We start from the raw sequence: 563,098 nt of genomic DNA, 5'->3' as shown, positions 1-563,098 counted from the left end.
CTGACTACCCACTGTAAATGTCCGAACTAGCCACAGTGGTCAATGAGGGCCTGTAGGACCCCTTCTAGTTAATGTATTCAGCTGCCCAGTGGTTAGGGGCTGAATGGGGATATGGGAGCCAACACTAGCGCCCCCCCCCCCCCCTCCCCACACACACAGTTGGGGAAGCCCATGACAGCAAAGCTGGCGATTATGGTGTCCACATCACCCAGGTTGATGACCCTTCAAAGCAGGATGGTGTTGATGACCCTCACTACTTGCAGGAGACAGACAGAGAATCACAGAGTTGCAAGGGCCCTCAGGGGGCCCCAAGCCCAACCCCTCCCCTCCACCCCACCCCCACGCCCCCTCCCCCACACACACATACATACCAGGAGCAACCCAAATTTGCCCCATCCCTGTTAGGGCTTTCTGAAGATGGGACTGAAAAATCTCCCAGAGAGGGGGTTTCCACCACCCCCTTCCCTAGGGAACCCTTTTCCAGCAGTTCACTTCACCAGCCGCCTGGGACAATAGCACGAGAGCGCCATACCTGCATGACCATGGCCCTGTCTGTCTATCTTCCCACACTGAATTGGTTCCCCACGGAGCGGTAGCTTTCCAGCATGGCGACCTTCCAGATGGCTATGGTGACCCACTTCTGAAGGGGAGTGGCAGGTCTCCTCTGGGGCTGTGTCTAAACTACATGGCTCCATCGATGGAGCCATGTAGATGAGGGTTGTAGGCAAAGGGAAATGAAGCCGCGATTTAAATAATCGTGGCTTTGTTTAAATTTACATGGCTGCCGCTGTAAGTCAGCTGTTTGTCCGCTCAGCGCGCTAGTCTGGACGCTCCCGCGCCGACCTGAAAGCCCTTTATCGACCTCCCTGTTGTGTCTCGTAGGATGAGGGTTACTGGGGAGGTCGATAAAGGGCTTTCATGTCAGTAGGGGAGTGTCCAGACTAGCGCGGCAGCCATGTAAATTTAAATGAAGCCGGGATTATTTAAATCGTGGCTTCATTTCCCTTTGCCAAACAAACAAATCTACATGGCTCCGTCGACGGAGCCATGTAGTTTAGACATACCCTGGGTGTCCCATCACTGGAGGGCAGGAATGAGCCACTCACTCAGCTCCAGAAAGGTGTCCTTCCGCGTGTGGAAATTCTGGAGCCACTGCTGGTCGTCCCACCACTCCAGGACGATCTGGTCCCATCAGTCGGAGCTGGTGTCCAGTTGCCTGATGTGGCAGTGCCCAGTGTACAGGGAAGGGCAGGGAGGGTTGAGCTGCATGAGCAAGTCCCAGAGAGAGGTGAGGAATTGCCCCTCAATGATCTGGGGGTCCTGTTCCTGCAGGGCCTGGAAGGCAGCCCACAGAAACTGTAGCACCAACACATATAAGAGCCAACTTAAAAAAACAATGAACAGTCCTGCCGCACCTTAGAAATTAATACAAAATATAGATGGTATTGTGAGCTTTCGTGGGCACAACCCACTTCTTCACATGAAACATGTAAGAGCCATGGACTGCTGGGAGGCAGGTCTGGCTCCATGGCTAGAGAGATGAGGTGTCAGCAAGGGCAACCAGAGCACACAGAGAAAAGGCTTTGCTGTCCCTCAATGAAGTCAGCAAAGGAGAAGAGCCAGAGACACAGCTCTCCATAGGGGTCCCTTTAAGCTTGAGCCTCAGATAGCCTCAGGCAGCAGCTCCAGGATAAGAATGCTGTCCTGATGACCTGCCTGAAGAGTGGCCTGAAATACGATTGAGTGTCCAATGAGCGTGGACGCTCTACTTCGAAATTGCTCAGCACTATTTCAAAGGGCATTTGCTGTGAAGATGCTCTATTTCAAAATAAGTTATTTCTAAATATAAATTTCAAAATAGCTTATTCCGAAATAAGCATGCAGTGTAGATGTGCCCTTACAGTCCAATACACACAGTTCACATTTTCACTCTCTCTCCTTTTCCTCTAGGGTAGCTTTTTGGGCTTCCTTTTGGTCTTCCAATTCTTTGTCTTTTTCAAATAGTTTCAGTTCCAGGACTAACCTCTGGGCTTCCATGGCACTATCACGGGCAGCTTTTTCCCTGGCAGCTTGTGCTTTTATCTCCATCTGTCTCGGTTCCATCTGCCTTTTGTGTTCCTCCTCCCTCTCAGCAGCTTGGGCCCTGAAGAGTCCTAATTTGACTATTGTTTCACTATTTTCACATTTTGAGGATTTTCCTGTCCCTTATTTCCTTAACTGAAACAAAAAGTTAACCACTTTGTCTGCTTCCCAGCCATTACCCTTAGAACTCACTTAAAATCATCACCAGCATTCCAGGGCAACAAGCAATGCACATTGTCCTGATAACTATGCCACTGTGACAGGTTCAGTTACAGAGATCCCCTTGAGACTGTCACTTGATGTGCTGAAATACCACTGAACCTACCTACCTCCCTTCTGGGGCCATCCCCCTGTCCTGCTGAGCCTGACCCTCCAGTCTCCTCCAATGGTGGCACAGAGTTAGGGTCACAGCCCACAGCAGAGCAACACAGACACTGAGATCAGATCAGCTCTGCAAAGGCTTAGACACAGCTTCCAGGTGCACAGCCCAATGGGACCAGAACCCCAGATAAATCTGTCTTACTCTGCATAAAGTTTTATATAGAACAAGCTCAGAAATCATTCAACCTCTTTATCAATGAAAGAGAGATTTGCACAACTGTCTCCTCCCCAGGTAACAATTATTTACTGTGGGGTTATTAATAAACAAAAGTGATTTCATTAAGTATAAAAAGGAGTCAAGTCGGGGGTGGGCAATAATTTTCGATGGGGGTCACTCCAAGGATTTGGTAAGTGGTCAAGGGCTGCACTCTTCCTTTATATTAATGGAGGAGGTGTGGGGGTCTGGGATGGAGATTGGGTGCAGAAGGGAGCTTGGATAAGGGATTGGGGGGTGGAATCTGGGAGGGAGTTGTGACCTGAGGAAGAGTGTAGAAGGGGATGCAATGTCTGGGAAGGTGTATGGAGGCTGCAGCAGAAGTGCAGAAGGTTTGAGTTACATGGAGTAGAGGGGAAAAAGGGGGGCAGAGGGTAGAGAGAGGCTGGGGTGCCAGAGACAGGCTCTGGCTGGGAGACCTTACCTGGCTCCCAGCCAGCAGCCCAGCAGGTTCCTTAGTCTTCCAGCTCCTGTCCTGCTCAAGGCAGCTGCAGGGAACATGTTTTCTGCTCTGAATTGAATATTTTAAGCCAGGGGATGAGGAAGGAGGACCGCTTCACATGCTGCCTGTCCTGCAAATAGGCAGCTGCTATCGGCTGGAAACCACGTGTAGCCTACTAACTGTTATCTGCCTTATTTTGGCCTACTAAAATGATATTTGCTTTGGTTTAGTTAATTATTAGCTTTATTATTTCATTTTTGTTTTTTCTTTATATAGATTTAAATATGCTGGTAATGCAAGGGGCCTGCAGAATTCATTTTCTGTAAAATGGCTTAAAGCAGTAGATAATCAGTGAAATATTTGTTTGTGATTTTCCATAAAGGGGTGAAGCAAGAGTTTGTGGTTGGTGCAAGAGTTTATTTTTTGAATCTTGCCCGAAATTTAGTATATAAATCAGTTAACATAGCAGTAACGGTCATTTCGAATATCCTGCTCAATCACAACAGATGGAGGTCCTAGACCACAACCTCCCGCGCTTTCTCTGTGGTTCCAGGAAATTATCCAAGAAAACATCAGTCATTCGTAATAAATATTCCTAAGATAACCAAAGATTTCTTCCAATCAAATATGGTACTCTCAGAAATCTTAGGGTGCTAGGCCCAGTTATTGAAAAGGCATGGTATATCCGGAACATTTTGGCACCAAAAAGGATATTTAGGCCTAAGGATTTTGGGAGCTCAGTGCTGCTGGACTGCGTCGCTGAAAGCAGTCCACTCCAAAGTGTTATTGTGTCAGGTTAGAGAAACTGAATACTTATCTCTCTCTCTATATATATATATATAACTGTTTTCTTATTTTCCTTAAGTTTACTTTTAGGAATCCTACTAACACTTGCTCCCACGTCTTCCAGGGGAAGGGAAGCCAGCCTTCTACATCCAACCTTGGGGTCCTTGTGTGTGTAGGAGTTATTATTATTATTACTCTTTGTACAGTTAGATAAGTTTTAATTTGATTGTGTTAATGACATCTTGGGAAGGAATTCAAGTAATTTGTGTTCTTACTACTGTTTTTTTCATGGTAAGCATTATCGTTATTCCATTAGCAATAAAGCTATTTTCTATTTCACTCCCTGAGTTAAAGTGGGGTTGCTGTTGGTCACCTGCCGGTCCTCAAGAGAGGGAACCTTGTGGTTCCACTGAACTGTAACCTGGGATAGAGGACGAACCTAGATCTTTTCCTGATCAGATCGGTGAGCCTTACCCATCCAAATTTTACTAGACTCCTTCCAGGCTACAGATTTAGCGAGTCAGCCAGGAGGTAGAGACAGGTACAGACAGACAATCTTACCCATCCAAATTTGACTAAACTCCTTCCCAGGCTACGCTCTGTCCCCTCCCTCTGGGCACTCAGCATCCAGAAACAGACATGGCCCTGCAGCCAGCTTTACCAAGTGCTAAGCGGGGGTGGGGCAGGCAAGGAGCCAGCTGAGGCTCTTGCCGGCCAGATTCAGCCCGCAGATCATATTTTGCCCAGCCCTGAGTTAAGTGGTTGCAAGTAATAGCAGACAGATTAACATAAGCTACTAAGCAAAACATGCCAGCTAAGCCTAATACTTGAAGAAATTTGTTGCAAACAATTTCTTACCCTAACAGTAGTGCTAATCATCTTTTCTCATAAGCTGGGAGTCCTCCCATCTTGGGCATGATCCTTCTTAGTGTTCAGTTCCAGATGGTTGTAGCATATATCTTACATAGTAAACAGAGGTGTCCTGATGTCTGGCCATTGCCTCTAATACCTTTTCATCCCTGTTCCCAAAGGTGGGAATCCTTTCTGTTTAGTTTTACACTTTTCACACTTCCAGGGGAAAAATACAGCATCTAAAATGGGTTCCAGCATCAGGTGACAGACACATGTCTTGGCAGGACCAATCACAGTCCAGGCTTAGGAGAAAAGCAAGAGCATTCACAGATCCCAACTAATGGACCATTAAGTTTCTTGAGTAAACTTGGACCACACTTAGCATGTCTATGTAGCCCAAGGTCCAGTGTGTTTCAGCAGCAGCCCTGGGAACTACAAGTTGTGGACTACAAACTGCGGCATGTTGGGAGAACGTCCTGGTTCCTACCAGGATGTGCCCTCTGCCCCCAGCAGGGTCTCAGCAAGGACTGTGCTAGAAGCAGCACACAGGCTGCATGCTGAGAGAAGGGGCTGCTGAACTGTTTTCCTGTTCTATGTTTTTTACAGAATAAAGCCTGTTCCTGGTGATTGGTCAGAGTGGGTCTGGTCTGAGGTGCGCTCACACATACACAACGCAGAGCACACCAAGCAGCCTCAGGCCTAGCCCTCCCCCCACAGTGGTGTAAGAAGTCACAAGCTTCCCCTATGCTGAATAACCTCACACTGGGCTAGCCAACAGGAGGGGTTACATCTAGATTACTAAAGTCTCACAGATGTAGCCCTGTTAGTCTCAATCTGCAAAAACAACAAAGAGTCCAGTGGCACCTTAAAGACTAACAAATTTATTTGGACATAAGCTTTTGTGGGCAATGTGCAAAACTAACACCCATAATATGGAAGACCACTCTAGCCGTCCAGGGTTCCTGCAAAGTCTCCAAATGTTTTGGCTCCTGATGGCTTGCCTATGAGTTGTACCAGAACATGTGCATCTATCACAAGACAGCTTCTCCCAACAGGGGTAACTATTGGTGAGCAGTGAACGTTGGTCAGTATATCACCCAGTTCTGCTTTTGTGCTGTTCTTAAGCTACAATTAATTTATGCTAATGTCAAAAGGCTAGATATTAACTCCTGTTTCAAAATCTGTTCTACATACACAGTCCTGCTGGCTTTGTATTCCTCAGGAAGAGATTGTCCTTTGCATAGCAACTGGAGAAACATGGGCTATCTGAAATGCAAGCAGCTGCGCCATCGACACTGACATGGAAACTTTTGTAGCAAAGTATGTTCCTAAAATTTTAATACAATGTGGGCAAACACAAAACTATATCTTCTTGGAGCTGGCGACGTCCATCCCATTATCTTGGCAAAAATCCATCATTTCTGGGACAGATACATCTTTATACTGTCTGTAAATAACAATATGTGTCTCAGTAGAGGATTGATCAGGCAGTGAAATGAACTGAAATAAATCCCTAATATGAGCCTGGACATTTTCCTTGAATAATGAACTTTTTCAGAAGGCACTGGAATTCCAGTGCCAGTATGCAAGATTGCAGTAACAATGCCAAACTTCAGATAAGCTTCAAAACATGGCTTTGACTGGCTGCCTGCTGAAGCTCATTTTGAAGACAAAAGCATCATTTTGTCAGTAATTTTGGTGCCTTCACTGTTTTTCATCCTAGACCTCATAAATGGGATGTAACAAATCAGGTAGTACTTGCCTTTAGCAGCTATGAGGTCATTTACTCTCAGCTAAATGAATATTCATTTTGTGGTCAAATACAGCTGCCTTCATTATCTGTTCACTCATCTTGAATATACTTACAGTTATGAGACTGTACTTCTTGAGAAAACATGCATCATCTCCAGTTCATAAGTTCCACAGAACTGGTGTGTCTTGTATTATGGATTCTGGTGTCTTTTTTGGGATCCCTAGAAGCTTGCCACCCATGTTAGGCCAATTGCTGATATTCTTGTTTTCTGTAACCTTTGATTTTGTCTTTATCAGGTTATTGGGCATAGCAATAATATAAATGATTAACTCAATCCTGTCACCATCCTCTCTATATTTGACATCTTGCAATGTCTTTCTAATTGCCTTTGCCTTCCTTATCCCATTCAACACTTTTTCAAGCATCACCTTTACTGATTCTTGCCAAATGATGCAGGGCCTATAGGAAATTGGGTTGGCTCTCTCGAGATTTACTACAAGTTCCATAATTTACCTCCAACTGTAACCAATATGAATGTCATAAACCACCAATTTATCTAACCACTGTTCCTCTCTTTATTTGTAAAAAATATCATCACGTAAATTGTATAAGAATTGTCATATTAGGTCAGACCAGTAGTCCATCTAGCCCAACATCCCATCTGCAGTCAATGACCAGGGCCAGATGCTTCAGAGGGAGTAAACAGAACAGGACAATTATTGAGTTCTATATCCCCGCCATCCAGTCCCAGATTTAGAGGTTTAGAGACATTCATAGCATGTGGTTGTATCCCTGTCCCTCTTGGCTAATAGTTTTGTTGTTATTGTTTTTGTTCATTTTTGTTTTGTTGGTTTGGCTTGGGTTGGGTTTTTTTGCTTGTTAGGAGCCCAGTTTGTTGTTTTTTGCTTCTCACTTTTGCGTGGCTCCCAACTGATTTTTCTGTGGATCAGTGGTCCCAACCAAAAAAAGGTTCCCCGCTTCTGTATTATACAAACTGGTAGATAACACTTCCTTTTTCATTTTCTCCACATCAGTCATGGTTTTATAGACCTCTATCATATTCCCCCACGCCCCCATTTGTCTTTTTTTCAAGCTGACTTTTTAATCTCTCCTTATGTGGCAGCTGTTCCACACCCCTAATCACTTTTGTTACCCTTCTCTCTACCTTTTTCCAATTCTAATACATCTTTTTTGAGATAGGATGACCAGATCCACATACAGTATTCAATCTGTGGGCATGCCATCGATTTATAATATGGCATTATGCTATTTTGTTTTATTATCCATCCCTTACTTAATGGTTCCTGACATTGTTAGCTTTTTTGATTGCCGCTGCATGTTGAGATGTTTTCAGAGAGTTATCCAGATGACTCTAAGATTGCTTTGACAGATAACCTCTACCTTAGAATCCATCATTTTGTGTATAGCTGGAATACTGTATTCCAATGTGCATAACTTTGCACTTATCAATAGGGCCCTACTTAATGTATGGCCATGAAAAATACATTACAGACCCTGAAATCTGGACTTTTATATGCTTGTACTATTCACATTTCACAGGGGAGAACAGCATTTCTCAAATTAGGGATCCTGATCCAAAAGGAGTTGCACAGGGGTCGCAAGTTTATTTTAGGCGGGGGGTGGGCATTATTTCCATCCTTACTTTTGCACTGCATTCAGAGCTAGGCAGCCAGAGAGCAGTGGCTGTTGGCCAGGCGCCCAGTTCTGAATGCAGCACCCCACCAGCAACAATGCAGAAGTAAGGGATTGAGAACTAGCTGATTGAGAACTAGCTCTACAGACAGCAGTGCAAAGGTAAGGGTGGCAATGCCACACTATGCCATCCTTACTTCTGTGCTGCTGCTGGCAGCAGCTCTGCCTTCAGAGTTGGCTCTCTGTCAGCAGCTGCCTCTCTCCCTTTGCCCAGCTTTGAAAACCAGCAGCAGCACAGAAGTAAGGTAGGAGTACCACAACCCCCCCTACAATAACCTTGTGACATCTCTCCCTTCTCCTTCCCCGCCCCACATATCTCCTTTTTTCAGCCAAGACCCTTACAATTACCAGACAGACATTTCAGATTTAAATAGCTGAAATCATGAAATGTATTATTTTTAAAATCACCCAGTTTTGTGAGATGCCCTGGTACACTTGTGTACCATCTGCAAGCTTTGCCACCTCACTGTTTACCCCTTTCCAGATCAGCCTTGGTTTCCATGCAGATTCTTGTGGGACCTACTTCACTCCTGTGTGAAAACTGACTTTTTATTCCTATCCTCCCTTTTTTTTTGTCTTTTTACCCAGTTCCTGATCTATGAGAGGACTTTCACTGCTATCCCATTACTGCTTAGTTTGCTTAAGAACCTTTGATATGGGACCTTGTCACAAGATTTCTGAAAGTCCTTGTCAACATGCTCATTGACCCACTCAAAGAATTCTAATAGCATGAGTTCCTTTTACAAAGTCTATGTTAATCCTTGCTAACATAACATATTTATCTAGGTGTGTGATAATTCTGTTCTTCGCTATAGTTTTAACCAATTTGCTTATTGGCTTTAATTGCCACAATTGCCGTTGGTGCCTTTTTAAAAAAATAGAGTTATTTTAGCTATTCTTCAGTCATCTAGTACAGAGATTGATTTAAGTGATAGGTTACACACATCATGGTTAGTAGTGCTGCAATTTCATAGCCGAGTTCCTTGGGAACCCTTGGGTGAATTCCATCTGGTCCTGGTGACTTATTGCTGTTAATTTATCAATTTGTTCCAAAACCTCCTCTGTCAATGCCTCACTCTGGGACAATTTTTAAGGTCTAAAAAAATGGCTCAAATATGGGATTCTCCATCACATTCTCTGCAGAAAAGATCAATGCAGAGATTTAGTTTAGCTTCTCCACAACAGCCTAGTCTTCTTTGAGTGCTCCTTTATTGACTGATCACCCAAGTGGCTCCATTCATTGTCTGGCAGCTTACCCTTCTCATGTAGTTACAACTTTTTTGCTGTTAGTTTTTGAGTCTTTTTGTAGTTGCTCTTCAAATTCTTTTTTTGGCCTGCATAATTATACTCTTAAACTTGACTCGCCAGAGTTTGTTCTTTTCTATTTTCCTCAGTAGGATTTGACTTCCAATTTTTAGAGGATGCCTTTTTGCTTCTAACTGCCTGTTTTACTGTGCTGTGTAGCCAAGGTCACTTTTTTAGTTTTTTATTTGCTGGTCCTCTTACTATGGGGTTTGAGGGGTTTTTTTTTTTGTTTGTTTTTGAAGGTGGCTGGAAAGGTATACATTTAATTTGCGCATCTAGGCTATGTCCAGACTCAGGGGTTTTTTCGAAAAAAGTTGCCTTTTTTCAAAAAAACTTCCCCTGCGTCCAGACTCAAGCCGCGTCCTTTCGAAAGTAAATCGAAAGAATGCGGCTTTTCTTTCGACGGCGGTACACCTAATTCTACGAGGAAGAACGCCTTTTTCGAGGGAGATCTGTCGAAAGTAAGTGAGTGTGGACGGGGGGGAGCCCTTTTTTTCGAAAGTATTGGCCTCCAGGAAGAAGCCCTGGTGGACAATCTGGGCCATGGGTTGCTTGTCTGTGGTTCCTGGCTGCAGCCATTCCTTAAAGGGACAGGCACCCTCACAGCCACTTGTTGCAGAGAAGGAGCCAGAGCACACGGCTACTTTGCTGCAGCATGTCCCAGCCCCAAGACCGTCCTGGCCCTTCCACCGAGCCTTCTGGGGACCCAACCAGGGGCTCCAAACGCCGGGCACCGGCATGGTCTGGGCCAGAGCTCAAGACCCTTCTGGAGTTCTGGGGAGAGGAGGAGGCCTTACAAGCCCTCAAAAGCCGGCAGCGAAATGCCAATATTTATGGCCGCATGGCAGAAGCCCTGGCCCAGAAGGGCCACTACCCCCGCACCCAGGACCAGGTGCGGTCCAAAGTAAAAGAGCTGCGCCAGGGGTACGTCAAGGCCAGGGAGGAGAGCTCCCGTTCTGGGGCAGCCCCCTACTACTGCCCCTACTACCCCGAGCTGGACCAGATCCTGGGTGGCAGTGGCGAAGCACGCACACCACGGCGGTTCGTACAGTCTGGATTGGCAGACCCCGTGGTGGACGCTCCCGAGCAGGACCCAGAGCAGTCTGGAGATGGGGACATGGTGCCAGAGGAGGAGGACAGTGAGTAGACGGCGACCCTCACCCTGGAGCCAGTCACCCAGACCCCAGAGGCCTCCCAGGCGTCATCTGGCGCAGGAGAGGAAGAGCAGGTGAGTACAGTGAGGTTGTGTAACACCCGGGAGGGGGGGGAGGTAGGTGGGTGCACAGTGGGTGATGCACAAGGGAAACCTGTCATGCTCAGGCTGATGCCCAGGTCACACACACACAGTGTAACCTTCAGAATGTCTGATTCCCCAGTCTCAAGGGAGAGGGCATGCCCTTTTGGACAGCTGTTGCACACATGACTGATTGTGATAGAAATGTAGCCGTGTTACTCTGATCTGAGGAAGTGGGTCTGGCCCACGAAAGCTCATCCCCTAATAAACCATCCTGTTAGTATTTTAAGTGCTACAGAGTCCAGTTTTTAGGACTGATTGTGTCTTCTTCTTTTCCTCCACAGCCGGACCAGCCGTGGAAGAGGGCCGCAGCACCCCAGCCCCACCTCCATCTCCATCTCGGGGACATGGGAGCCGCAGACACAGGCATGTCTATGCGGACATCCTCAGGCAGCACGTGGAGGCCGTGCAGGACCTCAACTCCATCCTCAGAGAGAGGGCGGAGGCAGAGGATCGCTGGCGTGACCGGCTCATGGACGAGCTGGTCCTGCAGCGCACGTCCCTGTGCGCCCCTCTCAGGGAGGTCTGCGGCTTGCCTGCTCCTGTGCCTGGTCCTGCTCCTCCAGCACCCCATGACCCCACCCCACCAAACCCCCCTTCCACAACAGCATCCCTTTCCCCCCTTGGACCTCCCTCTCTCCCAGCCCCCACAATTCCCCAGCCCCTCTCTCCCCCTGGCCCTCCTCTCCCCCAGGCTTCCACGTCCCAAGAGGACCCCAGCCAGCCAACCGACAGGTGCACCACCCAATCCCGTAGCCGTGGAGTACCCCAAACACGAGGCCCAGGCAGGAGAGGGAAATCTGGCAAGCACCGTGCAACCTGATCCCCTTCCCCCCTCCAGGTTTCAAGCACCCCAGTTAAAGCACAAACAAAGGGTTCAACAAAATGTTTGTTTATTGTAAATAGTTTTTTCAACAACAAAAATGAAAAAAATGTTTGTTATGTTTGCTACATGTATACTATTGTTTGAGAATATGTACAAAAATTAAACAGAACATTTTATTTTGCAACACACCCTGGTGTTACTGATGTGTCCAAACAGGGTCAGGAGATGGGTTGTGGAGGGAAGCTTCTATTGGGCCAGGGCCCAGTCCCCAGGCAGAAGCCCTTCACTACAGTCAGTGGCCTCCACTGGAGAATTGCTCCCGGAGGGCCTCCCGTATGCCAACAGCAGACCGGTGAGCCTGGCGGATGGCAGCTGTCCGGGGCTGGGCAAAGTGCCTCTCCTGGCCATCAGCACCTCTACCCCACCCTGGTAGGAAGGCCTCCCCTTTCCTCTCCACTAGGTTATGGAGAACGCAACACGCGGCCACCACCTCAGGGATGTTGCTCTCCCCCATGTCTAGGCGTGTGAGCAAGCACCGGAATCTGCCTTTTAAACGTCCGAACGCACATTCCACCTGGTTGCGAGCCCAGTTAAGGTGAGCATTAAACCACTCCTTGCTCGCATCCAGGTGGCCGGTGTAGGGCTTCATCAGCCGCGGCATCAGGGGATAGGCGGCATCAGCCACTATGCACACCGGCATGTGCACATCCCCAACCGCAAACTCGCGATGCGGGAAAAATTTTCCTGCCTGAAGCCTCCAGTAGAGGTACGAGTTCCTGAAGTGTGCCCGCCCTGACCACCCAACACAAATGTCCGAAAACTGGCCACGATGGTCGACCAGGGCCTGGAGGACCATAGAAAAGTAGCCCTTTCTGTTTATGAATTGGGCTGCTCGATGGGGCGGTGCACGGATTGCAATGTGTGTCCCATCGAGCGCTCCTCCACAATTCGGGAAGCCGAGGGCAGCAAAGCCGGCCATGACGCTGTCCAGATCTGGTAGACAGATGAGCCTGTTGAGCAGCTCCGAATTGATGGCCCTCACCACCTGCAGAATGAGACAGACAACAAAATGTTAGAAGGGGTGCCTTATCTCTTAGGAGGAGAACCCACCGCCCACCTTCCCTCTCAAACACCCCGGGAATCCCCTCTTCAGAACCCCCCCCCCAACAATTCAGGGTGAGTGGAGGAGCTCCCTCCCACTCCCACTCCACTTGGCCCTTCCTGACAGTCTCCCTTCCCCCCACCCCAAACTGTGACTGTCCCCAGACAATGACTTACCTCCATCAGGATGGATCCAATGGTAGACCTGCCCACTCCAAATTGGTGTCCCACGGAGCGGTAGCTGTCGGGGGTTGCCAGCTTCCAGAGGGCAATGGCGACCCTCTTTTCCAGGGGGATGGCGGGCCACAGGTGGGTGTCTTGCCGTTGCAGAGCAGGGGCGAGCCAGGTACACAGCTCCTGGAAAGTGGTCTTTCGCATCCTGAAGTTGCGTAGCCAGTCTTGGTCATCCCAGATCTCCATCACGAGCCGGTCCCACCAGTCAGAGCTGGTGTCAAACCGCCAAACACGCCTGTCCACGAAAAAGTTTGGAGGCAAGGGCAGTGCGGCTGCTTGACGGAGGAGCCCCTCGTACCTCTGGTCTGGGTCCAGCTCGGGAAGTAGCCTCATGACTGTGTCATGCAGATGCAGCAACAGCTGCAGTATGGTGGTGTGGGGCCATCGCCTGCCCAGGGGCAGCTCTGGCTCCATGCCACAAAAATGGGTCTAAAGCAGAAAAACCTCCCGAGAAAAAAGCTGCTGGGGTGTCCCAGGAAGCTGAGCACTCCAAACCAGCACTGCAATGCCTTGCTTACTTCCTCGAGGGACAGCAAAGGCAGCTGCAGGAGCAGAGCAACGGGTGTTCAGGAGTGTCCCTTTCACCACACGTCTCTGCAAAGGGCAGGCAGGCAGCACCCGGAAGGAAATGCTGCCCCCATGCCCTGGCAGAAGCAGTTCTGGGTGGCTTTGAATTTCGAAAGAGCGTCCAGCAGTCAGGACGCTCTTTTTCGAAAAAGCGGATCGATTTTTCGATCTGCGTATTGTAGTCTAGACGCGCTCTTTCGAAAGAAGCCTGCAGTCTAGACATAGCCCTGTTGTGGTGATTTAGCCATTGCTCCTATGTTAATTCTAGTCCAGCTGCAAAGCATTATTTACTGTACAATTAAGCATACAGGAAAATGATTTTATATATGTAACCCCCTCTTTCCTCCCTGAGTTACTCAGGAGCAGGCAATACCCTCACCTGTATGCCTGGGTGCCTGATGTTTTTAATATTAAACGAGATCCCGAGTATCTCAGTGGTGATGTTGGATATTTGGGGATCCCTTATCCATCCCTTTGCTGCAGTCCCTTGCTTCTAAAGGAATATAAAATGGTGATGCCTCCATCTGGCTGGCCCTGTACACACTTATTGGTACGCCTTGGGAGCCTCCAGGAATAACTTATTCCAGTATAATATAACTCCAAAACAACAATTATAAATAACATACATGTAATTGATTAAATTAGAATTATCATACCTTTACTTAACAACTTAAGTAACAGGGTTTAACAGACTAAAATTGAATAAAGTCAGTTTACAAAGTACTGTACGCAGAAATAAATGAAACTTATCTCACTGGCATCTACACTGCCACCTTTTATCCCACCCCAGAGTGCACTCTCTTCTGAATCTCAGAGTCCCAGATGTTTGCGTGGGTACGCTTGAAGGTCTGCAACTGGAGAGGAGTCAGCACTGTGCAGATTCTGGGTGCATCAGTCCAAGCAGGCAACAAGCTGCAAAATCCCTCTGCCACTGGAGCTGACCCCACCAAATGCCAGAAGCTCTGGTTCCCTAGGCAGATCAGTCTGCCTCTCTTCACACTCAGAGTCAGCCTGTCTTCTGTGCGCCGTCCCAGGCAGCACTTTCCCAAACAGCCACAGTTCCTTACAGTTACTTCTATGCAGGCCCTTCTCAGTCACAGGTGCAACCAGAATCTCTCCCCTCCGGGGACAATCACACCAATAGCCCCTGAAGGAGCCTGCTAGATCAAAGCCCCTGAAGCAGCTCCTGGACTGGAAAGGCTCCACACCAGGAATCTGGCTCCTCTCTCAAAATTGGAGCCCACCAACTCTCTCACTGCGCAGCCTGGAAGAGCAAGTGTTCTTCCTTTTTTCCAAGGCATCATAGGAGTTGTAGTCTCTAGGGCTAGACTGCAGCTCAATGGATCCTCCCAGCATAAGTCAGAGGCTCCTATAGTAAAGGGAGCCTACATATATTATTATTTTAAAAAAGTGTGTTATGATTAACTTATGTATAATATTATGGTTTATGGATGATTAAATATTATAAATGTTGAATATTAGGGTGCAATAGTGGTTAAAACAATGATTCCGATTTCTGTTTCCGGTAGCTAGAATACTTACTGTGCCAAACCATGCACATTTGGCTGGTATATCAAACATTCACCATGTTCACAAACATTTAGAAATCCGGAGGCTAAAATTATGTTATGAAGGATTGTTACCAACTTTTAACAAAAATGGCTGTAGTCCTTGATTAAGCAGATTTGATTCCACCTAGTCCATAACTGATACTTAATCAAACCCCCTCTTCTCTTGAATGCCTCCATTTCATTTTAATGTCACTTGCTAATAGCTCTGGCAAGGAAAGTTCTGTTTACACACAGGGCAGTGACAGGGAAAACTTTCCCTTCATCATCCCACTAATATGCTTCAGCACTATTTGTGACAATATCTCATTTTAAAGCAACTCTCCATGTCCATTCAGCCTCAGTAATTTTCCTGGGACCATCAATTGTGAGAGTCCTGGGGGCTTCCTTTTAATTTTGAAAAAAAGGTATGTACAGGTTGCCTTTAAAACTTATCTTTCCTTCCCTGAAATGTTGAAACTATGCTTAATATTTTGTTTAATTTTAAACTTATTTTGTAAAACTGACACTTTTAAAGAACAACATTCTTCAGCATGCTAAATAATCTTGAAGTCTGGTAATGTCTATACTTTTTCTTCCAGCAAACAATTTCATATTATAACAAGGCCCCTTCAAGTCTTAAAATTCTGGAAGTTGAAATGAAACTTAAAGGCTGCCAGGAAGATAGGAGTACAGTTCCAGATTTTAGCAGTATATTACTTCACTATACAATTTAAGGGATAATTTAAAACAAATCAGTCCAGTAAGTGATATTGTGAAATGGAAAATGTAATCGCCCTTATCTGCAAAGTTTTGGCATAGCGAAGAGAAAAGAAAAAGCTAAAATTCAGTCTAACTTCAACTTTGCTTGGCCTGGATTTATTACATTTACCATTATGTTTAACTACGTTATCTTTGGTTACTGCTCATGCCAGCATATTTTGTCATTCCACAAAGGAGTAAATTGCAAAAATCATAAGCCAACGTTGCAATGTGCTAAAGAAATAAATATCTTTTCAGACAAATAGATAATTGTAACAAACTAAGACACAATAGAAATAAAACTATAGCATGCTGAAAATGCAACTATCTTTCAAAAGTCGTTCTAATAGTTCTGCATTCCATGATGATCTTTTACAATAGTTGAAATACCCTATCAAACCATGTGTTCTCGTCATTACTAAAAAAATACCTTATCAATTGGTTAATGGTTAAAATATAAAAGCACACAAACCAGAAATTCAAAATTAAAGCTTCTCAAACACTAAGACTCTCACATTTTATTTAAATATTTCATTATGGTGTATATTTTAGAATGATATGGGGTGGGATACCTGATCCAAAGAGCTTCCATTCTTATGTATCAGACCTTGCAGAAATTTACTACTGGAAACATTAGTAGTATTTACTTCTGTGAGTAAACCCAATTGGACTAACCACATCTTCAGTGTTTTCAGGATTGAGCTTTAAGGGCATTCTCCCCTTCCTAAAATATGTATTAAACATATCCATATATAGGCAGTATTTCAATATATAATATTTATACTTGATCATATGTAACTAACTCAGGCTGATGTTCAAAACCTTCAGGGTCTGTCTACACAGCAAAGTTATTTCGAAATAACAGCCGTTATTTCGAAATAACTTTACTAGCATCTACACAGCCAAACTATTTCGAAATTAATTCGAAATAGCAGAGTGCTTATTTCAAATTTGGCAAACCTCATTCCACGAGGAATAACGCCAAATTTGAAATAGTTATTTCAAAATAAGTGCTGTGTAGACACTTTTATTGAAATAGGGGCCCTCCAGCCTTCCCAGTGTGCCCTGGTGGCCACTCCAGCCTCAACCAAGAACACTCCCCTCCCTCCCCTCTCCCTTAAAGGGGTAGACTCTGGCCACAGTGCCTGTGCCAGCTCCAAGCCTGCCAGCGCAGAGACAGCAGTCACTGCCCCTGAACAGTGGCCCCAAAACATGAACCAGCAAGCCACTGGCAGCCAGCCCTCCACCGCTCCCCAGGAGCAGGCTGCCAACTCCCAGGAGCCTGCCAGGGCCCAGAGAAGGCAGGCTCCTTCCTGGTCCAGGGTGGAGATCATGTTCAGGTATGGGGGGGATGCCCCCAACATCCATGATCTCCACATTAGATGGAGGAACGCAGCCGTCTGTGGCTCGGATACCTGCCAGCCTGGCCACCAAAGGCCACATGCGAACCCAGGAGCAGGTTTGCATGAAAATGAAGTTGGTCCGGTGAGACCCCCCAACCCTGCGCCCTTAGCTTCCCCTCCCCCTTCTTCCCCTTGCTTCCCCCTTCCAGCTCCCTCCCCAGTCTCACCAGAGTTTAATTCCCTCCCTCCCCCCCCCCCCCCGGTTTTCTTAAAGAGAGTTTGTGTTCATGAAAATACATGTATTTTATTTGACATCAGGAAGAGGGGTTAGGGAAGGGTAAGTGGAAGGACAGGAGAGAGGAATGAGGCACAAGCCCCCAGTGGGGCAGACCAGGGAGGTTCTCAGTGCTCCTCAGGATGGAAGCTCTCCTGCAGGGCCTCCTGGATACTGACAGCCCTCCAATGGACCTCTCAGGTGGCAGCCTGCAGAAAGTGCAGCCAGGCTCACAGCAACACATCCATGAAAAGCACCAGAGTGCCCAGGGGCAGCTCTGGCTCCAGGTTGCAGAGTGCTGTAGTGTCCCAAGTGAGGGCAACCAGAGCATGAAGAGACAAAATGCTTTGTTGTCCCTCATTGAGGTAGGCAAGCAAGCAGGGAAAGCTGAGACCTGGCTGTCCGGGGGGGTCTCTTTAAGCACAGGCCTCAGATAGCCTCTGGCAGTAGCCACACAAAGTAACTCTTGACATGATGGACCTTCTAGACCTGGTTCTGGCCAGCCTTAAATGCAATTCAGCTTCCACTCAGTGTGGACATGCTATTTCAAAATAGCAAAACGCTATTTCGAAATGTATTTTGTGTGTAGATGCGTTATTTCGAAATAACTTATTTCAAATTAACTATTTTGAAATAACACTGTAGTGTAGAGATATCCTCAGAGGGGTAGCTGAGTTAGTCTGTAACAGGAAAAACTTAAAAACTTATGGTTTATTAATTTTTTTCATGCTGATGTGCCCTTTTAGTTATGTCTTTTCTGTGGTGAGGGACAGTGTCAGAATTAACATAGGTATGGAAATCTGGACTTTTGAAAATCCTGACACTTTGTGTATTTATATTTGCAACCTTAATATTACAGGCTGGAGATGTATTTTTGCACTAATTTCACTTTTCCTCTATAAAAGGGAAAAGAAAAATTTACGTTACAAACCAATGCACCAATGAAATATGTTTATTTAAACTGACAAGCCAAGATTTTAAAAAATGGGCACCTAAAGTTATACCTTTTAAGTCCTCCTTTAGGCACCTAAATACATGGTCAGATTTTTTTTTAATGCCAAAAAATGCCTGGCTATTTGTTTAAGTGTCTAAAATAAGGATTTTAAAAATCTTGCCACCAGTCCTGCCATCCTTCATGAAGTACAGAATCATGCCCATAGATCTCATGTTGTAAGCAACTTTTGGAATTTCTGCACTGTTCCAAGGCACCAACTGATGGATGCAAGGGAGCAATCAAGGAAGTGGAAAGTAAGGAGGTTTTTACTGAATGGATATTTCAAATTTTTGAAAACTGCTTCACTTACACAAATATATCATCTTGAACAGTAAGTTGTTCCTTAAACTTGCAGTCATAAATTATGTTTGGCTATCTGGTCTTCATTTAAAATGTATATTCATATGTAATATGCATAATTTTCCCTTCTAAAGTATTAGAAGGAACTAATGGAAGAACTGGTTGAGAATTTGAAAGTGGAAGGTAGCTTGGATGAAAGTTCATGAACTGATACACTTCATAATTCTAAGGAATCGTAAGAGGGAGATCAGCAAAATAAAGACAATGGATTTCCAGAACTCAGACTTTAGTAAACTCAGGGAGTTGGTGGGAAAAATAACATGGTAAGCAAGTCTAAGAGGAAAAACAATTGAAGACAGTTAGTAGGTTTTCAAAAAGACATTATTAAGGGAGCAAGAGCAAACTAATTTGCTGCATAGGAAAGATAGGAAGTATGGCAAGAGACCACCCTGACTTAACCAGGAAATCTTGAATAATCTAAAATTTTAAAAAAAGAGTCCTACAAAACTGGTACCTAGGTCAAATCACAAAGGATGGATACAAACAAGTACAACAAGCATTTAAGAACAAATTTTAAAAGGCTAAAGCACAAAACAAGCCTCATACTAGCTAGAGAGATAAAGGGTAGTAAGAAAACATTCTACAAATATATTAGAAGGAAGAGGAAGAGGAAGGACATGGGAGAAGTCCAGGTTGGATATTAGGAAAAACTATTTCACTAGGAGAGTGGTGAAACACTGGAATGGGTTACCTACGAAAGTAGTGGAGTCTCCATTTCTAGAGATTTTTAAGTCTCGGCTTGACAAAGCCCTGGCTAGGTTGATTTAGTTGGGATTGGTCTTGCCTAGGGCAGGGGGCTGGACTTGATGACCTTCTGAGGTCTCTTCCAGCTCTATGATTCTATGACACTGTAGGCTCATTACTCAATTAAAAGGGGAAAAAATACAGAAAATGCGAAAGTGACAGAGATGCTTTGTGAATTTTGTTTTGGTTTTCACAGAGATTGGTGGTGATTGGATGCCAAACCTAGTGAATGGCAATAAAAATGGGGTAGGTCCAGAAGCCAAAACAGGGAAAGAACAAGTTAAAATTTACTTAGACATATTAGGATCTTCAAGTCACCAGGGTCTGATGAAATGCATCATAGAATACTCAAAAGTTGATAGAGGAGATATCTGAGCCATTAGCAATTATCTTTAAAAACTCATAGAAAGGTCTAAAAAACATGACTTATGAGGGAAGATTAAAAGAATTTGGTTTGTTGAGTTTGGTTTAAGTTGGACATTAGGCAAAACTTCTTAACTGTCAGGGTTGTTAACCACTAGAAGCAATTTATTTCAGGGAGATTGTGGCATCTCCATCATTAAAGATTTTTAAAAGCAAGTTAAGAGCACCTGTCAGGGATGGTTATGCTTTGTCCTACTATGAGTTCAGGGCATGATTCCTTCCAGTCCTATGATTCTGTGATTAGGAAATAATATATTTCCACACAGTAAAACTTCTGTTTGTAAAAGCATATATAAGTCAAGAATAAGAGAATAAAAATTGGGAGTAAGAGATTTTCATTTTCCACTGTTATGGAAGATTAAATAATAGAGAAAACTCTGAAGTTGTTGTTTTTTATTATGGCTTAATTTCTGTTGCAATAAGCAGGGCTCGACAAATAATACTATCCAGAAGAGCCGAGTTCAGGTGATCTGCGCATGCACAGAACAATCTGTGAACAATCTGCTGAATATAGCCGATTCACATAATTTTTAATTGAATACAAATGAATCATTATTGTCTTTGGCTTTTAACCAGTTATGCGGAAAAAAAAGCATCAAACTGAGAAATATTGTAATTTTTAAGCAGGAATACATAGTTCACTGCAGACAGTAGCCATCAGATTCTCTGCCTACTACAGCACTTTTATGCAACAGTCGGATGTTTCATTATTTTGGTTAAAGGACAAGCCCTCTGTGTTGCCAACTGGGCTTTTTTTAAAATTTAGAAAAATAATACTTCTCACAAAGTGCCTGTCTTTAACACCACTTATGACCTCATGTATGTATATCTGGATACTACCTGAGAATAACTTTTTGTATTCTGCACATAAAAATTAGGGATATGTTGCCTTTATAGCACTCTGCAATCAATGTACTGTTTTACAAAGTTTTACTGATACATCAAACAGAAGGAATATTTGGTTTTGAATCCTTTGGCAGCATTTTTCATGCTTTTCAAGGCTGAGGCAAGACAAATGTATTGTTCAAGAACTTTGGAGAGGGGAATTCTCTCTAAGTTCATGCACCAAACAACATCCTTGTCTAAGTCTAGTATGTGTCTTTAATCAGTAAAACAATTAGCTGCCAAATCAAATTTGTAATATGCTGAAAATGCCACTGAAATAGCAGAAGAGAAACTATTAAATAAGAAATCCTCTTATTCAGCTGTCTAAAGTTCCCTATAACTTCAGTTTTATGAGGCAATATTCTCAGTCTCTCTGTAAAGTGTTGCATTAAACAACAAGAATGCTAGGGGCAGAGCTCACTTTGTTCTAAACTGAGTGTTGTATCATGTTCAGTAGAAATACACAATACGCCTTAAAATAATTAACACTTTATAGGACCTTAAATCAATAAAACCAAAGTAATTCTGAGTTAAGGCTCTCTGTCCTTAAGTCACCGCTTTAAGGCGGATTCCCCCTTTCTATGCCATTATACCACTGTACATCCACTGAAACCAAGTTATTTTGAATTTATAGTGCTATAACTGAGAAGAGGCTTTTAGAGATTGATCTGAATCCAACTGGAAATAGAAAGTCTGATGCAACTCCTGGAGCAGGGAAAAACCTCACCCCCTGAAATTCTCTAGGGGCTCGGTCAAGCCTCCCAGCTGCAGAGCTTTTTTGAGGGAAATTCCTAACTTTATTTCAAAATTTTAGAGAAACAATTTGGTTCAGTAATGTATCAGATTCCCAGCCATGTCCTATGACTATGTTTCTGGGGAAGATTGTCCCGTCAGCTTTGCCTTCCCCTGTGTGAATCACTGGTGTTGACTGGGGGATAATGTTCCATGTCAGGTACCCTGCTGATCCCCCACAAACTACAGCATGGCAGACCAGAAAAGTACAGGCTATAGACCTGTTACAATTCCTCTGAGCATGTCTAAATCCACCGCCACAAAATAAATTCTAATTCAAGCTTTCCAATGCAGAGTTAAAGATCAAATCAGTAAAATATGTACAAAACCACAGAAGCTAAACTTTCAGACAAGAGTATTGTGAAACTGTGGTTAGGATGTCTATAGCTACCCGAGACAACTATAGGTATCTATTATCATTAGAAGCAAGAGGAAGACGAAGGACAGGGTAGGTCCATTGCTCAATGAAGAGGGAGAAACAACATAAAATGTGGAAATGGCAGGTGCTTAATTTTTTTGTTTTAGTTTTCACCAAGAAGATTGGTGGTGACTGGATGACTAACATAGTAAATGCTAGTGGCAATGGCGTAGGCTCAGAAGATAAAATAGGAAAATAACAAGTTAAAAATTACTTAAAAATGTTAGATGTCTTCAAGGACCAGGGCCTGATGAAATGCATTCTAGAATACTCAAGGAGCTGATAGAAGAGGTATCTGAGTCACTATCATCCTTGAAAAGTCATGGAAGTTGGGAGAGACTCCAGAAAACTGGAAAGGGGGAAAATATAGTACCCATTTATAAAACAAAACAAAAAAAAAAAGAAGAAGAAGAAGAAGAAGAAAGAAATAAGAACAACCCAGGAAACTACAAAGCAGTCACCTTAACTTCTATGCCAGGAACTATAATGTAGTAAATAATCAAGGAGTTCGTCTGTAAACATCTGAAAAATAATATGGTGATAGGTAACAGCCAGCATGTAAATAGCAAACCCTGTCACACAAAATCTGCTGTCCAGATAGGATAACAACAAGCCTTGTGGATAAGGGAGAAGTGGTAGAGGTAGTATACCGAGGACTTTAGTAAAATATTTGATACAGATCTCACATACCAATAAACTAGGGAAATGCAACCTAGATCAGCAGTTCCCAACCTTTTCCAGGTGGAGACCCATTTTGACAATTGAGGAAGACTTGGTAATCCAAGGCAATTCAAAAACAGGGGGAGGACAGAGAGCAGAGCCACCTGGCAACCCTTTTGAAATGTAATGGCGACCCATATTTGGGTTGCAACCCATAGGTTGGGAAACCCTGACCTAGATGGAGCTACTATAAGATGGGTGTATAACTGGTTGAATAACCATTCTCAGAGAGTAGTTATTAACGGTTCACAGTCATGCTGGAAGGGCATAACAAGTGGGGTTCACACAGGTCAGTTTTGGAACCCATTCTGTTCAATATCAATGAATTAAATAATGGCATAGAGAGTACACTTATAAAGTTTGCAGATGATAACAAGCTAGGAGGGGTTGCAAGTGCTTTGGAGGATAGGGTCATCATTCGAAATCATCTGGACAAACTTGAAAAATGGTCTGAGGTAAATAGAATAAAGCTTAATAAGGAGAAATGCAAAATACTCCACTTGGGGAAGAATAATCAGTTTTACACATACAGGATGGGAAGTAACAGTCTAGGAAGGAGTACTGCAGAAAGGGATCTAGGGGGCATAGTGTCCACTAGCTAAATATGAGTCAACAGTGTGACACTGTTGGGAAAAAAAAAGCAAACATGATTATGGGACACATTAACAGGAGTGTTGTGAGAAAAACATGAGAACTAGCTCTTCCGCTCTACTCTGCACTGATTAGGTCTCAGTTGGAGTATCGTGTCCAGTTCAGGGCACCACATTTCAGGAAAGTTGTGGAGAAATTGGAGACAGTTCAGAGAAGAGCAACAAAAATGATTAAAGTTCTAGAAAACATGAGTTATGAGGGAAGAATGAAAGAATTGGGTTTGTTTAGTTTGGAAAAGAAAAGACTGAGAAAGGACATAATAGCAGTTTTCAAATATCTAAAAAGGTGTCACAAGGTAGAGGAAGAAAAATTATTCTCCTTAACCACTGCTGATAGGACAAGAAGTCATGGGCTTAAACTGCAGCAAGGGAGGTTTAGGTTGGACATTAGGAAAAGATTTCTAAGTATCAGGGTGGTTAACCATTGGAATAAATTGCCTTTGTATGTTGTGGAATATCCATCATTGGAGATACTTAAGCACAGGTTAGACAAACATCTACCAGAAATGATCTAGATGGTAGCTGGTCCTGCCCTCAAGGTTCCTTCGAATTCTAGTATTATAAGATTCTACGATTATTTCCAGCTCTCCTGTGGTTGCCAAGACCCTAATGTTTAAGTTATGTGTCTCAGCTTCTCTTGCAGGGGTCATGCCTAGCCTTCCAATTCCATCTTATCCCCATACAGATTCTATGATGTGTTGAAAGGGACAATCCAGATGTTGAAGAAGTGTTAGGTAATGAAGGTCCTCTTGGCCCCACCATTTAGCTCTTTGGCTTCATCTACACTGCTGGTTTTGCCAGCAGTGAGTAGGCAAATGAGGTGTGGATTAGCATATCACTGCACTTCATTTGCATAATGTATGCATGCCGTGTTTGCAGGAAAAGTAGTGTGGCCTTTTTTTTTTTTGCACAAAACCACCCATTTTCCGCAAGATCTTTATGCCTTTCTGGGAGAGGCATAAAGAACTTGCAGAAAACGGGTTTTGCGCAAAAAAAAAAGTCACTGCTACTTTTTTTCCTGCAAAAACTCATGCATAAATTATGCAAATGAGGCATGGTGATTTGCTAATCCACACCTCATTTGCATACTCACTGCCAGCAAAACCGGCAGTATAGATGTAGCCTTTGGGTACACCTACATAACAGGACTAAACTAAAAATAAGCTATGCAATTTGAAGTACGCTAATTGCATAGCTTGTCAAAACAGCTTATTTCAAATTTGGGCACATCCACACAACACTTATTTTGAAATAGAGCATTCTTCCTCTGACTTCCCTTACTCCTCATAAAATGAGGTTTACAGAAGTCTGAGTAAGAAGCCCATTGTTTTGAATTTATTTCAAAATAGACGTGTAATACATTATTTCAGAATATTGTCCATTATTCTGAAATTATGCTGCTGTGTAGACATACTGTTTCTATCCCATCTTCCATTTTAAGTCAAGAAGATTCCTTAGTGTGTACTTGTCAAAATTTAGCTAGGTCTCGCTAAAGATTAAAAAGAGGGATCTTCTTGACTCAGTACACTGCTTCTTCTCTGCATAACAAATATTTTGTGGCCACAAAAGTCAGTGTGTCTGATAGGGTTGCATAATAACTGGGAAGAACACAATGAGCTCTGCCCCTCAGAGCAGTGGAACAAGATTTCTTAAAGGGAAGATAAATACAAAAACTTACATGTCTGATCAGCAGAGTGGCTGCTGCAACCAGAAATTTCTAACACAGTGAGTTGAACTGGTGTTTGTCGTCTTTGCACTCAGGAACAATAAATAAAGTGTCCTGTAGCCTCAAGCTGTAGCGTTTGAGGTGGTGAATGACAGCTTGCAAAGCTGGGCAAAGTGCTACTTTTTCCACTGTTTTCCAGGACAATCCAGGAGTAAAAGAGCAATATTGATACTCTGTTTGCCTCTTTGGTTCTAGAGGCTATGGCTCTTACACTTCAAGAGACCTAGCATTGTCTCATCCAATTTTTTTTTATCACACAGAGGAGGTCTGCTATTGTAAGACCAATCACATTTGGGCCCAGTCAGGTTTTAAATTAATACTTGGACGATGTGATTATTGCTTTTATAGTACCCAAAACAGAATATAACAAATGAATGCACTTGTGCAAAATCCACGGTTTAACTACAAAACTACAAAAACTAAACATATCTTTAGTTCCTCTAGGAGTGTTTTATAGTGGTAATATAACTTCTCAAGCAAAATGATCAAATCTCTATAGTTGAAGAAATGAAAACTTTTTGTTCTTTTCCAAAATATTAAATATTTCTTTAGGGTATGAATCTTATTGTAAACCTGGAAAGTCACAGAACATGACTTTGGAATCTCATTCTGTCCTTAAAGCACTGTCTAGAGCAGACCTCTGCAGGAGACATTATACTTCCGATCCATTAGAGAAGGCTACTCTCTTTAATCAGATCAGGTTTTTAAATTTGAAATTGGATTTTTTTCTTTAAGGAGAAACTTTTAATTTGTACTATGTACTTTTAATTCAGACTGGTAGATCTCACAACAATTTCACTCTCTAAATCAAATTAATAACTATTCCTCCTTCAGTTAAGCAAAGTCCACTACTTAGAAGCACCGACAATTTCAAGTCAGAGAAGTTATCTTCCCTTTATTGGACCACCAAGTTCTGCATTTTGGTCATATACTTCATTCTGATGTCCACATTGAAGGGATGATCTTTCTTCCTATCTGGGAAGCAAACTGCATGGACCTTAGCATGCAGAATAGAAAAATATAGTCTCTCCCACCTGATATCAAGTGGAGTGAATCAAGTGAATCCTTTTATGAAGTAATAAGATTCACAGGTCCATCCCTGTCTGTAGACAAAAGGATAATCCAGAACAGAGATGGAAACTGACAGCCAAAGATTTGGGTTTCTGGTCAGTTGGTGGAATTTAGCTTGATTTGCAGAAGGAGAAATTGTTGGGCTTTTCTTCAACAAATATTTAACACAATCTTTAAATTAGGAAAGTAGATTCAATGATCCAGCTTTGAAAGTTCTCTTTTTGCTAGAGGACACTTCAGGAGGTGGAACATTTCTTCACTGCCTGGTCTCTGTTCTGCAAGCAGGCTTATAACAGATTTATATCATGTATAAGTTGCAGAAAGAAAATTTTCCTTTAGGCATGGCTACATCTTCCTATTAGAATTTATTTGCTTTGTTTTTAAGAGAATATGAAAATTAAAAAATAAATTAAACATTAAAGTTATTAAACATTCAATTTACTTTCTAATAACGGCATTGAAACCCTAGGAAGTTTGACTCTTAATTGGACATTTCTGATGTATGCAATCAAAGTGATAATATCACATTGGTGCAGGGAGGGAGATGAGACTAGGTACAAATGTAAATTTTTACAATAAAAAAAACTTTGAGCACTAATCTTTAAAGAGGCAGAAAAACTGTCAGCTGGAGCTAGCTAATATATGACAAATGGGGAGGTTTTCTGTTCTCTTATCAGTACTTTTGGTGAGTAGTGTACCTCTATTGTTTACATTCCATCTCACTGAAAGCTGGTCCAAAGACTTGCAACACAGCTTGCTAATTTGGTTAGCTACAAACAAGATGGATGAAGAAGGAAAGGAAGTTATCCATCAGAACTGCAGACTACAGTGTGAAAGTTGTCAATTTAGAACATGATTGCAACTGTTGAAACAAATGAGAGATTTGTTGAACCCAAACTGTTAAGAAAACAAATGCATGTTTTTGTAGAATCAACATTCTGGTCATCAAAGAAGAGATCAAGGAAGAAATGGGCAAAACAAATCTTCCTATAATAAACTGTTTAAATTTCTTGAAACCATATGAATGAAACCACATGACTTAGTAGAAGATAGCCTGGCACTGGAATTGAACATCAGACCCTAGTTAACTTGCTGGAATTAGCTAAAAGTAATGTGAATCTTTGATAAAATATTAACAAATCTGTTAAATCATCAAACCTGGTGTTTTTAAAGATGGAAAGTTAAAAATATGTAAGCTTTGAAAAACTCTGTGGGCACTGTAAAGAACATACACAAAGTTAAGATTATTAGTGGGAAGTTGAGTATCAACTTGACATTCTAAATCTCAGTGGAGAAATACTGCCATTGAACTTTCTTGATCGCATGAGTTACAAACACCCCTGCACTGAGCAGGTTACTTGGCTTAATCAAACAGTTGCTTTATGGAGGCATTGTTCATGAATAATTTCTTGCTAAATATATTGCATAACAATGTCCACTGCTTAATTCAAGTGGTTATTCACCAAGATATTAAATGTGTGTAAAATAATGAACATAATTCTTATGATACAGAGATTGTAAATGACAAAAAATAGCAAATAGATTAAATGCATGTAATATATTTCTTGCATTTTTATTCAGCACAGTTACATTCTTTCTTCACTTTTTTAAAATAATCTTCTCCCCATTTTATTGGAACACAGTTTAGTAGATGTCCCAAAGCAGAGGATTCTGTTATCTTTGGCTGGAGCAATTGTTATGCAGAGATCTATAATCTAAATTACTGAACGTAAGAAGTCCAACTCCACCTGTTAAATAAAATGACATAAAAATAAGGAAAAATTGGAGAAGGAAAACCTAGTGCAAAGTGGAATGCTGAAATTAAATAAAAGGTGATTAGGGATGTTCAAAGCTCCTAGAAAAGTCATACATTGATATTTGGAATGAGCTCAAAGATTCAAAAAATGAGATGAAATGTTTAAAGTTGAAATCACCTAAATGTGTTTTGATTGCCTAATTTTTGTATGAGGTTGCCACTTATTTTTGGACATGCATCACTGAAAGGGGCAGCAAGATTGGTGGATTGGAAAGAATCAGATGTACCATCCTAGCAGTTCTGGTTGCCCCTACTGTCTCCTGGGTCTTTGGGATTAGAAGTGGTCAGTGATTTTTGATTAATTGTATTTTTTATCAGAAAATGGCGATGTATTGAAACAAAACCTTGAAGCTGAGTCACACAGACTGCAGGGTATATCTAGACTGCATCCTTCTGTCAGCAGAGGGATGCAGATTAGGTAGGTTGACATTGCAAATGAGGCAGGGATTTAAATATCCTGCGCCTAATTTGCATAAAAATGGCCACCGTGGTTTGTCGACTCAGCACTTTGTCGGCAAAAAGTGGCAGTCTAGAGGGGGCTCTGGTTGAGAAAGAAAGCCTTTTTCAACCGATCCCTTATGCCTCCTGCATTTATTTAGAAATGCATTTATTTAGAAAATAGAAGCATTAACCCCAGTTCCCTGGCCAATTGCAACTCTCATAAATATATTCTGTTTCCCTAAATTGTCCTTGCAGTTTCATTTTAATAAGCTATTTTCAAGCGCTGAATATATATACTCCTTAAAGACTGATTCCTTCTATCCAGAGGGTGGAAGGATGGATCGAGTGATTATAAATTATATAGGTGAGCATTTGTTTGAATGCATTTTAATTTTTTATTTAGATTAAATTAAATATCAGTGATCCTCATTAGTGTGTAATATACTTAACTATGGCACTGTGTTAGAAATGAGCATGGTGAAGCTACATGTAAAAGCATATCCAGGAGGAAGAAGACAAGAAAAGAATCATAAAACTGGTCTGTAATAATTCCTACAAATCACAGCTGATGTTATAAATGCCATTTTCCCAGAGGCTGATAAAGCTGCTTTTTAATATCTGTTCCACACAAAAATGCTCTCAGACTATGGGTTATTTTTTCATATAAAATGCAGTTAAGACATGTGTGGGGTTGTGGTTCGGGTTAGGGTAAGGGTGGGAGGTTGGATATGAATGAAAAAAAAAATGTAAACGTGGGACCGGTCTTGGTCACTTATATTATAAGGAAAAAAGGGTTAACATAATATCCTATTTAGGCTGCATCTTTTCAGATAACTTAGAAATAAAAAAATACACTAATAGAATTAACATTTTAAACTTTTATTCCAGATGGATAAAATTTTGCCTTTTTAATATGGATTCCAAAACCTATTACATTTTCTGTCTACAAATATATACAAGTCCCTTTCAAAGATCTATTTATTGATATTCAGTCTTTGGCATGAATTTAATTTTAATATACTTTTCTTGCTCTGAGCCCTGACATATTTGTGTTAATTATTCATTAATACAAATACTTAATTAAGATTAATTATCATGAAATAGTATTACCTTTCAATTGTATTGTTTTATTAGTTTGTGAGACTTTTACTATAATATTGGGATTTGATAAATCTAAAAGTGATAGAAAAGTAGACACTTCCAGCTGGATACAAAAAAACATTTTCAAAAATGTCATTACTTTTGGGTGCCCATCTTTAGACACCTAACAGGGTGCACGGATTTTCAGAGATAGTAAGCAAATTACAAATCAGATTCACTCTGATACAGTTTAACATCAGAAAAAGTTGCCATTTCTAGTGAAGGAGGAAAAGAGGAACTTAAAAAGCCAAATCTCAAACAAATACCTATCTATAAAATGCTTCTCCAGGATAACTGTGATGAAAATAAGAATTCTAGCTAACTCAAAGAATGAGACAATACTTATGAAAGATCTATTTTGCCACCAATTTAATGCTTGGGTTTCAAACTAAATTTAAAGTTTAAAGACAGGACTATCAGAAGATATTATACCATACTGTGGCCTCCTGTGCTACAATTCTCCTTGATCTTGACACAATGTATTTGAGTCAGGTTATAACTATCTATTAATAGAACAGCAAAGCCATAGGCTTTTTTTTGGGGGGGGGAGGAGAGTCAAATTAGGGATCCAATTTGTCCATGACTAAGCATTTTCACATACTGACCATTTATTTCAACAGTCAATTTAAATGCTTCCCATAAATTTCAATTAATTTTCACAAGGTTCTTTACAGAACTGTCATACCAAACTGAGGTGAGGAACACAGTGAGCTTGTTATTTCAGCTGTTATTCAAAAGGTTGCCTCAATGCTTCCTGCATATCAGGCTATATTGAAACTTCCATTCCATTGCGTATGGCCCTTTTCAGAGAAACACATTATATCCAAAGAGCTTTTTAATTTAATTCTGAGCATTTTGTTATGAATTAGTGCATTACTGGCTATTTTCTTCTATTTCTTCTGTGACTTGAAAGATTTAAAATACGCACATCATCCCCCACAATGATTCAATAAAAATGTATTACAGACAAGAATTAGTCCACATCTATGAGCTTTGCCACAAGCGACACAAAGACGCTTGGAACATGCTGATCTAAAATCATTGAGAGAACACAATGATCTAAAGAATACTATAAATAAATATTAATAGTGGCACAATGTTCCTAATATTTTCACCCCAGCCAAAAGCTTACTTATGTTTTACTGATAATGACAACTGAAGCATTGTTGAGTATAATACATATATTGGATATTAAACATCACTTAATTTTCACTCTTATTGACATTTGAGTTAACCTTGCCCAGGCAATGTTTGCTGATAAAGGTTTGGAACAGCCATCATCTCAGTTGTATGCATTACTAGACTTTCCTTCAGCTGAAAAGCAGGTTTCTAAAAGTACAGGTCTAATGGACACTGAAGAGAAGAGGTTCTTACTGGGGAAAAAAGAAAGGAGAATAAAGATCAGTAGTAGTCTAAATTCAGCCACATAGTGCTACGTATGTGTCTCTCGGAGAAAGAATAAAGGAAAATATCCCTTCAAATTCCCTATAAGGCCACTTGGAAAAAAAGCACTTCTAAACCACAGGATGCAGTTTCTAATTAGATGTATTTTTTTCACATTTCTTAGTCTTGCACTACAAAGAGGGGAATATATTTGTATTGAATGATAGGAGAATGGAAGATAGAAAGTAGAATAAAGATAGACATCTGGTGGAAATATTTCTGTTGACCATTTGGTATTTCCTATTGTGTGGAAATTATAACAAAACAAGAGCTATTGATGAAGATACTTACAATGCTGGAACAGAGTTGACTTACATGTTACACTTAAAGAGGAGAAGTGCTGAAAGGGGTAAAAGGTGACATCTGAGCCCCAATATCCTTGGGAAAAGACTTCAGAGGCCCAGAATTTCTTCTACTTTGTATAAAACTAGCATGAAGATAATTTTAGACAGAAAGTTGGAGAGGACCTTGAGGGTTTTAGTTTGAATTGTATGAGTAATCGGCATAGGTTATTTCTGAGATACTGGTGATTCCTCACATCACGATAATATGGTGATGGGCAACTGGATTAAATAGAAATACTTTTGAAAGTTAGGCTCCTCTCATCTTGCACAAGGCTCTGCAAGCTGTCTCAGGCTGAAGGTAGGATAGGCCACACAACAGCCCAAACCTTGACTATAATTTCAGCTGAAAATTAGGTGTTAGATGTGGATAAAGGAAAGGCGTTGGAAAGATTTAGGGAAAAGGATTTTGGGTTTGGCATTTCTGTGATATGGTGAAAGATTTTAATGGAAGTGTCAATGACAGCAACACAGAAGTGAGTATTTTCTGTGGTGACTTCAATAGAGATTGAAAGCATGTTATTGGCATAAGCAATACTGTTATCCTGAACAGAGGGCAGGGAATTAGCCAAATGTAAGAAGAAATAATTAGATTTAAGAGATAGAGACTCTAAGAAGGGCATATGAAAGAAACTGGTTTGTGCCTACAAAAGCTCATGATACTGCATGTGCGTGTGTGTGTGTGTGTGTGTGTGTGTGTGTGTGTGTGTGTGTGTATTTGTTAGTCTCTAAGATGCTACAGGACCACTCATTTTTTTAAGTTACAGACTAACATGGCTATCCTGAGACTTTTGAAACAGAAAAGTAGAGAGAAATTCAGGAATGCCTATGATGAATATATAGTGGGAGGAAAAAGAAAGTGTGAAGGGAGATAGGACTTTGGAGACTGTATGGGAAATGAGATTGTTTTCAGAGAAATTTAGAGTGACATAAGAACAACAACACTGGGTCAGACCAAAGGTTCATCTAGCCTCATAAACTGTCTTCCAACAGTGGCCAATGCCTTCACAGCATCTTCTGGCAACAACATCCTCTGGCAAAAGGACATTTTAATGTCTGTGACCCAGACACCTATTGTCTTTGTTAGTAAATATGCCATTGAATTATAGGTGTGTATAACTGCAAAAAAAATTTGGTTCGTTATGAATGGGGAATGCTGGGAATGTGGGCATAGCCCAAATATTTTATTCAGCTCTTATACCAGGCCCAACACAATGGTCTCAAATGTCAACACCATTTTTCCTACTATGGCTACTGGGAATAAAAGAATATCAAAAAGTAGGTGTGTTAATGTGTCTTTTGGAATTTGTTTGTATGTATGCATGCAGGTTGAATGGAGGCTGAAAAAAATAAGGGTCTCTACTGTATTTAACAATATTTCTAAGAATCTCCTCACTTCAATGCTTTAAAATATCTGTCTTGAGTCAGCTCATATAACATGGAAGTCTAATATCAGAGGTCAAAACCCTGTCACTTAGAAGATGAAATTGAGTCTTTTCCCCCACTATCATACAGGTTGCCAGTTCAATTCACCAAGGTTTCCATTTAAATAAAAAGAGTTATTTTAATGGGACAAGGTTGGGTGAAGTAGTATCTTTTAAAGGATACAGTACAAATATTACCTCACCCACTTGGCCTTTAAAATATCCTAAGACTGTCACTGCTACAACATAGCACCGCATAAACTATTCTAACGAGTGAGCTTGTACTTTCATATTTTCTTTATGGAAGAATTTCTTGCTACATGAGAATCTTAAGATTTCAGAGAGTTCCATATCTCCAGGCAAGTATGTGATCACTGTGAGGAGTGTTGACTTTCTGTGGTTAGTTCTGTGGTGACTTGTTTACTGCTGCCAGTATTGCTGTTCTTGGAGTGCCAATGTCAGCAGCACTAGTAGAAAGTGCAACATGTTAATTCAGCAAACCTCAATGTTAGTCGTAAGACCGACCATAGGCCTAGTATGGTGGTTGAAGTGCTCAGCATGGTTTATTGTTGACAGACCATGGCACTAGTTCACCATAGGAGCTACAGAGACATTAAAGCATATATGTCCTGACCATGTTACCAGCTCAGTCGGCACACCAGAATGCTGTCTCCTCAGCAAGTACAAAGATGCTCTGCCTAGGACTTCTCCTTTTACACACTGATACAAACAAGTTATGTATTACAGTCCAGATGATGTTAGTTAACCCCTTAGCCTTGATCCTGCTCGTTCAAGCAAAACATCCTCATCCATTTTTCTGTCTCTCATCCTTATGAGGTTTCAACATGTTCCTGTACAATCTCTTGGGGCTATGTTTACATAGTTACTTGAAAACTCTGGTCACGAACATGTTTACTTGGTTAGCCAATACCTAGCATTCTGTTATTTTGCCAAGGCCAGGCCTCCTCTGGCTCACACCGGTAGATATGCCTAGGGCTCCAGCAAGGCCTATACTCTCATACTTTTACTTTTCTCTCCTATAGCCAGTGTTTTAACTGATGGATGTTTTGTATTCTACACTGCCTGCTTCTATCTCCTGTTATTCTACCAAATTTAATTCAATATAGGGCTGTTTCATGAAGTTGCTTGCTATTTGATTTTTAGCAGTGCAAACAGTACTTTTAAATATCTTCTCGGGGCCCCCCCCTTCATTTTTGGCAACTAATCTTCTATCTGTCAGTACTTTATAAATTGTTTTTACTTTTCCACATAACTTTGACATGATACAATCACTCTCCCTCAACTAGGTTCCTTCCCCTCAACCAATACAAGTTTTTACATTCCACCTCAGAAGGCTGGGGGGAGGGAGGGAGACTATGGGGACAGGGTCAGGGGCACAATGCCAGGTGAGGTCTGTGGGGATGCCTGGATCCCAGCCCATATTTGTTCATCCTCCTCCCTGCTCTATCTCTGCTACTTCATTTACTGGAGGCACTGACAAACTTTCTGAGTGTGAGTGGCAATGCAAGTTGTCTTAGGCCAGTTCCACATGTTGAGTTTTCAGTTTAGGGACTACTTTCTGGTCAGGGCTGGTGAGGAACTTGCAGGTGATCAAGAAGGGGAAATTTGGGGGATGAGGGGTGAGGAGCTGCATAGTATGGAGTCTATTGGGTGGGAGGGATTATTGGCCTATAATTATTTTATTTGACAAAACAAAAGTTAATATTCTTTGTAAGGTTAAAGCACATTCAAAACTAAAAATAGTTGTCTGAAAGTGTTTTAATGCTAATATTTGCACACACTATATATATATATATATATATATATATATATATAACATTTTAGCGCTGTACTTTCTTAACATCTCAGGTCTATTACATCTTTTGTGGAGATTATTTTTAGTTTATACAGTCATTTGGTTATTTTTCATTTAAGGCACTAAAGATATAAGCAATAGGTCCTGGCTATATTACATAGCACTGTCTGTGGTTGGTGAACAGGTTCACTAGCAGTGTCACCAGTGTTGTGCTGGTATATGGACCTTAACTATATCGAGACCAAGAAATTTGGACCTTGACAAAAAAATAATTGACTATGCCAATCTAGGGTTTGTATAAACTACAATAAGAGGTGTGGCTGCAGCACTTTAAGATATGGACTTGCTACCACAGGAGAACACTTCAAGAAGACTAAGGGATGACAGTACTCCTCTTAAGCTGTAAGGCAAAGACAGAGCAGCATAGCCAAGAGAGAATGGTTTAAAGGGTGGTGCCAACACCCAATTATCACAAACAAGACTCCAGCACACTAGAGACAAGGGGACACACCATTCAGGGTACTAGTCCTGAGACTTGTCACACTAAAGAAGTAGTAAATGAGCAATATTTAAGAAAGATGTATTGATGAAACATTAGGCTTAAATCAGTGGGGTAACATTAACGTTTTTATTTATTAGCCCTCACATGCATTTGATCCGAGTCGGAGATTGTGGAAAAAATAAAATAGCTAAAGAACAGGAGTAACAACGGTCTTATCACACAAACCCAAACTCCCTTGCCCTGGGCAAGATGGGGAGGTGGGGCACATGCTCTCAGAAAGGATGGAGCAAAAGGGATGGGACTGAGGGCAGCCAGCGCTCAGCAGTGCCAGGACCATGCCACACCATGGGCTTCAGGTGAAAGGCCAGCTGGGGAAGGCAAACGCCAGCCCCGCCCCTTCTGTCCAAGGCCCCGCCCCTTCCTCTGAGGCCATGTCCACTCCCAGCCCAATCCTTCTAGTCCTTGCGGAGAGCTGCGGCTGCCATGCTGAGGCCTCATCCCAGCTCTCCTTGGTGGCCGGGGAAAGTCGGGCTGCTAAGCTATAGTCCCATCCCTTCCCAGCAGCCCGATGACTCCCCAGCGGGTGGGGCAAGCTGGGTTACCATGCAGCAACAGGCAGGGCAAACAAGGCTGCCTTTCCAATTGGCCAGAGCTAGGCTGTTGCGCTGCAGCCCCAGGCTTAGGTGGTTAGTTGTGTAGGCAATTTTGGGAAGGTTCTGCCTTCCCTTGACCACCCATGTGCCACTCCCAGGCCCTTTGGAATCACCAGGTTCTGGGGCAGTTGTCCCCCCCCCCCCATTGGCATGCGTGTCCTTGCCCTAACCTCTACCCTGAGGCCATGTCCCTTCTTTGAAGCCCCATCCTCAATCACTTCATCTCCCCTCCTTCCTTTATTTGCTTTCTCCCACCCTCACTCACTTTCAGTGGGTTGGGGCAAGGGATTGGGGTGGGGGCTCTGTACTGGGGCTGTAAGGTTCAGAGTGTGGGAGAGGACTGTGGACTGAACCTAGGGCAGGGGATTGGGGTACAGAATGGATGCAGGTGCAGGCTGTAGAAGAGAATTTGGGTGAGGGAACAGGATTTAGGGTTGCAGTGTGGGTTTGGGCATGGGGTACATCTGGACTTGTTAGGAGACACTTACTAGAGGTGGTTGCAGTTGCAGCACAGCAGGCTCTTTGCCTGCCCTGGCCCAGCACCACTCCCAGAAGCAGCTGGCATGTCCCTGCAGCCCCTGGAGGGGGAAAAGAGGATCTGCATGCTGCCCATGTCCATATGCACCTCCCCTGCAACTCCCATTGGTCACAGTTCCTGTGCTTGGGGCAGAATCATTATGCTCTCTCTCACTCTCACTCACTCACACACACCCCTCTACCCCTCCCCATGCCCCAGTGCCAGCAAATTGTAGGAGCTATGATAGGCCAGGCCAGGCAGGGAACTTGTCCTAGCTCTGCTGTGCTGCTGGACCTTTAGCAGGTTAAAATCTCCCAGATTGGCTGTAGTAATCTCCAGGAGACTGAGCCCAATTCCAGAAGCCCCCCTGTGAAACTGAGGCAAAGAGGGTTGGCAACCCTATTAAAGAGCTTCAGCTTCACTTATTTAACAAATAATTTCCCCCTACTGCTTGTAGAAGCAGGACATGGGATCTAAAATCTCCTTTTATATAAACATATCAAGAGTCCCCCTAGGAAGTATAGGGAACTAATACTGTAGCCTTGAGACACTGCTTTTAATAGAAGGTCCTCCAACTGAGCACTGAGTGAATGTTCAACTCCAGGTATGGAATGGTCTATAGCCCTTCAGGGAATTTACTAAGAAGGCCCATGATGTTGCTATCCCTCCAAACATTTCAAGGTAAATCATAGATTCCAATTCATAGATTTTACAGTCAGTAAGGGCCATTGTGATCATTTAGTCTGACCTCCTCTATAACACAGGCCTTAGACCAGGGATGGGGAGCCTAGTAGATTTTGTGCGCTCCAGCCTCACGGTGAGACAGTGGGGAGGAGGAGGACACCAGTGCAGGCTCCCCAATGCTGGGGAGGGGACCTGACCTCAGGGGCCTCATCCAGGCAAGCCAAGGGTCGCATCCAGCCCCCGGGCCTGAGGTTCCTCACCCCTGCCTTAGACCATCCCTGGAAATAATTCCTAGATCAGCTCTTTCAGAAAAAAATCCAATTTTCATTTTAAACTGTCAGTGCTGGGGAATTCACCATAACCCTTGCTAAAGTTTTCCAGTGGTTAATTGCCCTAATTATTTTATATAGATACACTTTATTCCACATGAATCTGTCTTGCTTCAACTATCAATGAGTGCTTGTGTAAGAAATCATGGGGCTGGGAGGCCCCCAACCCTGAAGGCAGGTTGGGTCAAGGATGCAAGAAGTAGAATTAAGTGGGGGTAGAGTTGCCCCATGTTGGTGCTGGGGTTTGAATTTTTAACTCTGCTGCATGCTAGAGCAGGAGTTGAGAAACAGCATATCCATGTGCTGAATTCCAACACAAGCTATACCAAAATGACGGAAGGGCAGCATGTGTAGCAGGCCAAGCACTGGGGCAGCACGGTCCACTGGAGAGTCTCATAATGTAAATTGACACTTGCAAAAACTCTTATCTGAAGAGGACAAGTGCTTTGCCATTCACTGGCTGGCAGTGTGAAAAAGCAACTGCAACCCAGCCCACGCCTTTTTCTCCTTTCTCAAGAGGGTCTTACCTTCGCTGTCTGCCTCAGGGACTGATGCTGCCTAATCAAGGAGAAATGTATTTTTAAAATTATATATGCTGCTTTTATATTTAGCCACCTTCCTTTTCTTTCATTCTTTTCCTTCAGATTCCTTTTCACTTTCCAAGGCCTCTTCCCATTCTCTCTTTTTAGCTTCCCACATTGTACCTAATTCCTCCCTGGCCCCTTTGCTTTCTTTTTGTCCAACTACCCCTCCTGTCTCATCTTGACTCATGCACTCTTTGCCACTCTCTTGTCTAATGCCCACATTCAGATTTCAGGACTTGGTTTAGGTCCCCTGAGGTTCTAAATGACTCCACTGTGATAGTTTCGGTGTGTGGAATGGAGGTTATTTACACTACCCAACACAAGCATTATATACTTATGCTACATCAAGTCCTAGCCCGAGGTTAATATGTGCTTCCATGTCTCATTACTAGCAACAGTTCCTTCAAATTACTGCTTGAGGCAAATGCCTCCATTCCCAATTTAAAATCAGAAAAAAATACACCCGATCTCCAAAACAGATGAACCTATAAGAAAATGGCTAGTAAAAGTGTGGACAACAAACCTACCACTTACTTTCATCTTTTTTTTACTTCAGTCCTTCTCTAGAACCAACGTGCCACCGAGTTCCAGCTCAGTTAATGAAAATCTCTATCCCAAGCTACTGCTACTGAGGTTCATACTGGTTCCACGCTCTGCCATATCAACTGGAAATAATCCAAGAGGAGCTGATTAATAGAAGTCCAGCACCGAAAGGGTTACTGGAGAGGGGACGTGATGGGGAAGAAAGGGTTAGCGGAAAGAAAATAGCCCGACACTCTTCCCAGCTTGTTTGATGGAGATGCGACCTGGCAGCATTGAAAAGCTTCAAGATTAATGGAGAAAAGGCAGAATCTGACAGCTTTTCCGCTGGTTTCACTCCTCCTGGGTGGGCCGATTGGTCTTGAATGTCACTCGCTACTTAATCTTGTGTATCTGAAACAGACTGATGTGTTTGGGGAGCCCCGCTAGCTCTGTATAGACATCAATTGGAAAGGCAGATAAAAGGAAACTGCATTGAATTACTCTCTTATGCCTTTTATAGAGCACTTTCTGACAACAAAATAATTAGTAGTGCCATCCAACACAACTATCATACTTAGGATGCGCCTTAAATACCAAAAGTGGTGAGGCAACGAAGCATTCCATGTTTATTCCATTCCAGCAGCTTCCCCCAATTACCTCTAAGCCTCTGTGTATTTATGCCCAAATAGAAACTTTGCTGGATAATATCCACTTATTGACTTTCATCTCACTGCAGTCCCCTTAGATCTACTATTTTTTTGCACAACTCGATTGATTGATTGATGTATGTTTAAAGGACAAGATATGCTATGTTTAATTGTACTTAATATTATGTAGCTTTGCTGCACAGAACAAGAGAAGAGAGAAGTAGAAACAGCAACCCCTGCTCCTACTGAACAAGCTGCACTCTCCTGCGATAATGAGTCCATTAGAATGACACAGAAATCCACCATTTGTCAACCTGCTGAGAACTGATGACTGCAATGCTGCAAACAGACTTAACAAAAATAAATACAGTTCTGATTCCGACACCACCTATATTAGCTTAATTCCAGATACAGCTGCACAGAATAGGCATGAAAAACAAAACAAGCCCCTTGTGTCAGGTTCTGCTGTCACATACAGCAGAGGAAATGTGGCCACTCTCCTTTTGATTTCAGTGGAGATCAGCCAGATTTCCAGTTGGAAGGTGAAACAGTTCCATAGCACATAATCAATAGCTGCTGAGAGTAAGCTAATAAACATTTGATTTAGAGGTTGCCCCTCTAACTGCTTTATATTTAAAAGTTAGGAATGTTTTGTTGCTCCTGCATGCAATAGCTGTGTTTTCTGTAAAGAGACTATTGAAAGAATCTTTTAAACACTGGGCCAGTTTTTAAGAGGAATATATTTATTTGAGAGAGTGTCAAACCTTTCCCTTATATTTGAAAAAACCATAATGGATGCGCAATAAAGATTAAACTGTTGACCTGTGTCACATCAAACTCTTAGTGGAAACTAAAGTGCTGGCCTAAATCAGCAATTACACTTCCAATGCATTTAGACGAGCACCTGAAAAACAGAGAAACTAGATGGTAATTCAAATAGTTCCTTCAGCAATTGTGAGGACATATTCAAACTGTCCTTTCTTGGTACTGAACAAGCTTTTCATTAAAAAGAAGCATCATCTTTTAGGTCTCAGTGGCATTGTATAGGAAGAAAATGTGCTTTTATATAAAAATGGTAATAGAGGCATGTAACAAGCTATGGGGACACCTGCCACTTCAATGTTTACATTTCAACATGCTAATTCTCACGTCCTGCTGGAGGAGACAGTGGATATAAAGTGAATGATGAATCTGTATAGTGTAAATGTCACAGACCTTTGTTATTTATTTAGTTAGTTAGTTTAATAGAAGAATTCCCAGACATCATACTATTTTTAAAGACCAGCTGTTCTTTTCTGGCCAGTTAGGTCTGTTTAAACAAACCTGCAGGCAAACAATGAGGTTGTAATATTACCATTACATTGATTTTAAAAAAAATACTCTAAATTTTGATCATTGGTTTACCCAATAATTCATGCACAGGACAATTTGTAAACTCCAACATATTTATTTTATTTTGAGTGTTGTTTCAATGTTTGTGAGTATATATATATATATATGTATGAATAGTGCATTTGTGTTTATAAACAGTAACAAACTCTTACCCTAAGATACATTCTTCTTAGAGGTCAGATTATTATTTTCCTGTTTCTATATATTTCTCAGCAATAGCCCCTTAATGAATTATAGCAATTGGGCAAAGCTGAGGAGAGTAACCAAGTACAAATAAGATTTTGTGTAGTAAATGGATTCCTTTACCAAGTATGTGCTATGTATTGGGTTCAAATAAGGAATAAGGAAGACTAACGTGAAATAAGCCACTACCACTTTTTGAAACATCATGAGGTATCAAGAAAAAATCAAATACAACACTTATAATTACAGAGTTCTCAAATCCTTCCTTTTTCTAGAAGGATTACTTTAAACATTTGAAAACCCATGTGAAGTTTTAAAAACTATTTAGTAAAATGTGTCTAATCTCTTATAAATTGGGTTTTGCCTCCGTTTTCAAAGAGTGGCACTTAGGTGCTGATCACACAAATGCTTAATTTTACTCATGTAAGTAGTCCCATTGTAGTGAATGAGCTATTTACATGCATGAAATTAAGCATATGCATAATTGCTTACAGAATCAGGGGAACCCTAAAGCAGACCTGATATTTCCTATGATTTCTATACATGGATTATTCCCACTAGATAAATGCAAGTGATCATTTTGGGAAAAACAGACCATACTGTGTTTATAGCATATCGGTGCTTTGACACCTTGATGATATGTGCTATATATAAAATTTAGCCAGATAGATTAGATTAAATTTAAAAAAAATCTATGAATCACTACCACCATAGGCAATAATAGAGATCTTTTTATTTTGTGAAATATTAATGCATCAGTCTGCAGCATTTCTTTTGGGGCCTTTATACTCTTCATAGACTATTTCAGGGTATGTCTACACTACAAAGTTAGTTCGAACTAATTTTCATAGGCGCTACACTAGCGCTCCGTTAGTTTGAATTTAAATCGAACTAACAGAGCGCTTAGTTCGAACTAGGTAATCCTCATTCCATGAGGATTAAGCCTAGTTCGAACTTACTAGTTCGAATTAAGGGCTGTGTAGACCCTTAATTCGAACTAGTGGGAGGCTAGCCCTCCCCAAGTTTCCCTGGTGGCCACTCTGGCCAACACCAGGCAAACTCTACTGCCCCCCTCCCGGCCCTGGAGCCCTTAAAGGGCCACGGGCTGGCTACAGTTTGTGCCAGTTGCAAGGCTGCCAGCACCCGTGCCAGCACACCCAGCAGCTGACACCCATGAGCCAGCCACCCGATGACACCCAGCCCTCCCCCTCTTCCCGGGACCAGCCTGGTGGCTCCCAGGACCCTGCCCGGGGCCGCAAGAGGCGGGCGCCCGCGTGGTCTAGTGCGGAGATCGTGGACCTCATCGAGGTTTGGGGGGAAGCCTCCAATGTCCACGATCTCCGCACTAGCCACAGGAACGCGGCAGTCTACGGCCGCATGGCTGCCAGCCTGACCGCCAGGGGCCACCAGCGCAGCCGGGAGCAGGTGCACTGGAAAATAAAGGACCTGCGGCAGTCCTACTTCCGGGCCTGCCTGCCAGAGGATGACCTGGAGGCGTGCCCCCACTTCCAGGCTGTGGACCGCCACCTGGGGGCTCATGCCGTCCCTGCCCCTGGGACGTGATAGACCCCGGGGCAGAGGGACCGCTCCAGGAGACGGAGGAGGAGGAGGAGGGCTCCGAGAGCCAGGAGCCTGCCGGCAGCCTGCCCAGGACCCGGGACCCCCGAGGCACCCCACAGAGCCGCTCGCCTGTGTCGTCCGAGGCTGGGGAGGCATCCACCTGTGAGTACCATCATGCTCCCCTTATGTGTACGGGGGGCTGGGGCGAGAGGGAGCCCCGGGACCGTGCGCCTGGGCCTTGCCCACCACGGAGCAGCAGCTGGGGATCCTGCAAGGGCCCTGGCCTTGCAGAGGGGAGCTGGGTTTCACACACCTGGGCCCCTGGGGTAATTGACCGCTGTTCTTGTTTCACCACAGCCGCAGCACCTGGGCCTGCAGGGCGCACTACCCCGCCTGCAGCAGCTGCCCGTGCCCGGGCAAGCAGGAGAGCCAGGAACCAGGAGGAGTACCAGAGGCGGCACCTCCGGTTCCTGGAGCAATAGCTCCGTCTCCAGGACCACTGGGTCCAGGAGGACCTGAGGCTGCGCCGGAGGAGCTTGGAGGTACTGGAGGAGCAGGGCCATGCCCTGCGAGGCCACCTCCAGAGCCTGCTCGACCGCTTCCCAATTCCTCCTGCTCCCCCTGCTCCCCCTCTTGCTCCCCCTGCTCTCCCTGCTCCCCCTCCTGCTTCATCCACACCCCCCGTCCCTCCTGCCCCACCCTCCACAACCATTCCCCACCAACGCCTCCGGACCCGCAGTGATGCGAGACAGGAGAGGCAGCCGGACCCCCACCCCTGAGCTTTCCTTTCCCTTCCCTTCCTCCCTTGCAGCTCCCTTGCACCTCCCTTGCAGCATTGCAGTCATCAGTTCACAGACGGGCACAGAGACCAACGCTTTGCTGTCCGTCGGCGAGGTTGGAAAGCAAGAAGGAAAAGCTGAGAACCGGCTCTCCGGGGGGGGGGGGGTCCCTTTAAGCACAAGCCTCAGATAGCCTCAGACAGCAGCCACACAAAGCAACTACTGACCTGATGAACCGGTTTCAGCTGCCCTTAAATGCGCCCCTGCGTCCAATCAGTGTGGATGCGCTAGTTCGAATTAGCAAAACGCTAATTCGAACTAGTTTTTAGTTCTAGATGCGTTAATTCGAACTAAGCTAATTTGAACTAACTAATTCGAACTAAGTTCGAATTAGCGCTGTAGTGTAGACGTACCCTCAGGGACTTTAAATCCTCGATTATCACAAACTGCTGTCCCTTTTGAGTCATAGTAGCTACTCAGTCAATGGACATGCTGCTGCCAAGGCACAATACTTTTGTCTACCTACTGATCCCACTCTAATAAAATGTTTGACAAGAAACAGTTTTTGTAGATTAGATATGTTCTTACATGCAAACTCCAGAGAGTTTATTTTCCTCCCACACCCAGAACATGATGTTAGTTTAGATAGATAAAACTAATCATCATCCACCTTTTTTAAAAACAAACTTTTATAATATGGCAGAAAAATACAAACATAAAATGTTGGGCTCAAGTCTATACCCTTTGCATCCCCAAAAGAAGCATGATTAGCCCTCTGAATCACATTTATCAAATGGGAGAGGAGAGTGACCGGACACCCTCTATTATTAAAGCTTTGTAAATTTCAGCCCACAGTCCACATTTAAAGTTGAGTGAAGACACCCTGAAAATAAGAACCTGCTTATAGTGGAGAAAGCAGCAACATGGAACTCTTTCTGTGGTTAATGTTACTATGCTTATCAGAATTGTGGTTTTTAAAACCTACCTATAAAAAACTTCATACAGTTAGGTTAAAACTGCCCAAATTAGAAAACTCTAACATCTGCACTCTATCTACTAACCTCGTCCATCTTTCATGATATATGTGTGTAATGCCTACACTCTGGGGCCTTAACCTAAATTGGGGCCTGTCAGTACTAATAAAACACAAATACTTAGTGGTAATGTCTCTCATGGACCTATTGCTCTGCAAAATTCCACAAGAAAAATGTCAATGCCTTATGAGCAGGATCCCATGCACCGTATAGCACAATAGAACCAAATTCCACTGCAGCAACCTCTAAATGTATTCCAAGTCCATCTCAGGAATGAAGGGACTCTTGTCCTTGCCCTCGCATGAACATGTGGTTGAAGACACTAAGTCATGTAAAATGTCTTGTCAGTGTTACCAGTTCTTACAATTTCACATTTTTTTGATTCCTGCTGGACACAGTCTTGCAATGAAGAGATAACTTCCAGTCTTCTCCAGGAGAAATTTTTGGAACTGGCTACCTCCCTCCATCACCTGGAGGAGAGCAGCCAGTCAGGGAAGAGTGGATAGAGAATTCAGCAGTGGCCCCAAGGACAATGAAACAGTGCTGTATTCCTGAAGTGAATATACGAGATGTGCTCAGTTTGGATGGGATTATGATATCATCTGGTATATCTTCACTGTTGACGTTGTTGATTGGAACCAATGATTCAGCATCATGGAGAACTACACAGATTATGGAAGATTTACTGGATCTCGGAAGGGAGATGAAAAAGAGGAAAGTGCAAATGATATCCCAGGTGTGAACAAAGACAGACATATACCACAGGTTTCATAGAAAGCAGAAATACTGGTGGTGAACTGTTGGCTGCATGATTGTTTTTGGTTTGATGGAGCATTGGGCAACACTACAGTAGGAGAATGTCCTTCACTTCACAAGCAGGATGCTTCTCTTCTTGGTTGCAAATTAGCTGGGGCAGCCAAGACAACATTAGATTCTCAATGCAAAGGAAAGGTGCCAAGACAATAAACGCTATACAAACTCAAACTCAAGCAAGAGGAAGTGGAAATGGTGAGAGGTGACACTCTACATTCAAGACATCATTATCCGTTTTATACTTATTGAAAACTGAGAACCACTAGATCTTGATTGTGTGTGGATCAATGAGTTAACTAACCAAGCCCAGGAGGGAGTAAGGAGTAATGGTGCGTATGTATATGAGGGGAGCGGGGGGAGGATGTTATAGAGTATGCAATCAACTCAGAAAACAGGATGAGTCACTCCTCAGCACCTGTCTATAATGTGGGAGGAAAAAGGCACATTGTTATGGAGATTTCAGTTGGGTAGATACATGCTGACGGTCTTATGCAGCCAGTAGTAAAACATTAATAGCATTTGCAAAAACTCTGTATGATAATTATCTAACAAAATAGGTATTATGCCCAACATGAAATAATTCTATCTGGGACTTCATTCTGACAAATGAAGAGGAACGGCTCACTGGAAGTTGCTGGTTCCCTATGGGCCAACAATTGTTACCTGATTATGTTCAGTCTGGGCAAACAAAGCATAATTCCAGCCAATTATATATGTACTTGGTATGTCAAAGGATTAATTTCCCAAAGGCAAGGTAAATTATGAGTGAAAATAGGAGGGAAAATATAGACAAATGAGTTTATTAGCTGGCCAAAAAGCCACGAGCAAGAAAGAAGAAAACTTTGGTTAAAAGCTCTTCCTGATTCAGTGGTAAAATGAGGTCAGCAATATGAAATAAAAGAGCAAGATACATTATAAGGAGAAAAGGGGGAAATAGATAATTAATATTAATTATTATAAATTATGATATGTAGAAATTGTTAAGGGAAGCTAAAGACATCAGAAAAATTACATGTTTAGTAGGGCAATGAACAAAAAGCATTTTAAGTGTGTGTGTTTGGGCTCTTGCCTCATGGGGCTTTTTGGGGGGGATCATGATTTTTGAACTGTTGGGGTTGCAATACTGTGTGTTATATATGGAATATTGTGTCCATTTTGGGGCTCCCCAAAGAAAAGATGTGGACAGTTTGGAGACCATCCAGCAGAAAACAATGAAAATGAGTAGCAGGCAGGACTTATGACAAGAAGCTGAGGGAACTGGGCTTATTTCATCTGTAGAAGGAAAGAAAGGTGGGGAGGGATTTGATAGCAGCCTTCAGCTACTTGAAGGAAGTTTCTGGAGGATGAAGCCAGACTGTTCTCAGTAGTGGCAGATGACAGAAGCAGCAGCAGTGGTCTCACACTGCATTGAGGGAGGTCTAGATAGGATATTAGGAAAACACTGTTTCACTAGGAGGATGGTGAAGTACTGGAATGGTTTACCTAGGGAGGTGGTCGAATTTCCATCTTAGAGGCTTTTAAGACCAGCCAGGCTCTGGCTGGAATGATTTAGTAAGGGGTTGGACTAGATGAGCTTCTGAAGTCTCTGCCAACCCCAGTCTTCTATGATTCTATGTTTAACTAAGCTTAAATTCAGTACCTTGAATGATAATGGAGCAAATAATCAATTAATAATCACCTAAGGTGATAAAATGTTAATAAGATGATAAGTAACAATCAGCATGAATTAATCAAGACCAAATCGTGTCAAACCAACCTCATACCCTTCTTTGGTAGGATAACAAGCCTTATTGGTTGGTTGGGATGGGGGAGGGGGAGCAGTAAGGCTTTTAATGCTATCTTACATGACTTTCTCATATACAAACTAGAGAAATATAGCCTAGATAAACCTGTTATATAGTGGGTGCACACACAGGTGCTGGCTTCTAATTTTCTTTCCTCACTCCTGTTCAGCCTCAGGCTCTTCCCCAACTCCACCTAAAGGCTACACCCCATCCTAGCTGACCTCTTCCCTGCTTTGTTTTCCCCATCCCACCAAGCATTCTCCATTCCCACTCCTTTACCTCTCTTCCAGTGCTGCCTGCATGCTGTGAAGCAGCTGTTTCAAAGCATGCAGGAAGCACAGGGAGAGATGGGGAGGAGTTGAAAGACAGGGCCACCAGCAGGCAGGGGTGGGAAGGAGGAGGGAGGTGAGCCTAGTTGCCAGTGCGTTTTAAGCATCCACTATTTTTTTCTGTGGGTGCTCCACTCTTGGAGCACCCATGGAGTCAGTGCATATGGGTGCACAACTGATTGAAAACTACTCTTTGAGTATGATTTTCTAATCATTCACTGTCAAGTTTGAAGGACACATCTAGTGAGTTCCTGAAGGGATCTGTCCTGGGTCCAATTCTATTCGGGATCTTCATAAATTATTTTGGATAATGGCATACAGAGTACACTTTGAATGTCTGCAGATGATATCTAGCTGGACGGAGCTGTAAGCACTTTGGAAAATAAACTTAGAATGCAAAATGATTTTGATAAACTGGAAAAAATGATCTAAAATCAATAGGATGAAAATCAATAAGGATAAATGCAAAGAACTACACTTAGGAAGGAATAATCAACTGTATACATACAACATGGAAAATGGCTACTTAGGAAAGCAAACTGCAGAAAAGAATCTGGGGATTATTGTGGATCACAAACTATTGTCAAGGTAAGTAAGGTTACAAAACAAAAAACTCTGCCCATCAATTGAGTATATATTAACAGGAATATTGTAAACAAGACTCTAGAAGTTATTCTTCCACTACTCAGCACTAATATGGCCTCCATCGGAATACTATGAACAAATTGGAGACAGCCTAGAAGAGAGCAACCAAAATGATTAAAATATGACCTCTAAGAAAAGATTTAAAAGACTGGGTCTGTTTAGTTTGGAGAAGAGATGACTGTGGGGGGAACATAACAGTCTGTAAGTATGCAAAAGAGTAGGGTAATGCATTGTTTTCCTTAGCCCCTGAGGATTTGACAAGAAGTCATCAGCTCATATTGCAGTAGGGGAGATTCAGGAAAAATCTCCCAACGGTAAGAGTAGTTAATCCCTAGAACAGATTACCTAGGGAGATTGTGAAATCTTCCTCGTGGGAGGTTTTAAAGAACAGGTTAGACATTGGAGATGGTCTAAACAATATTTAGTCGTGCCTGAGTGAAGGAACTGACTACATGGCCTATCAAAGTCCCTTCCAATTCAACATTTCAATTATTATTTTCAACTATGGGGTTTTCATTTTGCACTCCAGATAGTCTCTATTCCTTGGGCCTCAGCTCCTGTGATATTGCCTTGGCTCCCTAACTCTAAACTTCCTTCCCCTCTCATGTGCCAGGGAAGCAGGGAGCTTGTAGCCAGATTCAGCAGCTCATTTCCCCAGTGTCCCCATTGCTGCATTGTTCCCCAGATGGCCTGGCTTATCATCCCACATTTCTGGCTCATCCTGCTTTCCCCTCTGGGATGGCAGCTGGGCTCCAGCTCTCCCTTTCCAATCCCTTGCTGCCTCCTTCCATGGAACAGTGCAGGGAGTGCATGCAGCAATCCAATTAACTCCCCACAGTGGGGAACGCAGAAGTGCAAGAGGCAGCAGGTCAGGCAACAGGAAACAAAAAGTTGAGTAACTCATAACAGCAAAACAGTGAATTCCATGAATTCGGTGGCATCTTGAGACTTACCAACTTGCACAGCCACTACATCATTGAGTCTCTGGGGCCCTGAGGGAGCTGAATGGGGTAATTCACACCCCATGGAGGTATTGTTTCAGGATCTCTTCACACTTTGGCAGATTAAACTACATCCATTTACATCACCATAAGGAATACATTGTCTTGCTAATAAGCTTTTTTTCCTCACATGGTATTGCCATTCTTTTAATGGATTATTGATAATACAGTATAATGCACTTAATTAGGGTGGCCACTTTATTGGGCCCATCTGCCAGAGACTCAATTTTTGGCTAATGGTAGTGCATGTTAATAACTTCCATTCAAAGTGCTGGCATTGTAAATACTACCATCCCCTAAAAATGCCACTAACTACAAAGTCTTAACTCATTTATCTCACTTTTTAAACAAATAGTCCAACGTATTGCTTTAATGGAACATGCCAGAAGACACCCTGCCCCCTGGCTCCGATGACTGCCAGTGTGTTCAACGGTAAGAATAATTAAACATTGGAACAATTTACCAAGGATTTTGGTGGCTTCTCCAGCACTGACAATTTTAAATCATGAGTGGATGGTTTGCCAAAAGAGATGCATCGTGGGACATATCTGCTGTCTGTGCTACACATCAGAGCAGACTAGATGATCACAATGGTCCCTACTGGCCTAATAATTTAAGAGACGATTCTCAGCTGCTATGCTGGAAGTCTTATCCCATCCAGCACCAGTCCTGCTGCTGACCACTAAGCCAGACAGAAATATGAGTATTACCTCTGCAATAGATGCTTCTCAACATGTGGATGCTGTTGGGGTGTCTGATTGTGCTTTAAAAACTCTGAATAAACTCTGAAACCTGAGAGAAGGCCCCTTTTCCTATGGTCCCTCGGTACTGTTTCCCTGATCTACTGTTTGCATCTCGCTTGACAGTCTTCGTGGTTTATTATCTAGGACTAGCAGCAATGCAGTTGTGGGATCTCCAGTTATGGGACTGGCATCCTGCTCTGGCAGCTTTCCAAAACCTAATGATTATCAGGCTGCAGGGCACAGTCTAAAGTTTATTTGTTTACATGGGCCTTTAATTAAATATTTTAGCAGCCCAAGAGTTAATTCATTTCAGCTGATTACCTTTCTTTGAGAGATACTCATCTCTATTTTTAATGTTGTTATGGTTTCTGAATACTGGTGTAATAGGGGCGGTATAAGAGGGCCTATATTCTCCCTTGGATAATATCTCCTGTATTCCACTATTGATGCCTCTTTTTAATTCCTCCTGGGTTTCATAGTTTCAGTAGACAGAAATTGCTATTTCATTTTATAAGTCAAGACAATGTGTTGCACCCAGGACAAACTATTTCAGTTGAGTGGCAAGTGCCTGAAATGGTGACCTACAATGCGTTTGGTGGCACAAATTTAATTTTAATTAGCGCTGACAAGAGATGATATCCCTAGTAAAATCCTGGCTATAATACACGGACCAGTCTCAGGGCTTGTTTGCATGTCATTTCTTTTCTTCCCAGCATTTCCATCACAATTTGGAGGACAATTCAGCCGATGGCTCTGCAACATTAATAGAGTCTAAAGGTGCCTACAATGATAAGCACCGTGGAATTGCCTTTAGATAAAATAAATAGGACTATCAGGGCTTTCTCTTAGATCTAAACGATATACTCGGTAAACAGAAGCTCTCTTTTCATCCATCCTTTCATCTTTTTCAGTCTCCTTCTGGTTATATCCTCCTGCCATTCTTCATGCTCTCTCCCCTCCTCCTTTTTGTGTTCCTTCCTCCTTTCTCCATTCCAACATGTTTTCCTTCTGTTCCACAGTCTGTTCCCCCTTTCCAAGCACGTCTCTCTCTTGCTCTTCTTCCTACTCCTAAGCTTGCCCCTTATTTTGTCTTCCCTATGTCCATAGGCTCCCAGGTGTGGAGAATGTTTGGATTTCACACAGAAAAACAAGCATTTGGTGATGTCATTGTCATCCTAGCCAGACTCTCAAAACAAAACTTGTATTAAAGGAAATGCCTGGTTCAAGAGTTTGGTCTGGCTGTGCAGCGTTGGTTCTAACACATTATATTGTGGTTTAAGAGATGCTTAACAAGTTTGTATATTCAATTTGCAAAGACACCTTTACTTTTCCAATTCACCACTTCTGCCCCTTTCACTGTGTAAGTAGTTTGCACCCTTCATTTGTTGCAATCAAGAGACAGAGATTGGTTATTGAGAACTCTACTTTCTATTTCCTTATAGTATTTTGATTTTTAAAAGTGTTGCTAAATAAACATTTTGCAAATTCTTTGTTGATTTTTGTTGTGATTTTCCCCTCCTACACAGCAACAGAGCTTGTCAGAAAATAGAAAATAATATCTTGATAAATTCTTCCGTCATTATTAAAACCACTGACATTTTTTTCCAGTGTCAGTTTATTATTAAACATAACATACAGACATTACACTCTCAATCCATCTGCTAGTCAGCACAGGTTTGTCCTGCTGGCATTATTTGGGGGGTTTTAGCTACACAAAACATTTCCCATAATTTCCTCTTAGAAAACTATGTTGCAGCTTAATCAGGAAGCTCTTCCTAATATTCAGCCTATTTTCCCTTAATTAACATGCTAGGCAGACAGACAAAGCCAAGGGGGACTGCAATTACACTGATTTAAAAAAAGAAAACCTATGAGGTCTGAACTTGTAATATCCTTAGTGCAGACTGTGTTTTTGCTAGGCTGAGTCCCTGTCAACATACAGATAAAAATAATTACATGAATAAAATACCTCCCTTGCTTTTTACTTCAACTAGTTACAGTTTCTTAATTATATATAGCCATGAATCATCCTCTTCCTCCTGTGATGGGGTGAGGCAACCCCGCACTAAAGGTGCCCCCCAGCGGGGCAGAAAGAAGCGCCGCGGCTTTTCCCGCCGCCGCTGAGGATGCGGTCGGCGGGGCAACCAGGACGTGCTGCTTGGCAGGCGGCTTCACAAATGCGGTCCCGAGCACCGCGAGGGAAGGACCCCCCACGCCGGGGTCGGCAGGGGCAACGGGGGAGGAACGCCACGCCACCAACCTCAGGGCGGGCGGCCCCGCAGACGCCCCCAGTCAGCCCTATTCCCCACTGCTGCCGGCGGCAAGGAGGACGCCGGGGGTGAGTAGAGACAGCTGGGGAGGAGAAGGTGGAGCCGCAGCTGAACGCAGGTGCAGGTGTTCTGGAGGGGCAGGGGCGGCACCCTCCCCAGGTATAAAACCAGCAGAGTCAGAAGAAGAAGGGGAGGCGAGGAGGAGGACGCCGGATGAAGGGACTGAGAGGCACGAGGAGGCAGCGGGACAAGCCGGCTGGTGAGCGGACGAGCGAGGGCGTGAGGAAGCAGCCCAGGGCGGGTGTACTGGAGCCTGCGGGCTGATGTGTTGAGGCTCCGTGCCCCATCAGCCAGGCTGGGGGAGAGAGGAGCGTCTCCCCCGCCTTAGGGCCCTGGGCTAGGGTCTGGAGAGAGGGAGGGCCCGGACCTCCCTCACCTCCTCGCTCGAGGGATCGTCTGGGCGACTGAAGGGAGGGTTGACCGGGCGCCGTTCTAGGAAGCCCGTGAGCGTCTGGGACGGCAACCGGGGCAGCGGGGCTGCCCGAGGCGGGGTGAGCCTGTGGACCCCGTAACACCTCCTCAATATTTACATCTATTATAAATTTGCAGATATCAACTCCTCTAATGATGTTTAAGTTAAGCTCTACATCATTAACACTCCTAATCTTTCCAAGTAGGGAGGAGCAGCAGAAATTGTGTTTGGTGTGCATTCATTGGTATTTAATTTGACATGTACATCTGATCCACATACAATATTGCAGTTGAATATCAGCTAGCTTTACTTGGCATTAACTTTTTCTGTTCTGAAATGCTGTAAAATGGTTTAAAAGGGAGGAAATTGAACCCAGATTTCAAAATTTACTGGACTGTACAGCCAAATTACTTGTGTTAGTGGGAAAGGCTTTTCATTTAGGTGTGTCTAGCTCCTATTTAGGTGTAGTCTGTACCTAAAAATTAGTTTGACTAAACTACATTTTTCAGGGGCTGTAAAAAATTTCTAGCCCTGTGTGATGTAACAAGGTCTGTACATGTAGATGCCATTAGCTCAGAAGAAGAATTCTAGCCAACTCTCAGAAAGATGGATTAACTGCATTGATGGAAAAAACCCTTCTATTAGGAAGCATCTAAGCATCTATTAGGAACCATATAGATAGGTAAACTGATATAGCCATTGGACATACCCTCAGTTTCTTCATTAAAACTATGAGGCCCAAATAGTAGAAATCTTCCAAACACTAAACATTTTTAAGATGACACTTTCTACGCATGCCAAAATTCTCTTACAGTATCTGTAGCTCTTTTTGGTTTGTTGTCCACAGATTCCACTTGTGGTGCATATGCAATCCATGAGCGCAAAATTGAATTATTTTAGCCAGCAGGGTATGGTGAGGGACATGGCACACAGGATTTCCTTGTCTCCCTCTAACTTGAGGGTTTAAAGAAGGAGAGGGCCCAACTCTCTCTCAATTCCTTTGCCAGTACAGATTCCCAGACAAGTGAGACACTGTAGTAGCAGAGGAAGAGTAGGAGGATGGCCTCATGTGGGGAACATCTCAGAGAACCTCAATTATAGTAAGAGAAATAACTATTCTTTCTTCAAATGGTTGTCCAGATGGAGTCTACTCTTGGTGATGAACAAGAGGTTGTCTGCTTGCTTGGAGAGAGGTTCTATGAGTCCTATTGAAATAATGACTGCTGGACAGTCCTATCAAAGGGGGCATGAATCCAGAAGCCTATTCCAAATTACCCAGATCCATGTAGCTGCCTTACAAATTTTAGAACTATGGGTATTCTTCAGACAGCAAAAATTTCCTGAGTACTGGTGGAATGAGATAGATCTAACATGGCTCTCTCAGCATCTTTTTATATCATTAGAGACCCACTTGGATAATCTCTGAGGTGATATTGCTTGACTTTCGACCATGGCGGCAGACAGTCCAGGTACATTTCTGAATTATTTTGTCCTTTGAAAGTATGACGCTGCCCATACTCCTTAAAGCATGATGCTTTCCCTATAGTAAGTGTGGAGAATATGGCAAATAGAAGGATCCGGTTATGTAAGAAAAATATGACAAGAGTCTATACTTGATCATTGTAAGCCAGATATAATTATTAGGATCACTAAAAATTGCAGACCAGCAATGATATAGCAGTGGAGGAGAATCAGGAAAATAGTTCTGTATTAATCATTGCTTCTCTAGTAACTTCCCGCCTTGAAACATAGAATGTATTTTCTTCTATCCTGGGCTGGGAATTGGGCTTTAGCCCTGTATGACAGGGCTCAGGGAGGGAATGGCACCTCTACTGCCTGACTCATCTCAATAGGCCATCCACCTTGTGTGAGTGCAATGAGTGGGCACAAACAAAAATCTCAGTATCACTGCAGAAGATAGCTCTCTCCGTGCCATCAGAAGGAGTTGCCTTACGGCCACTGATCCATGCAGCATCAGCCAGCCAACAACACACCACTGCTCTACCCTGCTACATCAGCACTTCAAAGAGCAAGGCCCAAGGAAGACAGAAATGGGGGGGGGGGGGGGGGGGGCTCATGACCCCTACCTCACCTTTGATTAAAGGTCTGCCTATTTAAGCTTAGGATTCCCTGAGTAAAAAAATAGTTTGGAGACCCACTGCCTTAGATAATACATTGTATTATTCTACAGTATCAGTCACATGTACTACAGTTTACAGTAGTGTCACTACACTATTGCAGGACCAACCCTAGGCATACACAAAATATGCTACTGCATAGGGCACCTGGAAATTTGTGTCACCAAATGTTCAGGTGCCCCTGCACTGCCACCTCTGCTGATTCCTCTCTGGCTCCTCCCCATGGCTGCTCTTTCCTGTCTGCTGCAGAGCTTCTCCCTGTCCTCTCCCTTTCCCCATGTGCTCATGTCGGCCAGCAACAGTCAGTTAATGAGAGCTCCCTGCTGCCTGACTGGGAGGCAGAGAGGAGCCTCCCAGCCTCTTCAGCTCTGCTTCTGTCCCAGGGAATCCCCGCGCTCATTAGAAGTTGTGTGTTTGGTGGGAGGGAACCCCGAGCCCCAGGCACTCAGCAGAAGCTGTCTGAGAGGGAAGGAAGTCCCAAGGCCCAGCAGAAACCATGCTGGGGGGAGAGGGGGGAGTAAGGCCCCAGGCAAAAGCCCTACTCTATTCCTGCCAGAGATTAGTTATTAAATAGGTAACTGCTCTATGCACATCTCTCCGCATTGATCAGTTACTTGTTCCTATGGAAAGAAGGTCATTTTCAGGCAGTTAATTGTGACAAGATGCTTTACACAATTAATAGCAGCAGCAGTGGGAGGATCTCAGGCCAAATTAGGGAAATAATAGGTTAAAGAATACTTAGGTAAACTGTATGTATTGAATCAGTCTGGCATAATGACATTTACCCTAAGGTACGTAAACTAGACAAAGCAAGATCTGAACCATAGTGATAATCAGAAAACTCATGGAGGATGGGCAAGATCCCATGGAATCAGAAAATGGCAAACACAGTACCTCTCTTCAAAAAGTAGAGCACCAGAGATTTTAGATCGGTCAGCCTAACTTCAATACCCAGAAATCTACTGGACCAAATTAGTAAACATTTTTATTTGTTCAAACCTAGAGGATAATAAGGTAATACTGCTAGCCCACATGTCAAGAACAAATAATGCCAAATCAACTTAATTTCCTTCCTTGACAGGTTAGCTAGTCTAGAAGATGCAGCAGGTAGCGGGATAGAGCAGTAAACATGATAAAAGCTTTTGACAGTCTCATATGTCATTCTCATAAACAAGTTAGGGAAATATGGTCCAGATGAAATTACTACAAGGAGAATGCATACACTGTTTCCAGAGAGTAGTTATCAATGGTTTGATATCAAACTGAAGTATAGCCCCCTGGATTCAGACTTATTCAATATTTTCTTTAACTACATGGCTAATATATTGCAGAAAATGCCTATAAAATGTACAGATGATACCAAGATGGCAGACTTTGCAAGCATGTTGGAGGGCAGGATTATCATTCAAAAGGATCTCAGTAAATTGGAGGATTGGCCTGAAATAAATAAAATGACATTCAATAAAAAGAGATGCAAAGTACTACTCCGAAGGAGGAAGAAAAATCAAACGCACGACTACAAAATGGGAAATGACTGAGGTAGCTGCACTGCTGAAAAGGATCTATGGTTACAGTGGATCATAGATATAATGAGTTGTTGCAAAAGCGACAAATATAATTCTAAGATGTATTAATTTTGGAATGCTTTGTTCCATTTGGCACGGATGAAGCCTCGGTTGGAGTACTGAGTCTGGTTCTGGGACCCAAACTTTATGAAAAATATTAATAAATCAGAGTGAGTTCAGATAAGAGCAACAAGAGTGATAAGAAAGGTTTAAGAAAACATGACTTGGGAGGAAAGGTTAAAATAATTGGGTATATAGAGTCTAGAGAAGGGAAGGCCATGGAGGGACATGCAACTGTCTTCAAATATGTAAAAGATTGTTATAAAGAGTATGGCGAGCAAGCATTTTCCTTGACCACTGAAAGTAGGACAAGAAGCAATTAATTTAGTTTGCAGCTAGGGAGATTTAGGTTGAATGTTAGGAAAAAGTTTCTAATAAAAATGATAGTTAAGTACTGGAACAAGTTATCTAGGATGCAATGGAATCTCATCATTAGGAGGTTTTTAAAAATACCTAGGCATACTTAATGCTGCCTTAGCACTCAAAGCTGCCTGAATGTGGTTGAGGGGAGAAGGATGGATCAGATGACTATTCAAAGTTATTCCAATCTTATATTTCTATAACCTTACAGTGTTGAGCTGCATAAGGTTCTTTTTTATTCACTAGCTGAGCATCGACACTGTTGGCACCATGGACTGAAATGACCTGGAGCAGAGTACTTACTGCTGCTCAGGCAAAGCATCACAGCAGCGTTGACAAGCTATGGGTGCCCAAGAGCCACTCAAAGAAGCATTGTTTTCATTACAGATTTCACAAGATGCAATGGAAGCTGGGGAACCCACTGATTTCCATTTGTTGTAGAAAGAACCTTTTCAGGATGAATATTTTCCTCTAACATGCACAAAGAGCCACCAGTATTTTGGCGGGGGATTGAGGAAGGGTAAAGGAGGGCAAAGTGAACATGAAACTGTTAACAGGAAGGAAAAAAAAATGTTGTGCCATACTTTCCCCCCCAGGCAGATGAAGGAAAAGGGGGGAGGGAACACATACACACACATGCGTGCAAATGCCAAGCAAAGAAATAAATGATTTTTCAAGAAGTCAGTAATTTTGTGCCTCAGACTCTATGAGAAAGAAAGAAAAAACGTCAATGTGTTCTGATGCCATGAAAGGGGTGACTGGCTGACTGAAGATGGAAGTACTTGCATTAGTCAGACTGGCTTCAAGGCCTGGCTGGGTGATAATATGTTAGGCAGTTAGATGACAGGCAGAAGAATGGATCGCTTGAGCCAAAAAAATAGTGAATTGGGCCATGTTGTTTTGTTTGCTTTATTTTAAAATTTAAAATATACTAATTTAGGTGCTGGATGTCTCACAACTACTGCAGGCCTGACTGGTACTTAACTTTTTGTTAAGACACTAGACATTCTTTCAGAAATTAGCAAGCGTATCTAAGTTCACAATGATACAAACACTCATATTACTGCAATAAATTTTCCCAACAGCCATTTAAGTGTAAAGTTAACAGAAATAACCTGTTTAAATAGGAAGTAGGGTAAAAATCTGGAACCACAGAGTGTTAAATAAAAGTGAACGGAGTTGGTTCTTATTCTACAAAGTTAATCACAGAAGGCATTTTTACCACCAATATTTAGTACCAGAGGCCCCTTTAGTTAATTTTTCCAGTTAAGTGCATTGAACTAGTCAAGACAGTGAAACATACTTAATCCATTTCAATACTGTAAACAGGCATTGCCTGTTGTGTTTGTTTCCTTTCCTTTTATCCTCAAGAACAAAAACTCCTTAATTTAAAAGATATCTTTTTCCATCATAAAACTTGCGTCATATGTTTAGAAAGTAGAGCAAACACACTTTCTTGGCAAGGTTCTTGAAGCTTCAACTGTTTGCCCTGGTGTCTATGTCCTCCAATAGAGAGATGATGGTTAGAAAATTTACAATAAACTACATTTAATCAGTCAAGCAGTTTATTTTTTATTTAAAATTGTGAAGGAAGACAAAGGTTTATAAAAAGTTTCAAAGACTGTGCTATGTAGACTGGGCTTCCTTGAGAAAGAGATACATTTCTGAGAGCTAACATTGCTTCCCTATACGGCTCCTCACTGCCTTACCACAAACACAGTCTGTGGCACTGATTTTAAAACCAAATGTAACACTCATCTCTCTGAGGCTCTGGCAATGGGAAATCCAGCCACTGAACAGTATGTTTTGGAAGGAATTCCATAACCTAATACCCCTTTCTCAGCTCTGTCTGTAGCATTTTGTTATAAGGTAGCCACATAGAACTGCATATCATGACTGACTTTAATTATTTCCCTTTGGATGTTGGTAACTTTTGACAACATAGTGAACATAAAACCCATGTATTCTAGAGTACATGAATCAGTCAGTACAGATTAACAACACTTTGATAGGGAAGGACAAGGGAACTTGCTATGGTTTCCCAAATCTGCTGCAAAGTTTTCAGTGCTTGAACTTGATGGACTGAGGGGTGGAGCTAGAGGGCATTATTCTCCTCTATGACCCAATATTCCCAAAGCCCAGCATGGGAATTCTGCAACTGTATCCATGTGATAGTTGCCTTATGATATTGCAATAGGGTGAGCAGGGTGGAAAGGAAATTACTGCTGATGGAAGCGCCTTTAGGAAAGTCATTTGGTGTGATCCAGCACGTCAGTACAAATCACTTATAGAAACCCTTTATTGTTGTGGCTACTCCCCTGCCATGTCTATTATTTCTTACACTGCGGGGACAGGTTCTCAGCCAATGAGATCACAAGAGTCCTATCACATTAATCCATGGAAAATGAGCCTGTAAGAATGTGAAGAGGTGTTGGTGATAAGCATGGTATACTATAGACCGAAGGGGGCAGGGAGTACTCAGGCTCCAGTTAACTCCAGTGGGAGTTCAGACTAAGGTGAAAAGATAGCTTTCCTTAAAAGGCTGAGGCTTTTACACACTATTTTTTATTCCACCTGGCAGTTCTTCCTCCTTAATTAGGATTTTAAACCCTAATGCTCCATTTCAGATAAAACCTAGGTAAAGGCTGCAGGATAGGAGACTAAGTCATCCTTATTTATATATGCAATCCCAAGCAGTACAGGAGACACACAGGATGAATAAGGATGTTGTTCATGTATTAGAGTTGCAGGAACTGGTTCCAAACTTCTGCCTGCCTTATGTGGATCACTGGTATTCATCCAAATTTAGAAACCCAACTCTGACTTTTGACATCTAAAAATGAACTTTCCCTGTCCAGTTTTGCACTCCCTGCCTTTCATCTCACTCTCACACAGAATAAATCCAAGTGCCTGTTTTTTCCATTTTGAGAGTTGCTCTTCTCACAGATTTTGCCCAACCCATTCAATGCAGTGCACCACAGAACAATAGACACTACAGTATTGAAGCAGTACCATAGAAGAGCAGCCTCCATGGGAGAACCAATAAGAGGCTAGATGTATTTTCCCATTTTTCTAACGCAGGCACCATTTGAGGAAATACATTTGTGCAGGCCTATCAGATCATTCATGTTAAGCAGGGTCAGACTGGGTCAGGATATAGATAGAGACCTATTGAAAACCAAGGAAGTTGCAAGAAGTGGTGCTAATGATTCCATATGTGGGGCTAGTCCTTTTTTTATTTCGATGAAACCAGAATAGAGGATATTGTGCAGCTGGATGCATCATTTTTCAAACAAAATGTAGAACTGTGTCCCTGTTGATTTGTTGTCATTATTGTATTATTCTGTCATTAAAAAAAACGCTTTCAATCTCAAAAACCCTCTTAAAGAATTTGAATCTCTTTTACTTAATTTCCACTGAATCTCTAAATAAATTGCACATTGTATTTTATACATGCGGTTGAAATAGCCACATGAACCCATTTGTTTTAAATTGAATTCATTTGAACTTTGAAACCCTTAATATGTAATGTGACAACCCAGTTTTGCATAAAAAAAGCACAGTCCACGTGGCATGAAAATTAGGAACTAATTGGTTTGAAAGATGCTCCAGACACGAACAATACTTTTTACACAACAATGTAAACTATACATAAATCTGAGATTACTTGATAGTACAATTTAATCCAGTAACAAGGGTGCAAAAAAACGTAAAAGGTTTATTTATAAATTGTAAGCAGATATCCTTTCTTTGGGGCTGATTGGGCTTGAGCCCACATTGTTCTTATGATAAATGTGCATGTTTTGCTACAAATTAAGAGAGATAAACTATGTCCAATGGAACCTTTGTTGTACATAATAAAAGAAACAGAAAATGCTGAGATCTATGGACAGCTCAAACAAAAGGCACTTCAGAATTAACATCTTTTACCAGAGCGGTTGTTAAATCACTTGTATGAGAACTGAGTCCCATGAACACAACATTTATACCAGGTAAAGCTACATTTTACATAGCATTGCATATAAATTATAGCACCTTTCTTCCCAAAGGAAGTTACAAACAAACTAAAATACAAGCTATCTCTAGGGATCACTTCATCCCGGAAGTGCAGCTAGAATCAGGTGCAGCAGCTCTGTAGCTGTGCATCACAACGGGAAATAAAAAATATGTGGTAACAAATTGCTTTTGGTTGGGACCCTACTTTTTACACCCTGACCCCACAGGGTTTTTATTGGAAGGGATGGGAACTCCAGATTTTTGAAGAGGGATAATCTCATAGTTAAGGCAATGGAAAGTGAGCCTGGGTTCTAATTCCAGCATTGCCAAAAGCTCCTAGTGTGATCTTCTGGTAATAATGAAGTAAAAATACCTCCTTACTTCACAGGGGCATCATGAGGCCTGATTCTTATCATCTGTGAAGTTTGAAATACTCAGAGGGAACGTGTTATAGCAATACTATCTACTGTATTATTGCTGTTATGCCCCTACTAGCAATGAGCATCTAAAACACCACACAAAAGGACTGCCTCTGTACTGACTCAGAGGAACAATGCTTTGTATAGATCAGCTACCACCATATCTGACTGCACCCACATTTTCCTTAGAGTTAGCAGACAGGTACTTCTCAGATACAGTCAGTGTTATTAGATGGTCGGGCTTTTAAAAATATTCTGGTAAGTGAATATTATTGAAAAGATTTTCTACAATCTGCATTGGTGAGTGGGCTACTGTTCATATAAGGACCACTGGGTTACGATTTTGCAGTCCAGGTCACCTCCCGAAGAAGGCCCTGGTGCCGGAGAAGAATCTAATTCACCAATTCAGCAATGGATTACACAAACTCCTTAAGGTCATCAACTGACTGGATTTATTCTTTGACTACCAATGCTCCAAATCTTCTACCTTCCAGTTCCATCTACTGTATGTCACCAGAGACTGTATCTTGGGTAGATGCTGTAGACGGACAAGTCACAGATTGTTGTGGAATACAGACACTGACAATGTTCTACTAGCCCATCATTCTTCTACTTTAACAGCTGAGAAAACTTTTACCTCAGATGGATCTGGAAACCTGCTAGACACATAAGCCCCTGAAAAAGGAGAAGCATAGTCAGTCTATTACCTTAGAAAGGAGTGCTGATTTTGACATTTTCAAGTTGCTTATAGTTGACTCAGAATAGGTCCTACACTCATGCTGAATATAAGGACCAGTCTGTTTCCCATCTAGGAGAAACCCTTCATTGTTATTATAATGATAGTTCCTAAGCCAGTTGGAAAAATCTGTACTGATACTATAGCTCTGGAAGAAAATGAATCTCATACACCAATACATATGTTAGTTGCAATTCTGCTAACGGAATTCACACATTAACTTCCTCCCAAGATTTAAAATTGTGATATTTTAATTATCATTTCCGTATATGACAAGAATTTCAGAAGTGCCTTTTTGAATTTGTGCATTGACATTACATTGTTACATTGCTGCTCCTTTGATGATTTTTTTTCCCTTTGGATTTCCTACACACATCAATTCTCAGTGACTAAAAAGGTTGGATGTAGTCGAACAACCAAAAAATCCTTAAATGAGGGAATATAAGTTAAGATTGAGTCTTTCAGCTAAGAGAATATGTAAACGTTATAATTTTCTAGATATTGAATTAATAATGTTCCAAAAAGAATTATACACAAAAAGCTACATTGTAAGTGAATATTATTGAAAATAATATTGAAATATTATCTTTTCTCTTTCTCTTCAATCTGTTGTAATACATTTGCATGGACTATGTTAGTATCAGTTTTTATTCACAAAACCGATCATAAGAGCTGATGTATCATAAGAGCTAGTACGCATTTAGAGAATGTGACATATTTAAAATATGGATGTGTGATTAAAAGCATACATAGCCTTTTCAGAAGAAACAATCCAAAAAGGAAAAAATTGTGCCACTCACCTTACCATATGGAGGCCTACATCTCATTACAGCTTAGTTATCTTCACTCCCACTTGACTCTACAGCTGTCTAGCCAGACAGCAGAATGATACATCTGGAAAAGTTGTGTGGGCTGAGGTAGTTTACATTCATTTTGCAATGTTCACAAGAAAACTAACTGTAGAAAGGTCAGCACATATTACTTCCATTTACTGCATTAAATAGAAGCATACTGTATGTTGTTTTAGCTTTCTGAAACTTGTTTCTCATTAGAAGGCATGAAGAACCCATGTCTTAGCATCTAGTGTTGCTCTGGCATACACCGTGTAATAGCAGAATGCTTCAGCAGACATTTAGGGGTAAGTATTAGGTAAGAAAGATAGAGCAAGCAACAAAGCAAGTTAGAGATGGAGGAACATTACAGCAAAGAATGTTTCCTGAACAAGTTTTTAAAGCTGAGATCTAAGAATTGGCTTCTCTGCTACTTATTAGGATGAACAAAATAAAATAAATAAATAAAATCAAACATAGCAGTTAAAAATCCATTATGTTAAAACATTGCGTAAAGACAAAAAGTAAAAATTGTGTTTGTGTTACCTTAGAAACAATTGCTGCAAGGCATAAATTCTTCTGCATCATTAAAATACATGTAAAGAAAGAACCTCTGTAATGTATTGAATAATTGCTATGATTCAGAAATGTGTAGATTTATCATCCCTGCCAGATTAATGCCACATGGAGACTTTTCTATTTTTTTAAACTGTAGAAATAAAATTGGATAGGGAAATCCGATAACTGATTGGAGTGGTGGTAGGCTCTAAATCTTAATACCTTAGATTTAATAACTGAGAACTGACTAGATTTGTGTACAGGATATTTTATCTGCTGGGTGGCTTTTGTTCATTGCTTGGAAGAGGAAAACTAGCTTCTCTGCCTCTTTACACCGCCAATTGTTTTCTCAAATTTGAATGAGCTAGCACAAATAAGGAATTATTTTCTCTACAGCTATGGAAGAAAATATTCCTTTCAAAAACTGGTTTACCACTTCAGCGAATCCTGCCTGTGAATGTCTGGCCAGTGACTTCTATTATTTCAGTGGTGTAGCTTTCTTTAAATTCCATACCACGTATCTATTTGTGAAATACATACCTCTGCTGCATAACGGACATGGAGAATGGTTGGCATAGATAAACAAACAATCACCTCCTTTTCAATAGTTAGGCATCAACCCAACTATTTTAGGTCCTTTGGATGAGATGTGAAATTGAAATGAACCAATTTGTGCTCATTAATGACCTTAAGAACATTTGAAAATAGTAGAGATGGTAATCTTGGCCATGCTCTAACTTGGGTAAGTCTTTTCTGCCTACCTATAATGACTTGTTACAATGAAAGTTATTCTTCCTTCCCCCCCTTCATTTGTGTTGGCACAGATTGGAAGCTGCTTCCCATTGCTTGTAATGGACTTTGGGAATTTCCTGCTGGGGTAAAAGTGCTGTACCAGGAAACATTTAGTTTCTCTGTTTTTAAAAACACATTAAAAATGTAAGGTAGCTTTATTTCAACTGATACAAAAAATTGTAAATAGGCAGAGTTTTGAGCAGCTTAGTTTATTTCAAAGAGTATACTTAATAGGTACATATTTGGTATTCCAGGATAAAGCTCAGTGAGAAAAAGTAGTCAGTCCCTTTCCCCCTTAAGGGCTGAATAAATGATTTTTTAAACCAACATACACCTTCTTGTTGATTGAATACGTAATTTCACTCATACAAACATGAACAATAATTTCTTATGAAAACAAAATCTTAAATTGATTTCAATTATTTTAAAAAGAGAATTAAATTCAGACCATTTTGGCATCAAATGGGGTTAGTTTTAATAGGGTACTGGATAACGTCCCAAGTTATTTAAAAGGCTTGGCCTTGGGATGTTCTGATGAGGAGTGCAGAACTGTTCAAAACATCAAAATGAAGTATGACATTTTTCCGAGCTTTGTTAATCTGAACCTTGCAAAGTACAGAGGCAACATAACTTATTTGTCATATTAACCCCAGGAGAATTGATTATTCCAGAACTGGCTGGTTAGCAACAATATATTTTGAGGAAGAGTTTTGTTAGGATACATAGTATCAGAAAGTTAATTTACACATATATTATTCAGATTCAGGTTTGGTTGGCTGAAAATTAGTACAAACGTAACAAAAAAATCAGTTTCCAACATTTAAAACAGTCTATGTTTCCCGAAACTTGATTAGTTGAAAGATGAGAATTCTAATTTCCATATTAGCTACTTTTTTTTTTGAGAGAGAGAGAGAGAGAGAGAGAGAGAGAGAGCTAGAGCTGATCGGTCACTAATAAAATGTGTCTGCCCAAGCGGTGGTGTCTGTATATGAACAAAATGACTAGTATATAAGGTTTTACATTACAGACTATTATCTAGGGATGGGAGCCTCCAAGCCCCTGGGTGGACAGGATCTGTCTGTCTGGTACATTTTAGCATTTATGAAGAACTTTACAAAGGTTAACAAATGAATTGCCATAAGAACCCTATAATCTATGTAAGCAGCAGTAAATCCATTTTCTACACAGAAAAGCTACAGCCATCTACGAAGTCAGGGTTAGTCCTGCACTGTGTCCATTAAACCATATTCTCTCTCACACTACTGGAAAAGACCCTTCTTTTGACCAGATGCCACATTGTCTGCTTAGTGCCAGGCAGTTAGTAAAGCATGAGTTTGTGGCAGTCTTAACCTTAGAGGAATGCCCATGAAAGCTTTAGATGTCTGCGGTTACACTGTATACAACCCACGACCTTTGGGAAACACCAGTGAGATGCTCTCATCCCTAGCACATCCAGTGACCTTTTCCAAGCTGTGCTACAGGCTCAAAGCGTATCTCCTCTTAATGAAAAAAGAGATTAACCCTAATATTTCCAGTTCCTCCCAAATTAGGTATTGTGAAGAGTGGGGTTGCCAGCATGATCTTCACATGCTCCAAAAGCAGTTTCTATTTACATTGAATATAGAATTGAAACATATCATCAACATCCCACTGCATTGCCAACCTTGAGACAATTTGAACCACTTGTATTTGGGATATTGCTGAGCATTTTGTATCACTCTTCCTACTACGCTCTCTAGTATTTCACATTATTACATGAATACCCATGGAGGACTACAATATAGACCCCAATCACCTGTCCCCTCCTCCCAAGTCTAGGAGACCATTTTAGGCAAGAGTGTCATGCTCTGTCCATGCCATGATAAGCAGTTATATTGGGCTTATTCCTAGGCCTCTCTCAGGCTACTTCTATACTGCAGGGTTTTTGCACAAGAAATCTTTTGCAGAAGAGTTCCTGCACAAAAACTTCTTGCACAGAATCACGTCCACACCTCAAAGCACATCACACTGCATGGAAGCTCTTGCACAATAAAACTGATTGCTATTTCCGAATGGCCATCAGACCACCTGTGCTTTTTTGGATAGGCTCTTTTTGTACAAGAAACGCCTGCAGAGCAACCACACATGCCTTTTTGCGCAAGAGCCATAGCTCAAAAAGGTGTTATGCCTCGTAGAAAAAGATATACCTATACCACAAAAGGTGTGTCTAGACCAGTGGTCTCCAACCTTTTTACAACCAAGATCACTTTTTAAATGACAGACCAAGCCAAGATCTACTGCCCCGCCCCTTCCTTGAAGCCCCGCCCTCTCTATTCTCCTCCTCTCCATCACTTGCTATCCCCAATCCTTATACTGCTGCTTATTTTATTTTTTTATTCTTCTGTAGGAAGAGGTTTTTCCAACATTTGGCCTGTCTACACTGGACCAAATGTCAGAAAAAAAACCCTTCTTTTGGAAGCCACCTTATTCCTTGTGGAAAGAGGAATATAGGGGTGACCAAAAGAGCCTGTTTGCTCTTCCACTAAAAAAGCGGAAGAACAAACGCAACCCTGGATGCAGAAGAATTTTTCTGGGATATCTCCCGAATCCTGAAAAACTCCTGCAGTCTAGCTGGACCCTTGCTGTGTTGAGACAGGATGTGCAGGCTCTGGAGTGGGAATGAGGGATTTGGGTGTGGGAAGGGGTGAGAGGTGCAAGCTCTGGGAGGAAATCTGGATGCAGGAGGAGGTGGAGAAGGGGAAACTGGCTCAGGGAGGGGGTTCCAGGCTGGGCAGTGTTGGGATACTAAGCAAGCCACAGGCTTGCGGATGTGAGGGTACAGGAATTTGGGTTGGGGTATGTGAGGGGCTGAGGGCATGAGGTTCCAGTGTTTGATAGGCTCAGATCTAGGGTCTGGGGAAGGGCGAGTGCAGGAGTGGTTGTGGCCAGATGGGGGTTTGGCCCCAATTGGGGGTTTGCTGGCCAGGCTTCATTTTTAAATAGAATACTATGTTAAACACAAAAAGTTTCTGCATTGTCTTTATGAGAATGGCAGGGAACCTGCCTTGAGTCAGGGGTCACTGACCCATAGAAAAGTCATTTGGGAGCAGGGGACACAGTACTGGGGAGGAGTGCTAGTGGGTTCTGGAGCAGGGAACAGGGTGCCAGTGGGGGCAGGGGAGAGGGGGCAGGGTGCCAGGACAGGTTTCTGCAGCAGGGGACAGGGTGCTGGGGAGGACAGGTTTCTGCACAGGGGAGCAGGGGGACAGATTTCTGTAGTAGGAGACAGGGTGCCAGAAGGAACTGGTTTCTGCAGGGGGTCAGAGTGCCAGGGGAAAAGTTTCTGCAGGGAGGGGGCAGGTTTCTGCAGCCGGGTTGGGGGGGCAAGGGAGAGGGAACAGGGGGCCAGGAAGGCGGGGGACAAGTTTGGGGCAGAGGAGAGGGAATAAGGTTGGGGGCAGGGAGTTCCCTACACCAACCACGGAGGGAAGACTCCGACCCGTGCTCCCTCCGGACTGACCGCAGGGCAGCCAGGCTGGAGCGAAGAAAAGCTGGCCGTGGTACTCAGCCAGGGTGCCACCAAGCTCCACGTGAGCAGGCGCAGAGGGGAAGCCGCACGATCAGCTGGAGCACGGTTCAGCCTCCTCTGGGCTGAACGCCACAGCCAGCAGGCCAGGCAGCTTCTCCTCTGCTCCAGCCCATGTGGAGCGTGGTGCACCCTGGCTGAGCGCCATGACCAGCTGGCCGGGCAGCTGCTTGTCTTCCCTCCAGCCCGGCTGCCCTGCACTCAGCCCAGGGAGGTTGCACCTAGCTCCAGCTGTGAAAGCCACAGTCAGCTGGCTGGGGTGTTTCAGCCCTCCCGACCTCCCAGCTCCCACCATTCCTCGCAGCTACTCACCTGTGTTGTTGCTCAGTGAGTAGCTGCTCCTCAAATGAGGAAATCTAATGTAAATGTACTGCACAGGCGCGCAGTTCAGAGAGGGCTCAAGAGCTACTCTTAGAGCCCCTGAGATCTACCGGTAGCTTACGATCTACTGGTTGGTGATCACGGGTCTAGACTACAGTTTTTTTCCAAAAAGAGGCTACTTTTTTCGAAAAAACTTCACCTGCATCTAGAGTGCAGCCGAGTTCTTTTGAAAGTAAATCGAAAGAACGCAGCAGTTTTTTTGATCTCAGTAAACCTCATTTTATGAGGAATAACACCTTTTTTTGAAAGTACTCTTTCGAAAAAAGGCACTATTGAATGCAAAAGCAGCTCGCTTTTTTGAAAAATCTGCTTGTAGTCCAGATGCTCTCTTTCAAAAGAGGCTTGTAGTCTAGACTGTCCCCAGTTAAGCAATCCTTTAGGAGAGGGTGTATGGTGTTAATTGCGGAAGAACTTTGTACATGAAAGCACAGGGGCGGTGAGGCACATATCCTTCCCCCTCCTACTATATCTGATGAGCCAGAAACAAGCCTTCAGGAACACATGTCATTTAAGATAGGCAGTGGTGCCACTGTAACAAAAACAAGTTATAGATAAGAGTAGTAGAAAGGACAGGAACATATAACAATCTTGCTTAACCAGGTGCATTAATCATGTAAACAAGGTCAAAGGACAAGCAGTACCACATCAATAGTCAATGGCCAAGCCATATTGTAACAAGTGATAAATAACCCCCAGAAAGTTCTAAACTGCAAAACTGGGTGAAAACCTGTATATAAGCTGCACAACAGTATGGCAATTTGGACCTCACTGATGGGCTCTGGTACTGGTGCCTTGGAAGCCTGGATGACCTCTCACTCATCTGCAGCTGAATGGGGTCCTCAGCTTGCAGAAGGGACGTAAGAGCTGCTTTTCCTATAGAATCATAGAATAATAGGACTGGAAGGGACCTTGAGAGGTCGAGTCCAGCCCCCCGCCCTCAAGGCAGGACCAAGCTCAGTCTACACCATCCCTGACAGATGTCTATCTAACCTGTTCTTAAATATCTCCAGAGACGGAGATTCCACCACCTCCCTTGGCAATTTATTCCAATATTTGACCACCCTGACAGTTAGGAATTTTTTCCTAATGTCCAATCTAAACCTCCCCTGCTGCACTTTAAGCCCATTACTCCTTGTCCTGTCCTCAGTAACCAAGAGGAACAAATTTTCTCCTTCCTCCTTGTGACACCCTTTTAGATATTTGAAAACCGCTGTCATGTCCCCCCTTAATCTTCTTTTTTCCAAACTAAACAAGCCCAGTTCATGAAGCCTGGCTTCATAGGTCATGTTCTCTAAACCTTTAATCATTCTTGTCGCTCTTCTTTGTACCCTTTCCAATTTCTCCACATCTTTCTTGAAATGTGGCGCCCAGAACTGGACACAGTACTCCAGCTGAGGCCTAACTAGTGCAGAGTAGAGCGGCAGAATGACTTTACGAGTTTTGCTTACAGCACACCTGTTGATACAACCTAGAATCATATTTGCTTTTTTTGCAACAGCATCACACTGTTGACTCATATTCAACTTGTGGTCCACTATGACCCCTAGATCCCTTTCCGCCATGCTCCTTCCTAGACAGTCGCTTCCCATCTTGTATGTATGGAACTGATTGTTCCTTCCTAAGTGGAGCACTTTGCATTTCTCTTTATTAAATCTCATCCTGTTTACCTCTGACCATTTCTCTAACTTGCTAAGGTCATTTTGAATTATGTCCCTATCCTCCAAAGAAGTTGCAACCCCACCCAGTTTGGTATCATCTGCAAACTTAATAAGCGTACTCTCTATCCCAATATCTACATCATTGATGAAGATATTGAACAGTACGGGTCCCAAAACAGATCCTTGCGGAACTCCACTTGTTATCCCTTTCCAGCAGGATTTAGCACCGTTAACAACAACTCTCTGACTACGGTTATCCAGCCAATTATGCACCCACCTTATCGTGGCCCTATCTAAGTTATATTTGCCTAGTTTATCAATAAGAATATCATGAGAGACCGTATCAAATGCCTTACTAAAGTCTAGGTATATGACATCCACTGCTTCTCCCTTATCCACAAGGCTTGTTATCCTATCAAAGAAAGCTATCAGATTAGTTTGGCATGACTTGTTCCTCACAAACCCATGCTGGCTATTCCCTATCACTTTATTACCTTCCAAGTGTTTGCATATGATTTCCTTAATTACCTGCTCCATTATCTTCCCCGGGACAGACGTTAAACCTACCGGTCTGTAGTTTCCTGGGTTGTTCTTATTCCCCTTTTTATAGATGGGCACAATATTTGCCCTTTTCCAGTCTTCTGGAATCTCCCCTGTCTGCCATGATTTTTCAAAAATCATAGCTAAAGGCTCAGATACCTCCTCTATCAGCTCCTTGAGTATCCTGGGATGCATTTCATCAGGACCTGGTGACTTGCTGACATCTAACTTTCCTAAGTGATTTTTAGCTTGTTCTTTGTGTATCCTATCTTCTAAACTTACCCTCTCTCTGCTTGTATTCACTACGTTAGACACACCTCCAGACTTCTCGGTAAAGACCGAAACAAAGAAGTCATTGAGCATCTCTGCCATTTCCAAGTTTCCTGTTACTGCTTCTCCCTCCTCACTAAGCAGTGGGCCTACCCTGTCCTTGGTTTTCCTCTTGCTTTTAATGTATTTATAAAAGGTCTTCTTGTTTCCCTTTATGCCTGTAGCTAGTTTGATCTCATTTTGTGCCTTTGCCTTTCTAATCTTGCCCCTGCATTCCCGTGTTGCTTGCCTATATTCATCCTTTGTTAGTTGTCCTAGTTTCCATTTTTTATATGACTCCTTTTTTATTTTGAGATCATGCAAGATCTCCTTGTTACGCCAAGCTGGTCTTTTGCCATATTTTCTATCTTTCCTACACAGCGGAATTGTTTGCTTTTGGGCCCTTTCAACTCTCCTCAGTTGTTTTTCCCTTCAGTCTTGCTTCCCATGGGACCTTACCTACAAGTTCTCTGAGCTTATCAAAATCTGCCTTCCTGAAATCCATTACCTCAATTGTGCTGGTCTCCCTTCTACCTTTCCTTAAGATCATGAACTCTATTATTTCATGATCACTGTCCCCCATACTGTCTTCCACTTTCAAGTTCTCAACTAGTTCCTCCCTATTTGTTAAAACCAAATCCAGAACAGCTTCTCCTCTGGTAGCTTTTTCAACCTTCTGAAACAGAAAGTTGTCTCCAATGCAGTCCAGAAACTTATTGGATAGCCTGTGCCCCGCTGTGTTAGTTTCCCAACATATGTCTGGATCATGTTGTTCTTTTAGTTAAGGGGTATTGCTGAAATCTGTCAGGAAATAAACTGCTTGTGTTTGACAGATACTGGTGTAGTGTGTTTTGTACTTAGAGAACCCAGTGTCAGACCTGAGAATTATTCTCGCTGGCAACAGAGGGACTGATTGATTCTACCATCTATGTTCCAAGCTTTAGTTTGCCATAATTTGAGTTTACTAATGCTATCAGTCCAACTGGTTTTCATAATGCTGTTTATAAAATGAACTTTGAATATGAGACAGGTAGCAATTAGTATAAAAACCCAAAGTATTAGCTGGATCCAAATATATTGCCAGTTGGGAAGATGCACTTGCTCTTCAGTAAGTGCTGAAAAAAACTGGAATGCCAACATGCTTTTAAATGTTGTGGTACCTTCTTACCAAGGAAGCATGTTGGACAATGAAGAGAAAACACCTATCATCATTTTTTAAAATGACACTGCCAGGAATGAGGAAGGAATCTGCTCATTCGTTAACAAGGACCTCAGGTCAGACATTAACAACCACAGGTCTAGGGTGAAGTCATGGAACCAATACTGAAATCAGAGACAATACTAACTTCATAAGGCTAGGATGTCAGCACTACTGTATTAAAGGCTAACTGAAAGGTCTACCTTTAGTCAGCCATTCCTCTTTTCTCATCACTGAATTATCATCCATTACATGGCTCAGAGCTGTCTCCTAGCAACATGGAGCTGGTGTGACTCCAAAGTGAAATATGTATTTAACTAAAACTCATCCCATCCAGGCATATTTAGACTTATCCAACGCTTTCTCCTTTAGGAACCACCCACAAACCACTAGATGGCTACTGAGAAAAAAGAAAATACTTTAAATAGCGGAAGGGCCATACTTCTGAACTTTCAAGTGGATGCAGGAATTGATGGTAAAGAACGTAACTGAAAATATCTAACATCAATGGACTTCATTGGTCAGGCAAAATATGAATTTGTTTCCCAAGAATTATCTGTTTGAACTTCCTTAGTGCCACCACCACCAGGATCTCAGAAGATAAAAAATTAATCTCAAATGATGCATCATTTCTTTTATATTCTGGTTGATATGATTGGCACAAAAAGGTGAAAGTAATACACACAAAATGACTGCTAAAACTCCCATGAACAACTAGCATTTGCTAGATTATTTCTTACTGCCTTTATCAGAGAAGTAACAAAAAAGATTATTCTCCTCCACTACAGCATGTGATTTCTTAAACAGTCTGGTCAATAATGTATGAACATACCAAAGAATCACAAGTCTCAATATTACAAATCTTTTGAGGTAAAGCAAAATTTAAAAGAATGTCAGAAGCTTATTTACAATCTGTTACATTAAGCTCTCATGCTGCCATCACATCTCAGTAAAGAAGTGTCTGAAGGAAAACCACAGCAGATCCATACATCCTGAACACTGGAAAAATTCTAATCTCATGATGCTGGGTTCTCATTAAGGAAGCCTCTACGTGCAGGAAGCTCAGAAATCCCATTTTTACAGTCCATGCAGAGCTGGAAGGGAAGGAAGATAATTTTGTCTCAGAGCTGGGGAACTTGGGACTATTTCTGGCCCTGCCACAGACGTCCACAGAGGAATATTAGGTACTCCGTTTTTATAGTGCCGATCATAGAAAAGGATATAAAACAATCAATAAAAAAACTTTCCACTAAAATAATTGTTTATTTTTACTCTGAAGAGTATTAAATGAGTTTCATTCCTTTATGAATCTAATTAATAAAATCCACAGTAATACTCCAGTATCTTTTGAGAAACATATATTTGTGTTATCATTTATAAGTATTATTGCCATTTCCAGGGTTGACAATTTCACCCCATTTATCACTGACAGCTTGAAATATTTTTTCAGCTGTGGATCATGTTAATTGTGGAAGCTAATAGATAGGAATGTGAGATAAACATGCCTAATACCTTTAATGTATGTGATGACTTTACCAGGCTTATGGTACTGTATTTATTGTAAACAAACAGTCATGCTCAGAAAGGTAATGGGGCAAAGTATGAACTATTCTGAATAGTTACATCTGGTCAGCTTTGTAAAAAAGGTATCATACAATCTTCCAAAGTATGATCAGTTATTTTAATTAGCACTGGTGTCACTGACCTTGGAGTGTGCATTCAACTTACATTGACAAGCAAGTGTAGGAAGGAGAAACAAATCTTTCTGGTTAGCATACACTGTATTTTAATAGTAATTGATTAAGAAAAAGATTGTTATTCTCTTGATTTGTCTTCTTAGCAGTCAATGACTCTCAAGCTTTTCCTTTTTGGAACACCAGGAAGGAAGGCAGGGACTGCCTGTATATTTAAACATTCTTAAAACTGAAAAGCAATTCCACAAAGAGTAGCTGCAGACAGTCTACAATACAAGCATCACAATAGGGTTGAAACCCTTCACATATTAAAATGCAGGTGAGTCTCCTAAAGAGGGGGACTTCATAAAATAGCACTGATGTAGTTCTCAATAAACATTTGTTCTTTCAAAGCATAAACTAGAAAACTACACCACAATTTTCTTAACTTGTGATCAAGAATTAATTTGGGGCCTGATCCTACCTGGATCCCTGGTGTAAATCACTTTTCATCTATGTAAAGCAGTCATCAGGTAGTGTGTGTGTGTATGTATGTATGTATGTGTGTACACACACACACACAGAACTTAGTTCTGAAAAATGTGCATTATGCAGTGGAGGGCAACGCGAAACCCATACGAAGGTAAGAGAGTTAGAATGCCACTGGTGAGAAATGGATTAATTTCTATACAAGCTCACAGCATGAACTGTTACTTTGATTACCATCACAAAGCTGACAGGCCCCAAATGCCATATGTAATAAAATTATAAAGAAATGCCTTTTAGATGCTTAAAAATCTATCAACTCTGCAAATTCAACACTGTCATCTTGTTAAAATATTAGCTATTCTGATGCCTGATTAGCCTTAAATCTGTGTTTATTTTTTATGGCTGTGTATGCAAGTCATACTTCTGCTCTACTCTGCCATTCTGCACTTTGTAATGAGACAAGGTACAGATACAATTTCTACTGTACAAGAATCCTTCTCTTGGGATTTCCATTACTCAGCAGTATTCTGCCCACAAACAACTGGTAACTAACCAAAAATTAGTCTTGTGTAGTATCTTAAGGTAAATACGAGTCTAAACTGAGTGAAACCGCTCATAAAAATTTACATATTTATGGTTTTTACATTATTTTGTTTAATAGATGTTTGTTCTTTCCATTGCCTGTTCAAATATTATGTATTGGATAAATGTGCCACAGTAAAAGAGATGGACTACTTTTTCTCCCAGTTTAAGTAGGCTGATATAAAAGGGTAAAGTTAATCCTTTGTCATTCATTTTATTTTTTTAACATGTAATACATTTTACTGTTGTAAGTGCTAGAATGAATTATACAATTGTTTTCTTTCACAAAATGTATACAAAGTCATCAGGATGCAGGTATCAGTGTTGTAGTAGGTGAGCAACTTTCAGGAAATTAGGAAAATAATCTTTTCTTCATGCAGCACTTATATTTTTGAATATATAATTTGTTAGGCCTACAATTACAAAGATCCTCCTTTTAAAAGAGGATATATTTGGATGATATTGACCTCTATTTCAATAGTAGCAACAAGTTAATGACATGACTGACCACCTCTTCTGCATCTCAAAATTCCTACTTAGTTTTCTCTAAATATTCCAGCCCTATAGTTGCTTTGCCAAATAGTATTTCTGAAGTGTTCATTATTTATACATTGATAAGCTTGCCAAGCAAATGATCAAAAACACTCCCATCCATTGCCATCCCCTTTATTTACTTGGAAAAGGATTTTGCGTTTTCATTTGATTTTGTCCCTTTCTGGACTATAAAAGCAATGGCATTTGTAAGGGATACAATAAGTGGAGGAAATCGGTGTTGTTCATTGCAAATTAGTATTTTACAAAGATGATGGGTCTTCCCGTGCATCGATATCGAGAAGCAAAATGTTACATTTTATATGAACTTCTATGAATCAATAAATGCACTCGAGACAATACTTTTTAATTAAAATCAGAGCAATAACTGTCTCATAACAGCTAAATCTAGCCTGATCTTCAGACCGAACCATACAATAGGTGGAAACTGTTCAATGGACACATGGGCTACGTCTACACTGGCAGCTTCTTGTGCAAAAACTCTTCCAGAAGAGAGCGGCTACACTCACATGTGCTTTTATGCAAGAGATGTGCTTTTGCGCAAGAGCATCCGTGCCAGTGTAGATGTTCTCCAGCACAAGAAAGCTCTGATGGCCATTTTAACCAGAGGGCTTTCTTGCGCAATAAATTCGTGTTTCCTGTCTACACTGGCCTCTTGCACAAGAACAGTTGTGCAAGAGGGCTTCTTCCTGAGTGGGAGCATCATAGTTCTTGTGCAAGAAGCCCTGATTTTATACAGTAGAACGTCAGTTTACTTGCACACGAACACACGGCCAGTGTAGACAGGCAGCAAGTTTTTGTGCAAGCGTGACCGCTTTGGCGCAAGATCGCGCCAGTGTAGACACAGCCATAGTGGTTTACGAGGATGGGAAGGGAAATGGTCTGTCTTATCACCACATGAAACAGTGTAGTGGCCATTTTTGCCTTTCAAGGTCCATTCCAGCTTCAGGTGGCAGCTGAGGGATAGAGACTCTATGTTTTTGCATGGGACAAAGCACTCTCTCCCTCCCCCCTTGTTAATCTAGTGACTTGACTGGCTAACCTCATACTCCAGACACACAGATGTTCTAATTTGTTTGTACTATCAGTTCAAGATGCTATTAAACTAATGAGACTTCTTTAAAGTTGTATTAAATGAAGCATGATAATTAGATTTCCATTCATTTATGAATATGAAAAACAACAAAAAAAGAAACTACTATTAATTTTCAAATAGTCTAATTCCATCCTAGTCTTACTATATTGTAACTGCGTACTTTGGAAACCAAACTAGGAACGTGCAGTGAGCCTGGCCAATGCTGTATCTCAGTTGTTTAACAGCTTTGCTGGCATCTTGTATACTCAAACCATTCAGGACAGGATAATGTTGCACTGGAGTCTGAAAATGTCTGGGGAGTTATTTTTCTTTCCCTGCACTCCTTTGAATGTGTTTGTTTATACTTTTTCAGGGGTTCCCCTCAGTATATGTCCCATATAGTAATGTCACAGTTTTATTTAAAATCTTTACTTAGTTACATAAGTTTATGTTTCTCAATCTGAAGTAATTGTATTACTAGGAATCATTTCTATTTGCCATCCAGCATTAATTCTACACTATATTTATGAAACATTTCTGAAACAGCAAAATAACTAAGAAAAATTAACCAACTAGAAATACCAATTTAATCATTATGTAATGCATACATGTGTCATATTATTCCAAATTAATGATCTGTTTTGAACCAAAAGTAAATGTGTTGGAAATCTGTATCAAAGTAGTGAAAAATGTACTTCTAAAAGTTAGTATTGAACAGATTCAAGCTTACCACTTCAATTCTATTCAGTGTTTATTTTCATTTTTTGATAGTGGAAATCATGTATAAATCAAACAGTACAAGTTCCTATTTTCTTGAAATTGCCTACATGAATGGGTCAACTGCTGAGTACAGATGATGTATTTTTAGTATAAAGTCAAGATAATATGGCATTTAGCTATCAACCAATACTCAACTACAGTAAAGATACAAACTTTAGTAATATAAATTAATTGCCATTACAAAAAGGCAACTATTAGTTAAGATACAAAAATCTGTAACATCTATAAATATAATGAAAGACAGAAACTAAATGAAATAATACATCACGGGTTTCTGTACAGCACATTTGAATATGCAAACATACAGACAGCATATTATACAGCAAGAAAATATCAAAAACACTAACAAGGATTTTCAAAATCACTGCAAATTCTGTAAGTACAGGACATAACATGGAAGCAACAAGATGACCAGCTTAGAACTGCTAGACAAAGGAGGACAGTTGTAAAACATTAGGCGTCAGACAGAAGCATGTCAAAAACAGCTGTTGTTGGATACTGATTGATAATGTTTTTATTCTGACTGCTGAAACACTGCAGACAGACACAGGTCTGAGAAGCCGTCCAGTGTGGGCACATCCACACACAAAAACACACACACAGAAAGTAATTTAACAGATGGCTAAAGAACATTAAACCACGACATCTTTTTTTTAAAAAAGACAATGTTCACTGTTTAATGAACTTGCATTGAAAGTAGTTAGTTCCTAGTGATTTAATTTATTTCATCTAAATGTTGAATGCACAGGAAGAGAAAACAGTAATTGAGAATGGTGATCTGAATAAAAATTATATGGTGTTCACAGATTCTGTATTAAGAGTATTCAAGAACACTTTAGACAAAAAGTGTAACATGAACTGCTATTAATTTTTTAATTCCTCCATAAAAAGGTGAAAGTGTTTAAACATTTAAAAATCTACAAATCCATTATAATCCACTCACAAACACAGAACAACAAAAGAACCACATTTAAAGTAATGTTAAACATCTTTCTTGAGTCCTTAGACAATTAGGATTGTTTCAACCTGCAGAATGGAATGATTACTAAGTTTAGACATATTGAAAATCATGACAAAAATTTTCTGCTCCTGGTGCAGTTGTATTTTCCTAAAGAAAAGAATTAAACATCAAAAGGCCCTATTATACTGTCTAGTATGGCTAAAACCACATTCTGATTGGCTAGTTGGGGCCTTTTGATGTCACTGCTGTGTAGCACTTTCCAACAGTGCATAGTTGAGATCTCATGACCAAATTAATATCAAAATCCCTAAGACTTTTGCACCAAATTCACAGCTAGTATAAGTGAGTAAGTAGTAAGTATAACTGGGCCCATTTATACTTGGTTCTGAATTTGATTAATTACATCTAATTTGGGGTAGAAAGCAGAAAATAGTAAAAAAAGATTGTTCTTCCCTCCCTCTAATTTTAAACTAAAAAGCAGCTACAGTCTAGAACGTCATCTTTTCTATTCCTATTGCCCCCAGCAAGGGTTTTCTTTGGGCATGTACCACAGTTCCCCTTCTTACCCTCCTCCATATAGTGTCTTTTGCAGACATCTGAGAACATTACATTATTTGTGTTACTTGAAAGAGCAAAACTGGAAGCCCTAACCTAAATCCCAATTCATATTTAGTTCAGGAAAAGGGAGCCCACTGAAGGCACATAGCAATATCTGAGAGTATCAGGGATTTTTCCAATTAATAGGATAGTTGGGAGCTGATTTTGAGCTCCTAATTCTGTCTTGCAAATAACATGAAGAGTTCAAGTTCCTGAGTATCTGCAGAAGAGGTGCCTTGGGGAAGCACATGCATGGGAAATACAATGATACCGAAAGAGAGGGAATGTGTCAGTGAGCCCAGATGTTCTCTAGGCAGCAAGTTCTAGCTCATTTTCATCTCTCAATTTCCATTACATAATTAATTTGGGAGCTACACTTCCTTGTTAATAGGAAGTGAGTTGAAGTAGCATCTATTAGGCCACAGACTTGGATTGAAATGGGCCTCTGGGAAGCAGTTTACAGATAAGGAGGAAAATTATCCAAATATTGTACTTCAAGGAAATTTAAAGGGTAAAAATTATAGAAACCAGTTCATTTAACAAAGAGCATATTAGAAATAACGAACCAGTTTCTATAGGATCTCCCTACTTTTTCTTATCCTCAAACTAGGTATAATCAACAATGAACTGAAAGAAATGAACTCTTAAATCAAAGGATATGTTGCAGAAAGCTCTGAAAATTTGTTTAAGAAGATTTTTCTAATCCTGAAACAGAATCAAGATGGATTTCTAAACTCTATGGCTACGTCTAGACTGGCATGATTTTCCACATATGCTTTTAACTGAAAAGTTTTTCCAATAAAAGCATTTGTGGAAAAGAGCATCTAGATTGGCACGGACGCTTTTGCGCTTTTTGCGGAAAAGCGTCCGTGCCAATTTAGACGTGGTTTTGCGCAAGAAAGCCCCGACTGCCATTTTAGCCATCAGGGCTTTTTTGCGCAAAACACTTTTTAGCTGTCTACAATGGCCCTCTTGCGCAAATACATTTGCGCAAGAGGGCTTTTTCCCCGAACGGGAGCAGCATAGTATTTGCGCAAGAACACTGACAATCTTACATTAGATCGTCAGTATTCTTGCACAAATTCAAGCGGCCAGTCTAGACGCAGCCTATATGTCTATACCCTGTCTGATATTTAGTTTTATTATGAACCAATGAACGCAGATGCTCATTTGAAAACAAAACTGATTTATATCATTTTAAAACTGCCAAAAGGCAGGCAAATATTGCAAACTTGGGGTGGGCGGGGATAAGGGTGGAATATATATTGCATTCCTAGAACTAAATGGAAATTTTTCAAAATTTGTTCAAAATTTTGGTTCTGATAAATGAACTTTTTATTAACATTCAGTCTTCAGCAGATTTCTAAAGGCATTTTTAACGGCCTGAAAATAGGGCTTTACAACAGACATATTGGCAGACTTTTAGTTATAATGGAGAGGCAGAAGCACAGTTGTGATAATACTATTTTGAATGAGAGTTACAGGAGATGCCTTATTTTAAATCTGTGGTCCTTCATGCTATTTATACAGCATCTGAGTTAAAATACATTTTCTCTTGCTGCTCTTTAATCATAGCTACTAAAAACCTAGTAAATTATTTTATCCAGCCTACTTAATTTATTAAGAAGTCTTGTCTACTTAGGCTGTAGCCACAGTTTTCCGCAAGATTTTTTTATATCCAAGATAATCCAAAGATGATGGCAAATACTGATATGTGCACACACTGGGTTTGTGCATTATTTCCCCTTACTCCCAACTATCTGGACTGCTTGTACCTTTGAAAGGGTTAAGAATTAGAACAGTAATCTATCAGCAAGGTATTTGTATTTTCATTCAGTGAGACTTCAGATTAGATTTTGCATCAGGACATTTCCCTGCTTGTAAGAAGATTTACTAGTGCTCTCAGTGGTCATCCTTTCTCGATAGTGCTAATGGTCAGCAAACAAGTCAACACACAAAAGTAATATCTGCGAATTATTACAACACTTACTTTTCAGAAAACATAGTTGGTGGCTTTTTTCCCATCCTTTACAGACTGTGATTTTGTGCACGCAGAATTGCATACCAAGGGATGTTTTATGATAATACAGGGAAAAAACCTGCAATGAGCACAATTAGTGGTAAACAAAGAGTAACTCCCTATACTTCAGTAGTGTAGATGACTTAACTGGAATAAGCATGTTCCCAGTTTACAACACATTTATTTCAACAAACAGATTTTCTGCACAAAATGAAAGTTTATATTTATTGTAAGCTGAAATGCAGTCTTAATACCAAACCATAATTAAGCGGTGAGCAGAATTAACTGGTACAATGATTGGCGAAGCAGTTCTCTTTCCTAGATTTTCACATTCTTGAAGGCTCGAGATCTCTCTCTTCTAGTAAATTTATCAGAAGGGTGAAGCTGTCTTTTACTGCTTCCATATCATCCAGAGAGCAGGGTTTAAGAATCCAGCGCTTTCCTCGTGCAAGTGGTTCAAGTTCAAAATACTTTTTGATCTATTTAAAAATAAAATAAAATAAAATAAAATAAAATAAAATAAAATAAGATACAATAAAATAAAAATAAAGGAGGAAAAATTAGTATTTCTTTCATGGTACACCTGGTCTCTTAGAAAATAAAATGTGAAAAAAACCCTGGGGAACACTCATTTTTAGATCACATCCACAGCTGTTTTTATACTACAGGTTCTATGTTGTGACTGGAAAGTGTCATCTTTAGGGGTGAGTGACCTGCTTAGCAAGCCACTATTCCACCTCTACATTTAACAGCATGGGAGGTCTGAGAAAGAATTATATGCACTTAAAGCACAGAGTAAAGTATATTAAACAACTGCTCAAAAAGTCAGAAAAAACAACAGCAAGCAACTTTATAAACAGCTGGACTTGTATGTAAAAATCAACCTCATGACATGCTGTACCATACTGTTACGCAACTACCTGATCAACCAAAATACATAACACACACAAATTTAACTGTCAACAAGTCCCCAAACTTATGTACTTGATTCAGTGATAAATTGCAACAGAGGTTTCCTGGGAACTTCAAGCAAAAGAATGCTAGCTGCAAATGTCTTATACAACTAGTGGATTCATTTGTGGTCATACAGAAAAGACTGGAATGTTCATGTGATCAAGGTAACAAATATTATAGCCACACAACAGTCGTTTTCAACCAGTGGTTCACAGAACTATGGGTATGATTTCTAAAGGGGTTGCACCCCTCCATTTGAAATATAAGGGGCTGCTAATGAAAAAAAGATCGAAAACCACTGATACAGTATAATGCCTAGTAAGATGTGATCCTCTATGACTAAATTAAATCTCAAAGTGGCATTTCTACTCCAGTCATCTATCAAGGGACATTAACAAATTGTAAATACAATGTTCAATGACAAATGTTAAGAGTATCAACATAATTGAAAAAAATATTTGTGATGATAAAGTGTGTAGTAAAGATTTCACTGACATTCATGACAGCAACCATAATGAAGAAGAAAAAAAAGGAAATCTAGGAATGATGGTTGTTCTTCTCAGACTCACTAAAAGACTTTTACTATTTTTAAACAACATAATCTCATTGTGTTTTAAATGGGGGATCAAGAAAAAAACTGGTTCAACAAATTGCTTGGCCTTTTTTTAAGTATTATAGGTGGCACTTTTCAGACTATAGCGATCAATGGATTTCATTAAGCTTTGTTTGTCAAGGAAAATTCCAACATACTTTTCCGTTAGTATTTGATCCAGAAAACAAACTAATGTTTGACATGTCAAACAGAAATAGACTTTTATCTTATATAACTGTAACTACATGCATCAATGTTTACTATCCAACAAACCAATAGAAATATTTTGTCCTTACAAAGTTTAAACTGAACATTCTTGTATTGAGGAATGTTTTGGCATGAAATATTAACTTTTTACTCTTGAAGTCCACAACAATACTAATTCATACAACACACCTCCATCATAATCATCCAGGAATCCCCCTCCCCCGCCCTCTGCAACCAGCCCAGGTGCCAACTCTGTCCACACATCTATACAAGCAATTTCGTCATTGGCCCAGCCATATCACTCACTACATCTGGGCTCATTTAACTGCACATCCACTAATGTGATCTATGCCATGAAATGCCAGCAATGCCCCATGGCCATGTATATTGGCCAAACTGGACAGTCTCTATGGGAAAGAATTAATGGACACAAATCAGATATCCAAAAAGGCAATACACAGAAACCTGTTGGAGAACATTTTAACCTGTCCAGGCACTCAATGATCTCAAAGTCACCGTGTTGTTTCAGGCCAATTACACAAGACAAATACACAGGGAATGGTTGGAACTTAACTTCATTTACAAGTTTGATTCCTATAAGAGAGGAATGAATAAAGGCATTGGCTGGCTCGCACACTACCTTCCACATCCTAATGACTTACCCAAACAATGGATACTTGTAGAGGTGCAAATTATTCTTATTAGTTTCTTGTAACTTGAACAATCTAATTCACTATTTTTCTCTCTTTTTTTCTTTTCCCACATCCTTCCTTCCCCCCCGCATCCCTTTCTTATTTATTCTTGGATCCGGACTATTAGTCTACTCCAGTCATCTGAGGAAGTAGTTTGTGCCCATGAAAGCTCATGATACCATCTACATGTTTTGTTAGTCTTTAAGGTGCTGCTAGACTAATAGTCTGTAACTGGAAAAACTTAAACAACGAACTCGGCTACCCCTCTGAAGCTTTTGAACAATAATAGTAATAATTTTTATTTGTATTGTGGTAGCAACCAGAGGTCCAAATCAGGGATCAGAAGAACTATAGCATTAGACTCTGTATTCATTAAGTACATATTCTAAAGACTAAACAAGTTGTGTATTCAAACAACCTGAACAAGCTCTTCAAAATGTTCCTACAACTGTTTTGTTTACCTAATTAATCGAATAAAATACTAGAAACCTATTGCAATTTTATTAACTGATATAAATCTGAATTTAATTACTGTTGTGACAATAGACTTAGATGAAGTATTAGAAATATTACAGCAAGGTAGAAGAGATTACTTATCTATAAAGGTAACTGCATTATAGGGATCTTGATCATAGTTATCAGAAATATTGATATTTCTATGTAAATAAAGAAGTAGGAAAACCTGCCACAGTTAGTTCAGAAATATTAAAACTTAGATTATTAAACATTGCAGTGCCAGGTTGGTAACAGCCTAGAAAGATTATATAAAATCAGGAGTAAATAAAGTGTAGGAATGCTTACCAACGAATAGCAGTTACCAATCCATCATTTCATGTGCTTACCTACGTTAATAAAATTATCACCAACAATAAAAAGTTTAAACTTAATATTGCAAAAAACAATTTAAAATTGCCTAAAATCTTGAGACAAGTATTTTAGAACAGACTTTAATATTATTATGATTCCCATTTCATAGTAATATTATTAATCTATAAGTCAGTGTGCTAAATCATTAAAATACACAGTAAACAGGTCAATATTTAAGCAAAGTACACTAACCAAAGGATTTCACTACAAGGGTATAAGAGTGCTGTAGTTTGTTTCTGTAATTGCACTCATTGAATGCTAAGTATGGAGAAGAACTGAAAGCTGTACAAAAACACAACAAATCAAGGTCTCACTATGGCCATTTGATAAAAGGACCCTGCTGGTGTTAAGCTGACAAATATGGCTGAGTAACTGGAGATTTTTAGACATCTATCCTGCAGAATACCTACTATACACCCCCAACTGGTAAGCCATTGCCATTGGTTCCACTCGTCACACACAAATCTTCCTTTGCAATCGTATTTATACTAGATGCTTGTAATAAGGCCAACCAAGGCTGAATATCAAAAGGTAATTGCATTTTAATGATGGAGTCATTGAGCTTAAACTTTAAAATTTACAATATTTGCAAATGAACATGGAAAGGAAATAACTGTACCAAGCACATTAACACTTCAGTCTTCATGCAAATTGAGCAAAAGTAACATTACTTACCAGGTCATACTGTTGTCTAGATGTTCAAAATGATTTTAGGCTACATTTCAGTGACAGGATGTTCCAAAACAAAGTCAATAATTGAATAATAAAACAGGACAAAATTATCTGTGGTAAATTGGGATAAGAAAAATTGTTTTGTAGAGAAAAATGTTAATTTTTTTTCTTGGTATATAAATAAAATAGTCATTAATTTAATAATCTGGCACAAATATTCTGTGTCTGTGATGCTGATCAATATTCCAGAGCCACAGAACTCAAATCTCGGTGGCTGCTGAAATAAGAGGAAGATGATCATTACACAGTGGCTTTTGGACTAGGAGCCTCTGGTGATGAAGCCACAGAACAGCTGTTTGGAACACCCAGGAGTGCAGCTATTCTGGAGATAGCCATAGAGGAAAAAGCTTGCTAGTGGACTTGTCTCTAACCCAGATATAGAAAGCAACTATAATTAGCTTGCCCCGTGTTAAATATTTAACAGTGGAACAGAAGTGATCTTCAGTGAACTACAGAACAATTCATTGTCTCTTACTGCATTCTCCAATTTAAACTTTATGCTACACTGGATGAACCTCAATAAGTCAGGAGCTTTGGGAACTATTTCCAATAGGGTGTGTCCCAAAAGCTGTCAGATTCATTTGTATTAGTTGTTCATAATTAATCTTACAGCTGTTTGAAGAGGTCTGCTTCAATACACAGTAGGTATAGTTGACTCAATTTCTGTCCAGCATTTGAGGGGAAAATGAAAGGTTTTGATGCACTGGAACAAACAAACAGAATATCACTTAATTTTGTTTCTCAATGACCAGTCAAAAAGGTTAAAACTATTTCAGAACTGATCAGAATGTACTTGATATATTGTATTTGACTGGACTCAAAACTACTGAAGAGCAATACTGATTATGAAAGAGTTGTGAAATTTGTGTTGGTAGATTACTTTGTATAATTATGAAGCATTTGAAGTTTTGCTTTTAGCAAAACTTGTAGATCCAAAAGCTTTCACACATGAGTTTCTGAAAGTTATTTCTAGTTCAAAATGTTTCATGTAAGTTTTACTGTGGTCAGGGCTGACAATTTTGTACTGTAAATTTTGTCTGTCCTAAAGAAACACACATGTACAGTACTTCACAATATATAAAATATCCAATTTATACAATGCTTTACAAAATAGATGTTCTCCTCCCTCCTTTTTATTATTAGTAACCTTCAGACTCTCCTCTACTAAACTTGACCTTCAGATCATAACTGATTCAGTCTTTTGCCTGCATTGTATAAAATAATCTGTTTTGAAGAGAGAGAGAGGATACTTGACAAAGGAGAATGGAGAGTGGTACTGGCAAGTGTGGGGAAACAAGAAAGGGAGAGTATCATAGAATAAATACTAGGACTGGAAGGGACCTCAAGAGGTCATCGAGTCCAGTCCCCTGCCCTCATGGCAGGATCAAGTACTATCAAGAACATGGGTTCCCAAACCGGGGGGCGTACCCCAGGAGGGGGGGAGTGAAGAAATTCCAGGGGGGGCATGAGGTGATCTTTCGGAAAATAAAGCCTTTTCCGAAAGGTCCCTTATTCCTGATTTTAAGAGGAATAAGGGACCTTTCGGAAAAGGCTTTATTTTCCGAAAGATCCCCGTCTAGACTGGCGCTTTTTTCCAGCAAAGCCCCGAGCCAGAAAAAAGCGGCAGCCATGTTTATACAAATGAAGCGGGGAAAATTTAAATCCCCACTTCATTTGCAATTCCGACTTGTCTCATCTGCATCCCTTTTCTGGAAAAGGGGTGCAGTGTAGACACAGCCTTACTGAACTAAGGAATATAATGTGTTTGTGCTATTCAGGTGAAAGTTGGACAGTACAGGACATACATTTCTGGGGGAAGAGCCATCTCTGTTGACAACTAAGAGATGTTTTCAGATCGCAGGCCCTGGTTCTCATGGGGGAATTTTAATCACCCTGACATCTGTTGGGAGACCAATACAGCAGTACAGACAATCCAAGATGCTTTTGGAGAATGTTGAGGATAACTTCTTGGTACAAGTGCAGAAGGAACTGAATAGGGGCCATGCGCAGCTTAACCTGCTGCTCAAAAACGGAGGAACTAGTGGGGGAAGTAGAGGTGGGTGATAACCTGGGAAGCAGTGATCATGAGATGATGGATTTCAAGATCCTGACGAAAGGAAGAAAGGAGAATAGCAAAATACACACCCTGGACTTCAGAAAAGCAGACTTTGATTCCCTCAGAGAACTGATAGGCAAGATTCTCTGGGATGTTTACATGAAGGAGAAAGGAGTCCAGGAGAGCTGGCAGTATTTTAAAGAAGCCTTTTATTAAAGGCACAGGATGAAATCATCCCGATTCGCAGCAAGAAAAGAAAGCATGGTAGGCTACCAGATTGGCTTACCAGGGACATCCTTGGTGAGCTTAAACACAAAAAGGAAGCTTGCAAGAAGTGGAAACTTGGACTGATGACTAGGGAGGAGTATAAATATATTGCTTGAGAATGCAGGGGACTTATTAGGGAGGTGAAAGGGCAATTGGAATTGCAGCAAATAAGGGATGTGAAGGATAGCAAAAAAGGTTTCTACAGGCATGTTAGCAATAAGAGGGTGATCAGAGAGGGTGTGGGGCCCTTATTGGATGAGGGAGGTAATCTAGTGACAGATGATGTGGGAAAAGCTGAAGTACTCAATGCTTTCTTTGCCTCTGTCTTCATGGACAAAGTCAGCTCCCAAACAAATGCACCTGGCAACGTAGTGGACAGCCCTTGGTGAGGAAAGAACAGGTTACGGAGTATTTAGAAAAGCTAGCCATATACAAATCCATGGGCCCAGATTTAATGCATCCGAGGGTACTGAGGGAGTTGCGGAGCCTTTGGCTATTATCTTTGACAACTCGTGTAGATTGAGAGATCCCGGATGACTGGGAAAAGGCAAATGTAGTGCCCATCTTTAAAAAAGGGAAGGACAATCCAGGGAACTACAGATCGATCAGCCTTACTTCAGTCCCCAGAAAAATCATGGAGGGTATCCTCAAGGAATCCATTTTGAAGAACTTGTAAGAGGGGAAAGTGATCAGGAATAGTCAACATGGATTCACAAAGGGCAAGTTGTGTCTGATCAATCTTATTAGCTTCAATGCTGAGGTAACTGGCTCTGTGGATATGGGAAAGTCAGTGGATGTGATATACCTTGATTTTAGCAAAGGTTTTGATACGGTCTCCCACAATATTCTTGCCAGCAAGATAAGGGAATATAGATTGGATTAATGGACTGTAAGATGGATAGAAAGCTGGCTAGACTGTCGGGCCCAATGGGTAGTTATCAACGGCTCAATGTCAGGTTGGCGGTTGGTTTCTAGCAGAGTGCCCCAAGGATCTGTTCTCAGACCGGTTTTGTTCAACATCTTTATTAATGACCCGGATGAGGAGATGGATTGCACCCTAAGCAAGTTAGCAGATGACAGTAAACTAGGGGAAGAGGTAGATATGCTGGAGGGCAGGGATAGGGTCCAGAGTGACCTGGACAGATTAGAGGATTGAGCCAAAAGAAATCTGATGAGGTTCAACAAGGACAAGTGCAGAGTCCTGCATTTGGGGTGGAAGAATCTCAAGCATTGCTGGAGATCGAATGGCTAAGTAGCAGTTCTGCAGAAAAGGACCTGGGGATTAAAGTGGATGAGAAGCTGGATATGAGTCAACAGTGTGCCCTTGTTACCAAGAAGGCTAATGGCATATTAGGGTGCTTTAGGAGGAGCATTGCCAGTAGATCCAGAGAAATGATTATTCCCTTTTATTCGGCTTTGGTGAGGCCACATCTGGAGTACTGTATCCAGTTCTGGGTTCCCCACTATAGAAAGGATGTGGACATATTGGAGAGGGATTTGGGTTTGTTTAGTCTGCAGAAGAGAAGAGTGAGGAGGGATTTGATAGCAGCCTTCAACTTCCTGAAGGGAGGTTCCAAAGAGGACGGAGAAAGGCTGTTCACAGTAGTGACGGATGGCAGAACAAGGAGCAATGGTCTCAAGTTACAGTGGGAGAGGTCAAGGAAAAACTATTAGGAGGATGGTGAGGCACTGGAATGGGTTACATAGGGAGGTGGTGGAATCTCCATCCCTAGAGATTTTTAAGTCTCAGCTTGACAAAGCCCTGGCTGGGTTGATTTAGTTGAGATTGGTCCTGCCTTGGGCAGGGGGCTGGACTGTATGACCTCCTGAGGTCTCTTCCAGCTCTATGATTCTATGTATTGGTATCACTCTTTAGCATAACCAAAGATTGTAAGAGCCAAAGTATGGCTGTCTGTCTGTAGTGTATACACAGACATAGCTATGAATGACTTACTGCTGAAGGGTGTTTGTGAATAGTTTAGGGTAGAGGATACAGCAGCAGGGCATTGTATGGGGTGCTCCAAATTACAAGGCAGGGGTGATATAGCTACTTGTTAGTCTGTACTGTACCCTGCTACTTATACAATCCCTATTAGATGTCCATGGCCAAAATGAAGATCTCACTTACCATCTTAGTTAAATGGTTTATAGTTGTATTTTCTAAATAGCTATAGATGCAGAAGAACTAACATATATGTATGCAGCGAAAAACCAATCTAGTGTCAGAATAAACAGCATTCATAAACAGAGTGCTCATGCTCAAAAGCATTGTATCTGAGCTAAGAATAGAGTAGATTCCCATTGTTATAATACCTAAACTTATATAAGCAATGACTTGATGTAAGCACAAGATAACATTTTACCACCTATCTGAATTATATTTGCGTCATAAGAGTGCCAGAAATAACCTTGGATTTTGTGCATTATTGTATAGTTATTGAAGTGAACAGTTATGTGCACTCATGCATATGTAATCAATGGACACTCAGTGTGGCTCTCTGTCCCCCTCAGGTGTCTGCACTGAAAAATGTTTGACTTTGCTACAGGTCTTTAAGCTAATAAAGCGCAGTATTTTAGTTTAGACAGGAGAGATTCATACTTCTGATCCCTGCAGTTAAACTACCCAGATATATTGTATGTTACAAAGAAAAAAAAACCACATTAATTTTCCAAAGAACAGAAAAAAGAAAATAAGTATTCAAATAAAACAGTTTGAATTCAGGAGGTGGGAAGTTAGTAGAAAAAAACATTTCAAAAGCACAGCATCAGGGTCTCTTAGGCTGACAGACAACAGCCTTTTTTTTCCTTCATTTGAAGCACAATTTTGTCAATGTTTTTCTTTTTCTGTCTTGGCACCTATAAGAGAACAATTTTGCTCAAAAAGAAATTAAAGGTACTGCAGACATCAATACCTAAAGCTAATGAATCAAGATTAACTCCAATGGACCAAGAACTTTACTCAGCCCACATGTTCTTTGCCTAGCAACTCCCTTCCTCTCCTCTCTTTCAACAAATAGCTGGGCTAGTTGCAACTATGAAGCATGATGAACATAAGAATGCCATATTGGGTCAGACCAAAGGTCCATCCCTCTGCCGACAGTGGGCAATGCCAGGTGCCCCAGAGGGATTGAATCGAATAGGTAATGATCAAGCAATCTCTCTCCTGCCATCCATCTCCACCCTCTGACAAACAGAGGCTAGGGACACCATTCCTTACCCATCCTGGCTAATAGCCATTAATGGACTTAACCTCCATGAATTTATCTAGTTCTTTTTAAAAGCCTATTATAGTCATAGCCTTCACAACCTCCTCAGGAGTTCCATAGGTTGACTATGCACTGTATGAAGAAAAACTTCCTTTTATTTGTGTAAAACCTGCTGCCCATTAATTTTATTTGGTGGCCCCTAGTTCTTATATTATGGGATCAAGTAAATAACTTTTCCTTATTCACTTCTTCCACACCACTCATGATTTTATATACCTCTAACATATCCCTCCTTAGTCTCCTCTGTTCCAAGCTGAAAAGTCCTAGTCTCTTTAATCTCTCCACATAGATGACCTGTTCCAAACCCCTAATCATTTTAGTTGCCCTTCTCTGAACCTTTTCTAATGCCAGTATATCTTTTTTGAGGTGAAGAGACCACATCTGTATTCCAGATGTGGGCGTACCATGGATTTATATTAGGGCAATAAGATATTCTCTGTCTTATTCTCCATCCCTTTTTTAATGATTCCTAACATCCTGTTTGCTTTTTTGACTGCTGCTGCATACTGCGTGGACGTCTTCAGAGAAGTATCCACAACGAATCCAAGATCTCTTTCCTAATTAGTTGTAGCTAAATTAGCCCCCATCATATTGTATGTATAGTTGTGGTTATTTTTCCAATGTGCATTATTTTTTCCACATTATGATGAAGCTACAATGTCTCTTCCACATTACCTTTTTTGTGTGCACACAATATAAATCCAAAATTCCAAACTCTACACACTTAAAAATTTTACTTGAATTTTTCCCTAAAACAGAAATTATCCTATAATTAGATCCTATAACTAGTGTTTATAAACAATACAATGTCAAAAGGGTTATACTACGAAATTAGCATAATTGAGACTATACTAAAAAGGTACTCCCCTCCCTTCTAATACTTCTTGATAATATAACTTTTAAAATATGACTATCTAAAAAAAAAATCTTACTTTGGTACAGAATAGCATTAGTTAAGAAATGTTCTGTACACTGAAGGAAGTTAATGAGTTTAAGTCCCAAACTCACATATTAGAGACAACCAATTATCGTGTCTGAAACACAGGCTTGTAAAACTATCAGTTACTTGTAAAATGGTCTGCTACACACGAGTAAGATGTTGTTTAAATGGCTTAATTGACTAGATGCATTCACCATGAAATTGATTCTTTGAAAGCATTATTTTTAAACTTGATACAAGTTAACTGCATCAACCGAAAATGGAAAAAAAAATCTGGCATTATAAAGTGTAGGTTTCAGGTATGAGTTCAGTATTTTATGAGGTCGAGGGTTATAAGAATGAGAAACTCATCAGGGACAGACAATTGTGTCTAGAGCAGTAAATGAAAAGGTCTAATACAATCAGACTATTCTGACATTTCTAAGCCAAGATGTATCAGTGCTATTCCACCACAGCCTGTGCAGCTGTAAAACAGCACAAAGGAGGTAAGCCACTGCATGGAACATCTTTTAGCTGAGAGAGAAAGATGAGGATAAACCTTTTACTACAACTTGTGAAGTAGCAGCTTATCAGTGATACTGTGCGTGACTCTTTGAATAAGATTAGTATTTTAAGTTTTTTAAAAAAAACTGAAATGTCCTTGGATAGGGTACTGTATAAGCATTCAGATTTATTGTCCTATAATGACTAAAACTAACATTCCCAGATTAACTTTGTATATTAAATTCAATGTGCGTGGTACTGAAAAACAGAACATAATTTAGAAGGGGTCTAAATACCACCCCCACATTGCTATTAATTCACTGATACATTGCTTGAACTACTGGAACTCCTTAAGCAAAAATAATTGACTTCATATTAGTTTAATTCACCATTTTAAATTGACTTATTCTTTGGAATTGTTTCAAGAAACATTTCTGATTGTCCTATAAAAAAAGGAAAGTACTTAAAGGATTGATAAAGCAGGGGCAATAATTTAAAAAAAGAATAAGTGGATACAATAATTGTCTGTTTTAGATATTGGCCTAGAGGAGTATATTATTCTCAATGAGGCTGACAGCCTCTCTGAGTCCTTGGTCAAGGTGGCGGTGGGGGGTGTCTCCATGTCCCCAGAAGATGCCGGATTAGGGATAGCTTCCCCCAGGCAGCCTCAGCAATTCCCGGAGCACACCATGCCTACCCAGGCAGCCCTCAGCATAGCCTACAGCATGCTATACAAAGCTCCGGTGGTGAATTAAAGAGTCCGGGGCTCTGGCTGCCACAGCAGCTGCCATCATGAGCCTCTGGGACCTTTTGAATCACCAGGCCCTGGGGCAGCTGTCCCTCCTCCCTCCCGTCAGTTGGCCTGACTGTACTATCGACTGCAACATTCTGATTTGAAAGCAAATTCAAATTCTCTGGTTCAAAATGGAAGGATTTGTATGTTGTGTACAGCCAAGAGCACCTGCCACACTGTTTTTATAAGATTAGCTGCGGACAGAGTCATAGAACTTACAATGTCATCATCCTGGCCTTCAGACTACAGGCAATGCACCACAGTGGAATGACACCGATTACTGACACTGACTACTTCTTTCAGAGCCAAGATTAAGGGCAGAAGGAACCACTAGACTAGATCATCCAGTCTGGTGACCAACACCACCCACTATTTGCGCACTAAAGCCAACAATCGAAAGGAGCCCAAAATATTACAGTGCTCAGGAGGGATGAGGTGAGTGAACCAGCATTCAAGGTGCCTGCAATACCAAGTGACTCACATGTGGCAGAGAATGACAATAATCCCTCATGGTCATTGCCAATTTGACCTAAGGGAATATTTCTGACATCACATATGGCCCCCAGTTAGACCCTGGGCATGAGGGTAAGAACCAGCCTCAAACACTTCAGAGCAAGATTGTTCAGCCTCAAACACTTGAGAGGAAGGCTGTTCAGTGCTATGTCAGAGCACTAGTCCTCCCTTTCCCAATGTCTTATCTCATTCAGGGCTCTCTCCTCTATTTCTTCCAACTGACGAATCCCTATTTAATTCTTCTCATAAGACCCTAAGGGTGTGTCTAGACTACATGCCTCCGTCGACGGAGGCATGTAGATTAGCCAGATCGGCAGAGGGAAATGAAGCCGCGATTAAAATAATCGCGGCTTCATTTAAATTTAAATGGTTGCCCCGCTCTGCCGATCAGCTGTTTGTCGGCAGATCGGGGCAGTCTGGACGCGACGCGCCGACAAAGAAGCCTTTCTTGATCGGCACAGGTAAACCTGGTTTCACGAGGCATACCTGTGCCGATCAAGAAAGGCTTATTTGTCGGCGCGTCGCGTCCAGACTGCCCTGATCAGCCGACAAACAGCTGATCGGCAGAGTGGGGCAGCCATTTAAATTTAAATGAAGCTGCGATTATTTTAATCACGGCTTCATTTCCCTCTGCCGATCTGGCTAATCTACATGCCTCCGTCGACGGAGGCATGTAGTTTAGACGTACCCTCAGTGTAGGATCTTACACTTTGTACTACTGAACTGCATCTCATTTCAAGCATTCTAATCTTCAAGGTCACCCAGATTTTCCTATATAATATTTTGATCCTCCTCTGTATTGGTGATGCCTTCTAACTTTGTATCATTAGTAAATGTGATTAGCACACTCCTGCTTTTTTGTGCCAAGGTTACTAATTTAAAATATTGTAAGGAGATAGGGTCGCCAGCTTTCTAATTACACAAAACTGAACATTCCCATCCCTTCCCGGAGCCCCACCCCCTCTTGTTTCATCTCCCCTCCCTCCAGCACTTGCTCTTCCTCATCCTCCCTCACTCTCACTGGGTTGGGCTGCAGAAGTGGGGTGAGGGCTTCCGCTACCATAGAGCGGTGCAGTTCAGATTTAAAGGGCCCAGAGTGTTGGCTGCCACTGGAACCCTGGGCCTCTTTGAATCACAGGGCCCTGGAGCAACTGCTCCCATTGCCTTCCCCTTTTGGCAATTTGGATGTGTACTTCCAAATGTGTATGCTAGGCTAAATACGAACTTCTTAACGTTTATATAAAACTTGTTAACTAACATACTAACTACATACACTAACCCCAAAGAAGCAATTGTATAGCTATCCAAAGAATGCATCTCAGTGAGGACAGACTGTGAGAAAGATCAGTTGCAAAATGGGAGAGTGAAGGACGATCCAGTACTTAGGGTGCTAGCTGAGGCCATCAGAGTGTTCAATTCTCCTCCCTGTCACAGATTCCCTGAGCAACACTGGGGAAAAAAATTCAATCACATAGTCTCTCAATGCCCCATCTGTAAAATGTGAGCAACAGCATTGCCCTACATCACAGAGATGTTGAGAGGATAATTTAATTAATGATGGGGAGGTGCCACGATAACATAATCTTGGGGGCTACTCAGTGGTAAAAGTAAATTTCTTCCAGTATGTGGGGACACACCAGCTAAGGAGAGGAGGCATGTGATCTCCTTATGTGATGCTACATTGCCCCCAGCTCAGGGCCCTCATATGCTTACCCTCCTTACTGCACATTATGTGAGGGGAGAGGGCATTGGGGGCGGTACAACAGCTAGAGGAGCTGCCAGGCATTCTGCTCTTCTCCCTGCTACCGCTCCTAGCACAGGAAGAAGGAGAAACCCCAGCTCTACTCCCTACGCTTCCACAGAGCAGCAGTTCTTCCATCTCAATAAAGTGGCAGTGCTGCCAAAGGACAGTGGGGTTGGGAGTTTGTTCCTTTTCCCATTGGGAGGGACAACAGTGATGGGAAAAGGAGTGAGACACTAGCAACTCCTCTGGCTGATGCACTGCTCCCAGTTGCCCCTCCTAAGAGGCAGCTCTGTGGAGTGACTGCAGGAAAGATACCGTGTTTTCCCACTGCGCTTTACCAGTACCATGTACTATACACCAACTTACTTGCACAGCTTTGGCCATCTTTCTTATTACCCATACACTGCACTAGCTTACTTTCACCTCAGGGTCTATCTAAAAACCTTACATAAAAGGAAATCAAATAAAATTTCTGTTCTGGATCCTGACCTCACCCTCAATCTGAGATACTCTGAGAGCAGTACATAGAAATTAATTGCATTAAAACATTCTGGGATCCTTCTGTAACTAGTTTTACCTGAATAAGAATCAGCATTTGATAAATCTAAGTAGGGAATAGTTGGAGGTTTTCAGATAATCATTCAGAGTGAAAGGAAAAGAATAAAGATTCTCTTTTCCTGATCTGGTCAGTTCCTCTAAAGCAGTGAGTCTCAACCTTTCCAGATCACTGTACCCTTTTCAGAGGCTGATTGGTCTCATATATACCAGATTTCACCACACTTAAAAACTATTTGCTTTTAATCAGACATAGAAAATACAAAATGTCTCAGCGCACTATTATTAAAAATAACTGCTTACTTTCTCATTTTTGCTGTACAATTATAAAGCACTGGAATATAAATACTGTACTTACATTTCAGTGTATGGTGTATAAAGCAGTATAAAACACGTCACTTGTCTCTATGAAAATGTAGTTTGCACTGACCTCACTAGTTCTTGTTATATAGCCTGTTGTAAAAGTAGGCAAATAGCTAGATGAGCTGATATAACCCCTTTGTATGTGCTCAGAGGTACACTTACCCCTGTTTGAGAACCACTATTCTAAGGACATTCACCACTCTCCCCACATTTAGCAGTTATCATGCTCTCTTTTGCGTGTGGAAGCTTTGGACAAAACAAAAAGGGAGAAGGACTATTGGTGAGTTACAAATGACGAATTAACTGTGGTAATGAATGACTCTCTAGCACAAAGGATAACCTTGTCCTTATGGAAGACATAGTAAGGTCCATATCCAAGAGCAGAGATTTGAGACTTTTTGCAGCTAAGATTGAAACCAGGAAGCACTTTTTTTTAAATAGAAAAGCAACACAGGAAATTGGATGGTATTTCTTCAAGAATGAATTGTGATAGTTTGCAGCACCGTGTCTTGAGACCTACATGGCTCTGCATTTATGATACCATTTGAAGTTAGCATGAGATATGGTGATGACAGCCACAACTGTGTTACCCTATAAAAAATTGAAGAGTCTGAGCACCTGGTTTTCTGGGGTTAGGAAAATGTTGTCCATATTCTTGAATAGGCTTAAAGAGTTGGAATGGCCCATATACAAACTCTACACTATTTTCAAAGTGTACTCCATCTTACTGAGGGTTTCTTTTCAACAGCTAAAATATTAGGGGTGCAGGTAGTTTCTATTAGGATGCAGGAATGGGTCCATGAGTAGAAGACTTGTCATCCATCTGCTGATAGTTATGCTCCTTTTATATGGCTCATCCTGATGGAGGCTAGGTGAACATCTGTCCAGGAGGAAACTGTATTACTTTGGCATTTAGACTAACTTTTTCTATCTCCCTGTCATCGCACGAAGGAATTTAGCATATATATTCAATCAAAACAAGCTGATGTTGGAAATGGATAAGGTAAGAGAGGTGAACTGAAGACAGACAATCCATTTAGAGGACAGATGGAACATGGACATGCCAGAATTGCTAGGAGAGAGGTACCACCACAAATGTCTTGGTATCTGTCTTGTTTCTGATGAAGATTATCAAAGAAATACTTGATTATCTAAAGCATTACTATATTTATTTCAAGTAAAATTTAAATATACCTATTCATTACTAAATGCTCACAAATAATTAACTTACACTTACTTTTTAGATCAATATCCACAATAAAGATTCCTTCATTCCACTCAAAGCAAGCCTATTTTCAAGAGAACAGTGGGAGGCTTGCTTTAGAGGGCTCACTTGAAGCTTTAGGTCTAAGTCATTCTTGGAAGTTCAGCTTCAATTATACTAATTCCAGAGATAAGCAAACAGAATTCTGACTCAACATATGCTCTCTCTGTCCCCAAGTACCTTTTACACAAACACAATATTTACAACACCATGAAAGCTGCATGAATCAATGAATTTCAACACGAATACTACACATTCTGGAAAAATGTTTTTCATTCTTTTTAAACTAGTCACAACAGCTTACTTAAAATTAAACCATTTGATTCTATTGCAGTTTTGCTGATGGTCTATGCTCATTTTCTTATTTGCAATGATCACAATGCCAGTATAATGCACTTACTGCCACCAAGAAAAATATTTAAGCACTTGCAAGGTAGTGAAGCAAAAAGTGTATAAGAACGAATTGTTCTTATTACCCTAACTTCTGAAACCAGTACTTTGCAATAGTTTGTTCATTCAGTGTAGTTTGAGCAGTGTTCTCAAGAGCTAATACAATTCTTTCAGTTGCTACACGGAAATGATTGTTCAAGCATTTCTTCAGCATATAAAGAAAGAAAATGGAAAAATATATGAATATTTTGAAGTTAACCAGTACCTAGAATTGTGCTTGCTAAACTGTCTTGTTGTTCTTTACAGTACACGTGCTTTCTATTGAGGCAAGGGAATTCAGGATCATTGCTCACTTATTTTTGTAGATTTAATCTTAAAAATAGTTTCAATAAGCAAACCATATTTTTCAATAATAATTTTAATATTAAAAATAATGTCAATTATTAATTTTTACACAATTCAGTAAATAAGTAAAACTAACTTACAACTGCTGAAAACAGCATATGGCCTACGAGAGACTTGAAGCTACAGAAGAATAGACTTTTGTTTTTCCATTCAAACTGCAGTAGTACAGCATGCTTATCAGAAGGCCATTCATTATATACCTCAAGTTAATGTTTAATTTTTCTTATTCTACTTTCATCTGTATACTGAAAGATGACTGGAATCAAAACTATTCTTCTAATTTTCATCAACCAATTAAAGGTTATTGGAAGGAGTACATTCAGCATGACAAGAAAACCATTACATTATCAAGCATGGTGTTTTGTTAGAAAAGGATAAATATTCTCCCCGCCCCCCCCCCCCCCCTTTAGAACTGTAGACAAGAAAAACTGTCCCTTTTGGAAAACTACTAAGAGGTTGTGATCTAGAATGGACTTGCAAATAAGCAGATGGGAATGTGTCTGCACAGCAATATTTTAACCAGGATACTTGCAAAGTTGCAATTTATCAAGGAAATCTATGATAACAATGCCACTGCTAAGAGTAGACCATGATCTGATAGGACAGAATAGAAAATTCTCTGTTGACTGTAATGTTCATTTGACTTCACATGCTCTCCTTATGTGGATCATATTTAGAATGAATAATATATGGGTAGATTTTCAAGGCACAAAAGGCAGTTGGCAGGCACTTATTTTCCATTGACTTGCAATGGGAGTTAGGCACCTTATGCCATTTGATACCTTTAAAAATCTCCCCCACAGTCACATAGTGGAGAAATGCTTCCGTTACAGAGTGGCTGCTCTTCTCTTCCTGTAGGAGTGCCCACAATGAAAGAGTTGTCTGTACATGCATTCAAGGAAATCAAAACCACTCCACATTCCCATTCTTCCACTCAAATCACTGCTAATTTATTTTCAAGATTTCTATTCTGGCGGCCAGGAAATCCATTCTTCAATCTTATACAAAATCCCCTAATTCGCAAAGAACTAAAGGATTGTTGCAGGAAAGAGAGATCTGGCTATCCTATAAAGAGAAATCCATGCAGTATAAGTAAGTAGCAATAAACAGCTATTTGGAAATTAGGGCTGTAAAGTGATTAAAAAATTTAATCGCAACTAATCACACAATTAAAAAATTGAATCGTGATTAATCACGCGATTAATCATGTGCGCTGCCCCCCTTTGAAATGCAGCGGCAGCATTTCAAAGGGGCAGCACCGCAGAAGACCGGGATCAGCTGGAGTTCGCAGTTGACCCTGGCTCCGTGCAGCGCTGCCCCTTGGAAAAGCCGCCCTGGCGTTTCCCAATGGGCAGCACCATGAGCCTGGGGTCAGCCGTGGCACCTCAAAGGGGCAGCGCATTAGGATCCCCAGCTCTGCATTGTGCTGCCCCTTTGAAGTCCGCTCCAGTGCTTCAAAGGGGCAGCGCTGCACGGAGCCCAGGGTCAACTAGGGACTCCAGCTGATCGCAGGCTTCTAATGCACTGCCCCTTTGAAGTGCTGGGGGCGGCACTTCAAAGGAGCAGCGCAGCATTAACCCCTGCGATTAACATGTTAAAAAATTAACATGTTAATCCTGCCCTGTGTTAATTGCAGGTATTAATGCACATCAATTGATAGCCCTATTGAAAATATGACCAGTGTTGGACTTTTTCAAATGAATACCTCACAGATTTATCTGGTATATAATTGGTTACACATTTCTTTTGACAGTTATGAATACAGTGCCCCTTTCTTATTTAGGCCCTTTATCATAGACAACACGGCAATGGGTGAGTATCTTTCCTTAGTCTGAGATATGTTTCAGCATAGAAACTCAATGATATGCATTTATGTAAAAAAAATACACGTCCTCCCAAAACATATATGCACATTGTTTAGAGAGAGGTGGTATTCTTTCAGATAAACTTGCACTTTATATATAGGGCTGCAATGTGATAGGCAAAATTACTCCACAATGACAGTAATATTAGAAATCACAGTAATTCATATTTGCAGCAATAAAAGATGTTTAAAATAGCTGAGGCTTCTCTTTGGTATCGATCCAAAATGACAGCATACTAAAACCTATTAAAATATCATAACTGCCAATTAAAGAATCACAAGGAACCATTAAACTCTAGGAAGAAAAAGAAAAAATAAAATTTGCTCAGAAAGATAATATATTTTATTAATACCTAACAGAATAGTAATAGACAATTATATGTGTACAGCAATATAATTTACTTCTGTCAGATGCATAATATTTATAGCAAAAGAAAAAATGAATCAGTCTTGATTTGGCATATAGATCTTCATGTCTCCTGACATTCACCTGAACTTGGAGATTCTGTGGACAAGCCAAAGACTGAAAATCCTTCACTTTCCCAGCAACAAATACCAAACAATTGGAGGTGTCTGGGAACAAAAAGTTACACTGTAACAAAGGGGACGCTTTTATAGTGTTTCTTGAACCTATAAGAACCTACCAAAAACTACTAGTAAAACATCAGTAACTTTTTTTTTAAATAAAAAGTATGTTGACAAAACAACATTCAAGCATGTGCTTATAAGGCAGACACCAATAGGTTTTTACCCTTTGTACTGACTACAAGTCCCTTTCAAAAGGGATGTAAGCAAGTTAGACCATTCTCACGCACACCAAGGCTGCGTCTAGACTGGCATGATTTTGCCAGTTAAAAAGTTTTTCCATTAAAAGTATTTCCGCAAAAGAGCGTCTAGATTGGCAAGTGCCTTTGAGCAAAAGATTTGCTTTTGCACAAAAGCATCTGTGCCCAGTATAGACGCGGTTTTGTGCAAGTAAGCTCCAGCGGCCATTTTCGCCATCGGGGCTTTCTTAGGCAAAATATTCCTGTCCTTGTCTACACTGGCCCTCTTGCACAAGAACACTTGCGCAAAAGAGCTTTTTCCTGAGCGGGAGCGTCAGAGTTCTTGCGCAAGAACACTGATAATCTTACATTAGATCGTCAGTGTTCTTGCCCAAATTCTCGCAGCCAGTTTAGACAGCTGGCAAGATTTTGCGCAAAAGCGGCCGCTTTTGCACTAAATCTTGCCAGTCTAGACACACCCCAAGATAATTTCTCCATGAGGTATTAGTGACAGATATTTTGCCTGCAACTAAGTTTCTGATCTTCTGACTAGACTTTATCAGTGTGAATACAGAGGGAACTATGATATCTCTGTTTAAGTCAATGTTAATTCTTTGGGGAGTTTAAATCAGCAGCATAACATGGTTAGCCAGCCACTGAGGCTGTGCTTCCAGCAACTGGTTAAGATATTATGGTTTTATTAGCTAACCAAGGATTACAATGGGCCTACAATCATGTAATGCATTCTTAATTCAAGTCCATAATGAGTTTTCCAAAGGCATGCAATTCACGTATTTTAAGAAAAGTTGAACAATTTTGTAGTAGATATGGATTTATTCCAGATATCCTATGCATTCAGTCTTGTTCTTAGATATGCATGTGAATATCAGCACCTATCAACAAAGCAGTTAACTTTAAAGGATGAATGGTAATGTTCATTTGAGGAAAGCACTGAGTCCACAGTATTAGCCATTTCTTAGATCAGAGACATTCAATGTCTGGATACAGAACATCAGGAATTTTAGTACAAAGGTTAAAATGGCCAACTTTATAAGCTAAAAGACACATTTACCATAGGGCATAGTACTACATAGTAAAATGCTTATGATTTTCAAGAACTACATGGCATAGGAAAATCTTGATACTACTACACTCCTCAGTTATAGGAAGTGATTTGAATTCCACAAAAGGACCTAAAAAGGAATGTCAGACTATCTACACATGTTCAAATAGCCGAACCTTTGGAAGACTATTTGTACAATCTGGAAGATGAATAGCATAATCAAAGACTATCTACCTTGATTAGTAGAGGTAAACAGTCTAAGAAAGAAACATTTCTTATACACATCTAGCAACCACCTGAAAATTCAGAGTAAAGAAAGGAATCCAGAACATTACAAGAATCTGAAACTAACAGGATTATTAATAATAGTAGTATTGTAAAGTTCAAACTATTTTGGGTTTTGCCTTCATAATGAATCAAAGAGTTAAATTTTTTAAGAATCAGGTTTTTATAAATGTAGAAAATATTTTAACTTTAACAAAGGGAATTGTTATATCATGTTGAGAATTAAAGACTGTTAAGTACAAATTCCTTCTTTTTCCCTTCAGTTCTTCCCCTGAAGTGTAGGAAAGTCACTTTGGCAAGTCTCTTAATCTTCTCCGTATCAGTTCCTCATCTGTAAAATGGAGTTAAAATTACCCATAATAAAGGTGTGTTGTAAAGCTAACACTGCAGTTAGATAACATAACATTGGTGAGGTACTTGAATAATGAAGTGAACACCCGAGGAAAGCCTATAAATGCATACACAAAGGGATGCCAGATAGGGCCTTACATGAGTAACAAAAGGGACCCTTTAAAAAATAAGGTCTTGCTGATCACTCTTCAAGGCCCGGGAATATTTATACAATATTTAAAGATGCAAAAGAGAAGGATCACAGAATAAGGCAAACCAAATACTGCCTTAGGGTATGTCTACAATACCCCCCTAGTTTGAACTAGGGGGGGGTAATGTAGTCATACAGAGTTGCAAATGAAGCCCGGGATTTGAATTTCCCGGGCTTCATCTGCATAAAGCCGGCCGGCGTCATTTTTAAATGCTGGCTAGGTCGGACCTTGTGCCGTGCGGCTACACGCGGCACGGACTAGCTAGTTCGGATTAGGCTTCCTATCTGAACTAGTGGAATGAGGTGTACACAGCTAGTTCGGATTAGGAAGCCTAATCCGAACTAGCTAGTCCGTGCCGCGTGTAGCCGCGCGGCACGGGATCCGACCTAGCCGGCATTTAAAAGTGGCGCCGGCCGGCTTTATGCAAATGAAGCCCGGGAAATTCAAATCCTGGGCTTCATTTGCAACTCTGTAGGACTACATTACCCCCCCCCCCATAGTTCGAACTAGGGGGGTAGTATAGACATACCCTTATATAACAAGCATGGTCTATTCCATGCTTACTGTCTTCTTGTCTTTCAGATACAACTACCTGGACAAGAGCCATCTGCTGAAGCATCACAGCCCACCAGGACAGGAATAAATTGGAGAACCATGGCATTACTTAGCCCACAGGCTGTTATCTCACGACTACTGAAAACTTGTCCATGAGCCAGGTCATATTGCCTTGGATCTCCCACAGAACAGATTGCAATGACTCAGGATTTTTCTGGGTCAAAGTCAGCCAGGCCGCAATGTGGTCCCTGTCATACACAGAACCAATTCTCCTGTATCCATTCTGGGTATTGTATTCCCATATTCTTATTTAAAACTGCTCTAAAAAAGTCATAACAAAGGGCTTTCTTTCAGCATTAATTTGAAATACAAAGTTTAAATTTTGGCAATGAGTGGCAGAAAATGAATGTCAGAGAAACCAATCTATAACCCCAGAGGAAAGTGAAACCATATTAATGGTGACGCTATTTTAGATCACTTTACAAGATAATCAAACCACACTGAATACATAAAATAATAAAGTTATGGTATCACACATGCATACTCCGACTGTGTATTCCTGAGACCTTTCTGAAATGAAATATATGACCATACCCTAGAGCCATAGTCACCAACCAGTAGATTGTGAGCTACTGGTAGATCTCAGGGGCTCTTGAGCCCTCTCTGAACTGCGCGCCTGCGCAGTACATTTACATTAGATTTCCTCATTTGAGGAGCAGCTACTCACTGAGCAACAACACAGGTTTTGAGTAGCTGCGAGGAATGGTGGGAGCTGGAAGGTCGGGAGGGCTGAAACACCACAGCCAGCTGACTGTGGCTTTCACAGCTGGCGCTAGGTGCAGCCTCCCTGGGCTGAGCGCAGGGCAGCCAGGCTGGAGGGAAGAGAAGCAGCTGCCTGGTCAGCTGGCCATGGCGCTCAGCCAGAGTGCACAACGCTCCACATGGGCTGGCGCAGAAGAGAAGCTGCCTGGCCTGCTGGCTGTGGCGTTCAGCCCAGAGGAGGCTGAACCGCACTCCAGCTGATCGTGCGGCTTCCCCTCTGCGCCTGCTCACATGGAGCTTGGTGGCACCCTGGCTGAGCACCACGGCCAGCTGGCCGGGCAGCCGCTTTTCTTCGCTCCAGCCTGGTTGCCCTGCGGTCAGTCCGGAGGGAGCGCGGGTCGGAGTCTTCCCTCCGTGGCTGGTGTAGGGAACTCCCTGCCCCCAACCTTGTTCCCTCTCCTCTGCCCCAAACTTGTCCCCCGCCCTCCTGGCCTCCTGTTCCCTCTCCCTTGCCCCCCCAACCCTGCTGCAGAAACCTGCCCCCCCCTGCAGAAACTTTTCCCCCGGCACCCTGCCCCCCCTGCAGAAACCAGTTCCTTCTGGCACCCTGTCTCCTACTACAGAAATCTGCCCCCCTGCTCCCCTGTGCAGAAACCTGTCTCCCCCCCCCCAGCACCCTGTCCCCTGCTGCAGAAACCTGTCCTGGCACCCTGCCCCCTCTCCCCTCCCCCCACTGGCACCCTGTTCCCTGCTCCAGAACCCACTAGCACTCATCCCCAGGACTGTGTCCCCTGCTCCCAAATGACTTTTCTATGGGTCAGTGACCCCTGACTCAAGGCAGGTTCCCTGCCATTCTCATAAATAAAGACAATGCAGAAACTTTTTGTGTTTAACATAGTATTCTATTTAAAAATGAAGCCTGGCCAACAAACCCCCAATTGGGGCCAAGCCCCCATCTGGCCACAACCACTCCTGCACTCCCCCTTCCCCAGACCCTAGATCTGAGCCTATCAAACACTGGAACCTTATGCCCTCAGCCCCTCACATACCCCAACCCTAATTCCTGCACCCTCACATCCGCAAGCCTGTGGCTTGCTTAGTATCCCAACACTGCCCAGCCTGGAGCCCCCTCCCCGAGCCAGTGTCCCCTTCTCCACCTCCTCCTGCATCCAGATTTCCTCCCAGAGCTTGCACCTCTCACCCCTTCCCACACCCAAATCCCTCATTCCCACTCCAGAGCCTACACATCCTGTCTCAACACAGCAAGGGTCCAGCTAGACTGCAGGAGTTTTTCAGGATTCGTGAGATATCCCAAAAAAATTCTTCTGCATCCAGGGTTGCGTTTGTTCTTCCGCTTTTTTAGTGGAAGAGCAAACAGGCTCTTTTGGTCACCCCTATATTCCTCTTTCCACAAGGAATAAGGTGGCTTCCAAAAGAAGGGTTTTTTTTCTGACATTTGGTCCAGTGTAGACAGGCCAAATGTTGGAAAAACCTCTTCCTACAGAAGAATAAAAAAATAAAATAAGCAGCAGTATAAGGATTGGGGATAGCAAGTGATGGAGAGGAGGAGAATAGAGAGGGCGGGGCTTCAAGGAAGGGGTGGGGCGGGGCGGTAGATCTTGGCTTGGTCTGTCATTTAAAAAGTGATCTTGGGTGTAAAAAGGTTGGAGACCACTGCCCTAGAGTGTTAGTTCTTATTTTACTTACAAAATGGTTACCATAGTGTTTTTACTAGTTAACAGTATTCTCAATTACATAATTCAGTCTTCATGAAGTAGCCAGCTACATTGGTCCCCAAGTCCATGACATTTTATAAGTGACTGCCAGAGAGCTATCATTCCACCACAAACGAATGACTGTCATATCTCCCTCTCAACAAAAAAGTAAAACAAAGTCAATGAAAATACAACACAACCCCCAACAATATTCCCCAATCAAAGGCGAACAAAGAGAACAGAATGCTTCACAAAGCATTGCTGATGTTGATTTTACATGAAAGGCATCCTGATAGAGTTTTATACTTCAGCTGATTACTATATTAACAGACAGCTGTAATAAATAAGTAAAATAATGATCTTTTGAAATGGGTAAATAATTACATGTTCTCTATGCACAATTTCATTACATTACATTGTGTAGAAAAAATAGAAAGTGTGGCAAAATCAAAAAGGAGTTGTATAAAAAGTGGAAATTAGGTTGACATACCAAGGATGGATATAAGCAAACAACACAGGTATGCAGGGGCAAGATTAGAAATGCAAAGGCACAAAACGAGCTAAATATAGATAGAGACATAAAGGGTGACAAGAAGACATTCTACAAATATATTAGAAGCAAGAGGAAGACTAAGGAAGACCATTGCTCAGTGAAGAGAGAGAAACAATAACAGGAAACATGGAAATGGTAGAGGTGCTGAATGACTTTTGTTTCGGTTGTCACCAGGAAGTTTGATGGTGAGGGAATGCCGAACATAGTGAATGCTAGTGGAAATTGGATAGATTTAGAAGTTAATATAAAATAAAAAAGTAATTGAAGACATCTAACTTTTCTAAGTAATTTTTAAGTCACCTGGGCCAGATGAAACACATCCTGGAATACTCAAGGAGCAGATAGAGGAGGTATCTCAGACTTAAGTAATCATCTTTGAAAAGTCTTGGAAGTCGGGAGAGATTCCAGAAGACTGGAAAAGGGCAAATACAGTGCCCATCTATAAAAACGGAAATAAGAACCCAGGAAAAGTAAGTTTAACTTCTGTGCCAGGAAAGATGATGGAGCAAGTAATTAAGGAATTCATCTGCAAACATCTGGAAGATAATAAGGTTATAGGTAATGGCCAATATGGATTTGTAAAGGATAAATCATGTCAAACTAATCTGATAGCTCTCTTTGATAGGATATCAAGCTTTATGGATAAGGGAGAAGCAGTGGCTGTGGTATGCCTAGACTTTAGAAAGGCATTTGACATGGTCTCACATGACCTTCTTATCAAGAAATAGAACTAGGGAAATAGAACCTAGTTGGGGCTACTATACTGTGGGTGCATGACTGGTTGGTAAACATCTTCTCAGAGAGTAGTTATTAATGGTTCACAATCCTGCTGGAAGTGGGATTCCACAGGGGTCTGTTTTGGGACTTGTTCAATATCTGCATAAATGATTTAGATGATGGCAAAGGAAGTACACTCATGGGCTGTGTCTAAACTGGGCCACTTATTCTGGAAAATCAGCCGCTTTTCCGGAATAAGCTGCGAGCTGTCTACACTGGCCCTTGAATTTCCGGAATAGCAACAATGCTCTACTGTACAAAATCAGCCGCTATTCTGGAAAAACTATTCTGCTCCTGCTTGGGCATAAGTCCTTATTCCGGAACACTGTTCCGGAAAAGGGCCAGTGTAGACAGCCCAGTAGTCTTTTCCGGAAAAAAGCCCCGATCGCGAAAATGGCGACCGGGGCTCTTTTCCGGAAAAGCGCGTCTACATTGGCCACAGACGCTTTTCTGGAAAAAGGGCTTTTCTGGAAAAGCAGCCTGCCAATGTAGATGCTCCTTTTCTGGAAAAACTGAAAATGGAATAGTATTCCGTTTTAAGCAGTTCCGGAAATTCATGCCAGTGTAGACACAGCCATTAAGTTTGCAGATGATACCAAGTTGAGAGGGGTTGCAAGTGCTTTGGAGAATAGGGTCAAAATTCAAAATCATCTGAACAAACTAGAGAAATGATCTGAGATAAATAGGATGAAGTTTAATAAGGACAAATTCAAAGTACTCCACTTGAAGGAACAATCAGTTTCACACATACAGAATGGGAAGTGATTGTCTAGGAAGGAGTACTATGGTCCTGGTGGACCACAAGTTGAACATGAGTCAACAACATGACACAGTTGCAAAAAAAGCAAACATGATTCTGGGATGCATTAACAGCAGTGTTTTGAGCAAGACATGAGAAGTCATTCTTCCGCTCTACTCTGCGCTGATTAGGCCTCAATTGGAGTACTATGCCTAGTTCTGGGCACTGCATTTCAAGAAAGATTTGGAGAAGGTGCAGAGAAGAGCAACAAAAAAGATTAAAGGTCTAGAAAGCATGACCTATGATGGAAGACTAAAAGAATTGGGCTTGTTTAGAAGATTAAGAGACGACATGATAGCAATTTTCAAGTATCTAAAAGGGTGTTAGAACGAGAAGGTAGAAAAATTGTTCTCAGCCTCTGATGATTGGAGAAGAAGCAATTGGCTTAAACTGCAGCAAGGGAGGTTTAAGTTGGACATTAGGAAAAACTTCCCAACTGTCAGGGTGGTTAAACACTGGAATAAATTGCATAGGGAGGTCGTGGAATCCTCATCACTGGAGATATTTAAGAGCAGGTTGGACAGACATCTATATCAGGGATTATCTAGATAGTGCTTGGTCCTGCCATGAGGACAGGGGATTGGACTTGATGACCTCTCAAGGTCTCTTCCAGTTCTAGTATTCTATGATTCTATTAATATCAAACATGCATCTAGAATATCAGATAAAGAAACATGAGAGGTAATGGCTAGAATTACAAATGCGATTTTAGTAATCTACACAAATATAGGAAAAAATAAATATTTTCTAGCACAGTTTTAGTATTACAGCTCAGATGTAAAGACACACAAACTGATGGACATGAACTGCAAAACATTTTATGTTATTTTACATTTTATGTTATTTTACATTTGGTGTTTTAACCTCCAAAGTGTAACTGACATTTTTAAACATCATAGCAAGCAACGTAAGTAAATACATGAGGACCTTGTCTGCAATTCAACTCCTCCCTGATGTTAACTTGAGAGTCTGAAAAAAGGAGACGCGGGAAAGTAACAGGAAAATTGTATTTGTCTGACCTTGTGACAGCCATATTATAGGCAACAAGCAATTTGAATGGTAGTATCTGGGTGCAACAGGCAATGGGAATTTGGAAAGTTGCCATGCCCTTAACTTCTCCTTTATAAAGCATTCTTCTGCAGTTGCCTATTTACTCTTAGCTAGCTAGAGTTCCAGAAGGTCCAATAACATAAGTATTTATGAAACACATTCACAATTTTATTGTTAGTAAGAGCTTTATGTGTAAACAGGTGTTACCTTCATAGCTACGAACACAAAATATTAATGTGGTTTAGTAGACCATAAAGATGAAGAATTGCTCAACAAATATTTTGCTATATAAGCATAAAAAAACATTGGAACGCTTGCTTTCAGGACTAGTGAAGATGGAACCATTGTACTGCTGTATACTCTTATTTGTAAAAGAAAGCAAACCTTGTTGTTCTTGTGCAAGCTGGTCTGCTTTGTAGTACCAGTATAGTCTTTGAATTGCACAGTATCTGACTGATTTAAAGAGCAATACTTCTGCAACATAGCTAGCAGATTGTATTCAGGCAGCTTCTATATTTGGCCACTGTTGGCAGACAGGATATTGGGCTAGATGAACCTTTGGTCTGACCCAGTATGGCTGTTCTTATGTACTACACAGGTGTATTACACTCTCTAATCTGACACTGTTGGAACCTGACTGGTGCTGAACCAGAGAATTTGTCAGACTACAGGAGTTCAATGTTGTCTAGCAGCATTACCAACAATTCCACTACTTACTGGGCCCTTAGAAGACATTTAGAGGTAAATTAGAGCTAAATAACAGCACAGAACACTGAGAGCCAGGCCTGGTGACTTAAAACAAACTTTATGGGACTGTGGGATATTTGGCCACACCCGTGATAAGTGGCCATTCAGTTAACTAAAATCACGCCAGACCATGGATGTTGCCAGCCCAGAGTGTGCCAGACAAGAGAGGTTCAGCCTGTACTACCAAAGTGATTATTTTCCAAGTAATGGCTTTTTGAATCGAGGGAGGTAGAACAAAAGTCAAGCTGTAAGCAATCATTTTAAGAATCCAAGAAACTCATTTCTGTTTTTGAAGGTTCTGATGTCTCCAAAACATAGGCCAAAATAGACTGGTTTATAAAGTTTCCTAATTGCTATGCCTATGAAAGGAGAATTGTTCAGAGAGACTCGGTATCTTTCTCTCTATGCTCACCGTGAAGGACAGAGTAACTACAAATGAGGACATGAATGGTAAAGCAACACCACCTTTTGGGCCAGATGAAAAAACATGCTTAGACACTATTCAAAATTTGGATCAAAAATAGATCCAGAAGGCACCTACTAGTGGGCAGTATGGAAAAACCACATGATACTATTAGTCAATAGCCTGACACAATTCAAGAGATTCAGAGTGAATCAGAGAACACAGAAACCTTTAATACAGCTCTCAATTAAGGACAATGCCCTCTTGCATAGGAAGCTAGAAGTGCTTCAGAATTCATCAAAGAACAGCAATTTAAATAGATTTGGACTTCCTGAGGGAGTTATTCCCATGGAAACTTTCCCAGCTCTTGTAGAATTTATATTAAATGAGGCACTTAATCCCTGTCCTCCCTGCCTCTCCCCTCCCCCCAAGTTTTACATCCTATTAAAGTTTTCTGTTAATTCTATCAGGGAAGGAACTCTTCATATCTCATATTGGTACTTTATATGAGACCTATCCTTTATGATAAAAACTGGTTAGGTTCATGTTATTTTTATATTATAAAGTGAGGGAAGAAATTGTATCTATAATTACTTATACAACAGTATGTTAAAAAGAACATGAAAGTAATAAAATCAAAGATTCAAGAAAGTTAGTATAAGTATTAAGTGCTTCACAATTGTTCGTGAATTTATCTTAATACCTCTCTGAGATATTATTCTCCCTTACAGATGACAAACTTAGATACAGAGAAATTAAGGCCAAAATTATTCACATATTTTGTATGTCCAAACTGAGACTCCTATGGCTTGATTTTTCAGAATACTTAGCATTTTCATAACATTTTGTGTGTTCAAGCATAGCTCCAACTAGCTCCAGTTGCAACTGGGAGTACATTGGGCATTGGAGATTGCAGAGAGCAGGTGCCTCAAGTTGCCAGAAAACGAAGAACTTGCAATTACTGATTTTAATTCTTGTCACTTCTGCCTCCTCTCTAGAATTTCCTAAGTTGGAAGTGTTTGACTTTGCAAGCTTATCATTCTTTTAACTGCTTTGTTCCTATATTGGCTTTTCTTCTGTTTATATAGTGTTGTACATAGATTTTAAAAAAACATTTAAATGTAAAAACTGAAATTTCATCAGATGAAACCATACTGGCCCCCACATGGCTCATCAGTAGAAATTGGGACCTTTACATTCATGCCACAGACTTTTGTCACTTGAACTGATGGAGTCACTGGCAGCAGAAGGTGGCTGTTATTGTCCTCCCTAGACTGACTAGTTACTAGAGGGGAATGAGGCACACATCCTGCCAGTGAGTCACAGCTATCTGCTGCACAACAAAGGAATGCTGAAACTCAGAACTCCTGGTTTCAATTCCTAGTTCTAGAGAAAAGAGTTCTATCCTTGTTCCCATCCTCAGACCTTTTCAAACTCCTATGGCATAGCCCTCCCCCCTAATTCAGCATGTTTCATCCCCTGAAGTTCCTGCTCATCCTCCCCACCCCTCCCATTCTGCTCTTATACCTACCGGCAGAGTTCCTGTGCAGGTACTTTGCTGAAATGAGATAGAATTACAACTGTGCCGAAATTAAGCAAGTGCTTTACCGAATCAAGGCTTAAGTGCTAAGTCATAGTAAGTGCTGCTGCTTGCAAAAGGAGCTTCATTACAATCTCTTTCTCCCTTAACTCAAACTGGAGGCTCTTGCTACACTTCAGCTTGTCAGTAAACACTTTGCCTCTCTCCCTCCCCTGCATAGTAAGTTCCCCAAACAGCTCCCTCCCTTCACAGAGAGAAACCACAAGGTATCTTCCTTCTCCAACTATAATGACCTTCAAGGTCCATAGAGTCCCACATGGCCAGCATCAACACTTTCATAAATTCCCCTAACACTTACTGGATTATTTTGGAAAAATGCCTTTTATCCATTCTCAGACTAGGACTAAATTTCTTTAGATAATGTAGAGAATGATTGAAAAGATTATTATTTAGGCCCAAGTTTTCAAATTGGATGCAGAAAGTTAATTTCTTAAAACCACATTCACATGCTTAATTAAGTATTTTCACAGCTGCTGAGCAATTCAGAAGATCAGCATGACAGAACATCAGGACACTTAAATAATGTATAATTAGGCATTTATTTAGCAGTTTAACTTCAGACTCCCAGATTGGAAATATTTTGCTTTAGTTTTTCATCATAGCAAAAGGAAAAAAGAATTTCCTTCCAATCAAATAACATGTAGCCTTTCAAAGCAATCTGGTCCATATTCATTACACAGCAGCATACAGTGACAATATGGTATCGTTTATTAAGCTGAATTTTTATAATAAATACAGGGATCTAACTAAAGAAGTGTTTCCTTAATCCTCAGGACAACAAACTTGCAACATAAACTGACATGGAGCAAAATACACTCCTTCTTTTTGAATTGACTCTCCATAACATCATATTAAAAACATTTCAATAAATATTCAGTTAAAGAAAAAAAATGTCCAGAGATAGAGCTCTCCCCCATAGCTGACTGTGCAGCCACTCAAACTAAAAATAAAGCAGGAATTATGAAGACAACTAACGTGTTATCTATTACAAAGGGCAAAAAGAATGCAGCTTGCAGTGAACACAAACTATTGCATACCTCAAAGGAAAAAAGCACCATCCTACATCCTACCACTGATAACAGCAGAGCCAACAATTACCCTTAACAAATATGACTATACAAAATCCCCTCAAACACAGATCCACACAAGAATTTTGGATAACTGGCCATTGTCATTTACCGTTAATACCAAAGATTAGTAAAGAAAACACAATACTATAGCTAGGATTTTGTCAAAAGCATAAAAGACATTTGCCTATCAAAGATTCTATCTACCACATACCACCAAGATTCTATCTACCACACTCCTGGAATCAAATCACAGTGGCATTATCTAAGTAAAATGCCAACAAACAAGCAGATTTCTTAAAAATATAGCACTAAAATGACCAAAATATCTCAAACAATATACATTTATTACATGGTTCTTTAACTGGTTACTGATGAAATATCTTTGTGGCTATGGATTAAATATTTTTAAGAAGTAAAATCACTATTAATGAAGAGTTGTGAGAAAATGCCTTATTACCCACAATCCCAACTCAAATATACATGGAGGAATGAAGGAATCCATAGAGCAGTTTTATCAAAAACCACCCTGAATATTTGTAATATTGCTAATGAATCTGCCAGTTTTAGGAAAGAATATTTGAATATTTGCTTCATTTTCATCTTCCAAAAATACAATAAAAAGGTATTTATTGCCTAGCATCACTTCTTGTTCCTTATTTATAACTGGAATTACTAAGCACTCAATTAGGACACAATACTCTTTTAAAATGACTTTTTGTAGACAAAACTCACTCAGTTTCCATTTCTTCTTCAGAACATCTGTTTCTCTTTAGACATGCAGTACACAACATATCATCCAAGGATATAACTGGATGGAGGAAAATGAACAAGAGTCTAAAAGCAAATACAACCTTTATTAGATTTATCTAGTTAAAACAGTCTGTGCATTTTATAAAAAATATTCTTCATTTTTGACTGCCACTTAATTTCAATGTCTATGGTACATCTCTCTCTCTCTCTCTCTCTCTCTCTCTGAAGTTAGCTATTTGTGTATTAAAAACCTGTAAACAGGTGTCCATACTAATACTCTACTTCCAAGTCAAAGCTGGGGTGTGAAATGTGACCTAGTTCAATAATTTTCACCCGAGCCTTTTTTTTAAGTATGAAGTATACATGAGTGGAGCATGGAACTATCCACGTGCTAGCACAAAAATTCATAGGATCCTTTTCTGCTTCTGCTCTCTTATCTATAATCTACAGTATACACATTAGGAACACAAAAGCTGGGAAAAGGCTAAAGAATTTGTAAAAGCAGTTTTGGAAAATTTCAGTAAGAACCGTTCTATATAATGCTTATCTGCTGAAATTTACAGATCTTTGTTACTTGAAGATTTTGCACTGATACTGTACTCTGATCAGGAAATGCTTACTCTGGAGCATAAAGGAAACATCATGCTGTCTAAAATGTGAATGTGGACACAACTGACAAAATAGGATAGTGAGCAGATTACTACTATTATTTTCAGTGATCTTTTCAAGTCACTCAACAGTCATATCGGCTGTCATTGATGAGGCAACTTTGAAAGAGTTCAAACCAAAAATCACAGTGATCTGGAACCAATGCAATATTCTTTTTTAATATAAGAGTTACACTTTAGCGGCAACAGTAACAGAAATTATGGGTTTTCTGAATTTAGAAACATTTAAAAATACTTAGGAAAGAGCATGCCCCACATTGCTTAACTGACACCTTAAGGAGAATACACTTAAACTAGATTCAGCTACCAATTACTGGACACAAATTCTCATAAATGAGAAAACACAAGATATCTTTTCCTCCATAATCTCCTAAAACATATCAATTAAAAGTGACCTGAGGAAACTATATACAAAAACCAAATGAGATTTCCTAACAAAAGTACATTGATATCGTAAAAGAATAATTTTACATGAACATTACACCTTAATCCTTAAAGAGCCACAAATATAAATCAAGCCATAAATCATTCCACGAGGAGTAACGGTAGTTCGAACTAGGAAGCCTAGTTCGAACTGCCTAGTTCGTGCCGCGTGTAGCCGCGCGGCACAGGGTTCGAACAAGCGGGGATTTAAAAATGGCGGAGCTCCGCTTATGCAAATGAAGCCCGGGAAATTCAAATCCCAGGCTTCATTTGCAAGTGCAGTATGCCTACATTACCCCGCTAGTTCGAACTAGCGGGGTAGTGTAGACATACCCTATACTACTGAAGCACAAAATAATGAAAGGCATCAGAAAAGCTTTTTTTTTTTTTTTTTAAAGACAATTCCATTAAATTAAAAGGTACTATTTAAAATGGTTAAATATAGTAATTGATGATGGAACTCTAGTGCAGGATGCAACTGAAGCAAATGCATTATAGAAACAACACACAATATCACTTTCAAGATCCATCAGTCATACAAACTGGGACACTCAAACAAGGAAGGCCATGAGACCATGATGCTATCATTTTAAAAAATGGAAGGGCTATGCTCTCCCACCTTTTACTGGTTGTACAGGAAAGCAATGGGGAATGGGCAGGAGAATAAGTGGGGCGGGGGAGGAGCAGCGCCTTAGAGGAGGTGCACTGCACAACAACAGGGGAAAAGGGGAAGCGGCAGCATGAGGGGTAGGCTAGAGGAAGGAGCAGCAAGCGGCGTAGGGCCACAGTTTGGGTGCAGGTGGCCCCTTCAGCTTTAGGGAGATTTTCTCACTCCTGCCTATCACAACAACATGTGGTATACCCCCATGGTTCCCAACCTTTTTTATGCCAGGGACTGGCAAACCCATTCACAAACTTTTGACAGACCAGTAACATTTTATTTGCATATTTGCTTATTTATTATGCAAATATACAAACACAATGTTATCTGACCGCCTAGCCCCAAACCAGCCCCTTGCTCCTCAGTGGCTAATATGCTTTGACCCCCAACCAATGCCCTTTAACCTCTGATCTCTATAGCCCATGTCAACACCCTTTTGCTCCATGATCCCACCACACCCTCACCCAACACCCCTTTTCTCACCCACCCCAATACTCCCCAGAGCGAGGCTGCCCCACTAGGGAGTGTGGCTATTACTGCCGTGCAGACAGGGGGAGAGGCCATTGGCAGCACACACAGTCCTTCCTCTGCGTTCCCTCCCTCCTAAGCGTCTTGCCCCCCATGGATGGGGGGGAGCGCAGCGCCCCAGCCGGGCCACCATTACTGAGGAGGGAAGAGAGGGAGGCGCCTCTTCTTGCCACCGTCTCAGTGCCGCTGCCGGCAAAATGGCAACGCGGGTAGAATGTGGAGCCCTGGCTGGCCGCCATTACTGAGGCGGGACGAAGGGAAGGAAGGAGGTGCTTCCTCCTCCGCTTCCTCCTGCTGACAGGTTAGCCCTAGTGTCGCTGCCGGCAAAAGTGGCCATGTGGGCAGGGGGAGTGGCCATTTGTGGTATACACACTCCCTCTTTCTTTGCACCCCCTCCCTCTCCAAGCATGGAGGTGGGAGGAAGGCGCTTCCTCCTCCGCAACCATAGCTGCCAGAGCTGAACCACCGTGAACAGCCAGTTTGAGCTCTGGCAGCCACCATGGCCTGGTAGCCTGTGAATCACAGACCAACAACGGTCCAAGGACCAGCGGCTGGGAACCACTGGTATACCTCAGCCAGTGCACTAAAAGCCCTAACAACTATGTGGGGGAAGCCAAACCATCACCATGCTTTTCAATGAACTCACCTAAAGGCAAACACTTTTCACAAAATTATCACTCTATATCAGACCTCTCTATCCTCAAAGGAAACCTGCACAACACTTTCAAAAGGTGAGCCTGGGTGCTTAAATTCACAACTTTGCGAGACACTAAAAGTCAGCGTTAATAAACACACTAGATTTATGCCTTATTAAAATAATCTGCCACCCATTAACCCATACTTTTTGTCCTGTACCAGCAAAGTATTAACAGATAATTTCACTTCAAATAGTGTTTTATAATGTGTGTTAACTACTTAGGCTAAACAATTTGTTCCACCACATGGAGCTGTGACACTAAGCTCCTTTCCCATGCCTAAAGATGGGCTCAAACGCTTGTCTTTCACCAACAGAAGTTGATCTAATAAAAGATATGATCTCACCTTTTCTCTCTTATTTTCTGGGACCAACACATCTACAACAGCACTGCAAATAAAAAGGATTGTATGGTAATAAGAAAATACCATCTGTAATTACACTGATAGACTAAAACAGCATGAGGTATAATATCCCTTGTTTCAGGAAATGATTACAAGGTTGTGCTAAAAAGAATTACACAATTGTATGATACAAGTAGGTGCATTATAGGTGTTTTACACTTCTCAATTATATGACAGCCAAGGGAACAAATATTAAAGTGTGACTAGGCCTATTTTTCTGAGCCCTGGTCTTATTTCAAAATAACAAGCACAGAATCCACACTACCAAGGCTATTATTTCGAATTAATGGGCTGATTATTTCAAAATCTGTACCTCTGCTTTCTTCTGGAAATAACACTTATTTTAAAATTGCCATTTTGAAATAGCTTAGTGTGGACGATCAGTGCTGCTAATTCAAAATAATTGCCCTCCAGAGGCCTCTCACAGTTGCACTTGTGTCTGCTCTGGCCACACCTGCCAACTCCACTTCTCCTGTGGAGCTTAAAACTCCAGGCTGCAGGAAAAGGGCTTTTGGCATGTGCAGACCTTTGTCAGTCCTGTGCTACACAGCACCAATCTGGAGCCATTGCAGACCCCAGCGCCTCTGAGAGGACTCCATGGCTGCCAGCACTCCCACAGTACCCTCGGCTGCCACTGGCCAAGCAAGCAGGAGAACAAGGGCCTGGACTGGTGTGGAGATCCTGGATCTCATTGAGGTCTGGGGAGAGGAGACCAACCTCTAAAATCTCCGCACTCGGAAGAGAAACGCCAATGTCCATGGCTGGACGATTGCCAGCCCGGATGAAAAAAGACAAACCCTTGACCAGGTCTGCATGAAAATCAAAGAGCTCCAACAAGCCTACCACAAAGTCACAGAGCAGAGTGGATGCTCTCGGGTGGCACCTCATATGCCCTTCTACTTCAACCAGCTCGATGCCATTCTGGGAGGGAGGCCAGTCACCTCCGCCACCATCATTGTAGTGTCTGGTCAGGACATGCCTGGCTTCAGCCTCCAAGAGAGTGGGATTGTGGAAGAGAAGGAAGATCAGGAGGCCAATCAGGCAACCATACCCACCAGCCAGGAGCTACTCCTCATCCTGGAGCTCGTCCCCCACTCCCGGCGAATGAATGAACTTGGGGAAGGCACTTCAGATGAGTTCTATAACTTTCCCTATACACACATATTTGGGCAGGTGATAAGTTGCATGGTCCTCGCTCGGCCTACTTGGGATGGAGGTTGCACAACAGCCTGTGCATGTGGCTGCACATGGACTGCCAGTCTGGACCACTCAGCCCCTTGAATCTCTCACACAGGAACCCCTTGGTCCTTTTCACAAGGTTTCTGCCTCACTCCAAGCTTTGTGGTGAGACACCTTCCCACCACAAGCCACCAATAAGGAGGCTGGGGTCTTGGAACCACACAGCACAGGGTCATGCGTGCACTCAGGCAGCATTTGCTTCCATCAAACATGACAATACAGAGGAGACTGATTCTGTGCATGGGAACCTGCCAGGGAGAGAAGGAGGAGAACCCAGTAGCACTGTCTCTGGCAAGCGACATTTGCCACTCACACATACTCTCCCAACACCTCCCTTCTCCTCCCCACTGTTCCCCCTCCCCTCCAGCAAGCAGGGATAGAAGTTCTCTCTCTGTGGGATGCTGCCAGTGCCAGACCTGGGGTGTGTGGGACACAGAAGGAAGACAAGCTGCCCCATCTTCCACTCCTGCTGGCTCCTGGCCTGCCCAACACCTACCTATTCCTGCTTGTCCCCAGGCCGTGGGGGTAGCGATGCTCCCCTGGGTCGTCTGTACCCTTACAAGAAAGTGCCCGCTTTGTAGGCAACAGACGGTCTTGCTTGAACATATTGCCATAGTCTGAACTGAAACCTTCGGTGTCGGCTCAGAGATTAGGTCTAGGCTTCATACACAGTGTCTCCTGAGAGGACTGTCCTTGTAACTTTTCTTCATAGCTGGGCCAGCTCTGAGTGTGGCATGTCCCCTACCTCCCATGCCATCTTCCCAACTCTGTGGGATCAGCCAAAGAAAGAGAACCTGGAATACCTGATGTGTGAGCAGATGGCCTGCCTCCAGTTCCTCATCTGGGAGCTTGATGATGAGCTCCAGGAAAGGGCTGCTGACCAGGAGGAGCACTGGGCTGACAAAGAGCAGTGGAAGCCTGCCTGGGACCATCTGGCATGCCATCATGAGGCCCTCTCCTATGTGATGGAGTGCATGGCCTCATGCATGGAGTGGGCCACCAGCCACCTCCCTGCCCCTTCTACTCATGGCTTCCTCTCCTAGACTCCCAGAGGCCACGGGGGCCCAAGAACACAGGGTGGTGGTACCTTGAGAGCAGCCAAAGCCTCACGAGTTGACAGAGGTAGATGCCACTCCCATCCCCATCCCTGAGCCCTCCTTTCCCCTTTCCCTCCACTGTTTTATACCCCCCAAATAAAACACACTTGTTTTTCCAAATAAAAACAGCTTTTTTATTTGTTCTGAATGGGATGGGGGAAAGGAAGGGGAAGGGAAGGGAAGGGAGGAAAGGAACACAGGGGAGGGGGGATGCAGGAGCCCCTTGTGAAGAGGCATAGGGGAGAGTCTCACAGCTGGCCTTGGCTGGAACTCTCCCTCAAGGCCTCCCAGATGAGTATAGCCCCTTGATGTGCTCATCGAATGACACTGGTTTCTGGCTGTATGTAAGCTCTGGCCAGCCATTCAACCTCTGCCACCCACCCTGGCAGGAAAGTCTCCCCCTTGCTCTCACAGAGACTGTGGAACGCACAGTAGGCCACGACAATGAAGAGGATGATGTGCTTGTGGCCCAGATGGGTGAGGTGACTCCCTGAAAGCACACTTCACCACGCGGCACCTGCACAGCCTGGTATTAAGTTCTCCTTGGAGAGGTCCAGGCTGCCTGCGTAGGGTTTCATCAGCCAGGGGAGCAAGGGGTAGGCTGCATCATGAGGATGTAGCTGGTCATATCAACATCCCTGATGGTACAGTAAGGGAAAAAAGTGCCGGCGTGCATCTTTTGGAACAGGCATGAGTTCCGGAAGATGTGGGCATTGTGTGCCTTCCACAACCATCCAACATTGACATTGGTGACGCATCCCTTGTGCTCCACCAGAGCCTGCAGCATCATTGAGAAATACCCCTTCCTGTTTATATAGTGTGAGGACCAGTGGTCGGGGGCCAGAATGGGGATGTGAACGCCACAGTTGGGGAAGTCCACGGTGGCAAAGCCATCCTTGATTGTGTTGACATGGCCCAGAGGGACTCCAGATCAGCTACTAGATGTGGACCTCATCCTCCCTGATTGGATCTACCTCGTCATCTCTAGCCTGATTCTGGCCTGAATATTTATACCTGCCTCTGGAAATTTCCACTACATGCATCTGACGAAGCGGGTCTTTGCCCACGAAAGCTTATCCTCCAACATTTCGGTTAGTATATAAGGTGCCACAGGACTCCTCGCTGCTTTTATATATTTGAGAGAGTGTATCTGTTTGTGTGACTGTCCTCCTCAATGGGGACAGATATCCGTCCCCCAGGCTGTGGCCACTGCAGCAGCCATGGACACGTACTTCTCATCTAGCCCCAAGTTGCTGCGGTGAAAGAGGGCTGTGGTAGTCCTCTCTCTCCCTGGGGAAGCCTTCATACTGAACCCCTCTTCCCCAACCCCACCCAGAACAATGTCTTAAATGAAGAAAAACAAAATGTATTTGAGCAACACTGGGTAAATCCTTTTGTTAATTAATAAATTAAGGGAAATATCAGCTTTGGAATAATAACTCTTGTGTACTCACATATTTACTTTTCACACACCAAACACAAATGCTATTATTGTACAGATTAAAAATGAGCAAGACGAGTTTTCTTTTGAGTCCAAAACAGTATCACAAGTTCCCTACTTTTTCCAATGTCTTTTGGCTTTTCACCATGATGTGTCTCAAACTTTTTTTTTTAAACCAAGGTGGCATATGTTAGAGCTTCTTACTTAATGTCTTTCATAGTTGCTTTTCCTAGTCACGCTATGGAGAAATATGGTAACTAGTTGCTTCTCTGACTATAAATATAATTTTGAAAGTCAGCATGGTTCCCTAGGAAAATAATTCCCTGATTTTTCAGGTGTGTTGATCATCTACAGCTCCATTCAAGTGATGCACTACTCAGCACTTTATGAGTCAGCCTATTGCTACAGAGATTAATTCTGGCTATCCCACTGACTGTGTCAGGATGTGGATGAGCCTTCATCTTCTTAGGTTAACCATTAAACTCAGGGTCTTGTGAAGCCAATGGGAGTTTCAGTTTATTTTATTTGTAAAACAGGGATAACATTTACTTTTACTTACCAGATCAGAGGGGAGGTGGAAAGCTGGGACAGAAAACTGTTCATAAAAACTGAAAAAAGAGAAAGTTCTGTAGAAATATTTAGCATCAGAACTTGTGGATAATATAAACTTTTTAATATATGGTGAAAGTGGTGTATACTGATAAAGACAGGGCATTTTGTAATCCTTAACTAAAAAGCGAAATTTTCATGTACTGAAAAGAGATAGGGGCATGTTGCAACACCATACTTTTTGAAACCTTTGAATCATCATAAAGCATGTGGCTAATAATCTTTGCATTGAGATTAGTATGAGGTTCCTTGAAAATGCAGTTACAAATGATCTCACTTAACTTTGTTTTGGGAATATGGGGTTGGGTAGTCTATGTTTTCATAGTGACATCTGGAAGCCAGGGCATTCCAAAATTCTGGCATAAACAGAAACACCTAAATTCCAGATCTAGTTCTTTATTCTTCAATGTGTATAAATTAGGGTGTATGGATGGAGTTCCTTAACTGAAGCCTCTAATATAAAACAGTTTTATTCAACAGAAATGGGTCCTTTTCTTCTCACCTGTAACTTAACTAAAACAGTGCTAGTCATGTTGATTTTATCCAGAGTTCATTTTTATATAGATGGACATTCTCCACAGTAGAAACTAAGAAGTGCAAGCAGATGAATATCAACTACAGTACGCTAGCTTCATAAGCCTAAGTGCTTCATAGCCAAAACTACACATTGGCAGAGAAAGGGAAGGATAGTTTTGACTAACTAGCAGAGTCTTAAGAAACACAGTATCTATGAAACTTTGCATGCTGAATACCTTTGTTTCTACTGTATAAATGCCTGCAAAATGTCCTTTAAGAATTCCTAGTTCTGATTAACTACAAAGAAATACTTTACTTATCCCCTCTTCATGAGAGGCTGAAAGAATGCATTCATATATAATTCCCAATGACTATTGTTCAATTTTATTCTTATTTTGGTGTATTTAAAATTATAATTAGGAAGAATAAAAGCCTGAGCTTGTACATTTATCAAGAAGTGAACTTTTCTACAGTATTTCAGGCACTCCAGGGAAATAAGAAACAGAATATTATTCCATCATAGTTCCCAGTAGAGTTACATATCAATATACCTTCCCCTTCCAGTTATACAAAGGCCAGATACAGAGGCAAATGCACAAAGTATGACATTACCCATACTGGATCTATTAATGGAATAAATGCAGCAGTCAAAGACCATCTGAAGATAAAAGCATCATTCTCTCTAAAGTTTCTGGAATTCTGCCCAAATCACAGTCATATTTTCATATTTGTCAGCTTTTTCCTATAATCAAAGGGTCTCTTTTATAATAGTAAATAAAAATTAAGTGTTCTTTCTGTGCTTCAAAGTAAAACTGTTTCAGTAACGATGCCCACAGCAGAGTGTACATCTGTCTAAAGGAAGATTTACCACCTAAATTTCAATTTAAAAATTTGTAATGCTTCAGGGGTAGAAACACTGGGACACAATTATATGGAAATGAATTTCTCACATGTGAATCCATTATCTCTTTCCATACAAAGCTTTATATTTGAGAAGGGCTATTTTTAATAAGTAATATAGAGAAACATATAAACATATAAACATGTAAATATATAACAAAGTTACATAAATCCTGTGTATTCTACAACACAACCAAGTTATGGCCAATTGCCCATTTACTGCATTAACTAGACTTGGCCTCAAAATCTGTTCTTGGGGGGGGGGGAGGGGGAGGGAATAGATTTAAGGCGAGACAGGATGATTACCATCTGACCTCCTGTTCAATACATGCCATGGAACTTCACCCAGAACTCTGGTATCAAGCTTAGTACCTTCCAGATGGTCTAGTTCTAGAACTTATCTTTTAAAAAGACATGCAATCTTGATTTAAAGACTTCAAGTGATGGAGAATCCACCATTTCCAAGGTAAATGAATTAAATGGCTATTCTAGTCACTCTCATTAACAGTTTGCTCCTTATTTCAAGTTTGAATTTACAGAACTCCAACTTCTAGCTCTTCGATCTCATTATACATTTGCCTGCTAGATTGGAGATTTCTCTTCTATTATAAATTCTCTCCCTGTGTTGTTACTTATAGACTGTGATTGAGTCACCTCTTCATATTCTCCTTGATAAGCTAATAGACTGAGCTTCTTAAAGCTTTCCAGAGCTGGAAACTTTAGGTTAATTAGCTACTCTAATACACACCCCTAAAAAAATGGCCCTGTGGTTAATATTTCATTGCTGCACAAGAGAACCAAATTCAATCCTTAGGCCCAGTTGTCTTGGAAGTGGAGACAGGAAACATTACAAAGGCAGTGTATTCAGCCCTAGGGAGAGAGCACTTTCCGGTAACACTTTCTTTGGCTAAGCTAGGAATGGTACTAATCATTTCTGGTCTCCAAAGTGAGTCTTAACCTGTTTTTTCCTTGGATGGATCTGATGTGTTGGGGAGATGGTATAGACTCAAAATTAAAACACTTCTTACTCTCTGAGGCAGGTTTCATCTACAATTATTTGAGGTAAGCATTCTTGATTTTTCTAACTAACTTCGCTGTTACTGAACAATAATAAAATTGTTGTTGGCATACATGAGAGCCTTAAATCTCTTTTGGATTCCTTTCTCCACATCCTGAAGAAATGAGCTATTTTCCATCCTCCCACTCACACCCAGAAGCAACGTCTGAGTATCACTTAGATACCTGCTCATGACGGATATAAGTAGTAACAAGTTGTTCATTTAAAGACTTATTTATTGCCAAGAATAAAAGTAATAAGCAAAGTTTTATTTGACTATCAGCAGCCAATGAATTAAATCTCATTATAAACAAGTCTATATCTCTTTATACTTAAACTTAACCACACCCTGTAGTTATTTTGCTTTATTGCCTCTAGCTTTTACATAACAAGTATAATTAATTTGTATTTCTGTATGGTGGCCTAAATATCCAAATCATTTGGTTGAATGTGGTTAAATTGCATCTTGTTTGCTAAATCTACAATTTTATCACCACTAGCAAATTGATAGTACATTTGGGGACAGATTGTGAAGTCAACTCAAGCCCTTAAGCTGCAAATCTACAGGGACTAGAAGTGATGCTGGATGCCGCTAGATGAGTGGAAACAGGACAAGAAAAACAAACTACCACCATTTCAAAGGTTGCAGCAATGATTATGTTCCCCCTGCAATCCCAGAGTTTCAATTTGTATCATAAGTTGAGAAGGTTTATAGCCACAACCACCACTCCTTTGATCATTTTGTTCAAAATTATCTATGGGCTACTTTTCATGCTAGCAAAAGTTTTACTTAATAAAAAAGCACTCTTACAGCAATTGCTGATTTTCACATGCTTTCTGTAAATTTATCCTTTCCAACTGAGATTTTCCATTTTTGCTCAGAGCCCAGAGGGCTTGAAAGAATGAGCCATTTTTTATTTAAGGAAAGTTTAAAAGATACATATTTGCTAATCAGAGTATATTTTAATTCTCCTTTGCATACACAACTCAAAACTAGCTGAACCTTGAAACGGGAAATGTTCTCATTATCTAGTACTCACTGGTAGACTAAGCGCTTTGATGCTTGCAAAACATTGGAAGTTAATTATATACATTTAAAAACACGTTATCACATCTGACAACTTTTGTTGATTGAGAACTAGGATTGAGAGCTAGTATTCTAGCATTATAGTTATGTGTATATATAGATATATGCTCACAAAGTGTTCAAAACAGAAACAGATTCTGTACTGAAATCTTCATGCTTTTATCAATTTAACAAAAACAAAAATTATGGTGCAGCCAAACGCTACTGCTTAAATTAGAGCAGCGGTGGATAATAATTTTTGGTGGGGGGGCCACTCCAAGATTTTGGAAAGTGGCCGAGGGCCATACTTTTTGGTGTAGGCGATGCGGGGTCTAGGATAGAGGTTGGGTGCAGAAGGGCACATGGGGTAAGGAGATTGGGGTGCAGGAGATGGTGTGATGTTTCAGAAAGAGTTTGGATCAAGGAGGGGGTTGTGACCTGGGTATCGGGATTGGAGTTTACGACAGGGCTACTCAACGCGTGGCCTGCGGGCTGCATGTGGCCCACGGGCCATTCGTTTGCAGCCTGCAGTTCGGTTTGGGTTTATATGAGGCTCAACATGCGGCCCACAGATGGAATACTTTGACATGGCCTCCACTGGGAACATGCAGGAGAGTTATAAGGAAGGCGAAAGTGCAATTGGAATTGCAGCTGGCAAGAGATGTGAAGGGTAACAAGAAAGGCTTCTACAGGCATGTTAGCAATAAGAGGGTGATCAGAGAGGGTGTGGGGCCCTTATTGGATGAGGGAGGTAACCTAGTGAAAGATGATGTGGGAAAAACTGAAGTACTCAGTGCTTTCTTTGCCTCTGTCTTCACGAACAAGGTCAGCTCCAAACAAGTGCACTAGGCAACGAAGCATGGGAAGGAGGTGGACAGCCCCTGATGGGGAAAGAATAAGTTAGGAACTATTTAGAAAAGCAAGCCATATACAAATCCATGGGCCCGGATTTAATGCATCCGAGGGTACTGAGGGAGTTGGCAAATGTCATTGCAGAGCCTTCAGCCATTATCTTTGACAACTCGTGGAGATCGGGAGAGATCCTGGATGATTGGAAAAAGGCAAACGTAGTGCCGATCTTTAAAAAAAAGGAAGAAGGACAATCCAGGGAACTACAGACCAGTCAGCCTTACCTCAGTCCCGGGAAAAATCATGGAGGGTATCCTCAAGGAATCCATTTTGAAGCACTTGTAAGAGGGGAAAGTGATCAGGAATAGTCAACATGGATTCAAAAAGGGCAAGTCGTACCTGATAAATCTGATTAGCTTCTATGATGAGGTAAGGGGCTCTGTGGATATGGGAAAGTCAGTGGATGTGATATACCTTGACTTTAGCAAAGCTTTTGATACGGTCTCCCATAATATTCTTTCCAGCAAGTTAAGGGAGTTTGGATTGGATAAATGGATAGAAAGCTGGCTAGACTGCCGGGCCCAACGGGTAGTGATCAACGGCTGGATGTCAGGTTGGTGGTCAGTTTCTAGCGGAGTGCCCCAAGGATGAGTTCTTGGACCGGTTTTGTTCAACATCTTTATTAATGACCTGGATGAAGAGATGGATTGCACCCTAAGCAAGTTTGCAGATGACACTAAGCTAGGGGGAGAGGTAGATATGCTGGAGGGCAGGGATAGGGTCCAGAGTAACCTGGACAGATTAGATGATTGGGCCAAAAGAAATCTGATGAGGTTCAACAAGGACAAGTGCAGAGTTCTGCACTTGGGGTGGAAGAATCCCAAGCATTGTTACAGGCTGGGGAATGAATGGCTAATTAGCAGTAGAGCGGAAAAGGACCTGGGGATTACAGTGGATGAGAAGCTGGATATGAATCAACAGTGTGCCCTTGTAGCCAAGAAGGCCAATGACATACTGGGGTGCATTAGGAGAAGCATTGCCAGCAGATCCAGAGAAGTGATTATTCCCCTTTATTCTGCTCTGGTGAGGCCACATCTGGAATACTGTGTCCAGTTCTGGGCCTCCCATTATAGAAAGGATCTGGATGCATTGGAGAGGGTCCAGTGGAGGGTGACCAAAATGATTAGGGGGCTGGAGCGCATGACCTATGAGGAGTGACTGAGGGATTTGGATTTATTTAGTTTGCAGAAGAGAATAGTGAGGGGAAAATTTGCTAGCAGCCTTCAACTTCCTGATGGGAGGTTCCAAAGAGGATGGAGAAAGGCTGTTCACAGTAGTGATGGATGGCAGAACAAGGAGCAATGATCTCAAGTTACAGTGGGGGAGGTCTAGTTTGGATATTAGGAAAAACTATTTCACTAGGAAGGTGGTGAAGCACTGGAATGGGTTACCTAGAGAATTGGTGGAATCTCCATCCCTAGAGGTGTTTAAGTCTCGGCTTGACAAAGCCCTGGCTGGGTTGATTTAGTTGGGATTGGTCCTGCCTTGGGCAGGGGGCTGGACTTGATGACCTTCTGAGGTCTCTTCCAGCTCTATGATTCTGTGCTCCACAACATGGCCTCCAGTGGGAACATGATCCCCAACAGAGGTGAGCACTGAAAGACGCAAGTGGAACAATCAGGAACAGGATGTTGGCATTTCTAGCTCTCAGGTAGGAGGTTCCAGGAGTGCCTGGGCATTGTGGGAAGTACTTTGTATTCATGCCCATTAGTGTGAAAGAAGCTATTTGCATATATTTGCATGTATGTACACCACACTTAAGTTGCAGCCCTCGGCATGTGCTGTGAGTATCATTGTGTCCCCCAGGGCTTCCAAAGTTGAGTAGCCCAGGTTTAGGGTAAAGAAGGGAGTATGGGTGTAGGAGAGGCTTCTGGCCTGGGGGAGGGACTCTAGGAGGGGCAAAGTCTGGGAAGGAATTATAACCTGGGAGAAGGGGAAAGAGGGGTACAGACTGTAGAGGGTTTGTGTGGTGACCTGGGGTAGGGGAATAGGGTGCAGGGTCTGGGAGGGTGTTTGGGTGCAGGAGAGGATTCTGGCTAGAGGGAGGGGTTTAAGAGGGGTTACAGGATCTGGGAGGGAGTTATGAACTGGGTTGGGGGAGTGCTGGAGGAGGAAGGAGGAGTGTAGGAGGGGTTGGGATGCCAGAGGCAGGCTGTGGCTGGGAGGCATTTAGCTAAGTAGCTCCCGGCCAGTAGCCCTGCAGCACCCCAAAGGCAGGCTAGGCTCCCTTTCTGCTGTAGTCCCAGATCACTTTAAACTGCAGACTATTCCCTCCATGTGGCTCTCAGCTCCAGGAGGGGGAAGAAGCTTGCGTTGCCCCCATCCTCCAGGCAAATGGTCTCAGCTCTTATTGGCTGGGGATAGGGCTAGAGGTGGGGAGATTACACAAAGTTTTCCCTCCCTACAGAGCTGAGAGCACAGACTGTGCTTTAAACCTTAGCGGTTGTGTGGTAGGGTGGTTCCACAGGTGGATCCAGTGGCTTAGTGGGCTGGATCCGGCTCCCGGGCCATATTTTGCCCAGACTGGAGTTAGAGGAACTTGAAAATCTCACAAAATGAAGTGGGGGTCATCAGAAGAGTAAAAGGCAAGAGAGAACAACTAGTCAGCAGCATCCACTTTTTAAAATTAAGACAGTTTTAGCTTGAGCTCCTCTGATAATAGCTTTAGTTGTACTGTGGGGCTAAGGAGGGAGAAGAAAAAAAAATCTCAAATAGGTAAGTAATTCCCAAACCTTCTAGCACTGAAATCAAAATCCTGGTGGTACATCTGATTTAAAAATCAGACTGCCACATTCTACAACAACCTCAATTTTTTAATACATTTCAATTGTAGGTCCATAGAGAGAACAATGCAATTATCTGACTAAGGTGGTAAAGGCATGAATCTTGGAAGCAAGGTTTACATTTGAAAACAGTGGCCACATTCCTCTTTGCAGAATAAACATTGCTTTGGCCACTGCTGCTTCTTTATCACCGAAGAGCAGCTGGGAGACTAACCAAACTTTTGGACTGTGAATTTTAATTGGTTGGCAAATCGAATCCAAAGGGAAAATCCTTCACCAAATATTCTAGCTATTTTCCCTAAAATGTATGGCTACTTTTGCCAATATCACAGTATTATTTTAATCTTATTTCAAGAAAGTGTTGGTCTGCTAGTCCTCACCCAGGTCTCAGTTTCAATCAGGATATGTCTACACTTGATTCCTCCTTCGAAGGAGGAATGCAAATGTAGATATCCAAAATTGCAAACGAAGCGGGGATTTAAATATTCTGTGCTTCATTTGCATAATTGCAGACTGCCGCTTTTCTGCCGCTTTTCCGCCCGGCTTTGCTCGGGTCTTCCTGGTCTGCTGGGTGGGGAGGGGCGCAGCTAGTGCGCCTCCCCCCCCCAGCAGACCAGGCTTTTGTTGCGGGACGCCTCGGGTAGAGCAGCTGGGGTGCTGCCGGGTTGGTCCTGTGGGAACATACCGGGCAGTGCCCCAGCTGTTCTGTCCCAGGCTCCAGATTCAACAGCTGTTGAAACTGATCAGGCTGATTCCAGGAAGCTGGGGGCAGAGCAACTCTGCCTCCGGCTTCCTGTAGTCAGCCCCTGGTCAGTTTCAGTGGCAGCAGCTGAATCTGGAGCCAGTTCCGACTTACATACAAATTCAACTTAAGAATAAACCTATAGTCCCTATCTTGTACGTAACCCGGGGACTACCTGTATGTTCAGTCTATATCATTGCATTAATAACTGTATATGAATTTTAGGCAACTGAACCCCTTTGGAAAAATATTTCTTTTAAAAACAATCGGTTTTCTCTTCCTTAGTAATAAAAAATGTTTTTAGAAAGTCTAAAAAACTAGCTGATTATTTGCTCATATTTTTGACAAAGAAGTTTAAGATAACCAATGTGTCTCTATGATGGTGTGCCTCTTTCAAGCAAACCTCAGACTATGGCAAAATAAGCATAATAAAACAAATGCTAAAAGAAGAATGAAGTAACTTAATGAAGTCAACTTAAGGCACAGTTCAAATATGCAGTTTGCCTGTGTTCACTACCAGGTTGTCAGGGAATCTGATGTAGAAAATCTGCCTGGGAGAGTATTGACCACACTTCATTGTCTGAGGATGCAACAACAAGAAGCCATCCGGTGAACTGGCCACAAAGAAGAAGTGAAATAAAAAATGGTTAGTAACGAATGGAGTGATTAAAGAGCAATTTCCTCTAGGGATGTGAAAGTGTCAACATGTACACCAGGGTCATCAGTTAACATTCACGGTTTCACGTAGGCTCCTGATAGGTGCAAGGATCTGGCTTAAAAGCCAGCTCCCCACGTGCACCGGCTCCTGGGGAGCTGCCCAACCACACTCTGATACAGAGACAGCAATATGGAGAGGGAGCAGACAGGAGCCATTATGGAACAGTGTAACCGCTGACATTTTCAGGGATTATACAGTTACTTAATTACAAGCATTTTACCACCCTTACTTTCCTCACCTTCCCCAGAACAATGATGGGCTAACGAGGGAACTGACCATAAGGAAAGGAGGTGGTAAGAAGCCACCAGGGGAATAAAAGCACATCTATTTTTCTATTCAGCTTTCAACTCACATTCGTAAAATTATTCGGCCAATGTCAAATATTACTATTTGAGCAGAATTTCAAACAAAGGCCAATGATTTGATTCTCATACTGTAATTGTTTCATTTCTAAACCAAAATTTATGATGTAAGCTATCAAATGTAATACATTTTTAAATGCAAGCAAATTAAAAGGATTTTTAACTAAAAAGACCAAAAAATAGCAACAAGTTCCTCACCCTTCTTTAATTCTCAGATTTGGGGGCGGAGGGAAGGGCTATATTGCAGTCAGAAGGAGAAAATATCCCCAAATGAAGTCAGATCTCCAGGCAAAGATTTACACACTGGTATGGCAAAAGGAGCTGAAAAAAGAAGCCATCCCAGAGCCCAGTATTCAAATAATCTGAACTGTAACAATACAAAGTAATGCAAGAATTATTTTAAAAAGAGAAGCCTTCCACAATGTATAAAACCCACATTACAGAAGGAAAAATAGAATGCCAAAAGGAGATTAATCTTTAAGAAAATCTCAACTGTGACAAAGTCAATAAATCAAAAGCAACATACACCACTTATATAGTGCTTTACACATATTCATTATTCTCTGTGTTATTAGAGGGAAAGGGAAACTATACTAGAGATTATGAGATTGGCCCAAGATGGCAGAAGTCAGCAGCAGAGACAGGATTAGCGTTTGTGAGTACAGGCAGTCCCCGGGTTACGTACAAAATAGGGACTATAGGTTTGTTTTTAAGTTGAATTTGTATGTAAGTCGGAACTAGCTCCAGATACAGCTGCTGCGCTGAAACTGACCAGGGGCTGACTACAGGAAGCTGGAGGCAGAATTGCTCTGCCCCCAGCTTCCTGGAATCAGCCACTGATCAGTTTCAACAGCGGATGAATCTCGAGCCTGGGACAGAACAGCTGGGCTGCCAGGTAGGTCCCTGCAGGACCAACCTGGCAGCACCCCAGCTGCTCTACCCCAGGGTCCACAACAAAAGCCTGGTTTGCTGGGGGGGGGAGGCGCACTATCTGGGCCCCCCTCCAGCAGACCAGGGACACGGCTTTGCTCCCCGCTGCGGCTTTGCTCCCCGTGTTCCTGGTCTGCTGGAGACGGTCCCCAGCAGACCTGGGACACCCGGAGCAAAGCCGGGGAGGCAGTGGGGTCCGCGCCTCTGACGCTTTGCTGTGGCAAAGCCTCAGAGGCGCGGGACCCCGCCGCCGCTGCGGCTTTGCTCCCGGTGCCTCTGGTCTGCTGGGGATCGTCTCCGATCGTGGAGAAAATGACAGCTATCTACTCTGTATTTAAGAGAGAGTTTGTCTCTGTCTGTTTTGTGTCACAGGTGGGGGGACATACACCCCTCACCCGGCTCTGCCTCCTGCAACAGTCATGGATAGGCTCTTCACATCTAGACCCAGCCTTCAGCAGAGAGGGGGGACTGGGGTTGTCCTCTGTCTGAGGCAGCTGACACACTGAACCCTTCATCCCCAACCGTACAAAATTATTTCAGTTAAGGACCTGAGCAATGCCAGATAAATCCTCTAATGTTACATATTTAGAAGGGTACAACCCTTGCCCAGTTTTGGGTTGAGACCAATATTGTCATCTCTTCTGAAAGTGGCATAGCACCACGTGTAAGACCTTAATTTTAATTCCTAAAAGACAGATGTTTACCACTGACCCCGATTGATACGAGAGGCGTTACAAAACACATCTTTCCCTGGTATAATTAAAAAATAGGGGAGAATTGTCGGGATGGTGAATTTGAGAAGAGAATAGTGTAATGAGTTTCTCCAACCATAGTAGCTGTGCATTAGGTTGATGGAGTTTCAAAGGGGAAAAGAAAATGAAATACAATGATGCTTTAAAGGGCAGGGTAGAAGCATGCTTAAAAGATTTTCTTCACGAGATACCTAGGACAGCAGCTCAGGAATGAAGCAGAATTATGTGTGTGGGAGGATGGGAATCTTTCACAGCTCCTGACTGTCTTACAAATATTGAGATGTAATCATTTGCTCTGCAATGTACAGAAAGGGTAATATGGTCTCTATTATAAAGAGCTTCCATTAGTAATAGTTTGGAAATAAAAATTTGTAATCATTCTCCAACAGAAGTAGTTTCCACTTATCTAAGACTGTGCTATAATCTAAGAAATGTGAGCATGTATTAGAATACACTGACAGAAAAAAAGAGAATGAAAAAGTAGATGGTTAAAAGGATGAAAAGTGGTTTTTTTGGGGGGGGAAGGAGTGGTGAGAGGTGAGCACGTAGATTCCCTTTAAGGCAGGCAGGCAGGCAGTTTCATCTGTCCCCAAATAACTTGAGATACTTTTCTACTGTCATTCATCTGTGTTTAAAGATTATTGCTCCACAAAACTGTCAGAACACACTGTGGAAACAAATATGAATATCCTGTTTTCTTGTAAGACATTTCCCATGAAATCTACTGATGTTTAAAATGTTAACTTTTGTTAAAATCTTGAATAGTGCTCAGTCAGCATTACTGTTGAATATATATGGTTCAAATAAGTAAATGCAAGGGAAAAATTATCAGCAGATTTTTAAAACCAAGTTGTTTGCATTAAGAGATACTTGGCTTACAACTGTATACCCAAGACAAAGGTTTTATAAAGGTCAAAGATTCAGTTAGTTAAATTATAGACTGTTGGCTTGAACATAAATTATGATACAGAGTACTGAAAATGACTTCAGTAATATTTCATGATAAAGTGAGTTCAATTTATAGATACTCTAGATTTATTAAATACTTACATATGTCCTGGTGTCTTTAGTAACTATATATTTACATAATAAGCATGGTTTGTCTACAATAGCATATTTAGAAAAGCACTATTAGTTATTCAAAGATTTGAATTCCCAAGGAAATCTTAACAGGCCAAATAGAATTGTATAGTTTCCCATAAGTACCTATGGCAGAACTTCAACTACTTTCCTGTTAATGAAGTGTTCTGAGCAGCTAGTTTTTCTTTCCATGTCTATTTTAGAAAGATAAATTAAAAAAAAAATAGAAATGTGAAAATGGCAGCTGCTAGGAATGAAATGAAGTCTTTAAAAAGAGAAACATTTATATTTATAAACCTATGACCAGGTAAATCCGTTATATTCACCATCTAAAAGTCTAGTTTTCATGATATGTAAACCTATTAGAGTTTGCAGTTCCAAATATAAGAGAGGCCAGCATAAGCCTACTATATAAAACATTTAGCATAGCAATTCTTTCCCGTTCAAATTTTGAGTAAATAAGTACTTGTCTTCTTCCAAGCAGATCACTATTGTGACCGTAAGCAAATATTTCCCTACACACCCACTGAAGGATTTTTAGCCTATAGACTTTTGCACTTCTTTCAAGGCAAAAATATGTTTAATGACTACTATAAACAGTAGTAAAATCTTAACCCTCACATGAATGCCACCAAATAAAAACTTCGTTACATTTTCTAAATTCACAGTAGTTTCACCGGCACAATTTAGGGTCTCCAGATCAGCAAGGAGGTCCAATGTTTTCAATGCATGAAAAACTCATTAGCTATTACATTTTAGAAACCAATATTCAATAATTTAAATATACTTAAATAGCAGGTGTTGGAATGTTTGCATATAGCTTCAAGAAAGAGAAAGAACAGATGCTGATTGAGCTTACCACTTTTTATTGTGTTAAGTTTTTACATCTTGGCGAACCAGACACAGCTGGTCTTATCTTTTCTTTGGGCCTCTGAAATTATTGCTTTGCACACCCACCTCCCATCCACTCACCACAAAAATATTCCAACATTCAACACCTGTCCAATGTGATCATATCACTAGGCCAGCTGTGAGCATAAGGATTTTAGGGGTTGTCAGCAAGCTGATTCTTCAGTGTACACCCAGATTTCACAGAAGTGTTTTATATAAAACAGGAATGGAAGGGAAAATCTGCAGGAAGGGAAAAGCTGCCTGTGGTAAAGTTAGCATATAGATGCCAACATTTAGAAGGTTCCTAAAAATAAACAAAGGACAGTAACCACTAGAAATCCAGCCAGTAAACACCAAAGTTATTGTACTTACACCACACTTCATGGTCCTTAGTTAACTTATTAGCTCAATACCTCTGAGAGATACTACAGAGATAGGATGATCCTTTTACAAATAGAGAAACTAAAGCCACATCCAGACTACAGAGAAGTTTGATGCTGCAGTGGTCGATCTTTTGGCATTCGATTTAGAGGATATAGTAAAGACCCACTAAATCAAATGCTGAGGGCATTCACGTTGATGCTTGAACTCCTACACCTCATGAGGAGTGAGGGAAGTCGATGGGAATATTTCTCCCATTGACTTCCTTCTGTGAGGACGGTGCCAAAGCTCAGCTTAAGACATATCAACTACAGCTACATTTTTTTACATAGAATTGCGTACCTTAAGTCAACATTCAGCTAAAGCTCTAAAATTTTGAAGGACATGGTAGCAAGCAACAATCAGTTCAATTCAGTTACTATAGATAATACTGTTTTTGTTTAGTAAATAGATTAGCTTTAAATTAAAAACATTTTTGGTATTTTTTTCCCCCTCAAGAATCCAGGACATTTTAGGTAGTTTTATTTAATGGATATTTTAAAAATGTTGATTTTGCATTTTATTTGCATGTGAATATCCATCCAAATGGCTTTGTACACACACACAAATATTAACTATTTAGTAAATAATGCATAGTTTACCATTTTCTAACATAATAAATGCATACAAATTAAGACTCTGAATGTGTAAGCTAAGCTATATCATTGCTTAAATAAATGTGTATTGATATTGTATATACTGACTAGCAAAAATAAATCACCAACATTTAGGGTAACATCTACATTTAGTGGTAAATCAACGTGTTTTAACATTACCAACCAATGAAAATAAACCTCTTGTTAGGAAAATAAAAAGTCAAAATAAAACAGCTTCAAATCAATGACTGAAATCAAGGTGTCCCGCTTGTTTATTTACATCATAATTAAAATTGGTGATGGTTAAAATCAATCCACTCCTCCACAGCTATGAACTGTTCTGTGGCTCTTCCAAAAACAGAGACCCGTAGTCACCATTTTCATTAATAATAAACGTCAACAATACAGAGGAAAGTGAACAACTTATAATCTTTAAGAAAACACCATGATAAGCTTTCTACACTGAGCATAAAAACATATAATTAACATCCCATTTGGGAGGCAAAGGATGGAATGGGGAATTAATAAAGTGAAAGGTTTTAATTAATATTATTATTTATATTATCATATTTAATGTACAACTTTTAAAATAAAGTATTGTGTAGCTTGGCACCTACAATGATTATAACCTCTTACACTATATTTCCTTACCCAATAAAACAAGACTGGTTTACGATAATTGTTCACGGCCACTATCTGATCCAATTCTGAATTTAGTTTTTGACATAATGAAAGTTTATTAAAGGTTATAAGAAAGTAAATAATTTTATGTAGCTAGGCTAGGGAATGAGTTTATTTTTTGCTAATTGAGATGGAAAACTTTAGAGGCCCAATTCCCACCTAAGGCTGCTTACTGGATAGTTTGCCAATCTTTAAAGCTGTTACAACTAGGTTTCTGTGTACATGCCAGATAAAATAGACAAGGAAGCATTTGGAATGATCACAAATACATTCTTTTTTCATGAATTATAACCTTGCTAGTTGCCAAAACTATATTGAAAATAGTTTATCAATATTCGTACGTGGCCCCTAGCACATAAGCAGACATTGGTTTCAGATAAGCATATCTGAGATTATAGCTGAGGAATGTTTTATTCCACAAATAGTATTTGAAACTCCCTGGAGATGACTTAAAAAGATTTTTGTTGACACTGGTACAAAATTTTGTGCTAGTGGAGAGAAATAGTTGAAAACAGTGTAATCTTTGGATAATAGATCATTCTATTGTCTGCAGTAAGAGTTAAGTATCGCAAAGAAAACCAAAGAGATTCAGACTATTGGCTCGGTTTACAAATTGTAACATTGAACAAACCAAAGTATAAAAGCCCAAAACAATACTGGGAGATGAGAACTCTGTTCAGGTTTTAGACAGACTATCCAAACAGCTGGAAAAGATGTTGATATTCCTAGGGAAATTTGTAATGTATTAGACTCATGTTTTTGTGGAGCTGTGAATTATCCTGGGGGGTTTGAAACAACGAACACTTGCCAAGAAGTTAAAAACATTATCTGGAAAATGATAGTATTTAACCAGTTTTCCAATACAGTCAACAATAGATCCTAAAGTTCTAACCATGGAAATTATCTACATAGGTTTTTTGTTTTTAAATAACTGTCCAAATGCTTTCAGAAATTAATTTTAAAAAATAGGGATAAGCTTTCTAGTATTAAGAATATGATCCTTTCCTTCACACTGTTCATACAAATCCCAATTTCAATTCTTTATGACAAAATAGAAATAAATTTCAACATATAGTATAGTGCTTATTGGTTAACAATTTTACCAAGTCACTTGCAATCAGATAAGAGGAATGCCTCATATACTATATATTGGAAGTGGCACTATTTCATAAAAGAGAATCAGCCTTTGGAATCAATGGATATCCAAAGTCAGTACCAAATAGTTGTATGCTATCTCTCTAGGTATAGACAGACAGACAGACAGACAGACAGACAGACAGACACATACACTCAATCTCCATAATTTTAAAGTATTTTACAAACATGGAAATTGTGGAGTTACCGGGTTTGTTCATGAAAGTATAAAATGAGATTATGTTGGCTGGCATGCTAGGGTAATTGTTATATACCCAGACAAAGATCTGGATTATGTACACTAATATTTGTGATATGACAAACAATACCGAGCACTGAGTACATACGACAAGTTTCCTTGGTTTACTAGCCCAAGTTGAATTTTAAGGTTAGTTCTAGTTACTGTCCTGTTTTTAAAAAAATTACTTCTCCCTCCTTTGTTTTAAGTAATACAGAATTACTGCTTTAGGAGAAAAACATTCTAAGTGTTACTGAAAAATAACTTTAATATGTGCAAGTAGCATAATCTACATGTAATAATTTAAGTTGTGTATAAATAATAACTATTCAAATCACCAGGGATCCCCAGCAGGGCTGTGGCGGCTAGAGAGCCCTGGCCCTGGAGAGTCCCAGCCGCACCAGCTGCAGGGTGCCAGGAATCCCTAATGGAACCAGCAGTGGGACCAACTCAGTAGAGATGAGTAGCCGGCTCAGAGCCCGGCAGCAGGGGACCTTCCCTGGTCCGGCAAAATCCCTCAACCCAAGGTTGCTGGACCAGGCAGGTCCAGCCTGTAGTAAGTTTATTAAGGTTTACCATGACACAGCATTCCAGACAAGCATTCCTTTAATAGTCCAAAGGCCACTTGGCATTGGTTACATTCTATATACAAATATAAAAAACATATGTCTATATTCCATACCCTATTAACAAATACAGTTCTAAGTATTAGCTGAATACTCAGAACTAGACTTTCCCATCATGGCAAGACTCCAAAGAAATAAGGAAAAGCTCTGACAAAGAAGCCCTGAAAAAACATTACTTTTTTTTATAAACAAACAAAGTGATGTCATCACTGTAAACAGTTTAGGGCTGCACTCCGCTCCCCTCAATGTTTTATCATCTTAATTTGCCTCATTTCTTACTAATTTCTGGAGTAAACATTTCTAGCCAATTTATGGCACCTGATGCCCAATTAATCATGCTTTATTTCCATTGCACAGCTCAAACCTTAAATAAGATAAATCTGGTATTTCCATGATAATTACAATTTTAACACAAGTGGCTCTTTTTAGTGATCTCATTTTTCTGGCCATATGCTTTAGGCCTATCACTCATGTTAAGATGCAAACTCAGTTTAAAACCATAGTTTATTGGGTCGAATGTGGGCCTATATTCCAACAGTTATGGTATGGAGAAACTCCTAGCAATGGCTACGGTTTAGCTACTATGATGGCTAACCCTGCTTAGAGGATGTCTATGCAGTGTTGTAGTCATTTTTGTTCTAAGATATTTGAGAAAGAATGGGGGTGAAGCAATATTTTTTATGAACAAACTTATTTTGCTTCAAGGGGTAGCCAAGTTTGTCTGTACAGGATAAACTTAAAAAACAACAAATAGTCTGGTAGCACTTTATAGACTAACAAAACAAGCAGATGGTATCATGAGCTTTCGTGGGCACAGCCCACTTCTTCAGATGACTGGAGTTTTGGTGAGAGAAATAAGCTTCTAAGGTACAGAGAGCTCTTCCAGTCCTGAGGAAGAGCTCTGTATTTTAAAGGCTTGCCTCTCTCACCAACAGAAGTTTGTCCAATAAAAGATATTACTTTACCATCCTTCTCTAGACATTTGCTACTCAGAATTTCATACTATTTTTAGTGCCAGTGGAGACACACTAGTGGTACCAATGAAAAAGAAGTGATGCATAGGAAAGTCTTAAAGAGCCTCATTCTGCTCCCACAGAAACTAAAAAGAATTTTTGCACTGACTTCACTGTAAGCATGATAGACCCTATAACATAGTAATTGTTTGAACTGTTTGCAAACGTAACAACTTTAAGGTTAAACAATGAACACATCTAAATGTTCAGGGAATAATTCTGTTTGAATTTTTAGTCCAAAGATGACAGCCATCATAGTTTAAGCGGCACAACTGAGCTGAGCCAAAACACCAGTTTAGACCCCAATCGGGAAGCCAAAATGCAGCAGAGACGTGTCCAGGAACATCCAGATCAGTCCAAAGAATTTATAAGAAAACAAAACATTTACTTAATCATAAAAACTTACCAAGTCAAGTTACGATAAAGGCCAACGTATTCGTTATATTTATTGAGCTATGACACTGCATTCTGAAACCGATCAGTTTAAGTTCTAAGTTTGATCACACCAGCAAAAATTTTAATCACATCAGGAAAAAAAAAAATTTACTAATCAAATAGATAAAACAGAATTGAATTCTAAAGGAAAACCCTGTACCAAGTACATAATCAGAATGCTTGAAGACATATCCAAAGATCTAAACCTATTTAAAAATCACTTCATTATCAATAAAGGAACATGTATTTGGATACAACCATTAAAGTACACCTATTTTGTATATATCCTTTAGCTATTCACATCTCAAAATTACAGAAGCAGATGCTGACCTTTTAAGATGAAGAGTTTAAATCCTTATGATCAAATATGTCTGCTTTCTAGTAATATGAATAAAAATAATAAGATATGACAGGTAGCAAATTTGTGGGAGCTCAGAAAATCCTTTAGCTGCTATGAAAATGAAAATCCAAAGGCACGCTCACATCAACCAGTTGAGAAATGCAGTAATCCCTAGGAATAAACTGTCAAGTGTTAATGCCATTATGAAATGAAAATTGTAAACAAGGATGAGAGATCATAATTATTAATTTATGGGTGTTTGTTAATGAATTTCTCAGTTTTAATCCGAGAGCTGCTTTTACATTTTTCTTGAGAATTTCTATGCTGCTGTTTAAAAATGGTCCTTCAGATCAGATTTTTTTAAAATGCACTAGCTTATATGAAAATACAGATTAATGTATTAGAGCAAGCTACAGTCATAGACATTGAATTTTTAGGAACCTTGTTTTCCATGGTCTGAGACATCAGATCTAGCTATGGGCCACAAGACATAACATAAGAGGAAAAGAGAATTACAATTCACCAATGGACTCTTCAAAAGGACAAGATTTAATATATTTCCTCTCTGTCTGTCTGTCTCTGTGGCTGTATTTAGAGTGCAGAGTTTTTTCGAAAAAAGTAGGCTTTTTTCGAAAAAACGTCATCTGCGTCTAGACCACAGCCACGTTCTTTCAAAATTAAATCGAAAGAACATGACTTTTCTTTCAACAGCGGTACTCCTCATTTCATGAAGAATAACGCCTTTTTTCGAAAGTGCTCTTTTGAAAAAAGGCACTATGTCATGCAAACTGTGCTTTTTCGGAAGAGAACATCCAGACTGCCTGGGTGCTCTCTTTGAAAAAGCGGCTTGCTTTTTCAAACATACTGGTTGCAGTCTAGACGCTCTTTTTCGAAAGAGGCTTTTTCGAAAGTACCTTCGAAAAAGCCTCTTTCAAAAGAGGCTTGCAGTCTAGACGTAGCCTGTGTGTGTTTGTCTCTCACTCACTCTCTCTCTCACACACACACACACACACACACACACACACACCCTTCGCTCCAGTCACCCAAGAAAATGATAATGGTAAAATGATACAATTTAAATGCAGATCACTAGGAGACCTCTCTTGATCATCTGCTAAGTCTAAACAAATAGTTCCTACAACAATTTCCTTAACTCAACTAACCTCAAATTCAGCATTAATCACTTTGATGAAGTGAAATCGAACACCAAAACTAACAAACCAAAAATTTCCATTTTTAAAAATCAAAGATTTAAAAGTATAATTAAAAATAAATTAAAATAAATAAAACAGGCTGATATCTATTTCTGAATACAGGCATGAGATAGAGAGAGAAAGAGAGGATGAACAGTTAAGAAATATCCTGAGCACTCTGATGGACATTGTATGATAGTGTGATATGCATGTTTGGGTACACTTTCCGCCCTTTTTAGATCCAGTCCAGAATTGTCTCATGAGTGGTATTTAATATCATTCAGGAACTAATTCAGTCATAGTTGGAGTTTTGTCCACATTAGAACATGTTCTCCAAAACTAAAAAAATCTTAACTAAAGAAGTCTTCATCCATCCAGTTTTTTTTAATTTTTATTTGCATCCTATTTCTGAAAAAAAAATCACAGTAAGAATTGCAGTGCCCATTTTAACACACTGAAGTTTGACTCAGTTAAACTGCAGTTATGTTGCTTTGTGTAAGTATAGGGAAAATATGACTAACCACCAAATATATTTAGCCTCTTTGCAGTCACAGACTAAGATGTGCACGGTGTAAGTCTCATAACAATTTTTAGAGTACCGTACCATTGGGGATGTACTTGGGCTTGAGTCACTTTGATCTTATGCCATAAGAGGCCCTCATTCTTCTCTGCCTGCACAGAATTATACTCCAAAGAATTGTTAAGATGGAGGGGGAGTGTAGACTTACAGCTGCAATATATTGTAGTTACTAGTAGATAATCTTTTCTTCTTTATAAATAGATCTCTGCGGACCCTCACCCTGAGAGACCGACTAGCAATACTAATGGACCTGGTATTTAAATGGAGTTACTGGAGGACTGCACTCTTGGAATGAGTGAGCTAGGACAGTGGAAGAATAATGTGAGCGAAGAGCGAGTGCCACATAGCTCCTTTACATAGCTCAGCTATTACATAGCAATGCAAGTCACTAAAGCTGCCATAGCTCTCGTTAAATGTGCTGTGCTACAATAATTTTTTACCTATATAAGAAGCCTAAATACACCCAGGTTATCCACTTGGGTATAATTTATATCCAGACTGATTCCCTCTTGAATTTCTCCACAAATCCTACAAGCAGTTGGAAAGATTTATGGGAAGGCTTAGCCCTGTCCAAGTAATAACTCAATGCCTATTTCACACCCAGTTTATTTAATCTATAGGACCAATAAGAATCATCAGCACTACAAAAAAGATTAGAAGAGAAATAGTCTGATGAAGATGGAAATCTGACACTATCTTTGGGAAAAATTTGAATGAGGGCATAAAGACAAGTTGCCTTATTAAAGATCGTATAGAGGACAGGCTGAATGGGCTCAGTTCTCCCTTAACTGTCTAGTCTAATGGTTTAAAATGCTATTTAAAAATACTAAGTAAATAGTATTTGCTCAAACACACTGATAGCTATTCTAAAGGGGGAAAGGGAGGGAGATTACATAAATTTACTTAATAGGTTCAGAAAAGGGCAACAAAAATGATTAGGGGATTTGGAACTGGTCCCATATGAAGAGAGATTAAAAAGACCTGGACTTTTCATCTTAGAAAAGAGGAGACTAAGGGGGAATATGATAGAGGTCTTTAAAATCATGACTGGTATGGAAAAAGTTAATAAGGAAAAGTTATTTACTTATTCCCACAATAAAAGAACTAGTGCTCACCAAATGAAATTAATAGGCAGCAGGTTTAAAACAAACAAAAGGAAGCTTTTCTTCACTCAGCGCACAGTCAACTTGTGGAACTCCTTGCCAGAGGATGCAGGGAAGGCTAGAACTTTAACAGGGTTCAAAAAAGAGCTAGATAGATTCATGGAGGTTAGGTCCATTGATGGCTATTAGCCAGGAAGGGTAAGAATGGTGTCCCTAGCCCCTGTTTCTCTGGAAGTGGGTGAAGGGGAGGGATCACATGAGGATTACCTGTTGTGATCCCTCCCTCTAGGGCATCTGTATTTGCCACTGTCAGCAGACAGGATATTGGGCTAGATGGACCTTTGGTCTGACCCAGTATGGCCATTCTTATATATTTATAACCAAACAGCAATATACAATGCACAGAACTTATATATTTAGTTATATATTAACAGATTAGTATCCCAAATGCAGGAATTCTTAGAGTAACATGAATAAGAGTGTCAAGATTTTTCAGACACACCAGGAAATTTAGCTCCAGAATACACTATTAACAGTAATGTTTTTTTAAAAGTGGTGATAAAAAGTTTGATGAAATAATTTGGTCTGAATGTAACTCTTCCTTGCAATATCTCCCAACACTGAAGCACTGATTATACTAATGCAGATTAACCAGAAGGTGAAACTGACAGATCTATTTTGAAGTCCAGTTTTACTGAAATGCAGTTATGTAAACAAATTAGATAGATAGATAGATAGATAGATAGATAGATAGATAGATAGATAGATAGATAGATAGATAGATAGAAAAGAAAACTAAATTTATATTTCAAATTTAATAATCAGAGGGAGTGTAATAGGGCAGGACTTACCGCCATTGTGCCTCCTGCTGGTCACTCTGGGAATTAGCTCTTCAGCTCTGGAGTACCCCCTTCTGGCTGATGTTACCTTTTCCCCTCGTCCTCTCTGTGGACCTAGGTCCCTCCTAGACTGTGGTGTCTTTCCTTCTGGGTACTGCCCTGCCACAGGGCCCCCATATCTGGAGTTCTTCCCCTTAGGGAGCCCCCACTCCTTATGTCCACCTTGCCTCAGTGACCCTACCGCCAGTCTTCATCTAGCACAGGGGTGGGCAAATTCTAGCCTGTGGCCCAGATCTAGTCTGTGGACCAGATCCGGTCCACAAGGTAAGTCCCTGGCAGGCCCCAACCACCATGTTTACCTGTGCCTCCACAGGTATTGGAAGATCTCAGCTCTTGTTGGCCACAAATTGCCATTTATGGGCCAATGTGAGTGGCGGGAAGCAGCACCCCGGTCCGCGATACTTCCTGCCACTCACATTGGCCACAAATGGCAATTAGTGGCCAACCAGAGATCTGGTCCTCTGATACCAGTGGAGGCGCAGATAAACATAGCAGTGGTGGCCTGCCAGGGATTAACCCAGTGGGCTCCTGATCTTTTTATTGCCCACCTCCAATCTAGCCCCTGCTTCTGGGACAATGTGCAACCTGAAATGACCGCTCATGATTGGCAAGGAGATGCAGGGTTGCCAGGTGTCTGGTTTTGAACCAGATAGTCCAGTATTTGAGCTTTCTGTTTGGGAAACAAATAGAGAAAATAGAAATGAGAAAATAGAAATGTCCAGTATTTTTAAAATAAGATGTAATGTAGATTGTGATGTAATGTCAAGTGTGTCCGGTATTTTTGTTGAAACCATCTGGCAACCCTAAGGAGGCGTGGACTTCCTGCCTTCTGCCTTCATGCAGCCCTGGTACCCTAAACCTTGCTTCAGGGCCTGCAGCCTGGGAGCTTGCCTGGCCAGAGCTTTCCCAGCTTTGCTTGCCTTTCCCCAGCCCTGCTCTAAGTCAGGAAGACTCTAGCTTCTCTGGCAGCCAGGGCCCTCCTGTTTCACAGCTGGAGCAAGAGTAAGTCTCAGTCTCCACCCCTCCAGGAGCCCTTATTTATTTATACAGCCCCAGCTGGGCTCTAATTGGCTAATATTTGCCACAGCTGCTGACTCCAAGCCTCTAGCCCTCTCCTAGGGCTGCGTTTTAACTCTTAAAGGACCAGTAAAGGGCAAATGCCCCATCACGGAGTCACTGAAAGCCTTGTGAAAGTATTCTGAAAAGTATCTATCATTTTAATATTGATAATGTTCCTTTAAGAAAAGGTTTTTAATCAGAGGATGATCCCAATAATGATCAGAAATCTTGTATTTATATAGGTGTCTGATTCCTTACACCATTTTAGCGAATTTATTCTATGTATCCATATTCACACATCTAACAATGTCTTACCTCACGGAGCAGCAGGAGAGCAGCAGTACTCAACCAGGGGTCCACAGGCCCCGTTAAAGAGGCCATGGGGGCTCTGCATCTGAAACCCTGCCCTTGATTCCCGACACTCTTCTGTACCGCATGGGGCTGAAGCTGGCAGGTGCAAGCCCTAGTGCTTCCTGTGGGGCACAAGCCATAATCCCATTGGAAAAGTTGGGGATATGGAGAGCATTCGCCCTCCCTCAAACTGCAGAACAAGAGCACGGCAACAACTCCACACTTCTCCTTCCCCATCTTCTCTCCCCACTCCCGGGCAGGTGAAAAGCCAGGGCTGGGAAGTAAGGAGCAGCTGCTGCTCTGGTTGGTGCCACAAGAGGCGGTAAGAGCAGTGTTCCTTCCTTTTCTACTGAGGCCCCAGGATGAAGCTGCTCCTCAGCTGCTACCCCCCTTTGCTTCCACAGAGGCAACCAATAAGAGCCACCCGGGTGGGGAGACTGGGCTCTGTGACTGGCAGCTCGCTCTGGGAACAGGGTAGTATTCTCGGCATACAGCCCCTAATACCTCTGTCCAACACCTGAGCTATGCCCTACCTGCATACTTTGCCTACCTACTCCATTCCGTGCACATAGCCCCTAGCTATCTCCTGCCTGCACACTGAGATACTCCTCTGACTACACATAGGCCCTAGCCACCCTGTCTGCACATAGTCCCACTTACCCCCTCCCTGCTCACATCTCCTAGTTAACCCCTCCCTGTACCCTAAGCAGTCTTCAGACTTTTTGTGTTAAGTCTCTCCTTGCCCCCAAGTTATAATTTTCGGTTGTGCCCCCCCTCAACCCAGATAGGGTTGGTGGCCTGCTGAGGTGAGTCGGCGGTAGACATGGTGCTCTCTCCCTGGACTCCACCAAGCTGCAGTTGCTCGAGCCCTGCTGGCCCATGACACCTATATCTGAAGGCCCTATCCCTGAGGCTCCACTGGGCCCTGGAATTGTTATAAACATATCGAGGGGGACTCGGAGAGAAGAAAGGTTGAAAGCAACTGACAAAGGTATGTTCAATCAGCCACAAAAGGATTAATGCACATGCAAGATGCCTTCATACTCAGAATCACAGATAAAAATGGGTTGATTTTGATATCTATTCTCATTGCTGACTACAGGTGAGGAAAACAGTCTAATATTTATTTTTGCAGCTATAATATTTTTTGCTTTGTACAAGCAAACACTACAAAGTTATGAAGGCTTAACTACGTTAAGATCAGACAAAAAGGCTCCTTAAAAGGGGATTAAAAAGAACAGTTAGTCTGTGCAGTAACTATAACTCTTCAACATGTGTCTCTGTATAGGTGCTCCACTTCAGGTGCTTATGGTCTATTGAGCCCATGATCAGAGATTTCTAGCTAGCAGTGTCCCTTCGGCACATGCATGTGCCCTTTGCCTCCCCATGACAAATAGTGAGGCTAATCAGGGATGCATGAGTAAACTGCCCTCAGCTCCTTCTCTACCATCTTGCTCACTCCTAACCTATACTCAAGGCACATATAACATTATGGGGTAAATGCAACCTCAATCATGCAACTCCAGCTATGTGAATAACTAGTCAATTTATTAAGGTATCTACACTGCACTGAGTCAATGGAAGAAATTCTCCCACTGATTTATCTTAAGCTTCTCAGTCTGGTGGAGTATCAAAATCGATGGGAGTGCATTTGGCTGTCAAGTTAGTAGGTCTACCGGTCAATTCACTGGTAGCAGAGACCTACTCTTAAGCAGTGTACTCAGTCTAAAAAATCACTGTGGTTCATTGCAGCAAGTAAGTTCATAGGTCTCCGTGGTGCCCAGTGGGACTGCAGGAAGTCCTCATTTGAACAAATGACAATGATACAAAAGGGTCACTACCTTTACACAAACATTGCAGCTGAAGTCGTTTTAAACTTTCTATGTTTTGTTAGGTTTTCAAAATAAAAATAAAATGGGATTCACCTTAGGTTTTTTACAATACCAATCTGGTCTTTATAGTATCTGTTTTCATTTATAGCAAACAATTACATAAATTACGCACGTTTTTGTTGATATAATGAATAAAAATGGGAACTCCTCAACAATGCCAAACATCAGTAGTTTAGAAAGTTTAACTGGTGACTAATGCACTGATGCAATACCACAATGCAGAATTCTTTCAAAATATTTAGGAGTTAGAGATTACTTGTGGAAACCGTAATGTTTCTTAACAAATCAAGTGTTTCAAGGACAGACCACCCAAATATATTATTATAAAAAGATGTTAGTTACGTAATTACATGATAGAACAACACATCTCTACCCTTTGTTTTTTAACAAAATTTATCCACTCTGGAGGATACAAGGTTTACAGCAAAAGAGTGGTTGAATTAATTTTGCTAGCAGTGAACTTCCTTGTGTTCCGATTATTTTGGAAGCATTTTAACTTGAATCATGATAATGTACATATAACACAAGGGAACGGAAACACTACCCCTTTTCTGCATTTGAAATGGCTTTAACTGAGACCACCTACTGTGACAAACTGTATCTAACTCCAGATAAATTTACAAGTAGCATGTTTCTTCAGTCATCTTATACCACTTCATCTTTTTCAAAAGGATGCACATACTGTAGAATTTCACTAATTTGCACACAAATCAGCAACTTCTCCCTCCCTTCCCAGCGAACAATAGAGTGTTGAAACAAGACATACTTACGAAGAACTTTATTTTTTACAAAATATTGGAAAACATTTACTAGTACACTGTGAACGATAATAGATCACATTACCCAATATACACTATGACTTTTTTTATTTATATTTATTTGCTAATTCACAATGGGTCTCCTAGTCATTGTCACAAATGAGTGCTGTACTAGTCTAAAGCTTTTAAATGGTTTCTCTGCTTATATTTAAAGTGTCATTATTAAACCAGAGTGCTATTTTCTTAAAACATAAAGCGTGTAAGTGAGTTATATTATGGTCATGTTTACAGTTCTCTGGTCCCAAAGTTGTACACGTAGATATGATACATATCTCACAGGAAAATATTTAATTGTCTCACTAAAATTATATTCACTATGAAAGAGCAAAATATTGAAAGTAACGACTTTGTACTTCATTAACCATCTTGGTGTTGTGTGTCCACCATCATTTATATAATACAGCTAAGGCTAGTAAGGGTATCCTCTAAATCTGATGAGAAAACATTCCTTGACAACCCACGGGACAAAGACAACACACTAAAAGACACATGAATTTCAAGTTACATAATCCTAATAGTGGATCTGAAATATCTTATCTAATGACTGAAGAGGACGACAGAAAAAAACGAGGCAATGGCACTATCAGAGAAAGCAGAACATGAGTTTAAGAGAAATTCACTTCATTCTATCTTCATTTTGGGGTGAGTTTTTTATTTATATTTTCTTCTGGAGTTGTTACATATGGTTGTTTTGCTTTGGTCTGACAATCTTCAGTGAATGATTTCTGCGCTTTGTCAGTAGCAGCTCCACTGGTGTACTTTTACATGAACCTGATTTTGAAGATAGAAGCTTTATCTGAAAGTCATCTACTGTATACAGAAACTTCCTTTTAGCTCCTACCCACACTATACCTGTTTAAATCAGATGTCTCAAACTTAGTCTCCAAAAAAGGATCTACTTTCACTTTCAATTGTGCCCCACAGAATATCAATGACAAACTGTTCCTGATTCCTGTTAAAGATGGAAATTGCTTTGGCCCAATCACTAAGGTACATATAGACTGGTGGGTATTTCCAGGATACCAGAGGTATCCTGGAAAAATTCTACCACATCCAGGGAACGCGTTTGCTCTTCCGCTTTTTTTGCGGAAGAGCAAACACGTTCTTTCAGGGAGCCCTGTATATCTCGTTCTATGAGGAATAAGGGCTCCCCTGAAAGAGGAGGCTTTTCTGCCATTTGGTCCCATCTAGACAGGGCCAAATGGCAGAAAAGCCTCTTCCAGAAAAGCAATCAGAAAAATCTATGCAAATTATGGAGCTCAATTTGTGTAGCATTTTCCAATAAAAGAGACCTAGCCTAAGTGAACAAAACAAAAGATTTACATAGAGAACCAGTATTTTAGTCTTGACTTGTAAATGGAGGGGGGAATTGTTAGTAGAGGATAAGTAATTATTTATTAGAGTGCAGGAAGATGGGCAGATGCTGGATATTAGAGCTTGATGTGAAAATACTAATGCTGTGCAGACAGTTAACTTTCCTAGAACAACTCATTTTTAGGTCATTAGCTGCATCGCAGAAAAATAAACTTTTTTGTGTGTTTTTTTTTTACTGAACATGAGTGTGCCTATTGTACATACTGCAGGTCCTCTGGAACATGTAAAAAAAAACCTGCTAATGAAGTCAAGTGGTTACTCCAATTTCATTAGAAGAGGAAGCCATGAGCCATGAATGCAGTTAGAGAAATTTTATAAAGTTAAAGGTAAGGCAAAAATAAAGTTTGGTGATACAAGTGCTTAAAGTCTGACACTTCTGATTGCTAACGTCATATGCAATATGATGTTAGCAGACAATGACTTCATATTATTGTAATGTGAAATTATGTTATACAGGCCGTCCTCACTATAAATCCAAGGTACATTCCAAAAAACTTCGGACTTGTAGCCAAACAACTTAAAGTGGGAATTTTTTCCCCACAGCTGACTTCCATTTGCACATATTGGAGGTTTTTTTGCACGACTTCAGAGTGGGGAATAGGAGGACTTATGATGCATCAGTTCCTACAAGCATCAACGACTTTAGTATGGAATGGATATATACCGGCGGTGATTTATAGCATGGATGCCCCGAACAGAAGAGTGAAAGCAAGGATTCCTAGTTACTTTCAAAAGGCATTTAGAATAAATTCTACTGTCAATTCTTGAGATGATGCTCTCAAATCAGGTGAGAATTTAATGGGGGCATGGGGCAGGAGGTGCAAGAAAAAGAAGGAAGGTGGTTATCAAAATGTAATCCCAGCACTGGTGAGTTGCAAAACTTCAGGATTTACAGTGAGGTCTAGTACTTGGACAAGTGTATTTGTAATAATCGATATTGTAATTTTCAATGCTGCATGAAATGTTTCATATAGAGTTTTTTAAAGGTACAGACCAGAAGTCTTAAAAGCTGTCTTCCTAAATCATATTTAGTTCCCTAAAAATCAAAGTAGTCTGATTTACAGAGATGTTAAGCACTCTGCTCCCAATGATGTCCTTCCACTGCACTTTGTCAGGTCAGTTTCATTGTTTTATTGATAAAGTCCTCCTTAGGATCTTTTACAGTAATAACAAAAGCCAGATTTAAATTGTATGTTCAGAGAATTAGAAACACAGCGGTTGGAGGTGGACGTCAGAATGGGGATGGCACAGAAGGCAAGTTACCATGCCAGAGAAGAGAGGATACAATAAACCTTAGGAGCAGTAGACAGGAAGGATCCATAGAGTAACACACAACAGATAGTATCAGAGGGGTAGCTGTGTTAGTCTGGATCTGCAAAAGCGACAAGGAGTCCTGTAGCACATTATAGACAAACAGATGTATTGGTGCATAAGCTTTTATGGGCAAAGACCCACTTCATCAGATGCATGTAGTAGAAATATCCAGAGGCAGGTATAAATATGCAGGCCAGAAACAGGCTAGAGATAATGAGGTTAATTCAATCAGAGAGGAGGAGGACCACTTCTAGCAGCTGATCTGGAGGTGTGAATACCAAGAGAGGAGAAGCTGCTTTTGTAGTTAGCTAGCCATTCACAGTCTTTGTTTAATCCTGAGCTGATGGTGTCAAACTTGCCAATGAACTATAGCTCAGCAGTTTTCTCTATTCTATGGAATCTGGTCTTGAAGTTTTTTTGCTGCAGGATGGCTACCTTGAGATCTACTATTGTGTATGTCCAGGGAGATTGAAGTGTTCCTCTACAGGTTTTTGAATATTGCCATTCCTAATATCTGATTTGTGTCCATTTATTCTTTTACGTAGTGACTGTCCAGTTTGGCCGATGTATATAACAGAGGGGCATTGTTGGCGCATGATGGTATATATTACATTGGTAGATGTGCAGGTGAATGAACCAGTGATGGTGTGGCTGATCTGGTTAGGTCCTGTGATAGTGTTGCTGGTGTAAATTCTTTTATTCATAAAAGAATAGATGGACACAAATCATAACTGGTACATCCTGGCCTAAAGGCTAAAGCTAAAATAAGGATTTATCGCAGGCTGGTAACCCTCTCACTTTGGATTGAGGACCCAGGCCAAGCTACTTGAGATGTGATTGTCCTTTAATGCCTTTCCATAATTCCCCATATGCTCAGAAAGACCAACAATTTCTCCCAGAATTCACTGGGAAAGAACAGGAGTGGCACAACGAGCAATTCCATATGTCAAGAAGTCCTAGTGAGACATAAAGCTAATATAGGATGAGTGAGGATACATTAATTTCAAGTGTGGTTTGGTAGTGGCTTGGCAGTATAGCTTAAACACCCAGATTAAGCTAACCAGGTGCTCAATTCTGGATTCTAATCAGAACTATCTTTGCAATGAAAATATATTCCCAGAGAGTAATCTGGGCAGTCATGGCTAGGACTGAAATATGAGTTCAGTTGGTACAATAAATGATATTTTTAGATATTCCACTAGTGTGTCCAAGAGAAGCTATTGAAACAAATTAACATTGCTTAAAAAAAAAGGGATTACAAGAAAACTGATGCACCCTAACTCCATAGAGGTTATTTGGGCAGTTGAAGCAAGAGCTGGAAAGCACACTTTAACTCGTATAAGGACTGAAGTAAGAGTACTGCCAGAGAATGTGATTTGGAACAATGCTTGGAATATAAAATATTCATCTGTTTTGCAAAAGAAAGAATCAGAAGCACATCAACATACTCAGTGATTTTAATCTTGCCTATTAAGCAAAGACACTGATAGTTAACAGATGCCTTTATTTGCAAAAGATTTCAGCGTTTACCAGTCTACATTACAAATCTTCCTTATCTGGATTGCAACCTGTGTCGTAATAGGAAAGAATAGTAAAATAAAAACTATATCGAAAATATGGCATTTGTCCCAGCAATTCAAGGTTACTTATTGCCAAAATATATTTAATTAGTGTTTTGATAACACCATCCTCCAATTTCCAAGAAAAGTCAGAACAAAAAATCATTTGTATCTAGACTATGGGCTGTAACCTCAACAATTAAAACCACTCATTTAAATGTCTAGTTGTCATTTTTAGACCAAAGCTATTTTTTAAATAGTTGCTTTAAAGTATACCATAGTATATTGAAGAAAAATCTAGTCTTTTATAAATTGTGTATAAACAGAATAGATCTGACTCATTGATGCTTTGCTCCCCTTCCAGTTGGCACTGTATAAACACAGTAAGACAGCACAAATATAAAAGAAAACATATTAGGAGGAAACATAGGAGGAAAAGAGATGCAGTGACCAGCAACCAGCTACTTGAATGACTACTTTAAATCTCTAAGTCCATACCTCTGCCAAATTTAAAGTGAATCAATGATCAGAAACAGTGAACTTTTCCAAAGAATGAGTGATCCTTATCTATGGAGTTTCAGCAGCAATATGGTCATTGCAAAGAAAAGTGCTTGTAAATTTAAAAAAACAAACCAAACTTATTTTCATTCTTGAGCACAAATCAGGTTGAAAGAGAGCCCAGATTTCTATGCTGGAGCAAGATGTATTAACTTTTATGTAAATAAAAACATTGTGAAAGGATAGCTATTCCACACAGGACAAGAGGAGGTTAAGGTAGCCAGGTAGGCCTATTAATTCCCCAGGCTGCACCTGGAGGGAAAGCCAGAGAACAGATTAAAAGCAGCCTATACTGCCAGAAAAGTGGACTGCCACTGGGAAAGGGCAGTCACTCACTGGGGAAGAAGAGTTTGGAGCTGGTACACTTAGAGCAAGGAGGAACCATCAGGAATTGTAAGTAGTCCAGGGAAAGAACAGTGAGGATTAGGAGAACTGCTGGGTGTAGGGTTCCTGGACTGGAACCTGGAGTACCGGGCAGGCCTGAGTTCCCCTACCTGCCACTGAGGGTGTGGCATATAACAGATGCAGCTCAGCAAATATAAAGACTGCTTGGGTCACTGCAGTGGTGACAGAGAATTGAAGGACTGTACCCCAGAAGGAGGAACTCTGAGTGACTTAGTGGGAGGGCTGTGTCACAAGCTGTTGCTGCAGTTCCTGGGCCAGAGAAAGAGGAGGTGTAACAGTGTGCAAACTGCAGAAGAGGGCATCAATCTTGAGATCTAATCCCCACAGTGAACAGGAGGAGATGCCAAACAAGCAGTTCACTCGTCACAGGCATAGCTAAATATTTATAATATAAAAACATTTTAACATCAAGTGCCTTATATATTTAGCAGCACCATTATGGCACAGGAGGAAATGGAGATACAACGGGGGAAGGCTGGTGAAGAAGTAGAGAGAATACATTGACATTTTAGGAACTGCTCAAAACTAATCATGGAAATACTGAAGGCTGGTTTTGTTACAAAAATATATATTTGGATGGTGGAAAAAGGTTTGATGATGTGATAGGGAATCTCTACATCCTGGTATACAGCAGTGGTAGCCAGGATGGTGACAATGACAGTGCGTTAATTTTCCTGACTCACAAAATGCTTGAGCAAATTGACTGAGACATGCAGATGAATGAATGGCACACATGGAATGGTGCCAATCTGCAAGCTACAGCTTTATTAAATATATACTGGGGAAAATATAAAAAGGACCATATTGAGAAAGACCAATGGTCCCTCTAGCCCAGTGTCCAGTCTTCCAACAGTGCCAGATAATTCAAAGGTGAATGAATAAATCAGGGCAATTATAGAATGATCCATCCTGTCATTCAGTCCCATTTTCTGCAGCCAGAGGCTTAGGAACATACAGAACATGTCAGTTGTGTTCCTAGCCATCTTGCTAATAATCACTGATGGACTTATCTTCCATGAAGATAGCTATTTTTTTTCTTTGGAGGCCAGCTAAACGTTTGGCCTTCATTTTGGCAATGAGTTGCACAGGTTGACTATGTGTTGCATGATGAAATACTTTCTCATGCTCATTTAAAACCCAGTACCTATTAATTTTCATTGTATGATTCCTGGAGCTTGGCAATTGAAGGGGTAAATATTGATATCATTTATAATATAATACTTCCTTATTACTTTCCCCAAACCAATCATGATTTTATAGCCTTCTGTCATATTTCTGCATCATATCTCCCCACTTACTCAACATTCTTCTAAACTGAACACTACTAGTCTTTTAAGTTTTTCCTTGCACCCTGTTCCATACACCCAATCATTTCTATTGTCCTTCTATGCCAATTTTCCAATTCTCATATATCTTTTTTTGAGCAACATGCATATTGGAGGTGTGGGCGTACTTTGGATTTATGTAGTGATATTATGATATTTTCCTAAAAGTTTCCTAATATTCTGTTACCTTCTTTGACTGCTACAGCATATTAAGCAGATTATTTAGAAAACTATCCAGGACGACTCCAAAATCTTTTTTTGAATGGTAACAGCTAGTTTAGTCCCTGTAATTTTTATAGTTGGAATTATGTTGTCTAATATGCATTATTTTGCACTTATCAACACTGACCTTCATCTGCCATTTTGTTGTCTCAGTCACCTAGTGTAGTGTGATTCCTCTGTAAATCTTTGCAGTCTGTTTTGGATTTAACTATCTTGATGAGCTATATGTAGTTCTAAAGATTGTTTCAACAACAGAAGTCCTATAAAAGATATAACCTTCCCCTTGTCTCTCAATGATCTTGAGTAACTTTGTATTGTTTGCATATTTTGCATTCCCTCTTCCATATCTTTTATAAATATATTCAATGACACAAATCCCAATATAGATCCTTGGGAGACCCAAGTATTTACCTCTCTCTGTGCTGGAAACTGACAACTACCTTTTGTTTCCTATCTTTTGCCCAGTTATTGGTCCATGAGAAGACCTATTCTCTTACTCCATGACTGCTTACTTTGCTTAAGGGCCTTTGCTCTGTGATTTTGTCAAAGGCTGAAAGCCTAAGTACACTATGTTCAATGGATCACACTCTTGTCCACTTATTTATTGACAGCCTCAAAGAATTCTAATAGATTGGTGAGGCATGATTTTCCTTTACAGAAGTCATGTTGACTCTTCTCCAACACACTGTGGTCATCTAGATGTCTGATAATTCTGTTCTTTACTAAGGATGCTACAAAGCAAACCCTCCTAGGCCAGGTATTCAATTGGTTCCAGGGTGTACCAACACAAACAGAATAACAACTTGGGATAAACTTTAGGTCCCTTATCTCTTAAGATGAAGATCCAACAGTGAAATTGAGAGTCTTATTTACCTCAGGGAGTTGCTCATTTTACCTTTTTTCTTTACTGGCCACATGGGAATGAGTCAATAGTCTTAACCTCATACGAACTTTCAAATTTCATTGCTTTCAACCCAAGTGTGCCTCCAGGAGTCCATGAGAGGCAAAAAAAACCCCCAAACAAAAACAACAACAAAACAAACAAAAAACCCCAATGGATTTCATAGCACTTTGGCCCTAAGAAAAATAAATCCTTTCTGATCCCTAAAAACAAGTGACCAGTCACCTCTGTAGCATTGTAAGAGGTTTCTTACAGATCAAACTACAACCAGGGGAAGAAAGAGTGGAGCAGCTGATTGGAAAGTAAGATGTTTTTGAAAAGCCCAAGCTAGCTTAAATGGTGGGGGACAGATATTTGGCCGTCAACTGACCCCATCACCTTCTTTGCCCAGTCAATAGGTAAGCAGAGGTTCAAACGACTTCTCTCTTCCCTGCTATCTGGTCAAAGTGCTTCCCTGATGAAGGTCTTGGTGAGAGAGCTTTGCCAAATGTCTCTCAAAGAATAAATGTCCAAAAGTGGTAGCAGCTTGTCCATTACAATTACTCATTAACAAAAAATATGAGAGTTTATATATGGACTCTAAATAAGATTGTGGGTTGTTTTAACAAATGTCTACCAGTATCTTGTAAACTCCTTATTTACTGGTTAAACAAAATGTTCACATTACTATTTTCTTCATCTTGTACTTTTTTTAAATGAATAATTTTACACATGTTTATAGTTCCTGCTACCCACGGGGCAATTTAGGATGTTAACCATGATGGTGTTTAGCATTAAATACAGCTTATTCTCCATTTCCATAATCCTGTGGAAACTCCTCCGCTTCACATCTGCAGGACTGGAGGACAGCCAGTGTCACGGCTATTCTTCGCAGAATCATTCCTCTATGTAAATAGAGACTGCAATGTAGAAGAAAATTCTGACCGTATCTTACTGGAATGGAAGTTGATGGAATTTGATGCTAGTCCAATAGCCCATCTGAAATGCACTAGAAACCTCATTCCATTTCTTAAAGATCTCAATCAATAATATCAGAACTAGCAACCTCACTTGTAGACTCATTTCACCTACAGAAATTGTCCTTCAAGATCAGGGTTGACACGCATGGCTCAGTCAACATGGATGTCTACAAAACATCTACATGCTGTACTGCTGTGTGCAGAGGACTTCAACTAGGACCGATTATCACACTTTTCCAGAGCCCTAAATACAGATTAAAACAATGTATTCTTGTATAAAGAGATGGATCCCAGGCCCAATGACCTTAGGGTCAGAAAAGTCTACTTTACACAGATAACATTTTACAATAGACTTAACTCAGGGGAGGGGAGGAAGGACTAGAACCTCATTTTTTTTAGCAAAGCTATAATCCACTGCTGTTATTGCACTCAGATTTTATAGTTATAGGGTCCAAAAAAGTAATGAGATAAAAATTGATGGGTTTGCTATCAAAATGGTGTCTTTAAGAGACATTGAGCCAAATTGTCAACTTAATGGCAGCCCCCATCACTACATCTAAACACAGGCAGTTCCAGATTTATGTAGACTCCCACTCTTCCCAACTGTTACATCTTAAATGTTTCCCCAGACTATTGACTTATTTTGCTTTCTGACAGCACAATACAAAAAAGCTTGTTTAGAGAGCCTACGTTTTTTCAATCTAGATTAATTTTCATACTGTTTGTGTTTATTACTTTCTTCTCCAAGACTATCATATTGCAGGCTGTATCTGCTGCTCCATTCTACCAGATGCTACAAATCACAGGGGTATATTTTGACTATTTTTTTTGTCATGTGAATAAGAGAAACAAACATTTTACCAGGCCCCTTGCTTCATCTTTGTTTTTCACACTTTTATTTTAACATCTTCAAATTGTATTCAGAGTACTCTGTATTTGAATAATTCTCTTACTTCATTTTAGAATAAGAATTCTATTTTAAATGTATTAAACCAATTTTGGACAAATAATAATTATCCTTTTTTGCCTTTATGCATAAAAAAGCATGCACCCTGAGGCCCTTTATTCAGTGTTTACTTTATGGTAAAGATTAGAGGCCCCATTTGAGATGGGATCCCAAAATGTAAGGTGGTATAGATACCTATTAAGAAGAGTTCCTACCCCCAAAGAGTTTATAAATCTAGAACTTCACTCTGATCGACTTGGAGGATGATGCAATGCTTGTCCTGAGGGAATTCTGCAATTCTTGCATGTGGAGCCATAATGAAAGTGCAGAATTCCCCCAGGATTGAAATTCGACCTTTGCTATTTAACCCTTTTATAAGTAGTGAACATATCCATTTGAAAATATAGCACCAGGAATAATCCTCCTTTACTCAAGTTCAAATGGATATAGGGTATAATTTTGAAAAGCATTTAAATATTTTAAGACACTCTAGAGTTCCAGAAAAAGAATCTGAAACTTATATTCTTAATTACATGTAAATCATTTTTGAAAAGGGAATGGTGGTGTTTTGCACTCTTTTCCCTCTAATGCCTGCTCTATGTCTAATTTCTATGACTATGTAAATATAGCCCTTGGAATCATAGAATCATAAAATACTAGGACTGGAAGGGACCTCGAGAAGTCATCGAGTCCAGTCCCCTCCCCTCATGGAAGTGAAGTTCAAACAGGGGTTTTATATAAACAGTAAAATGAGCTGTTTGTAAGAAGATACTTTTCCTTCAGCATGTAGGCATTACCAATATTCTACTGATTCCACCCACAATATTACGCAAGAGTTCCAGGTCACATCAAAGAACAAAATATGTTAAAATAAATTAAAAATTGCATTTTGTTGCCAATGCTACTAAAGCTCTAACATGGAGTAATGATGGAAAAGTTTCTAGAATTAATGTCTACGTACTGTAGTAGTTTTATCACTGACATTGTGTAGTTCTATTTTTTAAACTTTCAAAATACAACCAATTATAATATTTTTAGGTCTTTGTATCCTCTTTTTGTAATGATTCGCTTGAGTTACTTTCCATTCATTAACCATGATACTTTAATGTATTCAGTGTAGGTAGGGCTATTCAAATATCAGTGTTTCAAGATGCTTAAAAATGCAATTAGAAACAGACAATATTATTTAGATAAATGTCTAATAGTTGGAAGCAATGAAGAAGCATTATTCAAAGTAATCTTGATTTTCAGTCTCAGAGGGGTAGCCGTGTTAGTCTGTAACTTTAAAAACAGAGTAGTCCTGTGGCACCCTAGAGACTAACAAAAATAAATAATATGACCTTTTGTGTGCAAAACACACTTCATCAGATGAGTTGAAGTGGAAATAACAGAATCCAAGATATATATATATATATATATATATATATATATATATATATATATATATATAAACAGCAAAAGAACTATCTGTCAATTGTAGGACCAGTGTTAATGAAGCCAGTTAACTGAGTTGAATGTGTCCCAGTTGATCTAAAAATGCAGATATTAAAGGCATCTAAAAATGCAGATATTAAAGGCAGGGGAAATTGGCTTTGTAGTGCATTAACCAGTTAATGTCATTATTCAAGCCCAGGGTAATAATGTCAAATTTGTAGATTAATTCCAGTTGTGATTAATCTGAATGGTGAGAGAAAAATTTGGTGCATGAGGAGATGAAGTGAGATCCCAGAATATAAAACAAAATACTACTTTTGTTTAATAAATTAGAAAATATGCTCTTAATTATTTCACGTACAGTATGCCATTAACATGACAATTTTATATCCTTTTTCCAAACAAGGTAATCTTAGCTTGTTTATTAATGTATGAACAACCTAGTTATGTATTAAAATTAAAAAAAGAGTTTTATTGGTAGTTCCAGTTAACTATGATATTTCTGGGATTTAACTGCCCGGTAAGTTGCATTTGTATACATTACTGCATAGTCACAAATACCAAATATATAGTTCAACTTTTTTTTCTCTCCATGGAGCTGTAAGATTGTTTAATAAGCTACACTTGCTTGGGTCTGCATCATATCAACTATACCATAGACACATTTTTTTCCTTAAAATGAAAGTAGTTCTTTCAAATGTAGTAGTTGGAGTTATTCAAATCACATCTCTGAGACTGTCAAGAAGGATGCCAATACCATTTAGTTTTTTAAAAATTCACCTGAGCAGTGATCGGGCATTGACCAGGCAATGGCAGCTGTAGGAAAGATGTGAGCTCTTTAAATTGAAAGGGCTGGTGTGTTCCTGGCTCTCAGGCAATGTTTTACCAATGGGGGCCAGGAGCTGTGAGCCCTTTCAGTTGTTTCTATTGAAAGGGCTCCCGCAAGCCCTTTTAATAGAAGCAGCTGAAAGGGCTCGCAGGTCCTGTGACTCTAGAATGTTGCCTGGGAGCCGGCAGGCAACTGTTTCTATTTAAAAGGCTCGTGCCTTCCCCACAGCTGTCAGGCAACCACCACAGGGAAGGCACAAAAAGAGCTCTCACATCCCGGCTCCCAGGCAAAGTGCTAGCAGCAAGGCTGGAGCAGCGAGCTCTTTAAACTGCAGCAGTTGAATGGTCCCACAGCTCCAACCCCTCACTAACACGATGCCTGGGAGCCGTAGGAGAGACACAAGCCCTTTCAACTCCTGCTATTTAAAGGCCCCACCCCTTCTGTCCAAGGCCCAAGACCACTTCAAAATGTTTTGCCCGCCCCTGCTGTACCATCTGTAAGTCCTCGCAATTGACCAGGACCCAAGTGTTAGGTTCCGTATAAACTGAACAAAAACAACTTGCATCAAAGAATTTATAATCTACTATATATTTGAGAGAGTTTGTTTGTTCAAGAACTACTTCTAAACGGTAAGAGCTAGGACCACCAAATTTGGTAAACAGCTTCCTCTTGTAACTTAATGAAAGGTAAGGGTTTGGAAGTGCCAGGAAAATGGGAATGTGTCTCATAAAACCATATAAAAAAAGAGACTGGCTGGCTGGGGGCATCTCCTTCCTCTGTCTGTGACCAGCCCAGCCTTGATCCTTCCCTCTCCTCCCCCCCCCCCCCCCCAGGTATCCTTTAGGGAGGCTGGAGGGGGCGGGGAAGGTGGCTGAAGCTTCCTTCTCCTCTCTCTCTCTTCCCACAATTCATACAGGAACGTTGCTGGCTGTTCCCCTTCATCAGAGAGCAAGGGAAAAGTTCAGGTTGCTAAGTTCCTCACACTGGCTGGGGAGCGCAGAGTGCAGATGAACCTGGACCAGCCTCAGCTGGGGGACATGCACCTCACTCCCGGCTGAGCCTCATGGAGATGCAGCATCCATGGATAGGCTCTTCCCACGTGGCACTAAGCTGCTGCAGTGAGAGGTCTAAGATATTCCTCTTCCCGGGGCAGCCTGCATATTGAGCCTCTCATCCCTAGTCCCAACCCAGAGTAATGATTTAAATGAAGAAAAACAAAACCCAAGATTTACCCAAGCAATGCCAGGTAAATCTTCTAGTCTATCTATAAAATGTAGATAAATTGGAGAGTACAAGGAAACAATGAGACAGTAATAGCAAGAAAAGCAGTCTCAGCACACTAGCCCCCTAACAGTTAAGTTCTTTCTAAGCCTCATGAAAAAGGAGTTTATAGGAGAAATCTGAAGGAGGCTAATGAGGTAGCTTTGCAGACACCGGGATTTCAACCAAAGTCTGAAGAACAATATGGGCAAAAGCTAAAACATGTTTGTTTGAAAAACAAGCGGACGATGGAGGTTGACATCATGGACTACACTGAGACAACACATTTCACACAAGCCGTGTAGTGCTAATTATTTAGATAAATAAATACATCCTGCTACCATCAACTGAATCTTGATTTCAAAAAAAGTCAGGTCAAGCCTCTACATTCCAATTCCATGTTTTGTTAGTCTTTGAAGTGCTACCAGACTATTTGTTGTTTTTAAAGTTCATCTTAAACTAGTCACTTCCCTTGTCTATGCAAGGACAAAAGATTGTTCCATCTGTGGGCCAACATGGTGAAGATTGCTTACAGGGTGTAATACCAATCTATGCTGATGGGCAAAATAGAAAGATACATAAACAATTTTGAGAGTTTATAGTGGTAAACAATGTCTCCAGAGTATTTTTATTTGACTCAAGTGTGGTGAAGTTAAATTAGTTGAATGGGAGGCTGTTTCATCTCAGCTGTGTGAGCATTACTTTACAGTCAGAGACTCTCAGTTCTGACTTAGGAATTAGTTGCCGCACTGAGCCACAAAACTCTTAATGTAACTTGGGAGCAGAGTTGAATGTAAATGCAATTCTACGATCCCTAGATTACCAGCTGTATCATTGTTTTGACTATTACCAAATGTTTACTCTGCTTGGCTTTTCCAAACCAGAAGTAGTATATCCTGTTAGTCTAAGAGAGGGGGAAAAAGGGTTCACTACATCAGGAATCCCCAATTAGAAAACCACTGGGAAACAAAGATGTTCTTCACCTTTCATTTCCATTTATATAGTTTTCAGTCTCTCCTCTCTCTCCTTCTCCTCACCCATGTTGTCCCTCTACTGCATCAATCTCCCCAGAACTCAATCAAGACACGAGTAGATATCCAACTTGATTTACAAAGGAATAGGGAGGGTTGGAAAGGCAAAGTGTATAACTGAGAACTATCAGGAGAAAGAACCCAATAAAAATATAATTGCATTAGTGCAGACTAATAATTTGTAAAGGCTTCAAGTCATACACAAACAACGTTCTATTTGTGTAAAATCGGTGCATGTTCTTCACAGCCATAACATTCCCTTTAACTTAGAGAACATTGTAGCATTAACATACACAAAAGTTTTTTATTCAAAAGAGTAAAAAAAACTCAGTTACCATAGCTATTTTAACAGTAGTTTTATAAAAAATAATTCATAAAATGCTATTAAAATGCTTAGCTTTCATTTCTGTGTTCAATGTAGTTCATTTTGATTATGCTATTAATTTTATCTGCTTTGAGTGAACAAATTCTTCATATTTTTAAAGACTACTGAAATGTTAATTTTTTCCCCAGAGTTTTCTTTAAAAATTTAGCTGGCTGCTGTTTTATAATTTGTCACCTTTTGTCTTCTTTCAGCGGTATGCCATTAAGTCTTTAATTTGGTGTTTCCTGTTGTCTGCAGTAGGATATATGCCGTTTAAAATCCAAAGGATTGCAGACATAGATGGTGGGTAAAAACCTGTGAACCATAAGTAAATTCTTATAAGGAACATACAAAAAAAAAAGATTGTTCTTCAGTCAGACTTAAGCCATTACTTTCTTCAAAAGAAGAAAAGACACAAGTTAAGAAAAAGCACCGCCAAAGACCTTCTGCCCAAACGTGCATCTCCATGAAGTTTCCTGCTGAGTGCATATGAATGCACTGCGATCTGGGAAAAGGATCCAAATAGGATTTCAAACATCCAAAAATTTTAACTCAAACATTTAGGTATTTCACCATGCTGCTATTCATTCATTCACTGATTTTTTTTGTCTTAGTTTAAAGAGATGCTAAACAAAAGGAGACGAGCTCTACATGTATTTACATTCCAAAACTAAGCTCCCCTCACCACCCCCTAGTCTGTCATCCCTTCATAGCTAAACAAACCGTAAAGTCTACGTTTCAAAGAACACTAACAAACATGGTAAGTGAAAAGTTTCTCTTAAAGAAATTTTAAGCCATTATAACTCCTTATGTTGTTTTGACTATGAACAGCACACATTCAGATAATACACGCAGACTAAACTAGCCGAGGCATGGGATAAGTTTCTTTACAATTTTGGCTCTAGTAAGCCAGTGTTTTACTATTTTGGCTTTGTTCTTTGATAACACTTAGTCTTTTGTATCTCATCACCAAGATATATTGGTATATACATTATACACTTCAGAATAATTTGGCACATATTAAAATGCATAATACATATTCAAAAGTGTAAAGCAGTGAAAACAATTATAGCAACTATAGCAGAGAAGCTCTCAGCTGAAATCCTAAAGAATCACTGCAGTTCTGTTGCATGGGGGAGGGGAGCAGACCATGTAGAGACTACAGAAGGGGGCCTCTACAATGCCTTGCATACCACACAGTACTACAGTGGTCTTTTCTGAATGTGGGTGGTGGGGCCAAGGCATGGCAACCAGGTCAACAAATTGCAAACCTACAAGGTGTAAGTTCCACACATGGGGCACAGCAGGCTGTTGGGGCTGCAACAGCTAACTAATATACTCTAGTTGAATGTGTCTTTGGCTATATTACTAAATTGGACATGAGTCCTTTCCCATCAGCTATGCTGAAGTCTTCCTGTACAAAGTTTATTCATTCAGGCTTTGCAAGTTTCACTCCTATTAAATATGTCAAACACAGACTTTATAAGACTTTTCTTATTCTTATATATTAAGCACCATCACATTCAACTCACTAAAAGACACAAGTAAGAAAACACAAAAATCCTATCCTATGAGGCTTAGCATCTAAAGAGGCTGGCAAGGCAGAGTCACACAGAGAGCCAGATGACTGTTTGTGGTGACTACATTTTACTGACATGGTGTCACAGTGCTAGTCAAGCTCCTCCTGCTGAACACTTACCAGGTGCTTTATTCATCTGAAGTTTGAACTGAATCCATGCACTGCCCTGGTTGGGATATGTAGGTTTACTCAGAGTGTAGATTCTCTTTCTAGTATCCCCCTCCAAAGAGCTCAGATCTTGTGGCCGAACTGCACAGCACAATGGTGATTCCTCAGAATCCCTAATAGTTTGAACAGACTCTGCTAAAACTCCAGACACAATTTGAATTTATAGTTACTTCTTCAGAGGCATGAGACAGGAATTGTATTATTCCCAGATTTTGTATGCGATTATAAAACATCTCTGCTCTGAGTAGCTTGAGGAATACACGTATCTACTAAAAATATCATCTACCACTTGCATTCCCCGCCTCAATTTCCTGATCACTCAGAAAAATTCTTTAGGCTGGGGTCAGTGTCCTCACTAGCTCATGGCTTGACTTCTGAATCATGTTAGCTTGCTCTCCATGACTTTTGGTGGGCCCCACAACTAAAGAACCACTCACACTCATCCTCTACTACAAAAGTATGCCTAACTTCTGTTCCCCTGCCCAAACTTCCTTTCTTTCTCAAAAGTCTTCCCCTCTATGGGTCCTTCGTAAACCTGTAGTTTATTACCTCGGTCTTTGTCTTGCTTGAGAATTTTCCACATTCTAAATGTCAGCCCCTTGTCCAGCTACTGGATAAAAATGGGTCTAATAGCTTCAGCCAGCATCCATAACATACCCACTGCATTGTCCCTTGACTAGTGAATCTATGGTACAGCCACATTAGCTCATGGTGGATTCTACATTTACATACAGGCCTTCAATAATAAGGTAATTTTCAAAGTAGCAATTTTAAACAACTTCATACCATCTAAAATCCATGGCTGTGTCCAGACTGGCAAGTTTTTTCACAAAATCATCTGCTTTTGCGGAAAAAACTTACCAGCTGTCTACACTGGATACTTGAATTTCCGCAAAAGCACTGACGAGCTCATGTAAGATTGTCAGTGCTTTTGCGGAAATACTATGCTGCTCCCATTCGGGCAAAAGTGTTTTTCCGAAAAACTTTTGCACAAAAGGGCCAGTGTAGACAGCAGAGATTTGTTTTCTGCAAAAAAGCCCCGATCGCAAAAATGCCGATCGGGGCTTTTTTGCGGAAAAGCGCGTCTAGATTGGCCATGGACGCTTTTCCGCAAAAAGTGCTTTTGCGGAAAAACGTCCTACCAATCTAGACGCGCTTTTCCGAAAATGTTTTTAACGGAAAACTTTTCCGTTAAAAGCATTTCTGGAAAATCATGCCAGTGTAGACTTAGCCCATAAAGTTGTACAGATTCCACAAATAGTTACCTATGGGTTCTATTTTCCTGGCCCTGCAGAAACAGTGAACTTAAAAATTGATGTGAACGAGGTCAGCTTGGGCTTCTGAAACACTACAATAGGGATTGGGTGGGAAATAATTTTCACAGTGGGGCCACTTCATGAATTTTGGTCCACGGTCACAGACCAGCTCCAGCGTCCTGGAAGGAGTGGAGCCTTTGGGGAAAGGGGAGGAGCTGGGGGCCACAGAGTGAGAACATGAGTGTGTGAGTGTGAAAGGCTCACTGTGTGTAAAAGACTGGCTTTGTGACACAGATTCAGTGTGTGGGGCACAGAGATTGGGAGTGTGTATGGCAATGTGGGTATGACAGTGAGTGTGTGCGTGTGTGTCACAGACTGGGTGTCTGCAACAGTGACAAAGAGTGTGTGTGCTGTCTGCAGCTCAGTAAGTTTCTGAGAGAAGCCACCCACTGTCTCTAAGACAGGAAAAGCCGTCCTGCTCTCGTCTCCCTTCTCCCCGCTCTGTAGTGACCGGGTATGGGGAGAGAGAGAGAGAGAGAACTGAAATCCTAGAAACAGTGCACTGCCTTTTAAGACAGGCACTCCACTGAGTCACTTACCATCCATGCTTCAGACTGGAGCAGTTCCACTTGTCTCCACCTCTCCCCAATTCTGCTCTACAGAGATGGGGTACAGTGGCAGGAGGACACCCTGACTTCAGCACTCCCCTCTGCCCTCCAATGCCCCCTTACACTCTTCACAGATAGCAGGAGAATCCTGGGAGCAATTCGGCTGCAGGATGAAGCAAAGTGGGAGAGGGCAGCTGAACACACTCTGCTCATCAGCTGGGCAGGCTAGAGAGAAGTGCTTGGTGGGCCACTTCCTGATTTTGCTCACCCCTAGTATAGGAGGAAGTTGAAGGCAAAAGAAATAGTGCTAATAAGAGAAGACATCCATTTGGCTGTTAACCATTATGGACTGAACATAGATCACAGGTTTATTTGCACCTAGGTAACTTATGTATGTGCTTGGTTATATTTTATGAGTTTTAATAATAGAACATTAATTAAAAACTCTTCAATAGAACTCAAAAATGGTTAAAAGGTTTATATACTTAACACAAATACACTTCCTTAAAAGCTCTCTTGATTAGGAACAGCTTAATATCATTAGCTTCAGGTTTGAAACATACAGACTATATTATTACAAAGCAATTTCAAAAATCAGCTGGAGAGAGAAGCTGCAGAACTTGGTTTCATTTACAAGTTTGACACCTTGAATAGCGGTTTAAACAAAGACCTTAACTGGCTGGGCCGCTACATTCCACACTCTAAAGCAGTGGTCACCAACCAGTAGATCGGGATCTACTGGTAGATCTTGGAGCCTCTGACAGGTGATCATAACTGGTCAAGTGTCAGCACTTCAGCTGTTACTCCTCCCAATGCTTGGCATATCTGGCCCTTTGCCTTGGACCTGTTCCCCCAGGGCAGGGCAGGGAAGGGAGAGAACAGTGCTGATTGTCAAGGTGCCCCCTTCTCCCACCCTGTATCTTATCTCCACAGAGCAGGGAGGGGGCACAACAGGAATAGGAATACAGCAAGTTTGTTAGCTGCTTTTGAGAGTAGTGCAGGGCTAGGGCAGAGGTGAACCTGCATTAGCCCCACCGCACCATCATCCAGAAGCCACCTGAGGTAAACAGTGCCCAACTAGAGTCCACATCCTGAACCCCTACCCAAATCATGAACCGCCTCCTATACCTCAAGCCTCTGCCCTAACCCTGAGCCCCATGCATCTGAACACCCTCCCAGAGCCTGCACCTAGAAGCCCCTCCCACAACCCAACTGCCTGCCCCACGCTCAGCTCAGAGCTCCTTACACTCTAAATTCTTTAACCCCAACCCTCTGCTCTAGCTTGGTGAAAGTGAGTGAGGATGGGGGAGGAGGAAAAATGAAATGAGCAGGGGTAGGGCCTCAGGGAGAGGTGGGGAAAGGAGCACAAAGGAGACAGGGGAAGGGTATTTGGGTTTGAGGTAGATCTCAGATTGCGCTTATATTCAAAAAGTGATCTCATGCCACTACCCTAATGACATAAAAAGCTAAGCACCGGGTACTTAGATTACTTATAGCCCACTCTATTAGCCTCATTTAGCATGGACACACTCATTGGAAATATTTTTCCCAATTTTTTTCCTTCTCTATCTCTCCCCATCCTCTCTCTTTCTCTGCTATTTATTGTACCCTGGATCCTTAAACTCCATTCATCCCAAGAAGTGGGCTGTGAACATGAAAGTTCATGATTCCATCTACATTTTTTGTTAGTTGCTAAGGTGCTGCAGAACCATTCACTGTTTTTTTAAAAAAAAAAATTCCACATATAGAGTAGTTAGAATTACATGTCTGAATCCCAACATCAGCCATGACCATAATTTGGAAACAGAAAAAACAGAGTTCTATGCAGTTTAATATGAATAGGTGTAGGGACAGCTAGGAGAGATTAAGCCTCCTCATGTCTCTGGGAAGGGGGAAGCTGCAGATTTGGAGCCCCTAGAAAAATCTCCCCTGCCCCATGGGCCCAGGGCTGAGGAACTCTCACTCCTGGAGGAAGCACAGCACTTTTACTGTGTTAGGGCTGCAGGAACAAGTAGTGGCAGGACGTTGAGAAGAAGCAGAAGGACAGAGTTGGGGTGATAAGGTTTGGAGCAGAACAGGACTCGCCATGGGGAAGGGGTAGAATGGAATAGGGAACAGGTGAGGCCATGGGTAGAATAGGCTCAGTGGAGGAGGGGTTCCAGGCTTGGAGCTTACGCCGTGGCAGAGCTCTCAGCTCCCACTCCCTCCCTCAAGCCAGATCCATGGGGATGTTGAGAGTAGAAAGTGGATTCAGGCCTCATTTAGAAGAGGCAAGGTCTTCCCAAGAGGAAGCTTCACCTCCTTCCAGGGATGTTAAAATGGTTAACCGATGAAAGGATAGTACTTAGCTAATTAATGGTTTTAACGTAGGTCCCGCCGCCTGGCACTGCTGGAGCTGCAGGATTCCTCCACTGGTCCTGCAGCAGCTGGGGTCGCCGTCCCCTGGCCCACCAGCCTCATCCCACCCTGTTCTGATGGAAATGCGTTGGGCTGCCGCTGGAGTTAACTGGCAAGGGCTGGTTAACTGGTTAAACCTCATACTTCAGGTGTCATTAGAAGAGGTTTTGGAACAAATTCATAAATTTAACAGTAACAAGTCACTGGGACCAGATGGCATTCACCCAAGAGTTTTGAAAGAACTCAAATGGGAAACTGCAGAACTATTAACTATGGTTTGTAATCTATCCTTTAAATCAGCTTCTGTACCTAATGATTGAAAGATAGCTAACATGACACCAATATTTTGAAAGGGCTCTGGAGGTGATTCTAGCAATTACAGACTGGTAAGTCTAACATTGCACCGGGAAAATTAGTTGAAACTATAGTAAAGAATAAAATTGTCAGACACATGGATGAATATAATTTGTTGGGGAAAGTCAACATGGTTTCTGTAAAGGGAAATCATGCCTTACTAATTTGCCTGTTCTTTGAGGGGGTCGTCAAACATGTGGACAAGGGGGGATACAGTGAATGTAGTATACTTACATTTCCAGAAAGTCTTTAACAAGGTCCCTCACCAAAGGCTCTTAAGTAAAGTAAGTTGTCATGGGATAAGAGGGAAGGTCCTTTTGTGGACTGATAACTGGTTAAAAGACAGGAAATAAATAGTAGGAATAAATGGTAAGTTTTCCGAGTAGAGAGAGGTAACTAGTGGGGTCCCCTAAGAGTCAGTTCCCCAAGAGTCTGTCCATCATATTCAATTTATTTATAAATGATCTATTAAAATGGGTGAAAAGTGAGATGGCAAAATTTGCAGATGATACCAAAGTGCTCAAGATAGTTAAGACCAAAGCAGACTGAAGAGTTTCAAAAAGATCTCACCAAACTAAGTGATTAGACAACAAAATGGCAAATGAAATGTAATGTTGATAAATATAAATTAATGCACATTGGATAACATCCCAACTATATACACAATATGCTGGGGACTAATTTGGCTACAACTACTCAAAAGAGAGATCTTGGTGTCATTGTGGATAGTTCTCTGAAAACATCCACTCTGTGCAGCGGCATGAAAAAAAGAAATAGAATGTTAGGAGTCATTAAAAAAGGGACAGAAAATAAGACAGAAAATATCTTATTACTTCTATATAAAACCATGGTATATCCACATCTTGAATACTGTGTACAGATGTGGTCGTCTCATCTCGGAATGGGTCCCATATGAAGAGAGATAAAAAGACTTGGACTTTTCAGCTTAGAAAAGCAAGCTATTCCAATGTGCCGGAAAGATAGAAAATATGGCAAAAGACCGCCTTGGCTTAACCACGAGATCTTGCATGATCTAAAAATAAAAAAAGGAGTCACATAAAAAATGGAAAGTAGGACAAATTACAAAGGATGAATATAGGCAAACAGCACAGGAATGCAGGGGCAAGATTAGAAAAGCAAAGGCACATAATGAGCTCAAACTAGCTACCGGAATAAAGGGAAACAAGAAGACTTTTTATAAATACATGAGAAGCAAGAAGAAGACCAAAGAGAGGGTAGGCCCACTGGTCAGTGAGGGTATGTCTACACTACCACCCTAGTTCGAACTAGGGTGGTAATGTAGGCAACCGGAGTTGCAAATGAAGCCCGGGATTTGAATTTCCTGGGCTTCATTTGCATATTGCCGGGCGCCGCCATTTTTAAATGTCAGCTAGTGCGGACTCCGTGCTGCGCGGCTACATGCAGCACGGACTAGGTACTTCGGATTAGGCTTCCTATTCCGAACTACCGTTACTCCTCGTGCACTAGCGGGACATTTAAAAATGGCGGTGCCCGGCAATATGCAAATGAAGCCCGGGAAATTCAAATCCCGGGCTTCATTTGCAACTCCGGTTGCCTACATTACCATCCTAGTTCAAACTAGGGTGGTAGTGTAGACATACCCTGAGGCGCGAGAAACAAACTTGGAAATGGCAGAGATGCTCAATGACTTCTTTGATTCAGTCTTCACCGACAAGTCCGAAGGAACACCTAACATGGTGAATGCTAGTGGGAAGGGGGTAGTTTCAGAAGGTAATTAAAAAAAGAACAAGTTAAAAATCACCTAGAAAAGTTAGATGCCTGCAAGTCACCAGGGCCTGATGAAATGCATCCTAGAATACCCAAGGAGCTGATAGAGGAGGTATCTGAGACTCTAGCTATCATCTTTGGAAAACCATGGGAGACAGGAGAGATTCCAGAGGACTGGAAAAGGGCAAATATAGTGCCCATTTATAAAAAGGGAAATAAGAACAACCCAGGAAACTACAGGCCAGTTAGTTTAACTTGTGCCAGGGAAGATAATGGAGTAAGTAATTAAGGAAATCGTCTGTAAACACTTGCAAAGTGGCAAGGTGATAGGGAACAGCCAGCATAGATTTGTAAAGAACAAATCATGTCAAACCAATCTGACAGCTTTCTTTAATAGGATAACGAGTCTTGTGGATAAGGGAGAAGCGGTGGATGTGGTATACCTAGACTTTGGTAAGGCGTTTGATACGGTCTTGCATGATATTCTTATCAATAAACTAGATAAATACAACTTAGATGGGGCTACTATAAGGTGGGTGCATAACTGGCTGGATAACCGTACTCAGAGAGTAGTTATTAATGGTTCACAATCCTGCTGGAAAGGCATAGCAAGTGGGATTCCACAGAGGTCTGTTTTGGGACCAGCTCTGTTCAATATCTTCATCAACGATTTAAATATTGGTATAGAAAGTACACTTATTAAGTTTGCAGATGATACCAAGCTGGGAGGGGTTGCGACTAATCTGCAGGATAGGGTCATAATTCAAAATGACCTGGATAAATTGGAGAAATGGTCTGAGGTAAACAGGATTAAGTTTAATAAAGACAAATGCAAAGTGCTCCACTTAGGAAGGAACAATCAGTTTCATACATACAGAATGGGAAGCGACTGTCTGGGAAGGAGTACAGCAGAAATGGATTTAGGGGTTATAGTGGACCACAAGTTGAATATGAGTCAGCAGTGTGATGCCATTGCAAAGAAAGCAAACATGATTCTGGGATGCATTAACAGGTGTATTGTGAGCAAGACACAAGAAGTCATTCTTTCACTCTAGTCTGCGCTGGTTAGGCCTCAATTGGAGTATTGTGTTCAGTTCTGGGCACTGCATTTCAAGAAAGATGTGGAGAAATTGGAGAGGATCCAGAGAAGAGCAATGAGAATGATTAAAGGTCTAGAGAACATAGACTCATAGACTTTAGGTCAGAAGGGACCATTATGATCATCTAGTCTGACCCCCTGCACAATGCAGGCCACAGAATCTCACCCACCTCCTCCTAGAATAATCCTTTCACCTATATCTCAGATATTGAAGCCTTCAAGTAGTTTGAAGACCCCAAGATGCAGAGAATCCTCCAGCTGTGACCTGTACCCCATGATACAGAGGAAGGCGAAAAACCTCCAGGGCCTCTGCCAATCTACCCTGGAGGAAAATTCCTTCCCAACCCCATATATGGCAATCAGCTAAACCCTGAGCATGTGGGCAAGACTCACCAGCCTGACACCCAGAAAGTTCTCTATAGTAACTCCTATCATCCCTCCATTGACCTATTTACCACTGATAATTAATGGTCAATTAGTTACCAAGATCATGTTATCTCATCGAACCATCCCCTTCATAAACCCATCTAGTTTAATCTTGAAGCCAGCTAGATCTTTTGCCCCCACTACTTCCCTTGGAAGGCCATTCCAGAACCTCACTCTAATGACCTATGAGGGAAGGCTGAAGGAATTAGGTTTGTTTAGTTTAGAAAAGAGAAGATTGAGGGGGGACATGATAGCAGTTTTCAGATATCTAAAAGGGTGTCATAAAGAGGAGGGAGAAAACTTGTTCACCTTGGCATCTAGGGATAGAACAAGAAGCAATGGGCTTAAACTGCAGCAAGGGAGGTTTAGGTTGGACATTAGGAAAAAGTTCCTAACTGTCAGGGTAGTCAAACACTGGAATAAATTGCCCAGGGAGGTTGTAGAATCTCCATCTCTGGAGATATTTAAGAGTAGGTTAGATAAATGTCTATCAGGGATGGTCTAGACAGTATTTGGTCTTGCCATGAGGGCAGGGGACTGGACGCTATGACCTCTCGAGAATCCTTTCAGTCCTAGTAGTCTATGATTCTATGAAAAGAGGAGACAAAGGGGAGATATGATAATGGTCTATAAAATCATGACTGGTGTGGAAAAAGTAAATAAGGAAAAGTTATTTATTTATTCCCACAGTAGGGCTCACCAAATTAAATTAATAGGTAGCAGGTTTAAAACAAACGGAAGATTCTCTTCACTCAAAGCACAGTCAACCTGTGGAACTCCTTAACAGGATTCAAAAAAGAGCTAGATAGATTCATGGAGGTTAAGTCCATCAATGGCTATTAGCCAGAAAGGGTAAAAATGGTGTCCCTAGCCTCTGTTTCTCTGCATTGGGTGACAGGGGAGGGATCACATGAGGATTGCCTGTTGTGAACCCTCCCTCTGGGGCATCTGATATTGGCCACTGATAATGGGCTAGATGGACCTTTGATCTGACAGTGTATGGCCATTCTTATATCTGTGCATGATATTTACAATATCATAATATGCTATATTATCTACAAAAGCTAGAGATAGACTTTGCCAACAGAAATAGTACATAATAAAATGACGGGGAGAGAGTTTAAGGAGAAAGGGTTTAGACAGCTCATTCTAACAAGCTTGGATAAAACGTATGCAGTTTTGGACATCTATCCAGGCTCTCATAACTGGTTTTTATGCCTGCAATGTTCACCTCTTTTTTATTCACTTAAATCTGACTTATATTGACAGGAATGATTATGAAATATATTGTACCTTGAAAATACTAGCATAAGAGAATAGTCTTCACTTCCTCTTGCAGTATTTACACACAGTATCTTATTGACAGTAAGTGCAACTAAATATCTTACAAAACAGCCAACAATAAAACTGTGGTAAGAGAGCAAAGCTACATCTCATCTTGTCATAACCAGTTTGAAGCAATTCTGAATGGTAGATTCCTCTGGGTATTACTTAAACTTTCTTAATGAAATTCAGGTGTAATCCCTGAGGCTCTATAGCAAAGAGTACATTTAGATCAACTACACAATATGGTATTTGCCAAAGGGGGATTAATTATGTTTAGATGTGTCTGCTATGAATACCAGCAAGTCTACATTCACTATTTACTGCACATTTCAAGAATATGTGCTAACCAAATAATTAAATATAGAATGCTAAAAGTTTGATATGACTCCTTTCATCTACGAAAACCATTTCCTAGTATATCTTTAAGGACCTGATCTTCTTTGGTTTTACTTCTATTCAGATTAATATCTCCATTCCCTTCCTCTGCCCGCAACATTCCTCTGCATTCCCAAACTCTTCCGACATGTGTGCGTGAATCCCAAGGTTTCTAAGATGACATATAACAAATGAAAAGCAAAACTTGCATGACTAACTCCCTGAAATTAAAATAGAGGGTACTTTTGTCATTATATGCTACTGGATCTAAAATAATCCAGGCCACATAGAGGAAACATACCACAATTTCAGCATTATCATGTTGCAAAATGTGATTTTGCAATGTCTGACTTTCAACTCATCAAGTTAGTTTGCCATTGTATGCAAATATACGCAACTGAAAAAACAATGTTTTCACAACAGTAAGCTTTAAGTGCCCTATTCAGCCCAAAAGTCATTAAACAACACCTGTGTACTGCTAATTTTGCTTCAAATGTTTGCTCCCCATAGCTGCAACTAGATATGTCAAACAACTTCAGGGAAATAACACCAGAAGATACAATACATAATAATGTTATTAATACTTACAAGGCTTGGATTTCCTTGACGTCCCAGGGTTTCTTCCTGAGTGATATTAGGTCAACCAAGCCTGAAGAAATTTTCAACTAATCACGATACAACTCTAGCATCTCCCAGAATTTAGTTGAAGAGAAAATAATGAACAATCCATCTAGAGACTCCCTCCATTCCTGCCATTTACTTATTAACATTTTTACTTTTCCCTATCTTGCATGGGTGATACTAACGCGCAAATATTTAGTGACTTTAACCAGTCTATGTAGCCCAAGAGATTGAGACAAGGATTCAGTTCTATTCTCTCTCGGTTCCTATACTGGCCTTATCACGTTACTATCTGAGTGATTTCAAGTAGCACATTAAATGACATAACTAACTTCTCTCATGCTTGTGTTGTTTTCTCTTGCCTCTGTTGTACACACAACTCTCCCTGAGACAGAGAGAGAGAGAGACACACACAGACAAAGAGAGAGAGAATTGTGTTCATAGTGATATGTTTTCTTTGGGTAGGGTTTTGATTTTATTTTTAGTATATGTAAACAGTTTATGTACAGTTAGATGTACATTTTAGGTCCAGCACACGTTGTAGCAATGTTGCTTTTCAAGAAGAAAAGCAACACATATCCCAGCAACTTAGGTTCCCAGTTAGAGGGTACATCTAGACCACATGCCTCTGTCGCCAGAGGTATGTAGATTAGGCTATCAGACATAGTAAAATGAAGCGGCAATTTAAATAATTGCCGCTTCATTTAAATTTACATGGCTACCGCGCTGAGCCGACAAACAGCTGATCAGCTGTTTGTCGGCTCAGCGCAATAGCCTGGACGCGCGGGGGTCAACATCAAAGGTATTTGTCGACCATCCAGGTAAACCTCATTCCAGGAGGGTGGTCGACAAATACCTTTGATGTTGACACCCGCGCGTCCAGACTATCGCGCTGAGCTGACAAACAGCTGATCAGCTGTTTGTCGGCTCAGCGCGGTAGCCATGTAAACTTAAATGAAGCGGCAATTATTTAAATTGCCGCTTCATTTTACTATGTCTGATAGCCTAATCTACATACCTCTGGCGACAGAGGCATGTAGTCTAGACGTACCCTCTAACTGGGAACCTAAGCTGCTGGGATATGTGTTGCTTTTCTTCTTGAAAAGCAACATTGCTACAACGTGTGCTCAGCGCGGCAGCCATGTAAATTTAAATGAAGCGGCGATTATTTAAATTGCCGCTTCATTTTACTATGTCTGGTAGCCTAATCTACATGCCTCTGGCGACAGAGGCATGTAGTCTAGATGTACCCTTAGTTTCCGCCGCACGACCCATCTCCACAAAAGGCAAAACCTGGTGCAGCCAATCTCCAGAGCTTTCAATAGTTTATGGGGCTCTGAAGGTTGTCCATATTTTCTGTAGGAAAGAGAGCCTGTGTGATCAAGAAAAACTACAAGATTTACATCAGGCATGCTGGGGAAATAACTATATATTTAAAATTCTGTTTACCTATTGACTTTAGCAACATCAAAATGAAATTTACATTGTTGTTTCACTACTATTTCTTTGTTATATGTCTTAGAGAAAACACCCTCACAAACAGCTGATAATGAACTTTAGGATATCTGAAATCTTAAAATATTTGAGATTACAATTTGAGTGTAAAATATACTTGTTCTCTAAAGAGAACATTGTTAAGGGGCTGATAAAATACACATATAACATCTAGAAGAATCTGTTCATGCATGTTTTTGTATTGAAGCTCTGGCTAGAAAACAGATCTTCAATCACATGCTTAACAGCAATCTCTAGTTTTTTGGAGTTTTAAAATCAAACTATTGTTTTGCTAAACTGGATGTATAAAGGCACAATAATGAGCATTTAAACCTAAGTAGACTGTATTCTACATACTGAAAGCCAAAGAAAGACTAAATACTATAATCAATAATGCAGTATGTTGACAATTCTTAACTGTCTCGGCATGGATTACACTAGATTTACTTATGCAGTGACAGAATTAATCTGTGTGCCTAGATATAATTCGAGAGACAAGGTGTATGAACTAATAATACCTTTTATTGGGCCAACTTCTATTGGTGAGAGAGAGAAAAGCTTTTGAAAGCTAGTCTCTCACCAACAGAAGTTGATCCAATAAAAGATAATGCCATGTCCCTCATTGTTCTGGAACCAACACAAGTACAATGACAGTACATAGATATTCATGTACATAAAATGCTTAAGTACAATAAGACATCAAGATTTTAATTCACTGAAGTTCCTGGTCTGATTGCAAATTTAGCCATATGTGAAGAGTCATTCTCCTAAAACCAAGAGGATAGGTAAGAATAAACATTTCAAGATGCTTTTTCTAGGTAGAGAAGCACCTTATGTATGACATTAACATGCAAATTTGAAAAAATTAAGCCAAAAAAACAAGTGGAAGAAACAATGTATTTCCCAACATTTTACCATGGTACAAAAGTTCAAATCTGAACACGTCTTATTACAAAGACAAGAATGTTGTTCATGTAGAAGAAAGCTGATGAATGGGACAATCCTGAGGTGTCAACCCTTGGAAGTTAATTGTGCTAACAATGGCTTTTACACAGAATATGTTCGGAATAGATTAATACTTTGGAAAAGAAGCCTCACAGAACAATTCTGATTCTTGTTCGTAACTACAGTCAGGTACAATACTTCTCTCCCCCTCACAGTACAGACAGGCCAGGGACAACAGAAAGGAGACTACCACACAGTAGCATCCTACCACATATACATCTTCCTCTCATCATACAGATGAGCAAACAAACTGCATTTTGTAAGCAGCTGTATTTTTTCAGCTCCTGTATTAATTCTAAAGCCAAACTGATAGATACTAGAAGTAGAGACTTATACAGATCAAACACAAAGTCCTGTTCAATGTTTACCCAGACTGGAACAGGAACTGCAAGGGTGAGCGAAAGGGCAACATTCTGTTCTGCTTCAACAGCATAACTGTAGGAAAAAGCATTGGTTAATGATAATTTAAGATTAATTAGGTAGTCAGGTGAAAAAAAAGGGATGATATCTATAGTCTCTTCAAATGGAAGCCAGAACTAATTTGGTTAATTTCTGAACATTTTTTGTCAAATTGTCCAAATTATTTGTTTTAAATGGATATGTCCCTCCAGAAGTTACAACTAAGTACTAAATCAAATTGTCACATGGATGTTGAAATACTATTGCTTTGCATTTTAAAGTATGTACAAAAGGAACTTCCTGTATTCCAGTTACTGTAACTAATGTGTCCTAATTTTTCAGTTACTGTCTCTTACAACTACAGCATGTCCCAACTTCTTTACAAAAAATGGATGAACATATTTCAAAACTGAAGGGACAAGGGGAATATTCCACACTATCTAAATAGCACAGCCAATAAAAGTGATTATACAACAACATAAACTGTTGGATCCCAAACCAGCCAATTTTCATTTTATGACCTTCACACTGCTAAAAGTGACTAGCAAAGAAAGAAAAATTCTTTACTCTTATTATTTATACAGCAGGCCCAGACAGTTTTAGAGAAATTTTGACATTTCTTTTTATTTTCGCCTACTTGATTAACTTAGAAGTACTGGGAATATTAAAGCTTGTCTTTTCTCTTCTCTGGAGGACTAAAGCGTTAGAGTAGGAACTTCCACACACATGATGAGACAGACTTTGTATTTTTAAAAGGAGCTTTTTCTGTTCAGTATATAAAGAGTCAGCGTTAAATATGTGTATAAGAACAATGAAAAAGAAAACAGTTCTACAGGCAATCTTTTAAATTAAGTTTCAAAGGAACTTGTTTCCCTGCAATGTCAATCCAACTAGTTCTCTAGGCTTCCAGACATACTTTTGCTTAAACCAAAGATACAGAGAAGAAAAATAGGCTTTTGGAAAAAAACCAAAACCCTCTTTCATCCCATCTATAAACATAATAAAGCAGCAAAAGAGAGACACTTTCTCTGCAGGGACACCTTTAAAGACAAGTATCCTACGGAGTCTATCAGTCTAAAAATAATATATAGCATGTATATATCATACTGCTTTTCCACAATTTCTTATCCTCATTCTTAAAAACAGGCTGTATCTAAATCTTGACACTTTTCCCATAACATTTCCTATATTTGAATTCTCTTCTGGGCCCGGAGAGTCACATGTCCATGCCAATTTTTCCACATTTGGACAATTGTTCTCAGATCATCCCAAAACTCCTCCTATCCCAGATCAGACCCATTCAAAACTGCAGCTAAAATCATATTCCCAACCCATTCTGATCATGTTAACCCTGTGAGTTCATCTGCTAACTCACACATACGCACGTCTGGGAGTTCTTAACTTTCCCTCTAAGGCTTTATACAACCCTAGCATCTTCCTACTCACTGTTCTCATTGTGTCCTCTACCATCTCCTTTGCCCCAAAGATGCTAGCTTTCAACTTACATTATAAAGCTGTCAAGTAATTAAAAAAATTAATCATGATTAATTATGTGCACTGCCCCCTTTGAATCGCTGCGATGGCGTATCAAAGGGGCAGCACTACGGAAGCCTGGGATCAGCTGGAGTCCTCAGCTGACCCCAGGCTCAATGCAGCTGCCCCTTGAAAATGTCGCCCCTGTATTTCAAAGGAGAAGTGCCGTGGGAGCCCAGGATCAGCTGCAGTCCCCAGCTTGAAAGGGGCAGTGCCATACAGCTGACCCCAGGCGCTGCCTCTTTGAAACACAGTGGCAGGCGTTTCAAAGGGGCAGCACAGAGGAAACGCCTGCAATTAACACATTAAAAAAATTAACACATTAATTGTGCTCTGTGTTAACTCAGGCATTAATGCGTGTTAATTGATAGCCCTAGCTAAAAGCTATTTATTTTTCTGAAAAATAAAGCTTATTTCTCAAAAATTGATAGTCTCTCTCAAAGTAGTGCTGGTATGTCATACTAAAAAATATTCTTATTATCTATCAAGCACTATTCATGTGCCTGAGGATTAAAAAAAGACATACAGGCTCTAACTGGTCCTGAATTAAGGAGTTTGCCAGACCAGGGGAGGTCAGTTACATCGCTCTGCTGATGGGACTCCCAGCTCTCCCAGGGTCCATCAGCAGACCTAGCAGAGCTTGCCTGTCCCCAGGCCACCTCCTCCCAGCTCTGTCAGCCAATCTCCACCACTGCAGCTCAGTTGTCGTGCTCCGCTTCCAATGGTGCTGGGGCTGCCGTGATTCCAATGCCCCAAGACCACCGGAAATCCACTGTCCCGAGGCCACTATGGCTCCACAGCCCCAGAGCTACATAGTTCTCAGGCACTGGGATTGTCACAGCTCCGAGGTGCTGGAACTGCTGTAGCTCTGGGGCCACCGAAGCTCCACTCCCCAGGACTGCTGGGCTCTCTTGTCCCGGGGACACTGCAGCTTCTCAGAGGCAGGGCCCAACAGGGTTGTGGTTCATTTGAAGACAGAGTCGATTACGGATAGATAGTTGCTTTTATTAATCTTACTACATCACTACTATTACAGGCTTAATACTGCCAGATGGTTACACAGCTACTGCAAAGTAAGGGTACGTCTAGACTACATGTCTCTGACGACAGAGGCATGTAGATTAGGCTACTGGACATAGTAAAATGAAGCGGCGATTTAAATAATCGCCGCTTCATTTAAATTTACATGGCTGCCGCGCCTGGAATGAGGCATACCTGGGTGGTCGACAAATACCTTTGATGTCGGCAGGGGAGCGTCCAGACTATGGCGCTGAGCCGACAAACAGCTGATCAGCTGTTTGTCGGCTCAGCGCGGCAGCCATGTAAATTTAAATGAAGCGGCGATTATTTAAATCGCCGCTTCATTTTACTATGTCCGGTAGCCTAATCTACATGCCTCTGTCGCCAGAGGCATGTAGTCTAGACGTACCCTAAGACGCCAATAAGCATAGGCAGTGCAATGCCTAAAAGAGTAACAGGCACTTGGAAATGCTTTCGTCCCTTTAGGTCTGCGAGGAGTCCCATTCCGGTCACTTCACACCAGACCGTACTGGACCTGGCTCCAGCTGGGGACCCAGGGCACCATTCAAGGTCTGGGTCCCTGGTAAGACTCACAGAGTGGCAGGATTCCCAGTGATCTTATACTACAGTTGTTTACGAGGTGTGCATGTACCTGGCTCAATGCCATTTTTAATCACTTTCATGGGCTGAGACCGAGGTAAAACTTGCTTACTGCTCAGTAGTTTTCCAGCTCAAGGCACGGCTTAAAGCTGATAAAAGCCCAGCTGCTGTTTGGGCTTGCAGAGTCCCAGGCTCTTCTAAGCTGGGTACAGCAGGAATGGAAATTTCCATCTCAGGCCTACTAAACTGCAGGACCCACATATGACTTTCATGTGACAAGGGTGCCACAGCAGCTGTGGCTCCACTCCACAGGGCCACTGGGGCTGCCGTGGTTTTGCTGCCCTGGAGCTGCCAGGACTCCACTACCCCGGGCTGCCACGGCTCCACTGCCCCACGTTACCAGTGCTCTGTTATCCTGAGCGCACCTGGGCTGCTGTGACTATGGTTGTCCCAGAGCTTCTGCAACCAACCCCTCTCCGGTCCAGCACTCAGCTCTCCAGTCCAGCAAAATCCATGGCCCTGCAGGACCACAGAGGTTCAACCTGTATTACCTTCTCTGGCGATCTTTCAAACTATGATTTTATCCTACATATGAGTTTATTTGCTCATAGTCCTAAAGCTTGTCTGACTACTCGCATACAAAAAAAAGGTCTGGTAGCACTTTATAGACTAACAAAACATTTAGTCTATAAAGTGCTACCAGACCATTTGTTGTTTTTAAGTTTATCCTGTACAGACTAACTCAGTTACCCCCGAAGCTTCCGATACAAAAAAAAAAAGTTACTCAGATGTTTAAATATTTACAGGATCTGACACCTGGATTAAGTTCTAGCTCAATATAAACCATGTTTTTTAAATTGACACTTTTCCCCCTTTCATTCCTTAATTTTCAGTTGCCAGCTTTCTTGAAATGTGCAATATTTTACATTTCGTATTCATAAAGATCAGAAAAATTACACTAACATTTTTCTGTAACATATACACGAATATTTGCATTTTGCACCCTAAATATCTCTGAAAAACCACAATGGAGATTTCTGCAGCAATGCAGGCATTAGCTTAATATTAAGAAAATAATTTTACTCTGATATTAAATCAAAGAAGCTGTTCTTTTTGCTTAATGAAATACACTTATTGCTAAATTCCCAAAGCAACAGCTGAATACATTCAGCATGATTTTAAAGGACTCCACCTTAATAATCACGCCAATTGAAAAACAGTTTTAAATTATCCATAAAAATGGGAAAACACACTTCTGCATAAGTTGAGATATTTCCACAATCACGTTTCATAGTATTTGAAGGATATTATTAATGACATCTTTCTAGTTTTATAACATATATTCAAAATTGTTTTCCACTCACAATTAAATGATAGCCTTATTGCAGTAGGCTGATAATAGTAATTGAGATGGTATCTTAGAACATCAACAGAATTGCTAAATTGGCATCTCAAACTAAAATAGGACAGCTAGCAGAAAAAGTTAATATATATTTATACAATGACATAAAAAATGTGTGTCAAAACATATTCTTTTTTGAATCCCACTAACAATTTAAGATGAGTTTTAGATCTAGGTCTGTTCAAAGGAGTGGGCACCAGGCTATCCAACAGCTTCACCATAGTATAATACCAAGCATCTATTTATTTACCAGATACAAAGCCTGCCTACCATCTCTTGCTTTCTTTTTTTAGAAGAATTAAAAGTGACTCTGACATTTTGATAGCTTCAAATAAGAGATATATAATAATTCTTCTGAATCAAATTAATCTTTGCTGGTCATTAGTATTGGAAGTCAGAATTTTTGACCAGTTACGTGTAAAATGATGTGTTTTTCAAATTCTTAGCATCTGATAGTGAAAGTACTTCTCTGAAAAAAGAGAAGCGACTGGTATACACTATTTCATGCTATCTAAGGGGATACTATCTGAGCAAATATAAGTATAATACCATAACTTAGCCAGTATAATTGGTTTTACTGATCTGCCTCTCAACAGTTTTAGAAATCTGGTAAAAAGTTAATCTGAGTCAAAAGAGTCCATGGATATCTTGGCACAGTAAAATAAATTCACATTCCATGAGTATAAACAATTGCTCTGGGCTTTGCTAGAATAATAATAAAAAAAAGACATTTTTAATCATTTACAAAACCCTTGAAAGTATTTTTAACTACAGTGGTATTCTCAGACTTCATGAAGAATCTACCTTTAATGTCCAACAAGTATGACATTCACATCTTTATTCATTTTCATACAGTCCACAACGAGTAGCCATCGTTCAGTTGACTGGACACTCAGAAGTGAAGAGCTGAAGCAAGAGAGCCCTAAACCTGAAGGAACAAGAAAGGCAACCCTGGCAAAATCCCAGGATCTTTCACTTGCCATAAACTTAGAGTGAGCAAGTTTACGCTCTGAAAAGAAAGCTACTGTGAAGTCTATTTGGCAAGCAAAAAACAATAAAATTGCTAAAAATATTTGCTGATCTAATCTGACCTGACCTTTCTAGCTATGTTCCCTCTATTTTTTCCATCTATGTGCAGAATAATTTTTGTATGTGCACTGAGACACGTGCAGATGTGCACCACAAGTAGAAACACATGTTGCCGGCTGTGGGCACTGTGCGTGTTCTGCTAATCAGCTGGGTGGCATTTTGATCTCTCCTGGGAGGCCACCCAAGCATTCAGTTTACATTCAGGGAATACTACTTTCTAGTATACACATTTCAATTTAGATTCATCAGAAGATATATGCATTTTACAAACAAATGACTGTATCTTTACTATTTCTTGCTGGTGGCTTACAGCCTACCTTGATGATATAACATGCAGGATTAACTGAATAGAATATTAACCCAAATTACAGGCAGATAAGTATTTATGTTGAAGCTATGAGTACCGTACATCAAACTAGTTAGTTAAATAGCACTCTGTATATATATTAATCATTGCTTATTTCTTCTAGTCTTTACAACAAAAGGAAAACAAATATTACTTTTAAGCCAGGCTTACTTAAGGGAGAAAGCATGACCAATGGTTATAGACATCACACTTGGAAACCCAAATTCAATTCCCTGCTCTGCCACATACTTCCACTGAGACCTTCGACAAACCTCTAAGGGTATGTCTACACTACCACCCTAGTTCGAACTAGGGTGGTTAATGTAGGCATTTGAAGTTGCAAATGAAGCCTGGGATTTAAATATCCCGGGCTTCATTTGCATCTTGCCGGGCGCCGCCATTTTTAAATCCCCGTTAGTGCGTACTCCATGCCCACGGCTACACGCGGCACGGAGTAGGTAGTTCGAATTAGGCTTTCTAATTTGAACTACCGGTACACCTCGTTCCACGAGGATCCCAGCAAAATGCAAATGAAGCCCGGGATATTTAAATCCCGGGCTTCATTTGCAACTTCGAATGCCTACATTAACCACCCTAGTTCGAACTAGGGTGGTAGTGTAGACATACCCTAAGGGTGTGTCTAGACTACATCCCTCTTTCGACACAGGGATATAAATTAGACACTTTGAAATTGCAAATGAAGCTGGGGTTTGACTTTCCCGCACTTCATTTGCATAATCGCATCATGCTACTCTTATGAAAAAGCACTATTTTGAAAGTGAAACCGCAGTCTAGACACGGTTCTTTCGAAAATAGAAGCCAAGCTTCATAGGATCTTTTGAAAAAGGCTTCTATTTTTGAAAGAACAGCGTCTAGACTGCAGTTTCACTTTTGAAATAGTGCTTTTTCGAAAGAGCGCCATGAAGTGATTATGCAAATGAAGAGTTTTGTCCAGAGACCTACAAGTTGGATACTTGGTCCTACTAATTGACATAATTGAGCATGTTAATGTCTCCCTAAAACATTCCAGACCCTTGTTTAAAAGCGACTTCATCTTCTTCTTTTGGGAGAAGGCTGTGGCAATGATGATAGTTCCATTTGGAGCTCTGTCACTGGATGACTGGCCCCTTTAACACTGAGCAGGGTGCACTGAATATGTGACTGAACAGCTGCTGCAGCTGAAAAGGCATAGGAAGGATACAACTACTAGGGAACCTGCTGGAGGAACGGCATGAGAGTCTAGCAAACAAAGGCCCAAAGAGACTGGTACAATTCCCTGACCTCAAGAGGAGAGATTATCAGCAGGGTCTGGGTGATAACGATCAGCAGAGAGGCTTGGAGCCAGACAGATCTTAGGGAGGAAGGGTTCTGCGCAGTGGAAGATTGGGCCATACTTTGTGCTGATTTTACTTTGGGTTGATTTTATGTAATAATCCAGTCTCCAATAAGATTTTGTTATTGGGCATTGGTCTTTATGGATTATTCCAAGTCACCTGGAAAAGGAAATTGAGGTAGGGTGTTACAGTCATGCTGGACCAACAGGTGGCATTGAGGAAAAGCACACCCTTCGACAAGCCCATAGACTTTCTATAATCTGTGTTTAGTTTGAATAGGATAATGAGACTGCAGGAGTGCTGTTTCCCTCACACGGATGGTACTGGTTTATTCTTGTCTATTTTAAAATCATATGTTGTATTACATTAATTGTGTGTATCCTGCACATTTTGTAAGAGTGCAGTTAACTAAACAGGTAGTCAAAGACAACAGTATATTTTGCCCTTCATCTTGAACCTCTGTTACTTGAGACTACCTCGTACTTTGACAGAGCAAATACTGTACTGAAGCAGTATAATATTTAATTTTTTTTTATAAGTGGAGACTAATTCAAAAAAGAGCACATGGCAGAGTTTGTACTATAGTTGACGGGATATATTTTTCAAAAAAAGAGAATTTTATTCCTCCTGTCATAATTCAATTTAACTACACACCTGTTGCAACAAAGGAAAGATGTCTAAACAGCATTATGACAACAAGGGAGAAGTGAAAGGTTTTAGTTTTTACAGTTGTTCCCACTGGAGTGGGTTTCTTCACTGGATTCTGGACTTTATTTAGCTCCTGTTATTACAACACTTGCCAGTTAGTGCAGAGAACACTCAATCAACTTTTGATTTCCTATAAGTCAGCCAACAAAATATTCTGGTCAAATAACATATACCTTGAAGAACCTAATGCTAAAGGATGGGAAAAAAATAAACAAGTGAGACAGCGTATAAGTCAGTTAACCTTGTGTCTTAGGAAAACTGTCCTCATTATCAGCAATGAGGATATTATCTGGCAATATAAATGTCAGAAAAACATTTACAGATGATAATATTTACAGATTAGTTAGTTTAAATTCTGCTTTGTTAAATAGACACTTACAACCTTTCATGGCCTTTAGCCAATGAGCTAGGTAAACTAACTCACTATCACTTCATTTTACTTTTTAGTAGGCCAATGAAATAAAATATATTAAGCACCACACATAATTTTAATGCCATTTCTAACTTCACTCAATACAGCAGCCCTAACCTTCTCCCACTATTGATTAGGCATAGGGAAATTTTGGCTTTTTTTAAAAAAAAAAACCCAGATACTAAAAACACTCATTTGTTCAATATGCTCAAAAATAAAGCAGCTACATCCAGCTGATCATTGACATAAGCTTCACATTGACTAACAATAGCTTAGTCCAGGGGTAGGGAACCTTTTTTGGGTCAGGAGCTGCTGACCTACAGAAAAATCAGTCAGGCCCAGGCTAGATGATTTTGCATGCCCTATCCTCACGGGAGAGGGCTGGGGCACCAGCACAGGCTCCCCAGTGATGAGGGTGAGCCCTGAGCCTCAGGGGCCGCATCCAGGCAAGCTTTGGTTCTCCAACCCGGTTTAGTCTATCATAGTGTCACACAGAGTATGGAGATAACTTTCAGCTATGAAGAATGACTCAAGAGCAAAGAAAGCAGCTCACCTGATGAGCAAAGACCAGCAATAGCAAGGTGACACCAATTTATCCAGGAACAAGGGAAACCAGAGATGCCAGTCCAAATGAGAAAAGTTAGATACATAAGAATGTCATATGTGATCATCTTCATCTTGCTGTTGTGGGATTACTCCCTATAGTATTTTTATTTTAGTGATTTGCCTCGCTAGTTTTAAAGGTCTTAAGTTTTGAGGCTTCCATTATTTCCCTTGGGAGCCTCCCACAGTTAAAGAGCCGTCCTTCACCTCTGCACCCTCCATGTGCAGGTAATTTTCTTCCCATGTTAGTTTACACTCCCCTCCTTGTCTGGATGGATTTCAACTATGTGACAACAAAGAAATCAAACACCAAAATAGCAGCAGCTACATATCCTCTGCATGACTGTAATTTCTTCTGCCTTAAGGCAATGTCTAGCACTGAAATCATAGCATGTTTACGTCTATCTGGTGCTACATTACACTAAAGACTTAACTCTTGCTTATATTAATCTACACAAAGACCAGACTATTTGAATGGTTTTGTTTAGAGCTCAGATTCAAATACTGTCATTGTCTTTTGCAGCTTTAAAGATAGTTTATGTCATTTATAATCTACAGCCAAGTCTCATTAAAATATCCCCTTTCTGTATGCTAATTAGAAAGGATAAACTCAAGTATCTTTGAAATTAGAATGCATATTCTGAAATATCTGAATTAGGACCTTTGTTTGGATAAACACAGAATCAATAGGATGAAAATCTAAATTTCAAGGAGCATAGAAAGAAGGGAAAAATCAGAATTCTAAGTACAAGCAGAGAAAATAGTAGGATGAACATTTTAAATGTGTTTAGGTTTGATGTTTGTTGCCTTCACAAAATATTAGCAGATAGAGGGCTAATGAGGTGAAGGAAACAGCACTGCACCCATAGACTACGTCTACACTGCAATGCTATTTTGGGATATAGTAGAGTCCCTAGCATGTGACCTAAACGGGACTGACACATGGTCAGATTACCAAATGTGTCGGATGATACAGACTCTACTGTAGAGAGCAACAGAACAGCTGATGCCGCTCTTGTCGGGGACGAAGTCCCCACAGAGCAGCATCAGCTGTTCAGTTGCTCTCTAGGAGAAGCTGCTGCTGCTGCTGCTGCCACTGCTGCCAGAACGCTTCCAGGCAGGAGAGACAGCAGCAGCAGCTTCTCCTAGTGAGCAAGAGAACAACTGATGCCGCTCCTGCAGGGGATGTCCCCCCCAGGAGCGGCATCAGTTGTTCCCTTGCTCTCTAGGAGAAGCTGCTGCTGCTGCTGCTGCTGCTGCTGCCGCCGCCGCCTGGAATCGTCCCGGCAGCAGCGGCTTCTCCTAGAGAAGTCCCCGGGAGCTGCAGGGTCGGATAAAGCGGAGTGTCGGATTACCAGGTGTTGGTTAATCTGGACTCCATTGTACTGGAGTATCCTGAAACGGATATCCCATGTCTTCACAGCAAGCTAGTATAATCCCCTTACTAAAGGAGCCTCTGACTTTTATTGGAAGGATCCCTTGTGCTCCAATCTAGCCCTAGAAACTACAACTCCCATAAACCTTGGGAAAAAGGACGGAACGGTGGCTCTTCCAGGCTATGCAGGCAGAGAGTTGGTGAGCTCCATTTTTGGATCTAGAATCCAGATTGGTAATGTGGAGCCTTTTTCCAGTTCAGGAGCTGCTGCTGGACCAAGAGCCTGCTGTTGAGAGCCTGCTGGGGTTTGGATCCAGCAGGTTGCTTCAGAGGCTGCTGGTGATTGTCCCTGGAGGGGAGAGACTCTGGCTGTGCCTGTGGCTGAGAAGGGCCTGCTTCAATAGCAGAAGGATTTTTCAGCTGGCTGCTCAGCTTAGACTAACACACACAGAATCTGTATAGTGGTGTCTCCACTCTAACTGCAGACCTTCAAGCACGCCCACGAAAGCAAGTGAATCCAGAGGAGTGCACATTCTGGAGTGGGATAAAAGGTGGCAGTGTAAATGCTAGTTAGATAAGTTTCCTTTATTTCTGTGCAGTTTGTTAATTGATTGTATTCACTTTAAATCTGTTAAACCCTACGTCTTTAAGTTGTTAAATAAAGGTGTGTTACTTCTAATTTCATCAGTTAGATGTATATTAGTTATTGTTGTTTTTGGCATTAGATCCAGATTATTACCGGAATAAGGTTATTCCTGGAGGCTCCCAACGCACACCATTAAGTGTGTGTACAGGGCCAGCCAGGTGGAGGCACTGCCATTGAATATTCCTTTAGGAGCAAGGGACTGCAGCAGGGGGTGGATAGGGAATCCCCAACTAAACAACATCACCACTGAGGTACTCAGAATCTCCTTTTATGTTAAAAACATTGGGCGCCCAGGCACACATGTGAGTGTGACCTGCTCCCAAGTAACCCAGGGAGGAAAAGGGGGTTACACCCATTATTTTGAAATATAACAGGCTCACTATTCTGATGTCCCTGTAAACCTCATTCCACAAGTAGCAAGGGATGTTTTGGAATAGTGGGTTATTTCGAAATAAAATACGCAATTTGAGTAGATCAAATTTGAATAGTGAGCATTAAACCTACAGGTTTTGGTAAGAAGATTAACAGAATTTGCAGCCATGCATAGTTCAGCACATATAAAGTGGTGTACTTACTCTGACGCTGGCTTTGCTCTCTCTATAGTAGCAGTAGAACAAGTTCACTTGCCTGGGCTCTCTCCAACAAAGCCCTGCACAGCACCTGATTCTTTATCATTGCTTTCTGCTACTACGGGTGTGAAGTATTTTCAATTATTGTTGGAACAAAAAGTGGATCTCTTACAAACCAATCCTCTTGATCTGAGGAGCTGGAATTTTTTTAAAAAAAAATAAACCAGCAATATGGAGCTGAACTAGCGATAGAGCTAAAAAGGAGTAGTCAATAACCTCTACCACATTAACTGTCTGTGGGACTGAGTGTTGCAATAAACGCCCACCCCCCCAGAAAAAGCCTACTTTAGATAGCCATAACATTATAAGGTGCACATCCCTGAGCAACAAAAGTTTTAAACAAAAATGCCAGTATAGAAAAAGCCTTAATCAAAGCCAGCTAGAGCAGGAACAAACTTCTTCCACTCTCAGACAGTGCCCAGTACAGAGAAAGCAAGAAAGAGATCCAAAATAGGTAGATCACAAAGCATCCTTTTGCATATCAAAACATTACTAAAGGCATATTTTTCTTTCCTCCACCTTTTTTTTAAAAAAAAAAAAAACCTGCATCGCACTATATATTCCCTTCCTTGCTTATGCTTCTACTTTATCCAGATTAATTTGCATATTGCCTCCCATTATTATTGAAATCATAACCACCAAAATTATTTTTAAAATGCTCTGGTAAGATTTATTTTGAATGTGCCAGATGGTCAGTTTTGAGGATAAAACTATCTTCTATAAATATAAAAAAAAAATGATTGATTTGTGCCCATTAAGATCATTTTTCATTAAATACATGCTTGGCTTTTAAAGCTTATCTTCTCCAATTCTTGACCAAATAAACAAAATGTCTTTAATTATTCAGAAAGATCAAGAATTTTAACCCAACTTTCCTCAGTCGTTTTTTATTTACAGAATTCTTCTGCTGTTATAAGGTGTAATGATTTACTTTTGCTTCTCCCTTCTGAAACTGAGACCATTGTGCTTGTAGAACAGCTGAATTTGTAGGCAAGAGTTTAGTGGCCAATGGTAATACAACTCTTTATATTACCTGACAGCTGTATAAAAATACCTTTAAACCATCCAGAATCTGTAACTATTTAATTCAGAAATAAAAATTAATAAAAACTTTTTACAGCACACTAAAAACCTTTGAAATGTTTTCAAAAATAGGAAATCCTTAAATCTTTGACAAAACTGCAGCTACATCAATCTAAAATACCAGATATGTACAGCTGTAATCTAACGAAGTCAGTCCCTTTTAGCAAAAGCTTGAGTCTGAACAGAATGCCACTGTCAATATTTTTCACTTCAGAACCACAGGGTTAATCTTTTGCAGTCTGGTGCGCACCAATTAAACCCTGATAAATAAGGCACTAGAGAAAGAAAAGAAATTTCCGTTTCAAATCACTAGGTCAAGGGCAGCACACAATATGTATCAGGTATTTCCAGAGTGTAGTTGACCTACCATCTTTTCAGTTCATATTCTAAAACCCAGGATGTATCCCCCCAGACTTGTTACATTTCTGGAAAATCTCACTCATCAAATTCTTCTGAATTTACCTCAGGTAAGTTTGACATATAATTTTCTACATAATAGATATTAAAAATAGAGGTTTTAAAATGTCAAATTCTCAATGGTTACTGATTTTTAGTTATTGTACCATATTAAGGAAACCTTGATGTTCACATGGTAGTTGACATTTATAAAACTTGGAACAAGCAGTTTAGAGACTTAAACAGTAACAAATAATACAGGAAAAGGAAGGAACAACGGTTGATTGAGACCTCAATTTGCAAATAATTTTGACTCATTCCATATTTTTTTTAATTTTTAATATTAGAGATGGACTTCACTCAAAATCTAAGATACTAATGCCTATGAATTTTGTGGCACAGGTAAATCTCTAATTTTCAGTGGCAGAAGATCAAGTGACACACCTTTACTTATTCATTGTATTAATCGAAAATTCCAGGGAACTAATCTGAAAATCTGAGTTGCATTAGAAAAATGGGATTATTTTCTTAAAACTGAGTCTAAAGGACAGCATAGCATCACTTGCATCTTTCCAGTTTTTGTTCTGTTAATTTTTATATTACCTATATATGTTGAAATGTATCAATAGCATAAAGAAGATAGGTGATATGATTCACAAAGTGCAAAAATACCATTTAGTCAAATTTCCTAGTACAGAACCTCTTTATCGGTGAGCCTTCTTCTCTTGGGTCATAGGACTCAATAATTAACATCAAGACCCTGACACTGAGTAAAGCCTCAGCTTTTATCTATTTCAGGTGCTCTCTTCAAAGCTTCATTATAAGATTTACTTGCACTAATTAACCAAGATCAGAGTCCATTAGCTTTTCGCAGGCTGCCCATCACATCACATGACACCTGTATTTGCAATGATGCTGGATGACAGCAAACTAGATTAGTTTAACACTAATAATGCCTCTCCCCCCGCTCTCCCAATGATTGCCCTTACAGACTTTGGCCACCTTATGTTATTATATACCAAGATTTGCAAACACAACATAGGCTTATTGTGGCTACAAAATTAGGACTGTTGAGCTCATCTTATCCACCAAAAAATTGTTTTTAAAAAGTACTAATGATGATGGTTTTCCACCTTCAATTGTCCTCCCAGAGGCTGCCAAGAAAAATTAGAACTCCAATCAGTGCATTTTCCTGACTCTAGCAGTAATCATAGAGAGCTTTCCGAGAAGTAATTTCACTAACTCCATTTCAGAGAATATCCACAGAAATCTAAGGCAGCTCTCCACATTTCATCATTTTTATATCTTCTGCATCTAAGAAAAAAACACAATGTAGGGTGAGACATTCAAATACAACTGGAATACCAATATTTAGGTTATTTTGACCCTATTATGACCTTCCAGAACTCTTTTCCTCTTGGAAGCTAGACTGCTTTGCTGGACTAAGTATCGGGGTAGGTTACTGCTGTGCTAATGCTTTACCAAATCCTGCACTCAGACAACAGAAGTATTTTACTTTTCAAATGACAGCACGAAGAAATAACAATGTCATGAACCTATTATATCAACACTTTGGAAACAGCATGCCTTTTTTCTGAATACAAATATAATCATCAGTCCCTGATGAGCCAAGAAGAAAATATCCATTTAGCATGAATACAAAAAAACCCCCAAAACCAAGAATCAACAGTTAAGTACACAGAAGTCAAGAATTGCCAATATTAAACTTGAATGTGCAACTGCAACTCTGTCCTGTGTGAATATGAATGGCAATACGATCTTGAATTATTTGTTAATTATTAAATTATTTAGTAGTGGCCTGGGAAAGGATGAGCAGTGAGTTGGCAAATTTTGCATTAGAGATAAAAAAAAAATGATTTAGGCTATTCAGACGGACTGGGTGAAATGGCAATATGATGTCAGTTTAATTCAGCACGTAGTAAAATCAAATTTCTGTATGATGGCAATAATTGTAATTATTCGTATACATGACTTGCTTCTAAATTTACTATCAACTCACAAAAAAAGACCCAAGCAGCAATGTGGACAGCTCAATGAAGACCTCTGTTCCAAGGTTTAGCAAAAATGAAAGCAGCAAACTAACATTAAAGGTGCATATGGAATGGGTCAGAGAAAAAAATATTATAGTGCTAAAGTTCTTGACATATGCAATCTTTCCCCACTTACATCTATTCATGTTGTTGCTGCAAAGATCATTTTCTTAGTGTCTTGTGTCACCCTTCTCTTCATATCCTTCCATTGGCTCCACCCCTATTAGCTCAAACAAACTTTTTTAAATTCACCTTCAAGTGAATTTTAGAGGGAGGAATAGCTCAGTGGTTTGAGCATTGGCCTGCTAAACCTAGGGTTGTGAGTTCAATCCTTGCAGAGGCCATTTAGGGATTTAGGGTAAAATTTTGTCAGCGATGGGACTTGGTCCTCCTGTGAAGACAGGGGACTGGACTCAATGACCTTTCAAGGTCCCTTCTAGTTCTAGGAGATAGGCAATCTCCATTATTATTAAAAAGTTCCTGATGTCTCCACCCCGCCCATCTTCTCATTCAGTATCAAGAGATCAGATCCTACTTCCATGGTTGCATGATGCCAGCCTCCATTGTGTACTTGTTAATTTTTACCTTCATGCTTTCACCTGTGCTGCCTCTCACACATGGGAAGAACTCCCTGTAAACATGAGCAAAGCTAATTATTTAAAAATTGCCTTTGCTATTAATGTTAATGACAAAACCTAACAGTTAGGATTCTATTGTGCTGAGACCACTGCAGACATAACTGTCCAATATTGTTTCATTTTTTTCTTGCACTTCCCTCTCTATATCTAGCTATTGTCTCTTGTCTTAAATTGTAAACTCTTTGGAGGTCCATGACTAGAGCTTCTTGATTCTGTTGTATCATATATAGATTGAAAAAAAAAGGCTTTTTTGATCCCTCAATAACTCACTGAGATGAATCTGAAGGTGTGTCTTTAATTCCATCTCCCTAGGAGAAATTCAGTCTTGAAATCACCACCACTTAAGAGGTTCTGTAGGCAGGGTGTGTTCTGCTTCAAATGGGTATGGACTGTTTGATATTGTAGCATTTGGTAGAAAAGGGTTACCTGACTGATCTATTCTCCAGGCTTTTGTTGAGTCCACAGAGGAACTAGGGTTTTGAGAAACTGCCTCTAGGGAAATTTAGTGCAGACCTTCTATGATAAGTGACTAAAGGATGCCAGAATTTGTTAGGGGGGGCCTGAACTTCTATTGTCCAGAGAAAAGAATAAATAGAAGGGGAAAATAGAAGATACTGTACTACAGTTTCTAGGTCTTTGAAACTCTGCTGGATTGCAAACAGTTGCACTTCTGTGTCTTTCACTTTTTATTTTAAAAAAGCTAAACTGGGAGGTGTTTAAAACCTTTTTATTATTAATTTAAAGCACAAAAGGTGGTATCTGTGATGCCATCCATTTAGTTATAAAACTGGAATATTTCTCTTTAATGGGGTTATCAAGGAGGTTTTACTAGACTTCGGTAGCACTTTGCCCCTCCTACTCCTTTTCTAATTAATAATAATACAAAATAATAAATCTAAATAAGAACAAACAAGTTATTAGCTATTCTTAACAGGTAAGATGTATCTTTCACAATGGCTATGATAAAGCTTTAAGTTTATAAACCACTTTTGTAAAACTGAATAATTGGATAGTTTTCCCCCTAAAACATTTGTTAAGAGTCTGAGGAGCTTTTAGCTATACCTCATAACACTGCCCAGCCCCAGAAAGGGCATCTGAAAATCACTCTCAGCAGCACACTAGCAGAAAAAAAGAGGGTAATCACATTGTGCAATAACTGGTGTTCAAGATGGGTGTCCCTGTGGGCACTCCACGGTAGGTGTCCCAGCACCCCAGTGCTTATAATTAGAGCTTTTTAGCAGCAGTACCCTGGGTGTCTGTGAGTTTGTGCGGTGTCGCTCGTGCTGTAGCAAGTGTGCCAACCCACGAATGCCATCAACCACAGTCCCTCAGTTCCTTCTCTACCACAAAGAGATGTTAAAACTCTGAAGCAGAGGGGAGGAGGGAGGACTGTGGAGCACTCACAGGGACACCCATCTCGAAGAACAGTTACTGCCTAAGGTGAGTAACCTCTTTTTTCTTCTTCCAGGAGAGTTCCTGTGGGCATGTGACTAAGTGACTACGGAGCAGTGCCATGAGTATTTGGAAGGAGTGGCTTTGGATCTGTATTGTGAGAGGCAGAGAGAAATGCCACACCAAATGCTGTGTACTGATACCTTTCTATAGCGTAATGTTTTGTGAAGGTATGTGTTGAGGACCATGTTGCAGCCCTACAAATGTTAGTAACAGGGACACTGAAGACAAGCTGTAGAGGCAGCTACTGTTCTAGTAGAGTGAGCTCCTACTTGATCTGGGGGTGGTACTTTGTTGATTGAGTAACACATTCTGATGCAATTTATTATCCACCTAAAGAGTCTTTGTTTGGAAATGGCCTGACCTTTGAAATGATCTGCTATGGAAAGAGCGAGCCTGGGAGAATGTCTACATTGTTTTGTACTTTCAAGGTAAAAGGCAATGGTATGACAGATGTCTAAGGAATCGACATGAGCATCATTGGCGTCTGGGTGAGGCTGCGGGTAGAAGACAGGCAAGTACAAAGGCTTGTTAATGTGGAACTGAAAAACCACTTTGGGAAGGAATTTCAGGCAAGGTCTGAAGCACCGCTTTGTCCTTATAAAATTCTGTAAAAAGAGGGTCAGCCATGAGCATGGCGAGCTCGCCAAGAGAACTTTGACTGATGAGTTTGATAGGCTCTACTTCTTCAAGGAAAGGAGGTAATCTAGCATTCTTGGCCACAGTGCAGTGTGAGTGGCCCAAATAACGAAATGATGCCATTTTTGAGCATATGTTTTCCTGGTGCTTGTTATGTAACTATTCATAATTAAGTGATGGACCTCTTCTAAATAGGTGAGGTTGGATGTCGTCAGCCTTGAAGAAGCCAGGCTTTAAAGTGTAATCTTTGAACGTCTGGGTGAAGAATCCATCCCTCGACCTGTGACAGGATATTCAGGAGCTGTGGAAGATGAAGCGGGGGAGCAATCGACATCTGGTCTGCCTGGTGCTATCAATATGACTTGGACATGCTGGTGCTATCTATATGACTTGGGCCCTGTCCTGTTTTGTTTTCTGGATGACCTTGTTGAGTAGTGATGGGGCAGAATAGCATAGGCTAGTTTGCCCAGTTGAACAACAGAGCATTGCCCAGACTGTTCTCACCCAGACCTGCTCTGGAACAGTACTTGGGGCATTTCACACAAGTCTATGTCTGGAAAACCCCACTTTTGAAACACAGAATGTGGGACTTCAGGGTGGATCTCCACTCTCATTTCTATGAAAATTTTGGCTCGGATGGTCTGCCATCATATTTTGCTATCCTCCAGATAGACAGCCAAAATGCTCACATGATGCTGGATGCACCAGTGCCACAATACATTTCTTTGCAAAGGTGGTAAGACCTGGATCCCCTTGAATGATTTATACAAAACATGCATGTCATGTCTGCGAGCATTTGCACTGATTCTTTGAGAATCAGGGGGAGAAAATATTCACAGGCTTCTCTGACCACTTGGAGCTGTAAAATATTAATGTCAAGTGCTGACTCTGATGAAGACCACCTTCCCTGAATGTTGTGTTGGTTCAGGTATGCATCCCACCTTTCCAGAGAAGCATCTGTGGTTATTGTGATGGAGTGAAGATGATGTTGGAATGGTTCTCCCTTGCAGAGGTGGTTAGGCTGCAACCAGCACTGAAGAGATTCCTTTACCCTTTTTGGAGGGCTCAGGATTTTGTGCAGATGTGCTTGCATGGCCGAAAACAGCTATGGAGCCATGCTTGAAAGCAATGAATGTGTAATCAGGTATCCGGGATCATATATATTGTAGCTGACTAGTGGCCGAGATTGTGGGGCTGTTGACGACTGTTTGGACCAATAGGGCTAAGACTTGGAAAAGTTGCAATGGAAGTCTGGCTTGTGCTTAGTCGCAATCCAGCACTGCGCCTATGCATTCCAACTCCTGGGTAGGAGTCAGGTGGGATTTCTGTGCAGGTTGAGGGATGACATAGTGAAGCATTACCAAGATGAAGTGGGTTTTTTTTTTTTAAGGTATCTCCAATCTCCTGGGGTTTTTTTTGTTTTTTGTTTTGGTTTTTTTTTTTTGTTTGTTTTGTTTTTTTGAGTCAAGAAGTTTTGGGAATAAAAGCTCTTTTCCCTTTGTGGTGGTGGCCCTGGTTCTGTTGCCCCCATTGTGAGAAGCTTGTCTATCTCCTGTTTAAGGAGAGTCTCATGAGAGGAGTACCTGAAGAGGGACAGGGAAGGAGATTGAGTTGGAGGGAAGGAGAGAAAAGGGATAGTATAACCCTTGGAGATTATCTCCAAAGCCCATCTATCTGAAGGGGTGCAAACTGTAGTGGTGCTGGCTACCGTTAGGAGCTAATGTTGAACCCCCAACCAACCTCAAAATGCCTGTCTGGAGTTTTCAGGCTGGGACATGGTAGATTGGTCCTGAGGCTGTCTCCAATGTCACCTTAGGTCACAGCCTCTCTGTTGTGAGGTGTATGAGGATGATCTATCACAGGGAGTTTAGAGGCAGTTTAGAGGGACATACATGCCTAAAGTCTTAAGTGTAGTCCTGGAATCTTTCAGTGTGTGCAGAGATGCATCTATGGTTGTAGAAATCGATTTTTGACCTTCAAAGTTAACTGTATTTTGCACTTCTCTAAGAAAATCTGAGAGGGGCAACCAAGAGCTCCTGTGTATGTCAACTGACGTCGCCAAGGAACATGATGCAATGTCCACTGAATCCAGAGAGGCCTGCAATGCCATCTTGGCTATGAACGACCTTTCTTCCAGATGGGAATGAGGCTTATATTCCTCTAGGAGATGTTCAATAACATTTTTCATTTTGTCAAAGAGGTTGTAAATGTACTTCGATGGTAGGGCCAAATAATTCACAATTCTAATTACAGAAATGCAGATGAATTGGCCTTGTGGCCCAAAATATAAAGCCTCTTCCAGTCCTTGTCATATGACATGGATTTGAAGTAGGTCTTTTTGCCCCTGGTGTAAGTCACTTCAACCACAAAGGAGTTGGGAGCTGGGTGGATGAACAGGAACTCTACGCCTTTGGCTGGCACATAGTATTTTCTGTCAGCCCTCTGGGATGTTGGAGAAATAGAGACTAGAGACTGCCAAATGATTTTTGCTGGATCCAGAATGGCCTCATTTATTGGGAGGGCTATTTTAGATTAAGTGGAGGCCTGCAGAACGTTGGTAAATTTATGCTGGATTTCAGGGACTTCCACTAGAGAGATGTCCAGCAAATCTGCCACCCTTTTGTATAATTCCCAGAAGGACCTGAAGTCATCCCCAGCTGTTGGCAGTGGGGACATTATAGACTTGTTGGGCTAGGAGGAAGAGAGGTGAGAAGGAGGGAGAGTCTTCTCCTCTTGCGCCTCCTTCAGGTCTTCCACATCCACCTGGGTGGTGTCAGATCTTGTGGATACTGCAGGCTTTGGGGCCACTGACTATGGTTTGCTCTGTGAAGTAGTCTGGTAGTCTGTCATCTGGGCTCTAAAAGGGCTCTAAGGATCCCCTCCTTGTCACGACCGAGGAAAAGGTATGGGCAGGAACCAGAGGAAAGGCTGCCACATCTGGGCTTAGCTCTGGTGCTACTGCTGTTGTAACTGTGAGACAGGTTTAGGTGAAGAATGGTGAGAAGAGAAAGATCTCCTTGTCATGCTCGTCCTCACTCAAAGGGTGGAGTTTATCTAGAGGGGGTGGAAAGCCTGTATAGTCCCTCAAGAGTAGGAGTGGCGTCAGTCCCAAATAACGGAGTCCCCAGCACTGACGTGACTGCCAGTTCCTGTTGTGTGGTCAATGGGCACAATGGCAGAAACACCATTACCAACAATGTGGTTGCCTGGGTAAGCTGTGGCAATATGGAGTTGTCATGCTGGCAAGTCTTGGTTGCCATCAGTACCTGAGAGGTCTCGGTATGCATCCCCAGTACCATCTTAGACAGGGTCTGTGCCAATGGAGCTAAGCAGACCTTACCTCCCGTGCGGTGTGCTCGTTTAGGTGCCACTTGTTCTAGTGCTGATGTGGTCGGTACCAGTGGTGCAGATGTTGTCTTTTTTGGTTTCGGTGCTGAGTCCGCAGGGTGTGCTTCCTTGATCATCACTGCCCCTCAGGACTTGTCCACGCCAGATGTGCCTGGAACCTGTGCATCCCCTGAAGCTTGTGCCATCGGTGCCTTGAAAGGGTTCTGTTGAGCAGATATCTTTTTGCAAGTCTTTCAGTGGTAGGAGTGCTTCCTCTTCAAGGTCTACTTAGCATAAGGCTCCTGTGGTACTGATGCCCCCTGAACCGAAGCTGTTGTGGGAGATGTTTGGGGTGTAGAGGCTTGTGATACTGATTCTGATGCTGGTCTCAGTGTCTTCTCCATCATTAGGAGCTTAAGTTGCAGATCCCTGGATTTTAGGGACCTGGAGGAAAGCTTTTTGAAATGTGGCATTTTTGTGGGGAATGACCTTGCCTCAGACACTGGATACATTGGGCAAGTCCATCTGATATTGGAATGGACATCCTGCAAGGAAGGCATCTCTTGAACCCAGGAGAGCCTAGCATTACTAACTGGGAAAGGAATAAGGAAAGAAAGGGGAACTCCCTCCCCGCCCCCTCTTTTTTTTAAGAAACAGGAAAAGGGAAGGAAGGAAAGGCATCTGAGTTAACTAGGGGAAAAACCTCTAACTCTTATATGGTAAGAAGAATAGACCACTGCTGAGTTCCAACCAAGCCTGAGGCTGTTAGGAAGGAACTGAGGAACAGTTGACAGCATGTGCACATGAATGGACACACACCCAAGATACTGCTGCTAAAAAGTTCTGATTATAAGTGCAGGGGTGCCAAGGTACAGTGTAGCCCCCTCAGGGACACTCCTTAAAGAATAGCACTTTACACCCAAGTGAGAACTAACAAGGGTGCTACGTAAGTTTCTCTCTGGATCTGTCCTTGACAAATTGGTACTGCATGGGTGCTTATTCCAATTCTAAATTTCTGCAACAAAAAAAATGAAAAATCAAATAAGGAAAGACAGAAAAGACAGGAAAAAAGGGGAGAGAAATGGTAAAAGGTAGAAATGAGGAAGAATGGGACACCAATTAACTAGGGGAGCATGGGGTTTAAAAAAAAGGCAGAAAAGTCAGGAATATTACTAGTGGTCCTAATATTTGTGCTCTGTATCATTCTCCAACCATGCATGCAAATTTATGTGGAGATCCAAAGGTTAGAGAAATGGTATCTAAACATGAATTTGTTTGGTCCAAGAAAGTATTACACAGGGGAAAAATATAACGGTGTACTGAAAATATTCTAATTAGAGACTCCTACAAAATTTATTTTGTAGACTTTCTAGCTACAGAACTTTCTGATCCTGAAATTAACTAACCCGAAGTAACTGCCTGTGTCTACACGCGGCAGGGAAACGGGATTCCGATTTAAAGCCCTAACTTGAATTAGCTGGTATTCCTCCTGCAATGAGGTTTACCAGCTAATTTGATCTAGGGAGCTAGTATAGACGTACCCTGATTCTCCATACTTCCTGAATATGCAATTTACTTCAGTGCTTCAATGGACTTGAAAACTTCAGGACTGCATTCATTCTGGAAATGGTCAAACAACCATTTTGTGTATATCTGTAATTTCATTTTAGGGACAAATATTGTTCATCTGCACAAAAAAAAGTCAGCAAGACTACTCATTTGACTAAAGAGAGCGCGCGTGTGTGTGTGTGTTTTGTTGTTGCTGCTGCTGTTGTTTTTGGTGGTGGTGATAGGGAGGTAAGAAATGACTATTTAATGCATATTTTGCTCTTCCTAAAATAAATTCCGGTACATGTGCTATGTGCAATAGATGTCTCCAAGTTCTAAGTGAAAAAGATGTCTGCATCATTAAAGAAACAAATATAATAGTTGGGAATCTCTGAAGAAAGGCCAGGACTCGAGTGGACTTTTCTGTTCTAAAGGTGGCTGTCAGAGTACAGCAGCCATTTTCTCCAAGAAATGTTTTCCTTATGAGCATGCTGATAGAAGATTTCAGTCTCAAGAGCTCTACTGTCTTATTTCACAGGTACTAAATTTGCACAATACTTTGCTTGAAGTGCCAGTTTCTGAATATCTGTGCAAGTCATCACTGCACTATAACCAGAGAATTCTTCTACTACAAGAGCACAAATCATTCCATCGCCCCATAAATTAATACCAACAGGACATCTATTTAGACCCAGAGATAAACTTAAAGACCCTTTTCTCAATATACAGTATGCATAAGAAAGGAGCATCTTATCAAATATCAGTTTTGCAAACAATTTACAAATCAACTTACAATTTACTAGAATTACATGTTATTTATGTACCTTTCATTCCTCTTGCCATTTTTCTATTTCTTTGTGGGATATAATTTTCCAAACCTCTGGATCTGTTCTTTCCTCCATAATCTAGTGAGCAATATTTAATGGACTGTGTATCACATAGAAATACTGTATATTACTTAAGTGGAACTAGTCACACACTTAATAGGGAAGGGAAAGTGGATACAAGAATGGACATTTTTTATAGTTTTCTTTTCAGTTATCTTTCTCATGATAAAAGCAGATCCAGCAAAATCTACACATGTTGTATAATCTGATTAAAAACTGCTTACCTCATGATCTAAACTTCTCTCACTAACATATCTGATTAAAGACTACACTACTGTAAGTATATAAACGTATCTTGCCTATAGGCATGAACGAGAGTGTAGCTGCAAAGTTACAATAATGTCTATATATTGTATCCTTCACAGTACAATAATCTATACCAAAGAAGATTTTTTAATAAATTCATCTGCCTTCTGTAATTTGAAAGGGGAAAATCCCTAGATAGTGCCAGTTTCTCACATAAACCAACATTTTAAAAGGGGTCTATTACAGAAAATTTGGCTCCTGACAGAAGTATTCTTGAGAACCTGTCATATGGTTCACCATGTTCTTTTAAACTTACTGAACAAGGTTTATTAGTGCTATTCTATAGTGTTTGCAACAAGTCTTGGCAAACCTACCATTCCACACTAGCCCAGACATTTAGAATCCTAAAGATTAAAGTTTCAGAAGTAGTTGTTTTCAATTTTCAAATCACATTTAACATTTTATACCATTAGACCTTTCAATCTGTTGTATATTAAAGTCTTGCCTATTTTAACAAAGTGTACAAAAAAGATTTTTTTTTTTAAAAGGGGACTATTTTGTTGACCGAGACAATTTCATTCTGGGCAATTGGACTCAGTTCTAGTTTATTAAATAATCATTTACTGACAGTAATAAGAGACATAAGAGCCATTACAAAAGAATACATAATTTCTACTGCTCAACTTTGAGTACTCATGTATAGCTGAAAAAAAATCTGATTTGCTAACAAATATAATCTACATAGTAATCCCTGTGTTATATACAGTAATTAGTAGTAAATTCACTATTTCAGCCTTTCCTATATTCTACATATGCTTATAATGACAGACTAACTGCATTAGAAGCGATCAAGAGAATAACATGACATGTTTCTGCTAAGTGACAGGCAGTGAAACAGTTAACATTGACATCTGTATTGATATCCTAAAGTTTTAGTGTTAATCATTCATTGAAATGAATGGGCAGTTCACATCTTTCAGAGCTATTTTAAGATCTGTGCAAATGTGGGACGGAATCTCTGCACTGATTATATTCTAGATACATTTCTAAGGGTGTCCTCAGTTCTGGAGCATCAGTACTAGGAACTAATTTTAAAAAACAAAAACTTGGATTCTAGAGCATAATTCTATTGTAAGGGTAGGAAATACAGCCCATACAAGGAATAAGTAACCACAGAGAACAAAGAGCTTTTAGAACCTGATACTTACTATTGTTAGGACTCTAGAAAAAGAAAGCTTACTGCGAATTTGTAAAGCTACCCAAAGAAACTTTTTAGGGTAAATATGATTAACTATATATTTCTGGTTTTTTTGGGAGATATGAACACACTTATTCTGGAATAAGAGTAATTTATTCCCAAAGTATGGAATTAAACTGAATTTTTCGTATTCCAGAGCATCCACCATGGAGTTAATCTAATTTAAATTCACACACTCCATCATTTTGGATTAATTTTCTTATACAGACAAGCTATTAGGAACACAAACTAAAATATCCCCAGGATTTGTGGAAAGCAAAGAAAATATAATTGCAATTCTACTTCTACTTTTTAAAAAGCTGTCTTTTCAAGCACAAATAACTATTTGTTCAATCAGACTTTTCCGCCCTTCTTCTGTGGTGAACGGAAAGAACCCCAGATCCGCACACCTTCAAACTCTCTGCTGTAATTCAGATACAAACTTTTTTTATACTTAGACCCATTTTAATTTTTTTTCATCGGCATACAATGTTAAGTTTTATGACGACGTTGGCTCTGATAAAAAGGAAAGCTAGATTTTTCCAGGGCTTCTGTAAAAGTGCCCTTGTAACAAATTTCATAGCAAGACCAAGAATCACTGTTATTTTGTGAAGTGAAAACACCATTGACTATTTCCCATTTCATATCTTCAACTTAGTAGTGAGAACTGGTCTCATATTTAATTTGTACCATAAACTCACTTACCGTCCTGTATGCTTTGGGTGACTGTGAATGGGCACCAGATATACTTGTTTCATCTCATGAAAAACACTTCGGGAATTTGCAGAAGGGTAGACAATGATCAGAGCTAAGAGGGACCTGGGGAAGATATTGTGTGCTGTGATATGCTGCAATACAGGGCATGACAGGGAGCTGCAAGCCCACCGTGGATTGACAAGGTTAGGAAGTACATGAATGGGGAATTGAACAAATTCCTGGGGGCCATAGTGTGTTGGTAATTTTGCATCCAGAGATAGCATATGGGGCACCAAAATTATTCAGGCAGGATGAGGTCTTTCTGTCAAGACTTGGGAGCTAATGTTTTTGGCTGTTATTAAAGGAACATTAGATGTCTGGGAATCCAGCTGGGAGAAGGAAGTCAAATTAATTGCTGGCACTTTCTTCTGGCAAATATCCAGTATAGGTACTCCATAGGGAAGTGATACGGTCATCAGATTAAATCCTTTCCCAATCCATTTTAAGGTGAGGAAATGGAGGGGGGCTCCAATGCACAGTATAAGAGGGAAGAAGCCAAATGTCCCCTCCTCTATAGTCCCTTGATAATCCTCATGCAAAGCAGGAGGGATGGTAAGTCCCAGTAGTGGGTTGGGGGAGGGCTCACAGAAGCCCTGCCACAGATGTACATGTTAAAATGATTTTAAAATTATTTGTACAGTACATTTCTATTTGCCTAGTACTCCCAGACATTTAAGAATAAAATTGTGGTCTAATTAAATCACATCCAGTGACTCCTGTCTCTTGTCTCGTCATGCCAAAGGAAGGGCATTGCACAAGTAAGACTGCTGGTATGCTGAAATCAGTATTAACTCATTGTTTCCATGTACTTGCCTGTATGTCAGTTATCTTTTCTTATATTCTTAAATTACAAACTGGTGGGGGACAAGGACAGTCTTTTTTCTGTGTGTACACTGCACCTAGCACAATGGTAGCACAAATAATAAAAGTAACTAACACAGTCAGGGCTTCCAATAGAGTGGAGAGTGACCAATGGGACAAACACATTCCTATCTTTAAGTCATACAAAATATCGGCCATTAGTACAGGTCATGACTCCTCCCAGGATGTTAAATAAAGAAGTGCTGCTGACCATACTTCAGGTTAAACAACAGCTGGGGAGAGTGCACCAACTTATGCATACTACTACAACAGAGGACCTGAGTACCGCAGGATATGTATTTATAATGGTAGGCATAATGTGCAGCAGGGAGCCCACTAAAGTCAGACAATCTTTTCTCAGAGAGGAAACTTAGAATCCAGATACTGTTAGTCAATTTCAGTCCACAATATCACCAGCACATTCTTCTAGTCTAGATCATGGTGAGAAACTATCCGATGTGGCTCAATGTGATCATTGAATGACAGAGCAACATTACAGCAGCACTAGTAGTACAACAGGAAATACGTAGGTGGGTTTTTTAAATATGTTATTTAGAAAAACAACTTCTGAAGTTGTAAATGCCATGCTTGCTTGGGAAGCTTCAGCTCAGTTCATGCAGCCAAAAATATATCAAATCAAATCAATGATTTGTAAAGACTGCTGCATAGCAAGCAAAACAAGCAGTAAACTAATAGTAAAAACTTAAACAACGAAAAGTCTAGTAGCACCTTACAGACTAATAAAACATGTAGATGGTATCATGTGCTTTCATGGGCACAACCCACTTCTGCAGATGAGGAGTATTAGAAGTCCAAATCCAAGAATAAATAAGGGAAAAGTGGGTGGAAGGGGGGGGGGGAGGAGAGATAGTGAGTAGACTGTTCAAGTAGTTACAAGAGGCTGATAAGAACAATTGGCACCTCCATTGTTTGTTCTTATCAGCCTCTTGTAACGACTTAATCTAATTGCTGTTTCTTTTCCCCATCTTTTCCCTTATTTATTCTTGGATCTGGACTTCTAATATGCCAGTCATCTGAAGAAGCTCATGATACCATCTACATGTTTTGGTAGTCTTTAAGGTGCTATTAGACATTTCGTTGTTTTTTAAGTTTTTCCTGTTATAGACTAACTGGGCTACTCCCCTTTGAAACTTTTAAACTAATAGTGTAATTCTTTCCACTAATATTTTTTATAGATTTAAATGACAAGTGTCCTTTAACAGCTCTTTCCATACTTCTGCCAAGACATGTTTGGTTATCAAATTAAACTAATTTTCTATTATCAAAAATCAATTTGTCCAATAAATTCAATATTAACCTCTTAGCAATTTCCTTTATGCTGTTATGATACAGGTCTGTATTCCATCATAATGAGATTATGTAAAACATGTATTCTGTTTATCTGAATAACAAAACTTAAATGGTTTAGAAGTTGTACTGCTGTTTGTCAGTGATTTTTCTAAACATTCATTAGTCTTGGTCACCACTCAATCTGAAGATAGTTTCTTCAGTTAAACTTTAACTATTTTAAGTAACTTATAGAATTAGTACAATTCAGAAAGTTTGTTGATAAAGAACATTTAACTGTTTAACAATACTGAACAGTTGATTACAGAAAGACATGTCAGTGCACATACGGCAGCCAGATAAATTATGCACATCTGGATTACTTCTAGCAAAAAACACAGCTCGGTGTCTAAAACCAAGATTAGCAATTTGTCATTAACGAGATGTACATTTATTTAAAAAATGTCAAAGACTCAGTCATATTTTCTATTTCTCCATAAACTTTTCAGCTCTGCAGAAGGCACACAGGTGATAAAATGCATTGCTCAAACAACCAAAGGCTGCATAAATCCAAAGAACTGTGACCTCACCACGCATATTAAAATATTCATAATTTGAAGTCAACTTTACAGTTCATAGTATAGTACATTAAAATCTAGCAAGTCTAGCATAAAAATATGTGCTCAACATTTTAATAGACAACCTCAAAATTTAGCTGAAAATTGTTATCGGAATCAAAAGAATTTATTATTAGAGAAAAGTTGACACCCTACTTTAACTCGCAGTAGTAAATATTTACATTTATATATAATTTGACACAGGAAATAGGTCATCCCATGTCTAATAATCATGGGCAAAACCAAAGTACCTCATAGTAGTAGTAGATGAAACCTATGGCATCAGAGCTTGAAGGCAGTTAACCCAGGATGGTTGTTTCCTTAAACAAATTGGTGAATTTAGTCCAAGCCCTAACACAGCTGCTCATCTTAATTGCAGTCTGAGCACATCGAACAAAGGCTGGCATAGACAATGAAGTCCCCTTCCAGCCCCATCCACAGAGGTAGTTCAACCAGATTTACAATGTGTCAACAGTGTAGAATGGAGAAGTCTGCAATACTGCTATCTAGTTTGTGACTGTTCTATGGATAAAGCATAGTTTCAGTCTCCTGAATTCCTATTCTGGCACTTTCATAAACACTATATTCACTAATATTTTAAGATGTTGAAGATAAGACTTTGCTGTCTGTCCCTCTACTGCAGTTTCTACAAGATTGGCAATGAAGTCCTTGGAAGAACCACCTTTGAATGTCTCCTTAGACAAAACCTGCACAACTGAATTTGAAAACTACTGTAATATTTTAACTTCTTACATCAAAATTTTCTTCTCCAGCCAAATGTTTAATAACCCTTTCCTTTGTCTAGTTTCACATCACTGCTCTCTAACTGTTTACCAGAACAATTCTTCCAGTTCTCTGCCTAACTTTTATATAAGGAAAAACATTGTATTAATTACTCTATTCATACTCAAGCTAAACCTATTTATGCGTGTCACTTCTCTGTTGTAAATTCTTCAAAGTCTTTTATTGAAAATTAAGGCGAGCGCCTATAAGCAAATAAAGAGTTTATCGCTACCTTACTTTTTCTGTCAAAAAACAGTAATCCTTTAAACTCAAAATCATACCATTTTTAAAAAGAAAATATTCATAAGTTACCATAATATATCTTTAAACTGCTCAGTAAGTCTACAGTATGTAATTTATCGTGAAATTTAGGCACAACCCTGAATATTAATGCTATATCATCATTTAAACCCAAAAGAGACAATGTAAGAGAAAGTCTTCATAAATGAAAGTGATATGAGTTAAAACTTCCTTTAGTGACCAATAGTTATATTTAGAAAGTCAGAGCTCTCTCTCACATAGTGGCAATGAGTAATAGCCAAAAATCCCTCCAGAAAAATTTATATAAACTAACATTTAGAAGACAATGTGCTGAAATATCTTTATGGTTAAAAGCCTTTACACTTTTTTAAACAAACTAGCCCCGTAGAAGCAACTAATTCCATGCAAACATATAGCAACCCCTATACTGATGTTGCCCAACATTTCCTTTAGTGTAAACTTTTTTTGCAGGATGAGGGGGAGAAGCTCACTGCCATTGTTGAGACAGATAAATGCTAGGGTTATTAAAGTGCCTTTTCTTTATCCTATTAAATTTCAAATTGACATAGACCTGTTTGGACTTTCAAAATATCAAAATAATAGCAGAAAATGATCATTCTGAAGAGCAAGACAAATGTCCAGGCTAAATCAGTGTCAGCAGCGTAATCCTATGCTGGGAATGTTGGGAGCTGATGGAGCACCTGTCATGACAAGAGCAGGTAGACAGCCAAACAAGGTTGGGCTGATCAAAAATACCGCTTCAGTATCTCATATTTCTGCTCAGGGCCTTCAGATGGAGCCCACAATTTCCCAAGGTGAGGACAACAGAACAAACACCAGAAGCCCATCCCTTCTCTGAGCTAAAAGCTCATGCACTCTGGCCGTAGATGCACAGCACTGAAGGCTCCAAATACAATACAGGTACTGATTTGGAGACTGCTTTTCTTCCACAACAGAATTTATTTTTACCTTTAAAAAAAAACACTTAGAAAATTGCACACACAAAATTAACTATTTTTTGTTTAAAAAAAAAAAGTTGCAAAAGCCAGTGTCTCTCCCCAAGTGTAAACATGTAACCACTGAAACTTATAGCAGTTACATTTTAATCTGAAAATACATATTTTAACATCCCTACTCAAGACCTGACCAGTAGCAAACCAGAGAATTTGCCAGGGGAAACTTGTCCAGCCAGGGGAAGTCAATATGGTCTAGCAGCATTACCAAGACTTCCGCTGCTTGCTGGGCTCTTAGAAGACATTTAGGGGTAAATTAGAGCTAAATAAAGCACAGAACACTGAGAGCCAGGACTGGTGGCCATAAACAAACTTTATGGGACCATGGGAAACTCTGCCACACCCCTGATAAGTGGACATTCAACTAGCTAAAATCATGCCAGACCATGGATGTTATTGGACTAGATAGGTTCAACCTGTACCACCAAAATCCTTGGCATGTGATCTATAGAGAACAGTCAGAATTGATAACGGTGAGGCACTTTTTTTCCCCTCTCTCCTCTTCATAAAACACAATAAAATAGCTTTGGATATTAGGCTAAAGTTATTTGGGACAGATCACCTACTAGTGTAAATGGACATGGCTCCATTAGCCACAATGATTTACATAAGGAAAGACTTCGTACATTTATTTTTGTCCATCAATAACTACATCTCATTCTTTACTACAGTTGTCAAAAGAATTTTCTTCTTAACATAAAGAAAGTCTAGGATTCAATGTTTATCCATAGCATTTAATGCCCAGTGCAAAATCAATATAAGTAAGAGAGTTCAAATTGAACTTCAGCTATTGGTATGAGTAAGTCATTACGCGATTTGCAGTACTAAGTTATGCAAAGCTAACTGTCATTTCACTAAAAATGAAGTCCGAAAAAAAAGCAATGCTTTCTAATCACTGACACTCATTATCAGATGAAAATGTGTACATTTTTTCCATTCATAAAATATCACTTACTTGAAAGGAAAAGAATCAGACAAAAACAGAGGTCTTCCAACATTAATTAACATGTGTTCACAGTATCATTTCAAGTCTTCTTTTTAATTTTGTCATTGATTATTCATTCAAAGACAGAGAGAAAGAGGGACCAAAAGCAGAACAATTTGGGTTCAAAAAATAAATAGGAACCCCAAACAGAACATACCAAAATAAAAAAAAATTAAAAAATCAGAAAAAAATATGAGAGGAGAATAGAAAACAAAAGACAGCATGAGGAGTCCCTATCAGGCAAAAGCAGAATGTGTATCAAAAAAGCAATCACATTTCCGGGAAATGTGAATGCAGTATACTGTGGCTGTCAAAGGAAGAGAATTTACCACACTGTCATGACAGATGCACACATGCTGAAGGACTTCATGTGGGAGTTCTCAACATTTACTTACACAACAAAGCTTTCTTCCCCCAGCTTACCTTAGAACTCACTCTTTTCTACTACTTTTCCAATTTCTGAAAACGAACAGTTTACTTACAATCTTCCAAAAAGCCCTCTCCTTCATATCTTACTCTCAGTGTCAGTGCCCAAAGTAGCTGTACAGAGAGAGATACAGGCTTTTCAATAGCAAACGGCCAGTGCTTCTCATTGACGCCTAACTGAAGTGATCCCAGAAAAATCAAGCCAGTCTACTAAAAGCAGTGTGCTCTAGCTGCTAATCTTTTAGCCAAATCTATGAAATGCTGATGGCTTATTACATTTTTTTCTTCGAGACTTTATGACTATCCCATGATATTGCTATTTGAATTTTTTAGAGAAGCTACTAATATGGATATGACATGATAGCAGAATGCTACTCAAACTACCAAATATTATGCTTTTAAAAAAAAAATCACATCCTAAGTGAAAAGTCCAAAAGAAATAAACTACTATCTTGTAAAATAACACTAACTAATCAATGCAGTAAAGTCAGTCTACTGTAAAACTCAACTCCCACACCTTAAACCAGTCCTGCTAATTTACTTGCATTCATTTATTCAAACTTCTCTTCATTTCATACCCTTTGTATTATTTTGCAGGACTGTCTAGTAATGTTTTGAGTTTTATTTTAATAACTGTTTCTTTAAGTAAGCCCACATCTTGTCCAGCTCCACTAAACAAGATTATTTTTTTCGGGAAGAAAAAGGCACATGCAGAAAATCATACGATGTAGTGCAGAGCTGTAAGGAAACATTTGAGAATGTTTCTTGCCAGACACATGTGCAAACATATCCTACTAGATTGTTAAATTCTTCTGAGGTCAGTCATTGAAAAGAATGAAGCACTAATGGTTGCCTACCAACACAAAATCCCCAAACAGAAATGAAATGAGTAAAATAAAATTGCATAGTAGTATTTTAGGTCAGGTATGATTATGTCACAACTTGGAAAAATGATTACTTTTCCAGGTAAAATGTTATGTACCCGCTTTAAATGTTTTACTGGGTGTTTAACAGGAATTATTAAATTTTCAGGTTTAGAATGTGTAGATAAGGAACCTGACTCTAGAAATTAAGGTTATTTCACTTAAAACTGATCTACAGTACATTTCTAATATTTAATATAATGCATCATTAGCTTGTTTTATTGTATAAGTATGATCTGACTCAACCCACTTTAGATTAATATCCAGGTATGTTATAATCACTTGAACATTAAACTCTCTACCAGCAGAGGGGGACCTCTATTGTTCTTTCTTTCTTTGAAAACAATCAAAAGGAAGTCTTCTAAATGTATTAGTGAATCTCTTGTTTTTTTTCTTGTCAATTAATTATTCTTAAAAGACACATATATGGGCCTAAACAAATACTCTTTATTACCACAAATGCCCAAAGAAATATATTTACTAAACATGAAGCAATACTGCTTCTTTGGTCTATGTTGATTTGATCATGCTATGCATTGAAATTTCTAAAGCTATTAGTATAGCATTACTCCTGTTTAGGAGAAAAATATTTAAGTTTCATAAAGTTTTTCAGCCATTATTTATAATACCCTGTTAGAGGTTTATAAAATTTCATTTCTCTAGTGGAATCTCTAAAGATTTTTTTGGCACAAAAACTAACATCTCTCTTCTTGGCTTACTTGGTCTAAGTTTTTACAAGATTAAAGTCTCAATGGTACAGTGAACTATTATCACTGTTTTAGAGATGGTTACACTGAAGCGCTGGTATCAAGTGATTCTCCAAGGTTGAAAAGGAAGTCTATAACAAATGCAAGGAAAGGACCCAGTTGCCCTAACAGATGTCCTAGATAGGCACTTGGGCCAGGAAGCTGCCAGGAAGCTGCCAATAGCGCTATTGCAACCAAGAATGTGACCTTACGGGAAAGGGGAAGAGGAGAGCAGGAAGCCAGAGGATCAAAGAACAGCAATAGCACAAGATTCAGGACCCACTTGGGTTGAATGCCTTTATCTGAAGTGAGACAAGTGAACTGCTTCTATTTGGCCCACGTAGGCTGCTCTAGTGGAGGGCTTTCTACTGCCCAACCTGTTAGGCACTGGCAGAGTGCTCTTGTTCCTCTGCATTTAAGCATGAGGCAGCCAAGCTGTCAGGTGCAACACCTCGGCTATGTCTAGACTGGCCACAAATTCCGGAAAAGGGCTGCAAATCAGGTAAATCAGCACAGGGAAATCCGCGGGGGATTTAAATATCCCCTGCGGATTTAAATAAACATGTCCGCCGCTTTTTTTCCGGCTTGGGGAAAAGCCGGAAAAAAAGCGTCTAGACTGGCGCAATCCTCTGGAATAAAGCCCTTTTCCGGAGGATCTCTTTCAAGTAGGAATAAGAGATCCTCCGGAAAAGGGCTTTATTCCGGAGGATCGCGCCAGTCTAGACGCTTTTTTTCCAACTTTTCCCCAAGCCGGAAAAAAAGCGGCGGACATGTTTATTTAAATCCGCAGGGGATATTTAAATCCTCCGCGGATTTCCCTATCCTGACTTACCTGATTTGCATCCCTTTTCCGGAATTTGTGGCCAGTCTAGACGTAGCCCTCCAGGTTCAGACAGAGAATACTGTCATGGTTTTGGGACAGCAGGTACAGCCTCAGCCACAGCAATAACAAAGCAGCCAGGAAGAGGTCCAGAAGTATGCCAAACCAGCGCTTGTGAAGCCAAGCAAGTACTATGAGGGTACCTTTGCCCTATCCTGTTTGATCTTCAGCACCCTTTGAATTAACGGCAGTGAGGGGAAAGGCGTACAAGCTCCCAACTATGGAAGCAGAGAAGCTTCCAAGAGGGAGCCTCTGTCGATCCATGGACTCAATCAGAAAAATTTGGCATTTCCTATTCTGCCTGGATGCAAATAGTTCCACCTGGGGAGTCCCTCCCCTCTGAAAGATGATGCCAATCATGTACAGATGGAGGGCCCACTCCTGGTGAGAGGAGACGGTTCTGCTAAGGCAATCTGCCAAAGTATTTTTGGCTCTGGGAAGATGTGTAGCCATGAGATGGATGTTATATTGAACACAGAAGTCCCAGAGCCTCAGTGCTTCTTGGCAAAGGGCAGACAATCTGGCTCTGCCTTGCTTGTTGTCATAGTTGCTGTGTTGTCCCTCAGGACCGGAACTGCCCTGCTTTCTATGTGAAGTAGGAAGGCTTGGCAGGCCAGGTGAATTGCTCTGAGAGTCCTTGTATTGATGTACAGAGCTTAGGGAACAATCAAGTTACAATCAATGACTGTGTACTGAGATCGCCCAGGGGCTCCCTACCCCAGGTCCAAGGCATTAGAGACAAGGATCACTGATAGGGACAGAGCTGTGAAGGGAATTCCCTTTAATACCAGTCAGATTTCTGTCACAATGTGAATGACAACAGTATGTGTTCCAGGGCCCTAGCCACATGGTCCGTGTTGTGTCTTTTGGGGATGTGGACTGAAACGAGCCATGCCTGAATGGGCCTAAGGCGGAATCAGGCATGCCACACCACATAAGTGCAGGCAGCCGTGAGGCCCAACAAGAACATGTGGAAGAAGGTGGGCTTGCATGCCCGAGATGAGGTCTGCTACGACTTAGAACTGAGACACAGGGAGGAAGACTGGCTTGAATAGAGGTGAGAACTGCTTCAATTAACTGTATGCGTTGCACTGGAATTAGTGTTGACTTGTTCTCATATATGAATAGCTCCAGGTCACAACAGACTGAGTAAACCAGATCGAGATGCCACTGCAAATCAGACCCAGGACTGGCAGTTTATTAGCTAGTTACTGAAGAACTGGTAAACTGATACCCCTGTCACTATGCACCTTATGAATTCTCTTGGGACTGATAAGAGACCAAATGGCTATGAATTGGCAATGGCACTGACCTAGCACAAAATAGAGGATAAGGCTGTACCAGTCTCTCTGATCCAGGGAGAAGATTACAGGGGTCAAGGAGACCATGCAAAATTAACTTCTTGAGAGATTTGTTTAGACCCCCTTTTGTTTTGGGGGATTAGGAAGCACTGGGAGTAGAACCTTTTTCATTTCGCCTCCACCACTTACAGGTACAGGAGATTCTTAACCTCTTGGACAAGAAAGAACCCTGAAGAGGGACCAGGAAATGAGATGGGAGGGTGGGTTGACCACAAACTGCAAAGTGTAGCCAGAAGATAGTTGGGTGCTCGAAGTAATGAGGTCTGCCAAAACCAAACCCACTGCTTTCAGTGGGCTGGCAGTTGAGAAAAGAGTGGGATGCTGTACTTGAGTGCATACTCAAAATGTCTGCTTCTGACCTCCTTGATTCCTGGAAAGAAGGGCCAGGGCACAATTTTGATGTTGTTTCATGATTAACATAGAATATTATATTTAAGGTAATACCAAAAGTTTAAATGTTACTATATGAACCTCTAAAACTTAAGGTTTCCCACAACTACTTCTGTCATTTGTACCACTTTTCTTTTGCAAAGGGTGGGTGACCCCACCAAGTGGCCTGCAAGAGGTTACAGTTTCCTAGGACCCATATTAAAATCAGAGAAAGATGCTCATCAGCAGCTCAAAGACTACCAGATCTGCCTCTCAGAAAGGCATTTTCAGCAGAAAGTTGTTAAGTGGGAACTATAGCTCCCTTTTCCACCAGAAATTAGGTTGTCAGAACAGCAATCATGGCTGTAGTGACGAGACATATCTTCATATCAGTCCCACCAACCAGAACCACAAAGGAGAAAACATTTTTCAATATCTTTGAAAACTACAGAGTAGTCATCTAACTGAACTCACAATAATCGTGATTGACACTGCAACAGTGATTGACGCTGCAAGCTGACTGCCCCACTCTTGTCCATCTCTATTGAAGGGACAAGCAGATAAGTTGTCCAGATTGCTATGAGCTGAAAAGTGTTGAATTTGTGGAAGCCTGTCATGCTTGGCAGGAGTTCTGGCAGGAGTTTTCCTGGATTTCTATAGGGCTACACAGGCTTCTTGCTGAGCACTTTGTGGAGCTCATCTGCAAATTCCTTTAATATGTGCCATACTTTTAGCAACAGTACTTTATACCAATTATAACAAATCTTATTTAAACTTAACTCCTAAAGATGCACACTGTTCTGTACTGAGAGCAGAACAAGCGATGGAACAAACAATTAAGATCTTCTCTGTAGGGCACTGGAAGTTTCTGATTCATGTTTAAAGCTTTCCTTTTGAGTCCACTAAAAACACAGTACTTAACACACTAGACAGTACATTTTCTCCATTAAAAGAACCAAAACAGTGACATTCCCCATTCTGCAGCAACACCAATATGCAAGCAATGTCATTATGCAGACTAGCATAAATGTACTAGGAAAATCTTAAACACTGTAAGTCAGTCAGTACTAGATAAATGCTAATAGATCAATGTCCAAACAAGAAGTACACTGTATATTTTTACATGTACAAGTCCAATTTGGAAAATTAATATAATTTATATCAAGACTATAAAGACCAATGTAACAAGTAATATTTCTATAACAGATGCTTCATATTAAAATAATGTAGAGAATTATGTATCATGTAAACTCAATGAGGCAGGAGGGGAACAATATTTAAGTTTGTACATTTAACAGTTATGTATTGACATTTCAGATGCTCAAAATCCATTGAATGGGAATATTACACCTGCATATAATTAATACTGTGTAATCAACAAGTTCATGAATTAAATGGACTTTCAGCCTAAACTCTAGCAAATAAAAATAAACAAGATAAAAACAGAGTCACATTCTATATCTTCCCTGAAATCCCCATGCCACTTTTTGTGGATTTAAAACAAAATTTCTCTCTATCCACTTCAATATGAAAGAGCCACACAAACTGAGGAAATTAAATCCATACCTTAGCCAAAGCCCATTAAAATCTATTGAAAACTGCCACTGCCTTCTACAGACTTTGGATCATGCCCTTTAAGGGGAAAAAATGAAAGTGACCATACTTAAAATGTCATCAGAGCACAAAATGAATAGGATAATTATATTTATTTGTATTAAAGTGGAAAAAAGATGTGCTGTGTGCCATTGTGCAGAAAACATTTTGAATGTATTTCCCGATTTGTGTTATCTGCATGCTTATAACTGAGGCATTACACTTCAATATGAGACATCATGACTGATGGATTTATTTCAAAATGATACAGAAAAGAACAAAAACCCACTGAACAATCCAAACTAATATCAGACTAGTCAGCAAGTCTTTCCTAAATGCTAAAAGTTGCTAAAGTCTAGGAATTAAAGAAGCATCATTCACACTGCTATAGTTAAATTTACATTACTATTATACATTACCAAACAGATAATAACTTTGCAGTAAAAACTGCACCAATTTCGAGATTGACGTACAAATGCAAAATCTAAGTCTAGAACCACAGTTTAAAAGCTAATTTACAGAAAGCTATTTAAATCATGATGTATTTTCAGTACAATCAGTAGAAAATACTGAATAAATACTGTGATTCACTTGATAATTTCTGCAGAATTTGACCAGTTCTACAGGTGGCAGAATATTACATATTGAATTATCTCATTAATATTTTCTTTGAATAATGTATTTCCCTCCCAAATGCTGGGTGGTCACCTAGCTTTAATTTTCAATTAGGCTAAATAGAAACATACCTCCAAATATAACCATTTTTACTCACTGACTAAAATAAATTCATTTAAAAACTGAATTTTCCCAACATAAAAAAAGAATATTGACAGTATTTCAATGCAGTGATGTGTTTACAAGTGCTTCCATGATCCATTCCACAGTCCTTTGAAGATCACTTGTCAAGATCCAGGCAATTCAAAAGCACAGAGATGTTGAATGAGTTGTGGAGAGTAAATATATTAAGATTTGACTCAGACATTATGCCTAAAGGGACCATCATGGTCTTTTAGTCTGACCTCCAGCACACTGTAGGCCACAGAACCTCACCTATCCAACTCCTGTGATAGACCCAAAACATCTGTCTGAATTACTGAAGTTCTGGAATGAATCCACCTCATACAGAATCCACCATTACAGCAGTTTACAAGTGACCCATGTCTCATGTTCCAAAAGAAGGCAAACTTGCAGGATCTCTGCCAGTCTGACTCAGGGGAAATTTTTCTTCCCAAGCCAAAATATGGCAAATCACTTAGACCCTGAGCCAGATACCCACCTAGAAAAGAATTCTTTTTGGTAATTCAAAGCTCTCCTTATCTAATGTCCTAGGGCTATAGCAAAAGTTTACTGCTAGCAGTTGCAAATCAGCTACATGTCAGTAGGGTAGTCTCATCACACCATACCTTCCATAACTCTACCAAGTTCAGTCTTGAAGCCAGTTAGGTTTTTTTGACTCCAGTTTACACTTGGAACACTGTTTCAGAAAGTCACTCCTCTGATGATTAGAAAATATGATACACGCAAATACAACGAGACTACATCTAGACTGGCATGATTTTCCGGAAATGCTTTTAACGGAAAAGTTTTCCATTAAAAGTATTTGCGGAAAAGAGCGTCCAGATGGGCACGGATGCTTTCCCGCAAAAGCACTTTTTCCGGAAAAGCATCCGTGCCAATCTAGACGCGCTTTTCCGCAAAAAATCCCTGATCCCCATTTTCGCGATTGGGGCTTTTTTGAGGAAAACAAATCTCTGCTGTCTACACTGGCAAAGACTTTTGCCTGAATGGAAGCAGCATAGTATTTCTGCAAAAACACTGACAATCTTACATGAGATCGTCAGTGCTTTTGCGGAAATTCAAGCGGCCAGTGTAGACAGCTGGCAAGTTTTTCTGGAAAAGCATTTGCTTTTCCGGAAAAAGTGGCCAGTCTAGACACAGCCCTAGAATAGAGGCCAGAAAGCACCTAAGATATACAGATGATGCAACAGTGAAACAGCTGGATCTTCCAGTGCCCTTATTTGGAATTTACAACCCACTCCCCCAAGTAATTCTCTCCCAACATGAAATTAGGTTCTACTTACACAGAACATATCAAAATAAAAATGTCAATACAACCACACAAAAAAGATACTGAGAAATATACTTAGTGCATCTTCAGTACGGCAGAGGACCCAAGAAAAATCTCAACTGGAACATGTGCAAAATTGCTTCAACACAACAAAGCAAGCAAAAGACAAAGGCTGCATTTGAAATTGCCTTGCTTTTTGCCTTAGTTACAACTTGTTTGTTAATTTTATGCAGCATTTGATAATAAAAGTGTACTCTTATGAACATTGAGGGAAGGAAATCTGACTAGAGGGGAGCAGAATAATAAAAACAATGATGAATCTTGCACTTTTCCAAAAAAGTACATAACTATCCTCAGATACTATTCTGAGACACCTTCTCTAGTCTCAGTTCTGCTATTGCTCTGCTGCATGACCATAGGCAAGCCACAGCACCGCACCTTGTCTATGTTTCCATTTAGAGAGTGAAGTACATAGTCTTAGGGACTGAGGGCTGCCAGGGCCTGGTGTGGTGCATTCTCCATGGTACTCAGGGCTGACTGCCACAGCCATACCCCTTCCACCTGAGGATCCACCCCTGCCAGGAACAGAAGCTCCCCCTTCCCCACCTTATTCGGGGCCCCTGGAGGCTGTTGGCACAACTGGTCACACATTTCGTCATCAACTATTCTACAAACTATTTTTCGGCAGTGTTCTTCTGGATGTGCTGGTTTCAGAATACAAATGAGACAAGGAGGGTGAAGCAATATCTTTCACTGGACCAACTTTTCTGCTACAAGAATTATTGTGGCCTTGTCTGACTCAATCTTCAGGTTAACCCTGGGTATGGAGTAGGACTGGGGGGAAATGCGTAGTATAGTCAAGCCTTCCATGTGATGAGGAAGGCATCATCCAGTGAGTACTATTGGGGGCAGCTGGTGTTCTGATGTGCCGCAAACAAATCCACTGTCGGAACCGCCCTCCCGCCCCAGCATTGAAATAGGCCCAGTAGAAAGTGATGACTGAGAGCATCTGCAGTTGTACTGCTGATTCCCAGAAGATACGATATGACCAGGTTGATGTTCTGGATGCACCAGTTCCATAACAAACAGCCTCTGCACAGAGGAATGGAGAACGGGTGCCCTCTTGTCAATTGATATAAAACATGGTGGTGACATTGTCGGTGAGCATGCATAAAAACAGGGCCCCGAATCTGCAAGCGTTGCTCACAGCACGGAGTTCTAGAAGATTGATATACAGGTGAGATTCATGAGCTGACCATCTGTCCTGGGGAAGTGGTGCTCCATATGTGTGCCCAACCCCAGGAGAGAGGCAACCATGGTAATTTGCATGGAAGGCTGGTTCTGGTGGAATGGAACATCAGCAGGAAGGTTCTTTGGATCAGTCCACCTTCATAAAGAGAGGAGAACTTTTGGAGGAACAGGCACCTTTTGGATGGGGCATAAACTAATGCCAGCCAATTCTGAAGGCAGCAAAAGTGCAAGTGTGCATATCTGACGACATATGTGGTAGCAGCCATATGGCCTATGAGGCAGAGGCAGGTTAGTATTGTGACTGTGAGACTGACCCTCATAATCAAAGCCAGGCTTTTTATGGCTTTGAAATGCTGGATAAAGAGATATGCTCGTGCCCTGGTGGAATCCAGAAGAGCACCTATGAACTCTAGCGATTGTGTGGGATGCATGTGGACTTTTACTCGCTTATGATGCAGCTAAGAGATTCGAAAAGGCTCTTGGAAAAAAGGAGCAGGTCTTATGTTGCTTGTGGAGAGGGGCCTCTTACGTGGTGGCAATCTAGGTAAGGAAAAATCATAATTCCATTGTGATGTAGATGTGTCGCCAGAACCTTTGAAAAGACTCTGGGGGCAGAGGAAAGACCAAAAGGCAGGACATAGTATTGAAAGTGTTCTGAAGCGACCATAAAACAGAGGAAGCATCTGTGAGCTGGATGTCTGGTTATGTGGAAGTAAGTCTTGCAGGACGAGGGCTGCAAACCAGTATCCTTTGTCCAGTGCCAGAATGATGGACGCGAGTGTAATCATCTCAAACCACTGCTTACAGAGGTATTTGTTTAAGTGACGGAGATCAAGTATGGGTCTCTAACCACCTGTTATTTTCTGTGTGAGGAAATAATTTGAGTAAAAACCCCTGCCATGGTGTCACTCTAGTACCCACAAAGCAGCTCCTATATGTAGATGTCCCACTTCCTGCCATAACAATGCTTTGTGAGGAGTCCCTGAGGAGGGATGAGGTGAATGGGGAAGTTGGTGGAACCAATGTAAGGGAAATGGAATATCCACGTTTTATGATTTCTAAAACTCAACAGTCTATACTAATTGCTACCCATTGGTTGTAGAAAGGATACAAACAGTGATGAAAAATCGTGATGTTGAGAGGCACTGGCGGAATGGAGAAGTCATGCAGGCCCCAATCAAAGCCTCAAACCTGCTGCCTGGGGGTCTATTTAATGGATGAGCGAGTGTTAGGGGCTCATAGACGTTGGTTTCTATCTCTGGAACAATTCTGGTCAAAGGGTCTTTGCTGCTGTCTAGCATATGAGAAATCTTTCTGCCTGTTGTAGCATGTTCTGCAGTAAGGGGGTATATACATCCTGCAGTGTGGTGTGAGAATCCTTACTCAAGTGAAGAACCTCATCGGTTCTTGCCACAAAATGTTTGTCCTTATCAGATGGTAGACCCTCAACTTTGAATTGCAGCTCTTTTGGGACCTGTCGCCCATAGCCAGGAAGTTCATCTATTACTACTGATGTAGTTGGTGCTCTTGCCACCGTATCAGCAGTATCCAAGGCCATATGTAGTGCCATGCAAGAAATGGTGTACCCTTCCTGGACCACAAACTTTAGGATGGGCGCTTGTCATCAGGAAGATGTTGCAACTTGGGATAGCTTATCAAAGTCATGATTAGCAAGTAGCACGTAATTCACTATGCAAAGTTGCAAGATAGAGGACAAGTACATCTTCCTACCATACAAGTAGAGACATTTAAGCTCTTTCTCATGGCTAGGGGGCTTGTACTGTGGGTTCTTAGATCTTTGGTTTGTTTATAGGCAGGGCTAAGGCTGGAGTTTGCCACATGTCATCAGATGCTTCCATGATAGCTTCATCAATCTTAAGTGCAATATTTGCTTTTGTGGAAGGTTTCAAGTTCTTTAAAAGCCTATATTGCTTCTCTGGAAGCTCCGATAGAGTGACCTCTTAACTGGTGGCAATTCTCTCGAAAAGGTCCTGAAATTTTTTCAGGTCATCAGTTGAAGGTGTATCATATGGGATAATGGCCCCATCGGGTGAAGACGATGATTTATCAGTTGGGGAAGGGCCTCACTGGTTAGGGTTGACGGTATCAATAATATGCCATTGCTCTGTCTCCAAATCCTCTGATGGATAAGGGAAACTATGAGGGAGTAGATGTTGGAACTGATCTATGGTCAGAAGTTGTTGGTGCTGCTGAGCGGTGTCTTGGTGTCCACTGGTGGCAAGGGGACCAGCATATAGGGCAGCCAGGGTGATATGGCCAGTCTAGATACCACGGAGGATGGTGCGAAGGTCATGATCGATGTCTGTCATGAGCAGTGTTCGGACTTGTCAGGAGGAGTGTTAAGAAAAAACACTCCTGTGGTCATCTTTGTAATCGCTGTAGTGCAACAGTGTAAGTGAACGAGAAGAACATGGGGCCAATAATGGAGAGCAAGAGTTTTGTCTCTGGGAATCATCACATGGTCTTGAGGTCGGTACCAGCACTTTGTAATCATGTTTACGTGCAGGGCAGTGCTATCTCAGTGAGGATTCCTGCAGTGCCAATGAACGCAGAGGTATCGGTGCTGATAGTGAGGGCACCTGTTCTGGGCTCGGTGAGCAAGGCAGGGACCTAGCTGATTTTGCCTTGGCCTTTTTATGTGATGATTAATAATATGCACCCTTTAAGATACACACAGTGTACAGGGCTTGGGAATATCAGTATATTCACTTATCGAGCGATTCAATGATTTGGGCTTTAAGCCAATTTTGAAATATCACTCCACGTACATAGTTCTTAACTCACCCCAAAAAATTAGTGTGATGAGATTTCATAATTCTCTTCTGATTGACCAAATGCCCAGTAGCACAAAGCATGGAGCAGAATACTTAATTCAGAATGAATAATTAAAATCAACCAAATAGAACACTTAATGAGCAGAATGCAAGTATACTGCACAGAGTTCTTTAGGAGGTTGGGAGAGCTAATTAAGTGTGTTTTGTTTCAGTATTGCAATTTTTAAAAACATTTTGCCATCATTGTAGACCCTTATAAGTTTCCATCGATTACTATGACCTACAGCTACATAGAAAGACAGTCAAATTACAAAGCTATTTCAACTATTCAGTACAGTATTGGATTAATTTTACATAAATATTCAAACTACAACCAAATTCAGAAAAAATGATATAAATGAGAACCATAATACCTTCAAAAATACACATAGATTTGTATTTTGGCTTTTAATGCTAAAAGGACTCTCCTATTAATTCATAAACAAATCACTGATGAGCTGTATACCTTCAAAACGCTAGGAAAAATCAGTGAAGATAATTAAAAAGTGTCCATGGCAAGCAAAGTACAGTGGAACTGTGAGGTGCAACTGTAATTTAAGTTAGTCAAGGCTAGGATCATAACTCTAAAGTATACTGCAAACTGATGGCATTACAAACAAAAATAAAGATAAAAGTGAAAATACTCCGGCATTATATATTTCACTACGTTTAATAACTGACTACCAAGTGTAACTGAAAGCAAATTTTCAGTAATTAGCCTGGCAAACTCCACTGTTCAACATTCATTTTCTGCTTCTCTTACTCAAGTGAATAGTCTAATTAAATATCAATGGAACCATTTGACTGAATAAAAAGAGCAGGTAGAGCTCCTAAAATCTAGCATCACCTATCCCAAGAATTTCATATTGTATATTTACTAAAAACTTAACAAAAAGAGAACAATGGAAACAGCAAGCCATGGTATCTTGTTCCTTACAGTAAAGTCTAGAAGTTAATGAAATTGTATGCCAATTGTGTAAAACTGTTTTTGAAAGCAAGCAGGAGTAAGAATCAATTAGCGAAACTTCTAGTAGCAGACACACAAAAGTACCTTACTGCTAAGACCACCCATTTGTTTTATTACCTAATGCTTCAATGCACAACAATAATATAGCTAAAAGGCTGCACTGCAATTTTTACTAACGCCAGCTGGGTCAGAAATAGCAATGACAGGACTTTCCTATGAGTTGAAGGCTATCAATGCAATGATTAAAAGGATATTCCACATGATAATTCTACTTCTCAAACCAAAGCAGTTCAGACCATCACCAATTAACTTCAAATGAAATTTATATATATATATATACATACATAAAAGGGATAAGCAAGACAAATTAGCTCCAACTTTCCTTTTTACTTTTAAGTAGTAGTCAGCAAAAGCAGTTATGAGTACTAATTAAAAATACGATGGACTTTTTTAGCCTGTCTTATAGAAAGCTTAGTAAGAGTTCACTGTCCAGTAAATTGAAGTGGTATGATGGAACATTCACTTTTCAGGAGCAATGACACTTCTTCAATAAAATATTCCAATTATATCTCTTCTGTTAATCTTTATAATTTGTTAGTATTTATTTAGAAACCAAATAGCATTGATACTGGTATTTAATGTTTTCTCAAGGGCTGTTATAAAAAAGTAGATTTAAGAAATCACTATGTACTGCAGTCTAAATCTACAGGTTTGCTTGTCCTAGAAGTTTTTATATATTATTTATATATTATACACACGCATGCACTCCCCCACGCACACACCCTAAAGATCACAAAATAAGAAGCACGGGCACATAATTAAGGGGTCCACAGAGCTCATAAAGAAAGTGCAACGACCTTGTTAGTGTTTGGCCTTTCTATCGCACCCAGGCTCATTGTAAAACAGTCAACCATGAAAGTACTTTAAAAAGCTGTTTTTCTTTTTATATTTATAGCATGATTTTATAATATACCTTTCAAGTTTTAAAGAAGCTGGTACTGCAGTATATCTTCTCAGCAAATTCAGCATGAATCACACAAACTTTCTAATTTACAACTTTCAGAAATCTGAATACTTTTCAATACTGCGGTTTTCAACTTTGCAATTTAATGACAATCCTGCCTTTGGCCTTTCCTGACCTGTTGTGAAGTAAATCAGGCACACTAATGTGGGCTAACAAGTCTTTTTCACACTGTTCGATCACCCTGCATCACTTTTCTCCACAGACACCGCCTCTCTCCCACTCTCTGTCTAGCCATCCTCCCTCAAAGCAAACAAAATGGTCACTGTAACCCCACATTACTGCTCATTAGATCACAGGTTAGTCAAGTGGAACTGCCTGAGGTTCCCAAAGGAGAGCTATACTTCAAAAATCTGTCCATGTCAAATGAAGAAAAAAACCCTGAGCATGGGGTCACCCAGATCAATGATCAAAAGAGACTGAGAATGGTGAAGGAAGGGGGGGGGGGCTTTTTTGTTAAAAAACAGCCTTCTGTATAATACATCAGAATCCAAAGATACTACACGTTTCTTCCCCTTGACAACAACATGCTACTTTCATTTTAACATGAAACAACTGTTTTTAAAGTGTTAAGACTGAGAATTCAGCAAACCCAAGACTACTCCCTTCACAAAACAAACATAGCCAAGACAGATAACTTCAGAAAATATTTTTGGATATCTCTACCACCACAGAGGGACTGCCTCTGACAAATATTTCACATATTAGGTAATTAAACAAAAAACAATACATGAATTTTATGATGCTTTAAATTATTGGTAGTATAGGGAGGAATCTCAATGGGGGAAAAAAATCATACAAAGTCATGTGAACTCTGCTTACACATGAAACATAGAAATAGCATGGGAAGAAATATGCAACTATTCTAGTAATCAGTTTTTATTTTTAAATATGCCAATTCAATGACAAGGAATTGGGAAAAATAAAGTCCTTTTGTAAAGGAAAAAATATCCAAATCATAAGGCTGATCTAAGAGACTAAAACTGACATAAGAGATTAATTGTGTCCAGTCACTCCGATTTTTGAACAGTGGCACAGACAAAACAAAATGAAGTCTGGGCACAAATCTCTACATGCTAAATAGTCAGAAATCTCCTTTGAATTATTTAAGAGTGTCTCGCTCAATATCTTAGCTCGCTCAATATCTTAGCTAAATTTTGTTTCCTACATATTTGGCACAGCAACTGAAGACATAACAATTCATGTTTTATCAATTAAAACAAAGGTATCAGTTGGCAAAATTACGTACTCTCCAAAAGGGGGAGTGCAGGAAGCCTACTCCCGCCCTGTGAGGCACACGTGGCACTCTGAAGTGCCATGGACTCCTCGCAGGGCCGAGTCAGGGTAAAGGAAGCCTCACACAGCACCCCTGCCCCTAGGCCCTGATTGGCCTGGGGGTGGAGGAAGCACATGAAGCCTCCTCCACTCTCCCCCCCGCCCTTCGAGCAGCACACAGCGCTTCAAAGCGCCACACGCTCCTGACAGGGTGGGAGAAGGCTTCGGGCACTCCCCCATCCCCAGGCCCTAATTGGCCTGTGGGTGAGGAAGCAGCAGGGCCTCTGCAGGCCAGATCCACCTGCTTGGTGAGCCAGATCTGGCCCGCGGAGGCCCTTTTGCCCTGATCTAGAATAACAGTTTTTCCCATATCTATGATTCTATAATTTGAGACCCCTCCCAACTGAGTAGTAATGTTTTATGATCCCTATTATCCTACTCCATGTGAATGGATGGGAAGGCCATTAGAAAGAAAAGGAGAAATTTTACTAACACATTTAGGGCCTGCTTCATAACTGCAGTTCTACACCAATGTATCAGAGCCTCAGTTTTTAATACCTCCACTTCTAATTAATTTATATTAAATTTACAAGGGCTTTAACTTATATATACTACAGTTACATAAGTCATTTATATCTGGATATGATATATGTTCCCAAATGTTAATGACATGTTTTCTGTGTCATGCAACTTCACTTTAGGACACATTCATAACTTCAGTAACTAAGGAAAACAAGGAATGTTTGCAAAACAGATGTTGACAGACAAGTGTACAAATTACTTCAACCAAAGCACTTCTAAATTATGTTGTTGTGCTTAGCATGTCAAAAGCATTTTGAAGATTGTCTTAGGTAAAGCTAACCTGAAATAATGCAGATTTAGTTAACTATTTTTCTAAAAATACTGGTTAGAAAAATATTTTATAGGCTTGTAAGTAACAGTTTTAGACAACCCAAACAAAATTGGTAGTACTGTATTTAAAATCAGTCATTTGAGGACTGATAGCCACTTTTCAGCCCATAATCAATATATTTAATATTACAGGCTACATCTCGTATTGTCTGAAAACTGATCAAATACTAAAAAGCCTCATGTATTTTACCTGTTTTCAAGTTTATTCAGAAGATCCAACACTCATCATTCTTTCCTATCTTAAATGTAAGCTATATTTCAAATTTCATTAGCCCATTGAAGTGTACTGTTTCATGTCACACAGTAGTAACAGCCTCTCTAAACATTTATCTGGAGGATATTTTTATGCTTATACAGATTGCAGCATGAATAACGATATGCTACAGTATTAGCAAATCATCATTAACATAATTTAATTATATTCATAACTCTGCTTCTGGTCTTATAAAGAAGACTGTTCCCAGATGCTAGACAGTTGATAAGTCACGTTTCTTTCAGGGTGTATGTCTGTGTCTGATGCTGAATCACTGTTTATTGTAGGAATAAGATGGGAGAATGATTTCCTATTTCTGTATCACATTGCCATTAATACACTAGATATATTAAGTTTCAGGAGAAATAATGGACAAACACTGCCCTCAATCTCACGTTCAGTACAATTCAGTCCAATCTAGTTGTTGCTCAAAAAATGAAGAACTAATTGGAACAGAACTACAAAATCTTTGAACAGTCACAAAAAAAACCATATAACTGTGCAGCAGAACACTCTTCCTATTAATATTCATAAAGTTGCCAGACTAATACTTTTAGTTACTCAAGTATTTTATTTAGCTACAGCCAAAGTAGTCAATAAAGGTTCTACATACAACTGCATGAATATAACTCAAATCTACCTTGAAGCACCAATATTACATATGAAAGGACAATTTAGCCTTCACGGACAATTCTTGCTTGGGCTCTCTGGGTATGTCTAGACTACATGGCTCTATTGCCAGAGCCATGTAGATTAGTTTAACAGATATACCCACATGAAGCGGCGATTTAAATAATTGCCGCTTCATTTAAATTAAAATGGCTGCCGCGCTGAGCCGATCAGCTGTTTGTCGGCTCAGCGCACTAGTCTAGACGCTCTGCGGTCAACATCAAAGGCATTTGTCGACCGGCCCGGTAAACCTCATCTGCATAACGGGGCGGTCGACAAATGCCTTTGATGTGAACCGCGGAGCGTCCAGACTAGTGCACTGAGCCGACAAACAGCTGATCGACTCAGAGTGGCAGCCATTTTAATTTAAATGAAGCGGCGATTATTTTAATCGCCACTTCATTTGGGTATGTCTAGTAAACTAATCTACATGGCTCTGGCGACAGAGCCATGTAGTCTAGACATGCCCTCTTTGTAGGCTACCAATTAGGATGTTGCTTTTAATGTTTTTGTGTGAGGGTATCTGAATACCAGGAACTGAATTGACAGTACAAATTTATTTCACATGTGAAATTGAATGCCATTAAGTAGTGGTGACTTGGTCACCACAAATCTCAGTGGATTCTGACAAATGAGTAGTCAGTCAACATTAAATGTTTAGCTTCACAAATTGAGCATTTAACTGATGGGTCAAAAAATGAAAGTTTTCCACTATTTCTCTTTTTTTTAAATCAATAATCCTGTGAATTTTTTTTTTAAATTGCCATCTTCAGCTATTAGAATTAGAAGATAGCTAGGTATTAAGTACTGTTTTTTATGAAGCTATACAACTGATGTTTACAGTCTTGCATACAGAGTTGGGGTTTTTTGTTTGTTTTTTATTTGTTTTTTTAGTAGAAAGAAGAGAAAACTTCTGAAAGTAGACATTCCTACAGATTTTTTTGCTCATGCAATATTAGAGTCAAAATAATTATGAGGCAATTTCAAACAAAGAAAAAAATAATCGCCCAACAGAGAAGTCACATTAGGCAATACCAAAAATGAATGGAAACTGATAGAGATAATTACATATTCTAATACTAGAAGACTTGCTCAGTATTGTTTGGGTCCTTCAGGGCAGGACCTTGGGGGTAGTGGGGAGGGGGCAGTGCAGGAGGCTGGGGCAGAGAGGGTGAGAGTGAGGGTTGGGGGGGGGTGGGGAAGGGGCTCAGGGCAGAGGTTACCATTTGGCATGGGCTTCTTCTCTCCCCACAACTTCCGCGGCTGCCAGGGTCTTTTTCTCTCCGCCATCTGGCGCTGCAGCCAAGGGCTGGGGTTGGGGGGGAGGAGAGAGATATTTGGGGCAGCGGGCTTCTTACCTGAGTGATATCTACACAGCAGTATTATTTTGGAATAACTCAGTCAGCGTCTACACAGAAATAGTTCTCTAAACATAATATCGAAATAATGTTGAGCTGGAGGACTTCTTACTCCGACTCCTGTAACCCTCATTTCACAAGGAGTAAGTGAAGTCAAAGGAAGAGCGCTCTAAGTTGGACTTCCTGCTGTCTAGACAGCGGCAAAAGCTGAAATAAGCTATTTTGACTTAAGCCATGCAATTGATGTAGCTCAAGTTGCGTAGCTTATTTTGGCTTTAGGCCTGCAGTATAGACGTGCCCCCTGCTATGCTAGCAGGCAAGATGGCAGAGTTTTAGCCCTGCTGGCCGCTCCACTGGTGCTGCAGCTGTCCCCAGCGGACACCCTGCAGGATCTCTCTCCCTTGTTGGCTCGTTGCCCTCAGTGGCCGCTCTCAGTATTGCATCCCTCCGAACAGCTCAGCCCCTGCCTTTCCGTGGTATGGAAAACAGGTCCCCTTCCTGGCACTTTCAGTTGCCCTGGCACAACCAAACCCTGGCTTTGCTTTAAGTTAGGAGAAGAGCAAGCTCCATACCAAGCTTGGTGGCCCTAGCTCTTACAGTTTAGAAAGTGTGTTTCCCCTCCCCCCATATCTATACACACACACACACGGTGTGAAGACAGATTTAATATTGTTTATCTGCTTCTATAGGATAGAGGTGCTCTCATACTTCTCATAACTAGAGATAAAACCTCATTTACTATTGTGAATGTTTCCAATTTTACCAAGAGACTTGTTTTAAATTGCTGTACAATTCTTTAGAAGGCAATTGTGTAGCCACTACTATGTTCAACTTTACATTAAAATATTTACTTAGTTTAGAATAAGCATGTAATCTCCTATACAAGTTGGTTGTCTCAATTTTTGAGCACTCAGATTCTCCTCAGGTTTGTAGATTCACAAGTTTTAAAGGCAGATGGATCCATTGTGATCATCTAATATGATTTTCATAAAACAAGCCAGTAATTTTAATCCTATAATTCCTCCATCAAATCCCATTACTTGTGGTTGAACCCAGAACATCTTTTAGACAGACACTAAATTATGGATTTAAAAATTTCAATATTTCTCTGTTCTGCTTGTGTCTTCGTGCTGTGATGACTTTTGAAGCTAAAACACAAATGTTAAACAGGAATATTTAATGGAAGATCCATTTACAGAATATCTTAATCTTCAAATAGATTCAAAGATTTTTTTAAATAATCTCTGAAACCATTCTAAATGTTCACTAGCCAGATTCAAATTTTTTATGTTTATTCTTCATATTCTTGTCTTTGTATTCACTATCACCTATAGTCACCACTCCTACCTTTCAAATGATATATTTCTTTTGCTTGCAAAGCAAGACAGGAGATATAAATGTATAGATATATGGATTATCTTTTCATCACTAATTCTTTTAGCATATTTTCTAAAGTTTCCATATTTAAAGAATTAGGGACACCGTCTTCCATAATTCTGTTGATTTAATCTTTTTCCTTTGATATTTATCCAAGTTTAATTTCTATAAACTCTGCTTCCATAAATTAAGTGTACAGGAGCATGTGTATCATACTGTGATTTGCATACAGAAGAAAAAAATTCTTAGCTGGGCTACTGCCCCCCCCCCCCCCCCCCCACACACACACACACACACACACAGAGAGAGAGAGAGAGAGAGAGAGAAGATGCATTTGCAAACAACATGCCATGTTTTTATAGTCACAATAAGTAACTTTAGAAGACAGTATGTATCAGTGATCTTCAGGATTTCCCCCAAAGCACACGTGTTTTAATGTGATGTTTCATTCTGAAAGTTGTTTCCTTGGCTAGTCATAGTTCATCTGTGCTGTAAGCACAAGTCCGAATCTTATTTTATTTAACTGTTCAATGTTGCATAGTAGATTTAATAGGCCATTCTAAAATGTCTATATCTAAGATATTGTAGTTTTTCTGCTCTCCAGTTCTGTCTATTACATATTACAAACACCTTTTAGAAGCATTCTACAAACTATAGATTTTTTCCATCTATATTTAGGAAGGCCAGTGAAATTTGTTGTAAACTTTCCTTCAATTCAGACTCTTGAAAACCTTTATTTCTTCATCTATAGCAGCAGCAGAAATTTATTCTTCAGAAGTTTGACAAGATTGTACAGAAGTACTGACCAATTATTAGCAAACTGCACTACTTATCTAATTAGTGTCAGCAATTCTGATGTTATCTTTTGATTTAATGAAACCACATCTCCTGGAAATAAAATCCTAGCTTTGTTTCGTCCTAAAAACTTAACAGAATGGAAATAAATCTGAAGTTGCTTCATGTTAACTGCCTGGATTTCTTACATCACTTTATTATAAAGAGGTTTTGCACAGCTCAGTGTCAAATCTTACATCAGCTTTCTAGTTAATTTCATTTATTTATCCTTCATTAGCAACATTCTGATTTCTTCTAACATCATATTAGTCTTTTCTTTTCTATCACAGCTTCCTTCAATATGCTCTTGATGGAGATACGGGTTGACTAAACTATCTAAATTAGTCACATTAATGTAAAGGTTGAAAAAAGTTTTTTTCCCAAGATCTGAAATTTTGCAGTTTGAGATCTTCAAAGAGTTATAGGTATGTTCTATAGCATTAAGCTAAGTCTTTCCTTCACACTTAATCTTAGCTCCCATCTGGATATTAGCCTTAGCTCTCTCCTATCATTCACATTTTCCGAACTCAGTTTTCCGAACTCAGGTGCTTTCAAGTTCAGACTTATGTGGCTGGAGAGGAGAGTGAGAATTGGACTCCTCTTTAACTTGAGCTGAAACCTGCCTGCTTTGCACTGAGACTCACTCATTAATTGCTCTTTTAACAACTGCAGACAAGTTCTCCTGCAAATAACAGGGACAAATCCAAGAGTACTGCTTCACAAAGTATCATGAGATATACTACAGACATGTTGCAAACAAGAGCACAGAAACAGAGAGGTCACAGTAACTTGAGTGGGGTTTTCCACTAGAGATGCTGGCACCTGAGCCAGGCTAATCAGGGTGTACAGACCCAGGTGTCAAATCACTTGGCTTACTGGGCAATTAAAACAGCCTAAATTAAATGTTCTTCTCTATACCGCTTCCTATTTATTCTTCTGCTAACTATGCAAGGATTGTGCTCATATCCATCACTGAGAAGACTGTTTCTTCCTCTGCGTGGAGCTACAAGTTTATCTGATGGATGAAGCTGCAAGATACCGTACCCTGTTTCATTAAGCATTTGTATAAGAGCTATACATGTACATGATTCTTTAAGTAGGATTGCTGTCCAAAGACCTGAAAATCCCAACATATCCAGAACAAATAAAAACCATTGAACCCTTAACTTCTATATAAGCTTCTTGCACTATTCTGAAATCTCAAAAAATAACAGTTTGTGTGTGTCTTTAAAACAAGTGTAATTGGATAAATGGCTTTATTAACTCATGCCAGAAACCCACAGCATCAATACTTAGGCTATGTCTAGGCTGCAAAGAAAAGTCGGAAAAAGATATGCAAATTGCAAACCGCAATTTGCATATCTTTTTCTGCTTTTTTTTTTTTGGAAGAGGCTTTTCCAAAATTTGGCTCATCTACATGGGGCCAAATTTAGGAAAAATCTCCTCTTTCAGAACATCTCTTCTTCCTCATACAGTGAGGAATACAGGGATGCCAAAAGAACACGTCCGCTTTTTCAGAAACTGTTCCGAAAAAAGCAGAAGCATTCCTAGGAGGAGGCAGAGCTTTTCCAAAGTACCTCCAGTATCCTGGAAAAGCTCTGCAGCATAGACATAGCCTTAGGGATTTGAATTGCACAACAATATTTAACTCCGTTGATATACAAGGGTTGCTTTTAACCTATTAAGACCTACATGGACCGTCTTTTTGTGTTATGTTGCCACAGGTGTGTGGAGCTCATTCACTGAAAGTGGGAAGGAGCTGCATACAGAAGATTCTCTGTAAAAAATGTTCCATTTTGGAATTTGCTTTCCCTACATCTGTCCAATGCTGTACATCAACTTTCTAGATGCCTTCTAAGGCCCAATTTTTGACCAGTAATTTAGGGACCTGGTGGGTTGATGAGGTTTTGTTTGCTTTGGGGATTATATCTGCTAGTACAGTATTTGCTTATTGAATCAAATGAGCTTCTTATACCTTTGCCAGCCAGGTTCTTATACTTATGCCCATCGCTTCAGTATTTGGTCCCTTTATACATATTTGAAATGATGTAAAACCTCCTTCTTTCTAACTGCTACAAGTAAGTGCTTCATCTGAATTAAGGGAAGAAGGGAGACAAAAGTGAGTGCCTCCAACAGAATAGGTGTTCAGTATTCCAGTCATCTGCTGTATCTATTTGGGCATAGCAGTGAGTAGTCCCTGGGCATCTGATGTGGTAAACTAACTCCACCTCCAAGTGGATATCTTTCCCACACCAAGAAAAACTTTAGAGAGAACCAAGTTCCATAAAGTGCTTTCCTCTCCCACCAGCATCACCTCAGTCTTGCCTGAACTCAATTTTAGGATCTTGGATAGGCAAACTGACTATGCAGCCCTGCCCAGTGTAAAACCACTTCATCTTCTGCAGTGAAGACTTCAGTTTTCATCCTGCTTTGTTTTTTATGTCAGCTATTGCTGGAAGATCATTTGCTCAATTACAGTTTAACCCACCATTAGTTTACAATGTTCTAGCACAGCAGAATAGCGGTCACATCTGCATGCGGCTAATGGTGCATGTTTTCTCTGGAGTTTAATTTCCTTAGGTCAAGCTGTTATTCAAAGCAGCTCACCACCCTTTCATACTGGTGTTTATGGTAAATTTCAATTGATGATCAGTTGGTAGGACTTCAACTAAAAAACTGATTTTCTTCACAATATTAGAGAGAGGCACACCTCTACAGAAAGATGGACTGGTAGTGAAAAACTGAAGCCACTGCTCTGCACTGCATAACAAACAAGTCATCGAGTCCCATGTGACTAGCTCCAACAGTAAAATCACTAGGCAAAGTGCCAACTTCTAGGTATTAACTTTCTTGTGACACAAAGATCTTCCAAAGATGTTGAGTGTAACCAGCACACAATGGGGACAGAGAGTTTTCTTGAAGAAAAGACACCAAAGATATCCAGATGGCATTACTTACAGGGAAATTATTTGTGGGTATAGCCCAAGGGAGTAATTAGCAGCCTAATGGCCAGTTCTTACCTTAGTGGAGTGTCTTTTCACAGAATGAGAGCCAACTTCTGCTTCTCTGCCAGCAGAAAGTTGAATGTAATACTACCCACTGAACAGTCTAAAAATATTTTCTCATTTAAGGTAATAGGTCAGTCCTTTATATAAACATGGAAGCGGGTTTTTTCATACATGCTCCCAAAAGCGTTATTTGTAACTCAGACATTTCTAATCATGCTATCATAATTCCTCAAGTATTAGTTAAAAATAAAATCTTTCTTCTGAGTTTCCAATAGCTACAGGCGATGTACATACAAAATAAAAAATTAAAACATTAAAATTAAACATTATCAGCTCACTGCCGTCTCATAATTTTTCATGCACCCCTGCAACTGATATTTAAAAAAAGGTTAATAACTTGTTCTTTGAGATGTTTTGCTTGTGTCTATTCCAATGTAGGTGTGCACATGCGTGTACAAGCACCAGATTTTCCCTCAGTGACACCCTCATAGCACAGTATATAGGAACCTTCTGATCTAACTCCTTCTTTCAGGAATTCCAACAGAGGGGTAGTAGTGTGGGTTTTGAAATGAACATGAGCAACACATCTCAAAAGCAGCAGTTAAAGGTTAGTAGTAGTTTTTTTCATGAGTGCTTGCTGATGTCCCTTCCAATATAGATTATTTCATGGGAGGGGGATTGGAGTTCATTTGAATGCCAAAGCACTGCTTTACCAAAGCCTGCATCATCTTTGGCTTGTTGGGTGACAGCAGGAGAAAAAAATGTACTGATTACCACAGATTGAGAGACCACTTTCTGGAGAACAAAAGGGTGGGTTCATAGCTGCACCTTGTCCTTGAAGACGGTCTGGTGGCTCACAGACAAGAGCCTGTATCTTGGAGACCTTTCTAGCAGAGGTGAGAGCCACTAGGAAAAACATCTTCTAGAACAGACACAGCAATGAGCAGTTACCAGTGGTTCAAATGGAGGTCCAATCTTTTTGTACCAGGTTAAGGTCCCAACGAGACAGAGGCTTGTGGCTATAACTGCTCCAACACTTATAGGAATCATTTACAGATATGATCTGGGAATACTGACTGACCACTTACAGAGTGGGTAAAACAGAGCTAGTGGCCAGATGGACTATTAGAGAGTGAATTAGGCAATCCAAGATAAAGAGCAGAGAGGATTCATCAGGTTAGACATCCCACCCCCTTCTAAAGCCACCAGATATAACATCTCTTCCATTTTACCAGACACATGGCTTTAGTTGATGGTTTCCTACTCCCCTCACATTGGTCTGAGGTCGCAGTAGGTTTTTTTTTTTTTAAATCAATAAGTAGCAAGAGTAGAAACCTCTGCTCCTTAGCTCTAGACAAGTACCTCCTCCACTGCTCCTTCCTATTGAACTGACCAGAAGTCTTAGGCCAGAAGTCTCTTGTGAGAAGGAGAAATCTGAAGAGGGATGGGAAGGTAGGGTGGGAAGGAGGGGAACCAGTGAATTGCAGAATCTAGTCCACTTCTACCGTTTGTAATATCCAACAGTCCATGCCCAATAAAAGTTGGGCAACCAGTCCATGAATGAAGAGGAGACAGGCTCCAAACACCATTTTGGTATATTGTCCTCATGTGTACCCTCAAAATCTGACATGTCTTGAGGGCACAGTCACCTGAGCTGATGCAGTGTGGGGTGAAGGGCATCTCACGTAGCCCCTATTCTACTTCCTGTTGAAGTCCCATCTTTTTTGCTGTTGTGGAGGATAGAACTGGACCAAAGGTTGTGATTTATAATGCTTCTTTGTGGGGCACATGTAGGCCTAAGGACTTCAAAGTAACACTTTAATCTTTTCAAATGTGAAGCTTTTAGTCAGTTTCCTCCATGAAAAGAAAGCCCTACTCAAATCTTACATCTTCAATGGTCTGTTCAGCCTCATACTGGAGTCCCAATTCCTGTAGCCAGGAACATCATCTCAATGACTATTGAGGCCATGGACTCTGTGTCCAGAACCACTTGGGAGTGACACCTTGATTGCGGACTTCCCCTCCTCAACTAAGGCTGTGAACTCTCTCCTGGATTCCAGAGATAATAGCTCCTTGAATTTCTGCATGGATGACAGAGCTGAACCTGTATTGTATTAAAAGAACCTGACAGTTAGCTATTCTCACTTAGATGCCTCCCATCAAATATACTTTTTTTGTCAAACCCAATTTGTTGGTATTTTTAGCATTCATTGATAGGTCACATTTTTCTTCTCTCCCTCTCATTTGCTGCTGAGATGACCAATGAGGTAACTGGTGGATAAGAATATAGGAACTCAGTCCTTGGAGGGGAAATGAAATATTTTCACTCCATCACTTGTTAGCTGGAGAGATGCAAGAGTTTGCCAGAGAGCCTTTAATTGCTGTATAATAGCCTCATTTAGCATCAAAGTTACCTGTGATAGTCCTGAGGGTGCCAATAGGTCTACCAGGTAGTGAGAGGAGTCAGCAATCTCTTCTGCTTTTATGCCCAAATTTTGGGCCACTCTGTGCAGAAGATCCTAACGTGTCCTGCAGTTGTCCATAGTGCGCACCACGGTTGTTCCCATCAACACCTCATCCAGAGGGTGGAAGATGACAAGGCTTGTATCATCAGAGGCTCCTGCACCACTTCTTCCTCTGGTGAATCTTATAAAGGGATATCCCATCCCATCCATTAGGACGAATCTTGGCACCAGGCATTGACACCCATTCTGAGGTGGGTGACCGGGAAGGTCATCCTTCTGAAGGCACTGAATATACAACATCTCAACTGGGGTCTCAGAAACTGATGGAGCATCTAAGAGTTCCATATTGGACAATCATTGGCACCTGCCATTGAGATGGCGGCCATGGTTTTGTTGCCACCAATGTCCAGTGCTTTGTACCTGCAGCTGGATCAGAGCTCTCCTTGGTGAATTATAAGATTCAGCCGCTATGTCTCATTCAGGAGAATCACTGCTGGTCATTCATGGTGGCATAATGCTGTTCAGCGCCAACAAGTGGTGATCTGATGAAGGAAGAGTGCTACCACCACATCATTGCTGGTTTGTCTTTCATAGACTAGAGTAGCCCATATATTACCAGTGCTTCTGACAATTCACACCATGCTGGAGTTAGTGGCATTAGAAGGAAGAGTTACTCACCTTGTGCAGTAACAAGGGTTCTTAGAGTGGGTGCTCCACTCGAGGTCCTGGCATGTCCCCATGTTGACAAGGATGAATGTGACTCCCAGGGAAGACATCTGTGTGTTGGTGAGGACTGTTGGGACAAGAATCTGATTTGTTCACTTTTGTACAGTGTTGCTTTAGTAGGTGCTGCTGGTGGTACCAGAGGCTGCATCAGCGTCAGTGCCCTCAGAGGCAGCGTGTTGGCATGGGTAGGCTTTGGCGCAGTCTTTAGTACCAGTATTGTCATGGTCCTCGGTGCCATGTCCAGCAACAGTGCTATTGGTGCCAATGTCAGTACTGAGGATTTGTGCCTCCATTCAGAACGTGCACATGTGTCTGGTGCACTATGTTTTGCCGGCACAGTGCTGGTCTTATCAGCAGTGCTGGCTCTGGAAAAGTTTGGTATCGGGAACAGAGATCTGGCTGGGGATGTCCTGGCCTTTGTCCCATCAGGGACAAGGGGGTCACGTCTTTTCTGAAGTTGAAGTTTTCTCTCTCTCTCTTGGGTTTTCGCTGAAGAGAGAGAGTCCTCAAGTTCATTGAAGCGTTTTCTCATACAGAAAGATCTTTAGCTTATTTGCTTATTCACATCTTGCCCATTCTGTAAGATTGGAACAGTGCAGGCACTTCTGGAATAAATTGACTTCTCCCAGGCATTTTATACAGGAGGAGTGATTGTCAGAGGTGGGCATGGAGCCTCTGCATGAACCACACCCTCTGAATCCTGATGAACCAGTCATATCGAACTGGGGAGAAAACACAGGAAAACAAACTTTTTTTTAAAAGGGAATTCTTTTTTTGTTTGTTTTTGGGGGTTTTTTTCTTTGACAAAAAAACAGGGAAGAAGGGACTGAAAGCATGGAAAAGGGTGAAAACTGAGGAACTTTTCAAACTGTTTTGTCATTTTACGCCAGTGTTTCCCAATTTTTTTTGACCACGGAACCCTTTCAAACTCAGAAAAATTTCAAGGAACCCCCTAACCAGGGATTAAGTTTATCGAGTTAAAAAAAAAAAAAATCACACCCAAACACACACAGACTGCCAGTACACCACAATTGGTAGTAATAAGATGCTTTTTCCGGTGGTAAAAGCAGAGCGGCAGCGGGGGACGTGGGAGAGGGATCTTGGGTTGATCGGGCAGAAGTGGGACAAGCAACTGTTGCTGCTGCTAGGTCCGGTGGTAAAAGCAGAGCGGCAGCGGGGGACACGGGAGATGTCTGAAGGGGAAGCGGGGAAGGAGCCAGCGTCTTTGCGCACTGGGCTCCTCTGTCTCTTTATGGGCGGGGGGAGGGGAGCGTTCGGGTTCTCGCGGAACCCTTACGTTCGCTTCGCAGAACCCCAGGGTTCCGCGGAGCACCATTTGGGAAACACTGTTTTAGGCCAAGAAGCTCTATCTGCTGCCAAAGACAGTAGAGAAGGAACTAAAGCACTGCATCATGTGCACAATCAACAGACACTAACAGTGCAAGGGGACATTACTGCACATGAGTGTCATGGCATGAAATTGCTAGAAAAGATCTCTGATCACCAGCATAGATATGCACCAACAGCTAGAGTGGAGCACCCACAGGGACATCACTCAAATCAGAACAGCATGTCCTTCACCATCTGGAATGCCTCTGGCACAGATAGTAAAGCCAAGGCTAAATTTCCACAATGGCGCTTTCTCTCCCTGGGGTGAATACTAGCACTGGACTACACAGTGCCCTTCCCAGACCCAGTCAATGATGTTCTGCACTATGTAGGTATTTCATAGCCTTGCATTGTTTCTTCTTTAGCATCAGCAATGGTGAGTGGTGCTGAGGAGTCTGTGCCAAGGCTGTTTTCTTGTGCATCAGGGAAGAATGGTGCAACTAGGAATCTTTTGCATTTTCTGTGTGCCAGCGAGATGAAACACACCTGCGCCTCTGCCAGCAACACTGAACATTCCTGACTGACATTGTAGCTCTAATGGGGAATGAAGTGCCACCTCCATCAGGAGGAACGTTAGCCTATTGTCCCTCTCCTTCTTGGTCCTAGATCTAAGGTTCCTACAGACACAACACTGCTCCCACACACGCATCTCTTCAAGGCAACTATCATGTGGGCCACTTACCAGCATTGGTTTGTGTCATGCCACATGTTTGAAGCCCTGGAATCAAGGCATGCCCTGAGAGTATGGGGTCAGCTAGAGCAGAGCAGAAAACCTATTTCTGTACTATTTAACTGTGGCCCTATGATTTAATGTAATAACTATATACAATTTGATTTACAGAAGTCCACTGAGCGGAACACTTGCAAGCACAAGAGACCATCAATGTTTCAGTGACCATCATGGGCAGTAAGTAGGAACTAAGGGGACAGTGGGTCAGAATGTTCCTATATACTGCACTATGAGGGCTCCACTCCAAGCAGTACACCTGATGGGTAACAGAGGGGGGAAAACTTTCAGAGATGGTAACTACATTGCAATGGACATAAGCAAGCACTCAAAAGAATAAAATCCAATTTGTGCATTATTTGAAAATTTACTCAGACTTTCAGACTGTTCATATAATACAATTACCATTATGTAAATATATCAAATCAAATGTTTTACTATTCTGCACAAAGAGAATTTAAACTGCTTGAAACCTTCAGTGATTTACATTAGCAATTTGCAATTGACATTATTAGTCAACTGTTTATCTAAATGCATAGGACATCAGCATTCAGATAACTAAAGAACTGGCCTAAATTCTTATATGCTTCATTACTTCATATTTTCTACCATAGTACAGCTTTCGTTTTGGTAACTGGCACAGGGTTACTTTACAGAAAGAGTGAACCAACCTACCGGTATCATAATTCTTAGCTGCTTCCTAGTTTAAGGGGGGGGGATGGGATTAAGGAGAGCGGGGTGATAGCTTAATGGATTTCCAGACTTTTTACAAAGATATATAGGTCTAGGAATGGAAATACACAGACCAGGCAAGCTCCTGTGGTAGGACCTGAGCCAAGGTCCATAGGAAGCTGGGAACTCTATGGGAACTATCCTGGAAGATAGATGGAAACAATTAAGAGAGCCCAAAAGGAGCTAAGAACTGTACTCAAAGGACTCTATCCTGGAGCCAAAGAAGACTTTCACAGTGAGCCCCTAAGAAAGGGGCTGGGAAACAGCACTCAGAAGGTAGGCTGAAGAGAAGGACATTTTTGTTGGTTGGGACTTTTTTGGTTCCACTTTTGCTAGTCCAGAAAGAGTGATGTTCTGTTTGTCACTCAGCCAGAGGGCTGAGCCACATTTCCTGCACATAAAGGTGTGGGAAGGAGTTGGAGAGACCCTCCTTGAGGGAGGGGGGGGGAAGATAGGGTATTCCTGTAGAGCCACCCTCATCCCGTAGGTGGTGCAAAAGGGCACACATTTCCCATGACAGAAACGGCTTCTCCACAAAACTCTGGTGGGCAAAACTGAAGCAACAGCAACTGCACAATTTCACCAACAACTTCGATGTCACAGAAGTTCAGAAAGAGGATAAGAGCATGACAAATACTAAACACAGCATCCTATTACTTCTGAGCTGAATTACAAAAATCTGAAAAGCGAACAATCAAGAACATTTGTATATAATCAAAAATAATAAACACTATAAACATCTTCCCTCACCAATAAGGCTTATACGGGGGGAGGAGGAGAGTATGTTAACTAAGCAAACTGCTCTGGAAATATATAGGCTATTAATTTATTTAAATTAAATTTTAAATTTATTTAACAATATTTTTAATATCTATGTTACTGAACTACCCTTCCACTTACTGTGTTAGGTAAGTATCTTCCATTATTTTAAACTGTAAATGTTAACATTTCCTAATTAAGGCATATTCTCAATGCAGTTTGTTAAAAATTAGTAAAAGCTGATCCCTATGCAACTAATTATTTATAACGTTAATGCTTGAGATCTTAATTTAAGAGATGGGTTATCCTGTGATGTGTACAATATAATCTTAATGAAACTTATTTGATGGTTCAGGAAGCACTATATACTCTGTCTTTATTCCCACATTGTTCAGTTTCAATTAATTTTTAAAACCAATCAGTAGCTATCTGAAAAACACTGAGATGTCTGTTCCTATCTTTGATATTGCAAAAGGGCATAAATAGCATACAAGCAGACAGCTGAAAATCCAAAAAGAGAGGAATTGTTTTTAAAATGTCAACTTAATTTATTGTTTATATGATGAAATGTCCAATTTTTCATGAAAATTTTGATTTGTACAAGCCAGAAAGTGAAACAGCTACAATTAGCAACTGAATAAGGGAAAAACAGGACTACTTTTATTGGCTACTATCTCATAAAATTTCCCCAGATCTCTTAGATAACTTCAGAACTTAAGTATGTTCTCCTATGGGGGATGTAAGACAAATTAGGAACAATTACATTTCAATATAAGAGACCTACTGTACAAGTCTACAGATTCTCATAGCTTTGCTTTTTAACACTATGGACATTCACTTTGTGCAAGGTTGCTTTTGTCTGGAGTGTGAGGAGAAAAATGTTTAATAAAAGGAAACTTAACATGTTGGAAGTCTCTAGCAACTTCATCTCCCCAAAGTGAATAAAACAAACATCTGTTGCTGAAATTGCTTGGCTCTTGTACAGTTTTTTAAAGATTTTTTGCTGAAGATAAATATTTGTTCAGAATTTCCACTGTACATCATTCAATTCTTAAACATTTTGTTTAATTACACTGCAAGTAGTACTTTTAGGTATATTACAGAAAGGGAAACTATGCAGTCTACAAGACTCCACTTGTCCTTAGAAACCTCAATTTACTGCCTTTGCTCCATGACTTATACTTAAGATTAGTGTATAACTGCATTAAGAGCAAGATAAGAGTTTAAATAAACATTCATATTATTGGATACTTACATTTCCTTTATTTTTAAATATGAATTTAAAATGTACTTTAAAATTATCCTTTTGAAATGATCTAATGATAATTCAGCATCCCATCTCCTTTAGTTTAGATTTTTCCAAAATCACTAATAAAAGTAACACAAATTTCATAAGGAAGGAGTAAATCCCTCTGTTTCAACAGCTACGTAATTCATTGTGTGATGTCTGCATTTTAGATTCACTAAGCAGATAAAGTGTCTCGGGAACAAGCGACTGATAAGCCTATAAGCCTTTATGTCTTATTGTCACCTTAAATTAACCAATATACTCATTCAATTAGTGTTCCATTATTCTTCTGTAAAGTCAACTATTCAGCAGAAAATTAATTGAAATTGCAGGCATGCCCACAAATATCCAACTGTAGGAGGGGATCTGCTTCTGAAACTCACTGTAAAGCTAAATAAGCTTTATTACAGAATACAGAAACAGCATAAAGACTCATTTTTTGCAAAAATGTCATCTATAAGCATTTTCAAGTAGCAGCATTTATTAAAAGCATCGATAGAAGGTGCAGTATGGATGTGTACCTAAGAAAAAGATGCACTCCACATTGTATTAAAATGATATATTTGAAGCATTAAAGTGATTATAAGAAAACGTGGGGGGGGACGGGGACTTTTAACAAAGTTAATTCAACTTCCTTCTTTATGTAAAAACTAAAGTATAGTATCTTAATATCTTGTTTAAATGACTGAACATATTTTACTACACTATTGAAACAATGTTGATAAAAAATCCTATACACAAAATCTGTATTATAAACTGTTAAAGATCAATACTTTTTCCTGGTTTTTCTTCCATTGTAGAAATACGAAAATCTTCCACACGAAACATGTGCAGTAACTGGATGTCCTTCGAGATGGTTGTTCCTCTGGGTGCTCGACTGTAGGTGTTTCAGTGCCCTGCACATATAATCAGAAATTTACGGCAGCAGAACCCTGAGTGGTGGCGCACACACGCAACGCAGCAAGCACTGAACCTTTGTGCGCTGTCAACCGCCCCTCTGTTCCTTATCTACACAGAGTGCAACTCTGAAGCACCTTTAAGAAGACACATGGCTAGGCTGAAGGATAGTACACAGTACTGGTCATAGTGGCCATGGAGGATAAAGCATAGGAATCCCCTGTATCATGGATCGATTATAATATGAAAGTATGCATCCCATAGATTGAGGGACAACATCCAGTCTCCTTTCTGTAGAGCTGGACTATGTCTACCAACACAGCCATTTTGAAGTGTTGTCGCTTTATGGATGTTTAATTGACATAGATCCAAAATGGGCCACCATCCATTGCTCTTTTTGGAGCAGGAATAAAATCCCATCTCTTTCTGCTGTGCTGAAACTTCTTCTGTTGTTCCTAATACAAGAAGGTGCTCTCTCTCGATGTAAAAGAATCTCTTGGGAAGGGTCAATGAAAAGTGCTGGGGAAGGTGACTGGATAGATGGACTAGACAGAAAAGGGATAAAATAGCTTTGTAGAATTATTGCTAGCACCCACTTGTCTGTTGTGATGTGTCTCCAGACATGGTAATAGGGAAGGAGCCAATCCATAAAAGTGCTGTGGTATTGTTGGTTGTCCTGTTGGAAAAGAAGTGTGGAATTCTTGAACAGTATTTCAGAAATGACTGGCAGGAAGTGAGGGTTGGAATAATGTTGACTGCTTGTGAGTTTGGTGTCTGCATGGCTACTTTGTCTGCAGTGCAGGTTGCATGCCCATTGTTTCTGGGAACAGGCAGCTGGGCAGAAATGGTAGATGTAATATCAGCCTTGTTTCTCTCTTGCTTGGAGAACATACATGCCTAATGTTTTGAAGATTGCCAATGAGTCCTTACGGGTAAAGATTTGAGGCCTTTGTCCTTCAAATGGAAGATCAACTGTTTTTTGTATTTCCTTTGAGAAACTGGAGAGGTGAAGCCACAGTGTCCTGTGCATTGCTGTTCCCAAGGATCTGGCTGCAGCGTCTGCAGAATCAAGTGATGTCTGTAAGGCTGTTTTTGCAATGAGGTATCCCTCTGTTATTCTGGCTTCATATTGTTCTTTTGTATCGTCTGGTAAATGACAAATTAAGTTTTCATCTTTTCAAAAGGTTATTGGTGTTTTTAGACAACAAACCTAAATATTTGGAGATACAGAATTGTAATGAGGCTGAGTGATTTTCTACTGAATATATCAAGCCTCTTCCAATCTTTGTCATAAAGTGTTGTCTTATATTGTATGTATCTGCCATGCTGATGTACAGCATCAACTACTATGGAGTTTGGGTCTGGATGAGAGAATTAGAAATCCACTCCCTTTGCTGAGACTTATTTGCAATCCACCCTTCAAATGTGTGAAATAGTTGCTAGAGTTTGCCAAATTATCCTGGCAGGATCCATAATGCCTCATTGATAGGTGAAGCAACTTTGGCAGATGGAGATGCTTGGAGAACGTGTTAAATTTGTGCTGGGTTTCTGGCAAGTCAGCCAGTGAAATATCCAGAAAGCCTGCCACCCTCTTGAATAGGTCTTGAAAAGATTTAAAAACATCCCAGGCAGCTGAGGGTGGGGCATGACTGTCTCATCTGCAGAGGATGATGACAAGTGTGTAGGGGGCATGGTATCTGACTCAGGGGCATCATCTATGTTATCTCAGGGCACTTCACATGGAGGCTGGATGGCTGGTGAAGGTGGCTGAGAGTCTGTTGCTTAGGGCATGGAAGGAGCAGACTGTTGGGCTCTATACATGGACCATGGGTCCCATTCCAGCCAAGCAGACAGAAGAGGAATGGGTGGAAGCCATGGGAATGGCTGGCATACTTGTACTGGTAACTGCAGTGGTTGTGGTTCCTGCTTTGGAGAGTAGATGAAAAACTGATCACTACTTTGTCATCTTCAGCATCGCTGGAAAGGGAGGGAACAGAGCTGGACGAAGTCAATATTCTGCTGGGTCCCCAGTGGATAGAGGTACCATTGGTACTGAAGAGCAGAGTTCTCAGAACCAAGGTGATAGCTAAATCCGCATGGGAAGTAAATTGCTGGCACCAATCTTTATGGTGCTACAGCCTCAGTATGGAGGCAGTCACCAGCAGTGTTAAGAGTGCTGGTGGCTGCTTCTATGACAGTGGTGGTAGCGCTGTTATAGTCTGTTGCATGGCAGTTGGTACCAGTGATGCCAAGGAGGGCAACTGGCCTGGGGATATGGTGCCATTTTAAAGCTAACAGGGTTTAGGAAACAAACATTTTACTGTTGAACCCAGTGTTCTTGGCACTTCTGAATAATCAGGTACACCGAAATAAGTTGCTTAACATTAGGCAGTCATTAAAAATATTGCCCCACAATCATATAAATGCTCATTCAGTTGTCACCTAAATTCTATACCTGAATCAGCCATTATCTCACTACATCTTCCAGAGCTTGTAAGATTGTCTGGCTCGGTTTATCTTTCTATAGATATCCATTAATATATAAAATACTAATACCAATTTCAGAGAGTACCTTAAAGCTTGATTTTTGGATAAATTTCAAGTGTTTTTACAGTGCAACTTCAATTACCTAAGGCTTATTTATTCTCAACACTTCATCTTAAAAGTGGCATTACATCCCCAGACATTGTTTACATTTAAAACTATACCATTTGCCTGACACTCAAACAACATTCATATTCTCCATTCCACTTGGCTAACTGAGAAGACATGTTACATAAGTGTTGGAGCAGTACAGAATGAACATACATACTATGATGCACAAATAGTAGCTGGAGTGGTATGGATGAAGGGCTTTTGCATTCTCCTGCAACAATATTCTTGAAGCTTATATTATTTTTGAAAAAATAATATGTAAAAAGTAAGATTTTTTTTAATATGACAGCAAAATAACCCAAACATAATGCTAAAGCAGATTTGACTTCATTGTAATAAAAACCATCATTCATAAGACAAACAGTTCTTGTCACAAACCTTTTACCATGCAGAATGCCTTAACTCTCTCTTACACAAAGAAGATGATTGCACGGCTGGTTGCATTTCAGTATAACTATAAACTCACTCTTAAAAATTTAGTTTGGGAATAAAAACCATTACTCGACACTGTTGCTGTAAGACAGTACACAAGATAACTAAAATATAAACATTTTTTCAACAACTGCTAATATTACTGAGTGCTGAATTTGACTGGAACAATTATAGGATTTGCTGCGTGATCACTGCAAATTAGGCAAGGATATCACATCTTAGATTAGGCAATACAAAACAGATTTAATGAGTTCAGAATAAGAATTACAACTTTACTCCCATATCAGTGGGTAGCAGATAAAAAAGCTTTTACATAAAAGCTACACATGGTTGCAGGCATTATATATTGCTTTAAGCAATGGCAAAGTCTAAGATAATGGGGATAGTGCTAAGGAGGTTAAAAACAAAAATCAAGAGAAAAATAATAGCTAACAAACAACAAGCAAAACAAAAAACACTCTCCCATAGCTTTTGGTAAAAGCAGTCTGAAACATCTTTTCTCCCTTAAGCAAAAGAAGGTGAAAGCAGGAGAATTCATATCCAGTTCTTACAGGTTCTGCTCTCCAAGAAGACTAAAAATATAGTGTGATCAGCATAAAATGCACTTGAATAATGATGTGTTTTCTATTGCAGTGTGCAGACCGACAAAATGCTGCCATATTAACATACCTCTTGTACTGAGCGAGCTGCTGGCTTGTCTTGATGATTGGCCAGTATTAGAAATGGCAGAATACATAACTGTGGGTGCTGAAGAGCAGAATGCAGTTCATTCCTCGCCGTTTCTAGATCATCTTCTGAGGAGGCACTGTCTAATACAAATATTACCCCTTGGGATCCTTGGTAGTAACGACTCCAGTACTTCCTAATAGTGTCAGCCCCTTTCAAAACAATAATGAAAACTAATTAATAAACAGGGAAAGTTAAATATATCAAATTTTCCGACCAGATAACACTATCATTTAGAATGGATTAAAGCAATAGGACAATTTTTGTGTCTACTATACATTCTGGGTAAACCTCTGAAATCAAGAATAGTATTTTTAAATCAGGGCAGAATTGGGTTGCCCTTTTGCTGTTTCCTCTTAATTAGCTAACCATCAATCTCTAAGCCTGTTTCAGTGCCACCGATTCCCACAGCTTTCCACTTACAAATAATGCTCCCTTTTCTTCTTTTTCCACTTGATCCTCTTACCGCAGCTCGAGAGTCTCATCCTGTGACTGTGTCTACTGATCCCTTTGAGTCCCCCTGCTGGAGGCCTTATGGGCCTACCACACCGTGACCCAGAAAAGGGGCAATGATGGTATGTCCTTCAGGACTGCCTAGAAAGGCTTCAGGGAAGCAGCCACAGTGCAGCAAGCTAAGTTAAAAGGAGTTTTAGGGCCTGAGTAGGTCAGATCCTGTCTGGGAACAGAAGGATGAGGAAGTCCTGGAAGGCGGACAAACTCTTCAGTCAAGGAGACGTGGGAAAGTTGATGCTTGATAGGACAGAACACTCCCAGCAAGGAGGGCTGGGAGAGTTCCTGCTCAAGCAGGGAACACAGAGAACCCAAGAAGGTGATGGCACTGAGTGACTAAACAGCCCAGGGAACAGCAGCAGCAACCAAGTAAAGGAACATTATGTGCCTGCTGTCTACAAGGTCCCTGGGTTGGGATCCTGAGTAGTGGGCAGGCATGGGTCCCCCGACCCTCCTCCCATCACAGGCAAAATCCTAAGCCCCAAGAAGGGAATAAGACACTTCATTAAAAGGTCAAGCTCTGGGAGGTTAAACAGGCCCAAGGCTGGGGTTGAAGACCCTGCAGAGGGCCAAGCCTTTGTTGAACTTTGTTACCTCAGAGAGGGACTGAACTTGGAGTGGCCTGGCCAGACAGATGCGGCAATAAGAACAATGAAGACAAAGTCTCCAAGGAGAAAGCAGAAGGAACATTGTTCTGTAATAGGTCAGGCATAGACTTACAGCTATCGCAGAAGTAACTGAGAGCTAGCCCAGAGATAGGGCTATAGACATTATCAAGGGAACGGGGGGGGGGGGGGGGGGGAGGGGAGCCCTGCTGGACCTTTTTCCCCAAAAAGCATCCATCCATTAAATGAGTGACATAGCTGGAGGGCTAAGCCACTGAAGACCCATCTAACAAGGGCAACAGCCAACAAGAGGCATCATGAGCAACGTGTGTGCTATGCAGTTTCGCACCTAGCCGACAGAAAGCACTCACAAGAGGTGAGTGCACCCATCATTCCAGGATAATTCTGATGTTATGAGCACCAATCTATAAATGACCAGGTTTAAGAACAATTCTTCCCAAGGGAGAAGAAAATACACACATGAGAGTGATGTTGATGAAGAACAAATCAATCTCTTTTCATTCCAATGCACTGGAAGTCACTTTTCAGTGGGTAGTTTAAAGAACAAGAATAAAGTGATGCAGAGTACCATACTGTAACTTAGGCACCATATATACTGTCAATTGTATGAACTTTTCAACAGCAATTAGTTTGTAAACAGTAATAGAGATGTAGCCGTGTTAGTCTAGTCCTGTTTTTTGTTTCAGTTTGTAAACAGGCATTCTGTTGTACTAACGTGTTCTGTTTCATTCATTTGTACACTTTCTGTGGAAGGGATCTGATTTTAAGTGAAGTGCCATGCAACTGTCCGATGCTACCCTGAAAAAAATTGATTATTTAAAAATAAAAAACAAAGACTAGGATTTATTTTGTAATTGTATATTTAATTAGTGGAATGGTTCCATGAAAACAATTGACACAGAAATGTCTGACACAGTCTGCGCTGTCAACATGGAATGCCCCCCAAGAGCTCCACCCCCTTCAGCAGAACACTATATGATTGGACCTCCAGCAACAAAATCTCAGTCCTGTTACCAGTCTGAGTACAAGTTCTTAGAGGCATGTACTAATCCTTCTCATCAGTCTGGGACAATCATTAAAAGAGAACAACAGTACGAGTACAAGATGCTCTACAGGCCTCAGGGGGAGGGGGAAGTAGCTCGGGGTAGGGATGTTAGTGGCTAGTTGGATAAGCAATTTGTTTATCAGTTAAACCATTATTGGTTAATGATCCTAGTTAACCATGACACCTTCCTCCACGTACTCTGCATTTAAAACTCATACTAGCAGCCTGGCTCAGTTCCAGCTTGCTTTTAAATCAAAAGCACGCAGGGGAGCCACCTGCCACCCAGCACTGCTGCCTCTGATAGAAGAAGCAGAATCAATACACTGGATACCGATACAGAGGCAGCAACACAGGATGGTAGGTGGGTGCCAGTCTATGCGGGGAGCCAGTTTAAAAATCTCTCGCCTGCCACTCTGCACTGTTGCCTCTATGATTTTCCCATATTTTAGGAAGAATATAGGTTGCACAGCATGTTGATGGAAAGTGTGGTTATATTGAAAAACTATTACTGTTCCATATCAACATCTCATAAATCATTTTGCTCTGCTTGCAAAGGGATTCAGTGTTGCAAAGCACTGCAACTTTTCCACATGCCCTTCAGTGTCATTTCCAGGTATACTGAGTTGCCACAGAAAAATCAGTGCAATCTTTCTGAGCTAATATGTGTGTGACCAGGAGCAGAGAGGACACAGAACGGGAACCTGAGACATGAGTTTTACATTACATGCTGGCCTATACTATGCACTTGCCTACCTCCACCACTCTTCAGCCTTTCCTTTCTTGAGTTTATTTCTGGATAAAGATTCCCAAGACTTCTGCTTCGTGGCTTCTTCATACTAACAGATTGATGTTGCCTTCTCCTAGCATTGCAATTTAGGTGGCACCACCGCAGCTGTGTACTAGATGTCACGGGGATAAATCAGACTTTTCCCCAGAAGGAAACATTCAGAAGGCATATCTACAGGTATATTTACACTTACACCCTTTTTTGAGAGAGGGATGCAAATGAAGACATTTGAAATTGCAAAGGAAGCCGGGATTTAAATATCTCACGCTTTATTTGCATATTCGCTTTATGGCGCTATTTCAAAATAACAGACGCTGTTAAGATGCGGTTATTTTGATAGAAAACCCTTCTCTCGAAATAACTGGTAAACCTCATTATGAGAGGAATAAGGGTTATTTCAAGAGAAGGGTTTTCTCTCAAAATAACCCTGTCTTAACAGCGTCTGTTATTTCGAAATAGCGCTATTTCGAAATAGTGCCATAATGTGAATATGCAAATGAAGCATGGGATATTTAAATCCCGGCTTCCTTTGCAATTTCAAATGTCTTCATTTGCATGTCTCTCTCGAAAGAGTGTGCAAGTGTAGACATACCCTACAATAAAGACAGTTAAGTCAACATCTAGCTGCTGCAGTAGTAAGCTGTTGCCACATAGCCATATCACATTCCTTGTGTCAGTGGAGAACTTCCTCACTGGCAGCACTTGCATCAATGCCTCATGAGACCAAAACGTTCTCACAGAGGGGACTGGGACTATGGCTTCAATGTCCCATGATGAAATGTTTTCCCTCTCTCCCCCGATTTCAAATGGAACCCATAACATTTTCTACCTTTTTTTTCCAAAAGAGTGGTACAGCCACACGTCAAATCCCAGTAAGCATAGACTCCACTCAGCTGTTCACTACTGTTGTGAACATTACAAAACACTGCTTCTGCCTCACCCTGCAGCACAGGTTGAACCTCTCTAGTCCGGCACACGCACGTCTGGCAACATCCAGGGTCTAGCCTGATTTTAGTACCAAGACATTTCCTATGGTCCAATAAAGTTTGTTTACAGCCTGTCCTGGCTCTCAGTGTTCAGTGCTTAAAGGTCTCAGAGGGGTAGCCATGTTAGTCTATAACTTTAAAAACAATGAGTAGTCCTGTGGCAACTTAGAGACTAACAAAAATATATACAGTTTGAGCTTTCATGGGCAAAACCTACTTCTTCAGATGAGCTTAAGTAGTGGGTTATACCCATGAAAGCTCTGTTCACCCTCCACCCTCCTTGAACAAAACATAGATATTTCTCATTCTGATCTATAGTGGACAGACCCATAGTTGGTTATTTCCACTTATGGAAGAGGGCAGAGCCCTTAACAACCTATCTGTGGTTGTCTAAGAATTTCCTATCTATGTTCTGCAAGCCAGGTAGATGTAGAACCACTGATGAGATTTGGTGACAGACACCACCTCCCATGATGAGCAGCTAGTTTGCAGAGGTCGGAATGTTGTGAAAACTAGGCAAATTGCTAAGTTCTAGGACATTTATGTGGAAGCAAGTCTCTTTGAGAGTCCATAAACCTTGAGTCTCTTTTCCCAAAGTAAGCGCACGCACGCACATGCACATGCACACGCACGCATACTTCCTTCATCCTTCCTTGCCTTTGATTATCTCTCTCACTTGCCTTTGGATCCTTTCCCATGTCTCTACACACTCTCTATACATTGGTAACCAAAGATTGGACACAGTACTCCAGCTGAAGCCTAACCAGTACTTAGTAGAGTTATACTATCACTTTTCCTGGCTTGCATACTATACCTTTGTTAATGCAACCAAAAATTACATTTGCCTTTTTTCCCCACAAGAGCATTGCTTTGCGGACTTATGTTAGGTTGTGATTCATCACAACTCCCATATCCTTGTCCACAGTGTTGCTACCACCAACCAGTTATCCCCCATTCTGTATTTGTTTTTTCCCTCCCTAAGCATAGCACCTCATTTTTGTCTTTGTGGAATTACATTTAGTTGATGTTTCCTGTATAAATACAAAGATTTGCATGGCGTGCAGGTGAAATCTGGCACACTGAGGGAATATTTAGTCTTGGGAGAAAAAGACTAGAAGACATCAAATTTGGTAAGGGCTATTATAAATAGGACAGTGATCAAGTGTTCCACTAAAGGTAGTACATAAAATAATCAGCTTAAGCTGCAGCAAGGGAGATTTAGGTTCGGTATTAGAAAAAACTTTCCAACTATAAGGATATGTAATATGCTATCACTGGAGGTTGTGGAGTCCTGTCAGAGGTTTTTAAGAACAAGGCACTCTGAGTCCAGAAGATGGGGCCCACCAGAGACCTTAAATACCTTGCCTCTATAGAGTCTGCTTACAAAAACTCCCCCAGAGTCAGATTCACTGACTTTTTTGGGGGTAGCTGCCACCACCAAGTGAAATAAAAGAAAAACCCCTTTCTTCTTGAGCCCAGGAAGAAAGCACTTAGACTTCCTCTAGAGGGAGAAGCTCCTTTACCACAAGAGCACTTGAAAACAAAGAGAAAACAACTGCAGTCTCTGATAGCTGACCTCTTAGAAGCATGCATACACACACACAGACCTCATGATTCTTTCCAGGACACAAGACTCAAATCAACATCTTAAAAAGGGTGATTTTATTAGCAAAATAAAAAGATATACTTGATAAAGCATACGTAGTTGCTCTGTAACACTTAGCAAGTAAGTGAAACAAATTAAAACAGCGAGATAATGCTAGATAGTGAATAGCGGAGAGAAGACATAGGTTCACACAAAGAAGTTTAACCAAATAACCAAAAAGAAAAATACCCTGATCATGACTAAATATACTTGTTCCCCTCTCCTCATGATCCATGCTGATCCATACTTCAAGACCCAGTTCACTCCCATGTCCAATGTTTCTTATAGGCATGGTAATTCTGATTACTGAATCTCTCCCTCCAGCCCTTAACTTAGAATCCAACAAAGGAAGAGCAGACCAGATATCTGTATCCAATTCAAATTTCAGCGCTGTATCCCATTGGCTCGTCTGGCCCCCTGCCAACACTCTTGCTAGCTACCGGAGTTTAACCCTTTAGTCACCGAGTGTCGGCCAGCACTCCTCTTATCCGTCATATATGTTAAGGATGATCTCGATATACTTTGTCCTGCCTCTGCACAGGGAGATGCACTGCGTGATCTATCAAGGTCTCCTCCAGCCTTGCACATGCAGGAAGTCATATGATTAGATCTCAGTTGGAGTACTATGTCCAGTTCTGGGAACCACATTTCAAGAAAGATGTGGAGAAATTGGAGAAAGTCCAGAGAAAAGCAACAGGAATGCTTAAAGGTCTAGACAACATGAGCTATGAGGGAAGACTGAAAGAACTGGGCTTTAGTTTGGAAAGGAGAAGACTGAGAGGGGACATGATACCAGTTTTTAAGTATCTAAAAGAGTGTCACAAATAGGGGGGAGAAACATTGTTTTCCTTGGCCTCTGAGAATAGGACAAAAAGCAATGAGCTTAAACTTCAGCAAGTGAAATTTAGGTTGGACATTAGGAAAAACTTTCTAACTGTCAGGGTGTTTAAACGCTGGAATAAATTGCCTAGGAAGGTTGTGGAATCTCCATCTCTGGAGATATTCAAGAGCAGGGATGGTCTAGATGATTCTGAGACCTGCCATGAGGGCAGGGACTCGACTCGATGAACTCTCGAGGTCCCTTCCAGTTCTATGAGCCTATGACACAAAAGCAAGACGCATACTGTTTCAGATGTTTTTAGTTGAGCTTGCAGCTGCTTGATATGGTCTAACATGGTCTTAAATCTCCCCTATGTTAAGCAAGCTCTTGATGGTGAAGAAACTTACATAGCTCCTATAAAATCCATTCTTATGGTTGCCAACAGTATCATTTCCCTTGCCCCTCATCTTTGAGTTCCAAGACTAGCAAAGTTTCACAGTTTTCAGAGAAGTGGACAGTTGCAAGGATTCTGTCTCACTGCTGCAGGAAGTCAGAAGAAACAGAGATTATTAGGTTAGGCCTGCTCTGGCCATTATAGCCAAGATGAAGAGGATGTAAGAACATCCCGGGCATAGAAAAAGCTCCACAATATGTTGTAGGACAAAATACCATCAGAAGTGGAAGCCTTTCAAAGAAGGATCAGGGTTTGCCAAACAACAGTAAATAGTCTTTAACACTTAACCTTCAATGCTGCCAAACACCACTTGTGATACAGGACCACCCAGCCTGGTAATGTAATGGGTGGCTTGAGTACTTTTTAGGAACTTTAAGTACATGTATTTTGTGATTTAGGAACAAGTTCCTAGAAATTGACCAGGAAACCATTATAGACCATTAAAGTTGATATAATCTCCTCCTAGTGTACACTGATAAGGATGCAATGTTAAAGAATTTGGGATTTTCAAGCAATGAGCATCCTAGCAGACTTGATCATTCAACAGTTAAGAAATTCTTGTACTTTCTTAAAAAAGCATAACTCCATCCTCAATGTTTCAATCTATTCTTATAGTAGTACTCATCTCCTATATCCTCTGATGATGTTCGCTTTGATTGATCCACATCTTCTATAGCAATTACTTTTTCTAAACTGCTTCCTACACATGGAATAGCCTCTTAATTATAATTCAACAAGCTACTCATTCTTTACTGTTCCTCAAACCTCTCCTTCATACTCCTTCATTGTCAATAAGGAGTAAACAACAAATGAACTTCCAAAATTAAATCAGCCATGTAATCTTATTGTAAAAACTCTTGCCGGTCCTCTATCTAAAATTTGTTACTACATCTCAACTTCACTTCTTGAATGGCCACAATATTTCAAAGCTCTATGATTTCACTGAGATATTTCCTGAAAAACACACAGATGAAGCAAGGAGCAGAACTCCAGAAATGTGGTGCAAGACTTGCGTTGAACCATTGCTGGAAGAGGTTTAGAATTTGCCAATAGTGAAAACCGTCTTCAGCCACAATTTGACAATCAAGAGGAATTGAAAAAGGCCTAGAACTTTCCACCTCTAATTAATCCTTCAAATCCATCCCAGTCCAGAAATTATAAATATTTGACCACAGTTTTCAACCCTCACTTTACAGTATGGTGAATTAAAAGAGGATATTTGCTTCTTCTGGTCTCCAAACTTACATGACTACATGATATAAACCTTAATTAGATGTGATTATTCTGAAATGGGTTTATAATCCTGATTTAATTCCCTGTAAGTATTGATGTCTCAGAGGCCAGCAATAACTAGCACTAATTTTGGTAATATCATGAAGCCAATAACCAAAGGATCACACTGACTAAATTACTATCACTCTAAACATGGTGTCTTCAAATTCTGAATAAAGCTTCTTGGTCAGACAATAAAAAGGAGCTTGGCATTGGTGTTCCCCTGTAGTAACTGTACTTCGGATAAACCCAGGAACTCAGTTTAATCCATCACCAAATTCATTTTTTAAAAATTTTAAGCAGCCAAACTCAGCTTCTGCCTTGACATTTTTCCAGTCTCTTCACACATCTTCATTCTCCCATCTCCCACATTTCAAATTCAATCAGGTGCAGTTCCTGCTTATAATACCATGCTAGGGGTATGTTGGACCTCCAACTCCTCTACTTCATGGTGTGCCTAAGTTAAGTGAGAAAAGACTATTTATATTTGCACAGTAAAAATACCTTAACCCAGAGACTCAAGAAGGGTATGTAAAAATTTATTGAGTAGATAGAATCTGTTTCTTTGATTAGATATTTACTCAAATTCAAAACTTATTTCCTTGAAATTTAACTAAAAGAATTACACATTTGCCGTGTCAAAAGGGAAACTTAACTCTGGACACTGAACTTGGCAGGCAAATGAAGGAAGAATGGCTTTTCAAGTATTTGTGATTTTATAGTCTCCACTGATTTTCTTACTGATTCAGAATCTTATTTTTAAAACAAAAAACTGAGAAATTAGATTTTAAAAAAAATCAGATTCAATGCAAAAATACAAAACTATTCTGTTCATTTACATGATGCAAGAAGTCAGGATACACCAGGAGTCAAATAATCAGAAAATTTAACATGTTAATTCACTTTTTTATTGTTTTTAAGAATCTAAAAAGGAGTGTTTGATAAATGGAAAATGTCTGCAACAGAGTACTGCAAGCTTTGCGCAATCCCAAGTAAATACTAGAGAATGATGAAGAATTAACGAGACCAAGAACCGACAATATGCAAGTGGCTGTGTTTTCTATATGATGTAAATAAAATTTTATTTGTATAATTCTACAGAAACAGAGAAACACAAACCTGGCTGTATAAGCAGCTCCAGGAGGTAACTAGCATAGTACAAACATGCCCCACCTTCCACTACAAGGAGGAGTATTCCTTCAGCTAAACAAAAGGAATAGTACACAATCAGCATCTGTTTCACATAACTGCTTGGCTGCTGAAAGAAGAAACCTAAAAAGAGTATGAGTTTTAACAGTCAGTCCTTAAAGTATTTAAAAAAAACTCCACTATGCTCAGGCAAGTGGACAAGGTTTTCAATGTTCTAAAGGCTAAATTTGCAAAGCTATTTTTAAATTAATTGAGTACATCACAAATTAAAATCTAAACGGAACTTTTTCCCTTTTGATTGACATGCAGCAATGAATAATGAACCTTTGAAGACAGATTCCTTTCAGCCTCTCCAGATTCTCAACATCAGCTGCCCAGACAAGACTGCTATAGTACAGAAAACAAAACTCAGCCACAACATATTAATGCTGGAGGGGGGGGGGGGGGGGGGGGAGGAAACGGATATAACAAAACTAACCTAATACAGGCCCCTCTCCCTCAACACCAACAGCAGAAATTCCAGAACAAAGTTTAGCAGAGAAAAAGAAGTTACAAAAACTAAACTGATAAGATTTATTTCTGTACATTGTTTATACCAATACAGAAACGGTGTAGTCTACTGCATATAGCAATTCTCCTCCTATACACAAACATAGGAAAGAGAAAAATATCAGCGGCCAACATTGCCTGACAGGATCAACACACTGACGCACTACAATGAAGTCAAAGGTGTTCCAGTCTTCATGTTACTTCTTCAGAAAATATAAACATATTTAACAGCTGCCATACATCTCTTTCCAAGTGAGGCCTTAACTTGTAGCCCTCCAAAAACCCCTCCTTCCCCTTAGAAGAATCTTAACCACAGTCCAACAGAGAACATCCCTCCCACTTTGAAAAGTATTAAAAATACTTAAATTAAAAATCAGGCTGGGTACTGGAGGCCTCTAGTTTTAATCAGTAACTAGTTACCTGACATCTAGCTTTAACAGACTACATTTAGACTCTAAAATTTGGCCCCAAGTGATTTTTCACAACATCACAAAGTAAAGAATTGCTCAGCCGAATAGTCGCTGGCACCCCCAAACGAGGGGATATGCCAAACTGGGGAGGTCCCTCTTCTCCTTACCCAGGCTGCCACCAGGTTAGGGCACCAGCTTAACCCCACTGCTGCCTCAGTCCCCCAGGGCTCTCTCAATGCCACCAGTCCTGCTGCTGCCAAGACTGGAGTGCCACAGCTGGAGCTCCACAGCCAGAGCAGAGCTCCATAGCCGTCTTGCTCTGCGGCTAGGGCCAGAGCTCTGTAGCCGGTGCAGAACTCTGCAGCCACCTGGCTCTGGGGCTGGGGCTCCAGAGCTGTCTGGCTCCGTGGCTGAGGCTGGAGCTCTGCAGCTGGGGCCAGAACTCCCCGGCCACAGCTAGGGCTGGGGCTCCACGGCTGCTGCTGAGGCCAGAGCTCCACGCTGTGCTGCCCATTCCTCCCTACCACCCACCCACACACACACGCTTCCGGCTGAGTCGTTGGTGCCCCCTATAGCACTTGTGACCCAGTGCCAGACCTCCCTGTTTCTGGACTCTGTAGTCCAGGAGAGGACTATTTCTAGAGTGAAGACTCAAATGTAGATTCTGCTGTGAATGCTTCCTCTTATACATTATCATCTGTGATGCAAGTAGCAAGTAAGGAGGATAAGAAAATACCTTCCTGTGTTGCTATTCTAGCAAGGCTACAAGTTGGCCCAAAATGTATTACATTTATACAATGTGCACTCATTTTTAGGGTTCAAGAGATTAAACGACATAACATGCAGTATAATCCAATTTATTTTATGAAAATCTGTTGCATATTCTTCAAGTTACGATGCTTTGACATTAATTTATAAATTAACATCAGTCACACTTTCCCATTATTCTGACATTTAAAATAATTATGACAAAACAAGCAGAAATCTTAAATATTCCAGGGCTCCTATCTTTTACCAACTCCCTATTTAAGGTGCCCATAGTGAAGTTATCAAGTAGAGGTGTTCTAATCTGAGACTACGATACTGTACCTTTACACACTGAAATGCAAGTAAAATACCTATCAGATATGCAAGTGATTAAAATTGTTATACCTCCAAGTTCTTTTACATTCAAGATGGCATTCTGGAATGGCACTGCTTTTATGCTAAAACCTAAAATTAGAAACAGAGTGTTAGTAACTTATTTGAAAGGACATTTTGAAATAGATTGTATCCATTAAAATGATTATGTTCAGTGATTTTAGATAGGCTACTCAATCACATTAAATATAGATTGGACAGAAGACTATGAATACAAGTAGGCCTATATATAGGACCCTACCAAATTCACGGTACATTTTGGCTAATTTCACAGTCATATGAAATTTAATGATTTCAGATATTTAAATGTGAAATTTCAGTGTTATAACCATAGAGACCCAAAACCAAAAAGGTAGGGGTGTGTGTGTGTGTGTTTTAGAATTCCCACTCTTACTTCTGCACTGCTGCCTTCACAGCGCAACAGCCAAAGTGCAGCTATTGCCTGAGTCCCCATCTCTGAAGGCAGTGCCACCAACAGCAGCAGCACAAAAGTAAGATGGCAATGCCACCCTCACTTCTGTTAGCACCCAGTACTACCTTCAGAGCGGAGCTTCCAGGTAGCAGATGCAAAGCTTTCTGCAGCTAGGGAGGTTCCCAGCGGTGGATCTAATCAGGCCCTTCCCACCATTCACATCCCTACCCCATACCATGCTATCTGCACTTCTTTGCTACTGCTGGTGATGCTACCCTCAAAGCTGGGTTCCTAGTCAGCAGATGCCTCTCTCGAGCTGCTCAGCTTTATGAAATCTGGTTTCCCCTACAACAGCCAGATTTCACTGGGGAGATCAGATTTCATAGTCTGACACATTTTTCACAGCCGTGAATTTGGTAAGGCTCTACCTATAAGGTTGTCAGCATAAATTTCCTTTAATTAGAGATTTATTAACAGCCACAGAAATTCCTTTCTGCTAATAATTTGTGTGATGAAGCATTACCCCATCTTCCACATTCTTCCTTAACCATGGTTTGTGGATGCAAATCGAAAAAACAGAAATTGATAGAATTTGCATATTTTTGGCAACCCCTGTAAAATTTTTCACTGACAGTGAAGCTTTGCATCATCATCAATAATATGAGGTAAGCATCCTAAGATTTTTAACATACATGTAGACTCAAGGAAAATAAGTTAAACTGCATACCTTGTTTTACTTAAAGCAAGATTTTCTTGTTCACTATTAATATTAAGGTTAATAAATGATGTAGCATAAATTATAACCCTGTCAGAGACATGAGCAGTATGTATTCTAGATGGCTGCAATATGGACGTAAGCGACTAGTTGACAATCCAACTAACCAGGCATCAGGATCATCATCACTGACTCAGGTTTGGCCTGGCCAAGTATAAATGAGTAGCACTGCAACCCATCACAATGGGCCCCAATGCTTGCCCTATTAGGCCCAGTTGCCTCCTACCATCTAGGGAGAATCTGCCACCATAGGCAGCTGCCCATGAAAAAGCAGAAGCATAGCATCTGGGACCAGGTGCAAGCCGGAAATCAGCTTATTCCTGGCTCATGCCTGGTCCCCCACTACGCCTCTGCCTCTCCTGCCCCCCTTGGAGAAAATGATAGGAGGAACCAGTTTTAAGCTGGCTTCTCCCAGCACTAGCTCCTGCTCCCCCACCTTTCTGCCTCTGATAGGTAGAGGCAGCAGGAGGGGGGGGGGCGAAGGGGGAGAAGCAACTAGTTGAGTCACTACTCGGCTATCCGATAAGCTTATGCTTATCAAGTAGTTGACTAGTTGCTTACATACTGCCCCATACCACAACAAAATGTGAATAGTCCAGTTGAAACTGGGAACAACATTTGGAAAAAATGAGGCACAATTCAGAGCATGTCTGCAGCCAAGATTCCAGCATAAACTGGGGACCAACACTAGGAAAAAAGACAGGGTTGCTATGACCAAGCTCCCAGCAGATATTGAGAACCAAATCTGGGGAACTGAGGCATGGCCCAGGGTGGCCAATATTCCAATGGAAATTGGGTCACAACCCAATGTTGCTGCAGCTAAATCCCTGCAAAAATTGAAGAAATTGGGGCAAAGTATCCAAGATACATATACACAGCATCTGGGCAGCGGTGAGATAAAACAGGACTCTTACAGAGGGTGGCCCTGGATATTGGGAGACACCTCAGTTGTTGACATGCAACACACACTGAGGCTGGGCAAACATCTACCATCCCCATCCATGAAATAGAGCTACCGTAGGTATTATGTTAGTTTCTCTTTTTCCTTAGGGGTTGAGGAGAAATTTTTCCTTTGTTACCAGACGAGAGAATTGCTTCTCCCACAGTAGGTGAGGGTCATTAGATTAATATGGCAAATATCCAGTTCAGGTACTTGTTATGAGAGGGACTAAGTGATCGGATAAAATGGATTGGAAGGGGAAAGCAGCCCATCATGAAGCTGAGGAAGAGAAGTTTGAGGATCTTAACTTCTAGCACAGCACAAACAGTATCTCTGAAATGGTTTGGTCAGGTACAATTCTAAGGTACAATTCAGGTACAATTCTAAGGGCTGCTTTGTCAGTCCAGTTCTGTATTGGTTACTGAACAGAACAGAGGAACTGACATACTATGACAGACCGCAATCACTTCTGGAACTCAGGTTCTGACAGTGGCCAATTACAGATGCTTCAGAGGAGGATGTACGAAACCTTACAGGAAGCAATTATGACATTACAGCAAGTTTGTTCCTAACCGCGTGACCTGAATGTTGGTTTATGCCCTGAACCAGGACAATTTTGTCCTTTTAAAATTCTATATGATACAAATGTAATGGCAAGTAATTCCATGGGTTAAGTACACATTGTGTAAGAAATCGTATTACCTTGAGTCAGTTTTAAATTTAAATACAGTTGAAAAGCAAGCAAATATGAGGATATTGAACATACCATGAAAACCAGCTAAGGCCACTGAAGGACAAGAATGCAAAACTCAAAACCACATGTATGGAATATAGTGTAAACTTATTTACGCGAACCTCTTATACAAACCCTGTCATCACGCACACATTCCCTATTATGCTAACAAATCAACTTTACTCAATCATTAGGCTCACAAAAAAAAAAATTACAAGATTACTCTCTCTCTCCTCTATGATTTAATTTCTCCTCTTTAATTTTATACCTTGGTATGTACTTTTGTCATTTCAACATTTTTCGTTAATACCTAGTGACTCTCAATCATTTCTCATTGCCAGTCATTCTGGTTCTCCTATCTTTGTGTTTAAGCTTCTTGCACTTGTATAGGTACATTTATAAGTTTTAGTTCTGTGTCTTCGTATTTAACTCCTTTTTCATCCTGGCTATGTCTCCGCCACAGAGCTTTTCCAGGATACTGATTCTTGGAAAAACTCTTCCATGTCCAGGGAATGTGTCCACTTTTTCACAACAGTTTCTGAAAAAGCGGACACATTCTTTCAGCATCCCTGTATTCCTCATTGTATGAGGAAGAAGGGATGTTCCAAAAGAGGAGGTTTTTCCAAAATTTCCCCCCGTGTAGATGGGCCAAATTTTGGAAAAGCCTCTTCTGGAAAAAAAGCAGAAAAAGATACGTAAATTGCAGTTTGCAGAATTTCTCTCTGATCTAAACTTGTCTCTGCTCCATTTCTTTCCTCTACTGACCAAAGAGAGAGAGAGAGAGAGAGAGAGAGAGAGAGAGAGCTGTACCCAGAAATAAATATTGACCATTGATTATGGGTAGAGCTACACTAGCCCCCAGTTCAAACTAGGGAGGCTAAAGAGGGAGACCAAAATTGCTAATGCAGTGCGGGATTTAAATATCCCCACTTGATTAGCATATTCCCAGCCGGTCGACATTTTGGAAGCAGACTAGCCTGAAGTAACTGCCCGCGTCTACACACGGCAGAGAAGCGGGATTCCAAGATAAACCCCTTAGTTCGAATTAACTGTTACTCCTCATGGAATGAGGTTTAACAGTTAATTTGAACTAAGGGGTTTATCTCGGAATCCCGCTTCTCTGCCGTGTGTAGACACGGGCAGTTACTTCGGGTTAGGCAGTTTCCAAAATGGCGACCGGCCGGGAACATGCTAATCAAGCGTGGGATATTTAAATCCTGTGCTTCATTAGCAATTTCAGTCAACCTCATAAGTCTCCCTAGTTCGAACTAGGGGGCTAGTGTAGACATACCCTAAGTTCTTTCTTATTTACACATTCCATGGTGCTGCTGTGATGAACTTTGGAAGGACCTGTGTCTTAATGTGTGTCCTCTAGTTTCTTCATCTCACCCCATTTACTATCACCTTTTCCCCCTCACTTTTTGCCTATGTAGCAAAGCCCCTTCAGGAATAAAACTTCAAAAGGTTTGTTTCTTCCATTTTGGTGACTACGGAAAAAATCCACAGGAGGCAGGACCTTTAGAAATTAACAATTTAGATATACCACCAATGTTACAGAAGAGCACTCCTCTGACTTAAAATGCACCCGATTGTTTCCTGGGAAATTTTCATAAAAGCATACAATCTCACTAAGTTTTCCAAGAGCAACCCACCTTTGAACTGATTACTCAGTTCAAAACACTGTTAAAAAGATTTTTAAAATGAGTTGCTATGTAGAAAATCTACAGAGCCTTCAGCAGATACTTTAAACCTAACCTAGTTAGTGTAGCCATTCATCTTTAAACAAAAACATGACAAGACACACACTTTTCAAACAAAATGTACAAAGTAGTACAATGAACATGTAACTAACCAAGAAGTGGCCAAGGAAATATGTATGTTCCGCTTGGATAACTGCTTCCTGATATATTTTTATCAAACTTTATAAAATTTTGTAAAATCTAAATTTCTGAGCTACAAAAATCAAGAATTAGCTTTATTCTTCATATTATAGTTTAGTTCTTGTATTCCTTTTCCAGTGCGTGCACTTGAATTAATAGGAAACATATTTAAAACCTGATCATTTTATTTTTATTTTGATTATTTTAAGGAATAAACCTAATGCATTATTTAACTGAAAATTAGAAACATTACTTTTGCTTGAAAAAAAAAAAAAAAAACTTCCTGACAGCAGCACATACCTGTTGTAGGCACTATATTTTCTGGGCTTTCACTGCAAAGCTGTGACAGTAGACTTGTCTTGCCAGAACCAGTGAGACCTATGCAAACCAAGTCATATTCAGGTCGTGGAGGTGGTGGTCCCTTGCAGCAAAGTGCTCTAAAACACTGCCAAAAAAAAAAAAAAGAAAAAGAAAGAAAAAGACTTCACATATTCTATAACAAAATAAAAGAATTCCAAATCACAAAATTAAAGGCAATGAAGACAGGCAAAATATTTCCCCCAAATGTGACGGCACAATCAGCAATAACTAAACTGCGATTAGCCCAAATGAGATCTAAATCCCAGGTTTTTTAAGAAAGTGTTTACAGGCCGCCCTCACTATAAGTCCAAGATAAATTAAAAACAAAAACTTAGAATTACAGCAAAATAACTTAAACGCAGGGAATTTATTCCCCCACAATTGATTTCCATTTGGGTTTTTTTTGGGGGGGGGAAGGGGTTCTTGACTTAAGAATGGGGAATGGAAGTACTTATAATGCAACAGTTCCTACAAGCACCAATGACTTTAGTGCAGAATGGAGGTATACCAAGGCGACTTATAGCAGGGATGCCCTGCATATTAATTTTTCATCTAGATCTGATGTGCACCGGATAGACAAAATTATCTGATTTCCCAATTAGCATAAAAATGTACATTTAATGAGACAATCATGAATGTTATTCAAATATTTGTCCAACCATGTTTTCTGCCATTAATAGAATCAGCAGGAAATACAACCGCCAAACCCATTTGTAGCTAATGTCATACCTGACCCAACCAGCAAGCAGTTTCCGAGCTACTACTACGCACACTGCACATTGTTGCAGCTCTCAGCAAGGGTAGAAATGCTTTGGTTCCATTGACTTCATCCCCTCCCCAATGTTCCCCTACTTTCAAGAGGATGTCCATTTTACAGTCAAGTAACATACTTCACACTACGTAGGTTTATTAATGGACAACTTAGGAGCAAATTACATTTTGTTCACTACACTAAACAGGTATAATTAATTATTGCATCACCACATGAACTTCACTGCTTAATCTCTGTCTCTCTTATAGCACTATGCATGACTCATAAGAGCCAGTGAAACAATGTAATGGGTCAACCACATTCAGTACATCAGTACTTTAGACTTTTATTTATGTATTATAGGTAAAAAAAATTTGCAAACAATTTAAAAGATCACCATTCTGACAAAGTCAGTGATAAAGGTTTCTACATAATATTTATATCCAAGTATGAACGATCATCACATTTTAAGCCTCTAAAATGCACTGCCCAAAACAAAGTTTCCTCTAAGCAAACATTCATAAGTATCAACTACTTGATATAAGGACACAAAGTAGCTGTACCAAGTGATATGAATTAGGGATGCAAAAGTGTAACCATTTGCTCAGTTAACCAATAAGCCTGGGAACCAGTACATGCACGGAGCTATCTTAAGCTAGTGTACTGTTGCCTCTGATACAGAGGCAACAATTGCATGCACTTCCCCTCCCCCCCCCCCCCATCCCCACATATAATTGCTGATATTTTCAGCAGTTACATGATTACATAAATGCATTTTAATTTCCCTAACATGAATTGTGTATGGAATCACATTTCCTAACTGGCTGCATATCAGACACGTACATAACTACAACAAGATCCATCACTAGGTATCAAACCCAGCAGCTTCAGCTCCAGAAATGTGAGTCTACCACCTATGCTACAGTAGTAGTAGTAGCACATGAGTACACTACAAGCCAGTCAGAGGGAGACATAATCACATATCCAGTTTGCTATGATGCTAAATTTAAAATGGGATTATTTTGTATTAAATGTTATATTATTGATAATCACTTTAAATTGGGCAAGTATTAAAATGTTTATGGTTCTTTAACCATTGGTCCCACTCAACCTCCAGTTATTTTAAACACATTACGGATTGAATTCAAATATGCATGTGCACCTGTTTATTTGAGTGGGAGATAAGAGGTTTGTCTGAGGGCAGGAATTGGCAGTGTCAATCTCATTATATATTTTTGTTTATGTCTGCTTAAAGATTGATATACTGAAAACATACACAATTCCAATGCAAAATATTTCATTCTGCAGTCTTATTGCTTTGTTTCCTTACACCAGCCACCCCAAAGAATAATCTTCATAAAATAACAATGGCACATTTAGGAGTAAATTAGAGCTAAATAACAGCACAGAACACTGAGAGCCAGGACTATGACTAAACAAACCTTATGGGATCATGGATAACTTGGCCACACCCATGATGTGTGGACTAAAATCATGCAAACCCACGCATGTTGCTGGATCAGAGAGTGTGCCAGACTAAAGAAGTTCAACCTGTATTCACTTTCAATTAATGAAGTGAAATACAAAAAATATTCATTTTTGTATATGGAAAGAATATATGCTCTACTGCAATGTATTTGTTATTTTCTTATGAATAGTGAATACTGAACAACATTTATTTTGCTGAAATGAAAGGAATAAGTGCTTAAAATCATTTAATGTGTTGCCTGAAAATATTTCCATAAGTTAAAAGGCCATATATATACTTTTTATCATTGGCCAAGTTGAAAAAAAATCAGTTGATTTCCACAACTCTGTACTACTGATAAAGTATTTCAGATGCTATCATTAGTAACATGTTTAAAGATTTTATACAACAGTTTTAAGACTAAATTGACCAGTAATTTATACTTACCAATCCCACTGTCCAATAGTTAATAAGCAAGACACATTTTAAACCTAACTATAGCTTTTCACATTAAGAGAGTTATTCTTTGACAATGCTGGGCAACCACCAGTGACTTCTCATTCTTTAGGGATAGAAAACTTTTTGGCTACGAATAAAAATGAGTCACACTATTTGAAAATTCATTACAGAGATGAGACCTCTCCGCTCTAGAATCTATATTTATTATTTTTATTATCAGAACACTTATGAGCACCCCAACATGGACTAAACCACATTACAGCAGGCACAGTCTCCTATCCTAATGAGCTTACAGCCCAAATAGTTAAGACAGACATTGGGTAAAACCGTATTACATATTCAGATATCTGAGTACAACTGCCTTTAAAACTTTGATTGGCTAAATTATCCAGCTACTGAAATGAACAAAAAAAATTCCATTACTCAACTGAAATTTTACTATATACTTGATATTGTTCTTTCCGGGATATTGGAATATGCGATGTTTAACATCCTGTAAGAGCATAACAGTCATACTGGGTCAGATCAAAGATCCATTTAGCCCAGTATGTGGCCAATGCAAGATGCTCCAGAGGGAATTAACAGAACAAGCAAGCATCAAGTTATCCATCCCCTGTCACTTGGCAAACAGAGGCCAGGCACACCATCCCTGCTAATTGCTATTAATGGACCTAGCCTCCATGAATGTATCTAGTTCTTTTTTTTTAACCCTTTTATAGTCTTGGCCTTCACAAGATCCCGTGGCAGAGAATTCCACACATTGATTGTGGGTTGTGTGAAGAAATACTTCCTTTTGTTTGAATAGGCAGCATGTTTAAAATATTTGGTGAGTCCTAGTTCTTGTGTTATGAGGAGTAAATAAAAGCTCCTTATTTACCTTCTCCAAAATGAGCCATGATTTTATTGACCTCTGTCACATCCCACCTTAATCGTCTCTTTTTCTAAGCAGGAAAGGCCTAAAAGAAAGGTCGTACACCTAAACATTTGTGTTGCTTTTTCCTGAACATTTCCAAAGAAAAACAGGGAAGACACTAAGAGTACGTCTACACTGTGTGGCTATTTCGGGATACCAGAGGTAACCCAAAATAGCTGCCCTGCATCTTAACATCTTACCCTGCCTGTTATTTTGAAATATTTTTTTAAATAACGGGCGCGCTATTTCGGCATTGGTTCCAAGGTTGTCATAGCCAGGGGTGGTAGTGGGGATAAGCTCCCACTGTCTATAAAGTACCCCTATACGGCGTGCGTCTCCAATAGCCTCTGACAACCAAGTCCAGCTCCTGGCCTTCACGTGCGGTTTAGCTTGTAAACCCGGCGAAACTGTGTTAACTGACAGGAGAAGGGGTGCAGGCGGGTCACTGGCTCCTTATAACCAGTTGCTTCAGGGAGATGATACTCGTCAGCCTAGGAAGGCAGTTCATCTAGGGGAAGGAAAACCCTGATTTTAAACCTCCGCTGCCTTGCGGCTATATTCTTCCATGGAAAAGGCTTCAGGAGTAAACCTCGAGGAAAAATCCGGAGTCGGAGTCCCTAAGGCAGTTCGACGCTGCTTGCAGCCTCGCTCTGGCAACTCCTGCGACGGCGCCGATGCCAAACTGTAGCAGCCCTGCTGTTCCTTTGGATCCATCGACGACGTGGAGAGGGGGGACCCGCTACGTGGGCAATAGCCTATTCCTGCATATTACATCGCCCTGGCTAGTATCCGACTACCAACATATCTCGCAACCCTGGAGAGGACACTCCAGCCTCGCTAGCACTACTAGCGCGGAAACAACACGGGGAGCAACAGTTTACCGGTTATAAGCCACAGCTCAATTGGCGTAGAGCATGGCGCCAGGGGTTGTTCCCGACGGTGAGAGGGATCTTCGGGTCTCACTGGGCAGTTACCGCCCGCCTCAAGCTGGGCAGCCCCCAGACAGTCAGGTACTGCCCCCGCCACAGTCTGCTTTCCTCAACGAACCAAGACGAGAACTAGGATACGTCATCCATGGTCAACTGACCGACGGAGGCCAAAAAAAAATAAATAAATAAATAAATTCGGCATTCCTATAACCCCCATTCCATAAGGATTATGGGATGTCCTGAAATAACTTGTTATTTCAGAATATGTAGATGCCCCAAATTTTAAAATAAGCTATTTCAAAACAGAATTGAAATCAGAAACACAATTTGCATAGCACAAATTGCATCTCGTATTTCGAGTTTAGGGTGCTGTATAGATGCACACTAACAGAGCAACAATCTCTGAGCAAATAGTGAGTTCCATTATCAACCTCACACTTGGTACTCCTCCCTTTATAATATTAAAATTCAACATTCTGGGCAAGTGTGCCAACATTCACAAGGACACTGTACAAGCCTGACTTTATGGGACCATTTTTAGACTTTAGCCTATTAACAGTAAAAAAAAAAACTAACAATACACAGTGACAAATGGACACTGGCAAGATCAACAGTCCAGAATTTAGTGAGCATGAGAAATACACATAATTAAACATTGCATTAAATGTGTGTTTTGTTTTAAACAGTGGTCTTTAGCTCTACTTCTCATAAGCAATTAAGAAAGTGAAATTTCATTTTCTAGTTTGTTTACTAAAAGCAAGACTACAGAGAGATTAGGAAGTAGGTATGTGTGTGAGCACACAAACACACAGCTGGTAGGAGCTAACTTTAGGGGGATTCCAGCCTTCATAGCTTTCCTGAAAAGCTAAAAAGGTACAATAATTATGAGAAATGGCTAAACTGTCATCATATATCCTAGTTTTCCTAGGTGTTGTAGCACAGGTGTTACCCATTGTTTCAAAAGAGTACTGCATTTGCGAGTGTTGCAGTATATGGCTGTCTTTTGCACTTGCTGTGGTGAAGAGAGAGTATTCTCCACAACTTCAATTTAAAAGCTGTAAAATTTACGGTTTTTAATAATCCTTTTTTATAAATATCAAATGCCTACTTAAGCAGGGAAATTGAGGCAGCACATGCATCAGTCCAATACTAAATAACTCCTACTCCATGCAATTATGATGAATAGTGTAACATTCATATCTCTGAACAGTTGAACATCCTTGAATAACTAGCAAGTGAAAGAGTAAATTGCTTACTTTGAAAGAAGCAGGATTACAGGTATCACATAGTATTTCCATCGGCCCACCCACCACCTCAGAGTTTTGCCATTTCTTCTTTTTAGTGCACAGATTATTGCCATCTCCCAGGGTGCCAGTTATGTAAAGAATTTCTGAAAGATTCACATTTAAATCCTTGTGAACAATTGACACAGAAAGCAGTTCCTTCCTGCCCATACAGGGACTGGCTGAGGTAACTGAGGCAGCAACAGTTGGAATGGAAGAAGGGGGAGGAAACCCCTGCTTCCATCCCAACTGCTGGAATTCCTAGGATCTCAATCTCTCTGTCTTTGGAGAGTTCTGGCCCATCTCATGTTAGAGAGAAGAATCCTGTGTACATGAGATATTTAAAGGAAATGTACAGATTTACTGTAAGGCTACATCTACACTGGCAGCTTCTTGCACAAGAACTGTTTTGCGGAAGAGTTCTCGCGCAAAAAGTTTTCCACAAGAGCACATCTACACTGGCACGTGCTTTTGCACAAGAGCATCCATGGCAGTGTAGACGCTCTCTTGCGGAAGAAAGCTCTGATGTCCGTTTTAACCATAGGGGCTTCTTGCGCAAGAAATTCGTGTTGCCTTTCTACACTGTCCTCTTGTGGAAGAGCTCTTACGCAAGAGGGCTTATGCCTCATGGGGAGAGGAATAACTCTTCCGGAAGAAGCCCTGTTTTACAATGCTATACTGTAAATTTACTTGCACAAGAACGCGTGTGCAGTGTTGACAGCCAGCAAGGTTTTGCACAAGAATGGCTGTTCTTGTGCAAGAAGCTGCCAGTGTAGACACATTTGTAATGTTCGGACTTTTTGAGAGTATATCACATTCAAAAGGTCTGTGTATTCATGTCCGGTGAGGGGAGGGGGAAGGAAGAGAAAGAAAATTTTAAGTACTAGAAAAAAATATAAATGAATCATACAGGTTGAAATTAAAGTAAACGGTTATCTGGAAGAAATGTGCATATTTACCCAATAAACTGGGGGAAATTAACTGCTGTTGCACAGACAACAAATATGTACAAAATTAAGCATCACTAATTTAATTATTGTTTTTGGTGGTTATGTGCAAGGAATTATAGGAAAATAATAACCAATAAGACTCATACCTAGGAATTTCCACCCAACCAGATTATTGTAATTTTAGGTGGATAAGTATTTGAACTAAAAATCTTCTACAGCAGCCCATTGAGGTTTTTTCTGGGAAAAGCATTAAATATTGGCTCTGTAGCAGGAGTGGCGAAACATTTTTTACATGTGGGCTGCTAAGAGATCACAGCTCCGGGCAGCAGACACCCCTGAACTACTACTTTCATGCCAACACACTGCACTGCCTCAGGACATGGAGTCTTCCTTCACCTACTCTTACTTCTCATCTCTCCCCCCTTTTGGGGATACTCCATTATTTCTGCATTGTTCTGGACTCGTCTCCTGTCTGTTTCTTTTGTTGCACTAACTGAGGCAAGAAATTTCATGCTTCATACACACACAAACAGAGTTAAGGCAGAAAGCGCATCCTTAATTCTGCCCCCTTGTGCTTGTGCTTAATTCTGCCCCCTTGTATGTTAAAATATGATTTCCCTTTATATTTCATTTGCCACTTAAGGCAACATGATACAAATGGTTTTCTTATACCAAACTTGAAGACACAGCACAGTGCAGTAATCTGGCTTAATTGATTAAATCTCAGTGAGATCTTCAAAACAAGCCAAGCCTACAGAAAATAAATCCAGGATATAGGATAACCGTACATAAGATTATAGAAGCAGAAAGGGATCTTATTGAAAGAAAAATTACAAAGAGAAAATATGAAAGCGGCAGAAAATGCAATACAAGAAAAGGAAGAAGACACGACCGAGGGAACATAAGGAAAGGAAAGAGAACAAACAAACAGTGGTGGGAAAAGTACCCAAAAAGTTACTTGAGTAAAAGTACTGCTACTTTGAAAAAAATATAATTAAGTAAAAGTATCCTTCTGGAAAACTACTTGAGTAAAAGTACAAAAGTATCATCTTAATTGTACTCAAGTATCCAGAAGTAAAAAGTAGCTGCCCTAAGGAAATCTATGGTTAACAACCCAAGTTATCAGAGGGCACCATTATTTGGGATGGGAGCCACTGATCTACAGGAAAAAAAATCGGGGGACACACAAGTGAGAGGCAGCTCCCCCCCCCCCAAAAAAAATCCTCACAACCCCCCCCCCCGATACTCATTAATGTGGCCCACAACTGAGGTACCTTACTCCCCTGGTTCTCCAGCCCCATGGCAGGGGAGGGAGGGGAAAGGAGGCAGGGAGGACCAAGCTTCAGGGCTTCCCACAGGCCTGATTAACTCTTTTGGGGTCCCAGGTTTCGTAGATTTTGAGGGCCACCCGAGGCTCTGAGGTGAGGCAAAGTCTGTGTGAGGGAGCTGCCAGGGAGTGGGATAGGAATGGGGGCGAGGGTCAGGGTGGGAGGTAGGGTGCTGGAGCAGGCTAGGAGTGGAGGTCTGACTGGGAGGGAGGTGCAGGAGAGGGCTGAGGATGCGATGTTTGGAAGACTGGGAGGGTGCAGGAGCAGACCAGGGTTGGGAAAGCTGGGCAGGACAGAGAGTGTGGGAGAGGGATGGGAGTATGGGGGCTGGCCATGAGTGGAGTGAGGGGCCTGCTAACCTAGCTCTGCACTCCCCACTAGCTAATGGGAGCTCTGAGGAAACTCTTCCATGAGTGGTTTTCAGCACCACATTCCCCCAGCTAGGGAGGGGATGGTGAGAGGCAGCTTGCAGAGCCATGCTGCTTCTCTCCCACACGCCTGATCCAGCCCTCAAGGCTCGGGACTCCCCACCCCTGCATAGATACTGTTTTTGAATAAAAAGGTGTTAATGTGGCTATTCAAAGGCTTCTTCATTGGCAGAGTCACTGTGCTTATTCATTGTTGTTTTTGTTTTTTAAATGGTCACTGCATAACGAATGGATGCTTTGTGCATGTGGCTGTGCTTTAGCAAATCAGAATGCCGGCTTGTGCAACTGTCAGTGGGGCGATGTAAGTAGTGAGTAACTAAGCGCTCTGGAAATGGCAGTGGAATAAAAAGTACAATATTTTCTAAAAAACGACTTGAGTAAAAGTCAAAGTATCATAAAAATAAATTACTTGAGTAAAGTACAAATACCAAAAAAATGTACTTGAGTTGTGTAACAAAGTATTTCTTCTTTGTTTTTATATCTTGTTTGCAGAGATGGAAAGTAACTAAGTGAGGTTAAGGAAGAAGAGAACAAAACGAAGGAAGATGCAGTAAACTAATCTATTTAGCATAATAAAATGCATGCAATGTTTGATTGTAAAATGTATATGGAACAACAATTATGTTGCAGTAAAAAAGGTATTATGTACTGTGCCAAACAAAAACAAAAAACCAAAACAAAACAGCTCTGCCAGAAAATCTTACAAATCTGAAATCACAAGCAAGATTTAATTTCTCTATGGTCAAGTGTTCAATTCAAAGTGAAGATAGAAAGAGACGTCTCCTGGCTTCTGGAGAAATGTATCCCCCTCTCTCTGTACACTGCTAAACCAGCTCTGGTAAGTTATTAAGATCCTAATTCAGCAAAGCATTTAAGCACATGCATATGTGCTTTCTTTAATACAGATGAACTTAAGCATGTTCTTTAATGTTTTGATGAATTGAAACCTCAGTGTCTTATGAAAACCCCAGACTCCACTAAATTACGTATATCCTCTCTGTCCAAAAAATATATCACTGGGGAGAAAAAATTGGCAGACCACACTTGAAAAGTATTAATTACTCTTCCCTCTCTTCCAATATACTTACTATTCTTTTTCTTAGTGCACAGAAGATTTTAACTGGTCTTAGTGCATAGATTTTAATGGTGGACAGTCCATCTCTGTACCAGACCGACTATACTTAAGACTTATATTTCAAAAAGATAACTGAAAGCCTCAAAGTACACAATTTAGTTGCATTCAAGAAAAAAAAAATCAAACATTTATAATTATATTGAAAGAAAAACTAAGAGCTGATGGAGAAATGCCACAGATAAAACCTCAGAAGCACCATTTAGGACTACAAATGTGCAAAAAATTAAGAGACGTGGCACCACTTGTCATTTCTAGTTATCATGAAAGATGTATACAAATTTTTTTAGCAATAGCCTACAGCTTACAGGCTAGCTAAAAGCCATCATTTTGCAGGTTCAGAACTTAGCCAAATAAGCTTCTCCATCATGATTCATGTGTGTTAGAAGGTGGGCTAGAGAACACTATGTTTTCTTTAATTCAGCACAGCAGGAATATTACTCATGTTCTGCAACAGTAATTATTAAAGCTCACATATACTGACAGAAGCCAGAAGGAGCCATATAGACGACTTAGTGCCCTTCGATTTTTCTAGTAAGTGTTGAGTATATGCATTCCAAATACAATCGTGTACTTTGTTCTCTCCTTCCCCAGCAAACTTGTGTAAGAAAGCCCTCACTAGCTGCATTTGTTGTGTATAATATGAAATATGTAAGTGTAGTAGGAAGACAGCAGGGTCATATGCCCTTGTATGAAAGGCCTGGTACAAGGCCTTCTAATAAAATCTTGCAAGAACAGGGCCAATATTGCAGAAACACACATTCTTAAGAAGTCTCTGCTCATCTGAGGAAGTATATATCTCTTAACCTCTAAGGTGCCACAGGATTACTCGTTATTCTTAAGAAGTGTTAAGCATAGAGCACTCATGCAAACACATCCCGATATCAAGGCCAGTACAAAAACATTGCCCATGGATAACAGGAACATACTGGCCTCTCCTAAAAGATACAGTCAGGATAATAGTATGCAATAAAGATGTTCTGATCAAACCAACATGTACAAAGAAATGGGTAATAACTAGCCACATTGGGGGCAGTTACTTATGTCAAACTTATTTATATCAGGGTATAAATATGTATCTTAAAGGGAAGCATTTTTGACCCACTCAAGGGGGGTAGAAAGTCCTTCCATTCACTGAGCTGCATCCATTGTCATGGGTGTACGGATCTTAGACTTTATCTACACTGGCAATTGGGCAACAAATTCACTGGCAATTGGGCAACAAATCGTTGTTCATAGGTACTTTAAAAAATACCCATCCCCAGAATGACCAAAGTTTTGATGCAGCAAGTGCGAGCATAACTCTGCTTACAAAGCAAAAGGGAGTGGATGGAAGATAACCTAAAATATGGCCTGACAAAAGGAAAAATGGTTGATACAAGAAATCCTTTAAATGATCGACCTTAATAATGACCACCCCGCCCTCCGAATGGTATTACTAAAGTGACATGCATGTTAAAGCAAGGGCACGTGAAGTGAGATGCATGCTGACTGCACACAACATTGACTGTGAGAACCATGTACGCCCTCTGCATCCAATGCAAATGCTGCTATGGTTCAAATGGCACATCCTGCAAATTCTATGTATGCAAGCACAGCTGGCAAAACCACCCTATCCTGGGAAACAATGTGTTCCACTGAGATGGAGGGCTACTCATGTGGCTCACTAACTAGCCTAGATTGCCCATCGCTGTTCTAGAGAGTTTTATCATTCCACACTACCAGGTATCACAAAACAGAACTAAATGCAGAACAGGTCCCTGAGTCTATGAAAAAGAAACCCTCTGACTGTATGGTGAGGGGAAAAGAGGAAAAATAGAATGTTTAATTTAGGAAAGTTTCCCTTTGAGATTAAGCGACAGGATATATCTTGTACTATCTTAAGCAGGATTTCATTTGAATAAGGGACGAGACAACTCTAAGGCTACGTCTACACTGGCCCCTTTTCCGGAAGGGGCATGTAAATTTCACTAGTCGTCGTAGGGAAATCCGCGGGGGATTTAAATATCCCCCGCGGCATTTAAATAAAAATGTCCGCCGCTTTTTTCCGGCTTTTAAAAAAGCCGGGAAAGAGCGTCTAGACTGGCCCCGATCCTCCGGAAAAAGCGCCCTTTTCCGGAGGCTCTTATTCTTACTTTGAAGTAAGAATAAGAGCCTCCGGAAAAGGGCGCTTTTTCCGGAGGATCGGGGCCAGTCTAGACGCTCTTTCCCGGCTTTTTTAAAAGCCGGAAAAAAGCGGCGGACATTTTTATTTAAATGCCGCGGGGGATATTTAAATCCCCCGCGGATTTCCCTACGACGACTAGTGAAATTTACATGCCCCTTCCGGAAAAGGGGCCAGTGTAGACGTAGCCTAACAGACTGCAGCAGGGATTGCTACTAAATCAGATCTAATTAAATATCTCCATCAATCTAGCTGCAATAAGATACCAAATTGGGAAGAACTGTGGACACTAATCAGAATAGGAAAATTGCACAAAAGGGACCTACTATGATTAGAAATAGAATCAGAAAAGGAAATGTGGGGCACAGAGAATAATCTAAAAACAGACCCCACAATGTGAGGGAGAAACCCAGAAAGAAGTAATACAAAAAGAACTGTAGTAGAGATTAAGTTATACTTGGGTATTGAAATGGAATAGGGCAGCAAAAAAAATAAACAGTACAAATAAATGTGCAAAGATAGAAGACCAAAAATCAGTAGAAAATATAGTATCTTCCTGACAGCTCCAGTGCAACTCTTCACCATTACTGATTCTAGGTATTGTGTTACCAGAAACTATAACAAAATTAGTGGAAAATCAAGTATGATTACCAAAAACTATTGGTGAGCAAGGTGGCCTGTGAGGGCCAATTCAGGAGGAGATCAGTAAAGGCAGTCCCCGGGTTACGTACAAGATAGGGACTGTAGGTTTGTTCTTAAGTTGAATTTGTATGTAAGTCGGAACTGGTACATATTGTAGGGGAAACTCTAGCCAAACATTTCTCCAGAGCTCAGTTTTATTCTCCCACACCTCACTTTCCTCAGTCCTTTATTCTCAAGCTGAGGTGTCTGCTGAAAAAAGCCGCTCCACGTCTCCCTGGTCTGCTGGGGGAGGGGGCGCTAGCTTCGCGTCTCCTTGGTCTGCTGGGGGGAAGCAGCTAGTGCGGGGTTGCCTCACCCCGTTTGTAAGTAGGGATCCAATGTAAGTCGGATCCATGTTACCCAGGGACTGCCTGTATCTCATCTATTCTGTTTTTCCATAAATAGAATGGGTTGAAATGGGATAATGTTTGTGACAATCAGGGAAATTAGCATTTTATAAACATCATATATCCTCAAATTATCTATGATATCAATCTACTTGAATTCTAGGAGTGGAGTTAAATAAAATAAATAAAATAAAAAAAAACAAAAAACAAAACAAGTCCCTTGAGGAGACAACAGCTGGGCATCAATAATCAAAAACTCCATCCAGATGAGAACAACATACCCTTCTCACAGCAAAATTCCTAGGATCAAAAAGGCTCTAAAGCTCAAATACCTTAAGAAAAGGAGGAGGAGGATATTGGATGAGCTAGGACTAGCTGACAGACATACAGACAGTTGGTGTGAATAGGAAGGGTTACTTCCACTTGTCAAAAACAGAGTTTGGTGGTCTGAAAGAAACTTACAATGGTGTATGTAACATGCTTCAGCCCTTTATTATTATTATTATTATGTTTTACTTTGCACCCTGAAGGAATGAACACATGATACAAAAACAATTTCTTCAAAACAAAGTACCAGACATGTCACAGGCGCCTGGAGAAAAAGAGCTTGCAAAAGTACCACTTACTGCTGGTAAATTTATTACTTGTATTACCGTAGTGCTTAGCCAGGACTGACAGACCAGGAGACTATACCCCACACCCTGGACTAAGAGTGAGTGAACAGCAGAACTGACAGAAGGGGGAAGACCAAGAGGGACGGAATCTCCAAAATTGCCTTGTTCTGTCCACTCCCTTTGAGGCTCTGGTACTGGCCATTGTTGGATACAGGTACTAGATGGACCACTGGTTTGGCCCAATATGGCAGATTTGTTCTTACTGAATTCTATCCCAGGAAGAGGAGGAGGAGGAAAGTCCTGACCCCTATGGGGGTACACTCAGTGAGACCCCAAGATGGGACAATGGGGCAGGTAGTCGAGTAATTGAGAATATTTTAAACAGGAAAGTGAAATCTAGTGGGCTCCAAAAGGCTCTTCACAGACAAAAGCTTCAGTGCTTGGGACTTTCAACTAGAATGGGGGTGGTAGGGAAGTATCCTGCAGGACATTTGCAGGGAGTTTAACTAAAAGACCTAACAGAAATTTTCCATGTGCAACTTCCATGACTTTATAAATCTTCAGATTTGGATCTCCTTGCAAACCGTCCCTTGGTTCTCTAAGTTTATCACATTATTTCTGTCCTTTTCACCTTATTTATTTATTTATATTAAAATCCCCAACAAATACAATACATACTTTGACCAAAAGATTTAAGGAACAGAAAATATGTGATAACATACTGAATGATGTACAAGAATTTCTCTTCCCATATAAGAATTTTACTAGTACCACCCACTAACTTTACAGGAGGAAACAGAGCCTCACAAGAGTAGAGGAAGGTTCTAAGTTTCTCTAACTTGCTTATATTTTTTAAACTTTTAAATGTCAAACCTAACCCCTCCAATTGCAGTTTCCCAATTTTCTCTAAATTCACCAGTCAGGTCCCCCACAATGGCTACTTTAGTTCTCCATGAAGTATCCACCAGTACCTCTAGACTGTTTCCACACACATTGGTGTTCTGATTTCAGGATCTATAGAATCTGGGGAGGCATGGTTTTCAAGAGCGCTGATTTTTGAAGGTGTTGAGCAAAATCTGTTTGAAGTGGGCAATTATTTCAATTTTAAAATATTTCTAGACTTTATAGCGAATTGCCATTAAAGGCAGGCATAGATGGATTTTAAAGTTTGAGAAAGAAATGGTCACCAGTGAGTATTGCATTTACTAGCTTGAAAAAATGTTTGACTTAGGTTAAGTAAAATTTGTATTGTGTGCGCTCAGGCACAGTTTTTCAGCATCTATATAACTGTCTGAAAGTATACAGCTCAAGTACATTTACTAACAGCAAGTGCACACATTTGTAGCTTCTCGGCCTGAAACCTTTCTGTCCCATTAGTCCTCCAATCTTATTGCTCACCTTGAAAGACTTCATTGGGTACGCGTTCATGAGATTATATTTCATTTAACTTTTATGAGGCATTAGGTTTTATGACCTAAAAGACAGAGCCTTATAGTGTCTAGGAAATTTGAGTGGATAAAAGCGTACCTAGAGTCTGCTGAATTAACAGAGGTAATGTTACTGGTATCATACTTTTTTTTTTTTTTAAACTTAGGATATTGCCACAATCAAGAATCAGGGCTCTACTGTGGTTTACAACCATACAGCTGAAGTGTATAGCCCTGGCCCGAAAGAATTCTCAATCTAAACTAGTGATACTCAGATTGAGGCTTCGGAGACTAAAGGAGCTCTTTAAAATGTGTCATATGGATTTTTGCTGCAAATGCTATTAAACTCTGTGTAGTTTAACGATTAACCAATCTATGTTACTAACAAATCATGATTTTTACTATGTTATTAACCAACTGTAGTTGATAAAAATAGTAATACTTGCTCAATCATTTTGTTGGGGTATAATACACAAAAGACACACACAGAGAGAGTGTAAATGAAACAATGAATTCACACCACTGTGGAACTTTTGGTTCACGCTGATCATCAATTGGCTCCTCAACCACTCTTCAGAGTAATTGATTAGATAACTTCCATAAATACACTTTGCTGCTTTTCCCCTGATCTTTTCTTTCCTAATCTTACTCATTTATAAAAACTGAAATGAGAAATATACAATGATATGCCATAGAAAAAAACCTGTAGACTCACAACCCATAATCTTGAAGATTCCTACAGGAATATTAAAGCTGACTACATTCTTTTTTGTCTTTTCTATTTGTTTTATTTATAAAACATGAATAAAGTAGAGCTTACAAAAAAAGCTCTTTTGGAAAAAAAAGAGTAGGATCACTACTTAGAGGAAAAGGAGACCTAATAACAAATACCAAAAAGGCTGAGATATTAAATGTCTGCTTTGCTCAAGTCTTCACTCACAAAAGGTTAATTGTGACCAGCTGCTTAACACGATTAATATTACCGGAATACAGCTCAGAATACTGAAAGAACAGATTAAACTATGTTTAGATAAATTAGATGTATTCAAGGCAGTAGGGCCTGAAAAAAAATCATCCTAGGATACTTAAGGAACTAACTGAAGGTCTCTCATAACCATTAGTGATTATCTTTCGAACTTATGAAGGATGAGTGAGGTCTCCGAGGATTACAGAAAGCCAAAGCATAGTATCTATATGATGAATGGGAGAGACTACCCTTTTTTGGACATCCCAGAAATTCAGTTAACTCTTAATGGGAAATTTAGTTATCCCGTTAAGAGTTAATCCCAAAGACTGTGGGTCCTAGAAAGTCTCCAAGAAGTGTTTGCAGTGAACCAGAAGAGCCAATGAAAATGTGGTGTGTGTGTGTGTGTGTGTGTGTGTGTATATATATATATATATATATAACTGAAAAGCAGTACCTCCTTGCTGCAGCCTTTGTGCAATCAGAGCTGAGATGGGAGAGAGAGGAGTTAAGCCAGGAAAACAAAGCATGGAATTTCCAGCGATATCCGTGCTTAGGGGAGAACAAAACCTTGGAAAAACAGATATGTGAGTAGAACAAGGAATATTTAGTCAGACATGATCTGGTATCATCTGGTTTGTTGAACTCCTCTGTGCTGAGCCTGTGTATTACCCTCCCACAGCCCCATTCACTGTAATTTTGTAACTGAATACCAGGGAAACAACTCTAGGTTTTTAATCTTGCCTTTTTCAGTTGCTCTGTAACACTTAGCAACAAAGAAATGCTTTACTAAGTATGTGTTCCTCGTTCTGTTAATAAAAATCACATTTCAAGACTAAGATCTGATTCCTGTGTTCTAGAAGGCAGGAGGATCTGTGCGCATATGCCTAAAACTGCTAGTTTAGCTTTTAGATATTACAGTAAACTTCCGATAATCCGGCACCTTTAGGACCCAGGGGGTGCCGGATTATCAGATATGCCGGACTATCAGAAGAGGGGGCTATGAGGGGTCTGGAGTGGGTTGGGAGGGGATGCCACTCCAGACCCCTCATAGCCCCCCCTTACGATAGTCCGGCTCTGCCCCAGGCGTCCCTGATTCAGCTGCTGCTGGTCAGTTTCAGCAGCAGCTGAATCGGGGATGCCTGCAATAGAGCAGCTGGGGTGCTGCCGGGTTGGTCTCGCAGCGCCGAGGAGCGGCGCTACGGCACCAACCCGGCAGGACCCCACCTGCTCTGCTCCAGGCGTCCGGATTCAGCCTGCTGGTGAAACTGACGCTGCTGGTCAGTTTCAGCAGCGGCTGAATCTGGACGCCTGGGGCAAAGCAGGTGGGGTGCTGCCAGGTTGGTCCCGTAGCGCCGCCCCTCGGCACTGCGGGACCTACCCAGCAGCACCCCAGCTGCTCTGCCCCAGGGGTCCCCAAGTCAGCCGCTGCTGAAACAGATTAATGGCTGATTCCAGGAAGCCCGGGGCAGAGCTGCTCTGCCCCGGCTTCCTAGAATCAGCCGCTGATCTGTTTCAGCAGCGGCTGAATCGGGGACCCCTGGGGCAGAGCAGATGGGGTCCTGCCGGGTTGGTCCCGCAGCACCGTCCTTTGGCGCTGCGGGACCAACCCGGCAGCACTCCAGCTGCTCTGCCCCAGGCGTCCCCAAGAGCAGCTGGGGTGTTGCCGGGTTGGTCCCGCAGCCCCGAGGGGCAGCGCTATGAGACCAACCAGGCAGCACCTCAGCTGCTCTGCTCCCGGCTTCCCCGATTCAGCTGCTGGTCAGTTTCAGCAGCAGCTGAATGGGGGAAGCCTGTCCGGCTGCCCCAGCACTTCCGGGTTCCCGATGGTGCCGGAACATCAGGAGTCCCGGAGCATTGGATGCCGGACTAATGGAGTTTTACTGTATATAGTTCAGTGGTTCTTAAACTTACTGCAGCCTGCACCCTTTTGGTTCTCAAAATATGTTCTCGCACCCCTTATTAAAAATCATTGAAGTAGGTCAGTTTTAAACCTAAGATATATCATACAAATCTGGCATGTCTCGCACCCCAGAAAGGGCATCTCACACCCCCAGGGATGCATGCACCCCAGGTTAAGAATCACTGTTATAGTTTTTTTTTCAAGCTGTCTCTTGAGGGAAAGTGAAAGAGCTTGAGGATACCCCACAAGAAGAAATTGTCAAGTGCATCTTCCTGGGTTCTCAAAGGGAGTTTTTGCATTTGAGTGGTGGCAACATAACATTCAAGGTCAGGGAATCTGTGATGCTGAGGAGGCCTTTTTAAACAGAGGCCTTTAGTGGCAGGGTTATTGGCCTTGTGGGTAGGGGGGAAGTAGAGGTTATATCTTGATTTAGGGACTTCCAGAGGGTCCTTTGCTCTTCAACATTTTCTTTAACAACTTGGATAATGAAGTGCTTTATAAAGTTTGTGAATGACACCAAGATGAAAGGGTTTGCAGGCACATTGGAGGACTGATTAAAATGGATTTGATAAATTGGAGAATTACTCTGAATTCAACAAGATGAAATTCAGTAAAGACAAGTGCAAGGTATTTTGCTTACAAAGGAAAATATTAAATGTATAAATATAAAAATGGGAAAGGCTATGCAGTATTTATTCAGAAAAAAATCTGAGGGACATATAGGATCAAAAACTGAATATAAAGTAACAATATAGTGCTATTGTGAAAAGGCTAGTATTTTTGGAACATATTAACAGGTGTGTCATAACTAAGAAGTTGGAGATAACTGTTCCACTCTATATGGCACTAGTTAAATCTCACAGGGTATGTCTACACAGCAAAGTTATTTTGAAATAACAGCCCTTATTTCAAAATAACTTTCCTAGCATCTACACAGCCAAACCGCTATTTCGAAATACATTCGAAATAGCGGAGCGCTTATTTCAAATTTGTTAAACCTCATTCTATGAGGAATAACGCCAAATTCAAAATAGCTATTTCGAGGCAACAGCAAGGCGGGGGATAGAGGGATGCTGCTATGGCAGCAGCCCCTGTTCAAAGTGGCCAGGGCAGGCTGCCAAAAACAAGGGCTGCTGGACCCAGTGCAAGTTGGGACAGAGCAGTCACAGCTCAAGTCGGTCTGGGACTGCTGTGGTTCTGCCTTTTAAATGTAGTAAGAGCTGCCCAGCGCTTACTACCTTTAAAAAGGCCAAACTGTAGAGTTCCCAGAGCCAGTGCAAGCTCATGCCAGCTCCAGAAGCCACCCACACTGCGGCTCTGCAGAGTGCCTCCCCTTATCAACTAATCGTGTAGTCGGTACAAGTTGTATCGACTACATGATTAGCCAAACACCCACTCCTTACTTTACACTTATCCATATTAAATTTCATTTGCCATTTTGTTGCCCAATCACTCAGTTTGGTGAGATCTTTTTGAAGTTCTTCACAGTCTGCTTCTGTCTCAACTATCTTAAACAGTTTAGTATCATCTGCAAACTTTACCACCTCACTGCTTACCCCTTTCTCCAGATCATTTATGAATAAGTTGAACAGGACTGGTCCCAGGACTGACCCGTGGGGGACACCACTAGTTATCCCTCTCCATTCTGAAAATTTACCATTTATTTCTACCCTTTGTTTCCTGTCTTTTAACCAGTTCTCAATCCATGAAAGGACCTTTCCTCTTATCCCACGGCAATGTAATTTCCACAAGAGCCTTTGGTGAGGGACCTTGTCAAAGGCTCTCTGGAAATCTAAGTATACTATATCTACTGGATCCCCCTTGTCCACATGTTTGTAAAGGATGCAATATACACACATTGACTGTGTATTGTGTGTAACTTCTTGCCAGCGGATGCTAGAGAGACCAGGACTTTAACAGGGTTCAAAATAGAACTAGATAAATTTATGGAGGTTGGGTCCCTCAATAGCTATTAGCCAGGATGGGTAGGAATTGTGCCTTTAATGAGAGGAAACGGGAAGAATGGTAAATCTAGCCTCAAATTATCTACCAATTCCATATATTGGTTTGATGTGACTGTGCAAGCTTCTATTTAAAACAAAAATAAGTAATCTATGCAACTTCTGCAAAGTCCCATGATGTTCTTTCAGTTGAAGAACACTTGTTGGTAACATAGCACAACCAAATGATAAATGAATAGGTAATATACGTAAATGCATCCACAAAAACTAAATAAAAACAAAATGGGTAATTTTCTTGTTTGATTTTGAACTTTCATCAACAATTGCACATGCCATTAAATGTGTATACCAAAATATATTGATCCTGAGTCCTGTATAAGTTTTAAATTAATTAATACACTAACTCACAAATATTTGAATGTAATAATATACTGCCTACATTTTCAGGAATTAGGACTTTAAGCTTTTCCCCTTTCAATACATGTTCAAAGAATTTAGCATTATTAGACTGTCATAAATGAGTTAAGATTTTTGGCAGACAGTTTTCTTTAATAGCTTTGAGTTTCCCTTAAGTGCATACTGTAGAGGGATTATTTTAACAAGAACTTATCACTATCCTGTGGCTCAGACAAAATCTCAACTCTTACTTCCTTTGTATCACCAACATGACAAGTATAGGGCAATTTATCTTGTATGTTATATTTACTTAATTTTACCTTAAGATATTCTGAGAAATATGTATTGACCATGTTTCTGATCTTCACTTTTAATTAATAATCTCCTCTAACGTAGTGTAAGACTTTCTCGCTGGCTACGTCTACACTGGCCCCTTTTCTGAAAGGGGCATGCTAATTTTCAACTTCAGAATAGGGAAATCCGCGGGGGATATTTAAATAAAGATGTCCCCCGCTTTTTTCCGGCTTGGGGAAAAGCTGGAAAAAAGCGTCTAGACTGGCCCGATCCTCCGGAATAAAGTCCTATTCCGGAGGATCTCTTATTCCTACTTTGAAGTACTTTGAAGTAGGAATAAGAGATCCTCCGGAATAGGGCTTTATTCTGGAGGATCGGGCCAGTCTAGACGCTTTTTTCCGGCTTTTCCCCAAGCCGGAAAAAAGCGGCGGACATCTTTATTTAAATCCCGCGGGGGATATTTAAATCCCCCGCGGATTTCCCTATTCTGAAGTTGAAAATTAGCATGCCCCTTTCGGAAAAGGGGCCAGTGTAGACGTAGCCATGCATGTGTTTCACCCACACACTGAGTATCTGACAAAAATAAAACCAGCTACAGTAGTGTATTTTCATTTTTTATTAAACTATTTTGTTTTTGACTACAGGAAAAGGAAGTCTTTTGTCGGCTCTTTCCCACAGATAATTCCAATTTCTCATGACAGAAAACTTAACTGTATTTTAAAAATTATTCCAGTTCCATACTGCACTCAGGATGGTCAACGTATTTCTGTAATAGTCATAAGATTTACTGTAGAAAATGCCAGGAGCAGGAGAAGATATTTTCTTGTAATATTTTCTGCACTGCTTGTACTGTGAATCTACTTTCTGATACTTTGATTCAATTCAGCTCTATACTAATCTTCCAAAAGAATTTGAGTGATTAGAGTCATTTCAAATTGCTTATCAAAAAAGGAGTGTTCATTACTGATTGCTCGAGGCAATGAATGCACTAAAACAGGATTACACAGATTTAAACTGAGGATTTGATATCAGAATAATAATATCTTGCCATGACAAACTGATCAATGAAGATAGGTAACGTCTAAGGCTGGCATATTTCCTATACTTACTTTGCCACTATAGTCTGTGTAAAAGTGCACAGGAAGAGCATAGCTGTGCAAGGAGAAAATAAGTGTTGCTGCATCTCTCATTACACCAGTGCTGAAGAGAGAGGAGGAAGAGGACCTCAAATGAGAGGTAGAGATCCAGGTATTTCTAAGGACCAAACCTCACAGATCCCCTCCAATCACATGGATGGTTCTCAATTGATTTTCAGACCGGTTCTCCACCTGAAAGAACATGGCCAACTGCTTTTGTTGTGCCACATCTGGCTCCACTTTTACAACTGTGCTTCGATATGCTTAGTGATAGAGATGGAGAACTTGAAAGTTGAATTAATTTTTCAAATGACAAATTAACGCTTTTAAGTATATAATGTTAAACATTTTAGGGTTGGTCAATATAGCCAGGATGGCAAGACACCACACTGGCTTAATTTGCACTAGAAAGAGTTTTTCAGTGTAGCTATACCATCAAACTTTCCTAGTGGAGGTAGCCAGGGTATGAATGTTCAGCATGACATGCACTGCTTGGCTGTGTGGACCTTACAACCGTACATAGTGGAGTAGTCACAAGGTGCACAAGGCCAGGCAATGCACCTGTGACTAATGTATTGCATAAACGTAGCCCAGCTTGCTAAGCACTGAAGAGTAGTGCAGACAAGCTCATGTATTATCCTGATATAGCTTATACCAGTTCCCAAATGCTATATAGTAATTTAACACAGTAGATAAATTTCAGAAAATAATCGTGCTAAGTGAAAACGTGTTATGCGGCATCAATTTTCCCATTGAAAATAATGGAAAAGGTGGGGGTTGCGTTTCAAGCGCAAGTGCGCTTGCAGCTCCAGCCTTCACTTGTTAGCAGCTGGGACCGGGACATAAGGTTGGGGGGGGGGGGGGGGGAACTGGGTTATAGCAGAGAGGGGAGGTGTTTGGCTCTGGAGAAGGGAAGGAAAGGACAGGGGAGGGGGCTTGCAGCCGGTGGCTGGGTTTCCCCAGATGGCTGGTCACCGGAAGCTGCGCGGGGCTTCCTCTGCCTCTGATATTTAACATCCCTAAAAGAGGCAGCAGTGCAGGGTGGCAGCAGCCTCTGTCTGGGGCGTGGGGCGGGTCTGAGCTCCCAGACCCGGTGCAAATCGGAACTGAGCTAGGCTGCCTGCCTGCATTGCTCCTAATGCACTTTAAATGTAGAGCCACAGCAGGGGTAGGTCTAATGTATAGTCTTAAAATACTCCATATAATTTAATATTGCTTCTGAAATGAACTATTTGTTGTTAATAGCAAAGAGATTGACAAGAACACATTATGCATTTTCCATCGCCCAACTAGCCTTAATTCTCTATTTTAAGGTCTCTACCACAATTGAGGGATATACCAATATAGGAGCCAGTTATTTAATTCAGGATTTCTCTCTCTCTCATGTGGTTGTGAAGAGAAGAAAAGAGCATAAAATCAATATAATGTTCATCTTCCTGAGTCTGTATGCAGTTGAAGAACCATGTGAGAGAGAAGTTTCAGTGAGGTAGCCATGATAGTTCGTGTCAGAAAAAGCAAGGCGTTCTGTTGCAGCTTAAAGGCTAACAAATGTATTAGGGCACAAATATACATCACCAACTACACACCACACAACAGAAACACTAACCCAGGGCCAATCCCTGGTGCCAACTCTGTCCACATATCTACTTAGTGTACACTAGCGACACTATCATCGGACCTAACCACATCAACCATATCAAAGGCTTGTTGAACTGCACATCTACTAATGTAATATATATACCCACAAGTACGACTAATACCCCTCTGCCAAGCACATTAGACAAACTAAACAGTATCTATGCAAAAGAATAAGTGGACATCAATCTGACATCAAAAACAGTAACAAACAAAAAACTTGTAGAAGAGCACTTTAGTCTATATGGGTATGTCTACACTACAACGCTAATTCAAACTAACTTAGTTCGAATTAGTTAATTCGAACTAAGCTAATTCGAACTAACGCATCTAGAACTAAAAACTAGTTCGAATTAGCGTTTTGCTAATTAAAACTAGCATGTCCACATTGAGTGGACCCTGAAGCGGGGTTAAGGATGGCCGGAAGCAGTGCCGGCAGGGCATCAGAGGAGGACTTAGAGCGTGGAGATGCTGTCTCAGGCTAGCCGAGGGCTGTGCTTAAAGGGTCCCGACTCCCACCCCGGACAGACAGTTCTCAGGGGTGCCCCGCTTGCAAAGCAGTCCTGGCTTGGAGTGCCCTGAGTGCCCACACTGGGCACACCACAGCACTCGGCCATCAGCCCGGCTGCACTTGCCGCAGGCTGCCATCTGGGGAGAGGGGGCAATTGGGGGGCTGCAGGAGAGGTTCCACCCCCAGAAGCCCGCAGAGCCAGCCCAGACCTCCCCATTGGGGGCTCGTGCCCCATTCCTCCCTCACCTCCTTCCACTTACCCTTCCTTAGCCCCTCTTCTTGATGTACAAAATAAAGATAATGTGTCTTCCAAAATGGAATCTGTCTTTATTGAACAAAACTGGGGGAGACTGGGAAAAGGAGGTGGGAGAGGGGAAGAGAGAGGCTGGGAGAGGGGAGGCCAACTAAAATGATCAGGGGTTGGGAACAGGTCCCATATGAAGAGAGGCTAAAGAGACTGGGACTTTTCAGCTTAGAAAAGAGGAGACAGAGGGGGGACAGGATAGAGGTCTGTAAAAGCAGAGGTTGGGTGGAGACGGTGCATACAGAAAAGTTCTTCATTAGTTCCCATAAAGAAGGACTAGAGGACACCAAAGGAAAGGAATGGGTAGCAGGCTTCAAACTAGTAACAGAAAGTTCTTCTTCACAAAGCAAAGAGTCAACCTGTGGAACTCCTTGCTGCAGGAGGCTGTGAAGGCTACAACTAGAAGAGAGTTTAAAGGGAAGTGAGATCAAGTCATGGAGGTTGGGTCCATGGAGTGGTATTAGCCAGGGGGTAGGAGTGGTGTCCCTGCCCAAGGTTTGTGGAAGGCTGGAGAGGGATGGCACGAGACAAATGGCTTGGTCACTGTCTTCGGTCCATCCCCTCCAGAGTCCCTAGGGTTGGCCGCTGTCGGCAGACAGGTTACTGGGCTAGATGGACCTTTGGTCTGACCCAGGACGGCCATTGTAAGCTCAGGGCTCAGGGTCGGGGGTCTCAATGGACCCCCTTGATTCTCTTGCACACCTGCTCCTGGGTGGCCAGGCTGGCAGCTCTCCTGCCCAAGCCGGCCACTTTCCTGTGCCTAGTGCGGAGATCGTGGACAAGGTCCACGATGTCCGCACTAGCCCAGGCGGGTGCCCGCCTCTTGCAGTCCTGGGCAAGCTCCCGGGAGCTGCCAGCCTGGTCCCGTGAAGAGGGGGAGGGCTGGGGGGCATCGGGTGGGTGGCTCGATCCGTGCCAGGTGCAGGGTCTGCTGGCTGGGTGTTGGCAGGCTTGCACCTGGCATGGGCACTGTAGCCAGCCCGTGCCCCTTTAAGGGGTCTGGGGCTGGGAGGGGGGCAGACGAGTTTCCCTGGTGTTGGCCAGAGCGGCCACCAGGGAAACCTGGGGAGGGCTAGCCTCCCACTAGTTCGAATTAAGGGGCTACACACCCCTTAATTCGAACTAGCTAGTTCGAACTAGGCTTAATCCTCGTGGAATGAGGATTACCTAGTTCGAACTAAGCGCTCCGTTAGTTCGAATTAAATTCGAACTAACGGAGCGCTAGTGTAGCGCCTATGAAAGTTAGTTCGAACTAACATCCGTTAGTTCGAACTAACTTTGTAGTGTAGACATACCCTAACTGTGTGTCCAGGGAAGTTAAAGTTACTATACTTGAACAAAAAAAACTTCAATGTAAAAGATACATACCACCCAATTTGTGTCTCAGTTGTCACATCTGACAGTTTGCATGTCAATTATTTTTAATTGTTTTACTCCTGATTATGTTAGACTTACACTTAAAATTAGGGATGCTAGCATATAGTCATTTAAACGATTAACCAATAAACCTGGGCTTATCATTAAATCCAAACAACTACATGCACAAACACATGCCTTGCTGCAAGAGGGGGGCAGGCAGGATGGTGGAGTAGCCTCTGTCTGCTGGGAGCTCGGGCCCCCCTGCAGACAGGGGCAGCTGTCCTTGCCCTCTGTATTAGAGGCAGAAGTGAAAGGTGGCAGGCAGGAGCCTATTTTTGAACTGGCTCCCCCTGTGGACCAGTTCTGCCTGTCACCCCACACCACTAGATTCTCTTTGATACAGAGGCAGCAGCACAGGTGGCAGGGGGCTCCCTGGGAGTAGGGCCAGGAATGCACTGGCTTCTGGCCCCACCCCTGGGGGGGAGCATTTTAGTAACCATGTAACCACTAAAAATAGTTGCAGACACACAACTACTAAAGTAAACAATATCTAACATCCCCACATACTATGCTTATCCCACAATTGTAAGCCGCCTTCTACCTCCACTCAGCCTAGCCTGGACCTACACCATCTAGCAGACAGGTGCCCCTCCCCCAGCTATGCCCATTGGAACTGCTATATCTGTGAAGCACCTTTCATCTGGCCCTGAGCTGCTGTGGTGAGAGGGCTGGGGCAGGAAGTTCTCTCCCTCCAAGGCAGCCTGCACCCTAGACTTCATCCTCCTTAGCCACACCCCAGAGCCTGCATCCCCAGGCAAAGCCACACGCCAACTCTCTTCCCCAGCCCTGATCCCCTCTTGTATCACAAACCCTTCATCCCCAGCCACACACCAGAGCCCTCACTCTCCTGCACCCCAATCCCTCAGTCCCACCCCTGCCACATACTGCCCATTTGTGGAATGACTTTTGTTATGTGATACATCACCTTCATATCACATAAGTCATTCCACACAGGGACATAAAAATTAGAGAGAACACTGATAGTGATCCAAGTATTCCTCACTCCTAGGCAGAAATCTTGTAGGAATGAGAAACTTTCAACTGATGTAATATGCATCAATGCATGAAGAGGGCTCACCAGAAGCCAGGGCAGTGTAGACAAATAGAATTGGTCCACTACCACATTAAATCTGAGACCTGGAACTTGATTTTCATGCTGTTCAAGTGGAGTAGTGTGTGTCTCTGTGACCTGACATCCACAGTCATTATCAGGATACTAAGAGTGGGTAGGGCTAGGGCAAGATTCACTTTTGCAGCATTGGCCAAAGTGTGATGTATTCTGCAGACTGGCCACTCATCACATTAAGAGTGGTCTGAAATGCAAGTTTCATTTCTTTGCAACAGCTTCCTGTCACATAACACAGATGTGAAAGAATGGCCTTGCTTTACCTTCCTTAAGATGGTAATTAGTACAAGTGTTTGAAGTCTATGTATATTGTCACATGAGGAACGAATGTAGAATTCATTCTCACATTGATAAATATATGTTACACACATACATATTCACACACACACATATGCACAACATAAGCACAGAGAGATGAACAATGATAAACGTAAAAAGGGGAGGCAACACTTCCCACATATTATTTCCTTAAACAGAGGAGGACTTATGAGAAGGAAGTTGTCAGCTCTACACTTACAATGGAGAAACAAAATATTAAAATAGGGAAAAGAGAAGAAGGAACACAACATTCCATACCTCAAGTTTCACATCTCTTCCCTGTTCCAGTTGGTCCTGGTTTTCTGCTCTATTAGAACTATCCACTTCAGTGAATAGCACATTCTGTTGGCCAAACCTCTTATAAAGCACAATATTTTTTCAGCCTTGATGCTTGATTTTTAATATTTTCCTATTCATTCGCAGCACATTAAGAATGCTATTAACAATGTACCACTGCAGAAAAACAATTACCTAAAGGCATAAGCTTTAGAAAGCAATCACTGTCGGCCCTCTGCAACACAACAAGAGCACCAGTGCATCTGGAATAGGGAAAGGAAGAGAACATGACATTGATTTAAAACAATAAAAACGTCCTTTTGAAAAAGAAAGACATTTAATGTGCCTTACACACAGCAACAGAAGGCTCAAAAGTCTACACTGTTCAAGTTGAAAATGTAAAATCACACAGAAAATAATGCTTAAACCAATCCACAAACATAAAACGGAATAAAACAGTAAAATGGAATAAAATACCCAGAATCTTATCATCCTTTACACTATGGATATTTATATAAACTGATGCATTGATTTACCTAATTTATTTACAGTATTAACCAATTTTAATTAAAACCTTACACAGCATGAGTGTAGACCAGATTTAAGATCATGTACACTTGTACTATCAAAAGAGAAAAGAAATGATGACTAGAGTTTTTAAAAAGTTCACTCATTTGTTTTACAGAGATGAGTAGGAAAACTTAAATGGTGTATGGAGGAAGTGAAACTACTTTTTTCTGCAAAAATGAATATTTAACAGATTTTCCAGCATGTATGACTGGAAAGACAACCTTCTGGAACTATACTATCTTTCTGAATGCAGAGAGTTGTTCTAGTGCCTTTGTTGCTGCTCAGAGCTTCCCAAACAGCAGTGTGAAGCTAGATTGCCATAATTCAGGACAGCGGTGAAATTAAGAACTGTCAGTTTATTTTTTTTCGTGTTTTGGAAAACAATGGCATTGGATTAAAGAATACACATTTGTTCAAAATTTATTTAAAAAAATTAAAAATAGTAGACATGTTTTTTAGCTTTCCCTACTTCCCAAACGTGACAACCTCTGAATATTAGTAGGAGAGACGAGAAAAAAAAATGTTCCCCTGTTTTAACATCCACTGAGCTCTACCCCAAGAACAGGGTCCTGGGACAGCACTTTGGTTAGGAAGCTCAGCAACATCTCCCAGAAGCTCAGCCCTTTAACCTCAGATGCCACTCCATCCAAATAAACATCTTTCTATTGTACTAAACCCAGCCAGGGCTGCTACTGCCCCCTATTCCTAAGGATACAAGATAGCAGGTAACAGATTAGTCAAGTAACTGCATGACTTCTTATCAGTTACTCAACTATTCTATAGTTCCTGGAGGCGGGGCCAGCAGCCAGTGTGCTCCAGCCCGCTCCCGGGGACCCCCCGACACTCTACACTGCTGCCTCTGCATCAGAGGCAGCAGTGCAGGATACCAAGCAGTAGTCAGTCTGCGAGGGGAGCTAGTTTAAAAACCAGCTCCCTGCACAGACAGGATGCCTGCTGCCCTGCACTGCTGCCTCTGTATCAGAGGCAGCAGCCCCTGTCCATGGGGGGTCCAAGTTCCCCATAGACTAAGGCTGCTGCACGGGGTGGGGAGGAGACTCTCACAGCAGCGGCTCCTGTCCGGGGGGAGAAGGGGGTTCCAAGCTCCCTGTCCCGTGGACAAAGGCTGCTCCACCTCCCACAGAGCAGCATCTGTCCACATCAAGCCTGATAGGAGCTCTGATAGGAGGCAGCAGCGGGGGCACCAGCTCCTGCTCGTCCCTTCCTCCTCTCCCCTCCCCCACTTGCTGCCTCTAATACAAAGGCAGCGGTGGGTAGGGGGAATTGCAAGTAGTCGAGAAGATTAACCAATAAGCCTAGGCTTATTGGTTAATCATATGCTCAACTACTCCTTACATCCCTAATTCCTACCCTCCAGTGCAACTGAACTAGTCAAGGTTGATGCACACTAGGCTGTGTCCCAGTCATGTAAACTTGGGAAAGAAAAACTCCTGTGTGAATCCAGGCTGGGAACTAAGAATATGTCTATTCTGCAGAATCAATGTGGGTGATCCACGCTCAAGTCTGAGCACCCATCTTGGCCTTGCACAATTGTTAGCAATTACACAGCAAAGCCACATCTGAGTTATTCTGTCCTCACTGGTTCTGTGCTCATCCTTGTATATTGCAAGGACTTTGGGGTACATCTCTCATTGTTTTCCGGGCTGCAGTAAGATGAGCTGCTTCATGTTTCTTTCACATTGAACTGCAGAGCTTAACCTGTCCTCCTAGGCACACTGGCGGGGGGGGGGGGGGGGGGGGGAGGGGGTTGTGGAAAAACACCAGAGGCCTATCCGTGCCTGTTATCCCAGATTTAAAAGTACAACTAAAAGCTGGTGAGAGGGTTTCCTATGTGAACAGGCATGGGGTTAAAGACAACACCCAAGTTAATTGCAGTGAAGACATGTAGAGACAACTGGAAGGGGCAGACAAAAAGCAGTTGCAGCAGGGATCTCTGCACACTGACAATATCAGATTGCTACCCGCTACTTTCCTGTAATGAGGTTGCACACAACTCTCATGAGCAGCGAAGAGTTTATGACCGCACTCTCTCTCTTCTATGGCGTGTCTTTGATGGCTTAGTTCACTAGCCAAGTCAAGCACAGTCTATCTGTGAGTTGAAAGAAAAGCAAAATATCTGTCAGGTACAAGTCCAACAGGCATCACTCTCGGTGCTCCAATAATGTCTCCAACAAGTTGTCCCTGCTCTGAAATAGAGCAGTGCTCCAGGTTTTCCTCCCTAGTGATAAAGTCTTTGCCAAGTTCAGCCCTTTCATGCCACAAATACACACTTCGGCTGCTGCAGTTCAGTTCCCTTATGGGGGTGCCTCAATGTCCAGGCCACTTTCCCCAGTGACTAATGGAGGGTTGAAAGATACCCAAGTCCACTCGCTACTGTGGGCCCAGGAACTATATCACATGACTTCTCTCATTCCCTAGGCCACTTCCTGGCATGGCCCTGTTGCATAAAAAAGTCTCCGCCTGAGTTTACTTGATTTATACACATGGGCTGTGTCTAGACTGCATCCCTTTTCCGTAAAAAGGATGCAAATTAGACACATCGCAATTGCAAATGAAGCGGGGATTTAAATACCCCCTGTTTCATTTGCATAAACATGGCTGCCGCTTTTTTCCGGCTCGGAGCTTTGCCGGAAAAAAGCATCAGTCTAAACACGGATCTTTCGGAAAATAAAGCCTTTTCCGAAAGATCCCTTATTCCTTATTTTAAGAGGAATAAGGGATCTTTTGGAAAAGGCTTTATTTTCTGAAAGATCCGCATCTAGACTAGTGCTTTTTTCCGGCTAAGCGCCATGCCGGAAAAAAGCGGCAGCCATGTTTATGCAAATGAAGCGGGGGGGGGATTTAAATCCCCACTTCATTTGCAATTGCAATGTGTCTAATTTGCATCCCTTTTACGGAAAAGGGATGCAGTCTAGACACAGCCATGGATTTTCTGAAACACTCAACTGTAAATTCTAAGGTTTTAAACTGCAACTCGTTGTGACCTTTGTCAAACTTTGTAATCTTTGTAACTCTCAAAATTATTGTAAACTGCAACTTTGTAATCTTTGTAATTCTTAGCCACCTTGCTTGTAACTTTCTCTAAACTGCACTGTCCCCTGAGTGTGAGTGTGTTTGTGTTTGAAGAAGATTGGGAACAATGGAGCACATTATGGAGCACACACTGCTACTTTTGCTGGATAAAGGGAAATCTGGGCATGCTCCCTGATGACAAGGTGAGTGAGTCACAGGAGCCATTCTGACACTATGAGACTCTTTCCCTGGCTTCTAAGAAATTCCTCTCCAGTGTCTCTCCTCCTGACCAACTTCCCCAGTCATGATGAGCAGACAGACCCTCCAGGATCTACATGCCTTGGCTCCTTCTACAACCCATATGCCTGTGTAAGTGTGTGAGTGCCTGAGGGCAGAAATGAGACAGACAGTGAGTGTGAGATAGCTCTGTATCTTCTTTAGTTTAAACCTTTGGTGGCTGCGCTCTCCTCTTTAGTTTTACCTAGTGGAAATAAACCCATGATACCAGTAACTCTGGGTGGTCTCCAGTGAGACTGTTTTTGGGGTAACAGGCCCTATGCTATCTTCAGCATTACCTCAGGACCTTGTTCTAGTGGCATTCCACCAGCCAGCCCAGAGCACCATCTACTCTCCTCCAGTTCTAGCAAGGAACTGCTCTCAGGCTGGCCCTACACCTTTCCTTATAATAGCCTGCTGGGCCCCGAATGGCTGTGAGGTAAGCAACCTTTCTAGGTTGGAGAACTTCTCTACTGCCCATCTGGAGTCAGGTGTGGTAGAGCCACAAGACCTCCAGCAGGGACCTCAGGGCCTATTCCACATATCACACTTGCATACTTTTTCCTTCCCTCCCTCCCTCTCCCCACTCACTTCACCTTCTCTCGCCCTACTTCAATATCATTTGTCTCTCATTAATCAAAATTTGCTAAAAGAAATTAGAATACAATACAAAAAAATAATATGCCACACGTTAAATACATTAAAATCTGGCTGCTGCTTTCAAAATGTAATAGTAATTGGAAAATCATCATTGAACAGATTAGTTTCTTGTAAGGGCTCACTGGGATCAGTTCTTGATCCCATACTATTTAACACTTTCCAAAGACCTATTTAACACTTTCCAAAGCAGAAAACATTACTGTTGAAGCTTACAAATGACACAAAGATCAGAAGAGAAGAAGAAATATGATGCAGAGGACACATCACTAATACGGAGTGATCTGGATGCAGAGAAACAATGTGTGTTTTAAATATAGCAAGTGTTGGGAATAAAGTATGTAGTCCATACATACAGGACAAGGAACTTCATCCTGTGAAACAGTAACTCTAAGAAACACTTGGGGTTCTTGGTGGATAATCAGCTGAACATTAGCTCCTACTGGTCAAAATGGCTAACATGATTCTTGGATGTATAAAATAGGAAATATAAAGTAGGAAGCATTAAAACTGTTTGTTTTCTTTGTGGGCTGTACACTTTTTGGGTCAGAGTCTTCTTTTTATTATCACAATGCAAACTTCAGTCGCAGATGTGTCTCTAGATGCTAGTATGTAGCTACTTAGCCCCATCTAAAATTTAAAATAACTCAAACATGGCAACACAACAAACCATAATTTCATAGATCTGTCCAACATTTTGTTAATAATCCTTCCTTGTTCTCTTTTATTGACTTAGGCTGCCCCAAAAAGGAAATTATAAATTCATATACCTATATTCTCCCTTCTATAGTAAATCCACTACCAATAATCAACAGTGAAATGTTCAGTGCAATAAACTATATTCACTGAAGAGGAAAACCATATATTTTATATTCAGCAGGACAACAGATATATAATGGTCTGCAAAAATTCAAACTTGCTATAAGTTTTTTTAATTCGACCAGAACAACTCAGTACACTTTCATTCCAAGCTCTTGCCAAACAAAATTGAACGAAAGCACACTTATAGCAAGACTGTATCCTTGAAACATCAGGAAAGAAATCAGTACCAATACTTTCAGGAACAAGAAGGGGGTTCCTCCTTTTACTCAAGAAATAGTAAAAGAAAAATAACTATATTTTGGAAAATATTGCCCAAAAGTTTCCTGCACATGTCACCAAATCGACAGGAACAGAAAAAACCTACTCTAAGATTTAAATAGTTTAATCAAGTTTTAAGAAGCTATTCAAAAATGTGCAAAAATATGTAGTGAATGGATAACTAAAGTTAAGTATATTTAAAAGGGGGGGTATTTTATAAAAGTTATATGCAGTGTGTAACATCCAGTTGCAATGGCATAAAATATTAAAATAAAATCAAACCCAGAAATTCATTATGCTCGAATCAAAAATAATAAGAGGAAAAGGCTGTATTCCCCACTTAGACAATATAATATGGATGTTTGACAAAGCTAAAAACAATGTTCCTACAAATGAGACAATATCTATGAGAACTAAGTATCCACAGTCAAGGAGAGAGCTCATTTGTAATCTGCTGTTAAAGATGTGTTTCTCTAACAACATAACTATTTCATTGAGACACTTGCACCAAAGAGAGTTGTGTAACTGTCAGCGAAGATGATAAAACAGAAAAAAAAAAATCACTGAAATCCACTCAATAGCATAAGTGTATATTATCTGTATATTATCAGGATCATGGATTTTACAGAGGAATGTGTGCTGCTATCAGTCAGAGCAGAAGTGAGCCCTAAAAACACAAATGCATAAGACGGGAGGGGGACCAGTTTTAATGTTCTGATGGTGAATCTTTTGCCTATTTTACATATAAAGGTATGTCTGGTTTATGTCTTTATGCTATTGCAATCAAAAGGAATAAAAACCACAAGGCATAAGGCTTCCATTGGGAATGCTCATATTTGAGGAACAATAAGAAATTACTGTCATTTATGCCAAACATGAGAGAGACCTTCTAAAAACATGTCACCCCAAAAACTGACATCCAGTAATTTGCTTTGTTAATTATTTATATTCATTATGCATCATCTTCTAAACACATTTTTGTGTTTATTTATTTATTTGCCCAGTAAGGTCTGAATATGTTAATCACCCCACTACTCTCATCACCATTTGTCAATTACCCTTAACAAATACAAAAACATTTGCAAAACATGTCCTAGCACGTTCAACTGCAACGCTAACAATCTAAGACGAACACTAGAATTCTGCCATTTGAAATATATATAACCTCCTGCTTCCATCAGCCAAATAATGTGCATTCACAATAATTTTAAAGTTTTTAAATGCATCAGATCAGCACTCATTAGCTTTGCCACACAAAATACTGATAATCACAAAAAGTGTTTAGATTGTATTTAAATATTCGCTCACACTCCACAAATCATCTTTCTGTGGTCAACAGCCATAGTACATAGCATAGTAGCTATGACCCCTACATTTGAGGTGGCGTGATCAAAGGAGGTCTGGCCAGACTTGGGAAAACATTTCCACTGAGAATGGACATACTGCCTGTCAAAAGGTTATTCCCACTGCGTACAGGGAACAGCTCATATTACTCCAGTGTAACATGAAAGTGCAAAATCTAGCTGTAGTAATCCACATACATGTTTTTCTTTCCAAAAAGGGCATATGGGAGACACTGACTAGAACAGAACATCCGCATTATCATTTGAAGGGGGAGAAAAAAGATTTCCCTAATCAATCCAGCTGTGAGAATCAGACACTACTTTAAAAAAAAAATCACTTAATATGTTGCTTTTTAAATTTGGAAATTATTCTTTTTTCTTTTTCTTCCCCCACTTACTTTTTAAAAGATCTGACTTTACATTCTGCAGAAGACAAAACTTTGGAGGCGTAAATCTTAATGTCACTGACAGGAAGGCTTTGGTGAACCATTACCATAAATCTGACAAACGCTAATTTGATGGGTGGCTGTATCTGTCTGCTGCAAGACCAGTCTAGACAGTCTATTGAGAAATCCTAAAACACAACTGTTTGTTCCCTGTAACACCATCTGGATATGGCAATAAGAGCCGACCCAGTGCCATTCACACATGGATCAAAGCACATGCTAATGCCATCATGAAGTCATACACATAAAAAATTCAATCTGAGAACTCTAAGCAATTTTCCTAAGTCCTCAGTGAAGAAACCTCAGACTTAGCTCGACTCAAGCTAAGGGGGAGAGGGTGGAAAAAAAGAACAGAATATTTAATGAGCTTGGCCTTCCAGAGGAATGTTAGGCCACCCATTGTATTGGAAAAGGCTCATGTCACACTTCAGTCATGGCACCCATCAGGGAGCCGCTTTACAAAAATTGATCTGAGGGCTTTTGTAATTACCTGTTTCAGACAGAAAGAATGCCCAGAAATATGAGAGGGTTCCAAGGTGTAAATCTTACATTTTACTATATCAGACTGAGCTGGCAGAATTTTCAATATTGCAGACAATATTGAAAAACTCTCTCTCATTAAACTACACTGTGGAATTAGATCAAAGCATCAAGGGCCCCCTATTGAACTTCTCTAAATATTACAAACATAAGAGCAAGCCTAGCTGTGCAGAAACTACAAACAAAGCCAAATTTCTCTCTGCCCCCAAAAAACAAAATGCAACTTTCTACCATCTAGCCTAAAATTGTGTTTAAAAATCAAAGTTAAATATTCATGTTGCAAAACCTCAGTTCACAAAATGTGATCTCCATAAACACTTAACGCATACTTTTTCTTTGCATGTTTCACTTCAGCAACACATTTCTAGAATGTTATTTTGAAAATCTGCCTGCCTTTCATCAGAGTTCTAGTCCAGATTTTTTATATGCATAATGTTTTCCAACAATTCTAACAACTTGTAGAAAAATTATGTTAGGCTTAGTAAAGAATTAGATATCAGATACTTCATAGGAAAAATATGGCATATCTGTGGATACTAAAACAAGCTTCTAAAAATAATACATTCTGATCACTATGAAGACTTGGTGTGCAGTGTTTTATTTAACTTTGCCTGTCTGATACACTCTACAGCAAACGGTTTTATTTCTGAAAAAGTTACACTATGAATCTAGCATGCTGTTAAGATATATTGTCATGTGGGATGAGGAGCAACATTTTTAAACCATTCTGATGTAGTCAACGTTAATGTGGCTTCCACTGAAGAACGGGATATATAGAAGAAAGGTAATTAATAAATTATATAGTTGATTTGTGCAAGAATCAAGCATCCTATATCCTATATTCAACTAGATATTGACATGACAATATATCATAGTCAAATTTAAGTTGTAACTTCACCATAAATGTGGGGGTGAGCAAAACTAATTTCTACAACCACTAATAGTTATTAATTTCTTACACATACTTAGCTATCGTATGGTGAATATTCCCAAATGCAGCATTTTAAGTTTGACAGTTATATTTTTATGTGTTCAGAAATAAATAATAAATTAAGTCCTAATTGGACCAAAATACTTAATTCAATGCTTCACTGCAAAATTGCTGCAACAATACAGACTTCATAAGCAATTCTTTCAGTATCTACTAAGTCCTATAGGGTTTTCCTTACGTAAATCATTATTCCTCTCTTCCCCTTTGCAAATAAGATAAAGCAAAATACTCAGCAGAAACATGTTTTGTGAAGTATCTAAAGTACAATAAAAAAAATAAACTGGTCAAAGGACAACTTTACCACATTTTAATATCCACCAAACAAATGTAACTGTGTAGAAAAAAATTGTACATTCTGTGTTATGTTACATTTGGAAGACCACGAAAGAGTGTAAAGTTATTTTAATTTAGTAAAATCTTTAAGAAAAACCTTGAAAAACAAAAATAAATCAGTAGATAAGGGTATTCCTCTAGAAGTATTATAGAAACTTTCAGCTAACAATGTGTGAATCACAAGGACCTGTTTTACTATTTTTAAAAGTGACTATTCAATAAAATGAGATTTGCCAACAGACTGCAGCACAGAGCTCAAAAGAAGTGATCAACTGGATCTATCATAGGTTTGCTTGGGAACACACACACAAAGAAGCTCATCTATAAAGATTTTCTGATCTTGAAGAAAGAGCCAATATATTCCAAGTACTGAGTTGTGATTCTAAAAACTAGTACATTGTGAATCAAATTTTCATAGCAAAAAAATGTTTCAGTGGGGAGTGGGGAGGATAGGACAGTTTCAGGAAAGTCTTATGCATCAGTACCAATGGAAGTTGCAGTACAAACTAGTAAGAAGTGACCTTTACAGGGGAAAAACAAAACAAGAAAAGATGAGGAAAGTACTACACCCCCAATGCTTCCTGCCATTTAACATGAAGCCTTATTTACAACTAATTATATAAAATTAAACTAGTTCTGCATTTTTGGCACAGTTAAAATCACGCTACAGCTGAGACATCTATACATACTCCAATCTATTTTATACAGCAACACCTGCACTTAATCCTTCAATACTAATAATTGTTGTGTGACTACGCTAATTCTACTCAAAACAATACTTAATATCATTATAATCAAGAGTTCCAGAAACAAAACAGTGCTAAAGGACATGGTAAACAGAGTTCAAAACTAAAAGACTGACATTTGAGCTGTTACAAGACTGCAGTAGAACAGCATTGCCATCTACTGACCAGTTTAATCGCAAAAGTCTTCCATAGTTGAGGCTAGAATGCTTAAAATCTACATAAAGTCCTTTAATTATCACTCAAGGAAAAACTGAGTCAAAACAAACAAAAATTAAAAATGTGAATTAATAAATTCTATACAATATATTTGTGTTAATAAAATACACTATTAGCTTCTTAGCTACACACAACAACAAAAAAGTATAGGAAAGTTTAATTATGTAGTGTGTGCGCACGTGCACATGCACGCAGCTTCCTGAATATTAAATATTTTTTATTCTTTTTTAGTTTGTAGATGTTAATAGTATATTTTAGTGACATGTCTCCTGGGGATATATTAACTTATCTCTCTCACACACACACACACACACACACACACACACACACAATTATCCAGATTATTTTTCCAATTCCATAAGCCAGGAAAACAAACACTATACATTTAAATTAATAACATTACATCTATTTTTTTTAAATAAGGCATTCCATTTCTACTTTTTGGTCGACACACAGACAACACCTCTCTCTTAGGAAACAAACCAAAAAAAACCATTACAGAAACAAACACAAAGATACTTTAAAGGAATTTAAAATTTAAAAAAGACCTTTTTTCCTTGTCTATTTTTATTCATAGTTTTGATAAACATGCTATCGAATTTTAAAAAAAACAAGTAGTGTTGCAAAACATTTATCCATAAAGAAGCATTTACAGGACAAAAGAACTGTGCCTAGTTGGTCAGTTTTCTAGGACATCATCTGAAAAGGCTACCCCCCAAGTATGCTATACCCTATTACATCACAAACAAACCCTATTTAAAACAAATGGCAATGCAATGGTTTGCTTTAATAAAAAAAAACAAAAAAAACTTTCTTTTCTATAATAATTTTACTGTAAGTACTGAAAACCTATTAAATGCATAGATAAAGTATGTGTTCTATCATTATGAAAAAATTAATTTCACAGGACAAACTATCGCCTAACTACTTTCAGCTATGTGGCAATTGCCATGTAATTACAATACGTAATTATTTATGTCTCTCAGATTACATGGCAATAAAGCCAGGTTACCTATTACCATATGTAGTAATTTGTGGTTGGCAGATGCTGGAGGTAATTTAGTATAATGGTCAAATGTATCAGTGTGTTAAATCTATAATTACAATTATAAAATTATAGATGTAGTTTTTCCATTTACAACAAAACATATAAATGAATTCCCACCAAGATCCCAGTATGAGAAGATCTGCAGATGTGTTTCTTTGATAGGATGGTGGCCTTATTCCAAGTAGAACTATTCAGTATGAATATAGGATACTTCATTTTGTTTCACACAATGTTTTATTTTTTAAATGTCATCATAAAAGTTTTGATCTTATATTTTACTCTTCTTTTACTGTGTTCAAAGTAGGTTTGAAAATGAATCACGGTTAAACTTAAAAAATTAATTATGATCAATTTTTAAATCACACTATTAAACAACAACAACATATCAATTTACATTATAAATTTTGATTTTTCCTACAGTTTAAAATATATTTCAGTTACAACACATTACAAAATATACAGTGATCATTTATTTTTATTACAAATATTTGCACTTAAAAATACTATTTTTAGTTCACCTCATACAAGTACTGTAGTGTAATCTCGATCATGAAATACAACTTACAAATGTAGGTTTTTTTGGTTGCATAACTACACTCTAAAACACAACAATGTAAAACTTAGACTCTACAAGTCCACTCAGTCCTCTTTGTTCAGCCAACCATTAAAATAAACAAGTTTGTTTACATTTAATGGGAGTTAATGCTGCCTGCTTCTTGTTGATAGTCCCTAAAAATGAAAACAAGTGTTATCATGGCACTTTTGAAGTGGTTATTGCAAGGTATTTATGTGTCTTAAATGGTAAGCATTCATACACCCCTTCTTGCTTTAGAGGACAGGCTTCAATGCTGATAATGTTGTTGTTGTTGTTTTTTAAAAAAGTGTCAATTAAAGTGGTGGTTGAACTCCTGGGAGGAGAATCCAGGTCTCCTGCTCTGTGGTTTCACCTGCATTCTGCCATATATTTCTTGTTATGCTAATCTCAGCTCAATTTAAGAACACTTGCATTGCATATTTGACAAAACACAAAGAAGGTAACAACGTGAGTTTGCCAAAAGATAACTACAAAACTCGAGCCAAGGTTTAAAGATCTGAAATCCCTTCCAAAAATCTGGAGAGGGACAAGGTTTGGAACATTTTGGAAGTCTTAAAAGAGAAACACTCCGGTGCCCAGACTACAGAACCCCAACCACTAAGAGAAAATCAGTTGTCTTCTGGTAGCATCTAAGATGATGAAAATGAACATGTCTAAGTTCACACTGCTTTGGATTGTTATCGAGCAGAACCCCATCAAAGCATGGAAGTATATCCTTTGGAATGGTGGCAGAAGCATCAAGAGGTATACAAATGTTTAGTGTATCTGGCACAAATACCTTGCAACACAAGCTGCAACAGTGCTGTGCAAACCCTCTTCTCACTTTAACCACCCACCCACCCTCCTGGATTACTTGGAAGCAGGCAACACTCACCTGTGTGTCTGGGCACCTGATGTTCTTGATACTGAAGGAGAACCTGAGCAGTGTTCCTTGTAAGCTCAGTGCTTGGGCAACCACCAAAGAGAGATTCGTGTACTGTCCAGCTAATTAGCATAGCACCCACAGCTGTGTTTCTATAGGTAGTGCACATGCCTCGGTGCCCGCAACAAAAAATTTTCTGCCCATGGATGAAAAAAATTAAAGAGAAAGAACATTGATCCTGAGTATCCCAGTGGTGATGTTGGATAGATAGGTGGGGATTCTCTATCCAACCTCTGCTGCAGGCTCTTACTTTTAAAGGAATTCAAAATAGGCAGTGCCTCCACCTGGCTGCCTCCGGAACACCCTCAGTGGCATGCCTTGGGAGCCTCCAGGAATAAACCCATTCCAATAATAATCTATGGCCTGAATCTAACTCCAAAACAACAATTATAAATAGTATACATCTAACGTACTTAAACTAGACTTGGGACACCTTCACTTGGATTTCAGACTCCCTGACACTTGTGTGAGCATGCTTGAAGATCTGCAGCTGAAGTAGAGATAGCATTGTGCAGTTCTGTTTCTCAGTCCAGCCAAGGCAACAATCTCCACAAACCTCCTGAAAACTGGAGTTTGTGCTACCAAAACTCCAGCAGCTCTGGGTCCTGGTTCACTGGGCAGATCCCTCTGCCTCTCTTCAAACTCTAATTCAGTCTCTCTTCTGTGCTCTTTCCCATGCAGCACATACCCAAACAACAGTCCCAGTTAGTCCGACTTGCTGTACCTGGAATGGAGTTGGACATGCAGGTAAGTAAGAGTCTCTCTCCTTCAGGGACAACCACCAACAGCTTCTGAAGCTCCCTGCCTGATCAAAGCCCCAGTAGGCTCTCAGCAGCAGTCTCTAGCTTCCAGCAGCAATCTGGCTTCTCTTTCCCACCGCCTGCTATCCCTGCACCCAATACTCCTGAAAGAGAGCCGTTCTCCCCTTTTCCCAAGGCATCACGGGAGTTGTAGTCTAGATTGCTACACAGTAGATCTTCCCAGTAAAGGGCAGAGGCTCTTATAGTAAAAGGGGCAAATATCACTTTCAAATAACATTGTAAATAAGAAGCAGGAAGCATTATCTTCGATAAACATAAACAAATGTGTATGTCTTAGCAATTTGCTGAACAAGAAGTAGGACTGAGTGGACTTGTAGATTCTAAAGACACACAGATTTGTTTTTGGGTGCAGTTACGTAAAAAACAATTCTACATTTGTAAACTGCACATTTCACAAGAAAGATTTCTCTACTGATATGAGATTAATTGAAAAATACTATTTCTTTGGTTTATCTTTTTACAGTGTAAATATTTATAGTGAAAAATATAAAAGTGAGCAATGTACAATGTATATTCTATGTTGTAACAGACAACAATGTATTTGAAATGTATAACATATCCAAAAACCTTTAAATAATGTTATTTTATTACTAACAGTACAATTGAAGCTGCATTTAATCATGATTAGTTTAATAATTTAACAGCCCTAGTTCAGATTTTACAGGTTTTCATTACATATTTTTTTCTATCAAGAAGAGGAATATTTCCAAAATTACCCACTTCAACCTTGCCCTATAACTGATCAAAAATTAAGTCATGCATGTATGCAAGCGCACATATGTACAGCTTTATATAAGCAACAGAAGAAAATTCCAGCTTTCGTCATATAGTTTCTCCTGAACTGAAAAATCGGATTGAGAGGGGAAATAGAAAAATCTGGAAAGTTATGCAAAAACAAGTTTTGAAACAGTGATGGTCAGAATGAATGCTCATATTAAACCATGGAATTCTTGCCCAACAGATCTGAGAAAAGACTGATCTGCTAACCTAAGCAGTTGATTGGACTTGGTCTGCAGAACCTACTGTTGATTATGTGCAAATCAGGAAAGCACCCACCTTAAAGTTCCAGACTTCAAATCAGAAGTTAGACAAGCTTTTCTATTTGTAAATCACTATTCTAAAGTGTCTTTCAATGATACTTCAAATTATTCAAAGTTTTTTGGTGCTACTGTGCCAGCACTGCTTCTGTCTCCTCCACCTGCACCTGTAGCCAGACAGAACGCCTGAGCATGGATGCATCTACCCAGATTCTGGTGTGGTTTGAAATTCCCACTTACTGATATCCAGGCTGGGGAGATCATCCAATGTGAAAGGTGCCTGCTGGTGGAATCTCTCAGGTAGCAGAGCTACAGGAGGAGGTGGCTAGGTTGAGGAGCACCCGAATCCACAAGCAATTCCTGGACCGTGTTCACGAGGAAACAGTTGAGGGAGCTGTCCCAGTAAACAGGACTGCGGACACACCACTGGTGGAGGAGGAGACAGCTCAGGGTGGACACTGGCAGCTGGTTACTTCTGGCAGCAGTCACTGCTCCACCCCTTCTCTGAACCCTCCCGCCGCAGTACTAGGAAACCGTTATGCTCTTCTTTATACAGGAGATAGGGAATCACCCCCTACAACAAAGGAGGAGAAGACTCCTACCCTCAAGGCTCGGAGGTCTGCTTCCATCACTGCAAATAGGAAACATAGGGTAGTGGGGGTCTGAGACTCTCTTCTGAAGGGGACGGAGGCACCCATCTGTCGCCCTGACATTTCATCTCAGGAGCTATGCTGTCTGCCGGGGGCCTGTATCCAATATGTTACGGAGGCATTGTCGAGGATTATCTGGCTCTCTGACTACTACCCCATACTACTCATCCATGTGGGCATAAATGATACTGCGAGGTTTGACACTGAGCGTATCAAGAGTGACTACAGGGCTCTGGGAATATGGGTGAAGGAATTTGGAGTGCAGGTGGTATTCTCTTCAATCCTTCCTGTCAAAGGTAGGGGCCCAGGCAGAGACAGGTGCATCCTGGAGGTGAACACCTGGCTGCGAAGATGGTGTTGCAAGGAGGGCTTTGGCTTCCTTGACCACGGGATGCTATTCCAGGAAGGACTGCTAGGCAGAGATGGTGTTCGCCTTTCGAGGAGGGGGAAGACCCTATTTGGGCATAGACTGGCTAACCTAGTGAGGAGGGCTTTAAACTAGGTTTGACGGGGACAGGTGAGCAAACCCCATGGGAGATGGGTCGGAAATGGGAGGGAGCATGGGTTATAATGGAAGAAAGAAAGGAGAGTCAGGGCAAAACTGGGAGGCAAGGTCAAATCAGTACCTTAGATGCCTATATACAAATGCGAGAAGTATGGGTAATAAGCAGAAAGAACTGGAAGTGCTAATAAATAAGTACAATTATGACATTGCTGGCATCACAGAAACTTGGTGGGATAATATACGTGATTGGAATGTTTGTATGGAAGGGTACAGCTTGCTCAGGAAGGATATACAGGGAAAAAAGGGAAGAGGTGTTGCCTTCTATATTAAAAATGAGCACACTTGGATTGAGGTGGAGATGGACATAGGAGACGGAAGTGTTGAGAGTCCCTGGGTTAGGCTAAAAGGGGTTAAAAACAAGGGTGGTCTGAGGTAAACAGGATGCAGTTTAATAAAGACAAATGTAAAGTGCTCCACTTAGGAAGGAACAATCCGTTTCACACATACAGAATGGGAAGCGACTGTCTAGGAAGGAGTATGGCAGAAAGGGATCTAGGAGTTATAGTGGACCAAAAGCTGAATGAGTCAGTAGTGTGATGCTGTTGCAAAAAAAGCAAACATGATTCTGGGATGCATTAACAGGTGTGTTGTGAGCAAGACACGAGAAGTCATTCTTCCGCTCTACGCTGAGGTGGTTAGGCCTCAGTTGGAGTATTGTGTCCAGTTCTAGGCACTGCATTTCAAGAAAGATGTGGAAAAATTGGAAAGGGTCCAGAGAACAGTAACAAGAATGATTAAAAGTCTAGAGAACATGACCTATGAAGGAAGGCTGAAAAAATTGGGTTTGTTTAGTTTAGAAAAAGAGAAGATTGAGGGGGGACACGATAGCCGTTTTCAGTTATCTAAAAGGGTGTCATAAGGAGGAAGGAGAAAACTTATTCATCTTGGCCTCTGGAGATAGAACAAGAAGCAATGGGCTTAAACTGCAGCAAGGGAGATTTATGTTGGACATTAGGAAAAAGTTCCTAACTATTCCAGTGTTTGACTACCTGGACAAATTGCCCAGGGAGGTTGTGGAATCTCCATCTCTGGAGATATTTAAGAGTAGGTTAGATAAATGTCTATCAGAGATGGTCTAGACAGTATCTGGTCCTGCCATGAGGGCAGGGGACTGAACTCGATGATCTCTCGATCTATGAAAAAGAATTAAAGGCAAATAGTACAAATTCATTCAAACCTACATGTGCTTATGGAAAAACAGATCCAATTAAATAACTTGGTTTTAATTACAAGTTTAGATGATAAAAGGCACAGTGTTGATATAAAAGACTTGTGTGACATTTGACTTGATACACACCATTTTGATTAAGAAACTAGAGAGATGCAAAATTGCTATTGCACACACTAAATGGATCAAAAACTGAATATCTTATAGGCCTCAAAATAGAATTGCAAATGGGGAATCATCATCATCATACAGTTCTCTTTAGTGGGAACTTCAATAATTGGTTTATTGACCTACACTATTTAATAATTTGACCAATGACCAAGATAAAATTTGCAGACGACACCAAGATTGGGAGAGTAATAAACAACAAAGAGGACACATTACTGAAGCAAAGTAATCTGGATAATTTATTAAGATAAGCAAAAATAACGTGTGTTTCACTATAGTCAAATGTAAACGTATTTATCTAGGAACAGACAGAGAAGACCAAATGAATAGGATGAAGAAAGCAATAAATGAGAAAGACTTGTTTAGATAATTATTTATCATGAAGAGTGAGGTGCCCATGTGACACTGATGCCAAAAGGCCTAATAAAATCCTTGGATGCATAAACAGGTTAATCTTGCATAGGAGAGGTTATTCTACCTTCTAAGTTCAGGTGCTAGTATTCCATTAGTAGTCACACTATGTCCAATTATGGTAACCACAATGCATGAATGATATTGATAAACTGTAAACTGTCCAGAGAAGAATCATGACCTTTTTGTTAAACTAAATAGATATTCTCAAAATGAAAGTTAATAGATAAATACATCACCACCTACAAGTGCCCACATATGGAACAGCAACATGAAAACAGAGAGCTCTTCAATTTAGTAAACAAAGATGTAACAAGATCCCATGCCTAAAAGCTGAAGCTAGACAAATGCCACTCACCCACATCAACAAGTGGATGAACTGATGAGGCTGGTAATGAAAGAGGGACAGTCCAAGTGGTGAGTCAGGGAGACATTTGTCAGGAAAAAAAATAAGTAAGTAACTCCTCCCCTGATAAGCCTCTGGCACCTACAGACGAACTGGAAGAGATGGGTGATACTTTGTCAGTATTCCCCAGTTCCCAGGATTTAGCCCATGTGGAAACTCTTCTGGCTCCATTCCAGAAGGCAAAGAGTTACTCACCAGTTTCCAAAAGCAGTGGCAGTTGTCAGTGTCCTCCTCCTCAGGATGCAGAGTGCAATGAATAAAGATTCTGAGGTCCTGGGAGTAGAAAGTTGAGTCATCAGTGCTACAAGATGACAAAGTCAGAGAACTTGGCCCACTGGCCACCAAGAACCTCTAGGCAATGCCCCCAACATCATCAGACTCTTCCTCAAGAAAAAGAGGGAATGAGTAGAAGATTCAGTTGCTCCATAAACTTTGAAAAAAATGGCCGTATAAGCCATCAGAGTCCATGGGATTTAGGGCACAAGCACGCTTCACAATGGGCAGCCTGTACTGATTCACCACATGGTGAGATATATGATGTCTTTAACCAACCAGGGAGTTTGGACCCCTCCACTATCTCTGGCCGGGTAGTAGGCCTGCCTAGCGAAGCAGATTGTTGGATTTCCCAAGCCAATGCTGGCATTTCAATACTGCAGAAACTGTTAGAAGGGCAGTGCAAGAGGCATGGACGCAAGAGGGACGACAAAGTTACGAATAATACTAGAAACCCTGACAAGATAAACAGAGGCTCTGCAATTGTGGCAGGGAGGCCATTTCATATAAGGCAGCATTTGTCATTGCTTTCTCTGGCATTTTTAAAATGAATGAGCTGGTGCATTACAGCAGCTGCAGATAGGTCCCAGCACACATTAAATGTAACAGATGTTTAACTATCTGAAGGACCAGTTTCCCAACACTAAATGCACCCAGAAGAGAACACTTAAGCGGTGTTTAAATAATAGTCAGATGGGTGCTTGTGCCCAGTAAAGGCAATAAATAGTCTTGCTACAAACCTGGGGCCTGCATCCACAATTGCTGTTCATTCATATTATTGAAGAAAAGTCCTTGTGATACTGCAGTCTTGGACTCCTCTCCCCGCACTCCCAAAAAATATATAAATGGTACCCATTCTTTCAGGATCAGGACAGCAACGTCAGCTGCTGTAGGGTCCCATACCAGGTATAGGCAATACGCTGGCAGCAATGAAGATATTACAGGACTCACATTTGTACCAAGGAAAAGATGACAGCAAAAATGTAACTAATCCAATGTTCTTGTTTGTTCCAGAAGCTACACAGAGCACATGCAATATCTGGATTTGTGGGCACTCTAAGGCACTAGACCCACAAGTGGACAGCAGCTTGATCTCAGGCGGTTTACAATAAGAGAAGCACTAGTAGGATCTGATCATGCCACTTCTGCATTCATTAACCGACAGGTTATGTGTAGATTACATGCCTCTGCCAACAAAGTCTGCCAGGATTTAAAAATCCCCGGCTTCATTAAAATAAAAATGTCCGCTGCACTGTGCCAGCTCAGCTGATCGTCGGCACAGCGTGAGAGTCAAGACGCGGATCGGTCGACAAGGGAAGCCTTTGTCGACCGCTCCTGTAAACCTCATTCCATGAGGCGTAAGGGAGTGGTCAACAAAGGCTTCCCTTATTGACCAATCCACGTCTTCACTCGCTCACTGTGCCGACGATCAGCTGAGCCGGCACAGCGAGGCGGCCATTCTTATTTTAATGAAGCCGGGGATATTTAAATCCCGGCTTCATTGACCATGTCGGGTAGCCTATTTTACATGCTTCTGTCGGCAGAGGCATTTAATCTAGACGTACCCACAGGCTGTGTCTACACTGGCATGAATTTCCGGAACTGCTTAAAATGGAATACTATTCCGTTTTCAGTTTTTCCGGAAAAGGAGCGTCTACATTGGCAGGCTGCTTTTCCAGAAAAGCCCTTTTTCCGGAAAAGCGTCTGTGGCCAATGTAGACGCGCTTTTCCGGAAAAGAGCCCCGATCGCCATTATCAGCTCTCAGTGAATCTCTCAGTACCAGTGTAGTGGTCATGTCTCTCACTAATAGAGACTGCTTCTCAACGAAAGTGACACCTTTTAAAGCCCAGGCTGCCTGGCAACCCTGACAGAAAACAAAGGTAATTCAAACCCTCCAGCAGGAGAAGGGGGGAAATTAAGAAAAGAAAAAAAAAGGAAACAAATATTCCAACTCAACCATGAAGATACTAAATTTACTCTAACTATACAGCTAAATACGGATAGAAAAGGCAAACCAGGCATACATAAATTGGGCTGAAAGCCTCAGGAAGGAGCACAAGTGTGTCAAGGTAGCAGGCATGGGCTAAAGTGGCACTGCTTCCAGAGATCTCTGAGCAAAGGTACAATGGTGGATGAGCACCCACTGGAACACTACTCAAGAAAAATAAGTTAGCTATGGGTTGGATCAAATTCATCCTTGCTGAAACCTTCTCTGACAAGTAGCTGATGAAAAGCAGTTTGAGCATATAAAGTTCAATAAAAAAGGCACAAAGAATAATGCTTAAGCCTCTCCTTAGTGTGACTTGCTATGAAACATGTCATTTTCAGGTCTGCTGCATGTCAAAGGATTACAAATATAAGAGTCCACATATAAATGTCCAACTCCCAAGTAAAAGAACAGTTTTGTTACCAGTCAATGCTGTGGACAACTTCAGATCCAAAAGCAGGGTATAGTACTTTCCTTCTCCCAGCAGATTCCTCAGGGTAGATTATATCCTAAATCATATTTGTGTGACCCTGTGACGGGGTGAGGCAACCCCGCACTAGAAGGGCCCCCCCCCCAGCGAGGCAGGGGAAAGCGGCGCGGCTTGTCTCGCCGCCGCCGAGGACGCGCCCGGTGGGGTAACCGGGACGCGCCGCTCGGCAGGCGGGCGAGCGGGCGGGACCCCGAGCAACACGGGGGAGGGCGGTGACGGGGTGAGGCAACCCCGCACCGAGGAGGGCCCCCCCAGCGGGGCAGAAAGAGACGCCACGGCTGGACCTGCTGCCGCCGGGGACGCAGGCAGCAGGGCAGCCGGGACATGCCGCCAGGCTGGCGGCTCCAGGGACGCAGCCCGGGACAGCGCGGGGGAAGAACCCCCCCTCCGGCAAGGTTAGTGGGGACAACCGGGCAGGAACGGCACCCCACCAGCCTCGGGGCGGGCAGCCCCGCGGGTGCCCCAGCCGGCCCTATGCCCCACAGCTGCAGGAGAGGGAGAGAACGCTGGGGGTGAGGGGAAACAGCTGGGGAGGAGAAGCTGGAGCCGTGGATGAGCACAGGTGTGGGTGCTCTGGAGGGGCGGGGCGGCACCTTCCCCAGGTATAAAGTCAGGAGAGGCAGAAGCAGGGGGGAGGAGGAGAAGGAGGATGCTGGAGGCAGAGACTGAGAGACACCGAGGAGGCGGCGAGACCAGCCAGCTGGTGAGCGGACGAGCGAGGGCGTGAGGAAGCAGCCCAGGGCGGGTGTACTGGAGCCCGAGGGTTGATGCGTTGCGGCTCTGTGCCCCATCAGCCAGGTCGGGGGAGAGAAGAGCATCTCCCCCGCCTTAGGGCCCTGGGCTGGGGTCTGGAGAGAGGGAGGGCCCGGACCCCCCTCACCTCCTCGCTCGTGGGATCCTCTGGGCAACCACCGGGAGGGCCGACCCGGCGCCGCGGCACAGAGACTGGGACCTTCCGGGGCGGCAACCGTGGGAGTGTGACTGCCCCGGACGGGGGGGACTCACGGACCCCGTAACAGACCCCATTGCAAATCAGTGGATGGTAGAGATCTAATGTGAGTTTAGTAAACAATTCTGTTAAGGATGTCTAAGAGGACTAGAACTTTCACTTTTCATTGCATTAGAGAACCACTCTAACTGAAAGAAACAGTAAATATTTACTTTGGACACTGAAGCAAGGAGATGCATGGTTCCAGATACACATAGGGAACGGGTCTTTGAGTTAGAAGTGGCCATTTTCACCTGGTCAGGTTTCAGAAAAGCAGCAGCACACTATAAATTCTCCGGTTTAGGTCCAAAGTGCTCAACTTGCATTTTAACAGATGTAATTAATTTACATGAACTTAAGTTCTATAACTTAAATTTTAATACAGCCTCTGCACTGGTGATTGTACAGATGGGTTTTATTAGGTTACAATCCAAACCCATTTTGTTCAAGACAAGACACTAGGGAAAATTCACCTTCAAGGTAACATGTTTGAAAGGGAGGATTATCACTGAGTTGTCATTTAAAATGAGATAAGACCAGTTCCTGCCTAGCATATACTTGTAGTACTTGTTAAAGAGAAAACTCAGAACTGAGAAAATATTTCCAAGAGTGCTTGCCTATGCCCACATTAGAAGAGATTAACAGATGTCTGGCTAGTGCAAGCTTTTTGACTTGCTATGTAGTTTGTACCATGCATAGTGGAGCAGAAAGATATAAGCTCAAAAAAGCAATTTATCGTGCTATCCAGTACAAATGCCAACAGCTTAGTTTGCAAAGTCTCAACTGATTCTGAACTATCAGAGGTCTTCAAGGGACTTGGAAACATTCTCGTAAGCCAAACAGCCATAAAAACAAAATAAATTCAACAAACCAAATCTTAAATATGGCAGTAACCATAGTTGCAGTGAGCCAAAGCAAACTTTAAAAAAAAAAAAACGCAACCTCTGTCTAACACAGAGCATGCTAAAATTATAGTACAAAATGTCAGACATTTCCATTAATACAGACTGGGACAGAGTTAAAAAAAAAAGTGATCTTCTTTAAGGGTAGGTCTACACTTGCACCCTAGTTCGAACTAGGGATGCAAATGTAGGCATTCAAAATACAGGCAGTCCCCGGGTTACGTACAAGATAGGGACTGTAGGTTTGTTCTTAAGTTGAATCTGTATGTAAGTCAGAACTGGCGTCCAGATTCAGCCGCTGCTGAAACGGACCGCCAGTTCTGACTTACATACAGATTCAACTTAAGAACCCCAAGCGTCCCCAAGTCAGCTGCTGCTGAAACTGATCAGCCGCTGATTCCAGGAAGCCTGGGGCAGAGCAACTCTGCCTCGGGCTTCCTGTAGTCAGCGCTGGTCAGTTTCAGCAGCGGCTGACTTGGGGACGCCTGGGGAAGAGCAGCTGGGGTGCTGCTGGGTTGCTCCAGTAGCACCGCTCCTCTGCACTACTGGACCAACCCAGCAGCACCCCAGCTGCTCTGCCCCAGGCGTCCTGATTCAGCCACTGCTGAAACTGACCAGCAGCGGCTGAATCAGGACCTGGGGCAGAGCAGCTGGGGTGCTGCCGGGTTGGTCCAGTAGTGCCCAGAGCGGCGCTGCAGGACCAATCGGCAGCGCCCCAGCAGCTCTGCCCCAGGGTCCACAACAAAAGCCTGGTCTGCTGGGGGGGGGGGGCACACTAGCTGCGCCCTCCCCCCCCCACCCCCCACCAGCAAACCAGGGACACGGGGATCAGAGCGGCAGCGGGGTGTCGTGCCTCTGAGGCTTTGCTCTGGCAAAGTCTCAGAGGCGCGGGACCCCGCCGCGGCTGCGGCTTCGCTCCCGGTGCCTGTGGTCTGCTGGGGACCGTCTCCAGCAGACCAGGGGCACCGGGACTGAAGCTGCAGCAGCGGCGGGTTCCCGCGCTTCTGAGGCTTTGCAATCCACCACCTCGACCTCCGGGGCGAGAAAGCCCCATTTGTAAGTGCAGATCGGATCCGTGTAAGTCGGGGACTGCCTGTAGTCAATGAAGTGGGGATTTAAATATCCCGCGCTTCATTAGCATGATCTCGCTGGCGCATTACTCCGATCAACAGCTGTTTTGAAAGTGAAAGTGCGCACTGGGACCCATTAGTCTGAACCAAACCCCTTGGTTTGAACTAACGTTACTCCTCATTTTTTGAATTCCCAGCGCGCACTTTCACTTTCGAAACAGCTGTTGATTGGAGTAACGTGACAGCGAGATCATGCTAATGAAGCGAGGGATATTTAAATCCCCGCTTCATTGACTATTTTGAATGCCTATATTTGCATCCCCAGTTCGAACTAGGGTGCAAGTGTAGACACCCTAAGGAATTTAATTTAGACTCCAAAATCTGACTGTGAACAGAAGCATTTATGTATGCTACACAATTTTAGGATTTAATTTAGATTATATGTATTAATCAATGGGCTCTTAATATTTTATCTACATTTACTGAAGTTAATTATAAATGACATTTTCTATATTTGACACTAAAGTTGCTATTGTGTGCATAAACTTTTTTGCTAGGTCCCAGGGTTGCCAACTTTCTAATCATACAAAACCAAACACCCTTCTCCCTCCCTTCTCTAAGGTCTCATCCCCCACTCACTCCATCACTTGCTTCTCCCCCCCCCCATCCTCACTCACTTTCAGAAATGAAGGGTTTGAGGGGGGGTGGAATCTGGGCTGGGGCAAGAACTCTAACTAGTGGTGCAAGAAACAGGAGGGTGTTCAGGGCAGGGGCAGGAGAGGTGCAGATTTCAGCTTCGGTGGAGCCTCTGAAGGGGGGCCAGGCTTGGAGTATAGAAGGGAGTGCAGGCTCTGAAAGGTACTTGGGTTGTGGGAGAATTTTTCCACCTGGGTCAGGGGATTGGGATACAGGAGATGGGTTTGGGGTATAGAGTAGGGATGTAATAGTGTCATTGATTAACCGATTAATTGATAAGCAAAAGTTTATAGGTTAATGCTCTAGACTACGCACATTTCCCTCCCCCTGCCCTTGCCAGTAAATTTTTTAGCAGGCTGGCCAGCAGCCCGGCTCAGTTCTGGCTCGTGCTGGATCTAGAACCTATCCCTGCTGCGGCCCTGCATTTAAAGTATGTTAGAAGCTTGATCCACCTTCAAACAGCAAGAGCAATGCAGCACAAAAGCAGCTATTACACATGGGTCTTCAGAAAATCCTGTGAATGATTTGGGCTACAGCCATTTCAAGTGCTCTAGAGCAATACAGTTTACAGATCCAGATGTAGCCTATAGAGCTAATCTGCTTGCTTGCCTATAGATATATACATTTATTATTTCCATATGCTTTTGATTATATGATTTATTATAATAACTGTCATTAGATTTATATTAGTAGTTTGCTGTATTAAAGGGACTTACAGGCCACAACCTGTATGTTGAGCTTTCAAGGCAAAGCTAGCATGCACGTGCCTGGGACCTTTCATCCAGATCGCAAAGTCAATGTGCATAAATTCAGGACCTTTCACCTAGATAAAGCAAACTTCCACAGCATAGGAGGCTTTCAGGAATACTCTGAAACTTAGCAGGTACATCATTACTTAGAAAAACCCAAATAACTGGGTAGGACAGAAATAACAAATGTGACAAACAACCACAAGAGGGCACAGTAACGAATTAACGTACATGACAAGTTGAAATCAGTGATATACTGGCATATAGGGAAAAGACACTTCACCATGAGTAAGGTGAGAGAATGCAAGTAAGGAGAAAAGGAAACGTCCCCTACTGAACATACATTAAACATAACGTCAGCATAACGTATTATAAAAGTGGCATCCCAGCCACCTAGTGGTAGGAGAAGGAGATGTAGTCCTTAGGAGAAGCCAGAATGATGGCCACTGATGATGATGGGGAAGGTGGAAGTCATGAGGAAGATGATGGTTAGCACCTCAGGTTGTTCCAGAAGGAAATGGTGTGAGTATATGGTATGGAAATATAGATGTACATTCCCCATCTTATGAAATTGGGGTATTTGTGACTGTGCCAAATGTATAAATAAAATATACAAGAGTTCCTATAGTGAGTGTTGCAACTGTGCACATCAGGGTTCCCAACTATAGAATAATTAAATACTGGGCCTGATCCTGGGACAAAGAACCTGTCAACCCCAAGGATGGTAACTGGAAATTCATAAGCAATCTTAGATCATGCAACACAGTAAATACAAATTTCTGAGAAGGGAACTGGCTTGCTGAGTGCACACTTTTCACACTGCCTGGAGGAAACTCCTCTGATTGGCTGCTTTCCCCCACCTGCTTGGATATTCTTCCCCAAGAAGCCATCAGGCTGTAGCAGGAAGCAGGGCAGAGCTCACCCCTCTCTCCAATAACCCAACACCATTTTCATAGGAAGAGACTGGGAAAGAGGAGGTGGAGGAGGAAGAGCTGAGCCATGCAACGCAAGTCTGCTCTTTCCTGCCTCCTACTGTGAGAAGCAGAACATTCCTCTACTCCTCCCCAGCCCACTCTCCAACACTCAAGAGCAGGAAGTAGGGGACCCGTTTGCAACCCTCCCCCAGATCTGGGAGAGAGCTGAAGAACCTCAGGAGTTGCAGAGGTAAGGCTGGAATGGACACAACTGATTGGGGGTTGGAACACAGAATTATTTGTGGGGCAGAGGGACTGGCAAATTTAAGTGTGATATCCCCCTCTCCCACCATTTTTCAGATCACTCTGATCACTGGTCACATACTAGCTATTGCACAGTTGTGCACAGTTGCAACACTTTGATACTAGCTCTATTCTCACTAACTCCCAACCCCAGTACCATTATACCCAATGAGTAACTTCACTTGCAAGAGATGATAAATGTGGATTGATCCACAGCAATCAGGTGAGATCAACATTACCACCTTATCCTCCATAAAATGAAAACAAAGAACCCTTTTTGCCCAGTTTATTAAAATCTGCCTTATTTCATTGTCTGGATCGAAAATATATTTAAATTAAACCAAAGGATTTTTTTGCTTTGCTCTCAATGTTTCTTGGATATTTTCCTCCCAATTATATTTTTACATTGTAAATTCAGTTCTTGTATGCGTTATAAAACTATGATAAATAGAGAACATGATATGCCACACATGATACCCCAAAACCGGAGAAACTGAGCTGAGACAAGACATGTCAAATTGTTTAAATTTGGGAGGATAGAGGGGGAAATTTTATTAACTCCTATTTAACCTCAGAAAGCTATTTGGCTAAGGAAAATTTGTATTAAGAGTTGATGTCCTCGTCCCCAATCTCCTTTAATTATAGCTTGTGCTCTTAAACATCAAGGCTTTCTAGACACCCCCTCAAAATCAGGAGACTGAATTTAGCATTCATAATCTTTCAAAATGAGAAATCACACATTAACTCTCTCTTACCTTCTTTATATCATTAAATAAGAAAGCAAAAAACAGAAGTAGGCCAGTTTTTAAAAGCTTATTTGCAAGCGATTTTTAAGAAATTGTAACCAAGGCTCTCATTAACTGCTATTCCACATTGATAGCTGGCTGGCCCAGGAGTGGACATTGGGACCACTGATTCCTCTAAATTTCATACAAGTTTATAAAGTTTTCATATTAAACTAAATTTAGTTGAAACTGCAAGTATTGTCATGTACATGATATATTTCAAGGCACTGGCAGCACAATGGCAAATTAAATTAATTTCTGATACATACGGAATAATAAATATGGATAGCTTGAAAAGTCAGATACAGGAAGTCCTCATGGCTATTGAAGATCAGAAGATCATCAGTCAAATTATGAAGGTATTTGTAAGATCATCATCATAGTATTCATAACTAATTTGAAATTTTGAATATCAGCGCTTCCTCTCCTTTTGTGCTCAAATTTTGAGTTAAGAATCTTGTTTCCCCTTGTATATTTTTAAAATCAAAGTAATTCTTGTTTGTTTGCAACCACAGCTGGATTTCTATGAAGATCTAATTTGTTTGCTCATATCCTGATAGATCAGAAAAAGTAGTGAACTCCATTGATTCACCATTGTGCCCTTTTAAGAACAGAAAGGGAACAGAACTTCCCTTGAGCCTCTGTCTCCCCACACCTAGGGATGTGAAAGTGTAACTGTTAACCATGTGCGCAGATGAGCCTGGGCTCATCAGTTAACCTTAAAGGTAATACGTAGGCTCCTGATATGTGCGGGGTGCCACTTCCCAATCACACTGCTGCCTCTGTCTTAAAAGTCCGTGTCCCATGTGCATCAGCTCCCAGGGAGCTTACTGCCACTCTGCATGTAACTGCTAAAATTTTCAGTGATTACACATTACTTAGACATACTAACATCCTACTCACAACTCAACTGGCTCCCATATTTTCATTCTGAAGGAATCAAAGGGCTGGGGAGGATAAGGAAAGACAAACTCCCTTATCTTTCTCCATCTCCCAGTCTGTCAGCTTCCAACTCCTTCCTTGTACACTCCCCTGACTTGCACCCAAACTTTCCCTGCTGCCACACACCAGCATGGCAGACTTCTTTCCTGCCATCCCCTCACAATGGCACATATTCTGACTTTTAGTTCTGAAAATCTGGTTCCCTCCACAGCTCCCCACCCCAGTCAGGATCAGATAAAGTGCTGCAGTAATGGCATTTCACTGCTGCTTAAATGGTTACTCTGAAATTGGGATGCAGATGTTTCTAATATCATGACAATTAGAGCTCCACATTCAAAACTTCCCAGCCAAAGGAGGCACGTATTTTGCCCTCTATACATTTGTGGTTAGTATATTTTTAGCAAATTATGCAATGTGAACTGTGTACTTAATCACTGATAGTGATTTAAAATAAAAGTATCTAGGAGCTTAATTTACAAAGTATCACTTGCTTTACAAAGCATTCATCCTTTTAAATTCTCCTCATTACTAAGGGAGATTAAAATGCACCCTCTAGTGGCCCACCATACCACTGCATAATTTTTCAATTTTAAGTACACTTTTGGGTAGTGTTTTAAACAGTATCAAATGCATATTTTAGGGTGTATTACAGAAAATCATTTCAGGGAAAACTTCAAGAAAATATATATGCCACAGATTGTGTATTATATTGTTTCCACCAAGCCCAACAAATTGAAATCTAACTTGCTGCCAGAGCACTCAGTCAAAACATTTTTAAAAGAATTTAAAAATGTTAAACAGGACATTCTGCTCCAGTTGAATGCCCATTATTTGGTGGTTGCCCTCACGCCAGCTTAAAGATGTTCAGATCCTCCCTTCCACTTTATGCCCACTCCAGCTTGCCACCTCTCAGTTCTAGTCTACTTTCAGTTTCATATCTGCAATAGGTTGACACTCCTCTGCAGAGAGGATGCAGAACCCAAGTCACAAAAACAGACTACCCATTCCACAAAGCAAGTTAAATGCACAGTGTAATGAACAAGAAAAAGAGAAGTAAACTTTTCTTTAAACCTCTGAAAGATGTATGGTATTTGGAACCTTAGTAGGGATGAAATTTTCAGATTAATATCCTCAAATAGTTAACATGTAATCAAAGACATTTAAAAATACCTGAAAATATCAACCAGTTCCCTCAAACCACTGGCCTGTTACTGGTCTACAAAGGGCTTATCAAAAAGCAAGATAGAGAGGCTGACTTCCACAGAAAGCTTGTATAGTAATATTCTCTAGTTAATTAAAAAAATTGGCATGAAGACTGTGTTCAAGCAGAGTCTTTTGTTGTTGTTGTATTTTGTTGAGTTGTTTTTTACCCTAAAAGTTCTCAAGCTGTTTTCTTTGACTGTTAATTTTTAAGTCTTCCTAATGGGGCAACACTCATGATAAAAAAGTATGACTCATTTCTGAGTAAAGTTACAGGAATTCGGTTTATTTAGCCTAGCAAGATGCTTAGCAAGTAGTTTTTAGACAGAAGCATGTTTTTTAAGGAGACATCCTTTTAATACTGCTTTCAGGAAATTAAAACTTGGTCCTTTGGACCAACAATTCTGCAATCATTCTAAACTTTTATGAAGAAGTGGTCTTTAAAGTAACACTGCACTAAACTATTAAATGTTCAATAACCCTTATGAAAAAAAAAAATCAGATGAATCTTCAAAACTACTACATATTTCAGAGAATGTTTGTCTGATCAAGAACTCCTCCTAAATGGTAAGAACTAGGACCACCACATTCAGTATACTGCTTCTTCTTATCATAATGTACAGACAGGTAAGTGTTTGCTTGTGCCAGGACAATTGGATGTGTGTGGAATTCGATTGATGCTCATAAAATGGAAAGGGAGAGGTCTGGCAAGAGGGACAGTTATATTGCAGAATGACCACAGAGGGGCAGCAAGGGGCCAGAGATGGGGACTGGGACAGCTATAACCCCATTGGGCCAGCATGGGGCAGGAGTGACTAAAGGGACAATTAGGTGTGTTGGTCTGTCTCCCAGCCATAGGACGTGCTCCCCCTTTTTTCCCCCAGCTGTGCCCACTGCAGCAGCCATGGACAGGTGCATCTCATCTGGCCCCATGCTGCTGCAGTGAGTGAGGGTTGGGTTGGTTCTTTCTCCCCAAGGCAGCCCACATATCTGAACTACCCAGCCCCAACCCCACCTTAGAGCAATGATTTAAATGAAAAACAAAAACTGAGTTAAGGTCCCAAGCAACCCCAGGTAAATCCTCTAATAAAATAAACAATCATAAAAAGCATCAGCAGGTCAACAGTCACAAGATAGCTAAGCCTACGTTTTCTTTATATATAAAAAAAAACCACACAATGGTGAATCAAAAATATGACCCTGAAGGTCATGGAATTCTTACCTCATATGGAGAATAAATTGAAAAAAAGTACACATCTACATCAGAGAAAACAGGAAACAGATAAGTTGTAGCATGTAGCATGATAATAGGACCATTCTGTTAGCATACAAGATTTACAAAATAGACAATAAAATGTATGTATCATTTTAAATACTGAGCAGACACTGCAAAACAAAGGTGAGATTTCCTCAAGACATCTTACAGTTTACCAGAGATATTTACTAAAAAGTATGTGCTGTGTAAAGAGATTACTGCATTTCAGCAAAGGAAAACTTGATTTTTACATGTCAATTGATTTTTAAAAACCTACAGTAATGTATACAAAGTACTTGAGATTAAAGGGTGCTATATTAAAGTCATTCATGTAACAATTTCTTTAGGAGTTAGTATTTCAGAGAGTACAGTCAACTAGTAGTTCTGTTGGAATTTAGGACAAGTTTACAGGATTCTGAAATGTCTATAAAAGACACCTATGTGATATTATGTACAAATTTGCTGGGTTCCTTGAATTTAACATTGAAAAATTGAACCCAGATTTTCAATTTGAGGAGAGCTGGCAAACAAGAAATTGAATTAGTTACACAAATTGAATTAGTCATAGCTGAAAGGAGGTGAGCTAACTCTGCCAGTTATTAAACTTTATTTTTGCTCACCCCACGCGAGACATTGTAGTAGAATTTCCAAATGGTAGGAACAATTACTATCAGCTGGTTATTAATTGTAAGAATCCATTGCTCCATGTTGCAACTTCTCGAATATCCTTTTTCTAAACTGTGCGCTCCACTTAAGAAAAAAAAAATCTAATTTTAACTCCTTATAGGCCACCCTCAAAAGAGTACATTCAGTAATAAAATTCTCCATCAGCTAATCACTGAACTGCCTATTTGGGAATAGTCTTCTAAATCTAACCAGCCAACCTATGATACTCATAGCTCAGACAGGCTTACATAAAATCAACTGAGCTTCTCTCTCCCAAGTTGAGATGAAATCTAGTCATCTATTTTTCATCTGGATTGTCATGATTATGAGGGTTAGCCAGCAGCCTGGAGTTTAAGGGGTTAACTACACCTAGCCAGGTGGAGTGACCAGTAGGAATGTAGGTGGGACTTTCAAACTGGGACAAAGAAATTTGGGTTTTTTTTTGTCCTTTCTCCTTTTGTCTCTCTGGGTGTGTGTTCTTTGCAGCTACAGAGAGGGACAAGCATGTCTCTCTCTCTCTCCAAGACACCTTTCTTCATTTTCTGTAAGTAGGGTAAAGTTTAGGTAGTTTCGTTAGGTTTTATTGTTTTAAGGGTTGGGTATGGGATCTGAGATCTGGCACTGTTTAAAAGATGTTTTGGCTTTTCTTTGTAACTAAGTTCTAGGCCCATGGAGTTTCTCCATGACTATATTTTGTTACCTTCCCATCTAGTCATTATGCTTGCAACAGGAATATTGTTGTAATAATAAGTCTTCTCTTTTCTTTTTATTAACCTAGTATTGGTTACTTGTGTGTCCTGATTTTTATAATAGGGGTGAGATTTTCCAAATGATCTTTTCCCCTGATTTCTTTATCAATATTTGGGTGGTGGCTGCAGAAGTTTATTCCCAAGATCTAGGTTTTTAAGATTTTGGGGGAAGTTTTATACCAAAGCCTGGTAGATAAGGCTTTGGAGTATACTTGCTGGCCCCCACTTCTGCATTTATCATGCTAGAGTGGGGAAGGAGCCATTACATGGATAAATAGTGATTTTACTGAGCCAATGGTAACCTTACCACCTAATTGTGGTTTGGCTCTCAAGTTGACAATCAAGGTCTTTAAAGGTTTCCATTTTTGAAAGAGAACAAGTTCTATTGTTATGATTGAAATTTGGCATAATGACAGATATATTCTGAATATAAATATGGAATGGAAATTGGTTAGGACATGCCAAGAGGTCAAATTAATACCTCTAATGCCCGCTGAGACAAAACGGTTGCTAGATATTTCTGGACTTCAAGCTCTGCTCAATAATAGACCCTAAAAACTAACTAATGGAAATGTCAACACTCTGGTCCTACAACAAAATATTTCACTCTCCCTATAAGCAATTGGAAACAGGACATCTACATAAATTCTAAAATCACCTCAAACAAAATCACATTCTCTCTCATAAGTTTCTACAAGATTTATATCGACTATGATATATCAATATAAATACCACCTCTATTTCTCTACTTAACCACTTTCCTCTTTTCACAACCATGGAAAAGCACAGCTGGAAGAAACCTCATGAAGTCATTCATGCACTGAGGCAGGCCCAAGGAAATCTACACCATTCATAATAGGTTTTTCGCCAACCTGTTTTTTAACTTAAACTCATAGGAGGTATTTAAAATATTCTTATATCTAACAAAAAATCTTTCTTGATGCATTACTTCTTGTTCTGCCTTCTGTGGACATGGAGAACTACTGAGAAAAGTCCTCTTTATTAAAACATTTACTATATGAAGTCAAACAGGTTCTCCCTCAGTCATCTTTTCTCAAGACTAAACATGCCCAATTTTTCACTTTTCCCAATAGGTCACATTTTCAAAAACTAATTTTTTTGCTCGTGCCCTTTAGATACTCTCCAAATTGTCCACAATTTTCTCAAAGTGGCCTCACCAGTGTCGAATAATGGGACAACTGCATTCTGCATTTTACATACTACTCTCATGTTAATATCTGCCAGAATTATGTTATCCTTTTGTCATCAACCCAATCACACCTCTTGCTCTTTCTCTACCACTATAACTTCCAGTTCCTTTTCAATACTACCACCATCTTGTCAGTTCTTCCCTATTTTGTACTTGTGCATATGATTTTTCTTTCTAAGCAAAGTATTTTACACTTACGTTTACTGTATTTCATCTATTGGATTTCAGAGCAATTCTCTAGTTTATCAATATCCTCTTGAATTCTAATCCTATCCACCACAGTGCTTGCAAGCCCTCCCAGCTTGATGTCATTCACAAATTTTATAAGCACATTTTCCACTCAAAGTCATTAATAAGAACACTGTCTAGTTTCAGAGCCAGGACTGATCTCTTGAGGACCCATTAGATTTACCCTCCCGGTTTGCTAGTGAACCATTGATAACTCAGCTCTATACAGTCTTCCAATCATTTGTACACTCACAGTAATTTCATATACAACACATTAGCATATAAGAATCTCATGTGTCTGTCAAAACCACTACTAAACCAAGATATGTCTACTGCTTTCCCCACTCCATTAGACCAGTAACCCAAGAAGAAAATCATGTTAGATTGGCATAATTTGTTCTTGACACATCCATACTTGCTATTTCTTAGAGCTGTATTTTCCTCTAAGGGCTTACAAACTACGGCTACGTCTACACTGGCCCCTTTTCCGGAAGGGGCATGTAAATTTCAGCAGTCGTCGTAGGGAAATCCGCGGGGGATTTAAATATCCCCCGCGGCATTTAAATAAAAATGTCCGCCGCTTTTTTCCGGCTTTTAAAAAAGCCGGAAAAGAGCGTCTAGACTGGCCCCGATCCTCCGGAAAAAGTGCCCTTTTCCGGAGGCTCTTATTCTTACTTCAAAGTAAGAATAAGAGCCTCCGGAAAAGGGCACTTTTTCCGGAGGATCGGGGCCAGTCTAGACGCTCTTTTCCGGCTTTTTTAAAAGCCGGAAAAAAGCGGCGGACATTTTTATTTAAATGCCGCGGGGGATATTTAAATCCCCCGCGGATTTCCCTACGACGACTGCTGAAATTTACATGCCCCTTCCGGAAAAGGGGCCAGTGTAGACGTAGCCTAATTGTTTAATAATTTGTTCCTTATATATGTTTCAGCACTAGATTTGCCCTTCTGACCCTTCCTCCCAAAGTTCTCAAAAATAATCTCTAATGATTACAAGATAGTTTCCGCTCATCCCTTCTGTGTCCAAGGATGAATTTCCACAGACCTTGCCAACTTGAATACATCTATTTCAACTTGCTGTTTAATATTAATCATGCTATGCATTTGGTCGCAATTAACCATTTGAGCAAAGTCTGAAGCAAAGCTGGTATTAAGTATTCTTTAATCTGTTCCCTCCCCCACCCCCATCTGCCACTCTCCTCTTTTTCAATAGTTTTTTTATAGCTATTTTCCAGGATCCAACCAAATAGACAAAGAACAATCACTACAGTACATAACTATCTTGTATACTGTGTCACTGTTTCTTTTTGCTTATGTACGAGGGATATCAAAATGTGTTTATTTTGGTAAACGTTCAACTGCTGAAATTTTCAGTGGTTACACGTTTACATGTGGGGGGGTGGCTCTGCAGGAACTGGTGCGCATGGGGAGTCGGCTTACAAGCCAGCTCCTCATGAGCACCAGCTACCACCTGACCCTGCCGGTACCCCACGCAAACAATGTTGCCTCTGATACAGAGGCAGCAGCATGGGAGAAGAAGAGGCTGCACATAACCATGAATTAATCGATGAGCCTCATTGGTTAACCATTAACATGTTTACACTATCACATCCCTATTATATGCATAAGCTATTTATTTTTAATCTACTTATAAATTACTCAAAGACATGCTTTGTAAAAGATTGGAATTTTCCCTGAAAATTGGTCCCACTTTTAAACTTTAAGTCCTGACTTTGTTTAATTTTCATCCTTTTTTTAAAAGCTTTGGATTTGAATGTACTTCCATATTTCACTGTGTTTAAAAAAAAGCAGCTATAGATCATCAAAACAGTCTTTAGGCAACAATATATTTTCTCTAAATGTTTTTTTAAGCCTAAAAATCTGTTTAGAAACCACAGGGGAGAAACCAGTATGAACAAAAGCATAAGGCACTGCTACTGGTCTAAGGAAGCGTACGTTTCCCTTCTTCCTTCCTCTTGCCCACTCCCTCATTCCTCCCCAATTCAGCACAAAGCCAATAGAGCAGACAATTGAAATACTATATGTTCAGTCTTAATTTATCACCCTCCTGCAGCTGCAGGATTTCATCAAGCCTTTTGATTAGCCAAGTTGCCATTGGCTTTTATGTGTACCATGTCACATGTTGACTATTAATGAATGCTGAGGGACCACAAAAACTCATTTCAGGATGCCAGAACACTGATCAAACTCAGTTACACTGAGAATATGCAGAAAAGTCCACATGCATCCCCAGCCCCTAAAATAGGCCCCATTCTAAGTCCAGCATTTCAGCTACTCTAAATAGGAAAGATTAGGATTTTCCATGCTACTTCCTGTATGTTTGTGTTCTCTTTTCTGCCCTGGAATGAATGTATGCTTTAAACCACTGCTCTAGGCTACTTTTCAAACTTTTTTTCTCATGACACAGCTAAGGAAAACTGTGAATACTCACGACCCAACATAATTATATCTGACTAGAGTGTGGGCTTGGGGATGGGAGCAAGAATGAGTAGTCTGGGGCATAGTTCCTTCTAGGGTGCACACTTGTGCAGGTGCGGAGAAAGAATTTTAGTCCCTCCCACCACCTTAGCTGAGTCATGCAGCGGCTTACCTGCAGCCCTGAATCCACTGTGGAAGGTTAGCTGGTGGTGTTGGTGGGCTTAGTGGGAGATTGGGGGCTGAGCCAGGTAGCTCTGTCGTGCCCAAGTCTGCAGTGGGGACCAGGGTTGTGTGGCGGCTGCCTGGCTGCTCCTGGGGTGGGACCGCGTGACAGGTGGCTGCCCCATATGGACAATGAGGACAGTTGCATGGTAGCCCCAACCCCATGAGCAGCCACACCACAGCTCCAGCAGTAGCCATGCGGCCTGCTCTGGGAGCAGTCTAAACAAATTTACATTCTTTACTTGGGTTCTTTTAGACCTGTCTGTTGGAAAAATGCTGCTTTTTCTTTTTCTATCAGGATTTTATCTTGATTAAGAGGTCTTTCTGCAAACACATTTCATATGCATTTTGTTTGTACAACAGCCTATGCCACTGAAAAATTATCAAACTAACAGAATCTCTTCATCTTAATAAGGCAAAAATAGGCTGTATGTTTTCACCCTTATATTCTTCATATTATCAATATGAAAGGCTTGATTGACACAGCACAGTGGAAAGGGGTTCCAGATCTTATCTGACAGTTTATTTCAGGCTTTTACAAGGAGGAAAGGTTATCTGTCTAGAGTAGCACATACTGGAATATTTCTGTGTATTATTTATGTAAAGTACTGGATCTCCATTTCCATCAATCTTAACTGCAGTGTGTGTAGCCTTAAAATGCATCCTGTGCTTCAGTATCCTAAGGATGTAAAGGACTAGTCGATTCCCCCCTCCTCCCTTGCTGCCTCTATCAGATAGAGGCAGCAAAGGGGTGGGAAAGAGAGGGTAATTCAAAGCAGCAGCACTGCACGGAGCCCATACCCCGGGCTCCAATGGCGCTGCCCCTTTGAAACACCACTGCGGTGTTTCAAAGGGGCAGCACCACACAGAACCCAGGATCAGCTATGTGGCACTGCCCCTTTGAAACACCACCAGCACTGCGTGGAACCTGGGGTCAGCTAGGGACTTCCTAGCTGACCCCAGGCTCCCTGCAGCATTTCTGCAGAACCCAGAGTCAGCTGAGAATTCTCCAGCTGACCCGGCTCCACATGGCCTGTGAGCTCTTGTGCATTTCAAAGTGGAAGCACCTGCGTGAAGCCCAGAGTCAGCAGGACTTCCCGCTCACCCCGGGCTGCACACAGAGTTCCAATTTTGAACACAATTAATTTACTTGACTAGTAAATTAATCGTTATTTGACATCCTTAATCCTTTCTTCCATAACACTTTAAATGTATGTATCTATATAAAATTTGTCAATAACTTGGGTGGCAAACATCTGAACAAGCGTACATGACCTCAACACAAGATAAGCACACACGATAAGTCACTTAGCTCATGGATGGAAAACTCGTAGAGGAAAAACTGGTCTGGGGTGCAGGGGCGGGCCCTCAGGGCTGGGGCAAAGGGTTTATACTCATGGTTGAGCCCTGGCTTACCTCCAACTGCTCCTGGTCAACAATGCAGTGGGGGTTAAAGGCAGGCGTCCTACCTCTCCTAGCACTATGGGCCATGCTGTGTCCCAGAAGCAGCATGGTCTGGCTCCTAGGGGGAGGCACACAAGCATCTCTGCACGTTGCCCTTGCCCACAGGCACAGACCCCTCCCCTGCTCCCACAGGCTGGAAATGGGCTAAATAAGTGTGAGAAGCCAATACTCTGGGTAAGGTCCCCATAATCCCCACCTAGGAGCCAGACTTGTTCCTGGCTGCCTGGTGGTCCACAGTGCCCGACTGGCAAGAAACCTACTTTAGCACTCTCCACTAGTCGCCAGGTCACCCTTCAGCAAGGCAACCCAGTTCCTGATATTGTGCAACTCAGTACAGGGTCATGACCCATAGCTTGAAAGCCACTTGCTTAGAGGATGGGCATGTAGCTCAAAATGCTAGGGGACAAGTCACCTAACACATGGTGCTGTGGAGTGTCAAGTTTTGCACACAGACTCTGATTATTATTGTTAAGCTCCTAAAGTCCTGAGCAGAGAAAGAACACTGGATGCAGCCAATTCAATTACATACACAACACATTAGTTTTCTAACTTCATTAGCTGAACTTTTTATAGAATGCAATATGCTGGCTTGTGCCAGCTGAGCTAGATTCTATCATAAATATTTACTCTAGTTTGTAGTGCTGAAGAGGGACCATTTCCATGATAAATCTAGGAGAGGCAAGGGCCTAAGATATCACTTTCCAAAGAATAAGCTTTTGTTGGTTTTAAAAGTTAGTTTGGGATACCACCAAGATCCCACAGCTGATGTTAGCTAAGGGTTGCAGTGAACTGCGGACAGCTGTGAAAGAAAGTTGGCGATGGTGGGTGCTGGGTGAAGCTGACTAGGCAGGTTGAAAGTTTCTTGTGACAGGTGAGAATGTGCCTCTCCCCTCGAAAACCCATAAAACTAATTACCAAGGGAACGAACCCTAGAAGTGATGGAGCAGCCAGTGAAGCAGCAAAGCATAGTGCAGACAGTGAGGTAGATGGAAGAGAAAAGAGCAGTGTTGCCAACTCTCAATTTTATCACAGTCACCACAACAGTTAGTGGAGGGGGGTTAAATCCCCAGGTCCGGGAGTCGCAATCATACGAGAGGCTCAGCTTATATTTATTTTAAATCATGTTTCTAGCCCTCACAGTTGCAAAAAAAATCCTGAAAATCAGGACCAATGCACCCTAAAGTCTATAAAGAAGGGGGTGTCTTTTTTCTAATACTCCAAGTAGTTATAAGGAGTCCTGTCCACGTATCTGACGAAGTGGGACTTTGCCCACGAAAGCTTATGCTCCAATACATCTGTTAGTCTATAAGGTGCCAGAGGACTCCTTGTCGCTTTTGCAGATCGAGGCTAGCATGGACATCCCTTTGATACAAGTAGTTATAGTTGCCTTAGACCAAGGTTATACGAAGTAGGGCTCTAGAGCCAAATATGGCTCAGTACGGAACCAAATATGTTGCTTTTGTCATTCCCAAAATACACACAACTTTTTAAATCAAATGAAAAATTAATTCAAGAATTTTAAGAGGTATAATTACTCATATCAAGATTTTTATTTTATTTTATTTGTTTGCTTTCACACCTTTAACTGTTCATTTTAACAACCATCCATCCTCTCCACTCATTGGGGGTCCTGCATATTCTCTTTATTTGATTGGTCAAGATATTTTTCCATCATCATGCATGGTGGCCAACTCTGTAACCCCCTAACAGTTTAAAAAAAAAGAGAGAGAGAGAGAGAGAGAGAGAGAAAGAAAAATGACAAGTACTAAAATTTCCAAAACAGTAGATAGACTATTATGCATTTGTGGACAGATCTGGACCTCCACACGAGCTCATTTGTAGCAAGACACTGTTCTCAAACACCACCAATTGCATGATAAAACATGCAGCATTTGCTACAAGATACTCTCAGAGTGATGCACAAAAAGAAGCCTGTGAGGAGCTGCAGTGAAATATGAACATTAGACAAAATAGCCTGCTGGCATGGTCAAAAAAAAAAAGTGGGAACTTAAACGCTACAAGTTTTGTGAGCTCATACAGCATTATTTGAAAGGGGAAGCCTTTCACTGATGAAGATTACTTGAAGAGATGCATGCTAAAAATCAGTCATGAACTATTTGACGAGTTTCACAAGGACAAAGTCTTACAGAAAATTCAATACATGCCATTAATTGGCAAAAACAGTTCGTGACAGAGCTATGAAAATGGCCCATCAAATCAACAAGAAACAAATACAAAATTTGAGTACAGCTACTATCATTTCATTCTTTTTCAAAGACAAGACAACTGATGTGACATTAAACAGTTGTATATTCTGGAACAATATATTTGTGGAAATGCTGTGCACAAATAAATGACTGAGAAATTACCAATGAAAAATCAAACAAGGGATTTAGACATCTTGATGAACTTCGTAAAAGAGAAGGGTAAAAGAGAAGGAAGTACAGCTGGATAATCTTGTGTCTGTGGCTACGGACTCTGCACCTCACATGGTCAGCAAATTATTCGTCAGAACAGCTAAACCAGCCACTTTTGAACTTTCACTGCATTGTGCATCAGGAGACACTTTGTGCACAATCTTGTGAAACCGAACTCGGAAATGTAATGGGATGGGCCGTTCGTGTTGTTAATTGGATTCTTGCCTGAGCTCATAATCACTGTGGCTATGGTCTACACTCGCGGCTTCTTGCGCGAGTAATATGCAAATGAGGCTAAGCGTGGAATATCGCCAAGCCTCATTTGCATACCTAATGAGCCAACAGTTTTTTCAGAAGAGGCTCTTGCACAAGGAGCGTCTACACTGCCCCTTCTTGTGCAAGAAAAATCCTCTTGCACAATGCTATTCCTGAAAAATAATAGGTGTAACAGCATTGTGCAAGAGGATTTTTCTTGCACGAGAAGGGGCAGTGTAGATGCTCCTTCTTGTGCAAGAGCCTCTTCTGAAAAAACTGGTGGTTCATTAGGTATGCAAATGAGGCTCAGCAATATTCCACGCTTAACCTCATTTGCATATTACTCAAGCAAGAAGCCATGAATGTAGACATAGCCTGGCAGTTTCAGTCACTGTTTGAGGAAGAAGACGATTCTGAATATCCCAATCTACTAATGCACAATGTTCGCTGGTTATATCGTGGTAAAGTTTTGTCTCATGTTGCCGCCTGCATTAATGAGATTAAGTCATTTTTGGATATGAAGGGTGTCAAACATACCGAACTTTCAGACTAACTGGTTGCTCAAGTTTTATTATCTTGTCGACATTACCAGTCATTTGAATGATTTGAACCTTACGCTACAAGGATAAGGAAATACAGCTCTGACTCAGCAGCAGGCAGTGTTTGGATTTGAGTCAAAATTGACTGACTTCAAAGATATCAAGACTGGCACATTTTGAAAGATTATGAATGTGTCGTGATTCATTTCAAAGAGATCATCCAAATAACAGCCTTGATTTACAGCAGCTTGCTGGGCTTGTTTCTGAGCTCCTGATGGCATTCAAGTCTCATTTCATTGACTTTTGCAAACACAGTGCTCTGCTTAAGTTTATGATTCGTCCACATAAAACAACCTTTGAAGAACTGGATTTGACAGTCATTCCAGGTATCTCAGTCAGCGATTTGGAAATGGAAATAGCATATTTCAAGGAGTCAGATATCTGGGTAGAAAAATTTGTCAAGCTGTATTCTGCTTTAGAATGCCTTGCTCAACAACTTGCAGAATTGGCAACACTGCACAAAAGTGGCTGACATGAAGAAATTGGAGCACGATGATAGTCTGATTCTGCAAAGTTGGAAAGAACTTCCTGTCACATAAAACACCTTCTAGAATGTCAGCTTAGCCTTACTTTCAATATTTGGCTCCGCCTTTATGTGTGAGTAGTCTCTCTCTCTCATTTGAATTACATCAAAGGTAATTTGCACTCAAGATTAACAGAAGACAGCCTTAATGCAGGCATGAAGCTGAATTTGACCAGTTATGATGTAAACTTCAAAGAAATGTGCAAAAAGATGCAGCAGCAGAAGTCCCATTAAATCAAGTCCTCGAGTACAAGGTTTCATTTATGCTATTATTAATCATCATGTCAATTATTAGTAATATTAAGCTGTATATTTTCAGTCAGGCAAATGGGCATTATTATTCTGGCTCTTTGACAACCATGTGTTCTGAATTTTGATGCAGTTTGGCTCTTATTTGAAAAGGTTGCCGACCCCTGCTGTAGATCATGCATCTAAGAAGTTTGGCATTATTCCTTCTAAGTGTACTTGGAAGGCACCCTTGGGAACTAACTGATCCCAGATGAGGGATTTGGTCAGACCCCGGGAAGTCATTTTTGGCTCCCTGCAACTGGCCCCACCCCCTGTCCCCCCCCCCCCCCCCCACCTCCCCGGCTTCCTGGCTCCCCGCAGCCCAGCTGAGCTGCGCACTAGCGCCCGGACTCCATCACCACTCTCAGCATGCTAGGACTCTCTGATCCTAGAACATCCATGGTTCCAGTTTAGAGGTGCAACCTGTAGCTTGAATTTTTTTTTTTTTTATTTTTTATTTATTTATTAATAAAAGGAAGAATTCAGGCCTGTATTTACTACTCAACCCCACTCTGCATGAATTAATTATGTCCACAAGCATACAGACCAGAAAAAAGGCTCCCTAACATACCACAGAGTTTTAATTTCTGTGCAAGATTGATATCTACTTTTGAACCCACTGAATCTGCAGATTCTTTCCAACTACCCAACCAATTTCAGGCTTCCTTTAGTTTTCTAAATTCAATTGCTATTAGACAATCTTTTAGAATGCAAAAGCTTCAGGCGGTAGCAGAGTTAGTCTGTAAAGAAAAAAAAAAAACCAATAAATGGTCTGGTAGTAGTTTATAGACTAACAAAACATCAGGGCCGGATGGAGGCATGGGCGAGCTGGGCAGCTGGCCAGGGCGCCAACCCATGGGCGGCACCTGAAGGCAGCTGTAAGGGGCGCGCGGCAGACAGCAGCACCCTTGCCCCCATGGCTGCGGGGTTCTGCACGGCCTGGCACGTGTGCCAGCAGCGCTGGCCGGGCCAGGCTGGGCAGCACATGCACTATGCGCCCTGGAGGCGGGCTGCGCGCCAGCAGCCGTGACTGTCCCACGCATGTGCCGAGCGTCCCAGGGTGGGCCCGCGCCCCACGGGCGGGCCTGCACATGCTCCCTGCGCCCAGGGGCGGCGCCACATGCTCGGGCCCAGAGTACCAGAAGGGCTCGGGCCGGCCCTGCAAAATATGTAGATGGTATCATGAGCTTCCATGGGCACAGCCCACTTTTTCAGATGACCGGAGTTTTACAGTTATGCGCAACTAATTTCATTTACCCATACCCAGAGCAAACCAGACTGTTTTTAAAAGACTGAGGTCATCAGTGAATGCCTAACCTTTTACTGAACTGGATTATAGTTTACAAATATTTTAGCACATACATTTTAAAAAAAAATGTAACTGAAGTTCTAAAATGACTGTGCCTCACTTTCCTTATATAGTATCAGAGGGGTAGCCATGTTAGTCTGGATCTGCAAAAGCAACAAGGAGTCCTGAGATACCTTATAGACTAACAGATGTATTGGAGCATAAGCTTTCATGGGCAAAGACCCACTTCGTCAGAAGCATGTAGTGGAGAAGAGGATAAAGTCACAGAGCTCAGCCACCAGTTATGCTGTGGCATCATCAGGGATACTGTTCCTTATAGCTTGTATTCCATCTATGTGTGGGATGTAGTTGTAGAGAGCCTCTACATCCATGGTGGCTAGGATGGTGTTTTCTGGAAGATCACCAATGCATTGTAGTTCTCAGGAAATCAGTGGTGTCACGGAGATAGCTGGGAGTGCTGGTGGCATAGGGTCTGAGTAGAGAGTCTACATATCCAGACAGTCCTTCAGTGAGAGTGCCAATGCCCAAGATGATGGGGCATCCAGGATTTTCAGGTTTGTGGATCTTGGGTAGTAGATAGAATAACCCTGGTCAGGGTGAGTTGATTTGTTCCTGTGCTTGTGTAGGGAGTGTCCTGAGCAGATGGTGCAGTTTCTTAGTGTACTCCTCAGTGGGATCTGAGAAAAGTGGCCTGCTGAATTTGGTATTGGAGAGTTCAACCTCCTTTTGGTAGTCAGACCTGTTCATGATGACAACAGCACCTCCTTTATCAGCCTCTTTGATTATAATGTCAGAGCTGTTTCTGAGGCTGTGGATGGCATTGCATTCTGCACAACTGAGGTTATGAGGCAAGCGATGCTGTTTTTCCACAATTTCTGCCTGTGCACGTTGGCGGAAGCATTCTATGTATAGGTCCAGACGGTCATTTCAACCCTCAGAAAGAGTCCATGTGGAGTTCTTCCTCTTGGTGGGAGGGTAAATGTGTGTCAGTGCGCTGTTCAGTGTTGTGTTGAAAGTATTCTTTGAGTCGGAGACGGCGAAAGTAGGCGTCCAGAAACCGCAGAACTATATCATGTTTGTGGGGGTGGAGGGGCAAAAAGAAAGTCCCCGAGATAGGACAGACTCTTCTGCCGCGCTGAGTGTGTAGTTGGATAGATTGACGATATTGCTGGATGAGTTAAGGGTACTACTGTTGTGGCTCCATGTGGAAGGTAGGATTTTAGACAGCTTACAGTCCTTTTTCCTCTGTAGAGAAGTGAATGTAGATCTCCTGTCTTATTTTAGTAAACTCCAGCTGTGTGGAAGGTTGTTTTTTTTAATGAAAGTCTCCAGATTGGAGAGCTCTTTTTTGATGTTTTCCTGTTTGCTGTACAGGATGCTGATCAGGTGGTTCCTCGGTTTCTTTGATAGCATATGGCAAAATCTCCCACCATAGTCTGTGCAGTATGTTGATTGCACCTTCAGTCCATTTGGTATGATGTCCATCCATTTGCATTTGGAGAGAAAGATGATATCTGTCTGTACTTGTGCAAGTTTCTTCATGAGGTTGATAGATTTCCACTCCATATGGCTACATGCAGTGCCTGGCACGGTGTCAAGTATCAGAGGGGTAGCCGTGTTAGTCTGAATCTACAAAAGCGAATCTGCAAAAGTGACAAGGAGTCCTGTGGCACCTTGTAGACTAACAGATGTATTGGAGCATGAGCTTTCATGGGCAAAGACCCACTTCATCAGATGGCCACTACATGCATCTGGCAAAGGGGGTCTTTGCCCACGAAAGCTCATGCTCCAATACATCTGTTAGTCTATAAGGTGCCACAGGACTCCTTGTCACTGTATAAGGAAAGACACCAGCATTATTTTCATGTTTAATTTTGACAGACTCGCTCTCTCAACAGAACTGTAAATATTACATTTGATTACACAGACACACATGCACTACATTCACCTTAGGATCACTTAAAAATCTCTGGAAAAGGCTCAAAAGGATAAACTAAAATCGACTAGCCAAACGCAGGTAATGTTGCTAAATGATATTGACTTCCCCTGGTTGGCAAATTCTCTAGTTTGGCACTGGTCAGGTCCTAAGGGTGGCTCAACCTGTACCATTTTGGGGTGGTAGGTAAGAAAAGAAGTAAAACAAACCTTTAAGAGAAGGATCTTAACAGAGAACAAACTTGAAATTAAAAGAACCATGCAAAAAAAAAAAAAAAAAAAAAAAAAAAAAAAAACCCTGATGGGATAGTCAGAGGTGGCCCCAGATCTTGCTCCTCTTGGAGCCTAATATGGAAAAAGAAATTCTTAAATAAAAAGGTGGCATGACAAATATACCCAAATACATAAGTTAATTATCTCAGAAGTGTGCTGCCAATGAGTGCAAATTATACAGTAATGGATATTTATTATGTTCATTCCTTGCTCTTCCATCTGTAACTGTCTACTATCTTATCTTGTATAGGGGAAGGGGCCTGCAACTGTGGGGTGTATTTCCGTTGCTGTATCCGCTCACGTATCCGGGCAAAGTTCCAATGGGCAGCGTCCGCTGGCTCTCTCGAGACCTTCGGGAGGCAGTGGGCGCTGTCCAGGGTTCTCTGCTCAGTATCCCCATCTGGTTCCCTCGTTTTAACCCTTTGACCCTCACACCCGTACCTGTTTTTTCATTATTTGTCCCCAGGAATTAGGAAAAAAAAAATCTTATCTTGTATATCGAGATTGTACGTTCTGAAGTGCAGGGACCATCTTTTTGTTTTGGTTGTACATAGCCCTTAGAGGAGTAATAGGAAACTTTTTGGGGGTTGGGGGCCACTGACCCAAAGAAAAATGAGTCGGGCCATATACAAAAACCCTTCACTGATGTAGTCCCTGTCCCCCAACTGAGAAGGAGAAAGACATTCTCCACATTCCCCTCCCATACTAGAGCCTAGAGGGGCCAAAACTAGTAGTTTTTGTGTACTGTAGCCTCATGGTAGAGTGGGAGGAGTGGGGGGCTGGAGTGCCACCACAAGTTCCCCAATGCAGGAGAGGCCCTAAGCCTCAGGAGCCAGATCCAGACAAGCCAAGGTCCACATCTGGCCCCCCAGCCTTAGATTCCCCTCCCCTAGAGCAACAATATATTATAATATATGCATTGTGGTCCTTTTGTACCTTTTTTAGAAATTCATTTTCAGAGTTAGCAACATGTGAAAAAGACTAACACACAAGGGATAAACATTTCAAATATGACTTGGCAATATCCAAAAATGACAGTAAAATGAATGCACAAAAATACTGATTCCACAGTGATCAAAAGTATTTTCAAGTGGAAATGTTTTAAATATCATTAAGTAAAATAATGTTGCAATATTTGGTCCATAGAACATGAAACAGTCTTTCAGAAATACATGAGTTCCCAAGTACTGTCCGGAAATTAATGAATGAAACAGTTTCTAAGAGGAAACAACTTCTCAACATACCAAAAGATCTGTGTGAGAAAGCACCTCCAAACTGAGTGTGTATTGAAATATTATTTATATCTACATCCTGTTTTGCCTTGGGGAGAGGAGGGGTCCAGTTCCATGACTTGTAATCCCCTTTGTGTAAGATTTACACCAGTTACTGCTGAAGAAGGGAGGGCCCCAGTATTTAACATCCTGCAATTCACACTGTATGGCTACTTAGTGCTTTCAACCCAATTTCTAAGAAAAAGGGAAAAAATGCGCCTTTCCATTTCCTCATTAAATGCCTGGTGTAAAAACTGTGGGTCTCTAAAGAATATTTTAAAAAACAGTTTAAGCCATACCACTTAATACCTTAGACACTGTTTTGCCTCAATCAAAATATTCTGATTTGAATAATTTAATTGGTGAAAATGGGGAAATATTTTTCTGCTATCACAGTTTTGAACATTGAACTGTGATCACAGAAGAATATTCCATCCATTTTTCCACAGTTTAATGTTAATAATTATTTACATTAAAAATATTTTGATTAGGAGCCAAAAGTGGATGGCGAAAGATGATCAACTGCATCAAGACTGACTGGCACAGTGCATATGTGGAAAATTTCAAGTTTCAGAGACCCACAACTTTGAAGTAGTAAGAAAGGGAAGAAAGGCACAAAAAGAACTAAGTTCTGCACACCTCTTTGGGCTCGTTTCCACAAAAGCACTGAGGTATAATTTGAATGTTATAACCAGACTTGCATTCATCCACAAAAGTCTCTTACTTAAGTGACACTTCTACTCAAGCTATTGACTGATGTGGCTGGGGATACAGATTGAAGCTCAAATGCTGCTGATCTTGAGCTAGTAAAGCAGGGGTGGATGCAGTTACTCTATACCACAGATACAATCATTTTCTGCAGCTTGAACATTGTTTCACAGAGTGATTGTTCCCACCTGAGCTATGGCAACTCCAAAAGGAGCTTACCAGAGCATAGATAGCTTAAGTTAATTCTGCAGTGAATACCTATTGAATTCAAAAGGGGTTATAAAGGCTTGCATTTTCCAGCATCAACAGTGATACAAAGAGGCCTGGGTTTGTTTTCAACAGACATCACAATGTACTCAATTAACTGGTAAACGCCCATAAGGATTTATTTTTAAAAAATTTACAAATGTACTGATCAAACATATGAAACAAGAAAAAAACATGGAATGAAAACAAGTATTTATACTGAAACTGAAACAAAAATAATCAAACCCATTAAAGTCTCTCTCCTTTTGAAGGCATATTAGTCTGTTAGTTGCATAGCAACTTGTCTTTGATTAAAAGAGTTAGTTTTACTTTCTGTCCTAATCAGAGAAGGAAGTTAGCCGGTGTGTTAGTCAGCAAGAGCTGGCTGAGCTGTGGCAAGCACCAGCAGGGAGCGATTTAAAGAACTGAAAGGGACCCGGGTGGCAATAGGATAGTACATGTAAGAAATTTTAAGTTACTTTCACCACTGGTCCTAATTGTAAAAATTATGAATGTCTCCTGTTCCTGACAGACACACACAAGGGAAGGAGAGAAGCCAGAACAAACAGAGGGGGTGGAGAAGAATGTGTTTTTTATTAGTCTCTCTGGAACACAGGATGGCTGGTCAGTCACCAAGGGATGCTTTAGCTGGCAGGTCAACTATGACACCTGTTGCTTGGTCCCTGGTTCACTTTTTGGTCTTGTTGTATCTTTTCTTCTTAGGGCAGGATTGTGGTCATCTAAACTTACAGTGCTGATGCAACGCAGTGAATTTCTGGCTTTTCACCAAACCGTAAGGGACAGGAGGAAAGAAACAGTAGGCCAGAAAGTAACAAGGAAGGGAGGCACAACAGGATCTTACCTGACTCTGCAGTGCTGGAAATTAACAATCCCCGCTTGTCCTGAAGACTCAGACTACATTTTATTTTCGAAAGAGGATATGCAGATTCTGCAGGAATTTGCTTATCTTCTTCTGATTGCTTTTTTGAAAGAGGGTATTTCAAAAGTGAAAGTAGTCTGGATGCGGGGGGGTTTTTTGGAAAAAAAACACCTTTCGAAAAACCACTCTTCCTTTAAAAAGGAGGTTTACGCAGTTTTTCGAAAAAGGGTTTTTCCCCCCAAAAATCCCACATCCAGACTACTTTTGCTTTCAAAAGACCCGCTTTCGAAAAAGCGATCGGAAACATATATGCAAATTCCTGCTGAATTTGCATATTCTCTTTCAAAAATAAAATGTAGTCTAGACGTGCCCTCGGTGTCAGGAGGATGATGATTTTCAGAACAAATGCAAAAAAAGTTATTTAAACAAGAGTGAGATCTGCCAAGTCTTCCTCTAGGAAGAAAGTCTTTCACCCTGGTTGCTTCTTCTATCTTGGGATCAGAAAAGATGAGATGGCAATCATCATCTAAAATAGAAAGTGGCTTTAGTAACACAGAGCCACACTCAGAGTGGAAAATGGGCCTTCTCATTTACATAAAATGGATAAAGGAGGAAACCTTAGTAGAAACGTAGGAAAATAAATCCTCAGCACTGGGTGGTCTTGCTCATGCTTGCTGAAAGATAAAAGGTGAAACCTTTGAAAGTTAAAACCTTATAGTCCAGAAAGGAGTAGGATGGCTATAAAGGGTCTAATTTTCTCAGCAACAAGGCAGCTTTCTGGCCTATTATGTAATGAAATCCGAAATAATTACATCTGTTATTTGCTGATCAAATGTGAAGTACTAGAATTGGAGTAATTTCATATTTTGCGAATAGAGATAAATATATTCAAGGAGCAGTGTAAAAAAGGTTCCCTGAGAAACTGACAGTAAAAAAAAAAAAAAAACTCTGAAAAGCCCTTATCTTTCTAATCCTAAAATATACAATACAGCATCAATATACAGATAAATTTAGCTTTCCTATTGGCTGAATATAACAGATTAAATCAGTTAGAGACTCTTCCTAATTGCCAAGATTACTAAATCGATGTCTAATTGAGAACAAGACTTACATAGCAGTGCAATTATGAAACAAGCATATCAGATGAATCACAACAAAAAACAAACAAAACCACTACCACCACCAACAAAAAATGTTTTTTCTACATTGGCTTAGTGTTATGATCACTGTGAATCTTGTTTACCCTACACTAGGACAAAATTGTAGAATGAAAATTCTCTTTTCTGCTCTTTAGAGAACTTGTAAGACTAACGCATTTCAATGCTCAGAGATGTGCAGCTACATAACAAATATAACTATACATTACATTACACAAAAGACTCTCAGCTGATTTGTTTTAAACTAATGCCACCACACTTAGTTCTGAGTACTCAGATTTGCATGGTAGCGCATACAGTTTCAAGTTCACAATACAGGCAGTCCCCGAGTTACGCGGATCTGACTTAAGTCGGATCCGTACTTACGAACGGGGCTTTTCTCGCCCCGGAGGATGCAGGCGGCGGGACCACCCAGACAAAAGCCACGGAGGACCCGGGCAAAGCCGCGGAGGACCCGGGCGGCGGAACCGCGGCGCGTCTGGGCGGTCCCGCCGCCCGCGTCCTCCGCGGCTTTGCTCCGTGTCTAACTGGTCTGCTGGAGGGCCCCCCACAGCAGACCAAGGAGATGCGGAGCAAAGCCTCGGAGGACCCGGGCGGTGGCACGTCTCGGTCCTGCCGCCCGCGTCTCCATGGTCTGCTGGGCGGAGGGGGGGGGCGCAGCTAGTGTTGTGTCCGTCCTCCTCCCCCCCCCCCCCCCCCCAGCAGACCAGGCTTTTCTCGCGGATGCCTGTGGTCGAGCAGCTGGGGCGCTGCCGGTTGGTCCCGCAGCGCCGCTCCTCGGCGCTACTGGACCAACCCGGCAGCACCCCAGCTGCTCTGCCCCAGGCGTCCCCAAGTCAGCCGCTGTTGAAACTGACCAGCAGCTGACTACAGGAAGCCCAAGGCAGAGTTGCTCTGCCCTGGGCTTCCTGCAATCAGCCGCTGATCAGTTTCAGTAGCAGCTGACTTGGGGACACCTGGGGTAGAGCACCTGGGGTGCTGCTGGGTTGGTCCCCGCAGCGCTAAGGTGCAGGGCTGCGGAGACCTACCCGGCAGCGCCTCAGCTGCTCTGTCCCAGGTGTCCAGATTCAGCTGCTGTTGAAACTGATCAGCGGCTGATTCCAGGAAGCCCACGGCAGAGAAACTCTGCCTCGGGCTTCCTGTAGTCAGCCGCTAGTCAGTTTCAGCAGCGGCTGAATCTGGACGCCAGTTCCGACTTAAGTACAAATGCGACTTAAGTACAAACCTACAGTCCCTATCTTGTACATAACCTGGGGACTGCCTGTATTGTGAACATGATTTCACCACTCTGAAAGATGGTGTTTTCTTACACCCTGAAGATCTTAGTCCTTTCTCTTAAATTTCACTGCATTTCAATTTGATTAAATTTAATTTTTAAAAAGACAAATTAAATTTAAATTGCTTTCTTTAAATGCCAGACATTAAATCCACAGTAGGGATGTCAATGTGTAATGGAGTACATGATAAGTCTGGGCTTATTAATAATCTTGCTGACCAGACACACGCACACCCTGTATCAGAAGCAGCAAGAAGGTAGGGGGAGTGGGAGCTGGGGTCATGGACAGCCAGCTTTTAGACAGCTCCCCAGGAGCACCGTATCCCATCAGAGGCAGCAGCATAGAGAGTCGGCTTTTAAGCCAACTCTCCGTGCATGCCAGCTCTGAGAAGCTGCCTGCTCCCCGCAGCTGCTGCCTCTATCAGAGCTTGGACCCCCCACGGACAGGGTCTGGTGCTGCCCCACACTGCTGCCTCTGTATTGGAGGCAGCAGAATGGGGCTGCAGACAGTACTTTTTAAACCAGCATCAGAGGCAGCAGTGCAAGGTGGCAGGGGACTCCCCGGGAGTGGGGCCTAATGCGCACTGATTGCCAGCCCTACCCCTGGGGACAATCAAATAATCGTGTAACCAATCATTATTTTGTGCGGTTATACAACAATTCAATCAAACATTATCTAACACCCCTAATCCAGAGCATAAGCTAGCTGGAGCTTCTGCTCAGAGACTGCAAATGAATGTTACACACACTGAAGGCACAACTTCACTCTGGGGAAAATCACCGCTGCCATGTTCAATCTTCTAGGTAAGACTCACTTCCTCAAATTCAGCAAGCATCCCCCTCAGCATCCAGAACTCCTGCTGTTGCCAGGAGCACGGGAAAGCCTGGCAATGGGAGTATTTGCTTCCATTGGACTCCTGCTGTGGGGATGCTACCAATCTCAGCTTAAGGTAAGCCAGCTCCAGCTAAGGATTCTACATGGCTGGAGCTGCGTACCTTAAGCCAAGCAGCCGGAGCTACTGAAGACTTGCCCTGAGTCAGGGTATTCTAAATCCAATTGTATGTTTTGTGAACTGCACAATTATTAATTTTGTCACTGGCACACTGGACCACCAGGATTTGGAAAGAAAGATTTAACCTTGTAAGCAGTGAAGATAATTTTCCTTGAAGGGGACCAGTGTCAGAGGGTCCGTCTACATTATACAGCTTTTAGCTGCAAAGTTGTGTCAACACAGCCCTGTCACAAAGTTAGCTTGCATCAGCACTTCTGCAAACAAAATACTTCTAGCCCCAAAAGCAGCTTTTGTTTTGGCAGCAGGAGAGCATTCACACTTGTCGCAACAAAACTGTTGTAGTTCAGAGGGTGGAGGGTTAAGCACCCATGAATGACAAAAAATGTTGTCAGTTAGGGATGTAAAATCCTGGTTAACTGGTTAAACCTAACGTTTAACTGGTTAACTGAGTAAGCAGGATATTGGCAGGGGACTACTCTAGGCCAGTGTTTCTCAACCAGTGGTACGAGTACCCTTAGGGGTACTTGAAGTCTGGAAGGTACATAACACAACTGAAATTGGAGAAAGCTGAATCTGTTGTAAGTTTTACAGCACTTTATTTTTGTACTTTTTACACCCAAAAATTTCATCACCAACCCCGCTACAATTAAGTTGTTTAAACAAATGTGTTGCAATGGTAGAAAAAAATTGTGTGTGTCTGAAAACTGTGACTGAGTGTGAGTGTGAGTAAGTACTTTATTTTAAAAAAGGTTGAGAAACACTGCTCTAGGCTCTTTAGAACAGACCCCAACCCACGAGGCTGCTAACTCCACCACTCGAGGTTGTTTCTGGGCAAAAGTACATGTAGCTGGACCCTCTGACACAAGGAAAGACCCTAAGGGCAATGGGGAACTCCCACAGAAAGGAATGTTTTAATGTTTAAACGCTTTCTAAAGCTACAGATTCAAATTCTAACAAGCTTTAGGGCCAGTCAGCCATAACACAAGCAAAAATTCCACTGAATTGCCAAAACTAATTTACAGCAATCAGTTTAAGTATCATTACGCTAAATTTTAATGAGAAAGGAAGTTACTGAAGTCAGCGTGAGCTGTCTGAAACAGGAGTAATTATGGGAATTTGGTGCTTAAAAAAAGGCAATGCACAATATTTGGAGAATGCTTCCACAACATTCAATACTCCTGGCTATTTAAGGTGAAATTCTCCACCAAGTCATGTAAACAGACCCCCTTCTCATACCATTGAATACATAGCAGTGCTTTATATTTTCACTCAAGAAGAGTTAAGCAGGTTTTTTATTTATAAGTACCCATGAGTTATCTATTTGCAACACCAATTTCTAGTTGACTTGTATAAAATAATACAAAAAACAAAAGTCAGAAGGACTCTGGAGGGGAAAAAGAATTCCAGCAACACAAAGCTCACGCTTTAAAGAGATCCTGATTCTGGTTTCAAGGGATCAAGTCCCTACAATTTCAGGTTCATAAACCTTCTTCATGATTGCTGCTCCTCAGTGATATTAAGGAGTAATACAACTCTGCTGTGCCCTGCAGCTAAGTACAGTTCACCAATGTGTTTAATACAAGTGATCACCAACTTGTACAACCAGCACATCTTTTTTCCCCATCCCATCAATGAAACCTTGACATGCAGCCTATGAAGCCTCTATGTATTTTCTTTCATTTTAAAGCTAAAACACAATTCAATATAAAAACTGTATGAGCAAAGAGGATTAAGAAACCAGTGAACTGAGAATGTGTGTTGTAGTTGTTAGAGCATGAGACACTAGGATTCAGAATTTTAATTCCAGCTCAGCCTAGGATTTATTGTGGGATCTTGGACAAATGGCTCCGAATTCTGCACCTCGGGCTCCTCATCTGCAAAAGTATAAGATACTTCCCCACCTCACAGGGAGCTTTGAGAATTAAGCCTGATCAAAAGAAGTAAATGAAAAGACCTACTCAAGTAAATGCACTTTGGATCAGGTCCTTAGCACATTACTGATCCAAATATTAATAAGAGATCATTAATGAAAATCTGTATTCAAATTCGAAGCATTTTGAAAATTTCAGTAGCCGTTTTGGCTCAATGTGTGTCCACACATTCCCACCAGTATTTTTGTCTTCTAAGAAACAGAACACAATTTTCCAGGGAAGCTTCATACATAATCTACTTGCACTTTCGGGGAAAAAGGACACATATGACTAAACCAAGAATAGCAGGATGATTCAGAAGTTCCATCACCCATCTAATGATAAACGCGATAGCTTAAATCTTAAAACAAAACACTGAAAGACCATTTTGGTAATAAACCTTAACCTTTATCTGCATCTGACAAAATGGACTATTGAAGTCTTAAGTATTGCCTGGATAGAGGGAAGCAGTTTATAATTTAGTCACGCTTTCCTATACATGTATGCACTTTTAGAGCCTAAAAAGGAACACATTTAAAATTTCAAGTTGTTTTATTGTAGCTCTCCTGGTCAGAGTCCTGGAGTACCCCAGCCCTGATTCCACTGGCCCTGCAGAGAGAATTTCATCCGTCAGTTAAACCAGGGGTGGGGAACCTCAGGCCCAGGGGCTAGATGCAGCCCTGGCTTGCCTAGATCTGGCCCCCGAGACTCATGGCTCCCCCTCCTCAGCATTGGGGAGCCCACATCTACTGCAAGATTGGAGCACATAAAGTCTACTAGCCTGGGCCCCACTAGGTTCTGGTGTGCAAGGGCAACATGGGGAGCGTCTCTCCTTCTCTGTCAGGAGCCATGTCAGTGAGGTTTTGTTTGTTTGTTTTGCATGGCTTCTCACTTGTGTGTGGCCCCTGACTGATTTTTCTGTGGGTCAGCAGCCCCCAAATAAGGTTCCCCCCATCATTCCCTAAAGGCACATGAATTTAAAGCTCCCTTCTGCGACATAACATTATTCTGAACTGCAAAGTAGCAGCTGGCCTTTTTCCCACCACAATACAGCTTTTATCTACATCATCTTAGTTGGTCTGCACCAAAGTGTAACTTTTCTTCTTTTTATAAATTGTTTATCCCTCCCAGGCAGTATCAGAAAAGGTACTACAGTCAAATGCATTTTGGAATCAACAGACCCAAGATCCAGTCCTCTGCCACACCTCTAGCATCCAAGGACCCAAAACTGTTCAAGGGAACTGCTGTTCCATTGGCATCACCAATGCCCTCTTCTGCCTAGGCATGCAAGACTGGGATAAGAGAAAACACTGGGGATGGAGGGAGTAGCCAGAATTTCAGCTGGCAGCAGCAGAGATAAGCAACTAAAGCAGAGGGTTGCCAGGTGTCTGATTTTCACCTAGACAGTTCAGTATTTTGGCCTTCCATCCGGTTTAAAAAAAAAAAAGATACATGTCCAGTATTTTCTGTTTTCCTTGGATGGAAGGCCCACGGTATCTGCAGGGGGAAGTGAGGCAATTTAAAGGCACAACAGCCTCCCCCCCCCCCCCCCCAACCAATTTTTCCCTGCCTGCTTGGGATTTTTTGTGAAGGTATCTGGCAACCCTACTAAAGCAGGAATCTGCTGATTCTGACAAAGATGCCAGGACCTATTTACTTTTTACAGTAGTCCCCCAGACCACATTGCTCAGGAACAGGATCGAGGGGAGAGAGGTTAGGGAGAGAAGAGGCAGGATGGAGACAGAGAAAAGGCATTGTCCCCACCCTCCCCCAGGTTAGGGGTCGAGTGGGGAAAAGTCAGGTTAGAGTTCAGGGTGGCATGTGGCCCGTGCCCTCTGGTGTCCTTCCTTACCAGTCACCAAGACACAATAACTAGCTCAACAGCATTCTGTAAACTGCGATACCCACATGAGGAAGTGAGGAGACAGACTGACAGAGCCAGACGTGTACCCAGAAGCCTCCTGCTACGGGACAAGCCCAAGAAAGAAACCAACAGAACACCACTGGCCATCACCTACAGTCCCCAGCTAAAACCTCTCCAACGCATCATTAGTGATCTACAACCCATCCTGGACAATGATCCCTCACTTTCACAGGCCTTGGAAGGTAGGCCGGTCCTTGCCCACAGACAACCCGCCAACCTGAAGCATATTCTCACCAGCAACTACACACTGCACCATAATAACTCAAACTCAGGAACCAATCCTTGCAACAAACCTCGGTGCCAACTCTGCCCACATATATACACCAGCAACACCATCACAGGACCTAACCAGATCAGCCATACTGTCACTGGTACGTTCTCCTGCACATCTACAATGTAATATATGCCATCATGTGCCAACAATGCCCCACTGCTATATACATCAGCCAAACTGCACAGTCCCTACGTAAAAGAATCAATGGACACAAATCAGATATTAGGAATGGCAACATACAAAAACCTGTAGGGGAACACTTCAATCTTCCTGGACACACAATTGCAGATCTAAAGGTAGCCATCCAGCAGCAAAAAAAACTTCAGGACCAGACTTCAAAGAGAAACTGCTGAGCTACAGTTCATCTTCAAGTTTGACACAATCAACTCTGGATTAAACAAAGACTGTGAATGGCTTGCTAACTACAAAAGCAGCTTCTGCTCTCTTGGAATTCACACCTCCAGATCAGCTGCTAGAAGTGGGCCTCATCCTCCTTCATTGGATCCACCTCGTCATCTCCAGCCTGATCCTGACCTGCATATTTATACCTGCCTCTGGAAATTTCCACTACATGCATCTGACGAAGTGGGTCTTTGCCCACGAAAGCTTATGCTCCTACACTTCAGTTAGTCTATAAGGTGCCACAGGACTCCTCGCCGCTTTTGCAGATTCAGACTAACACGGCTACCCCTCTGATAGCTCAACAGAAGAATTCTTCCATCAAACAGCCCTGAGAAATACAGGTAAGTTGACCTACGAAACATAGACCAGATACACAAAGACAGGTAAAGACAAGCTGTGAGAAAGTCAGGCTGCTTCTCCCTGCCAGAGATAGAGTGAGCTGGGCTGAGAGCTGGGCTGAGAGGAACTTACACAGATATACAAAATATCCATGTACATGGGCCTTTTACTGGTTTTCCCACTTTGCTCTATATGTTTTGTACCTTTGAAGGATGAATAAATACTTTACTTTGAGCAAGCTGTTCCAGTCACTTTAATCTGCTACTGTTACAGGCTCCAAAAGGGAAACACCTGTTGGGTGTGGGGACCGTACACCATATCCTAGTGGTGTACACCTTGGTCCACACAAACAGAGGCTGCTCCAGACAAGAGCCACTGCGGGGCTAGAGTAGCCCCCTGCCCACAGCAGGCAGAAAGCTGCACCAGTCCCTCTGTCACTGGTTAACCAGAACCAGTAAGCTTTATTTAGGGTGATGTTTACCAGTTAACCAGGTAGCTGCTTAACTTTTCACATCCCTAATTATTACCCTTACTTTTGTAAGACACCAAGCCTCAGTTTTCATTCATTAGCCACATTCAGCTTAGAATCTTCTGCAGTATGGCATTTACTATATAAATTCCTGGTTAACAGCCTTTGAATATATAAATAAGTATGCCTTTTTCCTACATGTCTAAATATACTGTAGAGTATCTCCACACATGACAGTAGTCTCAAGCATACAGTTGATGTTGTCAAAGAGTAAACATTACAACTACGAAGATAAAGCCATTAAAAAAACTGTTAAAGTGAGATTTTGTATACAAGTTCTTACTGGTAAAATAAAAATGTGTCAATTTCGAGAGGTCTTCTGAACACTACTGAATACAAACAGGATTAAGACTTGTGTGAAATATAACCATATTTAAAGTACTGCAATAGAAATGAATATCAAAGGATTATTAATTTGAAAGGGTAACTGAACTGCCATTCCAAAAATAGCTTCAGCATAGCCTCATAGTAAAGAGCATGCACAGTTTCTTTAGAAGGGAATAACCCAGCACATTGTAAATGATCACTCCTGAAACCTAGAGTTAAGAAATCACTCACAGCAGTGAATTCCTCAAATACAGAGTTTTAAAAACTAACATCTAACAAATGTTTAGATGTTAGAATGATTGGAATGCTAACCATACCAAGATTATACATACATGTATAATGTCCATTCTGTTTTCCTCGGATGGAAGGCAATACCAAGATTATGAACTAATATATATATTTCCCTAAAAATATAAAGGACCCAAACCACGTTTCCCAATTCTGCTTTACTTTGATTTTCTTCAAAGTCCCATCTTTGTTGACATTTTTAACTGCCATTAAAATACTCAAAATGGATGGCATCTTTGCATTTTAATTAGTTTGCTCCAGGGATTTCTCTGCACCCCCTGAATTTCCCAAATACCCGCTCAGTTTTGTGAACTATGGTGCCATACACCCACCTTCACCCTCACGGTCTCACCCCTCATCAGCCCTGACACCCCCTCTGTAAATTCAAACACCCCACCTAATTTAAATTCTTGGGGAGACTACTGGTTTGTTCTACTACTCATATTTGTGACCATACACAAATAAGGCAAACATCTATTGTTGAACTAACACAGAAAGTCTTTTGACAGTGGTTGAGTTGGACTGTTCCCAAAATTAACTGCACTCTAATGATATTGCAGAAAAAGAATATACTGACCATCATGATGTTATTTGGTCTCTGATCAACCCAAACACACACCAAGAAAAAATAAGAGTATAGCATTATGATCATGATTTTGCAAAAGTAAATAATGCAATTGAGTTTACAACAACTCAGATACAGCTGTAATTAACTGTCGATGCAATTGTGTGCACAGACCTAGAATTTACATGTGCAAATTCCCATTTTGTGCAATATTGTAAATGTGCACACAAACCAATTGCATGTGTACTTTCTTGAGCTGAAAGAGTAACTTATCCTCTCTGTGGACTAGCCCGTAGGGAGGGAACATGATATCCTGTATAATCTTGGATTCTGGGAAGAAAGTGGAGTCTGGGGTATTTTTGACAAGGATAATCAAGCATACTGTTACCTACCAGCTCTTGTGTTCTTGAGGAACCAATATTAGTATCCAGCCTGTCTGACCCATGAAAGATCCTCCTCCCCAGTCTCTGCTTGAAACAAAGCCCACCAGAAGGAAGATTTACAGAAAAGCCCACCAGAAGGAAGATTTACAGAAAAGACAGGGGAAGCCACACCTAAACCCCTCAGACAAAGGTGATAGGATTAAGGAAAAACCCCTAGCCTCATTTGCATTGAAGATCGAACAGAGAGGCATCTGTATTTCAACAGAATGCAGAAGAAAGATTCCTAGGCTAGAACCACACTGAACTCTGGGACAGAGAAAGCAAGAACGCATTGCCTGATGGGAAATATCTGCTCCAGACACTAATGAACCCATGTCTGCACACACCCGATCAGTAATTATCAGACCAGTTTTAGTAATATGCAGGATTCTTAGTCACCAACATTCTTCTGCTTTCTAGCAAAACTTGTCTGTTTTACTGGCAAAATGTCCATAATACTTAAGCTGCCTAATTGCCTAAAAGCTCCCTCAAAGGAACTTTGCCCGTAGCCAGGAATGATCAGTTCGTAGGATACGTCTAGACTGCAAGCAGTTATTTCGAAAAAGCAAGATGCTTTTTCGAAAAAAAGCACCCAGGCAGTCTGGATGCTCTCTTTCGAAAAAGCCCTGTTTGCATTCAAGAACGCCTTTTTTCAAAAAAGCACTTTCAAAAAAAGGCGTTCTTCCTCACGAAATGAGGTTTTCCGCCGTCGAAAGAAAAGACACGTTCTTTTGATTTAATTTCGAAAGAACGCAGCTGTAGTCTAGACGCAGGTGAAGTTTTTTCGAAAAAAGGCTACTTTTTTCGAAAAAACCCTTGAGTCTGGACACAGCCCTATTGTCTAGCCTAAACACCAGAACTATGGAAAACTCCCTTGAAACATCAGTTTACCATACATAAATCCAGTGTTTTCCCCCTGAACAATTATTTTCCTACAAGAATCCCTATCTGTGCTCAAATAAAGTGTTCTGATGCATAGATCAAATTCTGCATCAGTTCCATTGGGACTTCATCTTCTCCTGTCAAGTTTCATTGGAAGCTCTGCTCTGCCTGTCCCCAATCTAACATTACCATGTGGGAATCCCGGTCGATTCACGCTTCATGGAGTGGTAAGATTTCTCTCCCTCTAAGTATAGCCTCCTGACCCTGCCTCATGAGATCAGTTATAGTTTGCTTGTCCTATCTACTGGGATCAGATTTAAGTTATATTAGATATCATAACTGTAGTTTGTTTGGCTCCCATGGTATGGTAACTACCTGGAAATGAATAACTTCCACAGTTAAGGTGGTGGCTTCTCTCTCACCCTCCAACCCCCTTTTCAGAGGTGGTTTTTGGCTTCCCCGTTCACTTTGCAACAACACTTCTTGTCTATAAGCCACTGGTTCTCAAACTGGGGTCCATGGGTGCCTTGCACATGGTCAGTGGCTCGAACCCCTCATGCGCGTGCGTACACACACACACACACACACACACACACACACACCCCTAAGACCCCTCACCCCCAGCCTGCTCTTGCACCCTCCCTCCTGGCCAATACCTTACTTGGAGCCTGATTCTGCACCTCACCTCTCACTCAGGTCTCACACACCTACATCCCACCTTCCACCCAGATCTTGCATCCCCATCTCTATCCCACTCACTAGCAGCCCTGCCCTGCACATTGAACCACTCATTTTTGACTCCACTCCAGAGTCTGGGGAGGAAGGGTACACAAAATTCACTAACCCCAGAAGAATTAATCTGGTTTATGGGAAGCCCTGAACCTCAGTCCCCCCTATACCTCCCCCACCTTGGGGCTGGAGCACCATAGGAATAAGATGTCTCAGTTGGGGGCCACAATGAGGGTTGGGGGTTCTGGAGGACTTTTTGCTTTTCACTTGTGTGGCCCCCAACTGATTTTTCTGTGGATCTGTGGCTCCTGACCCAAGAAAGGTTCTTCACCCCTGTCATAAATAAAGACTATGTTGAAAGCTTGTGTTGCAATAAACTTATTTTACTTTACTTAAAATGAGAAAGTTAAAGCACTTAATCTGTTAATTTAAATTATTAAATATTTTCTTTTTTTACTGGTTAAATTAAACCATTCTCCCTAACTGCAACAACAGCAAAATGGCTTGGGTGTAATTATGTAATTAACGGCAAGTTTCCATTAGCAGCTGGTGGTCTGCGGAAAGATTTGCATTGAGCCCAGCGGGCCATGGGTTAGGGTTTGAGAACCATAGGTCAAAAAGTTTAAGAACCAGTGCCCCAAGCTAAAGATCTTAGTGCTCAAAAACACTGTAGGGTTTTGTTGTACCATGCAAGCAAGGTACTAACAAACTTCAACAGGCCTTTATTTACCAAAGGTGAAACCTCTTTACAAAGCTGTTGCTGCTCCTCCCCTCTGTAGCTCTCACTCAGGCCTGGCCCATCTACTCCTTCCTTTTTCCTGTGCTTCCAGATTCCCAACAGCCAGTGCTCCCAGTTCTAATAATTAGAAGCAGCATCTGAAACACCACATTCCCTCCTCTCTTAAGAAACTCCCCCAATTATAAAATAAACATTGTTGTTCTAACCACAGCAACAAATATGGAACAAGACACTATACTGTTGGCAGAAATATTACACTGAAAACACTGTAAATACTACATAACATAGTCTCTAGTCCAGACAGGTGGTCGTCTAGGTCTGACAGACCATCTCTCAAACCCCACTTCCAGTGCAATGTTTTGTTGTGTTGGTGCTATGGTGAAGTCATACAACACGGGCTGGGTGTTGGCATCATCTCCTCATCTGATTCTAGGATGGGAAGTACCCAGCCCTGGTGAACCTAGATTCTGCAGGGTAGCTCCACTGGGAGGGAGCTGACTGAAGTAAAGCTCCATAGCAGAACACAGGTAATACAAGCAGCACATTGATAGAATTATCATCTCCCTCCTTCAGATGAGTAACCGTAATAAGTGAGCACATACCAGATTTGCCCATTACTTTGGTAACAATACAGGTTTAATACATACATTACAAAAGGCAGTTTGACTGGATCAGATTTGAGGCTTTTGTATTCAAGACTTGAGTTCTATTCCCTGCTGTGTCTGGAGCAAAATGTGAGGAATTATACTGGATGCCTTTGGGGGTGGGGACATGAGACATTGCTAAATTAGTGTCTTGACATATGAACAGTTATCATCAGAGGTGAAATCTGAACTTATTTCCTGGCTCATTTTAGTGAGCTTTCCCCTACCCTACAAGCTACTAGGCTGGGGACACTACGCTACCAAGAGAGTCAAATAAGTGGCCTCATTTGGCCAAACCATGGAATTCCCACAAAATTCAGTGCACTTCAGAGCTCTTGGTTACAGGTTCTTTGTTCAGTTTAACCAACAAAACAGGTAATCAGCTCATGGCTATGGGAAGCAATACTAAACAGACCAAAGCTGATGTCACATGTTGCTGCCTACCCTGTGAATGAGGTTTTAGGAGCAGCTAGCCTTGAGTGCATCAGAGGCAGCGTGGTATAATAAATGAGGCACTTACAGTGTGTCTACACTGCAATCACAAGGTTGGATTGTAACCTGTGTAGATGTAACCTGAGCTCAGTACCAAAGCAATGATGCTGTGGCCATAAGCCCCATACAAGCCCAACAAAACCTTAGGCAATGACGGGTGCTGACGCCTGTGCTGCAACAGATTCACCTCCAGTACCTAAGTTAGCTAAATTAAAACTAGCTTAGCTCATGTAGACACAGCTGGTGTCACACCCCGGAATTCTCCACGGCTACATCTACATTGTGCATTCTTGTGCAATATATGCAAATGAGGCATGGCTATGAATATTGCCACACCTCATTTGCATACCTAATGTGCCACCATTTTGCACAAGAAGGAGCAGTCTACAATGCTCCTTCTTGAGCAAAAGCCCCTTAATGAGATGCCATTTTTTGTGTAAGGGGCTTTTGCTCAAGAAGGAGCATTGTAGACTGCTCCTTCTTGTGCAAAATGGCGGCACATTAGGTATGCAAATGAGGTGTGGCAATATTCATAGCCATGCCTCATTTGCATATCTTCTTGCACAAGAATGCACACTATAGACATAGCCCATATGTATATCTAGAAGCAGAAATCCCTCTTTGCAGTGAAATGTTGATTAATGCTCTTCCTAGCGTTGTTCATAACCTCTAACCTTTCTGCTTTCGTTTTCTCTACCTAAGAAAAAATAATAATTCTCTCCCACCTGAGGAAGCAAGAAGGAAGGCTGGTAATTGCTTAATTAACATTAGTCAGTGTTCCTATTCACCAGAATGCACACAAAATCCTCCAGTATCTGAGAGCCTCAAGTCCCCAATTCCCAGTTCATTTCAACAGCTCTCCCCCAACTGCTGCAGGAGACAGTGAGTTTGGGGGAGCAGGGGGGGGCATGCAAAATATCCTACATGGATGGCTGAATCCATTTAGTTAGGAGGGTGCCTTAGAGAACCATGCAGACATTTTTGCCCAAACTTGCAGGCCAGTCCCATAGACTGTGACGTGAGCATGGTAAATAGGAATGGGTGGCACTGGAAGTTGGAGACAGGAAAGGGAAGGTGGAGTTGTTTTTACAATCAGCCTACCCCAACAGTGGGGAAGCCAATTGTAAATGGAAAATTTCTAAAGGGCAACAAAAAACATTTTCTCTCCTGCTGCTTTTTTTGTGTGCCTTTGTTGTTTTGCTGCTTGGGTCAAGGACATGACAAAGGAAAGGGAGGAGTACACAGGATATAGTACAGAGCTTTGTTATATTGTAACTTTATTTTCCTCACTGGAAAATACAAATTCTCAGAGGAGCCCTTCCATATTTATGTTGCAGTGTGGCTCCTGAACCATTCCAAGAGCAGATATTGCTGATCACTGTTACACCCTCCATTTGTTTCACATGAGGGCTGCAGGCTTTCTTCAATTTGCATGGGTAAATGTCACTTTCCATTTAATCCAAATATTAGACAAATGCCTTCGCATATGTGCTATGAATGACATTAAATCCCCAAACATACCAGTTTAAAAAATTATCACTAAAGGATTATAAACAAAGACAGGTAAAACTGTTAATTTTGAAGTACACAAAAAGAGTTCAAAGCACCAAGTTTGCATTAGTCACCACATACCAAAAATACATAAATTATAAGCAGCAGCCAGGTTTAAAAAAAAATACAATAGATTAGTAGTCACCTATTACTCAACATATTAATTCAGGTTCAGTGGATAATTCTACAGAAATAACTAGAGCTTTTAACTTTCACAGTTTAGAAAACCATGTACTAATAGTAATAGTTTCACATCAATTTCTCTATTCCCAATGTGTAAGAAACAAACATTGCTACAGGAACAGATAAAAGGGATCAATATAATTAAATTCTAGGATGCATTGTTAATGGTTAAAGAGAAAGAAAATCAATCAGTTTCTAAATGTTCTTGAGAAGGAAGATTCAGTCATACCTGTGAATTTGCTTTACCAGTTAAGATTCACATTTTCCTTTACCCTTATTCTCAACACAGATCCCACCTGTGTATAGGCCACTGGGAGCTTACCTAGCAGAAGGATGAACAATGAGGATATTTCTTGCTCTCCATTTACCATCTTTTTTTTTTTTAAAGCAGAAATGCAAAGGACTATCATTAAGGTCCTTCCATTCTTAGTTTCTAAATTTTTACACATTCTTTGGGTGGAAAAATAAGGTAAGTGTTTATTATTAGAACAAAGATGAAAAATCGGTGGGAAAAAAACCTTAAATTCCCTGGGTAAATACTTGGTTTTATTATAGTGAATGGAAAAAGAAGGGGTATTTCTTTCATTCTTTGAATTCTGCCATCTACATGATTTGCTGTAATACTGAAACAGAATTCAAAACACAACGCCACCTCTGAATTTCAGAATATCTTTCTAACCCCCCAAATAAAACTTCTCTTTTGAAAACTAGTTTATTATTGTAGATTTAAAACTGTTTTCCTATAAATATTTATATTTAATAATTGGGCCACACCATTTGCGGCTCGCACACTCAACTTCATCCTTCTTTCTTGTTTTTCCACTTTTAAAACTTTTGAATACCTCCTTGTGTTCTGAAAGGAATTTTGACACAGATTTTCATTTTCTTCCCATTTTAGGAGTCAAATCTTTAAACCGTTATCTGCTAACAGACTGAAACAAGTATATGGTGGTGAGAGGGATAAGAGGAGTGCTGGCCTTTTTTTGAACATCCTAGCATTCAGTAATCACAGGGTTAAACTCAGGTAGCTAGAAGGTGTTGTCAGGGAGCCAGTAGAGCCAATGGGGGGAGGTGTTAAGATCTGAAATGAAAGAAACCCTGCTGCTTTTTTCTGCTTTGTGTCAGTTTAACCAGGGGGCTGAAGGAACAAGATGAATTGAACTAGGCAGAACTACCATGCCTACAAAGAATACTAGGCATGGAAATGGACTGGACCTCAAAGCACAGATCTGTGAGTAGACAGGGAAATGTTCATTTAGACATGATCAGATTATTTTCTTTGTTTTGTAGTTTGGTTAGACTTCTCTATGTTAAGCCCATGTGCCACCTACCCCAATATACTGTACTTTAAGATGTATCCCAGGAATAGAATTTCTGTTTTTAAATTGTTCTTTTCTCATTTGCTTTAAATACTTAGCAACCAAGTATGGTTTATCTTTCTGTTTTGTTACTAAAAATCACCTTTTCTTAGGTGATTGTGATTCATGGGTCCTGGAAAGTAATAGGAGATCTGTGTATGGATGCCTAACACAGAAAGGTCAGCTATCAGAAATTGCAGTGTTTTCTTCTTATTTCCCCCCAAGCTTTCTTGTGGTAAAAAAGCTTGGGGTATCCTTCTGGAAAAAGTCTTCTTGAATCCAGGAAAAAGCACGTGGAAAGGGTTTTTTTAATTGGTGGTGACAGCCTATCTCCCCAGGCCAGGGAATCTGTGACCTTGGGGAGCTTTCAAACAGAAGCTGATAGAGGCAAGATAATTTTAAGGTCTCTTGCAGGCCCCCACCTTCTGCTCTTGGAGTGCCAGACTGGGGAACATCATTGACAGGTGGGCATGAGATTTATCAATATGTTCAGATGTGCACTCTCCTCAGAATTCGTATACAGGCCTGTTTATTGCGTACACCTTCTAAATTAAATACACACACACACACACACACACACACACACAATTTTCCCAACAAAACAAGGCTTTTAAAGATATATGCACCCACACTTGAATGATACAAATGAAGGGTGAAAAAAAATCTGAAAAAACCTGATAATACTTCTTGAAAAACCCAGGAATATTTTGGTTGAAAAAAATCAGTTTAAACTGAAAACAAAAAAGGGGATCATGTATCATGGAGGGCATAGTAAATATCAGATTATTTTTCCTTCGTCAGACACAGATCATGTCCCTAGATGTGGGGGGTTTTAAAAACTAGTTTGTTATTAGACATTAAACATGGAGTGTGAAAGCTTGGACCCTCTTAGGATGTGACCTGATGTGTTGATACATCACTGAGTCAGCCTATTCTGCCAATCAGGTTTTACTGGTTCAAGCTCACAAGCAGAGCCACACCCAACTGCAGAATGATAGAGACACCAAGATCATCCCTGGGAAGGCTCATTTTAAGGGACTTGACACAGGTATCCAGGTGCCCACTTCCCTTGGCGTGCAAACCCGAAGTTACATAAAATTTGTTTCCTCCCTCAATGTGGAGGAAGGTATGCACAACACCCCTCCCTCCACTTAGAAATTATGTACCCAGTTAATGAAAAGAAATAAGTTTAACTACAAAAGGTGTATTTCAAGTGATTAAAAAGGTAGCAGAGTACTAAGAAAATGAACAAAGCATGCAAACCAAGCTTGATTCACTAAAGAAATTTGTTACAAATAATAATTATTCACCATATATATTGTTTTAGGTAGACTCCTTCACAGGTCAAGTATCTTGCTAGCCTGAGTCCAGCAGTTCTTTCCCCAGCCTCTCAGTTACTGTCCTCATTTCAGGTGTTTTCAAGCATCTCTTCGGGTGGGGAGGTGGAGTAGAAGCAAACTGAAGATCTTGATCATTTTCCTGCGCCCTTGTCCCCAACCTAATATAGGATTTCCATAAGGTGGAAATCCTCCGTTTGATTCTCCCACCTCCCAGTGGAAAAGATCAGCAGTCCAAACATGGTGGTTAGTATGTCACCTGACTGTAGCATCATAGCGTCCATAAAGCAGTGGCAATTTGGAGCATAGGTAGGCCAAGCCTTGTAATAGTCATCTGTCCTTGCTGATGCACCATCAGTCCTCTCTGGCTTTTCCATTTTTGTACCTAAAGCATTAGCTGTGGGTATCACCCAATACAGCATAATCAAAATACAGGTACATAGTCAATATTCCTAACTTCAGATTTAAAAAATGACATACAAATAAGATAGATAATCGTTCAATGAATCATAACCTTTCCAATGATACCTTACATGAGTTATCTTGCCTAAAGTACATTCATTATGTCATTTATATCACAACTCTATTTTAATATAGAATATAGAGTGCAACGTCACAGGGAGCAGGAGAAATTCTATGATGGTGTAAGCACTCCCGCCAGATGCTACAGAACTTGGGAGATGTCCATAGCAACATAAATTAAAGCCTTCCAGAAAGTAAGGGGAAAACACAGTTCAAGTCACACCTAAAGCAGAAAGCTGGCTTGAGAGGGTTTGTCTTGATTTGTTGGGGTGCTGGTAGAAAAATAATTTGAGTATTCCCAACACCATAATGCAGATAAACAATGACCTCTTGCAGAAATGTCTATTGCAATGGGATGCATAGATCCCTGGGTGTCCCAGCAACCCAGGAGTTAATGCAGCAACTACCAGCCAGCATGACTGGCAAACTTGCTGACACTACAAGTATAAAAAGTGGTGAAAAGCAGAGGGGCAGCTGGCAAAGGAGCATGCAGGCTGGAGAAGGAAATTCCTGACAACAAGCTGGTGAGAAGCTACCCAGAGACAACAATCAAGTGAAAGTGATTGAAATACAGGCTGAAGCCACCCATGGTATCAAGGGAGGGAAGGACCCCAAGGCATAGCAGTAGGAATTGTTGAGGATCGAGTCTTCCTGTCTGGATTAAGGGCCCTGAGCTGGAACACAATAGAGTGGGTAGGCCTGGGCTCCCCTACCTACTTCTTATCAGAAATTATGAGCCAAGGGGTTTCCAGATCCCTTGAGATCAAGAACCACCCTACTCCTACAAGTATAGAAGAGGGACTGGAACAAACACTCCTCATTGCCCAAATTAGGACTACCATAGAGTAAAGCAAGAAAGGGCTGACCGACCACTTCTAATGCTGCACCAAAGGGGACACTATTGCATTAGTACATCAGCTCCCAGTTGTGTAGAACAGGCTCCAGGTATGGAGTTTTGTTTAACAAATCTTCAAAGAAATCATAAAGATATATACAGGCAGTCCCCGGGTTACGTACAAGATAGGGACTGTAGGTTTGTTCTTAAGTTGAATTTGTATGTAAGTTGGAACTGGTACATATTGTAGGGGAAACTCTAGCCAAACATTTCTCCAGAGGTCAGTTTTATTCTCCCACGCCTCACTTCCCTCAGTCCTTTATTCTCAAGCTGAGGTGTCTGCTGAGAAAAGCCGCTCTGCATCTCCCTGGTCTGCTGGGGAGGGGCGCTAGCTTCGCGTCTCCCTGGTCTGCTGGGGGGAAGCAGCTAGTGCAGGGTTGCCTCACCCCGTTTGTAAGTAGGGATCCGATCTAAGTCGGATCCATGTAACCCGGGGACTGCCTGTATTGTTCTGTTCTAAACAAAAACAAAAAAAAGGTGTTCATACACACACACACAACCACATTTATATTAGACCTAAACCTATATCCTTCTCCCCATGCTTATCCACTGACATGCTTCACCTACAACCGGTATAAAAATCTCTCCCCGTTCACTACAAGACTTGCATATTCCCAGCTCAAGGCACTACAGTTTAATAAGAACAAACAAATGGCCATACTGGGTCCATGTAGCCCAGTATTCTGTCATCCAACAGTGGCCAATGACAGATACCGGAGGGAGTGAACAGAACAGGTAATCATCAAGTGATCCTTCTCCTGTCATCCCTTTCCAGCCCCTGAAACAGAGGCTAGGGACACCATTCCTACCTAATCTGGCTAATAAGCAGGGCTCGACAAATAATACAATCTACTCGCCAGTGGCAAGTAGATTGCAACCCGGAAGAGCTGGGTTCGGGCGATCTGTGCATGAGCAGAATGATCCGCGCATGCGCAGATCGCCGGACAGTGTGGCTGGCGAGCGGGACTCGCCGCGGTTCGGGGAGCCCTGCTAATAAGTATTGATGGACCTAACTTCCATGAATGTATCTAGTTCGTTTTTGAATCCTATTATAGTCTTGGACTTCACAACATCCTCTAGCAAGGACTTCCACAGGTTGACTGTGTAAAGAAAAGCTTCCTTTTGTTTGTTTTAAACGTGCTCCCTGTTAATTTCACTTGGTGACCCCTCAGTCTTTTGTTATGGGAACAAATTAACTTTTCCTTTTTCTCCATACCTGTTGTGATTTTATAGACCTCCATCATATCCCCCTTAGTTTCCTCTTTTCCAAGCTGAAAAGTTCCAGTCCTTTTAATCTCTCTTCATATGGCACCCATTCCAACCCCCTAATCATTTGTGTTGCTCTTTTCTTACATTTAAGGGAGTAGCTCCTGAAGAGGGGTACCTGAGTAGAGAATTCCAGAGTATAGAATCATATTATACTAGGACTGGAAGGGACCTCGAGAGGTCATTGAGTCCAGTTCCCTGCCCTCATGGCAGGACCAAATAGGGTATCAGAGTACATTGTAAAAGCCAGCAAGGATTCCTACATAAACCCTTCTATCACCTCATTATTCCCGAGTGAGCCTCCCTCAGTTGATACCTTCTCAAATCTTAACAAGCCTGCACCCCATCAAACGATTCCCCATCCACGATGATTCCAACATCCCATGACACTCACCCTCTATAGGCATGGGAGACTTATGTACCTAAGTCTTCTTGCCATTCAAAGTAACCCTCCCTCCCTCTAACAGTCCATTACAGGATCAAAAATCTACATTCCTTGCTCCTTTCTTTCTATATAAAGGGTCAACAAAATCTAAAACATCACTCCACAAATGAAAAGTATCTTTTTTACTGTCCCTCCTTTTCTCTGCTCTAAACAAAAACAACTCATAGTACAGGCCCTGATTAAACTGCTCATACATAGATATGGAGGATGTATGATCTGACCATTCTAACTGCAGGCATTTTGAAGGGAACAGGAAGTATTGTAAAGGATTCATGTAAAAATGCATTCATCAATTTTGTATGTTGGCTTGCAATATCATACTGTATGCAATTGTAGGGCCAAGTGGTCCCAAAAATTCTACTATGGTTTTCTATGGACTTCTGCAAAATGCTTCTGTCATGTTACAAGCTTTCAAAGTGACAATTCTCCCTCCCCCAACAAAGTAATGTCTGAAAGACTTTAGGTCTATGGAATCATACATAATGTCACATCATTTAAAAAAAAAATGTACTTCTGCTGTATCCTTTGGATGCTTATTCTATTACGGTAGGTCTACACTTGCCCCCTAGTTCGGACTAGGGAGGCAAATCAAGCATACCGAAGCTGCTAATGAAGCACGGGATTTAAATATCCCATGCTTGATTAGCATATTTGCAGCCAGTCGCCATTTTAAAATACCGGTAGCCCGAATTAACTCGCCACATGTAGACGCGGTAGTCCGATCCAAAGTCCTTCCCTCGAATTAACTGTTACTCCTCATGCAATACATATTACAGCACATTTTTCCCTAAAGAGCATAAGGATATTCCAGATGTGTTCTTAGTTTAAAAAACAAAGATTCAATGATTAGTGACACAAATTGACTTTCATCAGACAGCCTCAGCAACTCCATTTCACCATCTGTAGAACAGAAATACTGATTACTCACTGCTGAAATTCACTGATGAGAAGTAGGGATGTAAGCAACTAATCAAGTAGTAGACTACTCAAACCCTCTATCAGAAGCAGCAAGGAGGGAGAGGGGAGAGCAGGCACTGGTGCAGGAGGGAGCCAACTTAAAAGCCAGTTGCCCACCCCCATGGAGATGGTGCTGGAGAGGGCGGGGGGAGAGGGAGGCGCGAGGCAAGGGCGCAGCAGGGGACCGGGCATGAGCCGGGAATCAGCTGATTCCCAGCTCACTCACGCCCAGACCCCTGCTGCGACTCTGCCTTTTAAATGCAGTTAGAGCCTGGCAGCTCTTACTATATTTTAGAAAGGCAGAGCCACATTGGGATTAGCTCCCAGGGCATCACAAGCAGGGATTGTTTTGCTAACCCTGCTATGACTGCAGTTTAAAGGTAGCTCCTACTACATTTAAACCGCAGAGCCACAGTGAGGGCTTTATCAACTAATGGAATTTCCATCAACTACTCTGTCATAATCAGGAGTGCTGACCAACACCTGGTGACTAAGGAGCCTATGTTCTTAGCTAAGGTGTCAGACGTGCAATTGCGTGTAGGAATTTCCAACTGGAAGAAAGGGGCTTTTCTCTCTCTTCTTTGAGATCAGAGCAGTTTCTCCCAGGTATTGAGAGAGATGGGAGATGCTTCTCTCTCCAGGAACAGACTTCTTAAAATGTGTAAGTAGGGAAAAGTTGAGATACTCCATCAGGGTTTATTGTTTTCCTTGTTTTGGGGGGTTGGAAATAATGTCTGAGCTTGCTAACAGGTTTTTTTTTTTTTCAATCTTTTGTAACTAAGCCTTACAGCCAAGGGTTCTCCCTGAGTATCTATATCAAATGGTGGTTCTTTCCATCTAGCCTTACAGCCAAGGGTTCTCCCTGAGTATCTATATCAAATGGTGGTTCTTTCCATCTAGCCAGTCTACTATGCTTGCAGCTACAGTTTTGTTTTGGTAATAAAAGATTGGTATTTTCCAATTAACTGGTATTGATATTAGGATTTTGTGGGGGAAAGTTTTTGTATCAGAGACTGTAGAGGCAAGGTTTTGGAGTGCTCTTACAGGTCTCCAACTTCTGCATTCATCATGCCAGAGTGGGGAACAGCCTTGACATACTCAATTAGCTGAGTATCCACATTAGGGATGCAATAGTATAGTCAATTAACTGATAAGCAAAAGCTAATAAGGTTATATGCTTAATACTACAGACTACACACATTTCCCCCCCCCCCCCCCCAGTAAACTGTTTAGTGGTCTGGCCAGGAGTCCAGCTCAGCTCCAGCTTGTGCCATATCCGGGACCTACCCCTGCTGTCGCCCTGCATTTAAAGTGTATTAGGAAGCAGGTGAGCTGGCAGCCCGGCTCATGCTGGATCCTGGAGCTCAGATCCCCTACAGTGGACAGGGGCTGCTGACACCCTGTGCTGCTGCTTCTGAATCTAAGGCCACAGCGCAGGGCAACAGGCAACTGGTCAGTGAGGGCAGCTAGTTTTAAAACTGGCTCCCTTCACAGACGAGCTCCCGCCTGGCACCCCACGCTGCTGCCTCTGACACAGAAGCAGCAGCGTAGTGCGAAAGGGGGCTCCTCGGCAATGAGGCCAGAGTACACTAGCTGCTTGCCCTGCCCCTGGGCACTATAGAGTATTCGAGTAACCTATAAGAATGTATGAGGTTAAATGATTATTCAATTAATCACTATTTAACCTCCCTAATCTGCATTTTAGCATCCTTAAATGAGAAATACTATATACCAAGAGTTCCCAGTATGGGCCAACCTGACACACAGTTCCCTAAAGCTCTTTTCCACTGTGAGACTACTTAACATAAGTGTCCTTTTCCTCTCCTGAAATCTCCCCTTTACTACTCTGGACCTTTTTGAAGCCTGTCCTATCATATTCTTCCCTATGTTCCTCCCTCGTGGCCTCCATTTAATTTTGTACTTCCATAAATTTTGAGGTAGCTCTGATGCTGGCAGACCAGGTGCCCACTTACGCCAAGCCCCTAACCCTCAATGAGACACTAACAAATGCATGAGCAGCCAGTAATGTAGGCAGGAGAAGGCATAGCCCTCCCAGAACTTCCCACACACCCAACTGCGGAGAGCCGGGGCTGCTGCCTGGGAGGGAAGGGGCCACAGCCCAGCAGCCCGGCTTCCCCTGGCCGCCAGGAAGGGATGGGGCTGGGATTCAGCACGGCAGCCCCAGTGGCTTTCCACCTGGCCAGGAAAGATCAGGCTGGGGGTGGGCGGGCTATACTCCAGGGGCAGGGCTTTGGGCAGGGCAGAGCTGGTGCTCACCTTCCCCAGCTCGGCTTTCACCAGCCGCCCATGAAAAAAATGCATAGCTGGAAACCACTCAGGCTCACCTGTGGGTTAGCATGGTTAAAGCTGATAAGCTGAGAATATGTTTAGCACTCAGCCTTAATGGAATGCTTTTAGGATGCAGCACTGCATTTAACCTCACTTGTAACAGCCGGAGCCCATGGTATAAAGTTATATTGAGTGCAAACCTCTGTAATTGTGCAACTCAAAAAGGAAAGAAGCATTAATTAGCGTAGAGTACTGGTCATGCTTCCCCAAAGTACCACTGAAAACAAATGAAGCAGTGTGAAACAAAGGACAAAGTCTATGTTGATTGCTCCCCCCACACCCAAAAGAGGGGACTTGCCTGTGAACTCATCTCAGTCTGAACTCTGGGGGAAGGGAATAAAAATGCAGGACAAGTAGTAACTACGCTGCTTGGATTCAGAAGGCACTATTTTTAAGCATCAACAAGCTGTTTAGTTTGGGTTAACTCTAAAGGATATATAGTACTTCATCTAGCAGCTACATTGCCTTATGGAACCTAAGACTGTATCTCATTGTGAATGTATGTTCAAATGCTCTAACCTGGTAAGTAACTTTTTTTTTTTTTTAAAGAGGACTGGCTACATACATTGTCTTTAGGCAAAGATCTAAGGTAGAACTGACCAGGGGCGAGTAACCTGAATATTATTCTAATTTTTGTGTAAGACAAAAAGACAGATTTTTCATGGGGACTGTGTGACTCAATGTTTAGACTATTGCAGTGACTGAAGCATTGATACTTAATATATGCTTGGTGAACTGTAAACAGAGAGGAAATAACAAGTTGGGCGTTTGTGCCCTGGTTTATAACAGTCTGCCCAAAGGTTGGCACTCATGGTTAGGAGCCACTTTAGACAGCCTAGAACTCCCATGATCATGGTAGGATTCATGTGCCATATCTCAGCTGGATTTATAGCTCATAAATCAGTGCTGTTAGTCATGGTTGATACAAGAGACCTTGAACAATTATGCAAGGAGAAGTGAATAACCTTTAAAAGGAAGCCCCCATATCAGGAATTAAGAGTTTTGCTCATAAGTTAACCAGGCATCCCAAGCACCTTTCTGCCATGGGTACCACTGCAATGGAATTGATATGACTGCAACACCTGCAAGCCTGAGAAGAACAAGGGACTGACGGCAGAACTGTGTTCCAAGGAGATCATAGAAACAAGGGAGGCAGGTGAGAGCTCACCAAAAGAGCACAGCTAGCAAAAAGTTTGAGGGGAAAAAAATACACCAAAGATACATGGAGTTAAAAGCTGAGTCAAGGGCATGCCAGAAAAGAGATGGAAGCTCAGGCACTGAAGCTCAAAAGGACTGGAACAGCAAAAGGAGTATCCCTACCTGGTCCATGCTCTGACCCCACAAATAAAGGGGAGTGGGAGAAGTCTGCCTAATTTATAAAGAAACTGAACTACTCGTTAGCTCCAATTGAAGCAGGAAAACAGTGAACATTGATTCCTTATCATGGCATTAGACCTTTACTATCTGCACTTTCCAGAAGAGGGCAGATCAACACAGAATACACATTTGGAGAGAACTAGGGACTGGAATGTTAGAATCATCCTGCAAGTAGTAACCAAGGCAGAATGTGACTGATATCTTGCAGACATACTTCTGGGCCAGGCCGGAGCTGCATCCAGACACTCAGAGTATGCTAGGCCATTTGTGAGCAGCCCAGATTGGGAGCTACAACTGCAAAGCATCATGGAGGCACCAGATTGCGAGGCAAGCAGACACAACTTTTCTAGCCTGGACTAAACACAGAATGTGACAGTAGCTTTTACGGGGGTGGGGTTCTTAAAAAAAAAGCCACACACACACACACACACACACACACACACACACACACACACAAAATAAAGTTAAAAGCTATGGTATCCGATAGAGCACTTGGGATGTGCAACACCTTTACTGAAAAGGCAGCTTATTCTACCTAGTGGTGCACTGACTTATCTATAGCCATTTAACTGATAGTTTGCATTTGCACTAAATCAAGAAGCTGCATCTGCATATATCCATCCATACATCATGTGGATGTTTGTTCAAATTATTTTAATTTGGACATGTAGCCAGACTCAGCCTTCCTCCCCCATTTGCTCTGTCAGCTGTAGTTTGAACAAGTTTCCCCATTATGCTTAGTAGCTGTGGAAGTCTCCATAATGTTAGATGCTTGTTAAAATCACATTGCCTGAATAAAACCAATTGTATTCATGCTTATGAATACGTAACCTGTCAATGTATAAAGTGCATGAGGAAGTGTGACGAAGTTTCCTTTTATGGCCATAAGGAAAGATCCTGCAAAGTGCATAAGTTGATGTGACAGGCAGCAGATGGGACTTCTTCTCGGAAAAGATGTAACAGCATGCCAATCTCAGAACCAAAAGCAGCATAGCCCTCCTGTGGGTCTGAAGGGACTCCAGTTACCTCCTGGCCAATCTCCGGGAAGCTGTCGCCTGGCCTGCTTCAGCCACCTGTGAAATCAAAACTAACTCCCGCCATGCTTGCAGCCCGCCACTAAACTGCCAGCATGAATGTGATGTTTATGTGAGTATTGCTATACCATTAAGAATCTGTACAGCTAGCTAAGATTAAACAAGCCTCAGTGCTGCTTCAGTTCACCCTTTGCCTGGGCTTATGCCTTGGCTGATTCTAAGGCAACAGGACAGATAAGTATAATCTTTCTAAAGAGGTGATGGGTGGCTTGCTATACTTTACAACCATTACAAATTGTGTCCTGTAATCCTGTCCGATCTCATAAGCTAAGCAGGATCAAGCCAGATCAGTATGTGCAGAGAAGCATTCCACAGATCACAGGCTCAGCCAATGATGCTAATGATTCAGTAGGTAATGCTTTCCATTCCAAGGATTTGTCTGTGCTATAGTCTTCTGTTACATCAAACTTATGCCCAAGTTAACAGACACAATACTGGACACAAGCAATGGGTCAGTGCAGTATTCAGTACCAGGTCAGCTAGTTATGTGTAAACCCTGAATAGCTAACAATGCTAAATAACTCTGTGAAGTAAAACAAGCCCTGATGATCTTACAGTTGGGGTCCCAGTAAGATTGTAATTCAAGCAATAATTTTACCTACCTAAATTACTATTTGAGACACAGTGGTCTTCACTTTTTGTCAGAGATCGTGGCCAAACATTCCTGTGAACTATTTAATAGTTGCTACTTTCCATCCCATTAGGCTGCACACACACTAAGCTTCTTTCCAAAAAGAAAGACCAGAGGCAGTAATACAGAACCCTAACACAGATGAGGTCCAAGGAACTACAATGTATTTGTCTGTAACAAACCAGTTCAAAACCAATGGTTAAAATACCAGTGGTACCTCATCAATATTCCACGCACCATTGCTACCAGTTGTGCTATACTGGGATAACAATGGTGAGGAAAAAATCGTTTAGCACTGATAAGGCTAATGTGCATCTCTCATATCTTCACTGGGAAGTTAGGAGGTTTAATTCATTTCATGTTTTAAAAGTATTGGGTACTGTGGACTAAGGTACATATTTGTATATAAAAATATACAGAAGTACACATTTCCATTATTTTTCACAAATGATTGTGCAGATGAAAAGTCAATTTATACAAACTTTAGTTAACTATGGTTTACCAGGAATCTCAGCAACTGTTGTAGATGAAAAAAAAATCATGATTTAAATAATCTCTTCTATATAAGTTCCTCTGCATTATTGTTTAAAAGAATCAAAAAAACTCAGAATGGAAAGCACTTTATTATTCTCTTGAACATTTAATAATGCTTTGACTGTATAGCCAGTGGTGGGGAACCTTGTTTTTGGGTCAGAGGCCACTAACCCACAGAAAAATTAGTCAGGGGCCACATACAAGTGGCAAGCAACAACAACAACAAAAAACCTCATTGATGTGGCCTCTGACTGAGAAGGAGAAAGACACTCCTCACATTCTCCTCCCACACCAGAGTCTAGGGAAGCCCAGCCTAGTAGATTTTGGGTGTTCCATTCCCGCAGTGAGGCATTAGAGGAGCTGGAGCACCAACATGGGCTCCTCAATACTGGGGAGGCCCTGAGCCTCAGGAGCTGGATCCAAGCAAGCCAGAGACCGGATGCAGTCCTCGGGCCTGAGGTTCCCTACCCCCAATATAAGCAATGCTGTTGCCTGTTTAGACAAACAAGGTCCTTTTGTGAATCCTGCTTTGAAATGCCTTAATGTTTTATTTTATCTAATGGACAAACATTAACAGAAGCTATTTATTTAGTTTTAATGTTTGCTTACCATGTAAATGCCAATTCTACAAACAGCAAATGAGATCTATCACCAAGAACTTTACTTAGTGGGAAACCAAATGTTTAAATTTGAGAAACAAGAAAATCTGCCCTTTTTAAAAATAAATTAGGTTGATGTAGTCTGCAAGAGAGATTTTTAATCACAGAATGTCTAAGCCCTTTTTGACTTTATGATATGCGAAGGAGGCATAAGAAGGTTTTTACCTGGGTACTGGGGCCCTTCCTCCTCCCAATTTTTTTTAATAGTTCTTACATTTCTATTCTTATCTTTTCTGAATTTCAGTTTCAAACTCTGTAATACATTAAAGGATTAGTATTATGAATTTGTAAAAAGGAAGCTCTTTCTTCACTACTATTTCATGGGCATTTGTGCAAAAGTTGATCTTAAAGCCCTTCAAAGAGCTCTGTTTCCAATCTATTGCAATGCCATACCTCTGTTAGGTCTATGGTCATTTATAGTAGACTGGACATACACAGCCTAAATATAAACTAATAATAAACCACACAAAAAATGCCTGTTCAAGCCACCTTTATACATCACATAAAGAAGTCCAAAAAATAACAACCTATGTCTCCTCTTTAAGACCCCTGCCCTTCAAATTTGATCATTTGTATATGTAATTAAATATACTGACCCACGCATCAATGCATTTGAAATTCATCTCACACACACACCCCTTTTAAATGAATTTTTCAAAGAGATCTTTTTCATACTCTGGGAAACAATAGTTACAAGCTACCAGTTTTACACTTTGGGTGATTCCAATGCACAGGAGTTCACAGTGTTAGTTCATATGCTAAAAATATTGCAGTTTAAACAAGTGAACAAAATGGCTCCCATTACATTAATGTGGCTGACATTGTGATTTGGGACTTGTAATGAATGAACATTTCTCTGAGAATGTCTGGAAGCCACAGACCTCAAAACATCATCAATGGAGCAATTATGGTTCCATCTGCTTTGCCAATGATGGCATTATGGAATCCCCATATAGGATTTGCAGAAGCAGCCAGTAAATTATGTAGTGCCATCAACTCTCTGTCATCCCTAATTTTTTCAAGGCAATAGGGAAAATGAACAGCAGGAGCACAGGGAAAAAGAATCACAATGGTTACATACCACAACACAATCAGAATTTAGTATAGGTTGAACCTCTCTAATCTGGCATTCTCTGGTCCAGTAATATCTGTAGACCGGCCTGAGTTTAGTTAGCCAGATATCCACTTCTCCTGGGTGTGGTCAAGTTTCCCACAGTCCCATGAAGTTTGTTTACAGGCACCAGCCCTGGCTCTCAGTGTTATGTACTGTTATTTAGGAGTAAATTAGAGGTAATTGTCTCCTAAGTACCCAGTAAGCAGTGGGAATGTTGGTAATGCTGATAGACAATACTGACCTCCCATGGTCTGGCAAATTCTCTGGTTCAGCACCACTCAGGTTCCAAGGGGGCCAGACTAGAAACGTTCAACCTGTACTTCCTGCTTTCCAAATACTTTTAGAGTTAGGAGCAAATTATACACACACAATTTACAATTCAATGGGCAAATGATTTAAGGGCATCAACTTAATTTTTCACAAAAATTAAAATCTTGGGACAGCAACTCTTAAAAAAATGTAGTAACTTCTTTATTGAAATAGGTTTAACAACATTTCCCTCATAAAATCCAAGTCAAATTGAGCAGGTCAGAGAATCTGAAAGTGAAAGCTAAACTATTTGCCCAACCTGAAATAGAGAGATAACTAGTGAAAAGTAAACTTGATATTTTTTAAACCTCTCTCACTTCTGGTAACCTAAGATGTTATTAGTAATAGGAAAATGTTGTTACTTACAACTTATGATTTAAGTTGACAGGCTCTCTATGTTTTTGTATAATTGTTTACAATTTAGAGAGTATAGCTAACCTTGGATGTCTGTTCATATTAAAAATGATCTTTTTTAATCTGATTTCACCATACTAAGTTTAAATTTTTGTAATGAGAAATTTTCCTCTTCACTACTCAGACTCAATACTGATGGTGGATATACTGTGATACAAAAACAGAAGAAAGCATTTTGTTACAAACTGAATTGACATTGGAGGGGCAGTTTAAACATTTCAATATAAACATTAACCAAGATTATATTTTTATTCTAATATGCCATGTTACTGTAAAATTTTAGTCTGTGTACATAGCATTAATGAATGTGAAGCATGTGCTTAAATTGTTCTCAAATTGTTCTGTAACAGGGTGGATAGTTTCAGAATGCAACTGCAACAGGACAAGTAAGAGCATGAATGTGGCTTGTGTAAACTAGCTTACACATGCCCACTGAAGGGGAAAGAAATACAAAACTATGTTGCCATTGCTGGAATTTTGAAACTGACAAGGTATTACTGGCCCAGTGATACGATAAGCTAATGCTCCCATTATCAAGTCTAACAGGCAGACTTTTTCCCATGTCACAGTGAAAGATTAAGTTAGCATCCTCTTGAAGGATGGGGGTGAATGATGTAAACTAACAAATTGCCATCTGCAGTACAGAAGACTCTAAAAGTCACAAAACACCAGAGTTATGAAACTACTGGTCAGACACCCTTTGAACCTGGGTTCAATCAGGCAGTAGTAGAGACAAAGAAGAAAGAACAGCAGCAAATACTGTACAGCCTGGGGCTTTAGCACCGGGGTTCATGATTTCAACAAGGCCCTGATTCTGGACTGAAACTGGGAGCAGAGCTGTGGAGCTAAAGCCCAGAGCTTCAGTGCCTACCACAAGGCCGAAGCCCTAAATGCAGAATTCCCCTCAGTCTAAAGCCCCAATCCCTACCTGAAAGTGGGAGTAGAGTTTCCCCCTCCGCTCCCCCCGAACTTCCTGCCAGAAGTCTTGATACCCATACCCAGAGATCTGACACACAAACACACCCTCTGTAGCTGTAGCCCCACCGCCCCGATGGTTGAAATCCATAGTTTGGTCAGAATTACAGAAAACCTCCACTGCCTGTTTTTAAATGTAAAATGTTGTTAGCATGCGCATCAAATTTGAGGTTACAGTTCCAAGAAGATTTTTCTTTCCATGCAAGGACATACATAAGCATATTCCACTAATATTTCCCATTTAATGCCTACAGTTCTGTGTGTAGTTCTCCTTTAATGAGAAATAAAGTACTAGGGTCATGTTTTCCTTTGCTGGTAGTGCACTCACATCTTCATAGGGCTTTTTAAATCCATTTAGAGATGCTCCTCTACTGAAATACAATAGTTAAAAAAAACTAAAATTTTGAAATATGGCAAAATGGGATTAATGGAACACCAACAATATCCAGACAGGAACTAGGGAAGTTCTTTGAACTATAATCATTATAAAAGAGTACTGAGTAGATGAATCAGAGAACAACAATATTCTTCTAGCTGTTTTTCCTCACTAAAAAACATTTTGCATGAGATTTTTAGCTGGTTCAACCACAAGACAACTTAACACTAAATTTAAGTTGCAGGACTACCACAAAAAGTTGGAGACACATCACCAGTCATTCTGCAGAATACACAGGCCGTCAGTTCAATTATGCCAAGGATAACTTGGCAGGCCAAAAAGGAATTTGAAGAGCAACTAGCAAGAGACACAAACTATAGGTTGGACTTCCCTGGTCCAGCAAGCACCCTCGGGACCTGACTGGTCTTACATGAGGGATTTTGCCAGACAAGGGGAGGTTATTTCTGCCTCCATCCCATCCCAGCACTGGTCCTGCCAGGCAGCCTTGCTGCCACCCCATGGGCTCCTGAGCCCTTCCAGGCAGCCCCACAGGGATCCCAAGCATCAGCCCTCCACCAGGACTCTCTAGTCTTGCAACGTCCATGGTTCTAGCAGACCACTGTTGACAAGCTACGGAATCCTGATTTAGAAAGGTTCAACTGTAATAGAAAAGTTTAACTCTGTCAGAAAAGGAAGCCTGCCAAACAACCAACAGGCCACTGAATGATCAAGGTGATAAAAGGAACACTCAAAGACGGCAAGGCTGTTGGAGAAACTAAATTAATTCTCCACATCGGTCTTCACTGTGGAGAGAATCTTCCTCAATCCAGACCTCAGCTATTCTTTTTAGATGACAAGTCTGAGGAACGGTCTCAGACTGAGGTGTCAATTGAAGAGGTTTTGGAATAAATTAAATGGTTAAGTCACCAAGATCAATGTATTAGACAGTAATCATCCAAGAGTTGTGAACTTGAATATGAAATAGGTGACTTACTAGCTCTGCTATCACTTAAACGTGCTTACATACCAGATGACTAGAGAGTAACTAATGTGATGCCAATTTTTCCCCCCCCAGAGTCTAAGGGCAGCCCTGACGGTTACAGAGCAATCAGCCTAACTTCCTAGGCAAATTGATTGAAATTATAGTGAAGAACAGAATACAGCCACATTTGTTGGGGGACAAATTTACACAGCTTTTGTAAAAGGAAGTCATTTCTCATTGATCTATGAGAATTATTGGAGAGGGTAAACAAACCCATGGACAAGAATGATCTAATGGATATAGTGTACTTGGACTTCAGAAAACCTCTACCCAGGTCCCTCCCAGAAGGCTCTTATCCCATGATTGCATAGTTTGCTTAAGAGGGATTGTTCTCTACTGGCTTAGTAGCTATTTAAAACCAGACTCTCAAACAGTAGGCAATAGCCCAAAGATGCCTCCCCACACCCCACTTTCCAAGGTGGTCTGCTGGCAGGGGCAGAGATTGAGGCTGCATGTAGGAGTATCCTCCCTCCCCTACAAACTACATCTTTCCACTCCCTTCCCAAACCTGGCCCTTCAGCTCAGCTCCAGGGCACAAAACCTATCTACTGCTTTGCCTGACAGATCAGCAAGGATAGCATGTATAGAGGAGAATGTGGGGGGGGCCCACTGGGACTGAGGTTCAGTAGATGTGCTTTGGGAAGGTTTTCCTCTTCCCTTCCTCAGAATCAGGATTGCAAGGAGTAGTAGGGAGAGGGCTGTGTACTTATCCGTAGTGGGGATTATTGAGGGCATCCTCCCCTTCATCTCATCTGACAGCAGTGGAGTTTGGGTGTTTTGCAGTGAAGGGTTGGAAGACTACCCTAGGACACTGACCTGTCCGCTCCTGTCTCAGCTATCCATGCTAGGAGCAGCAAAACTGTTAACAGTGAAGTAAATATGTTTAATATGGCAAAGATGTTATGCCACTAAGACAAATTTAATAAAAATACTTTAGCCCTTGATGCTACAAACACTTGCACGCAAACTTAAAGTCAATGGGACTATCCATATGATCAAGATGATGTGATCTATTTTTGTTTTTTTAACACACACACACACACACACACACACCCTCCCACCCCCAGGGACTCTGGAGGAAGAGGCGGGGAGAATAACAGTTTTACAAAACCCAAATAAGGTTCACTAACAGCATTTGAATTTATTTTATTATAAATTTTAATCAATGATTATAATAGGACAGTTTCCAAATTAGTGTCACATACTGATTTAAATCTGAATGAAGGTAAACTTTTAAATCTGATCAAGAGAAGTTTGAGGGGGAAACATAACAGTCTGCAATTACACAAAAGGCTGTTACACAAAAGGTTGTTATTATAAAGAGGAGAGTGCTAAATTGTTTCCACTGCCATTGATACAAATAATAGTCTTAAATTGCAGCAAGGGAGATTTAGGTTAGACATTAGGGAAAACTTCCTATCAGAGTAACTTAGGGAGATTGTCTAACCTGTTCTTAAAAATGGAGATTCCACAAACACCTACCAGAGATGGTCAAGATAATACTTAGTTCTGCCATAATGCAGAGGACTGAAATAGATTACATACTGTGCTCCCTTCCAATCTACATTTGTATAATTTCCCTGAAAAATCATGTGTTAAATCACTTTGATGAAGTTGCTCCACTTGACAAAGTAGCTTTCACCATATGTGAATGCAGTAAAAGCATCAGACAGGTGTTTTTTGTTAAAAGGAAACCATTAAGTATGCAGTATAAGTCATGCATGTCATTAAGGAAGTTTCAATGAAAGGCTCCTTAGCAGTCTAAGCATTGCACTGTAAGCTATGAATGTGAGAGTCAAAGTGGTGCAGTTTTATGCTACAAGCTTTCCAGAACAGCTTAAAACTAAATGAGAAGTCTGGTCTGAATCCACACTTTTCACAAGGTGTGGCTTGTGCATAATTTCCTGCTTGAACCATAGAGCACTGAACATACAACAAACACCACAAACCTAAATTTGCATTAGACTTCTTTACTTACACCAGTGAAAGCTCCAGATGCAAGACAACAAGAAAGTATAGTAAGATCCACCAAAGGACTACCCACATACAGAAGTTTTACTGATGTAACAACCAATATAAAGCAGCATAACATAGGGTCTTACAGTAGTTTATTCCGAGATGGGAAGGGAAATAGCAATAAATAGCTCCACATTAGGAAATGTACAGGTGTAACTTGCTTAAAAATATGATGCTCCCAGCAAAAAAAACCAGACCAGTTTGTTTGCTTAAAGGGGGGGGGGAGCACGAAGGGGAGTGTGTAGATCAAGCCCAAAGATGTTAAATTAAACACCAGGCTCCCACCTTCTTAAGGAATGAAACAAACCTGAACTGGGAACAAAGTACAGGATACCTAATTCCTGAAAGGAAACTGTAGTAAGGAATCAATTAGTAACAGTGTTTGGTGCCATGGAGCAAGATCAGGTTCTAAGCCAGTAGTAGAACAGAAGTGCAGAAAGAGAAACTCAGGCCAGGGGTCAAAGCTAATTTCAAGTCTAATCCTAAGAAATGCTTGAGTATCCACAATTCCCTGCTGAAGTTGAAGGGTGTTGCAAACACTTAGACTTCTTGGGATCAGGCCATTTGAAGCCAAACTTGAGAGGCTCCAATCAAAAGTAGGGTCTATAATGTGTATGGCCTCCATTATAAGATCTTGGGTACAGCAACATTGTAGTTCAGTGGTTTGAGCATTGGCCTGCTAAACCCAGGGTTGTGAGCTCAATCCTTGAGAAGGCCATTTAAGGATCTTGGGCAAATGTCAGGGATGGAACTTGGTCCTGCCTGACTGCAGAGGACTGGACTTGATGACCTCTGAAGGTCCCTTCCAGCTCTATGAGATAGGTATATCTCCATATATTAAAATAACCAGCATTACCTTGAAATAACTTAGTATTTCAAAATAGCTGCCTGCTGTGTAGATGAAGACTCCAGCTGGAAGACTTCTTAACTCCTACAACCCTCACTGTATGAGGAGTAAGGGAAGTCAGAGCAAGAGTGCTCTATTTTGAAGTAAGCCCTGTGTAGACACTCCCAATTTTGAAATAAACTACTGAATTAACATAACTCAAAATAAACTCTGCAAATTGAGCTAAGCCCTGCTGTGTAGATGCACCCATGGGAAGAAAGCCTTCAAGAAGGCTGTTGATGGGTAAGAGGGAGCCTGCAGTAGCTTCCCCTATCTTATCCAATACTCCTTGCCTCCATCCAGTATGCTTTCCCATTTTGCTGTCACCATTTCAGCCACTTACCTCTTCCTTTTCTCTGGCCACTCTATGAAAGTCACGCTGTGGTTAGCATCTAAAGTTGGATACAATATAAGCAACGAATGCCATTCCTGCATACCAAATAGCAATAGTCTCTATTCTTACACAGTGCAATGAGCCTCTGTCCTCCAGGCTGATGAAGTGAGATATGAAAATTCTCACCTAACTGATCACCCATGTGTTTTATTGGAGCAGATTGTGAATGTTTCCTGAACCATTGTTCCTTACCAAAGGCCATGCCTATGAACTACCATTCATAGGCTATTTCACAGAAAAGAAGCAGAACAGATAAAGCTAAGAAATAAGTTGTCAGTAAAACTATCTCAATGCTCAAGTTTTTTGGGAGGAAGAAAATGAACACCCAGTTTAAAAGGATACAGTGTATGCACCCAAAAGCAATATACTGTAACTGCCAGAGATAATTTTTTCTTATTTGAGTTTCATACAGATATGGGCACAAATTCAACATTTTTATTGCTTTTTTTTTTTTTTTGTATAACTATTTGTTTGAAACTGTGAATACTGAATAGTACAACTATTCTCAATTGAAGAAAAGGGGGGTGGCTTTTTTCCTTGCTGTGAAAATTTATGGTCACATCAGTTGTCCTCTGGTCCTAAAGAAAGGCAGCTTAGACGCTGGCCCATGTCAACACTGGATCAGCCTTTAGATTTGAGCTATGAACTAAGCTCTCCACACCTACAATAAACCCAACCTGATTGAAGTTGGGATGTGTAGTCCAAACCCTCACGTTTCATATAGTGTAGCAAATATACAAGGCACTGTACATCAGATGAATTGAGATGAAGTTGTATCTTGAAAAGGCTACATTCCAAAAAAATACTTGCTGTAACAGCGCCAAATGCCCTATACGGATACCAAATTAGTATCTGCATCCATATGCACAAAAATAAGCTGCAGATACCCAAATCCACAAATACAAAGTGGATTTCCAGGGCTGTACAAACGGAACAAAAACCTAAGGGAACACTTCACATAATAGGCATACAAAAGACTTTTCTTAAAGAGAGAAAGCAAAGAAGTTTGTCATATAATAAGTGAAACATCATTCCAAACTAAATATCGTTCCAAGCATGCTGGGCGATTTGAAAGAAGGAATGAAGTCACAAACGGACAAAGGGAACAGCTAGGCCAGTGATCCTCAACAAGGAGTACGTGTATCAGTGGGGTTATGCAGAGCTCTTCTACTGGGTACATAAACTCATCCAGATATTTACCTAGTTTTAAAAGAGATTACATAACAATCACTAGTGAAGGCAGTACTAACTAAAATTTCATATAAACAATGACTTGTTTATATGGATTTATATACTAAACAATGAAATGTAAGTACAATATTTTATTCCAATTGATTTATTTTATAATTGTGTAGTAAAAATGAGAAGGACAGCATTTTTTCAGTATTCTGTGACTTTGTATTTTTCTGTTTAATTTTCTAAGTAAGCCATTTTTAATTGAGGTGAAATTTGGAAGTACACAAGGCATCTCATTCTTGAAAGGGGTACAGTAGTCTGGAAAGACTGAGTACCACTGAGATCAGGCTTGTTGCCTAACGATTAGAAAAAAGGCATAAGAGTGCATTTATATTTCATTTCTTTAAAAGCATCTCCCCTCACAACTCTACCAGTTTGATAAATTTAATGAATGTTGAAATCTCACAATGATGCATGTTCCCCAGAATTTCCATCGCAGTCATGCAGGTTAACTTTCGCTGTGAACAGTACATGAGATATGTTCAGTTCTGAAACTAGCTAACTTGATAGAAGAAAACAAACTGCTCCAGGATCTTGAGAAGCCACAGTAAGGCTGCATTTGAGACACTGCAAGTTCACTGCCAGTATTCCATTAACTATTTTCTTAAAGAAAAAACTACCATTTCATTTATACAAAGGTCTCCCTCCCTGACTCAAGCCTAACATACAAGTTACAGGCATGACATTTTCAAATAAAGCATTTCTACTCCAAAAATAAATCCAAGATGCCTGTATTCAAACCCAACATTCAGGTAAGTGTTGAAAATATTGTGTCTCTTTCCCCATCTGCGGGAAGGGGGGGGAAGGAGGGAGGGGGAATCAGGTCAGCTGTTACAACTGCTTTCATTTCAATGGTAAAATCTTGCAACACAAAGAAGAGAGGTATCTTGCCCACTATCTAATAAGACAATCTCGTAGGTCATGTTTATTAAAAGGAGGATCCATGCTGAAGAGCAGGGATGCGATAGTGTAGTCAATTAACCAATAAGCACAAATTGTAATAGGTTAATGCTATAGATGACACACATTCCTCCCACCCCAGTACATTTTTAGCAAGCTAGCCAGTAGCCTGTCTCAGTCCTGGCTTGTGACAGGTCCCAGACCTACCCCCACTGCAGCTCTGCATTTGTTGCATTAGCCGGGCTGCCTGCCTACCTCCTCAGTTTCAGCCTCATGCCCAGTCCAGGAGCTCAGACACACCACGGACAGAGCCACCCTTGTATCAGAGGCAACAGCACGGAGTGATAGGCAGCCAGGCCACAAGGGAAGCTGATTTTTAAACTGGCTCCCCTCATGGACCAGCTTCTGCCTGGAGCTTCTGATAAAGACACAGCAGCATGGAGTGGCAGGGGACTCCTCGGGAGTGGGGTGGATTAGGGATGTTTAAAAACCAGCTCCCCTCACGGACTGGCTGCCTGTCACCCCGCACTGCTGCCTCCGATACAACAGCCCCTTTCTGGGGAGGGGTCTGAGCTTCTGGACCCAGTGCTGCCTGCCTGGCTCCTAATACACTTTAAATACAGAGCCACAGCAAGGATAGGTCCCAGACCTGGTGCAAGCCGGAACTAGCCTGTTAATAAGTTTACTGTCGGTGCAGGGATGGGAGGAGGACAGGGGGGAAAAGAGGGAGAGGGGAGAGAAATGCATGTAATCTATAGAACTAACCTATAAGCTTTTTCTTATCGGTTAATGGATTACACTATTACAACCCTAGGCTGGATTGCACTGGCTGCCAACCCCACCCAATAAAAATTCATGAGGTTACTCGACTATTCAATTAACCAATATTTAACATCCCTACTGCAGAGGTCAATCATTCAGCATTCGATTTAGCGAGTCTAATAAGAACTCGCTAAGCTGACTGCTGAAGGTGCCCCAATCAACCATGGAACTTCTCACTACTGGAGTAAGGGAAGTCGATGGGAGAGTTTCTCCTGTCAAGCTTCCACCGTGGGGATGCTGGAGAAATTCAGCATAGGTAAGTCAACTCCAGCCATGTTATTTACGTAGCTGCAGTTTATCTTAAGCCGACCTTCTGGGTTAGCATAGACCTGCCCTAAAAATCACAATGGTCCATGTAAGAAAGAATGACATAAAAGATTAGAGCTTCAAATTCCAAGGGGGGAAAAAAAAACCTACTTCATCACACAGGATACGAACAACCCTTTACTAGATGGGGATGGCAAGAAGGGATTTGCCTTTTATTTTAAGTGTTTACTACTGAACAAGAAGAAAAAACATAACACTTTGAGCTTAACTGGAAGTTTTCATTAGTCTCTCATTTTAAACGCAAAGAACTCAGGTAAAATGGAATCACGTTAAAATATTCAGTTCACTACATAGCATAGCCATTCAGTGTATTTGGTAGTGGCCCACACATTGGAGTATGAAAACTTTTAACTACCACCCTGGCCTGAAGTACACACCTGTGATAAAATCTCTGCAGACAAATAAGGGCAACGTTCATTAAGAAACATTAAAGTTACTGGTGAATACTAAACTACTCAGATGCAGTACTGGTCATGCCCAAGGTTACAATTTAGCTCATTCAAGCATATCCTATGCTAATGAATTTAGGGGGGGGGAAAAAACAGTGACCTAGGTCAAAACTTTAGAGTTCTAATAACAACCAAATGAGTGGGGCTACAGAGCACTTTAGCAAAATCGTTCTGGTTTATTGGCTTTTAATAGTTCTATAAGACTGATCAAGATAGAACAAGACAAATACTCCCACTTCACAATCAGGAACTCATTCAAGGACTTAATGGAAAAGTTCTCAGGGCACACACAAGCACACACACCTAGGCATGAATGCACCCTCAGAGCTATTTTACAACATTGGAGAAAGAGCATACTTTATCTGGTGTAGAATTATCCCCTTCCCCAGCCTTCTATTCTAAGCCTGATAAAGTGTGATCTTTCTCCAGTGTTGTAATACTGCTCTGAGAACTGTTTTCAATTACTTTTTTACTTATTTGCTGTAGGGTTCCACCAGCCTCCAACCCAATAGCCTTTAAAACATTTTGTAGTCAGAAAGACGATATTAATACAGTGGAGTATTCTATAACCAGTTTAGTAGGAAGGTTCAAGATAGGAAAGAAAAGAGTGATGGGGGGCGTGCTCCCAATTTACACCCACTACATACCAGATAATCCATGTACTGGTGAATAGAGATGGTCTGCTCTTGCTAGGCAGTCTCAAGGAGCTCTCTGCTCCTCTCGGATGATTTTAGGGGAGGTCTGCTGCTATTCAGGAAGAGTCTTGGTTGGAAGGCTGCTGCTACTAACGAGTCTCTGACGTTCTCTGCAGGCAAGTCTTTGGGGTACGGAAGGGAGGGAACAAGCCTCTACGACGCGTATAAGGAAGGTCTCAGATATTCCTGCTAGGAAGACCCCAGAAGAGCGGCTGGAAGGTGCAGGGGCGTGGTGCAGTGATCGCTGATACTGCTGCTGAGCAGACAGTCCCCAGGATGCAGGGTGAGGTGAGGTCTCTGAGGCTGGCAGGAAAGTCCCGGCGAGAGGGAAAGGGGGACGGCGGGGGAGGGGGGGGACTCTGCTACTGCCGCGGAGGGGCTCCGTTCCCGGCAGGATGATCCCAATAGGGTGGGGTAGGGTCTCAGGCAGGAAGGTTCCCCCAGCACCGCCTCCCTGGGCAGGGGGCGGGAATCTGGGGCTGTCACTGCGGCTGCCCCGCCCCTGCCGCTCGGACTAGCCCTGCAGCGTCTCCCCGCAGCCGCCAGCACTGGGCTGGCGAGGCTCACGGGATAGCCCAGCCCAGCCCCCGTGGAGCCCGCAGCGCCCGATGTTTCAGGAACAGGGGAGCGCTCTCCCCGCAACGTCACCGTCAGCTGATCACACACGTGGGACGACGAGCGGAGACTCTTAAAGGCGCACACGCGCACGCTTCTGGCGCGGGGGCGTGGTCCCGGGTGCGGGGCATGCACCGCGGGGCACTCGCCGCCAGCCCGGCGCACTCTGCTTGGGACTCAGGCCGGGCGGGATGCGGACTCCTCCCGGGGGAGGTGGCCCAGCGAGTATTCGCTGCTGCCAGGGAGTGAAGCCCGCCCCGACGGGGCTGCCCCCTGGGGCTGCAGCATTTCCCGCAGCTGGGCGCACGTGCGCAGGTCCCAGCCTCCCCTACCGCTGCCTGTCCCAGGCTGCCGGGCGTTCTGGTCCCGTTGCCAGCAGCACCCTCAGAGTGCAGGGAGTCCGGCCAGCAAGAGGTTGGCTCACACCTTCCTGCCCCCACCCCCACCCCAAGGGCTCCAGCATGTTTTTTCGGAACATGCTGCTATTGTGGTCTTTCAAAAGAAAATCGAAAGAACAGAGGGGTTTTTCTGCCAGGCTATGTCTAGACTGCAAGCCTCTTTCGAAAGAGAGCGTCTAGACTGCATGCGGAATTTCGAAAAAGCAAGCCGCTTTTTTGAAAGAAAGCACCCAGTGAGTCTGGATGCTCTCTTTCTAAAAAGCCTGTTTGCTTTCAAGAACGCCTTCTTTCAAAAGAGCACTTTCGAAAGAAGGCGTTCTTCCTCGTGGAATTAGGTTTACCACCGTCGAAAGAAAAGCCGCGTTCTTTCGATTTAATTTCGAAAGAACGCGGCTGCAGTCTAGACGCAGGTGAAGTTTTTTCGAAAAAAGGCTACTTTTTCAAAAAAAACCTTGAGTCTGGACACAGCCCCATTGTTACACCTCATCCTATGAGGAAGAAGCCTTTTCTGAAAGTGCTTTTTTCAGAAAAAGGACTGTGTGGACACCAAGGCTGTGTCCAGACTCAGGGTTTTTTCGAAAAAAAACTTCACCTGTGTCTAGATTGCAGCCGCGTTTTCGAAATTAAATCGAAAGAATGTGGCTTTTCTTTCAACGGCGGTAAACCTAATTCCATGAGGAAGAACACCTTTTTTCGAAAACGCTCTTTCAAAAAAAGCATTCTTGAAAGTAAACAGGGCTTTTTAGAAAGAGAGCATCCAGACTCACTCGCTGCTTTTCCAAAAAAGCGACTTGCTTTTTTGAAAGTTCTGTGTGCAGTCTAGATGCTCTTTTGAAAGAGGCTTTTTCGAAAGTATCTTTCGAAAAAGCCTCTTTCAAAAGAGGCTTGCAGTCTAGACATAGCCCAAAGAAGGAGTTTTTTTCAAAAGAGGAAAAAGCATAGATGCCCTGGTGGCCATTCCGTCCATAGTAATCACAGCTTAAATGTGATATAGCAGTGGTCCCCAACCTTTCCAGGTTGTCGGGTGCCAGGGGGCGTGGCTGTTCGCCCGCCGGGAGCCAGGGGGCGGGGACACTTGCGCCCCGGGGGCTGCCCCCCCCATAGCTGCATGCCCGGGGCCGGCGATCCCACTGCCATGCGCTGCGTGCCCGGTGTACCCCGCCAGCGCCGCGCACCCGGGGCCGGCGCTCCCCCCGCCCAGCGCCCGGGGCCAGGCCAGCCCCAAGCACCTGGCAGGCGCATGGAAATGCCCCCGCGGGCGCCGTGTTGGGGACCACGGTGATATAGCATTCACACAGAATGGACGCTATCTTTCAGAGAAGCAGATTGCTTTTTTGTTGAGCTTTGGCAGTGTGGATGCTCTCTTTTGGAAGAAGTTTTTTTTAGAAGATCTCTTCCAAAAAAGCTTCTTTGGAAAGAAGCTTGCAGTCTGAAGTTAGACTGATCTTCCACAAAACTCTTCTCCTCACACCATTTATCTAGGCAGTGGTTCAGTTCCAAACTAGTCTGTCTGTCTTTTACTTCCTTTCTTCCACCAGTTCTGGGGACACCCACACTTCAGCCCTCAAGAAGTATGCTCAAGTGACCACAGCCATCTTCTCCATGTAGTGGCCAGGCCCCTTTTTAATCCCTGACCAAGAGGTACAGTGTCTATTGTGTCTTGGTGATCACCAACCCCCACACTGTAATTTATATGCTGGTGTTAATGTGAGTAGTGGTGCCCTTGGCCAGAGTGGTAGCTTACACAATGTAGGGGGAAATTATTTTCATCCTCCTGCTCAGAAGATGATGGTGAAGAATGGCTCAATGGGGGGCTCTCTTTGTCCCCCTTGAGCCTATAGGTGATTCTTGTCTCCAATCAGCCCTTCCTCCCTAACGTTGCTTCATACTTCCTCTGTTCAATCCTATGAAACTGGTCTCTCCACTCTACTTTTTTCTCCACTCTGCTGGAAGAGCCTCACCTCTCCACCATTTGCTTTTATTCCACTGGCTATCAGCATACTGGAGGGAAGCTGAAGGACTTATGACATTCCAGAGTTATCCAGACCAGTGAGAGACTGTGTTACCACTTACCTTACTATGCTTTGCCATTGTAGTTCACAAAGAGCATGCAGGTCCCAGGTTGAGTATCTGCATATTGACACAGCACTGGTCCAGCAGCTCTGACCGCAACAACTGACAGCTAACTCCAGCCACCTCCAGGCTTCCAGCAGCCTTAATTAGCATTTGCACAGTAACCCCAACACAAAAATGCAGAACAAAAATGAAGGTTTGTTCCTGTGATTTTCTAAGAGTCTTAAAGATAGGCACCATGATGCTCAGTGTTGTGGATTCACCCTTTCTAGTTAATGTTTTCCAAGATAAATTGCTCACAAAAACATTTAATCTTTTTTAACAAGTCTAATAGTAAATACATTTATTTAGGGGAACCTCAACTAACATGTGGCAGCATTGAAAAAAGTAGTCTTTTTAGGAATTATTCAGGAATTTGTTAGACTATTGTCTAACCATGGAATATCTACTCATGGAAGAAATTCTCAATGGTGCTAACAGCTGAAATCTATTAGCTAGAAGCTGTGACTAAAAACACACACACACACACTTTCTACTACACTGGAACTACAAGAGGAACAGAGCCTCTGGGGTTCTCAAACTTATTTGATCAAGACCCCCTTCTTTGTGTTTGTAGTGGGGAGGGGCATAATCCACAAGAACATATACTTTCACCCAGTTTTGAAGTAGAGTAGAAAGCAGCAGCTGCTGGCTGGGTGCCCAGCTCTGAAGACAGCACCATACCAGCAGCAGCACAAAAGTAAGGGTGGCAATGTGAATATAGTGATATTTGTCAATATGCTTCTCCCAAACATATTTATCACCCATCCAAATCCCATTCTTATCTTTCCTTTTCTTTCTTTTTTCTCATTTCAAACTGTGGTATAAAGTGAATTTCCATGCTTTAAATGTAATGTTTGTATTGCTTTTTTTAGAGGAATGCAATATACATTTACAGAAGATCTGTTGAAGAACAGCTCACCAGTTCAACCAACACAAACCACAAACAAAACAGGCACCAATGTGTCTGACCATATTCATGAAATCATGAGATTTTCAGAAGGTTGTTGTCCTTTGTCTGCTTTTCCTTGTCCTTTTTAAAAATTCTTGATGTAGACTCACCAGGATGTAGAAAAAGGGATTTTTATAAAAGTTTTGGTAAGTTTTAAGGTAACTGTGAAATATTCTGTCAATAAGGCTTTAGTTGATTGGAATTTAGATTGTTTATTGAGGCCTTGTCTATAATACAGAGAAGATTGACCTCCAGAGGTTGATCTACTAGCATTTGATTTAGCAGATCTAGTGTAGACTCCCAAATGGAATGCTGAGGGCAGCCCCTGCTGGACTTGTGTTCCTCATTCTATGAGGAGTAAGGGAAGCCAATGGGCATGTGTGCTCCTATCAGCCTCCCACAGTATAGAGGCCGTGATGGCTAATCTTAAAATAAGATGAATGGTGTACCTTAAGCCCACCTGCCTGATGTAGTGTAGACCAGACCTGAGTGCCTTCATTATCTGCTGAAACCTGTCAGATGAAAAATCCATCATAACAGAACATATGCTATAGAAGTCCGTGTCTTAAAACGGAGTTTTGAGGTGTTGTTATTATTATATTATATAATCTCTTAACCGGGCACTATTCTTATCTATCATGGGATATTCAACTTTCACATACCGTATTTTCCGGCGTATAGGGCGACTGGGCGTATAAGACGACCCCCTATCTTTTTAATTAAAAGATAGGGTTTCATCTTATACCCCAGCGCCCTTCCGCCTCCTTTGCTCCCGGTGTCCCTGGTCTGCTGGAGATGGTCCCCAGCAGACCAGAGGCACCGGGAGCAAAACCGCCAGGAGCGCCTGGGCTCCCCTCCCCCCCCCGCCGGAGCCCCTCCGCGGCTTTGAAAGCCTCGGGGGAAGCCGGCGGGGGGCATCCCAGGCGCGCATGGGCTGCCCGCCCGCCGGAGCCCCTCCGCGGCTTTGAATGCCTCGGGGGAAGCCGGCGGCGGGGCATCCCAGGCGCGCATGGGCTCCCCCCCACGCCGGAGCCCCTCCGCGGCTTTGAAAGCCTCGGGGGAAGCCGGCGGGGGGGCATCCCAGGCGCGCATGGGCTGCCCGCCCGCCGGAGCCCCTCCGCGGCTTTGAAAGCCTCGGGGGAAGCCGGCGGCGGGGCATCCCAGGCGCCGGCTTCCCCCGAGGCTTTCAAAGCCGCGGAGGGGCTCCGGCGGGGGGGGGAGCCCATGCGCGCCTGGGATGCCCCCCCGCCGGCTTCCCCCGAGGCTTTCAAAGCCGCGGAGGGGCTCCGGCGGGGGGGGAGCCCATGCGCGCCTGGATGCCCCGCCGCCGGCTTCCCCCGAGGCTTTCAAAGCCGCGGAGGGGCTCCGGCGGCGGGGCATCCGGCGTACAAGACGACCCCCGATTTTTGGGGGATGTTTTTTAACTTCAGAGGTCGTCTTGTACGCCGGAATATACGGTACATATATGTATACAAACATATGGGTGTGCATTGTATTTGTATTTCAAGGGCTTCTAAAAAGTTCTGGAGTGGCTTAGGGATTGGGTATGTACCTGGGGGGGAGTTCAAGTCCAGCCACCTTGGGAGCACCTGGAGGCTTGCTCTTTGGTGATCTCCTTCAACTTCAACCAGTATCAGGCAGTCCCATTTATAAGCAACCTGTTTCAATGAGACCTACTGTGCATCTTGGGTGCCTCTAACTTTTGTGGATTGACTGAAAACATACGACAGCGAGGGGATACAATATTTATAGAAATTTTAAATAATCTTTGAGGGGAAAAACTCACATGGGAACAACTAAATATTTTACTTCATAAATGTGAAGAAAGCCAACAACAGGGGGACTTTTCACCCAGGAAAACTGAGAATCATGCCAACTTGTAAAATGGTAGTTGACCACAATAATCAAGTTTTGTCCAATTTAGACAATGCGAACCTCCAAATGTTCACTATCACAGCACAAGATAGCCTCACTGACCAGAGAAGATGAGTGCCTAACCTTTATCAAGCTATCCCAACAAAGATCAATGAAACAGCAGGCATTCCAAAGAGAATTGGAATATATCTGGGCGCTGAAGTTATGCTTCGGTACAATGTGGTCAATAGCAAAATTGGCACCATCATTAATATAAGATGACTCTACTTCCACTGAAACCACATTCATGAAACTGCAAAAGCGACGAGGAGTCCTGTGGCACCTTATAGACTAACTGAAGTGTAGGAGCATAAGCTTTCGTGGGCAAAGACCCACTTCGTCAGATGCATGTAGTGGAAATTTCCAGAGGCAGGAATAAATATGCAGGCCAGGATCAGGCTGGAGATGACCAGGTGGATCCAATCAAGGAGGATGAGGCCCACTTCTAGCAGCTGATCTGGAGGTGTGAATTCCAAGAGAGCAGAAGCTGCTTTTGTAGTTAGCAAGCCATTCACAGTCTTTGTTTAATCCAGAGTTGATTGTGTAAAACTTAAAGATGAACTGTAGCTCAGCAGTTTCTCTTTGAAGTCTGGTCCTGAAGTTTTTTTGCTGCCGGATGGCTACTTTTAGATCTGCAATTGTGTGTCCAGGAAGATTGAAATGTTCCCCTACAGGTTTTTGTATGTTGCCATTCCTAATATCAGATTTGTGTCCATTGATTCTTTTACGTAGGGACTGTCCTGTTTGGCCGATGTATATACACTGCTATATACACTGCTATATACATCGGCCAAACAGGACAGTCCCTACGTAAAAGAATCAATGGACACAAATCTGATATTAGGAATGGCAACATACAAAAACCTGTAGGGGAACATTTCAATCTTCCTGGACACACAATTGCAGATCTAAAAGTAGCCATCCGGCAGCAAAAAAACTTCAGGACCAGACTTCAAAGAGAAACTGCTGAGCTACAGTTCATCTTTAAGTTTTACACAATCAACTCTGGATTAAACAAAGACTGTGAATGGCTTGCTAACTACAAAAGCAGCTTCTGCTCTCTTGGAATTCACACCTCCAGATCAGCTGCTAGAAGTGGGCCTCATCCTCCTTGATTGGATCCACCTGGTCATCTCCAGCCTGATCCTGGCCTGCATATTTATTCCTGCCTCTGGAAATTTCCACTACATGCATCTGACGAAGTGGGTCTTTGCCCACGAAAGCTTATGCTCTTACACTTCAGTTAGTCTATAAGGTGCCACAGGACTCCTCGTCGCTTTTGCAGATTCAGACTAACACGGCTACCCCTCTGATTCATGAAACTGATACAGTATCCCTAAAGTTGAAACTGAATTCAAAGACAATGTCAGAAAGCACATTTTCAAGCCAATCACATGTCAATTTCAAACAAATTTTGGATATAGCTTGGTGGAACAGTGAATGCTTCCAATCATCCACGCTTATGCTGTCACCATCCACAAACTACAAGGGACCACAGTGGATAGGGCAGTTGTGGCACTCAATAGAGTATGTTCTCTAGAAAGCATAGAGATCGACCCAAACAAATTAATGGGTGACAATGTTTGTCATAAAGATGCCTTATCAGAATTACAGCATCTTTGAAGCCTTCCTCCTTTTCACCAACAAAACAATTGATTGGTCACCTCAATTACTTTATCCTTGCCTTACACACAACTGTTTTTCATTACAATTGTAAATTCCTAGTGCAAAAAAAATTGTAAAAAAGTCTAGCTCAAAATATATAAGCATATCAAGATGAACCTTGGAGTTTTTGTCAGTTGACACACTAGATTTAATACCAAGAAAGCAAAAATAAAAATACAAATATACAAATTTTTTTTAAAAAAAGACAATCTTTCTAAAAGCACACCAAAGGACTAAAATAAAAAAGTGCACCAAAAAGTCAAAAAAAGTTTTAAGCTAGCAATTTAGGAGAAAGATTGGACGGCTAACTCCAATTCAAGCTAGTTGCTAACAGATAGCCATCCAATCTTTCTCCTAAATTGCTAGCTTAAAACTTTTTTTGACTTTTTGGTGCACTTTTTTCATTATTTTTTAATCTTTTGGTGCACTTTTACAAAGATTGTCTTTTTTAAAAGTTTATATATATATTTTGTATGAAGAGACTGTCAGACCATTTCAAACCATGAGTCTATTTTAGGGGGACAGTGCCACATTGAGACATACATTTTATGTCTCATGTTTTTATGGTTCTACAACCTACTCTTACAACTTCTGTACAGTATCAGTTTTTAAATTATGAATAATCACTCCATGAAGGAGTTACCATAGCACCATCTACATAACGGACATCTTTCATAAATTAGCGACGAGGAGACCTGTGGTACCTTATAAACTAACAGATTTATTGGAGCATAAGCTTTCGTGGGCAAAGACCCACTTCGTCAGATGTATGTGATGAAGTGGGTCTTTGCCCACAAAAGTTTATGCTCAAATAAATGTGTTAGTCTATAAGGTGCCACAGGACTCCTCATCGCTTTTGCAGATTCAGACTAACATGGCTACCCTCTGATACTTTACTTTCATAAATTAGAATACCTCGTTCCAAAATTTTGAATCAATAGACATTTCATTAAGTCTGGTTTAGGATTCTTCCTCTTAAGACTTATTGTTTGTATTGCACTAGTACAAAGGATGCAATCAGGATTAGGACTCCTTTGTTCTAGACACTGTACCAAAACAGACTGATGCAGTTTTAAACAGACTAATGACCTATTAACACTAACATTAGAAAAGGTCTGCTGCTCTTTGGTACACAGGCTATGCTATGTTCCATATGTCTGGCAAGCTGCAAGTCACAGTGCAAAGTATTTATATAATTTGGTTTGGGGATCAAAGTGTTTAGAAAATGTTTCTATGTTTTTCCATAAACACTTCTGATTTATTGTCAAAAACCGAAAAGCTAACACAAAAATCAGCCAAAATTAGAAGTTTTACAATAAAAGTTTTCACCAAAACCTAAAAATTTTCCATGAAAAATGGGCAGGTTTTTTTTAAACCAGCTATATTCTTGGATGATCTAAATAGGTAATCTAATGTTTTATTATGAAGTAGCATTTATTCCATTCTCTTAATTAATAATTTTACTGATTGATGTACAGTGTCCAGATGGCTATGATTAAGTCTTAAATACTTGGAGTCCATCATGGTCATATTTCTAAAGAAATTTGTTTTTAATAGACCTGTCGCAGGGCACCTGCTCCTTCCCCACTCCTGGGTCTTCAGCCTGCCCCACATGCTCCCTCTAGGCTGTAGCCAAACCTCTACCTCAGAGGTTAAACAGCCACTCAATCAGAGCTAGTATTACAGAATTGGTGGCTGGCCCTTTAAACCCAGGTCTGGTGGCCCACAAGCTCGAGTGCCTATACCCAGTAAATAGCTGGCCCTTTAAGGCAAGGCACACAGGCCAAAGTCACTTAACAGAGTCAATAGCTGGCCCTTTGAGGCAGGGTCCACTGGCCTGTGACAACAAGTCATGAGTAGAGGCTGCACCCCTGGTAGGGGGACCCAGGCCCAACCTACTCCACCAGGTCCCAGCCCAGGGCCCTGAGAGTAGCAGGAGGACTCACCTCCCTTCAGCAGGGAATCCATCAAAAATGCATCGAGGATCCCGGGGCGGGAGAGGCAGGTCCTGCCCCCTTCTTGGGCCACTTCCTACCTGATCCAGCAGGATAGCATCCCATGTGCTTGCCGGGTCCACTACTTCCCTGGGGGCCACTTCTCCCTCGCAGACTGCAGGGGAGATGTCCCAACTGGCTCAGGTCTCTGCTGTCTTCCCTCAGATCGGCTGGCTGGTGCTGGTCAGGAGCTTTCTCTGAGGTCCTTCTTCTCCAGCAGTCAGCCCAGACTGAGCCTCCCTCCAGGCTTTTATACCTGGGCTACAGTCTGAGCATGCCCAACAGAGTCGTGGGGGGCAGGGCTTCTTCAGCCAGGTGGGCCTGATTAGGCTCAGCCTTCACAATGTGGGGCTGAAGCATCCTGTCACAAGACCTTGTCTCAGTTCAAGGCAACTGAACTTCTCAATGCTCCAGGACTGGCCTGGAGTTTCCCAAAATTGGCATAAATCTCTAGATGACTACAGAAAGCAATCCAAAACATTTTAATGGAATATTTTTTTTAAATGACATTGTTATGTTGGAAAAAAGATCTACTGGAATGACTTTAGTCAGATTTGGCAACCCTAGCTGCACCTCTCCCTTCCTAAAAAAAGGGTTCCTCTGGGCTGCATAGTTACTTTCCTGCTCCGTGAGCTACTCAGAAGGTCAGACTGTCCAAGCAGCCTGCTTTGCTTTTCTCCTCAAAGGCTATAAATAGTGTAATTGCCCACAATCATAAGGCACCACACAGTTTTACCTAAGTATGTACTTTTATTCCTAAGGCATTACAGAGAAAACATTAAACAATAAAAGAAACTACAGCAAGGCTACTTAACTTTGGAAGCCTTGGGGGCCACAAATATACCTCACACCACATGCCGAGGGCCGCGACTTAAGTGTGGTAATATTTGCAAATATATGAATATATATATATATTTGCAAATATATGCAAATAGCTTATTTCACACTGACAGGAATGAATACAAAGATTAAGGCAAGACTACACAACCCACAGGCCCCATTTAAGTCAGTTCTGCGGATATTAATAAAATGTTATATTTATACCTGATTTCCACCCATATGACATCACTTTTAATGAGCAATGACAGTCCAGGAATTTAATTACTAAAACGCACATCAACAGAAGACCATTATATTGACTATTTTTTTGTTTTTGCTCCCACCTACAGGCCATGTGTTGAGTCCCCGCATAAACCCAAACCACCCCGCGGGCCTCAAACAAATGGGCCGTGGGCCGCATGTGGCCCATGGGTCATGTGTTGAGTAGCCCTGACCTACAGTATACTAATAAGCTTATCAGAAATTACTCCAACTCCATAAAGGGCTCTAGTAGAGGTCAATCCTTCAAATGGTCAGGGTTTATAATATCTTTTTCTCTGAAAAGGATCCACTCCCCACAAATCTAAAAGCCATTTCTTTATGCTCGTTGGACCTCTGAGCTTGTCTTCATAGAAAAGGTAATCAGCAGACAAAGGTTCCCTCCTCAGGCAAAGCTTCAAAAAGCTGAGTTCTTGTCAACACAAGAATGGATACATTTGCTTAGTCTTCCCCTTAGAGATTTCCTGAGAACCCCACTAAACTTTAAAAGTGCATTCTTGTCTGGCACATTGTTTCAAATAGTCTTTGAAGCTCATAACACCTCTCTGGGTTTACATTTCATGTCTCCCTGCTAGAGGCATTGCATACAATACACCAATAATACATAAACATTTGAATTTTTAATACAATGAACTCCTAGCATACTTAAAACTTAATTCAATCAGATATAATTTAATTCAATGAGTTTTGTCCAAGAGACATGTGTAAGTATAACCACTACTGGGCAGATCTGAGATCTCTGGAACTGAATATAAGGGCCTCTACCCTTTGAGCTAAAAGCCAGCTGGCTCCTAGTCCATGCTGTAGAAATCACTTGATCTTAGCTGTTTCTGTGATTTAGGTGCCACTGCATTGGTCAGTGAACCACACTAGGACTATGTCTACACTCATGGCTTCTTGCTCCAGAAATATGCAAATGAGGCTAAGCTTGGAATATTGCCGAGCCTCATTTGCATACCTAATGAACCGCCATTTTTGTGGAAGATGCTCTTGTGCCAGAAGGAGCTGTCTACACTGCCCCTTCTTGTGCAAGAAAACCCCTCTTGTGCAATGCCATTATGCCAATTATTTTCAAGAATAACGACATTGCACAAGAGGGGTTCAAAATCAACAAATGATCTGGTAGCACTTTATAGACTAACAAAACATGTAAATGGTATCATGAGCTTTCGTGGGCACAGCACACTACTTCAGATGACCAGAGTTTTGAGTTTAGGATGTGCAGACACAAAATATATAGGGGAGAAGGGAGAGGAGGGAAGGGGGAAAAATGAAAGGGGGGCGGGAAATAAGAAGCAGAAGGTAAGAAAATATCAAAGGGAAAATCAAATAGTCAGAACTGGTAATCAGTAAGCATCTAAAGATTAGATAGTTAAAAAAAGCAGATAAGAATCAAAGGATAGCAATTAGATCAGAAGGGTACTAGTACAAGAATCTACACAAAGAGCTGTTGACACCTTCTTTGAATGTTAGGTTGATAATGTCCCAGCCATCCATTATCACGATTGAGTAGGCTATAAGAGTGAGAACTGAATTTGTAAATGAATTGTAATTCCAAGGCCTCTCTGTGTATTTGGCTAGTAGAATTGGTTTGTGACAAGACAGCCACTTGAAGATCTTTTAAAAAGTGATTAGGTAGATTTAAGTGTTCCCCAACAGATCTCTGTATGTTCCCTTTATGTATATCTGATTTGTGTCCATTGATTCTTTCCCATAGGGACTGTCCAGTTTGTCCAATATATATAGCAGGGGGGCATTGCTGGCATTTGATGGCATAGATCAAATTACTGGATGTGCAGTTAAATGACCTTTTGATTTGGTAGCTTATGTTGTTGGCTCCAGTGATGAATTCACTTGTATAGATATGTGGGCAGATTTGGCACCATAGCTGATTGCAGAGTTGGGTTCCTGGATGCTTATGATATGGTTGTGTAGCATGGTGACTGGAAAGAATTTGTTTCAAGTTGGGAGTGTCTGTAAGTGAGAATAGACTTTTCTCCCAAGGCCTCTGAGAGTAAGGGATCATTTTCCAAGATGGGTTGTAGATTGTGTATAATGCGTTGGAGGAGTTTGAGTTGTGGACTAGGTAATAATAAGTGGAATTCTGTTATTTTCTCTTTTGGGTCTGTCTTGAAGTAGTTCATGTCTGGGTACTTTTTTGGCTCTTTCAATCTGTTTTTTCACTTCTCCGGGTGGGTATTCAGTTTTAGGAAATTATTAGGCCAAACAAAAGTATTATTCAGTGTAACAACTACCCCTATCATTGACATAAAAGATCTGCAGCCGAAGAGGATTTGACAGGCCTGTAGGCCTGTTTTGATATGAATAACTGGACATGATTGAGGCCTTATTTCTTGGGAGACAGGATTAGGGAGGGAAATGGATGAAGAGGATGGAAACAAATGCCTGTGTTAGCTAAAATAACTGGAAAATGGAGGCAGCCAATTACAATGGACAAGATAACAATGGATAAAATAAAATCTGGAACATACGATGAGGTAAAGAGTAGCAATGATTCCTACAAAGTGACCAAACAAATCCTTTAACATGTAGTGCAATGTACAATAAATGTAATGTAATATATAAATGTATACAAAGGAAGAGATTAGCTGTGTAACTTTGAATGTTTTGAATATTCTATACTGATCAACTCAGTGCAGCTGAATGCCAGATGGAGGAACCTAAGTGAGAGACTGGAAATGAAATGAGTTCTTGGAGAACCAAGTGGATGTCTCAGGGAACGCCCCCCTAACACATTCTAAAAGTACATTCTGATAACTTCAGAAAGCCAGCAATAAATTTGTTGCTGGAATCATATACTGGAGAGATCCAGAAAGTCATGGAATGGAAAAGAACTGATGAAAAATAGAAAGCTAAGAATACTTTGTGGTAAGAAGAGCTTGGGAAAATATTAAATAGAGTTCAACAGGCCCTCTACTATATTTAATTTATATAAGTGACTTAGAGTAGAGGGGCCAGCTGTAAAGAGTTACATTTATTAATGACACTTGGGGGAGTGATGAAACTGCTTGGAGCAACTAAAACACAAAAGATTTTCACATCTGGTTTGTAAATGAACTGACATACTGACAACTGTAAAAAAACACACATACAATTGGCAAAATATCACCATGGGACACTCATAAGACTGTGGACAAACATCAAGGGGAAGCAAGACTTCTTGATCAAAAACCTAACATATTTTAAATCCATCTTCATACAAAACTTCTATCCCACCTATATATAAATAATTTGCTACCCTCCTACAGTATTGTACTGACTGTACTGCAATCAGGGCTTGTCTCTACTTCAGTGGATCCACTAGTGGTCAATTTATTGTGTCCAGTTAGATGCAATAAATTGACATCCAAACACTCACAGATCAACTCCATCTATTCTTATAGGGTATGTCTACACTACAGCGTTATTTCAAAATATCTAATTTCCAAATAATAATACCTTATTTCGAAATAACACACCTACACACAAAATGCATTTTGAAATAGTATTTTGCTATTTTGAAATAGCATGTCCACACTGATTGGATGCTGAATTGCATTTAAGGCCAGCTGGAACTGATTCCAGCAGGGCATCAGGTCAGGAGTTACCTTGTGTGTCTGTTGCCTGAGGCTATCTAAAACTTGTGCTTAAAGGGACCCTTCTGGACAGCAGGTTCTCAGATTTCCCTGCTTGCTTGCCTACCTCGCTGAGGGACAGCAAAGCATTTTTTTCTCTACTTGCTCTGATTGCCCTCACTCGGAACACCACAGCGCTCTGCAGCATTGAGCCGGAGCTGCCACTGGACACTCTCGTGCTTCTCGTGGACGTGTTGCTGCAAGCCTGGCTGCACTTTCTGCAGCCCAACCCCCAGGCTGTCATCTGGACCGTCCTGGGGTATGTGGAGGAGCAGCTACAGCTCCTGGATGCCAGCATGCCCCGCAGCATCTGGCGTCTGGACACCAGCAATTACTGGTGGGACCACAACATCCTGGAGTGCTGGGGAGACCAACTGTGGACCCAGAACTTCAGGATGAAGAGGACACCTTCCTGGAGCTCTGCGAGTGGCTTACCCCTGCTGTGCAGTGACGGACATGCACATGAGGCCCGCCGTTCCCCTCTAGAAGCGTGTGGCCATTGACTTATGGAAGCTCTCCACGCCAGATAGCTACCGATCCGTTGGCAACCAGTTCGTCATGGAGAGATCCACTGTCGGAACAGTGCTCATGCAGGTATGGCAATCTCCGGCCACTGTGCCAGGAGGGGGGTGTTCAAGGAGGGAATGGGCTGCCCTAGGGAAAAGTGGAGGAGGGGGTGAAAGTCCCCTCCCCAGGGGGATTTGTTCTGTCCCACCCACACTACGGACTGCCCACGGTGGCCAGGATTGCAGGGTGGGGAGGTTACTCCTGGGGAGTAGGGCAGTGGCAGGGAGGGAGCACTCTCGGCCACCCTGGCACCCCAGTGACTCTCACTTTTGTGTGTCCCTGTGCAGGTGGTCAAGGCCATCAACAGAGTGCTGCTCCGCAGTCTCATCTCCCTTGCTGATGTGAATGCGGTCATCAAGGGGTTTGGTGTCCTGGGCTTCCCCAACTGTGAGGGGGCAATTGATGGGTCATACATCCTTATCCATGTCCCGGAACACCAGGTCTCCCTCTACATCAACCGGAAGGGATACTTCTCGGCCATCCTTCAGGCTGTGTCTGACCACTGGGGCCACTTCGTGGACATCAGTGTGGGCTGGTCCGGCAGAGCACACGACACGCTGTTGTACCACAATTCCTCCGTGTGCCAGAGGCTGCACACCAGGACTTTCTTCTCCAACTGCCACATCAGGGTCGGGAAATGTGGACATGCCTTTGTACCTGGTGGGGGATGCGGCCTATTCCCTACAATCCTGTCTCATGAAGCCATACATGGGACAATTCAACCCTTCCCGACAGGCATTTAATGCCAGGCTCAGCATGGCCCACATTGTGGTTGAGGGTGCCTTTGGCTGGCTGAAGGTCCATTTTAGATGCCTCATCACCCACCTGGACCTCTCTGAATGGAATATTCCGCACGTGTTGGCAGCATGCTGTTTGCTGCACAATTTGTGTGAACGGAAGGGGGAGGCTTTCCTGTCAGGCTCGATGGCAGAGGCCGACCACTTGGCCAGCCTATACACACAGCCCCACACGGTTGCCAGCTGGGAGGCCTATGATGGGACTGTCCATATCTGGGAGGCCCTGCGGGAAACCTTCCACCCAGAGGACTAACAGTCTGCCTGGTGTGCCCCACTGGGGGCTTTTGCCTCATTCTACCTTCACGTGCTTCCACTTACCCCTCTCTACCCCCCTTCCTGATGTACAATAAAGACACACGTTCAAGAAAACAAACTCTCTTTATTGAACAAAACTGGGGTGGGGGGAAGAATGAAACTCAGGTGAGACTGAGGAAAGAAGGTGGGAGAAAGGAGGCAAGAGGGTGGGAGAGGGGAGGGGAAAACCTTGGAGGAGGGAGCTGGAAGCAGGAGGTAAGGGGAGGAAGGGGGAGGAGAAGCTCAGGGTCTTGCCAGCCCATCTGTCTCCCAGCACTGTGGGTGCGGGGACCTCTGCATCCTTGGGAGGGGAGAATATGGAGGGTGGGGAGGAAGAAGCAGAAGGAGGAGTAGTAGCTGGGGAGGCAGCAGGGGCTGGAGTGGCAGGAGGCAGCATGCTCTGCATCAGGGTCTGCAGGTGGTCGCAAATGGCACAGCCCAGGGCAACCAGCTCCCGCCAGCTCTCCAGCCACAGCTGCAGGTCTTCATGCACCCAGTGGTCGAGGGTGCAGTGCAGGCCTTGCAGTATCCCCAGGTGCTGCCGCTGGTAGTCCTCTTGGGCACGGGTCAGCCTGCAGAGTGCCTGGGTGCGGAAGGATGTCCTGGGCGGGGTGGTACGCCCTGCACTCGCAGCTGGTACAAGGCGAGGAAGACAGGTCTCCACACCATCAGAGCTGATGTGCTAGCACAGCGGCCATGTTTGGGATGTCCTGCTATCCCTGGGAGCGGGAGCTGGCCCAGGAGTGCACCCATGCCATGTGTTGTATGTGGTGTGGGTCTGTGTGTGTGGGGGAAGATGTCCCCTGCCTCTGTGTAGAGGGAGCTTGTGGAGGGGGGGCGTCCTGCTGTGTCCAACTCTGGGGTCGGGAACACGTCATGTGCTTTCATACATACACGCATATGAGTAACAGGCCAAGACCCCTGTGTGGCAGCCAGCAGGGGCCATGTGCCCAGGGGTGGCATGGCGCATGCACAGGTTGCTGCATGATCCGTGGTCAGCAAGGCTCACGCGTTCAGTCCCTGGTCTCCCTCCCCTTCCACCCCCGCATAGGGTGACAGTGATGGCACTCACATGTTGTCTCCCTGGCCTCGGACAACACCAGCGACAGGCTCACTGGGATGGCTCAGAGGTCCTGGATGCATGGCATGCTCCCTCCAGATGCCTGTGGCTTCTGGTCCTCCTCCTCCTCCGTGCCCTGATCAGGGCCCTTTGCCTCAGGGTCAATGACCACTTGGGGGGCACAGACTATCCCACTCCCCAGGATGCGGTCCAGGGCATCAAAACGGGGGCAGGTGTCTGGGTCTGCCCCTGTTTGGGAGCTGCCCCCTGTGGCCCTGGCATATGTCTGCTGCAGCTCCTTAATTTTCATCTGAACTTGCTCCTGGGTTCGGATGTGGCCTTTGGTGGCCAGGCTGGCAGCCATCCAGCTGTAGACGGCCACATTCCTCTGTCTAGTGCAGAGATCATGGACTTTGGAGGCATCCCCCCAAACCTCAATGAGGTCCGTGATCTCCACACTGGACCAGAAAGGCGCCCACCTTTTCTGGCCCATGGCAGGCTCCTGGGAGCTGGCAGATTGGTCCTGGGGAGTGGTGGAGGGCTGGCTGGCAGTGGCTTGCTGGCTCATGTTGGGGCCACTGGCTCAGGGGCAGCGAGTACTGGCTCTGGACTGGCAGGCCTGGAGCTGGCACAGGCACTGTGGCCAGACTCTACCCCTTTAAGGGCTCCGGGGAGGGAGGGAGGAGAGGAGTTTTCCTGGTTGGGGCCAGAGTGTCTAGCAGGGCACCCTGGGAAGGGCTGGAGGCCCCCCTATTTCGAAATAGCCCCTATTCCCTGTCTACACAGCACTTATTTTGAAATAGCAATTTCGAAATAGATGCTATTCCTCATGGAATGAAGTTTACCAAGTTCGAAACAAGCCCTCCGTTACTTCAATTTAATTTCGAAATAGCGGTTGGCTTGTGTAGACGCTAGTAAAGTTATTTCTAAATAACTTCTGTTATTTCAAAATAACTTTGCTGTGTAGACATACCCATATTCCACCAAGACAAGAAGAATAGGCGGAGTTGACGGGAGAACAGCCCCCACTGACCTTACTGCATGGAAAACACTGTCGTGCTTACATTGTCTTAACTATGTTATTCACACAGCTGAAGTTGCATATCTTAGGTCAATGGGTGGAGGGAGGAGGCATAGTGCCGACTAGACCTTAGAAATATGTAAGACTTACTGCAGTGGACCAGGGTACATGAAAAAGGAAGGAAAGTAGAAGGAGAGAAGGATTGTACATTTTATCAATTCTCCTCCCTCCATTTTCCAAAATGATCATTTGGCTTTTAGATGGTCCTGCTACCAGAATAATAACAGGAAACCTAAAAACAGGAGTTATTGGGCCAGATGAGAAGAAGCCAAAATAATTAGGAGATAAATTCTCACACAGACATACCAATGCTAACACCAGTGAATAAAGAGGAAGTTCTACGTAAGTCCATAATTAAGAACAAACAGAATTCCAAAACATAATAAATTTGCCTTTGATTGTGTGTGTGTATTTCATCTTGATAGCTTGATGTTTTCTTCTGCTTTATTACACCACCACTCCCCTTCTTCATTATCAATAATATCCTCCAAAAAGGGAAATAGGTTGATATATGAATGTGAATCTTGATGGTGAATTTTTCGTGATTGAAAGTTCAATATATCTTGGGCACATACCTAGTAAGAAATGACAATAATCTAGTCTGGAAATAATGAAGGCCAACAATAAAACATGAGCGGCTGAAACCTCCAATTTAGATTTATCTGTTTCCTAAACGAAAAATGAAAACTTTTGCAACAGAATGAATGTTATCCTTAAATGAGACTCTTGTAGCCAAAAGATTTTTAAAAACTGATGGCATGGAGGACTATTAGGGGCCTGGAATCACTTAAAGCACATGCTCAACTTTAAGCATGTGCTTAAGTTCATCCTAATTCAACAAAGCACATAATGACATACTTAAGTACCATTAACTTAGTGTGATTAGATGTGCTTCAATGCTTTGTTTATATGGTTGAATTCATGAATATGTTTATTAGTAAAACACATATTTAATGTCATTTTTGTACCATGGTTAAGTGATAGTGTCAAAAGAACATAAGAATGGTCCTACTGCAGTGGTGGGTAATAACCGGCCCATGGGCCTGACATGATTCACCACAGTTAGCCCCTGGCAGGCCACCAACACTTAACTGCCCTGTGCCTCCACAGGTACAGCCACTTGAAGTTCCCATTAGCTGTAGATCGCTGTTCCTGACTATTGGGAGCTGCTGGACGCAGTGTCCCGGTTCACACCACTTCCTATAGCTCCCATTAGCCAGGAATGGTGATTCACAACCAATGGGAGCTTCAAGGGGCTAAACCTGGTGAACTGGCTCTAGCTTATTGCCCACCCCAGCCTTCACAGCGCCAAATTTTGAAATAAAGTGCTTTCCAAAATGTCCCTTAACCCTCATGGAACAAGGGTTACAAGGACACCAGAATAGTGCTCCCATTTTTTATAAATCTATTTTGAAATAACGGGCTGCTTTAAAAGACACGTAATAGCTATTTCAGGATACTTCTGATACCCTGAAATAGCTCCACAGTGTAGATCTAGCCGGAATAAATAATATTTCCTTACTTGCTTTTTCCTGGCCATTCCCATGAGCCTCTTGGTTTGTTGATTGTGCCACATGCTGAAGAATCACTTTCCTCCAAGGCACTGATAGCCCCAGGCATCTCCAGAACTCTCTCTTATCCTTCTTTTCTCATCTCTTTTCCAAGTTTAACAGTCCCAGTCTTGTTAATCTCTCCTCATATAGAAGCTGATCCTTACCCTGCTCATTTTTGTTACCCTTCCTTGTATCTACTCCAATTTTTGCATACCTTTTTTGAGATGAGGTGACCAGTATTCAAGATGTGGGCATACCATGAAAAAGCAAATAAGGAAGTGTTATTTTGCCTTCACATAACTTCTAGCCCTTCATCATTTTGGATTTAATACATGTCAGAACATAAATTCTGAAAGAACTACGAATGTGGATATGGAAAATTACATTATGCTTATGCTCAGGGCTCGCCAAGCGGCGGCAAGCCTCGTTGGCCAGCTGTGCGCTACCGCATGCTGCGCATGTGCAAACCACGCTGCATGGCCGCGCCAGGCTAAAATCTACTTGCTACAGGCAAGTAAATTACATTAATTGTCGAGCCCTGCTTATGCTATAGGGCTCCCATAGAATTATAAGAACTCTAGTAATAATATTGGTCTAAGAACAGAATTTTAGGGATAACAATTACACTGAGGATTAGCAACTTTGCTGAAAGAAATGGGCAGAGCTCGACAATTAGGGCAATCTACTCACCCGTGGCAAGGCATGGCGCCGCAGCGTATGCGCAGCGTGGTCTGTGCATGCGCAGCGTGCCAAACCGCGCTGCTGGCGAGCAGAGCTCGCCGCCACTTGTCAAGCTCTGGAAATGGGAATATGAAAAAAAGCTATTATCAATTGCAGGTGATAACTTCCAAATATCACTTTTTAATTTAAAAAGCAGGAAATAATGGTAGAGATATAGAACTTTGCGGAAAAAGTAGACAAAATATTAGCGGAAGTAGTCAAGATAGATTGTCTTTATTGACTGGAACAAGCAAGATCATTAAACAAGCTTACAAAGAAATCTCTGAAGGATTTTCATGTTTCAATTGTAACTGGCCATGAAGCATTTTGAGATACTTTTGTAGAAAAGATATGATACACATTTGCAAGATGTGGTACTCCAAAGAGAGAAAGACTGAATCACTAATATTACAAAAGAATCCTGGTCATGACCAAGCAAATCAATTACTTTAGTCTCAGCTGGAACATTTAGTACATTTGTGAACTGCTAAGAAAGTGAACCTCAGAAGAAAGTGCAGTAGTACAAAATAACCATGGAAACAGGAGGAAGGAAGCCTACCTTACAGCAAGTATTTCTCCCCTTCCAACTGTACTTATTTAGCACACACAGCATGTTTCCAGGTCAGTACCAGGGTCATTATTAAATAGTTTCTCAGCGCCATCCATCTGCCTCTCTGACTCCCCTGACACAGCTCACAAATAAATTCAGACATTTTAGTGGCCGATATACTTTAAAATATGTCTCTAAATTATAGGAATAGTATAAACTGAGTTAAAAAAGAAATATTTTCCAATGGTCATGCCCCCTAGACTCACTAGGAGGTCCTCACTCAACCAAGTCTAAATCCATCTCTTTCTACCATTCCATGAAATACTCAACCTGCTTAACAAAATTGGAGATCATTTCTGTACTCTCGGTTCTGGGCACATCGATTACTAGCTAAAATTGTCTCTCTGGTTTTAATAAGGCTATTCAATGTAGTAACCATTATATTTTGTAATAAATATTTGCAGCACTGGGCCCCTAAAGTGTACCCATTTCTCTTTTACTCAGATGCTGAAGGATAAATTAAATTAAATTGCAGCAAGGGAGATTTAGGTTAAACATTATGGAAAATTTCCTTACTGCAAGCCCTGAAACAAATTGCCTTCTGAGGGATGGTCTCGGTAATACTTAGTCCTGCTCAGTGCAGGGAATTGGACTAGGTGACCAACTGAGGTCTCTTCCAGACCAATATGTCTATGATTCTATATGGCAGTCTCCCTCTCTAGAAAATAAATATACACGATTTTTTTTCTCCAAGATAGAGCTATAGTAACTAATAACTGCCTTCTTTTAGGAACTGATTCACCTTGTGCTTAAATCCTATTAAAGTCAATGGGACCTAAGTGCTCTGCTGAATCTAGGGTTACCAGATGATTTCAAAAAAAATACTGGACACACTTGATCTCAGATGGGGGTGAGGACTGGCCAGGAGGGGAGCGGGGCTGGCCGGCAGGAAGCAGGGCTGGCCGGGAGAGTATTAGGGGGAGCAGGGCTGGCTGGGAGGGGGTCGGGAGAAGCGGGGCTCACCAGGGGAGATCGGGGGAAGAAACTGGCTGGCAGGGAGCGGGGCTGGCCTGGGCGCAGGCAGATCCTGGGGGGCTGCCCGTGCCGTTCACAGTCCCAGAGGGGCACATGGGCAAGTACGGCCCCAAGGATTCTATCCTGCTCCATCCCTGCCCCCCCCCCTCCGCTGTACTGCGTAGTTGCATACTGAGAGCGGGAGTGTATCTGATACTCATGATAATAATAAGATTTACTTAATTAGAAAATACCGGACATTTATATGTCCAGTATTTTCTCAATTTGTTTCCCGCACAGAAAGCTCAAATACCGGACTGTCCGGTTCAAAACCGGACACCTGGCAACCCTAGCTGAATCAGAATCTTAGTTTGTTTGTTTTTAAATGTTGCATTTATTGATTTTTTTTTGTATGTCACTCTATAACAAAATACAACAAGACAAATTCTATTCTAACTTTCCACTGGTTTTAATCCAGAGTCATTTTAAATTCAGTGCAGTTACTTCAGTTATCCTGATATAAATGAGAGCAGAATCTGCTGACCCTATATTTAAAATTACATTCCAAAAATAACATTAAAGGAATGTCATTTGCAAAGTCAAGCACTTAAATGTTAAGAAGTACCAGAAATCAGGTTGCCTATGCCATGCACTAGGCCCTGTGCACACATAAAAAACCTCCATTGCCCCCAAAAATCTGTGGTTCTCACTTCCTTTATTTATTTAAGGAATACACTTATATGATCCTGATAATAGTAGCATGCATGATTTACCAATAAGAGGACTATCTTTCTATTTATCCTTCTATTTGATTTAGGTACAATATTGGAGGTCAGCCCATGAGTTGCAACACTTGCCTAAGATGCAGCCCTCAAAAAGGGTAGTGTCCCAAGTGCCCAGTTAGGGTATTTTTGGGAGGGGTTGGTTTGGGGGTTTTTCTGGGAGGAGGGGATGTAGATGCAACCTTATACATACAGTAACTCTCATCTCAACGTTAATACTCTTATTTCCTTCTGTTGTGTTTTTTCAAAACATACAATGCATCTTAACATCTTGCCTGAAATATTCACAACATTCCTCACTAATTTTGTGTCATTTAGAAGAGAAAAAGCTTATGTGTAGCTGCAGTAATTGCTCATGCTAATATCCAAACTCAATTTAAAAAGAAAATAGTTCAGTCAGGTCTAATGTGGGCCTATATTTCAGTATTGTTTCTCCTTTCCACGGAACAGCTACGTTTCATTCAGCTGTGTTGCTCTGAAGAGAAATTTTATTTTCTTCTCTTCTGCTCATATTTATAATCTCCGTGTTATTTCTATTTATTGCTTTATTTCATCTGCAGTGCATCTCCTGATAAGAGACAGCATGGCAGTTAATGTACTACCATATAATCTTGTGAACTGAGGTGAAAGGCTACACTTCTATCTGTAACTGCCTCCTTGAAGTAAACTGGCCTGAGCGTTATGCCTTGTAGGATGAGGTTTATCGGGGAGGTCGATAAAGGGCTTTCATGTCGACAGGGGAACGTCCAGACTACCCCGATCTGCCAACAAACAGCTGATTGGCAGAGCAGGGCAGCCATTTAAATTTAAATGAGGCCGCGATTATTTAAGTCGCGGCTTCATTTCCCTTTGCCGAACAAACAAATCTACATGGCTCCGTCGACGGAGCCATATAATCTAGACGTACCCTGGGAGAGAGCATCCAGGGTATGTCTACACTACAAAGTTAGTTCGAACCAACGGACGTTAGTTCGAACTAACTTTCATAGGCGCTACACTAGCGCTCCATTAGTTCGAACTTAATTCGAACTAACGGAGCGCTTAGTTCGAACTAGGTAATCCTCATTCCACGAGGATTAAGCCGAGTTCGAACTTACTAGTTCGAATTAAGGGCTGTGTAGACCCTTAATTCGAACTAGTGGGAGGCTAGCCCTCCCCAGGTTTCCCTGGTGGCCACTCTGGCCAACACCAGGGAAACTCGTATGCCCCCCTCCCGGCCCCGGCCCCCTTAAAGGGGCACGGGCTGGCTACGGTGCCCGTGCCAGGTGCAAGCCTGCCAGCACCCAGCCAGCAGACCCTGCACCTGGCACGGCTCGAGCCACCCACCCGATGCCCCCCAGCCCTCCCCCTCTTCCCGGGACCAGGCTGGCGGCTCCCGGGAGCTTGCCCAGGACCGCAAGAGGCGGGCACCCGCCTGGGCTAGTGCAGACATCGTGGACCTCGTCCACGATCTCCGCACTAGGCACAGGAAAGTGGCCAGGTAGGGCAGGAGAGATGCCAGCCTGGCCACCCAGGAGCAGGTGTGCATGAAAATAAAGGGGGTCCACTGAGACCCCCGACCCTGAGCCCTGAGCTTACAATGGCCGTCCTGGGTCAGACCAAAGGTCCATCTAGCCCAGTAGCCTGTCTGCCGACAGTGGCCAATCCTAGGGACCCTGGAGGGGATGGACCGAAGATAGTGACCAAGCCATTTGTCTCATGCCATCCCTCTCCAGCCTTCCACAAACCTTGGGCAGGGACACTACTCCTACCCCCTGGCTAATAGCACTCCATGGACCTAACCTCCATGACTTGATCTCAATTCCCTTTAAACTCTGTTATAGTTCTAGGCTTCACAGCCTCCTGCAGCAAGTAGTTCCACAGGTTGACTCTTTGCTTTGTGAAGAACAACTTTCTGTTACTAGTTTGAAGCCTGATACCCATTCCTTTCCTTTGGTGTCCTCTAGTCCTTCTTTATGGGAACTAATGAAGAACTTTTCTGTATGCACCCTTTCCACCCAACTCCTGCTTTTAGAGACCTCTATCCTGTCCCCCCTCCATCTCCTCTTTTCTAAGCTGAAAAGTCCCAGTTTCTTTAGCCTCTCTTCATATGGGACCTGTTCCCAACCCCTGAGCATTTTAGTTGCCCTCCCCTCTCCCAGCCTCTCTCTTCCGCTCTCCCACCTCCTTTTCCCAGTCTCCCCCCAGCTTTGTTCAATAAAGACAGATTCCATTTTTGAACACAATTGTCCTTTATTTTGTACATCAAGAAAAGGGGCTAGGGAAGGGTAAGTGGAATGAGGTGAGGGAGCCTGTACTCCTGTTTTTCAAAGCCCCACTCTACATGCTCCAAAAGGAGGTCCATACAGATGAAAAGCTCTATAAAAAGTTAACTCTTGTTATTACATCTGTCCAACCATATACAACAAGTTCCTTTAGGCTAACCGAAGTGTTGGAGCATAAGCTTTCGTGGGCAAAGACCCACTTCGTCAGACGCATGTGGCTTTGCGTGACATGCATCTGACGAAGTGGGTCTTTGCCCACGAAAGCTTATACTCTAACACTTCGGTTAGTCTATAAGGTGCCACAGGACTCCTCGCCGCTTTTTCAGATTCAGACTAACACGGCTACCCCTCTGATACTTAACAGGTTCCTTTGTGTCTCAGGTGTGCCCCCAGGATCCTATACTCCAGCTGACAATATTCTGTCTTTTGAAACATCAGTGCAGCTAAATAGGGCACATTTTGGCAACTGATGGCATCTGCCTCTTGTGGCTGAGCAGACATGCGGACTCCTGGAGCAGGACATTATAATGCTTAACAGTTTTTTGGGTGGAATACAGTAAAAAAACAGACAGCATAGAAATAATATCCACTATTGTTCCTACTAAGGCAGAATTAGAATACAGGTTCTCACCATCCCTAGCTGGTTTAGATCAATGTAATGTTTGTATCTCTGACCTGTAATGCAGGAAAAATGCATACACATTGCCAGGGAGAAAGCTAACATTGTGTTGATGGAAAATATGGTGTATGCTGTAAAATATGGATGTGTGACTTAATAGTTTCTCATTGTTCTCAGTCCTGTGATTGTTTTCCTTGCTATTTATGTTTCCGAGGCAAAATTCCAATGGGCTATGGAAAGCGAATGGTAGAGTGAGATTGTGAAGTACTTTCGAACCACTGTGGTGATTTTCCAATTACAAGTTTGTTATTCCTATAGGACCCAATTTGGCAACCTTCACTTATATAATAGCCCCATCAACTTCCATAAAAATATTCAGGTGTGCAAGGACTAGAAGCATGAGTAGGGTCGCATCACCCAGCCAACTTCTAGAGGCTCCTGTTACTTCTCATATTTTGCTGACTGATGCTCTTTCCAGTAAAAATCAAACTTCCTCCGCTTTCAGACCTTATTCTCCCTGCCCATCATGCTCACCCTCAAATCAACTTTTTCTTTCTCCCCACAGTTCACCATTCGTTCTGTCTCCCTGTCCTTTCCCTCCATCCTTCTCCCTATTCCTTCGCACTCTCAAACACCACAGAGGCATTATGACACTACTATAGTATAAATAGCAATGAACCTCTAGTCCAGTGGTCACTAACCAGTAGATCAGGATCTACTGGTAGATCTTGGAGCCTCTGAGAGGTGTTCCTGACTGGTTTGGCCAAGAGGCTGTGAAGTGCAGGTACTTCAGCTGCCTTTCCCCGCACTGCTGCACAGCTCCTGCCCTCTGCCTTGGAGCTGTCCCCTCAGAAGCCTCCTGCTTTCTGGGCAGGGGAGGGAGAGAAGGGAGCTGATGTCAAGGTGCCCCCTCTTCCACTCTGTATCCCATCTCCATAGAGAAGAGAGAGGACACAACAGGGCTTGAAACAGAGGGAGTTTGCTGGCTGCTTTTGAGTGTGGTGCAGGGCCAAGGCAGGGGTGATCCTGCCTTAGCCCCCCTGCGCCATCACCCAGGAGCCACCTGAGGTCAGCAGGGCCCAGCTGGAGCCCAATCCCAAAACCCTGCCCCAGTCATGAATCCCCTCCTCCCTCTCACCGAGGCCCCTGCCCTAGCTCTGAGCATCCCAACACCCCTTCATCCCAACACCCTGCTAGAGCTTGCATCTAGAATTCCTCCTGCACCCCAACTGCCTGCCCCAAGCTCAGCTCAGAGCCTCTCATACTCCAGATCCCTTAATCCAAGACCAGAGTCTACATCCCAACCCTCAGCCCCAGCCTGGTGAAAGTGAGGGAGGATAGAAGAGGGAGGGAGGATGGAGTGAGCAGGGACAGGGCCCCAAAGAAGGAGCACAAAGGAGGCGGGGCAAGGGTATTTGGGTGTGAGATAGATCTTCGATTGCACCTAAATTCAAAAAGTGATCTCGTGCTTAAAAAGGTTGAAGACCACTGCTCTAGTCCCTATCAATCTGTAAGTAGTCTTGATCTGTTCCAAAGGACCCTACAATAGTCTACAGATACGAAAATGTAAACACTAGTAAGAACTGTGATATATTTGCTAACTTCTTTCCTGACCTGAGTCATTAAGTCCATTATTAGAAATATGGCACCTGCACACTAATATTAGCTTGCATATATAATTACTTTTTCAATATTTATTGCTGTAACTACAGTTGCTCATGAGTTGATATGGAAACATTCCAAGACAAATTGGCAACATTGAGTCTTGACTGACCACAAAGTAGTGGCTATTTCAGCTCACTAGAAGGAGGGCAGGAACTTGTTGACCTTGCTCAGTAGCTCTTTTGAAGCTGGTGTGGATGGCCTCATTAACAGATGATATTTCTACAATGTAGCAAATGCTGTCAGGGGTGTAGACGTGATCAGTAGTGTGGATGCTGTAACAGTTGGTCATGCTGCACAACTAAATGTTTTATTTCACTGTTTATATAAAATGCATTGTGAACTTACATGAACACAGATCTCCAATCATTAGAAGTCCCAATCTCTGTAGTTAACTTGTAAGATATTATAAATATACATGCAAAGTACATTACTTAGGAAGGACACTCAATTATGCACATATAAAATGGTAAATTACTGCCTAAAAAGGGACACTGCAAAAAGGGCTCTGGCAGTTATAGAAGATCACAAGCTAAATATGAGTCCTCAGTGTGATACTGTTGCAAAGAAAAGAAAAAGTAATATCATTCTGGGCTGTATTAGCAGAAATGTTGTAAGTACATAAAAAAGTTGTTACAAGGAGGAGGGTGAAAAATTGTTCCACTTAACCCCTGAGACTAAGATAAGCAATGAGCATAAATTGTAGCAAGGATGGTTTAAGTTGAACATTAGGACAAACTTACTAAATGTCAGGGTAGTTAAGCACTAGGAACAAATTGCCTAGGGAGTTCGTAGAATCTCTGTCATTGTGGATTTTTAATAACAGGTTAGACCAGTGTTTCCCAAATGGTGTTCCGCAGAACCCCGGGGTGCCGTGAAGTGAAAATAGGGGTTCTGCGAGAAAATTCCATTATAGCTTGAATTATTGTAATGGAATGGAATTTTCATTCATTTATGAATTTTATTGAAAACAATTTTCATTTGTGTTTGCCACGATAAGTGTCGCTGTGTAATGCCATTTTAGCCAGAGAGTGGGGATGATGATGTTACTACTCAGCGCAGTCAGTCAGGGTACGTCTACACTAGCTCGTTAGTTCAAGCTAGGTAGGGTAATGAGGGCAAGCGGAGTTGCAAATGAAGCCCGGGATTTAAATATCCCGGGCTTCATTTGCATGTTCATGGGTGCCACCATTTTAAAATCCCCCTTAGTCTGAGCTCCGTGCTCGCGGCATCACGTGGTATGGAGTAGGTAGTTCGATTGAAAGATCCTAATTCAAACTACCATTATTCCTCGTACAATCCCAGAACAGCTCAAGTCATGCTCCCCACAGCAACCTTTCCCCTTCTACAAAGTAGCAGTCCCTCCTGAAACTCCCAGCTGTTTCTCTCTCCTTTCTCTTCCCTCTGCCTCTCTTTACCCAGTGAAGTTCACTGGCTCAGCTGCTTTGCAAGGAAGGTGCCTGGCCACATCATGTAACAATCTGAGAGGAGCAACTGACGCCCCATGCCCTCCATGCATCATCTCTGTGGGAGTGTTATTCATAAAAAGGGATTTGAAATTATTAGTACTGGATTCCTAAGAAGAGAAAGAAAGTGAATCCTATTATCAACCCTGGCCTATCTGGGAGTTAACCTGCAAGTTATCGGTTGGACAAACTGTGCTCCTCATTGTAGAAACTAATTCCCAGATTAGGTTTGTATCCAACTGTGTATTTATCTCATTTCTGAAAAGTAATTGTTAGCTAGCCATAGTAAGCATTTATTGGAAGTAAATGTTTAACATATCGTGGCAATTGCCCCCTTTCTTTAGGCACTTACTAGGTGAGCCATTATTATTACTGATTCAGTAGTTGGATTCCTTCCAGACTGACATGCCAGCTGCCAGGCTGAAAGATTTGTGGTCTGAGGATTCATGATCCATTACGTTAGCTCTACACATTCTGGAGATGCTGGGAGCAGAAGAATGTTTGATAAAAGTTAAAAGGAACTGTCATGATTTTTTGTTGCTAAAGAAAAAAAAAGATGTCATGCAGAACTGGTTCTGGTTTCAATAGCAAAACTAGATTACAGGGGGTACAATACTACTTCGTATTGCAGGATTCATTGAACTTGTGGCTTTGGTTAACCTGGCAAAAGTGTGCAATGGTTACAGTTGCAAACATTTTGTTAGTGTAACTAATCTTTCTTACACTTAAGGTCAATTGAGCAGTCCTATTGATTCAGCACCAGCACCATACCTAGTAACTACCATCATAATATTGCTCTCAAAACTTCCCAATAAGAAGATAAATAGGGAAAATGGCTACCCAGTTATGATTGCAGTGTTGGTATCAGTGTTATAAAAGAAAACTCCACCAGAGATGAACAGATGTACTTCAACTAGGCCCCTCTGACACATCAGTGTGTGCTACAGTGAAAAATGTATTTTAGATCTAGAAATTCAATGTGTGAATAGAGCTTATTTTCTGCAAATAAATATTTTGACAAACTCGTCCTTTTATTTAATATCTACTGCTTCAGTATACTTCCAGAGAGCTATTTAAGCCTATGCCTCTTTAACTTTATCTACAAACAGAACTTTACACAAGAGAGAGAACAGCTTTTGTTTATTATAATTGCATTTTGGTATGTACTTTGTGTGCTTTAGCTACTAGATTTTCCAGCTGTTAATCTCTAGAGATTTTAGATAGTGCCTAATTTGCAAGCAGCAGAAAGATATTTCCTTCCTAATCACCAAATGCCAAAGCAGAAGAATTTCAATACTTCACTTTAACAAAGCATTCATACCCAACATACACATATTCAAATTGCTGTTCCAGTGTAAAATGTTCTTAGTCTAGTGCTCCTATTAAAGCAATAGCAAAATACCCATTTGGTTTTCACATGAGAAGAATCAGGCCCCAAATAACTAAACCCAATGTTATTGAACCTAACTGCCTGAAGTTATGATTGTCAGATATCAAGACAAACCTTCAGTGAAGGAACAGACTCTGAAACATAGCATTATTCTTAGTGCATTCTGGTTAATTTTTAACTGCAGAAGAAAAGAGTTTGTGTAGTGAGAGCAGAGCCATTCTGTCCATATGAGGATGGGAGCTTCGGGGAAAGGGTGCAATTGGGACAGCTGCCTTGAGCCCTGCACTTTGAGGGGCCTCACGGTGGCTGGGACTATCCCCCATATTGATCTTAGCTGTGGGGTGCAGGGCAGCCTGGGTGATTACCTGAGGAGCCTGGTGCAAGGCAGCAGCAGTGGTTGGGCTCCCCCACAGTCATCACAGTGGCAGTTGCTGTGGGAAGCGGAACAACACAGCAGCCTGCACCACTCCGCCACCATCTCCTAGCCGGGTGGCTCCTCTTCACCAGGGTGGAAAAAATCAGAGTGATCCAGCTGGGAGCTGGTGGGGTGGAGCAAGGTGCTGGGTCATTTCACTTCCCACGGCTCTCACCATTGCTGTGAGTGTTGCCAGGCTCCCTGCTAATCCACCAGGTTGCATTGCTCAGGGGCATGAGGGCCAGGGCTTCAGAGAAAGGGTACAATGGGGACAGAAGGGGGCAGGGAGAGGTGGAGTAGGAGTGAGGCATGGGGGAAGGGATGGAGTGGGGCCAGAGCAGAGCAGGGTTAGGAAGAGGCATGGCAGGGGGTGGAGTGGGCTGGGAGGCAGTTGCCTCAGGCCCTGCACTCACCTAGGGATGACCCCGAGAAAGAGTATTAGATTCTCTCTTTCAGTAGTAGAACAAAGCTTTCAAACCCTCTGGCACAGTATTATCTTTTAATTGCTCGTGTCCGCTCCTCTTCATGTTGGAGATGACTAGATTACCATTAATGTCTTAATAAAATAGCAAAGCAAGTTCAAAAAGCACCTCTCCAAGTGAGGCACAAATGCAATAGAATTATAGAGGATCAGAAAAGAAATCTTATCAAATCAAATACTGTTAAAAAGACCTATAATATAGTGCCATTTCTAAAAGACTATTCTCTGACCATTTTTGGCAGCCATATTGGCTGCACAGTGGAGGAACTGGCTAGGATCTAGTCCAGTATCCTGTCTTCTGACCAACCAATGCCAGATGGCCCAGAGGAAATGAACAGAAGGGGTAATCATCAAGGGATCCATTCCTTATTGCCTGACAAACAGAAGCTAGAGATATCATCCCTGCTCATCCTGGCTAATAGCCTTGATGGACCTCTCCTTCATTAATTTATGTTGTTCTTTTTTAGTCCCTTTTATAGTCTTGGCCTTTATACAACTTCCTTTGGTAAGTTGTTCCATAGGCTAACTGTGTGTTGTGGAAAGAAATACTTCCTTTGGTTGGTTTGTTTGTTCGTTTTAACCTTTGATATTTGGGGAGGGGAGGATCTATGATCCCTTTATATTTTCTTAGCAGTCTTCACACTGAAATGGGATGGAAACATGCATTCTAAACATGAAAACTGAAATGAATGTTCATATTATTTATAGATCCCCAAACTCAGGAGCCCAAGGGGCAGCTTTGCCAAGAGGTCATGCAGACACAACCCCTTCTGGGAATGCATAAATAAAGCCCACAAATTGAATTAAGAGTGCGTCTACACAGCACCCTAAACTCAAAATAAGATATGCAATTTGCGCTACATGTGAAATCAGATACGCAAATTGCGTAGCACAAATTGCGTATCTTATTTTGATTGAATTTCAAAATAGACTGTTTTGAAATCTGGCATGTCTACACAGTGCCAGATTTTGAAATAACATGCTATTTTGAGACAATGGGGGACCTCCTCACCCAAGCCTGAGGTCTCCTCATACACCACATTCCTTCTTTCCATCCTCTGCACACCATGCACCACCGCTCTGGCACCAGGGCTGTGTCCAGACTCCATGCCTCCGTCGACGGAGGCATGTAGATTAGCCAGATCGGAAGAGGGAAATGAAGCCGCGATTAAAATAATCGCGGCTTCATTTAAATTTAAATGGCTGCCCCGATCTGCCGATCAGCTGTTTGTCGGCAGATCGGGAGAGTCTGGACGCGATGCCCCGACAAAGAAGCCTTTCTTCATCGACACAGGTAAGCCTGGTTCCGAGGCTTACCTGTGTCGATGAAGAAAGGCTTCTTTGTCGGGGCATCGCGTCCAGACTCTCCCGATCTGCCGACAAACAGCTGATCGGCAGATCGGGGCAGCCATTTAAATTTAAATGAAGCCACGATTATTTTAATCGCGGCTTCATTTCCCTCTTCCGATCTGGCTAATCTACATGCCTCCGTCGACGGAGGCATGGAGTCTGGACACAGCCTAGGAGACCAGTACTAACTGGTGGGACCACATTGTCATGGAGTGGTGGGATGACCAGCAGGGCTCCAGAACTTTTGCATGCCGAACACATTCCTGGATCTCGGCAAGTGGCTCAATCCTGCTCTGCAGTGATGGGACACCTGCATGCGACCTACCATCCCCCTCCAGAAATGTGTTGCCATTGCAATTTGGAAGCTCACCAAGCTGGACAGCTACCGCCCTGTTGGGAACCAGTTCAGCATGGGGAGATCGACCGTCAGGGCCGTGCTCATGCAGGTTTGACTCTCTTGCTATTGTCCCAGGCGGGTGATGAACTAGTGGGGGTTCCCTAGAGAAGAGGGGAGGGTGGAGTCTCCCTCCCTGGTGGTTTTTCATTCCCAGCTTCACAAAGCCCTGCCGGGGTTGCTCCTGGTTTGGGAAGGGACTTGAGCTCATGGAACTCCCAAGGGCTCTGGCAACCCTGTGATTCTAGGTTTCTATCATTTTACAGGTTGTGAGGGCCATCAACTTCATCCTGCTGTGCAGGGTTGTCACCCTGGGTGACATGGACATCATCATCACTAACTTTGCCGCCATGGGGTTCCCCAACTGTGGGTCTATTTCAAAATAGAAATTATTCCTTTAGGAATGAGGGTTTATTATTTCAGAATAAGAAGCCCGTTATTTAGAAATAATTTCAAAATAACACATTTGCTATGTGGACCCTCGCCTTGTTGTTTTGAAATAACATGAGTTATTTTGAAATAACTCTGTAGTGTAGACATGTCCTAGCAGATTTTTTGGGGCATAAGCTTTCATGGGTAAAAGCACTTATCAGTATATATAGAGCTGTGCTAAACTGATCATCTTTGTTTCATGGAATTTTAAAGCAAAATGTTTGCTTTTTCCCCTTGATTATCCTTCTGATTTTGCTTTAGTCCCAGTTTCATCCAGGTTGCTGTTGTGATATAAAAACACATTTCTCCATAATTTCAGTACAAAATACATCTGTATTTTAGAAACACATCTTTGTTTGGAAAGAAATCTGGTTATGCTTGAACAATGACGCATTTTCAAGTTGAAACTTTGGCATTTTGCCTAGTTTTCCTCTTTCTAACAAATATTTCACGTAACTCTAATTTCCTGTAATTTCAATACAAAACAGAGTTTGCTCTAGAAACTCAGTTTTTTCTTGGAAAGAAGCCTAGGTTTGGTTGAAAAAATGGTCCATTTTCAAACTGAAGTCTTGAAATTTTGCCTAGTTTTGCTTCTCCTTATACATATTCTACTTAATTCTAATATTACCTATTTTGGTACATGTTTAATCCACAACAGAAATGTTTTGTGAATAATCTTTATTTGCTGCTGTTTTTTTCTCAGACACTAGATGTCATCATAGCACTCCTAGCAATAACTGTTGGCTAGCAATTGTAATTCAATCCAAATGCTGTCATCTGTTTTTTTTAAAAAAAGCCAGCCTAGAATGAAATTATTTAAGACTTATAAAAATGTGTGATCAAAGAGGCAGTGATGGGAGGAATGAGGAACTCTCGAATTCTAATCCCAGTTTTGCACAGAGTAGCTGTGTGGTCTTCCCCAAGTCACTTGGCATCTGTGTGTCAGCTTTCCTCTCTGTCAGTTGGGTGTAACATTACTTCATCAGCAATCACACCGGGATGTAATAGTGAATAATCAATTAGGACTCAATTGGGAGCTGAGGGAAACACTTATGAAGGCTTTGGAAAGGGAACCAGAAAGCCTGAGTTCTGTTGCTGGCTTGGCTACTGACCTGTTGTGTGAACATGAGCAAGTCACTTTACTCCTCTGTGCTTCAATTTTCTCTCTCACTCTTTGTCTTTTCTATTAGACTGTAACTCTTTGGGGAAGGTAGGGACTGTTGTTTATTATGTATACAGTGCCACGCCTAGCAAAGTGGTGAGACAATCTCATATGTGGCCATTAGGTGCTACAATAATACAAATAACAATAGTAAAAGCTGCAGAGGGGTAGCTGTGTTAGTCTGTAACTTAAAAAAACTGAGTAGTCCTATAGCACCTTAAAGGCTGACATATATATATATATATATATATATATATATATATATATATATATATACACACACACAGGGCTCAACAAATCACTGAATCTATTCACCCATGGCATGGCGAGTAGATTTCAGCCGGTTGCCCCATTTATCAGCGGCGCGCGCATGCGCAATGCGGGTCTTGAACATGCACAGTGCGGGGCTGGCGAGTAGGTTTTGCCACCGTTTATCAAGCCCTGTATATATATATGCTTATGCTAATGAGGCTGAGTGGCCCATATTTAGAAGTGTCCCATATTTAGCTTTTGATGTCATTTGGGTTTTGAATATAATGGCCTATCCAGTTCACGTCTTTGTTCAGACTATAATGTCAAATTTAATACGAGGGCTAGTTCCGCAGTTTCTCTCTGTAGCTGGTTTCTGAAATTACTTTGTAGAAGAATGGCTACTTTTAAATCCATTAATGAGTGCCCAGGCAGGTTAAAATGTGCACCTCCAGGCTTTTGGGTATTACCATTTCTTATATCTGACTTATGTCCATTTAAACTTTGTCGTAGAGACTGTCCAGTTTGGCCAATAAACACGGCAGAGGGGCATTGCTGGCACTTGATGGCATATATCACATTAGAGGATGAGCAGTTGCATAAGCCTCTGATGTTCTGACTTATATGGTTAGATCCTGTGATAGTGTCGCTTATGTAGATGTGTGGACAGAGTTGGCAACAGGGTTTATTGCAGGGGTAGATTCCTGGGTAAGTATATTTGAGATGTGATGTGTGGTTGCTGAAAAGAATTTACTTCAGGTTAAGGAGTTGTCTGTAGGTGGGGATTGGCCTGTCTCCCAAGGCCTGTGAGAGTGAGGGATCATTTTCCAGGATAGGTTGTAGATTGTTAATGATGCGCTGGAGGGGTTTAAGTTGAGGGCTGTAGGTAATGTCTAGTGGTGTTCCATTATTTTCCTTGTTGGACCTGTCTTGAAGAAGCTGATGCCTGGATCCTTGCCTGGCTCTGTCAATCTGTTTTTTTCACTTCCCCAGGTGGGTATTTTAGTTTTAAGAATGCCTGATAGAGATCCTATAGGTGTTTGCCTCTGTCTGTGAGCATGCAGCAAATGGAGTTGTATTTTCATAGACTCATATAATATTAGGACAGGAAGGGACCTTGAGAGGTCATCGAGTCCAGTCCCCTACCCTCATGGCAGAACCAAATACTGTCTGGACCATCTCTGATAGACATTTATCTAACCTCCTCTCAAATATCTCCAGAGATGGGGATTCCACAACCTCCCTGGGCAATTTATTCTAGTGTTTGACTACCCTGATAGTTAGGAACTTTTTCCTAATGTTCAACCTAAACCTCCCTTGCTGCAGTTTAAGCCCATTGCTTCTTGTTCTATCCCCAGAGGCCAAGATGAACAAGTTTTCTCCCTCCTCCTTATGACACCCTTTTAGATAACCTGAAAACAGCTATCGTGTCCCCCCTCAGTCTTCTCTTTCTAAACTAAACAAACCCAATTCTTTCAGCCTTCCTTCATAGGTCATGTTCTCTAGACCTTTAATCATTCTTGTTGCTCTTCTCTGGACCCTTTCCAATTTCTCCACAACTTTCTTGAAATGCGGTGCCCAAAACTGGACACAATACTCCAAATGAGGCCTAACCAGCTCAGAGTAGAGTGGAAGAATGACTTCTCGTGTCTTGCTCACAACACACCTGTTAATGCATCCAAGAATCATGTTTGCTTTTTTTGCAACAGTATCACACTGTTGACTCAGATTCAGCTTGTGGTCCACTATGATCCCTAGATCCTTTTCTGCTGTATTCCTTCCTAGACAGTTGCTTCTCATTCTGCATGTGTGAAACTGATTGTTCCTTCCTAAGTGGAGCACTTTACATTTGTCTTTATTAAACTGCATCCTATTTACCTCAGACCATTTCTCCAATTTGTCCAGATCATTTTGAATTATGACCCTATCCTCCAGAGCAGTCGCAACCCCTCCCAGCTTAGTATCATCTGCAAATGTAATAAGTGTACTTTCTATGCCAATATCTAAATCGTTGATGAAGATATTGAACAGAGCCGGTCCCAAAACAGACTCCTGCTGAACACCACTAGTTATATCTTTCCAGCAGGATTGTGAACCATTAATAACTACTCTCTGAGGGTATGTCTACACTACCCCCCTAGTTCAAACTAGGGGGGGTAATGTAGTCATACGGAGTTGCAAATGAAGCCCGGGATTTGAATTTCCCGGGCTTCATTTGCATAAAGCCGTCCAGCGCCATTTTTAAATGCCGGCTAGGTCGGACCCCGTGCCACGCGGCTACACGCGGCACAGACTAGCTAGTTCGGATTAGGCTTCCTAATCCGAACTAGCTGTACACCTCGTTCCACTATATTTGCCCTTTTCTAGTCTTCAGGAATCTCTCCTGTCTTCCATGATTTTCCAAAGATAATAGCTAAAGGCTCAGATACCTCCTCTATCAGCTCCTTGAGTATTCTAGGATGCATTTCATCAGGCCCTGGTGACTTGCAGGCATCTAACTTTTCTAAGTGATTTTTAACCTGTTATTTTTTATATTTTATTTTCTAAACCTACCCCCTTCCTACTAGCATTCACTATGTTAGGCATTCCTTCATCAGACTTCTCAGTGAAGACTGAAACAAAGAAGTTATTAAGCATCTCTGCCATTTCCAAGTTTCCTGTTACTGTTTCTCCCACCTCACTGAGCAATGGGACTACCCTGTCCTTGGTCTTCCTCTTACTTCTAATATATTTATAGAATGTCTTCTTCTTTTCCTTTATGCCTGTAGCTAGTCTGAGCTCATTTTGTGCCTCTGCCTTTCTAATCTTGCCCCTGAATTCCTGTACTGTTTGCCTAGATTCATCCTTTGTAATTTGTCTAGTTTCCATTTTTATATGACTCCTTTTGTATTTTTAGATCATGCAAGATCTTCTGGTTATGCCAAGGTGGTCTTTTGCCATATTTTCTAACTTTCCTACGCAGCAGTATAGCTTGCTTTAGGGCATGGCTGTAAACAATTGATCATGTTATGTGTCCTGGATGGAAGCTAGAGACATGTAAGTAAGAATAATGGTTGGTAGGTTTCTGGTATAAGGTGGTAGCGACGTGGTCATCATTTAATTGTACTGTAGTGTCAAGGAAATGAATCTCTTGTGTGGACTGGTCCAGGCTAAGTTTGATGGGGGGGAGAGGTGGAAGCTTTTGAAATCCCTGTGGAATTATTAGCTGTCAGGAACACTATCCTCGATGATGTCACTGCAGAGCCCTTTGGCCCTCTCTCTAAGAACTCTCCCTCTCCCATAGGAGGGACATGCCAATTGCTTCCAGGAGCTGCCTGAGGTGAGCACCGCATACACCCTCAACCCCCTCCTTTAGCCCAACCCCTGCCCAGGTTAGAACCCCTCTTGCACCCTAACTTGCTCACAAAGCCCACGACCTTCACCTCCTACAGTACCCTTCCTGCCCTGTCCCAGCTCTGAGCTCCAGATATCAATGTCCCAGAGTTCAATTTAGCAGGGCTAGTACGGACTCACTAAATCAATCTCTGATGGCACTCCTGTCGACCCTAATACTCCACCAAATAGTGAGGAGTAAGGGAAGTCAATGGAGATTTCCTCCTGTCGACCTCCTGCAGGGAGGGTCAGAAATTCTACTTAAGGTACATCGACACCAGCCATGCTATTCTCATAGCTACAGTGGCATATCTTAAATCAACTTTCTTCAGTAGCATAGACCTGACCTCAGATGTGGGAGAGACCAAGATGAGAAGTAGAGAAGAAAGATGTTAGAGGTAGACGATAAGAGGCTGTCAGACTCCTATTATGGAGAATGATGGTGTAGTAACACCTATATAGCCTTGCCTAATTTGTATATTTAAGGGGAATTCAAGCCATTATTCACTAATTAGATCATACCTATTGCTCTCAATATGTCTGATAGGAGATATTTAAAGGACTAGGAACTAAACAGCTTTATGTAGTTAAAAACAAGCATAATTATGTCTTACAGGGTATGTACTAATATTTTTCATTAAAACTTCAGCAGTCTACCAAGTTGCCTCAAAGAAAGGCTCTACTGAGAGACAGCCCACTCTCACCAGAAAAAGTTAACAGCTTTTTCTTTTTTTAAAGGTTTCAGTGTCAATATGGAGAAGGTTAATGGACAGAGCACAAAACTGAAGTGAGCTAAACCAGAGTATCAGAGAACAGAACCCAGTAGGAATAATAAGACTTGCAAACAATAAATTTAAATGATTTAACGATTTTTAAAGACATAACATCTGTCCTGTCTGGCTAAAGACAACCAACAGAGTATATTACCTCACACAAGGGATACAATTCGTCCATTGGTTGAGTCACTCAGGTTTATAAAATAGAAAACAGCTGTTTAACGGATAATGGGCGAGGTTTCATTACTCTGCTAATACTTTCATAAACTGTACAATTAGAATCCCATCCTAAAAACACAGCATTATTTGCTGGACACTGCCAAAAGAATACCCAGGCTTTTAATAAAGAAGCATGCTCATTCCCTTCTTGCAGTAGGCATAAGCCTTCAATGAACTAAGTTAATATTGTTCAAAGTCAGTCTGAGTCATTAATGACCAGCCTTTAAATAATGTTCTCAATTAGCATATCGGGCTTTACATTTTCTGAAAATAAAATAGCAACTCTAACATGCATAATGACTAAGAAAATATCTCAAGTCTGTTCATTTATATGTGTAATCTGGCAAGTGTGTTTTGTGTGTGTGTATATATACATATATATATATAAATAAAGGGGAGAGAGACTCTTTTGAGATAGGCTATTACAGTGTTTCCCAATTTTATTTGGCCATGGAACCCTTTATAAAAAAACGTCAGGGAAAACTGGTCGACCAAAAAAAAAAAAAAAAAAGCTGGGGGGGGGGGGGGGGGAAGGAAATGTCAAGCAAAAAAAAAAAAACCTAGCCTGCCCCTAAGACCAGTTCCGGCGCGGGGGTGGGGGAGAGTGATTGGGATCTTGCGGAACCCTTACTTTCACTTTGTGGAACCCTGGGGTTTTGCAGAGCACTATTTGGGAAACAGTGGGCTATTAAAACTTGATGTTTCTTGATGTTTCCATAGTCCATTAACTTTCAGAGTTCATATGCAGGCTTGCTTACTGTTTTCGCTATCAGGAAAGAGGAAGAGACAAGAGTATTCCACAGAACAAAAGCCAAAAAAAAAAAAAAAAAAAAAGAGAGAAAGAGAGAGAGAGAGAGAGAGAGAGAGAATACAACTATAATTTAGTTTGTAATCCTCAGCATTACTGCTATTTGAGGAAACAAACACTTTAGTCTTTAGTTTCCACAGTCTATACTGCTTTCTCTTACTGAACTCCATGAAAGAGACTTTCCTGAGCAGATAGCAAAAACAGATATGGACACTTTTCTTAAGAACTTAAAAAGATTTGGAGTATTTGTCTTTCACATCAGCTGTATTCCCCTTGGGATCATTAAGAAAACTACTAATAGTTTCCAGGGCTTATCCTCTCTTGGGCCACTGAGCAGCAGGGAGATTGGAGAGGTTTTCAGCTTGAATCCACATCCAGATTCACTTGTGATCTAGGCCTTGGACCTAAGCCAGTGAGCCCCAGAAGAGAAAGGATGCTGGTACCCAGTGGAATAGTTATAAAGATGCAAACGATGCTGTTGCCCCAAGGCTCACAACATTATAGGGGCCCATCCAGAGTGAAGATCACTCAGATCTAGCTGCATATGCATCATGTGACCACTAGTCCATCAGAAGCTGGGCCCTGTCATCACACCACACTGAAGAGGGGCACCAGGGCCCTCAAGGTAATAAGGGCACCCCAGGTGTGAGCAGCCAGGAAGGATGTATACAGAAGATGTGGAGGAAATTGCAGAACATGCATACAAGGGGGATCGGACATGGGAAACATGTCCCCACCAAGGGTATGTCTACACTACCACCCTAGTTCAAACTAGGGTGGTTAATGTAGTCAATCGAAGTTGCAAATGAAGCCCGGGATTTAAATATCCCGGGCTTCATTTGCATCTTGCCGGGAGCCGCCATTTTTAAAGCCCTGGTAGTTCGGACTCCGTGCCCGTGGCTACACGCGGCATGGAGTAGGTAGTTCGGATTAGGCTCTCTAATCCGAACTACCGGTACACCTCGTTCCACGAGGAGTAACGGTAGTTCAGATTAGAGAGCCTAATCTGAAGTACCTACTCCGTGCCACGTGTAGCCGCAGGCATGGAGTCCGAACTACCGGGGCTTTAAAAATGGCGGCGCCCGGCAAGATGCAAATGAAGCCCGGGATATTTAAATCCCGGGCTTCATTTGCAACTTCGGTTGCCTACATTAACCACCCTAGTTCGAACTAGGGTGGTAGTGTAGACATACCCCAAGAGACAGAGCACAAGATAAAATCATCAGCCCTTTTGCATAGTGTGGAGAAGCATGCAGGAACTGGGGAGTGCTGTGATGGAAGAATGGGGGGGGGCTATATAGCTGAGCTGAGGAAGGGGGCAGGGGTTAAAGCAGCTGTTGGGGATTGGTGGGGAGGAGGGATCAGGAAAGTGTTGGGCAGGAGGGAAGTTAAAAGGGCTTGTGTGGGGTGATTGGGTCAGAACTGGGGGAGCTGAGGGCTGAACTGAAGAAGGCTGGTGAGAGAATAAAGGAGTGCTGGGAGGAGCTTGGATCAGAACTAGAGGGTGGAGACACAGAAAGAGCTGAGGGTCTGTAAGAGGACCATGAAGGAGGGGAAGGGAAGCTAGGAAGGAGCTGGGACAGGCTATGTCTAGACTGCAGGCTTCTTTTGGAAGATCCTTTTTTCAGAAGAGATCTTCTGAAAAAACTTCTTCTGAAAGACAGCGTCCACACACAACAGTGCATAGAAAAAGCAATCTGCTTTTTCAGAAGATAGTGTCCACATTGAATGGATGCTATCTTGCATGTAAGCTGGGATTACTATGGATGGAGTGGCTACCTGGGCACCTGTGCTTTTTCCTCTTCCCTCTTCTTTCAAAAGAATTCTCTCTTCCCCATCGTCACACGCCTTTTTCCAAAAGAGCTCTTTCGGAAAAAGGCTTCTTCCTTGTAGAAAGAGGATTGCCAATGCCAGGAAAACCCTTCTGTTCTTTCAATTTACTTTTGGAAGAATGCGATTGCAGCGTGAACGTAACTAGGGTTTTGCTGGAAAAATAGCTGTTTTTCTGACAAAACTCTGCAGTGTAAACATACCCACCCTCAGTGGGGCTGATCTGGAGCTATGAGGAACTGGAGAGAAACAAGCTTTGAATCTAGAATGAGGCCCCAAACTTTTCTTGCATCTGGGCCTTCTGGAGCATTGCTATGCTGCAATTTGGACCAACGGGCTAACACTAATCCTGACAGTTGATGGTCTCTTTAACTGTTAACACATCTAAAGTGTTGAACTCTGCCAAGAACCTACCTCTTGGAGGTCAAAAAGGATAGGGAAAAAGTGAGAACTGAAAAAAGCCAAGCAGAGTTGAACCTTGCAAAAGAAGTTAAAACCAATACTAAAAGGTTCTATTGCCATATAAATAAAAAGAAAACAGCAAAAGAAGTGGGACTACTAAACACTGATGGTGAGGTGAAGATTAAAGCTAATCTAAGCCTGGCCCAATATCTCCACAAATACTCTGCCTTTGTTTTTAATAAGAGTAATGAAGACTTTAGGGATAGTGTCATTGGGCTAATGGAAATGAGGATATGGAGGTAGAAATTACCACATCCGAGGTGAAAGTAAAACTCAAATAGCATAATGATACAAATCAGAGAGGCTGGATAATCCCTGTCCAAGAATAATACTGGAACATGGAATTGCAAGCACACTAGCAAGGATTTTTAATGATCCTGTAAACTCAGTTTTACCCTGTGACTGGAGAACTGCTAATATCACATCTATTTTTTAAGAAAGCAAAAAACTACAAGCCTGTTAGTTTGACCTCAGTTTTATGCAAGATGTTGGAACAAATGTTGAAAGAGAAAGTCATTAAACCCACAAGGGTAAATGGTAAATGAGATTAAAATACAACATGGTTTCACAAAAGGGAGATTGTGCCAGACCGTGTTTCTTAAACTTTTTAAGACCAAGGAACACCAAATAATATTTTTTATGAGGAATACCAAGGACTTTTTGTTTAGGAAAAAAAAAAGGTCAGAGGGGAAAAAGGGTCGGGGGGAAAGTTATTGGGCCAAAAAAAAAGGTCGCCTGCCCCTTTAAGAGTGGCCATTTTGAACTCTGTTGTTCTCCGCGGTACACCAGTGTGCCGCAAAACACAGTTTAAGAAACACTGTGCCAGACCTACCGGATCTTCTTTGAGAAGATAACTGATTTTTTAGACAAAGGAAAAGCAGTAGATCTGATCCACCTGGATTTCAGTAAGGAATGTGATACAGTTCCAGATAGGAAACTATTAGTTAAATTGGAGATGATGGGTATTAATATGAGAACTAAAAGTTGATAAGGAACTGGTTAACAGGCATAGTACCTGAAAGGTGAACTGTCAGGCTGGAGGGAGGTTACTAGTGGAGTTCGTCAGGGATCAGTCTTGGAACAATCTTATTTAGCATTTTTATTAATGATATTGGCACAAAAACTGGGATTGTGCTAATAAAATGTACAGATGATGCAAAGTTAGGAGGTATTGCCAATATGGAGGAGAACTCTATATCATACAAGAAGGTCTGAATAACCCTGAAACCTGGAATAATAGAAATGGAATGACATTTAATAGTGCAAAGTGCAAGGTCATGCATATAGGAGCAACAAGATTTTTTGCTATGAACTGGGGATTTATCAGTTGGAAGCAACAGAGGAGGAGAAAGACCAGAATGTAATAGTTGATCATAGGATGACTATGAGTTACCAAAGGGATGCAGCCATGAAAAAAATCGAATGCAGTCTAAGATGGCTCTGGTGAGATAGTGCCAATAGAGACAGGGATGTGTCAGTATCATAATACGAGGCATAGGTGAGACCTCATCTGGAATACTGTGTGCAGAAAACCATATGCGAACAGGGCTGCCAAAGGGGAAGGGGAGAGGGAAGCAAACGGGGCAGTTGCCCCAGGGCCCAGCAATTAAAAAGGGCCAGCAGCTCTGGGCCCTTTAAATCACCATCAGAGCCATGCATGGAACAATTCAGGCAGCACTAAGGGCTGGCTGCTCCTAACCCTAACCCCTTTTGGGGGCTGGAGCCAACCCCCTGTCACATTGCCAGGGCTCCTCAAAGTCTGTCACCAACCTGTGTGCACATACACAATTCATATCCGCAGATGTGGATATACACGGAATGCAGGGTACTAGAGACAATGAATGACCAGCAGGGCCATGTCCAGTGACTGAGCCAGGAACTGCAGCAGTGACAGTGCAGGCATGCCAGGCCACTGCTTGAGGAGCCAAGGCCCCATGAAGACAGCTCTTCTGGCATGGTTATGCTGCCCCATCCCTTCCCACTGGAGCAGGCGCCAGACTCAACAGCAGCTGTCCCTGCTCATGCTGCTGTGCACAATCAGTTCTCACACTCCCAGACAGGAGTCACAGACTGCTGCATGGAAAATGCTCCTGTTAAGAGAGTGTGTGAGCCACCTGCACAAACTAGCATGACCAGGGACAGCTGCTAGTGAGTCTGGTGTTTGCCTGACATGCTGCTGCTTTTGCTGCTGTGGTTTCTGGCCCAGCCAGGCTACGTCTAGACTGCAGGCTTCTTGCACAAGAAGCTTTTATCGAAAGAGAACTTCTGCAAAAACTTCTTGCGCAAGAGCGCATCCACTCTGCAAAAGTGCATTAAAAAAAGTGATGTGCTTTTGCGAAAGAGAGAGTCCAGACTGCATGGATGCTCTCTTGAAAGTAACCTCTGATTGCTATGCACAGAACGGGCACCTGTACTTTTTCCTCTTTCTGTGCAAAAAACCCATCTTCCCTGTCCACACACCCCTTTTAACAAAAGAGCTCTTTCGCGAAAAAACGTTCTTCCTCATAGAAGGAGTAATACCTATGCTGAAAAAACCCCTCTATTCTTTTGATTTTTTTGCACAAAAACGCACTTGGGCAGTGGATGCTCTGTGAGTTTTTTTAGAAAAACAGTCGTTTTTCCAAAAAAAATCCGTAGTGCAAACAAAGCCTCACTGGCCATGGCCATGCTAGTCTTGCTCATTGTTACTGAAGCCCTGCAGTTCCATGAATATCCACTTTATACCTACATCTGTGGACATGAGTTGTGTATCCATGCAGGACACTACATATTTACAAAAGATCAATTCAAACTGGAACAGGTGCAGAGAAAGGCTACCAGGATGATCAGAGGAGTGGAAAACCTACTTTATGCGAGGAGACTAAAAGAGCTTGACAGGTTTAGTCTAACCAAACAAAAGCTGAGGGGAGATATGACTGCTTTCTATAAATACATCAGAGGGATAGATACCAGGGAGGAAAAGAAGTTATTTAAGTTAAGCGCCAGTGTGGATACAGGAATGTGGATATAAACAGGCCATCAATAACTTTAGGCTTGAAATTAGGCCAAGATTTCTAACCATCAGAGGAGTGATGTTCTGGAACAGTCTTCCAAGAGACACAGTGAGGGCAAAAAAAAAAGTTAACTGGTTTAAAGACTGTGCCTGATAAATTTATGCAGGGGATAGTGTGATGAGACTGCCCACAACAGTCTCAGCTAGTAGCAAATATCCACAACAGCTGATGATGGAACACTAGGTGAAGAGAACTCTGAGTTACTACAAAGAATTCTTTCCCAAATGTCTGGCTGGTGGGTCTCCCCCACAAGCTCAGGTCTAAATGATCACCATAGCTGGGGTAAGGAAAGAATTTTTCCCTAGATCAGATTGGCTGCCATATAGGACACAGGTCACTTGCCTGTTTAAATTGTAGATTCTCTGTAGTTTGATGATCCTTAAATCATGATTTGAGGACTTCAGTAATTCAGCCAGAGATTATGGGTGTATTACAGAAGTGGATGGGTGAGGTTCGGTAGCTGGCAATTGCAGGAGGTCAGACTAGATGACCATGCTAATCCTTTCTGGCCTTAAAGTCTATGAGTCTATCAGAAAAAAGTTAGCCATTTTCACAATTTCACCAAAACTCAGGACATCCAGTTATTTCAACTGTCATTTTTACTATGAGATTTCAGGGCTCATTGAGAGCTTGTTTCCACAGTACTGGGGATTGATACTGCAGAGATCAATCAACCAGCCATTGATTTATCACGTCTGTTTAGAAGAGTAGCTGGTGTTGATGGGAGAGCAGCCCGTTGACCGTCCTGCATGCAAGACACTCTGATAAGTACATCTACTTCAGCTACACTGAAGTCATGAAGATTAGATCAATGGTGGGGTTAGTATAGACTAGGCCTCAGTCTTTTGAGTCTGAGCTATAGTCTGGAATTGCAGACTCATATTTCATCACACTGTCAGACTCAAATCACAGGTCTCTCCCACTGTACCACCAAGATCCTTAACTGCATCTCAGTTACCTTTCAGTTGTTCCTACAGACCACAAATAACTTTCTCAGGAGCACCCATGGTTTGGTTCCTGCAAAACCTCTGCCACAACTTTAGAGGCACCTGATAACTTTCTAGTGAAACCACACCCTACTTCGTTTTTCTCACACTCTCAAACAGCTCATGTCCTCCTGCCCCAAATAATTTCCTTATTTCAATGAGAAGAAATATAACTTTTACAGCTTCTGTGGTAGTTTCCCTTGAGAAACAGAACACTAAACTCCTTTTTAGGCAATTAAAAGAACCTTTAAAATACCTTATTTAGTCATAACAACAAACAGGCTAATGTGAAAAGAACAAAATGTACAATAAAATTTCATTTATACTGCTTAGTGTATGCATAAAAATGGTCAAAGCCACTGAAGACACATGTCCTATAAATAGTACTGTATTGTCAATGTATAAAAATGAACATGAATCGCGTCCAATTAAGTGTTAAGCTCTGCCAGTGCTAAAAATGAAAGGCTACATCAACTGATAAATTAGTCTGGGAGTAGGCATGCAACTGGAAGGAGCTCACTACGCCAATCTGACTCTATTGCTTTCTCTGGCTATCAGAAAGCAGTAACTCATATTTCTCTCTCAGCAATGGAAGGAGTAATTACAAGACACTGGGTGGAAACTCCTGTACGTTATCAAGAGCAGTTTGCTGTCCAAGATCTGGAAGCATGCAAGTTGGATCACTTTTTATATGCATTGCCAGGCTCATCCACAGCTGAGGTGAAAAACAGACGTGCAACAACAATTACAGCTGCAGCAGAGAATAGCACAGAAGAAGGCAAATCCAGTTTTCAAGTCTTATTGGATGTTGTGCAGTTCCGTCCTGAAGATATCATCATTCAGACTTTTGAAGGCTGGCTCCTGATCAAAGCTCAGCATGGACCTAGGATGGATGAACATGGTTTCATATCCAGAAGCTTTATAAGACAATACAAATTACCTAATGGAGTCAAGAAAAAAGATTTGTCTGCACTCTTTTGCCATGATGGCATTTTGGTTGTTGAAATGAAAAGCTCAGAGGGAATGGATTAAAGTCTTGTTAATTGTTATTGGTGAGATGACATTAGTCCTAATGTAATTCAAACAATGCTTTGCAATGCAGCCATGCATGTGGAGTTGTTCGTTTGCATTTACAACGGAGATAAGAACAAAACTTTGCATGTATTTCTGGCATGTTGAGTTTTATTGTTTGATGTGAAATGTAAAACCACCTTCCTCCAGCTGCGTGTGTGTTGGAGACCTCTGCTTTTTAAACAAAACAAAGTTTATGGCAATCATAACAAATGAAAAGTATTTTATATATTGCTCTCTGATAAGATACCAAGTATAAAGCATGTATAAAATACCAATAAATGGGATTTACTTTTGTAATATGTATACATGAGATGAATAATGAAAGGAGCCACTGACATTAGTCCATCAGTTTTAAGGAATTTTAATTTACATAACAGAAAAATGCCATATTTTTATTAGTTACATCATCATATAATATTAACTTCAGCTTTCTTAGATGATGTCCAAGTATGAATGAGCAGCATGCATTTGGTCTGCAATATAATTTTTGGCAAAACATTTTGAATTCATATTCATTTCTAAAATTGCTTTCAAATGTTCCATTAAAATGTATTTAAGGGACTACTGAACAACAGAATAAACATTAAATAGTGTTTTGAAAATGCAATGTTTCAAAATATGCCATCTTTCTACTAACACTGAGTCAACTTATTTTGATAGAAATTTTTTAACACTTTGTTTTTTAATCTCAGTTCATTTATTTAAATATCCTGGCTTTCTCCCAACAATAGAAGCAAAATGATGTTCAGTAATAAAAGTTCAAAGGAATCAAAGTCATTCTTATGTAGCTGCCCTTGATTTAAAGGCATTAATGTGCTAGAGGTAAATTCAATCTAATAAATATACACAATCAATTTGATAACAATCATGTAAATGTTTTGTTCTATGACTTTCTTTAGTACTTAAAAGTCCTGATCATACAATTAGCTCTATGGGAGCAGATGCTCAGTCCTTCAGAGCCCAGCTAGCTCTGCACCAGCAGAGGGGTTCAAATGCCTGGGTGTGATTGCAAGATGTGGCCCCTCATTAAGAACACAGGGCCACTTTCTCCTCCTGTGCAGACTAACTCGGCTACCCCCTGAAGTTTCTCCTCTTAGTTACACTATAGCAATCCCACTCATTTCATTGGGGTTGTATAACTAAGTTTAGACAGAACTCTGTCTGCTATTTCTAACAAATGGTCCTCAACATTTAAAAAAGATTTGTCACAAATGGTACTGTAAATACTCAAAGCATTCTAGGGGAACTGCAGCTGCAAATGAAACTGCCTCCTTTTATGTATACTTAAGATAAGTATGAGTGCTGTGCTATGAATAGTAAAGGAATGCAGAGTGGAAAGTGCAAAGCTAAATACAGACTCTTTCTGATAGCCATCTGCTGTTCAGACACGTTAAAAACATTTTTGAACAAAATCAAATACAAAAAAAATTCTGCGTATATTAAATCACAAATCATAGTTTAACAAAAACATTAGTTTCTGATTTACAGTGAAAGCACTACGATTGTGTGTTTGTGTTGCCATGTTTAGAAATGTTTGTATTAATGATCAATTACATTTGAAGACAATTGAAAACCATTGGTTTGGGAAAGAAAATAGGCCATATACCCATTTTTTATTTTTATTTTCACTACAAACTCATACCAATTTAAAAGTAAGTTTGCTTTTCACAAGAAATGATGCACAAGAAATGAAGTCCAGATCCTGCAATTCATTGCATATGGTCACTCTGCTGCAATACATTTGTCTTTCTGTATCCATAGGTTTGAGGAAATTTGAATGAGATTCCAGTTACAAAATTCAGATCCAGATTCAAAACATTTCAAAGTTCAGAATCTTTCAGATCCAGAGATTTCATTGAACCCATGATATAAATTATACTTATTTGCAAATTTTAGATGAAAATCTGGGATTAGATGTACAGTAATTCCTCATTTAACACTATAGATGTGTTTCTGAAAATGTTCGTACTCAGCGAAAATATGCTATGCGGAATCAATTTTCCCATTAAAAATAATGGAAAAGGTGGTGATGAAGTTTCAGCTGGTGATGGCAAAGTCACTTTTTTGTTGGTGCTGGGTCATCAACATCAACATTAGATATCTAGCAACTCAAGTCACTGTGGTTTGTCAAAACACAAAGATAAACACGTGAGTGAGCGGAGGAACGCTGTGACCACGTATATTCATCCACTAGTGCGTATTACCATTGTTTTCACCAATTTATACCGCCATGTAAAGTAGTCTGCCACTTGATTATTTTCGTGTGTTATTCGAAAAATGTTCCCTAAAAAAATCGTGCTATTGCGAAAACATGTTAAGCAGGCACATGTTAAACGAGTATTTACTGTATTTAGAACAATGGCTTTTACACCATCAGATGTAATGAGATGTGGATTATATAGAGGTAACCAGCTATACTGTAGTATCATTTTAAAAAACCTTAATATTCGTCTCGCTCATTTTACTTTACAAAGAATTTGAAAAAGATGATAATTTAAAATAAAAAATCCACCCCATCTGTTATTAAAGAGAAAGCATTCAGAGATAACATAGGAGATTTGCAAAATATAGATTTGCCAATTATAAAAAAGTTATACAAACATAAAACCCATGGATGACTTTATAAATAAATCAAGTTCTGACTAAACGGAAATTTGACAAGTAATTAGTCCATAATCCTGACAGCTTGACTTGCATTTATATACACATGAGAAGAGCTAACCAAGAAGAATGCAACTGCTACACCCAGCTCTAGATTTTTTCAAATCATAAAGGGCTGATCCTGAACTAATTTATGCTGATGTAAGTCAGGAGTAATTATATTAAAGTCTGTGAGGGTTACACTGGTGTGAAACCATTGTGTTGGTCAAATGGAGTTCACACAGCTGGAAGGCTTATAGTTGAAATCTCTACACCCAGAAGTAATGCTGTTGCAAGTAGGTTTCACATCTGAGCTACTGCAAATAAAACACATACTTTTCCTGCAACCACATGTGCCTCTTTGCATGTCAACTCCTTCGTACTCCATAATATGCCAATGCTCTATCTGTGTTCTCTGAGAAGAAAGCTCTGGAGGCTGTGCTAGAGCATTTAACCTGGAGTCAAGGGAGCTGATGGACAAGCTCTTTAACTTGTCCATTCTACATCAAGTGTTGCTAACTCTTGAAATGTTGTCACAAGTCTCATACTATCTGGTAGGTTTATTAGTGCATTAATTGCTGGAGCTTTAATTTTAAAGTTTCTTAGATCTTTCTGTTTTGGAAAAAAAGACTGAAAATGTGACTCAAATACCAAAAGGCAAATGAAAAGCCAGAGTAAGGCTGTGTGTACACTGCACCCCTTTTCCGGAAAAGGGATGCAGATGAGACAAGTCGGAATTGCAAATGAAGCGGGGGATTTAAATATCCCCCGCTTCATTTGTATGAACATGGCTGCCACTTTTTTCCGGCTCGGGGCTTTGCCGGAGAAAAGCGCCAGTCTAGATGGGATCGTTCGGAAAATAAAGCCTTTTCCGAAAGGTCCCTTATTCCTGATTTAAAGCCCCGAGCCGGAAAAAAGCGGCAGCCATGTTTATACAAATGAAGCGGGGGATATTTAAATCCCCCGCGTCATTTGCAATTCCGACTTGTCTCATCTGCATCCCTTTTCTGGAAAAGGGGTGCAGGATAGACACTGTCCCCGAGTTTCCATACTCAGTGTTATTCTGGAATAGCTATCCCAGAATAACTCATGTATACATTAATCCTTATATAAGCAATCATACAACATAAAGTTTGTCAGAGAATTTTGTGATGAGAAATGTGAAAAGACCAACCTTTAAGAATAAAGGGTTTTACTCTCTACCTGCTCAAAATTTGATATGAATTCCACTGAGGTCCCTGGAATTATACTAGTGTAAAAGTGACAGTAGTAGGGAATTAGGCCTTTAAAATGCATTCACATGCTACAGTGAAGGGTGCAGTATAAGAATCTGATCTAGAATCAATAAGAACTTTGCTATTGACTGCAATGGGCACAGGAGCAGAACCATAGTGTGTGTAACAAGCAGATACATACTTTGGGTACTATTCTGGAAAATGCATCAGCCAATCAAGAAACAATACACTTATTGCCTATATTGTAATATTAAGTATAATTCAAGAGAAAATGTCTCATTCATTTTGCCCTGATAGTTTATTAAGTGCTTTTGAATTCATTATTTTAATGTATTTTTGCCTCAATATATTTGGCAAAACAGTTGCATGTTCTTTCTAAGAGGCTGAACTAACATTCTGAATGTTATTTCTAATGTTTGCTTTTCTAAAATGATTACATGCGAATCAGAGAGACAAGAAAGGACATATTAATATTGCTCATGGATAGAAGAGTGATAGTTCTATACATAACATAGAATTTCAAAACAGCCATAGCTCAAGGCAGATTTATGATATGCTGATAGGATTAAATAAAGAACTCTGACACTGGTGGTCTACAAAAGCCTGGCCAAGAATAAGCAATATACACTGCTGTAAGAACTGCAGAGCAGCTGTTATTGAGCCTTGTTGATTCCCAGCGGTGAAGGGATTAAGTATTTAATTGATCAACCAGTATCCCAGTGATTCCAAGCACTTTAAAAATGCCTTTCAGAAGTCTTAAGTTTGGATTAATGACCAAGAGCAAGGGCCCAAAAATAAAGTGTGTCATTCTGCAAAATCCTAAGCATCCTCAACTTCTGAGGACTTACTTAGTTTTGTATAGTATCTTCTGTATTCAGTTTCTTATTATGCAACTGGATACTCATAGTGAACACAGGAAATATGACAGTCATTATCCACTCAAGAATAGTTCAGACACAGCCTTGGATATCTGAAAAGAGTATATTGTGCTCCTCAAATTTCCTCTAACATAGGCCAAATCTTGCAGACCTTACTCAATTCAGAATCAGGAAAAATTCCTATTGATGTGATTTTTTTATTTTAATTTAATTTAATTTATTTATTTATTGTCTGAATTAGAACTACAACATATGAGTCATTAGTGAAAGAAAGAATGTTGATGGGCATCCTGCAAATCAAGGTTATTTCCTCCTCCTTTTTAGAAGGGCCATGCAATAGTTCTCCTCCACATTGGCAACCAACTGTGGAGACAGATATGCTCATCATTTCTAGGGTTGCCAGTTGTCCGGTTTTCTACTGGACAGTCCGGTATTTGCACCGTCTGTCCAGGAGAAAAATTCAGAAAATACCAGACATGTGTAATGTCTGGTATCTTCTGAATTCCTGGCTGGGCGCCAGACGGAAGCCTGGCGGGGGCGGGGAGCGACTGGGAGGAGGGGCCGTGATTGGTGCTGGGAGCCCTGTGGTCGCACACAAAAGCCAGGTGGGGCGGGGCGGGGGCAGGGACTCCCAGCCACTCACCCCGCCTGGCTTTTGCATGCAACCAGAGGCTCCCAGCGCCAATCATGGCCCCCCCTCTCAGCTGGGAACCTCTGTCTCCATGCAGAAGCCAGGAGGGAGGAGTGACTCCCACCCTCTCCCCCGCCCCTGCCCGGCTTCTCCTCACAACTAAAGAGAGTGCCTGCTGGGGGCGCGGCCCAAAAGACTCCGGCTGCGGCCAGTGGCTGCACTCCTCCCTGCCAGGTCTACTTCCCGCCCCCCTTCCTCCGGGCCCCCCTCTTCTCCCATCGAGCCCCGCAGCCCCTGACCCTCCCCCCAGCTCTGCTTCTCGGCCCCCCCCTTCCTCCTGTCTAGCCCCGTGGCCCCTGGACCTCCCGCCAGCTCTGCTTCCTGCCCTGCTCACCTCCTGACCAGTCCCCCCCCCCGCCCACGATCAAGTGTGTCCAGTTTTTTTGGCGGGGTCTATCTGGCAACCCTATTTACATCTCACCTTAAAGACAGCATATCTCAATGCACCACCCACAGTGGCACTTTGGTGATAGCAGAAGGGATGAGTCTCCCATACTGGATCTTCTTTAAGGACACTGACAACTTGAAAATCATATTTTTATCTGCACATTTTGTATTTTCCATTACTACAAGAAAACTCTTAAAATGACTGAAACCAAGAGAATTTACAGAATAATTTTATGTTTCTGTCTTGGTTTTTTTTTTTAACTTGTTTACTGTGCATTTTGGTAGCACTTTGTATCTAGTCAAGTTCGCAGTTCCCCCCAGGCTCTGCAAACCACCACTAAGGAGGCAGTAGGCAGGAGTGTGCGGAGAGAGAAAGAGAGGGAAGGAGGGCTGGGCCTAAGTATGTTTGTCAGTGGTGCTATAATGTTCGTCTAAAAGAACCTTCTAACAAAAACGGGGCAGGAGGAAAACTCTTACAACAAACTGAGGAAAAGGTTTTTAAGATGTCAAGACAATATTTAAAAGTGGCTTTCTGAGAAATGTTGGATTCTTTTAATCAGTTTTTAAAAGTTCAAGTTAAGGTCCCTCTAAAACAATTTTAACTACAACTTTTGGGCTGAAATATGAGTTATGTTACATATTGTTTAAATCTTCAGTACATCAAAGTTTAAAATACACCATTTACTCACTTTCTTTGGCTTACTTTCCACTCAGATTTTCCCTCAAGTTTCCCCTCTATTAATCACTGTAGTTCTATCAGTGATAGCAATTTTGGGACCACTGGAGTAAAAAGGCCTCTAGTGTTTTAACTATGTGTAGTCTTCAGCTGAGTCGAGCAAGGACAGATTATGTGGTAGTCAAAATGCTGGTGCCAATTTCCATTGTTGCATCCAGGGTGGAACTGCACAAGTGGTTAGAAGTATGAAGAATTAAGTATGTGAAGACACAGCTTTTGTATAGTTAAAAGTTTGGCTGTAAATGGACGTAAGTGTAAACAATATATAATAATGCTACCACTATAGCTGTGCTGTCATTCTCAGGAGAGTCAATGATTCATGAGTCTGAAGTGTATTTTGACAAATAAAAAGTATTTCATTTATTCTCTTGTTGAAAAAACAGAATCTTATGATCTACAATCCATGCAGCAAGCAAAAACTCCATGTAATTTTAATATTATCTCATATATACTTTGTAAATATATCAATACTAGAAAATATAACCATCATTGCTCGGGTCCTTAACTCAATTAATTTTTTGTTTTTCTCTATTGAAATCATTACTTTGGTCTGGGGTTGGGGCTGAGGGGTTCAGTATGCAGGCTGCCCCTTGGAGAAGTCTACCCAAGTCCTCTCACTGAAGCAACTTCAGGCAGGTGAAAAGTGCCTCTCCATGGCAGCTGCAGCTGCAGCTCCAGCAGCACAGCCCTGGGGGAGGGGTGCATATCCCATGGCTGGGGCAGGTCTAAATTCCTCTGATCCCTGCACTAGCCAGCTAAAGTGAGGAATTCAGCAAACTGTGTACTTTCTCCTCCCTTCTTGATGAAGGGGAACAGCCAACAATGCTCTCATATAAGTGGGGGGAGCTTCAGCCCCTTCCCCCCCAGCCCATCCTAAATAGTGCCTGGGAGATGAGAAGGCCCCGGATAGGGGCAGTCTGGGATGAGGGATGGAGGACATCCCGCCCAGCTGGCTCCTCTCGCCTTCCTGATGATGCTGTCTCTGTTATATATGGTTTTATGAGAAACAATCCCATTCCAGGCACATACAAACCGTACCTCACTTTAAGTTGTGATAAGAGGAAGCTGTATACCAAATGTGGTGGTCCTTCCTCTTACTGTTTAGAAGGAGCTCTTGAATAAACAGACAGACACAGGGATAGACAAACAAACACACCAACTTTCTTAAATATACATTAGAAGACTATAGTGATAGCTGATAGTGTGACCAACACTTCACAAATTGTAAATATAACCAAATCCCTGCCTTGATGAATTTATGAGATAAGAATATATCCTGAAATCAGATTTATGCAGGCCAAAATGTCCACTCCTATGAATAAAAATGTATGTCTAGGAGCTAAGAAACAGACAAGCATACCCACAGATAAATTAATATGGAGGCTCATTTTATTATATTGTGTATTTTTATTATAATCTGGAGCTCTTTCATAGGGCATTTAGCCTAATGTTAAAAAGGTGTATGATTTGTCTTATTCCCCAGTTCAAGTTAATATTGGAACTGAAATACCAAAACCAACATTAACATTTAGAACCATAATAATATTTTTCAGGAAGTTGGCTAGAGGCTAATAAGCTGCTGACTGCTGTATCAACATGGAATATCAATATGTTTCCATATCCTAGTTAACACACAAATCTACACACAGTCCTGGGTTCTGGTTTTGATAAAGCCATTCATTTCTCATTAACCTTTACAAAATAAACTTGTTCAGTGCACAACATAACTAAACTCAGAAGGCTAATTTTTGTCTGTTTCACAAATATGCACATTGAAAAGTAGCCAATAGGATGCAACTACAGCATTAAAGACTCTGCAAGGCCTCCATGTCCAGAGCCACAAAAAGGACTCCAAGGCAGCGCTGGTCGAAGGCCACAGGGCATCTAAATCAAAGCATTACCAACGAGAGAGTTTGCTATCTCTGGAGGTGACGAAAGACTGCAGGTGCATGCCTGCAAAAGTGGCATAAGGTCCAGAGGAAATGGAAAATCAGGCCCATAATGCCTATTTCTCCTCTTCCTTTTTACTAATTTTACACTTGCGCTATTCTGTAGGAGATGGAGTTACTCCTGATATGCACTGGTTTAAATAAAAGGAAAATCAGGTTGCTCTGATTTATGTCTCAGCTGCCATGGTCCCCAGGAGACAATTGGGCAGCACACAACAGCCAGAGTACAACCTGTACATATCACATACTGTTCTTCCTTTGTCTGGCCGCTTTATTCCCTGGGGCTATATCTAGACTGCAAGCCTTTTTTGACAGAGGCTTTTTCAACAGAATCTTTCGAAAAAGCCTCTGTCGAAAAAGAGCATCTAGATTACATTATGCGTATTGAAAAATCGATCCGCTTTTTCGAAAAAGAGCGTCCAGACTGCCAGACGCTCTGTTGAAAAAAAGAAGGCACCCGGAAGTACTTCTGGCAGGGTATGGGGACAGCTTTTATTTCCAGGTGCTGCTGCCTGCGTTTGCAGAGACGCGTGCTTAAAGGGATCCTCCTGGACAGCCATTGCTCTACTCCTGCTTCTGGCTTGCCTACCTCCTAGAGGGAAAGCAAACTGCTGCAGTTCTTGCTTTGGGGGTTGCCCTGCTTCCTTGGACACCCTAGCAGTTTATTTGTATGGTTTTTTTTCTGTTTTTCACCATGTTTTTGGCCATGGAGCCTGAGCTGCCCCAGGGGGCAGGCAATGGCCCCACATTGCCATGCTGCAGCTTCTGCTGCATCTGCATGACTCTGTCATGAATCTCCTGCCCATGTGGACCCAGACCACACTGCGGAGACTCTCCTCCGGGATGCAGGAGCTCTGTCCTTGCCCCCAAACGTTTTTGGAGACAGGCAGATTTGGAGGCACAAGACAAGTTCGGACTGGTGAGATTGGCTCGTCATGCAGCTCCGGGACAACAAATACTGACTCCGTGACTTCCAGATGCGGAAGGCCACATTCCTGGAGCTGTGTGCCTGGCTCATCCCTGCTCTGGAACACCAGGACACCCACCAGCAGCCCTTCATCCCCCTGCAGAAGCAAGTCACAATCGCCCTGTGGAAGCTGGCCACCCCCCGACAGCTACCGCTCCATGGCACACCACTTTGGTGTGGGGAGGTCTACCGTGGGGGCCATCTTGATGGAGGTAAGTCACTGTCGGGAGACAGACCCTGCTGAGTGGGGGGTTGAGAAAGGGAGACTGCCAGGCAAGGGCAAGAGAGAGTGGGGGATGGAGTGGCACTTGGAGGCCGCTCTTTGGCCACCCCTTCACTGATGCGGGGGAGGGAGGTGTCCTGACAAGGGAAGCGGTGGGTTGGGGGGGGAGGATTCTCCTCCCAAGCGCTTAGGTAACCTGTCTAACTCCCTGGTTTGTGTCTGTCTATTTGTCTCGTGCTGCAGGTGGTGAGGGCCATCAATGCGGAGCTGTTGAAGAGGCTCGTCTGTCTCCGGGACCTGGACAACATCATTGCTGGGTTTGCCACCCTTGGCTTCCTGAACTGTGGAGGAGCTCTCGATGGGACACACATCACAATCTGCGCATAGCCCCATCGAACAGCCCAGTTTATAAACAGGAAGAGCTACTATTCCATGGTGCTGCAGGCCCTCGTCGACCACTGGGGACACTTTATGGACATTTGTGTCAGGTGGTTGGGGCGGGCACATGATGCCCGCATATTCCGGAACTCCTACCTGTACCGCAGGTTGCAGGCAGGAACATTTTTCCCCCAGTGGCACCTTGTGCTCAGGGATGTGTAGATGCTGGTGGCCAACGTGGCCTACCCCCTGATGCTATGGCTCATGAAGCCCTACACTGGCCACCTTGATGCAAGCAAGGAGCTTTTCAACATGCACCTAAGCCAGGCTTGCATCCAGGTGGAATGCACCTTCGGCCGTCTGAAAGGGAGGTTCTGTTGCCTCCTCACACGCTTGGAGATGGGCGAAGGCAACATCCTGAAGGTATTGGCCACATGTTGCGCCCTCCATAACCTGGTGGAGAGGATAGGGGAGGCCTTTCTGTTGGGGTGGGGGACAGGTGCTGATGGCGAGGACAGGCAATTTCAGCAGCCCCAGACAATTGCCATCTGCCAGGCTCACCAGGCTGGTGTCCAAATCCGAGAGGCCCTGAGGGAGAGATTCTCAGAAGGAGCCCACTGACTCTCCCCAGGGCCTCCCCCATGGGTGGGTTGGCCTGTCCCACCCTACCTTTCCCTCCACAACCCTCACTCTCTTCCCATTAAGAAGACATAGACCCAGTTTTCTTTGTAAACAGAATTTTTTGTTATTAGAAACACTAGGGCTACGTCTAGACTGGCATGATTTTCCGGAAATGCTTTTAACGGAAAAGCACTTTTTGCGGAAAAGCATCCGTGCCAAACTAGACGTGCTTTTCCACAAAAAAGCCCCAATCGCCATTTTCGCGATCGGGGCTTTTTTGCGGAAAACAAATCTGAGCTGTCTACACTGGCCCTATTGCGCAAAAGTTTTGCGCAAAAGGACTTTTGCCCAAACGGGAGCAGCATTGTATTTCCACAAGAACACTGACAATCTTACATGAGATCATCAGTGCTTTTGCGGAAATTCAAGGGGCCAGTGTAGACAGCTGGCAAGTTTTTCTGGAAAAGCGGCTGATTTTCTGGAAAAACTGGCCAGTCTAGACACAGTCTAGCAGTACAGAACAGGTGTGAACTGTGTATAAAACACCTTTCTCTTCTTACTGTTCACTGTTTATAAAAAAAAGTAAATCTGTCAGTCAAAAATAAAGATTTTGTTACATAACTGAAATGTCCTTTAACTGGAGTGGTAGGGGACTGAAAACTGGGAGAGGGGCTCACGTAGACCGCTGCTTCCTGATCACAGGGTCCTGCCACCTCCCTGCATCCTGGTATTGCCACGGCCTTGGGATCGAGTGGAGCAAGAACCAGTCCTGGCCTGGACTGGAGGGGGAGAGCTGTTGGGGGCTCGGGAGCAGGAGGGGCTGGGGGGGAAGGAGGAGCAGGGGCCTGGTGTGCAGGGGGAGCGGTGCCCATGACAGGGGCAGGCAAGCTGAGGACCTCCCGCATTGTGGCACAGATGGAAGTGCACTGCTGGATCAGCTCATCCAGCAGCCTGGTGTGCCACTCGGCCTCTGCCTCCATCCCCTGCTGGAGGGTCCTGTTCAGGTCCTGCAGGGCCACTTCATGCTCCCTCAGCAGGTCCATGTACACCCACCAGTGCCTGCGGGTGCCACGGGTTCGGGATGGTGGTGGGGCAGGTGTGGTGCTCCCCTGTTGGGTAGAAGGTCTAGCTGTGGAGGAAAAGAAGAGGAGACAATCACTGTCTGCGTGCATCCCTGCTGTCCCCAAGGGCATGCCGTTGCTGTCGGGGGCTCTCCTTTGGACACGAGACTCAGGGGTGTTACACTTGACACCGTATGTGAATTGGGCAGGGGCCTGAAAGCCTCACAGGTGCCCCACAGTGGTAATGGGACTAAATGGCCCCCCACACTGTCAACCCGCCCGTGTGTGATGACCCCACAAAGCACTCACCTGATGTTCACTCCCCAATGTCCACGGATGCCTGAGAGGCCTCTGGGATCTGGAGGACCAGCTCCTGGGAGAGGGTCCCTGCTGCCTCCTCTTCTTCCTCCTCCTCCTCCTGATGCAGCTCTGCCTCCTCTCCTGTCTCGTCTTCCTCCCTCAGGGGTTGGACCACGATGTGGTGGGGTAACCTGGACTCCACCAAACGCAGTGGAGTCTGGGCTTCTGCACCGCCCAGGATCTGCTCCAACTCCTGGTAGTAAGGGCAGCTCTTTGGGGCTACCCTGGAGTGGGAGCTCTGGTCCCAGACCCTGACATATCCCTGCTGCACCTCTTTCACTTTCGCCCTCACTTGTGCCATGGTGCAGGGGTGATGGCCTTTGGTGGTCAGTCCCTGGGCCAGGCGCTCATAGATGTCCACATTCCTGCGGTGTGTCTGCAGGGCTTCTTCCTGGGACCAGAGCTCTAGTAGGTTTTTTATTTCTGGCCCTGACCAGGCTGGTACTTGCCTTTTGGTGCCCCTGGGTGGGTCCTCCTCTCTGTCCCGAGAAGTGCCAAGGGGCCTTGAGGCTAGCATGGGTGCTCTGGCTAGCTGCCTGACAGACAGCATGAGGTCTTCAGTCCCACCAAAGGAGTCGAAGCATAGCTGTTACAAGAAGTGTTTAACAATGATGTCTGTGACCTGAATAAATGCCCTCAGAGCAGGAAAGAGAGGGTGTGTCTACACAGCAGCACTACCTTGAAATAAGCTATGCAATTTGAGCTACGCAAATTGCGTAGCTTATTTTGAGACAGTCTATTTTGAACAGTGCCAAATTTCAAAATAGACTATTCTGACAAGTCCCTTAATCCTCATGGAACGATATTTATTGTGACGTCGGAATAGCAAGCCTGTTATTTTGATTGCATTTTGAAATAATGGGTGTGCTGTTAAGATGTGAAAAACGGTATTTCGACATATCCTGAAATAGCGCCACTGTCTAGACGTATCCAGAGATGCAAAGAACTCATTTAGCTTCTATACAATGACTTATCTTCCTTGGGTGTTCCTTTAGAATCTCACTCATACAGTAGCCCCACTGACTGTTTGATGGGCTTCCTGCTTCTGATGTACTTAAAACATTTTTTATGTTAGTTTTTGAGTCTTTGGCCAGCTGATTTCCAAAAACATTTTTGGCCTGTCAAATTTCACTTTTACACTTGACTTGCTAGAGTTTATGCTTTTTTCTATTTCAGCTTCTAATTTTTAAAGAATGCCTGTTTAGGCATCGTGGCATTTTTTGGTCCTCTTACTGTTTGTTTGTTTTTTATATTGAATATACATTTAATTTTAGAGTGTATTATGAGTTTTTAAAAATGTTTCCATGCAACTTGTAAGCTTTAGTATTTTCAGCTTAGTGGCAAGCATTCCAAATAGTATCCTATGTAGCAATGATAGTTTTTCAGATGAGAATATCCGCCATGAACTCAAACAAGATAACTAACTTATTTTACAAAGATCATCACACAAGAACTTCAGTGCTATTTTGACATAGATGTTATCATTAATTTGTTTTGGTTTGCTAATAAATATGTTTTCTACTTTATCAAACTTGAAGAGTATTGTATTGAATTCTCCCAAATTAGTTGTGATTTTAAAAATATAATTTCAGATGTCTATAGTTAACTATAGAAATTGAAATATTTTGAAATAGAATTTTATAATAATTTGCATTTTATAAAGACTAATATATTCTACTTTTAAAAAAGCACAAATGGAAAACAATTAAAAATGCACTCAACCTTATGTTACATGGATAGCTCTAACTACTTAATTCATATAATTTACTTTTATTACTGTCAACTTAAACATTTAAAACCATTTAGTGCCCTCTAGTGGGAATTTTGCTGTGCACTGCTAACTTCTAGATCTAGACAATGTAAACTCTTTCTGTGATTCAGCATTAAACATTACCTTGGACTTAGAACTGATGAGAATGTAGAAAAAATCCTGAAAACTTGTATTTGAAATTGTATTTTACTTTTATTTTCTGGGTTTTTTACAGAAATGCCATTTATATTTTCTAATCAGCTCTAATTGTGATTTAAAAATACCATCAGCATCTTAGACCAACAAAAAAATCACCATGAGTATAAATTTTATATTTAGTGAGCATTAGCTTCAGTTTGATAACTGGTTGATTTGATAGCAGCTCACATGTCTGGGTAAAGCCTTCAGTGTGCTTTCCTATCAGGATCAGATCCAATGGGCCTACCAGATGTATGGTTCCCATTGAGGTACATGTGCAAAACGATGCCTGGATGAAGCTGATCCAGATCAACAGGTTAAATGTTGTCAGAACCTCATCTAAATTCATGGGACAGACATTTTCTGTTGCAGTACTATGACAACAGAAGGATAACTCAGCAACGAACTATTAAAATGATCTTGGAAACCTTTTTCAGACCTGAAAGATAGCTTTCCTCTGTCCTGGGATGGATGCTGACTTCCATTATTCTCTCATTTGCCCCTGTCGGTGGCCCTGTTTGTATGCCATTTCTGATCGCAAAGGCTTTGCTATTTGTTACCTGAGCAGCAAGAAACAATGCCAGCAAATTCAGATCTCCGGCCTGGCACTACAGTTTTCTAAAGCACGTCTGTGAGACTGGCTTTCCTGAACACGTTTAACTCTTTATTGTAAACACACATGACAAAAACCGCTCACAAATTTACTCTGAGATGTGATTTTCAAGTAATACTCATTTTCCCCCGTGATCTTGCAACAGAATTCTCATATGTCATGATGGTTTTTTAGCCGTGGGTGACAGGGGCTCCACTGTCAATAATCCTGTGTCCTCTCCTCACAGGGCTGACAGTTAGAGCCCCAGACTATTGCTGTAAACCCCAGGCAGCAACTCCCCTGTCACCCTGAGAAGTGGAAGGGTAACCCCACTGCAGCCCCATCCCCTAGGCCTATGATAGGTGAAGAACCTTAACAGAAAGTGAAGCTAGGAAAACTGAACTATGCCTGGGAGCTGCAGGGGAGCTGAAATGAGGCAAGTGGGAGCTCATGGGATGGCGGGACTTTACTGATGGTGAGTTCTGAGCAGAATGGGTGATTTCTGAGAAGGTGCACTGAGGGGGTGGGGTTGATAGGATAGGGGGACTGAACTGAAAGGGCGGCTTAATCGAGTGGAGCTGGGTGGAGACAGGATTAATGGGAGGTCGCAGGTTGGAGGACAGGATTAATTGCTGGGCAGGAGACACATGTATATGGAGGTGAAATCTCCTGCCACAGGGGTCAAAAAAACTTTATCTAGTATGGGGAAAGTGGTTAATGCTAATTGTCACATGCCCACATTCAGGGGATGGCAGAAGGAGTAAAAAGTCAAGAGACTGACTGTGAATGGATGGCAGCGCAGTCCTGCTGCATCGCTCCTCTGTGTCCCCTCAAAGGTCCTGTTAAAGTCCCTTCTGCTCCCCACTCCGGAGCTTCCTCCACTGTCCGCTTTAGTTCACTACCTCCGCGCCCTCCAGGCGGCGTCACCGGTCTCCTCTCCCTTCTCCTGCACTGCCGTGTCAGAGTGCTCTGTCCACTCCCTGGGGAAGAGGGGCCAAAAGAAGAGCCAACCCAGCTCCCTTCTTCTCTCTCCCCCCTTAGTCTGCACTGGCGCCATTTTTAAGCATCGACGCCTTTGCCCACGTTGGTGTACCTGCTGGTGTCCCTGTTCCCCCTGGGTCTGTCTGCCCACCAGTTTACCTGACGGCCGGTGTGCACTTGTGCTGTGTGGGTGCCTTTCTATGCGCCGCCTCTGCACAAGTGCCACAGGCCCAGAACGGCGGTGACCTGTTGTCCATGAGCGTGGCGTTATCGGTGGAGCTAGTGCAGGGGGTGGGACCCCCGCCACACTGACCTAAAAAAACAATATAATCAGGGGGTTTTGTTTGTTTTTTACAATTCTCATGAGTTGGGGTCCAATCTAATGATTTTTGGGGCTCCAATTAAAGATATTTGATCTTCTGAAGTTGGCATGACTGTATACAGATTTGAAAGGTAATTTTAAAAAAGAAAAAAGTACTAATTTTAAAATCAACAACAAAATGCTTGCACACTTACACAAAGTATCATTGTTGGCTCATTGGAAACAAACAGATGGAAGAGGTTATTTCGGATCAGGGTTGTTTCAATATCTTAGTGCTGTTTTTTCCTCCAGGGCAAAAATGTATGTTTAATGTAACACGTTTTTTACTGACATAATTTTGCATTAATGTGATTGCCTGGGAAGCCATCGTAATTGCTCTTAACTTACAGAATAAAAGCTACAACATTTTCTGAATATAAATCATAGTGTTCTAGGGTGGAATGGGGTGGGGAGTTGACTTTTTGGGAAAGTTTTACCTACTTCATGCATATTAAGGATTCTAAAGCATACAGGAAAGGAAGAGAAACACCCACTGAGATGAATGGACAGTTCCCACCTCTTAGAACTATTGTTTCAGATTGTATTCATTCTCATTGGGTATTCTCTCTCAGTTCAGAACATCACGTTGACATGAATGGACAACTTCACACCATTTAGAGATTCCAGTGCTGCAGATAGATGTATAGGGCTTCGTCTACACTGCAGGATTTTTGCGGAAGAAGCTTTTACACCTGTGCTTTTCCTGATGAAACCCCTAAGGAGCATCCACACTTGCCTTTTTGTGCAAGAACTCTTGCTCAAAAATGAGTTATTCCTCGTGGGGAGAAGAATAACTCTACTGGCAAAAGCCCTCTCTTCTGCCAATTTACTTGTGCAAGAACGGGCTTGAGGTGTGGACACTCCACGAGTTTTTGTGCAAAAACGAGTGTTTTTGCGCAAAAACCTTGTAGTGTAGACGTAGCATAGAAGAATATTTCTTTCCATCTATCCTTCTCCCTTAAGAATGGAGTTTTGAGTGCTGTAAAGCCTGAGGCTACATCTACACTGCGCATTCCTGTGCAAGAAGACATGCAAATGAGGCACAGCGATGAATATTGCCGAGCCTCATTTGCATATCTAATGAGCTGCCATTTTGCGCAAGGGGCTTTTGCACAAGAAGGAGCGGTCTATACTGCTCCTTCTTGCGCAAAACCTCTCTTTTGCGCAGGAGCCGTTCTTAGCACAAGAAGGTGCGGTAGGTCTAGCCAGGCTGGGGTGGTGCCCCCCGCTGTGGGCGGGTCTGCTCTGACTGGACTGAAGTGCCTCCTACTTGTGGAACGGTAGGCCTGGCTGGGCTCCAGCCTGTCCCAGCCTGCCACACAGCTGGTTGCTTGGTCCAGGCCAAGGCAACTGTGCTGCACCATGTGCAGGTGGGGATCTGCTCCAGCCCAGCCAGGCCACTGGTTAACCAATTAACCACTGACATTCCTAGTGGCTTTGATGCACTGTACCTCAAAATGGCACCTGTAACCCTCATATTCATTATTCCAGAGGCAAGTGGAAAGAGAAGATCTGGGGGATCACCAGTCATGTGAATCCCCCGCTCAACCCTGAGAAGGGCCAGGACAACCCCACTCCGTCCCAGGTCCTGCCTCTCCCTGTCTCTGCTCCATTCTACCTCTTCCCGCAACTGAGGTGACCTGGGGGACTCTCTGGGTTAGAGCCAGCAGCATTGGTCTGCCCCCACCCCCTGCACTCACAGGCAGCAGCAGGGGAAGTGGAGAAAGGCGGTCTCAGCTCTGCTTCCTGTTGGGGAGTGCAGGATAGTCCTACCCACTCCCCCGAAGAGGCAAAGCTGGGACAGCAAAGCAGCTGGGGCTGTCTTGCTCCATTTCCCCCACTGCTGCTGGTGAGTTCATGGTGTGGGGATACTCCTTCTGCAGGCACCAAACCCTCCTGCTACACCCCCTACCAGCTGCTGGTCAGACCCCCCTGCCCATAGCATTGGGACACATGACCCCTCATATACCCTCTCCCTCCCCATCATTCATATATGGTTGTGATATTTTATACAAAGCATGCCATATAAAACATTGCATGAAAGGTCATCATCTGCTGAAATCCATTGCTCTGTCCAAATATGTATAACATTAGTGTGTTTGAAGTTATGAGATTTTGCTGTATGATTGCTATTGAAATATTCTATACATTTGCTAGTGACATACAAAGGATCCCAGACTATGAGGGTGTTCAATAACCATTAATCAGCAGGGGAATTTTAATCAAGGACTCTTCAATTCAATCAGTACAGTTAAATTACAATATAATTCAGCTGCCCAAGAACCAGACAATGGGGACCGCTCAACTCTATGACTCAGTTGCACAAGATCATACCAGAGGGATTGTTCAACACAGTGACTCAGCAAATCACACCAAAACATGTCTGGGAACATGTCTTCCAGAAAACAGTTACTTGCAACATGCTTTTCTTTTCTCCCCCTCCTGTACTGGAAGCAACAAGAACACTGAGAAGATGAAACCTTCAACTGAGGAAACTAGAGCAGCCTTAAGCAAGGCCAGTGTATTGAGAGCTGTAACATCCAGAGAAAATTGCTTGATCTAAATGCTGCCTAGATTAATAAAGTTTCAGATTTAGAGTGTGTAATTATCTTTTATTTTCTTTTGTAACTGTCTCCGACTTCTTATGCATACCACTTACAATCACCTAAAATCTATCTTTCCTTAGTTAATAAATCTATTTTAATATTTTATCTAAAACACTGCCATTTTGTTGAAGTAGTTGGGATATCTCAGTTCTGGTTTAAAGTCTGGTGCATGCTCTCTCCATATTGAGGGAGGTCCAGACTGGATAATAAATTTACACTAGTAAAGATTCTGTCCAGGGCAGAATGGTGCAGCTCTAGAGTGAAAGGCTGGAGAACTGGGGGGAATTGGCTGGTGCCTTTTTCTGTCTGATTCATGAGTGGCTTTCAGAGTATTCATGCAATTTAACTGGGTGTAAGGCCCCACATGCTAATATACAGAGTGATAGCAGCACCTGGAGAGGTTTACTGCTTATCACTGGCAAGGATTATGACGGACAGTCCAAGCTTGGGAGTTAAGGGGACACAACAGTACCCCAGTTCGAGATGGTACCCTGGAGATCCCATCACAGTGGCACATTATCTCACATCTGACTACTGCAGGGTTTTACACTTTCTTCTGGAACATCTGATGCTGTTCACTGTCAGAGATAGGACACTGCACTAGATGGACAATGGGTCTGATCCACTGTGGCAATTCTCATATTTCTACATTTGTCAGAAGAGTAGTATTGGCTGCATTGAAGCTAGAGCTTCTTGTGCTGAAAACATTCACTCAAAGGCTGTGGTCACTGGTCACTTGGTGGGAACTGAGCTGAGAGCTCTGACAACTGCTAAAAAGTGAACCATGTTAGATGTGTGTCTGGACTAAATCCCTTTTCTCGAAAAAGGGATGTAAATTAGACACTTTGAAATTGCAAATGAAGCCACAATTTAAATTTCCTATGCTTCATCTGCATAATGGCGGCCACGTTTTTTTTCGAAATGGGGCTTTTCGATAGAAAAATGGCAGTTTAGATGAGGATCTTTCGAAAATAAAACCCTTTTTCGAAAGATCCTGTAAACCTCATTTTTTGAGGAATACAGGATCTTTCAAAAAAGGGTTTTATTTTCGAAAGATCCCCGTCTAAACTGCTGTTTTTCTATCAAAAATTTCTGTTTTGAAAAAAACTGCAGCCGCCATTATGCAAATGAAGCATGGGAAATTTAAATCCCTGCTTCATTTAAAATTTCCAAGTGTCTAATTTACATCCCTTTTTCGAGAAAGGGATGTAGTTTAGACACAGCCTAGGTGTGGTTACATTAACACACACAATTAAAGGAATATCTCAAAGCCAGCACTGGAGGGTTTTGTGTCAGCCTCATGGAGGAGGAATAGAGGGTAGAGCCAGATCACTAGCCATGTACTAATATTTGGAATTATTATCCTTGTATCCACTTTGAACACATGGAAACTAGCGGGAAAAATCCAGAATCCTTAATACAGAGCTGTTTCAAATCAGAGACCTCAAGAGAATAATACTGGGGAGCTACTAGTTCTCTCTTGGAGTCGGCTTTTGCCCTGGTCGCTCATGTGAAGGCCAGTGCTCAGTATCACTGTCTTCAAATACTGAGGTTCTAAGTGGAGCCCTTGCACGGTGGATGATGGTAGAAGTGCTTCATGGATGAAGATGTTCCTCTGGGCTAGCTACTTGGGATCCAGGATTTTACCTGGGCAACTCTGACACATATTCCAGGCATTCAGTAGTATTGGCTAATTCAAGCAAACACTTCCAGGTTTAACTGTTGATAGCACCCTGGAGCTAGCATCATGCTGGACTTAAAAGAAACTCCCCTGGATTATGCAGCAGTGATACACCAAGAAAATATGGGTATTGGATCACTCAGACAATAATGAGATGAAAGTGCTGTGGTAGCACACTGGGGAGTTAATACCAGAGACATCAAGATTCAAAGAATAAAAGATTCTCTGGGAAAAAAGAAAACAACGTCTTAACATCAAAAGAGTATCAAGCACACAAAACCAGCAATGGCTGCAAAAATAAAACACCACACAATTATGCTGAAGGATTTGAGAAAAAGACCTCTGAAATTTAACACTATATCCAACTTACTAGAGTAAGCAAGAAAACAATGCCTCACAAGGTGTGACTGGGATCTGGTGAACAGCTGGAACTCAAAGAGTCAATCTCTTGTATGGAGATTGTTGACTAACCATAGTCAAGAATATGCAGGTTTCATATTTGAGAAAGGAGTGGCTCACAATGATTGGTAAAAGGTGGGTGGTTCATGTCCCATTCCTTGCTTCCACCTACTTCAAAGGTAAACTGAGAACCAGGTGCATTTCATCAGTCTTCTGCTAAGCAGATAAGAACCAGAAATCAGAATCCTGCACAGAGGGAATCTTAAGAAAAAGTGAAGTACCCAGAGCAGTCCAGAAAAGGTAGCAGGATCATTCATAGCTAACAGGAGCCAGACAGGAACAAACCCAGAGTGTTTTATCATTTAGACACTACTGTCTTGTCAGTTCAGCTGGTCAACCTAAAGAAGTTCCTAGTTTAAACAGCTAGCAAGTAGGCAGGAGTAAAGAACCAGACAGAACTGATGAAGAGCTAAAGTACAATATGTGAATGCTCTAGACAGCCATAGATATCTTAGGGCATAAATATTTGGGTTGTGTAATGTTTTTCATAATGGTAAATAGATCAGCTGGTATTTGCTAGATACAGCCAAACAATTATGCTGATTCTAGATACCATAGTTGATCATTTATCTCAGTTGTTCATGACCCCCCCTTCCTCTCATATCTCTCCTAGAAACCTACTTCTTCCATATTAGACTACAAAAAGTGTATCCCCTAGAAAAGAAAACCAAAAAATAAACAGACATTAATGGAATAATTGTGATGGTCATATGCAGGGCTTGACAAACGGCGGCAAAATCTACTCACCAGCCCTGCACTGTATATGCGCAAGACCCGCATTGCACATGCGCATGCTGCCAATGAATGGGGTGACTGGCTGAAATCTACTTGCCACAGGCAAGTAGAAACAGCGATTTGTCGAGCCCTGGTCATATGTATAAATGAGCGGGGCTCAACAAACCGCTGTTTCTACTCGCCCGTGGCAAGTAGATTTCAGCCGGTTGCTCTGTGCGCCCCATTCACCGGCGCTGCGCGCATGCGCAGTGCCTGTCTGGCGCATGCGCGGTGCATGGCTAGCGAGTAGCTCTAGCCGCAGTTTGTCGAGCCCTGTAAATGAGTAACCTTACTGATCCTCAGAGTGGTGTTAGTATGCATCTGGAAAAACAATGAGGAGTCCTGTGACACATTAGAGACTAACAGATTTATTAGGGCATCAGTTTTCATGGGTAAAATTGACTTGTTATTGTGACCCTTGTTCATCCAGTCTCCTCCATCTACTGTTTAGCATTTACCACCTCTCATTGCATCTTGTGTAAATGAGATTGTAAGTTCTACAGGACAAAAGCAATGTCCTTTGTTCTGTAAAGAGCCTAACTAAATATTTGGCACTGTGCAAATAGTAAGCAATAATTTCAAACTGTTTCTAGTCAGGTAGATCCAGCAGTTGAGTTTAAGTAAAACAAATGTATCAATTTTTTAAAACCCAAACAGATATAATATCATGTTGCCTTTTTTGTTTCACACAGAAAAGGCAGCAAACCAAACAAATATTAGTGAAAATATAAGCAAAGTACTACTGCTAGCTATGGAAAGAAGCCCAAAGAAAGAGTAGCTGCAGAATTCTCCTAAAAAAGGAGAAATAGATGCTGTAGGAAAGAGGCCCTGTGATAGACTGAAGAGGGTGGTCATAGTTCCCAGATTTACAAAATTAACATTCCTGAAAAAGTCTGGAGCCAAATTAAAAGGGGTGGGGAAGAGACAGGGGAAAACTAAGGAAATGCTGCAATATCACTGATGTGGAGGCATCATAATATGGTGGTTCCCCCAAAGTAGTCTTCAGAGCTGAAAAATCACAAAGATCATCCTTCTTCCTTCCTGCTTACAATTATATCTATAGGCATCCTAGATTTTAACTTCACAGAAGAATCAAAATACCTATACAACCAGCTAGAAAGGGAGGAGACCAATTTAGCTGACTTCACTACAAAGGCTGCTCCTACATAGGAAGAGAAAAGCAAAAGGAAATGGGAGCTGACACTAGGGCTACCTTCCTACAAGAAAGGCTACATTAGGACTATCTGAAGAAGGGAAGTAGGTAGTCAAGTAGCAAAAGGATTAGGCATAGAAAAGTTACCAGCCTGGGTGAGGAGAAGGAGCCAGATGGCAGAAAAGTTCCTGCAGGGTGTGAGAAAGACACAAGAACATAAGAGGAGGGAGGGATGATTAAACGAAGAGCAAATATAAGCACTGTGATTAAATTCTCTAGTATTATTTTCTCAGATAAGTGTAAGGGGACTGTTACCCCTTACTAAAACTCTGTGGGAGTTTTTTGGTTTACCAGCTTCAGAAGGGGAAGAGTTCATGAGACTGACAGACCCCAGAAACAATGGAAAGCAGTCAACACTCCAGCTCAGCCTGACTGACAGGTTGTAAGTGAGGATTGTTCTGGCTCTCTTTGAGAAAACAGGGAGCTGAAAGAGCAGAGCGAGCTGTGTGCAGAAGAGGTCCTGCAAAGACAGAGAGCTGAAAGAGGAGTACAAGAAGAAGTCCTGCAGCGACAGAACCAGACACAGACAGGCCAAGCAGGGCAGACCCTGTGTTGAGCAGCAGACTGGCAGTGCTCAGAAAGCCAAAAGGAACAGAGAAGCAACACAAGGAGCTGGAACTGGCCAAGCAACACAGCCTGCAGCTGGATGTGGTGAGCTACTGGGACCTGCAAAGTGTGGGGAAAGGCTCTGGACTGGGAGAGGGGTCTGGCCACTTAGAGACTGAGGCTGTGTGGTCACTGCCAGTGCAAGCGTGTCCAGCCTGCAGCCCCTTGCAGCACTTCCAGGGCTTCTAAGGAAGAGACTGAACTGTCCTTACACTCTGCAAACTGCTGTGTTGATGTCCCTGTGCTACAGAGCAGGGCTGTGTGTTCTCATTTAACCATTCTAATTGTTTCTTATTCTATTCTCTTTAATCAGTTGATGTTTAATAAATTGTATTTGCTTTGAACCTTATGAAGTGATCACTGGGCCAAGAAGGCCTGCAGTGTAAAGAGAGCACCTCGGAGTGGGGACACCCTAACTCCTGCCCCTAGTGACTACAAGGTCGGGGATTAAGCCCCAGGAAACCTGGGCCCAGCCTTGTTGGGGTTTCAAGGGCTCTGCTACTCAGGAGAGTGGAGGGGGAGCCCTCAGGATCAGGGAGCCCTGGGGTAAAGGAAGTGGGAGCGGGGACTCAGATCCTTTCGCTGGTTCATTTCACCGGGGTGTATAGAAGCCAGGAAAGTTCCCCACAATAGCGGGACCATTCCCCTGCTTACATAAGCAATTGCCAGAAGGATATTGCACAACTGAGAATGGTAGTGGCATGTTCCACATGAGTGCATAAGAGAAGGACAGGAAAGGGAAGGGGCCCATAAGACATTCTTATGATTAAGTTGTGGGACACACTATGAAGATGTACGAGGATCACTGGTATGAAACCTTCCTTCTCAAAAGACAAAAACCTTGGTAATACAATGCCACATTTGAGAAGATACTGGCTCCTGCCAGACCTAGAAAAGTATTGAAATATCTGGGATAGGAAACAAGAAATCATCATCATCACCACTACTGCATGAGAAAATATGTAGATGCAGGTGAAGAATTACGAGCAATAACCTAGTAACACAATAAAAGGGGCTCAAATTGTAAAACATTCCAGAATTTTAAAGTGATGTAAAGTATTCAAACTACTGCAACTCTAAAAACAAGTCATCTGATGAAGTGGGTTTTGCCCACAAAAGCTCATGAATCTATATATTTCGGTTAGTCTTTAAGGCCAGGTCGATACTAAAGGGGAAAGACAACTTAAAATATGAAACTCCAGCTACATGAATTACATAGCTGAAGTTGAAGTATCTTACATCGTGTTCTGGATCCATCCATGCAGCGGGAGGTTGACAGGAGCACTTTCCTTACTCCTCATGAGGAGCAGGACTACCAGCATTGACAGGAGCCCCCTCTCACTTTGAATTAGCTTGTCTTCACTAGATCCATTAATCTGAATCCTGGAATTTTGGCTGCCACAGCTTCAATCTTCTCTGTAGTGTAGACAAGCTCTTAGGTGCTACACTACTATTTGTTTTTAAAGTTACAGAGGAACATGGCTACTCCTCTGAGATTTCTTGATACTGCAAATCTGTTTTACAGTAATAATGAGGTTACAAAAGGTATAACTGTATCACATCTAAATTCATTTATCATTTTAAAACTATTTCACTGAAGTTCTGTCAAGTCAATTTAGGCTCTTATTACTCTTATGGGAAAAGGAAATACTGGCCAAAGTCAGAAAAATACCCTTTTTATACAAAGATGAGAAAGGGGTTCATTAGAAAGAATTATAAAAGAGACACCATCTAGGTAGAAATCACATTTAAAAACTCCTTTTTACCTTTATTTATAATAGTTAGAATTGGAAAAATTTTACAAATATAAAATACCTGTTCAGCCATTCAAGCTGGGTGTGTATTTTCTATAATTCACTCAAAATAAACTTAAAACTAGAACAGATAGTTTAACTTCTGGTTCTCCTGTGATAACTCTTAGCTGGTAGACCCATGTGTTCATTAGAGTCCAGTACACTGATAACCTAGAAACATGTTTGAAACCTGGCTGACCATCTGAAACATTGCATCTCTCTCCTCAAGGCACAGTGGGAGAGTTGAGATCAGTAAATGGGTTCTAGCTCATTGAAATGTGTTACTTTCACATGGAAGAGCCTGGATTAATCTTCCAGATAACATGCAAAACAAATCTCTCTTTTTGCAAACTAATATGGGAGGAGGCAGACGATTGGGATGGCTGGAAGCACAACAGAACAGTGAACACCAGTTTTACATAAAATCATTTGTCCGTCTCCCCCCCCCGTGACAAAAAAAATCACACAAGGTGATGTCAATTAAGAACAACAGGCCATTCCTTCACATTCTGGTACACTGAAAGTCACACTGGATAGCTCTGAAAGAGAAGACAGCAATGAAAGACACCACCACACCGCATTCCCTGTCCGTACCTACAGTAATCTGGCGATGGTCAGTTTCACGAACTTTTTGTTTGTAGGAACTCCTCAGTCCTAGATCAGAGAATAGGGGTTCTAACGTCTGGAGGGAATAAACGGGGCAGCGCTGTCCTCTTCGTTTGCCCAGCGTAGTGGAGGGATGGAGGGAAGAGGCCCGGGGACAGGGATGGGCGCCGGTTGCTATATTTGTTATTTCGTCTAGTGATGTAACACGCGAATCAACACAACGCGGGCTGCCAAACGCAGGTGCAAGGACCCGAACGCTGTGCCGCTGCCCATGGCTGGAAAGGCGCGTGTCGCAGCTGCCCCAGGCAACTCGCTGCCCCAGTCGCCGCCCGGCCGGCCGGACAGCAGGGGGCAGGCGGGGAAGGGAAGCGGCCCATCGATGGGGGCGGCCGCTCTGCGTTCGGCTCCTCGGCCCTGCCTCTCGGCTCTGGATTAGCGAAACTGGTTACGTGGGACAGTGCCCGGCCCCCCTGCTCCCCGCCGGGGTGAAGCGGGGACTCGGAGCCGCCGCCGCCGCTCTCAGCGGAGCGAGCCGCAGCCGCGCTGCCAGGTCCCGCGGGCGGGCGGGCGGCTTCCAGCCGAGGCGGGCAGAGGCCGCTGGGAGCGCAGCCGCCCGCCCCACCGGTCGGGGGAGCAGCGAGAGCCGGGGCGGCGGCGGCTCGGGGCGGGAGGAGGCGGCGCCGCAGGCAACACGGGGCCGAGCTGCCCGGGAGGGGAGGGCGGCTCCGTGGCGGGTCCGGCCCGTGCCCCTGCCCGACGGGGCCATGGCGCTGCGGGCCCGGGCGCTCTATGACTTCAGGTCGGAGAACCCGGGGGAGATCTCGCTGCGGGAGCACGAGGTGCTGAGTCTCTGCAGCGAGCAGGACATCGAGGGCTGGCTCGAGGGGATCAACAGCCGCGGCGACCGCGGCCTCTTCCCGGCCTCCTACGTGCAGGTGATCCGGGCTCCGGCCGCGGAGCCGCCCGCCCCTGCCCGCTACGCCAACCTGCCCCCCGGCGGCTTCGAGCCCCTGGCGCCGCCGCCTGCCTTCAACCCCCCGGTACAGCAGCTCCCCCCTCCGGCGGCGGCCGAGCCCTTCCCACTGCCGCCCCCCTTCCCGCCCTACGGCGGCTCCTACCAGCCCAGCCAGGGCAGCGACGAGGACTGGGACGATGACTGGGACGACAGCTCCACTGTGGCGGACGAGCCGGGCGTGCTGGGCAGCTCCTACCCGGATTGGGAGGCGGCGGGAGGCAGCGGCCCCTCCTCGGGCCGGTACCGCCTCTCCACCCGCTCGGACCTCTCGCTGGGCTCCCGCAGCAGCCAGCAGCCCGGGCCCCACCACCCCGGCGGCGGGGCCAAGAGCTCGGCCACTGTGAGCCGCAACCTCAACCGCTTCTCCACCTTCGTCAAGTCCGGAGGGGAAGCCTTCGTGCTGGGCGAGGCCTCCGGCTTTGTGAAGGACGGAGACAAGTTGTGTGTGGTGCTGGGCCCCCGGGGCCCCGAGTGGCAGGAGAACCCCTACCCCTTCCAGTGCTCCATCGAGGACCCCACCAAGCAGACCAAGTTCAAGGGCATGAAGAGCTACATTGCCTACAAGCTGGTACCCAGCCACACGGGGCAGCAGGTGCACCGCCGCTACAAGCACTTTGACTGGCTCTACGGGCGCCTGGCGGAGAAGTTCCCTGTCATCTCTGTGCCCCACCTGCCCGAGAAACAGGCCACAGGCCGCTTCGAGGAGGACTTTATCTCCAAACGTCGCAAGGGCCTGGCTTGGTGGATGGACCACATGTGCAGCCACCCGGTGCTAGCTCAGTGCGATGCCTTCCGACACTTTCTCACCTGCCCCAGCACTGACGAAAAGGCCTGGAAGCAGGGCAAGCGCAAGGCCGAGAAGGATGAGATGGTGGGAGCCAATTTCTTCCTGACCATCAGCATCCCCTCTGGTCCTGGTGCTGCCTTGGATCTACAGGAGGTGGAGAGCCAAGTGGATGGCTTCAAGAGCTTCACCAAGAAGATGGATGAGAGCACCATGCAGCTCACCCACACCGCCAATGAATTTGCCCGTAAGCAGGTCACTGGGTTCAAGAAGGAATACCAGAAGGTGGGGCACTCCTTCAAGGGTCTCAGCCAGGCCTTTGAGCTGGACCAGCAGGCATTTTCTGCCAATCTCAACCAGGCCCTTGCCTTCACCGGGGAAGCCTACGATGCCATTGGGGAATTTTTTGCAGAGCAGCCCCGACAGGACCTTGACCCCGTGATGGATTTGTTAGCACTATATCAGGGGCATCTGGCCAACTTCCCAGACATCATTCACGTCCAGAAAGGTAACATCCCCGTGTCTGTTGTTCTGTTCAGTCTCTGTTGCTCTGTAGTCTGAGTGCAGATGTAGAAACCAGGAATGCTAAGTGCTAATCCTAGTTCAGCCACTGTTTTGTGGTTAAAGACTAATGTATTTACTCATTGAGGCAGAACTGCCATTGAGCTTAAATGCAGTAGTACAAAAGTTTAATTCCATGTCACAGGCCCATACTTCAGGATTAGGCCTAAAATAGTCATCTTTGTCTATAAAATGAGAATTAATACCTGCCTATGCTAGAGATATGTTGGAAGGTTGGTTTCTATGAATGAAGTGATGTAAAAGCATCTGTTAGTATAATTAATATCTTAAAACAGTCTGATTTTTTTAAAGATTTAATCTGAAGTCATCTGAGAACATAATGCTGCAGTTATAATTCCTTTCATCCTATCAGTCAAAGCATTTTACAATCAGTATTTACAAGCACCCATTTAGAAATATCGGTCCCATTTTCATATGGGGGAACTGATTCTCAGAGCAAGAATGAATTGCTTGACGTGTCAGACCATAACCTTGTATTACGTGCATTTTACAGTGTAAAATTTGGAATTAGATATTGAAAGCGGCTCGTGTCTTTTCTGCTGTGGCAGGACCCTGAGGCCTGGCCTGCACCTAAAAGTAGGTAGACTTAGTTACATCAATCCCCTTTCCCCAGAGCTCAATAGCAGGGATGGAGAACTTAAGGCCCCTAGCTTGCGTAGATCCATCCCCCAAGGCTCATGCCTTCCCGCCGGCACTGAGGAGCCCTTGCTGGCATTCCAGCCTCCCCATAGGACTGGAAAACACACAATCTGCTAGATTGGGCCTCCCTAGGTTCTGGTGTGGGAGGGGAATGTGGAGAGTGTCTTGCTCCTTCTCAGTCAGTGCCCACATCAGGGTTTTTTTCTGCACTTCTCACTTGGGTCCCAACTCATTTTTCTGTGGGTTAGTGGCCCCCGACCCAAAAAAGGTTCCCCACCCCTGATGTATAGAGAGCTCTATGTCAGCCTATCTACTGCCTCTTGAGGGAGTCAGTTTACTACAAGGATGGAAAAAACACTTTGATCCCTGTAGTAAATGTCTGAACTACAGTGTTGCTATGTCTACAGTAGCAGCTGAGCAACTTGTTGTTCAAAGGTGCTAATAAACAGCCACCCTGAAAGACAAAAGTTTTGCTCCAGCAAGTGCCATTGTGAACAGCGCATTCTGGATAGGAGTATAGGGAGTGGAAGTATTTTGTCAGCACAAGTACCAACAAACAGCAGTTACGCTGCCTGACTTTTAGTGACAGCACATGGCTAAAAGCTGTGTAACCATAATCTGAGGGTCTATAACACTTGTGAGTGTAATAGTTTGCTGCAGTATTCTTAGTTAAAATTTCTTATTCTTCCTTTTGCAATCTGAGGGTTCTGTTCACTGTTGTCATCCTAGCTACTGCTTTTACCCTGAGATGTGATGGTGATTCTGAATGGTGTTGTGTAAGGCGCTTTGGATTCATTAGAGGGAAAGTAGCTATCCTGCAACAGAAGGTCATCTATATCAGGTGTGATCAAACCAAGCTCTGTTGTAGTTGAAGTTTGACTTAAGGAGCTGCCCCTCCCACGCTTTTCCCATTTTTCACCTACCAGTGTGGGTGAAGGGGAAGGTGACATGCCTTTTTAAGTTTTTGCTTTTGAGATCAACACCTCAAAACAAAGGAAACACGGTTTGATTTAAAAGTCCATGTTACTGTTGGAATCACAGATTTCTGGGAAAATCTAAGGTGCCAGAATTCACAGCATCACTGTAATACACTTCCAGCTTTGGTTGAAAAGCAATTTTTGTTGTACTGTATCTTTTATGACATGGAAAGACTCATCCAAATCAGATTTGTTTCACTGTAAAGTTTTGAAGAGGAGAAAATGTATGCTAATCTTTTTGTTTGGGAAAAATCCACTTGTTGGCATTACTCTGATTTAACTTTATAATATTTGGTGTAAGTTAAAGAGCTAGATCCTGATAAAGTATGTTTTGTTTTGGAAGTGGAGAATTTTAAAGGAATTCAGTAACCAACTTTAAAAAATACCATCAATAAGATTTAAAAAAAAAATAAACATACAGATTTATCAGTAGAACACTGTGTTTAACAAGTATGTACTGAAGCTTTAGTTTTTATTTTAATAGAGGTTTTTCTTTATTAGGCCTCTTCATAAGCACTGGAGTTTGCCTTCATGGAACTCATTGCAGACTTGAGACTAGGGAGAGCACATGTGAAAAATTAAAATAATGTTTAATTTTGATTGTTTGATTTGGGAACAGGGGCTGGTTATCTATAACAGTTAAATTACAGAGGGAAAGAGGAGAATTGTGACACCTCAGAGACTAACAGATTTATTGGGGGCATAAGCTTTCATGATGATGTGTGTGTTGCCCATGAAAGCTTATGCCCCCAATAAATCTGTTAGTGTCTAAGGTGCCACAAGACTCCCCCCCCCCCCTTTTTTTAGTTAAATTATAGAAATTTCTATATTTGGCTTCTTGCTGAATGTAGACAACAAGGGAATTTACTTCATATTTAAATCGCTCCTTGTAATTATGACGTTCGGCTTTAATATATGAATGTTTGTTTTGTTCTGTACAAAAAATGTAACTTCAGGAGCAGCAGACGGTCCATAAAAATGAGGTGGGAGGTTTCTTGAAATGGGAGGGCATAGCCCTCCCATTTTTAAAAGTGGTGGTGCCGTGGTTCACTGGCCCTCTCTGTTCTGATGCCCCTATTTATAATAATGTCATGATGTTGATTTCCGCTAGGGAGGGCATACTTAATTTTTTCTGCCTTTGAGATTCACAGCATTTCCTCTTTTTATTTACAGGAATAACTTAATCATGCCTGCATCCTGTGCATCCCTCTCCTGACAATTATTTCACAATCAGCAACGTGTATAGTAAGCTGCCTTAGTTACTGTGACCAAGTTACCTAATAGGTTTTAGTGAAAACACTTGGTTTGTTCTCATAACATCTTATCAAAATTTTGGCTGAAAATGGATAGAAATGCCATCCAGTTGATGATGTATTCAGAATTAGAATCATAGAACTGGAAGAGACATCAGGAGTTCATCAAGTCCAATCCCCTGCCCAAGGCAGGACCAATCCCAACTAAATCAACCAAGCCAAGATTTAAAAATGTCTAGGGATGGAGACTCCACTACCTTCCTAGGTAACCCATTCCAGTGCTTCACTACCCTCCTAGTGAAATAGTTTTTCCTAATATCCAACCTAGAGCTCTTCATCTGTAACTTGAGACCATGCTCCTTGTTTTGCCATCTGTCACTACTGTGAACAGCCTTTCTCTGTCCTCTTTGGAACCTCCCTTCAGGAAGTTGAAGGCTGCTATCAAATCCTCCCTCCCTCTTCGCTTCTGCAGACTAAACAGACCCAAATCCCTCAGTCTCTCCTCATAGGTCATGCGCTCTGGCCCCCTAATCATTTTGGTTTCCCTCTGCTGGACCCTCTCCAATGCATCCACATCCTTTCTATAGTGGGGTACGGGGACCCAGAACTGGACACAGTACTCCAGATGTGGCCTCACTAGAGCTGAATAAAGGGGAATAATCACTTCTCTGGATCTACTGACAATGCTCCTCCTAATGCACCCCCCAGCCTGTAACAATGCTTGGGATTCTTCCATCCCAAGTGCAGGAGTCTACATTTGTCTTCGTTGAACCTCATCAGATTTCTTTTGGCCCAATCCTCTAAGCTGTCTAGGTCATTCTGGACCCTATCCCTGCCTTCCAGCGTATCTACCTCTTCCCCCTAGCTTAGTATCATCTGCAAACTTGCTGAGGGTGCAGTCCATCCCCTCATCCAGGTCATTAATAAAGATGTTGAACAAAACTGGTCCAAGAACAGATCCTGGGGCACTCTGCTAGAAACCGATCACCAACCTGACATCGAGCCGTTGATCACTACCCATTGGGCCCGACAGTCTAGCCAGCTTTCTGTCCATCTTACAGTCCATTTATCCAATCCATACTCCCTTAACTTGCTGGCAAGAATATTGTGGGAGACTGTATAAAAAGCCTTGCTAAAGTCAAGGTCTATCACATCCACTGACTTTCCCATCTCCACAGAGCCAGTTACATCATCATAGAAACTAATCAGATTGGTCAGGCCTGACTTGCCCTTCATGAATCCATCTTGACTATTCCTGATCACTTTCCCCTCTTCCAAGTGCTTCAAAATGGACTCCTTGAGGCTTCCCTCCATGATTTTTCCACAGACTGAGGTAAGGCTGACCAGTCTGTAGTTCCCTGGATTGTCCTTCTTCCCTTTTTTAAAGATCGGCACTACATTTGCCTTTTTCCAATCATCCAGGATCTCTCCCAATCTCTACGAGTTGTCAAAGATAATGTCCAAAGGCTCCACACGCAATGACATTTGCCAACTCCCTCAGTAACCTCAGATGCATTAAATCTGGGCCCATGGATTTGTGTATGTTTAGCTTTTCTAAATAGTTTCTAACTTGCTCTTTCCCCACCAAGGGTTGTCCACCTCCTTCCCATACTGCGTTGCCTAGTGCATTTGTCTGGGAGCTGACCTTGTCCATGAAGACCGAGGCAAAGAAAACATTGAGTACTTCAGCTTTTCCCACATCATCTGTCACTAGGTTACCTCCCTCATCCTCACCCTCTTTGATCACCCTCTTATTGCTAACATGCCTGTAGAAACCTTTCTTGTTACCCTTCACATCCCTTGCTAGCTGCAATTTGAATTGTGCTTTCGCCTTCCTGATAACTCCCCTGCATTCTAAATATTTAAAATAAATTGTCTCCTTGGAGAATCTGGAGCTTTTTATAACTGTAATATTGGTTCTTGTATAAACTTGTACATAATGAGTGAATTATTGTAGTCAAAATTTGGTCTCTGATACTTTACAGGCAGTCCCCGACTTACGCGGATCTGACTTATGTCGGATCCGCACTTACGAACGGGGCTTTCTCGCCCCCCGGAGCTCACAGGCAGCGGTCAGCCACCTCGACCTCCGGGGCGAGAAAAGCTGCTCCCGGTGCCCCTGGTCTGCTGGGGACCGTCTCTGGCTGACCAGGGGCATCGGGAGCAAAGCCGCAGCCCCAGCGGGCTTGCTTGCAGTGCCCCTGGTCTGCTGGGGACCGTCTCCAGCAGACCAGGGGCACCGGGAGCAAAGCGGGTCCCGCGCCAGAGCAAAGCCTCAGAGGCGAGGCATCCCGCTGCTGCGGCTTTGCTCCCTGGTCTGCTGGGAGGGGGAGGGGGGGGGGCGCAGCTAGTGTGCCCCCCCCCCCAGCAGACCAGGCTTTTGTTGTGGACCCTGGGGCAGAGCAGCTGGGGCGCTGCCGGTTGGTCCCGCAGTGCCGCTGTAGGCACTACTGGACCAACCCGGCAGCACCCCAGCTGCTCTGCCCCAGGCATCCTGATTCAGCCGCTGCTGGTCAGTTTCAGCAGCGGCTGAATCAGGACGCCTGGGGCAGAGCAGCTGGGGTGCTGCTGGTTTGGTCCAGTAGCGCCGAGGAGCGGCGCTACTGGAGCAACCCAGCAGCACCCCAGCTGCTCTGCCCCAGGCGTCCCCAAGTCAGCCGTTGCTGAAACTGACCAGGCTGACTACAGGAAGCCCGAGGCACAGTTGCTCTGCCCCGAGCTTCCTGGAATCAGCCTCTGATCAGTTTCAGCAGCAGCTGACTTGGGGTTCTTAAGTTGAATCTGTATGTAAGTCAGAACTGGCGGTCAGTTTCAGCAACGACTGAATCTGGACGCCAGTTCCGACTTACAGATTCAACTTAAGAACAAACCTACAGTCCCTATCTTGTACGTAACCCGGGGACTGCCTGTATTAGAATTTTCCTTCTGATTTGTTGTAAGTACATAGCAGGTTTTATGTTTTTTATCTTAACTATCAGTATTCTCCTAATTTTAGTTATTTTTCAAGTGTTTTATCCCATAGCTTTTATCTTGGGAGTTCAGCCTCTATGAACAACTGGAGAACAAGTAGCACTTTGACATTGGAGATACATAGAAAGAAAGGAAATGTAGTGTTTGTTCACACTGCCTAAAACTGCTTTTGTAACCTATTTGACCTATGAAGGAGAATATAGTTCAAGGATCAGTATGATCCCCTTCAATTAAGGGCTGGAAAACTTTTGTCCATAAAAGACAGCAGGATTTGATAATCCTAAGGTGTAAACCTTATTAATAAGAAACCTCCAAATGTCAAGTATTAGGACTGCTAATAAACAAAAGATTCAGTTAAATGTGACTTGGCACCCAACATATTAGCCTTACCAACCAAATGGCCATAAATAAATAATTAAATGTGTTCAGTTGCTTGTATATCTATTTAGTTAATACCATACTTTTTAAAAATTAGTTGATATTGCATTCAAAGATAAGGTGATTGATACAGGAGTAGGGATGTTAAATTTAATCAACTAATCGACTTGCCATGGATCTTCCATTGACTGGTCAATTAGTCAATAAGTGGGGTAGCCGCAGTGGGGTTAGCTCCCAGCCCAGGGAGCTGAACCCATTGCTGCTCTGCTTCTTAAGTGTATTAAAAGCTGGCAGGTTCTTAATATATGTAAAAGGCTGAAGTGCAGCAGGTGGGACCCGGGCCAGCTGATGACTGGTGCACAGCGGGATTTCCTGACTGAGCTGAGAATTAGTCAGGTCTCCGCAAACCCCCCCCCCCCCCCCAACTGCATTTCTGATTTTTCAATGTATTAAGAGCTTACTGTCTCTTAATACATTTAAAAAGCAGAGGCACTGAGTTTCGGATTGGGCCCATGCCAGGAATCAGCTGATTCACAGTTCACACCTGGTCCCCGTAACCTCCTCTGCCCCCCACAGAGACAGTGCTGGGGGGAGAGGGAGAACTGGCTCCCCCCAGCACTGGCTCCTGCTCCCCCTCCCCTTTGCTGCCTCTGATAGGCAGCAATGGCGGGGGGGAAGTGACTAGCCAAGGTACTTGTCGACTAGTTGCTTACATCCCTGTAGAGGAGTACAGAGCCTTTCACTCATTCAAATTCTGCCCACACTATTAATGACAGTTGTTATCTGTGGGCTGTATCAGTAGCATATCATGAAAAAAGTTGGTGTTATCAGTCCTCATTCTAGTCAGGTGTGTACTTCATAGTAGTGCAACATTTTTTTTCTGCCATGGCAGTCTGAACTGTTCTCACCCCTAGATGTGATTTCCCCCAGAACAAGGTTTGAAGCACAGTAGTACTGTTATGAGCATTAAATTATGTGAATAGTTGGTACCATTTAGTTGTTATTGTACTGGAGAATGTCCCTTTATACCAAAAGCTTCAGATGGGTAGCCGAGTTAGTCTGTAACTGGAAAAACTTAAACAGTGAATAGTCAAGCAGCACTTGAAAAATTGTTTTGTACCTATGAAAGCTCATGATACCATCTACGTGTTGTGTTAGTCTTTAAGGTGCTGCTAGACTATTCGTTGTTTTTTAAATTTTCCTTTTATACCAAGTTTGATAGTCATTACAATGCCGTTTCAGACTGGATTGGCGTTAAACTGAAACCTGGTAGTAGGGTTGTGCCCCTCCTCATAAACAATAACTAGTTTTGGTCTGTCTCTGCAGCCTATTCAAGATCTTCCTATTACAAAGACTCAGAAAATATTTTAATCCATTGAATTACTTGTTTGTCTTTACCTATTTGCTACATTAGAGCTGTGGTTTTAGGGTTGTTTCCTGCTGTCTGAAAAGGTGCTAATCCCTCTGGGTATGTCTACACTACCACCCTAGTTCTAGGGTGGTAATGTAGGCAACCGGAGTTGCAAATGAAGCCCGGGATTTGAATTTCCCGGGCTTCATTTGCATAAAGCCGGGCGCCGCCATTTTTAAATGTCCACTAGTGCGGACTCCGTGCCGCACGGCTACACGCGGCACGGACTAGGGTTCCTAGTCTGAACTACCGTTACTCCTCGTGAAACGAGGAGTAACGGTAGTTCGGACTAGGAAGCCTAGTCCGAACTACCTAGTCTGTGCCGCGTGTAGCCGCGCGGCATGGAGTCCGCACTAGCAGACATTTAAAAATGGCGGCACCCGGCTTTATGCAAATGAAGCCCGGGAAATTCAAATCCTGGGCTTCATTTGCAACTCCGGTTGCCTACATTACCACCCTAGTTCCAACTAGGGTGGTAGTGTAGACATACCCTCTGAGATACCGTAGCACTCAGAGCTCGAGGAAAGAAGTTATAGTTAAAGGAGACTAACGCCATGCTTACACTACCTCCTATTTTGTCAAAACTTAAGTCACTCAAGGATGGGAAAAACAATCCCACCCCTGAACGACAGTTTTGTTGGCATAAGTGATACTGGGCACAATGCTGTCTCGCTAGGAGAACTCTCCTGTTCTCGTAGACCAGCTGCACAAGTGGTCTTACAACTGCACAGCTCCATCAGTACATCTGTGCTGCTGTAATCTAGATAGTGTTCTTTTTAGGCCATCCACAGTGGTTCTCCAAGTGTGGTCTGCGAACCAGTAGTGGTCAGTGGCTGCCTCCCAGATGGTCTGCGACTCGAGGGCAGCTTACCCTTCCTTCCCCCCCATCCCTGAAAGTATGGTGCCTGTGCTGTGGCTCAAGCCTTGCTGTCGCTATGCATCCACAGGCTGGAGCACCAGTGTGGCATGGTGTAAGGGCTGGGGCAGCTCAGACAGCAGCATGGAGCCAAGCGCGGAGCCCTGTGCCAAGATGCTGCAGGTGGCTGAGGAGGCCTTTCGTGGTGGCAACTTCAAGCTGGTGGTCGAGATCTGCAGTTCGCAGCAGGCCAAGCTGGCCCACTCTGGCCGCATGGACAAGGCCCTGGAAGCCTACAGCACTGCCGCCTTTATGGCTTGCCTGAGGAGCTGGCCAAGAGCCTGGCACTTAGCTTGCACGAGAATGCACTGCGCCTGGTGCCCTGACGCCCTGGCAGCCCCGAAGGGATGAGCAAGGTGCCTGGCAACCCTGCTTGCTGCTGCCTGCTGGCATTGCTCAGCTGCTCCTGTGCCAGCGGCTGCCGTGCGAGCCAGTGACCCTACGCTGTGGCCACACCCACTGCTGCCACTGAGCGAACCCCAGCAACTGTGGCCGCTGCCATTGGTACCGCTGCTCCACCACTGGCATGCCCAGCCCTGCCAGCTCCCAGATCAGCTTGGTGCTGGGCAACCTGCTGGAGAAGTGGCTGAAGGGGGAGAGCTGGGCTGCGTGGCAACTGCAAGGCTCGAGCGGCAGTTCAGGCTTCCTGCTGCGGGTGCAGGGGGTGGTGGTGGAGGGCTGAGCTCCCACCCCACCCTGCTGGGAGAATGGCAGCGCATAGACGTGCTGTCCAGACACTATGACCGATGCTTCTCATTTCCTGCCAATGGGAGAGGTTGGGGTGGTACTTGGGAGCATTGGCAGTGCAAAGGCAAGTAAGCACCCCTTCCATGCCCAGACCCCTGCAACCTAATCTCCCCTCACTCACCCTCTGTCCCCCCACCAAGACCCCATACCTGCAGCTTGGTCCTACACACTCCCTTGCTCCTGCACCCTCCCTCCTGCCCACATGCTGCATCCTCCCTTCCCCCCCCCCCACCCCCCCCCCCGCCCCCCCCCCCCCCCCCCCCCCCCCCCCCCCCCGGCCAGACACCCTATCTCCTGCCTGCTCTGCATCCTCCCTTACTCCTGCGCCTCCCCGCTGCCAGACACCCTTATCCCAGTCTGCTTCTGCATCCCACCTCCCACCCAGACCTCACACACTCACCCCTCCTGCACGCCACCTTCCACCAAGATCCTGCACCTGTATCTCTACCCACTCGCTAGCAGTCCTGTCCTGCAACTGAACCCCTCATTTGTCCCCACCCCAGAGCCTTAGGTTGTCCACAAAAGTCTAACAACTCTGGAACCCCAGAAAAGGAAATCTGGACTATGGGAAGCCATGAATGTCATTCCTCCCTGTTCCTTCCTCTTGCCCCGTGGGGCTGGAGCACCTGAAGAGTGAAGTGTCTCAGTTGAGGGCCACATCAGTGAGGGTTGGGGTTTTTTGGAGGAGTTTCTTTGCTTCTCACTTGTGTGGTCCCCAACTGATTTTTCTGTGGGTCAGTAGCCCCAACCCAAAAAAGGTTCCCCACATCTGCCATAAATAAAGAAAATGTGGGAACATTTTGTGTTGGATATAAATTAATATTTTACTTAATTTATCAAACTTCATTTTATATAAAGTGTTTTAACTTTCTCATGTTAATCTGTTTAAATTAAACCGTTCTCCTTAGCTGCAGCACTAGCAAAATGGCTTGGGCGTAATTATGTAATTAACAATTAGTTTCCAGTAGCAAATGGTGGTCCACGGAAAGATTTGCATTGAGCCAGATGGTCCATGAGCCAAAAAGTTTGAAAACCGCTGCTTTAACAGAAAGGATCTCTGCCTATCCCTTCTGGTAGTACCTGTGCATTATTTGTATTATCATAGCATCTAGGGATCCCGGTCATTTTCTGGAATCCTATTGAATAAGGCACCGTACAGAACAGAATAATGGTCTCTTCCCTGGAGACCTTACAATTCTAAGTAGCGATCAGAACTCTTTCCAGAGGTGGCGGGGACGGGGGGGGGGGGGGGGGGGGGCGGGGGGGGAGAGGAGGGGAGCCTAGTAACACAATTGCAATTTCAGATCCTGTAAGAACACAGATTTCTCATAGCCTCTACCAAATTCGAAGTCTAGTCTGGTCAGTTTCACAGTCACAGGATTTGAATAATAATCAATTTCTTGTTTATATCTGAAGTTTCATTGTGTTGTAACCAGGGGTGTTCCAACCCAAAAAGGAGTTGTGAAGGTTGCAAAGCGGGCGGGGGGGCGGGTCACAGAATTGCCACCTTCACTTTTGCACTGCCTTCAGAACTTGTGCTGCAGGAGGTTTCTGGAGGTGGCGGTGGGTCTCCCCTTCCCCCATGCTGGGAGCATTCTAGCCAGGGACTCCTTGCTGCAGGTTCCACCCAGACTGGGGAGGGAAAGGAGTAGCAGCTATGAATCTCTAGCTAGGGTGCTCCCAGGAGCACATGGGAGATCAGACACACCTTCATAAATCTCCTGCGGCTGCAGAAGCTCAAGGGCTGCTGTCCAGCTTCCTGTAGCAGGAGGAGATACCCAGAAGTGGGTCTGATCTCCCTCCCTTTCCCCAAGAGTTGGCTGTCCAGTTGGCCATACAAGCTGTACTTGTCTCTCCCCAGCTTGGAGACCAGCAGCTGGGAGCCCCCAACTGGGGTGCCTCCAGCTCTGCACATTCCTCTCCTTCAATGGCTAGATTTCAGAGGGGAGGGGTTTTCATGGTTATGAAACATGGTAGGGTCCTTGTCAGGGCAATTAATCCTAAAAAAGCGGTCAATGCCAGTATAATCAGTTACATAGTGTGGATTCCTAGACACCATCAAACACAAAGCCCTCATGCCACAAAATACATGAGAAGCTAAGAACTATATCCTGGAATTTAAGAGACCATCAATCTGTTCATGTGCTGCCTCAGGATTATGAATTTGTATATAGATATTGTAGGCCAGATTATGTCTTAAAGCCATTCTAGAGCTTCTGCAAGACATAGTGGCTTATATTTTCAAGAGTGATTAGTGGATTTGACTGCCTAATTTGAGACAGTTTATAGTAGCCAGATTTTCAGAATGTGGTTGCAGAACGTTGCTGAAATGTAAGCCTGATATAGTGTCTCAAGTTGTATACTCAAAAAACGGGGCACCAAAAATCTTCAATCATTTTTGAAAATAAAGGTCATTGTATGAAATGGTGTCAGGACACAGTCTAAAACAGCATTCAGGTCCTTGAAAGTGCAACCAATCTTAGAAATGGACAAAGGAAATAGCCTTAAACAGTGCCACTAGTGAGCTCTGGTACTTACTTCAGGAGGAAACTCAGTACAGGTTCAACCTCTCTGGTCCAGTAACATCTGTGGTCTGGCATGATTTTAGTTAGTCAGATGTCCATTTATCTTGGGTGTGGCCAAGTTAACCATGCTCCCATAGAGTTTGTTTACAACCACTAGTCTTGGTTCTTAGTGTTCTGTGAAGTTATTAGCTCTAATTCATCCCCTAAATGTCTTCTAAGGAGCCCACTTGTCATCACCTACAACCCCCAACTTAAACCTGTCCAAACACTTATCAGTAAACTACAGCCTATACTGGAACAGGATACCATACTCCAAGAGGCTCTGGGAGAAGACCCATAGTCTCCTATAGACAACCACCTAACCTCAAGATGATTCTTACCAACAACCACAGGACCTACCACACTAATACCAACCCTGGTACCAGCTTTGTCCACATATTCATTCTGCTGATACATTATTGGACTAACAAGTGAGTTATAAGATCAAGAACACATATTCCTGCGCATCCAGAAATATAATTTATGCTATCATGTGCCGAAAGTGTCGTCTGCTATGTACATTGGACAAACATTCTCAGACACTTCGCCAAAGGACCAATGCCCACAAAACAGATATCAGACAAGATCACAAAGAAAAAACAGTTTCTTGCCATTTTAACCAGAAAGGACACTTGCTCAATGACTTAACCACCTGCATTCTGCTACAAAGACCTTTTACATCTGCACTTGAAAGGGAATCCTCTGAACTGTCATTCATGTTAAAATTCGACACTCTCCGGGAAGAAATGAACAAATACTCAAACTATCTTACCCATTACCAAGATAGCTTCCCCAATTATCACCTCTAATACCATTAGCTCAAAGACATCCACTCTCCCACCTCTAATATCATCAATTCACAGACACTTACCTTCCTTCCTCCCACCCCACCCCCATTCTGAAATGTGATTTGTCCTTTTCATATGTGTTCATTTTTTTTAATTGTATCCTTTGGTATATATGGTCGTGACTATTTTCTTCCACTATTTGATCTGAGGAAGTGGATCTGGCCCACGAAAGCTCATCATCTAATAAACCATCTTGTTAGTCTTTAAAGTGCTACATTGTCCTGCATTTTGCTTCAGCTACCCCAGACTAACACTGCTACATTTCTATTGCTATTCTAAGAGCCCTGTAAGCATTGCAAGTGTTGGTAATGCTGCTAGACAACATTGACCTCCCATGGTTTTGCACCATTCAGATTCCAAGGGTGCCCAAACTAGAGAGGTTCAACCTGTACAGGAACATCAGTGTAAAATGAAAAGAACAGTGATGATCAACCTGCAGCCCATTGGGGTACTGTGTGGTCCACGAGACATTTTGTTTACTTTTGCCCATGCACACAGTTGCCAGATTCTGTTAGTTTTTGTCCACATAGTTTTTTTTTTCTACCAGTATTACAAAAGTGACATTCTTGAAACAAGGGCACGTGAAGAGAGGTACATGCTGATTGGCACACAACTGTGTGAAAGCCGTGCACTCCTTCTGCATCCAGTTGAAGTGCTGGTATGGTTCAATTGGCATACCCCACAAATTCTAGATACACAAGTGCATTTAGCAAAACTACCCTACCCCGGGAACTGTCTTGGTTATAACAATCTTGCAGTCCCCTGAACTCACGTGGCCTACTCACTATCCCAGGTTGCCTCTCATTGGAACAGAAGCAGTATCAACTATATGGAGCTTTTGTTGTACCATTAGCACGCTGCCATCTAAAATGTGGTCCAGTTAATGTTGCACTGGACTAAAAACACAGGTGCAGAGATGAAAGTGGCCTGATACGGCATACCAGTAAATACTGGCCACAGGTACCAGTCCATATATGGCCAATGTTAAAATGCTGCCACAGCAGCTCTTTATGGGGACCTTCCTTAAAGCTCTATTGTGGCATTACTTTTAATGTCATTGCTCCATTCTCCTCCATTTGTAGCCCTGCCAGTTGGGTCCAGCAGAGCTACTGTGGCAGTGCTAACAAACCGGAGGTAGGGAGAAACAAAAGGAGCAGTTGCTCTGAGACCCAGCATTTTAAATGGGCCTTGGGCTCCCGGGCCCTGCTGTTCCCAGCCACTGAAGCCATGAAGGGCTGGCTGGGGAGTTTGTGATTCAAAGTCCATTGATTTAGAGATGATAAAGATACCTCCTTTGCCCCAAAGAGCTTACATCCTATAAAGTCAAGTGACATTTGAAGAGTGGGAGTGTGGGAAACACAGGATTACAGTCACATGTACAATTTTTATTTACATTGGGCTTTTTTTAAAAGACTGTCATTTAACACCATCTGCGCTCTACATCATTAGCTGACTACATATAAATTTAATTTAACCAGTAAGCCTGGAAAAAAAAAAGATTAGAAACCATAGAACTTTTAAACCTCTCTGTCAATCATCTTTTATTATTTGCATGGTCTCAGTACTGGATGTAGGCGTGAAGCTGATTTTATTAACCGTTTTCACTTTAATATGGGTAGCAGTTTCCTGTGAACATCAAACCAGTTGTAACTGGAAATGCACCACATGTAAGCACTCCCCTGCCTAATCTGATCATTCAGTAGTGAATCAAAGTGTTAATTTAAATTATCAGTACATCCTTAGCCCTTTCACTTTAGGAGTGCAAAGTTTTGATGTGGATGGCTTATTTGTTTTTGTTTAACTAGTGTTTGCCAGATATTTTGCAAGCACTTGTAACCCTCCTAAAACTGTCTTTTGCAGTGCAAACCATTTTACTTTTCTGAAAGCCAGAATTCCTCTTATATTCAGTTTAAAAAGTCTGGGTGTATGCATTTTGTTGGCTAGTTGAAGGAAGTAAGTCACTTTCCTCCCCATGTTACCGAAAACAAATTGCTTCCTTCTCTTTGGGTATGTATACACTGCAGTTAAACACCCATTGCTAGCCTATGCCTGCTGACTCAGGCTGTTTAATTGACATCTGGGCTCATGCTGGAGCCTGGGCTGTAGGACACTGTGAGGTGAGAAGGTCTTGAAACCATGGCTGGCTATAAAGCAAAGCCAAATGACTGTACCACAAAGTAACGGGATCCCTCTAGATTAAGGAAGAAAATAGTGGTTGGATTTATTAGTCTATTTCAGTGGGTTTTCTTTGCAACAATCAGGACTAGAATTACTATATTTGTTTAATGTCTTCATTTCTGCCATAATGGCTTGCTTAGGACCTTATGTTCACTAAGAAAGCTGTGCATTTGTCAATGCAATAGAGGTTTTATATCCCTTATGATAAAAAATGGTCTGAATTTTGGGTGGATACCATGGCTGCTGTTACTGAAGAAACTTCATACGTAGATGCCAGTAGTTCTGCTGGGAATGAGCAGGCAGTTTAAAGTTAGTTTGTTATCCCCTTTTGCTGAGAGGTTGTTTCTGCTCTCAGTTTCTTCTAGTGATTGGGATGAATACCTCACATAAAAGTTCAGTTGTCCCTCCCAGAGTGAAAGGTAAATCAAGCTTCACATATGCACTCATGGGCTACCAAGTGTTTACCTTTTCAGAACTCTAAAGGCCATGCATTGCAGTATAATACTCTGAGGGTTTGGATCCTAAGTAAGAAAAAGTGTGAAACTGTTTCAAATTGCATTTTTTATTTTTTTATTTTTATTTTTTTGCAGCCTTGTATATAGGGATGTAAGCGACTAGTCGACTAGCTGATAAGCAAAAGCTTATCGGATAGTTGACTAGTCCGTTGAATAGTTGCTTCTCCCCCCTTTGCTGCCTCTATCTAGCAGAGGCAGCAAGGGTGGGGAGCAGGAGCCAGTGCTGGGGGGGGGTGGGGAGTCAGCTTAAAAGCCAGTTCCCTCCAGTACCATCTCTGTAGGGGGCACTGGGCATGAGCCAAGAATCAGCTTATTCCCAACTTGTGCTAGTTCCAGATGCTGCACCTCTGCTTTTTAAATGTATTAAGAGCCAGTGGCTCATCCCCGTCCCCCCAAATCCCGCAGCGGGGAGCTCCCCCCCCATTTGGTTGGAAAGCCAGCACCGGGGCTTCCCATTGTGGCAGTTGGGGAGGAGAGCCACAGGTCTCATGGGCCAAATCTGACTCCCTTGGCTGGGGGAACAGCAGTACAAGAAACTGCTCACCTGGAGAATTTCCCCACTTTTCCCTTTTGCCAGAATCACAGCCAATGGGAGCAGCAGGGCGCCCAGCACCAGGTAAGGACCCCCCCCCCCCATACCTTTCATGCCAGACCCTGAATCCCCATCGCCCTCACACAAACCCTCTCCCAGTGAGACCCTCCCTCATGCCCAGACTTTGCACCCTCTTCTGCATCTCACCTCTTGTCTAGATCCCCCACCCTGTCTGCTTCTGCATACCACCTCTTACCAAGACCCCCAGCCCATTCCTGCACCCCACCTCCCACCAAGGGAGGAGAAACTGCTTTTGTAGTTGACTACAAAAGCAGTTTCTCCTTCCTTGGTGTTCATACCTTCACATCAGCTGCTAGAATGGGGCCTCATCCTCCCTGACTGAATTGACCTCATTATCTCTAACCTTACTCTTGATTGGAACTCTTTTCTTATGCATGTATATTTATGCCTGCCTCTGGAATTTCTTCTGCGTGCATCTGGTAAAGTGGGTCTTTGCTCACGAAAGCTCATGCTCCAATAAATCTGTTAGTCTATAAGGTGCCACAAAACTTCTCATTGTTTTTGCAATTCAGACTAACATGGCTACCCCTCTGATACAAGTTTTATTTTGTCACTTATCTCTAGCTCATGTTGAAATACATCTTACTCGACACTGAAATGGGAAAACATTTAAATAATCACAGCTCAGTTGTTAATGTAAGACAGAAATATTATGGTCAGAGGACTTCAGTGTGTGACTTTGTCAGCTCTTATAACCAGAGTTTGGTGTGAGAGCTTAGGAATACCAGTGTTGAAGATTTATTAGTAAGTTTCCTTTCCTCTAAGTTGGTAGTGAACCAAAGCTCCATCATGCTGTCAGAAGATGTTCACTGCTGCTTCAAGTGCTGTCTTTTGGAGGAGAGGTATAGCCACTCATTTGTGATTGATCCCTTGACCCTGAACAGTTTGTGGTGTTGCTATATTCTGGGGGGGGGGGGGGGGGGGGGGGAGGGGCTTTTTCGGGTCAGGGGTCACTGACCCACAGAAAAATCACTTGGAGGCTGAACTCAAGTGAGAAGATAAACAAAAAACCAAAACACTCCACTGATGTGGCCCCCAACAGAGGAGAAAGACGCCCCCTACCCCCACATTCCCTCCCCCAGCAGAGCCTGGGGGTGGGGCAGAGAGGGCACAGCTTCAGGCTGGATCCAGGCAAGCCGGGCTTGCATCTGCTCTGAGGTTCCCCACCCCTGCTATATTGTTTTACCATGCAGGTGAATGATGCATTATTTTTATATCTTGTGTACCCAAAGGCATTTATAATGTGATAATGTAAAAGAAAAAAAATCTTATTTTTGTTCTGTGAACATTGTTCACAAGGGGTTCCTTTGTTGTATTTTGAGAATTATATTCTCTTTTCCCCCCTCTGTTCACAGCCACAGATGTTTGCACTGCATGTCCTTTTACTGTCTCATTGCATTTTATTTTTCTGTCTCAGAGTTTCTATATGTCCCAGATGTTACTATTTTTTGGGTCATATGATTCACAGCTGGAAGTATTTATTTCTGAAAGGAATTTTAAATTGTCCCTGTCTTCTTGGCTGCTAGTAACATAATTATAAATCTTCCTTATTAAATCCTGCTACATCATTGCATTCTTTAGTTTGTCTACATATTTTTGAGAGTCTGTGTGTGTATATGGCACAGATGTTACTGTGTTTTCAGCTACGTATCCTTATAACTTAAAACTGATTAGTTATCTTAAACACAAGTCTCTAGAAGCATAAAATGCCTGAAAGATAGGTAATAACTACACTGCAGATGTAAGTACACATCTGCATCTGTGTATCAACAGAGAATGAGGAGATTTTTAATATGCCATAGAATCTGAACATTTTGGTAAAGTGCAATAGCTACATTTGGAGGCACTCTGTTTAGTTCTATATTCCTTTTTTGTTCTTTCTACAGGAGCCCTTACCAAAGTAAAGGAGAGTAAGAGGCATGTGGAAGAAGGGAAGATGGAAGTCCAGAAGGCAGATGGTATTCAGGATCGCTGTAACATTATTTCTTTTGCCACCTTGGCAGAAATACATCATTTCCACCAAATTAGGGTGAGGGATTTTAAGTCACAAATGCAACATTTCTTAAAACAGCAAATACTTTTTTTCCAAAAAGTGACACAAAAATTAGAAGAAGCCCTGCACAAGTATGACAATGTTTAATCTCCTAACTTTGAATTGTGGACTGTTCACAGTATGTGAGTGATTTAAGCAGCAGAGTAAAAATTGCTGTTGCCAACTGTTGGTGGTTCAAGAATGATTTTGTGTTCATCTGGAGTCCCAGCTGAATCTCTAAGGAAGGAAAAGGTTAATATGGCTGTGTAATAGAAACAGTACCACACATTGTAACTAAGTTATACTGTTTATGCCTACACTACCATTGTAACTTTTTTGAAATAATGATTATACTCTTTGCCTTATTGCTTTTTGAAGTATGGTATTTTAGTGCATACTTTGTAGACCTCAAAACCCTTTGGGTCTTTAAGGAAGCTGGCTAGGTAAAAGCCTGCTTCAGATGCCTTTTTATTCTCCTACATTTGGATTTCCTAAATTTACATCTCTGTTTACAAACTCCTACTAGAGCAGCTATGCGACTTTGTGCCTTTAGACTTTTGATTTTTCCTTTTCTAGTAAGCCACATTTTTATGACTGAATGAAGGGTTGATGCCTGTGACAGGAACGGATTGTGAAATCTCATACTGAATGAAATAATGAGCTGCCGCTGTCTAAGTGGCACAGCAAATATTTTCTTGACAAATGTTGGCTGAAAAAGCAGGATTTAAAATCAATTCACCCTTTCCTAGAATTGAAAATAAAGACTATTTATTACATGTATGAGAACCTTAACCATACAAGCAAAGAATTCAGTATCACTGTATTCCCTTTATCATGATTACATAGTGAGTGGTTTTATGTTAGAATACATTCATTCTCCGAGCCTCTACTCACAGTAATCTAAAAGCAGAGGATTGAAATGTATCAAGGGAATGTGTATACATTCATTCTCCGAGCCTCTACTCACAGTAATCTAAAAGCAGAGGATTGAAATGTATCAAGGGAATGTGTATACAGGCTAACTCACATTTATTTGTTTTGCTGGAGATGGTTTGGCTATTGGTTCAGTGTAAATTCAAATACAGACCTATATGGTCAATTGAGACTCTACTGTGATTTACTGGTTTACTAAGTCACAAATTTTCAGGGATGTTCAAAGGTATAAATGGTTTGAAAGCACCTTTGGCTGAACTGACTAGGAAACGAGAAGCATTTCTTGTATTTATAACACCCAAGTCTAAATTAACTATTGTCTTTTTTGTATAATGATTTTTACAAAGTTGAGTGTGTATGCACACAAATATGGTCTTAAAATAACAATTTTTCTGATCTAAACCAAGGAAATCAGTCTAAACTTTATCCTTAACCTGTCTGTTCACTTTCTATAGATCACTATGAGAGAGCTTTTCCTTTATCTTGTCTCCTTCCTATAAACAAAAAAATGCTCCAAGGAAACAGAATTCAATTTACACACATGAAAAATAGTAAAGATAAATCTTGAAACAAACAAAAGGTAGGAAACTAGGCATTCAAGTGATATAGTTCAGATGGAGAACAAAATATTAACTACCTATACTATAGAAATCCATTAGTTTTCCGACTGGATTGTGCCAACTTTAATAGGCAAAAAAACCACTACGGCAAGATGGAGGGGAGGAAAAGGACCATTTTGATAAGATTTATTGCAACATTTTTTTGGATTTCCCTGCACTAATGGTTAACAAGGCTGTTCCAGGAGGAGCTTTGCTGATAGCAGTGATGGCGATAAAGAAAAAAAAAATCACTGTTTGCTAAAATAAAACGGCAGCCAATAAGGAAAGCAACTGTTTACAAGCTTTTTACAGAATTGCAAACAACCTTGAGGAAATAAAAATTACTTGATATTAAAGCTATAATGCTGACATGTCTTTAACCTTCCTCATAGTACCTCACTGTAAGGGTGGGGGTTTCTGAACAATAGCTGATCTTACTCCCAGATATGGTTTACTACTTAGGACAGTTTGCAGGGGTTGATTTGGGGTTTTAACCCTGTGCTTGGTTAAGCCAGAGACTTTTTAATAAATAGATGGTAGTTATATGAGGTTGTAATCCAGTTCATTCCAGCTGAGCAGTTAAAAGATTTTTTCAGAAAGTTACCTTGGTCCAATTAAAGTTTTAAGAACTAACATTACTGAAATGTTCATATCAAAAGTGAAAATGAAGTTATTATATGTATACCATACAGCATTATCAGAATGGTACAATTTCCCCCAAATAAACTGTCATGCCCTTCCTCTCATTCACTCAGTGTTAGTTTTGGTTTTTTGGGAGGGGTCACTTTTAAATTTGACAATCTAAATTTGACTTTATTGAATTTTGGAACTCTTCTGATATAGGAAAGATTCAAATCCAGGTCCAGATTTGTATGCATTTTTGTGGCTAATCTTTTTTTAACTTTTTAGTTAGTTGGCCTTAGGTGAGAGAAAAAAATTGTTTGAATATTTTGGCTGGCTAAACAAAGTGATATGTTTCTTGTTTTTTTAAGTACTCTTACCTTGGACGAAGAAACAAGAATACACTTAATTTTTATTCTTTACTGGGAAGAGTCCAAACTCAGTTGAATTTAAAATGCCCTTTTAGTGATGAAATACCATAGGCCATGTCTACACTAGGAGCTTATTTACAATTTACTAAATTTGACTTCTGGACACCCAAATTTACAAATTTGAAGTTCCATGTCTTCACTACAGGGAAGAATCGAATGTAGTCCGAGGAAGGCTCTGTTAATGTGATTGCTCTACCTTGGACTCAGAGTCCCAGGAAGCCTCTCGGGACCCAATTAGTTCGAATTAGCAGCATGGAGTATCCACACTAATGTTATTTTGGATTTACAAGTTTGGAATTAGTTATTCCTCATGAAAAGCAGGACTACGGAGCTTTAATTCCATGGCCCCTTATTCGAGAATCATGGGTTTGGTAGTGTGGATGCACCACTTAAAGATTTGACCTTGGGGGGCTAATTTTGGACTAAGGTCCTTGTGTAGACCAGGCCATACTGAATACCAGTCAATGACTCTGACCACTGAAAGATATGACTCCACAGCAATCTGGATCTATATTCTGTGGTAGGGTCCTTGGTTCTGTGCATTCTGGGGCAGCAAACTGAAAATCTTGCAGAAGCTTTTTAAAATAAAATTAATTGAATTAAATATGGATAAGAACAAACAGGTCATCTAGTAGGGGACAAATAAGGTTTTTGGCTTCTATAGAGGTGTTGGAGATAATGTGGGATTATGGATAAGGATGAGTATGTATCTGTTTAAAAATTACCATCAGTGAAATATTGAACGTTGTTGCCATTTCAGTTCTCATCTTTAGGAGTTAATGATCTGTGAAAACAGGGGTGTGGAACCTTTTTTGGATCGGGGGCTGCTTATCCACAGAAAAATCAGTCAGGGACCGCACACAAGTGAGAAGCAAAGTAGAAGCCCCTGACTGAGAAGGAGAAAGACACCACCATATTTCCCTTGCATACCAGAGCCTAAGGCAGCCCAGGCTAGTAGATTTTGTGTGCTCCAGCCCTGTGGGTAGGGTAGCTGGAGCACCAGCATGGGCTCCCCAGTACTAAGCCTTGGGGGCCAGATCCAAACAAGCTGGGGGCTGCATCTGGTCCCTGGGCCTGAGGTTCCCCACACTTGTGTTAAAACAAGGACCTCAGAGATGCTGCAAATTCAAGATAACCTCTTCAGTTTGTGTTCTCTGCACATTTTTAGGTTTCTTTACAACTTTTATACAGGACAATATGTTGCACAACACAGCCAGCAGAGGCCCATAAGGAAGCACTCAATGACAATGCTTGAGATAAACATTTAAATCTAGAACAATGAAGCATGAAAGAGGAACAAGCAATCTTCGCAGCTTCTCAGGCCATCAACTAGAAGATGCTCAATAGGAGTTCAGTCCATAGCTACTCTTGAATTTCTGGTAGAGCAAAAGCATTTCAGAAAACATTGTCAAAACTGAACATACTACATATGGATTTGGATTACAGGCAGTCCCCGGGTTACGTACAAGATAGGGAATATAGGTTTGTTCTTAAATTGAATTTGTATGTAAGTCGGAACTGGCTCCAGATTCAGCTGCTGCCACTGAAACTGACCAGGGGCTGACTACAGGAAGCCGGAGGCAGCTTCCTGGAATCAGCCTGATCAGTTTCAACAGCTGCTGAATCTGGAGCCTGGGACAGAACAGCTGGGGCGCTGCCCGGTAGGTTCCCACAGGACCAACCCGGCAGCACCCCAGCTGCTCTACCCGAGGCTTCCCGCAACAAAAGCCTGGTCTGCGGGGGGGGCGCACTAGCTGCGCCCCCTCCCCCCCCCCCAGCAGACCAGGGAGACAGGAGCAAAGCCGCCCAGGCAGCGGCTTTGCTCGGGTGTCCCTGGTCTGCTGGGGGGGGGTCCAGCGGCTTTGCTGGACCCTCCCAGCAGACCAGGGAGACCGAGAGAAGCTTTTCTCACCCCGGAGGGCACGGGCGGCGACCCGCCACCCGTGAGCTCTGGGGCGAGAAAAGCCCTGTTCGTAAGTGCGGATCCGACATAAAGTCAGATCCGCGTAAGTCGGGGACTGCCTGTGTTTTTAGACTGTTACAGTGAAAATATATAATTTTTATAGGCAATGCTGATGTATCTGGACTTTCTATTCTAAGACCATGTCTACAATAGCTTATAACTTTACCAAGATCTAACGGTTCATGCTAGAAAACTAAAATAATTGATTTGGCTGTTTATCACAAATGAGGTGGGGGGGGAGGAAGGAGGGAATAATGTGGTTTTGTCCATGTTAAAAAAAAAATTCTGTAGGCAGTTTTGTTCAACATAGTTCCAAGTGCCTCAGCTATTAATCAAGAACTTGAAATTTGGCAGGGATGTCACCCTGGATTCAGAAATGCCACTGGCTGTTCCGGTAAAAATTCACCACATTTGGCTGAGTTATGAGCCTCTATCGGTCCCTGCTTACATTTGCTCAATGCAGACATAAGAGTTTGGCAGCTAAATTTTTCTGAAGATTTCCTCTTCCCTGGGCATGTACCAGCTGAGCAAAACTCCCTACAATTGCTTCTCCCAGGGGCCAGCAAGTGCTATGGCATGGTGCCAGGCACAGCTTCTCCTGTCATCTCAGTGCTTCCCACCCCTCAACACTAACTGGTTCTCAGGCAATGAGAAGGAGTAAGAAGCGTGGAATGTTGAGGTTTGGGAGCCTCAGCTGGAGGGTGGTAGTAAGGTGCAATCCTAGAATTGAGTAGCTCAGGGCTGTGGAGAACTGGGCTGAGGAGCTCTTGAGGCAGAAGATGTGAAAGAGGAAGGGAGGGATAAAGAGAAGAAAGGCTGTAATCATTAGAGACCCCTCAGCGACTGCATTAGAACTCAGGATTCCTGAACCTCAACATTCCTCCGCTGGTCACCTAATATGAAACTGCTGGCGAAGTATGGACCTCCTCTCTCTCTGGTAGCAAGGATGACAGCCTACTACAGCTCATATACACTGTTAGCTCAAGTGGCAGAGCTCTATACTGTAGTATGTAGGCCTACCAACCGCGGGAGGGCAAAGGAGACAGCTGCCCTGGGGCCTGGCTATTCAAAAGAGCCAGGGATCATGGTGGCTGAACAGCGCTGAGGGGGAGGGATGCAGCGTGGTCGAGGTGGCGCTGAGGGCTGGCTGTCCCTCTTGGGGAAGCGTGGAACCCTCCTCCCCTTGCTCAGGGGTCTGGCAAATCTCTTGGCCTCCCTGGGGATATGGACCTAAAGTTTCTCTGCTGGTGACCCATAGATTTGAAGGCAAGAAAGAACCATTATGCTCAACTAATTGGACCAGCATAGCACGGGCTATAGATTTTAACTACCAGTAGATAGGAATCCGTTTAGTGACACACCATGGAATTTCTGGTTTTTTCAGGTTGCTTTTCTTAAAAAGCTAGGAAATTGTATACCAAAAAATCTTACATTGAAATAATGGTAAGGTTAATATCAGGCACTCAAAAACTTAGGAATGCCAAAATGCAGGTTTCAATTTTCGCCCAACAGCACACACTTTGTGATCCAGTCTTTAATAACATGATCCCATACTATTTTTTCCAAGGAGCCTCTTCCTCGTTCAATGCACAGGATGGACAGTGCTCTGAATTAATTAGCTACACTAGTGCCAGCAAAACTTCTGCATCATTTGCTGCTGAAGTTGGAAGGTCTGTGGTAAAGAAAATTAACAGAAGAGAAAAGATGGTCTCATGGTTCAGGGAGATGAATGTCACTCTTGATGAAGAATGTCACTCTTGATGACTGATTTTTCTTGCCCCCCAAAATGCCTACATGCTTTAAGCAAGTCACCTAAACCAGATTTTCATAGTTTACCACTAGCTATGTGTTCCTCATTTTTCATGTGCTAAGCTAAGATTTGGGGTCTGATTAGCAGAAGTGCTGAGCAGTCACAATTGCAACTGACGTCAGTGGAAGCTGTGCATTCAACAGATAACGTTCTGTTATACCACAGTTTCTCTAAAATGCAGGACTTAGGGTACGTCTAGACTACATGCCTCTGTCGCCAGAGGCATGTAGATTAGGCTACCCGACAGAGTAAAATGAAGCGGCGATTTAAATAATCGCCGCTTCATTTTACTCTGTCGGGTAGCCTAATCTACATGCCTCTGGCGAAAGAGGCATGTAGTCTAGACGTACCCTTAGGTGTTCCAAATTAGGCCATCAAAATTAGTGGACATGGTACCTCTAGTGCCTCTGTGCCTCAGCCATGCATCTATAAGACAAGAAAAATGCCCCTTCACTTTTCTGGGTTGTGAAAATAAAATGGTGTTTATAAAGCCATCAAATACTAGTGATAAGCACCAGTCTTTATACCAGGGTTTGAATGATGTGTGGTTTCCCTTCAGATCACATAAATCTTTTGCCTTTGCCTTTTACTAAAGATTTCCATGGAGAAGAACATTTATAAATCACAAGGACACATGGTGACAGCAAAACAAAATATTGCATAGATGCTCATTAATTGAGCACCTTCCAGACTGTGCACAGAATAAAAGACAGGCATTCTATGAAAAATTTAGTATGTAATTGTTCACAGAATGAGACAGGTGTTCTAGGAAAAATGTATGTAATTGTGCTAAAGACTATATCATGCATATGCGTGATGGAGCTGAATTAAAAATTCACAGAGACCCTTAATTAGGACTTTTGTGATTTTTTTGGGTGACTTTACAATCTTAACTTTTAACAATACACTACAAGAGAAAGTATAGCTACAAACCTGATGTAAAATATCTAATAGAGATAATGTAATCAATTTTTTAACATTTAATCAAATCAAATCAAGAGAATAAATACATCGGGTGTATTTGTTATAAATATTCTTGTCTCCCCTTGTATTTAGTGAAATAACATGTGAATTATTTTATTTTCAGTTACCATAGTTAGGTATTAGGGCTGTCAAGCAAGTAAAAAATTTAATCATGATTAATCGCGCGTGCCTCCCTTTTGAAATGCCACCACGGCATTTCAACAGGGCAGCGCTGCATGAAGCCCAGGATCAGCTAGAGTCCCCAGCTGACCCCAAGCTCCATGCAGTGCTGGTTCTTTGGAGCTCCGGGGCAGCATTTCCAAGGGGCAGTGCAAGGCGGAGCCCGGAGTTAACTGGAGTCCCCAACTGACCCCAGGCTCCAGCCAACGCTGCCCCTTTGAAACGCCATGATGGTACATCAAAGGGGCAGCACAACACAAAGCCCAGGATCAGCAGAAGTGCCCAGTTGATCCCAGGCTCCACGTTGTGTTGCCCCTTGGAAACACCGCCCCAGAGCCTCAAAGGGGCAGCACATTAGGAGCCCAGGATCAGCTGGAATGCCCTGCTGATACCCAGTAGGGAAGTTAAAAACTAGTCAACTATCTGTTAAGCAAATGCTTATTGGATAGTCAGTCAACTAGTGGACTAGTTGTTTCCGCCCCACTTTGCTGCCTCTATCAGATAGAGGCAGCAAAGGCGGGGAAGGGGTACTTCAAAGAGGCAGTACCACACAGCTGTGCGGCACTGCTGCTTTGAAACCCCAAGGCAGCATTTCAAATGGGTAGCCGTGGAGCCCGGAGTCAGCTGGGGACTCCCCAGCTGATCCCGGGCTCTGCGCAGCATTTCCCCAGAACCCAGGTTCAGCTGAGGAGTCCCCAGCTGACCCTGAGCTCCATGGCTGCCCCTTTAAAACACCATCTCTGGCATTTCAAAGGGGCAACCTGGGAGCCTGCGGTCAGCTGGGGACTGCCCAGCCAGGGCTGGCCCACAACATTTTGTTACCTGAGGCAGGGAATTCAAATGACACCCTTATGCCCCCTTTTCTCCTGCCTGCCTGTTATGTCTCTTGTGCCCTCCTTCCTCCAGCACAGCACTCCACCATCTCTGTGCATCTAGAGCAGAGAGAATACATATGCACCAGCAGCAGACAATTTTTTACACTCTGGGTCCTAGTGGTGTCCCCCCACAGTCTGGCACCTGAGGCCACCGCCTCAGTTTGCCTCATGGTATGGCCAGCCCTGTGCCCAGCTGATCCTGGGCTCTGCACGGCAGAGCAGTTGACCCTGGTTTCTGGGGAAATGCCGTGCAGAGCCCAGGATCAGCTGGGGAGTCTCCAGCTGACCCTGGACTCCAGGGCTGCCCCTTTGGGGCCTTTTAAAGGGGCAGTGGCAGCACAGCTTATCCGTGCATGTTTCAAAGGGGCAGCCCTGGAGCCTGGGGTCAGCTGGAGATTCAGCTGACCCCAGGTTCCACATGGCACTTTCCTGGAACCCGGGGTCAGCTGGAGACTCCCCAGCTGATCCTAGGTTCTAGGGAAATGCTGCACAGAGCCCAGCTCAGCTGTGCAGCAACTGCCCCTTTGAAAAACCACCTCTGCATGTTTCAAAGGGGCAGTGGAGTCCAGGGTCAGCTAGGGAGTCCCCAGCTGATCCCAGGCTCCACATTGCTCTGCTCCTTTGATGCTCCACAGCGGCACTTCAAAGGGGCAGTACAGCATTAACGCCTGCGATTAACGTGTTAAAAAATATAACACATTTAATCCTGGACTGCGATAATTGCAGGCATTAACTTATGTCAGTTGACAGCCCTATTAGGTATGATGAAAAAAGTTCTCATATTTTAACTGATAGACTTTCCTACAATATTTAGGAACTTTTGTGAGGCCTTTGTGTGGAGTTTATGGAGGTTTGGACATAGCTACTTCCATGAAGAAAATGTGTGTTGGGGCACGCTTTATTTTACAGATCCTGTGAGTTGATTTTTGGGAGCATTCGTTACCCCATGACAAATGTTGGTGGAACTCTTCTCTTTTTAGCCACACCTTTTCTCCTGCTATATTTCTCCACTTACCCCTAATGCCATTTGACTTGTATGTGGCGTGATTCTTTTGTACTACAAAGTATCATTTTAAAGCAAGTTACATTATTTTGCCACTTGTACCCATTTTCTGAGCATTACAAAATCTTGTTCTTATATTAAGTGAATGGCTCCATAGCATCCTGTTCCTCTTCTGAAAGGTAATAGTTTTAATAGAAGTATTAACTACAGATAGTTCCCCCTCAAATACAAATGTGCCTTCTGTAACTAATGAAAATTAACAATCTACTTTTGCCATTCCTAGAAAATGTAAAGTTACTATATGAAATAAGACTCCAGGGCAACATTTTTATCATTGTTTTTTCATTTTACATGTTTTCTATGGATAGGTCCCAATACTTAAGGAACATAAAAGAACTGTATGTCCAAAGATAAAAACAATGTAAGAGTTGTTCCTATTTTTATCTATTTGCACAATTGACATTGTGATGCTAGCTTTTCTTTACAAAAATTGTTCTGCACATGGGAGGTGGGGAAGACTGTACATGAATAACATATAATATGTAATAATAATAATATGGACCACAGGTGTTTGTGTGTGTCGGGGGGGGGGGTAATAAATTTTGACTGTCACAAGTTAGAATGGCTGCATTGCTGACCTTCGGTAAATGTTTGTGTCATGGAGATTACCCCAATCATTCTGTTTGCAAGGAGACAGCAAGATTTGTACTTTCAGCTACCTAAGGAACCAGTATGGGCTTCAGTTACCAGTTCCTACAATATAGCCTCAGGCAAGGAGCCAGTTGCAGGGAGGCTCCATGGATAGGTCTACTCTGCAGCTAGAAGCTTGAAAACCTGAGGCACCTCATCCTTAGTGCTATATTTAGCATGATAACTTGAGCTCCACTAGCATGAATTTGTCTGCCTAGGCTGGAAGGCTCACTTCCAGCTGCGGGAGGAATCTCTGGCTGCTTTCAGAAGAATTGCCAATGGATTATGCTTTTGGGGATCCCTCTGCTCACTACTTCCCTGGATAATTCCACAGTCTTATACTGTCAATATTTCCATAGTAACCCTGCACATAAGCGTATGTGGGAAAGGGGCAATGTGCATCCCATTCCAGGCTGCACAAACCCCAAACATCCAATCCTTTGGACTCAGAGGTATCTCTTCCAGGAACAAAGGGAAGGATGGCAGAGGAAACCCAGTGAGCAAGATCTTTCTTCACAGGGAGGAAATGACTGCTCCAATAGTCTGTTCTCTGTTCAGTAAGACACCTGTTCTCAGTAAAAGATGCCAAGATATGTAATGGTTTTTGATTATATCTTTTCTTTCAGTTTATGTACTGAAGTTGTAAATGCCTGTTTTGGTTTTAAAAAAATGCATTCTACTGGGTTGCCGTAGCTATGTTTTGAACTTCTACTTCAATATATTCTCTATTCATCAACAATTTAGATAATGGCACAGAAAGTTTGCTTATTAAGTTTGCAGATGATACCAAGCTGGAAAGGGTTGCAAGTGCTTTGGAGGATAGGTTAATAAATAAAAATGATCTGGACAACTGGAGAAATGGACCAAAGGTAAATAGGATGACATTTAACAAAGACAAATGCAAAGTTCTCCACTTAGGAAGGAACAATCCGTTTCACACATACAGAATGGGAAGTGATTGTCTAGGAAGGAGTACTGCAGAAAGAGATCTAGCAGTTGTAGGGGTACCACAAGCTAAATAATAATCAACCGTGTGACACTGTTGCAAAAAAGCAAATATTCTGGGATGCATTAACAGGAACATTGTGAGCAGGACACTAGAAGTCATTCTTACTCTCTGCTGATTCCACCTCAACTGGAGTATTGTATTCAGTTCTGGGCACCACATTTCAAGAAAGATGTGGAGAAATTGGAGAAGGTCCAGAGAAGAGCAACAAAAAATTATTAAAGGTCTAGAAAACATGAGCTATGAGGGAAGACTGAAAGAATTGGATTTGTTTAGTTTGGAAAAGAGAAGACTGAGAGGACATGAGAGCAGCTTTCAAGTACCTAAAATGGTGTCACAAGGAGAAAAAGAAAATTTTTTCTCCTTAACCTCTGATGATAGGACAAGAAACAATGGGCTTAAATTGCAGCAAGGGCAGTTTAGATTGGACATTAGGAAAAGCTTTCTAACTGTCAGGGTGATTAAGCTCTGGAATAAATTACCTAGGAAGGTTGTAGAATCTCCACCTCTGGAGATATTTATGAGCAGGTTATATAGACATCTATCAGGGATGGTTTAGACAGTGCTTGGTCCTGCCACGAGGGCAGGGGACTGGACTTGATGACCTCTCGAGGTCCCTTCCAGTTCTAGCGTTCTATGATTCTTCTTCAAAATAAATGATGTTGGACTTCTAAAAAGTGGTCATAAATAGACCCAACATATTCAGTCTCTCTTACCTTTGCTTGGCCAGCAAGCTACATGATTACAGACCAGATGTGAAAGTAAGCCAGTGTGTCCTGGTGCAATGATCCAACAAGAAGCAGCCAGCTGGCTGGGGCACTTGGCTATAGCTGCTACCAGCCAGGCTCCTGGGACTCTCTTGCAGGCAGACAGCCAGCCAGACAGGTGAAAAGGACTGACTGGGAATGCACATCGCTCCTCTCCTCTCCTCTCCTCCTCCATACCCTTTAGGGAGGTGAGAGCTGCACCTGGAACTCTGCTGCTCTTCCCTCCCCCTGAAATGGTAAACCTGTGGTGGAAATGAGGCTTATTCAGCTGGCAGCAGATCATTTGTTTGCAGTTGTTAGCCCAGTCTTAACTCTCTTCAAAAGAATGTTTTATCTTTCCAGATGGATTCAAATACTCAACTCTTTTCTCATGTTGATATATAGAGGGAAATGTGTAACTTTCCATGGTTAGCTGATTACCCACGCATATACAGACGGCTGGAAGAACAGATGCCATTGATTAAGAGGAAATTACTCACCCTTTGCTGAAACCACCCTAAGGAGCACATTCACATAGAATGGTAAATAGTGCACATCCCATGCAATGTGGAAGAGTTCAACTTCCCACTAAGGTAGTCAGGCTGAGGGCCTGCTCTATGCTAGAACAACTGCTTATCCTGCTAGCTGGAAAAATGTCCCAGGTAGGGCATATTAGGGCAGGAATATAACATAGGGATCATGAAAGTAAGAGGAAGGAGGAAGTGTTTTCTCTCTCTCCTTGAAGCAATAGGCTAGGAGTTCTCTAATCAAGGGCAGATTAGGAAGCAGCCTATAATGCATAGGAGGACTGGGGTCTTTACTAGGCACTTAAGTTAAATACAAACAAAATAGAGAATCTGCACTATATGAGGTAGTTCAGGAGGCCTTAAGAATTCCCTCCCATTGATTTCAGTGGGATAGATCATTGGTTATGATATTGCTCAGTTTGCATTATAGTGGCAAAATCTGGTCCATGATCAACAGAAAGATTGTTTTCCAACTGTGAGTACAATAAACAATGTGAAAATAAAGCTGTCTTCCTCCTGGCTCATATGTCATTAATAACTCTGGTCCAACAGAGGGCTAGTCATAATGCTATTGAGGGAAAACACAGGAAGCTAAAGATTTTTTCAATTGGTATTTAATTAAAATTCTGCTGAAGATACATGATTCAGAAGAATCCAGCCTATCCCACTTCCTACTTAGTTTTATGTTAAAAGGATGGCAAGGGAAGAGTAGCAACACTTTTTTGGTCTCTAAGCAGATACAATGTTAAAGAAATCCAATGAGCAGATCTACTGGATTAGATGGTACCATTTTTACACTTTTCTGACTTTTTACTTCATAAGGCCACATTATATATCTGAATAAATATTAAAGGTATTTTTCAGAATTGCCTGGCTTGATTTTTCATCCCTCAATTCTATTGTGAATATTAACAGCTGAAGTAATATTTTAATGCCTCATAGGTGCAAATGCATTTAATCCATTATACAGTTTTAAAATATTGTTCAGGATGAATAGTCAAATTTCAGTGGATATTTGTAACTTACAGCAGTTCATGTACTAACAAACTCATCTGCAACAATACAAAAGGAGATAAGAGAGACAAAAGATTTAACAACTATCTCAGTTCTAAGATTTGGATCAATTAACACCATCCACTGACATTTCTATTGAATTAATAACATTGTATAGAACACTTACATGGTCCAAGCTAATATATGCACAGCACGCCTATATCCCAGGTGCTAGAATGAAGTGCTGTAGAGTGTACATCAAGGCCACTTGATCATTCCATCCACTCCCAGAAAAACTGGGATTCATGTTCAACACCGTGATACTGGGAACAAATAGAAAAGACTATTGAAATATTTTCCATTTTATTTTAAAATGCCAATCATAGGTTTAGCTGAAACTACTGAGACCAGTGCTGCCCATATTGCCATTCATGTGATTGGATGTGTGTATCAGTTCATCTCCACCAGAAGATTCGGATTTTAGCAGTTTCCATGAGAAAGGAGTAGGTAGCTAAGAGGTTTTCTAATTGACAAAAGAGCCTTTTATTTCCAGGTCACTGATTTGGATCTATTCTGGGTCATTAGAAATCAAAAGGTGTTTCTCTGTGATGGCTGTTTTGAGTTTAGTAATCTAAGTCCAGTTTCTACAGGACAAGTACTCATCCAGCTACAAAGAACTGAATGGGTCTGGAGGGAGACTGAACCTGAAAGGTTATTTAGGACAATGTAGAGATTTCATCTAGTGCAATATTCTCTGATGAGTTCTACTTTTTCCATTCTAAGATGGCAAATACATACTATTATCTATTTTCTTCCTCAGCTAACCCCCTTGAACACAGTTCTTAGTCAAACATTTTCCCAGGTTATCTGTTTTTTAATGGTAAACAAATGTGCATTAGTGTCAAAGTGATAAAGATTTAATAATTACAACTATCATGCATATTGTTATAGCAGCAAAGAATGTTATCAGCATGGCTCTAAATCAGAAACTTGGAAAGCTGTAGTAGTTTGGAAACATGTAGTTTTTTAACTCTTGCCAGCTTGTTCTTTGAAAGCTTTGTCTATTTACTGTGTTAGCTTTGTCTATACTCAAAAATAAACCTACTGCAGAACACGGAGATGAACAATGGGCTTACTGTAGGATGGCCTCCTCCAGAACACCCCTTCACATCCAGAGGTTACTCCGCAGACACCCTACCATCAAACTTCCCCTACTTCATAGCTCCCCAACTGAACTCCTCATAGATCAGTCTTGAAGGCCCTTCCAGAAGGGGTTCACACAATTAATCAAAAAAGTAATAAGAGCTTTAGACACTCTGTTGGCTGCAGTCTCTGTCTTAGGGTATTTCATCCAAGCTATCCCTGGCAGCCTTAGTAATCCCTTCCTTTCTTCACAGTTCATTCAGTTCTCAAACCCCTCACTTCTGCTTTACGGATAATCAGCTGCTCTCTGTTCAGGTGTGCCTCCTTAGTAACAAAGGAAAATTGGAAATCCCATTGGTAGGATTGATTATGGGGACCAGCAATCCATACACTGATGGCCAAACCTGGCTTTACATCTTGCAACACATTGCAGTTATAACTCCTTCGTATCCCTGTTTGATGTTTCAGTTTATGCGTCCAAGGGTTGTGTAGGCCCTCTTAGTCACTGCAACGTTCTGGAATCTCATGTTCAGCTGGTTATCCACCATAACTCTTTTACATAGTCATTATTTTCCAGGATAACGTCTGCCATCCTGTCTGCATTGTTTGTTCCTAGATGTATGACCTTGGAATTGGCAGTATTAAATCACATGTTGTTTGACTGCACTCAGCTTATCAAATCATTTATGGATGAATCATGAATCTGGCTACCCTGCTTCATGCTGGTCTTCTGGGGGGAAGAGGGCAGTGGCAAATATAGCTGCATACTCCATACACGGCCTTCCCTGGAAAACTCTCCACTAGGGCCCTCTACCCCAAGGAACCAGCCCTGCATTAGGGATTCCCAACAGTGCCATCCTAAGTGAACCCCTCTGAGTGTTACTCTGAAGGACACTCGGGGGTTCAGGGGACGCCACAGTGGGTCAGCTGCAGGGAGGTCCCTGATATGAGGCCAGGAGACTGGGGGCATCTAATAAATGGATGGACCATTGAAGGGATAATACAGGGGATTAGAGTGTAGACAGAAAGTTGGAGCCAGGGAGACCAGGGCACAGATGTGGCAGGGTTCAGGATAACGGGGGAGGGGGATAGGATTATGGGGGCAGATGGGTGGGGAGCTAGAAAAATGGGGTGGCTTATGAGATAGATTGAGTGGAGAGTAGGACATGGAGAAGCAGGGCACTAGAGAAGAGGATTTAAGGGGCAAGACCAGGGCTGGCCTTACCATGAGGCGAACTGAGGCAGCCGCCTCAGGTGCCAGACCGTGGGCGGGGGGGGGGGGGGGGTGCCACTAGGACCCAGAGGGTACGTCTAGATTACATGCCTCTGCCAACAGGGGCATGTAAAATAGGCTACTCGACATAGTCAATGAAGCCGAGATTTAAATATCCCCAGCTTCATTAAAAGAAAAATGGCCTCCATGCTGTGCCGGCTCAGCTGATTGTCGGCAGAGCACGCGAGTCAAGACACTGATTGGTCGACAAGGAACGCCTTTGTTGACCGCTCCTGTAAACCTCGTTTCACAAGGCATAAGGGAGCGGTCCACAAAGACGTTCCCTGTCAACCAATCCGCATCTTGACTCGCGCACTGTGCCAACGATCAGCTGAGCCGGCACAGTGCGGTGGACATTTTTATTTTAATGAAACCAGGGATATTTAAATCCCCACTTCATTGACTATGTCGGGTAGCCTATTTTACATGCCTCTGTCAGCAGAGGCATGTAATCTAGACGTACCCAGAGTGTAGAAAATTGTGTCTGCTGCTGGTACATATGTATTCTCTCTGCTCTAGATGCACAGAGATGGTGGAGTGCTGTGCTGGAGGAAGGAGGGCACCAGAGACATAACAAGCAGCCAGGAGAAAAGGGGGCATGGGAGTCTCATTTGAGCTCCCTGCCTCAGGTGCCAAAATGTTGTGGGCTGGCCCTGGGCAAGACTCTGGGGACAGATAGAGTGAGGGGATGGTCCTGGAGGAATAAAGAAGGGGAGCAGACCCTAGGTATCGGGTCAGATGGAGAGGTGAGACCCCATTTGAAAGATGGGAAAAGTCATTGGGAACAGGAAGTCTAAGGTAGGGAGAATAGAACACAATCCAGCTTGACAAAGGCAGCCAACAGCTTAGCATGCATATGCCTGGAGTGGCCTCTGTACATCAGATGCTTGAAAAGGTATCATAGATACAGGTAGCAGTCTCTGTTACAGCTAGCCACCCATTCCACCCTTCAGGTTTCCAATAAGTAGCTTGTTAGTCTATTTCAGCAAAAACAAGGAGTCTGTGGCACCTTAAAAATGATCAAATGTATTAAGGCATAAGCTTCCATGAGTTGTAACTCAGTTTGTTAGATGCACGAAGTGAAAGAATCAGAATTCAATCAGTGTTAATTCCACATGCACAATGCTTGAATTAGCCCTCTAGGCTCTATATTCCTATTATCTGATTGTTTCACGTCATGCATCTGATTAAGTGAATTGCAACTCATGAAAGCTTATGGCTCTAATAAATGTGTTAGGTACTACAGGACTCCCTGTTGTTTTTCCTTTCTACCCTGCTGTTAGTTCCATCACTGTAAGTGACAGTGGTGATACTATTTGCATATTGTGTCTAAGTTTAGAGTCCACATTTTCAAAAGGACCCAAAGATGATGGGAAATGTTCTTTCCAGTAAGAGCCCCAAGAGTGATTTGAGATATGGGAAACCTCTCACAGTGAGAGACTTCAAGTTCAACCTAATTATCTTATTGAAGAAAAAGTTAAAGACGCGACAATGGTCTGAGTACCTCATTGAAAAGAGATTTTCAATAAAAAGGTTCTTTTAAAAATGTGGCAGATAAAAGTATTCAATGTCTGGAAGTGAAAACTAGATACATTTGAACCGGAAATAAGAAGCAAATCTTTTAACAGTGAGGAAAACTAAGGGAGGCTTTTGTCATCACTTGAAATTTTTAAATCAAAAGACAGGAATTGCTAGGTGAAATGCTATGGCCTCTGTAAAGCAGGAGGCCAGACTAGATAATTATAATGGCTCTTTCTAGCCTTAAAATCCATTAATCCATTTATAAAATTTACTACTCATGTCCTTGGAGAACAGCACCATCTGCACATCTAAGAACTTCGATGACCAGAGAGGCTTGTGTGTGTTCAACAGGGAGTCTCATCTGCAAAAGATTTTTTTTAAAATGCAAAACCGTGATGGTCTCCTGAGCACACTGTGATTATCACATATGCTCTAAATGGTTTGGACTGAGCAATTACCCGACAGAATTGTGTGGCTGTCGCTGTTTCTAAAGACAAACAACATTCTGCAAAATGTCAATATTCCATTCTTCATGTGTTTTATTTTTGATGTTGTTAATCATTAGCAGCAGAAATAGAAATTCACAAGGAAAACAAATCCTTAGAAGGGATACACGACTCATTGGCTAGCAGGTCACAACCATTAAAAAAATGATACTAGACTAAAAGTGAAAACGTGAACTGTGTAAAAACAAGTCTTCACCTTCAGGATTTGAATCTTTCCTTTTGGAAGGTTGCAGCTTGAGTTCTCAATAAAGTTTAGATTGTATTGTTCCACTTTTTTCTAGGTATTTCAGCTCACTTTGGCTTTCAGCACTACTTGCTTCAGCCCAGTTTCTGAAAAAGCTTTCTGACACTTACAGTAACAGACAGCATATACATTCTAACACTGGATTAAACAAGAGGAGAGGGATAGAATTGATTGGATATCTTTGCCCATTTATATAGCAACTTATGTTAGGAAAGTGATACCCAGTCAATAGCACCAGATAGAGTGAAAATGCCCTATTCATGTTGACAGCATGATCTGCCAGCTATGGCTTGCTGAATATTTACAGTAGGCAACAGATGTACAGAACATTTGTGTTACTGGCAGGCTTTAACAAAATATAAAAGGTGCAATGCAAAGGAAGATAGATCTCAAGACTCAGATAGCAAAGTTTTGTTTCAGCCAGAATTCTACCTGTCGGCTGAAAGGATGCTGAGATACTCATCTCTCTGAGTGTATGTAGAACCTCACATCAAACCAAATGTATTATTCTTTTCTGTTAATTAGTTTGGGTATGTCTACACAGCAAAGTTATTTTGAAATAACAGCAGTTATTCGAAATAACTTTCCTAGCATCTACACAACCATTCCGTTATTTTTAAATTAATTCTAAATAGCGGAGGGCTTATTTTGAAATTGGTAAACCTTATTCTGTGAGGAATAGTGCCAATTTTGAAACTGATATTTCGAAATAAGTGCTGTGTAGACGCTTATTTCGAAATAGGGGGTCTCCAGCCCTTCCCAGGGTGCCCTGCTGGCCGCCCTGGCCACAAGGTAACTTCTGACCTGATGCCCTGCCAGAACTGGTTCCAGCCAGCCTTAAATTCGATTCAATGTCCACTCAGTGTGGACACATTATTTTGAAATAGAAAAACTCTATTTCGAAATGCATTTTGTGTGTAGATTTGTTATTTTGAAATAAGCTGTTTTGAATTAACTACTTCAAAACATACCCTTTGTGACTGGCATACTTTACAGTGTCAATATTGTCTCCTATTGTGGAGGTTGAAAGAGTGCCTGAAGGGGTAGCTTATCAGCCATTTGTATTTGTAGCTCATTATCCTCTATCTCAAAGTATATGCTAATAAGAAGAAGTGGTATGAATTTGTAAATTGTGTTCATACCAGAAAAAAGAATACTGCATTCCAAGAGGACAAAGAAAGCAGCTGCCTCTAAATTAAATGAGTCATCACATTGCATATTACTCTTCGGTAGTAAACTATATTTGCTCCCCTGAATTCATTTAAAAAAATAGTCGTATGGTAATTATAACAACCCAGTAACCTTTTCAAAGCTTGTGAGCTGAATTAAAAATACTATCAGATTTATTATTTTTCAATTGACATGTTAAAAAAGTCTGCCATTTATGACAGTTTCTTTCAGTTTCTTGCAGGGTTAAGAAATATAGAAATTATAAGTATTTGTATTTCTTAATTGTTGCCATTCACTTCAGTGCTCCATTGTTCTCTGAAATGCAGGTATCCATAGGAGCCCAAATTACATTGCTAGTTATTAAACTACTGATGCTTTTGGCAGCTACAGTATAACCCGGGCTCTGAAAATACACTACAGCAGGCATAGTCAATTACTTTTTACAGAAGTCCTAATTTCTTGGTTGAGGTATAGTCAAGGTCCAGACTCCAGAGAAACATTTTTCACACTGCAGCAATAATAATGATGATAATATGCTAAAAAGATTTCTTGATCTGTTCAAAAGTACCTGGTGGTTTGCAGTCTGCCTATTGATTACCACTACACTACAGGATCCATAATCAGAGTGATTATGTCTAGAAGCAAAGCATTTGGTAACAAATGTACATAATGTATGAAAAGCTCCTCAGGGTGGGATTTACTATGCCATTTAGGCTCAGACCTAATATGATCTTGACTTGCCACTATGAATTGACTCAGAACACAGCTTTGCCTTTTAGTTCTGTCTGGGCAATTTCAGATATCACCATCCTCCATCAGCTAAATGTCTCTGAATGTCTGCACAAGCTTCTATCCTTCCTGGTCCCATTGCTTACATCCACTTCTGATTTTGTGCTGCTCCCTACACTTGGAATTTGTTGCTGATTAATGTATTCCAAGCACCCACCTTCTTCTTCTTCTTCATATCACCATTGAAAAAAATTGCCCTGTTCCACAAAGTTCAGACACCACTTTCTGTTTTTTAGACTCTGGCAGTGTATAAAGCACCAAAGGCCCTATTTTCTAAAACTTCAGGCCCACAATTACTGGCTCTAAATGCACGCATAGTAACATATAACATACCTATTTTCGGTTTATTTTACATAGCTATACATGAGTACTTGTTCATACAAACTGCCACTTCTGGATATTTAATGGTGTAACATACCAGATTGTGCACTGGCTGGTGTTAATTGCCCTCTGCTAACTAGCAGCCCACTACTGTTGATGGATATTGTACAACTGAAGCTTTTGAACACTAAATGTGCATACAGCTTAAACTGATTTGATGTCTTGTTGATTTTGAGTTTTAGTCACACTGTTCTATTTGTGTATCTGGAATACAAAATTCATCATTTTGAGAGCAGCAGAACTACAGTGTTACATAAACCTTTATTTAGCTAATTTTCCGGATCTTAATATGAAATTAGGAAAGTTTGTGTTGCTCTCTAATCATTGTAATTTTATAAATGGATAGTTATGCATTTTTTCCTTTAATGCAATGGAGATTTCAACATCTGAAGTGCATCCATCATAGTCCATAAATAACTGAGAATAAAAGGTTTACATAAATAGTAAATAATGGTTAAGCAATATAATGTAAAATGTCAGATAAATCCATCAGGATGAAGAAATACAACTTTAAATGCCATGTTATCTATGCCATGTAGTTAAATGAGCTGATTAAACTAGAGGCATTTTTCTTCATCATTTTATAGCAAATCTCTTGGATTGGGTTCAACTTGGACACAGACTTATTTCATGCCTTGTCCAGACATCCAAATCCCCCTGTCTTTCTAGTTAGTCTAGAGTTGGGAGGGAGGACACTCCACCTCACTGCAGCAGGCAACAGTAGTGAAACCGGGGCCACTCTGGTGAGGGCAAAGCAACAAGTGGGCTATGACCTGCAGCCTCCTGGGCTGGGACAAACAGCAATTGTCTACTGGATGCTCTTGCCCTCTAGTCAGAGCAGAGCACAAATAATCTTTTGCCCACAACCTCCTGGGCTGGGGCAGACAACAATAAAGAGTCAATGAGCTATGACAAGACCTGGGATGCTGTCATGGCTCCTTCCCCACTCTGGCACGATAAATGCAGAAGTGGGGGCCAGCAAAAGTACCCCAAAACCTTATCTACCAGGCTTTGGCATACAACCTAGATTTTGGGGATAAAAAACTCTGCTGCCATCACCCAGGGGAGAGATCAGGGGAGAGATCGCTTGGGAAATCTCACCCCTAAAGTACAAACCAGGACACAAAAATCAACCAATTCCAGATTAATAAAATAAAAGAGAAAGAACTTTTATTATCCCCACAATATTCCTGTTGCAAGCATAATGACTAGATGGAAAAGTAACAAAATAATATACACATGGAGAAACTCCACCACGGGACTAGAACTTAGTTACAAAGGAAAGCCAAAACATTTTTTAAAAGTACACAAATATCAGATAGGATTTATCTAAACTTTACCCTACTTACAGAAAGTGAAGAATGGTTTCTTGGAGAGAGAGACATGTCTGTCTGTCTCTCAGTAGCTGGAGAGGAACTGCTCAGGACAAAGAAGGGGAAAAAAACAAAAAATTTCTTTGTCCCCGTTTGAAATTCCTACCTACATTCCTATTGGCCACTCCACCTGGCTTAGGTAAGGTTAACCCCTTAGGGTATGTCTACACTACAACGTTAATTCGAACTAACTTAGTTCGAATTAGTTAATTCGAATTAAGCTAATTTGAACTAATGGATCCAGACTAAAAAACTAGTTCGAATTAGCGTTTTGCTAATTCGAACTAGCATGTCCACATTAAGTGGACCCTGAACCGGGCTTAAGGATGGCTGGAAACAGTGCCGGCAGGGCATCAGAGGGGAACTTAGAGCGTGGAGCTGCTGTCTCAGGCTAGCCGAGGGCTGTGCTTAAAGGGTCCCGACCCCCACCCCGGACAGACAGTTCTCAGGGGTCCCCCACTTGCAAAGCAGTCCTGGCTTGGAGTTCCCAGAGTACCCACACTGGGCACATCACAGCACTGGCCATCAGACTGGCTGCCATCTGGGGAGAGGGAGCAATTGGGGGGCTGCAGGAGAGCTTCCACCCCCAGAAGCCCACAGAGCCAGCCCAGTCCTCCCCATCGGGGGCTTGTGCCCCATTACTCCCTCACCTCCTTCCACTTACCCTTCTCTAGCCCCTCTTCTTGATGTACAAAATAAAGATAATGTGTCTTCCAAAATAGAATCTGTCTTTATTGAACAAAACTGGGGGAGACTGGGAAAAGGAGGTGGGAGAGGAGAAGAGAGAGGCTGGGAGAGGGGAGGGCAACTACAATGATCAGGGGTTGGGAACAGGTCCCATATGAAGAGAGGCTAAAGAGACTGGGACTTTTCAGCTTAGAAAAGAGGAGACAGAGGGGGGACAGGATAGAGGTCTCTAAAAGCAGGAGTTGGGTGGAGAGGGTGCATACAGAAAAGTTCTTCATTAGTTCCCATAAAGAAGGACTAGAGGACACCAAAGGAAAGGAATGGGTAGCAGGCTTCAAACTAGTAACAGAAAGTTGTTCTTCACAAAGCAAAGAGTCAACCTGTGGAACTCCTTGCTGCAGCAGGCTGTGAAAGCCAGAACTAGAACAGAGTTTAAAGGGAAGTGAGATCAAGTCATGGAGGTTGGGTCCATGGAGTGGTATTAGCCAGGGGGTAGGAATGGTGTCCCTGCCCCAGGTTTGTGGAAGGCTGGAGAGGGATGGCACGAGACAAATGGCTTGGTCACTGTCTTCGGTCCATCCCCTCCAGGGTCCCTAGGGTTGGCCGCTGTCGGCAGACAGGCTACTGGGCTAGATGGACCTTTGGTCTGACCCAGGACGGCCATTGTAAGCTCAGGGCTCAGGATCGGGGGTCTCAGTGGACCACCTTGATTCTCTTGCACACCTGCTCCTGGGTGGCCAGGCTGGCAGCTCTCCTGCCCTAGCCGGCCACTTTCCTGTGCCTAGTGCGGAGGTCGTGGACAACGTCCACGATGTCTGCACTAGCCCAGGCGGGTGCCCGCCTCTTGCGGTCCCGGGCAAGCTCCCGGGAGCCGCCAGCTTGGTCCCGGGAAGAGGGGGAGGGCTGGGGGGCATCGGGTGGCTGGCTCAAACCATGCCAGGTGCAGGGTCTACTAGCTGGGTGCTGGCAGGCTTGCACCTGGCATGGGCATTGTAGCCAGCCCGTGCCCCTTTAAGGGGTCTGGGGCCGGGAGGGGGGCAGACGAGTTTCCCTGGTGTTGGCCAGAGTGGCCACAAGGGAAAGCTGGGGAGGGCTAGCCTCCCACTAGTTCGAATTAAGGGGCTACACACCCCTTAATTCGAACTAGTAAATTCGAACTAGGCTTAGTCCTCGTAGAATGAGGTTTACCTAGTTCAAACTAAGCGCTCTGCTAGTTCGAATTAAGTTCGAACTAGCGGAGCGCTAGTGTAGCGCCTATGAAAGTTAATTCAAACTAACGTCCGTTAGTTTGAATTAACTTTGTAGTGTAGACATACCCTTAGTTCCCAAGCTTCTGGCTAACCCTCATGATCATGACAGATGCATAGGACACCAACCACAAGGACGGAGCTGGCAGCAGAAGGAGGGCAATTCTGGCAATTTGGATCAACCCTACTCTTCTCTGTTCCAATCCAGAGTCCTCACAGTGGCAGGTGGTGGTTCTGCCACTCAGTCAGAGGGGAAACCAATTAACCACACTGCCTCACTTCCTGGCAGTACAAGCAGATTGGTGTTTGGTTTCTCTGGGCTACTTTCTGCTCTACTCAGGCAGCATTGCTCTGTTGACATCAGGCTCAGAGGGGCTGCTTCTTGGTTGGTCAGTGTCCTCTTTGAGGCCTTATCAGAGCCTCCAGTTTCCTCAATCAGCAGGACACTGTTCTGCTTGGTGACTGGTCTGGGATCTTGAAGAGGGATTAGCAATCTAGAAGAAATATCTGGACCTTCAGGTCAAGTGGTCCAGCACCAGCTGAGTTCCAGGGCTTTCCTTTTGTAATTCTTGTTCTTCCCTGATTCTTTTGGCATGGAGGGCAAGGTGGGTTTGGCTCCAACCACCAGAGGAGGTATTGTGCCAAGTGAGGCTACTCTACCTCACTACAGTCCATGGTGATTTCCTAATATAGATAGGAGGATAAGGCTACAGTTGAGTTGAATACTATATTTTAACTGAGGAATGGTATAACTGAGATCAATAGCTCATTCATATTTGTTCTTTGAATACCTCTTTCAAAGTCCACTTAAATTAATGACAAACTTTCCATTGGCTTCAATGGGCTTTTCATCAGGCCCTGAATACATTGTATTAGAAAGGCATTCTCATCTCATGCATCTCCTGGAGGCAACTTCCCAAGGCAAGTCAGTTAGTATTGGAACTGTTGGACCACACTAGATGGAACAATGAGTATTTTAATCACACTCAAAGTACATTCTTTTGTTTTGGGCTGGAGTTTGGCCAGGGAGTTTATACCACTTTGTGCTAACATTGGACATCAATTAAATTCATTATGATATATATTGAACAAATATATGACTGGGCATTTAGGAAAGAAGTTTTTGACAGTAACAAATTGCATAGATTCAGAAGTAACAATGTTTCTCTAAAGATGGCAATACTCCTGGGTCAGCAGATGCAGAGCAGAGGCCAAAACATTTGGTTACTCTTCCTGATATAAAGCACGACAAGTTTGACTCCCACATGCATTCTGTGAGCCTGATTTTGCTTTCACTTTCATTCACAATAAATCAGGAATAATTCCAAGAACCATGGAGTCAAAGTAGTGTAAAGCTCATATGAGAGCAGACATAGGTCCTGTCCTATTGTTTTAAGGAAGTGATTTAGCTCATCTGAAATAGTTGTGGCTGCAGCATAGCATTAGAGCTCATGGAAAAACACAAATAGTAATAAAAAAATGAATGATTCCACCTGCTTTACATGGCTAAGAATATAACTAATTAACCTTCTATCTCTAAAGTCCATTAAATTCTTATAAATGATCTCTTTATATGCCAATGATATTACATAAAGTTGAAGTGTTGGTTAGCAGTTAGGGCAGGAAACTGATTCTTTCTGTGACTTCAGGCAAAGCTGTTAGCTTGCCCATGACATACTTTCCCCATTTGCTTAAGGGGAATATGCTATCATCCACCTCCATACAGCATATTGAAATAATTGGATAAAAGACAAGCTAAATTCAATTCTTAAATTATTATGTAAATGAGTTGGCTGCCAAAACCCATTGTGTATTCCTAATTCAGTGTTACACATCTTTCAGTAGCCTCTGCAGCTGTTGTAAGCAGAGGAACAAATATATTAGAACTCTCAGATAATTAGATACAACATACACTACTACGTATGTGATGCTTTTAGTGTAAAGTATGCTGACAACTGAAATTTGTCTTTTTTTCATGAGTTAGCAAAAAAAACCCACATAATGTTTTTTCTTGTATTATTGTGATTAATGCACCAAAGAATATTTTAGAGAATCCTGAATCTTGAAGTGACCAGTTAATCTTATTTACAACATTGCATCTTGTTCCTATCTTGGCTACTGTCCAACTGAACCTTTCAAGTGAAAAATATGGATACTTGTTTTAGCACATTGCTCAGTGATGATTAGCAATGTAGCAAGCAATCAAATAAAAAATACAGTTTCAGAGCTGTGCAGTGTAATTACTGCATTACAGAATGATAATCCTAGACCAGCAATGGGCAACCATGAATATTAAGTGGGCCTCATGAGTGGCCCTCTTTCATCTCAATGGGTCTCAGCAGCTTACAGCCCAGTGAGGTACCACCTGCAGCCTGCAGCTCCCCTGTCTGTCCCCTCCACCATGCGCCTCTAGTGCACTGGAGCTCTGCATTTCCTACTCCTCCTGCTTCCTTCCCAGCACTTTCAGAACACCGTGAATCCATTCATTTGAGCTCTGTCCTTGTTTCTCCACCTCCCTCCCAGACCTTGAACAGCCACAAACAGCTGATTCATGGCATTCCAGCTCTGGAAGGGAGGAGGAGGAGGAGTGGGGACAAAGCACAAATCAGCAGATTCATGCACTACAAAAGTGCTATGAGAGAGGGGGTGGAGTAGGAAGTGCAGGGCTCCAGTGTCCCAGAGGTGCATGGGGTAGGGGGCCAGACTGTAGGTCCATGTCTAGTTGCTCACCACTGTCCTAGACATTACAACCCTGATTGTTAAACTAAGCTCATGGAAATGTCTGTAGTTACTTCAAACCACTTTCTATTTTGCTTTTTAGATCTCCCTGATTTCTGGACCAAAATAAAGAGAAAACTAAAGACTTGTGCTAACATATACGTATAGATTTGATGCTGCATCTTGAGATTATACTGGGAAATGCTGCAACTTTCAGATGGGAAAACAATGAGATTTAGGGGTCAAATATTCAACATTACATTCAGAGACTGTGTGGCCAAGTCCTAATATCACAATGAATACATTTATTCCTATATATGTGTGCTTTTCTGTAAAAGTTTTGACAAGAAGATTTTTTCTGTGTTCACTAGTTTTCAATCAGCTCTATACCTAAATGGTAGTTGGTTGTTTTTTTATCAAAAAGGTCGATCTGCTCCTTTTTAAACTAATGGCAAGATTTCCAAAACCAATAATCCAAATTCCTTTGAACTAGGAATTTGTGAATTTCACACCTAGTCCTTTTGTCTTTAAAGGACGGAATAAAGCCTCAGATCTCAGAGGGTATGTCTACACTACAAAGTTAGTTCGAACTAATGGACGTTAGTTCGAACTAACTTTCATAGGCGCTACACTAGCGCTCCGTTAGTTCGAATTTAATTCGAACTAACGGAGCGCTTAGTTCAAACTAGGTAATCCTCATTCCACGAGGATTAAGCCTAGTTCAAACTTACTAGTTCGAATTAAGGGCTGTGTAGCCCCTTAATTCGAACTAGTGGGAGGCTAGCCCTCCCCAGGTTTCCCTGGTGGCCACTCTGGCCAACACCAGGCAAACTCTACTGCCCCCCTCCCGGCCCCAGAGCCCTTAAAGGGCCACGGGCTGGCTACACAGTTTGTGCCAGTTGCAAGGCTGCCAGCACCCGTGCCAGCACACCCAGCAGCTGACACCCATGAGCCAGCCACCCGATGACACCCAACCCTCCCCCTCTTCCCGGGACCAGCCTGGCGGCTCCTAGGACCCTGCCCGGGGCCGCAAGAGGCGGGCGCCAGCGTGGTCTAGTGCGGAGATCGTGGACCTCATCGAGGTTTGGGGGGAAGCCTCCAATGTCCACGATCTCCACACTAGCCACAGGAACGCGGCAGTCTATGGCCGCATGGCTGCTAGCCTGACCGCCAGGGGCCACCAGCGCAGCCGGGAGCAGGTGCGCTGGAAAATAAAGGACCTGCGGCAGTCCTACTCCCGGGCCTGCCTGCCAGGGGCCGACCCGGAGGCGTGCCCCCACTTCCAGGCTCTGGACCGCCTCCTGGGAACTCATGCCGTCCCTGCCCCTCGGGACGTGATAGACCCCCAGGGCAGAGGGACCGCTCCAAAAGACGGAGGAGGAGGAGGAGGAAGAGGAGGGCTCCGAGAGCCAGGAGCCTGCCGGCAGCCTGCCCAGGACCCGGGACCCCCGAGGCACCCCACAGAGCCGCTCGCCTGTGTCGTCCGAGGCCGGGGAGGCGTCCACCTGTGAGTACCATCATGCTCCCCTTATGTGTACGGGGGGCTGGGGCGAGAGGGAGCCCTGGGACCGTGCGCCTGGGTCTTGCCCACTATGGAGCAGCAGCTGGGGATCCTGCAGGGGCCCTGGCCTTGCAGAGGGGAGCTGGGTTTCACACACCTGGGCCCCTGGGGTAATTGACCGCTGTTCTTGTTTCACCACAGCTGCAGCACCTGGGACTGCAGGGCGCACCACTTCGCCTGCAGCAGCCGCCCGCGCCCGGGCAAGCAGGAGAGCCAGGAACCAGGAGGAGTACCAGAGGCGGCACCTCCAGTTCCTGGAGCAACAGCTCTGTCTCCAGGACCACTGGGTCCAGGAGGACCTGAGGCTGCGCCGGAGGAGCTTGGAGGCACTGGAGGAGCAGGGCCGTGCCCTGCGAGGCCACCTGCAGAGCCTGCTCGACCGCTTCCCAATTCCTCCTGCTCCCCCCCCGCTTCCCCTGCTCCTCCTCCTCCTCCTCCTCCCCCTGCTCCCTCTCCTGCTCCCGCTCCTGCTTCCTCCACACCCCCCGTCCCTCCTGCCCCACCCTCCACAACCATTCCCCACCAACGCCCCCGGACCCGCAGTGTTGCGAGACAGGAGAGGCAGCCGGACCCCCACCCCTGACCTTTCCTTTCCCTTCCTCCTTTCCCTCCCCTTCCAGCTCCCTCGTCCCAGGTTTCCCCCTCTCCTCTCCTACCCTCCTTCCTCCCTCCCTCCCCCCCACCCCAGTTATGTTAAATAAAAAGATGGTTTTTTTGAAAAACAGGTGTCTTTATTTGACAGTAGGTAGGGAGGGGAAAGGGGAAGAGGGTAGGGTGGAAGAAGGCCCCAGTGGGGCATGCAGGGAGAGGTCAGTCCTCCTCCTCCACCAGGAAGCTCTCCCGCTGGGCTTCCCGGACGGCGGCGGTGTGGGGCTGACCATAGTGGCCAGCCATGCGATCAGCCTCAGCCATCCAGGCTGGCAGGAAAGCCTCCCCCTTTCTCTCACATAAATTGTGGAGCACACAACATGCTGCCACCACAGGAGGGATGTTGTGCTCGGCCAGGTCCAGACGGGTGAGGAGGCATCGAAAGCGGGCTTTCAGTCGCCCGAAGGCCCCCTCCACCACGATGTGGGCCCTGGTCAGCCTGGCATTGAAGGCCTGGCGGGAGGGATTGAGGTGCCCCGTGTAGGGCTTCATCAGCCACGGCTGCAGTGGGTAGGCGGCATCCCCCTCCAGGCAGACGGGCATGTCCATGTCCCCGACCCTGATGTGGTGGTCGGGGAAGAAGGTCCCGTCCTGCAGCCACTGGCACACGGAGGAGTTGCGGTACACCCGGGTGTCGTGTGCTTTGCCGAACAAGCCCACATTAATGTCCGTGAACTGTCCCTGGTGGTCACACACGGCCTGCAGGAGGATGGAGAAGTACCCCTTGCGGTTGACATACCGGGACGCCTGGTGTTCCGGGGCACGGATGGGGATGTGCGTCCCATCGATGGCCCCCCCCGCAGTCGGGGAAGCAGAGGGCGCCGAATCCCCGGATGACAGCGTCCGGGTCGGCGAGGCGGACCACCCTGCGGAGCTGCACCCGGTTGATGGCCTTGACCACCTGCGGAGAGAGACACAGCAAAGCGCCAATCAGTGGGGCGCCCGGGTGGCTGGGAGCATTCGTGCCCTGGCAGTGCCCCGCGCCCCACTCCCGGAAGCAACCCCCCTGGCGGCGTGTAGTACGGCCGGGACAGACCGACCCCTCCGGTGCGGGACGCTTTCGCCTCCTCCCGCCCCCACTTTGTCCCTGGGGCGGCCCATCCCCTCCTTGCAGCCCCCCTACCCCCCAGCTCAGTGGCTGACGAGTGCCATACCTGCATGAGCACCGCTCCGATGGTGGAACTCTCCACGCCGAACTGGTTCCCGATGGATCGGTAGCTGTCCGGCATGGAGAGCTTCCAGAGGGCGATGGCCACCCGCTTCTGGAGGGGGATGGCGGGCCTCATGCGAGTGTCCCTTCTGCGCAGAGCAGGGGCGAGCCACTCGCAGAGCTCCAGGAAGGTGTCCCTCCTCATCCTGAAGTTCTGGGTCCACTGTCGGTCTTCCCAGCGCTCCAGGACGATGCGGTCCCACCAGTCGCTGCTGGTGTCCAGACGCCAGATGCGGCGGGGCACGCCGGTGCCGGGGCACCGCCGCGGCTCCTCCACGGCCCCCAGGGTGGCCAGGCGGAGAGGCAGGGGGCTGACGTGCACCAGGTGGTGCCAGGCAGCCTCGAGCCATTGCTGGCAGGCTTGCAGCAGCAAGTCCAGAAAGTGCACCAGAAGGTGCAGGGCGAGCTCTGGCTCCATGTTGCCACCTGCGGCGGCCCCCCCGAAGGGAAGCACCGACACAGACGGGCGCAGAGACCAACGCTTTGCTGTCCCTCGGCGAGCTTGGAAAGCAAGCAGGAAAAGCTGAGAACCAGCTGTCCAGGGGGGTCCCTTTAAGCATGAGCCTCAGATAGCCTCAGACAGCAGCCACACAACTCAACTACTGACCTGATGCCCTGCCAGAACCAGTTTCAGCCGCCCTTAAATGTGCCCCTGCGTCCAATCAGTGTGGACGCGCTAGTTCGAATTAGCAAAACGCTAATTCAAACTAGTTTTTAGTTCTAGATGCGTTAGTTCGAATTAGCTTAGTTCGAATTAACTAACTTAGTTCGAATTAGCGCTGTAGTGTAGACGTACCCAGACTGTTTTATAATTCACATAAATAATTCACACTTTGCAATTCACATAAATTCCACAGAATAGTGAAACACAATCAATAGTGCTTTTCAGCAATCAAGTTGGCTGGAGAAATCATTTCCTATGGGACATATGACTTTATATGACTTCTTATAATAGTCAGTGTATTAATTTTCTCCCATCTTCGGGATGCCTATCTTTGATCTTCTGCCCTCCCTGAAGTCAGCATTATCTGTATATACAATTGATGAGGCTTTTTTGGCTGACTGCTACCATTTAAGCTTTGTATTATAATCACTAAGGTGATCTAATTTTTATAAATATTTACAAATATATTCATTGTAAAATGTTAAGGCATGACATTATCCCTATAAAACTAGATTGCTGGCACTGATGCTGCTATTAGCAATCCAAACCATTTCATGCATATAAATAGAGGCAGGGGAGCGAACAGAATTGCTGGGCCCCTGGGAAAGGTGGGGTGGGGGCTGGCTCCACATTCTTGGGGGTGGGGACTTGGGCAAGAGGGGCAGGGTTGGGGCATCCCTTCACAGACTGATGGCAATTAAGCATGAAAGAAACATACTCAAAAGGAAATGCCTCACATTGTTTAACAACATTCCCTTCAGCCAACAGGCTTGTCAAGGACTATGATTTATTGTGTTAAGGGATGGGATGTGGTGTTGTGTGTGACACCAAAGCCCCTGATATGCATACAAGAGGCTGATTGGGGGGTGGGAGGAGGAAAGGGGGAAAGCTTGCAAACTACTACTTCTCATATCTGTATCCTAAATATAAAATATGTCTGTTTAGTTCTATGAAAATTATACAGTGTTAATGGACTGTGCTGGACCCATTAACTGATACTAAAACTATGTTTCAAAAATTCCAAGAACACCAAGCTGAAGTCAAATAGATTCCCAAGAGTACTTATAATTGGCACAGTTTAGAGGAACAAAACACAGTGATTAGCCGCTGGTACCAGATGGGCCATTTCTCTGTGCTTACTGAATTGTTATATATGGCAGCCCAATAAACAATATGTGATGCTAGAGCAACCCATGGCATGGATTTCAACCCAAGAACCACTAATGGTATGATTTTGGAGACTGTAGCAGTTATTTTTATTGATCTCAGGATGGAAATCTGCTTTAACACGAACCCCACAGTGAATGCTTTACTACCCTGAGGCAAGCTATAAAACGCAGCTAAGTTTTCATCTGTTGGATCTTTGTTCAAAACTCACGCTATAATGGAATCTTATGCTTCCATATATAAAGGACAAAGCATATATTTTTCAACCTCAAATGAGTTTTATTTTTGACAACGAAAAAAAAACAATAAGAACAAAAAGAAAATCTTCATGATGGAACAAAATCTGTGTATGTCTCCTGATTTATGAGCACTGGGCAACTCTGGGAACAAAAGAGGCAACAAGCTCTTCAGATATGAAAAGTTCCTAGAAATTGAAAGATGCAATTCACATAACAGATAAAACCATCACACCTACCGAACACAGAGATACAGAAAAGGGAAGCAGCAGAAAGGGAAGAAAGATATGTATGATGAAAAGGAAAGGAAATGTCAAGAAAAAATATTTATAGGAGTATCTTCTTTGATCTTTGAGCTCTCTCTGGGTATGTCTACACTACCCTCCTAGTTCGAACTAGGAGGGTAATGTATGCATACCGCACTTGCTAATGAAGCCCGGGATTTGAATTTCCCGGGCTTCATTAGCATAAGCGGGGAGCCGCCATTTTTAAATCCCCGCTGCTTCGAACCCCGTGTAGCGCGGCTACACGGGGCTCGAACTAGGTAGTTCGGACTAGGGTGCCTATTCCGAACTACCGGTACACCTCGTTTCACGAGGAGTAACGGTAGTTCGGAATAGGACCCTAGTCCGAACTACCTAGTTCGAGCCCCGTGTAGCCGCGCTACACGGGGTTCGAAGCAGCGGGGATTTAAAAATGGCGGCTCCCCGCTTATGCTAATGAAGCCCGGGAAATTCAAATCCCGGGCTTCATTAGCAAGTGCGGTATGCATACATTACCCCGCTAGTTCGAACTAGCGGGGTAGTGTAGACATACCCTCTTTCAGACAGATACAGTGCATTGTTCCTTGACAGTAGCTTATATACAGTAATAATTTCCCTGTGATCCTACATAACTCCCAGTGTTACAAGGGGAAATTTATTTCTTTCATTGCTGGTTAGCTGAGGTTTCTTGTTGAATTGTTAGATTAAACTCCTTGGTACATGATTCTGAACAAAGTCTTTCTCTGTAGTAACTTGTTTTGTTGTGTGATGTACAACTCATCTTGTAATGCCAGGTTCATCACCAGACATTTTCCAGACCATTAAAACAGTAGCAACAGAGGTGTCCCATGCAGGGGAGAGGGGTGCCCCATGCCCCATTGGGATGGCCATACAGCTACACTGATGGAAATGCACTAATGCAGAACTTTAGTGTAGATGCACCAGTGATGTCACCTACCAGCCCTGTGCTCTTGGGAGCCAAGGAGTGACATTCATGGAAAACCATCCTCCCCCCTTCCCCAAAGCCTTTGCTAGAATCAGACAAAGCAATGAAAAGGCCAGGGAAGACACACCTAAACTAATTAAGGAAACACCCCAGCATCATCTGCACTGAAGATAGAACTCATTAGCATACAGAATGGAGACCAGCTCTTCCAAGACAGGAACCGCAGTGAACTGTGGGACACCGAAAACAGAGAAGCACTGCCTGATGAGAAATCTACTCCAGATGCTAATGAACCCAGGCTTGCTCACACCCAAATTAGTCATTATTAGACCAATTCTAGTAACAATCCTATTGACATCTAAAATACTGAAACTGCCTAGTTGCATTGTGAGCTTGTTCAAGGAACATCACCCATAACCCGGGGTGATCAGTCTCTATTGTCTCGCCTCTTTCTCTTTGAACTATTGTCCTATCCCTATAAAAACTCCTACCTTTGCCCAAGAAAAACTGTTCTGATACCTGGATTTAAACTGCATCAGTTCCATCGAGACTTCATCATCTCCTGTCTGATCGTGCTGGGAGCTCTGCTCTGCTGTCTCCTGTCCTCTGGACCCCCGGCTACCATCATCATCTGGGAACACTGATCAGTGCAAGCTCCATGGAGTGATGAGGTGTCTCTCTCTCTCTCTCTCTCTTTCTTTCTTTCCCATCAACTACCTATCTCAGCATAGCCTCCTGACCCTGCCCTGTGTAAACTGTTATATGGTTACCAAACATTTGTAATCAGTTTCAATTTAGATTTAATATTGTAACTGTTTGATATCTATTCACTACTCAAAAATAAATAACTTTCATTATTAAGCTGGTTGCTTCTCTCTCTCTTTCTTTCGCTCACTCTTCCTCAAGGGGTGTTGTTTTGGCTTCCCCATTCGCTCTGCAACATCGCTTCCTGTACCCAAGCTAAAGATCCCTGTAGTGCCCAAAGTCCTGTGGGGTTTGCTCATCGTGTGGTTTACCAGTGAATGATTGTGGTGTGAAAGTGGGGATAGGCAAGTGCTGAACCTGGGGTCGTATGAGGATGGCAGTTTAAAGTGCTGTTTAATCCAGTCCATTGAGTCCAAAGGCATATGAGGGTGCAATGTGACATTGCTGTTAAACCCAGCCAGCTAAGTCCAGGGACATATGAGGGGGTCAGCTTGTGAGTGCTGATTACCCTGTCCTCTCAGACGTGCTCTGTTAGTGGGTATGAGTGTCTGTGTGTGTTGCTAAGGTGGTAAGGACCCCATCCTGAGGAACCTAGTTCCTACAGGAGAGCTCCAGTGGGAGGGGGAATTGACAGCAGGGAGAATTCAGCTCCATATGAGAGCACAAGTAAGCACAAGCAGCACACTGATAGAACTGTTAACCTTCCCCCAGTCCCATAAGAGTAACCCTAATAAATGAGCATACCCCAGAGTATTGGGCAAATCTGGTAACAGTGATGGGGAAATAGACTTTCTCCCCTTGCAGAAACTAGGGACAATAGTAGTCTCTGTGTTCAGGAGAGCACTGTCACTGTTCTAGCCATGTATACAACAAATATATAAGCCAACAGTATATCAGAGTGTGTGTGTGTGTGTGTGTGTGTGTGTGTGTGTGTGTGTGTGTGTGTGTGTGTGTGTGTGTGTAAAATTGTGCCTCACTGAGATAGTCCTTTCCAGATTCCTTCTGAGGGTATTTTTCTGATTGTCCCTTACTCATGGTCCTGTACTATTTACAGAAAGGCTACTTCTAGACTGGCATGATTTTCCAGAAATGCTTTTAATGGAAAAGTTTTCTGTTAAAAGCATTTTTGGAAAAGAGTGTCTAGATTGGCACGGACGCTTTTCCGCAAAAGCACTTTTTGCGGAAAAGCGTCCGTGGTCAATCTAGACACGCTTTTGCGCAAAAAAGCCCTGATCGCCATTTTCGCGATAGGGGCTTTTTTGTGCAACACAAATCTCAGCTGTCTACGTTGGCCCTTTTGCACAAAAGTTTTGCGCAAAAGGGACTTTTGCCCGCACGGGAGCAGCATAGTATTTCCACAAAAAGCACTGATTTCTTACAGTAGGAAGTCAGTGCTTTTGCGGAAATTCAAGAGGCCATTGTAGACAGCTGGCAAGTTTTTCCGGAAAAGCGGCTGATTTTCCGGAAAAACTGGCCAGTCTAGACACAGCCAATCTGTTTCTATAGTATCTTTAAGAGAGAAAATCTGAGAATATATCTCTAATTCTATGGAGGTTCACGCAGCCCAGTATGGAGCTGCATCGCCACCTGCTTTGTAACCCTGGGTGTCTGTACTTAGCAACTTTATGTCAGAGTCCTAACACTAGAAACCTGTTCACAGCACAAGCGACGAGGAGTCCTGTGGCACCTTATAGACTAACTGAAGTGTAGGAGCATAAGATGGAGTACAAGCTGTCAGGAACAGTATTCCTGATGATGCCACAACACAACTGGTGGCTGAACTCTGTGAATTTATCCTCACACACAACTATTTCAGATTTGGTGACAACATATACCTCCAGACCAGTGGCACTGCTATGGGCACCCGCATGGCCCCACAATACGCCAACATTTTTATGGCTGACCTGGAACAACGCTTCCTCAGCTCTCGTCCACTTACACCCCTTCTCTACCTACGCTACATCGATGACATCTTCATCATCTGGACCCATGGGAAGGAGACTCTGGAAGAATTTCACCATGATTTCAACAGCTTCCACCCCACCATCAACCTCAGCATGGACCAATCTACACGGGAGGTCCATTTCCTGGACACCACGATACAAATAAGTGACGGTCATATCAATACCACCCTATACCGAAAACCTACCGACCGCTATACTTACCTGCATGCCTCCAGTTTCCATCCCAGACACACCACACGATCCATTGTTTACAGCCAAGCACTGAGGTACAACCGCATATGCTCCAACCCCTCAGACAGAGACCTACACCTACAAGATCTTCAACAAGCATTCTGTAAACTGCGATACCCACACAAGGAAGTGAGGAGACAGATTGACAGAGCCAGACGTGTACCCAGAAGCCTCCTGCTATGGGACAAGCCCAAGAAAGAAACCAACAGAACACCACTGGCCATCACCTACAGGTCCCAGCTAAAACCTCTCCAACGCATCATTAGTGATCTACAACCCATCCTGGACAATGATCCCTCGCTTTCACAGGCCTTGGGAGGTAGGCCGATCCTTGCCCACAGACAACCCGCCAACCTGAAGCATATTCTCACCAGCAACTACACACCGCACCATAATAACTCGAACTCAGGAACCAATCCTTGCAACAAACCTCGGTGCCAACTCTGCCCACATATATACACCAGCAACACCATCACAGGACCTAACCAGATCAGCCATACTGTTACTGGTACATTCTCCTGCACATCCACCAACGTAATATATGCCATCATGTGCCAACAATGCCCCACTGCTATATACATTGGCCAAACTGGACAGTCCCTACATAAAAGAATCAATGGACACAAATCTGATATTAGGAACGGCAACATACAAAAACCTGTAGAGGAACACTTCAATCTTCCTGGACACACAATTGCAGATCTAAAAGTAGCCATCCTGCAGCAAAAAAACTTCAGGACCAGACTTCAAAGAGAAACTGCTGAGCTACAGTTCATCTTCAAGTTTGACACAATCAACTCTGGATTAAACAAAGACTGTGAATGGCTTGCTAACTACAAAAGCAGCTTCTGCTCTCTTGGAATTCACACCTCCAGATCAGCTGCTAGAAGTGGGCCTCATCCTCCTTCATTGGATCCACCTTGTCATCTCCAGCCTGATCCTGGCCTGCATATTTATTCCTGCCTCTGGAAATTTCCACTACATGCATCTGACGAAATGGGTCTTTGCCCACGGAAGCTTATGCTCCTACACTTCAGTTAGTCTATAAGGTGCCACAGGACTCCTCGTCGCTTTTGCAGATTCAGACTAACACGGCTACCCCTCTGATAGTTCACAGCACAGTGGCCTCCCCTACCTGCCTGGCTTCCACTAGCTTGATTACTCCTTGCAGAGTTACACCAACAGTCAAGAGCCTCTCCAGAATGTTTCCCTTGCAGTGTCCAATCCATCTTACTTCCCCTTCACAGAAGTTATCAAGTTCACTGCCTCCAAAGAGACAGAGCCCCAACTAACATATTTGTTTAACAGAGGCTTTTGACCACACTGCAGTGAGATAGTTTTGCAACCAAACAAGAGCAAGTTTACTAACAAAGAAGAAAGATAATAAATAACAAAGAAGAGATGGATATGTTTGCAAGTGAAGCAAAGCAAAACAAACTTTCTAGTTACTAAAACTTAATTTCAACAGTTACAATCTTCATCTCAGCAGGTTTTCTCCCCTATCAACAGTTTCCAGCTACTCTTGCTCTTTGGGACAAGAGGATCCATTTTCATTAACTCAGAAGGGGCAGCTCATCTCTGCCTCTTATGTAGCATGAAAAACTGGGGTGGGAGTGGCAGTTATAGGCGCTTATATACAACAAAGCCACAAATATCAGGATAGTCGTTGCCACATCTGGTCACCCTACCCCTTGGTGATGGACACTAAAAAGTCTTTCAGAATTCCTTATAGTCTGAATAGTGATAGAAATGTAGCCGTGTTAGTCTGGGGTAGCTGAAGCAAAATGCAGGACAATGTAGCACTTTAAAGACTAACAAGATGGTTTATTAGATGATGAGCTTTCGTGGGCCAGACCCACTTCCTCAGATCAAATAGTGGAAGAAAGTAGTCACAACCATATATACCAAAGGATACAATTAAAAAAATGAATATGAAAAGGACAAATCACATTGCAGAACAGGAGGGGGATGCAGGGGGGGGGGGGAAAGGAAGGAAGGTAAGTGTCTGTGAATTGATAATATTAGAGGTAGGGAGAGTGGGATGTTTGTGAGTTAATGGTATTAGAGGTGATAAGTTTATCTTTGTTCTCAAAGTCCTGGGGCTCAGCTTTCGGTGTCCACAGGGAGCTGACCCAATGTTCATTTATGCAGTCTCCTGTGATTTTACCATGCAAATGTTCTTCCTGTCAGGGGTGCTGGAACAATTTTTATAGTGGAGGTGCTGAGAGCTGTTGTACCAAACTGGGAAATCCTGTATATAATGGAAACCACTTCAAGCCAGGGGTGCTGCTGTAGCACCCCACCTTCCCATCCCGCATTCCTGGTTCCAGCACCTTTGACCCCTGTGGTCACTGATGCAAATGGCTATGCCTGACAGGATTTGCCATTGATCCAAAGGGGTGTTTATCATTCTCCTGTACCTGGAAAAAACTGTTTTGCCTCCTTGGTGTGTTAACTGGCTCCAAAACCTACCACCAGAGAGTATCTATAATTTTCATATAGCCTTGTTACATATATTTCACAGTGATATGATATTAATGATCACCATGTTGGTAGTTTTCAAAAGATATGTTGCAAGACACCTTTTAAATACAAATAATGACAATTGTTTGTGAAGTATATTGAGATGCTCAAGTCAGCTGAGTTTTACTGCTGCATATGAGGGAACTCCCTAGCCATCTGGCACTGGGATCCTCTTAAGGCCACAAACAAAAGAAGATCCCAATGTTGAGATTATTTCCGAAGGGTAGGTTTGCAATTTAAGTGAAGTGCATGTGCAAATTCTTCATCTAAGAATTTCTGTGACTGTGACATAAAGATCTACACAGAAAATAGAACCTCTTCATAAGTCAGGTCAAGGTTTTTCAACTCAAAATCAATCAATTCTTGTGAGTAATAAAAGCTTTTCACTTTCAATGTAGCTAGAGCTACAGAGTACAGATTCTCATTATGTATTCTGTAATATTCCACCCCAGGAAATAAAAAGCAATAGTTCATTCTTTTTTATTTTCCTGAAACATTAGAAGCTAATGTTATTATCTTAAAGTGCAACACAACTGTAATAAAGTAATTTAAAGTATTACAGGAAAACTTTCATTGATTGGGACTCATTAGGCAAAGACAGTTCTGTAGCTATGAGTTAATAGCCATGGTTTATCTGTTTTAGTCATGCTTTATTGCTCTCTAAATTTAATACCTGGAAAATGATTCTGTGTGTAGCTTGAAAGGCAGGTATGAGCAGGTATTCAAATGTAGATAAGAACAATTTCATGTCTGCATCTGCACACACTAATACACACAAGCAAATACTAAACAACTTTGATGTAGCATACACATATTCACAACCCTTTAAATAACATTAACACACCTATATTTGTGTTTATAAATTAGGCACCCTCGGGCTATGTCTACACTACAGAGTTTTTCTGGGATACCAGGAGCATCCCAGAAAAAACTGCCACATGCAGGAAATGCATCTGCTCCTCTGAATTTTTTTTTCAGAAAAGCAGATGCACTTTTTCGGCATCCCCATAAACCTCATTTTATGAGGAAGAAGGGATGTTCCAAATAATTTTTTTTTTCTGACATTGGGCCCAGTGAGGACAGACCAAATGTCAGAAAAGCCTCTTCCGAAAAAAGAAGCGTAGCTTTTTCCAGAAGAAAATTTGCAATTTGCATAGCTTTTTCCGGAAGAACAGTGTAGTATAGACATTGCCTCACTCATTGGTGCATGATGGCAAACACCAAAATTTGAAAATCTTGGGCCAGATCCTCAATTGCTCCTCTATCAAGTTACACAAATTACACCTGGTCCATAAAGCCTGAAAAAATTGAAAATATACAGTAATTATTATGGGATGTTATGTAATGCACAGGAAATAATATTAACAATAGCATGGTTGTTCTCCAATATGCAGGATTTAAGTTTCAGTCAGACCCATTGTCATAGATCCTCCAGACAGTCAACACATATATATAATTATCAGGAGTTATCTAGTTTACAATAAATTATTTATAGATGAGCAGTGGGGAGTGTTAATTCTAAGCAATTTTCATCCACAAAGCTGCTGTAAATGTAGGCATGGAAGGATTAAATTTTTCTCAGTAAATGTCTGTAAAAATTGACTTCGCCATACATGAAGAAACCCATGAAAAATATTGACATCAATAATAAAAATTTATAGATAGGCAAAGTAAGAAAAATGTTGCTTGAGAACCCACTAGATTAAAAATCTAGTGATTTTGACTTTTGAATTAGTCTTGTTAAGAAATGGACTAGCACATGAATGGAAAAACAAGATTTTTGTTATATGATATTTATTTTGTATATATTAACATATGATGCTAACATTTGTGTATTAGCGGTTTATAACACATTAACTTTCTGGATCTCAATGTCTATTGTCTTTAAATAGTTGTCTGACCCTCCCCAGTCTCCTGTATAGTATGAACATTGAAACTGATAAAAATCTAAAACATTCTTGAAAATAAATATCACTGTTATCCATCAAAATTATAGGCTACGTCTACACTGGCCCCTTTTCCGGAAGGGGCATGTAAATTTCACGAGTCGTCGTAGGGAAATCCGCGGGGGATTTAAATATCCCCCGCGGCATTTAAATAAAAATGTCCGCCGCTTTTTTCCGGCTTTTAAAAAAGCCGGAAAAGAGCGTCTAGACTGGCCCCGATCCTCCGGAAAAAGTGCCCTTTTCCGGAGGCTCTTATTCTTATTCTTATTCTTACTTCAAGAGCCTCCGGAAAAGGGCACTTTTTCCGGAGGATCGGGGCCAGTCTAGACGCTCTTTTCCGGCTTTTTTAAAAGCCGGAAAAAAGCGGCGGACATTTTTATTTAAATGCCGCGGGGGATATTTAAATCCCCCGCGGATTTCCCTACGACGACTCGTGAAATTTACATGCCCCTTCCGGAAAAGGGGCCAGTGTAGACGTAGCCATACAGTTCTGCGAGTGCCAACCCTATATAAATTGCAGTGGCTGCCAGTGGTCTCAAGTGGGAAGGAGTAACATAAGAGTTGTAATGTAGTAACTCTATGCTAGCCAAGCTCCACCCACGCTCCCCTGCATTGTGCAGGCACACTTAAATGGTTACATTGGCTTTGGAACAATGCTACATGAGAGGAGTAGTACACAATCAACTTAATACAGCCTAGGATCTGGTTCACAGTATATATGGACTAGTTCTTCTGAAGTGTTTTAATTTTTGATTTACATACGTATGAGTATTGCTTTATATTTATATGTCAGTTATTCTATAGGACATATTTTAAATATTTAAGAAGATAAATTAGTTTATTCTTTCTTTGAAGCACCTCTTGTCATCTAGGGTACGTCTAGACTACATGCCTCTGTCACCAGAGGCATGTAGATTAGGCTACCAGGCATAGGAAAATGAAGCGGCCATTTAAATAATCACCGCTTCATTTAAATTTACATGGCTGCCGCGCTACGTGGTAATCTGGACGCGCGGGTGTCGACATCAAAGGCATTTGTCGACCACCCAGGTATGCCTCCTGGGATGAGGTTTACCTGGGTGGTCAACAAATGCCTTTGATGTCGACACCCGCGCATCCAGACCACCGTGCTGAGCTGACAAACAGCTGATCGGCTCAGCGCGGTAGCCATGTAAATTTAAATGAAGCAGCGATTATTTAAATTGCCGCTTCATTTTCCTATGCCTGGTAGCCTAATCTACATGCCTCTGGCGACAGAGGCATGTAGTCTAGACGTACCCCTAGTATAGTGTCACAGAAAGCCAGTGTTACCTACTGACTTCAGTTACTGGGACAAGTTTGCTAGCTCTGTCTTGACATGACCGATCAGGCCCTGGGTTTCTGCCTCTCCAGAAGTGAAGTTGCAAGTAACAGTAACAGTCCCTGTCCTGTTCTTTTCTCTCCCTTCAGTGTGTAGGGAAATGGGATTGAACTTCAACAAGATCAATGACAGATCTAGCCCATCCCAACCCACTTCTTCTCTTTCCCCCCAAATCAACAGCTATTACTAGCTTCAATACCATCTAGAAAACTGTCAGAGAGTTTTAAAAACTCTCTATATAGCTAGGGGGAAAGAGAACAAAAGATGTTGTTAAAACAAAAGCCTTACTTAATACTTCAATTTTAAATATTTTAAACCGTTTTCCTTTTTCTTCAACTACATCTTTAATAAAAGGTTAAAATAATGGTTAATAGGTTTTATCACAATACTAAGTAGGCTGAGACCTCTGTTTAACATTGATCAGTTACATCATTATGTTAACACCTTTAACTCTTAGGGCTTGTATATTTTATATAATTTATTTTATATAAATTAATTCAGCATATCTGTAAAGAAAAATGCAACCTGGTATTACTGGACTTGTAGTAAAAGAATGAGAAAATCATAGACAGATCAGAGAGGAGTAACTATTTTTAAGTATTATAAATATGTTCAATCCTAAAAGGAAAAGTTTGAGACGCAGTGTCTCGCCAGGCTGCTTTTTATAAGAATTCTACATCTTCTCCACAATCCATGATGCTGGCAGGACATCAGTGAGCTTTCTCACTCAGACATTGGGATTCCAATATTGTTCTTCTCTTGCCAGCATTTTAAAGAGGAATTTCCCTGCCAACAAGAAGAATGTAAAACATTCCTCTGCAGTTGATTTTGAAAAAAAAAAGAGGACTTCAGAACATTTGCAAAGCTAGAAAAAAATACATTCATTTGGGATCTGACTGTGGCAATACAGAACATTTCATCTAGTCTATGATTGCCTGTTATTTCCAACTCAAGCAATGAGGGTGTGTCTAGACTACATGCCTCCTTCGACGGAGGCATGTAGATTAGCCAGATCGGAAGAGGGAAATGAAGCCGCGATTAAAATAATCGCGGCTTCATTTAAATTTAAATGGCTGCCCCGATCTGCCGATCAGCTGTTTGTCGGCAGATCGGGGCAGTCTGGACGCGATGCGCCGACAAAGAAGCCTTTCTTCATTGGCACAGGTAAACCTGGTTTCACGAGGCTTACCTGTGCCGATGAAGAAAGGCTTCTTTGTCGGCGCGTCGCGTCCAGACTGCCCCGATCTGCCGACAAACAGCTGATCGGCAGATCGGGGCAGCCATTTAAATTTAAATGAAGCCGCGATTATTTTAATCGCGGCTTCATTTCCCTCTTCCGATCTGGCTAATCTACATGCCTCCGTCGAAGGAGGCATGTAGTCTAGACACACCCTGAATGTGGGACTGGGGCAGTCCTGGACCAGGAGAGCACCAGGAAGCCCCTTTCACCTGCTTGGTGATTCTGTCTCTTTTCTGTATGGTTTTATGAGAAGCAATTTCATTCCAGGTACATCCCATTGTCCTGGCACAACCAAACCCTTACGTTGCTTTAAGATGGTCCTAGGTCTTACTGTTTAGGAAGAGTTCTTGAACAAACAGACAAACAAGCAGACACACAGACAGAGAAACATACTCAAATATACATATATACTAGGAGATTTACCAAGTGTTGCTTGGATCTTTAACTCAAATACTTTTGGTTTGTTTTTCATTTAAATCATTGCTCTGGGGTGGGACTAGAGATTGGGGGGTTAGTATGCAGGCTGCCCTGGGAAGAAAATGCAACCCCCATCCCTCTGTCACCACAGCAGCTTGGGGCTAGGTGAGAAGTGCCTGTCCATGGCCACAGCAGCAGGTACAGTCGGGGGATGGGTGCATGCCCCCCAACTAGGAAGACAGACAGACACACAAACTTTGTCAAACATATAGTAGATAGCTGTCCCTTTTTTCACTCCTTCCCCTACTGCCCCTAATGGGGTTATAGCTGTCCGGGTCCCCATCCCTGGCCCCTTGCTGCCACCCTGTGGTCATTAAACAGTATAACTGTCTCTGCTAGCAGACCCCTACCTTTCCATTTTATGAGAAACAATTGCATTCCAGGCACATTGCATTGTCCTAGCATAACCAAACTTCTATCTTACTTCAAGTTATGATAAGAGAAAGCTGAATACTAAATTTGGTGGTCCTAGCTCTTACCATTTAGCAGGAGTTCTTGAACAAACAGACAGACAGACAGACGGACTCTCTCAACTATATAGTAGATATGTGTGTGTATTTTCAAAAATGAAAAATCATTTACAATGTATAATAAAAATTAACAGTTGACGTAAGATGTTCCAAAGAAATTCTGGTAAAATCAACATGATTTGTCAAAGCATTTCCATTTTGACTGACCCACATATTCTGACAAATTGTGGTTTTTTAACTAGCTCTAAATATAACATCACATTTCTCTCTCTCCCTTTCATTGCTACTCATTTTTCTCCTCTTATAGAAAGCTAACAATTTCTTGGAATGAGTGCCAGCTCACACCATGATTTGGATGTATAAAACAAATAACCTTTCACTAAATATCAATATACAGAACAAATCCAAATTTGCCTTTCCCCTCTCCCCATTTTTAATATATTGAAAAACATAACACTCAAACAATTTATATTGCTGTAACATGAAAAAATGCAGTATTGGAAGCAGAGGAGGCAGGAAAATCAGACTCATGGTTGCCAATAAATGCTCCCAGTTCAATTGCATTGGTTTTTTTTACTTAGCTGGAAACAATGCAACAACTCCCCTCCCAAAGCAAGGAAAGCACTGTGCTAATAGGATGTGTTCAGTAGGTCTGTATCCTTATCCACATGACAATAAAGAGTGACTTTACAGACACTGATGTGCATTAGCAATGTACATTGGGTATGACAGATCTATGGAAAATGTAGCAAATTAATCATGACATCATTCTCAGTTGTTAGTGCAGCAGGGGTGCAATAGAGTGGGCAATGGAGACTAGGGTTAGAAGTAGGTGAAGCTATATAAGACGTGGGAGTTGTTCCATTGACTTTGGTAGGATTACTGACTTGAGCAGAGATAAATGAGTGTGGGTATAAGAAGGATAAGTCCTATCATAATAATGTTGTTTACTAATAAGTAGTTATTGCTATTCTTAGCTGAAGAGGAGTGATTGTGTCCCATGTAATACCAGTACTGAACTCAACACATGCAGTAGGAGGGGGTGCCCTTTGGGAGTTTCCTTGTGCAGGTGGGAGAAGAGGAAATGGAATTATTCTTTTAAGTATGGAAAAATAATAAAATATATGCCAATCACAAAATACGAACACCCCTCTTTAAAGTGTTCAGCGTGTTTAGGTTGGGAGAATTTTAAATGCTCATACCATACAGTGTTTTGTTTTTTATCCAAATGCTAGGAGTAGGCTTTCTGCCCACTTCCCGCATAACTGCTGATTGAGGCATATACTGCTAGCTGCTGAATGTCAACCTTTGTTTTTGCTAAGACATTTCCACATATTACCATGGAAAGCACGTCTTTTATTTCAAGGGTTCAGTGATCTCATATAGCACTTTAAATGGGTTGAGTTGTACTAGGGCCATGCCCCAACAAATGTTGACTTTAGTCAGTTTGATGGACTGCATGTATCAGTAAAGTAATCCAATCTGAATGGAATCCAAATGGGCTCAGACCTCTGGTCTTCTAACCATCTGAACTGAATTCAAATCTAACCCTCTATTACCCAGGAAAACAGACAAGGCTAGGTGCAGGTAATGCTATAAAAGGTACAAGAAATCATTAGTGCAACTACAGTTGATTAAACTATACCTGTTAAATAATGTATCTGATTAATTTCAGAATATGTTTTCATCATGTGCCCTCTTTATGGAACTGGTTGAATTGTTCGTGAATATGTGCTCAATTAGTTTTGCCATGTGCCCAGACTATGGGACAATGCATATTATCCTTAGCAGAGGGCAGCCCAGGAGAGATGGTGAATATGTGACACAATCTTTTTTCCTCATTTCCCCACTATCCCAGGGAGGATTTAAATAGAATCAAGCCTATAGTCCAGGGGTGGCCAACCCGCAGCTCAGGAGCTGCATGCAGCTCTTGGAAGAAAAATTTGTGGCTCCTGCAGCTCAGAAAGAGGCAGAGTGTTTCTGTCTGCACGGGATTTCAGAGTAGACTTCTAAATGGTCACAGTTAAAAAGGCAATGCTCTTAAAAGGGCTGTGTCTGCCTCCCAGCCCCCCCCCCCCTTTTTTTTTTTTTTTGCTTGACCTAACAACGGCTGGGGCTTTTTTTTTTTCTTGGCTCAACAACTTTTCTCCCTCGGCTCTTTGCGCTGTATCCATCACTGTTTTGGCTCTTTGTCTGTAATGGGTTGGCCACCCCTACTGTAGTCAGTGCAGGCGCTAGAACTACAGATGGGGTGGGTGCTGCAAAATCCCTTGACTTGAAGTGGTTTCCGCTATATGCAGGCTTTATAGTTTGGTTCAATGGCTCTCAGCAACTACACTATAGAAATTGTTCTAGCTTTCCTGAGTATGCGTTCCACAGTGCACCAGCTCTGTTTTATTGACTGGCATGTTGGGGGATAGGGCAAACTCAGGGTCCATCTAGTTCGCACCCCATTGTACTCCTTCCCACTCACTAGTACAAGTGAGTGACATAGCTCTGCAAAATCTACTTTGCCTCCTGCACTGCTGGGCTACAGTTTGGTGTTGAATAATAATTCCACTGTATTTTTCCAATGATGAATTGATTCATCTTTATTAATTACCTGCTGTCCTGTCATAAAAGCCATTCAGTGATTAGGGATGCAAAATTCAAAGCCAGGGGCTGAACTTTGGTGCAGAGATTTACTTTGGCTTTCAAACACAGTTAGGGGGTAATTTCCTTTCTTGCTGTGTCTAGACTGAATCTTTTTTCCGTAAAAGGGATGCAAATTAGACACATCGCAATTGCAAATGAAGCGGGGATTTAAATCCCCCCCGCTTCATTTGCATAAACATGGCTGCCGCTTTTTTCCGGCTCGGAGCTTTGCTGGAAAAAAGCGCCAGTCTAGACGCGGATCTTTCAGAAAATAAAGCCTTTTCCGAAAGATTCCTTATTCCTCTTAAAATAAGGGGAATAAAATAGGGAATAAGGGATCTTTCAGAAAAGGCTATATTTTCCGATAGATCCGCGTCTAGACTGTCGCTTTTTTCTGGCAAAGCTCCGAGCCGGAAAAAAGCGGCAACCATGTTTATGCAAATGAAGCAGGGGGGATTTAAATCCCTGCTTCATTTGCAATTGCAATGTGTCTAATTTGCATCCCTTTTACGGAAAAGGGATGCAGTCTAGACACAGCCCCTGTGTTTAGTTATGACACATTGCAGTGATTAAAGATCACTTCTGTTCACTTCTTCCATCCACTCAGTTATGAAAAGTGCTCACTGACACTTAAAAAAACTCTGAATAATTGCCCTCCTTTTATTGCAGTGACCGTTTTTATCATCTACTATTTTAAACATATTGATGAATTTGCTGTGAAGAAGAAAAAAGCCACAATAGGTTTGTGGCATTAGCCTTTGTGAGGGAGCAACAGCTTTATACAACACTCAGAGGGGGTGCACAATGACATTTGTGCACTAGTCTGTGGCAAAAATTCCAATAGGTGAGAGAGGGGTATATGGAGACATGAGTACGACATTACTTCACAAGCCCGAGGATGGGACAGTGTAGTAATTTCTAGGATAAATTCTGTGTGGTTACATAGGTAGCTCACAGTTCTATTTACCATGCATGTGCAGAAGGTTGAGAAAATATAGATTATGTGGAGATGCCACACAGAGGTTCTGGGAACAGAATCATGCCTAGAAGCACAGAGATAGTACATTTAGGTGCTACAAGAGCCCCCATAAGCATTGTAACCATCACTTTTGTATTTGTTGCGCCATGGATCTGCACTGCATAAACCAACAAATCAAGTCCTTGTCACTCTCCATCCCATCCGCAATGCCCCACTGCATACAAGCATGGAGAAATCACTGTGAACCACTGCTCTAATGTCTTTTTACTGCTCATCATGGCCTACCTTTCCTGAACAGCAAACACTTGGTGTTGTCTCTGTATTTTGTCCAGTTGTGGCATAAGGACAGGACAGGATTTCAGTCTAAATGGCGAGAGTGAGTTGGGAAGTCTAAGAATATTCTATCTCCAAAAAAAAAAAATTTGTGCCCTTTATTTTTGTACTTTGTTTTATAAAAACAAAAGTCTGTTCTGTTAAATATTAGACATCTCAATTTAAGGCACATATTTGGGAGGAACATCCATTATCATTCTTTTTTAGATAACAGATAATGCTGCTGCTTTTGTATTGTTTAGCTTCTCAGTTTATCACTGGTTATTATTTTTTGTATTATGGTAGTACTTGGAGACCCCACATGAGATAAGGGCTCATGGTATAAAGACTTGGTGACAGACAGTCCCTTCCCCAAAGAGCTTATAATCTAAGTTTACAGGACAGTCAAAAGATGGAAGAAAGCATATTAAATACTCTTAAGTTTATTCAGTATTTTCACGTGTAAAAAAGAAAAACATTTAATGAAGACTAGAAATATTTATATACAAAAGTAACAAAGTGTATATATATAACTCTAAACTATATGTGTGTGTGTGTATATATATATATGCTATATTAGATACGGAATACTTTATACATCCTGTTAATATATTTAAATGGTTATTTTTTAAAAGTTATTTACATATTTAATTATAAACTAAATGATTCCCCAGTATTATAGCCCAATTATGAGTATTTATGCTAGTGGTCACAGTTTGCTGAGACAATCCCTAAGTCACAACAATCATAACTGTGCTGTAAGCGTGATACATATCTGGTGTCCTCAGTCAGGCAACATTTTCATTGACTTGAGAGGCGAGGAGGCTGCTGATTCTTTATTCCCCGCAAACCCAGCATAGTCACTGAAGTCAGTGGAAATGTTGGGTAGGTAAGCAGTGGCAGATCAGCCAATGCGACCATGGGGTCTGTGCAAAGGGGTTCTGGCCAATTGGTGGGCCCCAGAAAAATGAACCTTGTCTCCAGCAGACAAGCAGTGGGCAAAGAAGAGCAACCCCTGGTGCCCCAACAGTACTCCCAGAACAAGCGTTGGGTGGAGTAGGGCAGGGGCACTCCCAGTGCCTTGATCCCACTCCCTGGAAGAAGTGCAGAGGGGAAGCCCCAGTCCCTGCTATGGCCTAGGACTTGGGGTACTCTCGCTCCCTGCTGCTGCCTCAGCATTCTGGCAGGGAGTGGGGACAGAAAGCAGCAAACAGGTCATGGGGCTACAGTGGTGGGGGAAGGAATGAGGTGGGACCATGAGTGAAACATGGGCAGGGCCATGGGAAAAGAGGCAGGAAGGGGTGGAGCCCTGGGAGAAGGGGCAGAATGAGGTGGGTCTGTGGCTGGGACTGCAGGCAGAAGGGGTAGAATGGAGACAGGTCTGCACTCAGAAGAGGTAACTCTCAGGGGCCCATAAAACCTTAATTTGCTTCTGTGTGTAAGGAATGAAGGGGTGAGTAAAGACCCTCCCTGGGGTAAGAATTGCAGGATTTGACCCTTGGGACCAGCATGTAAATGAAAAGAGTCATTTTTTTGTAACCCATGTGGATATTTTGAGGGTTAAGCCCTCATGTCTCCATTCCAAATTATCACAGTTAATGGGGGGAGGGGAATTTAATCAGCTTAGCCAGCAGAAGATGCTGGAAAGTTCTCTAACAAGCCAGTTGGACTGTGAAGAGAGTTGGGCTCATCAAAACTAAGACTTCTCAAGCACAATGTGATTTCTGTTATGATCTGTCAATGCATGATCTTTTTCATATTGATTTAGTCCATAATCTTTCATTGCTTTTATAAAGGTTCAATAAAAATTAAGTTTCATGGTTAGCTGTCATAGGCTTTACATTCATGTTATCGCCACACAATACATACAAAAACCCAACACAGGAAAATATTTACTGTAAAATGAAATATTGAGATACTCATCAAAGCATCTCATTGTTGAGTATCTCAGGCAACCCAGCTGGACTGAATGTAAATGAGATTATATTTTCTTCTTTAAACTAAACTTCTTTGAAATAAACATCCAATAAAGCATGGGACTTTTTTAAAAATAAGATGTGAGCTTTTTAAATAATGTTTATATAATTTTATTATTTTAATCCAGAAAATCTCTTTCTCTTCTTTTGTCCATCCACTGTCTGCCAAAACCACTAGTCTAGTTTCTTTAGCTGCTAAAGATTTACAGAAACTTCCTGTTATATTTCAGTGGTAGGAAACACCAGTTCTAAGACAAAGTTTCAGTTTAACCATATAAGAACTAATCTTATTAGATATTTTACAGATAAAACTTAGAGAGCCACAACCTCAATGTGTGTAACTTGCCAGTTTACTCACAGCTTACTCCAAAATGCTGTGAAATAGGGCTGTCAAGTGATTACAAATTTTAACCGTGATTAATCACACGATTAAAAAATTAAATCACAATTAATCATGTGATTAATCGTGTGCAACTCCCCTTTGAAATATCATGGCAGAATTTTAATGGGGCAGCACTTTCTTGGAGCCCAGGATCAGCTGGAGTTCTCAACTGACCCCAGGCTGCCCCTTGGAAGCACCAGGGTGGCGTTTCCAAGGGGCAGCACAAGGCAGAGCTCGGGGTCAGCTGGAGTCCCCAACTGACCCCATGCTCCATGCAGCGCTGCCCCTTTAAGACACTGGAGTGACACTTCAAAGGGGCAGTGCAAGTGGAGCCAGGGATCAGCTGGAGTCCCCAGCTGACCCCCGGCTCTGTGTTGCAAAGCATGAGATCACTTTTTGAATATAAATACCCTTGCCCTGCCTCCTTCCTTCCCCTTCTCCTAGGCCCTTCCCCTACTCACTCCATCATCCCTCTCTTGTCCATCCTCACTCACTTTCATCAGGCTGGGGCACAGGGTTGGGGTTGCAGGCTCTGGTCTTGGATTAAGGGATCTGTAGTGTGAGAGGGGCTTTGAGCTGCTCTTGGGGCAGGCAGTTGGGATGTAGGAGGGGTTCTAGGTGCAGGCTCTGGGATGGCATTTGGATGCAGGGGTACTCGGGACTAGGGTAGAGGCTTGGGGTACAGGAGTTTGGGATGTGGGCTCCAGCTGGGCACTGCTTACCTCAGGTGGCTCCTGGTTGGTGGTGCAGTGGGGCTAAGGCAGGCTCACCCCTGCCCTGGCCCACTCCCTAAAGGAGCCAGAAAACTCCATCCCAAGTCCTGTTGTGCCCCCTCTCTGCACTGTGGAGAAAGGATACAGAGTAGGAGGGGGCACCTTGAAAACAGCACCCCTTCTCTCCCTCCCTGCCCTGCATAAAAAGCAGGAGGCTCCCAAGGGGGAAGGGCAGCTGCAAGGCAAAAGGGAGGAGATGAGCAGTAGGTGGGGAAGGGGCAGCTGAAGTGCTGGCACTTGATAGCCTCTGGGCCAAACCTGTCAGGATCACCTGCCAGAGGCTCCAAGATCTACCAGTAGATCCCGATCTACTGGTTGGTGACCACTGACATAAACAGTAAGAGTTAGGACCCCCAAATTTCTCTTATCATAACTTAAAGCAAGGTAAGGGTTTGGTTGTGCCAGAAAAATAGTATGAGCCTGGAATAGGATTGTGTCTCATAAAAACAAACAGAAAAGAGATGGAACCACCAAATCAAGCACACTCCTCCAATTGATACAACTGAGTGAATGTTGAAAGAGACAACCAAGATGAGCCAGGAAAATAAGATGAATCTGGAATAGGATTGCTTCTCAATAAACCTTGCAGAAAAGTAAAACAAAGAAATTTGGAGTAGTGCTCTGTTTTCGCATAGCTAAATCAATGCTTAAAGTTTGAAAGCTAGAAGAAAATGTTATTGGAAACCAAATTGACTATAGCCCTTTTTTGGTTAAAACATAGTGAATGATAAGAGTTTCTAGGGATAAAAAAAAACCAAAATACACCAGAGTCCTGAATTACAGTCTTGAGCAACGGCAGGTAAATCTGCTAGTTAATAAATAAATAAAGGTTTAGCATGATTGTGTATAGGAAACACCTGTCTTGGTTTCAAAATAGTAAATACCAAAACTTTTCTAATGTGAGATTTCTATTGTATTTTTTATTTCCATCTATAGAACATAATAGCACTTCCTGTATAATGGATTTTTATATGGGGCAGTTCCTTTTACCAACCACCCCAAACACACTTTGCCTCCATAAAAAGTGTTTTCTCTGCTGGGGAGTCAAAAGTCTTCAGTTCAAATCTTCTTGCCTCCTCTTGGTGAGGCTGAATGTATGGAGGTGCAGTGGTTTGAATCCAGCTCAGAAAACTTGTTCCAGTTTGATGGGTTTGAATATGTGAGCCAATTTTTTAAAGCTGGTAGTTTAATCTGCATCTACACATAGATTCAAACAAAATATATTTTTATATAGGAAAACCAATTGGTGATTCAGAAGACTTTGATCTAGCAACAGACAATTTCTGTAACAACCTTTTCTATCTAATGGTGGATAGGGCTGCATTTCCAAAAAGAAGTGTGAGTAGGGACCCAGAGGCTTTGAAATGACTGAATCAATTATTCATAGCATTTGCTGGATTAAACCTATTAGGTCATCTCTTTCATCTCCTTGTGAATGCTATAAAGCTCCCTACAGCACAGTTTTATTGCTTTGTCCAATAATGATTTTAAATGTCTCAGCAGTGAAGATTCCACCAATTGCCCAGAAAGACTATTCTAGAGCCTAAAGCACCTGTCTCATTATTAAAGGTGGCCCTCTTACTCAGCTCAATTTTCATTTGTTTTACAAAAGTTGACTTACTATTTTAAGATGCATCATTCAATAACTGAAATCAAGACTCACAATTCAATTAAGATACAATAATATTAACTTGAATATACTTTAAAGGTTTCAAAAGAAACTGGCATTAAAATGAAGGCCAGCTAAAGAGATAACCAATCTAAAAATTAGAAGTGGGGCACATTAATAAATGTAATTCTAACAATTCCAGGCTTTTACAAAATAGCATAGCAAAAGATTAAAATATGTAATTTAAAATCAGATCAAACTTAATTAAAGTCAATCATATTGTTAATTTATTGCTAGAATGATTATTAGGAAAAATATTAATAGCATTTAAAATACATTCAAACAAACTGAGGTGCTAGTGAGCTGGAGAGCTTCCCTTTAGTATCTGGTTGACTGCTATCTTTACAAGTTAATTGAACAAAGAAAACCCCAGCTTCAGAAAAATAAAAATGATTTCCCCACAAGACCAAGTTTGTATGGAAGCAAACCTCAGTCTTTAACAATTAAAGATAAAAAGTTTGCTTGTAAGAACTTACATTTCTCACTTGGAGCGGTGTGGCCTTTTATTCATCATATGAGATATACAATTATTATTCATTCAAAGAAGAAATATTACCTCTTTTCTCTCCCATCAGATTTATTAACCACTCATGAGTAATAGACTGTGGAAAAGCAGTGAGGCATGGGTGTATGGCGGGCTTTGCTGAGAGCATATATTTAATACTATTATTAGATACACAAAAATGATTTGTAGAATTGGATTTAAGTCCCCAATATAATTCAAATCTCCCCTTCACAAATTTTGGGAAAACTCAGCAAAACCATGTTATTGGTGGTAGGAATTATTTATATTCCTGCTCTTTCCCTTTTGACTCCTGTCTTTAATCCCCTTTTATCTGCCCTAATTTCTACAATTTTTATTGTTTTAATGAATGTTATTGTTGTTTTCAAAACTTCTCTCTAGCTCTGACTCTTCCCATTATTATTTAGTTCCCATTAATTTTACTTGAATTTCATCGTAACCAAGTCTCCAATTTCTGACAGTCAGATACATGGAGACAGATGATGGTATATCTCTGAGGGCATGTCTACATACCTTTTGTGTCTCATTTTTCATTGCCAAATCCCATACACAAAAAGTTTAATTTTCTCCAGTGTTTCCTTAACTATTTTTCTGCTTTTTAGCTACTTCCATTTCTCTAGGGATGATAGTGTCTACATTCTGTATTTTTTTAGAAAAAAAATCACAGTTCTTTACTAGAGTGGATACATCAGTGATCTAAATTTCAGTTCAAATATTAGTATAGCCAATAAACACTTGCATTTTCGCACATCCCAGTGTTAGTTGAATATTCATTAGAACACCATATAGTGTAACCTTTTTAGTTAGTTTTATGGGTTTTAGGCAATTTCTAAAATAGTGATGTGTATGAATTAAAGATGTTAAATATTGGTTAATTTACTAGTTGAGTAGTCGATGGAATTTCCATCCACCACTAGACTAATTGATAGGCATTTCTGCATTCCTCCTTTGAAATGTACAGAAACCCCAGCAGGGGCTCCTGTACATTTCAAAGGAGGAATGCAGAACTCTGTGTGCAGCCCAGGGCCGGCGGGAAGTCCTGCTGACTCTGGGCTGTATGTAGGCATGCCAACTTTGAAATGTACAAGAATCCCCGGCAGGAGCTCTTGTGCATTTCAAAGTGGAAGCACTCTCATGGAGCTGGAGTCAGGGGAGGACTCGGACTCCCCTGCTGACCCTGGGCTCCATGTTGTGTTGCCGATTTGAAATGCCATGCGGAGCCTGGGGTCATCTGGGGATTCCCCAGCTGATACCGGGCTCCAGACAGCATTTCAGTGGAACTGGGATCAGCTGGGGACTCCTCAGCTGACCATGGGTTCCGTGCGGCATTTCCCTAGAACCCGGGATCATCTGGGGACTCCTCAGCTGATCCTTGGTTCCACAGAAATGCCACATAGAGTCTGGGATCAGCTGGGGAGTGCTGACCCCGGGCTCCACATGACAACTGCTGCTTTGAAACGCTGAGGCAGCATTTTAAAGGGGGATGCTGCACAGCTGATCCTAGGTTCAGCTGTGTGGCACTGTGGCTTTGAAGTGCCCCCTTTCCTATCCTCCTTTGCTGTCTCTATCTGATAGAGGCACCGGGGGCAGGGGGAAATCAACTAGTTGACTAGTCAACTATCTGATAAGCATTTGCTTATCAGATAGTCGACTAGTCGCTTAGTCCTTAACATCCTTAGTATGAATACAAATTATTCTGAATGCTGTACCCCTTAAATACAAACCAAAATCCAGATATACAGACTCAAGCACATTTTTAATTAATGATGCCCTAGACCATGGGTTCCCAAACTGGGGGGCATGCCCCCCGGGGGGGTCATGAAGAAATTCCAGGGGGGCACGAGATGACCCAGCCACACACACTCCCATCAATCCCACCCAAGTTTTGCTGCTATTTTTTGGGAGGTGGGGCGTGAGGGTTTCTCAAAAATCAAAAAGGGGGTGTGATGCCGAAAAGTTTGGGAACCACTGCCCTAGACTGATGCAATGAGAACACTAAAAAAGGAGAGTGACCTTGCAGGAGGAATAATAAGAAGTTCAATTTAGGGCTTTAATTCAAAATACTGGGTCCCTGCCGCGTGTAGATGCGAGCAGTTAGTCCGGACTTGTATATTTCAAAAATGGCGACCAGCCAGGAAGATGCAAATCAAGCGCGGGATATTAAATCCTGGGCTTGATTTGCAACTTCGAATGCCTACATCAGCCTCCCTAGTTCGAACTAGGGGGCTAGTGTAGACATACCCTTTGATTGGAGATGGTTGAAATAGCCATTGTTTTTGAGAGGGCTCTCTACAGTGTGAATTGTTCTGACTGACAGTCAAAGCATGATAACAATGTGTTCTTAGTGAGTGATCCTTGGATAAGTAGACAGAACTTGTCTGAAGCAGGAGCCTGCAGTTATGCTCAGGAATGCAAACAAATACTTGCCAGCTTGAAATTGTGTCCTATTGTTGGCCTCTTTCAAGGGGGAAGGTGTAATATGGGCTGGAGGAACCAATCACTCATGGAGTAATCAGACTTTACTGGAATGAGCTGTGGGGATGGGTGAATAGATGGGAATAAGGTAATATTTGCCAATCAGGCCTCACTCTGCATCTGAACTGAAAAACCGCTTCCTACCAAGGGCAGCGGGTTTGCAGAAATGTTGGTGGTCCCCAGAATAGCCAGAGGCACCCCCCACTCTCTCACTCAAACGCCTGCCTTCTCCTCCTGCCTAATGCTCTGGATGAAAGCTTGGGTACTGAGAGCAGGCTTTGGGCTGGGACAGGTGACTGTGGGGGGCAAGAGGGGATGTAGGCGCTCAGACAGAATTTGGGTGCAGTAATAGTGAGGGATGGGGCTCTGGCAGAGTTTGGGTGCAGGAGAGATTGTGGGGTGCTGGATCTGGGATGGAGTTGGGACATTGGGCTGCAAGAGAGCTTCAGGCTCTGGGAGGAAATGTGCATGCAGGTGGGGGTGAGGGGTGCGGGCTCTGGAATGGAGTCTGGGTCCTAGATGCAGGCTCTGGCTTGAAGCAGGGGGTGGAGGTGCAGGAAGAGGTGGTGGGAGTTGGTTTTGGGAGGGACTTTGGGGACTGAAAGGTGTGTGGGAGTTTGGGGGCGTGACTAGGGATGGAAAGGAGGAGTGTAAGCTCTGGAGGGACAGGCATGCAGGGGTGTATGAGTGGCTCATTAACCTGGGGAACCTGCCTCTGGTACACTGCTGCCTGTGTGCTGCCCTGCATGCTCCCCCACATGCACCACTGGCTCAACTCTGGGTGATTTAAAACACTCCTGAGACTCCACCACCAGCATCACAACTGGCAGTGCAGCAGTGTTACTAATGCCCTGCCAGAGTCATCAATGCCCTTCTTCTGCCCCCACAGAACCCAGGAGAGAACTGACCTCCATCCCATGCTTGGGGTGCCATTGCTGAGAGGCAAAGGGCTCCCCCTAGAGCAGAGTGGTTGGGGAAATAGATGAAATCTTCAGCCCATGTTTGACATGCCTGGGGTACATCTATCCTGCAACACTATTTCAAAATAACTAGCGCTATTCCAAAATAAGTAAGTCCACGTCTACACAGCAGGCACTTATTTTGAAATAGTGTCAAAATACTGTCAAATTGGAGGATGTCTTACTCCGACTCTTATAACCCTCATTGTATGAGGAATAAGGGAAGGCAGAGGAAGAGTGCTCTGTTTCGAAATAAGATACACAACTGATGTAGCTCAATTTGCTTAGCTTATTTCGAGTTACGCCCTGCAGAGTAGACACACCCTTGCACAGAAAACCCTGATCCAGAACCAGGTGTCCTATGAAGGTTTTTAGCACCAGTTTTCCCCAAGAACATGAGGTGCACGCCGGGCAAGAGATGGCTCCCTTCAAGATAGGAAAGGCTCTCAGCAGCCAGTGCAGCCCTGTGCAGTTGGTGGCCTTAGAAGGCAGGGGTATTCAATTCAACTCTTGCCAGGTCCTAGGCAAATTAGCAGGTTCTGAGGCATGGTGGTAGCTTTTTGGTGTGCTGGGGAGAAGCTGGAAGGGTGCAGGATAAAAGGAAGCATCAGCTCCGCTAAGTTTTCTATAAGTTGTTCAGAAGGCAGCAGCAAAGGCCATCCAGACATCGGATTCAAATCGCTAGGGGGCCAGGCCTGTTGTAGGGTGCCAGATTTGTATAATTTTTGGTGATGTCCAGAAAGGGTCCAAAGAGTGTCCATCATACAGACTATGGGAATCCCCCCGGGACCATGCTCCCGGGGGGTCCTGCACTTCAGGAGGATGTGGGGTTCAGGTTGTGGGAGACCTAGTGCTAATAGCAGCAATTAACCCAGTCCCAGCCTGCGATTCTCCTCACTGGCTCCTGACATCATTCAGGGAAGGGGGTGGAATCTAGAAAGAGGTGGGATGGGAGCTTGAGGGAATGAGTGGAATGGGGGCAGTGAAGGGGTGTAACAGAGGCTGGAAGAGGTGAATTAGGCTGGAGCAGGAGAGGAGGGGGCAGAGTGGGGTTTTGGGACAAGGGGTAGAGTGGGAATGAGCTGGGTCCTGGTCACTTGCCAGGCCGTTCTAGACCCTCTGTCCTCATGAAGCTTGGGGTCCCCTAAAGCACAGAACATAAGGCCCTTGCCCCAATCCTTCCTATAGATGGGATGGATCTGAAAATATAAGCCCAAACACTGGTAAAGGTGGGACAATGTTCCTGAATGCTGGGGAAGCACAGGCACAATGGGCCCATATAACTTGCCACCTAAGGCTGCATCACTATAGCTGCATCATTATCTGGTACTTTTGTACTCTCCAGAACTTTTCCCCTTCCTTGAACTTTTCTACGAAAGGGCAGAAGTTAAGTACAAAGATTTAATGGAATCTTTGAAGAGCAAACAGAATAGCATCAGAAGAAAATCATCTGAACCTGCATTGTAGCTTTTTGTTTAAGCTCATCCCCAAAACTTGTTAATGTTTATTGATAAGATCCTACCAAACTTACAATGGAAGCTGAGTGTGCTGAGCAGTTTCCAGGATTTGGCCATTAAGGGTCAGGCAAGACAAGTGTCTAGGACATTCTACTATCTTAAGAGGTCTTGTTTTCTGGTGCATAAAGAGTAAGCAGGCTATATCATATTATTTTATTGGACACACATTGCATGGATTTCACTGAAGGTCTCGGTAGCTGTACCATACATGTAGGACTTTTAATATGTATGCATAGATTCCTGCATTATTTATCTGTTCTACTTTTAATTTTTCCTATGCCTTGTGTACTTCTTTTGTCAGACATTCACAAAATTTAACTTATTTTTTCATTGTGTTTCACTGATTTCTTTAAATCTCTTTCTGATTCATTATACTATGGGGAAATGAATACATTTGATTAAATTACTGTGGTTTGGCCTATTGAGTGGGAAAGACTTTCTGGTACCCATCATAGTTTTTCTTTTCTATTTAATAAAAATATTTACTGGAATTTATGCTGGGAAAAAAACATGTCAGATAGCTGACCTAAATGCCACTGATTTAGGACAACTTTTCTGCTCCTGATTTCATGGGGTTGAAGACTGTAGTGGAAAAAGGAGTGGAAAGAAAATATGCTTTGAAGAATACTCGGTGTCATAACTTTACCAAAAGTCTGCTTTGAAACTTTCACCCTTTAAGAAGTACATCTGGTTTCTCTACAGATCATAGCACTACACTTGTGGCCTGATCCAGCTCCATTAAAATCATTGGAAAGCATCCCACTGATTTCAGAGAGCGGTTTAGCTATTATAAATGCAGTATGCTTCAAATTTTTAACAGAAAGGTTTCTTAACCACTGATACAAATTACTAAGAAAAGAGATAAATTCTCCATCTCTTGATGTTTTTAGATCAAGACTAGATGCCTTTCTAGAAAATATAATTTAGTCTAACACAAGTTAGGGGGCTGAGAACAGCAGCAACTGGGTGAAATTTGACGGTCTGCAAAAAAAAAGAAAATCATGTTCTAACTAGAAGAGCCTGAGATTCCCCCCCATCCTTAAACTTTATTAGTAATATAGAAATAGGCAAATAACATGAAAAAAAAAGAAAAAATGGGCCCACCTTCAGCAAAGCATGAGTAGTGCTTGGATCTCAAATTTTGGGTATAACTCTATTTAGAATATGTCTTTCCCTAGTATTTTTCCATGGAAGTGGAAGAGACAGACTAGAAGGAGAATGTTGAGCCAGAACTTTGCAGATAATACCAGGGAGATAGGGCTATTTAATGGCAGAGATGTTTCCATTTAAACAACATAGCTTTTTTGTACTTCTTTTGGGTTATCCATTCAACTAATTGCAGGGTCAATGGGTATTAGGTTAGAGGGCTGTTGGGGTTTTTTTTCTTAAGAAGTCATTTCAGAACTTTCCAGTACAGCTGCGTCAATACAGAGCGAGTAACTGCACGCAGCTCTTTGGCTTTGGCGTATAGCCAAGATGATGTCATATCTTCCACATGAATAGATACTGACAGAATTTAGAAAATGCTTTAACAGTGGCAATAGCAGAACCAGAAACCCTGGTTGATTGCATGCAAATGCAGCTATATCATATACGTTAGAGGTATTTATTGTCTTATTTTTTGCTGATTACAGAAGCATGCTTCTTCTATGTGATTCATCTTTACTCTTTGTTCTGAAGTAAACACAGCTATTCCTGTAAAAATTAGAAGAATTAAATTTGAATTGTTCAAATCAGGACATTATCAGAAATTGTTTTCTACAGTAACCAAATGTATGAATTAATACTTAGAAATGTTCTACCATTTTCATTTAAGACTATAGAGAAAGTCAGAATTTTGCTTTGTTATTGTTCTTTGAATGGCATTTCTGTAAACACATTTCTGGACCTTTCCCAGAGTCGAACTGTGAACATGCCTGTCATACTTTCTCCAAAAAATACATATTGCTAGACCCAGGGTTGCCTTAGACTCATGTCAGTTTAGGGATACTCTAAAAGGGAACAGGTTCTTTGAAAGTCACTAATCTGCAGAGCAGATGAGTCAATACAGTGATAGGAAATGAGGAGTAACGGTAGTTCGGACTAGGAAGCCTAGTCCGAACTACCTAGTTCGTGCCGCGTGTAGCCGCGTGGCATGGAGTCTGCACTAGCAGACATTTAAAAATGGCGGCGCCCGGCGAGATGCAAATGAAGCCCGGGAAATTCAAATCCCGGGCTTCATTTGCAACTCCATATGACTACATTAACCACCCTAGTTCGAACTAGGGTGGTAGTGTAGACATACCCTCAGATACTGTGGTGATGGGTGCCACCATGAGAACCTCTATAGGCAGTAGTTCACTAGCAGAAAAGAAAGTGCATAAATAGAGGTAGCTATATAAGATTTTAATTTCAAATTTCATACTAAAAAAAACTTGGTCAAAGTTGGTTTTGGGAAAAATGTTCGCACCATATAATTTCACTCTGCATAAGATTGTATAGTTGGATAGCAAGGGGCAGTAATAATTATTTATGTTATTGGTAATAAAGAAAAGCTTGTGATCTACAGTAAACAAATGTATGAACTACATATATTACTAATTTCAATGCTTACAAATAATATGTGTCTGACTTTCTTTTTAAGTTCCTGGATTTTTCAAAACGCTTTTTACCCCTTTTCCCTAGATTGAGTCAATATATCCTTTCAGTAGCTGTTTATAGTGGCCATCTATTTCAATCTCACGTCCTATTACAAAAAACGAAACTGGAAGCTTTCTTCAATGCCACCTCCAACAGACAGAGGTACAAAAGATCATCATTAGGAAATATCTTCTCAAGAGACTGAACCAAAATAGCTCCAGTTTTCTTGGCTCTCTCTCTTTATTCACACCAGTTTAAAACTGGTGTAAATGGTAGCTTCAGTGGTTCTTCTCCTGATTTTCACTAATGTAAGTGAAAAGAGGCTTGAGCCTTTTAGATACAATAGTGCTCAATCTTTAGATGCAACTGTTGAACTCCTGAGTGAGACAGATTTCACTGTTTATTCCATACTTTCCTCTCTTTTATATAAATAAACTAAACTCCCTTGCAGTTCACTTATCAAAACAGGAGTGGTACTCAAACTGAGGTCCACAGACCAGTAGTGGACCATGGCTGCCTTGCAGGTGGTCTGCGGCTCAAGCTCAGCCCTCCCCTTTCTTTCTTCCTTCCTTCCCCCAGGCAGCGAGGAGCCTGAGCTGGTTCTCCAACCTCATGCTCCCCCGCACCCTCCCCCATCAAGGTTGGAGTGCCAGTGCTAGCTTCCTTCTGGGATGAAGGGAGAAAGGGAGCAAGTCCCAAGCCTCCACACTGGATCTGGCTCACAGGGAAGAAGTGGGGCCAGAAGCTACATGCTGCTGCTCCACTTTCCCCTCCCCTGGCTGGGGGAACAGCAGCACATGGACGCTCTGACTGGTGGCTTTCCCTGCTTTTGAGTTGGACATAAATTAATATTTTAGAATCATAGAATTATAGAATGCTAGGGCTGGAAGAGACCTCAGGAGGTCATTGAGTCACTAACTACATCATCCCAGCCAGGGCTTTGTCATTTGCTTTCTTTAAAACGAAGTTTGATGAACTAACATGAGAAAGTTAAAGCACGTAATCTGTTTCATAATTTCAATTAATATTTTCTGGTTAAATTAAATGGTACTCCCTAGCTGAAGCACTAGCAAAATGGCTTGGGCATAAATATGTAAATAACAGCGAGTTTCCATTAGCAACTGGGGGGTCTGCAGAAAGGTTTCCATTGAGCCGGGTGGGCCATGGGCCAAAAAATTAGAGAATTACTGCAACAGATAATTGTGTTGAAGGCACAACAATCCTTTGTACTATGCAATTGTTTGCTTTCTTTCAGGAATCTTGCTGAGACAGTTCCAGGACCCTTCCTCAAAGCATTGCTGTGGTTATTTCATAATCACTTAAACCCCAGAATAACGGTTTTTAGCAAAAATGGGAGTATGTGGATGTGAAGCAAATGCTGTTAAAAACCACAATCACGCCATTGCAGTAGGAGCAATCCAGAGCATGCAGGAAATGCTGACAAACCAGAAATAAGAAACAAAATAATAAAATTCTTACTAAGTACATTTTAGACATTTAAACTACTTTAAAGGCCAAACAGTCAAACTCGTAGAGGCTGAGGAGAGAAGGGCCATATATTGGAAAGATATTAGAGGAGAACAATAAATAGAAGAGAAGAAACCTGAGATTCAATAACATAAAATAATTAATTATGATTCACATGCATTTGAACTAGAGTTGGCCTAAATTTTGCAAATGAAAAGTTTTACCCTTAAAACTGTTTTTGTAAACATTTATCAATATTGTAAAAAAAGTCTTCTTTTTGCATAAATAATTAATTGCTTTCTAGAGATATTTTTAAAAATGTTATTGAAATCATTATCAAAAATGCATTGAGAAGGTTATCGGAAGTTTTCATTTACCAAAGCACCTATTTCTGATAAACAAAAAGTTCTATCAACACTTAGATAACTTAAAAAAAAACATTAAAAAAACCCCAAATGGATCCCTCTGAAACATTTCATCCTCAACCCTCCTGCCAACTTTGACATTAACATTTTTCATTAAAATATGTATTAGAAGGTATTAATAATCCATAGTTTCTATAGAGCACAGCTCAGATATGAGCTCAATAACTCTCATGCAACTTCCCTATAAAATAGGTACATCCTATTTCCATTTGATAGCTAGGCATACTAAGGCAGAGACATTAAAGGATATATTCAGGACCAGAAAGGAAATCAGTGTTACAGATGGGATTGGTAGTCAAGAATATTAGGCTGCTAAGGCTGGCTTGGATTCAGAGAATTTCCCTTGTCTTAAGTGAAGAGGACAGAAGAGCAAGACTGAGGGTAGATATCTTGGAACATGTTTTGATTAAACTAAGCTGACTTTAGGAAAATTTTGTGAGCATAAAGGACAGCAAGATGAGGTTCTCATAGAAAAATAATCCATACTAAATGCTGGCAAATAGCCTTGTTTCACTGCTTGTCCTTTTTTAAATTCAAGCAATATTACCACACAGGTGCCATGAATCAGTAGTAAAATATTGCGTGCCCTGGACTGATTAAAATCTTTGTATACATAATATATAAGGTCATTAATGTGAAAGCCAAATCCTCTCTTCCGGGCTATGCTGACTGATTCTATGAAGCTAATGGAAAGAAGGAAGTACAAGCCACCATACTTCTAAATGTACACTCCTTTGAGAAGACCAGTGATTACTACTGCATGGAGTCATCTGAAGATTCTGTTCTGTATATATCTAATGTGTGGTCCCTGATGCTGTGTAGTCCACAGGACTATGTTTTAGTCTTCATTCTGTCACTAATTCAGCAGGTAATTTTAATCAAGTCAGTTAAGGCTTCTGTATGTCAGTTTCCCCTTCTTTAAGATGGACATAATGATACCCACATTGTTGTGTGATTTGACATAAATAATCAGTATTATTGCTGTTAACTGAATCCAAGAAATGTCATTAGATTTCACTGATATCTTAAAGGGAAGTGAGCAATAGTGTGTATAATAAATATAACTTTGTTGCACATTTGTTTGATTGAGGGATTTACTCATTGGTAGTCACACAATTTGGGAAAAGAATCAGTCTTTCTTCCTTTCCCTCATCAGTTCTCCCATAGAAGAACAGTGATTTGTCCTGCATCACTATTTCCCTTCATAATTCATGGTAATGGATTACAACTGAATTCTATTATGTATTCCACAGGGAAATTATGAAATAGTTTCTACATCAGTAATGGATCAGTGAATCACGTTCAATGAAAGAAAAGCATGCTGCTAATATTAATTTAAATATGTGATGTAGCATTCTTGAAAAGAACTGAATAAGTGTTAAGGAGAAGATTTTCTGATCTCCTATACAGTTGAATAAATCTAGAGTCACTGAAATGGCCCTCTGTATTCCTGAAATATAAGGTTCCAAATTCTTTGCACTCATAACCTCATTTAGTTCAATCAGCAATGAAGTAGACTTACGAATTGCAATACCAGATCACATAAATGATCACAGAGACTCATCTGAATTATGGCCAGACCCACGGCTGGTGTAAATAGATTTAGCTCCATTGTAGTCAATTGTTTTTGGAAAGCTTCCATTTTGGAAGATGCAGAGCTCAGCACATGAAAGGAGACTGCATAATAATTTCAACACAAGATTGCTGTCTAGTCAACTGGCAGCATGCCTAGTAGCGCAAAGTTAAGACCTATAGGAGAGTGTTCATTGTTGTTTAGTGCAACCAGCCCCTCCTCTCTGTCTTTTCAGTCTGCTGTATTTAAACTCTATGGCAAGACCCGATGATCTCTGTGGTACACATGCACTGAATGCAGAGGGAAACCAGACATTTTGTGACACATTGAATTGCACAGAGAACATTTAAAGACAGCAGATTATACTGAGTGGAATGTCACAGCATGATTTCTCTTCCCCATTGTAATATTTTAATCAAGAATGAACCATAGATTTGATGGGTTTTTTCCCATTAACTTCAAGGTATTGTAGACTATCCAGATTGCAATATCTAACACAGGACCCATTTGTTTTGCCTGGTCTTAGAGGAGAGCTAGAGAAGATAGAAGCACTGGCAAGTGTGTAGGATAATCATCATTTGTGTTTAAAGTTGCTGGTTGGTATAAGGGGCATTATTATTTCATTTTGTCATTTTAAATAATTGCCAGTGTGCTTAGAGCTGAGGGGGTGGGGGCCCTTTTGCTCTATACTGAAAGAAAACTCCATAAAAATAGCCATCAAGTTTCGGGGGTTTAAGTAAATTGTTGGCTATATCAGCCAGGACAGCTCTAGAACTTTTAATTGCATGGTTTTGGGAGTATTTTCCATTAAAAGTTTCCCATGGTGTCCGAGCCCACTTAATGTCACTTCCTTCCTTCCATCCTTTCCTACTTCACTAACAGACATCAGCTTTTCAATTATGTCTGTGTGTTGACCATTGTGGTGGGGCAACTCCCCCTTCACTGGCCAGAAGGGATTAAAGAAGGCTGGATGGAGCCTATGCAGAGCACTGGCCAATCAGAGAGAGGCTTTTAAGGAGCCAACCAGAGGGTGCAGGACCAGTTCCCTGAAAAGCCCTGTAGAGTGGTGCTGGGCAGGCTAAGATGAGCTAAAGACAAAGGCTCTAGGCTGCAGGCCTTGTGGCAAGGGCCAAAGAGGTGCAGGGGTCACAGTGTAAGTGGTCCAGGGAACAAGACACAGTAAAGGGGAGTAGAGAAGGGCAGGACAAGGCTGCTGCCAGAGGGTCCCTGCATTGGGACCTGGAGTAGTAGGTGGGCCTGGATTCCCCCCTTCCTCCTCATACCTCACTTTGCCACCAAGGCATGACCCATAGGGTATGTCTACACTACCACCCTAGTTTGAACTAGGGTGGTAATGTAGTCAACTGGAGTTGCAAATGAAGCCCGGGGTTTGAATTTCCTGGGCTTCATTTGCATATTGCCAGGCGCCGCCATTTTTAAATGTCCGCTAGTTCGGACTCCGTGCCCCGCGGCTACACGTGACACGAACTAGGTAGTTCGGACTAGGCTTCCTATTCCGAACTACTGTTACTCCTCTACTTATTTCATAGAGGGATACTTATTTCATAGAGGGATAAGGGATCTTTCGGAAAAGATCAGTGTCTAGACTGGCGCTTTTTTCCGGCAAAGCTCCGTGCCGAAAAAAAGCGGCAGCCATTTTTATGCTAATGAAGCAGGGGAGATTTAAATCCCCACTTCATTAGCAATTGCGATAGGTCTAATTTACATCCCTTTTAAGAAAAAGGGATGTAGTCTAGATGTAGCCCTTGAGATTTGGATGCTCAGACTTGGGCTTCAATTATCAACACTTTCCTGTTTATGAAGAAGTATAGGCCTATTACTTAAGTGACAAAATAGGAAACACAATGTTGTACAATGGTTGTGGAGGGCAATATAGCTTTCAGAACTATCCTCTAAGGAAAACAGTGGGTGGAGGGGAGAAAGTTTAATTATTATCCTCCCTGTTCCCCAAAGATAAAACGGTTGCTTACCTTGTAACTGTTGTTCTTCGAGATGTGTTGCTTATGTCCGTTCCGTTTAGGTGTATGCGCGCCCTGTGCACAAGTTCTGGAAGCTTTTTACCCTTAGCAGCACCTGTTGGGCCAGCCAGGGAGCTCTTTGGAATGGTGCTGGGATAGCCATGCATATAACCCCCTGCTGGCCCGCCCTGTCTTTAGTTCCATCTCATGTATTACTTTTGATGAAGAAGAGGCGAGCGGGTTCAGAATTGGAATCTCAAAGAACAACAACATCTCGAAGAACAACAGTTACAAGGTAAGCAATCATTTTTTCTTCTTCGAGTGCTTGCTTATGTCTGGGAAGAGGAATGAGAAAGGGGGTGGGCAAGAAAAGGGATAGAATATCCCCTTTCCACCGTGTTCAGGACCCAACAGTCCAATGTGATGGAGTGTCAAGCACGGTAGAAAGGGAAAAGTCTAAAACAGAAAGGGAGACCTGACTCTAGCACTGGTTTTCAGTCCCCGGGCGTACCTTCAAAAGCCCGATCTTGGGTCTTGGGGTCTATTAGGGTATGTCTACACTACCCCCCTAGTTCGAACTAGGGGGGTAATGTATGCATACCGAACTTGCTAATGAAGCCCGGGATTTGAATTTCCCGGGCTTCATTAGCATAAAGCCGGCTCCACCATTTTTAAAAGCCGGCTTGTTCGAACCCCATGCCGCGCGGCTACACGCGGCACGGGCTAGATAGTTCGAACTATGTAGTTATTCCGAACTATCTGTACGCCTCGTGTACACGGGGTTCGAACAAGCCGGCTTTTAAAAATGGCGGAGCCGGCTTTATGCTAATGAAGCCCGGGAAATTCAAATCCCAGGCTTCATTAGCAAGTTCGGTATGCATACATTACCTCCCTAGTTCGAACTAGGGGGGTAGTGTAGACATACCCTTAGATAGTCCCTGGCCCTGGTCGGTATTAGGCTGCGGACCCCTTCTAGATCCCCTGTTGTTATTGGACCTATTACTCCTCCTGCTATTGTACCTAGGCCCTTGTTGCTGACCTCTCTGAGGTCTCTGGAATGGCGTACAGTGCTGTGGGGAGAGCGTGTGTATCCCCAGTGATTTCAAAGTTTCCCTAGAGTCCTTCAGGCTGTGGAGCCTGCTGTCAGTTCGCTCTGAAAAGAGCCCTGAACCTTCAACGGGCAAGTCCTGGACTGTCACTTGCATCTCCTGTGGGATGCCAGAGACTTACAGCCATGAACACCAGCACATGACAATCCCCGTTGCCATCAACCTTGCCACCGAGTCCGCAGAATTGAGGGCCACGTGGTGGGCTGTCCTGGACACTATTTTGCCCTCTTCAATGGGTGCCACGAACTCCTGCTGGGAATTTTGCGGGAACTGGGCTTTGAACTTTTCCATTCCACCCAGGAGTTGTAAGCATATCTGCTGAGCATTGCTTACTGGTTCACAATTCTCAACAGCAGACCCACTGTGGCATACGCTTTCCTCCCCAGCAAGTCTGACTTCTTGGGCTTCTTGCTCTTTGAGGTGGGTCCTGGCTGCCCTTGTCTTTCCCTCTGGTAGGCCACCTGAACCACTGCCGAGCCTGGGGGTGGGGGAGCAAACAGATGCGCGTGCCTCATTTGGGATACAAAATACTGTCTCTCAACCCACTTCTGAGTAGGGGGAATCGAGGCCGGTGTCTGCCACAAGTTCTTTGTAATCTTTGCCACCATCTTATAGAGAGGAAGCACAATTTTAGATGGGGCTTCTGCCATGAGGATGTCCACCATTGGATCAGCCTCCTCTCTGACCTCCTCAGTGTGGATCCCAAGGTTTTGCACCAGTCGCTTAAGCAGCTCCTGGTGGGACTGCATGTCTATTGTCGGCATGACCAGGGAGGGATCAGCCAGGGCCTTGTCCGGTGGAAAGGACGAGGATTCCCTCTGCTCTGGGTGATTCTCAACCTTTGCTCTAGGCTCAGGCCAGGTGTCATGGCCACCTGAGGACCTCACCAAAGGTGGTCGAGGAGGTGGGTGGGTAGGGGTTCCCACTGAGCCTGGGGGACTAGGTCTGGACTCTGACCCCTGCACCTTGGTCAGTAGGGGTTGCTGAGGGAGCCGTTCTGTGGGTCGAGTGTGATGATGTCACAACCGAACCCGGTCTGGAGGGATCTGGACCTTGGCCTTGGTGGTAGGCCCAAGGCATCCAGAAGGGATACTGAGGCAGTAGTTGTCATTGTGGGGGCCAAGTTTGCACCATGGCCTGGTCTTGGTCCCTCTGTTGGTGTTGGGAGTGGGGTCTATGCCCACATTGGGAACAGTGCCGCTGTCTCACAGCCCATGAGGACCATGACCCTCTGGAGTCCATGGTATGGAGGGAGGATGCCCCGGATACCAGGGACTTTCCATCCAATTCTGAAGAGAGTTCAGATGCAGACCAGGGTGGTGCCGTGGAAGAGGAGTGCTTAACTCCTCTTACATCCTGTGCCATTGCTGACAGCTTACTCCTGTGTGGCAGTGGTGCTGGTGGTGGCATGTCTGATGCTCCTGGCACCGGGAGACATGGTACCATCAGCAGCTCTGGTGCCGAGCAAGTCAGCTGCATCGCATCCAGCACCTGTTGTGATGGTGCCAACTGAACTGGTGCTAGGGGATCTGAGGATTGGTGCCTCGGTGCCGTCTGTGGAGCTGGTGCCTGTACTGAGGAAGGAACCGGCCTGGCCCTGAGGGTCTCTCTGCTCTCACGCTCTATGGCACCCCATGGTGCTGGAGCCGGCAAAGCAGTCAGTTCGATCCGCAAAAGTGTCCAGGCCACATGATCTCCTCCAAAGGCAGGTCCCGGGCATCTGGGGTGCCGGCCCTCGGCAGGGTTCAGCATCTGCGTGATGAAGGGGAGGCTCCATGGCACTCCATCTGGTCATGCCTGGTGGGTGATCTCCCGCTACATGACTTTTTCGAAGTCGCCGGAACCGGGGACTGGGACCGGTGCCGTGGTGCTGACCGGTGCCGCTGAGTGCCTGGAACCATGTTCAGTCTCTCTCATCGACCCCGGTGCACTCATAATCGATGGCTCCAACTCCGGCGCCATGGGGCGAAGCGCTGACTCTACTAAAATCAGCTTAAATCTGGAGTCTCTCTCTCTCACTTAGTCCGAGGCTTAAAAGACTTACAGATTCTGAATGAATCTGTCAGGTGGCCTTCCCCCAGGCACTTGAAGCAATCTTTATGCGGGTCCCCACACAGCATGGGCTTGGAGCACCAGCGGCAGGGCTTAAAGCTGTGGGGCCCTGACATGCCTGGGGGAGTGGGAGCAGAACAACTAACTCTAATTAGAACAAACACCTAACAATTAACTGTGAACTACTCTATTTACACACTAGAAGAAAATTAAGATAAGCTAAGGGAGCACTTGGGATCTCAAGTCCAAGCGTTCCAACAACCGTCATGGGCAGAAAGAAGGAACTGAAGCGGGAGAGGGCCAGCAGGGGTTTATATGCATGGCTATACCAGCACCACTGCAGTGGGCTACCTGGCTGGCCCAACGGGTGCTACTAAGGGTAAAAAGCTTCTGGAACTTGTGCACGGGGCGCGCACACACCTAAACGGAATGGAAATAAGCAACACATCTCGAAGAAGAATTCCATTTGCCAAGGTTGCTATCACACCCTGGCCAAATCTGTTGGGCTTGATCCTACAGTTTTTAGTCAAGCAAAATGACTACCAAAGTCAGTATTAAAATTGCAGCAGCGGACCCCGAAGAAAGAAAACTAAATATTTTCCTTTCATTGTTTAGGTCTGTGTGTGCATTTCACATTTAAGATGCACTAGTTGGTACTCTCATTTTTCATGGACTTCCAGGGGAGATTCTATTCAAACACACTTCAAGCCAGGGGTGACCAGCCGTGGTTCATCAGAGTTAGCCCCTGGCAGGCCACCACTGCTATATTTACCTGTTTCTCCACAAGTACAGCTGATCGCAGCTCCTGCCAGCTGGAGTGGCACGAAGTGGCACAAACCCACCACTCCCAGGCTACGTCTACACTGGCCCCTTTTCCGGAAGGGGCATGTAAATTTCACCTATCGTCGTAGGGAAATCCGCGGGGGATTTAAATATCCCCCGCGGCATTTAAATAAAAATGTCCGCCGCTTTTTTCCGGCTTTTAAAAAAGTAGGAATAAGACCCTCCGGAAAAGGGCACTTTTTCCGGAGGATCGGGGCCAGTCTAGACGCTCTTTTCCGGCTTTTTTAAAAGCCGGAAAAAAGCGGCGGACATTTTTATTTAAATGCCGCGGGGGATATTTAAATCCCCCGCGGATTTCCCTATGACGACTAGTGAAATTTACATGCCCCTTCCGGAAGAGGGGCCAGTGTAGACGTAGCCCCAATGACTGGAAACAGTGACCTGTGGCCCACAGGCACTGCAATTGCAAATACCTGCAGAGATGCAGGTAAATATAGCAGCGAGGGCTTGCCAGATGCTAACCCTGGCAGACTAGATCCAGCCCATGGGCTGGTATTTGACTACTCCTGCTTTAAGAACTAGGGATCACCAAATGAAATTAATAGAGAGCAACAAACAAAACAAAAGAAACAAACAAACAAACGAACAAAGGGAAGCTTTTCTTCATGCAGTGCACAGTCAACCTATGGAACTCCTTGCCAGAGGATGTTGTGAAGACCAGGACTTTACCAGGGTTCAAAAAAGAACGAAATACATTCATGGAGGTTAGGTGCATCCATAGCTATTAGCAGGACCCGTGGCGAGTAGATTGTAATCCAGAAGAGCCGGGTTCGGGCAATCTGCACATGCGCAGAAAGATCTGCGCATGCACAGATCGCCGGACAGCGCAGCTGGTGAGCGGGGCTTGCCGCGGTTCGGCGAGCCCTGGCTATTAGCAAGGATGGGTAGGAATGGTGTCCCTAGCCTCTGTTTGTCAGAAGCTGGAAACAGATGACAGGAGAGGGATCACTTGATGATTACCTGCTCTGTTCACTCCCTCTGGGATATCTGGCATCGGCCACTGTTGGAAGACAGGATACTGGGCTAGATGGACCTTTAGTCTGGTCCAGTCTGACTGTTTTTATGTTCTTAAGCTGTTAAACTCAGGGAGAAGTGTCATGCATAACTTACAGATGATACATATTTCCCTTATTGGTTCCTTTTAATGAATCATTCATCATACACGGCACTCAGTCTAAAATATGTTAATCATAGAAGTAAAAATGGAGCATCTGAGAATAGTTTGACAAACTTGGTCCCCAGTTCAGCCAAGTATTTAAACATGTGCTAAAGTGCATTCCAAGTCAGCAAAGTACTTAAGCATGTGCTGAACAGTAAATGGTCAGCCCTCAGTGGAGAAAGAACAGGTTAAGAATTATTTCTGGACATGCAGAAATCCATGGGGCTGGATCTAATGCATCTGAAGGTGCAGAGGGACTTGGCTGATGTGATTGCAGAGCCATTATATTTGAAAACTTGTGGCAATGAGGGAAGGTTCCAAACGACAGGAAAAAGGCATCTTTTAAAGGCCCATCTTTTAAAAAGGAAAGAAGGAGAATCTAGGGAACAAATTGGAGGATTGGACCAAAAGAAATCAACAAGGTTCAACAAGGACAAGTGCAGAGTTCTGCACTTGGGACGGAACAATCCCAAGCATTGTTACAGGCTGGGGACCAACTGGCTAAGTAGTAGTTCTGCAGAAAGGGACCTGGGGTTTACAGGGGATGAGAAGCTGGATATGAGTCACCAGTATGCCTTTGTAGCCAAGTAGGCTAACAGCATATTGGGGTGCATTAGTAGGAGCATTGCCAGCAGATCTAGGGAAGTGATTATTCCTTTATTTGGCACTTATGAGGCCACATCTAGAGTACTGTGTCCAATTCTGGGCCCTCCACTACAGAAAGGATGTGGACACAACAAAAATGATTAGGGAGCATGAATACATGACTCATGAGAAGCTAAGAGATTTGGGCTGATTTAGTCTACAATCTTCAGCTACTTGAAGGAAGGGTCCAAAGAGGATGGAGAGAGGTGGTTCTCAGTAGTGACGGATGGCAGAACAAGGAGCAATGGTCTCGAGTCGCAGTAGGGGGAGGTCTGGGTTGGATATTAGGAAAAAACTATTTCATTAGGAGGGTGGTGAAGCACTGGAATGGGTTACCTAGCGAGGTGGTGGAATCTCCAACCCTAGAAATGTATAAGTCTCGGCTTGACAAGGCCCTGGCTGGTTTGATTTAGTTGGGATTGGGATTGGACTTGATGACCTCCTGAGGTCTCTTCCAACCGTATGATTCTGTGACTAAGTATTTGCTGAGCAGTGACAGGTTGCTGAATTAAAACCTGAGGCTATGTCTAAACTACACCCCTCTGTCGGCAGAGGGATGTAAATTAGATGTATCGAAAGAGCAAATGAAGCGGAGATTTCAATATCCCGTGCTTCATTTGCATAATGGCAGTTGCCACTTTTTTTCAAAACAGGGCTTTTTGAAAAAAACCTGGCAGTTTAGACAGGGCATTTTTGACAGAAATGCCCCATTTTGAAAGATCCTGAAAAATCTTCATTTTTTGAGGAGTTCAGGATCTTTCAAAACAGGGCATTTCTGTTGAAAATGCCCCGTCTAAACTGCCAGTTTTGTTTTTTTTTTTTTGAATAGCCCAATTTGAAAAAAAGCAGTGGCCGCCATTATGCACATTTAGAATGGGATATTTAAATCCCTGTTTCATTTGACTTTTGATACGTCTAATTTACATCCCTCTGCCGACAGAGGGGTGTAGTTTAGACACAGCCTAAATGTTTAATTCTTTGCCCTTCTTTCAAAAATCAATAGTGTTATGGAGCTCAGGTATCATGTCTAGCCTGTATTGAACAGGTGCTTATCACTTTCATATTCCCTGGCTTTTTAAGCCAAATTCTTAGAATAACACTAGTCTATTGTACACAACTGCATGTCACCCCTGGAAGCAGTCCAACATCAAGTTAACCATAACAAAGGCAGGAAGCAGAGGGTGCCAAAACGCTAAAGTGTGTCAAAACACCCACTTGTGGGTGTGTTGCTGAGGGAAAAGGGACTGTTGCAGACACCAATGAGAAGCGGACCTCTACCTAGTTTAGGGAAGGTTACTTAGAACAAATGTTAAAACTGGGGATCTTTTTAAAATAGAAATTACATTACATTTTATTCTGTTGTTTTGGTAGTCAGGGTTGTCCATAGAGAGCTGTAGGGACCAGGACAAATCAACTTCCCCACTAGTCTCTGCATCCTCCACCCAGTGTGCCTGCCCACCTGACTGCATTCACTTCCTCCCCTCCTGCCTGCCTGCCCACCCACCACTCTCCTTCTTAGAGTCTGTGTGCTTGCCACTTGCCTTTTCACCCTCCTGCCTACTCAAAGCCTTCCTGCTGGTCTTCTTGCCGTGAATCTGGAACATGCCCTCAGCCCTTGCTCATCACTCTCCTCCTTGTCCCCTGCCCATCTGCCTGCCTCCTCACCTTCCCTACCCGTCTGTCTGCCTCTTGCCTTTCCATTCACCTCCTCACCACTTGTGCATTTGCTATTTCCTTCCTAAGTGTACTATTTCACACTTGTCTTTATTACTAGATAATGGCTATTTCAGTATGGTCTTCCAACAGTTTTGCACACACCTTATAGAAATGTCCTTAGTACCACTCTTCTCTACTTTGCTTTTGAAAATATCATAAGGGGTTTTGTCTCTAAACACTTGCTAAAATCAAGTTATCATGTCCACAGCTTCCTTTCCCACATCCACTATGCCAGTAACCCTATCAAGGAAAGTAATTAGGTTGGTTTGGCATGATTTGTTCTTTACAAATCCATTTTGGCTATGCCTTATAATCTTACTATCAAATTTACCTGGCATTGCTCGGGTCATTAAGGAAGTGGAATTACACCAGAAATTAATCTAGCCCCTAATGTCTAACAATTACTATCATCTTTCTGTCTAATGGATTTAAAGAGGTTTCCATTATTTATGGATCTTGATTTTGCAATGTGATTTGGGTTCTGCATTTATCAGCATGAGTTGCTTGCTTCATCAGTAGAAAAAATATTTAATTTGCAAAAGTTAACCAGTAGTGACTGATGATGGTAGCTCATTTCAGCAGTATTTGGTTTCCCTGGGGTTAATTGAGGGCCAGATGGTACAAATAGCTAATGGATATGCTTGTGTAATGGGCTTTCTCTTTCCTCCCCTGAACACTGCAAAAGGAGACATTAGCCCAGAAAAGCTGTCAAGGCTAATGCAGCATCTTCTGCTTTTAGTTGAGACTTGAGAGGATGTGGACTTCTAAGATTTGTGAATTCCTTGTTAGTTAAGAAATAAATGATTGGACACACATCGTTGGTAAACATTCCATATATATATATATATATATATAGATATATATATATATATATATAGATATATATATATATATATATATAGATATATATATATATATATATATAGATAAATAAAAGATACATTGGGTGAAATAATTCAGCCAGGTGCAGAGTACCTTCCAAAGCTCTCCGTTACGTGGAACTCAGAAAGATGGGCTTTGTCTGGTGGATACAAACAGAGTGTCCATGCACGGAGACCTAATCAATAACCCTGATTGATTAGACTGCTGTGAAATGGGCTTTAGAGGAGGACCTACAGGAGACATTTCTAGATCTGAACTTAAATAAATCTCAATCTTCCATCTAAGAGGCTTGGAGACAGCAGCTTCATGGAATGGTATAGGATTTCATTCAAGCTCTTCCTTTTTTCCCCCCTTCTGTGTTCCAAGTAATCTTCTCTCAGTTGTTTGCTCAAAATCAGGAGGATTAAATCCTTTAGCCTTATCTGGCCCTAGGAATGAGTTGTTCACTACATGCTGTTATGAAGCAGGGGCCGCCCACAACATTTTGGCACCGGAGGCAGGGAGCTCAAATGATGCCCCATGCCTCCTTGCTGCACCAGCAGCAGACTCAATTTTCTACACACTGGGTCCTAGTGGCACCCACTCGCCACAGTCTGGCACCTGAGGCAGCCGCCTCAGTTCGCCTCATGGTAAGGCCAGCCCTGTTTATGGACTTAACTTCCTGTTTTAAGACCAAAGCAGACTTTGAAGAACTTCAAAAAGATGTCACCAAACTAAGTGACTGGGCAACAAAATGGCAAATGTAATTTAATGTGGATAAATGTAAAGTAATACACATTGGGAAAAATAACCCCAACTATACATATAATATGATAGGGACTAATTTAGCTACAACTAATTGGGAAAGAGATCTTGGAGTCATCATGGATAGTTCTCTGAAGACGTCCACACAGTATGCAGTGGCAGTTAAAAAAGCAAACAGGATGTTAGGAATCAATAAAAAAGGGATAGAAAATAAGATGGAGAATATCTTATTGCCCTTATATAAATCCATGGTACGCTCACTTTTGGAATACTGCATACAGATGTGGTCTCCTCATCTCAAAAAAGATATACTGGCATTAGAAAAGGTTCAGAGAAGGGCAACTAAAATGATTAGGGGTTTGGAACGAGTCCCATATGAGGAGAGATTAGAAAAGAGGAGCTTGGAAAAGAGGAGACTAAGGAGGGATATGATAGAGGTCTATAAAATCATGAGTGGTGTGGAGAAAATGAATAAGGAAAAGTTATTTACTTGTTCCAATAATATAAGAACTAGGGGCCACCAAATGACATTAATGGGCAGCAGGTTTAAAACAAATAAAAGGAAGTTCTTCTTCACACAGCGCATAGTCAATCTGTGAAACTCCTTGCCTGAGGAGGTTGTGAATGCTGGGACTATAACAGGGTTTAAAAGAGAACTAGATAAATTCATGGAGGTTAAGTCCATAAATGGCTATTAGCCAGTATGGGTAAGGAATGGTGTCCCTAGCCTCTGCCAGAGAGTGGAGATGGATGGCAGGAGAGAGATCGCTTGGTCATTACCTGTTTGATTCACTCCCTCTGGGGCACCTGGCATTGGCCACTGTCAGCAGACAGGATACTGGGCTAGATGGACCTTTGGTCTGACCCAGTATGGCCGTTCTTATGTTCTGTTATGAAGTGAATCATTTAATAGGAATTTTTCTGTTGCTTTTTCTTAACCAATCAATTACAACCTGCAGATGATATCACTGTAACTAACTATACTGCAAATATCACAAGTGCCTTGCCATGCCAGGTGGGAGTTCCATGTTTGATTACCAGTTCCTTACCTCTAGGTAGACAAGAAGTCAGACTTTCGTGCAGATTTCAAGTTCAAATTTGAGTTATAGCAACACTGCAGTTCCAGTCCTGAGTTTCTCACTTGCAGAAACTGCCAGTTGTGTCAGATTCATACAGTCAATGAAATAACAAGCACGAGGCTACTGCTAGTCTTTAAATAGTGAAATAATACTAATTATAGCATAAATGAAAAATATCAGAAAACTCGCTGGTAAAAAACATGCCAGCTTAGCTCACAAAAACATTTCAGACATTGCTGAATATACTTAAAGATATATCCTTTTTTAAATTTTACAAATCTTGTCTCCTGTCATGTTGTATAAGTTTCCAGGACATGATAAGAACCTATTCAGCTACAGGTGCAAACTAATTGTGAGGAGTGGCTCACTGCTGTTGCCAATTGGTGAGCAGCCAGAGAGATCAATACACATACTGGGAACATCTATTCCAAATGCTATCATACAAACAGCTCTGTTAATTGAGTGAAGTTTTAAATACTTCATTGTATCAAAAGATAGAAGCTTTCAAGGAACACTGGATGATAGCCATTACTCTATCTAGGGTAAGCTCCATTGTAACATTTTAAATATATTCCAGTTATAATTAGCATGGACCTTTTGAGGTGGTACTTAGAAATAAAATGTTTGTCTTCATACCACAAGCACGGGATATAGACCACTGTTTCATAAACATACTCATAATTAAATGGGAATTCCAACAGTGAAAAATTAAGTACAGTCAGAGTGAAATAGTTTCAAGGCTGTGCTGTGTCATCACATACAGCTGTCAATTCAAATTATGCAAATTCACATGTAAAAACATGCTTGGTCAGACTTAAAAATACAGAACCTAACCCCCTAGCTGAATACTTATCTCAGCTATCTAGAGGAATAATATTAAGGATAATTCTGTACATCAGAAGTGATTAATTAGAAGAATAGCAGCAACAAAAGATATTTTTTTCCTTCAGAATAAGTGTATCTGTGACTAAATAACTGTTTCCAGATGCCTGTAAGGAAGATACCTAGGCTAGAAAAATCAGTCCCCAAATAGGAAGCACTGATTTTGTGAATTAACTAACTTTGCTAGTCTTATCTTTCCTAGCAGACATTAGTGTAGACTCATTGGAATCCTTGTATTGAACTCGTGGTATTTGTTAATATTTGCTGGTTTCTTTGAGCTTTTGTTGGAGGACCCATAGCCTTGGGATTTAATAGACTCATTGCTCTCTTCCAAAATCTGACCATCCTTTGGAATGGCAGGAGTCAATTGAACATTTTCACCTGGAATTTCCACTAGTACTGACTGCAGATATCATCTTTGGGGCAGACCCTGTATTTTCCATTCATTTGAATAATAGCCTAGACCATGACTTCTGCGCCACTGGAAGCCTGAAAAATAGGCTCATGTTTTGAGTTGGGATAACATTCAATAGCTCATTACAATAAATACCAATGATTCCTCCATGCAGAGGAAATAAATGGGCCAAACTCTGTTCTTAGTTATCTTGCTATAAAGATGGAGCAACTCCAGTGATAAAGGAATTGTTCCAGAATATGCCAGGGTAATTGAGAGCAGAAATTTGGCTCAATAAGCTTAAACTACAGGAACAAAAATGTACAAAGTATTTAATAACTTGTTAGCTTTAATGATTGATCTTAATCCAAATTAATGAGATTAAAATGATTTAATTATTTTTCTTTTAGTTTAATTAGCCTTTGAGAGAACCAAGTACTAATCACCTACAGTATTCAAACAAAAAAAAGTGAAAACTGAGTTGCCTTTCTCTCCATCTTGACTCTGAAACAAGTGAACAACTTCCTGCTTCTGCCATCATTTTGAATGCTTTATTTTGAAGTTGTTTTTAGCACAAACCCCAAAAATTTGCCATATGAGCATTAATGTAAACCGTGTGCTCATGTCTTTGCAAGTACTAAATTATGGGGCAGAACACTACAATGGTAAATAATCTATTTTTATACAGGAGGCTATGAAAATGAAAATCCTTGATTGGCAAACCAGGAACTGCCTCAAACCTGGGTAACCAGGATACAATTTCGTTGGGTTTGACTTCAGTAGGACCCAGATTTGATTTGTAAGTGGCCGAAGAATGAAAAGAAGATACTATGTGTGACCATAAGGACCTTACTGTTCCTCATTGTAATAATCTTTGTACATATATGCCCTGTGAGGTGTTATGTTATTTTTATGTCATTTTAGTTCTATAGGCAAAAAGTTCTGAGAAATTTTCCTTTAGTTCTTTATTAATGGAGTCCCATATCTGCTGCTCCCTTATCCTACCTAGGATAGATGTCAGATTTTAACTATTTGTTTAATATAAAATATTAATGACCAATTATTGTAATTCATATTTATCATTTCTTGAACTTCTGCTTTGAATATCTATGTGTGCCTTAAAAAAAGTATGGTAGTTTACAGATAATGTGCATACAGAAAAAGGGATTCTTTTTCATAAAACTTGAACCACAGTAAACTTCTGATAATCTGGCACCTTTTGGACCCAGGTGGTGTCAGATTATCAGGGGTCGGGAGGGGGGGGGGCGTCAGCAGGGAACTGCGCAGCGTGGGAGAGGGTGGCGCTGCGGGACCAAACTGGCAGCACCCCAGATGCTCTGCCCCCCGGCTTCCCCAAGTCCGCCACTGCTGAAACTGACCAGCAGCTGACTTGGGGAAGCCGGGGGCAGAGCAACTCCAATTGTCCGGCTGGCCAGAGCACTTCCGGGTTCCAGTTGGTGCCGGACTATCAGGAGTGCCGGACCACTGGATGCTGGACAGTTGGAGTTTTACTGTATCTAGTTGGGGAACTAAAACAATAGCATGTGATTTTGGTGATCAGTCAGACATCATAAACAATGAATAAACATATTAACAAACCTAACCCACAGGCTAAAATTTCTCCACACAATCTTTCTGTCAAACAATTGCAATGATGAACAAAGAATAGAAATCACATCTGGTTTGTGGGTAATTTTTCAACATAAAAATGAGTAACCTTCAGAACGAATAATTCATCTATCGCTACTAATGGCCAGATGCATTCAACACAATAGACAAGTATCTTTGCTGTTGTGAAATATTTGAATCAGTGAATGTATTCCTTAGTCAAGACCATTGCAAGTGATATCATCACCCCTTCTGTTATTACTCTATAATGGCTGTACTGCTCAGCTGGCTAGCTGCCATACTCTTGAAGAACTCTGTGCAAGCTTGAAAGTAGTTTTTATCACCACCAGAAGTCAGTCCAATAAAAGATATTACTGTACTTTCTAGCCCAGGCCTGCCAATAGAGAGGGGCAAAAGGGAACATTGTCCCAGGGCCCAGCGGTACTGCAGCAGCAGTGGCAATTAAAGCTCCGGGCCCCTTTAAATTGCCCCTAGAGCACCACTCCATCATCCGGGCAGCACTGAGGCTTGGTTACCCCCAGCCCTGCTCCTTTTGCTTGAGGTCCCACCCCCACACCTTTCTCTGGGGCCATGGTGGCCGTCAGCTCCGCTGTCTAGCCCACCACCCTCAGAGCTTCTGCTCTCTCACACATGGAATTCCTGTTCTCTTAAGTATCTGAGGGAGGTCCTGACTTCATGCCAGCTTTTGTTCTATGCACTCTACATACAGCTTCTGCTCACTCAGCCCTGCTTAACCCCATAACCTTTCTGCTTTCTGCTCCTGGGCCTGGTGAAGGAGCTGCTCAGGCTGTCCTTGTGCAAGTCAGCAGGAGCTGTCTCCATTTTCCTGCAAGACTAGAGTTCACTGGAGAAGAAAGCAACATCTGTTGCTGTGGCAGTTGTAGACTCTGGTGCATGGGTGCCTGTTACCTCCATAATCACTTCAGACTGATCCTGGGGGTGCAATGTTCAGGACTTGCTCTGGGTCAGACTGCAGGTCATGTGATCTTAGACTCCTGTATCATCCAGATTTATCAGTGAATGTTTGAGATGGAGAACAGGCTAGTAAGGCCAGTGATGGGGACGGTGGTTTGGTTTCAATGTTATACTTTATATATGTGTAACAAGTACCTCATTGTCTTTTCATGATAGGTGCTGGCTACATTTAAACTGCAGTACAGCCAAAAGTATACAGAGGAATGCAACAAATGTGCCGATGGATGCTCCATGTGACACACTGTGCCCTTTGTGCTAACTATCACATGTTTCAGGAGGGGGAACTTTGTGCCATGGGCAATACAGTGGAATGAGCTGAATGTGTAGCTATTGTTTTCATTGTCATGATTTGCAAATAATGAGGATAACTCTCAATCCTGTTTCTTTTGTGAAAGCTTGCAAACAGGAAGTCTGGTACTCATGGCTTCACTCATACTGATGTACCTAAGATGGCATTTTGTATTTCCTCTTCTCTCAGCACACAAGAGACCGATCCAGAATCTGTTCATACATTTTTCACAAACACTCACACAAAACCACTTACACTATTTGCTATATTTCCAGATATTTTGGATAAATATTAAAACTCACCCATTTCTGATGGTTTAATTTTCTCCTGTTTCGGTTCAACTTCTAGATTTAAAAAAATGAAAATGTGTTCATCCTTTTATCATAATAGGTGAGCTCTTTAGGGCCCTTCGTAATATTATGAAAGACTCAGCAAAAATCTGTGGGGAGAAGCACAACCCCACATGCCTCTCTTACTCTCTGTTCAGCTGTAGCAAGGCAATTCCAGAAAACATTGGTCCTAATAATGAAGGCGGCTAATTGGAGCATTGGAAGCAGTGAGAGAATGTAGCTCTTTCTGAAAATGTTTGGACTCCCTTAGAAATGAAGAGCCCCCAAATCTGCTCAGGCAAAGGTACAGTATGGGGTAACTGTCACTCATGAAAAGTTTAATTGCAGCTGGTAAAGGTATCAAAGTCTCAGTGCAGTGTTCAGCCATTGGGATGTTATTATTAGGAGACAAAGTTCTTTACAACCAGCCAGCCTTATAATTAGAGCTTTTCTAGTCATGCAGTTTCAGGTAAATTCTGCTAAATTAATCTTTTGTCTTAAGAAATATGGGCATCCATGTTTAACATATTGGGACCCCATTTTCCTTTCCTCCAGATAATTAATACCCAGAGGTGTATGTCTAGCACAGTGTATAATAAATAGAGCAATTAAATCCCACTTCACTGTGCTGAAAATTCTCCCTCAGTACCACAGATCCTATTTTCAGGTGGTGTAAATCGACACAGTTCCACTGATGTGGTCACACATATGTGTTGTTTCCAGGATCCTCCCTTGGATCCCATCTGAATTATGGATGTTACCTTAGATTCTCGCTGGTCCGCCAGTATCTCTCCTATTAAAGTTTATCCTATTAAACCACCACTCTTTCACTTGCATCTTACACAGAAATTGTTACTGTCAGGACTTAAAGCTTTAATCACTTCTGATATGACCTTTATTTCACTCACCATTTCTTATTTCTCCCCTGAGAAATCCATGTTAGCTTCTGACATCTGTCTCCTATTCACCATTGGGAACCTAGTGAGAAATGTCAATGAATTTTTCATTAGTCTCTGCATTGCAACTCATTCCATCTGTGTCCCCTCCCTGCTTAACTTATTATGGAAGGAAGCAGTCCTATGCCATTCCCCAAATTAAGGGTTAAGTCATACCCTGGCTAGCATACCAGTGACATGACCCACACATCTTCTGCCATAGGAAACTTGCTGCTCAGAATAGCCTTCCACAGGGAGGGAGCACCTTGCTGTGCCTAACACTGTGCAATTCCTCTGAGAGGCCAAAATATCATCCTCCTACTTCTGCTCACTGGTATTTGCTATTCATTGCAGCATTAGTTTGAAGGAAGCCAGATCCAAATCTGTAGATTAGGCTCCATTAACTCACAGGCCCACAGAGGTATCAGTGGTGGCAGATAGAGCCTCCGGCCCTTTAAATCACTGCTGAAGTGCTGTGCTGCACTGCACATTCTGGGCAGCATTAAGGGCTGTGAGAGCCATGCTTTGGGCAGCACTGATGTCTGGCTGATCTTGGGCCCACCCCTTCCCCTCTCTTCCCCCCCCCTTCCACCTAACCCCACCCCACCCCACCCATACACTTTTCTCAGAGGCCTGTGGAGGTTGTTGACTCTGCTGTCTACTCATACATGCTTGTTTGCAAGGGGTGAGAAGCATCTACATCCTCCTCTTCAGGACATAGCCCATTACTGGTGAATTTATGCTATCTCGTTACAGAAGGAAATAGTGTGTTCCAGTGCTTGGCCAATTACTTGAAACAGCTCATGGCTTCTAGCTCTTCACACAAACTTTTTAATTTCTTTCATTATCTCTTATTTCTCCCATGGGAGAAATAAGTATCCCTTGGGTGACAGCATTTAGATGTAACAGTGATAAAAGCTCTTTAAAACCAAAGATACAAAGAGCAGATGTGATGGGAAAAGTGAGTCCCCAACTACTTATGGTGATTAAAGATTCCATGGCACTTTTCACAAAAATAAGAATGTTAATTCCAGTTTTCTGGCCAACTACTAATGTGATAAATTGTCTTCTGCCGACTGTGTTTTCATGTGGCTTCCTGTGGATGTAATGTTCTTTCTCTGTTCCCAGTCCTCTTGGGAAATGAATTTATAGGGTTTTGGTGGTTGCAGCTCAGAAATGGTTGAATGGAAGTGGTTGTAATTATCATTCTTGTATAGGTATAATCTGTGATTGTGTAAAGTATTTTGATTTCTGCAAAAGGAACTACACAAATCATTTTTTAAACTTACTTTCTGCTATATTATCCTCTGATGTTGATATTTCTGATCACATGATCAATAGGCAATTTTTACTTTCAATGTCCCTTCATTTCCTGTTTTTAATTTAAAGCCAGAGTGGGACCAATTCACAGATGGTGGTATTCTTTATAAATTAGGGTGTCACAGGAGGGTGATGTCAGTGAGCATATCCTGGGTAATTCAGCTGCCAGGGTAAATCAGAAAAGGCAACTATCACAAAACTGTAATTCAGAGTATGGTGAAGTGAGGGCTGGGAGAAAGGGCCTTTTCTCACACTTCTGGGAGCTGATCCTGCTATGCTTTTCTGTGTGTAGTTTACTTTGATGTATAATTTATGCCACCTATTGATTTGGCCCAACTATATGTGCATATATACCTCTTTTTCTACATGTATTTCCAGGGGAGTAGACAGCCTGCCCTGGAAGGGGCAAGGCCTTGGGTGGAAAGGGCAGGGCTGGGGGCAGCCAGACATTCAGAACTCACTTGAGTGCATCTTGCGGCAAGCCAGCAGCAGTTTAAGGGTGTGTCTAGACTACAGGCTTTTGTCGACAGAAGTTTTGTCGACAGTATCTGTCAACAAAACTTCTGTCGACAAAGAGCATCTAGACTACATTCAGTTCTGTCGACAAAGCAAGCTGCTTTGTCGACAAAACCCTGTAGTCTAGACACAATCCTACATGCAATAACACCTTCTGTCGACAGAACTCTGTCGACAAAAGGTGTTATGCCTCGTAAAATGAGGTTTACCAGCGTCGACAAAACTGCTGAGTTCTGTCAACGTTATGTTGACAGAACTCAGCGGTAGTGTAGACGCAGGTATAGTTTTGTTGACAAAAGTCCACTTTTGTCGACAAAACTCTGTAGTCTAGACACACCCCAAAGGTCCTGGTGTTCCAGGCACCACTGCTGCTGTAGCATCAAGCCCATATCCTTTTAAATTGCTGGGGCCCCCAGGCAATTGCCTGTTTTGCCCACTCGCCTTCTGTCGACAGGCCTGTGTATTTCATACATCTTCTTGTATGTGTACCTCTCAACCCTGGATACTCTCTGAGAGTTCTTAGTAAGAAGCCATCTTATCTGTGCCTAACATGAATTAGATCCTTGACTCTACCACCCTTTGGCAACACGAGCACTATCTTCCAGGCCTCCAAAGACCTTGTTTTCTCTGTACAGAGCAGCTCTAGTCACACAATGTTCCCAGTCCACTGACCATCCTTCTGGAGTGCTAAGCCAGTGTGCCAATGAACACGCACTGAATTCTCAGGGTATGTCTACACTACAGAGTTTTGTTGGAAAAATGGCTATTTTTCCGACAAAACTTGAGGAACATTCATGCTGCAATTGCATTTTCACAAGTAAATAGAAAGAACAGCGTGGTTTTTCCAACATTGGTAATCCACATTCTACAAGGAAGAAGCTTTTTTGTGAAAGAGTTCTTTCACAAAAAGGCGTGTGGATGGGGAGAGGGAGTTCTTTCAGAAGAAGAGGAAAGAGGAAAAAGCACAAGTGCCCTGGTGGCTACTCCATACAAGGTAATCCCATCTCTATAGTCCCTTTCTCCTGGCCCCTCTAAAAGCTGCAGGCACCCTGGACAAGCCTTGTGACAGGAAGCTGGCCAGAGAGCAGCACCCTGACCGCACGGCTCTCCCTGCCACAGGCATTGCAAGCCATGTCCACACCTGAAGCCCCCCCGCAACCCTCCTGGCCCTTGCCAGAAGCAGCCCCAGGAGCCCCAGGACCCACCTAAGGGGACCAAGAGGCGGAGATCCAGGCCCTCCTGCAGGATCCTTGGGCAAAGCACCGCAATGCGGACATTTATGACAGGATAGCTAAGTCCCTGGCGGAGCACGGACACCCATCCTGGACCTTGGAACAGGTCCAGAGTAAGGCAAAAAAGCTCTACCAGGGATATGTACGGGCCACCGAATGCAGCTCCCACTCAGGGGCAAGATCTCCTCTAAAAAAAGCTTCTTGAGAAAGAAGCGTGTAGTCTAGACGTAGCCTCAGATCTTCTATTCCCCTGGGTGGTCGACAAATGCCTTTGATGTCGACACCCGCGCATCCAGACTACCGCGCTGAGCCGACAAACAGCTGATGAGCTGATCAGCTGTTTGTCGGCTCAGCGCGGCAGCCATGTAAATTTAAATGAAGCGGCGATTATTTAAATCGCCGCTTCATTTTCCTATGCCTGGTAGCCTAATCTACATGCCTCTGGCGACAGAGGCATGTAATCTAGACGTACCCTCAGATGGCACAGGACTCCTCGTTGGTTTCACAGATACAGACTAACATTGCTATCCATCTGAGACTTTTCCTTGTCAAAGAACAACCATTAAAATGAGAGAGAGTAAGAAGTCTAGAAACAAATGAAACAAAAAACAGGACTGGGTGGCACTTTAAAGACTCATAAGATGGTTTAACAGGTGATGAGCTTTCATGGGCCAGACCCATTTCCTCAGATCAAATAGTGGAAGAAAATTGTCACAACCATATATATTTCTTATTCTAATTTCTGCTAATTTCTTATTATTGGAGCATGGAATTACTATCCATAGCAATTCTATTGACATGTTGATTCACTTAATATTTTTATTTCATTTGATTCTACATTATCTTTCACATACAGTTCCACTCCGCCACCCACCCAGCCTGCTCTATCCTTTCTATATATTTTATATCTCGGTATGATTGTGTCCCACAGATTTCCTCATTCCACCAGGTTTCGGTGATGCCTATTATGTCAATCTCCTCATTTAATATGAGGTACTCTAGTTCACCCATCTTATTAGTCAGACTGCTAGCATTTGTGTACAAGCACTTTAAAAATTTGCCACTGGTTATTTGTCTGCCCTTCCCTGATGCATTGGATTCCTTTGTATGCGGTTGTTTGTCTGCTCTGGCCCATGGTTTGCCCTCTCCCCTCCTCTCTTTCTGACTACAGCTTAGAGAATCTCATAGAATGATATTTACCAAATTTGAAATAAGCGCTCCGCTATTCCAAATTTATTTCGAAATAGCGGTATGGCTGTGTAGATGCTAGGAAAGCTATTTCAAAATAAGGACTGTTATTTCAAAATAACTTTGCTGTGTAGACATACCCTCCCTGTCTCCAACTGGATAGTTTATCCCAAGTCCTTTTTCCAGAATTTTCTGCCAGGTTGGTTGAGATCCTCTTTTCAAAAAAATCAGGTCCACTGGCAGCTTGTCCTCACAGATTGAAACATACCTGGGAGTTCAGCTAGACCTTAGATATATCAAACTCAACCTTTGATCTTCACCTGAAAACAGGGTTCGCATCCCCCAGTTTACCTCTTCCTTTTAATTTCCTTCTGAAGTTTCCACAAGCTCTTCATTTGCATTAGAATCAGTATGTTAATGCACTTTATTGTAAAAGACACAACACACTAAGGAGATAAGTGTCTCCCACCTCTTGGTTAGTCAAGTTTTTTCCAAGAGGCAATACTTTTGAGTCACCTGCCTTTAACTACAAGGCATAATGACCAATTTTCAGTATAACTCATCACATATTTAGCATGCACACATCCCACAGGACTTGTCTACACAACAGGGCTAAAGGCGAATTAAGCTACGCAACTTCAGCTACGTCAATTGCGTAGCTTAAGTCGAAATAACTTAACTTGGCTTTAGGCGGTGTCTACACAGCAGGAAGGTGAAGGAATAAAACTCTTCCTTTTACTTCCCTTACTCGTCGTGAAATGAGGACTACCATGAGTCTGAGTAAGAAGTCCTCTAGCTTGACATTATTTTGAAATTAAGGCTTGTAGTGAAGACATGCACATTAGTTATTCTGACATAACACTGCTGTGTAGACATATCCACAGTAATTATTATGACCAATCTGACACATTTTTCCAGTAGAAATCTAACATGACCCCTTTTGGTGAACCCTGGGGATCCTTGTAATCCTGTGTCCTCTGCCAATTAGTATGAAGAGGTCCTTGGATCACAATAATTCTTGCTGAGTTCATGAATATATATCAGAGGGAAATATTTGGTCCATAGCCTAGACAAAAGCCAAAGAGAATCAGCTAAAATATGCAAAGGATATAAAACAACAACAAAAAATTGACACGGTTAAAAGTTCTTAAAGAAAAATAATAAAACATGTCTGTATGATGGCAAAATGAGAGGTATGAGGTATATACATAAAGAAAAGAAAAAATTGTTAGATTTTCATTTTAAACAAAACATGTTTCCAGCATTACCTGCATGTTTCTTTGCTAATATCTTCAGCATTTCTCATGAGTCACCATTTTTCATTGCTGTCTTTCTGATGTTTATGTCACAAGAACATGCCTCCTGTTTTCTCTCCTGACATTCTGACCTATACTTATCTCATAGAGCTGGAAGGTACCTTGTGAGGTCATTGAGTCCAGCCTCAGAGCAGGACCAAGTATCATTGCTGATAGATTTTCCCCAGATCCCTAACTGGCCCCCTCAAGGATTGAGCTCATAACCCTGAGTTTAGCAGGCCACTGCTCAAACCACAGAGCTATCCCTCCCACTTATTTCATTGCTTTAGATTATTTTCTCTCTGTTCATCCATCTGCTTACTTTAGCGCTGCTTCTTTAATTTCTGGGTTTTTTTCTGTAGACTTCCTATTCATGTCTTCCTCTGCTCTTCCTCCAGTTTTGTTTGTTCTCTCACGAGGCAGCCACAGTAGATCATTCCTTCAGCTGTAGATGGTCCTTATGCTAAATACATTTAAAATCTCTTGTAGGCATCCATTGTCAGCCACATATAATGTCAACTCTACCTTGATCTACTTATAATGACTGCAGCATATGCTACTAGTTACCAGTTTCCCCCTGTGCTTATAATAGGAAATAACTCTGGTATTTCATGAGGTTCCTATGGGCAAATGTTGGCTATGCTAACATGAAAATTGTGGCTCTGAGTCTAGAGCCAGTAAGATTTATGAGCCAGTAAGATTTATAACCCTATCCTGAAGTCTGTCAAGTACTCCCTAATTCTTTATATTTGATCTGAAGTCTACTACTATTTATGACATAAGTTTCAATGTCATCCAAGGCAGCTGGCTAACTTTTGCTTGAACCTTATAAAGAGATGTCTCCCCTTGTGGTAGCAAATCATACAAGACACACAGATATAACTGTGCAGACATTAATCTCTCCACTTTTATACATAATCCCTATTATCTGTTGTTTTATTTTTTCTGTGTATTTTCTTCTCCCTTACTTATAATTACTGAACATCATCAATGTAAATAAGGAGCAACTCCAATGAAGTAAATGGACAAAAATCAGTGTAGGCGAAACAGAATCAGAACTACAAGGGTATTTTTATGACCATTCACATTCTCTTAACTGATAGGCAACCTGATAAGTATTTCCTATGATAAATACTCTCCTCATGAAAAAACCCTGCACAATTTATCAGGAAATGATGACATCTCTATATCTTCATTTGTAAACAATTTATAGAATTTAACAAATAATTTTATTCCTAAAATATAATATTGCGGGACCCATAAAAAAGAGACAATCCTCTTTCAATTCAATACAAACATTTCTATAGAACACTATCATTTTCTTTCCCAGTAAACTATTCAAGATCCTGCAATAGATGTACCAGAAAAAATGTTCTTGAAGTACAGTAACAACAAAGCATTTGTGTTGTTTGGCATGGCAAACTCCCTTAGAACGTAATATATTTCAACCAAGAAGTTCTGTACACATTACTACAAAAATACATAGAATTTAATAGACAATATTCTTTCTATGGGGTTTTGAGACATCTTTATACCAGGGCTATAAATGTCCATGAAGTTGGGTAAAAATCCGATTAGTAAGGATAGTATTCTCTGTTAAGATGTATAGGACTTTTCCACAAGTAAGATAAGGTATCTCCTCCACTGTACAATTTAATCTCAGTGCATCTACACAGCACCCTAAACTCAAAATAAGATATGCAATTTGTGCTACACAGATTGTGTATCTTATTTTGAATCTATTTCAAAATAGCTTATTTAGAAATTTGGCATGTCTGCACAATGTGGGAGGAGGGACAGCTCAGTGGTTTGAGCATTTGCTTGCTAAACCCAGGATTATAAAATCAGTCCTTTAGGGGGGCCATTTATGGATCTGGGGCAAATCTGTCAGGGATGGTACTTGGTCCTGCTGTGAAGGCAGAGGACTAGACTCAATGACCTTTCACAGTTCCTTCCAGCTCTATGAGATAGGTATATCTCCATATATATATATATATATAAATAAAAACAACACACTATTTCAAGACATCCCTTAACTCTCATGGAACAAGGGTTACCAGGATGCTGAAATAGTGTGCTTGTTACTTTGGAAAACAGCCGTGCAATGTAGACATAGCCTTAGATTCACTTTTTCTTGTAACCCACACAAAAACAATCAAAAGGGAGGAAAAGACAAAGGAAAACAACATAAAGAATAAATGACATATTAGGCTGCAACTGTATTTTTCTCCATCCACATCAGCTATTTCCATTTAAACTCAAATATCAGAAGTTTCCCTGTCAAAATAAAAAAAAATCATTTTCCCACAGTGGAGCCAGGCTGTAGTGGCATTAGAAAGGGGCTCAGGCTATAACGTCTCAACTTGTTCTGTTAGTTTGCAGTGGATGTTCAGTGCAGGTACTCCATAGGGGATAGACCCTAATCAGATAAAATGGATTGGAAGAAGTTTTAAAGGAGATATTCTAAGTTCTGTAAAGGAGCAAAGAAATGGGTTTGGACTTTTATGACTTGTACAGTGGGGAACAATACCCCTGCTTCTGGCTAGCTCTCTCCCTTAATCCTCTCCCACTTGGTAGATTACAGTTTCCTAGCAGCAACTGGACCAGGAAGGGTAAGGGGGAGGGTTGATGACAGCTCCCAACTGGAAAGGATTGTGGAATTAGATGTCCTGTACAATTTTATCTACTGGATATCCCCAGATAATTAAGAAAAAAAAAGTTGCAATCTAATTAAACCCACTTCCAGCACCTCCTGTACTTCTGGCATACCTAGACAATGCAGACAAAAATAAGAAAAAAATTAATGAGGAACATCATAATACACTTCTCTTTTAGCTGGCATCTGAGGTCCATAAATAGCATTCCATTCCTTCATCAGCCAAAACCACAGCTCTATAAAGGAAATGGGAAATAATGAAAGAGTCATTTCACTTTTTACATTTCTGAGAAAAGTTTGCAAATTACATGAACTCACTGATTCTGAAAAACTGTTGAGTGTCCAGTTATAGGCACGTGATTCTTCATAGAGCATGATTAATTCTTTCTACCTCAGGCCTTCGGTTGTTGTACTTTATAACAAGTATAAATCTACTAGAATCTGTCACTTTTTGGAAAAATCAATCATTAACTATGCAGGATTTATATCAGGATTGGTTGGTCATTTTAACCATATTTGCATTCTAATTAATATTCAACATCTGAAGGACCAAAAATTTGACACACTTTTTTCATTTATAAATTCTTATTTTTATGATTGTTATTTTAACCATTAGGGCTGGATGGTGGCACATATGGCAAAAAAAATGAAGACGGGTCATTTACACAGAAAATCTGGAACATTCAGAGTGCAGACAAACAACATGTATTCCAACCAATGTCTGGAAGCTGAAGCCAGTTTCTTTTTTTTTAACTTATATACTTAAATAGTTATGAAAAAATATTATTTACAAAAATACCTTCGGTTTTGGTAAATGAAATATTTACCATAACCTTTTGATAACCTTTTTCAGCAATATTTTTAATTGTCAAATATGTACCAACTTTTAGCAAAGAATAGAAAACATTGACAGCACTGACAGTCTTTTTTAAAAATGTTATTTTTGAACAAATAAAGCCATTTTACAATTTAAAAATTCATGTATACAAATTTCAGCTAGCTCTTGTCTATAATTACTCTGGGAAGCTATCTGATATGAAAGGCTCTTGAATCTAACAGAGTAAAGCATAACAAGCACTAATGGTTGAAAGTAGGCTGTTACAGAGTTTAAAACCAGAAATAAGGTGTAATTTCTTAACTCCAAGGGTAAATAACTACTAGAACAACTGTCCTAGGGTATGTCTACACTACAACGTTAATTCGAACTAACTTAGTTCGAATTAGTTAATTCGAACTAAGCTAATTCGAACTAACGGATCCAGACTAAAAAACTAGTTCGAATTAGCGTTTTCCTAATTCAAACTAGCATGTCCACATTAAGTGGACCCTGAACCGGGGTTAAGGATGGCCGGAAGCAGTGCCAGCAGGGCATCAGAGGAGGACTTAGAGGGTGGAGATGCTGTCTCAGGCTAGCCGAGGGCTTTGCTTAAAGGGTCCTGACCCCCACCCCGGACAGACAGTTCTCAGGGGTGCCCCGCTTGCAAAGCAGTCCTGGCTTGGATTACCTGGACTACCCACACTGGGCACATCACACCACTCGGCCATCAGCCCGGCTGCACTTGCCGCAGGCTGCCATCTGGGGAGAGGGGGCAATTGGGGGGCTGCAGGAGAGGTTCCACCCCCAGAAGCCCACAGAGCCAGCCCAGTCCTCCCCATCGGGGGCTCGTGCCCCATTCCTCCCTCACCTCCTTCCACTTACCCTTCCCTAGCCCCTCTTCTTGATGTACAAAATAAAGATAACGTGTCTTCCAAAATAGAATGTGTCTTTATTGAACAAAACTGGGGGAGACTGGGAAAAGGAGGTGGGAGAGGGGAGGGCAACTACAATGATCAGGGGTTGGGAACAGGTCCCATATGAAGAGAGGCTAAAGAGACTGGGACTTTTCAGCTTAGAAAAGAGGAGACGGAGGGGGGACAGGATAGAGGTCTCTAAAAGCAGGACTTGGGTGGAGAGGGTGCATACAGAAAAGTTCTTCATTAGTTCCCATAAAGAAGGACTAGAGGACACCAAAGGAAAGGAATGGGTAGCAGGCTTCAAACTAGTAACAGAAAGTTGTTCTTCACAAAGCAAAGAGTCAACCTGTGGAACTACTTGCTGCAGGAGGCTGTGAAGGCTACAACTAGAACAGAGTTTAAAGGGAATTGAGATCAAGTCATGGAGGTTGGGTCCATGGAGTGGTATTAGCCAGGGGGTAGGAGTGGTGTCTCTGCCCAAGGTTTGTGGAAGGCTGGAGAAGGATGGCACGAGACAAATGGCTTGGTCACTGTCTTCGGTCCATCCCCTCCAGGGTCCCTAGGGTTGGCTGCTGTTGGCAGACAGGCTACTGGGCTAGATGGACCTTTGGTCTGACCCAGGACGGCCATTGTAAGCTCAGGGCTCAGGGTCGGGGGTCTCAATGAACCCCCTTGATTCTCTTGCACACCTGCTCCTG

The 563,098-nt window shown here is 42.1% G+C and overlaps 3 protein-coding genes and 1 long non-coding RNA gene across 17 annotated transcripts; 2 read left to right on the top strand and 2 right to left on the bottom strand.

Moving 5' to 3' along the window:
- Positions 1-76,332: 76,332 nt before the first annotated feature.
- ARL15 (ARF like GTPase 15) lies at positions 76,333-377,793 on the bottom strand. Of its 12 annotated transcripts, none has more exons than XR_012904918.1 (8): positions 377,052-377,786; positions 306,034-306,111; positions 260,643-260,787; positions 255,615-255,674; positions 253,474-253,557; positions 244,153-244,361; positions 112,322-112,423; positions 80,298-80,436 (listed from the first exon to the last, which is right to left on the bottom strand). XR_012904918.1 is itself a non-coding variant. In XM_075932475.1 (8 exons), exons 1-7 carry the CDS (start codon positions 377,061-377,063, stop codon positions 112,359-112,361), a joined length of 627 nt encoding a protein of 208 aa, XP_075788590.1. In that variant the 5' UTR covers positions 377,064-377,786; the 3' UTR covers positions 80,298-80,436; positions 112,322-112,358. The 12 variants fall into 12 exon arrangements, 8 of the variants coding, with proteins under 8 accessions (XP_075788586.1, XP_006139601.1, XP_075788590.1 ...); XM_075932475.1 differs by having other exon boundaries at positions 112,322-112,397; XR_012904919.1 differs by lacking the exon at positions 112,322-112,423 and adding an exon at positions 164,271-167,361 and having other exon boundaries at positions 80,299-80,436.
- On the bottom strand, positions 350,463-362,606 carry LOC142829954 (uncharacterized). The gene is made up of 3 exons (XR_012904921.1): positions 359,402-362,606; positions 358,472-359,342; positions 350,463-354,812 (listed from the first exon to the last, which is right to left on the bottom strand). It is a non-coding gene; the product is annotated as an uncharacterized LOC142829954 (long non-coding RNA).
- Positions 377,794-423,772: 45,979 nt separating the features above from the next.
- Positions 423,773-425,261, top strand: HSPB3 (heat shock protein family B (small) member 3). Its single transcript, XM_006139541.4, has one exon. It carries the CDS (start codon positions 423,879-423,881, stop codon positions 424,320-424,322), a length of 444 nt encoding a protein of 147 aa, XP_006139603.2. The 5' UTR covers positions 423,773-423,878; the 3' UTR covers positions 424,323-425,261.
- Positions 425,262-450,473: 25,212 nt separating this feature from the next.
- SNX18 (sorting nexin 18) lies at positions 450,474-470,899 on the top strand. Of its 3 annotated transcripts, none has more exons than XM_075932468.1 (2): positions 450,474-452,417; positions 461,067-461,999. In XM_075932468.1, exons 1-2 carry the CDS (start codon positions 450,875-450,877, stop codon positions 461,384-461,386), a joined length of 1,863 nt encoding a protein of 620 aa, XP_075788583.1. In that variant the 5' UTR covers positions 450,474-450,874; the 3' UTR covers positions 461,387-461,999. The 3 variants fall into 3 exon arrangements, with proteins under 3 accessions (XP_075788583.1, XP_075788584.1, XP_006139632.2); XM_075932469.1 differs by lacking the exon at positions 461,067-461,999 and adding an exon at positions 455,281-457,425 and having other exon boundaries at positions 450,486-452,417; XM_006139570.4 differs by lacking the exon at positions 461,067-461,999 and adding an exon at positions 470,387-470,899 and having other exon boundaries at positions 450,492-452,417.
- The last annotated feature ends 92,199 nt before the right edge of the window (positions 470,900-563,098 follow it).

Source organism: Pelodiscus sinensis, chromosome 6 (genome assembly GCF_049634645.1).
Source record: "Pelodiscus sinensis isolate JC-2024 chromosome 6, ASM4963464v1, whole genome shotgun sequence".
Classification (NCBI taxonomy): Eukaryota; Metazoa; Chordata; order Testudines; family Trionychidae; genus Pelodiscus; species Pelodiscus sinensis.
Note: the sequence above shows the minus strand (reverse complement) of the source record. Positions and strands in the feature narration are given on the sequence as shown.

Excerpts from the sequence above, each read along its gene's own strand:
- HSPB3 (XM_006139541.4), top strand. The coding sequence starts at position 423,879 with ATGGAAGGAGTAATTACAAGACACTGGGTGGAAACTCCTGTACGTTAT.
- ARL15 (XM_075932470.1), bottom strand. Across the intron at positions 253,558-255,614 it reads GAATGTAAAAGAACTTGGAG|CTGAAGGAATACTCCTCCTT; the intron begins GTATAACAATTT and ends CCTTTTGTTTAG. Across the intron at positions 244,362-253,473 it reads GGAGCTGCTTATACAGCCAG|GGGCTGACACTATTAGGAAG; the intron begins GTTTGTGTTTCT and ends TTGTTTTGAAAG.
- SNX18 (XM_075932468.1), top strand. The coding sequence starts at position 450,875 with ATGGCGCTGCGGGCCCGGGCGCTCTATGACTTCAGGTCGGAGAACCCG. Across the intron at positions 452,418-461,066 it reads CATCATTCACGTCCAGAAAG|GCTGGAGCACCAGTGTGGCA; the intron begins GTAACATCCCCG and ends ATGCATCCACAG.